This window comes from Capra hircus, chromosome 14 (assembly GCF_001704415.2).
Source record: "Capra hircus breed San Clemente chromosome 14, ASM170441v1, whole genome shotgun sequence".
Lineage (NCBI taxonomy): Eukaryota > Metazoa > Chordata > Mammalia > Artiodactyla > Bovidae > Capra > Capra hircus.
The window spans coordinates 49,824,400-50,288,099 of record NC_030821.1 but is presented as its reverse complement, the minus strand read 5'-3'; the positions used below and the strand labels follow the sequence as shown (position 1 = coordinate 50,288,099).

Genomic DNA, 463,700 nt, shown 5'->3' with positions numbered 1-463,700 from the left:
AGCTGAGAAGGGATTCATTCAACAAACATTTACTCTGTGGCCTCTCTACCCAGATAGAGGAAAGCCCACCGGAGCAGCCGAGAGTTGCATGGGTGCCTTTGAGAAGTGGCTGTACCCAGACTCCTGGATTTGTTTCCTGCTGGTTTATGTTGATTTCTTCCATCTTGACTTCCTGGCCTGGTGCTTTGGTCTTTGTGAACTGGCAAGGCTGCTCTGCAAGCAAGGCTCACAGTGATATTTCCTGGGGCCTTTTCGACAAGGCCACAAAAGACTATACAACTGCCAGTGAGCTGTTGAAATAAGAGGTTACTGTGTAAATAAAACACTTCATCTCTTTGCATTTCGTTATGTCAGAACAATGTATAAATCTGTCATATTATATCACAACATTAAACTAGGAATGTTCAGTCTCTGACTGGGGATTAAGCTCATCCTCAAATCATCCTGAAGGGCTAGACCCGGAGAGCCTGCTTAGCAAATGCTCTCCAGACCCTGAGACCAAGGTAATCATTTCCTGGGCCATCAGAAATGCAAAACGCCCTGGAGACATTCTATAACCTTCCTAAAAATTTCAGATCAAAGAGAGGTTCCCAAACAATAGAAGCCCTTCCTAACAATCTTCCCCTGCTTTTCTAAAGGCCAGGTTATCTGATCAGACTTCCCTTAGAGTAGATAAGCGTCCATAAAATGAGTGATAAATAGAGTCCATTTAGCAAGTGGGAGGAGAAGAAGATGGTTTTATAGATGGATTCAAAGATAAAAGTCCCCTTTTTAAGGCACTGAGAGGGAGTGAATTATTAAACCAGTTAGAGATTTGGAGATGGACAGAAGAGAAATTCCGTTTATTGGCTATTTGTCATATTTTAGTGGAAGGGTGAGTTTTATTAAAAGAAATATTATCCTGTAGAGAGAAAAAAAAAAGAGGAAAATACAGTAGGGAAAGGAAGACATCATCCTTGATGTGGGTTCAATCTGGCGGATGATTAGATAAATTTTAATGTCTCTTCCAGAACTGGGATTCTACGATGCTACGAGGGAAAACTTTGTAAGTCCCTTTCTTAGGGTATGAGTGAGAACCACGTAGACAGATTTTGGTAAAGACCTCATGAGGAGAAGGTGGATGGCTGGGGTTGGGCTCACGGTACAACAATCCTCTCCTCAGTGGTTTTGAGCTCATGTCTCCACGTCTTACTGACAGAGATGTTACTGCCCAGCCGGTCTCTTCTATGGCTTTCTGCCATTGTTCCAACACCTGAGGAAAGAGCTGATGTGAGGTTAGCTGCCATATGTGGTCTCAGCAATTCTGTGAGGAATGTGCTGGAGCTTCCTTTCACAACATATCACTAGCAATTCTCTCCCAATCCTCTTCTCCAGCACCATCTTGCCCCCACATTTTTAATCTTTCTCTTGTCAACTAGCCATATCTCTCCCTCAGACACAAGCTACTTCTCTTCTCCTTCTGAGTCTTCCTTTTCCTCCTTCTCGTCCTCCCTTCGACCTCCCTCTCCCCTCCCCTCTCCCACCTCATCCTCCCCTCCCCTCTCCCACCTCATCCTCCCCTCCCCCCTCCCATTCTCCCTCCTGCTTTCCCTTCCTTCCTGAAGCCTGTCTCCAAGGTGATTATAAAGTAGAGAAAACATAGATAAGAATACTTTAGAGACTGCCCTTGCAAACAACAGAGAAAGGATGTTTGCTACACCATTTGTGACATTAAGTGTTCTAATGAAAATTAAGAGAAATTTGAACTGGAATGGAGCATGGGACAGAGATTAAGAAAGTTTGATGTGGATAAAGTCAAAAGCAAAAATAAACAAAGGATTGAAAAACCACTCTCCAATCCATTTGCCTAGGACAGTGAAAGATGATGAAGAAAACAAACAAACAAAAAAAAGCATGGAAACTATGTAACAGTGGAAAAGATTAGATTTTAAACAAAGCTTTTATGAAAAAGACTAAGGGGGGGGTAGAAATTTGAGCTATAATGATTGAAGGATAGGTGAAATTTGTTTAAGAAGAAAAGCTGTCATGAGGAGAGAGGTCAGATAGACAGCAATGTTCTACTTTCAGACATATTAGATGCTCAAAGGTGGAGAGATGAGAATATTGTCTTAGTGCTGAAGGACAGAGAAAGAGTAAATAGAAAATAAAGGAGCTCTGATCGAATTGGCTTGTAGAGATAGATAAGTATCCTTTCAATGTCCCTAAATGCCAAGAAAATAGGGAACTTGAACTAATAATACTTTCAATATGCTACATTAAAACAAAATGTACTCTTGCAGAAACTAACTCTGAAACATTTTAAGACTCCAAGTTCATTCAATTAAGGTAAGCCTTTGGCAAATAAGATTAGTTGAATAATATTGGTATAATAAAAAACAGCAATGTTTTTCTCTGATTTATCAATGTCAAGTACAATGTAAAAGCACATTTTTTATTCTATTTGAATATACTTTCTCTAAACTTATACAGGTGTACTGGTTGGTTATGAAAAATGTCAATTTGTCTACAATTATATTGAATTATTTGGGCAGATGCTTTATTTTAATAAGAATCATGTTTTGAAGTATGGCAGCTTGAAGATAATTTCCAAGATCTTCAGGGAATTTAATAATAAAATGATAACCAATTGAAAAATGGGAAAAATCTGAGTAGACATTTCTCCAAAGCAGATATACAGATGGCCAATAAGCACATGAAAAAGATGCTCAACATCATTAGTCATTAAGGAATTGCAGATCAAAACCACTATATCACTTCATGTGCCCCAAGATGGCTAGACTCAAAGACATAATAATGAATGTTGGTAAGAATGTAGAGAATTTGGAACCCTTAGCTACTGTGGGTCTAAATGTAAAGTATGCTGTTGCTGAGGAAACAGTGCTATAGTTCTTCAAAAATTAAATATAGAGTTACCCTGTGACCTAGAATTACACTTCTAGGTTCCACTCAAGAAAGATCAAAGCATATGTTCATGCCAAAACTTCTACATAAATAGTCAAAGCAGCATTATTCATAAGAACCAAAAAGTGGAGACAACCTCTATGTCCACCAACTGATGAACAGACAAATACTAAATTTGGTATATCCATACAATGGGATATTACTGGGCCCTAAAAGGCATGAAATGCTGATACTTGCTGTAGCATGGATGAACCTTGAAAACATTATGCTAAATGACAGGAGCTAGACACAAAAAGCCACATGGATATTTTATTTACATGAAATGAGCAAAACAGGTAAAGAGACACAAAGTATATCAGCAGTTGCTGAAATAGAAGGAAAGGGAGTTAAGGAAAATGACTATAATGGGTATGAATTTTCTTTGGTGGGGGTGATGAAAATATTCTGGAATTGGGTAATGGCGATGGTTGTACAATTTTGTAAATATACTAAAAACCACTGAATTGTATACATTAAAATGGCTAACTTTATGCTATGTGAATTATATCTCAATTTAAAAAAGAACTCTAGGGAATTTAAAACCTTAGAATGATTAAATAGAGCTAATTAATGGATCATCACTTGATACCTAAATTATTTCAAAGGAAGATAAACCCCTGAAACATTGATCGCTAAGCATAATTTTATGTTTATATGTTTACATTTAATATGCTACCAATAAGCTATATCTTCCATTAATTTTTGCCATTTTCAGAGGGATATAAAATTGTAGCAAGTGCATCTTAGAAACTTGCATTAGATGTCTTTATGAGTTCTTGTTGATCAAAATGCTGATTTTTGACAGACAATTCTCCATTATCCATTTAGAAATTTTCTCTATGAAATAAATGTTAGTCACTTTGGTTCAGTTTAAAGTTACAGTTAATATTGGTATTTGAGACCATTCTAGGAGTAACAGTGACAGAAAAAACATAACTACAAATGTCCTTCTATATTTCAAGGAAAAGAATGGTTTTCCTCTAAAACACCCTGTTGTTTTCTGTTTTTGTTGTTGTTGTTCAGACCAATTTACACTCTTGAAACTTACTGAGGGCTCCAAAGCATTCATTTATGGACAGGTACTGATGAATAGCTACTGATAATGACTGTATTGGAAATTGAGACTGAGAACTTCTAAAAAGGCTTATTTATTGTTTGTTTGAGGTTAGTAATGATGAAAGCATATGCTAATAACATCTTCTGAAATTATTTCTCATGGTCTTGTAGGATTTATGCTAAAGTGCCAGTATGTTCCAGAGAATAAAGAGCACAAGGAAAGGCAAAGCTTGGAATGTAAATTTTGTTTGCCTTGGTTTATAATACCTGAACCTGAAAAGCTATGGAATGTGTTAATGGCTTAGCAAAGTTTGCTCATGTTGATGGAATTGCTTCCTTGGTTCACTGTTTATTGCTTTCGCTTACAATGTGAAGGGTTAATCTTTCAGTGTCATCTACCTACATAGCAAAGATTGTCCTAAGAGTAACCTTCTGTGCTTTATGCTGACTTTGTCACATCCTGCATTATTTAAGAAAACAACAACAACAATAAAAGAAGAATCCTCACTTCTGAAAGACCCAACGTTTTTACCATTATGCTACCTTCAAGAAAGTAGGGAAAACCACTAGACCATTCAGGTATGACCTAAATCAAATCCCTTATGATTATACAGTGGAAGTGAGAAATAGATTTAAGGGACTAGATCTGATAGATAGAGTGCCTGATGAACTATGGACTGGGGTTCCTGACATTAGGGATCAAGACCATCCCCGTGGAAAAGAAATGCAAAAAAGCAAAATGGCTGTCTGGGGAGGCCTTACAAATAGCTGTGAAAAGAAGAGAAGTGAAAAGCAAAGGAGAAAAGGAAAGATATAAGCATCTGAATGCAGAGTTCCAAAGAATAGCAAGAAGAGATAAGAAAACCTTCCTCAGAGATCAATGCAAAGAAATAGAGGAAAACAACAGAATGGGAAAGACTAGAGATCTCTTCAAGAAAATTAGAGATACCAAGGGAACATTTCATGCAAAGATGGGCTCGATAAATGATAGAAATGGTATGGACCTAACAGAAGCAGAAGATATTAAGAAGAGGTGGCAAGAATCCACAGAAGAACTGTACAAAAAAGATCTTCAAGACCAAGATAATCATGATGGTGTGATCAGTCACCTAGAGCCAGACATCCTGGAATGTGAAGTCAAGTGGGCCTTAGAAAGCATCACTATGAACAAAGCTAGTGGAGGTGATGGAATTCCAGTTGAGGTGTTTCAAATCCTGGAAGTGCTGCATTCAATATGCCGGCAAATTTGGAAAACTCAGCAATGGCCACAGGACTGGAAAAGGTCAGTTTGCATTCCAATCCCAAAGAAAGGCAATTCTGAGAATTTTGAGCATTACTTTACTAGCGTGTGAGATGAGTGCAATTGTGCGGTAGTTTGAGCATTCTTTGGCATTGCCTTTCTTTGGGACTGGAATGCAAACTGATGCTTCAGCAATACGTGAACTGTGAACTTCCAGATGTTCAAGCTGGTTTTAGAAAAGGCAAAGGAACCAGAGATCAAATTGCTAACATCTGCTGGATCATCAAAAAAGCAAGAGAGTTCCAGAAAAACATCTATTTCTGCTTTATTGACTATGCCAAAGCCTTTGACTACGTGGATCACAATAAACTGTGGAAAATCCTGAAAGAGATGGGAATACCAGACCACCTGACCTGCCTCTTGAGAAACCTGTATGCAGGTCAGGAAGCAACAGTTAAAACTGGACATGGAACAACAGACTGGTTCTGAATAGGAAAAGGAGTATGTCAATGCAGAGTACATCATGAGAAACACTGGGCTGGATGAAGCACAAGCTGGAATCAAGATTGCCGGGAGAAATATCAATAACCTCAGATATGCAACTGATACCGCCCTTATGGCAATAAGTGAAGAGGAACTAAAAAACCTTTTGATGAAAGTGAAAGAGGAGTGAAAAAGTTGGCTGAAAGCTCAACATTCAGAAAACGAAGATCATGGCATCTGGTCCCATCATTTCATGGGAAATAGATGGGGAAACAGTGGAAACAGTGTCAGACTTTATTTTTGGGGGCTCCAAAATCACTGCAGATGGTGATTGCAGCCATGAAATTAAGAGACGCTTACTCCTTGGAAGAAAAGTTATGACCAACCTAGATAGCATATTCAAAAGCAGAGACATTACTTTGCCAACAAAGGTCCGTCTAGTCAAGGCTATGGTTTTTCCAGTGGTCATGTATGGATGTGAGAATTGGACTGTGAAGAAGGCTGAACACCAAAGAATTGATGCTTTTGAACTGTGGTGTTGGAGAAGACTCTTGAGAGTCCCTTGGACTGCAAGGAGATCCAACCAGTCCTTTCTGAAGGAGATCAGAAAGGGGGATTTCTTTGGAAGGACTGATGTTGAAGCTGAAACTCCAGTACTTTGGCCGCCTCATGTGAAGAGTTGACTCATTGGAAATGACTCTGATGCTGGAAGGGATTGGGGGCAGGAGGAAAAGGGGATGACCGAGGATGAGATGGCTGGATGGCATCACTGACTCAATGGACATCAGTCTGAATGAGCTCCGGGAGTTGGTGGTGGACACGGTGGCCTGGCATGCTGCGATTCATGGGGTCACAAAGAATTGGACACAACTGAGCAACTGAACTGAACTGAACTAACTTCAATGTTTATTGTTAATTTTCCTGTCACTTCAATTAAATGGGTAACAAGTATGGTTTCTTAGGCACCCACTTAATTAAGTGCCTTTAACTCCTCTGATAATATTTTTTATTTTGTCTTCCTCAAATCAGACACTCAGTATAGAACAAAAATAAATAAAGTAAAGCTTTCAGGATATCTTTTGTATCTAAAACTGTACTTATGATTTCCCAGATAGCCCCTGCAAAACCACAAAGATGTATTCTTTCACTGTGTAAAGCACTAGAAATAATTAGGTTTTTTTTTTTTAAAAATCTATATTCCTATTGACAGGCTGCATGAGAAGAGATGTCAGATTGAAAGAGATGTGTATCCTCCTCTAGGTAAATATTTTATAAGTGAAATATTTCAGAAACTGCATCCTCTATGAGAGCTTCCTGGGAATTTGTCATTGTCCTTGTGGTCCATGACACGTTTCTATTTATCAAAGTCTTGGTGTGGTTTTGATTGAGGGTTTTAGGCATCAACGATCAAGTGTTGTTAGTCATAAATTTCAGTTATTATTTAAAGTGCTTATTTGCCACAAGCTTATCCTTCATTTGAATCTGACATCTTCTAGGCCAGTGGTTCTGGGGATGTCCATCAGATACACGCATGCATGTCATTCACTCTCTGAGTTGTGTCTGACTCTGTGACCCCATGGACTACAGCATGCCAGGCTTCCCTGTCCTTCACTATCTCCCAGAGTTTGCTCAAACTCATGACCATTGATTCAATGATGCCATCCAACCATCTCATCTTCTGTTGCCCCTTCTTTTGCCTTCAATCTTTCCCAGCAGCAGGGTCTTTTCCAATGAGTCAGTTGTTCGCATCAGGTGGCCAAAGTATTAGAGCTTCAGCTTCAGCATCAGTCCTTCTAATGAATACGCAGGGTTGATTTCCTAGGTTTTATAAAAAATACAGATGTCTAGACTCTACTTACTAAGTCTCTTTACTTGATAATCTTGGGATAGTTTTAGCATATGTTTTGCATATTGCTTATTTATTATGTGTTTTTTTTTTGTGTCAGGATTATTTTATATATCAAAATTATATCCTCGGTAAAAAGTATATTCATCTAGTTTTATAAATCAGATGTAACATTTCACTAGCTTCTTTGAAAATGGGCTTAAGTGTGTCCTTAGCAGACATTTCACCAGTTTTTGAAATGGCTTGATTATCTTGTTTTTCATGCCATATGTACGACTGGATTTGCTTGTCAGTTGCATCATCCTTGTTATGGACACTCATGAGACCTTTCACATTGGCTATGTATCAGTAATAAATTAACCACAGCTATTCGAACCTCTGTCATCTATAGACAGTTTTTGTATTATTTTGATGTTTTTCTGCTGTAGGTAGGACAGTTTGGAAAGTCACCAGTGATGGCAGAAAACAGGGAGTTTGATCGTATTTCCTCCTTCACATCAGAACCTGGGCAGTCTTCTCCCAGCTTCAGCCCTAACACTTCCTCTCTGGTTCTGTGCTGGTTCCTTTCCTTTTCCTAACCAAAGGTTTTCATGTTTCTCCCTTGTTTGGGGACTGTCCTTTCTCTCTTCCTTTTGTTTCTTATCTCTCCTGTTCCCAATGATTAGTTTATTATTTTATGGATCCTCTTCTCTCTGATCAGGGCTCTCTCTCCTCCCCACCTCCCAGGTCTTTACTATTGCCACCCCAATTCCTGTCGGCAGCCCCCTACTAACCTCTGAATCCTCCTGTCAAATCAGGTCACTCCCAACCAACTCCATCCACCTTCCCTCCTGATTTTGTCTACCTTTTCTTCAGGATAAACTTCTTATTTACAGGGAACTCTACTCAAAGTTCTGTGGTGATCTAAATGGGAAAGAAATCCAAAAAAGAGGGAATATGTGTGTGTATATATATATATATATATATATATATATAGCTGATTCAATTTGCTGTACAGCAGAAACTAACAACCTTGTAAAGCAAATACACTCCAATAAAAATTAAAAACAACAACAAAAAACCAAGCCCCCTCAAAAAAAAACAAAAAAAGCTCCTTATTGCATCATAAGCAAACTCTATGTTCAGAATGCATTTCTAACACCACTTTACCTGCTTACTAGAGCAGAAAACACTCACATAATGTTACTGAAACTGTTTCTGAGTTGCTCTGCGGAGGGGGGGTTCCCAAGTTGAAAATCAATCTGATGCTTTCCTAAGTGCTTTAAGTGCTTTTCCGAATTAAAGGAAAGAATCAAATATCCAAGCAGAATTTTAACATAAAAGTTAACAGCTGGTGGATAAAGAATCTCTGAGAGCCTCTTGTTATCTGAGTTAGACATTCTTTATTGAACTTCATTTGAAACATGCAACTTGGCATTAAATTCACAGCTGCAAGATTTCTAGGAGGGAGGAAAAAAAAAACAGTCTGGATATGGTTACATCGGCTCCAAAAGAAAGACAACCTATCTGTGGTCTTATTCTTCAGGTAATCTGAAGTAGTGGTAGGAATTGCTTTTCGTATTGTTTGGGAGGCATCACTACAAACTTGCTGGGACCAGGGGTCATTCTTCACTGGCTTCTTTCAGTCTGTGCCTTTGGGGTCTGGCCGACCATTTGAAGGCTTAAGTCTCACTCTTAGAGATATTTTCTTTGCTTTTTTCTCAGTTGCATCATCCTTGTTATGATGCAACTGACAAAAACAATTTCTAAAAACAAATATCTACTTAATTTTGGTATAAGGTCCCAAAACTTTGGTGCACCAAATGTAATTTGTAATGTAAATTTTTTCAAATATAATTGCCTTTGCCAGCACGATGCTTGAATAACAAGCACTCGGTTTACAGTTATGCTGTCCACATAATTTGCTAGCTGCACACTGATCTCCTCCGCCTCCCTCCCCTTAAACCCTCTCTCTTCCCACAAGCTTCCTCAACTTCATTTACTCTGAGAAAGCTTCTGATACACTGGGCATTTTTCTAAGCTAGCATGTCCCAAACTTTGCTTCACAAAGAATCAGCTGAAAACTGTTGGTTGCAGAGTTGTGTCTGACTCTTTGTGACCCCATGGACTGTAGCCTGCCAGGCTCCTCTGTCTGTGGCATTTCCCAGGCAAGAATACTGAAATGGGTTGCCATTCCCTTCTCCAGGGGATCTTCCTTACCCAGGGATTGAACCCATGTCTCTTGCACTGTAGGCAGATTTTTAACCATCTGAGCCACCAGCAAAGTCCCTTAGATTCAGCTGGGAAATGTTAAAAAATCCTCCTCAGGATATCTGCGGGAGTGGGCCAAGTATCACTATGTATAGTTTAGGTTTTCAGACGATTCCAAAAATGAAATGAAGCTTGGAAACCATAGTTCTAAGTGATTAATCTATAGCTACTCATCATCTTGGCTATTACTACTCAGAGTTATCAGACTATCCCAGATCACATGGATTGGCCAATCTGGCTCATCTCAAGTTATCGATGATGATTCATCATCCTTAATCTCCTCACTCTTCTCACTTATCCTCCAGGAAACTGCACTTGTACCCTGATTTTCTCTTACCCTTGTTTATCGCTTCCCTTCTCCTTTCTGTCTTGCTAGTATGGTTATGCTCCAGAATTCAGGCCTTGATCATCTCTTATTTATCTAACACTTACTCTCTTGATCTCATTCAGGCTTGTGGCTGAAAATACCCTCTATAGGCTGACAGTTCTCATATTCTTACAGTTGTATTTCTAGTTCCAAATTTTCTCCTAAATTCCAGATTCCTAAGGCCAGTTCTCTATTCCATATCTCTGCTTGGATGTCTAATAGTCATGATGATTGACATATTCAAAACAGAATATATGGTTATTTTCTAATTATCCCTCCAAACCTACTCCTTCTACAGAAGTTTCCATTTGAACAGATCATTTCATTTTTTGAGTTGCTCAGATGAAAAAGAAATCACCCTTGACCCCTCTTTCTCTGAGCATATTGAATCTGTCAGATAATCCTGTTGGCTCTATTCTTCAGAGTACCTCCAGAATCCAAACACTTCTGACTGCTTCCGCTGATACCAGCCTGGTCTGAGCTGCCATCATCTCTCAGCTACATCACTGTAAGCACCTCCTCACTCTTCTCCCCTCCCCTTGTCTATCAGACCTCCCTGCAGTCTCCTGTCAGTACAGCCCCCAGAGTCATCCTTAAAGACACAGTTCAGCAGTGTCACTCCTCTGCGTGGCTTTCCACTTGTTGTTCAGTCACTAAGTTGTGTCTGACTCTTTGTGATCCCATGCACTGCAGCATGCCAGGCTTCCCCGTCCTTCACCATCTCCAGGAGTTTGCTCAGACTCATGTTCATTGAGTCCGTGATGCTATCCAACAATCCCATCCTCTGTCACCCTCTTCTCCTCCTTCCCAGTATCAGTCTTTCCCAGTATCAGAGTCTTTTCCAATGAGTTGGTTCTTCACATCAGGTGGCCAAAGTACTGGAGCTTCAGCTTCAGCATCAGTCCTTCCAATGAATATTCAGGGTTGATTTCCTTTAGGATTGACTGGTTTGATCTCCTTGCAGTCCAAGGGACTCTCAAGAGTCTTCTCCAGCTCCACAATTCAAAAGCATCAATTCTTTGGTGCTCAGCCTTCTTTTTGGCCCAACTCTCACACCCATACATAACTACTGGAAAAAACAAAGCTTTCTCTGCGTTTTAATATGCTATGTAGATTTGTCATAGTGTTCCACTATGGTGGAATCCAAGATTCATAGGATGGCCTTCAAGGCCCATGTGATTTCATTCCCGATTGTCTCTCTGGTCCATGTGATTTAGTTCCTGATTGTCTCTCTGACCTCAACTCTAACAACTCCCCACCTTGCTTGTCATGCAACAGCATGGTTTGGCTGAATAACGGCCCCCAAAGATGTTCATGTCCGTCTCTGGAGCCGGTGAATGCTACTCAATGTAGCAAGAGACTTTGCAGATGGGATTAAGTTAAAGATCTCAAGATGAGGGGATCATCTTGGATTACCTGGGTACACCCAATGGGATCACAATTTTCCTTATATGAGGGAGACAGGAAGATGTGATCATGGAAGCAAGAGGTTGTAAGGTGACTTGGGAAAGTCACTAATCCAGCAAACATCAATATCATCATCTGTAACATGGCAAAAATACTCACTTCACTGGATCACTGTGAAGATAAAGTAAAAAAAAAAAATTTTAAATCTTGTGTACTTGCCATTCGAAATGCTATGTAAATTTTTTATTTTATATTTCATAAGTTTCATCATATTTATTTTGGACCCAGTTTTCCACCAGTCTGTGGGAAAAAGGAAAAAGTCTTTTAAGTACGTATTCTTTATGTACTATAATTATTTAGCAATTTGAGGAGTTAATCGTGCAACTGTGATTTATGTGTTTTCAGGTGTTCATTCAGGTCACGGACAACATTACAGAAAAGAACTAGACCAGGTACGAAACTCCTTATACCCTAAGTGAATTCCTATCCATAGTTAACATTATTCAACCATTCAGGAATTCACCTACCTTGAGTATGCAAGTATACCCTTGGTTCATGAAGAGTTTTTTGAGCTTTTAAATTGCATTGCTAAAATCCTGGTATACAGTGTCTATGACAACTTCTTAACTGATGGTTAGTTGGGTAATTTTTTTCCCTTAGTGAACTCACTTGAATTCTATGGATCATCCTGATCTCCTCTTGGCAGTTTCTTGGGTTTATGTTTTGGAAGAGAGGGGCATTTTTCCCCCCTCAAGCCTTAGGATTGCTGTCTATTTCTCTGTGATTTCTCACTAGTAATCTATTTGGGTCCTTGACTGCACCTTCACATTCCTTTTATAGGCTGAATATAATCTATCTTGGTCTGAAAGGATGTTAACACTTACTGTGGCCGAGTACTCTTTTACGCCTCTCCATCTCTTGGGATTCTATTCCCTCTTAGCAATGTTTGTCCTGTCTGCACTGGTTGAAGATCATTCTCTGTAACAGACATGGTAGAAGTTATGAACATTGCCAGATAATTTTGTACTTTCAGTTTTTTTAAGGCATCAGTTTCAGTAGAGAATTAGGAGTTCTCTGTTTTCCAATATGACTGTGCTGTGTGTGCTGTGCTAAGCCACTCCAGTTGCACCTAACTCTTTGTAACCCTATGGACTGTAGTCCATCAGGCTCCTCTGTTCATGGAATTCTCCAGGCAAGAATCCTGGAGAAGGTTGCCATACCCTCCTCCAGGGGATCTTCCCAGCCCAGGCATCAAACCCACATCTTTTACGTCTCCTGCACGGGCAGGCGGGTTCTTCACCACTAGTGCCACCTGACCAGATTTAACTTCATGAGACAAATTTTATATTTTTCCCTATAAATTATATTTTTACTCATTAGGTTTCATTTTCCTCACTTGGCTTTATTTTTCTTTTTATATAAAAAACTTCATTTAGCTTAACTTCTGGGTTCTTCGTATGTTGCATTACTTAGGATTTTAGTTACACCCCGAGGTTGAATTAGTTCCCATATTTTAATATATTCAGCTTCTTAATATGTGAAAATGTAAAATGTGTACCTGGCACAATTCCTCAGGGGAAAAACTCAGTGAAATGTGTTGATATTTCCCTTTTTTCAGCTCCCGAAATAGCTGCCTTATGTTCGTTTACTCTGTGTGTGTGAAACACCTGCCCTCCCTCTGCAGTGGTCTCTCAGGACATCAATTCTGTCTAGTGAACTAATTTCATTACCTGGACTGCTTGTTGTTGGTTTTTTTTTTTTTTTAACTAAACAAGGAAACTATGAAAATAAAGACAGAAAAAGGAAATTTCTCTTCAATTGGTTCACTCCAAAATTAATGTTCTGACAGTCATTGCGACACATTTTATTTTGCCTTACCAGTAAGTGGAAAGCAATGTCTCAGTTACCCATACCTTCCCTCTGTTTTGCTTTGTAAAGAGATATTCAGTTAGAAAAAGACTAATTGCATGGCTGTCCTCCACTCTGTGGGAAGGAAACATCTAGAAATCCAACTCTTTAAAAAATTCTGGGTAACACAATCAATATGAAAATGTTGCCCCTGGGATCTCCATTTCGGGCTCTCTTGTCTTTCTGACTGGGGCGCATCAGTGGTGTCCTTTTAATGGTGATGGTTATAGTAACACAGTGAGTGCCTCTGTGTCAGGCACTGCAAGAATGACAGGAATGTGGTTACACTCAGTCCTCATGGCAGACCGTGACGCAGGTGCTACTGCTGTCATCATTTACAGAAAAAAGAAGCAGAGGTTGAGAGAGGTTAACAAAATTATCCAGTCCAGACAGATATTAACTGGCAGAATCACAGTGCATTTGACTTGGAGGTCTGCTTCCATTCACAAGGCAATATGTTTTTCTGAAATTTGCCACCATTAGAGACACCCTGAAAGTTCAGTTCCCCTCAAGTGACTCCTGCATCATTCTGGGATGTGTCCCAGGGTGCTCATTAATAACACTCTGGAGTTAGCTCAGGGAATCTTTTGTTTATCCACTTTTAGTCTTCTCTCAGGCTTCCCCGGTGGCTTAGCGGTAAAGAACCTGCCTGCCAATGCAGGAGACGTGGATTCTATCCCTGGGTTGGGCAGATCCCCTGGAGAAGGAAATGGCAACCCACTCCAGTGTTCTTGTCTGGAAAATCCCATGGACACTGACAGATGAATGATATAGAAGCTGTGGTACATATATACAGTTTTAAATCAGTTCTAATGAGGTGGACTGCTAGGAGGGATTAGGGGCAGGAGAAGAAGGGGACAACAGAGGATGAGATGGCTGGATGGCATCACTGACTCAATGCACATGAGTTTGGGTGAACTCCGGGAGTCAGTGATAGACAGGGAGGCCTGGCATGCTGCAATTCATGGGGTTGCAAAAAGTCAGACATGACTGAGCGACTGAACTGAACTGAACTGAATGAGGTAGACGAACCTAGAGCTTATTATACAGAGTGAAGTAAGTCAGAAAGAGAAATATAAATATTGTATACTGATGCATCGGAGAAGGCGATGGCACCCCACTCCAGTACTCTTGCCTGGAAAATCCCATGGATGGAGGAGCATGGTAGGCTACAGTCCATGGGGTTGCTAAGAGTCAGACATGACTAAGCGACTTCACTTTCACTTTCCACTTTCCTGCATTGGAGAAGGAAATGGCAACCCACTCCAGTGTTCTTGCCTGGAGAATCCCAGGGACGGGGGAGCCTGGTGGGCTGCCGTCTATGGGGCTGTACAGAGTTAGACACGACTGAAGTGACTTAGCAGCAGCAGCAGCATACTGATGCATATATATGGAATTCTAGAAAGATGGTACTGATGAATTTATTTTCAGGGCTGCAGTGAAGAAACATGCACAGAGAATAGACCAATGGACATGGAGGGAGGGAAGGAGGGAAAGGGTGAGATGTATGGAGAAAATAACATGGAGATTTACAATACCATATGTGAAATAGCCAATGGGAATTTGCTGTATGACTCAGGGAAATCAAACAGGGGCTCTGTGATAGACTGAAGGGTGGGATGGGAGGGAGGTCTGGGAAGGAGGAGACAGAGGTATACCTGGCTGACTCTTGTTGATGTATGGCAGAAAACCACAAAATTCTATAAAGCAATTACCCTTCAGTTAAAAATTAAAAAAACAAAAACAACAATCCCATGGACAGAGGAGTGTACAGGCGAAGAGTGGAGAGGCTTTGTATACTTTAAGATAAATGAAACAATACATTTAATATTATGTGTATTTTACCACTATAAAAAGAGGTGAGAGACTGCTTCAGGGTTGCAAAACAGTAGGACACAACTGAGCAACTAAATAACAAATCTTCTTTCAGTAATAATTATGCCATTGCTGAAGTCTACACCATCCTCAGAATCTTCTGAAGGGCCTTCTCCATTGATCCTCCTTCTGCTCCCCCAGGCACTTCATGAGAACTGTTTCCCAAATGTGCCAGAGGCAGTAGACATCCATCCTGCCTGATGAAGCTGCTCTCCCCAGCTGGGTAGGCTGAGAGTTTGGGGCTCCATCACTACTCATGTGGACCAAGGGAATGGGTCCCATCATGGAAGCAGCAGATGTGCTGGAATAACAGGAGATCTTCAGATGCCAAGACCTCCTGTCTCTTCTTTGCCCCTCTGTGCCTCCCAGCAAATGTCTCAGCAACACCACCTGTGCTCTTTTCTACTTGATATTCCCCCTCCTCCCTCCAACTTCCCTTTACCTGACAAGGTCTTCTTCATTGTTTAAGATCCAATTCACAGGCCACCAGGTCTCAGAACCCTTCCCTGACTATTCCCTACAGCTTGTTAGTTGCCCTCCACTGTGCTTCCATAGTATCCTTTACTTGTGTCAAAAGCCCCCTGATATGTTGTATTATAAATATTGCATATGAATCCTTTAATCTCACTAGGCAATTGTGTGCAGGATACAGTTAAAGAGTGGGAATGATTATCCATCTTTGTGTCCCAGCCCAGCGTCTGGCATGTAGTATCAGGTCAATAAATGTTAAAAAATAAATCACTCTTATGTTTATAGCTAGAATAAGTCAAAGGATGGATGGTTCAATAAATCTTCCTTATTAAGTTTCCCTTGACCTTTCCCACGTTCATGTCTAATCATCTCTTCCCTGGATCCCTGAAGCAGTCTCTCACCTCTTTTTATAGTGGTAAAATATACATAATATTAAATTTATTGTTTCATTTATCTTAAAGTATACAAAGCCTCTCCACTCTTAACCTGTGTCCCTGACTTCAGTAAATCCTCCTTAATACCACCCTTCACTTAGTTGCCCAAATGAACAATAAATAGAACTGTCATGATTCAGCAATTCCACTCCTGGGTATATATCAGAAGAAAATGAAAACACTAATTCAAAAAAATACATGCACCCCTATGTTCCTAGCAGCAATGTTCACAATAGCCAAGATATGGAAGCAACTTAAATGTCTATTAACAGATGAACGGATAAAGAAGATGTGATACATATATACAAAGGGATAAGACTCAGCCATAAAAAAGAATGAAATTCTCATTTGCAGCAATGTGGATGGACCTAGAGAGTATTATGCTGTTATCTCTTAAATGTGGAATCTGAAAAAATTTAAAAATGCATGTATATAATAAAACAGCAAAAGACCCAAAAATATAGGGTAAAAACTAGTGCTAACCAATGGGGAGAAGGAAGTGGGGTGGGGCAAGATAACCACTATGTGTAAAATAAACTATAAGGATATATTGTATAGAATGAAGGATACAGCCAATATTTTATGGTGTTTTTAAATTTAAAAACTTTAAATATGTGGTACACCTGAAACTAATATAATACTGTAAATCAGCTATACTTTCAACAAAGAAAAAAGAAAGAAATGTCACATAAAATCCATGTTTGCATCTCCCTGGACCTAAACACATGTGTCAGAGTCCACGTGGGTTTGCTGTTGTATTTATAACTGCCTACAGGTCACCTCCACTGGGATGTCAAGTCACTACATCAAGGCCAATTCATCCCAGATGATCACAGTGTCTCTCAACACGGTGACTTCTCATCCTAACTTTTTCAGTTTTCTCTTTCCCTGTGTTAGAATCCTGAACATCGTCCTTGCTTCTCCCATTCTCTTATAACCCCTAAACTAGCTTCAAGCTGTGATTCTTCAGCCTTTGAAATTTCTTTTATAGTTTACCTTTAATCTCTGCTACTTCCTAGCTCTGTGACCTTAACCTCTCTGCACCTCAGGTTCTCCTTACATAAAATAGGAATTTTTTTTTTAATCTTCTAAGCTGGGGTTGTTAGAATCTGAGGTACACATTTGAAACACTCAAGGACTTCTGTGGTGGCTCAGTAGTAAAGAATCTGACTGCCAAAGTAGGAGGCAGAGGTTCGATTTCTGATCCAGAAAGATTCCACATGCCAAGGAGCGACTAAGCCCACGCACCACGACTACTGAGCTGTGCTCTAGACCCTGGGAGCTGCGACCACTGAGCCCACGTGCCTAAAACCGGTGCCCTGCAGTAACAGAAGCCACGCCAATGCACTTGTGCACTGCAACTTGAGAAAAAGCCCATGCAACAACGAAGACCCCGCATAGCCAAAGATAAATAAAGCCACAGTAAAAACAGTATAAAAAAAGCTGCTTGATATCTGACACATAGCAAGTGCTGGACAAATGATAGATATGATTGTTACTATGATTATTTCCAACATCATTACATCAATATGGGATATTCATGATCATCTCATAGCAGGTGTCCTCACCCATCCCCTATCATTCTTGAACAAAACTTTCCAACCATCCTTATAAAACCAGGTGTATCATATTTTATGCCAAGAATATATAAGGGCTTCAAGCTACTTATTTTAAAAAGCATAAATTTTCTGCCTCATTTTTCCCACAACATGGCCTCACCTTCCTTATTATTCATTTATTCATCCATTCAACAGATATGTGACAGGTGCTGTGCTAAGCTTTAGGGATAGGATGACAGTTAAAAATAAGACATTACTTCTGCCCTGAGGGAATTTATGGCCCTGAATTATATATATATATAAAATATATATTTCACCATCCTGAAAATATATATATATTTTATATATATAATATAGATTTCACCATCCTGAAAATACATATATATTTTTATTATATATATATATTTATATATATATACACACATAGTGTGTGTCTGTGTGTGCTCAGTTGCTCAGTCAGGTCCAACTGTTTGCAACCCCATGGACAGTAGCCTGCTACTGTAGACAGGAGTAGACAGGCTCCTCTGTCTATGGGATTATCTAGGTAAGAATGCTGGAACAGGTTGCCATTTCCCACACCAGCGGATCTTCCTGACCCAGGGATAAACCCTCATCTCTTGTGTCTCCTGCATTGGCAGGCAGATTCTTTACCATTGCACTACCTGGGAAACCCATATATTAATATATATGGTCCTTTGAGCTATAGGACAGCCTTGATGGAAGCATATAAGATGCCCATGGGAGCCTATAGGAGAATATATAGCCGAGTTTGAACTCAGTCTTCACATGTATAAAGGAATTAGCTAAACAAAGACAACAAATAGAGGCGGCAGCAGAAAGGGGGTTTCAGGGAGTGGCTCAGAGAAGGACATACCAGCTAGCGGGAACAACTCAGAGACTAGCAAGTAGTATGGACCGAAAATTTCCCCCCCCTCCCAGATTCATATTTTAAAAAGTTAACCCCCCAGTGTGTTGCCATTTGGAGATGGAGCTTGTGGGTGGTAATGAGGGTTAGACTGGGACATGGGGATGAGGCCATGATCCTGCAGGATTAGTGTCCTTGTAAGACACACCAAGGAGCTGGTTCACTCACCAGCCTTTTCCCTCCATAGGCATGCACCAAGGAATGGCCATGTGAAGACACAGCAAGAAGGTGGCTGTCTGCAATCCAAAGAGAGAGTCCTTACTGGACATCAGTCCTGCTGGCGCCTTGGTCTTGGACTTCCAGTCACCAGAACTCTAAGAATATACATTTCTATTATTTAGGCATCCAATCTATAGCATTTTGTTAGGTTAACCTGACCTGACTAGGACAGAGGGTAATTCAGGATCTGGGGAGGGGGACAGGGGATAAGAATGGGCAAGGCTAGGCTGAGGGAAAGTGACAACTACAATATGAAAGGTCTTGTGTCCAAGGATGGGGCTTCCTCCTGGAGGTACTAGGTGAGTCACTGATTGGTTTTAGCACAAGAGTTAGTTACATGGTCATTTATATCAGGGGGGCCATACTGTGGAGGAGGGATTTGGAGAAGGCAGTAGTGGAGGCAGGAAGAGCCATTTAGTGGCTGTAGCAGGACTAGAGGTAAAACCCGATGAAGTCCTGAGTTAACATAGAGACTTCCTCAGTAAGTTCCTGGGTTAAGGTGGAGATGTCTAGGTGAGGGATATAGCGAAGTGGATGGATTTGAGGTTCAATCTGATGAGAGCTGCAGCTCTGAGTGGGAGATGTGGAAAGATGCGTGGAGACACAAGGGAGCAGCCTCAGTCAGTTTCACTTTGAAGGGAGCCTGTGTTGGTTTAGCAGCCAAGTTGTGTCCGACTCTTATGACCCCTTGATCTGTAGCCCACCAGGCTCTTCTGTCTGTGGGATTTTCCAGGCTAGAATACTGGAACAGGTTGCCATTTCCTCCTCTAAGGGAAACTTCCTGACCCAGGGATCAAACCCATGTCTCCTGCATTGCAGGCGGATTCTTTACCACTGAGCCACCAGGGAAGGCCCTTGAAGGGAATCCACCTCTCTCCAATATGCTTGTCTCCATGACTTTCACCTGTTAACACCTCCCTGATCTTAGAGCCTCCCCACACTTACAAAATGTCTCAAGACTAATATGAAGTCATTCCCCTAACCCCTTTCTCTCACTTACATAGTCTAATCTCCCTCAGTTTAGCTTATCTTTATGGTTATCAGATATATCAAGCCAGTTGTATTATAAGCTCCTTATGGCCAGGAGTCCAGCGCCTCACTGCATGTGCCAGGGCAGCTCTTCTTAACCCCTCTTTCTCTCTGTGACACTCATGAATGGAGATAGTCACAAGTCCCGAATGCAGAACCTAGATGTCACTGTAACTCCACTCACTTCCACCCCACTAAAGGAAGCAAATCAGAATGATCACAAGTGCTTGGGGGATGACTTTAAATAGGATCTAATTTACTAAGGGGCTGACCAGGTGGTGCAATGGCAAAGAATCTGCTTGCCAATGCAGGAGACACAGAGTTCAATCCCTGGGTCAGGAAGATCTCCCGGAGGAAGGCATGGCTACCCACTCCAGTATTCTTGCCTGGGAAATTCCATGGACAGAGGAGCCTAGCGGACTATAGTCCATGGGGTTGCCAAGAGTTGGACACAACTTAGTAGCTAAACAGCAACAGCAATTTACTAAGAAAGTTGCTGTCGTTCAGTTGCTAAGTCATGTCTGACTGTGACCCCATAGACTGCAGCGCACTAGGTACCCTGTCCTTCACTATCTCTAGGAGTCTGCTCAAACTCATGCTCATTTGCTCAAACTCATTGAGTTGGTGATGCTATCTAACCATCTCATCCTCTGTCAACTCCTTCTCCTCCTGCCCTCACTCTTTCCCAGCATCAGGGTCTATTCCAATGGGTTGTCTCTTTGCATCAAGTGGCCAAAGTACCGGAGTTTCAACTTCAGCGTTAATCTTTCCAATGAATATTCAGGGTTGATTTCCTTTAGGATGGACTGGTTGGATCTCCTTGCAGTCCAAGGGACTCTCAAGAATCTTCTCCAGTGCCACAATTCAAAAGCATCAGTTCTTCGGCACTCAGCCTTATTTGTGGTCCAACTCTCACATCTGTACGTGAATACTTGAAAAACCATAGCTTTGACTAGATAGACCTTTGTCAGCAAAGGAAAGTAAATCATTCATTATCATCAGTATGTCAGTAGTGGTATCACTGATTGTAACAATTCACATCGTAACTGGTGTGTTGTGATGTCAACATCAAACACTGGACCAAGAGAGTAATTCCTTGAACACAAGGACTGTGTCTCATGCCTCTTTGTATGGCCAACGCAATGCATACCTGCTGTGGAGGTAAACACTTATGGAATGGAGGGTAGGAGCCCAGGGTTAACAATCGGGATGAGATGCTATCAGGGAACCAGGATAAAAGCTGCTCTGATGTCTTCAAAAGTTTCAGGGAAGAAGTTTTCTGATTTTTTAAACAACATTTCTAGTATAATTTCTGGGAGTCTCATATTGTAGCTAGCAGAATCTATTTCTGTGAATTAATTTCAGATAGGAGAGAATTTTCATCACTGTAAGACAGTGGCGAGAATAGTATTAACGTTGTCACATGCCTATGAAGGATAATAATAGGTTTTCGCATATTTTAGATGAGAGAAAGAAAAAAATGTTTTCTCCTGTTCCTCTGCCCCACCCCTCAAAGTCTGAAATGGTGAGCACAGGAAAAGGAGTTAGAGGTCCTCTCTCAGATTAGCAGGGTTTATACATCAGTGATGAATTTCCACAGAGTTTCTATGTGGTTGGCAATTTGATGGTGCAGGTGGTAAAGAACCCACCTGCCAAAGCAGGAGACACGAGAGACTCCCTGGGCTGGAAAGATCTCCTGGAGGAGGGCACAGCAACCCACGCTAGTATTCTTGCCTGGAAAATCCCATAGACAGAGGAGCCTGGGGGGCTACAGTCCATGGGGTCGCAAAAAGTTGGACACAACAGAGTGCACCTGGACAGGTATTGGCAGTTTTATAGGAAAAAGGGCTCCTAGGCCATTTTGCCTCTAGTTTTCATGTGATTGTAGCTTTTAATCCATCCCTGATTAAGGAGGCAGTCTGAAAGGATGACTGAGGGAAAACTAGTATCAGCCTTATGGAGCGAGGGCAGACAGATGATTCCAAAAGTCCTGATTAGGAACTCTGTAAAACAAAACAAGTATGGGTTGTTGGCTACCAGGAATACAGGTCACAAATATCAAACAAACCCTCACAGGAGCTACTACAGACGCTTACCAAGCTCCTGCTTGAATAGCCCTGAGGGCGAGGAGCTCAGCATTTGAGAAGCCAGCAGCAGAGGTTTAAAACCCTGGTGCTTAAACACCCACAACTGTTTTCAGGGCAAAATTATCCTAGGAGGACCAAGGATATTTTAAAGTGCTATTATTTTAAGAATGAATTATATTTTAAGAAATTATAATAGAAAGACTTGTAGGATACACTGAGAGTGGAGACAAGCATGATGCTTCCAAACTTAAAAAAAGCTGAGAGAGGATGGACCCACTCATCAGTAATTAACAAGAGCTGAAGTTAGATGTGATGAAGGTTCTACAGAACACCCAGGTGCTCGTGGTTTTCAGTGCCAGCTTTGTTAACACACAGCACCTTCACATGCATTCTTTCACTTACTTCACTCACAACTATATTTAGAGCCATGGCTGTTATTTACATATTTTATATGAGGAAATTGAAGCACAGAGAGTTAGGTGGTTTGCCCAGAGTTGCTTGGGAGATGAGATTGAATTGCAAAATAGCTCTCTGAACTCCAGACACTCCAGAGAGCAGGGAGTGGATCTCTGGGTAGAATGGGCTTCCCAGGTGGCTCAGTGGGTAAAGAATCGGCCTGCAATGCAGGAGACACAGAGACTCAGGTTCGATCCCTGGGTCAGGAAGATCCCCTGGAGGAAGGCACTGGCAATCCACTCTTGTATTCTTGCCAGGAGAATCCCATGGACAGACAAACCTGGCGGGGGGCAGTCCAGAATCCCATGGACAGACAGACCTGGCTGGTGGCAGTCCAGAATCCCATGGACAGACAGACCTGGCGGGTGGTAGTCCATAGGGTCGCAAAGAGTCGGACATGACTGAGCATTCATGCAAGTTGCTTAGGAAATACTAGGTGAGCTGCGTTTAGGGGATTCCATCCAGTCTGTTTCACTTCTTGCACAGCTTCTTACTAGTTCCCTTCTGTACATCATTACTAGGGAGTGATAATGAAGAACTTCTCTAGGACTTGGAGATGGAAGAAATGACAGACTTTGTCAGCCTTGTGTTGTTGGGAGCCATGTGCTGGTTTGACCAAGAAACACTTTGTGATTACGTAGTAGAAGAGTGGGAGGGAAACGCAGGAGGGAGGGGATGTATGTATCCTTCTAGCTGATATACACTGTTGTATAGAAGAAACCAACACCACATGGTAAAGCAGTTATCCCCCAATTAAAAATACAAACTTTTAAAAAATGCAACAGAAGAGGTTGGAGATTTGTCAAACTCCAACCAAGGCAACCTAGAAATAATACAGTAAGGCAGAATGTGAATTTAATTTGATAAGGGGAAACCTAATTGATTTCATTATTCCTGATTCAGAGAAAGGCTGTATGAATGAGTCAGGTTGCAGGGGATCTTAACCTCAGTGGGTTGGACCATGTTTCATAATTGGCTTCATTTGTAATCCTATGTATTATAGTCTGCATTGAAAATATTATCCTGAGAAGGGATTCCTGGGCTTTGTCAAACTGCCAAAGGAGTGGGCCAACAAAGTTAATCATTCCAGGCTTCATAACATAAAAAAGGGACGTGAGAGGCCAGAACTGGATGATGGTGCCATCCAACCCTGCTTAGAAGAGAGTTGTGCTGCCAGTCCAGTGTGAGGACCATACACCTAGTGGAAATCTGCCCATTTTAGAGATGGAAGAAGCAAGATAACACAGCTTGCTGCCATGCAACTTTACCCGTCCTTTCTTTGATCAACTTAAGAACCCTCTGGAATCACTCTGAGCACCTCTCGGGTGCTTGCTTAAGCAGATGTGAATGCCCCGCCACCTGGTGGTTATATTGTTCGTGTCCATTATTAACTTGACATTCTACTTCCTCTACATCCTTTGGTCTGAGTCTGCAGAACCGAGGACGAAATCTTGTGCTGCTGGGGAATTCACCTCTCATCGCAATTTTTGTGAGGGGCTGGTCAACCAGCCAGCCTTCTCAGAAATGAGAATTGCTTCCATTGCAAACCACAGAACTGTTTTTACTGAGAAACTGGAGGAAGTTATTTTTCACTTGCTTTTCATAATGAGGTAGATGCTAACAATTATAATCAAAAGAGATTACTCATCTTTTTTTTTTTTTTTTTTTTTTACTGATTTACAGGTGGGGAAATCATGTCACCAAAATCTAAGGCAATCTGTGGTTCCATGCCTGCATCTTCCTAAATACCTGACCGTGTACCTTGACAACCCAGACATAAGAAGCGATGACCAACTTCACACAGTCTAAGATGTATGCAAGGTCCTGCCTAGGCACTGAGAGCAATAAGACACATTTCTGATGCTCAAGGAGGCCATGATATAGTTGTGTTTGTATAAATATTATAATGTTATGCCCAACAGAAATGAAAATCTCTGATACTTCGTATTTCTTCCAAGTTTTTTGCCACAGTTTCCGCAGATTGCGACCAGTTTCGTCCTAGCAGTTTCTGGCACTGGTCAGTACATTGGTTTAGCAGAACTGAAACGCAATGCTGCTTAGGTGTTAGAAGTGAAGTTCCCCCAAGCCCCATACTCATCCTTTGTTGTTCTATGTGTGCAAAAAGAACATTCCTGGTGGGGGTGAACTCTCATTTATACAAATGTGGTTTCAACACAAAATCTCCTGTCTTCAGTTGTGTTATTTTTTTAAGTCGCAAGACACAGAGATGTGCTCAGAGACATCATGTGCTCAGAGATATCTATCACAGAGCCATCTTCAGTGGTAGGAATTTCTGTAAGTATACATCAGGAAATGATGCACACAACCTCATGGAAGTGATAATCCCTCAGTGGTGTCCGAGTCTTTGTGACCCCATTGATGGTAGCTCCTCTGTCCATGGAATTCTCCAGGCAGGAACGCTGGAGTGGGTTGCCATTCCCTTCTCCAGCCACAACCTCAAAGTCAGGCATTAAGGAAGTGAGATGCCATTCCTGGCTGTTCAGGCTGCTGCAGGAGCCATATCAGAGTCAGACATCTGTCTCTCCCTGCCCCCCCTTCTAATCTCAGTACAACACTACTGTAGAGCCTCAGGTCTATTGCTATGCCCAGTGCCAATCTGCAGCCTCTCTGCCACACCCCAGCGCCTTCTTCCCTGTTGCCCTGCACTCTATGTCAGAGTAGCTTGTATCTACTCCTGGAGGCTCTTGCCCCCTGGCTTCAGTTTCCACTGAGACTTCTCCAGAGAGAATAAGTACTTGAATTGAGTTGACACTTTTTAGTGATGAGCACTGTGAGGTTCTCAGGCTAAACCACTCTGCGGGCTTTTGATCACAGTCACAGACTCAGACTCCAGCTGCTGATTCCATTTGCTCATGGCCAAGATGATAGGGGTCACATAATATCAGATAAGAAACGTGTGGGTCAGAGAGGACTACCAGCTGCTTGGAGGCGGACGGGAGTGGATGAAGAAGGCATTTATCATTTTGACGCTGTTCGTGACAGTCACCAAAGCATCAATGTTGCCTCAGACCAGAGCCTGACCATATATGAGTCTGTTCCAGAGATAGACGTACAGCAGAATACACGCACATTTAGGTGTTATTATTGAGAAGCCGTATCCTTAATTATAGACTGCATGCTGATCATTTACTGCACCATATGTTCCAAAGCCAGAACTAAAGCTGTTGGTTTCCACTTTCATTCACATGTGGCTCACACTGAATGTTTCCCAGAGGACCCGCTGCCCAGTGTGTAGGCGGTGATGGCTCCCGCAAAATCTTTGGATCATATAAAGGGTTTCATTGGCTTCTGTAATTACCTATTTTGGGCTTGATGGAGGAACTGAGAAGCAGGAAAAAAAAATGTTTTGGCTATAAAGTCCATATGTGATGATTTGCTTGTTCCAGCAAAAGTGATGATAATAATAATAAAAATAATATTTCGGTCTTGACATTTCCCATTTGGAATGTATGGAATCCTTTAGCATAAATGCTTCCTGTTGAAAACTTTTCCACCACCTTTTAGGGATGTCTCTTTGGGGGCACAAATCCTGCAGGAATCATTGACCATCCTGAAAGGTGATCAGACTCCTCCCAAATTTAGCATTCAAGATTCAACTTTAGGGACACACTAGACCTAATCTCTGGAGAAGGCGATGGCACCCCACTCCAGTACTCTTGCCTGGAAAACTCCATGGACAGAGGAGCCTGGTAGGCTGCAGTCCATGGGATCGTGAAGAGTCAGACACGACTGAGCGACTTCACTTTCACTTTTCACTATCATGCATTGGAGAAGGAAATGGCAACCCACTCCAGTGTTCTTGCCTGGAGAATCCCAGGGATGGGGGAGCCTGGTGGGCTGCTGTCTATGGGGTCGCACAGAGTCGGACATGACTGAAGCAACTTAGCAGCAGCAGCAGCAGACCTAATCTCACTGCCTGGGGTTATATAAGTGACAGAAAAGGTGTTGTTTAGTTATTAAGTTGTGTCTGACTCTTTTGCAACCCCATGGACTATAGCCCACCAGTCTTTTCTGTCCATGGGATTTTCCAGGCAAGAATACTGGAGTGGGTTGCCATTTCCTTCTTCAGGGATCCTGACTCAGGGATTGAACTTAAGTCTTCTGCATTGACAGCAGATTTTTACTGCTGAGCCAGTATTAGGTTGACCAAAAAGTTCATTCAGGTTTTTCCATAACCTCTTAGGGAAAAACCTAGATGAACTTTTTGGCCAACACCAATACATCCTCTTCTTCTAGTAGATGGAGTTAAAAAGCCTAAGTGAGGCTGTGTACACATCATTCAAAGCCTAAGTGAGGCTGTGTACACAGGGTTGATCAGAGAATGGAACTGCCAGCTTCAGATTGCTCTGATCTTACCCAGTCTGGGTCAGACAAGTCAGGGCTCTGGTAACTAGAAGCCTGCTAACACCACCTTAGTTTCTGTGTTTGGCTGAAAATAGGGGTGCACATAATATTTCAAAGGCGATCTCCAAAAAAGATTATCTTTGTTTTGGGTTGTGACCAACTTCTTACAGCTCAGGGCGGGAAACTATATGCTGCACGTGACTGGTGGGAGATGGGGTGAGGTTGCTTAGTTTTGAGTTTTGAAGTCTCCTAGCCTTACATACCGGAGAAGACAATGGCACCCCACTCCAGTACTCTTGCCTAGAAAATCCCATGGACGGAGGAGCCTGCTGGGCTGCAGTCCATGGGGTTGCAAAGAGTCAGACACGACTGAAGCGACTTAGCAGCAGCAGCCTTACATACATATGTTACTGGTGAGTGTGATGGTTATTCTGTCTCCTAAGGCCTGGGCTGTCCCTGGTTCTAGGAAAGCTTCTCTCTTGTTACACCTCAGGCCTGGGGGTGGTGATAGTTTCTAGCTGCTGCTAGTCTTTGAGCACAACTCAGCACCCTGACTACAGGGTCCCTTAACCCTGTCTGTTTGCATATGTGCTCAGTCATGTCCTACCCTTTGCAACCCCATGGACTGTAGCCTGCCAGGCTCCTCTGTCTGTGGGATTTCCCAGGCAAGAATACTGGAATGGGTTGCCACATTCCTCTCTAGGGTATCTTTCCAAACCAGGGATTAAACCCGCGTCTCCAGCACTGGCGGGCAAATTCTTTACCACTTAGCCACTGGAAATCCTTGTCTATATCACTGCAAACAATTCCTTCACTAGAAAGTCTTCCTCAAAAATCCCAGGCTATGACACCATCTGTCTAAGTTCAGGACCTTGACTGAAACATCTAATATACAAACATCTTTACTGTAAGATAGTTGGGCTTCCAAAGTAGATGACTCCCATTTTCATTTCTGAGATTTTTTTAATGTGACAGCATCTTACATTTATCAGCTTAAAATATGGTCTTTATATTTTTAATAGTACATTTATAGACAGCTGCAATTTTGCTTCCAGTTTTGATCCTGGCCCAAATGAAATGAATGTCTTAAGGAAGATCATTATAGTTCAATCTCTGAAGGCCTGATTTCCTTTAGCAATAGTTTTTCACTAATAAATATTTCTTTATACAAATGAATTGCCCATTTAACTCACAATTGTTAGACGTGTGCATTTAGCATTTCATATTGCATTCAGCCACATAAAAAGAAGCTCAAAAATTCAGAATTTTTTTTCTTTAAAAAAATTTATTGATTTTAATTGGAGGCTACTTACTTTACAATATTGTGGTGGTTTTTGGCATACATTCACATGAATCAGCCACGGGTGCACATGTGTTCCCCATCCTGAACCCCCCCTTCCACCTCCCTCCCATCCCATCCCTCAGGATCATCCCAGTGCACCAGCCCCGAGCACCCTGTCTCATCCATCGAACCTGGACTGGAAGGCATTCAGCCTTTTACCATGTAACATGCTGTTGGCTATAGTTTTATTTTTTATTTTTTTTATTTTTTACTTTACAATATTGTATTGGTTTTGCCATACATCAACATGAATCTGCCACGGGTGAACAACTGTTCCCAATCCTGAACTCCCCTCCAACTTCCCTCCCCATACCATCCCTCTGGGTCATCCCAGTGCACCAGCCCCAAGCATCCTGTATCCTGCATCGAACCTAGACTGGCGATTCATTTCTTATATGATATTATACGTGTTTCAATGCCATTCTCCCAAATCATCCCACCCTCTCCCTCTCCCACAGAGTCCAAAAGACTGTTTTATACATCTGTGTCTCTTTTGCTGTCTCGCATACAGGGTTATCATTACCATCTTTCTAAATTCCATATATATGCATTAGTATACTGTATTAGTGTTTTTCTTTCTGGCTTACTTCACTCTGTATAATTGGCTCCAGTTTCATCCACCCTAACAACACATTGAAAAGATCATACACCATGACCAAGTGGGTTTATCCCAGGGATGCAAGGATTCTTCAATATCCGCAAATCAATCAATGTAATTCACCACATTAACAAACTGAAAAATAAAAGCCATATGATTATCTCAATAGATGCAGAGAGAGCCTTTGACAAAATTCAACATCCATTTATGATAAAAACTCTCCAGAAAGCATGAATAGAAGGAACATACCTCAACATAATAAAAGCTATATATGACAAATCCACGGCAAACATTATCCTCAATGGTGAAAAATTGAAAGCATTTCCCCTAAAGTCAGAAACAAGACAAGGGTGCCCACTTTCACCACTACTATTCAACATAGTTCTGGAAGTTTTGGCCACAGCAATCAGAGCAGAAAAAGAAATAAAAGGAATCCAAATTGGAAAAGAAGAAGTAAAACTCTCACTGTTTGCAGATGACATGATCCTCTACATAGAAAACCCTGAAGACTCCACCAGAAAATTACTAGAACTAATCAATGAATATAGTAAAGTTGCAGGATATAAAATCAACACACAGAAATCCCTTGCACTCCTATACACTAATAATGAGAAAATAGAGAAATTAAGGAAACAATTCCATTCACCATTGCAACGAAAAGAATGAAATACTTAGGAATATATCTACCTAAAGAAACTAAAGACCTATATATAGAAAACTATAAAACACTGGTGCACCCCGTGGACTGCAGCCTACCAGGCTCCTCCATCCATGGGATTCTCCAGGCAAGAGTACTGGAGTGGGTTGCCATTGCCTTCTATGGAAAGAAATCAAAGAGGACAGTAATAGATGGAGAAATATACCATGTTCATGGATTGAAAGAATCAATATAGTGAAAATGAGTATACTACCCAAAGCAATCTATAGATTCAATGCAATCCCTATCAAGTTACCAGTGGTATTTTTCACAGAGCTAGAACAAATAATTTCAAAATTTGTATGGAAATACAAAAAACCTTGAATAGCCAAAACAATCTTGAGAAAGAAGAATGGAACTGGAGGAATCAACCTGCCTGACTTCAGGCTCTACTACAAAGCCACAGTCATCAAGACAGTATGGTACTGGCACAAAGACAGAAATATAGATCAATGGAACAAAATAGAAAGCCCAGAGATAAATCCACGCACCTATAGACACCTTATCTTCGACAAAGGAGGCAAGAATATACAATGGATTAAAGACAATCTCTTTAACAAGTGGTACTGGGAAAACTGGTCAGCCACTTGTAAGAGAATGAAACTAGATCACTTTCTAACACCATACACAAAATAAACTCAAAATGGATTAAAGATCTAAACATAAGACCAGAAACTATAAAACTCCTAGAGGAGAACATAGGCAAAACACTCTCCAACATAAATAAATCACAGCAGGATCCTCTATGACCCACTTCCCAGAATACTGGAAATAAAAGCAAAAATAAACAAATGGGACCTAATTAAAATTAAAAGCTTCTGCCCAACAAAGGAAACTATAAGCAAGGTGAAAAGACAGCCTTCAGAATGGGAGAAAATAATAGCAAATGAAGCAACTGACAAACAACTAATCTCAAAAATATACAAGCAACTCCTGCAACTCAATTTCAGAAAAATAAACGACCCAATCAAAAAATGGGCCAAAGAACTAAATAGACATTTCTCCAAAGAAGACATACAGATATCTAATAAACACATGAAAAGATGCTCAACATCACTCACCATCAGAGAAATGCAAATCAAAACCACAATGAGGTACCATTTCACGCCAGTCAGAATGGCAGCGATCCAAAAGTCTACAAGCAATAAATGCTGGAGAGGGTGTGGAGAAAAGGGAACCCTCTTACACTGTTGGTGGGAATGCAAAGTAGTACAGCTACTATGGAGAACAGTGTGGCGATTCCTTAAAAAAACTGGAAATAGAACTGCCTTATGACCCAGCAATCCCACTGCTGGGCATACGCACCGAGGAAACCAGAATTGAAAGAGACACATGTACCCCACTGTTCATTGCAACACAGTTTATAATAGCCAGGACATAGAAGCAACCTAGATGTCCATCAGCAGATGAATGGATAAGAAAGCTGTGGTACATATACACAATGGAGTGTTACTCAGCCATTAAAATGAATACATTTGAATCGATTCTAATGAGGTGGATGAAACTGGAGCCGATTATACAGAGTGAAAAATTCAGATTTTGCAGAAAAGGGGACTCGTGGAAGGACAGAGCAAAAAAGAAGCCAATTATATTGAAAACTTTCATGAATTGGTTATTTTATAGTCCAAATTTCTGGTTATCATGTCAGGGGCTGAACTCCTCTCTTCTTTGCAAATCTACTCTTCACAGTGTCCAGGTTTTCAGGACTTCCTTCCTCCCAGAATTCCTGTCCTCCCCACGTGCCTCAGCAGCACCTAGGAGCTCTGCATCCAGTCCCTGTGGCTGATTCATGCCCTGGTACTGGCCCTTCCTCACTGCTCCTTCTCTCACGCTCCACATTATCATCCAGCTTAATCAAATGCAACCTCCTCATGAACTCATTCCTGATTCTCTCAACAGAAGACGTTTTTCTCTCTCTTCTGAACCCCCAAAGTGCTTCATGGTTCGTCTCTTCTGACCCCCATTATGTTTGAGCTTTACTTATAGGGCTGGTAGTTAAATATACATATTGATGCCATCTCCTGAAGTTAAATTCTTATGTGAATATTTACTAGATAAATGACCTTGTGCAAGTTGCATAATTTTTTTGTGCCTCAGTTTCCTTATCTAAAAAAAATCAAGCATAATAATTGTGACTAACATGGTAATTACAAAGATGTAAACTACGCATGACATCAGTGCCTGCACATTGAAAATGTTCAATAAAGGCCAGGCATCATTTTTTATTATGCATTATCTTACCTTTTAACCATAGGTTCCTTACTGGGAAGACCCTACATTATGTGTCTTTATCTTCTCCATAGTTCAGTGCATGGCACTGAGTAGGTGCTCAGCAAATTTTAATGAAGCCAGCAAGATCCTATGTCCTGGGAAAACCAAGAATAGACATCAGGCCAAAATGCAATGAATATCAAGGATGAAACAGTACTCTCTTCCCTTCTTCACGTGCCGTATTCCCCTCATTTCACTATAACCCGCTCCAGAATCACCTGTGCTACTGGGATTCCATCACGTCATCAGAGATGTCTTACCTGCTGGGTTCAAGCACTGCTGTAGGTCCCACCTCACTGCTGGCTGCTTCATTTCTCTGGAATTTCTCTTCTCTCTTTACGTTGCCTGCACCACACTGCACAGCTTCTTCAATTAATCTCACCAACTTTTCCTCTTCTGGACCTTTTGTGGGATTTCTTTCTCTCCATGACTCTCACATTGCATACTCAAGGGTTTAATGTGAGATTCCTATTTCTTTTTATTCAACATATTATTTCTGGGAATCACTACTACCCTCACAATTTTCACTACTCTGTATATGCCATACGCTAACGTTGTCCCTATTTATACAATATAAACATCTCCCCTGCATTTCAGACTCAAAAATCCAGCTGAGCACTAGACAGCTCAACCTGGATTCTATATAGATATCTCAAATTCCATAGCATATGCCAAAAATAGCACATGACCCTCTTCCCCTCTACACAGCTCTTCCTTCTGTGTATTTTCATCTCTGTTGGAGGAACCACCATTTACTTGGACACTGGAAGTTAAGCATGACCATGTAAGTGTGTGTGTCTGTGCGTGTGTGTGTCTGTGTGTGTGTGTCTGTGCATGTGTGTGCTCAGTCCCTCAGCTGTGTCCAACTCTTTGCAATGCTATGGACTGTAGTCCACCAGGCTCCTCTGTTCGTGGGATTTCTCAGGCAAGAATACTGGAGTGGGTAGCCATTTCCTTCTCCAGGAGATTCTCCAGATCCAAGGATTGAACCCTAGTCTCTTATGTCTCTTGCACTGGCAGGTGGATTCTTTACTGTTGAGCCACCTCGTGACCCTACCTCCCATTCAAATCCCATATCATATCAGTCAAGAAGTTCTGCTGATTTCATGAACTAAATACCTGTTCAATTCACCGTCAAACGGATAGCATTGTCTTAGGTTAGGTATCACATCTTACCTGGCTATCTGCATGACTATTCTAACATTTCATCTCCCTTGAATCCTTTTCCCTTACAGCTGTAAGAATGATCACCTGTGAAGCACATGCTTAAACTTTAAAACTCTGCCTGGTGGTACACGAACAGCTCCCCATTGCCTATAGGTGAAGGTGGTATTTAATGTAGTATTTGTTTCCTTGCTTTGGTCCTGGCCTGCATCTCCAGCCTCATTCTCTGTACTCTCCACCACACTTTATGCTTCACAACACACAGTAGCCTTCATCTTCTTTTCACATGGCATGCAATTTCCCGTCTCTCTGCCTTTACTTGCACCATCCCTTCTGCCTGAAACAACTCCCATTTGTTTTGGCTAACTCCTCCTGCAAGACTCTGTTCAGGCACCATCTCCTACAGGAAAGCTTAGTGGAACTGTGGGTGAGCTGGGAGGAAGATGCAAAGCTAAGGCACTGGATGGACCCTGGAAAGGGGACCTCTTTCATCCCATCAGCAGTGGCCAGGTGCATCTGTTTCCTAAGACGGCCAGACAAATTCCCACTAACTTGGCAGCTTAAACCACACATGGGTATTATCTTACAGGTCTGTAGGTCAGAAGAAAAATATTTCTTCAGCTGTCAGCTGAGGGCTGTCCAGAGGTTCCAGAAGCCCTTCCTTGGCTTATGACCCTGCTCCTACATCATCAAAGCCAGCAACTGTGGGGCACTTCCCTCTCACACTTCTAATCTCTCCTCTGCTTCTTCCAGTTAATCTTTCTGGCCTGGTCTTCTCTGCTTTCTCCTTCTGATTTTAAGATTTCCAGGGTCCATTATAGTTAGACCAGCCCACCTAGATAGTCTGGGGCTTCTCAGGTGGCTCAGTGGTAAAAAGTCTGCCTGCCAATGCAGGAGATGCAGGTTTGATCCCTGAGTCGGGAAGATCTCCTGGAGAGGGAAACAGCAATCTACTCCAGTATTGTTACCTGGGAAATCCAATGGACAGAGGAGCCTGGTGGGCTACAGTCCATGGGCTTGCAAAAGAGCTGGTAGCAACTAAACAACAACAGCCTAGATAGTCTAGGCAAATCTCTCCCTCTTAAGGTCATTAACCTCAATTATCTCTGTAAGTCCCTTTGCCATGGAGAGTAACATATTTGCAGGCTCTAGGAGGCAGTTATTCTGCCTCGACTAAGGTTGAGACAGACAGTAAAAGCCTGAGATCATCTGATTTGAATTCTATGTTCACAGAATTCATAATTGATCATTTTCCTTTGTACTATTTTGTTATGTAGATTTCCAACTTTAGATTCACATTTTGAATCTAAGGCATGTAGGCAGGGACTCAGCTCTGTCTGGTTCATTTTGTGTTGTTGTTTAGTCACTAAATTGTGTCTGACTCTCTGCAATCTCATGGACTGTAGCCTGCTAAGCTCTTTTGTCCATGGGATTTTCCAGTCAAGAATACTGGAGTGGGTTGCTATTTCCTTCTCCAGGGCATCTTCCAGACCCAGGGATCGAACCAGCATCTCTTGCAGGGACAGGCAGATTCTTTACTGCTGTGCCGCCAGAGAAACCCCTGGTTCATTTGGTAAGTACTTAAAGAAATGTTAAGTGTGTATAACTTCTCAGGGCATTTACTTGGAGGTCTTGTGCAGGAAGGTATTCATGGGTGTGCCAGTTTTTGAAAAATGCCAGGAAAGCCAGTTTGGAAGATAACTGCAAATCAGTAAATGGAATTCTATTATTCAAAATTTAAACCATTCACTAAAGATTTAACCTTAGAAAGCAACACTATGAACAAAGCTGGTGGAGGTGATGGAATTCCAGTTGAGATATTTCAAATCCTGAAAGATGATGCTGTGAAAGTGCTGCACTCAATATGCCAGCAAATTTGGAAAACTCAACAGTGGCCACAGGACTGGAAAAGGTCAGTTTTCACTCCAATCCCAAGGAAAGGCAATGCCAAAGAATATTCAAACTACCGCACAATTGCACTCATCTCACACGCTAGGAAAACAATCCTCAAAATTCTGCAAGCCAGGCTTCAGCAATACATGAACTGTGAACTTCAAGATGTTCAAGCTGGTTTTAGAAAAGGCAGAGGAACCAGAGATCAAATTGCCAACATCTGCTGGATCATGGAAAAAGCAACAGAGTTCCAGAAAAACACCTATTTCTGCTTTATTGACTATGCCAAAGCCTTTGACTGTGTGGATCACAAGAAACTGTGGAAAATTCTTCAAGAGATGGGAATACCAGACCACCTGACCTGCCTCTTGAGAAACCTGTATGCAGGTCAGGAAGCAACAGTTAGAACTGGAGATGGAACAACAGACTGGTTCCAAATAGGAAAAGGAGTACGTCAAGGCTGTATATTGTCACCCTGCTTATTTAACTTCTATGCAGAGTGCATCATGAGAAACACTGGGCTGGAAGAAGCACAAGGTGGAATCAAGACTGCTGGGAGAAATATCAATAACCTCAGATATGCAGATGACACCACCCTTATGGCAGAAAGTGAAGAGGAACGAAAAAGCCTCCTGATAAAAGTGAAAGTGGAGAGTGAAAAAGTTGGCTTAAAGCTCAACATTCAGGAAAATGAAGATCATGGCATCTGGTCCCATCACTTCATGGGAAATAGATGGGGAAACAGTGGAAACAGTGTCAGAATTTATCTATTGGGGGGGCTCCAAAATCACTGCAGATGGTGATTGCAGCCATGAAATTAAAAGACGCTTACTCCTTGGAAGAAAAGTTATGATCAACTTAGATAGCATGTTGAAAAGCAGAGACATTACTTTGCCAACAAAGGTCCGTCTAGTCAAGGCTATGATTTTTCCAGTAGTCATGTATGGATGAGAGAGTTGGGGACTGGGAAGAAAGCTGAGAGCCAAAGAATTGATGCTTTTGAACTGTGGTGTTGGAGAAGACTCTTGAGAGTCCCTTGGACTGCAAGGAGATCCAACTAGTCCATTCTGAAGGAGATCAGTCCTGGGTGTTCTTTGAAAGGACTGATGCTAAAGCTGAAACTCCAATACTTTGGCCACCTCATGCGAAGAGTTGACTCATTGGAAAAGACTTTGATGCTGGGAGGGATTGGGGGCAGGAGGAGAAGGGGACGACAGAGGATGAGATGGCTGGATGGCATCACTGACTCGATGACACGAGTCTGAGTGAACTCCGGGAGTTGGTGATGGATAGGGAGGCCTGGTGTGCGGCGATTCATGGGGTCTCAAAGAGTTGGACATGACTGAGAGACTGAACTGAACTGAACTGAAAGATTTTACAAGGTTGAATAAACTTCAGAGAAAAGAAACTTATTACATGAGGAACAATCACAACAGAAAGCAATAAAGAATTTTTTAAGCAAATGAGAACTATTAAAAGACATATTATTATAGAAGAAATGTTTATTTAAAAATTGCCATCTAATAGGATTCTGTATTTTTTTCCTATAAAAATTGTTAAGGCAAAAAGAGTTGAATTTATTGGTGCTTATGAAGTATTTGCTAGGACAATGTTTAATGAATTAATTTCTTCTTTTAAGAAATCATTATGATTCACTAAATATAATACTTCTACCTTTAAGGGATTTTACAAACAATGTACTTTAATTTCCTGCCCTCTAGTGACAAAAATAATGTATTCATGCTTTTATATGGAACAAATTCTGTTAGTATCAGGAAATAAAGTTGCGCAAGAGGGTTTGGGAACAGAAACTAGAAAGTTTGGCCTTCATGATTAATGTACAATAACCATTTTAGTTTGGCAAAAATTTTTATTCAGAGTCAAATAGATGACTTTAAACTGTGAAGCAAAAATCAATGTGTTGTTTCTAGCTATCCCTTGGCCTATATCTTTATAATTAGGAGGTATATACCATGGGCAGAGGAGCCTGGCAGGCTACAGTCCACAGGGTTGCAGAGAGCTGGACACGATGGAATCGACCTAGCATGCACACGTGCACTATAGAAAACTTGGTAACAATCAGAAAATTTACAATTTCAAAATTTTTAATCTTACATAGCAGAATTGAAGGAAATTTACTAATTGTAAAAATCCCCCCAGGGCTTCCCTGGTGGCTCAGTGGATAAGAATCTGCCTGCCAGTGTAGGAGACATGGGTTCAATCCTTGGATCAGGAAGGTCCCACATGCCACGGAGCAACTAATCCAGCGTGTCACAAGTACTGAGCTGTGCTGTAGAGCCTGGGAACCACAACTAAGGAGCTCATGTGCCACAACTGCAGAAGCCTAGAGCGCGTGCTTCACAACAAGAAAAGCCACTGCGATGAGAAACCCACGTACTGCGACAAGAGTAGTGCCTGCTTGCTGCAGCTAGAGAAAAGTCCACGCAGCAACAAAGACCCAGCACAGCCAAAAACAAATAAATTTCAAAAATAAAGTCAAAAACTAAAAATTTCTCCCAGTATTGTTTTTCAGTCCAGGCAATAATCAGTTCAATAATCAGGCTGGGATTTAAAGCCTGAGATAAAAAATAATCAAGCTGGCTGACTATTAAGATAAGACTAAACGAGAGAGAGTTACTAGATTTGATTAAGTGTGACATTAAAATTTCTGGTATTCTAATTACAGACTGCATTATTGCTTTCACTGTCCGAACATTTTGGTGTTCCTGGGGTACAGGAATGTACGTGGCATTTGTGCAATTATCATCAACGAATGCACTGAGTGTCTGCTCTGTGCTAGATTGTCTCAGTTGCTCAATGGCCGAATTAAAAAGAGGAGCTCGTTCCACATGCCACACTCCCAGGCTTTGATGGAGCTCTGGGCTCCTGCAACCTAGAAGGCGACTCTGTGTTCTGATGTAGTACAGACTAGGTCACTGCCTCTCATCTGTGGTGATCTTCTAAACTCTATTTCCCTACTTTGTGGGGCACATGGGATAGGACAGAGGACAGGAATAAGTTTCACTGGGGCTGGAGGGCCTTGCCGAAAATGTGAGCTCCAGGGCCAGCTATTTCTTCAGCCATTCATCATTGTCAGTCACAGTGGGGTTCCAGCGCCTCTCTTTACCAAGCATGGCCAGAAGGCCCCTTGGAAATGTGTGAGCTCTCCACTGGCCTTCCAGGTGACTATCCCTGCATGAACAGTAGGGTACAGTAGGATGAAAGGTGAAAGGGTTAGTCACTCAGTCGTGTCCAACTCCTTTGCGACGCCATGGACTGTAGCCCACCAGGCTCCTATGTCCGTGGGATTCTCCAGGCAAGAATACCGGAGTGGGTTGCCGTTTCCTTCTCCAGGGGATCTTCTTGACCCAGGGATTGAACCCAGGTCTCCTGTAATGCAGGCAGATTCTTTGGTGTTTGAGCCACTGCAGGGGGCGGGGGGGGGTGCAGCTCAGATGGTAAAGAGCAAGATGACATCCTCCCAAAATGTGATAGGTTGCGGACTGGCACACTCTATGCTGGGCCCTCACTCACTGCACGTTTCCTGTGGACCTGACTCTACTCCTCAACAGCAGCCTCATTAGGTGGGTGTTAACATCCCCACTTACAGACAGGCAACTGATAGAGAGAGGCTATACCTATATTTGTGCTCAGAACCCATGTCTGGACCATTATTAATGGATTTAGTTGACTTAAAAGATAATGGCAGACGGTATTAGTGAAAAGGATAAGTAATAGTTTGGCATCTTTACAAATGCTAACTTTTAATCTTTAATATAGATTTTATCTCAGCTTTCAAGTGAGAAAACTGAAGTTAAATTGTCCAAGGCCACACAGCTAGTAAATGGAAAAGCCTGGAACTGAACCCAGATTGACCTGACTTCCCTCTGCCAGAGATCAAGTGGTGTATGTGTGAGTGTGTGGGGTTCCTCACCATCCAAAGGCCAATTTTCACACCCAATTCAATAATCAATCATGGCCCTCTTGCTCTGGAACTGGGATCTTCTCCTTGGACTCTTCTCCTGGCACTTTCCAGGCAGCCCCTATAAAGCTTCAGAGCTTTGCAATGAGCCATGACTGTTCCTCAGCTGCTGCCTCCCCACTCAGATTCAGACTGGACTGAAGGACAATTTGGTCTCCTGTAACAGACCTCATGGGACTTCCCTGGTGGCTCAGTGGTAAAGAATCCACCTGCCAATGCAGAAGACACAGGTTCAATCCCTGGGTTGGGAAGATCCCCTGGAGAAGGAAATGGCAACCCACTCCATGGACAGAAGAATCCCGTGGACAGAAGAGCCCAGCAGGCTACAGTCCATGGGGTTGCAAAGAGTTGGACATGACTGAGCAACTAAGCAGCAACAATGGACCTCATGACCGAAATAGGACAGTGACAAGAGCATCTGCTTAGAAAAAAAAAAAAAAAAAACAGACCTCACTTAAAAGGAACATTGGGGCATGTTAGAGAGAACATTCAAGGAAAGAGAAAAGGAGAGAAAGAGGCCACAGACAGCTGTTCTTAAACCTCTTCAACACTGCCACAGGAGCCAGAAACAAGAAAAACAGGGGCTTCTACCGTCTGGAACTCACTGGGGCTTTTACTGCCAAGAATGAAACATCTGCAAATTTCTTGATTTTTTTTTCTTAATGACAGTTTGGTCTCTTGAAAGCCAGAAGAAGCAATGAGAGGAGCTGCTCCTCCTTATAGAATTCCAATAAGAAATCTTGTAAGTAGGCGATCTTATGGACTATAAATGCATCTCAAATGCTGCCTCCTTGGCATGAAGACTGTGGGGCTCGGTTATGGTGGAAGGAGGGAAGGCATTTACTTTTGGAGCTTAGACACTTTGCCAGGCTGGAGTGGCTGGTGACACACAGTCACTCTGAGGACAGGACCACTAGTAGACGGTGGAGAGATGCTAAATGAGAGGTGAGAAAATGGCCAAGATACCCTTAACCTATGTACTAATAATATATTGGGTTGGCCAAAAAGTTCACTTGGGTTTTTCCATAGGGTAGTAAGGAAAAACCTGAACGAACTTTCTTGCCAACCCGATATAATAATATTAATACTGAAACAAAGCAACTCTACTGGAAGGGGGTTCAAACCCACACAGACACATGTCCATCGGATCTTAAGTCTAACGCCTTAACCACTCAGCCAGAGGATGAGATGGTAGGATGGCATCATTGACTCAACGGACATAAACTTGAGCAAACTCTGGGAGATAGTGAAGGATAAGGAAGCCTGGTGTGCTGCAGTCCATGGGGTCACAGAGAATTGGACACAGCTGAGTAACGGAACAACACCAACAAAACAAAGAGGAGAAAACCTCACTGTATCTTCTTTCTTCCTACTCTACCAAAAATGTTCTATTGCCTGGACCTAGATTCCTGCTGTTGGAACAATGGCCCAGGTATGTCATGATCTGGCTTAACTGTTATGGGCCATCCGGGGAATTATCCACCATTTATTTCCACAAGAGGATACATTCTGAGTTCCAGTTAGTCAACTTTCCAATGCATTTTTTGGAAGGCAATCAGGTTTTAAATTGGGAATGGCCTGAAGCGCCTCATTAGTGTTCCTGTGTGCCAATGCATGTAATCCTATTGAGAATGTGCTTTAAGAAATCATTCAGCAAAAATAGAAATTCATATATACTAAAGAAAGTAATGATCTTTATCACATTGTAAGGGTACAGGGAAGATGTACTGGTTGGGGCAGGTATTTCTATATTAATAGTTAAAGGAGATTAACTCAAGGCAAAATAAGCTGAAAGACCAATTATAATTTCAAAATACTGAATGGCGTGTCTATTTTAGTTAAGAGTTTCCGTATGTAGCTGTAGGACTGAATTTAGTTCTGTACTTTTGGAAAGTCCTCAATTTTTTTCTTTGTAAGCTTAGCATACATCAATCTCTCTCTCTCTCCCCCCTTCACCCACTGGCACCCATTCTTGTATGTTTTGGCTTAGCCTTTTCCATAGTACATAGCTGTGATTGTGAAAATTATGTGCAGTGGTTTAAAAAATTTGCAAGGAGACATACAATGTTAAATGTTAAGTTGTATTCCATTCGCAACATTGCATTTCCAAGCATAATATGATACAAACAAAAATACTAATTACTAATTTCTAAATCATAGTTTTTTTATCATCTACCTTATATTCTATGCATTTTTATTCTTTTTCATCTGACATCTGCTGGTAATCTGTTTGTCAATTAAATTTGAGGTCTCTTGAGAGTCCCTTGGACTACAAGGCAATCCAACCAGTCCATCCTAAAGGAAATCAGTCCTGAATATTCATTGGAAGGACTGATGCTGAAGCTGGAACTCCAATTCTTTGGCCACCTGATGTGAAGAGCTGACTCATTTGACTCATCTCTTCCCTGATGCTGGGAAAGACTGAGGGCACGAGAAGGGGACGATAGAGGATGAGATGGCTGGGTGGCATCACCGACTCAATGGACGTGAGTTTGAGTGAACTCTGGGAGTTGGTGATGGACAGGGAGGCCTGGTGTGCTGCGGTTCTGGAGTCACAAAGAGTTGGACATGACTGAGCGACTGAACTGAACTGAATACTTCCTTTAGAGCTGTCTTGTCCTTCCAGACCTTTTCACTTAGATAACACTGTTCTTCATTTGGTGACTTCCCAGGTGGCACAGAGGTAAAGAATTCACTTGCCAATGGAGGAGATGCAAGAGACCTGGGTTTGATCCCTGGGTCAGGAAGATCTGGAGTAGGAGACGGCAACCCACCCCAGAATTCTTGCCTGGGAAATTCCATGGACAGAGGAGCCTGGTGGGCTACAGCAGTCCACGGGGTCGCAAAGAGTTGGACATGACCAAGCACACATGCATTGCACGCACTTCACTCTATTGGGGGAATAAAGGCCTTCTTCCCAAGTTCTTCTGAGAAGACAGGGTTATTCACACTGATTTTTGTTTTTAAAATGATATCCTAGGAAACTACCTGCCAAGCAAAGTCAAGACAGTGGGAGTCAAGGTCAATGGTGGGGTGGTGGCAATTGAGTGAGACCTGCAGGACACAATTCACCCAGGACACCGTAAGTCTTCCTCTTACACTCACTTCATTGGCCAACTCATCCTCAGAAAGTGACTGCAAGTTTTCTGTCTGCAGGAAGAGAGAAAAGTCTAAACTGTGAGGAATGTGCCATTATTTATAACTGACTTTTAGCTGTTTGTTTTTGTTTGTTTGACTTCCATATACTCTCATGATAAGAGGTGAGTGATCAAAGCTCCATCTGCCTCCCCTCATCACTCCCCATCACTTGCATTATCACTTACACCTCCCTCTCCTCCCCCATCATGGAAAAACTGTCTTCCACAAAACCGGTCCCTGGTGCCAAAAAGGTTGGGGATTGTTTATCCATTCTCATCATTCTTTTTCCTGTCTAGTGTCTCCATGTCAGTTTTTGCAGACTTCTACTAGGCCATTTAATGACATTGTATTATAAATTGTTTTTATTCAAATATAGTTTGGTGTGCACCCTTTCTCCTAGCTAGAATGTAAGCTTCTAAAATGCAGAAACCATGATTTTTTTTTCATTTTTGTATCATGGAGCTTCATTCACTATATGTCTTAAGTTAACTGAGAAAAATAAGAAAAGAACTATTTTCCAGGGAAAACTAACATTGCTTCACTGCTACCTATTCATTGCATTATAGTATTTGTCAGAGAAGCAAGATGATACCAGGGTTCTAAGAGAGGAATGAAACAAAATATACAACATTTGATTGCATGTGTGAGGGCAGAACATAATCTTTCTTATTCAGATAATGAGGTGCTATGCAGGAAGGACAAATCCAGACAGGACCCCTCTACCCACCCACCCAGCCACCTGAAGTGGCTGTCTTCAGCTATTGGAGAATTGCGTGTGGCTGGGGTGGGCTGGCAGCCTGGATAAAAGGAGGATTCTGAAATGCAAAGTGGGAAGACAACCAAGGGAGACTTTATCAACCTTAGTCCTCTTCTGCTTTAAGTTTTTTTTTTTTTTCTTTTTTTGGTCAAGTTTTATATTAGGGTAAAATTGGTTGGAAAGATAGTGCTAAGTTGTGTCTGACTCTTGCAATCCTATGGACTGTAGTCCCCCAGGCTCCTCTGTCCATGGGTTTCTCCAGGCAAGAATACTGGAGTGGGTTGCCATTTCCTTCTCCAGGGGAACTTCTGGACCCAGGAATTGAACCCAGGTCTTCTGCATTGCAGACAGATGCTTCACCAACTGAGCCACAAGGGAAGCCCTTGGTTGGAAAACGATAGAAGATGACACCGGCTTTATACCCCTGTATGTGTTCAAATAAAGACACTGAAGCTGGGAGGCAAGATGGCGGGACAGATGGCCAACTTTGGATGGCTGCGAGGAGGTGGGGTGGGCTGCCCTCCTCCACCTCCTGTTTCTCCTGGCAAGTTTATGCATTTGTCATGGTGTGAAAAGTTGGGAAAACAATGTCAGAGAGGACGCTTGAATATACAGGTTGAAGGCAAAAATGTAATGACACTACGTAAATCAGCAAATGCCAAAGGCCACTTCCTTCAAGTGCAAGAAGATGCTGACTTGGATCTTATTCCGGTATGAATATTCTTACCACGTCTTACTTGTGAATTTAAAGTCCTGGGGTCACAGGTGTGTCTGGCATGTGACTGGGTGGTCAGAAGGGGTGGGGAGTGAGAAAGGCAGGCAGGACACACTGAAATTGCCAGCTGTCTTTAAGAGAACCAGCCTCCAGGGTCTAGGCTCTGTCCCCACGGAGTTTGTGTTTTGTGGGATTCCACCAAGAAGTGCATGGAGATGGGAATGGCATTCCCTTGGATTTTAACCTGTAGAATCCCAGTGGGATGTGATTGGAGAACCAGGTGAGGGAGAGTAGGGGACTCTGGGGCCACAGAGCAGAAACCCTACACTGCAGTCCACAGGGCTCAGCAGTTTAACCCCTGAGGGATGCTAAGTGGTGGTGGAGGCCCATGACCTACCATCAGCTCCTTCATCTTTAGATATTGATGGAATGGAGTTGAGTGATTCGATAGCCCCATCAAACTGATGAGCACTCTAGTACTATAAAGCATGTATATCTGTGGAGATTTTGTTTTAAGCCCAATATTTTGCTTCTTGTTGCAAGAACCAGTTTAGAAAGCAGCCCTGTTTTTTCAGGCTTTAGTGATCTGGGAGGAAAGCACATGGAGCCACATGTTTTGCTCCTAGATTGAAAGGGAAAACCATTCCTGAGCCAAAGGAGCAGCGTGTGCTTCGCTGAGGGCAGAGGGTGTGAATTTCATCATCCCTTGAAACCTGCTATGGGGCTTAACTGGATATTGCTTTCTGGATAGAATGCCATCAGAAGAGAAGCAAATCCCTCATGAATAAATTCGTTCTTTTGTGACCCTAACTGCAAAGGTAGTATGGCATTCATTTAATAAAGGCAGATTTCAGCAGTCCAGAGTTGTATCCATCTGCTGTTGGCTCATTCAGAAAACTGTTTCAAGTCTTATTAAATTATTAGATGTGTGCTCTTCTTACCCCTGAGCAAAGAAAACACCTGGAAGTATGGCTGGGATATCTAAGACTAAGGCATATATTATGTAAATGTGAAATCAAGACCTGTTAGCAAATGCCACAATCTTGGGACAGAGACCCAAGAATTATTCATCTCTCTGATTTTTGGCTACCAGGGTCTTAAAAATAAATTACAGCTTGAAATCCTTCATCATTAGAAGATCATTCCTAAGTTTTACTGCTCATGAGGTTCTCAAGGCAACAATACTAAAGTTGTTTACTGCTCCCTTCCTCAGTGGACCACAATTTAGAAAAGAGAGGAACCAGAGATCAAATAGCCAACATCCATTGGATCATAGAAAAAGCAAGGGAATTCCAGAAAAACATCTACTTCTGCTTCTCTGACTACATCAAAGCCTTTGACTGTGTGGATTACAACAAACTGTGGAAAATTCTTCAAGAGGTGGGAATACCACACCACCTTTCCTGCCTCCTGAGAAACCTGTATGCAGGTCAAGAAGCAACTATTAGAACTAGACATGGAACAACAGACTGTTCCAGATTGGGAAAGAAGTACGTCAAGGCTGTATAATGTTACCCTGTTTATTTAGCTTATATGCATAGTACATCATGTGAAATGATAAGCTGGATGAACCCCAAGCTGGAATCAAGATTTCCAGGAGAAATACCAACAACCTCATATGCAGATGATACCATTCTAACGGCAGAAAGCAAAGAGGTACTAAAGAGCCTCTTGATGAGGGTGAAAGAGGAAAGTGAAAAAGCTGGCTTAAAACTCAACATTCAAAAAACTAAGATCATGGCATCCAGTTCCATCACTTCATGGCAAATAGATGGAGAAACAATGGGAACAGTTACAGACTTTATTTTCTTGGCTCCAAAATCACTGCAGATGGTGGCTGCAGCCATGAAATTAAAAGATACTTGCTCTTTGGAAGAAAAGCTATGAACAACCTAGACAGCATATTGAAAAGAGAAACATCACTTTGCCAACAAAGGTCTGTAGAGTCAAAGCTATAGTTTTTCCAGTAGTCATATATGGATGTGAGAATTGGACCATAAGAAAAGCTGAGTGCCCATGAATTGATGCTTTTGAACTGCAGTGCTGGAGAAGACTCTTGATAGTTCCTTGGACTGCAAGATCAAATCAGTCAAATCCTAAAGGAAATCAGTCCTGGATGTTCATTGGAAGGACTGATGCTGAAGCTGAAACTCCAATACTTTGACCAGCTGATGTGAAGAGCCAACTCATTGGAAAAGACTGTGATGCTGGGAAAGATTGAGGGCAGGAGGAGAAGGGGATGACAGAGGATGAGATGGTTGGATGGCATCACTGACTCAATGGATGTGAGTTTGAGCAAACTCCAGGAAATGGTGAAGGACTGGGAAGCCTGGCGTGTGCAGTCCATGGGGTCGCGAAGAGTGGGACATGACTGAGTGATTGAACAACAACAACAAATCCCAACATTATCTGCATGTGCTATGGAAGGGCTTCTCCTAGTAGAAGCAGGGTTGCCATATTGCACAACTCCAAGGCAGCATTTTGGAGAAGGCAATGACAACCCATTCCAGTACACTTGCCTGGAAAATCCCATGTACGGAGGAGCCTGGTAGGCTACAGTCCATGGGGTCGCTAAGAGTCGGACATGACTGAGCGACTTCACTTTCTCTTTTCACTTTCATGCATTGGAGAAGGAAATGGCAACCCACTCCAGTGTTCTTGCCTGGAGAACCCCAGGGACGGGGGAGCCTGGTGGGCTGCCATCTATGGGGTCACACAGAGTCAGACATGACTGCTGCGATTTAGCAGCAGCAGCAGCAGCAGCAGCAGCAGCAAGGCAGCGTTCAATTAGCTACAATATAAGAGATGGAATGTTTTTCGCTATTTCCTAGAAATCTAGTTGTCATAATGACTCCTCCTATTGACTCCCATCTATTTTCCTTCAGTATGGATATAATACACCCAAATCCACTCTGCTAACAAATCAAGAAAATTAAATCACAATGAAAACCTACAGAAAATGTTGGAGAAAAGAACTCAAAGTAACTAAAAGTTATCTCTAACCTAGGTCTATGGTTTCAGAGATGAAAAAACAAGGGTCACACAAACATCCATTAAATACCTGTAATACTTAACTACAGGCTTCACAGGTGGGGCAATGGTAAAGAATCCACCTACCAATGCAGGAGATGTGGGTTTGATCCCTGGGTCAGGAAGATCCCCTGGAGTAAGAAATGGCAACCCACTCCAGTGTTCTTTTCTGGAAAATTCCATGGACAAAGGGAGCCTGGTGGGCTACAGTTTATGGGGTCACAGAATTGAACACAATTTTAATAGCTGCATAGTAGCCTATCCTATTAAATAGATACAATAATTAATGAATTACATCTTCAATAAACTTAAAAGTTTTTGAAAATTTTGTTGTTATGGCAATTCCTCAGACTACTATTCACTGAAGAATTGAGACAGTGCTATTTTTATATGTGATGAACCAGAAGTTCAATAATATATCAGCAATGGAATTTTAGAATCCCACTTTTAAGGTATCAGTAGTCAGCAACACATAAAGCATGCATAATGTTATAAGTAGGTGTTTTATTTAAGAATTACCCTCCTTAAGTGTTCAGTCTGAGGCAGGTCCTATGCTAAGAGATCAGTGCATAGCATCTCATGTAATCCTTATACTTGTCCTAGGACTTAGGTTGGATAATCACAAGATATCTAGTAGATAGTGTGGGTTTGGCTCCAGACCTCAGCAAGAAAGTCAATATTGAAATAAAATGAGTCACAGGAATTTCTGTTTTCCCAGTGCATAATGTATGGTGTGTGTTAGTATTAAGTCTAAAAACACAACGTACATACATTAAAATACTTAATTGCTAAACAATGTTACCATCACTGGAGCCTTCCCCCAGTCATAATCTTTTTGCAATGATAACATGAAAGATCACTGATCACAGATCTCTTTAAAAATAATAATAACAATGAAAAAGTTGGAAATATTCTAAGAATCACCAAAGTGTGGGACTTCCTTGATGGCCCAGTGGATAAGAATCCACCTGCCAATGCAGGGGACATGGGTTCGATCCCTAGTCCTGGAGGATTCCACATGCTGCAGAGGAAGAAACCTGTAAGCCCATAACTACTGAGCCCATGTGCCTAGAGCCCATACTCTGCAAAAACAGAAGTCACTGCGATGAGAAGCACACACATTACAGTGAAGAGTAGCCCCCACTCACTGCAACTAGAGAAAGCCCACGCTGCGATGAAGCCCGAGTGCAGCCTAAATAAATAAATAAAGATTTAATAATACAAAAAGAATTACCAAAATGTTATACAGAGAGAAAAAGAGAAAATGAGATTAGAAAAATGGTGCTGATGGACTTTCTCAATGCAGGGTTGCCACAAACTCAATTTGCAAAAAATACAGTATTTGCAAAACACAAATTGAAGTGCAATAAAATGAGATACACCTGTACTCCCAATCAGCCAGACGAGGAATCCGAAGTTAACAGTGACCAAAAGACTTGCCCCAGGTACACAGGTAGTGAGAAGCATGTTCAGGAACCAACTCGACTCCTCTACCATCAGGGCCATTGTCATATGGCCACTTCTTGCCTTGAAGATAATAAAGCAGAGTTTCTAGCAAGAACAAATGTAAACACAGGACAATGAAAACAAGGTCGGGGGACAAAGTTTATGAGGCACTTCTTTCTTTTCTCATTGTGTTTTCAAGAAAATATGGAAATATTAATAAATTAATGGTTTAGATGTTTTGAGTTCACTTAAATGTATATGACTGTTATTTATTAAAATACTAATAATCCATTGGGTTTCCCAGGGGGCTCAGCGGTAAATAATCCTCCTGTCAATGAAGGAGACACAGGAGACATGGATTTTGATCCCTGGGTCAGGAAGATAGATGCCCTGGAATAAGAAATGGCAACCCACTCCAGTATTTCTTGCCTGGAAAATTCCATGGACAGAGGAGCCTAGCAGGTCACTACAGTCCGTGAAATCGCAAAGAGTAAGAAATGACTGACCATGCATACATGCATACAATAATCCATTAAGTTTAAATAATCAAAAACATAATAAACATAATACACTTAAACATTAAAAATGTAAATTTCAATATCAACACGCCCTCCCCCCAGATAAAGGCAAATCATTATATTTGTCCTATAGTGGAATTACTGGGTGAAGAAGTATTGGTTCATATACTTGGGAATTTCCCGGATGAAATCTGAACTGGTCACTGGCCACAGAGGTCAAGGAGAGACAGAAGAGAGAAACAGACCATGCTCCGTTTGAGAGGCTCCATCAAGAGGCAGCAGGTGGGACAAGGCAGGAAATTTAAAAATCTCGCATCCAGGGGGCTGTGCAATGAATAGATCACCACATCTGTCCACCAAATCTTAAAAGCTTATAGAGAGGCCTCATTGGGGTTCAGCCACCAACTCAGTTTGGTAGGTCTCAACAACGTGTTACTCTCTGAAGGCGAGTCCCCGAAACCATCTCCTATGGGAGCACTGGGCAGAAGGTACACTCCAACAACAGAGGAGAGAGTGTGGTCCCTCCCACTGCCCTATGCAGCTCCTGGGGGGAGGGGCGGGGTCAGCCCATCATCCTGTCCCCTGGATGACCTCCTCCAATGAGGATAGAGGTACAGCTTAACATTTTCAATATTTGTTGCCAAATTTTCCTTCAAAAAGTTTCCTATTTTCCTTCTAATTTTTCTTGCTGACACTCTTGTCGAACTGGGAGTAGGTCTTTTTCTTAGTTCCTCAAAAATAATTCCTCATGAGTACCTCTTTAAAATTTTTGCTTTAATTCTGTGCCCATTTGATAGTGGAAATTGATCTTCCTTGTAGTTTGAATTTGAATTTCTTGACTAATTATGAGGTTTGACTTTTCTTGTTGTATGTACTGGTGTTTGTTCCTGTGTAAACTTTCTATTCTTTGACTTTGCTAAATTTTTTTTACTGGGGTGTTTTACATATTTTTGTCCTTGTAAGAGTTTTTCCTAAATGTACTGAGCATATTAACCTTCAGTTTGACATACATATTGCAATCTCCTCCTACAAGTTTGTTGTTTGCGTTTTAATTTTATTTATAGCGTTTTGTTTCCATAGATGCTTTATAGTTTTAAGAGTCAAGTGAACGCTTCTTGAAAGTTATTTCCTTTCATGAATTCTGCTTTTGCCTGCATAGCTGATTTCTGGTGGCTCTTTTATATTTTTCAAGCCTTCAGTGTATGTTAATTTACATAATTACCTGGGGCAGCTGCTGTTTGGGAGAACATTATCTCATTAAAATAACCTGTTGGTTTTCTTTCTGAGGTTCCTGTGTCTGCCCTTTATAGTGAGGTACGCTTTTATTTTTCTTACAAATGCCCCAATCCACTGTTGATTCCAGAAACACCATTTAGTGGAGCAACGAACAATTACTTTTTTGCTGAAGCTTGCTGCCTCAAAGTCATTTTCAGATTATTAAGAAATGAGGGAATTAGTTGAACAGGCTGGACCTCTTTTGGTGAAGATTAGAGAGAAAATGCACACAGTTTCTGAAAGGCGATCTTGCCGGAGAGAAAAGATAATGCCTGAAATAAAAGGCTGCCCTCGCATCTCCTGTGGGCCCTCAGTGCATTTTAATCCTAATTAAAGAAGAAGTCCAAGAGAGAGTTTCCAGAAGGAGCTGATTATAACCATAGCTCCATATGGAACTCATCAAGGGTTACCACCGCAGCTGTGGCGCATTAGCACATGAGACTCGCACTGGAAATGTCTCCGTCAAAGCATCCACTGAAAAATGGTTTGTTAAACTTGGCTGTGTGGGAGTCCTCTGGTGTTCTTAATACCACAGGGACAAGTTGTGTTCTACCAGGAGGCCCCCTGATTCCTTTAAGCATTGTTCTGCATTTTTGTGCATTGATATTGCATGAAACCTTTTGGATTGCTAGAATGCCCTGGTTGTGTGCCTGATAGGGGGCACGGTACTCAGTTTTGGATCTTTATCTTGGGGCGGTGGGCTTGGATTGTTATCCACAAAGGGAAGTTGGAAAACAGAAATGCAGTGGCTTCTGGGCCACACACTGCTGGGGGGCTGGTGAGGTGCATAATGAGGTCAGAAGGTCACTGGAGATGAACGTGCCTGTGTGCACGCTCAGTCACTTCACTTGTGTCCAACTCTTTGTGACATTATGGACTGGAGCCCCCAGGCTCCTCTGTCCATGGGATTCTCCAGGCAAGAATACTGGAGTGGGTAGCCATTCCCTTTTCCAGGGGATCTTCCCAACCAGAGGATTGAACCTGTGTCTGCCTGTGTCTCCTGCCTTGTTGATGGATTCTTTACCCACTGAGCCACCAGGGAAGTCCATAAATATCGTCAAATCGCCCTGGAACAATTTGGTGAGCTTCTGCCACTCACAACAGAGAGACTAGAGATCCACTTTTTATTTCAAAACTGGAATAAGGTTTGGCATTGCCTTGGCAGCAAAACATAGGTATTTTAATGGTTAAAATGTGTTTTTTTCTTCTCTTACCACTCAAACTGGGACACTATTTTGCACCAGTAGTAACTCAAATGAACAAAGACCAGTACAAAACGGACAGGAGAGAAAAAGCACATGTCACTGAAAACTAAAGATCATCTCACATCTCATTTTAGCTAATATTTCCTTTTCCCACCTTCTCACCAATTGAACTCTTAAAGGCTAAAGATGAAGGTGGGGGCAGAAGAAGCATGAGATTACCAACATCCTGAACACCCTGCTTCTCTCCTAGCCATTCAGAGTGCCAGCAGATTCAAAGGGAGATGGGGAGAGTGGACACTCATGGGCAGTGGCCAGGATAAGGAGACCACAGTGGGTGCTGACACCCTTTCTGGGTCTTGAGGGAGGATATGTGTTTTATTCTGCTCTGGGGCTTTGGGCTCTAAGAACAATTGTGAATTTGGTACCTGGAGACATACTGGTGGGTTTTCTCTGGTTAGACAGGCCCCAGTGTCATGGATGACCCCTTTCTCTAGGCCAACAGCTCACCACTCACCATTCTTAGATAAGAAGGGTTGTATGAAAACCTCCCAAGTACAAGGTGGCATTGTATATAGGTTGGGACAGTCCCAAGGGAACTGAGGATGCATTGCCGTACTGGGTTTATAGAGTCAAGGCAGGCTGGCAGACATGTGAGAATGGAGGGGATACTCCAGACCCCAAAATAGTTGTGCCTGTGGCCTACATTGCTATGTAATGCCACCAACTTTCCAAAACATGAAAAGCTGAGCTTGTGAGATAAGCAATTCAGAGGCCTTATGTTAATCAACAGGGAAAAGACGATGTTTTATTTTAGAGTTATGTGTGGTGAGGCATACCTTTTCTCAACCAGGTGTCAAACAGCTAAGTTAACTGCAAAGATTCTAGTCAAAAAATCTTCTAGCCTTGAGAATGAAGGGGTAACAGGGTTGGGCATAAACTTTTAGGGCATAACTTCTGAGAAAGCTACTGATGAATTTAAAACAAAATATCAGTAAGTGTTTTATAAATTTATTTCCAAAGGATATTATACTTTTAAAACTTCATATAAGTCTTAAGTAGTTTATCATAATTCAGAATAGGAACTGCTAATAATCATATCGAAGATATCTAACAGTCTTTTAAGATGTTTTGTTCTTAAGGAACTACTTTATAGCACAGGGGATATACTGCTCAATGTTATGTGACAGCCTGGATGGGAGGGGAGTTGGGGGAGAATGGATACATGTATATGTATGGATGAGGCCCTTCACTGTTCACCTGAAACTATTGCAACATTGTTAATTGGCTGTACCCCAATACAAAATAAAAAGTTTAAAAGTAAAAACAACAAAAAATAAATAAAATAACAAGCTATAGCTACACATACTGGACTTCCCTGGTGGTTCAGACAGTAAAGAACTGCCCACAAAGCTGGAGACCCAGGTTCAATCCCTGGGTTGAAAAGATCCCCTGGAGAAGGGAATGGCTACCCACTCCAGTATTCTTATCTGGAGAATTCCATGGACGGAGCAGCCTGGCAGGCCTCCAGTTCACGGGGGTCACAAAGAGTCAGAAATGACTGAGTGACTGATGCTTTCACTTTCATACATATTGTTAAAGAATTTTCAAAGCCATTCTGTCAAATTGAAAAATAAATTGAAGGAAAATACATAAAAAAGAAATTTTGTTTTAAATTCATTTGAATAAATGTAAGAAGAAAAATCATTGTACTTTATTATTTACTGTAAGGAATTAGTTTTCACGATCATGGAAGCTGAGAAGACCTACAGTTGTCTGCCAGCCAGAGACCCAGAAGAGCCAGTGCTATACCTCAGTCTGAAGTTCTGAGTCTGAGGTCTGAGAACTGGGGGAGCTGATGGTGTAAGCCCTAGTCCAAGGGCAGGAGAAGATAAGTCCCAGCTAAGCAGTGAGGCAGGGAATAGGGTCAGGTTCTTCCTTCCTTCATCTTTTTTTCTATCCCAGACATGAACGGATTGGATGATTTTGTACCCACATCAGGGAGAGAATCTGCTTCACAGGGTCCATGGATTCAAGTGCCAGTGTCTCCCAAAACTCCCTCCCAGACCTCCCCAGAGATGCTTGATCTCGGTACCTCATGGCCAGGTGAGTAGACACAAAATTAACCATCATAATCATGTTTGTGAAGAAAACTCTTAGAAGTATTTTATTCTTTAGCTTATAGGAGCAACATATTTCAAATGAGAGGATATAGGAAAACAGAATCTTTCACATTGTTGTTGTTGCTGCTTAGTTGCCAAGTCACGTCTGACTCTTCGCGATCCCATGGACTTTAAGCCCAGCAGGCTCCTTTGCCCATGGATTTTCCAGGCAACAGTACTGGAGTGGGTTGCCATTTCCTCCTCCAGGGGATCTTCCTGACCCATGGATTGAACCTGAGTCTCTTTCATTGGCAGGTGGATTCTTTACCACTGATTCACCTGGGAAGCCCATCTTTCACATTAGAGGTACTAAAAACTTCATTTGTGCAGATCCAAGTTGCATACCATATAATTAGAGGAAGCTGAGTTTTTGCCAGTGTAAATTATTTTCTGTTTTAATAAGGACCTTATGATGGAATTGACTAGCATCATGGAAAGTAACATTTGTTGAAAGTCATGACTTTATAATGCAACGCACTAGTATAAACATCATCAGTATTACTGTTGTGAACTTGACCAGTTGCTTTCTCAAAAAAAAAAAAGGAAAGGTCTGCAGTTTAGTTAACTGTATTTGCTATACAAATAAAAACAACCCCCTCCCACCGCCCCGCAAACTAGTGGTTGAACAAAATAGATCCTTCTGCTCCTGTAAAAGTCCAGTGTGCATGTTCATCATGGTTAACTTTCCTTGAGCCATGATTTGGGGATAAAGGCTCCTTCAATCTTTAGGTCTCAACATCCCCTATGGTCTTAAGTCTTTTTCTCCTTGCTGAAGGAGGAAAAGGCAACATAGAAGGCTCATCTGCTTCTGTCCAAAATATTCAAAATGGCCTAGCCTAGTTGATGCTGGTGCACATCCATGGACAAGATCTTACCACAGAGTCACACCTCCTCTGTGTACACCTGCGCAGAGTCACCTGCACCCCGCTCTTCACTTCAGGAAGGAGAGCCTGGATTGTATAGAACCTTGTCTCTCGGTTGCTGCCTGACTCCGATGGTTTGGTCGACACTTTATTGTTGCTGTTGTTGTTCAGTTGCTCAGTCATGTCCAACTCTCTGCGACCCCGGGGACTGTAGCTGCCAGGCTCCTCTGTCCAAGATTGCTGGAGTGGATTGAGCATTTGTCATAGAGTGTAACTTCTGTCCTAGAGTCAGTGTAGAGCATGGTGTCAGTGAGTAATTGTCCTCCTGAGGAAGATTTATGAACATATTGCCTGGGAAGAATAAGCTTAATTTAAAAAATAAAAACAAACTAAATACTCTTCAACAAGAATTCTAATCTAAAAGATGATAAGGGCTACGGATTTCATTTTATTTTTGAGACAGTGAGGTTGTTTGTTTCATACTTTTATTCTTGGTTTTATATCAGATGATTATATTTATTTATCCATCATGGATAAATATAAATCTATCAAGGTATTTATCTATCATAAATATTGCATTTAGATATATGCAACTTAAGGAATTAGTAATAATAGTGAGGTACTGTGTGTAAAGAATTAACATATTTCTTTATGAGTAATGCTAATAATTTAAATTATACCTGCAAAATTAGATTATTCATTTTTCTGTGTGGTGAGTACATCACTTAAAAAATGTCTGTGTTGGTCTGTTGTCATTTATATACACATTAGTAATATCTAGCCTGTATTCTTCACAGTAGTAGATTTCAGAATTTTCTGGCAATGTGATGGTTTTGCACTCAAAATTTTTTATTTTGGTACCAGACTCCTACTGCCATAGGTTAAGTAGTCACACTGTTTTGAAATCAGAGGAGGAAAGTAGTCTACGAGTCACTGAAAAGGGGAATTAGAAAGGCATGTTGAATAAATTAACTACTTCAACATTTTTAATAACCTGAACATAGTTGCCATGTTTATAATTCAGGGAAGGAAATATTTCAGAGCTATCCACTGATTAAAAATTATTCTGATCATTAAGCATTATATTCATAAAACCACACACACATGGATAGTACCTGAAGTAACAACAAATGCAATATCTGGGTGACACCTAAACACCATGTAAGTAGAGAGAATTGAGAACACAAATGAAGCTCTAAGATATTCACAATCTCACTCCTGAGTGGATTTCCCTTTGACTGCCTTTGGACTCTTCGGCTTCTCAGAACATTTTAGTGGCCATAGTCTCTAATTTTCAATATTAAAACTTGTATTCTTTCAAATCTTAATTAGGATCTTAAAGAAATGGAAAAAATAAAAACTATCAAGAGTTTTTTTCCTTATGGTAATAGAACTATTTAATACATAAAATTCTAGAAGGGAAAAACAATAACATAAATGTGGTTTGGAAATTTTTTTGCCACGTTTGGGGCAGTGATGTTTTGCATTCTAGGGAAGTAGCACATATTTCATTCTTCGCTGTTTGAAAAACCTATCCTGACTAAGGTAGGTTTCTTAATTCAGAAATTCGAGACCCTCAGAGTGTGCCTTTAGCTCACATAGTCAGTCACACTCTTGAAGATTATGGAAGAAACTCTAAAGACAGGAAGTAAAGATGCCTTAAAAGAGGTTAACCTCCTGATGAAATTTTGTGAACAGTTGTGAAACCAAGGGTCATCATCTGTCAGCTATTAATACATAATAAACTGTCACTTGCTTTTGCTGATCAAGCTACCTTTGTTTTTCAAAAACTTGTTTGTCCTCTGAGCATCATGTAGTCTTACTATTTGAACATAAATAGTAAGATGTTTGCCCCAATTGTTTTTTCAGAAACTTGGAGTCAGCTGTGTCCAGTTTGAGCTGCTTGAGACTGCCTAGGACAACGGACCCTCTCACTGGGCATGTGCCAGTGTCCTCTCTGTGACCTTTGACGTCAGAGGGCCAGGAGCTCCACCCTCAAAACATGGCAACACCAAAAGTTCTGGGCATACGGGCCAAGAAGAAGCCTGTAGCCTGGTTATGTCTGCACAGAACGATGATGATCACACCTTTTCCTTATTTCCACTCACCTTTCCCCGGGCTTCACACACATCACAGCTCCATTCCACAATTATCCCATGCCCCTCGCTTTTGGAGAGGTGGGTTTGGGATCAGTTCTCCCATCTCCTCTCTTGGCTGCAGTGTGAATAAACTCTCTGCTGCAAACCTCAGTGTCTCAGCCCTTGGCTTGCTGCACATTGGGTGAGTGAACCTGGTTTGGTAACAGTTATAAAATACAGATTCTGTTGGTGTCAGATGGATAATGTTCGCTTTATATAACTTCATAACATCTTTGAAATTTTTACAGACCTGATTGTTTTCTTTCTTTTTTTTTTTTTTTTACTTTATAATACTGTATTGGTTTTGTCATACATTGACATGAATCCACCACAGGTGTACATGAGTTCCCAACCCTGAACCCCGCTCCCACCACCCTCCCCATATCACCTCTGCGGGTCATCCCAGTGATTGTTTTCTAACTAGGAAGGGATGCCTGCATGCTCAGTCTCTCAGTCGTGTTCTACTCTTTGCAACCCCGTGGACTGTAGCCAGTCAGACTCTTCTGTCTATGGGATTTCCCAGGCAAGAATACCAGAGGGTGTTGCCATTTGTTCCTCCAGGAGATCTTCCTGACCCAGATCTTCCTTGAACCCCATCTCCTATGCCTCCTGCATTGGCAGGCAGATGACCACGGAGCCCACTGGAGAGCCTAACTAGGAAGGAATAGAGGCTTTCATTCAGGAGTGAGGGTGGGATAAAGCAGCCTTCAAAAGCCCCAGGAAGAGCTGACACAAATATAGGCAGGGTTAGGTTTGGAAGTATTGGTGTTTTGGAGCTGGAATGGGGGGTGCAGGTAGAGCTAAGTGAGGAGAGGGTATGCCCAGAAGAGCCAGCACCCTGAGGAGACTTGATTCCCATCAGTGGTCTTTCTAGTTGTATTTTAATGCAAGATGTTGAGTGGCCATGGCTTTCCAGCTGCACTGTTGTGCTTCATGATGGCAGGGCAATATAACGAATAGTGGTAGTCAGTTTGTCTCTGTCGGCAAAACCCCTTCCAGCAATGAGGAATAAATGAAACTTTCAACAGATGGCCTCACGTGTAAAAAGAGGACTATGAATGCATGATATGGATGATAGAAAGTGGTTAGAGAGTAAGATCAGTGAAAACTGGTGTAACTGAGAAAGGCTTTATAGTTTATAGTGAGATTCTTGGCCCCAGGTCTTGCAAGACAGGTAGGATTTACATAGCTGAAAAAAGAGGGCCCTGGCTAGATCTGCAGATCCAGAACAACAGGAGAAAAGACAAAAAACTGATAACAGGCATGATAATTTACATGCAGTATTTAAAACAGTAATACTTAAACCCACAGCAGTGCATGTTCAACCATGCATATCTGGAGTTAGAAGTGACTCCTTAGGTGCCAGGTTGCAACCTCTGAGTCAGGGGTGGAATGCAGGCTGCAGTTTTGTTTGCTCTTTGCTCACACATATGACTCAATAAGGTCGAATTTGGGCACAAATGGGGAAACCAATAGTAATAACTACTTTAGAAAAAACTATAAAGAATTTTAGATTCTTTCACATTTGGAAAGGCGAGCTCTATCAAGTATACTTAATTATTTAGCATCAAAATTCAGGAATATATGAACACAAACCACTCTGTGTTGCCTCAATATTTTGGTGATTCAGTAAACCGTAAAACCTTTCTCTTGAAGCATGATATAGATAATTTCTTCAAAATATCCAAATTTCCTTAGTAGGTTTGTAAGTTTCTTTAGAGGAGGACCTGTCTAATTCCTTGAAAGCATTAGCATATAGAAACTCTTCAATAAATGTAGGTTTGGTGGTGAATAGATTCATAATAGGTTTAAAATTTGATAAATGAGTAATCAGATTTGAATTGAGGGGCTTGGAAAGAAGTCCTTGATTAGAAATGATAATGATGACGAATAGTAGATATTTTTTGAGGGGAGCATACTTGGTAACTTTGAGCCTCAAGTAGGACACAAGGAAGATACAGAAAATATCGGAATGAGTCAATGGGAGAAGTTTGAAGAATAATTCTGATCAAGGTAAGGGATAGATGAAGTGACAGACCTGGATGAATTTTAGAAACGAAGAAAAAATGTCAGATGGAGTTAAGGGATAGAGATCATAAGATGTATTTGGAATGATGAAAAGAAAAGTTATTATCATCACTTGCAAAAGTGCAGTTCCTAGATTAGGTAAAATATAAGAGATAAAATCAGATTGAACTGATCTCGCGGGACCGCCGCTGGTAGACGCGTTCTCGGGCGGCTCTGGCTGGAGAAGAGGAATTGCATGTGTCGCTTCAGCTGGCGGTAGTGGCGGGAGCGGAGGCGGTGGAGGCTGTGCGACCGCCTGGGTTTTGAAATGGCTGCTGACATTTCTGAATCCGGTGGGCATGATTGCAGAGGAGACCAGAGGAGCAACACCAAGTTAGATGCAGATTACCCACTTCGAGTCCTTTACTGTGGAGTCTGTTCATTACCAACAGAGTACTGTGAATATATGCCTGATGTTGCTAAATGTAGACAATGGTTAGAGAAGAATTTTCCAAATGAGTTTGCAAAACTTACTGTAGAAAATTCACCTAAACAAGAAGCTGGAATTAGTGAGGGTCAAGGAACAGCAGGGGAAGAGGAAGAGAAGAAAAAACAAAAGAGAGGTGGAAGGGGTCAAATAAAACAGAAAAAGAAAACTGTACCACAAAAGGTTACGATAGCCAAAATTCCCAGAGCAAAGAAGAAATATGTAACAAGAGTGTGTGGCCTTGCAACTTTTGAAATTGATCTTAGAGAAGCACAAAGATTTTTTGCTCAGAAATTATCCTGTGGTGCCTCAGTAACAGGGGAGGATGAAATCATCATTCAGGGAGACTTTACAGATGATATTATTGATGTCATTCAGGAAAAATGGCCAGAGGTGGATGATGATAGCATTGAAGATCTTGGAGAAGTGAAGAAGTGATTTTGAAAATGTGTCTGTATTTAATGATCTGAGCTGATTGTTGATGTGGCCAAAGGGAGAGAGTCCTTTTAAAAATATATATATTTATCCTACAGTAAAACTGTAGCCTACCCTTCACCCTTGGAATTTTCACTGTTCTGTACAAGGCTGCTTGTTTTTTGGTGTTTTGGTTTTTTTTTTTTTAATTGCCAAAGTCTAATAAACAGGAGAGACTGTCATGCTTATGCATGAGATAGAATTTAGTCAAATAAAAATTTTTGGTCATTTGGTACTGACTTTTCTCTTTCTTTTTAACTTTATTTTTGGAAAAACTAGATTTTCTGTGGAAAGCTTTTCTGTTGATTATTTTTAAATACAATTTAATCAAAAGTAATTTTTTTAATTTGAGTGATATTTTAAAGATTTGAATTTGGCTTTATCACCAGTAATAACTGTCTCCTTGCTTATTTGGTGTGGTAGTTTTGAGATGCTTGAATATCTCATGGATGTATGGTTGAATTTGCTTCATGGTCACCAACCAAGTTCACTTTGTGGGCATATTAACATATTGTTGGTAACAGCTGTTTGAGCTGTTGTGGAGATTATTTAGTAAAGTATATTAAAAGCCTTAAAACCATCAAAAAAAATCAGATTGAACTGATTTTTATGATGCATGTGTACTCACTCGTGTTCCACTCTTTGCAACCCCATGAACTAGAGACTTCCAGGCTCCTCTGTCCATGGGATTTTCCAGGCAGGAATACTGGAGTGGATTGCCATTCCCTCCTCTAGGGGATCTCCCTAACTGAGGGATTGAACTGGCATCTCTTGCATTGCAGGCAGATTCTTTACCCCTGAGCCACTGGGAAAGCTGATTTTTAAAAAATAATAATATTGTTTAAAATTTTAGAACTCAGTTTATATGAACATATACCCAAACATTAACTACATAATTTATATTATAGATATACTATTTGTGCTATATGAGTAATTGAGAAATAAACTTTTGTCAGTACTTTATGATAAAATGATCTGTTTGCCTTGGAAAAATAATAAATCTGTCCCTTTTTCCCTTGCATAAAAACTGGAGAGTACTTATTGTTTTTTTTTCCTCCCCTTGGGTTCACTCTTGTCTCACAGAACATGCATTTTCAGTTTTATTTCAAAAGAACATCCATGAATTTTTATTTCTTTATCTTCATCAACATTTTTATTTCCCTGGGGGACATTTCTGAGAATCCATTTTTACTTGTATGCAACCAGAGGACCTCTGTTGGTCAAGGTCATGAACATCCCCAGTATAATTTCCTCCTGAAATTACAGAGAACACAGGAGGTCTGCCAGTTTCTTGGAGGGAAAAATATTAACACCCTCACCTCTTGCTCCCAATATAAGATTCTGAGTAGGAGTGAGTTACATCCTGAAGGGACACTAATTCTTTTATACCTCTCTAGTCACTTGGTAAATTACCTCTTCCATTACCCAGAACAGTGCTTGGAGATATCAAGGAATGAATACTTCTAAAGGAGAGAAATGCTTATAAACCCATTATGAAAGTGGCTTCTTTCAAATTTTGTTTTAAATCTGTAGTTATTGTGAGTATATGTATGCATTTATATTATATAAAAGGATACTAGAGATGTCAATGATACCTTTGTATTAGGCTCTCTGTTTTCTTTCTATAATAGAAATCAACATAAATGTAGCTAAATGAGATCAGGGCTTTTCAGTCTTGGCACTGTCAGCATTTTGAAGCATATGATTTTTGGTAGTGGGTGTTGTCCTGTGTATTGTGGGATGTTTAGCAACATCCTTGGGTTGACAGAGAATGAGGTGGTTGGATGGCATCACTGACTCAATGGGCATGAGTTTGAGTGAACTCCAGGAGATGGTGAAGGATGGGGGAAGCCTGGCATGATGCAATTCATGGTGCCGCAAAGAGTTGGACACAACTTGGCAACTGAAAAACAACAATGACAACTGGGTTCTATACGCAAGCAACTACACTATCCCTGCTGTGACAACCCAAACTGTCACCTGACACTGCCAGATGTCCCCTGAAAGGCAAAGATTGTCCCTTATTGAGAATCACTGAGCTAGACAGAAACATATGTCTCACACGGGGAGTCCATGCTGGCTTGGTGACTCTGCATTGAAGCCCAGGCTCCTCGCTTTGCCATATCTTGGACCTGCCCTCCCTGAATGACCCTATAGATCTCACTCAATTATCCCAATTCTAGTAGGGCAAGGACTATGTGTACTGGTAAACTGACTTTCAGAAAAAAAACAACAAAAGAACCTGACTGGGAGTTTATGGGGGAGGGGGTCTGATTTGTAGTGTCATGTATTTCTATGCTGTAAATATTCCTTCCAAGGCTACTGTTAAACTACCAATTGTCTAACAACTGGCTTGCAAAATTCTTGCATATTTAACAATCACTTCTCATAAGGCAGTGTTAGTGAGTGGCAGCAAACCACCCAGATATGGAAGGAGCAGAGGAAAGACAGGGTACAACCTTCTGTCTCAGGGCAAAATGAGGTTCCACCTTTGTTCACCTCCATAGGTCAGAACATAGTCACATGTCCATCCTAGCTGCGAGGGAGACTGGGATGCTGTGTGTATTCTGGACAGCATCTACCCAGCCAAAGAACCAGAAGTCTATCCCTAGGAAATAGAGACAGAGAGAATGTTTACTGTAGGAAAACCATCAGCCTCTGCCATGGTATCGTTTAAAAACTAAGCAGAGATCTGAATAAATTTTATCTAAGAGGATCATAGGAATTTCAGCATTTAAAGTGTATAAGTGAGAAGAGATACATCACAGATTTCCCTGAACATTTGAAGAGTCCCTCTGCAGCTAACAACAGAGGATGTTAGGTGATTGATCTTACAAGTTTTTAAATTGAAGGGAAATACATTTCCCTTTAAAATTCTACACTTTTAACTCAAGTTGTTTGAAGTTGGTGACCTGCGTACTTCACCTTTTGGACATACTAGAAAATAAATATGGGATTTTAGAATTAGAATAGGATTAATGATAATAGTAATTATTATAATAGATGCATATAATAGTATGTGCCAGTCACTGTCTAAATACATATTTTTTATGCTCTTTTAATCTTCACAACAACCCTATGTAGTAGGCACCATTATAATTCTTATTTTTAGGCAATATTGAGGCACAGATAGGCTAAGTAACTTACCCAAGGACACAGAGCAATAAGAAGTGGGGCTAGGATTTTTAGAGATCATCTCTTCTAATGCTCTCTTGTGCATTCTTCTCTATTTAGTTTTCCATCTTCCCTTGTAGGGACGAGAGGTGCTGGAAGGGTTAAAAACTGCATTTCTCAGATTCATTTGCAGCTGAGGTTTGGGTACACTTTACCTTCAAATCATCAGCTTTCTGATGTGAAGTGGCTTAATGGCAGCAGGGTTAGCCATAGGAGCATTTATTTCCTGGCCACCTCTAAGGTATTTTAGAACCTTACTGGTTCTGAAAACATGATAGGTTTTTAAATTTTTTCCTCATTTGAAATATAATAGCATTTTCCTTTTAGGATTATTTTGAGGATGGAATGGCTTATTCGGATATTGGTTTGGTGCTAATAACAGAACCAAAGTAATAGTTGCCTAAACAAGATGAAAATTTATTTCTCTGTAATATTGACGTCCTGATGTGCATGCATTCTCCCTTCAAAGGGCTTCTCTGGTGACTCAGTGAGCAAAAGTCTGCCTGAAATGCAGGAGACACGGGTTCAATCCCTGAGTTGGGAAGATCCCCTGGAAAAGGAAATGGAAACCCACTCCAGTATTCTTGCCTAGAGAATCCCATGGAGACAGGAGTCTGCTGGGCTACAGTCCATAGGGACTCTTTAGGTTAAATAATAATAATAATCCACTCTACTATTCTTAAGGAAATTGTGAAGTGACATGAATGCAGACATTTAAGAGTAAAAATCTAGACATTTTCTTCGTGTGTGGTTTTCTTTTGTTTTAGCCAATGTGCTATTCTTGCAAACTTTTAATTCTTTGGGAAATACCACTCTTCTCTGCAAAGAAATCACCTGGGTGCATGGTGTCTATAATCTGGAGATTATATTGATATACAATGTGTATGAATAGTCACCAGAGAGAAACTAGGCTGGACATAGGTAGGCAGGAGTTTCGCTTCACTCTGCAGACTGGCAGAAATCTCCAACCTTTTTGACGCCAGGGACAAGTTTCACAGAAGACAGTTTTTCCACAGACCAGGAAGTGGGGAGAGTTGCCAGATGATTCAAGTACATTACATTTATTGTCTGAAAAAATGTGGAAGTGTTAGTCACTTAGTCATGTCCGACTGCTTGTGACTCCATGAACTGTAGCCCACCAGGCTCCTCTGCCCATGGATTCTCCAGGCTAGAATGTTGGAGTGGGTAGCCATTTCCTTTTCCAGGGGATCTTCCCAACCCAGGGATCGAACCTGTGTCTCCTGCATCGCAGGCAGATTCTTTACCGTCTGAGCCACCAGGAAAGCCTATTTATTGTGTACTTAATCTATTTTTATTACTATTACACCAGCTCCACCTCAGATCATCAGGCTTTAGATCCCAGAAGTTGGGAACCCCTGCTTTATAGGAAATACACTCAGAACTGCTTGGCTAAACTTAACCTGGGATTAGATTCTAGAAGGTTCCCCACACCAAAGAGCAGTTTGGTCCAGGGTGTCACTAGTGTCATGAAACCCTGTTACAGGAAGAAACTAAGCCTAGATGGGCTAAATATTGTGCCCAAGGACCCACAGCCAGCCTGAGGCTGAGCAGGGCATCACTTCCAGATGCTCTGGAAAGATTGGTTTCTGCACCCAGTCTATGATTCAGGCCCAGGGGCCCTTAGGTCATGATGCCATGCCCAAGTTTGACTTTTGCCCATCAACTAAGCATTCTTGCTAATTTTGCCATACCATTGAGTTCAACTGTTGTATAAAGAGCTCGATGGTTTTATTCCCCCCCGACCCCGACCCAATACAACTTCATTTAAGAATTGAAATTGGGCTTATTTGAATTTTATTTCTGGCTGTGGGTTGAAGTGCTTTTAGAAATGGTTCTCGGGTTGGCTCTGTCTAATTAAGGATGAGTGCATTGTGTTCTAGAATATTTTCAGTCACTGTGGAAGTACCCATGTAATATCCTAAGTGTCTATCACTGTCTCTTGTCATTTTTTAAAATCAATTCATTCCTTCCACTAATTTTTATTTCGGAGATATCTTTTGGTTCACGAATATGAATAATCTTTGAAATCATGAAAATAACCTAGAAATGATCGGATGTACTTGAGAAGGCAAGATTCAGTTCTGATTATAGGTTTGACAAATTAGAGACATGACCAGGTACAAATAGAGACACAGAATGATACAATATACCATAATATATACAAGGATACAAGTGTACAATGTACAATTATTTATCAAGAAAGAAAAAATGAGCAACTGAAGGTAACAACTGCTTATATTAATGCTATGTGGTCATATTTCTGATTAGACATTCAATTTTACCACAGTTTTCACCTAAGAAACCATCTTTAAGAATTGAGGTATAATTGATGCACAACATTATATTAGTTTCAGGTGTGCAACATAATGATTCAATATTTTTAGTTATTGTGAAACATATATAAGAAGTCTAGTTAACAACTTGTCACCATAGGTAGTTACAGAGTTCTTTCACTGGGATAAGAACTTTAAATTTACTCTCTTAACAACTTTCAGATATACAGTGTAGTATTATTGCCTATAGTCACCACATTGTACATTACATCTCCATAATTTGTTTATATTATAACTGAGAGTTTTTACCTTTTAGCTCCCTTCACCCATTTTATCTGCTCTCTGACCCTGCCTCTGGCAACCACTACTCCGCTCTCTGTATTGATTTGATGAGCTTAGGGTTTTTTGTCTTCTTTTTTTTAGGTTCCATGTATAAATGAGATCGTGAGGTTTTTGTCTTTCTTTGTGAGACTGTTTCCACTTAGCATAATGCTGTCAAGTTCCATTCATGTTGTTGCAAATGGCAAGGTTTCATTCTTATTTATGGCTGTGTAATATTCTGATTTCTCCCCATCAGAGTATGCTCTCTGAAATTTAAATCTGATAATGCCATTATCCTGCTTACAATTCAAGTTTTCCACTAACTTTCCAAAGCACCTATGGAAAAATGCAAGACTGCCTCCAACCTTGTAAATGTCCTCTCCCCCTACAGGCTGCACAGCCTCAGGCCAAATAGAACTATTTGTAATTTCCCTCACTAGCCACCCTTTTCCATTGCATTTGGAGGAAACTCACTGCAGTTTGTGTGCTCAATCAACTCACTTATCTTTTAAAACACAAATAATGCTGCTTTTGTGAACCTTCCCATTCATATATGCCCTCAATGTTCTCCTAATAATCTCTGCATGTCTCTATGACAACACTTAACCGTAATGTATTTTAATGATCTAGTTACACATCTGACTTTCCCATTGAGTTTTGAACTCCTGTTCATCAGGACCTTGTTTTGTTCATATTTGAATCCTCCATATATTATGCACTTTCTGGTATATAGTTGATGCTCATATTTTGAGAGCAAAAAATTAAATAAGTTAATATATGTTGTATATGGATGTGAGAGTTGGACTGTGAAGAAGGCTGAGTGCCGAAGAATTGGTGCTTTTGAACTGTGGTGTTGGAGAAGACTCTTGAGAGTCCCTTGGACTGCAAGGAGATCCAACCAGTCCATTCTGAAGATCAGCCCTGGGATTTCTTTGGAAGGATGATGCCAAAGCTGAAGCTCCAGTACTTTGGCCACCTTATGCGAAGAGTTGACTCATTGGAAAAGACTCTGCTGCTGGGAGGGATTGGGGGCAGGAGGAGAAGGGGATGACAGAGGATGAGATGGCTGGATGGCATCACAGACTCGATGGACGTAAGTCTGAGTGAACTCTGGGAGATGGTGATGGACAGGGAGGCCTGGCGTGCTGCGATTCATGGGGTCTCAAAGAGTCGGACACGACTGAGCGACTGAACTGAACTGAACTGAACTGAATAGTCTCGCCTGGAGAATCCCACGGACAGAGGAACTTAATGGGGTATAGTCTACAGGGTCACATAGAATTGGACAGGACTGGAGTGACTAACACCCTCTCTGTTTAATATTTTTTTTATGTAGTAGTAGGCTCATGACCTGGTAGCTCAGTGGTAAAGAGTCTACTTGTAATGCAGGAGACCCGGGTTCAATCCCTGAGTGGGGAAGATCCCCTGGAGAGGAAAATGGCAACCTACTCCAGTATTCTTGCCTGGGAAATTCCATGGAGAAAAGAGCCTAGTGGGCTACAGTCCATGGAGTGGCAAAATAATCGGACACAACTGAGCAACTAAACAACAGACTCAGGACCCCTAATGAGATGGCCCAAAATAGAAATAAACTGAGAAAAAGTTAAACTCTGGCTGGAAATGAACAGGTACTTTACATTCACATCAAGTAATTTAAATATAAGACTCCTTTTTAAAAGTTTGGAAAATTATCATTTGCAGGCATTTAAATTCTGATGAGATGGATGAACTGGAGCATTATACAGAGTGAAGTAAGCAGAAAGAAAAACAATAAGTATACTAACAATAAGGATTTAGATGTCAATGACGATGTATGGACACAGATGTATACGACTTTGCTAGAAGAAGAGGAAATGGCTTTACTGTATGTGGTCCATGTCTGCGTGGCCTTGCTGGCTGGTGCATGTAAGGAGTTCTCTTCCATGTTTAGTCAAGATGTCCCTGAGCCGATGCTGCTGCTGTGCAATCCCCGTCCCATAGACGGCAGCCCACTGGGCAAGAACACTGGAGTGGGTTGCCATTTCCTTCTCCAATGCATGAAAGTGAAAAGTGAAAGTGAAGTTGCTCAGTCGTGTCCGACTCTTCACTACCCCATGGCCTGCAGCCTACCAGGCTCCTCTGTCCATGGGATTTTCCAGGCAAGAGTAGATTCTCTCAAATGTTCAGAGGTTATGTCTGACAGGAATCCACTGGAGGGCAGTATGTAGTAAGAGTTATGACTTGCCTGGACTATTGATTTGTTTCAGAACATAAACTGAATATCACATTGCAGCTCAATTTTTTATGATGACATACAGTTCTGCTGTCTGTTTTAAAGTTTAAAAAGATTTCCCACATTTAGTGCCTGAATAAGTCTATGTATTTCGATTGGATGTGATGAACGATAGGGCTGATTATATGTTGAAAGCGTTTCTATCTTACTGGTAAATCAAGAAGCATGAATTCAAGTTTCTGCACTCACTGAGCAGTGATGTATTTCAATCCAGCTAGATTTTAATTGATACTCTATTTCCCCCGGGAAGAAATCAGGTTTCCGGAGGCAGCTGTCATTAATTGAAGTTAGGTCACACTGCATCACAAACCTTCACCCCAGAGCACTGAGTACAATGTTCTGGATTGTATCAGCTGCCTGTGTAGGACACATTCCTTCCATGATGAAATGTATTTAATTTGATTTCTGAGTATTAATGACACACCTGTGAGATAGAGTTTGGAATTCAGTCTGCTCATTTAACTGTAAAGAAATACTTTATTTGATTCAAAAGTCATCTTTTGGTTATAATAATACCTGCCCCCTCATCCGTAGTTCCTTCCTTCCTCCATCCATTCACCCATTCATCCATTAATTTATTCAATATTTATTGTTCCTCTACAATTGTATGTACTATACAACCTTGTGATAGTTCAGAAATATTGAATAGGAAATAAACTTTTCTCAGAATATCAGGACTTGGTGAATTTTGAAAGTGTTAGTCGCTCAGTCGTGTCCGATTCTTTGCAACCCCATGGACCATACCCCACCAGGCTTCTCTATCCATGGAATTCTCCAGGCAAGAATACTGGAGTGGGTTGCCATTCCCTTCTCCAGGGGATATTCCCAACCTGGGGATCAAACCTGGGTCTCCTGCATTGCAGGCAGATTCTTTACCATCTGAGCCAACAGGGGAGTCCCTGAACTTTAGGTCGTCCTCAAATAATGGTGAAAGTGAAGTAGCTCAGTCATGTCCAACTCTTTGAGACCCCATGGACTGTAGCCCACCAGGCTCCTCTGTCCATGGGATTCTCCAGGCAAGAATACTGACATGGGTTGCCATGCTCTTCTCCAATAGATCTTCCTGACCCAGGGATCGAACCCGAGTTTCTTATGTCTCCTGCATTTGCAGACCGGTTCTTTACCACCTGGGAAGCCCAGCCAAGGTACGCTTTTCCTCAAGCACAGGGTTTCCAAGTAAAGCAAAAGTCAGCTTGGAAAATAGCTGATTTGAAGATGGCTTTTTGCTTTTGTGAAAGAGAAGATATACTGGACTTAATCAAGGGAATGTTTTTATTCAGGCTTTTGCAATAGAAAGAATGTTCATTGAGGAATGCCTCAGAGATGGACTAGAGAGCTTGGGACTTCATAAAACAAGGGAGTCACTGAAGAAACGTGGAGGAATGTCATTGCTCCCAATCTGCAAGGGAAGACTCCTTTGCCTGGTTGGCCATTTCTTGGAACCCAGTAGAATCACAAAATGGTGGAAGTATCTTGACCCTGTTGATGCTTCCCAGGAGCACCAGGCTCAAATAAAGCTCAATATTGTCAGTCCCCACTTTTTTTTCAATACATAGAATAGCATCCCTTGCTGAATAATTGAGAGGCAGTCATAAACTTCCCAAGTGGAACAGAGTTGGGGCTAGGAGATAGTGTTGACAGCACTCTGGTTGGCAATGTTCCTACAAAATCATCTGAACCATCTGTTGGGACCTGGTGGCAAAGGTCAGCTGTTTTGGAGTGCTGGGTCAGGTGTCTTCCAAGAAGGATGCCTAAAATGAAGAAGCGATATATTAATAGCAAAGGTTATGTTAAAATAAAAAGCCAAGAGTTGTATGCTGAGAGTAACCAGATGAGTGGATTCCAAAACAATGGTAGATAAAATGACAGGCAGGATCACTTGTTTATTGAGGCTCCAGAGCTGGAATGTTAAGGCTTTTGGTGATGTTGTCCATGGTTCCAGTTGCCTCTCTTATATGTTGACCCATGACCTTAGTATTTCCTGGGACTTACCTAGTGGCTCAGACAGGACTCTACCTTTGCATCCAGAAGGAAATCTGGCCCGTGCACAGTCTGCTGAGGTAGAGCATACTCTGCGGTTTATATCAAGTCCTTGAGCTTCAGTCCAGAGGGTTTCTTCATATTCTGGAGGAAAGAACAAGCCGCTGGGCAACCTAGAGTCCCACCAGAGATCTGGGCAGTTATCTAGGCAGACTGTGTATGCCATGTGCTTAGTCATGTTTGACTGTTTGCAACCCCATGGACTGTAGCCCACCAGCCTCTTCTGTCCATGGAATTTTCCAGGCAAGAATACTGGAGTGGGTTGCCATGTCCTACTCCAGGGGATCTTCCTGAGTCAGGGATTGAACTCTCATCTCCTATGTCTCCTGCATCGCAGGTGAATTCTTTACCCACTGAGACATTAGGAAAGCCCTCTAGGCAGATTACACAGATGATACAGTAACATTCTACAGCTCTTCTTAGAGCTTGCCAATAATCCAAGAAAAATATTCCATTTTAACAAAGAGAAGCCAAAATTCTATTTTAATACCAATATAATAATTAATATGAAATCTCTTTTTGAAAATCTCATAAATAAATTCATGATGGGCCAAATAATGACCCCTTTCAAACACATCCATTGCCTAATCCTTGTGACCTGTGAATATGTTATGTTACATGGCAGGAGGCAATTATGGTTGTAGATGAATTAAGATGGGAATTTAAGGCCAGTCATTTGACCTTAAAATGACAAGAGTATCCTGGACTATCTGGTGGTCACAATGCAATCATGATGATCATTTATTTATTTATTTTTAAAAGAATGTGTGTGAAGCATATTCTGATACAGTGGCTTGTTTTTCTTTTTTGGGAAATATTTATTTATTTGGCTGAATCAGGTCTTAGTTGCATCATGAGGGACCTTTTGTTGAGGCATACAGGCTCAGTAGTTGAGGCACAGCGGTATGTAGAGTTTTAGTCCCCTGAAAGGGGATCGAACCCATGAACCCTGCATTGCAAGGTGGATTCTTAACCACTGGACCACCAGGGAAGTCCCACAGTGTGTGTGTTAGTTGCTCAGCCGTGTCCATGTCCTCTTCGTGACCCTGTGAACTATAGCCCACCAGGCTCCTCTGTCCATGAAATTCTCTAGGCAAAGATACGAGAGTAGGTTGCCATTCCCTTCTCCAGAGAATCTTCCTGACCCAGGGATTGAACCTGGGTCCCCTGCACTGCAGGCAGATTCTTTACCATCTGAGCCATCAGGGAAATCCAGAAGTCCCACAATGATCATTTAGATGTGGAAGGAGGAGACAAGGGAGTCCAGTGTTTGAGTGAGGCCCTACGAGGAAGACACTGCTTCTTGCTGACTTTGAAGCGGCAGGGGGCCATCAATCAAGGATTCCAGGCAACTCTACCATCTTGAAAAGGGAAGAAAATGGATTCTCTTCTATAGCTTCCAGGAAGAATTTGGCCCTGCTGATATCTTGATTTTTGCCCAGTGAGACCCATTTTTGAACTTATGAACCATAAGATAATAAATTTGGGTCAGTTTAGGCTACAAAACTTGTGATAATTTGTTACAGCTGTGATAGGAAACTAATATACCCAGCATTTTAAAGCAACTTTGACCATAAAACCAACAACAACAAAATTCCCTTTCAGCAAAACTTCCACTGCTTTCTATACCCATTCAGGATGCGTCCTGCATTTTTCTCTTTTCATTCTAGAACAGTCATTCCCTTTTAGGACAAAACTACTCTCATTTCCTTGATACACATGTACCCCTTACAGGACAACTTCTCAAAGGAGCATTTTTTAAGAGACACAAGTACTTACCATATCTATCTATCTATATCATAAAAATTAGAGATAAAATATATAAACTTGTGCTTAGTAATTAATGTTTCAGTATTCCATCTTAGAAATTATCTAGACATCCAGTGAACATTTATTAACTCAAGTTAATACCAGCACAAAGTTTAAGTTGCCTAAAAATCTTGGAAACTGTCTTCAGGTTGACATTGTTGTTTGGTCAATAAATCATGTTCAACTCTTTTGTGACCCCATGGACCATAGTCTGCGAGGCTCTTCTGCTCATGGAATTTCCCATGGAATAATACTGGAGTGGGTTGCCATTTTCTTTTCCAGGGGATCTTTCTGACTCAGGGATTGAATCCGCATCCCCTGCACAGGCAGGCAGATTCTTCCTGAGCCACCAAGAAAGCCCTCAAGTAGATGTCCTGGCACCACCTGGCATGCAGAAGTTCCCCGACCAGAAATTGAACACTCACCCTCCACAGTGAAAGCGCAGAGCCTTAGCCACTGGACCACCACGGAAGTCCTGCTGGCGGCTTTTAAGGCCCGCGTTTCCCTCTGCCCCATATTTGGAAGGTTGAGCAGGAAGCCCGGGTGCTTCCTTCTTTAGTGCCTGGGTGGGGGTTGTAGGACAGAAATTCAACGCAGGAAAACCCCTGCCTACACATGTGAAATTGTGCTTCAGCCCCGCCCCTCACCACCAGAAAACAGAAAGCCTTTACATGTTCTTTTTAAAGCCATTTTGGACTTCTTTGGGAGGCCTGCCCTGCTCTCTCTTGAAAGGCATCTTCTGTGATTAACAAACCTTTCCCTACCTTCTTGATGTCTGTGTGACATCATCAGCCTCCAATCTGAACCACATTCTGGGCCCGCTGCACTATTAACATAAAATTTGTCAGAACGGCGATTCGATTTTGGTTCAACATATTTACAGTTTTTCATAATCTTAAACATTTAGAAGGCATGCTATCTCATTCAATCAGCAAACCTGTATATGTTTAGTAAAAACATACCCAAGTAGAATAAAAGTCTCCATGTAAATTATATTTTACACTAATCTAATGGAAAATACATAGATGTTTTTAATTAAATCGAAATGATTAAACTACTCTGGTTTGCCAAGGATATATCTACATTATGTGAACGTGAATTCTTAAAACTCTTCTGAGTTTATTTCTAGAAGATATCTTTTTTAAAAAATATTTGAAACCTTTAATTTCCTTACTATCTGGAAATTTTGGAATATTTACTTTAAAAGTGCTTTTCATCACTAAGCCAATCAGAATTTGTTGTTGTTCAGTCACTAAGTTGTGTCTGACTCTTTGTGACCCCATGGATGGCAGCACACCAGGCCTCCCTGTCCCTCACCATCTCCCAGAGTTCACCTACATTCATGTCTATTGAGTTGGTAATGCCATCCAACAATCTCTTCCACTGCTGCCCTCTTCTGCCTTCAATCTTTCCTGGCATCCTCATCATCTTTTCCAATGAATCAGCTCTTTTCATCAGGTGGCCAAAGTATTGGAGCTTCAGCTTCAGCACCAGTCTTTCCAATGAGTATTCAGAGTTGATTTCCTTTAGTATTGATTGGTTTGATCTCCTTACTGTCCAAGGGACTCCCAGGATATATTTTATGAAGCATTTTCAGAAGCTTTCATATGTCTAGAGGGTAAAAATTCCATTCATAAAGCAAAAATATTGAAATATCAAAAAACAAGGGCAGCAACTACACAAGTTATCTTTTGCAATAGTATACTACTATAGTATACTACTATAGTATACCACTATTGCAAAAGATGTTTCTTTTGAATAGTATTTTTCAAATACTAAATACTTTGTGTATATTATCTCATTCAATCTTTGTTACAACTCCACGAGGTAGATGTTATTATTTCTTCATTTTATACCGTAGAAAAATGAAACTCAGAAATATTGAAAAAACATACTCCAAATCACATAACTAATCAGAGTTAGAAGTACGTTTGAACCTTGGTCTCTGTGACTATTAAATCCATATTTTCATTCACTATTCTATCAAACTGAGTACAAATGGGTGAAGAGCCCTACACTCAATCAGGTAGTTTTTATAAAACCTTCCTAGTTTTGAACCAGAAGGCTATTTATTGCACTTTTAATCTTGGACTAGAGGGATGTTGTCACAAGTCTTTGAAGTTCAAAGTCTAAATTCACTTAAAAAAAAAAACAAACCAGCTCTACTTATATCAAAGACTCTGTTGGAGTTTGGTAAGCTCCCATCAACATTATGCCCATATCTATTCTTTTGGTCTTTTTGAGATACTTACCCTTAAAGCATTCTAAGTGACAGGTGAATAGGTAGGAAAGAAAAAGAGAGATGATAAATCAAACAGAATTTTAAATGGCATTAGCAACTCATGTTTGAGACCCTTTCCATAGCATAGTTTTGAAAGTGTGATGATGACAAGCCTTTTTTTCTGTGAGTATGAATTGAAGTTATCATATGACACATGACAGACCAAAATTAAAAGTACATTGAATAAAGAGAATGTGATTCATTCCTGAGAAAGAAAATCATTCTTAATCTGAGTTTGGGATTCCCTGCAACAAACTTTTTAATGTATGATCATTACTGAGAAACCTGCAAAGCAATTGAAGACCAGCTTTAAGAAGAAAGGAGAAAATAAAGAAAGGAGTATTTAGAAACTGTATGTATGCAGGATTTTGAAAAACAAAGAAAATATGAACCAGAGAATTGCCAGTGTTGGGGGTTAATCCCTATAACAAGCACGACGCAACAAGCAGAGACAGGGGCCCTGCAGGAGAGCCTGATGAGGGCTTGTCTCTCCAAGCCCTCTTTTTTACAGTGAAGGTAGGTTAATCCAGCAATTATATGAGTGTTGGTCATTATCAAATGTTAAAATTCCTTCTTTCTCTGTGCCTGTGAAGAAAAATAGATTTCATTTTCTAAGATTCCTCAGTGTTCACAGCTAACACTAAAACATTGAAGTCATTCTACATGAGATCCTTAACATTACATTCAAAAAGTAGAATGCCATTACTATAAATGTTTTTGAGAAATATTCAACTTCTCCTTAATCTAATAAAGACTTTGAAAGTGCAATATTACTGCTACTGTCATAAAATGACAGTGTGTAGAAGTAAGATATAAGTACAATAAGCAGCCTAGTTATTCTCAGTATCTGAACCTTGAGGCTGAGTCACTCTAGGAAATCCCACTTCATATATGAAACGATCAAGTATGGAGAATGGGTGTCATTAGCATACAGAGATAAGCTGAGTTTTCCGATGTTCTTTGTATGTAGAAATATTGGAAAGTGGGAAGACAAGGGTTCTGAATTCTTGGTGTCTAGTTATGGTTTAATCAACATATACAGCCCCTTTATGTTCTAGGGATGTGGCGTTGAATGACTGTGATATACACAGGGGTAAGCTTACTGAAAGGCAGTAATTTCCCATGAGAACCTCTGGACTGACCAGGACAAGCAATCCAGCATTTCGTTTACTATGTTAGTTCTTCCATCTTCAAAAACTTGTGCCTCCAGACTGCAGCAGGACTTTCCACATGGTTCCTGTGAACTCTAGGTCCTACCCAGGGTGCAGACCTTTATGCACATTAGCACTTGCCTTAAGCAATGCCGTTTCATTCTACATGAGCCATGCAGAGTTCATGGTGCTTTCCATGCTCTAATAAAGAAACTGATACAAGCTCATCTCACTGAACATTCACATTGACCTCTTATCCTTCTCACATTCCATTGGCAGTATTACAAGGAAATTTAAAAGAGAATGAATTCACAATAACCCTGAGATGAAAGGAGAGAACAGATCAGAAGATTGAAGGAAGATCAGAGATTGAAGCCAGTTTCTTGAGGGTGGAAAAATCAAAGGGATTATAAGGGAAGATAGACTAGAGCAGGAACTCAATTTTAAAAGATTAGCAGAAAAGTGCAGTGGAGGTAGAAATTAGTGTGGTCGCCATGGAAAGTTTACAGACTGATCGGTGGTAAGACGAGAAGAGATGAATTAGTAGGTGACCCATTAAAGAGTTGTTCGAGAAGTGTTGTCACTGGATTAGTTTTGAGCTTGAACTGCTGCCCCCATCTCCTGCCATTGTCAATACTCTATGGTGATTGTTTCCAGGACAAAGCTGTACTGGTGACTTCTAAAAGTGTCAGATGATCTGTGTGAAGAATTCTAGGGAACAGAGTATTGATACGGGCACCCCAACGTAAAGCCCTTTTTGTTGGTATTGGTGGGGATGGGAGTGAGGGGTGTTCGGTCTTGCTAGTTGACAAGGTAGCACCCATTTACATGGAGACTGCAGTCAACCATGCCATTCAGTTGAGGGAGGGACTTCTTAGGGAAATTAGACTGTACGTATTCAGAAGATATCCACACCATATATTCAAGCAACTCAGCCCTTTATCCATGAATGAGAATGGGCAATCGACAATCATATGTTTTCAAGGACACTAAGGCACAAAAGGAAGGAAAAAAAAAAAAACAACTGACCCTGGAGAAAACAGAGACAATTCAAGGATCAAGAGAGATTTTTTTTTAAAGTTATTAATATCCTTTAAGAGACTTTGAAAAACATTAATCTGTAAAACAAAAATAGATTGTCATGTAAGAGAAGTAAAGAGAAATAATTTTCATATAAATAGAATAATATAGAACTTTAAATTTTGTTAGTTTCTATAAATCAGTTTTTAAATGCTCTAATTTCTTACACACGTGTCTATGTGTGTGTATAATTGTACACACATAACAAAACATCAATGGTTGTTATCTTTCAGCAGTGGTTTTATAGTAACAGACATTTGTGACTTCTCTCTTATTCTCATTCTTTCTACTTCAAGCATCATCCACAGTTCTCATTATAGTATCAAACTCCACTCCTTGCAGCCCTCGTGTTCTGGGAGGTGGGCTTCACCCCTGGTACCCTAAGTCAGTCAGTGCACTGAACCTGTGATGATTTCAGGATGAGGCCCATTCAGAACCAACTCAGCTCTGAAGGCTTTGGTTTCAGCCATCAGGTTTGCAAAGTCTTTTTCCTGTGAGATTTGGAAGTGAAGGTAAGGTCGTGCTAGAGCAGTTGGAGGTGTGGCCATGCTGTAGCCCTGAGAGGTGGCCCACCTGAGGATGGAACCAGCCTCACGGATGGCAAAGTCAGAGATGGTGAGATATAAATCTGGTCCTGGTAACATCACTTGACCACAAATCAACCGGCTTTGGAAGTTTATTCATGTCCAGCTTTTTCATTTCTAAAAACCAATAGATCCCCTTCACTGCTTAAGCAATTTGAATTGCGTTTTCCTGCTATATGCAGTAGAAAGATTCCTAACACTTGAAAATTATGGATGATTTTTTCTTGGCATTTTTCTATATTTTTCATTTTTCTATGATGGGCATAAGCATTCTAAGTAGAATCTTCCTTCCTGCCATACATAATAAATGTTATAGAATTATTTTTAATTTTCCAAAATTGTGTTAACAAATTCTATTTATTTTGGGTGTTGAATTTCAGTGTTGCATCTGAATTTTATTTTGCAGGTAAAGATTATATTCATTAAAAAAAATTTATTCCTAAATCTTGTTCAAGCTATTTTGGTAACTGACAATACCCGGGATGGTTTTAGAATAAGCTTCTTATTTCTCTGAAGCTAACTGGGATTTAAGAAAGCCTCAGTTTTCCTTATCTATGTTGAAGTATTACAGGCAACATTTATCATTCTATATAGATGTCCTTCCCAGGCTAGGGGAACTTTTGGTGCCTGTTTTTCTTTCAGACAACTTTTTGTAATTAGTTGGTATGCATTTTATTAATACAAGGCCCTAAATTAAACATAAGTTGTCACAGAACAGTTTTGACCATTGAGTATTTTCTGAGAAATAGTCTGATCTAATCTTCGTAGTTTAAAAATCTGCTGAACTCAGGGAAGTTGAAGCATGAGGCTAAGATGGAGGTGAGTGATAGCTGTCATCTTTATTTTTAAATTAATTTTAAAATAAATAATTGCTTTACAATTATTTATTGTATAATTGGATGATCGCTTTACAATATTGTGTTGGTTTCTGCCATACATCGACATGGATCAGCCATAGGTATACATATGTCCCCTCCCTCTTGAACCTCCCTCCCGCCCCATCCCATCGCCTCAGTTGTCACAGAGCACCGGGTTTCAGCTCTGTGGTCATACAGCAAATTCCCACTGGCTGTTTTACATGCGGTGATGTATGTTTCCATGCTACTCTCTCCACTTGTCCCACACTCTCCTTCCCCTGCTGTGTCCACAAGTCTGCTCTCTCTGTCTGCATCTCCACTGATGCCCTGCACATAGTTCATCAGTACCAGATAAATGTCATCTTTAAATACCAGGAGCCAGATGGTCTGCATGGAAATCTGGAACGAATAAATCACGTCTTGTCCTGAATCTTTCAGGCTGCTATCACAAACCACCATAGACTCAGTGGCTTATAAACTACAGAATTTACTTCTCACAATTCTGGAAGCTGAGAAGTCCAAGATCAAGGCACCAGTATATCCCATGTCTGGTGAGGGTCCACCTCCTAGTTCATAATTGACTGTCTTCTTCTCAGCTGCTAGAGTCTGCCTGCAATTCAGGAGACCTGGGTTCAATCCCTGGGTTGGGAAGTTCCCCTGGAGAAGGGAAAACTACCCACTCTAGTATTCTGATCTGGAGAATTCCTTGGGGTTGCAAAGAGTCGGACCCAGCTGAACAATTTTCACTTTTACTTGTTGTGTCATCACATGGCAAGAAGGGATGAGAAAGCTGAGTCTCTTTTATAAGGGCGCTGCCATCGTGATCTAATTACCTCCCCAAAGTCCCATGTCCAAATACCATTACACTGGGGAGGGACCCCAGCATTCAGTCTGTAACATGTTATGTTCCAGACACTATATATACATACATGAGAAATGTCTCCCCATACTCCAGGACCTTAGTAAGTGAGTGTTGGCTTTCTGTGGGGCCCTAACTGGCTCACCCACATGGGAGACTTCTGTGCAGTTAGGGTTCTTAGAGAGCAAGAAACACTGGCTCTAACAGTGTCAGCAAAAAGTTAACCTTTGGAAGGATTTGGCATGATTCATGAAACAAAAGATCAGTTGAAGAACCTGCTGGAAAGGACAGAAAGCAGAGATGCTCTGGAATAGCAGGGACTAATCTACAATTTCAATAAATCAGCTTCATATTTCCCCCTTTCTTTGTCTCTCTGTGTATGTACTAAGTCACTTCAGTTGTGTCTGACTCTTTGTGACCCCACAGACTTGTAGCCTCCTTTGCCTCCTCTGTCCCTGGGATTCTCCAGGCAAGAGTACTGGAGTGGGTTGCCATTTCCTCCTCCAGGGGATCTTTCTGATTCAGGATTCAGCCCAAGTCTCCTGAGTCTACTGCACTGCAGGTGGATTCTTTACCCACTGAGCCATCAGGGAAGATCTTCCCCAGTGAAAAATGTGAAATAGTTCAGGTATTTTAAAAGTTCAGAGACCATTTAAAATAATACAGATTCCCCCATTCATCTTCTTGAATCTTAAAATTTTTATTGACATATAGATGATTGACAATGTTGTGTTAGTTTCAGGTATACAGCAGAGTAAATCAGTTCTGCATATACACATCTTTGTTGAATCTTAATTTTCAACCATCATATATGTTTCTTCAACATGTAATTTTCAATAGAGATGAAACATTGGCACTACAGATGAAAGCACTAATCTCTGAACCCATTTTTTCTCCAGTGTTATTTTTCTTATAGGTGGGTGGGTGCTTTACATATTCTGGATAATAGTTCTTTGTTAGTTACACAGACTGCAAATAGTTTTTCCCAGTCTGTGGTTTTGCCCTTTTCCTTTGTTTATAGTGTATTTTGTAGTACAGCTGCTTTACATTAAATGCAGTTAAATTTTCTGTGTGGCTTGCATTCTTTGTGACTTGTTTTAAAAACCCTTTCTCACTTCAAGATCATACATTCTTTGACATTCTCTCCCAATAATTTAAAAGTTTTATTTTTTTTATACCATGGAGCCTTTGCTCTTGAAATTTCATGTAACATTTGCCATCACTTCTCTGCTTGGCTGTTCTGTTCTTGCCTTTCAGCTCTCTCTCTGTTTAAATGTGACTTCCTTGTTAGACCTCTTGATCAAGATGTAACCTCCACACAGCTCTGGTTGCTCCTTTAAATTATTCTATTTTATTCTCTTCACTGCATGAATTACAGTGTGCAGTTACCATCTTCATCTATTGGTTTATTTTATGTTTCCTCCAAGCCAGATGTGGGTGCCAAGAACTGGGGTCTTTATCTTTTTTTTTAATTTTAATTTTTTACTTTATTTTACTTTACAATACTGTATTGGTTTTGCCATACATTGACATGACTCCACCACAGGTGTACATGCGTTCCCAAACATTTATTAATTAATATTTGGCTGCCCTGTGTCTTCATTGATATGAAGCATGGGCTTTTTCTAGTTGCAGGGCACGGGCTTCTCATTTCAATGGCTTCTCTTGTCATGGTACACGAACTTAGTTGCTCCAAGTCATGTGGGATCTTCCCGGACCAGGGATCGAACCCTTGTCCCCTGCACTGGCAGATGGATTCTTAACCACTGGACCGCCAGGGAAGTCCTCAGGGGTCTTTATCATTTTCACTGTGGTGTCTTCAACTTCCAAAGGAGATCTGTTGCAGGTGAGGTTTGGGAGGAGAAGACACAGGCAGAGTTTAGAGTGCAGGTGGCTTATTAGAAGAAGCCCTTTGGATGGACACCTTTACAAGGGAAGAGGCAGAAGCAACATCCAGCCCAACGAGTAGTCTATCTGCAATGCTGGCTCAGCTCTTTTGGCTTTTGGGGTCAGATGACCTGTTGGTGTCATCATAGTGGAGCCAGAATGGCTGGACTTCTGCAGCCCACCTCCATCAGTTTTAGGGGTGGCCCACCCTGGGTGAAGAGGTGTCTCTGCAGCTGAGGCCATGCCTGTAGGGGCCAACAGCTGGACACAATAAGTCCTTTCATGCAAGGTGATATTGGTGACCAGCTGTGTGCATCACAGGTGGCTGGCATGTAGTTAGCACCTAATACATGTTAAGTAAGTTTTCTCACATATCCTGAAACTTTTCCTGAGCATAAAGTAAAATTTCTGAGTAAGAGGATTTAAAACACTTTTAATGTGAGTCCTGCAGAAATCTCTAGAAATTTCGTGACCAGTCACACTCTCAATATTGGAGTGTGATCATTCCTGCTTCTTCCTCTTTTGAGCTTAGCCCAGAAAGGATATTGTTTATATTTTTGTTATTTATTTTTTCTAAATTAAGTGCATGCTAGTAAAAATCTCTGAGTTAAAATTTTTGTTTGTTTTAAAAGACCTCTGCTTATACACAGGGCATTGTATTCCCATATCTGAATTTTTACCTTTTTACAATTCCTGCTGCTGCTGCTAAGTCGCTTCAGTCATGTCCGACTCTGTGCGACCCCATAAATGGCAGCCCACCAGGCTCCCCCGTCCCTGGGATTCTCCAGGCAAGGACACTGGAGTGGGTTGCCATTTCCTTCTCCAGTGTATGAAAGTGAAAGTGAAAGTGAAGTCGTGTCTGACTAGTAGCGACCCCATGGACTGCAGCCTACCAAGTTCCTCAGTCCATGAGATTTTCTAGGCCTAGAACTATCTTATTTCCCACTGTCTCTACATAGAGAGATTTTTGTTTCACTTTACTTGGCCATCCAGTGGGATCTTAGTTATCACCTCTGCTTCCTTAACTCTCCCACCAAGGGATTTGATGCAGGTGGAATTGAAAGGGGACACACAAAATATGACCAGAACCATGTCTGGATCCCCAGATGGTGCTAGTGGTAAAGAATCCACCTGCAAGCGCAGGAGATGTAAGAGACGTAGGTTCAGTTCCTAGGTCAGGAAGATCCCCTGAAGTAGGAAATGGCAACCTACTCCAGTATTTTTGTCTGGAGAATCCCATGGATAGAGAAGCCTGATAGGCTACAGTCCATGGGGTTGCAGTGAGTAGGTAGGACACAGCTGAGCGACTAAGCACACATCTGGGTTATTTCTGGGAAAAGAATGGAGGTCACATCAGGTTACCTTGGAGTTAAATTTCTTTTTTCGTTTTTCTGTGTGTCCAGTATATTAGCACAGTGTAGTAGTGCTAGTCACTCAGTTGTGTCCAACTCTTTGTGACCCCATGGACTGTAGCCCACCCAGCTCCTGTGTCCCTGGGATTCTCCAGGCGAGAATACTGGAGTGGGTTGCCATGACCTCCTCCAGGGGATCTTCTCAACCCAGGAATGGAATCTGGCTCTCCCACATTGTAGGTGCATTCTTTATCATCTGAGCCACTAGGAAGTCACAAATACATGATTTACACATGGATGAGAGTTGGACCGTGAAGAAGGCTGAGCGCCGAAGAATTGATGCTTTTGAACTGTGGTGTTGGAGAAGACTCTTGAGAGTCCCTTGGACTGCAGGGAGATCCAATCAGTCCATTCTGAAGGAGATCAACCCTGGGATTTCTTTGGAAGGAATGATGCTAAAGCTGAAACTCCAGTACTTGAGTTTCATTTGATTAGAAATGTCACTGAGAATTGGACCATGTGGAAGTATAGAAAAATTTCTATCACAAAACAAAAATAGCAATGGTGAAGGAATGTAAAACTAAAATAGGAGTGCATCATTTGAATTTTGGAACATCCCTCTAGATATAGTTTGGGTTTAGAATGAGATTTTGCCACCTCATGCAAAGAGTTGACTCATTGGAAAAGACTTTGATGCTGGGAGGGATTGGGGGCAGGAGAAGAAGGGGACGACAGAGGATGAGATGGCTGGATGGCATCACTGACTCGATGGACGTGAGTCTTAGTGAACTCCAGGAGTTGGTGATGGACAGGGAGGCCTGGCGTGCTGCGATTCATGGGGTCGCAAAGAGTCGGTCACGACTGAGCGACTGAACTGAACTGAACTGATGCATGCTGAAACATTTTTAAGGATTGAGTGCATATTCACAAAGCAAGATGTTAGTTAACTCTGCCACATCTTATCCTTGGTTTGGTGTTAACTAAGAATTTTTTTTTTTAATGTTTATTTAACTTAACAACCTTAGGACCATGCCTAGAGCACATGATCTCCTCCATCCTTATTAAATGAATAGGTACATGATATTTTGTTATTTTATGTACCAGGAAGCTTGTGTCATCTCAACAGCACATTCTTTACCAGAAAGCAGATGTTAATGGTAGTCACATTCTAAATAGAAGCTTACTTGGTGAACACAGAGTTAGAGCAGGAAAAGGCAGATATTAGTGTTAGCATCCATAGCCATAATAGCCAGATTTGGTCATTTCCACAGTCACATTCTTGCCACAGGGATAAGAAAGATCAGATCCATGGGCTGGTGGGTTGACTTTCAGTCCTTTGGGGTTTCCATCCCTCACCATGTAACCTGGAGAAGTTATAAAATGCTGGAATAGTATTCCTAAGTCATATGCAAGCTCTGCCTCTTAAGATTTTTCACAGGATTTTTGTTTGTTTTGCTTCTGTTTTTTAACTGTAGGTTTGGTGGTTGTTCATAACTTCTACTTTCCTTTCTTAGGCATTTCCCAATGCAAGAATATTAATTTTCTTGTGGTACCTTTATGATATCATTTTGTGATTAAATTATTTATTGACAGTTTTGCGTGGTATGAGGTAAATACTATAGCTTTTTCTAAATTGTCTTAAATATGTAATTATCGATTTATGATCTGTTCATCTTTTATACATTTGATGAGCTCCAAAAGGAAGTGAGAAAAAAGTCTGGGAAATAACTTATTTTGATGAGTTCAGATTAACACTTTGTAGAAAGGATTACATCTGTTGTGTTATTGAGGTGCTGAGAAACTTGCATGACACCTCCTCTGCCTCTGATTATAACGTGGGCACAAATAACTCTGTAGTACTGACTTTTTCACTTATTATTTCAGGACCTAGTTCATGTTAAATGCAAATATTCAAGGAAGTCTAAATGTTTTAATGCCCAGTTAACTTGCATGAGTTAGACCTAACTTTCTGTTATTTATCCAGTTTTCTGCTTTAAGTTGTAGTGTGAAATCCCCAAAATGAATCCCAGGAATAAGGTTTCCCAGCTTGAGTTTCATTTGATTAGAAATGTCACTGAGAATTGGACCATGTGGGAGTATAGAAAAATTTCCATCACAAAACAAAAATAGCAATGGTGAAGGAACATAAAACTAAAATCGTTGTGCATCATTTGAATTTTTGAACATCCCTCTAGATATAGTTTGGGTTTAGAATGAGATTTTGGCACAATTTAAGGATATTTTGATATTGAATAGAATTTTGAATTGGCTTCTTACTCTGATGTCTTAAAAAAGAATTATTATTTCAATGAACTTCAATTATGGCTTTATATGCTAGTGAGAGTTTTCAACCATATTAGAGAAAAAAGAAAATGAATTTCAGTTCTGAATCTGGTCACAAGAAGCAAATTTGTATCGATTTTTCCTTTTTCCAATGAATGTGTAAGGACTGTTTAGACATCTGCAAATGGGATAAAGACTTTATAGTTAAAGGTACTTAAAAATAGATCCTTCAAATACCTTGCAGCTAAAGATGGGAAGAGAAATAAATATCCACTCTTTTTATTTATTAACTTTTCAGTGCATTTCATATAATACATAGAATTGATTGATTATTACTTATGGGAATTTTAATAGTGTATAGAGATTTACTATGCTAAAAATTTGTGATGGGAGAGAAAAGCCAAGGTATAAAATGTTCTTTTATCCAAACAAGGGAGAAAAAGATTTTAAGATATGCTTGGATTTTATGACATTTACTTTACTTTTTTCTTTTCATGTAGCAAATAACAGTACATAATATTATCAGGAAGTCATAAAAGGTAAAGGTAAGCACTCAGTCTTGTCTGACTCTTTGTGACTCCATGAACTGTAACCTGCCGGGCTCCTATGTCCATGGAATCTTCTGGGCAAGAGTACTAGAGTGGGTTGCCATTTCCTACTCCAGGAGAATCTTCCCAACCCAGGGATCAAACCAGTGTTTCTTGAGTCTCCTTCATTGGCAGGCCGTTTCTTTACCACTGGGCCACCTGGGAAACCTAGTCATAGGTGCATATAAATTCTCATCAAAACATTCTTTGAGGGCCTGTCATGCCAATGGAGAATTGTGTTTGTTTGGTTTTATTGTGTTATGTTAGATGCTCCTCTTTTATGCTCGTGAATCCACTGTGTGTATACCTGTATCTCGGCACTTAACATACCAATGTATTTTTTTGTCTTCTCCGTCAGCATCTAAGCTTCTTAATGGCAAAGGCTATTATATGTGTGTTTGTGTGTGTATGTGTGCAAAAACCCAATATTACAGTATATGGACAGGAAACCCAATACTGAAATCTATTTCTTATGTTATACTTTTATTTTTTAAATTAGCATACAGTACCATACTTCACACACACACACACACACATACACACGCACCATACCATATTTCGTTGATTTTGTGTTTCAGTGTTCTGTTAACTCTTTTAGTCCTTTTGAAAAGCTCTAACGAAATACCATAGGCTGGGTGGCTTATAAAAAATACAGTTTTATTTCTTGCAGCTCTGGAAGTTGGAGATCAGGGTGCCATCATAGTCGGGATAAGACTCTCTTCTAGGTTGCAGAATTCTTGTGTCCTCATGTGGTGGAAGAGGACAGGGGTCTCTCTGGAACCTCTTTTATAAAACACTGACCCATTTCAAGAACATTCTACCCTCATGACTTAAGTACCTCGCCAAAGCTCCCCCCTAATAATACCATTATCTTTGTGTGTTAGAATTTCAACATATGAATTTAGAGGGGACATAATTATTCAGACCATAGCAATAACTTAGCCCATAGAGAGAATCAGTAAATATTTTTTTGAAAAAAAAAAAAAAAAAAAAAGATGACTGTAAGCAATATTTATTCATGAATTCCCTGGTAGCCCAAAGGTTACGAGTCAGTGCTTTCATTGCCACAGCCCAGGATCAGTTCCTGGTAGGGGAACTAAGATCTCATAAGCTGTCCTGTGTGACCAAAAAAAAAAAAAAAATTTATTCATTCTACCTACTTGAAATTCCTTGAGTCATACATTTTTAATAAACAGATAAAATAGTTTTAAATTAACAGCTTGTCTCCTTAAATATTTTACACAATTCTTCCACCCCTTTTCTTTTTAATTCGGGTTATCCATAATAAAATTTTGCTGAGCAAAAATCAACTTCAGCTTAGTCCAAATGAGATAATTAGAGATTTGAAACAAGTGATTCGAATTAATGAGTTTTTACTGTGCTCAGCATAATTCAAGAATATTGAGCCAGAGGAGAGCTTTGCTTACTTATACATTAGACGGTGAATTAAACTCTTCCAGACTGCTAAGGAAATAGGAAGGGAAAGAACAGAAACAGCCCTCACCAGGCCATGTAGGGGTCATTTGATGACCCAGGGTCATCTGATGAATGTGAGGTCATCTGATGACCACTCACATATCCAGATTCTGACAACAGCTCTGTGATTGAACAATTCCGAGCATTTGCTCCTGGGCTCAAGGTTCCTCCTATAGCTGCTGCTAGTTTTTGTCTTGTCCTGACTCCTTTCCACCACTACTCTCTCTGCCAGATCTATGCTTCTGCCTAGACTAGCAAGGGCTGATGCTCTCTCAGATCACAAATTCAAGCCAAACTCAAATGCAAAGGATCTGGTTGTTTCAGATGGTCACTCTATTTCCTGCTAGGTGGAGATATTGTACTTGCCCATCTCCTAGGAGCCTGACCACCCTATAAATTAGCTCAGGTAAGCACTTTCTCCTTGGGTGAAAATGACAAAAAGGCATGGTCCATGTTCTTAGAGGATCTGTGGACATGGAATGAACTCAAATCACACCCCTGGGAGCACCTCCCTGATTCAACAGAGGCAGAAACGGAAGCCTCAGGTCACCCCTCTGTTCTACCAATAAATAAGAAACTGAACAACCTGAAAAACCAACAACTCTTCTTAGATCCATAAGAGGATTAATTTCACAGGGCAAACTGCTTTCTCCTACCCTCCAAATTCAAGAGACAGATGGTGTGAAAAACAGTTTGAAGAGAAAGAACAAGCATCAGAACTAGACATGGCAGGGATGCTGGGATTATCAGACAGGTAATTTACAACAAAGATGAGTAATGAGTGAAGGGCACTAGTGGATAAAGCAGACAGCATGCAAGAATAGATGGATGATGCAAGCTAAGAGATGGAAATTCTAGGAAAAGAACTGAAAAGAAATGCCATTGATATAAACACTAACAGAAATGAAAATTGCCTCTGGTGAGCCTACTTAGTAGAATGGACATGCTGAAGACTCTCTGGACTTGAGCATATAGCAATAGAAACCTCCAAAAGTGAAAAAGTAAAAAGCAAATACTGAAGAAAACAGGACAGAATATCCAGGAACTGTGGGAGAACTACAAAAGGGATGATATATATATTTAATAGGACTACTAGAAGGAGAAGAAAATGAGGAAAAGAAGAAATATTTGAAGCAATGAGAATTTCCCCAAATTAGCTGGATTATGCATATTACAGTGCCTGTCACTGAATAGTGCTCAAAAAATGGTGTTTTTTCTCTTTATCCTGTGAGGGTGTTATAAAAAACAGGGAAGTTTTAGAAGAGGCAGCGACCTAGGCAGAGCTGAGGACCAGAGATATTTGGTGGATGAGGCTGATTTGAGCCAAGAACTGAAAAGTAGTTTCATTGGTTCATTCTATAGATGCTCAATATCACTTATGTGGCTAGTAAAGAATCCACCTGCAAGGAAGAAGACCTGGGTCTGATCCCTGGGTTGGGAAGATCCCCTGGAGAAGGGAAAGGCTGCCCACTCCAGTATCTGGCCTGGAGAATTCCATGGACTGCATAGTCTATGGGGTATCAAAGAGTCAGACATGACTGAGCAACTTTCACATCACACACACACAAAAATAGAAATGAACTTCTTTATAAAACAGAAATAGACCTGTAGACATAGAAAACATGGTTACCAAAGAGAAAAGGGGGGACGTGAATTAGGAGTTTGAGATTAACATATACACATTCCAGAAAAACATCTACTTCTGCTTTATTGACTACAACAAAGCCTTTGACTGTGTGGATCATAACAAACTATAGAAAATTTCTTAAAGAGATGGAAATACCATACCACCTTACCTGCCTCCTGAGAAATCTGTATGCTGGTCAACAAGCAACAGTTAGAACTGAACATGGAACAACAGACTGGCTCCAAATTGGGAAAGGAGTATATCAAGGCTGTATACTGTCACCCTGCTTATTTAACTTCTACACAGAGTTCAGCTCAGTTCAGTTGCTCAGTCCTGTCTGACTTTCTGTGACCCCATGAACCACAGCACACCAGGCCTCCCTGTCCATCGCCAACTCCCGGAGTTTACCCAAACTAATGTCCATTGAGTCGGTGATGCCATCCAACCATCTCATCCTCTGTCATCCCCTTCTCCTCCTGCCTTCAATCTTTCCAAGCATCAGGGTCTTTTCAAATGAGTCAGCTCTTCACATCAGGTGGCCAAAGTATTGCAGTTTCAGCTTCAACATCAGTCCTTCCAATGAACACCCAGGACTGATCTCCTTTAGGATGGACTGGTTGGATCTCCTTGCAGTCCAAGAGACTCTCAAGAGTCTTCTCCAACACCACAGTTCAAAAGCATCAATTCTACGGTGCTCAGCTTTCTTTACAGTCCAACTCTCACATCTGTACATGACTACTGGAAAAACCATAGCCTTGACTAGACAGACCTTTGTTGACAAAGTAATGTCTCTGTTTTTCAATATGCTATCTAGGTTGGTCATAACTTTCCTTCCAAGGAGTAAGTGTCTTTTAATTTCATGGCTGAAATCACCACCTGCAGTGATTTTGGAGCCCAGAAAAATAAATCTGACACTGTTTCCACTGTTTCCCCATCTATTTCCCATGAAGTAATGGGACCAGATGCCATGATCTTAGTTTTCTGAATGCTGAGCTTTAAGCCAACTTTTTCACTCTCCTCTTTCACTTTCATCAAGAGGCTCTTTAGTTCTTCTTCACTTTCTGCCATAAGAGTGGTGTCATCTGCATATCTGAGGTTATTGATATTTCTCCCACCAATCTTGATTCCAGCTTGTGCTTCTTCCAGCCCAGCGTTTCTCATGATGTACTCAGTTCAGTTCAGTTCAGTCGCTCAGTCATGTGCAACTCTTTGAGACCCCATGAATCGCAGCACGCCAGGCCTCCCTGTCCATCACCAACTCCCAGAGTTCACTCAGACTCACGTCCATCAAGTTAGTGATGCCATCCAGCCATCTCATCCTCTGTCATCCCCTTCTCCTCCTGCCCCCAATCTCTCCCAGCATCAAAGTCTTTTCCAATGAGTCAACTCTTCGCATGAGGTGGCCAGAGTACTGGAGTTTCAGCTTTAGCATCATTCCTTCCAAAGAAATCCCAGGGCCGATCTCCTTCAGAATGGACTGGTTGGATCTCCTTGCAGTCCAAGGGACTCTCAAGAGTCTTCTCCAACACCACAGTTCAAAAGCATCAATTCTTCGGCTCTCAGCCTTCTTCACAGTTCAACTCTCACATCCATACATGACTACTGGAAAAACCATAGCCTTGACTAGACGGACCTTTGTTGGCAAAGTAATGTCTCTGCTTTTGAATATACTATCTAAGTTGGTCATACCTTTTCTTCCAAGGAGTAAGCGTCTTTTAATTTCATGGCTGTAGTCACCATCTGCAGTGATTTTGGAGCCCCCCAAAATAAAGTCTGACACTGTTTCCACTATTTCCCCATCTACTTCCCAGGAAGTGATGAGACTGGATGCCTCTGCATAGAAGTTAAATAAGCCGGCTGGCAATATACAGCCTTGACATACTCCTTTTCCTATTTGGAACCAGTCTGTTGTTCCATCTGCAGTTCTAACTGTTGCTTCCTGACCTTCATACAGGTTTCCCAAGAGGCAGGTCAGATGGTCTGGTATTTCCATCTCTTTCAGAATTTTCCACAGTTTCTTGTGATCCACACAGTCAAAGGCTTTGGCATAGTCAATAAAGCAGAAATAGATATTTTTCTGGAACTCTCTTGCTTTTTCGATGATCCAGCGAATGTTGGCAATTTGATCTCTGGTTCCTCTGCCTTTTCTAAAACTAGCTTGAACATCTGGAAGTTCATGGTTCACGTATTGCTGAAGCCTGGCTTGGAGAATTTTGAGCATTACTTTATTAGTGTGTGAGATGAGTGCAATTGTGTGATAATTTCAGCAGTCTTTGGCATTGCCTTTGTTAGGGATTGGAATGCAAGACCTTTTCCAGTCCTGTGGCCACTGCTGAGTTTTCCAAATTTGCTGACATAGTCAGAGTAAATCATGCAAAATGCTGAGCTGGATGAAGCAGAAGCTAGAATCAAGATTGCCAGGAGAAATACCAATAACCTCAGATATGCAGATGACACCACCCTTATGGCAGAAAGCGAAGAAGAACTAAAGAGCCTCTTGAGGAAAGTGAAAGAGAAGAGTGAAAAAATTGGCTTAAAACTCAACGTTCAGAAAACTAAGATCATGGAATCCAGTTTCATCACTTCATGGCATATAGATGGGAAAAAAATGGAAACAGTGACAGACTTTATTTTTGGGCTCCAAAATCATTGCAGATGGTGACTGCAGCCACGAAATTAAAAGATGTTTGCATTACTTTGCAGAGACATTAGTTTTCCAACAAAGGTCCATCTAGTCAAAGCTATGGTTTTTCCAGTAGTCATGTACAGATGTGAGAGTTGGACCACAAATAAGGCTAAGTGCTGAAGAATTGATGCTTTTGAACTGTGGTGTTGGAGAAGACTCCTAAGAGTCCCTTGGACTGCAAGCAGATCCAGCCAGTCAATCTTAAAGGAAATCAGTCCTGAATATTCATTGGAAGGACTGATGCTGGAGCTGAAACTGCAATACTTTGGCCACCTGATGTGAAGAGCTGACTCATTGGAAAAGACCTTGATTCTGGGAAAGACTGAAGACAGGAGGAGAAGGGGATGATAGAGGATGAGATGGTTGGATGGCATCACCGACTCAATGGACATGAGTTTGAATAAACTCTGCGAGTGGGTGATGGACAAGGAGGCCTGGCGTGCTGCAAACAGCACGTGCTGACAGTCAGACAGGACTGAGTGACTGAACTAACATATAAAATAATCAGCAGGACCTACTGTATAGCACAGGAAACCATATTTACTATTTTGTGAAAATCTATAAGGGAAAAGAATCTAATACACACACGCACACACACACACACACACACACACACACACACACACACAGTAGCTCAGATGGTAAAGAATTTGCCTGCAATGTAGGAGACATCTGGATTTGATTCCTGGATTGGGAAGATCCCCTGGAGAAGGGAATGGTAACTCACTGCAGTATTCTTGCCTGGAGAATCCCATGGACAGAGGAGTCTGACAGGCTACAGTCCAAGGGGTTGAAAAGTGTCAGACACAACTGAGTGACTTTCACTCACTCACTCATTCATATATTGGGAATGAGACTATATTTGTGACCAAAAACAAACACAAAAGTTTATAATCTAATGAGGCAAACAAATGTTCATCAAATAATCTTATAAGTAAACATACCTTTTCATGACAGGCAACCTAAATGCCCAAAAGGAAAACAGTGAAATAAATATTGTTTTTAGTTTATATTATGTAGCCACTGAAATTGTTTCAAATAATTATAAAATGTTTACAAGAACACTGGATATTTTAAAAAGCAGGACATCAAAGTATAATCTCTTATTTTATAAAAACAAATACTTGTTTGCCTAGGCAAATTGACTATATACCACATGGAACAGCGGTTATCCCTGGTGATGAGATTTTGAAGCACAGGGAATGTTCTCATTAAAAAGCAATTTTTTTGCCAGTAGGCAAGTAGATTTGTTTTTCCATTGTTTGAATTCACAATTAGCACCTCTGCATGCTTTACATGAGGTTTTAGCATGTATTCTCTCCCTTGCTTTCTGTTGTTTCTTTTTAGTTTTGATGCACTGGGGAGTAAGGAGAAGTTCCTTGAGAGAATAAACTTCTGAATTTCAAATAAGACATTTTTCTAGGGGTCTTATCTATGTAATAATGTATTGATAGAGTATTACCTTGCCTTTAGTTTGAGAGAACCAAAAAGTGCTTGATTTTGCCCTTGGAAGAAACACAGGTGTAAGAAGATTTCATCTTGATAATTTTTTTTTTAATCTGGATGGATGTGACAATATTACTACTGTTCCCCAATATGTGGTTCTATCTTCTTCTGGGGTACACACAGGGGAACTGTGCTTTCCTGACTGCTTGTAGTTACGGGTGTCCATGGGACCAATTCTGGCCAACGGGAATGAGCTTTTCCAATTGAGATTTTACAAAATGCCAATAACAGACCTACCAGCTCTGGTCTTCCTTGTGAGACAAATCCAGAAATATGTGCTGACATAGTGACTTCTGCAACTTGGGTCCCTGAGTGGGAAGAACAGGGGGAAGAGATGCAGAGTTTGGGATCAATATATACACACTGCTATATTTAAAAGGGGGCTTCCCTGGTAGCTTAGATGGTAAAGAATCTGCCTGCAAGGTGGGAGAGCTGGGTTCAACCCCTGGGTCAGGAAGATACCCTGGAGAACGGAATGGCTACTCACTCCAGTTTCTTGCCTGGAGAACCCCATGGACAGAGGAGACTGGCAGACTACAGTCCATGGGGTCGCAAAGAGTCAGACACAACTGAGCGACTAACACTTCACTTCTCATTTAAAATGGATAACCAACAAGGACCTACTGCAGAGCACAGGGAACTCTGCTCAATATCATGTGGCAGCCTGGATGGGAGAGGAGTTTGGGGGAGATGGGATATATGTGTATGTATGGTTGAGTCCCTTTGCTGTCCACCTGAAATGATCACAACATTGTTAATCAACTATACTCCAATATAAAATAAAAAGTTTAAAGAATGCCAATAGGAGACCAGCTCTGCCCTTCCTCTTGAGGCAAACTCAGAAATACATGCTGACATGGAAACTCCTTCAACTTGGGTCCCTGAGTAACCACTGAGCCGATACCCTCCAACCCATCTCTGCGCCCCACCCCCCACCACCCCAGACCCATGTTGAACATGTAGCATAAATAAAAGATAAACTACTGTTTGAGCCACTGAAATCAGGAGTGTTTGAGATGACCACAGCTGGCCTGTTCCAAATGACAGAGAGAGCAGCTTTGGCTCCTGAGTAGCACCAGCTTCTCCAAAGATCAAAGGAGCCTCCTAGTATCCAAGTTCTCAACATGACACATCTCGCTGCTGCCACTTTTGATGGACAGTGGAACTTTCTTTTAGAACAGAAAGACCGCATTGTAGGCGGATCCCACCAAATGCCTGGAGAATGAGTTCCTTCTGTGGTTTCTGAAGGCTATGTGTTTTTAGTGCCAAGCACCCGGCTGACAAATGAAAAATTCAATCAAAGGTCCGTGTGTTCGCAAATAGTTATCTGGATGCTTGCTGTCAGGCAAAATATCTGGTCGACTGCTGGAAATGGAAAGTTTTTTGTTGGATAGTTAGCATTGTCCATAAATAGGCCTAAAGTCAATGATTTGGTCTGTGTTTGGGCACAGAAATCCTCTGTTTGGTGAAGTGTACTGGAGATGGACTTATGCAGAAGTAGACTAGAGCCTTTGTTAAAGGCTTTATAGTGAAGAAGAACCCTCCGTGCCCCCACCAAAGATACCCCTCCAAAGTCCACTGTTAGTAAGAGACCACGTTTTCTAAATACAAATGTCCTCTTTTATTTATTTATTTGTATCTGTTTTTGGCTGTGCCAGATCTTTGTTGCTGAGCACGCTTTTCTCTAGTTCCAGCGAGCAGGGGCTACTCTCTAGTTGTGGTGTACAGGTCTCTCATTGCGGTGCCTTCTCTTGTGTGGAGGACAGGCTCAGTGGTTGCAGCGTGTGAGCTCAGCAGTTTCAGTTCCCAGAATCTCAATCACAGGCTCAATAGTTGTGGCAGCCTGGTCCCTTCTGGACCAGGGACAGAACCTCTGTCTCCTGCATTGGCAAGTGGATTCCTTACCACTGAGCCACCAGGAAGCCCTCAAATTTCCTCTTTTAAAATGCAAACACAGTTGAAGTGATCAAAGCACTTGGTCATATATATACTCGAAAAGCACTTGTCACATACATACTTGAAAATAACTGAAGAAGTAATGTTTAGACGTTTGGTTAAGATGGAGCAGGCTGCGAACAAGGAAATGGGTTAATCAGAGAGAAATAGGAAGAGAGAAGAGGAAAGTTTTAGGGATGGAAAAGAGTTCCTCAAATTAAGTGACAAAGATCTCCCAAAGTCTTTTCTTCTTCATGTAAATGAACACTTACTTTTTTCTCCTAAAGTGGGATTTTAATAAAATGAATGCACAAATGGATTCTGGAATTAGTGAGACACACATGTGCATATACACACACACAAAGAGAGAAGAGAGTATTTCTCCTGATCAAAGACTCAGTAGGTAAGCTATGAAGAAGAAAGTTGATCAACATTACTTTTGAAAAAAAGCATTGATTTTCACAGGCTCACTTGGGCCAGTAATTCATATTAAATAATGTTTTGGTGCTCACCAATGATTTCCACTTTTCAGTGCCAACAGACAGTATAGAAAGACAGGGGCTATAATCTCAGCTACAGATCTTCCCTCCAAATCAAGGAGTCCTGGTCTACTTCATAACTGTCAGTATTGTGCAGGCCTGATGTCAACTACTTTTGTTCTGGGAAATGTTGCTGTTTTGCCGGTTCATTGCTGTTGGCCTAACAATCAGTTCAGTTCAGTTCAGTCACTCAGTCGTGGCCTCACAATAGGATCACAGAATACTTCAAGGTCATATGCGTGTCCTCTGGAACCAAGTGAAGGAAATACCATTTCCTGCTAGAATCAGTGGAGCTCCTGGAACAAAAGGTCACTATTGGCTACAAACTCTTGGGTGGCTCTGGACTTTGCTGAGGGAACAGGGCCAGGCAGACATGGGTGTGGAGCAGGAACTGGTCTGCCACTAATTTACTTGGCCTCATGCTGATGAAAAATGATGACTTACGTGTCACAGATTTTTATCTAATGGGAGCATAAGGGGTTTTAAATCCCTATCCTCCCATCAACCACTATGCAGTTCACTGAAACTTAAAACACAAGCATCCTTCCTATTGTTTTTCTTGTCCCTTAGGAGGGGTATTTAATAGAAAATATGTAGAAGTGTCTGGATAAAGATAACATTTTAACTCACTTGATTATAATCAGATTCCTGCATCTAACCCTTCTTCCTATTCACAATGATGGTTTTACATTGAATCTCTCAATGTGGTTAGTCCAGTCTCAGTGAATAAGTATTATTAAAACTCTAGGAGACCCATTCCTCCTCCTCCTTCTCTCCCCCCTTTTTTTTTCCTTGTAAGCAAACCACTGCTGCCTATAGAGGTAAGCTGGTAATAAGCATGTTATTATAATCAGCATTTTTTTGTAGCCAATGGCATCATCAATCTGTCTAAGTAATGAATGTCTTGATTACTTCTGATCTCCAAACTTTAGTGGTGCTGTCACTCCTATTGATCATTTGACTTTCTGCTTCTGTTGAGAGAGACAGCCTTACATGGGCTTCTTGAGTTCCTGTATGTCTTGCTGGGTGTGTGGAGACTGCAGGGCCCCATTTTGCATGTTTGTTTATGCAGCTGGTAGCCTGTGAGATGAGGAAGGGTATCCCCCTTGGACAAACAGACTAGCTTGCTTCTTGTTGGAAAAGCAGTGGATTTCCCAAGGTCTACTGATGTTTGCTCTGCTGTGAATAATGAAGTCCTTTGTTTCTGACCCAGAATCTCGTACCTTCTAAGCATCCAGAAAACTGTTTGTAGATTATAAGGAGATACAGTGAAATCCAGACTTGACAATCTAGAAAATGGGATTGCTTTGTATCTTCCCCCCAAATAGAAAGGCCCTAGAGATCAAGAATGAGTACTCTTTGAGTTCTCTTGGCAAGCTTATAATGAACATTCAGTAAGTGTTCACCGGTCATGATGATATCAGTTTATACCATGAAAAGGTGAAGTGTTGATGTCAAGACAATGAGGACATCACTGTGATAACTTGTAACACCATCATAGAATCCCACTCCTTGCTTACCTCTTTCTCACTCTAGCTTGTGAAGCAGATAATGCCACATTATGGAGAGGGCTTCCTGTAAGAAACAGACATGAAGAATTAGACTATAATGAGGAGATGCTAAGAATATGGCAAACATTATAACTCTACCCTCTGTCTCCACCCTAGTGACATATAAACGTTAGGCAGAACAGTCATTTGTCATGAAGAGGAAAAGCTCACTTCAGGAAAAAAAAAAAAAAAAAAGAATAGATCTGCTATTTTTTTTAATGTGGATTGCTTTACTTTTTTAATTAGAGTATATTGACTTACAATATTATATTAGTTGCAGGTGTACAACATAGTAATTTGATATTTTTATAGATTATACTCCATGCAAAGTTACTATAAAATATTGACTATATCCTTTGTGCTATATATTACAACCTTGTAGCTTATTTATTTTATACCTAGTAGTTTTTACCTCTGAATCCCCTTTACCTATTTTGCACCTCCATTACCCCTATTCCCTCTGGTAACCAGTAGCTTGTTCTGTAGCTTGTTCTTTGTATATGTAATTCTGTTTCTGTTTTGTAATATTTGTTCATTTATTTTATTGTTTAGATTCCATATGTAAGTGAAACATACAGTACTTGTCTTTCCCTGTCTGATTTATTTTGCTTTGCATAATACCCTCCCAATGTCACAAATGGCAACATTTCATTCTTTTTTATGACTGAGTAAAATACGATTTAAGACCACACACACACGCACATATAAATAGATAGATACATACACACATATTTGGGCTTCCCTGGTGGCTCAGTGGAGGAGACATGGTTTTGATCCCTGGTCTGGAAAGATCCCCTGGAGAAAGGAATGGCTACCCACTCTAGTATTCTTGCTTGGAGAACCCCATAGACAGAGGAGCTTGGCATACTTCAGTCCATGGGGTTGCAAAGAGTCAGGCAGAACTTAGCAACTGAAAAACATCAACGACATACATATATATGTATATGTGGAATTAGAGGGTATTACCTAAGTGAAATGAGTCATATTAGAGAAAGAAAAACACCATATGATTTCACTTATATGGGGAATCTAACAAACAAAACAAGTAATAAAACTAACAAAGCAAACCGTCATAGATACAGAGAACCAACAGGTAGTTTGCCAGAGGGGAGGGGAGTGGTAGGAGGCGCGAAATAGGTAAGGGAAAGTAAGCAGTATAAACTTCCAGTTCAAAAACAAGGGAGTTGCAGGGATGAGGTGACATGGGGAACATGGTCAGTAGTAATGTAATATCTTTGTGTGACGGATAGCAACCTGATTTCTTGTGGTGATCATTTTTTAATGTATAGAAATAGCAAATCACTATGGTTGTACACGATGAACCACCATAGCGTTGCAGGTCAGTTATATTTCAAAGCAAATAAGCAAACAAAGTCATGTAAAACTAGATCATTTTTGTGGTTGCCAGAGGCAGGTGGTAGAGGCGAGGGGTAATTAGTTGAAAGAGGTTAAAAGGCACAACCTTCCAGTTAGAAGATAAATAAGTACTAAGGAAGTATTGCATGATTAATGCAATTAACATTACTGTATATTAACATTATATATGAAGGTTGTTAGGAGAGTAAATCTTGAGTCCTCATTATATTAAAAATATTTTATCTTTTATCTTGTACTTATGTGAAATGAGTGTTTACTAAACTTATTGTGGTAATTATTTTATGACATATATATGTCAAATCATTATTCTACACACCTTAAACTTACATACTTTCTGTGTCAATTATATCTCCGTACTTTGGCCACCTCATGCAAAGAGTTGACTCATTGGAAAAGACTCTGATGCTGGGAGGGATTGGGGGCAGGAGGAGAAGGGGACGACCGAGGATGAGATGGCTGGATGGCATCACGGGCTCGGTGGACGTGAGTTTGAGTGAACTCCGGGAGATGGTGATGGACAGGGAGGCCTGGCGTGCTGCGATTCATGGGCTCGCAAAGAGCCGGACACGACTGAGCGACTGAACGGAACTGAACTAAAAACTGTAAGAAAAACAGAAAAACGATTGAGACCAGTCAGTTGAGTCTTTAAATTTGAAAAGTTAACTACTTTATAATAGCACAGAGCCAGATCTCACCTTTTTGACTTTTTTCCTGAACTTTCTTCCGTAGGGAACACACAGCTCCCCATTCCATTCTCCATATCAGTGTGTTGCAGCACTTTCTACCTTATCTCAACATGATCCCCCTCTTACTGGACTTACTACGATCTATCAGAATGATTTATGTTTTCATGGGGAAAAATCACCTTTTACTCCCCTGGGATTCACATGAGTTTCCTCTGTCTTCACAAGTCTTTTTCTATAGGCATGAGCATTTTGGAGATTTAATGCCTGGACAGCTTTGAAGTGAGAGCCGAAAACAGGACACTCCTTTCATCTTCATAACGATAAAACCATGATGTGAAGAGAGAGATTTCTGGCCATATCCAATTTTTTGCTAGCCTTCAGTCGTCCTTTTACTCTTGCTTGCATTTATGTGTTCTCAAATTGCGCTGGAGATTCAGAAGCAGATCAGTGAATTTATCTGTATACAACAGTGTCTCTAACAATCATTTTATGGCTTTGTGAAAGCATCATCTGAAAATACGGTTGTTCTTTCAAAATATCATGACACCAGCCTGTGCACATGCATTTAACTGTATTTAGCTGCTGTAGAATAATTTGAATTGTTTAATCTTCCGTATTAGAAGAGTGGTAAAGTTGGTGAGAACTTCTGGCCACAAGGTGAGGCATGGTGATGATAATATTTACCTGTGTCTTATCTATTTCTAAAAAATGTAATAGTTCTCTATTGGTTGTATAAAATTTTATAAGACATAATTGAACTCATTTTAAAGTCATTGTAATAAAAATTTCATATTCTTAGGGTGATTCGTGATATTTCTTGTTAGAAGTTAGGCATCTCCCTATGCCCTGTGGGAGGGAGGCTCAGTCAATATTTCTGAGGTTCCTTTTCTGGCATATATATCTGTATAAACAGTACCCTGTTAAAGAACTTGCCTGCCAATCCTGGAGACTTGGGTTCAGTCCCTGGTTTGGGAAGATCCCCTACAGGAGGGAATGGCAACCCACTCCAGTATTCTTGCCTGGGAACTCCATGGGCAGGGGAGCCTGATGGGCTACAATCCATGGAGTTGAAAAGAGTCAGACACGACTTAGCAACTGAACAATGTAGGCATTTACTGCATTGTTTTTCATTATGAGGATGCGTGAAACTCTCTGTGGGTCCTGTAACTTCCACGAGTAGTCATAACATTCCTCCTTTGGCTTTCAGATCCCCTAAATATAGAACTCTATCTTTCTCTCTTGCTAGAAATTATCCTGGAAGTCAGCAAAAATTTCCTTTCTCTGGGACCTTCCCTGATCTGAAATCTCCCAGTTTCCTTCCTCCATTCAGCTTGAAGCATTTTGTCAAGCATAGGGAAATGGTGTATTGTGGATGACAGGGAAAGTAAGTTTTATTTAATTGAAACTTCCATTTTTTGTCTTTTACTTCTGAATCTACTCTTTTGTCCAAAAGCCAGAATTATTGTTGACTTTCTTCTCTGTTTCCTTTATTTCTCTCCCAAGTTCAGAGCAATCAGTGATGCACCACTAAATAGAGATAAATTTGTGTATTGGGGGTTCCTATAATAATCTACATGTTGCCTTGCATGTTTCAAGATATAATCTTCAAAACTAGGTAACGCACACATTATGCAAAAATTAACACAAATGGATAAACAACATAAATATAAAAGAGCTAAAACCATAAAATTCTTAGAAGAAAACATAGTTGTAAATCTTCATGATCTTAGACTTTGGCAATAGATTCTTAAATCTGACACCAAAAGCATAAACAATAAAAGGAAAATATAGATAAACTGAACTTACTCAAAATGAAGAACTTCTGTTCATCAACAGGCATTATCCAAAAAAGTGAAAAAGCAACCTACAAAGTGGGAGAAAATACTTGTAAATCATTTTTTTCTGATAAGGGTTTAGTATACAAAGTTTAAAAGAACTCCCAAAACTCAACCTAAAAGACAAACAGCCTAATTACAAAATGAGCCAAGACTTGAATAGATATTTCTCCAAAGAGTATGTACAAACAAGCAATAAATACATGAAAAGATACTCGGCACCCCAATCATTAGGGAAGCGAAAATCAAAACTGTAATGAGATACTGCTTCACACTTGCAGGATGCCTCTCATTTTTTAAAATGGAAAATAGTAAGTGTCAATGAACATGTAGGAAATTACACCCTCATCCTTTGCTGGTGGGAATGTAAAATGGTGCAGCTCCTATGGAAAGTGTTTCTGATTCCTCCAGAAGACAAATATAGAATTATCATAAGACTCAGAAATTATAGTCCTAGGCATGTATATACCCCACATCACTGAAAACAGGGGCTCAAACAGATAGTTGTACTCTGATGTACACTGGAACATTAATTACAATAGCTGAGAGATGGAAAGAATCCAAGTGTCAATCAGCAGACAGATGGATGAACAAAATATGATATGTATGTATGTGTACATATGTATATGATATGTATATGATGGAATATTATTAAGTCATGAAAAGGAATGAAGTTCTGATATGTGACACAATGTGGCTGATCCTTAAAATATTATGCTTAGTGAAATAAAGCAGATACAAAAGGACAACTATTGTATGACTCTCAGCTCAGTTCAGTTGCTTAGTCATGTCTGACTCTTTGTGATCCCGTGAACCACAGCACGCCAGGTCTCCCAGTCCATCACCAACTCCTGGAGTCCACCCAAACCCACGTCCATTGTGTCAGTGATGCCACCCAACCATCTCATTCTCTGTTGTCCCCTTCTCCTCCTGCCCTCAATCTTTCCCAGCATCAAGGTCTTTTCCAATGAGTCAGCTCTCCGCATCAGATGGCCAAAGTATTAGAGTTTCAGCTTCAACATCAGTCCTTCCAATGAACACCCAGGACTGATCTCCTTTAGGATGGACTGTTTGGATTTCCTTTCAGTCCAAGGGACTCTCAAGAGTCTTCTCCAACACCACAGTTCAAAAGCATCAATTCTTCGGTGCTCAGCTTTTTGATATTATGCTTAGTGAAATATTATGCTTAATAAAATATTATGTCAGTGAAATAAAGCAGATACAAAAGGACAACTATTGTATGATGCTACTTATATGAAATATCTAGAATAGGAAAATTCATAGACAGAAAAAGGAGTAGAGCTTACTTGGAGCTGAGGGGAAAGGAGAATAGAGAGTTCTTACTGAGTGATTACAAAATCTTTATTTGGCATGGTGAAAAAGTTTTGGAAATAGGTGATGATGGTTGCACACCATTGTGAAGATAATTGATACCACTGAATTGTACACTTAGAAACAGATAAAATGGCAGCAACTAAATAATAAACGTTGCCTTTGGTATCGGAGAAGGCAATGGCACCCTACTCCAGTACTCTTGCCTGGAAAATCCTATGGACAGAGGAGCCTGGTAGGCTGCAGTCCTTGGTGTTAGAGTCGGACACGACTGAGCAACTTCACTTTCACTTTTCACTTTCATGCATTGGAGAAGGAAGTGGCAACCCACTCCAGTGTTCTTGCCTGGAGAATCCCAGGGACGGTGGAGCCTGGTGGGCTGCCATCTATGGCATCGCACAGAGTCGGACATGACTGAAGCGACTTAGCAGCAGCAGCAGCAGCCTTTGGTATAGGATTCATTTTCCCTATAGCAAATAAACTAGCAGCATTTGAAACATGGGTTTAAACACTACTTTAAGTCTAGAAAAAATGGATATTTCTTCCCAGGGAGGTAAGTTAGGAGTGATTCTAAAGGGTGAAATGAAAGGAGTATTGTTTCATAAGAGCCATGAGAAGAAGTATTTTATTCTTTGTCCACTGGGTTTCTGTTCTTAGAAGAAAATTCTGTGAAAAAGACATGGACGTTCCGCCTGAGCTTTGCTTTCATTGATGGTTGATTAAGACAACACACATCAGAGGGTATTTGAGTTGGTGGAGGTTTTCCATTAACTTCATGTGAGTTTTTCTATAGGAACTTTAAAAATTCACTATAAATTTTTTTGTATATGCTTGTCTTAGGTATTAAGTCTTATCTTCTTTGTCAATATTAACAAAACATAATAGTTCTGAAGAAGCAAAAGTCTGGTCAACTTTTCACTCCCCCCTTTTTTTCTCTATGAAGTTGGTAATAGGCCCATTAATACTTTTTAAGAATTCTTTTATATGGACTTGGATGACCACATGGATTTGGGCTTCACTGGTGGCTCAGCAGTTAAACAATCCACCTGTAATGCAGGAGACGCAGGTGCAATCCTTGGGTCAGGAAGATCCCTTGGAGCAAAGCATGGCAACCCATTCTAGTATTTTTACCTGGAGAATCCTCTAGACTGAGGAGTGCCGGGGTCTAGCCCTGGTGGATCCAGGGTAATTCAAAGTGGAGACAGAGTCAGCATCCTAGGAATTAATTGCTTAATTAAAGATATAGAGGGAGATTAGAAAGAAATAGCAGAGTTGGAAAATTAGTGGAGAAAAAGAGGCTGAATAACTTGGTTTATGTGGGATACCAATAAAGCTTCGAGACAAGAAGCTTGCACCACCTACGTAGGACACCAGCACCCACTTGAATATCGGAGGGTGCCCTGCCTTGGGCTCCCTCTTGCGTGGAACTTAAACGCCAGGGCAAAATTAGCAGGCTTGGTGAGCACCCACGCTCCAGATGGGAATTCAGCCAGAAAAATGGAGAACAAGAAAAAACGACACGGGGGAATCAGCCTTTCCAGAGACTGATCTGTTTTCTTTATTTTTCAGGTTTGCTTATATACCTTTTGTTACACATAGATACAAATGGAAATTTTAAAGTCACGCGGGGGTCAGCAGTCCTGACCTTTATCAAAATCAGGTGCTAGATATAAATGTATACAAAGAGGTCTTAGGGGTTTTACATCATCTTCTGGCCATGAGGCCTGCTTACATTTTATGATCGTATCTTTCTGATAACGGTCAGTCAACCAAAAAACTTATTTTCCAGGGATGATTTTTCTTAAACCAGGCACCACCCTCTGAAGGTATCAGATAAAGTTGCATTCCTATAGGGTGAGGGTGTAGTGGGTTATAATTAAGAGAGGAATTTACTTAGCCTAAGGTTTAACATGATTAATCTAAAGGTTAGTACTTATTTCTCCTATATGCTAGTTATATATTCATTAACATGTATAAGGGCAGGGGATTTAGCAGCAAACATTGGCCCAATAAATGAAAAACCCTTCACCAATATAATTCCTAATCAACCCACTATACTAACAATTTCTAACTTCCTAAAAGAATCTGCCTTTAGTAAGTCTAAAACATCTCGTGCCTCTCATGGTTGGGAGGCTGTAAACAATCACATGTGGCTGGACGAACGTGTACAGGCAGGCTAGATAACCTTCAGAGGAGTTCGTTAGTTGAAACACTCTTGTCACGCCCAGGAATTTTTATTAATCAGAGCTATAGGTTAACTCCTTCTCTGAGAGAGGTGATGGGGGAGAGCCCCCCGTAAACTCAGAGGTGTAGGTGAGAGCATAAAACAGTAAAGTAGGCAGACTCTGCTTTTGGGGGTAGATGCTCGGGAACAGGGCATTTCCTGAGGCTCGATCCCGCCTTTGCATATGCCGAAGCCTCCTTCCTCATGATCTTTGCCACGGGCGGAGTTCCTCATGCTGGCTCCCGGCAGAGGAGCCTACGGCTACAGACCGCACAGAGTTGGACATGACTGAAGCAACTGAGCATGCACGCACAACCACTTGGATTGGGACTGATATTTCATATACTTCCTTTCAGAAAAATTTGAAATCCTGGGATAATTTCTGTTTTAATTTGTCTTGCAGTCTTAAACAATTTTTGGAAAATAAAAAAAATGATGAAAGTAGGAAGAAATAGTTAAAAACAGCCAATAATTAACATTTCTATCCACGTATACAACAACTGACTAAGACACTGAAAAAATTTTCAGGATTATGCCTCTTGATACTAAGAAAGTCTTGTTTGTGATTTAAAATAAATTTTTGCTGAAAATAAATTATTTGTATGCTTCTGTCTGTATAATCATAAAAAGGCTTTATAAATAAAATGTGATTAACACTAGAGAGAAAAATACATGCAGAGAAACAAAACACAGGCACATTGCAGTCCCAGATAGTCTGTTGACATTACATTCCTGTTGTAGTCTTTGAAAGGGATATGACACGTGCCTGAAGGAATGAGGCAGAGGAGGAAAACACACGTTAAGAAAAATTATTTATTATGTCAGAAATTAGGTGACTAGACTTCTCTGGTTGTCCAGTGGCTAAAGCTCTGTGCTCCCAATGCAGGGGACCCAGGTTTGGTCCCTGGTTGGGGAAGTAGATTCCATATGCCATAACTAAGAGCTCACATGCTGATACTAAAACCCTGCATGCCACAGCTAAGACTTGACACAGCCAAATAAATAAATAAAAATATTTGAAAAAAAAAAGAAATTGATAAATAAGGAGGGTGAGCATAAAAGAAGGATGAGGAAAGAAAGATGAGTATCTCAAAACAGGGATTCTTGGCAAATCCATGTAAAATAAATGGGAGGGAGGCACCGATGTCTTTGTTGTATGTTTTCAAGGGTCTAGTGTGTTGTAGATTACCTGGGTCTTCGGCTTTTCAAGACTGTTTGTTTACTCTGCCACTTCTGTAAATTCAGGAGCCTCCTCACCCTCTGGAACCTAAAGGCATTCATGTTCTTGTTGCTCTAGTTTCGGTTGCAAAACTATTGAAAATGAGTATGAGGGCTCCACTCTATTCTAAGAAGTTGAAGACACTGCAATACACAGGGATAATTAACTTTTGTAGCAAGTCAGCATTTTGTGAGCCATTTGATTTTGCTTTTTAATTGATTTTTAGTGGGGTACAGTTGTTATGAGGCTTCCGTGGTGGCTCAGTCAGTAAAGAATCCGCCTACAATGCAGGAGACCACTTGCAATATGAAGGAACCCAGATTCGGTCCCTGGGTCAGGAAGATCTCCTGGAGAAGGAAATGGCAACCCACTCCAGTAGAGGAGCTTGGAGGCCCACTGTCCATGGTGTTGCAAGAGCTGGACGTGATTTAGCAACTAAACCACCACCATAGTTGCTTTTCAATTTTGTGCTAGTTTCTAGTGTACAGCAAAGTGAAGCAGCTGTAGATATACATGTATCCCCTCCCTTTTGGACTTCCTTCCCATTCAGATCACCAGAGTGCATTAAGTAGAGTTCCCTGTACTGTACAGTCAGTTCTCATGGAAGCCATTTGAATTGTTGCAGTCAAACCAACTGCTTCATCAGAAGCAAATGACCAATTTGACCACTGTTTCAAATGATCTTCTAATAAGGCTGTTATAGGAATAGTTGTTTCATCATTGATTTCTCCACTCATTGATACAGCTACACGCTTTGTGATGTGTGATGACCTATCTCACTTAATGAGTGCATAGTTAATGCCTTTTCAACGTATCTTGAAATATTAATTGATTTTCAGGCACTGGCTCTTTCTTCCTCCAAAGTCACAAGATTTTCATCGTAAAACACATTGAATAAACAGGCAATATAAAGTGGTATTTCAGTAGTATGATTTAGGGCAAAGAAATGATTGCCAGTTCACTCAAAACAACTTTTTAGTCAGAGAACAGCATGTGGAACAAATTTAAATTGCACACTGGAAAGGATGCGCTCAAAATGTTTTCCTTTGTGTACATAAGCAAAGGGATGAAAGGCAGCTTCTTCAGCTAGTGATTCACGTGGGCTCTTTTGAAGTGTTTGAAGTGTTCTCATGGTTATTTAGTCTTTATTTTGCCCTAAAGGTATGTTTCTGTGCTATAATTTCAAGTGTAGATTTGAGTACTGGGCAACCATGAGCCTTGAAATGGTTGAAAAATTGGCAAAGAGAATGATGCAGAAAGAATATATCTTCCAAAATATATCTTTCTCACATCTTTCCTCTACCACCCACCATCCACTATCTCTTATATTACAGTACATTTTAAATGTTAACAGTCTATTTACTTTAATCTGTTTATTATTAATTACAAGAAATTGTTTTTATTGTTCAACTGGTATTTTTCTAAGAAAATTGTTTGGGTATCTTGAGGTTTGGTCTCTGATAAAAGCATCATGATTTTTCCTATTACATTTAATGAATTTTAATTCAACCTCAGCCATGTTACTCATTGATTTGAGTCTTCCTTTCCTCATAATAAATGGAGGCTAATAAAATCTGGCCCTGCAGATGATGTGAGGTTTTAAAAAGAATAAATGAAAAATAAATATAATAAGCTCTATAAGGAAATAGGTTTCAAGCACTTTAGCAGCATTAATTTATATACTGGTAAATGTCATATTAATAATAAATCATTCTTACTTAGGTATTGAAGCAGTTCTTACATATATCTGATATTAAAACTTGATCCTTTGGAAAAAAGTGTAATTGATATTTTTCATTTCATTTAATGGCTCTTCACTTGGTGGCAGCATTTCACAAATGAGTTAAAGTCATTAAGTAGAAGAATACTTTTGGTGGAAAAAGAGAGGAGTAAATTATAGTCCCAGCCTTGAAGGAATTTGCTGTCTTTTAGAGAACATGCATACATTTGTACTTAAGAGTATGCCACATGTAAAAACTCAAGCAAACTATGAAGAATCAGGACTGATTAAAAAAAAAAAAAAGCATATCCACGCTTATCCACCAAAACTAGCATTGTCTCTTTTAATAATTCCCTTAGAAAGTATGCACAGTCATTTCTCAAAAGTTTATTTGATGAAAAAGTGAGCTGTTATGACAAAGTAATGGAATTGCTGTCATAGAGAGGATGGGAAATGCCCTGAATATAGATATTTGGTTTCTCCAAAGGGGTGACAGTCCTCAAGGAGCACTTTCCATGATCTACTTAAAGGAGAATATCCACCCTTCAACATTTTCTTCATTAGACAATAACAAGATTCAGACGAGCTGATAGCAAAGCAGCCTTTGACTGCTAAAGCCCTGTTCAGGAACTTGGGTCAAGCCCACATCCCACACTGTGGACATGTTTTGCAATAAGAAACAACCAAACACAAAAGGACGTGACGCTGAATAATGAGTGGAGTAGACTCATTCTAGAAGATATTCCTTTCCCAGCTTGAAACTGTTTTGAGGAGGTGGTTGTGAGAGTGAGGGGTAGTTCAATGCCTTACTATTCAGCAGAAGTAAGCATTTGTAAAGGATATTTGTGGGCATTCAAGAACGTTCAATGTTCGATGGCAAAGGACCTGTTGAGTGAAAAAATACATTCAGCCTAAATATTGAGAGTTATGTTTTATTCAGGGGAAATTTTTAGGACTTCAAGTCCAGGAGACAACATCTCAAGTAACCCTGAAAGAACCACCTGGAGGAGGCGAGGGGAGGAGCCAGGTTACATAGAAGTTTTTCAGTAAAAGGCAAGTAGCCTGAGTATCAAAAGTTTTTTTTGTTAATGAAAGAAAATGAGATATCCCAAGTTGAGAAAGTTAGTGCTTTTCTATGTATGCAAGAGTGTGGGCTCACTCCTTTAATACAGGGCTCAGTTATCTGGGGCTGGATTCCTGTTTCTATATCCTGAGTTTCTCAGGGCTCACCAAGGGAGTGGCTAAGGTCAGATGGCTGCTGGAGGGCAGATATTCTTTCCTGAGTGCCCTTAGGATTCACCAGCTCACCTTAGAGGGCTGCAATCACTGATGATTGTGACATCCTTGTTTACTGCGTGCTGTGTTCAGTTGCTTCAGTCATGTCCAACTCTTTGTGACCCTGTAGACTGTAGCCCACCAGGCTCCTCTGTCTGTTGGATTCTCCAGGCAGGAATACTGAAGTGGGTTGCCATTCCCTCCTCCAGGGGATCTTCCCATCCAGGTATCAAACTCATGTCTCCTACATCTTCTGCATTGCAGGTGGATTCTTCATCACTGAGCTGCCATCAGCCCTTGTTTACTTACATGGCAGGAAATATTCCATTTGTGAGAAGTCAAAATTATCAATTTTGTGTGTTTGAGAAGAATCTGCCATCAACCAGAAGCACTGGTACAAGTAAATGGCCACCCTCTATGGACCTGATTGAGGTTCAAAATAAATGAGATTGTGGATAACCCTAAACCAGGACACAAAATGTTTCCAGAAATTCACTCTCCTAGTCCTCTCCAAGTTCTGCTGCATACACTGTTTGGGGTACTGGTAGTTAGCATCAGTGCCCTGAATAGACACACTCATATGTTACCTGTATATTTTGATGCATTTATTCCTTAACATGCGGAGAAGGCAATGGCACCCCACTCCAGTACTCTTGCCCGGAAAATCCTGGTAGGCTGCAGTCCATGGGATTGCTGGGAGTCGGACACGACTGAGCAACTTCACTTTCACTTTTCACTTTCATGCATTGGAGAAGGAAATGGCAACCCACTCGTGTTCTTGCCTGGAGAATCCCAAGGATGGGGGAGCCTGGTGGGCTGCCGTCTATGGGGTTGCACAGAGTCGGACACGACTGAAGCAACTTAGCAGCAGCAGCAGCAGCATTCCTTAACATGAGTTCATTTATCTTTAACTAATTTTTTTGTCTTGTGCATGTGTTCTTAGTTGCTCAGTAGTTGTATCTGACTCTTTTATGACCCCATGGACTGTAGCCCACCATGCTGTTCTGTCCATGGGATTCTCCAGGCAAGAGTACTGGAGTGGGTTGCCATTCCCTCCTTCCCAACCCAGGGATCAAACCCATGTCTCCTGCATTAGTAGGTGGATTATTTACCACTGTATCACTTGGGAATCCATAGTTATTTTTTTTTAACTTATAGGGTTTTTTTTTTTCAACTGGATGGACATTATGAATGGACAGTATGTTAATACTTCTAATGCTAACGGACATTGTATCTTCTTACATCCTAATTTGCTGATAAGGATATTCCCTATAGAAGGAACATGCCCATTAAGTAAACTTTCTTAGTAATAATCAAGTATTTATTATTACACCAGAATTGTGGCTAGTGCTTAAAACATTTTACCCCCAAAACAGATATATAGAGATTTCTTTAGCACTGTACTGGCACATCCCTCAATTTCAACAGATAATCTCAGTCTTAAGTCAATCATGGCAGGGGAACTAAGATTTCTCTATGTCCCTGCTGGGCTAGCTATTCTCTGTGTCTCTCTCCTGACATGTTGTTTGCTCTTCTCCATCTTTCTCCACGCCCCAAGAAGCTGACGTGGGAAGACATATCCAGGCATTATCCAGGCTCATTTGCCCTCTGACTTTGAGTTGGGCTTGACATATGCAGTGCAAGAGATTAGAGAGGAAGAAGAGGTTGGTGTATTTATTCCTGCTGCTCCCTGTCTGTCGGCAGCGTCTCCATCCCCTTACCTGTGGCTCCAGCAGTTGTTGGGAGAAGGCAATGGCACTCCACTCCAGTACTCTTGCCTGGAAAATCCCATGGACGGAGGAGCCTGGTGGGCTGCCATCTCTGGGGTCGCACAGAGTCCGACACAGCTGAAGCGACTTAGCAGCCAGCAGTTGTCAGGTGGCTTCCCTCCCAGGGTTACAGCTCCTGTACAGCTCCATCCCTTGCTCCTTTAGGTTACAGCTCTTTGCATCCTAAGGAAGCAGCCTCAGCACCCTTTGTTGGTTCCTTATTCTCTGCAATCAGTCTCTACATCTAACCTTTTTCAGTTCCCCCATTTGAATGAGCCGTGTGTTTCCTGCCTGAAATAGGTACATTCCCCATGCATTTTTTTCTTCATCCATTATTTCATTTAATTCCCGCAGCAACTCAGAGAGAGTTAATCACTCAAAAAATCCCAAACCAGGATCATATACTAAGATGTTGTGTGTGCACGCGGCGTGCTAGGTCTCTTCAGTCGTGTCCGACTCTTTTGTGACCCTATGGACTGTAGCCCACCAGGCTCCTCTGTCCATGGGATTCTCCAGACGAGAACACTGGAGTGGGTTGCCATTCCTTCTTCAGGGGACCTTCCTGACCCAGCGATCGAACCCACATCAATTATGTCTCTTGCACTGGCAGACAGTTTCTTTACCAGTAGCCCCACTTGGGAAGCTCAAAACAGTGTAACATAGAGTTAAATCCAGATTTGACTGACTCAAAGCCCTTGCTCCTTCCACTGTATATACTTTCCTTTTTAAAAATTATGTATTTATTTGTCTGCGTCAGATCTTCCTGTTGTGGCACACAGGCTTCTCTTTATTTGTGGCCAGAGCTCCAGAGCGTGCAGGCTCAAATACTTGCAGTGTTTGGGCTTAGTTGCCCAAAGGCAAGTGGGATCTTAGTTCCCTGACCGGAGATCAAACCGGAATCCCCTGCATTGGAAGGCGGAATCTTAATCACTGGACAACCAGGGAAGTCCCTATACTTTCTTTTTAGGTCTATTAGTACTTACTCAGCACCATCGTCTATAAACTTACGATTTTGTTCCCATTTGGCAAATCAAAACCATTCCCAACCCTGCCCCCCCAGATACATTTTGCTGTCCACATTATCATGATTTTACTCTGTCACTGTCTTCATCACAATGTCACCATTGTTGCAGGAAATTTTTGTCCAGAGAGATAAAACTTAAAAATAACTTCAATGTTCCTTTCAGGAACTTCCTGAAAAAATCCATTTTTAATGAACATAAGACTGGTCTTTCAATAGATAGCATCAAATAACTCTTTGCTTTCTAAGAGTCTTCCATACCTTTGCTCAAAGCCCTGATTTTGCTGTACTCAACAAACCTAAAGTGTTCTGCTTTTCTCTAGCATTATTCTGAATTCTTTTTCAGGTAGATTCCCTATCTCTTCCTCTTTTGTTTGGTTTGGTGGGCATTTATCCTGTTCTTTTACCTGCTGAGTATTTCTCTGCCTTTTCATCTTGTCTAGATTGCTGTGTTTGGGGTGTCATTTCCGTATTCTGGCAGTTTGTGGTTCCTCTTTATTGTGGAGGTTCCTCACTGTGGGTGGCGTTGGATGGGTGCCTTGTCAAGGTTTCCTGGTTAGGGAAGCTTGTGTTGGTGTTCTGGTGGGTGGAGCTGGATTTCTTCTCTCTGGAGTGCAATGAAGTGTCCAGTAATGAGTTTTGAGATGTCAGTGGGTTTGGTGTGACTTTGGGCAGCCTGTATATTGAAGCTCAGGGCTATGATCCTGTGTTGCTGGAGAATTTGTGTGGTATGTCTTGCTCTGGGACTTGTTGGCTCTTGGGTGGTGTTTGGTTTCAGTTTAGGTATGGAGGCTTTTGGATGAGCTTTTATTGATTAATGTTCCCTGAAGTCAGGAGTTCTCTGGTGTTCTCAGGTTTTGAACTTAAGCCTCCTGCCTCTGGATTTCAGTCTTATTCTTACAGTAGCCTCAAGACTTCTCCATCTCCTTTTGAAGACAATGGGCTGCCTTTCTGGGTGCCTGATGTCCTCTGCCAGCATTCAGAAGTTGTTTTGTGGAATTTGCTCAGCATTCAAATGTTCTTTCAATGAATTTGTGGGGGAGAAAGTGGTCTCCCCATCCTATTCCTCTGCCATCTTAGGACCGCCCCTCCTAAAGTGTTCTGATCTTACCTAATGTTAAGCAAGCCCCACCTCCTTGCCTTGAAAGACTTTCCTTAAACCAAACCCCCAAACCTCATAAATATCACAACTTTGCTCTATCCCTCCAAGACACTGCTAATTCATAATCACAGTAGTATTTTCCCAGGCCTGCCCTGGTGGTCCAGTGGTTAAGATTCTGCTTCTCCACCACAGAGGCCATGGGTACAAGCAGCATAGCATAGCCAAAAAAAAAAAAAAAAAGCAAAGTAGTGTTCTCCTTTATTGAGGTAAGCAGCAAACTCAGACTTACCTTTTAAATAGGTTATTTTGGTGATATTAATATTTTCAAGGATCTAGCCTTTGAAACACTAACATTTATAGACAAATAGTTGTCAGTGTTATCAAGATAGGAAGATGTGGGCCTGAGATTCAAACCCATAATCTGACTCTGGAGCCCTCTCATAAACAACACATTACTTTGCTTCTAGTTAGCTGTACTATCAAAAAAAAAAAAAAAAGGGAAAATGTGACAAATTACCAAGCACAACTGTTACTACTTGGTTGGTTACATCAGTCCCTGATGATTTGCCTAGCAGAACATTACTATATTTTTAGCTATTCAGAAATAAAGTTACTGAATAGTCTTTTTTTCCCTACATCTTTCCAAGCTCAAAATTTTCAGGCTTTTGTGACTTAGATTAACAAATATGTTATGGATGCCATTAGCAAAAGTGATAGCTTTTCTTTGTAGCATCAACTTGTCACATGAAAATTCATCCTCACATGCATTTCATCCTTACAGAGAAGTGAGAAAAGGGCCTTTCCTTGACATAGTGTATTACCCAAAGTACCTATTTCTGAGTTGTTTTTCACTGTTCAGGACAGTCTATTTTATCAACTAAATGGAATAGGGCAGAATTTTACTTTTTTCTAAAAAAAAAAAAAAAGGTTGTTACAATAAAAATACACACTTTAAAAAGCAATATATAATTTTATTCTTGAAATACCGAAAGGTATTCTCAGAGAGAATAGAGTAAGCATAATTTTTTTAAAATTACATACTTTAAGGAAATCATAAAAAGGAACTGATGACTATAACCAAAAGGAATCAAGGAAGTTTCTAGAAAATTCTGGAGGTGACTTTTCTTCTTTTTTAAAAAAATTATTTATTTATTTACTTGGCTGTTCCAGGTCTTAGTTGTGGCACGTTGGATCTTTGTTGCAGCATTTCAACTCTTAGTTGTGGCACATGGGATCTCGTTTCCCAAACAGGGATCGAACCCAGGCCCTTGCATTGGGAACTCAGAGTCTTGGCCATTGGATCATCAGGGAAGTCCCTCCTCTTCCTTATCTTTTGTTTTTCATGGTGATCTTGGGGACTCCTCAATAAATGTAGTGAAAAATAGGTCGTTAATGTTTTAATGTCCTCTTAGCCCAATGACATAAGGAGCAGTTCGCTAAACAGACTCCCGTTGAGCTGACTCTCCCAGTTAATTGAGACAGCAATCTGACCTTCATGCTGTTACTCTACTCTGAGTTGTACTCAAGTACTTGTGCTCCCATCAGTTGAACCGTATGCTTCCCTGGACTCAGTTGTGTTTGATTCCAAATTGTGTCATTATAATAAATTAACAACTACATGTCACACAACTTGGCAACTTCCTATTATACAAGATGACAAGTTTTAAAATAAAAATGCTGTGGCTATGAAAACTCAATTAAATACTTATAAAGCAAATTGCTTCTTAAAAATGAGATCAGATCAAATAGCTATAAAGAACTAGGAGAAAAATCTTTAAAGGTCTACAACAATGTTTGCTCTGAGATTTAAGTTCTGTTTTTTCACTTAAGGAACCACACACTGGAAGAAGATAAGTTGTGTGTGCGCACTCAGTCATGTCTGATTCTTGTGACCCTGCCCCCCCATATCTGTCTGTGGGATTTTCCAGGCAAGAATACTGGAGTGGGTTGCCATTTCCTACTCCAGGGGATCTTCGTACCCCAGGGAGCAAACCCATGCCTTTTAGGTCTGCTGCATTGGCAGGTGGGTTCTTTGCCACCAGTGCCAACTGGGAAGTTCTTCTTTTTCACTGAAGGAAACACACACTGAAAGAAGACAAATTATGGGTATAGTTTTGTGAGAAAGGCCACCACCAGAAATTCTAATCACAAGATTCATTCAAAGAAAATACTATGTGTCTACTATAAAAGATAGGTAAATGAATATGCATTTACGTTTGATGTAAAATTAAAAGTTCTGGTTCTCTATGTATTTCTTTTATGATTGTCTAATATGACTGACATTTTTTGATTAGCCAACTGTGATGGTTAATTTTATATATCAACTTGACTAGGCCATGGCATGGCCAGATATTTGGTCAAACAATATTCTGGGTGTGTCTATGAGGATATTTTTGCATGAGATTAACATTTGATTAGGTAGATTGAGTAAAGCAGCTCTTCCTCCCTAATGTGGGTGAGCCTCAGCCTATCAGTGGAAGGCCTGAATAGAATAAAAAAGGCTGACTCACTTGAGCTGGAATATCAGTCTTTTCCTGCCTTTAGACTCAAACTAAAACATCAGCTCTCTTTGTGTCTTCAGCATGCCAGTTTTTAGACTGGAACTTACGCCATCAGCTCCCCTGGTTCTTAGGCCTTTGGACTCACTCTGGAACTACACTATTGATTCTCCCAGGTCTCTAGTTTGTTCACCACACATCTGGGGACTTGTACTTGAACCTTTAGGAGATGGCAAAAATGGAAGAGTAAGCAAAAAGACTGAAGACTGAATGATAAAGAGAAAAACCAAAAGAATGTGTTATCGTTCAACCCTATAAAGAGAATTTCGCAGAGTGGCCAGTTGTATCAAATGTCAAAAAATCAAAGAGGATGAGGTCAAGGTAGTTCCCAATATATCGAGCAATACAGAGGTTGGTTGTGACCTTTATATGAGCAATTTCACTGGTAAGAATGGAAGACAGATTATAAGGACTGAAGAGAGAACCGTAATTCTGGTTAACAAGGAACACTGGACACAGTGGTTATTTCTGCTCCCTTTTATAACATCACTGAAAGAGCAAAAAAGGTGATGAACCACAATACCCTAATGAACAATAGCAGATAAGGGATTTCAACAAGCTTTTGAAAGATGGAAAAAGGATGGATGAGGGCTAGCTGACATAGTCTGGAAAAATGTAAAAGTGAATGAAGTAGTGTGAGGGGCAGGTCTACAAAGAGCAAGACGATTCATGACTCGTAGCTCTGGAAGAACTTGTAAATTCTCAGTGTCAGGGACCTTTTAAAGACCTGTAGAAAATTTGTTTATGAAATAGGTTCTCACATCCTCTCCTTCGATCTTTAGCTAATGGATATCATGTGCTCGTAATAGCAGAAGACTAGAACTTCACTCTCTAGAAAGGCTTGCTGTTTCCCCAAACAACAATGAGAATTCTCCCAGACTCACTGACACACACTAAGTAGGAGAGTAGAAAATTTCCTGCATGGAAAACTGACTGGCCTTTGGCAAAAGCCAGCTTAATGTCAAGTGCTATTCACCACTGATAAATTCTGCTCATGGAAATAGAGTCTCTAACATGAAATACACAAGGGAAAAAAACAGCAAACAAGCCAAAATATATAGAGAGAAGATAGAAAATGCAAGAAGAATCAAGAAACTTCAAGATGTTTGAATATTTCTTGAGAGGTACAAAATGATATCGTATTCACAAAGCAAGACCAGAACATTGTAAAAAGTGAATTATTCAAGTACAAGAATGAACCTTTGGAAATTAAAAATATATGAGAACTTAATAAATCAATGGGTTTCTCAGATAGAGCTAGTAGTAATGAACCAGCCTGCCAATACAGGAGACATAAAAGATGCAGATTTGATCCCTGGATTGGGAAGAACCCCTGGAAAAGGGAATGGCAACTCACTCCAGTATTCTTGCCTGGAAAATCTGATGGACAGTATTCATCCCTGGAAAATCTACAGTCCATGAGGTCGCAAAGAGTTGGACATGACTGAAGCGACTGAGCACAGCACAATGAATCAATAGAAAATTAAGTCAAGAAAACCTTTGTGAAAATGAATGGAAAAAAATTGACAATAGGAGAAGAAAGTTAAAACAAATTTAGAAGATCTGTGTAAGAGGAATTATGTCTGAATACTAAGAGTTCTCCAGAGAAAAGAGAGAGGAAGATATGAGGATTCCTGAAACTGAAAAAAGTTCCTGGAACTAAAGGGCAAGATTTTCTAAATTAAAAAGATCCACTGAATCTCCAGCCATATGCATAAAAATAGAGTTAGAGACCAAAAAAAAAAAAAAAAATCCTAGAAGATTAGAGAGGGAAAAAATCAGGTCTTAAATAGAAGTTAGATTCTGAATGTCATTCATAGTGATTCTGAACAGCATTCTGAAGCCTTGGGATGTAAGAAAGAGAGCATCCAATATGGAGGAAAGGGGAGGAAGAGAATTTCCAGGTGCCAGCTGTTAGCAAGAAAAGAGAAGATGTGGAATGAGTCAGGAGTCTTGAGTGCCAGGAAATAAAGGGGTAAACAGGATTGAAAGTCATGAAGAATTCACTGCCATCAGGGAAGTGGGCAGTTAGCCTAGTCCTGACTTGGTGTGGGGGCCTTGCCAGGGTTGTTTGTTCCTGCAGCTCTACTGATGTGGGCAGATGAGGGCTCTAAACTGCTGGGAATGTGTCCTGGGGCTCCCCAGCGGAAGTTATCCCCATTCACAAAATACAGTCTTCTCTCAAGTCTTATTTATTTTTTGGATGGCTTTCTTGTATGTGATCTCCAATTTCACTGAGAATTTCCTAAGGTGGGAAAATCCCCTGAGAGGCACTAGCTATTCTACAACAAATTTTACTCTCAATAATTGCAGGCTACAGTGAATATTGCTATTCTATGACAGGAGTTTTTTTTTCAAGTAGTTGGTGGTCTTCCTTTGGGACACAGCCACTCATCTGAAGTACATGTGTCTTTTAGATTTTGGATTTATTTTCTTAGCAACTGGAACCAGAATGCCTTTTGGGATGGACTATTGATTCCTTTGAGAAAACACCTTGATTAGCTTCTGGGTAGAAGGTGGGGCCCTGGGATGTGGTGTTTAACAAGTCAAAGCACAAGAAAGTGAAAGTCTCTCAGTCGTGTCCAACTCTTTGTGACTCCATGGATTTTTTTTTTTGTCACTCTTTGTGACCCCCATACAGTCCATGGAATTCTCCAGGCCAGAATACTGGAGTGGGTAGGCTGGCTAAATTCCTCATAAGAGAATCAGAGAGGAATTTCCTTTGTTCTGAGAGGGTGAGGTGAAGGAGAGAGGGAAGAGGGCAGAGATTAGGAAGAGGAAATGACGGTACTTGCTGGATGTTGGGGCTTCCCAGGTGGCTCAGTGGTAAAGAACCAGCTTGCTGAGGCAGGAGATGCAGGAAATGCAGGTTCGATCCCTGGGCTGGGAAGATCCCCTGGAGGAGGAAATGGCAACCCCCTCCAGTATTCTTGCCTGGAGAATCCCGTGAACAGAGGAGCCTTGCGGGCTCTAGTCCCTGGGGTTGCAAAGAGTCGGACTTGACTGTGCAACTGAGCATGGGGGCATGCTGTTCTTGGGAGGTGGAGCGGCCCTTGGAAGCAGCAGGGTGGCTGGAAAATTTTCTATGCAGAGAGTTCTTGACGCCTCAACAGAGACTATACACCTTTCTAGACACAGTCTCCTGCTGGCCCATCCCATACCAGATCTTGCAGTATACTGCGCTCACAAACATGAGGTCAAACTGGCTTGAGGATACAGATGAGTTTTCTTCCCCCCTAATAAGCATATTTTCCGTTTTTAATTGGAGGATAACTGCTGTATAACAAAGTGAAATCAGCTATGTGTATACATCTACCCCTTACCTCTTGAGTCTTCCCCCCACCCCCATCCCAACCCTCTAAGTCATCCCAGAGCTCCAGGCTGAGCTCACTGGGTCATACATACAGCAGCTTCCCACTAGCTATTTGTGTTATACAAGGTAGTGTATATATATGTCGGTGCTACTTTCTCAGCTTGTCTCACCCTCTCCTTCCCTCAAAGTATCCACAAGTGTATTCTCTACGTCTGTGGTCTGTGTCTCTATTCCTGCCCTGCAAATAAGCTCATCAGTACGATTTTTCTAGATTCCATATGTATGCGTTACTATATGGTATTTGTTTTTTCTGTCTCAGTCAACTTGATGTTACAGACAGCAGGCCCAGAAATGTGAAACAGACTTGACCTTAAGAAGGTTTGCCCTCCAAGAATGGGAAGGCTTTAAATTTCTACACTGTGCAGAAGGAGAGCTCAAGCCTGGACATGTATAGATCTCAACAGAGTAGGAGACCCCAGCTGATATGTAGATTATACTTCTAGCAACGCTTCACCAACAAGACAAGGTCTTAAGTGTGCTTCCTTTTTTAAATGACTGATTACCTCTCTTATTATTTTAACCTAAAGCATATTCAGTGCAAGCCAAGGCTTGGTTTTCATTTAGTTACTTTCAGAAAACCCTGTGTGAAATTAATTACATCTAATGAATGGCATGCTTTTTTGTGTGTTTCCCATGCTTCAAAAATGAGGCCAGTTCCTTATTAAATAAGGCTTTTGAAAAAAAAAAATCTGAGTCCATTATGCAGAGGGTGCATTGTTTCCCTTGTTTTGTGATCCTTAGTCTCACTTAAAAAAAAAAAAAAGCCTGTTATGTTACACATATGTACTAGATTTGTTTTCTGTCTGCTCTATCTATCCATCCATCCATCCATCATCTATCTACACATCTATTATCTATCTATTCATCCATCCATCCTGTCTATCAACTATCTATCCATCTATCTGTTATATATTAGCTAGTAAGCTACCAATTTTTCCTGTTACCTGTCCATTATTCAATTTTTCATCTTCATGGCTAGAAATTTCATTTCTTGACAGCAAGCCCTCATAGCACAAATGAAATTATAGCTTAACTCGTCTTCCATTTCCTTTTCCTATGTCTTGTTCTTCAGTGTCATTATTTTGCTAGATTAGTTTTCTTTTATGCTGACTCTCACAGATTAATTTAAAAGGCTCCTCTGTGTTAGTTTGTAGTTTTTCTATAGTTAACATTCCTTCCCTTTGCTTCTGATCAAATCTGTCTCCATAATGATATTCATCTCTATTAACATTAGCTGATTAAAAAAAAAAGACCAAAAGGCATCATTTTACTTTTCCTTATCTCCAGTATTAGGGCATGTTCTTTTAATAAGCTGATGCTTCTCACTGCATTTATTGGGACATGCTTATGATAACAGACATGTTCATTTCTAAACTAACACACTATTTATTTGGAAGATCCCTGTCTGACTTCTTGACATGGAAGTTAAACAGTTAGTGAATCTATTCCTAGAGTAGAATGAGCTCTGTCAAGCATGGTTTCATAAGCTCCCTATTTCAAGGTTTACTTCATTTGCATAAAATGGTCATTTGACTTTGATGTCATGATTCTATCAACATGAGTCTCCTAAAATTACCAGAGACCTCTGTTATTAAGATAGATGCTCACTCAGGTGCTTTCTTTTCATCTGGTTTCTCATTCTTTTTTTAAACGATTCTAAAATTTTATTTATCTATTCACTTATTTGTTTTTGGCTGTGCTAGTTGGTCCTCATTGTCGTTCGGGGTTTTCTCCAGTTGCTAAAAGCAGCGGCTGCTCTCTGTAGTGGTGCAGGGATTTCTCTTGTTGTGGAGCATGGTCTCTAGGGCATGCGGACTTCAATAGTTGTGGCCCCTGGGCTCTGGAGCACAGTCTCAGTGCTTGTGGGTGCACGGGCTTAGTTGCTCTGCAGCATGTGGGCTCTCCTGGGATCAGGGATCGAACCTGTGTTTCCTGCATTGGCAGGCGATTCTTTACCACTGAGCCACCAGGGAACCGCATGGTTTCTCACTCTTACTTGACAGTTTCCGTATATCCTCCTGTGAAACATGATACATGTGGCTTCCATTACCACCGGCTCCTCTGGTTTTATATTTATTTCTCTGGCCTTCTTAGCCTCCTTTTCAGGATCATCCTTCTACTTTTTGATTTAAAACTCTGCACTCAGGGCATGGTCCATCTTTCACTCCTTATTCTTCACTCTATCTTTCATGTCCTCATACTTTTGCAGAGGTTTTATTTCCCATTTTCCCCCAAAGATTAAATGCCAATGAATATAAGGAGGGTTACGAAGATTCTTATTTTGGGAGACCCTTTCTCTCTCTGCTTGGAGAAATATTCTCAGAAAAGGGTATATGCTGCAGTTGACGTTTTGCCATCCACACACAGATATATAATCAGAATAAGAACTTCTTGAACACATCATGAGCTCTTTGTGGAATTTTGATAGATTCGTAATTTTGTCCTTCCCCCAAATAAACATGATAGCACTCATAGCATTTTGGTTTGTTTTCAAAAGTTCTTATTTTAGCTTCAAAAAGGCTAATTCTTACTTTGTATCATTGCTTATTTCACCTCAAGGGGAGGACATATTTCTAGGCTTTTGATAATCTGACTTATTTTTATTACCAGGAAACTTGATAATCATCTTCCCTTTTTTTCAAGCATTACCTAATCAAGATTAGCTCCCTGTTGGAAAAACTATTTAATCTAAAAAATTCCTTAAAACTTTTTAGTGCAATGTAATACTTTGCGGGCTTCCGTGATGTTTTGGTGGTAAAGAATTTGCCTGAAATGCAGGTGATACGAATTCAATCCCTGGGTCAGGGAGATCCCCTTGAGAAGGAAGTGGTGACTCATTCCAGTATTCTTGCCTGGGAAATCCCATGGAAAGAAGAGCCTGGTGGGCTACAGTCCACAGGAGTCCATGGGGTCACAAAAATGTCAGACACATCTTAGTGACTAAAAACAGAAAACAATGTTCTGTTGTTGAATGGAGTAGACAGATGGTTACTACAGAAAACTTTACCCAAGAATGTTTCTTAGGACCCCGTTGTGTTTGAATGCTGAGAAATGCCAGAAGTATGAAGAATTCCTTTAATGAGGACTTTTTGCTGCTGAGTTAATCAGACTGCAAGTCTTAGTTTAAGGACATGCTAACTATATACCTTATTTGTTCCTTGATGTGAGGAGATTTCTTTAAGGAATATTGACTTCTTCAATTAGTCAGTTTAAAATCACCCACTATAATGAGCAATTAGGTAGAACAGTCAAAAGGCATGTGCTTTGGAAGGAGGCCAACCTGGGTTCAAGTGCTGACTTGGCTACTTGTTAACTGTGATATTTATTTATTTGCCTGTGCTGAGTCTTCCTTGCTGTGTGCAGGCTTTCTCTAGTTGTGCTGAAGAAGGGTTACTCTCTGGTTGTAGTGTGGGGGCTTCTCCCTGGGGTGGCTTCTCTTGTTCCAGCGCACAGGCTCTAGGGCGCAGGCTCAGAAGTTGTGGCACTTGGGCTTGGTTGCCCTGTAGTGTGTGGAATCTTTCCAGACCGGGGATTGAACCCATGTCCCCTCCATTGGCAGTGGGCCACCAGAGAAGTCCAACTGTGCTATTTATTAGGAGATGATTTAACTTTCCTGATCGTTACTTTATCACCTATGTATGAATGTTGTTTTTCAAATTCTTTGGGTTTGGACAAATGTAGAGTGACACATATCTAACACTGAAGAGTATTTTTTCTGCTCTTTCCATAACTGAGAGTTTTTAAAATGAGTGATTGGATTTTGTCATATTCTTTCCCTATATCTATTGATATGATTATATGATTTTTCTTTTTTCAGTCTGTTGATGTGATAGATTACATCAAGTGGTGTTGACACATTGTCAAGTGTTCTACCAGCCTTGCATACTGGGATACGTTCCACATGGTCACGATGTATAATTTTTCTTATACAATTTTAGATTTGATTTGCTAAATATTTTTGAGGATATTTCATCTATGTTCATGAAAGGTATTGCTCTATAGTTTTCTCTCCTTGCAATGTCTTTGTATGGCTTGTTATTAAGGTAAGGCTGGGCTCATAGAATAAATTAAGAAGTATTCACCCTGCTTCTATCTTCTGAAAGAGATTATAGAGAATTGGTACAATTTCTTCTTTAAATGTTTGATAAAATCCACGAATGAAGCCATCTGGCTGTGACAGTTTCTGTTTTGGATAAGTTGGTTTTAATTATGCTATGTCATAGCTCATAAAGAATCCGCCGAAATGCAGGAGACCCTGGTTCGATCCCTGAATCGGGAAGATCCACTGGAGAAGGGATAGGCTACCCACTCCAGTATTCTTGGGATTCCCTTGTGGCTCAGCTTGTAAAGAATGTGCCTATAATGTGGGAGACCTGGATTCAATCCCTGGGTTGGGAAGATCCCCCCAAGAAGGAAATGGCTACACACTCCAGTATTCTGGCCTAGAGAATTCCATGGACTATCCATGGGGTTGTAAAGCCTCAGACATGACTGAGTGACTTTCACTTTCACGCTTATGTCCTAGGGTTATTGTGATCACAAGATGAAATGATGAATGGAAAACATCGGTATTGGTAGTAATAGCAATGATAAGAATCATAATAATAATTCAATCCCAATTCAGTTCAGTTACTCAGTCGTGTCCAACTCTTTGCAACCCCATGGACTGTAGCACACCAGGCTTCCCTGTCCATCACCAACTCCCGGAGTTTACTCAAACTCATGTCCATTGAGTCAGTGATGCCATCCAACCATCTTATCCTCTGTCGTCCCCTTCTCCGCCCACCCTCAATCTTTCCCAGCATCAGGGTCTTTTCAAATGAGTCAGCTCTTCGTATCAGATGGCCAAAGTATTAGAGTTTCAGCTTCAATATCAGTCCTTCCAGTGAATATTCAGGATTGATTTCCTTTAAGATTGACTGGCTGGATCTTCTTGCAGTCCAAGGGACTCTCAAGAGTCTTCTCCAACACCACAGTTCAAAAGCATCAATTCTTCGGCATTCAGTTTTCTTAATAGTCCAACTCTCACATCCATACATGACCACTGGAAAAACCATAGCCTTGACTAGACGGACCTTAGTCGGCAAAGTAATGTCTTTGCTTTTGAATATGCTGTCTAGGTTGGTCATAACTTTTCTTCCAAGGAGCAAGCATCTTTTAATTTCATGGCTGCAGTCACCATCTGCAGTGATTTTGGAGCCCCCCAAAATAAAATCTGCCACTGTTTGCACTGTTTCTCCATCTATTTGCCATGAAGTGATGGAACCGGATGGCATGATCTTAGTTTTCTGAACGTTGAGCTTTAAGCCAACTTTTTCATTCTTCTCTTTCACTTTCATCAAGAAACTCTATTTCTTCTTCGATTTCTGCCATAAGGGTGATGTCATCTGCATATCTGAGGTTATTGATATTTCTCCCCACAGTCTTGATTCCAGCTTGTGCTTCATCCAGCCCAGTGTTTCTCATGGATGTACTCTGCATATAAGTTAAATATGCAATCCCAAGTCAGATTCAAAACTTTCTCTATATATAGGTATGTGTTTCTGAAATGGATATATTCTCCGTTAGATATGGCTTCCCAGGTGGCACAATGGTAAAGAACCCGCCTGCCAATGCAGGAGATGTAAGAGACGTGGACTTGATCCCTGGGTTGGAAAGATCGCCTGGAACCCACTCCAATATTCTTGCCTGGAGAATCCCATGGACAGTAGAGTGCGGTGGGTTATAGTCCATAGGGTCATAAATAGTTGGACACGACTGAAGCAACTTATCAGGCAATAACTAGTTAGATATAATAATAATGTAAATGTGTACAGGGTTTTGCAACTCTTTTTACTTGTACTATGTAGTTTTATCCTTGAAGTAGCCATATACTTTGCAGGACTTATCCCTATTTTGGATGAGAAGGCAAACTGTGAAAATTGTTATCTTCGTTAGGCTCAACCAGCTACCTTAGTGTCCAAGCAGACAGTGAAATCAGAGTGTCTCATTACCTTGTAGTGTATTGATTAAGTCAGGTCTATGTATATTGAAATGAATCTTAGATCAATTATAATAATATTCAGCATGATGCTTTATACATCATAAAGTTTTCATGGTTGTCAAATGAATGGGTCCAATTAAGATATTGCTAAGTGTGGCAAAACCTAATACCTCTTGTACTTTTTTATCTATGATAGTAAAAGTAACTAAATAGTAAATGTGTAGTACAAACTTAAGGAAAGATACTTAGAAGATACTTATAACACAATCATTTTTAGTATAGTTGGAGATAACTTTTTAAGATAACAAAGGAAATTTTATATCATCTCTCATGTGATAATTATATGTGTTCCATATAAACTAGCTTTTTTGATACTTCAGATGGAGTGTTTTAGAATTTTGATCATTGCAATATGCCAATTTCATATCCTATTCCTGTGTTAGTATTGTTAATATCTTGTGTGTCATCAATTTATTTTTCCTTTTACCACCAACACGCACATACACACATATTCAGAGTTTGTTTCCTCATCCATTTACTTGATGGAGCTTTAAACTTTTGTACAGCATGTATACAATATGAGAATATAACTGAAATTAAAAGTTTTTTGATGAATTAGATAGTTTATTGCTTTTAACCAGACTATAGCAGTTTGAGAAAAATGACACAAGTATAAAAAAATGGATTTGATTAGTTTAAAATAGCGTAGTCTGGAATTATTTTAAAAATAGTGTTCTGTTAGAGAGCAAGTTTTTCAAAAGGTGAAGTCATGACTCTTGTTGTTGTTCAGTCACTAAGCCATGTCTGACTGTTTTTGACCCCATGGACTGCAGCACGTCAGGCCTCCCTGTCCTTCACCATCTCCCAGAGTTTGCCCAAGTTCATGTCCATTGAATCGGTGATGCTGTGACTCTTATACAAATATAAACTGAGTAATTTCTCTTATTAGTTAAATAAGGTAACAGAAAGATGTTGCAAGATCTGATTCAAAAATGTCAAAATTGAAAAGAGTGAATGAATGTGCAAATGGGTGAAGCAGTCAGTCCCGTCTCCTCCCTCCTCTGGGTGTGGGCAGGGAGGAGGGACTTCCCCAATCTATTTGTATATCTATAGACAAGCATTTTATTGGACTGTTCTCAGTGTTCTGCAATTTACAGAGTCATAAGATAGTGCGAAGATAATGAAGGCCACATAGACCCCTTGAAATCAGAGTCACTTAACCCTGAAGGCTGTGCTCTGAAGCTCTACACAGTGTAGTTTTCTACTGAAACACACATTTTGCCCTCCACTTAGAAAATGAAATACTGGAGTCAGGTTGTGAATATTCACTGCTTATGTTTTTAAAAATGTGGCTTATGACAGAAACCTTTGTTTAGTGCTTAGAGCAAATCTGAACATCAAAAGAAATCAAGGGGTTACATAGGGGAATGAAAGAGTGGGTCTGAGGGTGATTTCTAAACTTGCATATTTTAACAAAGTCATCAGCTCAGTCACTCAGTTGTGTCCGACTCTTTGCAACCCCATGAACTACAGCATACCAGGCCTCCCTGTCCATCGCCAACTCTGGGAGTTTACTCAGACTCATGTCCATTGAGGTGGTGATGCCATCCAACCATCTCATCCTCTGTCGTCCCCTTCTCCTGCCTTCAATCTTTTCTAGCATCAGGGTCTTTTCAAATGAGTCAGTTCTTCGCATCAGGTGGCCAAAGTATTGGAATTTCAGCATCCACATCAGTCCTTCCAATGAATAATGAACAAAGTCATGGAAAAGTTAAATAAGCACTTTGGACCATTGGAAGATCTTTATGGCTTCTTCTGAATCTATGGTTCTCAGAATTTCTTGCAAAGAAATAATTTCTTTGCACTCCAACCCAGCTCCAATCTACTGAATCATGGTTTTTTGCAAGATGAGTGAGAGTTTCCCTAAACTGGGCATTTTTCCAGGACTGGAAAGGAAGTAAGCTCCTGAGAACTTGTTCTTACTTGCAGGTTGCTCCCTGCTATTCATAAACATTGTAGACTCTCCTCTTGAAGCTCAGTGAGGGAACATAGCTCCCATCTTCACAAGTGTCAGTGAAGAGACCTGGTAATGGGATGACTAGAGGCATCTCAATAACAGGGAAGCTCTCACTGCTGGGCAAAGAGCCTTTTTAGCTGCCCTTGCTTGCAGCTGTGGGCCAGAAGGAAAGCAAACATATGAAAAGGAGAGAAAAAAGGAAACAGAGATGTGTTATTTTAGGGTGCACCATTCTTATTTGAAGAATGTTGGTGTCCATTTTTTGAGGGCTTTTGAAAATTGTTTTGTTTGTTCTATGATCAGTGTGTTTGGATAGTTTAGCTTATACATTTGATTGAGTTTACATTTTTCTCTTGCTGAGAATGCAGTTCTTGTTAGCACTAATGACAATTTCATGTTGTTCTTCACCCAATTTGCCAACTGTCTTTTTCCTTTCGGAAAATGGATATTTTATTTCTGCCTCTCCTAAAACTTCACCAGCTTTAAAGCTTAAATTTAGGTGGATTTAAAATATGCTTTAAAGCCAGCTACTCTATTTATAGGTTCCAAGGATTAGCAAGTTTTATCTCTGTACCAGTTCTTTAGAACACATACGGGAGTAAATAAGTGATGAGAAAATGTATTAAATTAGGAATCTGATTTCTTTAGTGGAATCTTTAATCTACCCTTCATCAAGAAAAAAGCTACATATTTGCAATGAACTCCTTTAGTGTGTGGAGTATGGGGGGTGTGTGTGTGTGTGTGTGTGTGTGTGTGTGTGTGTGTGTGTGTTCTTGCATCTGTTATACATTCATAAGATTATTTTTGTCTAAATTATAATTGCCCTTTTTTGGAAATCAGTACAGACTAACAAGGCATAGTTCCTCTAGATAACAGTAATTCTTTAAAAGGAAAGTACCTTTGGCCATTGTTTCATTTTTGGAAGTTCAGATTATTTTAGCATGATTAATGAGAGCGGCAGTTCCTTGACATATTTAATAGCTATATCCTGTTAGTTTAAGACCTCACTTTGCCCAATTTTTGGTTAAATACCTAATTATGGTTAGATGTAACACAATTAGTTCTTGCTCTGGACTGTGACAGAATTTGGAAACTGTAGTTCTTTTAAATTTATATTTAATTGGAGGATAATTGCTTTACAATGTTGTATTGGTTTCTGCTGTACAATGTGAATCAGCCATATATACATATATCCGTATATATATATATATATGTATATATATTCCCTCCCTTTTGAACCTGGTTCCTAACCCCCTATCCCACCCCTCTAGGTTGTCACAGAGTGTCAGGTCCATCTCCCTGTATTATACAGCAACTTGCTAAACTTCCCACTAGCTAGCTATTTTACCCATGGCAATGTGTATATTGCAATTCATCTCACCCTCTCCTTCCCCTGCTGTGTCCCCATGTCTGTTCTCTGTGTCTGTCTCTACTCCTGCCCTGCAAATAGGTTCATCGGTACCATTTCTCTAGATTCCATATATATACATTAATATACACTATGTGTTTTTCTCTTTCTGACTTACTTCAGTCTCTGTGTTCATTCACTTCATTTCAACTGACTCAAATTCATTCCTTTTTATGGTTGAGTAATATTCCGTTTTATGAATATATACGTACTACAGCTTCTTTCTCCATTCATCTGTCAATGGACATCTGGCTTATTGCCAAGTCCTGACTATTGTAAACAGTGCTGCAATGAACACTGGGGTACACGTACGTTTTTGAATTATGGTTTTCTCAGGGTCCATCTTTTTGCCATTTCATACTGTTCATGGAGTTCTCAAGGCAAGAATACTAAAATGGTTTGCCATTCTCTTCTCCAGTGGACCACGTTTTGTCAGAACTCCACTATGACCGAGTTCATAGAGGAGAGTGAAAAAGCTGGCTTAAAACACAACATTCAAAAAACTAAGATCATGGCATCTGGTCCCATCACTTCATGGCAAATAGATGGGAAAACAGTGGACACAGTGACAAACTATTTTTTTGGGCTTCCAAATCACTGCAGATAGTGACTGCAGCCATGAAATTAAAAGACATTTCCTCCTTGGAAGACCAACCTAGATAGCATATTGAAAAACAGAGATGTTACTTTGCCAACAAATGTACATCTGGTCAAAGCTATGGTTTTTCCAGTAGTCATGTATGCATGTGATAGTTGCACCATAAAGAAGGCTCAGCACTGAAGAATTGATGCTTTTGAACTGTGGTACTGGAGAAGACTCTTGAGAGTCCATTGGACTGCAAGGAGATAAAATCAGTCAATCCTAAAGGAAATCCATCCTGAATATTCCTTGGAAGGGATGCTGCTGACACTGAAACTCCAATACTTTGGCCACCTGATGCAAAGAACTGACTCATTGGAAAAGACCCTGATACTGGGAAAGATTGAAGGCAGGAGGAGAAGGGGACGACAGAGGATGAAATGGCTGGATGGCATTACTGACTCAGTGGACATGAGTTTGAACAAGTTCTGGGAGTTGGTGATGGACAAGGAAGCCATCATGTGCTGCAGTCCATGGGGTCGCAAAGAGTTGGACATGATTGAGCAACTGAACTGAACTGAACAGGGTACATGCCCAGTAGTGCAGTTGCTGAGTCATATGATAGTTTTATTCCAAAATGGTAATTTTGATTAAACCAGTATCCTCACAGAGATCAGAGAAAATAAAGTACTAGTGTAGCCTCCTAGCTTTATTTATTTATTTTTGGCCATGCCATGCAGTGTGTGAGACATGAGTTCCCTGACCAGGAACTGAATCTGTGCCCCCTGCTCAGGGAAAGTGAAGTCTTAACCACTTGACTACCAGGGGCATCTCACCTTGCTTTGGTTTCAGCTTTCACTGACTACCTGGAGTTGTTTTACAGTTCATTTGGAACTCACAGAAGCTTACCATACAAATCAATAATTGACAGAACCTTGGAATTCCCCACTACTACTAATTTCCTTAAGGAAATCACCTCCCCAGCTTTTATTACCTTCATCCATGGTCTTCTTAACATGGCTAACCATCCTGAGGAGGAAAATAAATGGCTTGTTAAGGTCATGGCCAGGACCTTTTTGCCATCTACCCTTGCCTGTCTCTGTGGCCCTTAGATCCTTGGAACCTTAGTTTGGTGATGCATTTAGAGTCTTCTCTCTGGGCTCCTGGACTCAATTTTGCACATTATTCTGCGTCTGGTTTCCCCTTAAATTTCAAATCAGAGGTTCTCTGTCCTCCCACAATGACCCACATCTTTCCCCTGAATGATTACACAGGCCCAAACTTATCTTCAGTTTGGCAGTTCTCCATTCTTTCAGTGCATCCAGAATAATCTTTCTTAAAGCCCAAACTTCAACATTCTCTGCTGTCAAAGCTTCAGCGATATCTTTCCCCTCAGTTCATTTGGGAAGGGACAGACGCTCAATTTACGGCTCCAGCCACAGCTCATGCCATGACTTGCCCTCCACACTGTGTTCTAGTCTGGGGACTTTGGAATGGCCTTTCTCGACCAGCAGCATCAGCATCACCTGGGAACCTGCTAGACAGGCAGATTTCTCAGGGGTCTGCTCCAGACCTGCAAAGCTGCATACACTGGACTGGAGCCCAGCAATCTCTTTTGATAAGCCCTCAAGGGGGATTCTAAGGCAGGGTCAAGTTTGAGCCTTTGTTGTTATCCCACATACTTGGAATTCTAAAGCACCATTTCTTTCTCTCACTCCCAGAATCGATCCCCCTGCCCTCAACAGTTCCCACAATTCTACCCATGTCATCTTCACTGGGCTGCATTCTGTTTGTCCTTCAGTATAGACGTAATCTCCCCTGGTAGCGGTGGTTTAGTTGCTAAGTCGTGTCCAGCTCTCACAATCCCATGGACTGTACCCTGCCGGCCAGATTCCTCTGTCCATGGGATTCTCCAAGCAAGAATACTGGAGTGGGTTGCCATTTCCTACTCCAGGGGGATCTTCACGACCCAGGGATTGAACTCATGTCTCTTGTGTTTCCTGAATTGGCAGGCAGATTCTTTACCATTCAGCCACCTGGGAAGTCACATGATGTTCCCTTAGTTTGACTGTAAGACTGAAAAAAAAATCCTCCAGGGTAGGGGTCATGTTTTTGGCATGTCTCCTCTCTTTCAGCAATACTAAAGCAACATCTTCTGTGCAGGGGATTTCATTTCAAAGCATTACTTGAAATGGCTCACCAGTAAATGCTTAGCATCACTGATTATCTTCAGGAGGAAGATGAGGGTGTGGGCAGAATATTGTTTATAACTAGACTAAATTTGAATGAACCTTCATTATTCATTTTGCTTCACTCATGTTAACATGTGCTGGTAAACAGTACACACAGTTTTCTGGAGTTTGCCTGGAAGACTCGTCTTATTTATTTATCTGGATTTTGAAAGTATGTTCTCCCATTGCCTAGCCAAGTCTTTTTGTATAATTAAAGGCATTTTATTACAGGAAAAAAAAAAACAAAACCGCTGACAGATAATTAAAAGCTAATGAATTCCTTTAAATCATTGAATGATTTCTAACAAATACGAATCCTAAATAGCACCCCCATGGGGAAGTGGAAGAGTAAACAGAGAAGCCTTTAAGGTGTATCTTACTAGTTTCTAGGTTCATGCTTATTAAAGTCACTGAATGAACTGAGTCAGGATCCCATTTTATGGAATAGCTTCTAAGATTTTATTTTACAGATGGTTAACGAAGATAACCTAAAAACGATTTCAAACACAGAATTGCTGGTAATGCCAGTAATACCAAATGTCATTAATTACCTCACTTTTGTCAGGAACCAAATAAAAAGCAAATATTGACACATATCCCTTACATGGTACAGTTCCAGTCCTTGCAATATAGTATTCGGTGTACAAAAGATCAAATATATGAGAATAATCGGCTTTTAATAGGATTGAAAATTCTTCCTTTCTGAAAAGGACCGTCTCTTTGCTAATATTAATAGGCTACTTTTTATTGCAGTAAAACTGCTTTATAATGCTGTGTTAGTTTCTCCTGCACAACAAAGTGAATCCGCTATTTGTATATATATATATTCCCTTCCCTCTAACACCTCCCTCCCCGACCCATTGCACCCCTCTACATCATCACAGAGCACTGAGCTGAGCTCCCTGTGTGATACAGCAGGCTTCCACTAGCCATCTATTTTACACATGGTAGTGTATATATGCCAATCCTAATCTCCCAATTTATCCCACCCTCCCCTTCGCCACCTGTGATAGACATGCCTGTTCTCTCTATCTGCATCTCTTCATAGGCTACATTTGTAGTTCGTATGGTATTGCCAGGGTCCAGCCCCGGTGGATCCAGGGAATTCAAAGGTGGGGACGGCGTCGGAGTCTTTGGAAATAACTTATTTAATTACAGATAGAGAGGGATTAGAAGATTAGCAGAGAAAAAGAGGCTGAATAACTTGGTTCACGTGGAATACCAATCACCACCTACGCAGGCCACAGGCGTCTTCCCGTTCTCCCAAAGGAGAGGAGGCACTGAGGCCCCCCTGGTCCGATCTTAGAAGCCCAGGCAAAATTAATAGGCTTGGTGGGTACCCATGCACCAGATGGGAATTTGGCCAGAAAATAGTAGGAGAGAAAAAGGGGCTGAATAACTTGGTTTACGTGGGATACCAATAAAATTCCAAGACAAGGAATTTGCACCATCTACGTTGGGCCACCGGTGCCGCTTGAATATCGGAAGGTGCCCCTCCTTGGGCTCCTTCTCGTGTGGGCTTGAAAACCAGGGCGAATAAGTAGACTTGGAGGGCACCCACGCTCCAGATGGGAATTCAGCCAGAAAAACGGGGAGCAGAAAAGAACGACATGAGGGAATCAGTCTTTCCGGAAACTGATCCGATTTCTTTATTTTGGGGTTTGCTTATATACCTTTTGTTACACATAGGGATGAATACAGAGTCACGCGGGGGTCAGCAGTCCTGACCTTTATCAAAATCAGGTGCTTCACATAAATGTATAAAAAAAAGGTCTTAGGGATATTACATCATCTTCTGGCCATGACTGAGACCTGCTGACATTTTATGATCCTTTCTTTCTGATAACCGAAAAACTTATTTCTTCCAAGGGTTTTTTTTCTTAAACCAGGCACCACCCTCCAAATAAAGTTACATTCCTATAGGGTGAGGGTGTAGTGAGTTACAATCAAGAAAGGAATTTATTTAACCCAAGATTAACATGATTAATCTTAAAGGTTAATACTTATTTCTCCTATATGCTTAAAGGTTAATGCTTATTTCTCCTAAATGCTAGTTATATTCATTATAAGGGCAGGGAAAATGGAGATTTAGCAGCAAACATCAGCCCAACAAATGAAAATCCTTTCACCAATGTTCCTCTTAAGATCTATTTAGTCTTAAGATAGTGATAAAGTTACATTTTTACATAGCAAGGACACAGCGATTTATAACAAAGTACAGTGATCTATTACAAAAGATAAAATTCTTTAACTCAAAAAGTCTAGTATTGCTAACTTTAAAAACTACTAGATTTCCTTTTCTATATTCCAAATACATTGATTAATATATTCCCAGGTGCCTAAGGATATGGAGGCCTGGCCGAAATCATTGACTCAACAAGAAGAAAAGGCCCTATGCTAATTAAGACTCTCAAAATACTCCAAAACTCTCTGTGCTGTTTATGGTTAAGAGGTAGTAAACAATCATGTGGCAGGAGTATGGATAATCCTGTCACACAAGCTAGTCTGTCAGCAGAGAGGTTTGACCTGAGACATCCTTGTTCCACACAGGGGAGGGAATTAGCAGCAATTATTGACACAACAAATGAAAAACCCTTCACCAATACAATTCCTAACCAACCCACTATACTAATAATTTCTAACTCCCCAAAAGAATTTGCCTTTAGTAAGTCTAAAACATCTCGTGCCTCTCAGATTGGGAGGCTGTAAACAATCACATGTAGCCAGACGAACCTATACAGGCGGGCTAGATAACCTTCAGAGCAGTCCGTAAGCTGAAACACTCTTGTCACGCCCAGGAATTTTTATTTCCTTGGAGCTGCACGTTTACTCCTTCTCCAAGAGAAACGGTTATGGGGGAGAGCCCCCTGTAAAGTCAGAGGTGTAGGTGAGAGCATAAAACAGACTCTGGTTTTGGGGTTAGATGCTCAGGAACAGGGGATTTCCTGAGGCTTGATCACGCCTTTGTGTATGCCAAGCCTCCTTCCTCATGACCTTTGCCATGGGTGGAGTTCCTCATGCTGGCCCCCAGCACGGTATACTCTAAAGCCAACTGGTTGAAGTACTTTCTGGAAAGACACATGGCTATTAATAAAATTGGAAATGGAGACTTTGCTGTGGGTCAGATGACTAGCTATTCATCTTTAAGAACAGTATTGCTTCTGGGTTTTATAACAGGTGCAGCAAGTTCTAACGATGATCTAGATGGTGACACCATCGTACGTAAAACGAGAGTGTGGCACATGCTGATCTCCAAGGGGCCTTGCTACTTTTCTTTAAAAATTCTTTTACATATCATTTTTATTCATTTGTTTGTTTCTGACTGTGCTAGGCTTTCGTTGCTGTGCAGGCTTTTTTCTAGTTATGGAAAATGGGGGCTAATCTTTAATTGCGACATTTGGGCTTCTCATTGTAGTGGCTTCTCTTGTTGCAGAGCAATGGGCTCTCAGTACTTGAGGTCCCCAGGTCTAGAGCACAGGCTTGATAGTTGTGGCACACGGGCTTAGTTGCTCCTCAGCATGTGGGATCCTCCTGGATCAGGAATGGAACCCCTGTCTCCTGCATTGGCAGGCAGATTCTTTCTTTACCACTGAGCCACCAGGGAAGGCCCCTTGCTACTTTTCTAAAGTGGAGGGTTTCTTTTCTAGTAAAAGGAAAATAGGCTTTGTAGTCGGGAAACATTGGACTTAACCATCTACTGGCTGTGATCCTGAAAATTCTTGTCTCTGAGTCTAACATTGCATACCTGCAAGTTGAGGATACTAATGCCTTATATCATCAAATCACAGTACAATTTCATCCATGGTGCCTGAACCTAAAGTACATGGGATGGCGACTAGTATGGTGAAGATGCTCATTTGTGAGAGGTATTAGAAATTAGGTATGGTTTTGCTTCTGCCAACAATTCAGTGTGTAGATTGTGTGTGCTAGGTCACATCAGTCATGTCTGACTTTTTGCTGCCCCATGGACTGTAGCCTGCCAGGCTCCTCTGTCCATGGAATTCTCTGGGCAAGAATACTCAAGTGGGTTGACATTTCCTACACCAGGGGATCTTCCCAGCTCAGGGATCGAAATGGCACCTCTTGTGTCTCCTGCATTGGCAGGCAGGTTCTTTATCAATAGCACCACTTGAGAAGCCCATGTGGCTTGAGGAAAGCCAATTAAACTGGAGTTGCTATCACCAGTCAAACCTGGACTCTAAAAGGATACATTTTATCCAAATTCAGAAAACAGTGCCATACCTATGTGCATGCTTCCTAAAGCAGTTGCTGAAAACGATGCTTTGTGTTGTATGCCTTGGCTCAGAGGCTGCAACTTGCTGTGGGCATGTTGAAAATAATACAGGAAATACCTCATTCAGGATAAGTTGATGGATCCTTTCTTCAGACAGCCTCATCTGTGCCAAATCTAAATCCCTCTTGAAGGTGTTGGTGGCATTTTAAGTGGAAAGAAATATATTTCTTTGTTTTGGGCTCCAGGACACAAGTGTTTGCAGTTGAAACAACTGTACAACTAAATTCAGGTCCTGTGTTCTCACTGCTCAAAAACCTCCCAACCACATCCAGTCTCACGCAAATCCTCATTCTGGTCTACACAGCCCTGTACAGTGACTGGTCCTCTTTTCCCTCTGGGCTCATCTACAGAGTTGTCCCTACCCTTCAGTCTCAGTCACATCAGCCTCCCAGACAAACTCCTGTCACAGGCCCTTGACACTTGCAACATCTCTGCCTAGAAGACTCTTTGCCCAGACATCTATCTTCATACTTTCTTCCCTCACGTCCTTGGTACATTCTGGCATTGTGATTCTTGAACTGTGGCTCCTTTTCTGTTCCTGCAGTCCTCCCAGCCCTTCTGCCTTCCATCGGTTATTCATTTCTCCTAAGCAATCATGATTAAATAATATTTCACACATTTTATTTATCTTGTTAGTTGTCCCCTCCACTACCTTGTGAGTTACAGAAATGCAGGTGTTTATTTGTTTGTTTTCTAATTTGTTTTATTCCCTACTTATATAGTATTTAAGATAGGACCTGGTCTAGGATATGTTCTGAATTCATTTTTATTGAATGAATGATTAAATGAATGTTGACTGTCTGACCAAGGAGAGATGATTTATCAATTCCTTGGGACAAAACTTCAGAGCTCTTAGAGCGTAAGTTCCCTAAGGAAAAGATGAAAAGGTAATTCTCTACTGCCTTCATAGAGCTTTGCAAAGTTATGGAATATAGTGGGCATGCACTAAATATTTGTTTTATGATTTTGTACATATATGTATACATGTATGATTTAAGTCTTGCCTAATCAGTTTTTCTAGTCGTCATGTATGGATGTGAGAGTTGGATGGTGAAGAAAGCTGAGCACCAAAGAATTGATGCTTTTGAACTCTGGTGTTGGAGAAGACTCTTGAGAGTCCCTTGGATTGCAAGGAGAGCCAACCAGTCCATCCTAAAGGAGATCAGTCCTGGGTGTTCATTGGAAGGACTGATGTTGAAGCTGAAACTCCAATACTTTGGCCACCTCATGTGAAGAGTTGACTCATTGGAAAAGACCCTAATGCTGGGAGGGATTGGGGGCAGGAGGGGAAGGGGACGACAGAGGATGAGATGGCTGAATGGCATCACCAACTCGATGGACATGGGTTTGGGTAGAATCCGGGAATTAGTGATGGACAGGGAAGCCTGGCGTGCTGTGATTCATGGGGTCACAAAGAGTCGGACACGACTGAGCGACTGAACTGAACTGAACTGAATTGTCCCAGTGTGTCCTGAAATAAAACATCATGCTTTTAGCAACTGGTTTCTTATTATAATTTGGCTATCAATTTTATTTTTGTAACTTAAATAAATTCCTTACTTCTGAGCCTCAATCTTCCCATCTTTGAATGGGAGCAATATTATTTTAGTGCATGCATCTAAAAATTAGAACAGCTAAACCATATACAATGTCTGGCAGACAGTAAAGTTTTAATAAACATCATATGTTATATTTTTCTTTTCTTTGAAAATCGCTCTCACTCTGAAACGTTTCTTACAATACAATTTACATTTTTGTTGTTCTCTTTGAGGAAGAATTTAAAATCTCAGCCACAACACAACCATCTGTAACAAAACAAATTATAGATTCCTATTGTCAAGTTCCTCCCTCCATTTGAAGCTACACCTGTGCAGGAAGCATTCTATCACATAAACAAAGTCTTAATAATCGACTACCAACAAATAAAGAGAAAAGGTGGAGTGGGGGAGGATCTACAACTTCCCCAGGAAATTTCAAGCACAAATTCTCACAGTGGCTTCTGTTCACTTGTTACTGCCTTAACCATTGTTTTAACTATGGCTGAAAGAGAGACATTCATTTCATGTTTTGTATTTTAAATTATTTTTCTCTTTGGTATTGGGACCTGCTGCTACTTCTATTTTACTTATGGCCACACTGCATGGCATGATGCGGGATCTTATTTCCCAATCAGGGATGGAACCCATGCTCCCTGCAGTGGAAACTCAGAGTCCTAACCACTGGACTCCCAGAGAAGTCCCACTTTCTTTTTTTTCCTTAAAGCCAAGTACTCTCGCTGCTCTCTAATCTGGGTAATGGCAATACTTGCATTAGCCAGAACTGCTGGATGAAGCTAGGGTAACCAGGAAGTCAGAGGTTAAATTCTGGAAGTTAAAGTGGAAATTTTTTGTTTCAAGTCCCATAAAACGTGTATATAGGTCCTTCAATTGTAGCCCCAGAAATCTGTCTCTGTTGGCAAGCATGCTTCATTAATTTTCATTTATGTAGGCCTGGGGCAGACAGGAGCACCATCTTATAAAATTAATAGTATTATGGCTATAATTTTTCTTCTATTATCAGCAATAGAAGTTTTATGGGAGGAATTGTTTTAAGGGAATCTTGATAAAGGAATGAACATAATACTTTAGAGAGATTTCTAAATGTATCCCAATTGTGAACTTACCCTATTTATCTAAATTCCTAGAATTTATTTTTGTTTTGTGTTGATCAGCCTTTGACTCATTTATCTCATTAGTTGTTCTTTGTTAAACTTTAATTGAGTTTTTAAGAGAGGCTGGGGTTAGAAAATAGCACTAATTTTATGTGGTGTAATTTGTTGTCTGAGTTGGTAAAAATGTCTCTTTTAGTCATTTTTAGTCATTTTCTGGCTCTTTTCAGAGCAGTTAAAACTTTAAACAATTTTTTTTAAGTAAATAGGGAAAGTTCATAATTGTAATGTGTGGAAATATCTAGAATATTATACAGACTTTAGGGATAATTTCCTTGAAATAATATTTTATTTCAATCTCATTTTAATCATGATCTACAAAACTGGCTTTGAAAGACTCTTAAATTCAAATAGAATGGTTTCTAGTTTCCATTCAAACTAATGGAAGCTTAATGTCATGCTGTTTTGGTGAATTTATGTTTTGGTCCAGATAATGCATTGATTCTATCATGTCTAAACTGATTTTTGATTCTTCTTTAAATCCAGTGGGGAAAAATAACAACACAGTTTTTTTTTTTTTTTTCCAAGATCCTCTCAGTTTATTTTTTTCTCTCTGTAGTCCTTTGCCTTACATGCTCTGCTACCTATTGCTCTTAGAAGGAGGAAAATGTGGTATTTAGAGAATTATGGTCCAGGTGATATGTCTAAAATTTTCATGTATTCATTCTGCAAATATTTACTGAGCACTGCTTCATCATCTATTACAGAGTAACAAACCACCTCAAAAATTGGCAGCAGCTCAAAATAGCCTCATTATTTCTCATGATTCTCTATGTATTGGGCTCAGCCAGTTGGTTATTCTGCTGGTCTTGCTTGGGTTCTTTATTGAGATTGCAGTCAGATGGCAGGATCATTCAAGATGGCTTCACTCACATGTTGGGCACCTAGGGGCTCCTACATGTGCATTCTCTCCAGTGTGTTGCCTAGATTTCTTACAAGGTGGCTCAGGAATCTAAGAGGTAGTTAGTAGATCTTCAGCAAGTCTCAGATTTCTAGGACATCACTTTCAGTGCGTGCTATTATTGGTCAAAGCCAGTCACAGGATAAGACCATTTTCAAAATATTAAAAAAAAAATTTTCTGATGTAGACCATTTAAAAAGTCTTTATTTAATTTGTTACAACACTGCTTCTGTTTTATGCTTTGGATTTTTGGCTGTGAGGCATGTGGGATCTTAGCTCCCCAACCAGGGATAGAACCTGCGTTGCCTGCATTGGAAGCAAAGTCTTAACCACTGGACCACCAGAGAAGTCCCTCCAAAGATTTTTAAAGGAGGGAAATGAGAGTTTCAGCTCAGATTAGAGAACTGGATAAAACATCTCTTTCACCACTATAGCAGGACAAAAGCAGGAACACTTATGACATTGTTGGAGCCCTTCCAAGAACTAAGGTTACTGGACAAACAGTTATTAATACTTGAAATCTGGAGAGAGATATGCACCTACAGGGAGAAATAAAATTTGGGCATTGCTTACCTTGGACAGACACCACCAAACACCCGCTATGGTGGTAAGAATATTCAGCTACCAAGTTTTAATGAGTTTCTGAAGGCCAAGTAAGGGCTTGAAGGAAAGTATGAAGCTCTGAGGCTGCAGACTCTGCGGGAGGGGAGGAGGGTATTAAATCCTCTTGCAGGGTTTCCTCTAAGAACTCCACCAGGTACTCAAAAGGAAGACCAAGGAGAAGCCTAAGAAAACTTTCCCAAAGTGCTAGTTCGGGCAGGGAATAGTAGCCACTGCACAGCTCTGCCCAGTTCTATCTTCTCTGTCTCCTTTAGGAACAAAAGTCTTAATCCATGGTGGAAAGGGCAACAAAAACTGTAGCTTGAGGGTACTGGTGGAAATCCATTGTAGCTGGCATAGGGAAACAAGAAAAGAAAAGCTTTGCCCCCTTGGAGAGGATAAATATGTGCTACAGCCATCTTTCCATGTGAAGAAGATGCAGGAACATTTGTAAAGAACATACTCCCACAGTTCAGTACCTGCCTAAGACTGAGGCTTAATCACAAAGTCAGAAAATGAGCAACCCTCCCCCCGCCCCCCGCTGACCACCATCACACTAACAAGTGTTACGTACAGATAACAGTGGAGTGGACAGTGGGAATCCAGTACGTAGTGAAGAGCCATGGCCACAGGGAAAGCAGGTATTGAGAAAACGCACCTCAACTAACCAATATCATAAACACAGGATATCACTAGAGGAATTTGAGGGTGGTAGGGGTACCCTGAGGGTGGTGGTGGTTTAGTCTCTAAGTCATGTTCGACTCTTGTGACCCCACGGACTGTAGCCTGCCAGGCTCCTCTGTCCATGGAATTTTCGACACTGAGAGTAGTCATAGACTTCAAACCCAGCCCAACTTTGGGTTAGACTAACACAAAACTCTGCTCCAAAAGCCTTTTGGAAGGAAAAGAAAGCTCATGTCCAAACTTTAAAAATTATTTACTTCAATATCTAGTGTCTTATACAACATGGCCAGATTTCAATAACAACACAAAAACCCACATAAGGTATGCAAAAAAGGCGAGGGAAAATGAAAGTGTGAAAGGATACAGAAGTTATCAGAACCAGACTCAGATATGATCGGTTGTTTCTACAATGAGACAGAGAATTTAGAATAACTATGATTAATGTGTTAGAGACTCTAACGGAAAATAAATACGTAAGAGAAGACAGGCAATTTCAGCAGAGATAGAATCAAATGGAAATTGGAGACATCAGAACCACAATAACAGAGATGAAGACTGACTTTGACATTAGTAGACTTGACATAGTCTAGAAAATTATCAGTGAACTTGAAGATAGGTCAATAGAAATTACTCACATTGGAAAACAAAGAGAAAAAAAGTGAAAAATCTAACACAGTATCAACAGTTGTAGGATAATATCATATGATATATGCATTATTGGAATCCCAGGAGAGGGAACAGAGAATGGGGTAGAAAAAATATTTGGAAAAATAAAGACTGGAATATTTTCGAGATTAGTGACAGATATCTAAGAAGCTCAAAGAATACAAAGAAGAATAAACCTTTGAAATAATCCCCCCAAAAAGCAAAAGCAAACTGAAGCATATCCTATTTAAATGTTGAAAACTAAAAAGAAAGAATATCTTGATAGACATTAGAGAAAATATCTATAGAGAAACAAGAAAGATAGTAGACTTCTTGTCAGAAACCATGCAAGAAAGATGATAGTGGGTGGATATCTTTAAAGTGCTGAAGCAAAGTATGTATCGGGTGGAAGTAACCTTCAAAAAAGAAAGAAAAATAAAGGCTTCCTCAAATAAACAGGGTGGGAGGGGGCTTATCAATTGGCGCTAATGATTAAAAAAAAAATCCACCTGCCAGTTTAGGAGACTGCAAGAGATGTGGGTTTGATCCCTGGGTCCAGAAGATCCCCTGGAGGAGAGCATAGCAACCCACTCCAGTATTCTTGCTGGGAAAATCTCATGGTCAGAGGAAACTGGCAGGCTCCAGTCCATGGAGTTGCAAAGAGTTGGACACATGAAGCTACTGAGCACACATGCATGGGTGCATATAGGGAGAGAAGAAATTGGTTGGAGGACATCTTTGAAGGTAGTTAAAATTGTACATTGCATGCAAAGTAAAGGTTATGCTACTTGGGAAAAGTTCATGTTATCTCATTAGAACTATTTTTTTAATTTATAAAATGCTGATATTGTTCTACATGATTTTCATGATTTCTTAAAATTGTACTTTTGAAAATAATGGTTATACATTGTTCATACCTTTATTAATCTGGGGATAGATATTTTTATGTGTAAAATCTAAAAATAGTCCATTTTAATATATATTATATATAGTCAATATAATTCATTAATGTATTTATCATATATAATTAATAACATTATATAAATAGGTAATATTATATATTTGATATGAATAATATTTAATAAGTAAAATAATACATTATAAATAGATGAATATATTTAAGAAATTTTAGAATGGTTGGCTACACACAGTGGCAACAGTTGATTACAATTAATCTATGGAGACTTAAATACTTACATGTAAACTGATATCTGTATGTTGATAATAAACGTCAGTCAAGAGTCAAATTGATTGACAATAGTCAACAAATATAATTTTACTTTCAGAATTACTTTATTTTTTAACTTTCTCTTTTAAAATCTTACAATGAAAAAGAAAGATCCTGGTTATTTCAACTCAATTTTGACAAATATGTATAGAGTCATATACATATTTATTAACATGTAAAAATGTTAATAAGAATTATTGGAATCATTTTTTAATTTGATACTCTTAAAATGATTTTACTGCCACTTACAAGGCTATTTTTGTTATTATGTAAACTGTAATTAAGCAATACACTTCTAGATAGAGAGCTTGAGTCATGACTAATACATTTGTGTGTATTTGTTAATGAAGAAAAATTTGTTAAAGAAAAAATATTCAGGATGCTTGTTAAAGATGGGGAGACAGACTTTAGTCTGGCCCATTGTGACAGGTGTAGGGACCACTGAAATGGAGCTGCACAGCAAGCGAAAGAGTTGGGGCTCAGCTCCAAATACAGCGTGGGTAAGTGAGGATTTATAACCAAAGAGCAGGGTGGGGCTCAGTAGACGGGAAACTAGTAAGAGGAAGTATCAGGAGTATGAAGGACTCTGGGTAAACTGATCTAACAGAATTCTTGCTTCAGACAGGCCAGGGTGCTCAGACATCACCTGCAGTATAGCCAAAGATGGAGAACCTGATCAGATATTCAAGGTGATTAGACGTTGAGGGTGGATGGTACTAGTTAAACTGACTTAGGGTTCCTACTAAAACTGGATTTTACAAGGAATTGCACAGAGAGGGCTAGGAAAAGGCTCATGAGCTTGACCAAAGTTCTGTCATTCAAAAAATCTTTGTCATATTCAATCAGTCGTGTGATGATAGTTCATATCAAAGGTGCCATGGAATAAAGCAGTCTTTCTCAGTTTTGAGCAGCCATCAGAATCACCTGGAGGGTTTGTTAAAAACAGATGCCAAGACTTTCCTGGTGGCACAGTGGGCAAGAATCTGCCTGCCAATACAGGAGATGTGGGTTCGATACCTGGTCCGGGAAGATTCCACATGCCTCGAAGTAACTAACCCTATGCACTACTGAGCCCCTGTGCTGCCGCTGCTGAAACCCGTGTGCCCTAGAGCCTGCGCGCCACAACAAGGAACGGCACCACGATGAGGAGTCCGAGCATCACAACAAAGAGTAGTTCCTGCTCGCTGCAACTAGAGAAAGCCACGCAGAGCAAGGAAGACCCAGCACAGCCAAAAATAAATAAATAAATGAAAATGTTTAAAAAAACCCAAAACAGATTGCTAAAGCCCCCCCTCAGATCTCTGATTCAGTAGATCTGGAGCAGGGCCTGAGCGTTTGCCTTTCTCACAAGTTTCTAGATAATGCTATTGTTTTTGGTTAGGGGACTGCCCTTTGCAAACTCCTTAAGGAGATGAGCAGATGTGAGTGGAGATGTGCAAGGAAGAGCAAATATGCTTCTGACACCTGAGTGAAACCCAGTGTGTTGGCATTCAGTACACTCTGAGAACTTGGGCACAACCTTATCACTGTAATCTGTAAAATGGAGTCATGGTGACTACTCTGTAGGGTTGTTCAAATTTGGAATAAAGTGCTTGTCCCAGTGTCAGGAACAGAGGTGTCCAATAAATGAAAGCTGTTGATACTCTTTTGAATGTTTGATCATGAGGAGGATATCACTGAAAGATTGTTATGCTTTTCTTAACATATTTATTTAATTTGTATCTACAAACATATTGAGCAAACTGAGTAAATAGTTTGAATAAATATTTTGATCCTGATGACATTAATAGGAAAGCTACCTTTTGAGTTGGAAGCGACTGTTTCCGTTGTGACATCTCAAGAGGGATCCCTGTTTTGCAAAACAGAAATTGATCAGCCAATATTTACTGAGCATCTTTGTCCGAAACAAAATATGCACAACACAGACACACTCATAGGCACACATGAACTTTAAAGCAGACACAGATGGGCGATTTCGGGCCTCTTCCTTTCTCTTATCGTGTTGTCTCTGGGCTTGGCCCTTGACTTTGCAGGTTGTATTCGTTTGTTTTGTGCCCCCTCCGCCAGGCTTCAGCAGACACATCTTGCATCAATTGAGTACCTACAGCAGAAGTGGCCAACAGATGTGCGGGCTTGGCTGTATTTTGGTATTGTAATTTCCTATTACTGAAAAAATGAGAAGTGTCACCAAGAAGTCCAAGGGGATTTCCTGACTAGCAATGCCTTTGAAGTTGAAGAATATTTTTAAGACAGAGGTTTTTAATTGTAAAGAATCTTAATCACGTAAAGAAGTATGCCTTTGAAATAGTCTTCTTTGAACAGCACATTTACCAGTTTAGGAAGCTCATTTCTATGAAATAATATTTTGATTTTAATGCATTTATATCTCCTATGTTGCATGCGTCCACAAACCGACAAGTTTGTTTCTCAGTCTTATTTATGTCATTCTGCAAATTAGGCTACTTGCCTTAAGCTATTCTACATAAATGTTTCTATTCCCAACACCCATTATTTTAGAGATACAATTTTAGCCTTTAACTGGAGAAAACAATAAAACGTGGTTGAGATTGAGGTTTTCTGGGTTTATTCTCCTGCCGTTTCTGCAGGGAGTTATTCTCTACTTGAAATGTCTGAGAATTCCCACTAATTCTGGGTATAAAACCATCAATCTGGAGGCAAAGAGACTTTACTTTTAAATTCAACTCTTCTAGCTATTTCCATTTGCTTGAAGTTTGAATAAACTGAACTCATCTTAAGACGGAGATTTTTATCAAGCAGAAGCTGAAGCAAGAGGAGTGAAAGGCTTATCGCTGGTGTGAGACAGGAGACAAGAGAATGACACTGTTCAAAGTTTATGTCAAAAAAACATATTTCCATAAATATTGCATTGTTTATCCCAATTAGAAGGCAAGATTATTTGTTTGTGTTCACATTTCTAAGTAGTAAATATGTCACAACCAGAAGGATATTTTGTGTTTGGTCATAGTAACACACACACACACACACACATACATACACACCCAGGACCACTGAAGCCCAAATAAAGTGACATTCATTAGGAAACCATACTATTCTGAATTACCTGTTTTTCTAAAGTGAATAAATATTTTAAGTACAGTTCTTTTATGTAAAACACAATCACTTACTGGAAATGGATCTGTTGATATCAACCTAACTTGAATAAAATAGCTATCATATTTGTAAATATATTAATAATAATAAATATAACATATATGTATATTAATATACCTTTGCCCCAGGGTCTCTTAAGATTTGGGTTGCAAATTTGTGTTTCTAGGTTGCTTGTTTTACCTAGCTTTTGTTTCTAATAGTGTCAGAATGGCCACTGATATATTTGGTTTTGGTTCAAGGAGACCTATTTTATCTTTTTTTCACATATGCCTATGGGGTTAAAGAGCTTCCCTGGTGGCTCAGATGGTAAAGAATCTGTGTGCAATGCAGGAGATCCAGGTTCAATCCCTGAGTTGAGAAGATTCTCTGGAGAAGGGAATGGCTACCCACTCCAGTATTCTTGCTGGAGAATCCCGTGGACAGAGAAGCCTGGAGGGCTACAGTCCATGGGGTCACAAAAAGCTGGACAGGACTGAGAGACTAACAAACACACACTGCTCTATGGGGTTAAAACCCCTAGACAACCAATAATAGTTCCTCATCACAGAGGAAGTGTGAGGCAAGCAAGATTCCACCAGGTAATGTGAATCAGGTGAAGGGCCTTGAGAAGACCACGGTGGTAGTGTCCCTTGCCGTATTAGGAAAACTTGCAGAATCAGATAAGGCGGGGGAACTTGGAGATCTGCTGGAAGGTGGGATTACACAGAAGGTCACATGAAATTGAGGAAAAGTCACTGCATGTAACAAAGAATGAGGGTGGCGAGAGTGTGTGTGGGCTGGGAGGTTGTGATTGTAGGATGGTAGAGATTACAGTTACGGTAAAGTTGATATAGAGAAAGGGTGTGTGAGCACGTGTCTGAGTGAGTGCACGTGTGAGTGTGTGTCTCAGTCATGTCTGACTGCGACCCTGTGGACTGTACCCCACCAGGCTCCTCCGTCCATGGAATTTTCCAGGCAAGAATCCCGGAGTGGGTTGCCATTTCCTCCTGCAGGGAATCTTCCCAACCCAGGGATCGAACCCACATATCTGGGGTCTCCTGTGTCAGCAGGTGGATTCTTTACCAACTGTGCCGTCTGGGAAGCCCCAGAGAGATGGAAAGAGGTATAAATAAAATGGCAAGTTATAGTGTGAAGAACTTAATTTTTTCTTTAATTAGGAGACCTGGGTGCTAAGCTAGTAGATTTTTTAAAAATAAAAATCATCTCCACTTCCCCAATACTCTCGTCTTTGGTTTAGTAAGAAGTCCTAAGGCCTAAAGTACATTCATAAGTCATTTTCATTTTTTGGTTAAAAACAAACAAACATATTTTTAAAAATTCCACACTTCACCCACATGAAAGTTTTCCTTGAGTCTAATAAAAATAGTATTCCTTTTTTTTTTTAAGATTTCTTTTTCTGATGTGGACCAATTTGAAAGTCTTTACTGAATTTGTTACAGCATCACTTCTGTTTTATGTTCTGGTGTTTTGGCCATGAGGTGTGTGGGATCTCAGCTCCCTAACCAGGTATTGAACCCACACACCCTGAATTGGAAGGCAAAGTCTTAACCAATGGACCACCAGAGAAGTCCCCCAAATAGTATTCCTTTTAAAGGGAAGATTTAAAAATACTTTCCTTCATACACATTTGCAATAATAGCTCCTAAGAAAATGAGCTTACCAAAAATTTCTGATTGAAATTAAGGACAACTTTTCCATGACATCTAATTTGACTGTATTTTCCCATTTTTTTTTTTTAAAAGAAAAGTTTGGGAGGAAAAAAGGAAAACTTGTACTAAGTATTAGCTTTTTCTCAAAGATATTCCAAAAGGAGCTATAGGATATATTCTCTAAAGCCTATAAAAATTTAAAGACCATGTCAATCGTATCAAAAATAGTGTTTTCCTTTTTAGCAAATTATTTTGAATTTCTGAAAAGGAATATAAAGTGAAGAAACATTCCTCTGTTCATAAAGATTAAGGATTTATGTCAAAATTAAAACATACAATCTTGTTTGTGACAACAGTTAAGGCATGTTTTGATTTTAAGGCACTCAAAGATTTGGGATTAATCCCTGGATTGGGAAGACCCCCTGGAGAAGGGAATGGCAACCCACTCTAGTATTCTTGCCTGGAGAATCCTGTAGATAGAGGAGCCTGAAGGGTTACAGTCCATGGGGCCACAAAGAGTCAACACCATGAGAAACTAACACTTTCATCTTCAAGGACATTTTACTTTAAAACAGGGGAATTTTTGATCTTTAGAGTCTATGGTTAAGAACACAAAGATTATAATTCTGGCAGCAGTTCCACTGTGTGTGTGTTTCTACACCACCAAGCAAGTCTGGCCCCTGCTGAGTGTCCTACAATTGTGCCTAGCTGCTCAGCTGTGTCCAACTCTTTGCGACTCCATGGACTATAGCCCATCAAGCTCCTCAGTCCATGAAGATTCACCAGGCAAGAATATGGAAGACTGGAGTGGGTAGCCTATCCTTTCTCCAGGGGATCTTCCCGACCCAGGAACCAAACTGAGGCCTCCAGCATTGCAGGGGTTTCTTACCAGCTGAGCTAACAATTCAACTCAATTCTGACACTACCTACTGGAGTTAGTATCAGATTCCACAGGCTAAGGGTTCAGTCCTATAAAAATGAATTAGGGACTTGGAAATTAAGAAACATACTTCTAAATAATTGTTAGATCAAAGAAGAAATACTAATTGAAATTGCAAACTGTTAAGGAAGTTGTGTAAAGGAGTGTTAAAATTATTAAGATGCATTTTAATAACTGTGCATAGTAAAATATAAAGCCTTAAATAGCTTCATAATTAAAGAAAAATTATTGCTTATACAGGTTTTAGTGCCTAGAAAATTAGAAAAACACAGCAGCAAGAAAAATGAGAAGAAAATAGAAAAAAATTAATAAAGAAGCAAAAATAATTAAAGAGAAAAAATTCTAAAAACTAAAAAATTCTAAAGCCTAAAAATTCCAGAAGCCAGTTGCAGGCACAGAGCAGTAAAACAGAAACTCTTTCATAAAGCTGGTTAAGAAGAACAGGACACAGAGCAAATATATAAAATATTAGAAATAATAAAAGAGGACATTACACTGATATGGAGATAAAATATGATATGACATGGTATTGCTACATACAATTGCATGGCAAAATACATACAATTGCATGGAAAAACTTGGAAGAAAAAAATATTACTGAGCACAATATGAACTACCAAAATCTTTATAATAAAAAAAGAGAAAATATAACTAAAAGTTGTAAACTAAGTTCATCTCTACTGTTGAATAGGACCAGGAGTGGGTGTATGCTTTTGTAACCAGCTACAGAACATTTCATAGCAGATACAAACTGTTATATACAGAATGGCCAAGCAACAAGGTCCTACTGTATAGCACAGGGAACTATATTCAGTATCCTATGATCAACTATAATGGAAATGAATATGAAAAATAATGTATATATACATATATGTATAACTGAATCACTTTGCTGCACACATGCCATGGAGCCTGTGTGCCACAACTCTACAGAGTCTGTACTCTAGGGCCCAGGAGCTGCAACTACTGAATCTCACATGCCTAGAGCCCCTGCTCTGCAACAAGAAAAGCCACCACAATGAGAAGCCCGCACAATGCAACTAGAGAGTAGCCCCTGCTTGCCGCAACTGGGGAAAAGCCAGGGCAACAACAAAGACCCAGCACAGCCAAAAATAAATAAATAAAATGTAAAAAAAGAAATGGTAGGAAAAAATGAACAATGCATTCAAAATTCTAATGCTCAATAATTCTGAACCTAGCATTCTAGATAATGTTAGTGACTTGTGAAGAAAGGACATATTTCTTCTTTTCACAAAACAATTAGGATCTCCACCAAAAATGGAAAACAGACTGTGTGACAAAATCATGGTTCAAATATGAAGAAAACCAAGAAATACCATTGAGTGTCTTTCAGCAGTTGATGATGTTATGAAACAGAAACCATTTAATGTAGAAGTGGTCCATGAAACATCATGAGGATTGTGAATTTGGACATAGGGAGAATGAAATGTAGTTTTATCACATTACTTATTTCTGCAGTGAGAATTACCAGATTAGTCATATAATATATGCTCTGTTTATTGATTTTACTTATGTGCATCCTCAGTTCTCTTTGACTCCTTGTGACCCTATGGACTGTAGCCTGTCAGGTTCCTCTGTCCCTGGGATTTCCCAGGCCAGAATACTGGAGTATGTTGTCATTTCCTCCTCCAGGGGATCTTCCCGACCCAGGGATCGAATCCACTTCTCTTGTACCTCCTGCTTTGGCAGGTGGATTCTTTAGCACTCTGCCATTGTGCTTTTAGAAAGAGACTTAAGCATGGTCATAGAATACAAGATAAATATCATCAACCCTAACAACACAAAACTAAAGATATTGCTCAACAAGTAGAAGGTGGCAGGTGGTGAGAAGGAGGAAAAAAAGGCCAGAATTGGTAACAGTCTCATAATATAGTGGGTAGTCAAGAAACATTGCCTACATTTATTTATACAAAACATCAAAAAATTAAAATTATAGCTATCAAAAATGGGTGCAATCTTTCTCATATTGATAAAGAAGATCTGTGGAAAAGCTACAGCTAACAGAAACCACGATTCATTGCTAGTGAGAATGCAGAATGCACTTTGAAATCCTGTTTGGCAGTTTCTTACAAAGTTATGCATACTCTTAACATATGATCCAATAATCACATTCCTTGGTATTTACCCTAAGGAATTTAAAACTTACGTCTACACAAAACCCTTCATGTGAATGTTTATAGCAGCTTTGTTTATAATTGTCAAAACTTGAAAGCATCTAAGATGTCCTTCTACAGGTAAATGGATAAAAAGACTGGTTCAGCCAGACAATCAAATTTTTGTTGTTCTGTCACTAAGTCATGTCTGACTCTTTGTGACCCCACAGACTGCAGCATGCCAGGCTTCCCTGTCCTTCACCATCTCCTGGAGTTTGCTCAAACTCATGTCTTTTGAGCCAGTGACACTATCCAACCATCTCATCATCTGTCCCCCCCCTTCTCCTCCTGCCTTCTATCTTACCAAGCATCAGGGTCTTTTCCAGTGACTTGACTTTTCGCATCAGGTGGCCAAAGTATTGAAGCTTTAGCTTCAGCATCAGTCCTTCCAATGAATATTCAGGGTTGATTTCTTTTAGGATTGACTGGTTTGATTTCCTTGTAGCCCAAGCAAGTCTCAAGAGTCTTCTCCAGCATCACAGTTCAAAAGCATAAGTTCTTCGGTGCTCAGTCTTCTTTATGGTCCAACTCTCACATCCATACATAACTACTGAAAAAAAAAGAAATTTTATTCAGTGACAAAAAGAAATGAGCTGTTAAGCCATGGAAAAGACATGGAAGAGCCTTAAATACATATTCTAAGTGAAAGAAGCCCATCTGAAAAGGTATGATTTCAACTATATGACACTCTGTAAAAGGTAAACTTACAGAGACAGGTGAAATATCAGTGATTGCCAGCGTCTTTTGGGGAGGAAGGAAAAGGGATGAAAAGGGGCTTTTTAGGGCACTGAAACTCTTCTGTATGATACAGTAATGGTGGATACAATGTCATGTGCTTAGTCACTCAGTCACATCAGACTCTTTGCAACCCCATGGACTGTAATCCACCAGGCTCCTCAGTCCATAGGTCTTCTCCAGGCAAGAATACTGGAGTGGGTTGCCATGCCCTCCTCCAGGGCATTTTCCTGAACCAGGATCTCCTGCATTGCAGACTCTTTACCATCTGAGCCACCATGTAATGCCATATATCTGTTGAAAATTAAAGAATGTGCAACCTTAGGAATGGACCCTAAATTAAACCATGAACTTTAATTAAGAATAAAATATACACATTGGCTGATTAGTTATAACAAAAGTATCACACTAATGGAAAATATTAACAATAGGAGAAACTGGCTGGGGGTGGTGGGGGAAGGGTAGAATGTAAGAGGATTTATGGCAACTCTATATTCGGCTCAATTTTCCTATAAGCTTAAAACTGCCTAAAATACTAAAACCCAATAACTTAAAAAATAGAAATGCAAAATATTTCACAATGTTCTATTTCATGTTTATGTGAGTTCAGAAGTACTTCTGCAAAAATGAAAATTCTGCACCACCAAGAGTAGCCTACTACATTATAGATCCCTTTCCATCAACTGGCTTTTTTGCTGTGGTACTTGTGATTTCTTTCCTGTATATTTGATCACATACTACTTTCACTGCTTTCTGTGATTGGTTTGGGAATAGTATTAGATGGATTTGATTATGTGATGGGGACATTTCAGGTGAGGTAAAGAAATAAGGGTAACATTAATTTTTTATTGCCATGGTAAAAAAAATTACCATAAACCTAGTGGCTTAAAATGACACAAAATGATTATCTGATAGCTCTGTGGGTTATGTGAGCAACATGCATCATATAGAGTTTAAATCAAGGTCCCAACAGGGCTGTGTTCCTCATGCGTGCTCCAGGGGAGATTCAGTCTCTCTGCCTTTTTCAGCTTCCAGTGACTGGCCAGGTTCCTTGGCTTGTGGTCCCCTTTCTCCATCTTCTAAAATCAGCGGTGCTGCAGCTTTCCAACATTTCTTAATCACATCTCCCTCTGTGATCAACCTTGGAAAGTTTCTCTGCTTTTAAGGATCCAAGTGATTAGATTGCAGTGGCCTGGATAATCCAGGACAGTCTCTCCATCACAAGGTCCTTAATCATATCTGTGTGTGATTACCTTCAACCATGTAAAGTAGCAATTCATAATTCTCCAGATTAGAACCTGAGTATTTGCGGGGGCTGGGTACTAGTCTGCTTGCACCCAGCAATAAGTAGAACTCTTTAGAAATTTTTATAGGGAAGAAGTGGGGTATAGCTTGAGGTATGTGAAATTGGGAGGACTTTTTTTTTTTTAAAGATTTTTTAAAATTATTTACTTTGCAACATTGTATTGGTTTTGCCATACATTGACTTGAATCCGCCATGAGTGTACATGTGTTCCCCATCCTGAATCCCCCTCCCACCTCTCTCCCCATCCCATCCCTCTGAGTCATCCCAGTGCACCAGGCCCGAGCACCCTGTATCATGTATCAAACCTGGACTGGTGATTCGTTTCACATATGACATTTCACATGCTTCAATGCCATTCTCCCATATCATCCCACCCTTGCCATCTCCCACAGAGTCCAAAAGACTGTTCAATACATCTGTGTCTCTTTTGCTGTCCCACATACAGGGTTATCGTTACTGTCTTTCTAAATTCCATATGTATGTGTTAGTATACTGTATTGGTGTTTTTCTTTCTGGCTTATTTCACTCTGTATAATAGGCTCCAGTTTCATCCACCTCATTAGAACTGATTCAAATGTATTCTTTTTAATGGCTGAGTAATATTCTATTGTGTATATGTACCACAGCTTTCTTATCCATTTGTCTGCTGATGGACATCTAGGTTGCTTCCATGTCCTGGCTATTATAAACAGTGCTGCAATGAACATCGGGATACTCGTGTCTCTTTTGATTCTGGTTTCCTCAGTGTGTATGCCCAGCAGTGGGATTGCTGGGTACTATGGCAGTTCTATTTCCAGTTTTTTAAGGAATCTCCACGCTGTTCTCCATAGTGGCTGTACTAGTCTGCATTCCCACCAACAGTGTAAGAGGGTTCCCTTTTTTCCACATCCTCTCCAGCATTTATTGCTTGTAGTCTTTTGGATAGCAGCCATTCTGACTGGTGTGAAATGGTACCTCACTGTGGTTTTGATTTGCATTTCTCTGATAATGAGTGATGTTGAGCATCTTTTCATGTGTTTGTTAGCCATCTGTATGTCTTCTTTGGAGAAATGTCTGTTTAGTTCTTTGGCCCACTTTTTGATCGGGTCTTTTATTTTTCTGGAATTGAGCTGCAGGAGTTGCTTGTATATTTTTGAGATTAATTCTTTGTCCGTTGCTTCGTTTGCTATCATTTTCTCCCATTCCGAAGGCTGTCTTTCACTTTGCTTATAGTTTCCTTTGTTGTGCAGAAGTTTTTAATTTTAATTAGGCCCCATTTGTTTATTTTTGCTTTTATTTCCACAGTCATCAAGACAGTATAGTACTGGCACAAAGACAGAAATATAGATCAATGGAACAAAAGAGAAAGCCCAGAGATAAATCCATCCACCTATGGACACCTTATCTTTGACAAAGGAGGCAAGAATACACAATGGAGAAAAGACAATCTCTTTAACAAGTGGTGCTGAGAAAACTGGTCAATCACTTGTAAAAGAATGAAACTAGAACACTTTCTCACACCATAAACAAAAATAAACTCAAAATGGATTAAAGATCTAAATGTAAGACCAGAAACTATTAAACTCCTAGAGGAAAACATAGGCAAAACACTCTCTGACATAAACCACAGCAGGATCCTCTATGACCCACCTCCCAGAATACTGGAAATAAGATTTATTTAAAATGTGGATCATTTTTAAAGTCTGTATTGAAATTTTATAACAGCTTCTGTTTTTTGTTTTGGTTTTGTGGCCACAAGGCACATGGGATCTTAGTACCCTGACCAGGGATGGAACCCACACCTTCCGCACTGGAAGGCAAAGTCTTAACTATTGGACTCCCAGGGGAGTCCATGGGAAGGATTTTTTAAAGGAAGTCATAGGATAGCAGGCAGATAGTACACTCTAACAATGATCTCATTTGGAGGCCAATCATAGGAACTAATTGCTCATTTTCTAGATTCAGTTCAGTTCAGTCTCTGAGTCGTGTCTGACTCTGTGACCTCATGATCCACAGCACGCCAGGCCTCCCTGTCCATAACCAACTCCCAGAGTTTACCCAAACCCATGTCCATTGAGTCAGTGATGCCATCGAACCATCTCATCCTCTGTCATCCCCTTCTCCTCCTGCCTTCAATCTTTCCAAGCATCAGGGGTCTTTTCAAATGAGTCAGCTCTCCATATCAGGTGGCCAAAGTATTGGAGTTTCAGCTTTAGCATCAGTCCTACCGATGAACACCCAGGACTGCTTTCCTTTAGGATGGACTGGTTGGACCTCACTGCAGTCCAAGGGACTCTCAAGAGTCTTCTCCAACAACACAGTTCAAAAGCATCAATTCTTTGGCGCTCAGCTTTCTTCACAGTTCAACTCTCACAACCATACATGACCACTGGAAAAACCATAGCCTTGACTAGACGGACCTTTGTTGACAAAGCAATGTCTCTGCTTTTCAATATGCTATCTAGGTTGGTCATAATTTTCCTTCCAAGGAGTACACATCTTTTAAATTCATGGCTACAATCAGCATCTGCAGTGATTTTGGAGCCCCCTAAAATAAAGTCAGCCACTGTTTCCCCTGTTTCCCATGAAGTGATGGGACCGGATGCCATGAACTTAGTTTTCTGAATGCTGAGCTTTAAGCCAACATTTTCACTCTCCTCTTTCACTTTCATCAAGAGGCTATCTAGTTCTTTTTCACTTTCTGCCATAAGGGTGGTGTCATCTGCATATCTGAGGTTATTGATATTTCTCCTGGCAATCTTGATTCCAGCTTGTGCTTCCTCCAGCCCAGAGTTTCTCATGATGTACTCTGCATAGTCAAGGCTATGGTTTTTCCAGTGATCATGTATGGATGTGAGAGTTGGACTGTGAAGAAAGCTGAGCGCCGAAGAATTGATGCTTTTGAACTGTGGTGTTGGAGAAGACTCTTGAGAGTCCCTTGGACTGCAAAGAGATCCAACCAGTCCATTCTAAAGGAGATCAGTCCTGGGTGTTCATTGGAAGGAATGATGCTGAAGCTGAAACTCCAATACTTTGGCCACCTCATGCGAAGAGTTGACTCATTGGAAAAGACCCTGATGCTGGGAGGGATTGGAGGCAGGAGGAGAAGGGGATGACAGAGGATGAGATGGCTAGATGGCATCACTGACTCGATGGACATGAGTTTGAGTGAACTCCGGGAGTTGGTGATGGGCAGGGAGGCCTGGCGTGCTGTGATTCATGGGGTTGCAAAGAGTCAGACACAACTGAGTGACTGAACTGAACTCTGCATGTAAGTTAACTAAGCAGGGTGACAATATATAGCCTTGGTGTACTCCTTTTCCTATTTGGAACCAGTCTGTTGTTCCATTAAAGTTCCATAATTAGAAAGTGATTATATATCACATGTTATTGATAGATTATGGCTACAAGGAAAATTGGGGTAAATCAAGCTAGTAGAAGGTGAGATGGGGGAGAGAAATGAACACAACACTGTAAAGTAATTTTCCTCCAGTTAAAAATTAAATTAAATAAGGAACTTTAGAATCTTGTTAAAGTAACCCTATCCAAGCATTCGTTTAGTTTGCTTTGCCATAATCATTGTTTCTAAATAAAATATGGCTTATGGAAACTATATTTTGTCCTTTTAGGCAATACATTTGCCTAAAATATTTGTATCAGTGACAGAATTAACTACATGCTCCAGTATACCCTAAGTTTATGATGACTAAATTGCCACCAGCGTTAAGTGGAAATAACTGAGGGATTAAGCATGAAGTATAAACTAAATTAATATTTTTAGAATTACCTCTTATTCAAGACTCTTCAATTGTACATTACTATAGCTCCAATATGTCTATGAAATTTTTTTTATAGTTGCACAATGTATAGTCTATTAGAAACCAGAGTAGAAAAGGAAATACCAGAATCAATTTTGCCTGCTCAGTCGCTGCAGTCGTGCCTGACTCTTGTGACCCTATGGACTGTGCCCGCCAGGCTCCTCTGTCCATGGGATTCTCCTGGAAAGAATACTGGAGTGGGTTTTCATTTCCTTCTCCAGGGGATCTTCCCAACCCAGGGATTGAGCCAGCATCTCTTATGTCTCTTGCATTGGCAGGTAGCTTCTTTACTACTAGCCTAACCTGGGACTTGTAAATAAAAAAATAGTCTGATGCTAAGAAGTTTCAAAGAAAGGCAATGCCAAAGAATGCTCAAACTACCGCACAATTGCACTCATCTCACACACTGGTAAAGTAATGTTCAAAATTCCCCAAGCCAGGTTTCAGCAATACGTGAACCATGAACTTCCATATGTTCAACCTGGCTTTAGAAAAGGCAGAGGAACCAGAAATCAAATTGCCAACATCCGCTGGATCATGGAAAAAGGAAGGGAGTTCCAGAAAAACATCTATTTCTGCTTTATTGACTATGCCAAAGCCTTTGACTGTGTGGATCACAATAAACTGTGGAAAATTCTGGAAGAGACAGGAATACCAGACCACCTGACCTGCCTCTTGAGAAACCTGTATGCAGGTCAGGAAGCAACAGTTAGAACTGGACATGAAACAACAGACTGGTTCCAAATAGGAAAAGGAGTACGTCAAGGCTGTATATCGTCACCCTCCTTAAATAAGTTACATGAAGAGTACATCATGAGAAACGCTGGGCTGGAAGAAGCATAAGCTGGAATCAAGATTGCTGGGAGAAATCTCAGTGACCTCAGATATGCAGATGACACCACCCTTATGGCAGAAAGTGAAGAGGAACTAAAACGCCTCTTGATGAAAGTGAAAGAGGGGAGTAAAAAAGTTGGCTTAAAGCTCAACATTCAGAAAACGAAGATCATGGCATCTGGTCCCATCACTTCATGGCAAATAGGTGGGGAAACAGTGTCAGACTTTATTTTTGGGGGCTCCAAAATCACTGCAGATGGTGATTGCAGCCATGAAATTAAAAGACGCTTACTCCTTGGAAGAAAAGTTATGACCAACCTAGGTAGCATATTCAAAAGCAGAGACATTACTTTGCCAACAGAGGTCCATCTAGTCAAGGCTATGGTTTTTCCAGTGGTCATGTATGGATGCAAGAGTTGGACTGTGAAGAAAGCTGAGCGCTGAAGAATTGATGCTTTTGAACTGTGTTGTTGGAGAAGACTCTTGAGAGTCCCTTGGACTGCAAGGAGATCCAACCAGTCCATCCTAAAGGAGATCAGTCCTGGGTGTTCACTGGAAGGACTGATGCTGAATCTGAAACTCCAATACTTTGGCCACCTCATGCGAAGAGTTGACTCATTGGAAAAGACCCTGATGCTGGGAGGGATTGAGGGCAGGAGGAGAACGGTACGACAGAGGATGAGATGGCTGGATGGCATCACCAACTTGATGGACATGAGTTTGAGTGAACTCCGGGAGTTGGTGATGGACAGGGAGGTCTGGCATGCTGCGATTCATGGGGTGGCAAAGAGTTGGACACGACTGAGTGACTGAATTGAATTGAGCTGAAGAAGTTTTAATTTAACATGATTGCCAAGCAATCAAGCAATTTTTCCTTTTTTTTTTTTCAGTGCTGTTATCTTTTACTGAACTGCAGCATCAAATCTGATCTATTACTTTACCTGGGCCAATACCAGTATTGAAAGGGCAAAGAAGCTAAAATAATCTCTGACTGAAATATGACCAATAAAATCCTCTTCTTGCAAAGAGACGGCCTTGGATTTTCTGCCTTTCAGTCCAGGAGTTGTCCTGCTCTGGGCCTGACCAAAAGAAGCCAGGCTTTGACTCTTTGAACCATACCAATTCATGCATAGGAAATAAATGTCATGGCTGAGCTAGTTTATACTCAGCCTCTTTTCTCAATCTTATTTTCTACCATCTCCTTTTTATGGAATGCTTGAACCTCATTAGTATTTCAGGGAAAAGCTGGATCCTGTCCATCATCTTGGTTGTTGATCTTCTTTTCCTGGCAAACAGTGCCCAGAGTTTCAATAGAGGAAGCAGGGAAGGATACAACACATTCAAAGTTTGTGAAAGACCTTATTTACCATCAAAGTGAAGGTTTCCAGATACTCCAACTCTGTTTTCTTATGCTCTTAGTCTTTGATGAGGAATTAAGAACTCCAGCCAGGGCTACAGAAGACGGAGGTGCCTCGCAGAAGGCACTATGTGGTGTCCTGAAGCTGTACATTGATTATAAATGATGTTGTGGAGTGAGCAGAAACTATTAGTATCTTAATTTCTACATGAGCACTTCTGAAAGAAATCCGAATCTGCACATTTAAATGACTGTTTTCTTGCTAGATTCCATTGCCTTTTTTGCAATACATTCTTTCATGGGTTTTGTACAGACCTTTTCTGATGGAAGAAAATTGCATACCCAGTTCTTCAGTTGGGGACAGTTGGTAAGAAAGAAATATTATTTTATCTAGACGAACACCTGATGGAAAGCATGATTTATTTACTTACTTTTTACGTTAGAGAAGGCTCCTGACTGGGGAGGAGGAAATGCATTCAATCCTTGCTGCTTGGAGTACATTGTGAAAAGGTTCAATCCTATTTGATTTTCCCATTCATTATGGGGTGTGTGTTTCCTAAGTCTTCCGCTCCGTTTCTTTTGTTTATTGTTTACCAGGCACTGTGGGGTCTGCTCTTTAATGTGCCTGGTCCTTTGTTCTTCTGCCATAGGGTGTGAAGATATTTGCTTACTTGTCCTCTGCTCTAAACAGCTGCATGCAAAAGAAAGAGGAAAATTGCATCTTGTCCATCAGCTCCTCATACATCATTCAAAAACTGTGCCCTTAGTATAAGAAAAGTACAGTCCCTCTAGATTTCATTACAGAGGGGTATAGTGATTCATCACAAACCATGCATTGAAAAGACATCATCTGGAAACATGATAATTATTTTAACGTATATAATTGGAAAGCCATCTTAATTTTTTGTTTCGATAATGCTTTCAACTGTTGGAACAAATGAACATGTCACTTTCTTGCATCAAAACCATTTGCTCTGCGGTTTATTTAAACATCACTAGGGTGAACTGTTTAAAGTTGTTCAAAGTGGGAAAAAATGACTCTGAAAGATATACATGGATAGTATCAAGACCAAAAATACATATGTATTGTTTGGTTGTTTGTTAAATTAATTGCTCATTAGGACCTGGCTCTGGCTCTAAATGAGAAAAGGCAATAAACAGAAACATTAAAATCAGGACAGGCTCTGTGTTTCTGTCCATTTTCAAATCTTAAGAACCTATGTCTACATCTGTATCTAAATTTATGGATCTGTAACTATGTCTGTATATCTTTTGATGAGCAGTCAGTAACAGCTTTATCTTTTCAATTAGTGACACTGTCATAAATCATAGCAACTCAGAAACCAAACTGGCACAAATATTCTTGCCTCTGGTTGAATTTACATTCTCTCCTCAGGCTGAAAAAGAGTTAAAGACATGCAAAAGCTCTCCCTCCAAAACAGTACCGTGCAAGGATGATACTTATTGTATCCGGAGTTTATTGTATGGGCCAGGCTGTCACTTTCCCATAGCGTCTTCATTTATTATGCTAATTAACTTCCCCAGTGCAGGCAAGAGGGTATCCGCCTGGTGAAATAGTCTCGGTTGGGGGGGCGGGTGGGGGCGGGGCGTTTGAAAGCAAACCTGTTTTGTGTCCGAATAAAATTCCCATCAATGTGTTTCTTTTCAAAGACGGGAGGGTCAATACCATGGTTGTTTTTGTTCCCATCCAGTTATGTAACCGTGGGGACTTGTTTCTTTGCTTTCAGGATTTGTACAAAACACATTAACGCTAAACAATAGGCGCGAGTCAGGGGAGCAAACCCTCGAGCTGCGTCTTGGAGTCCGTCCTCCTGGGTTTGGGAATCTCCAATGAGTTCCATCTCCAGTGCTGACCGTGCGTGTGCGTGTGTGTGAGAGCGCGTGTGTGTGTTTAGTTAGCTGGCACGCAACACACTTCCCCAGGGTTGTGCTTCCTTTTTCCTGAGATTTGGCGAAGGGTAAAGGGTCGGAGTCACATGGATACAAAGCATTTGATTAATGTCCAAGTCACCGCCAGGGCTGCCGGAGCCGCCTCCCCTCCAGCCCGGGCCGAGTGAGGCCAGAGCCGCGCGGGGCGCGGCGCGCAGGTCCCCGGGTCCCCCGGGAGCGGCCTCTGTCTAGCTCCCCCGGCCTCCCGCACCCGGCGCCCCCTCCTTCTCCCCGCGCCCCCCGCCTCTCCGCGGCACGTAAAGTCGCCAGTCCCACAGCGGACCCGGCGGAGGCGGCCACTTTCTCCGGCGGGCGCACGGGATCCGGGGCAGCGGCGGGCGCGCGGCCGGGCGCCCACCATGAGCGACGAGGGTCGCGGGGACGGGCGCGCCGAGAGCGCCCGGGACCTGGAGAAGCAGCTCCGGCTGCGCGTGTGCGTGCTGAGCGAGCTGCAGAAGACCGAGCGCGACTACGTGGGCACGCTGGAGTTCCTGGTGTCGGTGAGCGGCGCGCGCGCGGGCGGCATTGTCTGCGGGCACCTGGGTACCCGTCCGGGCGTCGCGGGCGTCCCAGTGTGCGCGCCCACGCTGGGGCGCCCGGCGGGGGCATGCTGCATGCCTCCAGACGCGCCAGGGCCAAAAGTTAGCTCGTGTGGGAGAAGGTTCTTGTTTGGGAAATCTCTGCTGCTCCATCTCTCCTCTCTCACCTCTACCCGCTCCCTGGACTGCTCGAGTGCGTCGTGATTTTTTCCCTCTTCTCTTCCTCTCTGGGGGGATTTTGGATTTTGTTTGAAGACTCTTGGCTAGGTGTTTTAAGTCTAGCTGCTACGTTCATGTACATTTAGTTTTTGCTTGTTTTTAATCCTTGATTCTTATGGAACTTGAGTTCATTATTCAGGTTACACGGCAGTGAAGTCTCTTTAGTTATCTTTGGTGGTGGGGAGGGGGGCGCGGAGCGGGAGGGCGCCCAGAGAGCAGCGGGGTTATGATCTCCAGCAGCTGTGGGATATTAAAGCCAGAGGAACTGCTCACCGCCATCCTAGTCCTCCTATCTCCTCCCTCCACCCCCCAACCCGGGGTTTAAATCCCCACCCCCGTGGGTTCAGCTCTTGGGTCCTCTGTTCTCACTGAGCCCAGAGAAGCGGTGTAATAAATCTCCCATCCAGCGACTTCAGGATTTCTTGAAACTGGCAGGAACTTTGTTTCGGAGTTTCAGCTTGACTCATTGGAAGTGTGCTCTAAAAATGTTTTATTCATTTTAGAGCCAGGAGGGGCAAAACTCAGTGAAAGAAACTTTTTAGACATCACTCAGAAGCTGAATATTTTTCTGTTCGCTGCTGCAGAGACACAGAATTTGAGGGTTGGCTCCTCTCCACCGAGACGCGCAGGAGAGCATCATTCAGACACAGAGGACCTTTAGCCTTTGCGAAAGTCTCCCTCAAGTCTTCTAAACTTCTCTTTCCACCACCCTGTTCCATTCCCCCTTGGTCTGCAAAGGCCAAACTTCCTGCGCAGTGTTCTGAGAAAGGTACACTATCTGCTGATAATCGTTGATAGTGCAAATTCAGTTCTTGGGGTGAGACGTACTGATTGGCTTCTCGTTCACTTCTCGAATTAAAATCGATATACTTGAGCCCCAGGGGCCACATTCTTTGGAAAAGTGTGGGTATTTGCAAATATACTGGTAATTGGTGATAAGCAGGATTGTTGTACACTTCCATGTGTCAATGTCAAAAAAAGAATGTTTTTAAAGCAAATTTGATTTTTCATAGCTTCAGATTTGACTTTCATGAAACTTTGTTGGCGAACAAGTTCTTTGACTTTCGAAGAATCTGAGTAACTTAAAGTTGCATTAGGAACTTCTTTCTGGAGGTATAGGGGAATAGTATTGAGCAAAACACTCCTAGTTTGCAAAAATAGCTAACCTTACCTACCTTAAAAGCCAATGTGTTGATTTTTATTTAAAATATCAGTTTTTCCTCTAATCTTAACATCTGATTACTTAAAATGATAATATAATTCTATGTAGAGTTAGGTAAGAAATTATGGCAGGTATAAAATAGATTGCATTTTACTGTTAGTAGATCATTTTATGATTCATTCTCTCATTTATAAATTATGAGCTCTTCCACTTTTCCTTTTCTTTATTTGCTATTTTCATGTACATGGTCACACACACACCAACATTAATTGGCCCAAAGTCTGCCTAAACAAAAGTTGACTCCGACTTCCTTTTGGTTTTATAAACATTGAAAGTTTAAAATCTACCTATAATAGATCATTAGATTTTCTTTGGGGGGCATTATTTGTAGCAGCATTTACTTGTCATCTGTTTTATGTGGTTACTTTCAGTTAATTAGCCAATCTAATTTTAATTTTATCCTGATACACACCAAGAGCTTTAAAAATATTCAAACCCTTTGGCCTGGTAATTCCTGTTCTAGGAATCCATCCTTAGGGAATGGTCAGAAATACAGACAAACAAAAGAAGTTTTTTTTTTCTTTTTCTTTAAATAGATGTAGTATTAAATAAGTGCAGTGGTAAATTTGTTTCAAAAATTTGATAATGAATTCCCAATTCAAGTTTAAATCTTTGTTAGATTAGTCATTGTTTTGATTTCTATCAATACTTCAGCCCATCAGCCTGGGTGAGGGTAATTCTTAATTCTGATCTTTGTTACAGAGATGGAAAACGTATTTTTAGTTTTCCTAAGAACATATTTTTACTTCAGTTCAGTTCAGTTCAGTCGCTCAGTCATGTCTGACTCTTTGCAACCCCATGAATTGCAGCACACCAGGCCTCCCTGTCCATCACCGACTCCCAGAGTTCACTCAGACTCACATCCATCGAGTCAGTGATGCCATCCAGCCATCTCATCCTCTGTTGTCCCTTTCTCCTCCTGCCCCCAATCCCTCCCAGCATCAGAGTCTTTTCCAATGAGTCAACTCTTCACATGAGGTGGCCAAAGTATTGGAGTTTCAGCTTTAGCATCATTCCTTCCAAAGAAATGCCAGGGCTGATCTTCAGAATGGACTGGTTGGAGGAGCAAGCAAATTGTGTTATTTCTCTGGATTAAGTGATCATATGGCCTGAGGGGAAACTTTTTTTAATAAGATGGTTTCTCTTCTTATTTCCCACCTTTGGCCTTTTAAGGAGAGAGCACCTCGCCCCTCCCCCACCTTCTCCCCATCACTTCTTCCCACCCCCAGATAGTCCATGAACATTGCCTTTTTCATCCTCCGGTTTTATCAGTCTGTATGATCTATATGCACCTTCTCTCCAGTAGCCACCTAGGCACACACTTCTTAACTGAACAAGGCTCTGACCTTGAAGCTTGCTGCTGTCATTTGAGTGGCGCCCTCTTCCCATGGGTTGCTTCAGTCCTCTTCTTCTGCTCCTCCCTAACCCTTAGCAATCTGCTGGCTTCCTACTAGGCTTTCAAGACTCTTCATCCCCTTCAGTAAAACTTTCATGACTCCATCCCTCCATCTTTCCCCGGCTAAAGTGCTCACTGTTCAGTACCCACTCTTCTCTGTAGTCACTTCTTCCTTGGAGCCAGAGCAAGCTTGGGCAGGTATCTGACTAGCTTTGTCTCATTCTTCTAGAATGCAAGCTTCTTGGGGACAGGGCCACATTTTACTCACTTCTGTTTCCCTAGACTTTCGTGCAGCACTTGTGACATCATAAATACTCAATAAATGCTTACTGCACAAATGAACGGATGAATTCGCGAATTTATCTTCTAAACCTCCTGCCCCATTTTTAAGGACAGTTCCTCAATCATCCTTAAATTCCTGATTTTTTCTTCCATTTGGTCTGTATAGATAGTGGAAGTTAAGTTTCACTCAGGCACATATGTATTATGTAACAAGAAGCTTTAAGTTAAGAATGTAGTGTCTGCATTTAAAAGTGAAACTATTTAAATCAGGTACCAAGGTATTAAGGACATTGTAGCACTGTTATTTAAATCCATTATAGTCTAAATTTTCATTTGGGTCCTTGGATAGATTATATTATTGGAATTGATTATTTTTAGGTCTTAGGTAAAATGGTAGAGAGTGACAATTTGTTTGAACTTCTGTTCTTGTTTTGCTTGGGAAGTGAAATTCTAGGCTTCATTAGGAATACTCTAAAACATTTCTTTTCTAAAAGAAAATGCTTTTATAGATCTTATATCCAGTATTTGATGTCCAGAGTCTGGACAATAGTAGGTTGTAACTAGTTTCCTGGAGAAAGGACAGACCAGGGTCAGTTTCAAGGGTGTGTCTTATATGGTCGCACAGGGCTGCCAAGTCTGAAGGACCTCAAGCTTAGTTTGATTCTGTGCCATCAGTGATTGAAATTCTTACTAATTTTGTCTTTAAAGTTGTGCTTTGCACATGAAGTCCAGTGGGATGATGGGATGTGAGCAGAACAGATACACGAAAGAAAAAATACAGCTTCAGTCTTCTAAAAAAAGTTTTCTTTGTTTATTTATGGGTGTTCCTTGCTGCTTGGCCTTTTCTCTAGTTTCGGAGAGTGGAGGCTACTTTCTAGTTGTGGTGTGAGGGCTTCTCACTGCGGTGGCTTCTCTTGTTGCAGAGCATGGGCTCTAGGGCACAGAGGCTTCAGTAGTTGCAACTTTTGGGCTGTTGAGCACAGGCTCCGTAGTTGTGTCCCAGGGGCTTAGTTGCTCCACTGCATGTGGGATCTTCCGGGGCCAGGCATGAACCCCAGTCTCCTTCATTAGCAGGTGGATTCTTTACCACTGAGCCACCGGGGAAGCCCTTCAGTATCCTTAATAGCACTTTTTTTTCCTTTCCTTTTGAGTAAAAGGCCTCAGATTTGCACTGGGCCTGAAAAATTGTGTCGACACATTTCACTGTGGCAGGTGGCGTTGAGGCAGGGTGATCATATAATTTTCGTTTAAACTGGGACACTTCCGAGGATGCAGGGGCCTGCTATTAATAATTACACAGGGAAGCAGATGTACACTGGGGTTGTACCTGGCTAATCAGAAAGCACAGTTATTCCCCATTGTTGGAACATTAAGACATAGACTTTGAGTTCAGCTGTGTATCTTTTCATAAACAAAAGATTCTGAAATTTGTTACCTGTCCAGGCTTTGCCCTCAGATACCCCAGAATCTGAGTCCTGTGTCTCATTGCTATACAGAGCCACAGATTTTGATCAAGGTGAGTGTCTGATTTGCATGTCTATTATATTCTCCTCTGCCCTTTTTCTGTGTCTCTGAGTCTCTGCTTCCTCTTTCTCTGTGTTTCCCTTTGGTCAGTTTGGTCCTTCCCATGGTAATCTTGACGTTAAGACAGTGACATATTGCAGTCTATGTAACAACAGTCAGAGTTAGTATGGTGCTTTACAGTTTATACTGAGCAACTGTGTATTTCTTATCTGATTTGGCTTATTATATGCGAATCTCTTGTGCTCAGTTGTGTCCTACTCTTTGCAACCCCGTAGACTGTAGCCTGCCAGGCTTCTCTGTCCATGGAATTTTCCAGGCAAGAATACAGGAGTGGGTTGCCATTTCCTACTCCAGGGGATCTTTCCAAACCAGGATCGAACCTGCATCTCTTGCATTGGCAGGCGGGTTCTTTACCACTGTACCACCTGGAAAGGCCTTAGCTCTTTCGCATGGTGCTCCTGAGAGCTCCAGGCTTCTGGGGTTTTGCTTCAGGAGCCCTTGAAGAGGATCCAGGGAGCTGAATTGTGTGGCTTCAGGCTCTTCACCCTGGGACCTCCTCATGTAGCCCCACTGTGCTCTGATTTGTGTTTTTGCTAAAGCAGTTAGAAAAACACCTCATCTGGGTGGTAAACTCTGAGACAGTAGAGATGGCACCTTTACTTCCTCTGTGTGCTTTACTTGAGCTCATCATGGTGCTTTGTAAACAGCAGGTACTCAAGAAAACAAATAGACAGATGAAGCAAAAGCAAACAAAATGGTTTGAATGGGTTTCAGTCATGATGCAGCATTTTGAGGTAAAGATAAATTGATTCAATACATAATAATGCATAGGCTTATGTTTTGCGTGGACCTGTGTGCCCCTCAGCATTATATATTGCTGGCTGAACCCTCAGTATTCAAATAATCACAGTGCCACCTGGGAGCTGAAGTGATAGAGTAATAAGCCAAGTGGCAGGTAGGCACAAGGGACTCCCTCAGCCTGGGGTCAGGGGAAGGGTGGGTAAGAGGTGATAATAGAGCCGGCTCCTGAAGGATGAGGAGGAATGTACCAGACTTGGAAGAAATTTGTCCATCCTAAAATAGTAAAACACATTGAGGGTGACCGTGGTATGGCAGGCGGTGGGTGGTGCTGGCATGGCTTGGCATGCTCCAGTGCTGAAAGATTCTTAATTAATGGGGATAAATCGTCCTGTATGCTTTTTGAGTATTGGGAAGAGATGAGATACATTCAGAGCAGTTTGAGAAGGATTCCATTCTTAAGAATTATGACTTCAGTCAAAGACAATGAGAAGTCAGTTGTGTGGGGCTTGCCCGCTTATTAATAATAAGTCCAGGGCCTCCAAGGTTGGCACTGGGAAGGGGTCGCTTATGGGGAGAAGTTGCCAGGCCAAGATTCCCTGAATCTATGTCTTTGAATTTGGCCTTGGGACTCCTTCCTCTTGTTCTTTATTTCTGCCACCTCCCTGGCCTTCTGGCTCCCCTAGTGGCTCGGATGGTAAAGAATCTGCCTGCAATCTGGTCGAGCCTGGGTAGGGAGGATCTCCCAGAGAAGGAAATGGCAACCCACTCCAGTATTTTTGCCTGGAGAATCCCATGGACAGAGGAGCCTGGCAGGCTATCGTCCATGGGGTCGTAGAGTCGGACATGACTGAGCGACTAACACGCTGGCCTTCAGCCTACACTCTTCTTTGTCCATTCACACAAGAATGCAGAGAAGGTGTTTTCTTGCTCCTCTTAATCTGGGACAGTTTATAAACTTCCAAAAGTTGTTACTGTTTACTGAGGGAGTGCACAGACCAGTAATCCCGGAAACGACACAAAACATAAATATAGTCTAGCTTGTGTAACACAGATTTCTGCTCCTGCCAAAGTGATCTTGCTCTCCAGGTCTGCAGCCCCTGCCCTATTTTCATCCTAAACCTTGAGACAGCTCCTGTTGATCATCCTGATTGGACCCTACTCCAGAGCTGGCTTGACTGAGTTCTTTTTTTTGAGTCGTTAGCCTGAAGGTGTATTCTCGAGGATGACATCAGGAAGTAGCTCTTAAGCTGTCCTGACTATTTACGGTAATTACAGTAAGAAACATACCATGAATTAAATGGTGCTCTTGCATAGTTCTGATATTTGGAGTGTTAATCATGTGACCAGAACTGACTTGCTGTCTAGGGGGATGTGGAGAGGGATGTGTCTTTAGTCTTAAGGCTTCATCTGCATGATTATGCTGTATTATAATTTGATAACATTGATATGAGTAGGCTTTATTGAGATTAGTTTTGTTTCTTAGCAAGAGAATTCTATCAACAGAGTTGAGAAATGAAGATTGAAATCTGGTTACCTGTTAGGAGTTTCAAACATTTCACTGGTCCAGGTAAGAACTGTGCAATGTCTGATCTAAAGTAGAAACAATGATGAAGATAAACTAAGCCCAAACAAAACTCTAAAAAAGTAAATAAATAAAATTACAAAACATCAAAACACCCAACAACCATGAGACATTTCTTGGGTAGAACCATTAGCATTTATGTTCACTCAGAAGTGGAAGCTTAAGTAGAATGGAGAATATTAGAATGGTTTCTCCTTTGAAGATAGGATGCGGAGGGTCATTAACTCGAAGTGCAAGGAGGCAGAACAGCGTGGGGAGGAGGAGAAAAGTGAATTTGGTTTTCAACTTGCTGAATTCAAAGTCTGCTATGATTTTTGAAGATTAGAATGTAGAAGAGATGGAGAAAGTAACTAATCATGTATGTTGAAGCCATCAGGTAGATGAGATGACAAATGGGAAGCAATTCAAGGAAGAAAACATCCTAACCAAGAATAGGATGTAGGATGTAGAGTGCACTGGTGACTTGGACTGAGTCGTCAAGCGTTGAAACAAAGAACTGGGGTCAAGGGATCTCTTGAAAGCCAAGGAAAGATCTAGCTTCCAGAAGAAAGGTTCCTTTCAACTCTCAGAGCTTTACAGAAGTAGGTCGTGTGAAGACTGAAGAGGCAACTGGATTTGGCAATTAGAACATCACTGAAGTTTTGGCTTCCGGAATGTGCATGAGCCTAAGAAGAAGCTGGAAAACGTGATCTGAGTGGAAGCCGAGGAGATGAAGATGGATGGAGAAGCTATTCAAGGAGGCTGGTAGTAAATGCAAGGAGAGAAACAGGTTATAAACATTAAGGGATGTCTAGGGATGTTTGCCGCGAGCAATATCAATAACCTCAGATATGCAGATGACGCCACCCTTATGGCAGAAAGTGAAGAGGAACTAAAAAGCCTCTTGATTAAAGTGAAAGAGGAGAGTGAAAAAGTTGGCTTAAAGCTCAACATTCAGAAAACGAAGATCATGGCATCTGGTCCCATCACTTCATGGGAAATAGATGGGGACACAGTGGAAACAGTGTCAGACTTTATTTTGGGGGGCTCGAAGATCACTGCAGATGGTGACTGCAGCCATGAAATTAAAAGACACTTACTCCTGAGAAGGAAAGTTATGACCAACCTACATAGCATATTGAAAAGCAGAGACATTTCTTTGCCAACAAATGTCCATCTAGTCAAGGCTATGGTTTTTCCAGTGGTTATGTATCGATGTGAGAGTTGGACTGTGAAGAAAGCTGAGCGCCAAAGAATTGGTGCTTTTGAACTGTGGTGTTGGAGAAGACTCTTGAGAGTCCCTTGGACTGCAAGGAGATCCAACCAGTCCTTTCTGAAGGAGATCCATCCTGGGTGTTCTTTGGAAGGACTGATGCTAAGGCTGAAACTCCAGTACTTTGGCCACTTCATGCAAAGAGTTGACTCATTGGAAAAGTCAACTGATGCTGGGAGGGATTGGGGGCAGGAGGAGAAGGGGACGACAGAGGATGAGATGGCTGGATGGAATCACTAACTCGATGGATGTGAGTTTGAGTGAATTCCAGGAGTTGGTGATGGACAGTGAGGCCTGGCGTGCTGAGATTCATGGGGTCGCAAAGAGTCGGACACGGCTGAGTGACTGAACTGAACTGAACTGAGGGATGTTTGAGGGAGATGCATATAGCTGAGGAGATGGAGATGATAGAAAAAAAAGGGAACTAAAGCAGCTTCAGCAGAGCATCGTGGAAGTCACATGCATCGCTTGGTAAATCAAGAGCCACCGTGGAGCTGGAGGCAAGGAAGGCACTTGACAAAATTTTCCGAGCCATCCTGCCATGGAACAGACCCACAGCAAAACGTCATGATATAGTCTAAACTTTTTAAAAACTCTTGCATGTTTTAAAATTCCGGAACTGCTGGGACACACCCTTTGAATCTCTCTGTGACCACTTGCCAGCAGCTCTGCCTCCTGCACGGGGTCAATGGGGTGAAGTGCATGGTACAGACCATGGGTTTAGAGGCCCAATAACCTTGGTTAAAGTCTCGGGTACTGAAATGTACAAATAGTGTAATGTTGGCAACTTACATAGCCTCTTTATGCCTCCTTGCATATCTGGAAAACATAGTCGATAACTGTCTCACAGGGCTGGCCTAAAATATAAATCAACTTCTGTAGGTGAAATGTGACTTTTTAAAATGCAACATATAAATTTAGAAGTCAGAAGAGGGAAGTAGCTTGCCTTAATTTATTATTATATCTATTATGACTAGGTTCAAATCTTGGAAATAATGACATAATCATTTTTAAAAATCATGGTATAAATGATGTACAGTTTATGCATTGCATTTAATGCACATTGCAGTCATTGCCCACACTTTTAAAAAAGAAACAGTGGTTTACTTGACAACATTTTTGTCAGATTACATTTTTTCCCCAGTACTTGTCTTTTGAGTGTTTTTTTTTTTTACTGTGCATTTGTGCATGCTAAGTCTCTTCAGTCATGTCCAACTCTTTGCAACCCCATGGACTATAGCCTGCCAGGCTTCTCTGTCCCTGAGATTCTCCAGGCAAGAATACTGGAGTGGGTTGCCATTTCCTACTCTAGGGGATCTTCCCCACCCAGGGACTGAACTGAAGTCTCCTGTTGGTAGGTGGATTCTTTACCACTAGTGCCTCCTGGGAAGCCCTTTTTACTCTATACCTGGCATTATATTTGAATATATAATTTAATACCAAATTAAATTGTTATGCTTGAGTTTTAGGTATAACTGATTTGACCTAAAGATAATTGTTTTTGTTTTTTATTAAGTATTTAAAATCTTATTTATAATATTTATTTTTCATAATAGATGCATTTTTATTATTCTCAACTTAGTAAATGTTTCTTTTCTTGAAAGTGTGGTTGGGTCACTTTACCAGTAGTTTTGAGTATAATCATTCAAATCTCGACACATCTAATAAAAACTTTGTTTTCTAAATTTCCCCATTCTCATGAACTATTGCATTTGATCCATGAATTCACTGATTGCAATTTTTAAGACAATTGATACCTTTAGTTGAGGTTCTGATACTCAAACACTTTTAGTTACTGTGGATGATTTCAGACTTTGAATCCTTGAATAATTTTTTTTTTAAATTCTAGCTTTGCCATATAGCTAAGTATAATGTACAAAAATAGGCCTATTTCATTGGAGAATATCTAAGCCAAGGACATTATGTTCTAAATACATATTTTCCATGAAAAGACAGGCCCTTCATTTGAAAAGGTTAAATGGTATAATACTTAAGAAATGACCCCAGCTGGTTAAATTTAGAATACTGATATGAAACTATTTTCTGGGTTTATAGCAAAAATCTAGCAATGTAGAATATGAATGCGTAAGCATTTTAATTCACTTCAAAGCTTCATTTCTCTGAGAAAGTCAAATAAGGGTTGATATCTCTGTTTGACTTTGCTTTGCCACTTTTGTGATTTTAATTATCTATTTAAGTTGTCTTCTTGCCAGGAGGAGAAGCTTTATAGACGGTGACACATTTTCAGCGGTTGTGCAAGAAACACTGTTTTCCTTTGATGCCTTGTAATGTCTCAACTTGGCCTTGGTTTCTTGCTCCCTTGGATTCTAGTTGTTTCTTATTTGAGACTATTGCCCCAAAGAAAGAAACACAGGATTCCAAAAATGACATCTCCTATTGCAAAGTTTTATTTCTGTCAGTAGTACTAGGGGAAGAGCTGTGAAAAGACATTATTTCACCTAACTGTTAGTCCCACACCACACATTCAAAGATTATTTTAATAACTCATTATTTTCCCAGAGGTGAAATTAGGAAAGTAAAGGGGACTTGCATTTTTTACAGTGTATATCCATGCCATGTTTGACTTTATATAATTGTAATATATATAGAAATATATTTTATTTATAGATTTTACATTCTCCACATTTTCTGGAATATTCTAGATATACTTTTTTCTCAATTTTTCTTGTCCCTCTTAATAATGAGATCCCTGGCAGAGACTTCCCCCTTCTCCCCGGCTGGTATGAGGTTGTGATAGTAGATGATGGGAAAGCCATTTTGGACCATGAACTAGAAGTCATATGTTGAGGATGACAGAGGAACAAATAAAGATGAGTCCATTTCTTTATTAAAGAAGTCTAACCTGTAGCCTATCAAAAATCGGCCTGTTAAATAAATTAGTATTTAACTCTGTACTAAAGTCACTTTTTTTTTTTTTAGATTTCACATTTTGCTTCCCTTCCAAATTCATATTAATTTATGCAAATTATTAACAAATTGGCAAACTTTAATCTATTTTTTTTGCCTTTGTCTTGTCAAGTGGAGTAATCTTAATGTTTAAAGCTCATTTTTAGCTTTTCTTTAATGACTCTTCTGTAGCTCACCAATGATTTCCCTAGATTATGCTAAAACCACACTTCTTATTTTTTAGAAAAGAACAGTCCTTTTTTTTTTAAACCTGTACTTATAATTCTTTTTCCAGAAGACCAGAATTTTTGTGTTTATTATGTATATTTACAAGGATATTTGTTCAGCTGCTTTCTCTGAGGCCAAACAACAGTAGTTTAAACAACATAGAAGGAGTGTTTGTGACTATGAAAGTGGTATGTAATCAACATGCCTTTTTTGTATCCTCTCTTGGCGCTGTGGTTATTTAATTTTTCAGTACTATTGCCCAACAGTGTCCCGGGAAATGAGCAGCGTCATCAGGTCATTAAGAGACCTCGTGTCCTATCTTACTGCTCCAGCATCCCCTAGGACTGTCTACATCAGTCTGTAGGACGAAGAACCAGTATTTAATATAGTTTCTCCGGTGTTTCCAGTGAGCAGAGGATGTTGGAGAACCAACACGCTAGGGTTTTGTTTTTGTCCGTATGGTTGAAGTTGGCCTACTAGGATCCCTTGCAAGTTCTAGCCTCAGAGGGACTGAGGGTGGGCGACAAGTTCCACACCTCACTTTCACTCTCATGCCCTTGGCCAGAACTTCATCACAAGGCTGAATCAGCTGTAAGGGAGACTGGGAAATGTATCTAGTTGGGCAGCCATGCGTACTAATGAGATGTGGGGAGTTTTTTACAGTAAGTCCTTAATATATGAATCTTGAAAGTTACAGACTTTCAAAGGTGTGATCATGTGTTCCAGCCTGTCTGTGCCAACGTGGTACTGTACTACTGTGTTTTTCAAGGTACTGTATAGTCAGATTAAAAATATTTTCTTTTTTTGTGTTTGTTTTTTATGTACATATTATTTGTGTGAAAAAGTATTGTAAACCTATTACAGTACAGTACTATATAGCTGAGAGTATATAGCTGAGAGGTCCCTAGGCTAACTTTTGTTGGACTAACCAACAAATTGGACTTAACAAATGCACTCTCAGAACAGAACTGGTTCCTATGTAGGGGAATTACTGTACTAAAATTAAGAGGTAGAGAATTAATATTGAGAGGCAGAGTAATATCTGACACCTTTTGGGACCCAGTGATAATAATTTAGGCTTGTTCCTCGGAAACCATTTATATTAATTCTTGGATTCCTTTACTGTAAGAACTGTAATAAAATACTAAATATTTTGCTAAATATTTACTAAATACCTTTACTAAAATACCACTTGGATCATCTTCCTAAAATGATACATTCTTGTCCACATAGAAGTCAATTTCACATTTTATTTATCCCTTCACAAGTGTTTGTTAGTGTTCCGCTAGGTCCTCCCCGCAAAAACCCCTGTAGTTGGCTTCGACTGCAGGAAGAGTTGGGAGATTTGAATATTTTGTGTAAGTTAAGTTTTTTTCTGGTTCCCCTTCCCCCCATAGAAAGTCCCAGAATACTCTGGAAATCATCGTATATTATGTGTTTGTTTTGTGTCAGGCACTGTATATTCCTGTATAACTTGCAACTCATAGCTCCTTTCAAGGATTGTATCCTTACAGCGGTAAAGAATCCGCCTACCAATGAGAGAGACACAAGAGACAAGGGTTCGATCCCCGATTCAGAAAGATCCCCTGGAGGAGGCCATGGCAACCCACTCCAGTATTCTTGCCTGGGAAATTCCATGGACAGAGGATCCTGGCAGTCCACAGTCCATGGGGTTATAAAAAGTTGGACACAGCTGAACACATGGCACCTGTTAACTCACGCCTGAGGACACCCTGATGAGTAGGGATTCTGAGTAAATCCGATCCACTGTGTTGGTGATTTCTCTGGCCTGGGGATTTCTAGATGGTGGGAACAGTATGATTAATCAGGGCTGGGAAAACCAAGGCAGATGCTGGGAGCTGGACACACAACTTGTTGACTCCAGAAGTACACGGAGGCTAAGAGAGAGGAAGCATAGTACTTCATTTCAGGCAAACCTTCAAGAGCAGGCCAGCAACAGAGGCTCACAGTTAACCCAGGATGGGTCAGAGCCAGGCAAGCACTCAGGAGCCAGAGATTATCCAGAAGTTAGGAGTTTCCCTTACAGAAATGAGGAGATGCAAGTGACCCTTTAAAAGACAGGCAACTCTAGTTCTCCCATTGGTAATGTTTATCATCACTAAGACTAGTTTCAGGTTAATTTAATTCCTTTTGGGTCAGTTTGTATCTCTTTGTGCTTGTTTACTTAGCACTTCATAGCAGATTTAAAGCTGTTATATATAATGTTATGTATGCTGCTGCTGCTGCTAAGTCCCTTCAGTTGTGTGCGACTCTGTGCGACCCCACAGACGGCAGCCCACTAGGCTCCCCCGTCCCTGGGATTCTCCAGGCAAGAATACTGGAGTGGGTTGCCATTTCCTTCTCCAATGCATGAAAGTGAAAAGTGAAAGTGAAGTTGCTCAGTAGTGCCGAACTCTTAGCGACCCCATGGACTGCCACCTAACAGGCTCCTCCGTCCATGGGATTTTCCAGGCAAGAGTACTGGAGTGGGGTGCCATTGCCTTCTCCATGTTATGTATAGCTCATATTTATTCTATATACGATTAAATCATGAAATGTTTGAGGCAAGTGTTAATTTTACACACATCCCTTCTAGTCTCCAAAATATATATATACTGCTTTGCATTCAATGGATATTGTACAAATCACATTGGTAGAATACATTATTATCATTTAAATACAAATGAAGTGAATCCATAATTAAAATGATCATCATACCTGGATTGTTTTATTTGCCAAGTCTACTTCAGATGAAGAGGGTAACTGGCCTTCAGGTAGTCAAAGGATGAAGTTTGATAAATGAAGTTATTTAGTTACGGGCATTTTCTACCAAGGGCAGTTCAGTTCAGTTCAGTTGCTCAGTCATGTCCGACTCTTTGCGACCCCATGAATCGCACCATGCCAGGACTCCCTGTCCATCACCAACTCCCAGAGTTTACCCAAACTCATGTCCATCAAGTTGGTGATGCCATCTAGCCATCTCATCCTCTGTGGTCCCCTTCTCCTCCTGCCCTCAATCCCTCCCAGCATCAGGGTCTTTTCCAATGAGTCAACTCTTTGCATGAGGTGGCCAAAGTGTTAGAGTTTCAGCTTCAGCATCAGTCCTACCAATGAACACCCAGGACTGATCTCCTTTAGGATGGATTGGTTGGATCTCCTTGCAGTCCAAGGGACTCTCAAGAGTCTTCTCCAACACCACAGTTCAAAAGCATCTATTCTTTGGCGCTCAGCTTTCTTCACAGTCCAATTCTCACATCCATACATGACCACTGGAAAAACCATAGCCTTGACTAGACGGACCTTTGTTGGCAAAGTAATGTCTCTGCTTTTGAATATGCTATGTAGGTTGGTCATAACTTTCCTTCCAAGGAGTAAGCGTCTTTTAATTTCATGGCTGCAATCACTATCTGCAGTGATTTTGGAGCCCCCCAAAATAAAATCTGATACTGTTTCCACTGTTTCCCCATCTATTTGCCGTGAAGTAGTGGGACCGGATGCCATGATCTTCGTTTTCTGAATGTTGAGCTTTAAGTCAACTTTTTCACTCTCTTCTTTCACTTTCATCAAGAGGCTTTTTAGTTCTTCTTCACTTTCTGCCATAAGGGTGGTGTCATCTGTATATCTGAGGTTATTGATATTTCTCCCAGCAATCTTGATTCCAGCTTGTGCTTCTTCCAGCCCAGTGTTTCTCATGATGTACTTTGCATAGAAGTTAAATAAACAGGGTGATAATATACAGCCTTTCTGTACTCCTTTTCCTATTTGGAACCAGTCTGTTGTTCCATGTCCAGTTCTAACTGTTGCTTCCTGACTTACATATAGGTTTCTCAAGAGGCAGTTAATACAGTCATATAATTGAATAATCTTGGAGTCCAAAAGGGAATCATGCTATGGATGAATGAGTATAGTTTTCAGCTGAAGTATGAGAAGTTGACATTTCTCCTGTATACTTTTCAGTGAGATAATAATCCTCATGTATAAGTTGTGCATTCTCTGTATGGTGAAATTTTTTGAGAATAGTGAATGTTTTCTGAGATTTTTTTTTTCAGTTTTACTTAATGTTGACCTAATTATAAGGAATATGATCAGTTGGACTGTCAGAAATTTGAGTTTAGTTGATACTTGAATGAATTGTTAATTTTAAACATACACATTTTTATAGTTGAGGATTTAGGTCAGACTCAACTTTCATGGCATTAGAAAAATATAAGCAAATGTTGTAAGAGATCTAGATAGTCAGCCAGAATATTTGAATAAATTTTTGAAAAGGAAAATTCTGCTAACTAGATTTAAAGAAAAAATATAGCTTTACTATTACTGTATTTATATCCTCTCTAAAAATTATTTTCTAGCCTGCCAGAATTCAAAGCTCCAACTTGGTGATATTATAGAGTTTTTCTTTACTATTTTATATCTGTTAAGTTAAATTCAGAGTAATTTTTAGAAAAAGGCAGAGCTAAAAGAATCTATTAAAAAAATGACACATACAAAAATAAAATAAAACACTATGGAAGTTTCTCAAAAAACTGAAAATGGAACTATTACATGACCCAGAAATTCTACTCATGGTATATATCTGAAAAAAAAAAAGCACACTAATTTGAAAAAATACATAAACCCCAGTGTAGCGTTACTTATAATTGTCAAGACACATACACACACACACAGAGACATACACACAATGGACTGTTACTCAGTCATAAAAAATAATTAAATTTTGCTGTTTGCAGTAACATGGATGGACTTGAAGGGCGTTATGCCAAGTGAAATAAATCAGAGAAAGACTGTATGACATCAGTTATATGTGGAATCTAAAAATACCACAAACTAGTGAAAGTAACAAAAAAGAAGCAGACTCACAGATAGAACAAATTTTTGGTTACCAGTGGGGAGAGGGAAGCAAGGAGGGGCAGTATAGGGATAGGGGATTAAGAGGTACCAACTATTTGGTAAAATATAAGCTACAAGGATATATTGTATAACATAGGAGAACATAGCTAATATTTTATAATATGAAGTATAACCTTTAAAAATTGTGAATCACTGTATTGTACACCTGTGACTTCCATAATGTTATATAGCACCATACTTCAATAAAAATAATGACATTCAGAATGTTCTAAAAAGGAGAGAATGGGATTGGTGATTTTTTATTCGTTTCTAAAACCAATTTGTTTAATCTGTGAGTATCCTTATTTTCAATGTAGTATAGCTATATGTCAGGCCAATTTAAATTATACCTCTAATATGATAAGTCTTATGATTTATCCTCTCCAATAATTGTAATATGAGAAAGAGGGATGTATGTATACAGATAGCTAATTCACTTTACTATACAGAAGAAACTAATACAACATTGTAAAGCAATTATACTCCAGTAAAAATTTTAAAAAATAGTCCAGATATTTTGAGTGTTAATATTCTAGGGCCTGTTTATTGCACACCTACTGTGTGCCAGGCACTGTTCTGGGATCAGGGGATATATCACTGACAAGAATGAAAAATTCCTTGTTTCACGAGACACTCTACCCGGGAGCTACAAGAGAAATGAGTAAAATGTGTATTAGCTGCTCCAAATGGCAAGGAGAGTGAATGAAGCAGATGGGGAATCAAAATCTGTGTGTGTTTTGATATTTTATGTAAGAAGAAAATGCAGGAATCCACTCCTTTCTGTCCTATTTCTTTCTGTAATTCCCTAAAATATTTCAAAATAACTTTTAATTTTTTACTGTTAAACCCTGATGGACAATATCCAAGAGCAGAGTGTTAATCAGATCCCTAGTTTAACTCCTCAGTATAGTTATAATTTAGTGGTGAAATTCAACCCAGTTATACATTTGCCAGCAAAGGTCTGTCTAGTCAAGGTTATGGTTTTTCCAGTAGTCATGTATGTATGTGAAAGTTGGACTGTGAAGAAAGCTGAATGTTAAAGAATTGATGCTTTTGAACTGTGGTGTTGGAGAAGACTCTTGAGAGTCCCTAGGACTGCAAGGAGATCCAACCAGTCCATCCTAAAGGAAATCAGTCCTGAATATTCATTCGAAGGGCTGATGCTGAAGCTGAAACTCCAATACTTTGGCCACCTGATGGGAAGAACTGACTCATTTGAAAAGCCCCTGATGCTGGGAAAGATTGAAGCCAAGAAGAGAAGGGGATGACAGAGGATGAGATGGTTGGATGGCATCACCGACTCAATGGACATGAGTTTGAGTAAACTCTGGGAGTTTGTGATGGACAGGGAGGCCTGGTGTGCTGCAGTCCATGGGGTTGCAAAGAGTCGGACACGACTAAGGGACTGAACTGAAGTGAACTGAAATGTTGCTAATAAAGTGAAAGAATGGTGACTCAGACATAAGGCTTTAACTAGTCAATTTGTTAGCTGTCACTGTTCAGTAATCTAACTTTAATAAGCATTTGTTTTTTGGAGTTGCAAACCCAAAATCTGCTCCCTTCATACCACCTAGGAGCTGTTTTCTGGAGTATTTGCCAGTAGGGTTTCCGGTCCTGGCAGTGTGACATCTGGTGAGAACTTCAGCCAATGTTGGGCTTCTCAGCTAGTTAGTGGTAAAGCATCCTTCTGCCAATGCAGGAGAGACAGGAGACTCTGTTCGACCCCTGGATCCAGAAGATGCCCTGGAGAAGGAAATGGCGACCCACTCCAGTATTCTTGCCTGGAAAATTCCATGAATCAAGGAGTCTGGTGGGCTACAGTCCATGAGTTGCAAAGGGTCGGATGTTGCTGAGTGCGCATACGCAGATAGCCAAGGTTAGAATTCAGTGTCAGTGGGAACCCAGTGGTGTGTGCCGGGCTCCACTGGCCGAGAAGCTTTTGCTGGGAAGGGAAATGTCCTTTAGCCCTGGGTGGACTGAGTCATGGGCAAGGGGTTGGAGGCTGGAGATCTTGAACCCCCAGCAGGATCTAAAGTCAGTTTTCCAACCTTTTACTGTTGATAACCTCAGATGAGTTACAAGGGAAGGTCGCAGATCCTTTCTATCCATTTTACAGATTTAAGGTCAGTCTTTTCCTGTAAGGGACAAGGAAGGTAAGGAGTGCATCTTACAAGTCCCGCCCCTCTTTGTTCCCGTGGCGTCATCTCCCCGCCCCTTCTTGTTCCCATGGCGATGTCTCCCTGATGGCTTTAAGAAGTTGCTCCCTGGAGGACTGTGGACAGCTGGATGCAGCCCTGTACTGGCCTGTGAAGTGTCATTGGGAGCCACTGCCAGAGGCTGGGGGAGGGGAAGGTCACTTCAGGACTTTGGAAATTATTCCCTTTTTCCCCAGCGTCCTGGAGCCTCGTTTTTTGTCTTGTTGTCAAGAGAGGCCAGAGCTCAGAACCTGGCCCTGAAGTTTTCTTCAGTGTTCTTTCTAGAAATTATATTTTTCATTCTTCAGTTCACTGAATTTCATAGCTTGAAGGAAGGGAAATAGATTTATTACTCTCGTCATTACCAACTGCAGAATAGAAATTGGTGGAAAATTATACTGGAGTCTAAAGCAGTATAACTGAAGGGAAGGGATTGAGCTGGCTGGGTTTGCTTGATAAGGTTGTGTGCTTGCCTCTTCCGTTTCTCTTTGGAGCCCATTCTATGGCTAATACATCATGAAAGTTGAAAAGGAAGTGCAAATACAATGACCACTGAAAGTTGAAGCCTTTTCCATTCACTTCTTTGTGCTATTTGTGACTTGTCTGCCTGATTGTTTCAAAGTGAGGAGAAACCTGGGGTTCTTATCTCTCCTTTATCAGTGGCACTGGTTTGGAGAGTGTGGTGTGGTGCGGACAGAACTGGGACTCGGCCAGCCTTAACAGTTACAGATATTGAGGCAAAGTAACCACAAGAATGAGTACAGAGTGTGTTTTTGTTGTTGTTCCGTTACCAAGTCATGCCCTATTCTTCGCGACCCCATGGACTACAGCATGCCAGGCTTCTCTGTCCCTCATCGTCTCCTGGAATTTGCCCAAGTTCATGTCCAGTGAATCAGTGATGCCATCCAGCTACCTCATCCTCTGTTGCCCTCTTCTTCTGCCTTCAATCTTTCCCAGCATCAGAGTCTTTTCCAATGAGTACAAAGTATATGCAGTGGGCTTTAAAGCCAATTTGTCTAATGATATAATGATGCAAGATACAGTACCTGGGAGGAACATCACATATAGAACATCTCCTTAGCTCTGTAACAAAATATTCAGTAGCTCTGATGGGGGAGCTTTGAGCTTTTCTGGCCTTCTGCTCAGTGCCTCAGCCCTGGTCCAGGCCAGGAGTCCCAGAGTCCCAGGAGAAGGCATTGAGCTCTGATGGTGCTCATTCATCAAGAGCATGGCAAATGCTGTGGGATGATCACTGGGAAGTGAGGCTGGATTTAGAATATGGTTTAAGATAACATCTGGACAAGCCAGAGGGTAATGAAAGGAACTGGGGTCAAGGGTTAACACAGCTGAGATCTCTGGAGTCTGTGACACTGAGCCAAGGAAGCAGCCTCAGGGAGGGGGGATCTTAGCTGCCTCTAACACTTAAGACGTGTAGTTCTGCTGCTTGGCCCCTTCTCATGCTGTCTGGTCGTCGCCTGCCCCTTGCCTTTTCAGGATCCTCTGGCACAGACAGACTGATTTACAGGGTAGCTTCCAGTATGGACTTTAGACTTACAATGGCATCTGAGGAGTGTATTACCCTATAATAATAGAAATTAGGACCAGTATTTGCCCCTGTTTGATTCCTGGGTCAGGAAGATCTGCTGGAGAAGGGATAGGCTACCCACTCCAGTACTCTTGGGCTTCCCTTGTGGCTCAGCTGGTGAAGAATCCACCTGTAATGCAGGAGACCTGGGTTCGATCCCTGGGTTGCGGAAGATTGAGACCTGCGTCAGGAAGATCCCCTGGAGAAGGGAAAGGCTACCCACTCCAGGATTCTGGCCTGGCGAAGTCCAGGGACTATATAGTCCATGGGGTTGCAAAGAGCTGGACAAGACTGAGCAACTTTCACTTTTTGTAACCTGAGGAGAAGTAGATTGTAACTGGTTTTATTAAACTTATTTCTTTGTTGTTTAGTCAATAAGTTGTGTCTGGCTCTTTTGTGACCCCCGTGGATCATAGTCCGATAGGCTCCCCTGCCCGTCGGATTGTCCAGGCAAGAATGCTGAAGTGGGTTGCCATTTTCTTTTCCAGAGGGTCTTCCCCACCCGGGGATTGAACCTGTGCCTCCTGCATTGGCAGGCGGATTCTTTTCTACTGAGCTACCAGGGAAGCCCTTCCTTAGATGATTAGAAAAATTGAGCTGACTGGTTAGTTACTTCCTTGGTCCATTTTCCACCTAGAAGGTTTTGTTAGTGTTTTATGATTATTGTATAATTTAGAAGAGTACTTACCAGCCATCAAACTCTTTCTTAATAAATGAAGTCTAATCTAGAGACCCTGCCATTAGGAAAAACTTGAAAACTTTCCTGATCACTTGTGTGAAGGTCACTCTTTATTTCAGTCGGCAGGTTCACTTTGCTGCCACTGTGTAAACATTAGAAGGTTCTTCTTTTAAAAGTTCACTTACGGTCCCAGGTGGACACAAGTAGAATGGGTCACTTCAGATAAAAAGAACAGAGTTAGAGAATCGTTTACCCCTCATCTAAGCCTGACTCCATCTTGCTGTTGTTCAGTCACTAGTCGTATCTGACTCTTTGTGACCCCATGGACCATAGCACGCCAGGCTTTCCAGTCCTTCACTGTATCCTGGAGTTTGCTCAGACTCACATCCATTGAGTCAGTGATTCCATCCAACCATCTCATCCTCTGGTGGCCCTTTCTCCCCCTGCCCTCAGTCTTTCCTAGCACCAGGGTCTTTTCCAATGAGTCGGCTCTTTGCATAGGTGTCCAAAGTATTGGAGCTTCAGCATCAGTTCTTCCAATGAATATTCAGGGTTGATTTCCTTTAGGATTGACTGGTTTGATCTCCTTGTGTTCCAAGAGACTCTTGAGATTCTTCTCTAGCACTACAGTTCGAAAGCATCAATTTTTTGATGCTCAGCCTTCTTTATGGTCCAACTCTTACATTCATACAAAACCATAGCTTAGACTATATGAACCTTTATCAGCAAGTATCTCCACTGTAATGTCCTATAATTCAAATTTCACTAGTTCAGTTTTTTTCTAATTCCCAGCACCTTAAATTCATCTCCTTGGTTGTTTATAATTTGTTTAGAGATTCAGGAAATATGGAAAAATAATGAAAGAAATGAGTTATCTCCATTTCTGGAAACCACAGAACAAAGTGGTTCTTTGTTTTTTTTTACCAACTTGATGGTATATTTTTGAGTAACAGGTGTTGAGAGTGAGGTTAAGATTTGTTCTGTTGAGTCCTAGTCTGTAAATTTCATGTAAAACAGTGTAAGGTCCAGATACAGTTTAGTCTTCAGACAACCACCCACATCAAAACCAAAAATGAATAAACAACCCCAAACCTCAAATGAGAGCAATTCCTATTCATAGGAAGAAATACTGTGATGATCATCAGCCTTTCAATGACATGGGATTAATTATCCCAGTAAAAATAACAATACCCCTAATCTATTTTCATGCTTCGATGTCTCTGATGGAACTAATTTACAAATAAAGGCTGACATTTTACTTTGCAGTTCTCAGCCCCACCAATCCCCTACAGAGATTGGGTTGGGTGGCCAGTTTGGGAAAAGAGACCAGAAATACTTGAAGTTAAGAGTTCTCACACGAGTAGCTGCAGCTCATGTTTTCTTGAATCAATAGGTAATTCTCGTTTGACTGAAGGGTAAGAAATGTTGACTAAATCAAAGAGAGAAGTGGTCTCCTTTTCTGAAACGGTGATGCAGTCTGTGCCATACCTAAGTCTGCTCACAGCCAGCTAGTCAGAGCCTTGGGAATGAGGACAGAGCAGGAGTGTAGGGGTGCAGTGACTCCTAAAGGAAATCAACTTTGGCTATTCATCGAAAAGACTGATGTGGAACCTGAAGCTCCCGTACTTTGACCACCTGATGCAAAGAGCCGACTCACTGGAAAAGACCCTGATGCCGGGAAAGATTGAGGGCAAAAGGAGAAGGGCGCAGCAGAGGATTAGATGGTTAGATAACATCACCGACTCAATGGACATAAATCTTAGCAAACTGGGAGATAGTGAAGGACAGCAAAGCCTGACATACTGCAGTCCATGAGATCACAGAGTCGGACGAAACTCAGTGTCTGAACAACAGCAAAGATGTGTAGGGCCCCCTTTCTCCTCCACCTGCTGTTATAGCAGGGCCTGCACTATCTAAAGCTATTTAGCAATTGCATTCATATGCTAATTTATCTAATGCAAACAGATTCCTTCTCATCTATCACTCTAGTAACAGTTAAGACCTGTGCTTTTTGACTATATTATACTTTGGATGAAAGTTGTTGGAAACGCCCTCTCATTCTATGGTTTTGCTTTTGCAGAGCAGTGATGGCCCCACTGAAGGGTTGGTGTAGGGGTTTTGTGAGTGATCAAGATGGACCGGGGTGAGATGGTAGAGGGCCTTGTATGCAAGAAGAAGTAGTTTAGAACTAATTTAGTAGACAGTGAAGAGCTCAGAGAGACTTTTGAGCTGGGGAGTCACAGAATAGAGCCTGGAATTCAGAGTCATCTGGCCGATTGGCTTTTAGCAGTGGATTGCAGGAATGGCTCCACTGGGCATTGGAAGGTGGGCTGGAAGAGAACAACGCAACAAATATTGGAAAAACTAAATCACTGGGGAATATGATGGCCAACTTAGTTAAAATCTCAGAGCAGGGGGAGAGAGAGTGGATAGTTAGTACCCTCTATGTGCCAAGCAACTTCCATATGATGGGCTTTTATATCCATTATAATTAACCTGTACAGGGGTCCTGTGATGTAGGGATTAACCTCCCAGTTTTATAGGAAATACAGGGAGACTCAAAGATGATCACTAGCCTGCCAGAGAACGCTCATCTGCTCTGGTTCCCAAGCCTATGCTATTTCATTACTTCTGTCTCTGCACAGGTGATAAACAGTGGAGGTGAACTTTGAGTACTTTGTGATAAAGGAGGGCACAAAGACTAGTGTTATTATTGTCATGATTAGTTATTGTAGAGATAACCCTGATGGATGGCTATTTCTAGGTTGCATGAAGGTAAGTGACAAAGAAAAGATATGCAGAAGAAAACAGAGTCCAATGACCATACCCTAGGGACAGAAAGTAGAATTAGGCTGAAGACATAAATCAGTTCATGTTACTCTGCTTACATTTTCTTCTGAACTAACCCTACTTGTTTTTCCTCTGCCCCTGCACCTAGAATGCCTTTGTCCAACTCACGGGTGAAATCTGTGGTGCTAAAACCAATGGTCAGTGTCTCAGTCCTCATTTTACTTGACCTACTTTCCCTCACTGACACACTTCCTTCCAGGATGCTACACCCTCCTGACTTTCTTCCTGACTCTCTGCTCCACCCTCTCGGGTCCTTTGCTGGTTGCCTTCTTTTTCATAATACTTAGTTGTTGGAGCTTCCAGGAAATGATAAATTTCCTGGAGCCCCAAAATTCATTTCTCTGACCTTTTTCCTACCTACATTTTTACACCTGAACTTCATCCTTAATTTCTGCCTCTCCTTCTGGATACTTCATAGGTGTCTCACACTTATCATGGCCAAAACCAGACTCTTGATCACCTACCTTCTTCCACCTCGCATCCCACTTCCTCCCCACCAAGCTTCATTCTCATGAGATCTTCCTCGTGTCAGTAAACCATGATTTAATCTTTTTCTCTCATAGCCCACATCTAATGGGGCAAGTCCTTTTAGCTCTATCTTGAAAGAACACCCAGACTGAACCACTTTTCACCACCTCTGTCCACTACACCTGATCCAGCAACTTCCTCTTTGGTTTCTCTGCATCCCTACAGTCAGGGATTATCCAGTAGTTGGAGCAATTCTTTAAGAACATGCCGAGTCATTTTTACTTTTTTGATTTAAATTTTCTAAATACCCCTCATCTCCTTCAAAGGAAAAGCCCAAGTCTTTCTAGTGACCTGGGAGACCCTGTGATCAACTCTCTCCCCCTTACCTCTCTGGTCTCATTTCCTGCTATTCTTTCTCTCACCTTCTTCTAATCGTAGTCTCCTTTTGGCTGATCCTTAAACACTCTAGGTGTGCCCCTGCCTTAGGCCTCTGAACTAGTATTCCCTTCGCTCAGCCTGTTCTCATCTCAGACACCAGCTCCTTCGCCTCCTTTAGATGTTTGCTCAGATGTATCTCTCAGGGAGTTCTTCCCTAACCACCATATTCTGAGTTACATACTTGCCATTTTCAGCCCAACACCCTCCATTCACTTCTACTGCTTGAATTTCCATATAGTCCTTGCTGACATGAGATTGCCTTAATGATTGTGTTGGTTTGTGGCTGCTGCTTCTCTCAGTAGAAAGTGAGCTCATTAGGGAAGGGAAGGCATTCATGACCATTTATTTTTTTGTTTAACCCCTGTAACCACACCTGGCACTTAGTAGGTGTTCACAAATATTTGTTGAATGAATTGGTGTGGGTCACACTTAATACTGGGCTTCACTGGTGGCTTGGCTGGTAAAGAATCCACCTGCAATGTGGGAGACCTGGGTTTGATCCCTAGGTTGGGAAGATCCACAGGAAAAGGGAACAGCTACCCACTGCAGTATTCTGGCCTGGAGAATTCCATGGACTGTATAGTCCATGGGGTCATAAAGAGTCAGACATGACTGAGTGACTTTCACATTACTTTCACACTCATTATCATCAAATTCTAACAGAATTTTCTTTTAGAAATATTTGTAAAATACCTTTGTTGAGAAAGTTTCTTGAAACATTCACCATATATTGGAAGGGTATTGACGTTTAGTAAAGAGCTACAAACTTGAGTCAGATCTGTACATGTTAACAAAATAGGTAGATCGTGTAAATTAGGAAATGAATGATGAAAAGGGAAACACTGGCAAAATTATAAAACTGAGAAGTAACTAAACGTTGAAGAAGTTAAAAGAAAAGGAAATTAGCTAGAGATTGCATTTAAAAGATGTCATCCATGGTGACCCAATAATACTTTGAATACTACTGAGAAGTGGTAATGATATAGTTAAAGTTTCGATTTACCTCGAGTGAGAGTAGTCAGCTGTTTTCCATGTGTCTGAGCAAAGCTCTAGGACAACAGTGATAAGCAGGAAGTATTCTTGGTGTGGGAAGAGAGTTGTGCCAGTTTGGGAAATGACGGTGTTATAGAAATTAGATTAATATTTTAAAATCTTCGGGGGATCCCACAGGCGACTGATGTATATTCCAAAGTTCTATGTTGTGATGAGATATGGAGGGTTATTTTCCATGTGCCAATTTGTGAACATAAGTGTATGTATGGCTAGGGAGATTTGAAATGCAAGAAATTGATTTGTGCGAAGCCACTGGTTGGATGCAGCGAATGTCCTTAATGTTTTTTTTTTTCTTTTTTCTTTTATTGTTTTGGCTGAGCCAGGTGGCATGTGGGATCTTATTAGTTCCCTCACCAGGGATGGAACCCATGTCCCCTGCATTGGGACCGTGAATCGTTCACCACTGGGCCTCTAAGGAAGTTTGCAACGGTTCTGTTGCTGTCTCATCCCTCTTGTCTAAAGGTGTAATTCAAGTTCACTGCTGTGAGAGTCTCAGATGTGTTTTCTTTTGGCTGTAATGGTAATGGTTTGATTTCCAGTTGCAGTGAAATCCGCTGGCTATCTCCACAGAATTTTGGCTACTGTTACCATATATGAAGAAGGGGGAAAAAATGGCAGTTTGCTTTCTTTCTCTTTATAGGATTACTTTATGCTATCAGATTAGACAGGCCATTTGGTTTGAAAAAGCCTGTCTGAATCTCCCTGCTGGCTGTGGCTGCTGTAGAAATTCCCTTCCAAGGCTTTTGGACTCCTTTGACCCCACTGCTGTATTTGCTGTAGCACCTGGTGCTTTCTTGACCTCTTTCAACCCTTTCCAAGCCTGGTTTCCTGACCCCTCTCTTTAGAAGAAAGACTCCTAAAGTTTTCCAATGACCTTTTGTTTTGTTTTGTTTTGTTTTACTGTATCTCTTAACTCTGTCCTAATGTTGATCTCCCTCCTTTAGCTTCCCTGTGGCATTTGACATTGCTCATCAGTGTTACTGGGTTTCCAAGGTGGCTTAGTGGTAAAGAAATCCTCCTGCCAATGCAGGAGATGCAAGAGATGTGGGTTTGATCCCTGGGTTGGGAAGATCCCCTGGAGGAGGGCATGGCAACCCACTCCAGTATTCTTGCCTGGAAAATTCCATGGTCAGAGGAGCCTGGCAGGCTGCATTCCATGGGGTCATAAAGAGTCAGGCATGACTGAGCACATTAGTATTAACTTCTTTGAAATTCTGTTTCGTGAGTTATCCCTTGGGTTCATGATGAAATTCTCTATAGTTATTGCCTTTGCTTCTGACTCTCATTCTTAGCTTCTTATTCCCTTTTTAACATGACTTTGTTTTCACTAATCTTATCAACTCCTCATGGCCTCTACAAGGACTTTTATGTAAATAAAATTAAAGTCAAATATTTTGCTCCAGCCGTAACTTTGATTCCCAAAGTCATGTCTTCTACATACAGAACGTTGCACTGTAAGCCTCATGTCTGCCTCCAACTCCATGTATAAAATTGGACTTATCATTTTCTCTCTTGCGCCCAGCTCCTTTCTGTAGCTGGCATTCTCCAGTCTCCTGGACTGGAAGGCTTGCTGTCATCTTTCATCTCCCTTCTAACCAGTCTGAATGCCTGATTGATTCTCGCTTATAAATGTATTTAGATATTTCTAAATGTCCCCAGGCCTCTACTGCTTATTCTATGAGTTAATCTCCCTTTCTTCAGGGGAAATGTAACAGTGACTTCTTAGGAGGCAGAGTGATAACCATCCAAAGAACATGCCCAAATTAATCTTCCCCAAATGGCCTTTTCATCTTTTTTTTTTTCTTTTGTCATTGACCTCATCTCCTTGGTGCTCACACCTCCTGATTTCAGCTTAACTTTCTGAAGTCTTTATGAAAAGATCTTTACCATATCTGTCCAAGCTTACTTTGTGGAGCTCCCCCTTAGGGATCTCTCCTGTAGGACAGTTTGGTTTTCAGGTGATCCAGTTAAACATCTTGACCTGCATTTTTGTCTCTGCTTAAGGTATTCTTTCTACTGGGATAACCTTCTTCCCATTGAATATTCATATTCCACTTGCCTCTCAAGACCCAATTCATTTATCATTTTTCTATCGTGACATCCTTCCTAATTTGTCCCATACCACACTTACCTTCTGAAACTCCTGTAGTTTTTAGTGTTCATAACATAGATTTCCAATACTTCAGTGTTACCTGTCTTGCATTGGCATTTATGCATTTTTTGAAAAAATAATTATTTGTGTGGACATCACAGTTGATGACATTGTATTTGTGCCTGATAATAAAGCAAGTCAGACATTTTGCAGTTGGGAACAGTAATACTAGTAAGAGTCTGGAAACAGAATTCAATGTGAAATAAAAGTAGAACCTAAGTATTAACACCAAGTGCAGTGCTTTTTCAATTATTCTTTCAAGGTGCTTTCAGTTATTGTAAAACAACACATTTTTTCTTTACATTTTGCATTGATCATATATGTCAGTATATGTCTGTTATAGAGTAGGTGTCACATATCTTGTTGGCTGATTGTAGTATATGCTGTAAGTAGTCAAGAAAATGTCCTCTGAATTATAAAATTGTACTTACATTTGGCTTTCTGCACTTAGAAAAGATTGGAAATTGGACAAAAGATGAATTATTACTAAACACTGTGTTGATGTGCTCTAATCAACAGCTTTTTAAAAATAAATTATAAAAACTCATGTTTGGAGGCTCCTCTCTCAGTGTTGCTTTTGTAATATTGCTCAGGACTTAAACTGAGAAAATATAATTTTTCTGGTATCTTGGTTAAGAAGAAACAGCATGATGGCTAGATTGAAAAAAGTTAAAAAAAAAAAAAGAAAAGAAAATCTAGAGTTTTTAAAACATTCTAATAAATTTGATTTTAAAAGTACAAATTTATAAGCATTTTTCATGTCATTTTCTAAAAATATGTTTTAATAGATACATATTATGTCTTGCCTGGATCCACCAGGGCTGGACCCCGGCATTTAGCAGCAAATATTGGCTCAACAAATGAAAAACCCTTCACCAATATAATTTCTAATCAATCTACTATACTATACTAATAATTTTCTAAATTCTCAGAAGAGTCTGTATATAGAAAGTTTAAAGCATCTCATGCCTCTCACAGTTGGGAGGCTGTAAACAATCACATGTGGCCAGACGAACCCTCTCAGGCAGGCTAGAGAACCTTCAGAGGAGTTTGTAAGTTGAAACACTCTTGTCAAGCCCAGGAATTTTTATTAACTGGAGCTGCAAGTTAACTCCTTTTCCAAGAGAAATGGTGATGGGGGAGAGCCCCCCGTAAAGTCAGAGGTATAGGTGAGAGCATAAAACAGTAAAGTAGGCAGACTCTGGTTTTGGGGGTAGATGCTCGGGAACAGGGGGGTCTCCTGAGGCTCGCTCTTGCCTTTGTGTAATGCCGAGCCTCCTTCCTCATGACCTTTGCCATGGGTGGAGTTCCTCACGCTGGCTCCCGACAATCTCTTTCGGTATATAAACTATAGCCTTTATATTTTAATAGATAGTATTATTTTATAATGTGAGATGAGTTAGCTAAAATCTTACCTAGAAATATTCTCTTATTGAGTTTTGAAGTTAATTTTCCCATATAAGGAATAACAAAAGGGTGAATGGAAGGGAGTTGACTTAAAAATTTTTTTTTTTTTTTTTTTTTTGTAGATTAAAACAGTATGCTTGGCCAAGTATGAGGGTGAGAAAATGTTCCTACTATTAATCATGCAAATTCTGAGAATTTCTTTCAGACTGATTGTACAAAACTCATACAAAGGAGCTGCTTTTACTGCCGTGAATGGTTATGATAGTTGGTTCTCCTAATCTAGAGATTCTGTAATGATGCCATTACAAAAGCTGTGTTTTATCTGCTTACGTTTCTTTCAGTTTGGCTATCTTCTTTGCAAGGAGGTCAACAATTGGATATTAAATTACTTATGAAAATAGATACAGGAATGGACAGTTTTATTGTTCACATGCCATCTCTATTGCATCCTGACTGGTGTAGTTTAGAACTAGCTCCTAATTGTATCTGTGATCTGTATTTCCCCTGCGCTTCTTGGTCTGGGCCTTTGACCTCCTCATGAAGGTCTCTGAACTGGTTTCTAACTTCATTCTTTCCCATTCCTTCTTGCCCCAAAAGAAATTCGATTTTTCTGAAAGAAATTAGATTTTTCTAGTGAATGTATGGCTTTTACTTTATCTTTCTCAAAAACATGTATTGACCTACTGAAAAGCTGTACAAACTCCTGGACTTCTCTACTCAGGACCTCCCAGTCTTTTGAAGTCTTATGAAGAAAGGAACCAGTGGTTCTGGTTGATGTTGCCTGCCCATAGCTTGTGTTTTTCTGGTTCTGTGTCTTACTCATTATGTTTTTCTCCAAGGATCTGTAAGTAGGAATTGTGCCTTTGGGTCATTTTTATTCCTGATAATCAATTCCTAATGCAGTGCCAGCCCTATAGTGAACCTGAAGAATTAATGAGGGGACAAATGCATTTCAAGTGAAACTGATCATTGTTAGGATGTACCTTTTTAATCTCTTACATTTCCATGTGCATAGTAGTATTTTAATAAACTGAATGTAGGAAAAGATGAGAGCAATGGGATTGAACCAAGAGTTGATGGATATTATTATAAATAGATAGTGTGGCAGTGAGGCAGTGCCTGAGTATTAAAGTATTATATTTTACATGTAATTATATCTTTTCAGCTGTATCTTACTCATTTGGTATACTTAGTATTTGGTGGGAATTCAGTAACAGCCTTTTCCAAGGGTAATAACTGCTCAGGCTTCCCAGGTGGCTCAATGGTAAAGAATCTGTCTGCGAATGCAGGAGACGTAAGAGATGCAGGTTTGAACCCTGAGTTGGGAAGATTCCCTGGAGTAGCAAAGGGCACCTAGCTCCAGTATTTTTGCCTGGAAAATCCCATGGACAGAGGAGCCTGATGGACTATAGTCCACAGGGTTGCAAGAATCAAACATGGCTTAATAACTGAGCCACGCAAGCATGCAGCAACTGCTCTGACATCTGGCTCTCTAGATTAGCTTTGTCTGACTTTAAATTTTATGTCAAAGGATTTATTCAGTATGTACTCTTCTGTGTCTTGTATTTTTCACTTGATGTTTGTGCTGTGTTTCCACATTATTGAATGTAGTTGTAGTGGAGACATTCTTACTGCTTTATAGTATCCCATTCTTTGAATAGAGCATAATTTATTCATTCTGTTCTTCATGGACATTGGGGTGGTTTCTTGTTCTTGACTATTATGGACAGTCCTGTTATTAGCATTTTTATGAATGTCTTTGGTAAACCTATGTCCACCTTTCTGTTGGGTGGTTTTCAGATTGCTTTATGACTATTTGTGCTTGTTACTTCTATCTTTATAAGTAGCCTAAGTGTCATTTTACAATACAGTGAACTAGGATTTATTTTTTTTCTTTCTCATCATAGTGCCTTACAAGTAGAATTCAAGTTTAGAGTGGTTATTCAGGAAATATATGTTTATTAGTCACTTAGAAGTTCTAAAACACATATGCTTGGCTTCTCTAGAAAGTTCTAAATTAATCATAGTTTCCATGCCAGTCTTTAAGTACAAAAGATAGGAAATATCCTTTTAATTAGACATTCCTGTTGAATTAATAACAGCTTATTGGAAATTTTTTCATCTGCCCAGAGCTATTGTTTGTTGTTTTGCAAATAGCGTGAGAAAGAAAATTAGTTTGTTTCTTACAATAATGATAAAAGAAAGGACACTAATAAGAAGCTCCAGTTTCTGTGTAGTATGATACCTAAGGGTTTTAAGCTTCAGTGAATTATGTGTAAGGATAGAACTGATGAATTATATTGGTGGATGTAGCTTGGAAATAGTCTTAGAGTACATATTCTCTATTTTTATGAGTGATGTGTTTAGAGTTTCATCACATCATTTACTGTAAATAAATTAATGGGAACTAAAATTATAATTTTTTAATTCTTATCGACCTGAATTTCCTCATTCATTGCTTATTTGCTATAACATTTGTACTATTTACTTTAAAAATTACAGTGATAAATGCCATTCAAAATAAGCCAGGTCTGGTTATTTTCAATCCCAGCACATTTACCTAAATGCCAATACCATATGGAAAAGTTTGACTCCAATATGCCAGACTTTTTTTTTTCCCTCTTGGACAAAAAATGAGTGACATGGAGATTCAAATTAATGTCAGATGGGTTTGTAGCCTGTGGTTTTTGTTTGTGGCCTTTACCTTTGAAGAATTGGGAAATATAAAAAGATTAAAGGATCTTTCCAACCATCCAGCTTAAAATATATATGTTTGCAAGCAAATGCCATGCATTTTCTAACTTAGTTTATTCTTGTTCCTATAATTGCAAAGTATGTTCTTTTTTCATAGTGTGATATCTCTTGCATCTTCTCATTTATTTATTCAGCAAGCATTTATTGAGTGTTTTCTGTGGGGCAAATAGATGTTTCTTTGGGTCCTTTCATGTTCATAGACATGGCTCTTTCCTGAGGGAGATCACAGTCTGCTGGGAATTCCCGATCAGGAGACAGGTATGCACTATATAACATCTAGTAGATGTCTTAGGGGCTTCCCCAGTGGCTCAGTGGTAAAGAATTCGCCTGCAGTGCAGGAAATGTAGGTTCGATCCCTGGGTTGGGAAGATCCCCTGAAGGAGGAAATGGCAATTCACTCCAGTATTCTTGCCTGGAAAATCCCATGGACAGAGGAGCCTGGTGGGCTACAGTCCATAGGGTTGCAAAAGAGTCAGTTGCAACTAAGCAACTAAACAACAAGATGTCCTAGAGATGTTAGATATGGTTGAATAGAGCAAGGTAGGATCAGAGCAACTCATCCTGCCTAGGGGTTAGGGTCAGGGTTAGGGATAGGGAAGGAAGCTTTAACTGAGACTTCAAGGAAGTATAAGAATTTGAACAAAGGAGTAGAAGGAAAGATCTTCTGTGCAAAGGGAGTAGCATAACGCATAGATCAGAGCTGAGAAAGAAAACATGTTGCATGTTCAGAAAACAATAGTTAGTTCCATTTGCTTAGAGCTTAATGCACGTTGGAGTGAAGAGGAGAGGGGAGGCACGGGGATGAGGCAGCTTACCACTGAGCTTGAAATATGGCAGTAATCTGGGACCTGGTAGTCCTTTGTGAAGTTGGCAGGAGTTGGAGAAAAGGTAGGCATTTGACCATCAAAGAGAAGAGGAGTGTTTCAAAATAGCAAACGAAAAAGAATATGAAGCATGGGGAAGAAAACCCCAGTCTGTTCTCAGAACAATAAGTTGGCCAGCCCTGAAGTGGAGATGCTCCAGATGAAATGGGGACACCCGGCAGAGAGGTGCCTCCATGGAGCGCTGTGGAGCACTGGGCATGGCTTGCTGTATTTCTTCATATTTACTTACCGACCTGGGTGAAGTCACACAGGGCAACTGGGAAAAAGATATTAGGTGTTTTAAACTAATGCCTGAAAAAAGGGAAGAGAGACTGTTAGGGAAGTAAATATCATCTTAGCAGGAAGACCTGGGTACATTTGGGAGTGACAGTGTCTCTCTGCCCTTCATCAAGGCATTTCATTACATTCTGGACATCATGCTTTAAGAGATCATTACAGAGAAGAGAATGGCCGGGGAATGGCAGCCAGGGCCCTGAAGCATCTGGGAAAGATACTGTGGGCAAACCAGGTAATGAAACGGAGGCTGTGAACCCTCGAATTGAATAGGAGACAGGACAGTTGTTGAAAGCAAGAACTACCCAGAGGGAATTCAACAACCACTGAATGGAATCAGGGAGTTTAAGTTCTATGGTAAGCTGATTTTTCTAATGATTTTCATTGTGAGTAAAGAAGTCAGCAACATTGAAATAAATGCCTCTAAGATAATGAGCTTCTTGTGGATGGGGAGTGTTTGAGCTGTAAATGGGTGCCAACTTGTCAGTGCTGGTATGCGTTGTGGGAATTTCACCTAATGATCTTCAGTGTCACTAAAGATGACTGAGAAACGTAAAAGACGACACTCTTAATGTCCTCAACATGTGCGTGAATCAGGAGGTCTCAGCTGGGTGCATTTCTGAGCCCCAAAGCCAGTGAGCCTGGGGCATGAGGTCAGGCTGTTTGCTGATAAGTTTTTTGGAGACTGGCTGGTAGGAAATGACTTAGTTGCTAAATTGAGATGCAGTCAGTAATAATTGCAGACACTAGGAAATGAGTGTTTGGTAGTGCCTGATGCTCAGCTGGGTACTTTATACTCACTGTCTGACTTAATCATAACAGCAAACTTGAATGGTGGGTTTTTTTTAGCCACCCCTCCTTCGAGTAGAGTTATAGAGGTTAAGTAAGTTGAGTTCAACTGTGGCATTCGTAGGGCCTTTCCAGGTGGCACTACTGTGGTAAAGAATCTGCTTGCCAATGCAAGAGACGTAAGAGATGTGGGTTCGATCCCTGGGATGAGAAAATACCCTGGAGGAGAAAATGGCCACCCACTCTAGTATTCTTGTCTGGAGAATCCCAGCTTGGCAGGCTACAGTCCATAGGGTCGCTTAGAGTCAGATGCGACTGAAGTGAGTTGGCATGCATGCACACACATGGCGTTTTTAGCTTGGTCATGTTGAGAGTTACTTACTGTCTCTATGCCTCGGTTCCACCATCTGAAAGTGTGGATAATAATTATGCCTGCCGCATAGGTGTGTTGTGAGGGCTGAATATGCCTGGTACAAAGTGGATGCTCAGTAAGAGTTTGCTATTGTAATTTTTATTATGATTTTTAGTGTCCAAGTCTAGATTGTTGTGAAGATTGAGTTAATCCATGTCAGGAGCCTAACACCATGCTGGACACCTCATAGTAATACATCTAACTCACCCTGTGGTCAGTCCTGCTCTGAGAAACTGTATCATTATATCTTGAAGAATTTCCATGTATTCTTTAGAATCCTCAGTAAATACTATGTATTCTTCATCTCCTTAGTAAAGCCTTTTAATGTCACCTTTTCTATTCTCAGAGCGATCTGATCACTCCATCTTATGTTCCATGAAAATAAGTTTGTATGCAATATACTTTTAACTTAGGTATTTTTGTACATATACGTGTCTCCTTCTGGGTTATAAGCTCAGGGGACAAAGACAGATTTATTTGTCATTGATTCCTTAGAAACTAGGATGGTGCAGGGCACACAGTATTCAATAAATAATTCTTGAATTGAACAACAAAGCACCTTTTGACATAAACCAAGGATCAAGATTTTGGACTCAAATCCAGGGCACTCTGCCAACAGGTCTTGCTGCTAAGCACACATAGAGACATAGCTCTGCTAGTGCCACTTGATTAATATATGCTCAATTAAATTGAATTATTACTACGGGCTTTTCATTTACTGAACTCCTTTTGGTAGACATGAATTTCTCTCACTTCCTGTGTAGAATCCCCTTTGGTAGACATGAATTTCTTTCACTTCCCATGTAGGCACGCCAGCCAGGAGCTGTGGCAGTTCAGGGCCAAGGGTCCGTTGCTGTTGCCTGGAAGACGTACATGTCTGCGGGTTCAAGCTGTGTTTCAATAAACAGGGGCGTAAACACTCTGTGATGTGAAATACAGCTGAGTACTCTTTTAAGTGCATGGGCAGATCATGCTGAATGCTTTTCTGGGTCATGTTCATTTCATAAAAAACAGTCAATTCCCAGCTTTCCCAGAAGAGGAAATGCTGAAGGTCCCTAAGCTGCAGTGCAGGGCCAGGAGGAAGCCAAGGACCAACTGGGGGAGGGGCCCACTCCCTGTCCTTTCCTTGACTAGTCACCCAGTCCCACAGGTCCACATACAGCCGCTTTCAGGCTAAATTCATGCCGCTGCTTAAACGCAGAAGGTCTTTTTCTTTTTCCTTTTGTGGCAACCACATCGTTCCCAGTGACCAGAGCAACATGACATAGAAGCAGAAAAAAAACACCTCAAGTTCTTGCCAGTTGCTAGGCAGAGAAAATGCCTTTGGATATTTGCAGTATGCTTCCCATGTTGATTTCCTAATCATGAACTTGTTTTCCAAGCCAAACACAATAGCATCCTGAACACTCATCAGTGTTTGGTAGATTTTGCTGCCAAACTCATTAACAGATTTTGTTTTAGAGGAATGAGGATAAAGGGGATGCTTTGGGTAAAGAAGTAGCATGGTGGGAGATTTGATTTTTCCTCTCTTGAAGAGTTCTTTCTAGTTTTTTGACACAATGTGATTGATGTTAATTCTTCTGGCTATGTTTATTTTAATTTCAACACAGGTAGTTTTTAGATTCCTCAAATCTAAAAACTCAAAGGGTAAAAGGCAAAGAATCCAAAGGCTCAAAGGGTAAAGAATCTGCCTGCAATACAAGAGACCCAGGTTCAATCCTTGGGTCAGGAAGATCCCCAGGAGAAGGGAATGGCAACCCACTCCAGTATTCTTGCCTGAAGAATCCCATGGACGGAAGAGCCTGACAAGCAAAGAGACACGACTGAGTGCCTAACACACACACAGTTTTTAGATTGTACTTAACCTTGATGCTAATATGTCTGCAAAGGATATTGCCACGTTATCTTTTGAAAAATCTGATGAATTATTGAGAAGTACTTCACTTTGGATCTAAACATCGTGATTAAAGGATGCAATGATTTATTTGTGTGCTGATGAAACTTACTTTTCCTATTGTCAAGGATGGGAAAACAGCTATTTGCTCTGGATTCCAGACCTCTCACTGCTAAGCAGGACAGCCTGTGAGTCCTGAAATCAGAGACAGAAAACCCCTGGGAAGCCTATTGAGTATAGCAGTCTTCAAGGAGAGCAGGAAAGAATCTCTTCCCTGGATGGACCGACACATTTAGAAGGGACAGGAGCAAGGGAGTGGCAGATGGTGGTCTAAGAGGGAGGGCCGGGCTTGGCTGGTACTGGGGTCAGTCCTTGACCTGTGGGTGTGAAGCTGGTACCCACCAGAAATACCCAGAGTGATGTCTCTTAATTCTGTGCTCAGGACCATGAGGGTTCTAGCAGGGAACACAACCAGAGGAACACAGCCTCCTGGAGACTTTCAGGAAGCCTTGTGACTAGGAAGACACATGTAGTGGTGGAAAGATCTCAGGCCAGCTGTCACTTGGGAGATGGAAGTTCAAAGTTAATCTCATTTGGTTGGTAAAAGAGTATTGAGAGGAAAGTTCATTTTCATAATACTTGCTTTGACTGGAGACAAGAGAAATGGGGAAAAGATTAATGTATTTTTTCCTAAGATCTCTTGGGGCTAATCAATTTATACTAATAAAAACAATTTAAGGTGCAAGGCAGAGCACTGAGTGCATTGTGTGAATAAACTTTTAATTCTCACGATAATCCAATGAGGTAGGCATTTTATTCTCCTTTGCTTACAGGTGGGACATGGATGCACAGAGAGGTTAGGCAATTGCCCAGAATCACCCAGCTCTGGGTTTTGAACTGTGTCTTGTGATGGAGTCCCTGTTCTTAGTATGATCTACTGCCTGGGCATGCAGGGATTACAAGATCTTATCTGTAATATCTGGATTGGTGTCCAGGCTCTCTGTAACACTTCCATGAGCATTGTTCTCACTGGATTTAAGTCACTGATTTCCAGTTGTGTGACCTCTGTCATTGTGCAGAGGTTTGACTTCCTACTGCACTGGTGCCAGGGACCTTATGAAGTTGTTGGACACAGTGCCAATAACCTGGGGCTGAGAGAAACAGGGAGATGGGGACCTTCACAGATCCCTGTGACCCCTTTTCAGCTCCTGTCAGAGGAATAGAGATACTCTTTCATGCCACAGTTTAGAGTTCTGTCCACAGTTTAAAAAATCTCCAAATCACTGATTTCTAATGGGTTTAGATCTCTTTTGTTTTAACATCAATTTTTCCATCTTTCCAGGACAGTGTAAATGTGGTCAACTCTCCATAAAAGTTAAGTTAGCATGTTATTGGTCTGGCAATGCTAACTAAATCAATTCAGGGCCACTATTGGCATTTTAGAGCTTCCCTAGTGGCTCAGATGATTAAAAAAAAAAAAATGCCTGCAATGCAGGAGATGTGGGTTTGATTCCTGGGTTGGGAAGATCTCCTGGAGAAGCGGATGGCTACCCACTCCAGTATTCTGGCCTGGAGAATTCCATGGACAGAGAACCCTGGTAGGCTACAGTCCATGTGGTCGCAAAGAGTCGACATGACTGAGTGACTAACACTGAATGACTGACTGGTTGGCATTTTAAGCTTGTTTCTTTTTTTTTTTTTTTTTTCTGTACTGTTGGAGCCCCTTTGGCGTGTTTATCATTCCCCTCCAACCCTTTGTGCTCCTGCCGGGATTCTGGGGTTATCTCTGTGGGTAGAGCTGTGTGCATTGGGTACAGTTTCCGTTCTCAGATGTGTCCAGAATGAAGTCACAGACTGGCACTGAGAGGCTCTGCAGTTCCAGGGAGAGGTTCAAGTTCACCTCCTGCCTTGCTCCCCCATTCTCTGGTTTATGTGCTGGACTAAAGGCCTGTCTTCAAACAGATTTGTTAGCTTCTGCCTCTGGGTCTGGCCTCACGTGGTTTCCTTTGCCCTTTACCCAACATCCTGCCTATGGAAGCCCTTGATCTAGGATGTTCCAACTCCATGTTTTCTAAGCAGCTGTCCACAATCCTCTGCATGTAGCTTGTCTTTTCCCTTCACGCTAGGGCTTCCCTGATGGCTCAGAAAGTAAAGAATCTGCCTGCAGTGCAAGAGACCTGGGTTCAATCCCTGGGTCAGGAAGATGCCCTGAATAAGGAACTGGAAACCCACTCTAGTATGCTTGCCTGGAGACTTCCATGGACAGAGGAGCCTGGTGGACTGTAGTTCAGTTCAGTTCAGTCACTCAGTCGTGTCCAGTTCTTTGTAACCCCATGGACTGCTGCACACTAGGCTTCCCTGTCCATCACCAACTCCCAGAGCTTACTCAAACTCATGTCCATCGTGTCAGTGATGTCATCCAACCATCTGGTCCTTTGTCATTTCCTTCTCCCCCACCTTCAATCTTTCCCAGCATCAATCAGCATCTTTTCAAATGAGTCCGTTCTTCACATCAGGTGGCCAAAGTGTTAGAGTTTCAGCTTCAACATCAGTCCTTCCAATGAATACTCAGGATTGATTTCCTTTAGGATGGACTGGTTGGGTCTCCTTGCAGTCCAAGGGACTCTCAAGAGTCTTCTCCAACACCACAGTTCAAAAGCATCAATTCTTTGCACTCAGCTTTCTTTATAGTCCAACTCTCACATCCATACATACTAGAAAAACCGTAGCTTTGACTAGACAGACCTTTGTTGGTAAAGTAATGTCTGTATAGTTAATGGGGTTGCAAGGAGTTAGACATGACTGAAGGAGTCTGTCTTCGTCATTAGGGATTCTGGAGAACTGGAAATTGTGTGTGTGTGTGTGTGTACGTGTGTGTACATGTGTGATCTCACATGGGTGGGCACAGTGTCTCTGCCATCCCCATAAGGTAGAATAGCAGCCACCAGAAGATGCCTTTTCTGTTTGAATGACCACCGCTAGCCCTCCCCTTTCACTTTTTGCCTCTTCCTATAAAGGAAGCCTCGTCTTGATGCTGCGAAAAAGATCTGAACACTTCTGCCTTCTCGTCAGAGAGTTTCAGATCATCTCTCTTACGATTCTTTTAATTTTCAAGAGCTGTAAAGCCCACAGCTGCCTAGCATCTGCCTCCGTCCTTCTCCTCGGATCTCTTCTTCCTCCCCCCTCCACCCCTGCTGTGAGCCCAGGACTAAATTTAGAGCAGGGGGATTGATGGTGGTGGGAAGTGGGTGAGAGGGGAGGCAGGCTGTGGTCACGGCATTTGTGGTGGCCCTTCTGTCATTATTCCAGTTTTGCTGATGGGGGAACTGAAGCTCGTGGTGAAGATGGAGTGCAGCTGGGATGTGAAGCCGATTTCTCCACCTGAAGCCCATGTTGTCTCCGCCAGTTCTCCCTGAGTCCCCTGAGCCCTGTGCTGTGCCTGGTGCCAAGGACTCCTCACCCTGCTGCGTCCTCGCCTCTGCCCTCTCCAAGAGGCTTGGGGAGCCCCACTGTGCAGAGAGGAGGCCGCCCACTGAGGTCCCGCCATGGATGGTAGAGGAGCCCACCATTCAAGCACGCACTGCGCAGCTCTTCCCTCCATCTCTCTGTCTCCTGACTGCCCTGGAGAGATGGGATGCATTTCCTGGCTTCTGTGTCCCCAGGGTGGTCTTCTAGGCCCCCAGCCTAGCTGTAGGGGATCGTCTCTTACTTGATTAGCTTATCCTTTTGTGAGGAAGTTGGAAACTCCGAAGCTTCTGGAAGCTACCTGGGATTGTATACATGACAAGTTGTTGTTGTTCAGTTGCTCGGTTGTGTCTAACTCTTCGCAGCCCAGTGGACTGCAGCACACCAGGCTTCCGTGTCCTTCACCATCTCCCGGAGCTTGCTCAAACTCATGTCCATTGAGTCGGTGATGCCATCCAACCATCTCATCCTCTGTTGTCACCTTCTCCTCCTGCCTTCAGTCCGTCCCAGCATCAGGGTCTTTTCTAATGAGTCAGCTCTTCAAATCACGTGGCCAAAGCATTGGAGCTTCCGCTTCAGCATCAGCCCTTCCAATGAATATTCAGGATTGATTTCCTTTGGGATTGACTAGTATGATCTCCTTGTAGTCCAAGGGACTCTCAAGAGTCTTCTCCAATACCACAGTTCGAAAACATCATTTCTTCAATGCTCTCCCTTCTTTATGGTCCAGTTCTCACATCTGTACATGACTGTGTCAAGTAGGTGATGATAACTGGCGCGTTGGAGAGTCTGTATCCTATCCAGAGGGCAGAGAAGCCAGCTCCAGTGTTGCTAAGAGTGGGTGTGGCTCCCATGTTCCCAGAATGCCTGCCTTTCCAGAATAAGCTGGAAGTATGGATTTTTATCTGAGTTTTCCAAATTTTTAAAACACAGAGCCAGCAAATCAATTGGGTGTGGACCGGACTTCCAGGCAACCATGTTATGACCTCTGCCTGGGGACCTGACTGCCTGCTGCTACATTATGTGGTCTGCCTGCCCTGTAGGCATCTGGATTTGTGACCCTTGGTTTGGGGAAAGGAGAGCAAAATTAATATTTTAGCTGAAATAAGTGGAACGTGTCTCAGTTTACATTTAAATGTAAGTGGCATTTTAATTTAGTGACTTGGAAGAACATTAGAGAATCTTAGAATATTATCTCCCTAAATTAAATAGCTATCTATTAAATTTTATTTAAGAATGATTTTTAAATGTGTTTTTAAAACTTTTAAATGTTGAATATTCTAAGAATTAAAAATTTCTAGATCCAGTTAAATATTAGACTACTGAAATTAAAAAAAATTTTTCTCAACATGAAATTACTTGAACGAATAGTGTTTTAGTACTTTGCCATTCTGGATACATTCCTATAGTTTGATAAGTATTTGAACTGTTTAACCAAGTTAGCACAGAGCTTAGACTTTATTAGCAATGTCTTAATAATATTGCTCTATATTGCATGCAAGTCTATTAATGATTTTGCCATTTTAAAGTAGCAAACTTATGACTTTACCATAGCAATTTGAAACTGTCTTAGTATTAGGTAAAAATAGCTAATTTGTCTTTTTAAAAATTACTTAATGTGGCATTGATATTGCTAAATTCAATCACCTTCTGAAGATTCAAAATTATTACCCCTAAGGCTATGGATGGGGCTTCTCTGGTGGCTCAGATGGTAAAGAATCTACTTGCAATGCAGGAGACGAGGCTTCGTTCCCTGGGTTGGGAAGATCCCCTGGAGAATACCCACTCCAGTCTTCTTGCTTGGAGAATTCCATGGGCTGAGGACCCTGGTGGGCAGTCGGACATGACTAAGTGACTAACACACACACACACACACACACACACACACACACACACACACACACACACACACACAAAGCTCTGAAAGTACCCTAAATAGGCATTCAAAATAACCTACATAGGGACACACTTTAAGAAATACCACATTCCATAAACAATTATCTCCATATTTTTCTAAATGTGTAACTCGCATACCCAAAATGCAGACATGTTTGCAAAATGAATATTTTCTGCCAGATGAAGCAGTAATTTCTGGGTTTGAAAGCTCCCTGAGTTGCTCATCTGTAGAAGTATGAACCTCTGCACTGAATCTGAGCGTGGTAGAGCTGCTGGGTGGGGCTGGTGCTGCCTGTGCTGTGATCTGCACTCCCTGGTGGCTTAGTGGTAAAGAATCCTTCTGCAATGCAGGAGCCACAGGAGATGCAGGTTTGATCCCTGGGCCTGGAAGATCCCCTAGAGAATGGCATGGCAAACTGCTCCAATACTGTTGTCTGGAGAATCCCATGGACAGAGGAACCTGGTGGGCTACAGTCTATGGGGTCACAAAGAGTTGGACACAACTGAAGTGACTTAGCACGCATGCACATACTGTGCATCAGTGGTTCTCAAGCCTGTCTGTGCATTACAATCACCTGGGAAGCTTTTCTGATAGATCCAGATCCACCCCTAACAGATCTGATTTACTTAGATTGGGATAAGGCCTTGGCATTAAAAAAAAAAATGTTCCCTCAGATGGTCATAATGTGTAGCCAGGGATGTGAACTGTCCCCCATCTGGGGAATGTTTAGAAACAAGATGTGTAACAGATATGGTGAGCAAACTGTGGAAGATAGTGGAGGACAGAGGAGCCTGGCCTGCTGTAGTCCATGGGGTTGCAAAGAGTCGGACACAACTTAGCGACTGAACAACAGCAGTAAAGTCTGACTTGAGTTCGTATGCTAAACCTTCATACCAAAGTGTTCAAGTAAAACACTCATGGGGTGAGACAGGGAACAAAAATGAGCAAAGCTGTTGGAGGGTAAACATTAGGGAGTGGTGAGGACTGGGACACACATAGGGGCACCAACACTCATCTCTAGACAATTGCTGCCAGGCAGATACGTGGCCCCAGATGAGTCAAACATCTGATTTTTAAAGAGGTAATCTAAAAATCTTTAATTTTTAACATGAATCTTTCTCAACTTTTAAACATAGCAAGCCTCGATTACAAATTATACTATCTACACTGTTTTTTATTTTTGCTTAAGGAAAGCACTGGTCAAGGATAGATGTATTGAAAAGGTAGTACAAACAATTCATCAAGCTCTTTGAAATGGGAGCATATAGATGCTTTTGATGAGAGACTGATCTTTCCCATAGACAGGGCCCATATTAACCTACACTAGCTCTTTGTCTTCAGAGAAGGCAATGGCACCCCACTCCGGTACTCTTGCCTGGCAAATCGCATGGACTGAGGAGCCTGGAAGGCTGCCGTCCACGGGGTCGCTGAGGGTTGGACACAATTGAGCGACTTCACTTTCACTTTTCACTTTCATGCATTGGAGAAGGAAATGGCAACCCACTGCAGTGTTCTTGCCTGGAGAATCCCACTGACCCCTGGCAGGCTACAGTGCATGGGGTGGCAAAGAGCCAGCTAGGCCACTGCGCTTCTACAGCCACAGTTCAGATTCCGTTAGTTTGGGTTCATCTGAATATAACAGGAACTGCTTCTGTTAGAGGAACCAAACAGTTCCTTCAGAGAATATAGGGAGTCATGACTGGTACCTTAGAAAAAGAGGGGCAATATAATTAGTTATTTTTAAGGAAGAACTTCAGTTGAACACATTTCAATTGGAAGTTCTGAGGTTATGAAAAATTGCAGTGTTTACCTTAAAAAATAATATCTGAAGATTGTGAACTGTTTATTTCAGAAATTGAAGAGCTTGAAACTATCCTTGGCTTATGTTTGTAAACAGATTTCAAAATGTTTTATATTTTTGAATGGTGAGAAAATATTATTAAACATAGTTTTAAAATTATTTCTAGATTTGTAAGTATTTATGGATGGATATTTGATCATCTAAGAGGTCTGTTTGTTTGAAATACAGTTGCTCAAATTAATGCTTTGCTTTGGGTATATTTTCTGACCGTATAGCACATTTTATTAGACTGCATCCCTCCTCAATATAACACCATCCATTTAATCAGGTAATTGAGGATGAGATATCTAGTTTGTAGTTATAATTCTAGTTTCTTAGAATAGTATATTTTACAACTACTTCTTGAAATTTTGGAATATTACTGCATTTCAATAGCTATTTATTGAGCATTTTCTATAGTGCTAATCACCATGGAGATGGACAAATACAAGATTAAATGCCCAATAAATATTTTGTCCAATAAATTACATTGGCCATTTAATTAAGAAAAATATAGATCATAGGATTGGAGGAAATCTTTATGGACAAAGTGGGCATTAATCTATGTCCTGAAGGATGGATTGAGTTTATACAGGTATGTAGACACAGGTCTCATATTAATAACACTGATGAGTAAAGAAAGGCGTGATTGAAGTCACAGGATGACTTTAGGAAGATAATTGCCTGAGAGATAAATTAAAAAGGAATGATTAAGTTCTGTAGAAATGATGCGTGATAGTTATATGTAACTTTAAACTGATTATTGCTTCTTTGCTGTCAGCCAGTCATGGGTGATTTCATTGGTTCAAGCACACGTCTAAAGCAAGCCAGACCAACCATGTTTTCTTCTGTTCCAAGGCGTGGACACTCTTACCGTCTCAGAAATGTGTTGCACTGGTCGTCACTGGGTGGGCTGGCTGGCCTGAGACTAGAAAAAGCCTGAATTAGCCCAACCCAGGAATCGTCTCGTTGGGACAGACTCTGTAAGAAAAATTCAGCTATTGGAGTTGTCTTAATGCTGTTGCTCAGTGTATTATTGTAAGCTTTGTGGTGGAGAAGGGAGGAGACTTTTTTACCTTACAGCCTTTTGATATCAACTAACTGGTTGTTAAAAACCTGGTATGAAATAGCTTCCTGTCATTGAAGATGATAATAAAGATGATTATGAATTATTTTCACATAATCATATATTAAGAAATTGTTGGAAAATTTGAATTCAAAAAAGAACACTGATGAAAAGAAAAAGTTACACCAGACAGATTTAGTATGCCTTTGTTTAGCATCTATTATGTGTAAGATCTTGCGTTAAATTCTATGGGAGAATCAGAAACAGATTTCATCCTAGTCTTCAAGAATTTTCTCAGTAAGTAGCTTTGCTGACTAAATCATGGGGTCCAGGGAATGATTTAGCCCATCGTTGTGATCTTGAGTATGTGCCAGTCAGTGTAACTTTTAATCCAGATATTAAAAGCAAGAACTATGCCTGGAGTTAGATCTGGAAGACATTTTATGCTAAAAAGTTCTGTAACGTTTAAACATAATTTGCTATGTGTATAATTCTACCCTAAAGTTGCTTTTTAAACATTCTGAGTGGGAAGAATTCTCTTAATCTTCATCCTTTCTTCTCCCATTCTCTCCCTTCCACAGTTTTCTCTTCCCACATTTTCTTTTCTTTTAGACTAATTATTGGTGTATTGTTTACATCCATTGCACTCTATACACAATGTTGCATAATAAATGTTTTATGGACAATGCAAATTATAAATTTTAGAGGTATTTTAAAGCCACACAATAGAATTTACATGACTTTTCATGGTTAAATTCTTTATGATTACTAAAAGCCTTTTGATTATTGGTTTTGATTTTTTATCTTCACTGATCTATATCACAAACAGAATATGATATAAACTCTTGGTTTGAAGATAACTGATGATTGGCAGTTTAGCTTATTTTTAGAGTATCATTTGTAGTCCTAAATAACACTAGGTATATGTACTTAAGTAATATTGCAAGTTGAAAATAGTTGTTTTTATGTAACAGACTAAATTAGTTTGTTTCTACTGTTTCATTATCCAAGATACCACACCACGTTGAATTAATTTTTTTTTCTTGAGAAAACTCTATTTATATAGAGAAAACTTTCAAATTGTCAGCATGAGTGAAAACTTTTATTAGGTGATAGGTAAGTATTTACTTCATCAGCTATAACTTAAAGTACATCTTAATGGATAATATTTATGAAAAAATTGTTGTGGTCACTTGTGTTTATAGCACATAGTGAGAACACAGTTTGTTTGTATATTCACTTCTTGATAGACAGTTATGTTGTTTCCAGTTTTTAACTAATATGAATAAAGCGGCCATGAATGTTTGAAAATGAATTGTTGGGTTGACATAATATTTCCATTTTGGAGGGTTAAATTTCATGTAGTGGGATTGTTGGGTCATCCAAAAAATATATTTTTAACTCTATAAGAAACTTTTTCAGAGTGGCTGTGCTTACTAGTTTGCATACTCATGAGGAAGGCATGAACCTTCCAGCTTCATGTCCTTGCAGCATTTGGGATTGTCAGATTGTCAGTCTTTTTACTTTTAGTTCATAGTATATTTAGTTAGTGGTATCTTATTCTCATTTTGTTTCATTTTCCTGATATTAAATGATCTGAAGTACCTTTTCCTATGCTGTTGACATTTTCATATCTTTTCTTGTGTTCACGTTTTTACCCATTAAGAAAGAACTGAGTAGGGTTTCTGTTTTTATTATTGGTTTGATGGTATTTTTAATATATTCTACTCAAGTGTCTTATGCCAGGTATATGTATTACAGAATTTTTTTCCTACTCGGTAGCTTGACTATTAATTTCATTAATTAATGGTGTTTTGATGGGCGCAAGAGCTTTTAATCATGAAAAATTGGAATGGGTAGCCTATCCCTTCTCTGGCAGATCTTCCTGACCCAGGAATCAAACCGGGGTCTCCTGCATTGCCAGCGGATTCTTTACCAACTATCAGGGAAGTTATCAGAATTATATAATTCTTTACCGACTATCAGGAAGAGCTATCAGCGAAGCTTAATATAATTAGTACTACATTTTTTTTTTTTTTTTTGGTCCTAAGACATTTGGTGATTCTAAGATGATGATGTGTTTTTCTGTTTTTTTTTTTTTTTTCTGCAAGTTCTATGTTTCTTATACATTTAGGTCTGTGATAAAACTATGATTAACATTTATGTAAAAAATGAATTGAGATTTAAAAATTTTTTCCAAGTGGATATACAGTTCTGGAAACATCTGTTAAATGACATTTCTTTCTCCATTGAATCCAGTTGTCATATTAGTGAAAAATCAATTAAACTTTGTATTTGAGATTATGTTTCTACTCTCTATTCTGTTCCATAGATTTATTTGTCTATCCTATGCCCATGGTGCCTTATCTTAATTGTATTAACTTTAGAGTCCATCTTGAAATCAGGGAATATACGTTTTTACCTGTTTTTTTTTTTTTTCAAGATTATTTTGGCCATTCCAAGTCTTTTGCATTTCCCTATGAAAATTTAGAAATAGCTTATCAATTTCTTCAAAAGAATCTAGTGATATTTTGATTGAGCCTGTGATAAATCTATGATCAACTTTAGGAGAACTGATACCTTAAAAGTATTGAAACTTCCAGTCCATGAACATAGTATAGATCTTTCGCTTCTTTCCTTAGATTATAACTAATTTTCTGATTATATGATGCTATTGTAAATGACATTATTATTTTGAGATTTTTGTTGATGGTATTTTTAAAAATTCTACCTTCTCTGTGTTTGTTCACTACTGGCTCCCAATGTTCTGAATATGGAAGCAGGATGTATTCTCCTGTGGGGCTTGATTGAAGCACTGATGAGGATCAGAGATCTTTTCACAGTTTACAACCTGGTTGCCCGCTCCCAAACAACACGTTGTGTTCCTGGGGAGTTTTCTTAATACCTCAGTGCCACACCTGGCTTTCCGCATCTCAGGAGTTCTCTTCCTCTTGCTGCCCTGAGCCCAGCATTCAGAGAGCTGCTATTAAGTGTGCATCAGGGCCATGGGGTGATTCTTCTCAGTCCTCTCCAGTCGTCAGCTTTTGGTGGGTCCCTGCCTTGCACTGTGTGCCCCATCAGGGATCTTTCTCAGATTTCTTGCTCTGGCTTCCAAGATTCAGCACACGAGCCTTCCACACACTTCATCTTTTGGTGATGGCTTACGGGAAAGAGTTGGCTTGTGAGTGTGAATTTGGCTCGTGTCTGGGACTTCTTTAAAAGTTTAGCTGATTTCTCTGTACTCTGATCTATAGCAGATTCCTATTCCTTCTAATGCTCCTCCAGTAGACATCTTTTCATGCTTATTGGAATTTCTCACTATCTGGAAGTCATTTCATTTTGATTTCTTTTGCATCATCAGCTCTCTGAAAAATTATGATTTTATAGCTTATCTACCTTGTTCTCCTTGTTAGGGTGGAAGCAGTGGTCTCTTGCAACTGTATATATCCCAACTGAAACACAGAGTTCTGCACAAAGTTTTAAAAATAGTCACTTAAGATGCATGGGGAAGACATACATCATCTTAATATGATTGACTCAATGGCTCTTCATCCTAGTAGAAGTGTTCAAATGCATTTTATAATATATGAACTTATTGGTAATAGGTCAGCTTACTGATAATATGTCCATAATGTATGAACACAGGAAATTCAGATAATATTCTTAGATCTTTACATTGTCTATATCCATTCTATTTATTTTTTAACGGATATTTTTGGGAGCAGCATTTCCTAAAAATGTACTGCAAAATGTGTGTGGTACTTTTGAATTTGGGGGAATTTGGAAAATTTTAAAGGATTTGGAAAATTGTTGAATTGGATCACCGATTCAAGAGACTTGAGTTTGCGCAAACTCTGGGAGATAGTGAAGGACAGGGAAGCTTGGCATATTGCAATCCATGGGATCGCAAAGAGTCAAATATGAGTTAGCAACTGAACAACAATAACAAAATGTCATGAATGCATTTAAAATCATAATGCTTATTTCATGGTGGAACAGTTTGTTAAACCACTGTTTTGAGAAAGTGGTAAATGTTATAGTTTGATAACTGGTTACATGTAGTCATCTGACTGTTTCAAGTTAGGAATTTTAGATCTCTGATAGTTTAGGGAAAAAGGACTAGTTGAGGAACTCACATTGTACCAAGAAGAGCAAAGATCAGTTTTCATTCCAGTTCCAAAGAAACGCAATGCCAAAGAATGCTCAAGCTACCACACAATTGCACTCAAAGGTGATGGCACCCCACTCCAGTACTCTTGCCTGGAAAATCCCATGGGCGGAGGAGCCTGGTAGGCTGCAGTCCATGGGGTTGCGAAGAGTCGGACACGACTGAGCGACTTCACTTTCACTTTTCATTTTCATGCATTGGAGAAGGAAATGGCAACCTACTCCAGTGTTCATGCCTGGAGAATCCCAGGGATGGGGGAGCCTGGTGGGCAGCTGTCTATGGGGTCGCACAGAATTGGACATGACTGGAGAGACCTAGCAGCAGCAGCAGCACACGCTAGTAAAGTAATGCTCAAAATTCTCCAAGCCAGGCTTCTGGAGTACATGAACCGTGAACTTCCAGATGTTCAAGCTGGATTTAGAAAAGGCAGAGGAACCAGAGATCAAATTGCCAACATCTCTTGGATCATTGAAACAGCAAGAGTTCCAGAAAAATATCTACTTCTGCTTATTGACTATGCCAAAGGTGTTGACTGTGTGGACCACAACAAACTGCGGAAAATTCTTCAAGAGATGGGAATATCAGACCACCTGACCTGCCTCTTGAGAAACCTGTATGCAGGTCAGAAAGCAACAGTTAGAACTGGACATGGAACAACAGACTGGTTCCAAATAGGAAAAGGAGTACGTCAAGGCTGTATATTGTCATCCTGCTTATTTAACTTATATGCAGAGTACATCATGCAAAATGCCAGGCTGAATGAAGCACAAGCTGGAATCAAGATTGCTGGGAGAAATATCAATAACCTCAGGTACACAGATGACCCCATTCTTATGGCAGAAAGTGAAGAAGAACTAAAGAGTCTCTTGATGAAAGTGAAAGAGGAGAGTGAAAACCTTTGCTTAAAACTCAACATCCAGAAAACTAAGATCATGGCATCTGGTCCCATCACTTCATGGCAAATAGATGGGGAAACAGTGACAGACTTTATTTTTGGGGGCTCCAAAATCAGTGCAGATGGTGACTATACCCAGGAAATTAAAATATGCTTACTCCTTGGAAGAAAAGTTAAGACCAACCTTGACAGCATATTAAAAAGCAGAGACATTTCTTTGCCAACAAAGATGTGTCTAGTCAAAGCTATGGTTTTTCCAATAGTCATGTATGTATTTGAGAGTTGGACTATAAAGAAAGTTGAGCAGTGAAGAATTGATGCCTTTGAACTGTGGTATTGGAGAAGACTCTTGAGAGTCCTTTGGACTGCAAGGAGATCCAACCAGTCTATCCTAAAGGAAATCAGTCCTGAATATTCATTGGAAGGACTGATGCTGAAGCTGAAACTCCAATAATTTGGCCACCTGATTCGAAGAACTGACTCATTTGAAAAGATGCTGATGCTGGGAAAGATTGAAGGCAAGAGGAGAAGGAGACGACAGAGGATGAGATGGTTGGATGGCATCACTGACTCAATGGACATGTGATTAAGTAAACTCTGGGAGTTTGTGATGGACAGGTAGGCCTAGTGTGCTGCAGTCCATGGGGTCACAAAGAATCGGGCATGACTGAGTGACTGAACTGAACTGAAGAACAGCTAGCTCTCTGGAGAGTGGGTGGTTAATTATTATCATTATCAACTACATCAGTCAGCTTCAAAGGAGATTTTTATGCCACTTTTAATTCATTAGTACTTTAGTCTTAAAAGATTCCTGAGGACTCTTTCAAGGAGGTTGGGATTTATCCTAACTACATCCTAAACCCTTATAAGCCCCTATATTCCTCTAAGTAGTAATTTCTTAATACACTAGTTTCTGATTAAAGCAAGATGACCCTTTAAGTATCTAAATTCCCCAAATGGCACAAGATCATTCAAATGGGATACTTTTCCTAGGGGAAACCAGTGAGGAGTATGTCACCAAGAAGGTCTTAGCCTGCCCCTTGAAACAGCTGGAACTTGTTAACTGAAAATAGGTACTCATTGCATTGTGTTCTTTAATGTGGTCTCCTTAACTTACTTGCCGTAATTAGGATAAGAAGAAAGAATTCTGGAGAATTTTCTCCTTTAAGCAATATTCTGTTACAGAAATATCAGGTTGCTCAAATTCTGTGATTTTTATTCAATTAGGGAATAATCCAGTACAATCAAAGTTAAGTAGCTTTGAACAGAAGAGACTTATTCAATTTCTTTGCTAAAAGATATGAAAACAGTGACATCCTTTCCAAGGCAGGCATGGAACTTTTGGAAATATAATTTAGAAACTGAGTACATTTTGATTTTCTTTCAGACTCCACATGAGGTCTCCTGACCTGACTGTTGTCACTTACCTGTGGGGAAGTGTAAGTCTAGCCATCCAGTGAGCTGAGTGCAGTAGGGACTGAATCCTTGATTGCATAGCTGTTCAACCTTGGAGAAGTTACTCAGACTTTGGGACTCAGTTTCTCCAATGCTGAAATGGAGCCAAGATTATACCCAACTCTACAGGATTAGTGAAGCATTAATGAGATAACTTGCTTCCCATCTAGCATGTGCGTGCTCAGTCATGTTGGACTTTTTGTGACCCCATGGACTATAGCCCACAAGGCTCCTCTGTCCATAGAATTTTTCAGGCAAAAATATTGGATTGGGTTGCCATTTCTTCTTCCATAGGACTTCACATCACACTGAAAATAAAATGCCAAGTCCTCACTGTGACTCCCACATTATTCACGGTCCATTTCAACCACTCTATTCTTTGAGCCCACATGCCGCAGCTTCATCTGCATCAGCTGTTGCTTTGGCCTACATTCTTCCCAGATAATTCTATGCTTCCTTTTTTCAGCTCCTTATGGTCTCTCCTCAAATGACACCTCTCCAGAGGATTCTTTCCTGAGTCTTAGGTCCTTATTCTTCCCATTAGACAATTTTACTTTTCTTTATTGTACTCACCACCATCTGAAATTAAGTTCTGTATCTGGTGGTTTGTCTTGACAGATCTAGTCCCTGGAGTGCATGCTCCTCGAGGGAAGGGAATTGGCCTTGTTCTCCTTATCTACTTAGTAGGTAGGGCAGAGCTTGGTGCTGGGTGGATATACTGTGCTTATCACATCCTAATGAGGGTATTGTTCCTTTTTGTCCAGAAACAAGAGGTAAAATTGTCCAGATCCTTCAGAACATATGCATCCCAATGAACTGTCCACTCCCAGTAGATTTTTAGGATACACTGCTGAAAATGAAATTTTGAAAGGCAGTTCCTGCCATTATTCATTGATCAAAGTATCAAAGAATACTTTATACAGCAAGTCCCCTATATACAAACGAGTTCTGTTCTGAGAGCACATTCCTAAGTGCAATTTGTTCAGAAGTCCAACAAAGTTAGCCTCGGTACCTAAGTAACTCTTGCCTGGAAAATCCCATGGAAGGAGAAGCCTGGTGGGCTGCAGTCCATGGGGTCGCTAAGAGTCGAACACGACTTAGCGACTTCATTTTCACTTTTCACTTCCATGCATTGGAGAAGGAAATGGCAACCCACTCCAGTGTTTTTGCCTTGAGAATCCCAGGGACGGGGGAGCCTGGTGGGCTTCCGTCTATGGGGTCGCACAGAGTCGGACATGACTGAGGCGACTTAGCAGCAGTAGCAACAGCAGCAAGTTTACAATACGTTTTATACAAATAATACATAACAAACTCAAGAATAAGGAAAACATTTTTAATCTTAGAGTACAGTACCTTGGAAAGTAGTCCAGTACAACAGCTGAGCCAGAGGTTCTGGCATCGAGTGAAAAGGAAAGGAGAGTTACTGACTGGAGGAGGGAGAAGAGGTGGCAGATGGTAGAGCTGAAGGATCTTCAGCCATAGGAGCTGGAAGGCAAGCTGCAATTTCACTCACGCCTGACGCTGATGAAACACACATTCGCTTCTTTGAAAGTTCACAACTTGAAGGTTCGTAAGTAGGGAAGTAGTTCACGGGGAGGAAGCATTTCATTTGAGGCTTGCTTGTCCCTTAAGCCTTGTGTTCTTTTCCTCCCTAGTGCCCCTGAAGTAGTTCTGACCAAAGAGGATGCCTGCCTATCCCCAGAGGCAGAGTCTCCAATTAGTTTTTCTGTCCCAAATCGAGTATCCTAGGATGAGCCAGAATACAATTTCCCCAGGTCAATAATCCGTCTCAGCAGTGGACATCTAGACTAAAAAATTAAATTTGACCTCATTTTCTGTATTTTATCCCAGTTTTGTTTCAGGTCTGGAGCCTGACACTAAAGTCCACTGCATTCGGAAGAGGTCATGACAGCAGTAGTTATTCTCCGTTAAATGCCAGTCTCCTTCCTTTATACCCTTCCTCACTCCATTTCAAGCAGCATCTCTCAGGGTCACTTTTGGACCAGTGACTGTGCGCCTTATACTCCCATGTCCTTGGAGGCGTCACTAATGCCTGAAGTCTATTTGCTGAGGTGCTTACCTCTTCCACAAATACTCCCAACACTGGGCTTCTTTCAGATTAGGTGTCAGTTTATCATTCAGTTTATCCTTTACATGTTATTTGAACTTTCAGGTTCCAAGCTCTACAAATAATTGCTCTAAACCATGTTAGTTATCCACACTCTGCTTTGGAATAGTTTCATTTCCATTGTCAAAAGGCTACTTCTTGAGGACCTAAGATGATTTAAGTCATCTGAAACAGAGAAACTATTGATATTAGCAGATATTTATCATTTTGCAGTAGTTGAGCTAATCTTTTGCATCTTTGTGGGTATATAATAAAAATCTCAGTGGTAAAGAATCCACCTGCCAAGCAGGAGACGCAAGAGATGTCCGTCTGATCCCTCAGGAAGATTCCCTGGAGAAGGAAATAGCAACCCACTCCAGTATTCTTGCCTGGAAGATTCCATGGACAGAGGTGCCTGTCAGGCTACAGTCCATAGGGTGGCAAAGAGTTGGACAAGACTTAGCAACTAAGCCGCAACAGCAGCAACAAAACTCAAAGATAAAGTTTGAACAGACATTATCTTTTTCTTTGTTGTTTTTTATGTCCCAGATCAGAGAAAGATGCCTAAAATATTTTTTTAGTTATTATATTCTTCTTTTTTTCTTGGAAGTAAAGTTTTGTTTACCTCCACCCTACGTGCCTCATGAATATTCAGTTGTTGCCAGAGCTGTAAACCAATAACTATGGAAATGAATTTATGATAATATTTTTCTGTTCCCATTTTCCTCATTAAGTATGTAGGAGTATTTATGATATTTCACATTTTGTTTTCTTCTTAGTTTTGGAAATATAATGGGATTATTGATAATAAATGTTACCCCAGGTTTTACAGTTGAGTTTATTTTACTCCTGTTTCTTGAATGCTTTAAGTAAATGCTTTCAGAAGTTTGCCTTCTTGCAGATTAATATAATTTTTATAAAGAAAATTATGAATAAAATTATGAATGGCTTAAAAATTATTTTAAAATATTTTACATATTTATATATATACAATACCTGTTTCTCTTATTAATGCATTGATTAAAAATGCTTCTTCCTAAAGATCTTACTTCAGAGATTAAATAAGCTGTTGTTAAGAAAATATTAATACTATGGCTGATTCATGTTGATGTTTGACAGAAATCAGCACAATACTTTAAAGCAATTATCCTGCAATTAAAAATAAATAAGTTTAAAACAAACAAAAAGAAGAAAAAATATTAATAGCATCTAGCAAGTGTCTTTGGTGATAGAAAACAAAATAGAAAAATAGTAATAATGGCAAACAGTTATGTATTGGTCATTGATGTGCCAGTTGCTTTACATATATTAATTTATTTGATCTTCACAATAAGTCTGGAAGAGTAGATGCCATATTGCCCTCTTTTTACAAATATGAAGGCAGCCTCTGGAGGGTAAAGGTACTTGTGAGATGTCATGCATCTAGTCATTAACAGAGTTGGGATTTGAACCCAGGCGGACTGGCTCCAGAATTCGAGCTCTTATTTTCTGTTATATTTTGGCAAAGTCTGTAAACCGGACTGTGCATTGTCCCCACACATGTGCATTCTTTCTCCATTGATTTAAAGTACCGTCTGTACTTTAAACATGGAATTTCCTCCTACTTGTGGTGTTTTGTAGATTCTATTCTGTTCTGTTCTATTTATCTATATTATCCCGACACCAACCATTTTCATTGCTATACATTAATTCCTCTTAGGAATAGAGTTGAAGTAAAGGGAAGAAAGGAAAGGAAACAAAACCACAGAGTAGTGAATTTTCTGTGAATATTGGGGCATGAGAAAAGGAGAGAAGGGGAAATGATACCTGAGGAGTGTGATAGGACATTGGAAGAAAAGTCAGATGTGTTTTCAGGATAAGAGCAGGCAATTTTAGGAGTCAGTCTTAAAGAAAAGGTAAAGTAGATATACAAATTTCTCAATAAAAATGTTCTTTGAAGCAACTATTTATCATGAAGAGAATTAAAAAAATTTTTTTTGTGCCTCCTGGGGTTGCACAGTGAACTGGATCCAAGTGTGAGAAAAAAGAGAGGGATGGGCACCAGGCAGAGACGGAGCTTCAGGTTGGGAACCTCATTCATTTCTCTGGGTTGTTTTCCAGCATTAAATACATTTCCTCCCCCCACTGCTTACATTTCCTTTTCATGAGAATTGAATTCTCTGTTAACGACTTAAACAGGAATAGTGTTCCGCACTTTAAATTCGGGAAATGACCAGTTTCCTGTGCCAGAGAAAAATGTGTGCTTGAGAATATTATCTATATAATGTGCTTTGTACTTCCCGCTTAGCCTTTGCTTTCATTGTGTTGTGTGTTTTGAGTTATCTGATACCGATGTAAATTCCTGAGCAGCACATTGTGAAGTATTGTATTGGAGCCACAATAGTCTACTGGCATCTATGAATAAATATTTGCTTAATAATAAAAATAAGGCATTTTAACAGACATCTTATTAAGGAAAAACTTCCCAAGTATGTTCATATGCCTTTTAGAAATCGGTTTTGTCTCGTGTTGATCACCAGCTGACACCATGAAGCAGGCTTTTACCTGAAATGCCACCTCAAATTATTGGATACTCGAAATGTCTTTATTTTTGTTATAAATCTGTATGTATTGAAAGGCTCATTATTTTCATCTGACTTTAAGCTCTCTCACAAATAGTGAAGTGAAGTGAAGTGAAAGTTGCTTAGTCGTGTCCGAGTCTTTGCGATCCCATGGATTATATAGTCCATCGAATTCTTTAGGCCAGAATACTGGAGTAGGTAGTCTTTCCGTTATCCAGGGGATCTTCCCAACCCAGGGATCGAACCCAGGTCATTGCAGGTGGATTCTTTACCAACTGAGCCGCCAGGGAAGCCCAGGAATACTGGAGTGGGTAGCCTATTCCTTCTCCAGTGGAACTTCCCAACCCAGGAATCGAACTGGGGTCTCTTGCATTGCAGGTGGATTCTTTACCAGCTGAGCTACCAGGGAAGCCCATTTATGACTTATGAATTATGAAGGAATAGATTTAATTTAAAATTTGCAACCTAGCCTAATATATTATCTTTATCTTTGTTTAATACTTCTCTTGGTGCTATAAAGGGTAAATCACATCTAGAAGGCAATGTCAGGAATATTAGTCTTCTTTTCTATATCTGACTTTTCTTTCTTTTAAATTTTATATCAGAGTATAGCCGATTAACAATGTTGTTATAATTTCAGGTGGACAGAAAACGTACTCAGCCATACATGTACATGTATCCATTCTCCCCTAAACTTTGCTCCTGTACAGGCTGCCGCATAACATTGAGTAGATTTCCCTGTGCTGCACAATAGGACCTTGTTGTATATCTGATTCTTCTGAAGGTATTTTCAGATTGCCTGACAGCTTACTTCTTCAGTCTTTGTGATTCTTGTCTGCACCCAGATCGAGTAGCAGCTCCTGGAAGTCAAAGCTGTGTTCTAGCCATGTTTTCATACATTGTTCAATTTTTATGAACACTGTTCTAAGTCCTCTCAAGGATTATGGGGATCAGCTCTAGTCTATATTAACACCTTATAGTTTAAACTTTTTTTTTTTTTTTACTGATTTTTCCTTTTTTTTTTAAATGTTTTATTTTTTATTTATTTATTTTTTTAAATTTTAAAATCTTTAATTCTTAATATAAATTTATTTATTTTAATTGGAGGCTAATTACTTTACAATATTGTATGGGTTTTGCCATACATCGACATGAATCCACCACAGGTGTAACTGTGTTCCCCATCCTGAACCCCCCTTAATCTTGAATTGATTTTTTTCTACCTTCTACTGTTTGTTAATCTTTAAATTCCCGGAATGTTTGGAAAATGTGAATAGAGAGATTGACATGAACCACATTTGAGGGCCAACCTGAGTAGAAAAGATCCACTATAATTTGACAGTATGGAATATGTGTGTATATATATATGTATATATATATAATTTCCATGTATATATAATTTCCATATATATATAATTTCCATATATATATTATAATTATATATATATATAATTACCCCTGACAAGTGTCCTGAGTTATTTATTTTAGAGTCAAGGAATTCTTCCCAAGTTAATGTTAGTTGGATTGGTTCACTGTTAATAGAGGAGCAGAGAGGGCTGGTAGGGGCGTTATCCTATGACCCCATGGACTGTAGCCTACCAGGCTCCTCCGTCCATGGGATTCTCCAGGCAAGAGTGCTGGAGTGGGTTGCCGTTTCCTTCTTCAGGAGATCTTCCCGACCCAGGGATCAAGCCCGGGTCTCCCGCATTGCAGACAGACGCTTTAGTTCTGTTCTCTCTGGTATTACTTAAAACACTAGTAGAAGAACAATACAAATGAAATTATTCCACAAAACAGAAATAGACATAGAAAATAAGCTTATGGTTACCAAAAGGGGAAGGGGTAGGAGGCATAAATTAGGAATTTGGGATTAACAGGCGCATATTGCTACATATAAAATAGATAAACAAGGACCTACTGCATAGCACAAGGAACTATATTCAATATCTTGTAATAACCTTTAGTGGAAAAGAATCTGAAAAATAAATATAATATATGTGTATGTATAACTGAATCACTTTGCTATATACCTGAATAATTGTAAATCAATTATGCATGCACGTTCAGTAGCTTAAATCCTGTCTGACTCTTTGCGACCCCATACACAATACCCTGCCCAGGCTACTCTGTCCATGGGATTCTCTAGGCAAGGATACTGGAGTGGGTTGCCATGCCCTCCTCCAGGGGATCTTCCCAACCCAGGGATCGAACCCACGTGTCTTATGTCTCCTGCATTGGCAGGAGGTCTTTACCACTGGCGCCACCAGGGAAGCCCAAGTCAATTATACTTCAATAAAAAACAAACTGAAAGCAAAAACATGGTAAAAGTAAGAGAACTGTGGCTGTTGTAGTGTTCATAGCAGAAATGCTGGCTAACAGTTATTTGGTCCTAATTATGCACTAGCATAGTGCCAAGTGCCTGCGAAAATGACCTGTGAATTCTCATCTCCCTGGAAGATAGATATTATTATTAATCTGATTTATTGAGTGAGACTTAGAAACTGAGACTTAGAGTCTTTGGCTTCATAAATACTAACCTTAGGGCTGAATTCTACCCCTGGGAGACATCTGTATAGGTGTGTGGGTAGCTGTTTGTCGGTGGGATAGGAGGGTAAATTTTTCAGGGTTTCAAAGCAGCTGGCTATAAATGTTGTTACTGTCATTTAGTTGCTAAGTCAAGTACCCGCTCTTTTGTAACCCCATGTACTAGAGCCTACCAGCCTCCTCTGTCCGTGGATTTCCAGGATAAGAATACCGGAGTGGGTTGCCATTTCCTTCTCTTGTGGATCTTCCCTACCCAGGGATCTTTACCACTGAGCCACCTAGAAAGCATTGGGTGTTTCTTAATCTTATTTACTTTATTTAGCTGATTTCCCCTTAAAATGTGGTATATCCCTGACTATTCCGGAGACATCAATCACCCCAAACAATACAAGGAACACAAGATCATGATAAATAAGTGGTACTGAGAGTTTCTAAGTCAAGAAGCGTTTATTGCCAAAAAAAGGTCACTGTATTAAAAATAATTTAATAGTTTAAAATAAAGGAATTAGAGGTTTTTTTAGTCTTTGAAAAAACCAGCTGTAGACATGGTTTGCAGAGTCGTAGAAAATATCACTTCAGAGAATTAGCGTCTAACTTGATTGTGAATTCTTTGGAAAACTAGGTGTTAAGTAAATAGGCACCAGTTTTCTCAGTTTTTTTATTTAAGGCTTTTAGAGCTCTCTTATCTTGGTTCATTTTCAGTCAAATACTTTAAGATCAAATGCTATTTTAAAACCTAGAACTCTGAAATGATGAGTATTAAAAAATTTATCAGCGGGAGAAGGTGAGGGTGGGGTGGTTTGAGAGAATAGCATTGAAACATGTACATTACCATTTGTAAAATAGACGACCAGTGCAAGTTGCATGCATGAAGCAGGGTAAAGCCCCTGCTCTGCAACAGTGCAGAGGAAGGGGGTGGGGAGGGAGGAGGGAAGGGGTTCCGGATGGGGAGGAACACATGTATACCTGAGGCCAATTCATGATGAAGTATGGCAAAAATCGCCACAATATTTTAAAGTAATTATTCTCCAATTAAAATAAAGAAATTAATTAAAAAATAAAATTTAAAAAAGAAGTTAACTGTAACTAATCAAAAATATTTATTGAATTTCCTTAATGTAAAAATTAAAAATTCAAGTGCATGAGTAAGCATATTATGAATATATAATTATAGATTTTCTGGAAACATACAGCAACAACAAACTTTAATAAACTACTAAAAGTCATGTATTATTTATGTGGATCTTATGGCAAAGATACTAACATTGTGTGATATTTTTTGAAGTAAATGTGCAGACATTTATTCTGCTAAAAACCAAAAAATATCAGATCCAAAAGGGCTGTGGCAAAGCCTCAGGATCATCGACTGGAAACTGAAATGGCTATGGAGATTTCTAAGTCACAGACGTGAGTGAAATGGATTTTTGTGTAAAAAGGTAACAACGTTGGGTTTCCCAGGGGTGCTAGTGGTAAAGAAACCGCCTGCCAATGCAGGAGTTGTAAGAGATATGAGTTCAAACCATGGGTCAGAAAGATCCCCTGGAGGAGGGCAAGGTGACTCACTATAGGGCCTGGAGAATCTCATTTTCAGAGGAACCTGGTGGGCTACAGTCCACGGGGTCACAAAGAGTCGGGCAGGACTGAAGGGACTTAGCACACACAGCAGGGATAGAAAGAGTAGTGGTGACTGAAGCAAATGAAACTTGTGGCTGCCTTTGTTCCAGCCCATTGCAACCATTCAGGAATGTGAACCCTATGTTGATTTTTCCTTTGTGTTTGAAGAGAGACTGTAGTTACTTTTATGTGAATGCTCTTATTTTTTTAAAATGTTATCGGTTGAATCAATGTTTTAGTCACTCTGTGCTGTGTTTAAAATACCTCTACTATAAGAAAATATCTCTGTTGCTCTCAACCTTTGCTGTAGACCAACTCCTTTTCTTAGGTCAGTGGAAGTTAAATATTCAAGAAAGATACCTTCAGTATACCTACTTTTACAGACTGAGCTGTGAAATGAGATGATGAAAATCCAAAAAAAGATAAGAAAAAGTTAAACAGTAACTTAAAAGACACTTGAGAAAAGATTGCATTTTAGTTTTTACTCTAACTACCTCAACAAATTTCCAAAATTTTCACTTTTAAATAATTTTATATATGACTGTAGTTGCGTTGAGAACAGTTCTCATTTCTTTTTCATCTGCTGTCCTTTTGACTTTCCAGCCACTTAGCTATTAAACATCTTTAAAAATCATGTGTCTTGTGTGTAGTTAGTGCACTGATCACCTGCTGACAAAGATAAATTCTTCCTCTGAAAACTCCTGAGGATCACCGTTCATCATGCTGCCTTTTGGGGTGCTGAAGGCAAATAGAAGACACCAAATAATGTTTTAATTATACTTAAATCCTGGGAAAGTTTCAGCCAAAGCAGTTTAAAAGATCTAGAGAATATGATGAAAAATTAACTTTCCTTAGGCTCTCGGATAATGGTGATGTTCACTTTGAATTCATAGTTGTTCTGAAAGAGAGTAAAACATTGTTTGATTGGGAAATTGAGCAGGTTTTAAAAGGTCCTCAATATCTGTTGCTGCTGCTGCTAAGTTGCTTCAGTCGTGTCCGACTCTGTGCGACCCCATAGACGGCAGCCCACCAGGCTCCCCCGCCCCTGGGACTCTCCAGGCAAGAACACTGGAGTGGGTTGCCATTTCCTTCTCCAATGCATGAAAGTGAAAAGTCAAAGTGAAGTCGCTCAGTCGTGTCCGACTCTTCACGACCCCATGGACTGCAGCCTACCAGGCTCCTCCGTCCATGGGATTTTCCAGGCAAGAGCACTGGAGTGGGGTGCCATTGCCTTCTATGACACAACAAATCCTTTTGTGTCTGAATCATAAGAAAACAACATTCAAAAGGCTTTCACTAGGAGTCATAATACACTATTTAGGAACCATTGTTATTTCTTTAGGCACTTGAGTAAATCCAGGTGTGACATATAAAACATATATATATATATTTGGTGGTTTGTAGAGTGCTAGGTTACCCCGAGCCTGGGGGGCTGTTGTCTCTGGGGTTGCACAGAGTTGGACAGGACTGAGGCAACTTAGCAGCAGCAGCAGCAGCAGAGTGCTAGGTGGGCTTCCCAGGTGGCGCTAGTGGTAAAGTATCTGGCTGCTAAGGCAAGAATACACAGAAGAACTGTACAAAAAAGATCTTCACAACCCGGATAATTACGATGGTGTGATCACTCACCTAGAGCCAGACATCCTGGAATGTGAAGTCAAGTGGGCCTTAGGAAGCATCACTACGAACAAAGCTAGTGGAGGTGATGGAATTCCAGTTGACCTATTTCAAATCCTGAAAGATGATGCTGTGAAAGTGCTGCACTCAATATGCCAACAAATTTGGACAACTCAGCAGTGGCCACAGGACTGGAAAAGGTCAGTTTTCACTCCAATCCCAAAGAAAGGCAATGCCAAAGAATGCTCAAACTACCGCACAATTGCACTCATCTCACATGCTAGTAAAGTAATGCTCAAAATTCTCCAAGCCAGGGTTTAGCAATACGTGAACCGTGAACTTCCCGATATTCAAGCTGGTTTTAGAAAAGGCAGAGGAACCAGAGGTCAAATTGCCAACATCTGCTGGATCATGGAAAAAGCAAGAGAGTTCCAGAAAAACATCTATTTCTGCTTTATTGACTATGCCAAAGCCTTTGACTGTGTGGATCACAATCAACTGGAAAATTCTTCAAGAGATGGGAATACCAGACCACCTGACCTGCTTCTTGAGAAACCAATATACAGGTCAGGAAGCAACAGTTAGAGCTGGACATGGAACAACAGACTGGCTCCAAATAGGAAAAGCAGTACAGCAAGGCTGTATATTGTCACCCTGCTTATTTAACTTCTATGCAGAGTACATCATAAGAAATGCTGGACTGGAAGAAACACAAGCTGGAATCAAGATTGCCGGGAGAAATATCAATAACCTCAGATATGCAGATGACACCACCCTTATGGCAGAAAGTGAAGAGGAACTAAAAAGCCTCTTGATGAAAGTGAAAGAGGAGAGCAAAAAAGTTGGCTTAAAGATCAACATTCAGAAAAGGAAGATCATGGCATCTGGTCCCATCACTTCATGGGAAATAGATGGGGACACAGTGGAAACAGTGTCAGACTTTATTTGGGGGGGCTCCAAAATCACAGCAGATGGTGATTGCAGCCATGAAATTAAAAGACACTTACTCCTTGGAAGAAAAGTTATGACCAACCTAGATAGCATATTGAAAAGCAGAGACATTATTTTGCCGACTAAGGTCCATCTAGTCAAAGCTATGGTTTTTCCAGTAGTCATGTATGGATGTGAGAGTTGGACTGGGAAGAAGGCTGAGCGCCAAAGAATTGATGCTTTTGAACTGTGGTGATGGAGAAGACTCTTGAGAGTCCCTTGGACTGCAAGGAGATCCAACCAGTCCATTCTGAAGGAGATCAGCCCTGGGATTTCTTTGGAAGGAATGATACTCCAGCTGAAACTCCAGTACTTTGGCCACCTTATGCGAAGAGTTGACTCATTGGAAAAGACTCTGATGCTGGGAGGGATTGGGGGCAGGAGGAGAAGGGGACGACAGAGGATGTGATGGCTGGATAGCATCACTGAGTCAATGGACGTGAATCTGAGTGAACTCCGGGAGTTGGTGATGGACAGGGAGGCCTGGTGTGCTGCTATTCATGGGGTCGCAAAGAGTCGGACACGACTAAGTGACTGAACTGAACGGAATGCAGGAGACTCAAGAGATGCTGGTTCAATCCCTGGGTCAGGAAGATTCCCTGGAGGAGGGCATGGCAACCCACTCCAGTATTCTTGCTTGGAGAATGTCATTGACAGAGAAGTCTGCTGGACTACAGTCCATGGGATTGCAAAGAGTCAGACACAATTGAGTGACTTAGCATACACAGTGGCTGTACCATTTTGCATTCCCACCAGCACTGAATGAGAATTCCTGATTGCTCCACATTCTCACCAGCCTTTGATGTTGTCAGTATTTTGGATTTTGCCCTTCCTAATTAATGTGTAGAGGTATCTTGTTTTGATTTTCAGTTGCCAAATAACATAAGATTTGATCAACTTTTCATATCCTTATCTGTCACCTACATATCTGCTTTGATGAGGTGTCTGTTCAGTACTTTTGCCCATTTTAAAGAGGCTATTCATTTTTTGTCGAGTCTTAAGAGTTCTTTGTATATGTTGAGTAGCAGTCTTTTATCATAAAATGGTAAGAGGAGACATCCTTTGTTGTTCCTGATCTCAGTGGGAAAGCTTCTTGTTCCTTCTTTTAACAATTTAATCTTCTCTATCTATTGTAGTGCCTTCCTGCTCAGTCCTGTCTAACTCTTTGAGACCCCTTGGACTGTAGCCCACCTGGCAGCTCTGTCCTTGGAGTTTTCCAGGCAAGAATACTGAATGTCCTTCTCCAGGAGATCTTCCCAACTCAGGGATTAAACCCGAGTCTCTTTTGTCTCCTGCATTGGCAGGAGGATTCTTTACTACTGAGCCACCTGGGAAGCCCCTTTATTGTGGTATAGTTGACTTAAAATATTACATTAGTTTCAGGTGTACAATATAATGATTCAGAATTTTTATATATTACACACCATCCAAAGTTATCATAAGAAATTGATTATCCCCATGCTGTACATTATGTCCCTGTGACTTATTTAGTTCCTTTTAATCCTCTTCACTTGTCTTGACTTTTCCCCACTCCCCTCCCCTCTGTATCTGTGAGTCCTTTTCTGTTTTATTTGCTTGCTTTTAGAGAAAGCTTCTAGTTTCTCACCATTATGTATAATACTGGCTGTAAGTGTTTAAATACAAATTGTGGAAAATACTTCAAGAGGTGGGAAAACCAGACCACCTTACCTGCCTTCTGAGAAATCTGTATGCAGGTCAGGAAGCAACAAGTTAGAACTGAACATGGAACAGCAGACTGGTTCCAAATAGGAAAAGAAGTATGTCAAGGCTGTATATTGTCACCCTGCTTATTTAACTGCTATGCAGAGTACATCATGCAAAATGCCAGGCTGAATGAAGCACAAGCTGGAATCAAGATTGCTGGGAGAAATATCAATAACCTCAGATATGCAGATGACACCACCCTTATGGCAGAAAGCAAAGAATAACTAAAGAGCCTCTTGATGAAAGGGAAAGAGGAGAGTGAAAAAGTTTGCTTGAAACTCAACATTCAGAAAACTAAGATCATGGGATCTGGTCCCATCTGTTCAGTTCAGTCACTCAGTCGTGTCCAGCTCTTTGCGACCCCATGAGCTGCAGCATGCCAGGCCTCTCTGTCCAACACCAACTCCCAGAGCCTACCCAAACTCATGTCCATTGAGTTGATGATGCCATCCAACCATCTCATCCTTTGTCGTCCCCTTCTCCTCCTGCCTTCAATCTTTCCCAGCATCAGGGTCTTTTGAAATGAGTCAGCTCTTCGTACCAGGTGGCCAAAGTATTGGAGTTTCAGCTTCAACATCAGGCCTTCCAATGAACACCCAGGTCTGATCTCCTTCAGGATGGACTGGTTGGATTTCCTTGCTGTCCAAGAGACTCTCAAGAGTCTTCTCCAACACCGCAGTTCAAAAGCATCACTTCTTCTGCACTCAGCTTTCTTTATAGTCCAACTCTCACATCCATACATGGCAAATAGATGGGGAAACAGTGGAAACAGTGGCTGACTTAATTTTTTTGAGCTCCCAATCACCACAGATGGTGATTGCAGGGATGAAATTAAAAGATGCTTACTCCCTGGAAGAAAAGCTATGACCAACCTAGACAGCATATTAAAAAGCAGAGACATTACTTTGCCAACAAAGATCTGTCTAGTCAAAGGTATGGTTTTTCCAGTAGTCATGTATGGATATGAGAGTTGGACTGTGAAGAAAGCTGAACGCCGAAGAATTGATGCTTTTGAACTGTGGTGTTGAAGAAGAGAGTCCCTTGGACTGTAAGGAGATGCAACCAGTCCATTCTAAAGGAGCTCAGTCCTAGGTGTTCTTTGGAAGGAATGATGCTAAAGCTGAAACTCCAATACTTTGGCCACCTGATGCGAAGAACTGACTCATTGGAAAAGACCCTGATGCTGGGAAGGATTGAAGGTGGGAGGAGAAGGGGACAACAGAGGATCCGATGGTTGGATGACATCATCAACTTGATGGACACAAGTTTGAGCAAGCTGTGGGAGTTGATGATAGATGGGGAGGCCTGATGTGCTTCAGTCCATGGGTTTGCAGAGTCAGGCATAACTGATCAACTGAACTGAACTGAAGATTTTGAAAGACTTTTTATAATGTTGAGGACATTCTCCTTTATTCTTAGTTTGCCAAGAGCATTTTTCGTAAATGGCTGTTAGATTTTGTCAGCCGCATCTTATGCATCTATTGATAGGATTATGTGTTTTTTCTTCTTATACTATTGATGGCTTACATTAATTGATTTTCGAATGTTGAACCAACTTTGCATACCTGGAATACTCCCATTTTCCAATGGTTTATAGTTTTTGCTTATACACTTTGGATTTTATTTGTTAAAATTTTGTTTAGGATTGTTGCATCTAGTTTATAAGTGATATTGGTGTCATTTTCCTGTGAGATCTTTGTCTGATCTTGATATTAGGGATGCTGACCTCACAGTACAAGTTAGAAGGTATTTCCTCTACTTCCGTCTTCTGAGAGAGACTCGGAAGAATTGATGTAATTCCTCCTTTAACTGTTTGATAGAATTCACTAGTGAACTTGTCCGGTCTGGTGCTTTGTATTTTAGAAGGTTTATAAGTATTGATTCAGTTCCTTTTATAGATAAAGTCCTATTCAAATTGTATTTCTTTTTGTGTGAATTCTGGCAGGTCATGTCTGTCAAGGAATTGATCCATTTCATTTAAGTTATTGTTTGTGGTAGTAACATTATTCATAATATTCCTTTATTATCTTTTTAATGTCCATGCAATCTCTGTTGATATCCCGTTTTTCATTTTTTATTAGCTTTATTTATTTTTGCAAAGAACCAGCTTTTGGTTTTGTTGAATTTTGGTGTTGATTTTATGTTTTAAATTTTGCTGATTTCTTCTCTAATGTTTATTGTATTTTTTCTCCTTTTGCTGACTTTGGATTATTTGCTCTTCTTTCCTAAGTGAAAGCTTAGATTATTGATTAAAATCTTTTCTAATGTATGCTTTCAATGCTATAAACTTATCTCTGAGTTCTTCTTTTGCTGCTTCTTACAAATTTTGATGAGTTGTATTTTCATTTTCTTCAAAATATTTTATATCTCTTGAGATTTCTTACTTGACCCATGTGTTATCTAGAAGTGTGTTGTTTAATATCCATGCATTTTGGGCTTTTTTAACCAACTATTCTTGATTTTTGGTTTAATTAGTTTCATTGTGGTCAGATATTGTATGATATCTATGTTTTTAGATGTGTTACAGTGTGTTTTATTGCCCAGAATATGATCTGTTTTGGCTAGTTTTCCATGTGAGCTTGAGAAGAATGTACTTTCTGCTGTTGTTCAGTTCAGTTCAGTTTCAGTTCAGTCGCTCAGTCATGTCTGACTCTTTGCAACCCCATAGACTGTAGCACACCAGGCTTCCCTGTTCATCACCAACTCCCAGAGCTCAAACTCATGTCCATCAAATCGGTGATGCCATCCAGCCATCTCCTCCTCTGTTGTCCCCTTCTCCTCCTGCCTTCAATCTTTCCCAGCATCAGGGTCTTTTCCAGTGGGTCAGCTCATCGCATCAGGTGGCCAAAGTACTGGAGTTTCAGCTTCAGCCTCAGTCCTTCCAATGAACATTCAGGACTGATTTCCTTTAGGATTGAATGGTTAGATCTTCTTGCAGTCCAAGGGACTCTCAAGAGTCTTCTCCAGCACCACAGTTTGAAAGCATCAGTTCTTCAGTGCTCAGCCTTCTTTATGGTCCAACTCTCACATCTGTACATGACTACTGGAAAAAACCACAGCTTTGACTATATGGACCTTTGTTGGCAAAGTAATGTCTCTTCTTTTTAATATGCTCTCTAGGTTGGTCATAGCTGTTGTTGGATATAGTTATTTTATATCCAGCGAATTGATAATGCTGTTGAGTTCAGTTATATACTTACTGATTTTCTGTCTACTAGATATTTCCACTTCTGATTAAAAGTTAAGTCTCCAACAATGACTGTGGACTCATTTATTTTTTGTGGCAGTTCTATCATTTTTTGTCTCATGTATTTAGATGCTCTTGTTAGATACATACAGGTTAAGCATTGTTATGTCTTCTTGGAGAATTGACATCTTTATAATTATTTTTGAGAACTCTTCTTGCTTTTGAGGTCTGCTCTGTCAGAAAATAATATGGCTTCTCCCACTTTATTTTGGTTAATGTTAGCATGGTATATCTTTTACCATCCCTTGGCTCTCAATCTATGTGTGTTTTTATATTTATCATGGGTTTCTTTTTGATAGCATATAGTTGGATCTTGTTTTTTGATCCACACAATAAAATGTGTTAATTGGAAGATATATATCTCTTGGCGAATCACTAATAAGAAATCTACAACATCAAGCATGGATAAAAGGTCCCTTCATATTGCAGGATAGATCAATGGGTTTTAACATAGCAGAGTATAAGAAGTTCACTGATAAGATGTCATATTCCACATCATGACTACCTTTAAGAAACTATCACTTACTGAATTTTGATGTTGTTTTAAAGAAGAATATTCACAATGCAGTGAAAATGTTCTAGAAATGAACATATTTTTTTCCTTTTCCGACTCTGATTGAAAATGTTTCCAGGGATTCCCTGGTAAAGAATCCGCCTACCAATGCAGGAGACACAGGTTCCATCCCTGATCTGGGAGGATCCCACATGTTGTGGAGCTGCTAAGCCCGTGTGCCACAACTACTGAGCCTGATTCCTAGAGCCTGGGAACTGAAACTTCTGAGACCACATGCCGCAACTGCTGAAGCCCGAGTTCCCTAGAGCCCATGTTGTGCAACAAGAGAACCCACTTCAATAAGAAGCCCATACACTGCAACTAGAGAGTAGCCCCCTCTCGTGGAAACTAGAGAAAAACCGGCACAGCAACAAAGACTCAGCCCAGCCAAAAATAAAAATAAATGAATAAATTTTAAAAATCAAAATGTTTCCAAACAACGTATCACAACACATTGAAGCATATGAGAATCCGGCTGTCTTCTGTTAAGCCAGACATTAAAGAAATTTGCATACCTATGAAACAGTACCATACTTCTCACTGAAATTTGTTAGGAAAAGATAGCTGTTTTTCTTCAAAGTATGTTAGATATGTTAACATATAATTGGTTTATAATTGTTAATTTAAAATAAATTTATACATTATTTTCTGGATAACAAATATTGAAATTTTTCTTAGTTTTAGTTTCTAACATATTAAATATTGATAGATATGTTACACAAATAAAAGCTCTTGGCAGTTTTCATTTTTAAGAATGTATAGGAGTCCAGGGGCTAAACTGTTTAAGAATGGCTGCCGAGAACAATGCCTGGCATGCAAATTAAATATAATATTGTAGCATTTTGTCTAGTGGTTAATAGTTATAATGCATGCATAATATGTATTTAAATTTACAGATATTAGCACCACGATATGCATGTCTGTTACTTTTTTCCATGGTAAAGGAAGGAGTCCTACTTCAAAATTGGAATCAGTGGGTCTTCAGGCAAAAATGAGATCCAGTGGAGTGGAAAATTTATGAAGGGTTCACCAAAGCATATTAAGGGAACATAAAATGTAACTTGGATGAATTGAACTAGTATTTTCTAGCTTAAAATATATATACACTTCTTTGGTTCAAATCCACCTCCTTTTCTCAGCAAAACTTTAAATACTTTTAAACCTCTGTGTTTAAAAGCAGAGACATTACTTTGCCAACAAAGGTCCGTCTAGTCAAGGCTATGGTTTTTCCAGTGGTCATGTATGGATGTGAGAGTTGGACTGGGAAGAAGGCTGAGCGCCGAAAAATTGATGCTTTTGAACTGTGGTGTTGGAGAAGACTCTTGAGAGTCCCTTGGACTGCAAGGAGATCCAACCAGTCCATTCTGAAGGCGATCAGCCCTGGGATTTCTTTGGAAGGAATGATACTAAAGCTGAAACTCCAGTACTTTGGCCACCTCATGAGAAGAGTTGACTCATTGGAAAAGACTCTGATGCTGAGGGGGATTGGGGGCAGGAGGAGAAGGGGGCGACAGAGGATGAGATGGCTGGATGGCATCACTGACTCAATGGATGTGAGTTTGAGTGAACTCCGGGAGTTGGTGATGGACAGGGAGGCCTGGCGTGCTGCGATTTATGGGGTTGCAAAGAGTTGGACACGACTGAGCGCCTGAACTGAACTGAACGGAAGTGAAACCTCTGTGGCTACCAACTCCATTTTCATATTCTCCATTTCTCCTGTACCCATTCCTTTGGTTGCACCATGGTCAAGATCACCAGGGGCCCACCTTGTGTTGTCAAGTCACACATCTGTTTGTGCCTACCAGACTTCTCTGCACTGGTGAAGCAATTGCCCACTTCTTTCCTGAAACCCTCTCTCTGTTGGCTTTTGCGACACCACGCTCTTCTGATTTTGCTCCTGCTTTCCTGGCTTCTGTGGTTTTTCTTCTTTCACTTGACTTCTAAATGTTAAAATGCTCTCAAGGTTCTGTCCTGGGGCCTTTTTCCTTCTCTTCCTACATATTTTCTCCAATGAACAGGAGCCAGCTGTCTCTTCTCTCTTCCTTGAGTTATAAGACTGTCTTTGTCCCTGAGTTACATCTTTCTGCCAGTAGCACTCAACTTTTAAACTTCAGCTTTAATCTCCCTTTAGAAAAAAGATCAGTACAGCTGACTCCCTACTTGAGATCTCTACATAGTTGTCCAGTAGGCATCTCAAACTCAACATGGCTAGAACAAACTCTGATTCTCCAACTCCAACAACTATTCCCCCTTCTGACTTCTTTGTTCCAATTAAATGGTGCCACGGTCAACCAGGAGTTCACAGCAAACTCCAATGGCAAGCCTTTTTATTTTCTTAAAAAAATAAAAATTTTTACTTGGCTGTGTCGGATCTTAGTTGCAGCATGTGGAATCTAGTTTCCTGATCAGTGTTCGAATCTGGGCCCCTGCATTGGGAGCATGGTGTCTTAGTCACTGGACCACCACAGAAGTGCCAAGCCCTTTTCACTTATTTAGAACTTTGTCTTTCTCTCAGGAAGACAGAACAAAACACTATCTTCCAAAGACTTTTGATGTTGTTATCTTAAGTTAAAGAGGTAAAGGAAAATATTTGGTCTCATTTTTTCCACCTATTTTCATGAAATGAGAATACATTTTCCCTGCAGTAGCGCAGCTGCTCTTAAAGCTTTCCCTTTTCACCTTCATATGTAAAATTTATACATCTCTATTCATATTGAATAGCACATTTTCAAGGTGATGGGTTAATGCTAAGATCATTCTGAATGCAGAATATTTATAGGAGTAATAAGGTTTAATGATTATATGATATGAAACTCAAATTGGCATCAGGTATCTGGAATTAAAAGTGTGAACTGTTAAAATCTGTGTGACTTTGGAGTGTGATTTGTGTGTGCGTTACTGATGAAAAGAGGGAGAAAGACAAAAAAGGGAAAGATTATAATTTAGTACACTGAAATGATAAGATAAGCTAATGCATTCTGAGATAAAACTCGTCATGGACTTCACTTTTGAGCTGGTAGTGGCTCAGATGGACAGACAGGGATGAAGCTGGCATCTCCCTATTATATCTGAATGACTTTTCTTCCTTCTTTGGATGATGTGGTAGCAAATTTGTGACTTCTTTAGCTTTCTTTAACTAATGTATGGCATTTAATATATTTTACCAAACTCTTGTTGAGAGGAAAACGATGTGAAGCAAATTGAAGAGAAGATAAGGCATTCTGAAACTCTTCAAGTCTTATACACAATGAAAAGTTTGAGGACCACTGGCATTAAAGCCATTTTCTGGTCCTTATTTTCCTTATATTTGTATCAGATTGAAGATGATCTAATTCCAATGAGATTCTGAATCGCTGAGAATGAATGAATACAGAGATAAAACAACATACTAAATCTCATGTGTTTTTGTGACTAGAATATTAATGCTGCCTTGATTGACAGGAGAATGATGAAATACCCCAATTACCAAAGTTTGAAAGGACTCTGTAGATTCTCGTTATTAAAGTTTGATTCTGAAAACACATCATTTATCTTCGAAAGGAAGACTTACACAGTTTGTAGAAAATGTCATTTTTCATGATTTTGCCCTCTCAAGCAAGCGTCTAAATCCTGCCTTCACTGCTATATAAGATGAGGCTCTTGGGAAACATAAATGCTTGGTTAGAAATGCTAAGAAGTTCCAGGTTTTGTTTCACATGCAGTTAAACAAAAAGTTCTGTATTGTCATGGAGGATAAGAAGATAAAAAGTCAGATAAAGATAGAGTTTACTTTATTAGGTTGTATGTTTTCTTTTGCCTCATAGTTTGACTCATTTTCACTATTCCTTTCTTTAATTTGCTGGTTTCAGAATGTGACTGAGTTTAGTTTATGATGATAAGATTTATAAATGTAGAGGTGAAGTTTAAGTTTTGCTTGCACGAGAGGTTCTGTTTCCTATGTGGTCAATATGAAATGTAAACTCGGTGGTCAGAGCATCATGCTGTTTTAAGAATAAATGGGAAGAGCTAAGGAGCATTTTTGATAAAGATATTGTTAAAAAAAAAAACCTAAAATTGAAAATTAGGTTCAGTTCAGTTCAGTCCCTCAGTTGTGTCCGACTCTTTGTGACCCCATAAATCGCAGCACGCCAGGCCTCCCTGTCCATCACCATTTCCCAGAGTTCACTCATACCCACATCCATCGAGTCAGTGATGCCATCCAGCCATCTCATCCTCTGTCGTCCCCTTCTCCTCCTGCCCCCAATCCCTCCCAGCATCAGAGTCTTTTCCAATGAGTCAACTCTTCGCATGAGGTGGCCAAAGTACTGGGGTTTCAGCTTTAGCGTCATTCCTTCCAAAGAAATCTCATGGCTGATCTCCTTCAGAATGGACTGGTTGGATGTCCTTGCAGTCCAAGGGACTCTCAAGAGTCTTCTCCAACACCACAGTTCAAAAGCATCAATTCTTCGGTGCTCAGCTTTCTTCCCAGTCCAACTCTCACATCCATACATGACCACTGGAAAAACCATAGCCTTGACTAGATGGACCTTTGTTGGCAAAGTAATGTCTCTGCTTTTGAATATGCTATCTACGTTGGTCATAACTTTTCTTCCAAGGAGTAAGCATCTTTTAATTTCATGGCTGCAGTCACCATCTGCAATGATTTTGGAGCCCCCAAAAATAAAGTCTGACACTGTTTCTACTGTTTCCCCATCTATTTGCCATGAAGTGATGGGACCGGATGCCATGATCTTCATTTTCTGAATGTTGAGCTTTAAGCCAGCTTTTTCACTCTCCTCTTTCACCTTCATCAAGAGGCTCTTTAGTTACTCTTCACTTTCTGCCATAAGGGTGGTGTCATCTGCATATCTGAGGTTATGGATATTTCTCCCGGCAATCTTGATTCCAGATTCTGCTTCTTCCATCCCAGCGTTTCTCATGATGTACTCTGCATATAAGTTAAATAAGGATTAACACTAATTAAAATGGGTATTAAAGCCAGAAAATTTGAAAATCTCTCTCCATTGCCAATTATACCTAACTTTAGATAGTATTTTAAAAGATTGTATTACAAATTTCTAATAAGAAAGTTAAGGTGACATCCAGTACTTTCTTATTCATTTTATTTAATTCAGCTGAATTCTTGCTTTCAGATGAGGCTGTTAGTACTGATGTGGCTTTGAAGTTACAGAATCTGAAATGTGAACCCACTGAATCAGGAATCAAGATGGTGCTGAAGCTAAAGCTAGGAGTGAGATGCTGCAGTTCAGTTGTTTTGTTTCTTTTAGATAGTTTTGTTTTTCTCTTTACACAAGTTCTACAAAAGTTCTAACATGAACACAGCCAGATATTCTGAAAATAAGAAAGCGTACAAAGGTCACTTTCCTACCACCTGGAAGTGATCGCTGTTTGCATTTTAGTGTGTGCCACGTATTTTTCTCAGTATGAATGCACTCTGACATGATACATGTGTACACATGTATATGATGTGTATACAAACATGCATATATATGTGAAAGTATGTATGTATGTGTACATCCAGTATGCTTAGTCATATTTTCACCAAACAATATTTTACAGATATCTGTTGTAGACAGACATATATATGTATATATACTTTTCATCTCATTCCACTTCTGATTACAGTTTTTCTCAGTATTCTGTAGTTTGCATGTACCATAATATATTAAATGATCCCCTTAGTGATGAGCTTTTAAGTTGTTTCCCCTGTTTTTAATTCTATAATCAATACATTGAAACCCCTTGTCTGAAAATTTTCTTAGGATAAATTCCAAGAGATAGAATTGCTGGGTTAAAGGAAATGCCCACTTAAAAATCTGCGATTTATACTAAGTTGTCCTCAGAAGTGTTGTGTCATTTTGTATTGTTATTAACAATGTCTTGAGGGTAATGATTTTGGAATATTATGAACAATCCTGTGTTTTGTTAATCTTTTAAATCTTTGTAAATATGGGATTCCCTGGTGGCTGAGACAGTAAAGAGTGTGCCTTCAATGCGGGAGACTTGGGTTTGATCCCTGGGTTGGAAAGATCCCCTGGAGAATGGAATGGTAACCCACTCTGGTATTCTTGCCTGGAAAATTCCATAGACAGAGGAGCCTTGCACACTACAGACATTCTTACATTAATTTTCACTTGTTTGGTGGAGTATCTCCAGATTCCTTCCAGCTTCTGTGTGCCCTGACTTGGCAGGTAGTAGCTGGAGCTTTTAGGACAGATAAAGGAAGGAATGATCTCGCCTGGTCTCTAGGTAGTTAATGGACCTTGTTTTGAGGACCCAGACCAGATTTGCTGGATGGAAAGTCATTTTTTTTCCCTTCTAAACATTTTTAAGGCCCAGTATAAATAACTCTTTTTTGTTTTCTTTGTAAAAATAATAGCTTATTTCATCACGGGCTTAATGACCACCAGGAAGAGTCTAGATCTTTGAAATACTAATGAACTTATTTGCCTACCATAGGGCTTTAGAGAGCTCTGAACCCGATCCCAGAAATACAAAAACTCGGGGCAGGCAGGAGAGGATGGGAAATTCTTCCATTCCTTCTTAAAAGTCTCTTTTTCTTTCTCCCTTCCTTCCTCACTCCCTCAATCTCTCTCACTTGTAAAGGGATCCCTTTAGAATTTCTGGCCCTTTTGTTTATATTAAAAGTCCCCTTTTGGCTAAATTTTGATCCTTTGTGCTTCACAAGACTTAGATGTTTAGGCAACATTTGACTCTAAGTATTTTACTGCAGAACTTTGAGATCTTGGTAAATACATTTAATTCATATCCACATGATCACTTTTGGCCCTGTCCCAAACTATAAAGGAAATATAATCCCCAGGTAGGAGAAACAAACAATGCACAAGGTTTCTGTCTTTTATTGATACAACAAAACTATTACACTTGATAGTTACTGCATTCTTATAAAAAAATAATTGATTCAGATCAACACTCGGTTACTTGGTTAACCCCATGTTGTCTTCATAATATCTTTTCTTGTTTCCTGCAGGCATTCTTGCACCGAATGAACCAGTGCGCAGCATCGAAGCTTGACAAAAATGTGACAGAAGAAACTGTGAAGGTGAGGAGGTGCAGCTGACCCTTGACCCCAGCACACGGTCCCCTCAGATAAAATGTCACCCATGGGATGTTACCTCAGGGCTTGTCCACTTCTCTCCAGTTCCAGTATAAGCTGTTTTTTTAAGTCTTTATTAAATTTCTTACAATATCATTTCTGGTTTATGTTTTGTTTTTTTTTTTTTTTGGCCACTAAGCATGTGAGATCTTAGCTCCCTGACCAGGAATCGAATCCTCACCACCTGCATTTAAAGAGCAAAGAGTTAACCACTGGAATGCCAGGGAGTTCAGTTCAGTTGCTCAGTCATGTCTGACTCTTTGCCACCCCATGGACTGCAGCACACCAGGCTTTCCTGTCCATCACCAACTCCCAGAGCTTACTCAAACTCATGTCCATCAAGTCGGTGAAGCCATCCAACCATTTTCATCCTCTGTCGTCCCCTTCTCCTCTTGCCTTCAATCTCTCCCCACATCAGGGTCTTTTCTAATGAGTCAGTCTTAGCATCAGATGGCCAAAGTATTGGAGTTTCAGCTTCAGCATCAGTCCTTCCAATGAATATTCAGGACTGATTTCCTTTAGGATGGACTGATTTGATCTCCTTGCAGTCCAAGGGACTCTCAAGAGTCTTCTCCAGCAACTGCAGTTCAAAAGCATCAATTCTTCGGTGCTCAACTTTCTTTATGGTCCAACTGTCACATCCATACATGACTACTGGAAAAACCATAGCTTTGGCCAGATGGACCTTTGCTGGCAAAGTTTTGTCTCAATGAAACTATGAGCCATGCTGTGTAGGGCCACCCCACATGGACAGGTTATGGTGGAGAGTTCCGACAAAACGTGGTACACTGAAGAAGGGAATGGCAAACCACTTCAGTATCCTTGCCTGGAGAACCCCGCGAACAGTACGAAAAGGCAAAAAGGTAGAAAAATGAAAGATAAACTCCTCAGGTTGTTAGGTGCCCAATATGCTACATATTGGGAGCAGTGGAGAAATAACTCCAGAAAGAATGAAGAGGTGGAGCCAAAGCAAAAACAACACTGAGTTGTGTAAGTGACTGGTGATGGAAATAAAATACGATGCTGTAAAGAACAGTATTGCTTAGGAACCTGGAACATTAGATCCATGAAACAATGTAAATTAGAAGTGGTCAAACAGGAGTTGCCAAGAATGAACATTGACATTTTAGGAATCAGTGAACTAAAATGGACTGGAATGGGTGAATTTAACTCAAATGACCATTATATCTACTACTGTGGGCAAGAATCCCTTAGAAGAAATGGAGTAGCCCTCATAGTCAACAGGAGTCCAAAATGCAGTACTTGGATGTAGTCTCAAAAATGACAGAATGATCTCTGTTCGTTTCCAAGGCAAACCATTCAATATCACAGTAATCCAAGTCTATGCCTCAATCAGTAATGCTGAAGAAGCTAAAGTTGAATGGTTCCATGAAGACCTACAAGACCTTCTAGCACTAACACCCCCAAAATATGTCCTTTTCATTATAGGGGACTGGAATACAAAAGTAGGAGGTCAAGATACCTAGAGTAAAAGGCAAATTTGGCCTTGGAGTACAAAATAAAGCACGGCAAAGGCTAATAGAGTTTTGCCAAGAGAACTCACTGTTCATAGCAAACACCTTCTTTCAACAACATAAGAGAAGACTCTACCCATGGACATCACCAGATGGTCAACACCAGAATCAGATTGATTATATACTTTGTAGCCAAAGATGGAGAAGCTCTGATACAGTCAGCTAAAACAAGACTGGCAGTTGACTGTGGCTCAGATCATGAACTCCTTATTGCCAAATTCAGACTTAAATTGAAGAAAATAGGGATAACCACTAGACTTTTCAGGTATGCCCTAAATCAAATCCCTAACGATTATACAGTGGAAGTGACAAATAGATTCAAGAGATTAGATCTGCTAGACAGAGTGCCTGAAGAACTCTGGACGGAGGTTCATGACATTGTATAGAAGGCAGTGATCAAGGCCATCCCCAAGAAAAAGAAATGCAAAATGGTTGTTAGAGGAGGCCTTAGAAACAGCTGAGAAAAGAAGAGAAGCTAAAGGCAAAGGAGAAAAGGAAAGATATATCCATTTGAATTCAGAGTTCCAAAGAATAACAAGGAGAGGAATGCCAGGAAAGTATAACTATAATGCCACAGAATAAGTTCTGTGCCAGGCACCTGTGTGGATGACAGCGAGAAAACAAGAAAATAGGATTTGGGAAAAGAAATGGAGGGTTATGAGGATGCTGTAGAAGATGGGAATTTTTTTTTTTTTTTTTTTGCCAAGACCTTGGAAACGTTTGAAAGGAAGAAGAAAAATAACCTCAAGTCCAAAAACTTCCAAGTCTTTGAGGGGAAGGGAGTTGAACCGTGTGTGAGAGGATTACTGGAGGGGCCCGGAAGGCGGGATGTGGCCCATTGTGAATTCTAGGCTCTGACTCCTGAGGAGCAAATGATTTGGATGGTCCATTGGTGCAGAAAATGTCCGCACCATACCTTCAGCTCGCAAATGTATGAGCATTTCCTTCTAAACCATAGGGAAGGAAAATTGTGAAGAGTTTTGGGGAGAAAAGAGGGCGAAAGATAGTAAATGAGAATCATGCCATAGTTGTTACTACTCATTTTTATTTATTTATTTATTTATTTTTTACTGCTCATTTAAACTGTACATGTAATTATTGATATCTATTTTGGATCCTAACTTGCTCTGTTATTTTACTGAAAATAAAAAGTCCCCCCCCCAAAAAAAAAAGTCCCCATGAATTTTATAGGCATTTCTATTTCCCATTGAATTGAGTAATAACTTATCTGTTCTCCTTACCATGAAGTATTTTATTAATAGTTTGGGTGCTTTTGGTTGCAAGCAAAAGATTCCTGTTACTCACGGGAACATGACAATACTTTGATGCTCATAGCAATAACTTCTACGAGCAGAGAAGCCCTTCCTCTAAAGCCGGCCAGCAAGTCTGGTTTTCTACCTGCCGCCCACTGTCGTTTGTGGGATGGGACTGTCATGCTTGGATTCAGTCACTTGGGATTGTCCTGAGAACCTGGATCAGGTTTTCGGTGGTTTCCAGAATTGTGTGGGAGGGGAGCAGACGTCCAGACAGAATGGGTGCTCTGCCAGCCGGGTGGGTGGGAAAGGGCAGCTCTCCACCAGTGTTCTCAATGTGGAGAGAAAATACTATATTCCCATAGGATTTTTTTTCCCAACTTGCCTCACTATTGCATTTACACATTTATTTACAGATGCTGTTCTCAAACATTGAGGATATACTTGCAGTACATAAAGAATTCTTAAAGGTCGTGGAAGAGTGCTTACATCCAGAACCTAACGCTCAGCAAGAAGTGGGAACCTGCTTTCTTCAGTTTGTAGGATCAATTTCTGTTTATTTTAAAAGCTTTCCCCCCTAGCATTTAAGGTTTCCCTTTTGGCAGAGTAGTATGTGGGAATTCAGCGTTAGAAGTAAAATCTGACACCAAAAAAAGTTTGGGGTCTTTTAAGGCCAGTGAAGTCTTCCACTTAGAGCCAGAAAGGGGAGGGGGCCTCGCATCATCCATTTTATTCAGTGCAGAATAAACAGGCTTTTCTTTTTTCCCAACGAGTTAGTTTTTTGCATCCACTGTAGCTTTGAATTCTAATGAATATTCAGGCTGTTCATAATGAATGGATTTTTATGTTACTCTCAAACATGGAGCATTTCTCTTGAGGCAGAAAATCCTCACTCTTATAATGGTGCGATGAGCCTTGTGTTAGTCAAAACGTTCTCTTGTTCATTGACTTCTGACAAACCTGGAGATGAACAGACCTGGTCCCTCAAGGTACGCACATGCTTGCATCTGAATTTTTCTCAGAGGCTTGTACGGAGCAGTGCAGAAGAAGAGCAAGCCAGTCAGTACTCAGTTGTTTCAAATTAGATGTCATGCTTGTATGATCATTTTCATCTCTTTACACATGATAGCTGAAATTATTTATGCAGTCGATTTGCAAGGTAAGGAGCCACCTGTATAGTGAAAATTGTTTTCAGAACTAAAGGGCATTCATATTGACAAAAGAAAAGTATTGCCTCTATTTCTATCATTCTCCTGTTGCTAATTTTCAGAATACCCATTAGAATCCATTTATTTATCAAAATGCTATACGATTAGTGTTCTGTTTAAAAATCGTGTATGAGTATTTTGTCATTGAAATCCATTTTCATTTATTTTTTAATTTATAGATGGTCTTTTATAAAGTAATGATGTGTAGTTTCTAGATCTATATAGTGAGCAGACTCTGTACATGTAATTTTAAGTATCAGAAAATATTCTGTAAAAATAATTCTATGAAAGAAAGAGACTCCTTGAGCATAGGGAGATGACACTTTCCTTGGGTACAACTCTAAGTCACGTGTGTTTGTGTCCACTTAATCTAGACTGTTCCCCTTCATGAAAGAATGCAGATCTCCTGCCAGCTGGAGTGGTTGCTGGGTTACTGAGTCCTGGGTTGCACATGGGAATCTTGCTCCCTGACATTCATTTCCTCAGTAACACACTATGAATCTGTCAGCCACGAATTTAGCTGAACTCTTTCTGAAGTTTGTTTTCTTCTGGTTCATACCATCTCTTGAAATAAAGTCATTCAATCAATTTTCTGCTGGCTGTATAAAATAGCACTCAGTGTTTCTAAATGCATGTCTTAGAAATTTCAGAGGACACACTTCTCTTCTACTCTTTGATCACTACCTTTTCTGTGTCTTCCTCTTTTATTTGGACCACTTTGATAGATATTAATCATCGTCACTTGTAGAAAACCTTATAGATGGAAGAGAGCTTAGAGATCAGGGTGGTGTGACATTTCTCCTTTTAGGAGAGTATTCTTTCTGTAATCTTCCTGTGAAGATTGTTCATCTTGCTTTTACTTGATCACTTTTAGTGATAACTCTAATCGTTGGAAAAATCGCTATATTAATCCGGAATCTGCCTGTCACTGCCCATCATGGCCTTTGCAGTTTGCACCCAGTGGTCCTAGTTTTGTGTTTTGGAGCTACAAAGATTTGTAAATCCATTATAATAAATATGACAGCTATTTGAAAGTAGCTGCATTTCCTTACTTTTATATGCAAACAAGTCTCTCTGAGATGACCTTTCAGATGTAACATCTTCAAGGTTTGTCATTATCTTAGTTGCTTGTTGCTGAATATTGTCTGCTTTGTCAGTGCCCCTTTTAAACTGTCCAGATTGGTGCATGTGACCTGCAGGGCACTATGTCCTGTTCCTCTATGATCTGACACAAGCTTTTCCTTCTGCCAAACTACATTCTTCCCTCTCCCTGCTGGGGAATTGTAGATTCATCTCCCTGCTCTTGCCTGGGTATGACATCTTTTCTAAAGCTGTAACTGAACCCTCCCAGTGAAGCTAAATGCTCTCTTGTCTGTAATCTGCTACCACTTGGTTCATTTACCTTTTATTGTGTACATCATATTGGATTGTTATGAATATAAGTCTGTCCCCTTCCTAGATCCATCCCTTCATGGGTCAGAAGAAATAAACATATTCCTATATACACACAGTATGGCTCTTGAAATGTAGTAAACAATAATGTTTGTTCATGAACATCACCCTTCATGTTTCAAAATGGCTAATAAAATGACTCTAATGTATTCTTTAATTTACAGAAAGACAAGTTTCGCATCTATGATGAATATTGTAGTAATCATGAGAAGGCACAGAAATTGCTCTTTGAACTTAACAAAATAAGAACAATCCGGACATTTCTGCTGGTAAGTATATATTTATGTGTCACCATATGCTGTTATTTGTTGATAGGTCCACTGAGAGCCAAGGAATAGCATCAGGGTAGTGTTAGAATTGCTTGTGTGACATCTGTTTTTAACATATCCCTGCTAGGAAGCTAGAGAATCCTTTGAGAAATGTAAGAAGTGAGACTGTAAATCAACTGTACTTCAGTAAATGTATATAGTAATAAATTGAGTTGGCTGAAAAGTTTATTAAGTGTTTTCTGTTATATCATCTGGAAAAACCTGAATGAACTTTTTGGCCATTCTGATATATACTCTTAAAATCACACACACACACACACACACACACACACACACACACACACAAATGAAATGAATGAATAAAATGAAAAGAAGCGAGAGTTGGGAGAAGCTTGTTCACGGAGAAACACTGCCATGCCCCCTCCTGGTTGACGAGTTATGAGGCCACAGGTTCTTAGTAAGAGAAGACGCTTATGCCAGAGTTCACCATTGCTTTTATATCCCTCCAGTCTCTAGAGTTTCATTTACTGCTGCTTAGAGAGCTCTAAGTAGGGCAGTGACAGGAAGGAAACACTTTGTGGGGATGGTAGAAAAGAATTTTCAAGACTGACCTTTCTCCTACATGTATTCTTCATTCACCGTTCATAAAAAGAGAGAAATCTGTGTTTAATTTCTTTAGGATAGTACAAATAAATGCATATTTTGGCAGTTACTTAAACATCATAATTGCCAGTGAAAACCTCACTGTAAATAGAATTCAGTGATATTTTGGAGAGGCCATCTCCACCATCCGGTTTTAGAGCCTAGATCAGGCTCTGAAATAGGAAAAATAAAATGCCTGTTTACAACTCATTTCCACTCCCACTATTAGCTCTAGGCAATCACTTATTTGTTCTCCATCTCTCTAGGTTTGCCTTTTCTGGAGATTTCATACAAATGGAATACAGTACAATACAGTCTTGTAATGCCTGGCTTCTTTTGCTGACTAAAATGATTTTGAGGTTCATCCTTGTTATGACATGTATCCATACTCCATTCATTGTTATTGCTGAATAATATTCCATTGTGTTTTATTTATCCATTTGCCAGTTTATGAATAACGGATCAACAATTGACTGTGGTAGTGGTGGGCCTTGAAGATCCTTGAAGTCATTTCGGAGAGAAAGATTTCTTAGTAAAGTCAGGATATGTTCAGTTTGGGCAGTTCTAATATTATGAATATTCATGTACAAGTCTGTGTGTGGATATACATTTTCATTCTCTTGGGTAAATACTTAGAGTAGAATTGCTGAAACAGGGTTTATGTTCAGGTCTTTTCTTTTATTAATAATTTGTCTAGGGAATACAATATGCATCTTAACTTAGGAAGTCTTATTTCCCTGAGGCTGGTTATTATTTTTTTGTTTGTTTTGTTTTTAGTAACTTGCCAGGATTGAATTTGAGAATCTGTGTCTTTTGTATATGCAGCTGCTGCCACCGACTTCACTCAGTTTTTGTTTTATAACTTAGTTTTTCCTTTAGGCATCACTCCTCTGACTTTTTAACTTAGTGGTCAGTTGGGAGTTTGTCAGAGGTAAATTGAACATCACAATCCATCTGATTTCTGGATCTGTGTGGGAGTGTGGCGGGACACATTCACAGAGCAGGCAGTTTCCAACTCAGACCTGGGTTCTTCTTAAGGGGCCATCATCTCATTTCTTCTCTGCACGTACACAGTCTGACGTTTGCCCCAAGCAGGACCGAAGTCTCAGGCTAGCATAATTGTGAGCGTTCCCATTTTTCTTAGGCAGTGTGTGCTACATTGCCAACACTCCTGGGTGTGGGATTTTGCCCTCTGCAGTCCCCTCTGATAGCTGGTTTGCAGCCAGTGCTGCTGTGACTGGGCCACGATGCAGGATGAGCCTGTTTGGCGGGGGTGGGGAAGTGGGGGAAGAAAGGGAAGAGCCCAGGCAAGAATGCCACCAAGTCCTCTGTTCTTACCTGAAGTTCAGCAGTTTTTCATGAATAAACACTTCTCAATTTGTTGACTTCAGTTGATTTCCAGAGTCCTGAAATTGTTGTCCCCCCGCCCACAATTTAGTTTAGTACAACAGTTGTTTTGGGCTTCCCTGGTTGCTCAATGGTAAAAGGATCCTCCTGCAATGCAGGAGACACAGGAGGTGGTTTGATACCTGGGTCGGGAAGATCCCCTGGAGGAGGGCATGGCAACCCACTCCAGTATTCTTGCCTGGAGAATCCCATGGACAGAGGGGCCTGGAGGGCTACAGTCCATAGGGTTGCAAAGAGTTGGACATGGCTGAAGTGACTTAGCATGCACACACACATCAGTTGTTTTGGGGAAAAGGATTTACCGATCTCTTCTCTCTGACATGGCCAGAGGAAGTTCCTGCACCTTTGGACTAATGGGGCTCCCTGTGAAGTCTCACAACTCTGCTGTCCCCCTCAGGGCACTCTGTTCTCAGCAGAGCTGGGCCTCTGCTACATATCCAAAGTTCCAGAAGCTGCTGTTAGGAAGACCCTGGCTTTGCTAGTTCTTGCCTTGGCACCAAGTGGACACTAATTATCTGGATGACTTTAGGAAATTCACTACGTCTCTGGTGCCATTTTCCTTACTCATTAAATAGGGATAATAGCAATCACCCTTTGGAAAATATTAAGGGTTTACAGATATGGGATGATGATGTTATAATTTTGGGTACTTGCATATGCCATCACCTGAGTACGTTTTTAGGACTGGCGGACTCTCTGGGGTGGCTCAGATGGTAAAGCATCTGTCTGTGATGCGGGAGACGATCCCCTGGAGAAGTAAATGGCTATCCACTCCAGTACTATTGCCTGGAAAATCCCATGGATGGAGGAGCATGGCAGGCTACAGTCCATGGGGGTCACAAAGAGTCGGACACGACTGAGTGACTCCACTTTCCACTTTCTGGGAGCTTATTTAGGAAATATATTTTCTGTCTACATAAGTAGAGAGGTGACTCTCACAAGCCAGTCTAATAAAGACTTACTGTACAGCTCAGGGAACTCCACTTAGTTCTCTGTAATGACCTATATGGGAAAAGAATCTGAAAAAGAGTGGATCTGTGTATATGTATAATGGATTCACTTTGCTGTACAGCAGGAACTAACACAACATTGTAAATCAGCTATGCTCCAATAAAGATTTTAAAAAGAAAAAATGACAACCAATCTCAGCTGTTAGGAAGGGAGTTTGTAGTCTATGTAGTACTAATGGATAAGAAAAGCAGGTTGCTGCTACTTAATCACTCAGTTGTGTCTGACTCTCTGTGGCCCCATGGACTGTAGCCCACCAGGCTCCCCTGTCCATGGAATTCTCCAGAAAAGAATACTGGAGCAGGTTGCCACTTCCTACTCCAGGGTATCTTCCTGACCCAGAGATTGAACACACGTCTCTTGTGTCTCCTTCATTGGCAAGTGAATTCTTTACCACTGAGCCACCTGGGAAGCCCCAGTAGCAAGTTAGACAGTCATGAGTTGCTTAGGGTGCTTTAGCCCAGGGCTAGGTACAGGAGGTGGCTGCATGTATAAGGAGTGTTCACTCTACGGGAACACCGAAACATCACTGGAAGTAGAATGGTATGTAGATATGTTATTAATACATAGGATTTCTCCGGGGATAGTACCATAACAGGTGGAAAGAGTTACTTTGATGACCTGATTGCAACAGGGGTTGAAATCCCCAAAGAACAGATTTGAATGGGACACTTATTTGCTGCTCTAAGGTTGCTGGTGAAGTGAAAGTCATGGACCTGGTTTTGCTGTTAGTTGCACAGATTGGAGCTGAACTCGGTTGCTCAAGGCAGTGGGGGCAGGGGTGGGGTGGGTGGCATTGTTCTGTTTCCATCACTGTTCCTTTTATCTCCTTTCCTGCTCAGCACTCAGTCTTTCCTCTTGCTGAATGTAAGACTGTCTTTTAAAAGATAGTGGTATACAGGTCATTAAATTATCAGTATGATGCTTGAGGAGCCCTTTTCTTCCTTTGTTGAATATTTATTATCTGCTTTCTCTGTGCCAGTCACCATGATAGGTGCTGCAGAAACAGGTTTTGACACCAGTTTCAAAACTATTTTTTAGGGAATGCCCTGGCAGTCCAGTGGTTAGGAATTGGCGTTTTCACTGCCAGGGCCCAGGTTTAATCCCTGGTCAGGGAACTAAGATCTCATGAGTCTGTGGCACAGCCAAAACAAGTTTGTAAAAAATTTTTTAATTAAAAAAATTAAAAAAAAATTTTTATATTGTCACTGCGGCTTAAACACAGAATAAAGATGAAATGCTTAAGAGGATCAAGTCTTTATCAGCATCGATTCTCTTGACTGTCACTTTCAGTAAACGGAAGCTGCTTCCATTTCATTTCATTGTGATTGCTGGCTTTGAGTTTTCTCCTTTCATCTTGCCTCTGTGGAGATCATATCTGACCTCCTTCTCTGAGACTGGCTGTCCAGTATCATTGGTGAGGTATTACAGTTCAAAGTGGCTTAGAGATCACTGGATTAAAACTGGCCTGTTTAACAGAGAGGAAAATTAGAACCTTGAAATTGGTCCGAGTTGCATCACTTGCCAATGGCAGGGCAAGGGGAGAACCCAGTCATCTCCAGGCCTGATCTTCTGCATCACTACACCTCTCCCCAAGCATGATGTGTATACGTACGTGTGCATCTGTTTATTCATCTGTCAGCACATCCATCCATCAGTACATCCATCCATCCATCCATCCATCCACTCATCCATCTCTCCATTAATTCGTCCGTTCATCTCTGTTTCTTTTTCTCAGCACATCCATGCATCCACTCAACATCTCTCCATTAATTCATTCCTCCATCTTTCACTTTCTGTCTTCTTCCTCAGACTTCATACTCAGGTAGATATATGTGAATTCATTTTCAACATAAAGACTGAAAACACATTTTGGTCTCTAATCTGAAATGCAAAATTATTTCCTTTCTCTCCTGTAAATTTTATTTGAAACTAAATGTGCTTTTCTCGGGCTTCCCCGGTGGCTCAGTGGTAAAGAATCTGACTGCAACGCAGGAGATGTGAGTTCAATCCCTGGGTCAGGAAGATCCTCTGGAGGAGGGTATGCCAACCCACTCCAGCATTCTTGCCTAGAGAATCCCATGGACAGAAGAGTCTGGTGGGCTACCATCCATGGGATCACAAAGAGTCAGACATGACTGAGCGCACACACACATGCATTTCTCAGAGACAGAAGTTATGCAGAGACATGCTTTCACAAGTTTTCAACAGACAAATTTATGAGAGAATCAGGCTTAAAAATATAACTCGTTGTCTGTACTTCCACCCCAGAACTGCATGCTGCTCGGAGGACGGAAGAACACAGATGTCCCTCTGGAGGGATACTTGGTAACGCCAATACAAAGAATATGCAAATACCCTCTACTTTTGAAGGTACTTTTTGTGTTTTCTTCATTGTTGCATTTCCCTTGTACCTGTATATTTTTGCTGATGATCTTTTTAACAATAAAAAAATTTTCAAAATAGTCTGACATTCTAAAGAAAAGACAAATACAGTTATTGGGGAAAAAAAAGCTATTTTGTCACTAATTTATTTAGAGAGTAGGGAACAAATGTCTGGGAATAGAGACTTTTTGTGCTTTTCATAAAAAAACAATACTTGTTTGAGTTACCTTTAGTATAAACACATTAGTTTCAAGATAAATCCCATTAAGTACATTATGACCAGTTTATATAGCACTTTATCTTCAGTAAACCTGCTGTTGGTGTATTTTTTTTCCTTTCCTCAACCATTGGTGACTTCTTGATGCTAATAAAGTTAAGGCTAAATTACATAATCTCAGAGCCTGTTTTTTCAGTCATTATTACAAGTAATGGAGTGGGTCACATGGAATAATAAATGATAGAACATGGAAGGACAGTTATAAGAAAACTCTGCCTCTGGAAGACAGGAAATGCCTATGATCGTAGATCCATGGCCTCATTACAAATGATCAAAAGTTTTATTATGGAAAACACATTGTAATGTATTAAATATTGCTCATAATATAAGGATATATGAATAGATTAGAATAGTAATTCTGGAAAGGAATTTTTTTGGAAATGTGGCATCTGAATAGTCAGTTCTGAGTTCAAGTCCTATGCCTTCTGCTTACTAGCTGCATGAGTGAGATTGTAATCTAACCTCTTAAAGGCATGGGTTTCATGTATGAAACAGAAATAATGATGATGATATGAAATTATAATAAATACCTAAAAGAATGTGTAAATGTATGTATATCTATGTATACATATATGTATATCTATGTATACACAGATATACATAAATATATATTCATATACATAAAGGAGTACCTAATAATTGATTAAGCTATTTTATACAAATCATTTAGCATAGTATGCATTCCATAAATGTTAGCCATTATTACTCATGTGTATTTGATTCTGATTTATTTTAATATATTAACTACTTCTTAGTATCTAAATTAAAAAACAAACTCAGAAATGCTATGGACATACTAACTGGTATTCTTAATTGATTTACTTTTTGAGAAATAGATGTTATGAATTTGAACTATAAATACATTTTTTCATTATAGTTTTTGTCAGTTGCATACATTAGACTTCAATGAAAATTTTCTTTGAAAAGGATTTCTTATTGAAAGAAAACAAGTGTAAATCGCTTGGTTAGCTCACATCGAGAGAAGCTAGCACGGGGATGTCTAGGTCTGTAGAACTGTGGCACTGTCTTCAGGGAGTATACAGGGTTGATGCAGATGTGACTCCCATCTTTCTGGTAGTCCCTTCTGACCTCTGATTTGGTGACAAATTTGCATGCATTCTCATCACTCCTGTTATTCCTATTCCTGGTTTTGGAATTCCGAGGATTTGTTTTAAGAATCAGAAGGGATGGTGATATTAAAAGAAAGATATCAAGTCAAGTGGTTGTTCTAAATCAACTCATTTCTGACCAAGGATGATCTCAGGTGACCTCAAGAGATAGGAATGTGGACATATCCTTGCTTTAGGAAGAAAGGTCAATTCAGAGCATCTTCAGGTCTTGGAGAAATGACATCTTTTTGCTTTTTGAAAAATTATCTTCACAGATAAACAGGAAAAAACTACTTGTGCAGTATATATATTGGTATTGATATTTTTCTCCATTATACCATCAACTGAAAAACTGAGCTGGTATTCTGTTTAACTTGGGATGGTTTTTATTTATTCATTAGGAAACATTAGGGGATTAGGCAGTGTTTTAAAGAAAAGATACCTTGGTCTTATTTATAGAACTTGAAATTACTGGGTTGGCCAACCAGCACAGGGTGCATAGGCAGTAACTGACAGATTATTACTGGTCATTTCTTTTGCTATCTCACAGTATCTAAATTCATGCCTCAACTCCAGAGATACCCACTTGGCACAGGCCCATGGGAGCCCCCAGTCATAGCCCATAGACTGCCTTCACCACTTCACATAATTTACAAGTAACTCTAAGACTTGAGGGTTTCTGGAGAAGCCTGCATCTCTCTTTTATGGATTTGTGATCCAGCATAACTTTTTAAACCTGACCTTGGCAGTGAAGTAATGTGGATCCTTTTGGTGCTGGTTCTGTCAAACAGAGTGTGAATATTTTGAATGCAGGGTCAAAGTTGATGGCAGAATTGTCAACAATAAAGAACATCTAGAGAGCATAACAACTGCATATTTTCCCACTGTGTTAAGAATTTAGAAAATTCTCTTCAAGATTTGCCTCCAGATTTCTCTAATTGTGTAAGTTACATGATGATGGCAACTGTCGTAAGGAAACAAATGACTAATTAAAAAGCAATGTGGTCACAGCTGTCTAGACAGTGGGTGAAGATGTTTAATTTTGTGCTTCTAAATAAGACCTTTTATAAGATTAAAGATTAGTCTGATATCCTGAATGGAAAAAAAAAAAGCAAAAGAAAAAAAGGAAAAAGCTATTGAAGGGTATATAGAATTCATTGTAGAGAATAAACTAAGAGAGAAACAACCAAGTTGTTGGCAAAAACAGCATAAACTGCTCCTTTAATGATGGAATATTGTGGAATTTATAAATTACTTTTTTTACTAGATATAAGACATTTTAGAAATTTGCTTTATTTATGACACTTTTTTATAGTTTCTCAAAAAGTGTTAGTAAGGGACTTAAATTATTTTTTAAATTATAGGACATATTCGTTTGATGGTTTACCCTTCTTTTAAACACTAAAGAAATGAAATCAACATATAAAGAAGTCCTCATTTTGGAGCGCAAGTCAAACATAAAAATTATAAAAACTTATAAATCATATTAAAAAATTACATGCTGTAGGTGAGATATTTGATAGTTTGAAAGGAGATATCTAATTTCATTTTTAAAAACAACATCATTTTAAGGAAAAAGTTAAAGTGACTGTGGTGTATGCAGGTGGTGACGCTTATTCATTCAGTGGGTTTTTTTTTGCGTCTTGATCTTGGTGGAGTTTGTGATGTCACTTCTGAAAGTGGCTCTCACGATTCTTGCAGTTTTCATTTCCTGGTCAGTCTGAACCTGCTGTCCCAGAAAGCTGAAGATCAAAGGGCGGTTTGTTTTTTGTGTATAAACAGGAGTTGCTTAAGCGGACTCCAAGGAAACACAGTGACTATGCAGCACTCATGGAAGCTCTCCAAGCCATGAAAGCCGTCTGTTCCAACATCAACGAGGCCAAGAGACAGATGGAAAAGTTGGAAGTTTTAGAGGAGTGGCAGTCTCATATTGAAGGCTGGGAGGTACAGTCATCCGACTCAACAATTGATCTTAAAATAGTTTTGTTATGTCTTATGCTGTGCGTAGTATTACTGGCATTGGATGGGACTGAATCATAAATGGTCCTTTTTCTAGACAATGGTGGAGGGCTCTAACTGTTTCCAAAAAGTGCTGTCATTATTCTTTTTAAATATCTTTCAAGGGGTGGTTAATTGATTTTACTTCAACCTGAAAGCTTTGCAGTAGAGCCGATCACAATGGTGTATATGATAAACTTTGATAGCTCAGTGTTTGTGCAGTGTGATAATCCTTTCTCCAGTCTTAACTTCGGTTAGTTGTCCATAACCATAGCCTGAGTCCTGGAGAGAGAAAGATTCCAAACCTGTGCCCTGATATTATTATTTTCAGACTCTAAACTAGGTATTTCATGGTGAATGTTATTCTATTTCATCTCTCTAAATTTGAATTTCTTCATTTCAAAGATGAAGGAACTGGCTGAGACATGATTTTTAAGGTGCACTTGAGATGACAAATTTTGTGGTTTCATGATTCACTAAAGAAAGACTTTTTGAAATGACAGAAAAGCCAATGAAGAGTGATATTCAGAATCTGTGATACGTTTGCAACTGTAGTAATTTTGATTGTCAGTTCATGCAGCTGGAGCTCTGTATTACTTTGTGTGCTTAGTCGCTCAGTTGTGTCTGACTTTTTGTGACCTCATGGACCATAGCCCACCAGGTTCCTCTGTTCATGGGATTTTCCATGCAAGAATACTGGAGTGGATAACCATTCCTTTCTCCAGGGAATCTTTACTACCCAGGGATCAAACGTGGGTCCCCTGCATTGCAGGTGGGTTTTTTACCATCTGAGCCACCAAGGAGAGCCTATATATTACTTTAGCACTATAATAAACTATAGTAAACTGGGCTTTCCTGGTGGTTCAGTGGTAAGAATCTGCCTGCCAATCCAAGAGACATAGGAGACGCAGGTTTGATCCCTGGTTTGGGAAGATCCCCTGGAGAAGGGAATGGCTACCCACTCCAGTATTCTTGCCTGGTGCATTCCATGGACAGAGGAGCCTGGTGGGCTACAGTCACTGGGGTTGCAAAAGAGTTGCACACAACTTAGCAACTCAACAACAACAACAGCAAAAGAATAAACTAAATTTTTTTCTTTAAATTGACTTAATTTAGATGATCAAGAGCTCTCAACTAGGATAATTTCTTATTGTTATAAAGTAAGCAATTGAGATAATATTTTTAAAGTGTAAAAAGATTCAAAATGTTCGCAAACCAATATTATCACACAAATCCAAGGGGGTTCTTTTTATCTTTAGGGCTTTATAATTAACTAATTTGTTTTTTATCTTCAATTTGTTGGTTTCCATTTAGACCTAACCTATATCCTTTCAGATTTGCAAAGAAACCTCAAACACTGACCCCAGGGAATGCTCCTGTTTGTCTATTCTTCACCATGAATCTTTTAAAATGCTAACTGGGATCTGATTTCCTTTCTTCCTTGTCTGTATTCTTTCATTTCAAGTATTCAGGGACACTCTTATTTCAGCCTGAATGCTACTATTTCAATCAGTTTAAATGGTTGTGTATTTTACAGTTGATTCATGATGATAATTCCTTTCTTGAAAACAATTGTCCTGCTGGGTTGAGAAAAATGGAGGAAAGTTTGCTTTTCCATTCTGTTGTCACTCAAACATTGGAAGAAACACCAAACTTGCTTTAAACTGCAGGATTTGTCAGTGACTTCTGCCAAGACTTTGACCAAAATAAAACCTTCATAAGACTCTTTTCGGTTCTCTCGGGAAATGGAATCTGTCATAATTTTGTTTCTTCTTCCTGTGTATCCTAAAAATTGGGGCCCCTTCAGAAATGAGAGATTCCTTTAAAAGTGTTGCTATTTCTTGCACTGTTCAGGGCCAGTTAACTACTCAAAGGAATAAGGCTGTGTGGTCCATACTATGTCCTTTGTAGCCTCAACAGTGGCTGTCCCAGCCTCACCCTCTTCGGTGGGCTTATAGAACTTAGAGTGGGAGAGACAAATGGAACCGGGGGACAGAGGAAACTGGTGGGAGCAAATCTGATGTGACCACAGTTCCAGGTACAGGGCAGAGAAGATGAGTGTCAGTTCCAAAAAGAGTGGCAAGATGAAGTCTCCTTGAGTCAGATTTGAAAATGATTGCCTAAGACACAGCCATACAGTGATGTGAGAGTTTTAGGACTTTAGAGGGAATGCTGTCTGGAGCAGGGCCCAGCCAGTTGGTTGGAAACTTGTACCAAGTACCTGATTGCACACCTCAGTTCACCATGTTGAGAGCATGGGGGAAGCTTTACAGTATTCAGGCCTTGTCCCTTCTGAGAAGTTAAAGAGAAACTGCAATCTGGTGAGACTCCAGAGGCTCAGAAAACAAAGGGACACAGTCATGGAGGATGAATTCAGGCCCTGATAAGGGAGTTGGAATGCTTAGGGCTTTCTTTGAGTTGCTAAAGGGGATTTTTGCTCAGCTTACAGGCAGCTTTATGAGTTCAGAGTGACTTTCATGGGGTTAAGACAAGACCAAGAACAGATGACTGATGGCATGACAGTTACAAAACAGAGAGTTCCTTCAAGAATTTTGGACATTAGGAGCCTTGAGCTAATGTTGAGTAACAGCTAATGTTGGATTATAAAGAAGGCTGAGCACCGAAGAATTGATGCTTTTGAACTGCGGTGCTGCAGAAGACTCTTGAGAGTCCCTTGGACAGCAAGGAGATCAAAGCAGTCAATCCTAAAGGAAATCAACCCTGACTATTCATTGGAAGGACTGATGCTGAAGGTGAAGCACCAATACTTTGGCCATCTGACGCAAACAGCCGACTCACTGGGAAAGGGCCCGATGCTGGGAGAGATTGAGGGCAGGAGGAGAAGGGGATGACAGAGGATGAGATGGTTGGAAGGCATCACTGACTTAATGGCCAGGAGTTTGAGCAAACTCTGGGAGAGTGAAGGACAGGGAAGCCTGGCATGCTGCAGTCCATGGGATCGCAAAGAGGTGGGTGCAACTGAACGACTGAACAGCAACGGCAGCAGCTCTGAGTCCTCCCAGGGGCTCCTGAAGACCATGCAGACTGTCTTAGAGAGGACACTCTTGCTCCAGTAACTAAAATTCTCTTCAGTGGACTCTTAACCTGGTATACCGTAGTATGCATTATTTCTACTTTTGGTGAATTATTGCTATATTTCAAGTAGATCCCTTAAATATTCAGGGTCTTATTTCCCCATTCATCAAATGAAGGGCATTAAAATCTCAGGTGTGACTTGTCTCTCCAGTGTTTTGTACCATTAAATTGTCATTACATTCTTTTATGTTGAATTTAAGTAAACAAACAATGGAGATTTATTGTTCTCAAGTTATATGACATAATAAAAAACTTTCGAGCAGATTTGGTTTCCAGTCTGGACTCTAAACTTTAGTTTGTGAATAAAGCACCAGATCTCTTCAACATACAGTTTTGGTTATTACAGGGGTAAATGAAATAAGTGAAAAGTACTTTGAACCCTATAAAATGCTCTACAGATGAGAGAGGTAATATTTTAAAGCTTTGGTTCAGTCGTTAGATTTTACCCTTAAGAAATCCCCTTCATTTGTCTAATTTATGCACCTAACTACTGAAAGGGTTATCTTATTTAAGTTATATGGTCCCAAGCAACAGAAATGAAAGGAAATTTAATTTAAAAGATATTGAATAGTTCATGAAATAAATAGAAGAGCTTCCCTCTCAGGCTCGAAATGCTGTCTAGTCAGCTGAAGCTCTTTGACAGTCATTAGTGCCCTAGCTAGAATGGGTTGTTTGTTGTTCGGTCGCTCAGTTGTGTCTGACTCTTTGCGACCCCATGGACTGCAGGACGCCAGACTTCTCTGTCCTTCACCATCTCCCAGAGTTTGCTCAAACTCGTGTCCACTGAAGCAGTGATGCCATCCAACCACCTCATCCTGTGTTGCCCCTTTTTCTTGCATCAGTCTTTCCCAGTATCAGGGATAAGTTCTAATAATTTTTCCATTCTATGTTGCTCCATTCAAGATTCAAGATAAAAATCCAAGATTCAAGTAATCTTACTTGGGTAAATTTGCTCAAGGGAGGGCAAGGGCCCTTAATCATCCATCAGCCAACTTCCTTTTGGGGAAAAACTGATATTCCATTGTAGGCAATCTTGGTCTCTTTTAACAGTTTACTGAAGTACTATAACCCCCATTACACAGATTTTAAAAAATGAGGACTATATAGCTTAAATGTTAGTCACTGAGTTGTGTCTGACTCTTTGGACCCCATGGGCTGTAGCCCACCAGGCTCCTTTGTCCATGGGATTCTCCAGGCAAGAATACTGGAGTGGGTTGCCATGCCCTCCTCCTGGGGGGTATTCCCTATCCAGGGATCAAACCCCTATGTCTTATGTCTCCTGTATTGGCCGGCATGTTCTTTACTACTAGCGCCACACGGGAAGCCCAAAATAAATTGGTGGTGGTTTAGTTGCTATCCTGTCTGACTCTTGCGACCCCATAGACGGTGGCCCACCAGGCTTCTCTGTCCATGGGATTCTCCAGGCAAGAATACTGGAGTGTGTTGCTAGTTACTTCTCCAGGGGATCTTCCCAACCCAGAGATCGAACTGGGGTCTCCTGTTACAGGTAGATTCTTTACTGAGTGAGTTATGAGGAAAGCCCCAAAATAACATTATGCAGATTTTAATGAATATTCATTCAGTGATGATGAACCGTAGCATAGGTGTAACTGTGACCATGGAACATATGATGAAACTCCTCTTCTGTCCTGGGCTCTGAGAAGCAGTTGGGACTACTGCTCACCTAGAGGTCTCATAGAGCAGGCCCTATACTCACCTTTATCCCCGTGTCAGCAGAGTTGCTGTTCTAGGCACTTGAGCTCAGGCTTCCAAAGCGGTGTGACTTCAAGTGTTGACGGAACACCACAATGCATCAGAACCTACTGAATGGTCCAGGACTTACCCAGACGCACTCTCTGTGGGGATAGTGCCAGGGAACCTAGAAATGTTAATAGTCCCATCAGGTGTGTCTTCTTAACTATGAAATTTGAGCACCATTGTCCTAGAAACTTTGTTCTTTTCTGACGACCTGCCTTGCTTGTTTTATTACTTCCACACTTTTTGCTTTCTAGCTCATTTGTTTGACATCCTGATTTTGATGGACTCTAGGGCTGATGAGTGTTTCCTGGCAAGCCAATGCTTTTAACCATATTCTATTTCATTTTTGTAGCTTGGCTTCTTTATCTCTAACCCTAGTATCTCTCTTGCCATTTCCAGATAATGAAAAAGAAATTGCACATCATTTTCAAAATATCATAAACCTCATTCATTTCAAAGATAAAGCTGTGAGTTTTTGTTTTTTTCTGCTACAGAGAAAGGTAGATTATGATATGTAAGTGAGAGGAAAATATGACACAACATTAGTCAAAAAGAGACATTTATTAAGTGTCTGCTTGCAGATCAGATGAATTTGAAGTGAGAGGAATATTGTGATTACACAAGAGTACATCTACACTTGGCCAAATTTTCTTCAGTATTTAGAATACTCTATGTATCTGTGTTTGAAGAATTTTTAATGATTTTTATCCAACATTGTCGTGGAGATAATACACAGATTAAATCATAGTAAGTCAAAGGCACAGTGGCCTTTTCGTTCCCGTCTGAAAGATGAATCTGGTATAAAGAGAAGACATTCTTTTTGAATGAGGTTTTTAGACAAATCTGTATGTTTTGACACAGATTCCTTTAAGTGCATAAAGGTTTTCCTAGGAATTATTTAAATTATCAAGAAAATATTTCATGTGATGATAGGAGGTTACCATGGTAGAAGATAAGAAAGGTAATACTGTACTAATTCCTAAATTCTGCTGTTAAATATTAAAGACATATCACCTCAGTAATAAAACTCTCAATAGGATTTAGTAAAATATGCATTATGTGTATATTGTGAGATAAACTTTGTCTCTTTTGGTGATATGTATATATTGTAAGATACTCTATGAAGCATAACAGGAATTCTAGAAACTGTGGGTGGTTGGGTTTGATGTCCTTACCCCCATAAACTTCATTAGTTGATAATTAAGCAGATGCTTTGAGTCACTTATGGAAAGAAGTGTTGACTTCGAAGAGGTCAATTCATCTTGTTCTGATTTTTGATTGGGAACTGATGGGAATTTATGGTGATGCCTTCAATATAATGCATATTAGTGAGAGGTTTGAGAGCTTGTTATGATGTCAGTCTGGATTAACTGAATCAAAAAGTCTAAATATTCAAGTATAGGGTAAAGGAGAAAGACCTAGGGGAACTTTGAATGAGATGTAACATGGGGTTGCCATAGATGTGTTAATAAAATCTTGTGCTTAATTGCTTAGTCATGTCCAACTCTGCAACCCCATGGACTGTAGCCTGCTAAGCTCCTTTGTCCATGGGGATTCTCCAGGCAAGAATACTGGAGTGGGTTGCCACGCCCTCCTCCAGGGGATCTTCCCAACCCAGGGATCAAACTCAGCTCTCCTGCATTGCAGGAGGATTCTTTACCATCTAAGCCACCAGGGAATGTGTTGTAGGGGACTGGAGAAATAATAATATCACACCTATATTCTTCACTTGCCAGCTCAATCCAAATGGTTGTATTCACTTTTGGAGGTGTTCATGTTATGGGAGACCCTGACAAGCTATTGATAAAGAGAAGGTCCAGAGGAGAAATAGGATCTTCCAGGTTTCTGAAGTCAATTCATATCATCAAAAGGCAATGGTATAACAGAACCCAGAAGGCAGAAGGAATATCTTAGCTATGTTCAGATTTTGGAGGACGTTTCATGATGAAAGGGGCTTTCCAGATGCCGCCAGTGGTAAAGAATCCACGTGCCATTGCAGGAGACACAAGATTCATGGATTCAGTCCCTGGATCAGGAAGATCTCCTGGAGTAGGAAGTGACAACCTATTCCAGTATTCTTGCCTGGAGAATCCCCTGGAAGGAGGAGCCTGGCGGGCTAGAGTCCATGGGGTTGCAAAGAGTCAGACACGGCTGAACGCCTCTTTCACTTTCAACACATTTCAGCCCAGTGCTTACTAACTCCCCTGAAATCCAGCTCACTGAGATCCTTTCTGATTATGTTTGGCTTTCCAAATAAGTTACATTTACAAAGAGAGATTGTGTTGGCCTTACTCATGGGACCATTCAGAGTGTATGTCAGTTATCATCACAAGTAATAGATCCATTTTCTATTTTGCACATTGGTCCCTTGAGTTCTTCAGTGCTTGGACAATATCTACCCTGAGGCTGTATAAGAGGATGGATTATAGTTAGCTCAAATTCACATTAAATTTTCCTTATATTTATTAATGAAGATAATCACCACAAACAAGTCAGAAAATGTATTTTTAGTATTTAATTCATTTAGGAAAACATCTATAAATAAATACATACATATTTAACCTGGGAGACTATTTGGAAGACTGGTTAATATGCAAATTAGTATAATACTTAGAGTAACCCTTTAATAATGTAACATTATCTTCCTGCCTTGGCACTTATGGACTACTGTATGGAATAATCTAAAGTGAAGTGTTTTGTACCATTTATAAAATTGCTATTGATAAAGCCACTTTTCATAGTGTTGTTTAGGTCCCTTGTGCAAGAATCGATGTGATGTTTCCTTTTTTACATTTTAAATGCCATTCTAATTTTTTTCCTAAGGGAGAGATGTATTCACTATAAATTAGAAGTCATTGCCACTGCAATTGAGATTGATGTTTACATTTGATGACAGTTTTTGCTTAATTATCACATGGCAAATATATGAAATTGTGTGAGTGTTTGACAGATCTCCATTTCTACCCTTATGACGAAGGGAGAGAGGGAAGTATTTCAAATGTAAAATGTGTTTGTAATATAGATATCCAGACTAATGCGGTAACACTGTCTTAATTAACTTCTCTTTGGGGAAGTTTCTTATTATGGTTATATGAGTTATTTTAATTTAAAAATTTTAGTCAGAAAAATATTCATTGTTAATATGCAAATATGAAATTAATATTGATGTTCTCAGTTTTGAATATCAAAAAAGACCAGACATATTTAAAACAGAAGTATTTTTAAGAGCACACTTAACAGAGCTCTACTGAAAAGTTCCCCCCCTTTTGTTTTGTTCCAACTCAGTGACTCAACAAGTTAGTTATGCTAGTTTAGTTTGTAGAAACAAATAGATTACAACACTTATGACCTGCTAAGTCGCTTCAGTCATGTCCAATTCTTTGTGACCTCTTGAACTATAGCCCACTGGGCTCCTCTGTCCATGGCATTCTCCAGGCAGTAATACTGGAGTGGGTTGCCATGTCCTCCACCATGGGACCTTCCTGACCCAGGGATTGAACCAGTGTCTGCTGTTGCTCCTACATCACAGGTAGATTCTTTATTACTGAGACACTGGGGAAGGCCAGTGGCTCAAAATAGACATTTCTGATCAGTGCACATGACACTCATGTGTGGGTTCTGCCCAGTGGGCAGTTTCCCTTTGTTGATGGTTCAGGGACCCAGGCTCCTTCTCTCTTTTGCTTCCTCCTCTCATCCTCCCATGATTAGCACTTATGTTAAGAATCGGTTTTGTTGCTGATCATATGACCTTCACGGGCACTCAGTAAGGGTTTATTCAATGAAAGAGCATGCCAGTGCATCTTTTAATAACTGTGGTGAAAGGTTTTATGGAAGGTTGCTCTCTTTAAATAGATTTTTTCCCTTTTATCTCTTCTTTTATCTTCCTCTCTATCCTAGAAGTGGAGACAGTTGGCTTTCTGTATTCCAGGTTCTGCATCCAGAGTTCAGTTCAGTTCAGTTCAGTTGCTCAGTCATGTCCAACTCTTTGTGACCCCATGAATCGCAGCACGCCAGGCCTCCCTGTCCATCACCAACTCCCGGAGTTCACTCAAACTCACGTCTATCGAGTCAGTGATACCATCCAGCCATCTCATCCTCTGTCATCCCCTTCTCCTCCTGCCCCCAATCCCTCCCAGCATCAGAGTTTTTTCCAATGAATCAACTCTTCGCATGAGGTGGCCAAAGTACTGGAGTTTAGCTTTAGCATCATTCCTTCCAAAGAACACCCAGGACTGATCTCCTTCAGAATGGACTGGTTGGATGTCCTTGCAGTCCAAGGGACACTCAAGAGTCTTCAACACCACAGTTCAAAAGCATCAATTCTTCGGCCCTCAGCTTTCTTCCCAGTCCAACTCTCTCATCCATACATGATCACTGGAAAAACCATAGCCTTGACTAGATGGACCTTTGTTGGCAAAGTAATGTCTCTGCTTTTGAATATGCTGTCTAGGTTGGTCATAACTTTCTTTTCAAGGAGTAAGCGTCTTTTAATTTCAGGCAACTTCAGATTGAAACTATTTGGGGGAAAATAATTCCAGAAAGTTTCATAAAACAAAACTTGTACCAGCAACTATTAGATACTATTTACATTGTATTTGTGACTATTTACATGACATTTTGGCCACTTGATGAGAAGACCCTGATGCTGGGAAAGATTGAATGCTGGAGGAGAAGGGAACGACAGAGGATGAGATGGTTGGATGGCATCTCTGACTCAATGGACATGAGTTTGAGTAAACTCCGGGGGTTGGTGATGGACAGTGAGGCTTGGCTGCTGGCTGCTGCAGTCCATGGGGTCACGAAGAGTCACACTGAGCAACTGAACTGAGCTGAACTGATGTAACATTTACATTGTGTTGGCTCCCCTAGTGGCTCAGATGGTAAAGAATCTGCCTGCAATGACTTGGATTCGATCGCTGGATGGGGAAGATCCCCTGGAGAAGGGAATGGCTATCCACTCCAGTATTCTTGCCTGGAGAATCAATGGACAGAGGAACCTGGTGGGCTACAGTCTGCAGGGTTGCAAAGAGTCTGATCCGACTGAGCGACTAACAGTTTCACTTTACATTGTATTAGATTTTAGATGCAATCTTGAGATTAACACATACAGAGGGAGGTGTGTAGATTATACCCAAATACTATGCCATTTTATTTATGCCTCTTGAGCATCCTCAGATTTTGATATCTTTGGGGGTCTTGGAACCATTCCCCCATGGATATGGAGGAAAAATTTTATATAAATTAAGACCTCCAAAAATTGACAATTACATGTACTTTGCCATTTGTTCATGGAGCTATTTTCCCAGACCAAGGAAAGAGAGGAGGAGGAGGAAAATGAATATTAGGAACATTCATGTCATGAGTTAGTTTGAAATCATCTCCTATTTTTAGATAACAAAGATAACATTCATTATATATGCTGTGTATGCACACATATGTAAAATAACTAAAGAAGACATGGAATCTCTTAAGAGGAGCTGTACTTACTGATGCTCACCTGGAGGAGACTGGGTGGGAAGGAGACCTAAGCTCAGTATATTAATACTTAAACTATTTGAACTTTTATCCTGTTTGTATATTGCATCTTGAAATAAAAACAGGAGGAAAAAGACTTATTGTGTGAAAGTTTCTCTTAAGTAATCAGACATTATTTTCTCCATTTTTCCTGATTTAGGGGTCCAACATTACTGATACCTGTACAGAAATGCTAATGTGTGGAGTCTTACTGAAAATTTCTTCTGGCAATATTCAAGAGCGGGTATTTTTTCTTTTTGATAACCTTTTGGTGTATTGCAAAAGAAAACACAGGTAAGAATGTAGACAGGTAATACTTTAAAAGCTGTATATCCACTTCACAGATTCAACATTGTCTCTGTGCCCCCATGACCTCATCAGTAAACTTCATGTATTCTCAGCCCCTTCTCCTTGCTACTTCAAGAAAGAGAACAGGTTAGGATTAGAGCCAGGAAATAATTAAATTATTGTCTCTATATCTTGAGCTTTTTAAAAAATTCCTTTTTACGCCTGTGAAAATGAACCTATTTATTTCTTGTAGTATTCTCTTCTCAATTTTTTGTGTTTAGCAGTAAGATTGGGATTAGTAGATGTGGGTTTCAGGAAAATCTAGAAGAGGCTGTTAAATCTACCTGTATGAAGCTCTTTAAAAATTAAAAGGTCATATGGTCACCAAGAGGGGAAAGGGGTGGTGGGATGGATTGGGAAATTGGAATTGATATATATACACTATTGATACTATGTATAAAATAAATAACTAATGAAACTGGCTGTTTAGCATGGGGAACTCTACTCAATGCTCTGCAGTGACCTAAATGGGAAGGAAATCCAAAATGAGGGGATATATGTATACATTTGATTGACACACTTGGTTGTACAGTAGAAACTAACACAGTATTGTAAAACAGCTATACTCCAAGAAAAATTTAAAAAATGCTTATTCTCTGCCAGGCATAACCTCAAAGAATCACATGAATTAATTATATAATATTCCCAATAAATTTATAAAATAGGTATTTTCACTATCATCTTTTTGTAGAGAAAAATACTGAGTCACAGAGAGGTTAAGTAACTTTCCCATACATAATAGTTACAGAAATGAACTTTGGACCCATTCAGTTCTAATTCAAAGCCCACCTTTATTGCAGATTGTGATAAAATGTGTGTGCCTCATGAAAGATGACAAAAAATAAAAGGGGAACACTTAAAGGGATGAATTTAAAAAATTTTTCAAGTTGTTTAGGTGCGATTATTTTTTTCCCAACTTTAGTCAGGTATTATTGACAAAATTATAAGATATTTAAAGTGTACAATGTGATGCTTTAAAATAATACACATTGTGAAAGGATTCTCCCACTAAATTAACACATCCATCTAGGTTTGATTATTAAAGACATCTGTTTGAGAATGAGATCTTTTTTTTTATTAGAGTTGTTCTCATCCTTATATATATGACTGCCCTCAAGGTCAGAGCTTTTGCAAAATTAACTGTACAAATGATGTTACCATCCATGGTCTCATGGCTGTAACTGTTAAATGAATTAAATGATAGGGAAAGTTTTATAAAATCAAAATCCTGCTGCTTGGCCAATAGCCATAATGTATGTATAACATGGACCAAATACATATAAATGCAGAGGAGAGGAGGGGAGGGAGCTCTGCATTAATGCACTTGACAACTTAACTTTGCTTAGTGTGTATATGTAACATGATATATTAATAATTTCAGTATATTATGAAATATATATTAATAATTTTGGTATATTCAGTTATTAGCAGACTTTTGTCAACAAGTCAAATTAAATAGTTCAGGTCAATTGAAGTCTCTTGGATGACTCAATGTTGCTTAATCTTCTTGAATTATTTCTTAAAATCTTTCCTCTTTAATATATTTTAAAAGCAATCTCCCCTGAGTGTTCAGTGATTCAAGTATAAATATATCCATAGCTGCCTAATTCAGTATTACAAAAGCTCATCTGAACCTGGATTTTTTTTTTTTAACTTTGTGTTGCTCAGTTTTTAAGATCAAAGGCTGGTACTAGTATACTATACACAAAATTTTGAAATGTTTTAGACTATTTTATAAATAAATAGGATCCTTATGAAGGATTATAGGTGTATTTGAGAGACTTATTCTTCACGTGTACACTTATCGTATTACAACAATATGGGAAAAATATTTTACAGCTAGTTAATGCTTAATAACCTCCAGTACAGTCCAAGTCTCTTTGAAGAGGATCATAAGTATTAAAAAAATTTACCAGGAATTGAGGAAAAATTACCAGCTAGTTACTGAAAATTGAGAAATGAAGTGAACTTGTGAAAGAAATCAAGTGAAATTGTGAATAACCAACTTTTAGTGTCTATCAGAGTTTGATTGGAGATCTTTGATGTCATATATTGAGCAAAAGCATGTATTCACCCTCTCACCTGTGTGTTGTCCTTGGCTCAGGGCTTCAGTGTCTCAGTTCAGTTCAGTTCAGTCGCTCAGTCGTGTCCGACTCTTTGCGACCCCATGAATCGCAGCACGCCAGGCCTCCCTGTCCATCACCAACTCCCGGAGTTCACTCAAACTCATATCCATTGAGTCGGTGATGCCATCCAGCCATCTCATCCTCTGTCGTCCCCTTCTCCTGCCCCCAATCCGTCCCAGCATCAGAGTTTTTTCCAATGAGTCAACTCTTCGCATGAGGTGGCCAAAGTACTGGAGTTTCAGCTTTAGCATTATTCCTTCCAAAGAAATCCCAGGGCTGATCTCCTTCAGAATGGACTGGTTGGATCTCCTTGCAGTCCAAGAGACTCTCAAGAGTCTTCTCCAACACCACAGTTCAAAGCATCAATTCTTCGGTGCTCAGCTTTCTTCCCAGTCCAACTCTCACATCCATACATGACCACTGGAAAAACCATAGCCTTGAGTAGATGGGCCTTTGTTGGCAAAGTAATGTCTCTGCTTTTGAATATGCTATCTAGGTTGGTCATAACTTTTCTTCCAAGGAGTAAGTGTCTTTTAATTTCATGGCTGCAGTCACCATCTGCAGTGATTTTGGGGCCCAAAAAAATAAAGTCTGACACTGTTTCCACTGTTTCCCCATCTATTTGCCATGAAGTGATGGGACCAGATGCCATGATCTTCGTTTTCTGAATGTTGAGCTTTAAGCCAACTTTTTCACTCTCCTCTTTCACCTTTATCAAGAGGCTTTTTCGTTCCTCTTCACTTTCTGCCATAAGGGTGGTGTCATCTGCATATCTGCACCATCTTATAGAGCAACGTGAACTGTTATGAATGTGAGGACACAAGTAAAAAAACACCAAGAGCTTAATGTTTGATACTGTTGATGGAACTAGCATCTCTTTTTCAAAAAATGGCTTAAATTATCTTGCTTTAACAAGGTTTTGCCTTAAGTTTAGTAACCATGTTTTTGTGTGTGATTTTCTTCTTTTGTTGTAAGACGGTTGAAAAATAGCAAAGCATCTACTGATGGACATCGGTACCTTTTTCGTGGCCGGATCAATACAGAGGTGATGGAAGTGGAGAATGTGGATGATGGCACAGGTAAATGATTGGTAAATTTAAAATGGAATGCCAATAATATACTCTTTTGTAAGATAGACTTATCACTTGAATAATTCATCTGCAGTGAATTTGAGCTTAGAAATACTTTGTTAGGCAGAACAGTTGGAGGAGGAAGGGAAGATAAGAGAAAGGAGGACTCTTTTAAAATGGAAAAATTATCTTCACTTGAAGCATGTTAGTTTGTTGTTGTTCAGTCGCTAAGGTGTGTCTGACTCTTTGCGATCCCATGGACTGCACGCATGCCAGACTCCTCTGTCTTCCACTATCTCCTGGAGTTAGCTCAATTCATGTCTGTTGAGTCAATGATGCTATCTAACCGTATTATCCTCTGCTGCCCCTTTCTCCTTTTGCCTTCCATCTTTTGCTAAGTCATGTCCTACTCATGTGACCCCACAGACTGCCCTACAGGCTCTGTCCATGAGATTTCCTAGGCACTAGTACTGAGACGCAGAGATTGAACCATGTCTTCTGCATTGGCCGGTGAATTCTTTACCGCTGAGCCTCCAGGGAAGCCCAAACCGTGTTAAATACTACCATTAAACACAGAGATACAAAAGTAGCCGGGAGTGTCATAAACTAGTAGTTGTGTCCATAATGTATAGTAGTTTGATCATGATGTTATTAAAACATCCAGCTTAAGAGCTGTCATAGGAAAGCATTGAACCTCCTGGAATTAATTTTCATTGGTACAGGCTTGGAAAGCCATTCAAAAAGTAGCGCCAGATCCTTTGTATTCTTTCTTGACAACTAGTTTATTTGTGTAGTTGGCCAGAGGCCAAGAATGTTTGACTTCTAGAAAATGTGGTCTGTAGTACAGTGTTGGAGAAGGAAATGGCAAGTGTTCTTGCCTGGAGAATCCTAGGGATGGGGGAGCCTGGTGGGCTGCCGTCTATGGGGTCGCACAGAGTCGGACATGACTGAAGCGACTTAGCAGCAGCAGCAGCAGTGCAGTGTTGGGCAAACCATAGATTGCAGTACAGTAGTCAGATTTGAATTGAATAAGATGGAAATTCTTAAACTGTTCATTAAAACTGAATGAAATGAAAAATGAAATGAAATGTTAGTCGCTCAATCGTGTCCGACTCTTTGCAACCCCATGGATAGGGGATCTTGCTGACCCAGGGATTGAACCTGGGTCTCCCACATTACAGGCAGATTCTTTACCATCTGAGGTCAAGGGGTCCCCTAAAACTGAATAGATTTTTTAAAAAGTTCAACTGTTAATGTTGTGAATTAAGGGTGTTCTGTTTTTCAGGTCTGACTGCATTTAGTATATTAAAGTTTCCTTATTTTTAAAAATTTTATGTTCTTCAATATACACATATAAAGATATTTTGAAGAATTCAGTGGTTTGGGGACTTTTTTGATACAAATGGTTGTGTTGCTCTAATATGTATTACATTTGTTAATCCACTTTACCTATTAATTTTCAGCTGACTTCCATAGCAGTGGACATATTGTTGTTAATGGATGGAAGATACATAACACGGCCAAAAATAAATGGTTTGTGTGTATGGCAAAAACACCTGAAGAGAAACATGAATGGTTTGAAGCTATTTTGAAAGAACGAGAACGGCGGAAAGGTGCATATATGGATTGAGCATTATGATACTTTGTGAAGATTCAAATTTAACAAAAAAGCAGAAAATGGGCAACAGTTATGAGGAAGTAGATGGTGTTTGATGTTCACTTACATTAACTAGGTGATGTTAGCCCATGCTAAAATACGTTTTGAATATTTCCAATGTTGTTACTGAAATCAAGTAAAAGAAAACCTTATATAGTTAGCAAAATAATTAGATTGTGGCTAGCAGTGTGTTTTAAACAGTGTCTTAATTCTATTGAGACTGCTGTAACAAAATACCCTCCATTGGATGGCTTATGAACAACAGAAGTTTATTTCTCACAGTTCTGAAGGCTGGGAAGACCAAGAGTCAGTATATGATGAGAGCTGTTTCCTGGTTTGTAGACGACCATTTTCTCTTTGTCCTCACCTAGCAGAAGGCATGAAAGAGCTCTCTTAGATCTCCTTAATAAGGGCACTAATTTCATTCATGAAGACTCCACCCTCATGAACTAATTACCCCAAAGATCAACCTCCTAATGCCATTACATTGGGAACTAGGTTTCAACATATGAATTTTGGGGGCATGCATGCTTAGTTGTTCAGTTGTGTCTGACGCTTTGCGACCTTTTGGACTGTAGCCCACCAGGCTCCTCTCCCCATGGAATTTTTCAAGCAAGAATAGTGGAGTGGGTTGCCATTTTCTCCTCCAGGGGATATTCCCAACCCAGGGATTGAACCTGCGTCTTCTCTGTCTCCTGCATTGCAGGAGGATTCTTTACCTGCTGAGCTACTGCAGACACCATTTGGGGGCGTACAGACATTCGCTTTACAGCAAACAGTTTTACTTGCTTTAAAATTTGTTCAGTTTTCTTTGTACTTTATTACTTTTTAAAAATTTTTACTGGAATATAGTTGATTTAGAATGTTGTGCTCATTTCTTCTGTACAACAAAGTGAATCAGCTATACTGTATAGATATCTGCTCATTTTTGGATTTCCTTCCCATGTAGGTTACCACAGAGTGCTGAGTAGAGTTCCCTGAGCTATTCAGTAGGTTCTCATTAGTTATCTATTTTATACATCATATCAATAGTGTATATATGTCAAGCCCAGTCTCCAATTCATCCCACCTCCGCCTTTCCCCCTTGGTATCCATAGGTTTGTTCTCTACATCTCTGTCTCTGTTCCTGCTTTGCAAACAAGATCATCTATACCATTTTTCTAGATTCCACATATATGGATTAATATATGGTCACACTTTATTCTTCCTGATTTCTAAAGAATCATTATAGAGTTTTGCTTTAAGAAACATGCTTTAATAATATAATTCAGTGTTTGGAGGCCTGCACCAGTTGTCCCCCTGTATTTAACAGTACACTGAAAGTTCCTTGGTCAAATATTTTAGTATCCTAATTATAAAATAAGGCATTTTGCACACATATTAACTTTTAAGTGTTGTTGCAATGTTATTGAATCAATGTCATGTAACTCCATAAGGAACTTGTTCACATGGGGAGATCTAGCTCAAATTTGCTTCATATTTTTATCAAGATTTGCAAACAGTATTTGGTCTGGTGATATTCTGTGTGTGAAGTTTATCTGCACATACTCATATTTCTGTAATTCACCCAGGAAATAGAAGTGTTTGCATAATGAACTATTTTCTTTACCAAATAATTGATGAGAAATGTGACCGTGTTTATTCCTTTTCCCAGAGATTTAGGTATAAAATATCTCATTAATGATAAAATTTTAGAACATAAAGAGCTTTTCCTTCCATCTTTAGATATTTCCCCTTGAAGTATGTAATAATTTCTACTACCTTATTTGCTCTGTTCCTTGAATGCACTGTTAGATTCAACAAAACCCAAAGTGTCAGTTATGCATTCATGATCTTTGTTTAAAATTTTTTTGTATCTGGTTCTTCATCTAAGATCAATCAAAGGAGTATTTTTTAAATGTTTTAGAAATTCTTATAAAAATGTATACTGTGACTAATTTTAGAAATTCTTATAAAAATGTATACTATGACTAATTTTAGAAATGTTTATAAAAATGTATACTATGACTAATTTTAGAAATTCTTATAAAAATGTGTACTATGACTAATTTTAGAAATTCTTATAAAAATATATAAAATTAGTCATAGTATACATTTTTATAAGAATTTCTAAAACATTTAAAAAATACTCCTTTGATTGATCTTAGATGAAGAACCAGATAGAAAAAAATTTAAAACAAAGATCATGAATGCATAACTGACACTTTGGGTTTTGTTGAATCTAACAGTCCATTCAAGGAACAGAGCAAATCATTTAAAAGATAGAGTCAATTTTTCATCAAGTTGAACCTTAGCTTTTTTTGAACTGGCTATGCATATAAATACATCCAAGACCTAAAAAAAGGAAGAAAACAAAAAAGAAAGCACAGTCTATAACTCTATGTTATTTTTAATTCTGCTTTTTCAGTTATATAACTCTGCTTATTCTATTTGTAATGGATTATTCACTGTTACTGGCAAATGTTAATGACTTCTCCATTGTAAATAAAATTTTAGTAAGAAGTTTAGTAGTTAGACTAAAAAAAAAAATTTCAAGAAATTCTTCTGCCACCTTTCTTCATCAGTCCCATCCACTGACCGTCAGTGTGGCCAGAATTTTACCCTTGGCAATGGTTGCCTCTAAATTTCCTGGCCTGCACTGTCTGCCCCTGTCAGATTAACTTCCACTCTTCACTGCCAGGTCCTCAGTCTTTATGTCCAGTCTTCTTGTCTGTCTGGAGCTCTATGCTCACTTAATCAGTTGCCCCCTGGGCTTCATGTGAACATCCAAGCTCAAGCTACTCAGTGCTGGATTTCTCTGTACCTGAAACCCTTTGCCCACGATGCCTTCCCATCACCATTCAGTTTTCCCATCAACTGTCTGGAAGCCATCCTGATTTCTTCTCTCTACACCCACATTTAACCCATTGCTATGTCTTAACAATACCACCTCCCAGGTATTTCTCGACTTTATCCTCTTCTCCCGATAACCTGCTGTTGTTTACAGAGATTTGAACTTGCCTGAACTTTAGTGGATCCCTCCTAATTGTCTCTTTTTAAACCCTCTTCCTTTCAGTTTATTGCCTATACTGTCCTCTGAGCTTTGTTCCCAAAGCATCAAAACTTTCCTACACTTCCCTGCTTTCCTCCTCCCTCTGGTTACAATTCATAGATGTTCCCCCAGTTCCAAAGGCACGAAATACACTGAGACTGCTGGTGAGCAAGGACCCTGCCCACCTATCTGTCCACCTTCTGTCCTGTCACCTGAAACCCAGGACTGTGTGCCTCTTCCTTCAGATGACCTTTGTGAAGATGTTCTCTCGCTGGAAATCCTGTTCATATCTGTGCATTCAAACATGGTCCATCTGTGAAACTTCCCTAAGATAGTGGTTAGGTACTATGACCATTTCTCTCCCATAGCACAGTTTTTCCTCTAAGGCTGTCTCCAGTGCCACCGTCTAGCTGTGCTGATCTCCTCCTACAAAGGGCTTCCTAGGTGGTGCTAGTGGTAAAGAACCTGCCTGCTAGTGCAGGATATATCAGAGACCTGGGTTGGATCCGTGGGCTGGAAAGATCCCCCGGAGAAGGAAATGGCAACACACTCCAGTATTCTTGTCTGGAGAATCCCATGGACAGAGCAGCTGGTGGGCTACAGTCCATGAGGTTGCAAAGAGTCAGACATGACTGAGCAACTGAGCATAAGCCTAAGTCCTACTAAAGGGGTCCATGGAGTCTGAGATACAGCTCCTTTTCCTCCACTAGCCAAGCCGTGTGCTTCTGGGGCACAGTCTGCACAGAGGTGCCCTTTGGGTGTAGGCACCTCACCTTGACTGTCTTCCTAGTACCACATGAACTTCTTGACAGCCAGAGTCCTATCACACGAGCTTTGTATCCACAAATCCCAGCACATAGTAGACATGCAAAGAATGTTTTGTTTTATGAATGCATGAACAAATGAAGAGACTTTTTCAGTGACCTGTCCTGTGTTTTCATTTTTGACAGGTTTAAAATTAGGAATGGAGCAAGACACCTGGGTAATGATCTCTGAACAGGGTGAGAAACTTTATAAAATGATGTGCAAACAAGGAAATCTGATCAAAGACAGAAAAAGAAAACTGACTACGTTCCCTAAATGCTTTCTGGGAAGGTAAGGTTGTTGTCTCGGTGCCTGTGTTTCTTGCAGATTTTCATGATCTCATGTGTTAACTTTCCTTTAATTATTCATTTTTTTCTAAAAAAATATTCTCCTAACTGTTTTTGAATATTTCTTTACTATCCGCATTTCCTAGGCCATAATAGGATGAGGGAGTGGATATACAGCCAGGAATCCTGACCAGAAAACTGAAGGCATCCATCCATTCATCCATGACTTTAGTAATTTCTGATAAACTGTGTTTCAGGGGCATGGCAGAGGCTGGGATCAGGCAGAAGCAGGCAGACAGGCAGGCAGGCGGGTTAGCCTGTAGGGCACAGTCTGGCAAGGACATGAGTGCAGGGCCTGAGAGTCGCTTAGACTGAAAGACACACAGTCTAAACTCCCAATTAATTCAGAATTTAGACAGCTGGGCTCAGGATGAAAGGGTATTGATGAAGACTCTGAAAAAGTGGGTCATGCAAGGGGCCAGACACAGAGGAAGAGGCAGGGAGGTCACTTGGTTGTTCAGCTCAGAGATCAAACTTGTGCCTTTGGTTCTGCAGATGCTACTCAGCTGTAGGTGGGAGTCCCTGCTGGGTTGAGCCAGAGGGCAGGGTAACTGCCTTCAGGTGGCTCTGCTTAGGACACACTCTGTGCCAGCTTCTTCCTCTACATTATTTCCAGTCTTCAAACACACATACTTAAGAGTTAAAAACCTTTATTATCTTTTTTAAAGATTAAGAAACTAGGGGATCAGGGAGTTTGACATGTCCAAGTTCATACAACTAGTAATTTACAATGTCAGTACTATAAAAGTAGACTGAAGAGGTAGTTCAAAGCCCAGTCCCCACTCAGACCTGATCCTGCCACTGGTCAGTTGAGAGATTTGTTGTTGTTTAGTCACTAAGTAGTGTCCAACTCTTTTGTGACTCCATGGAACATAGCCTGACAGGCTCCCCTGTCCATGGAATTCTCCAGGCAAGAATGCTGGAGTGGGTTGCCATTCCCTCCTCCAGGGCGTCCTTCTGAGCCAGGGACTGAACCCGAATCTCCTGCATTAGCAGGTGGTTTCTTCCCTGCCGGGAAAGCCCAGTTGAGAGACTGGGGAAGAGTTAAATTTCTCTTTCTTCTATAACAATAGAAATGATTGTATTGCTTACCTGTGATACTTACCAAAATGTCTTCTTTTTTTTTTTCTTTTCTTCCAGTTTTATTGAGCTATAATTGTGTCAGTTTAAGGTACACAGCATAATGATTTGACTTACATACATTGTAAAAGGTTTACCATAATTAGTTTAGTGAGCATCAGTTATCTCATTTAGATACACATTAAAGAAAGAGAAAAAAAATATTTTCCCTTGTGATGAGAATGCTTAGAATTCACTGGTTTTTTTTTTTTTTTTTCCCCCTACGGTAGGTCCTTTTTAAAATTAATTAATTAATTTAATTATTTATTTATTTTTTAATTTTAAAATCTTTAATTCTTACATGCGTTCCCAAACATGAACCCCCCTCCCACCTCCCTCCCCATAACATCTCTCTGGGTCATCCCCATGCACCTAGAATTCACTGTTAATTTTTATGTGCAATGACAACAGTGTTAATTATGTTTCAGAATGTCTTCTTAGCTATACAGACTGGAGTGGACTGCCATTCCCTTCTCCAGGGGATCTTCCTGACCCAGGGACTGAACTCAGGTCTCCTGTATTGCAGGCAGATTCTTTACCATTTGAGCCATCAGAAAAGTCCAACATACAAAATCACCATAGACTATGCCAAATCCAACCTCATCAGAAGAATATAGGCCAGGAGACCCTGTGCTTGCCGGGGAGCAGTGAGGGTCCCTCTTCAATAGGGGTGGTCCTCCCAGCAGGCCACACAACGGCAGCGAGCTGTAGTTGCTGGTATTGGCTGTGCCCTCAGGTGAAGGGAGAGAGCAGATGTGAGCCCCCTTGGCTTAAGAGTCCCATGTTGCAAAGAAGACACCCTTTCTCAGAACAACTTCATTGGTGTGACCTCCAAGGTTCCCGTAATACATACTCCCTTACTTCAAGAGTAATACTTGACGAGTCACTTCAAGCTGTGGCTTCTCACCAGGTGTTTATAAGTGTGCAATTTAACCATCAGAAACCATTTTGACCACAAGCAGTGTGTGAGTGGCTTAGTCGTGTTGGGTTCTCTGTGACCCCATGGACTGTAGCCCTCCAGGCTCTTCTGTATGTGAGGTTTTCCAGGTAAGAATGCCACCTAGTAATACAACTGACACTCAACCCTCATCAGGTTTCTAGGCAGACAGAGCTAGAAAGCTCACCCAGGCTCAAATTTGTCCTTACTAAAGGAAAAAGAGTTCTTTTAAGCCTTTACCCACACCATCTCCTGTGGCTGTGGTGCCCATTAACTGCAGTGATCTGCAAAGCATTGCCCAGAACCCTGGTGACAACATGGTGACTCAGTAAACATTTGCTATGTTAATTGTAGCCTTTTCCATAACAACATACTATGACCTGAGTGTGAGATGTTTCTGACCCGATCATGGTCCTTTTGGCATGTGCTGATGGCATCTTTCTATTACTTGATTAGGTTCCATAATGAAGTCACTCGTTGACTTTCTTCCCTACCCTTTCTTTTTTCCCCCATACTCCTAATTTATAGGAATACTTAAAATACGCTTTTTTCTCTCACTTTATTTGGAAACATTCAGGAATCTGCTAAGATCAAAATGAGGAATTATATTTTAGCTCTGTGCCAACCATTTCAGCCCACATATGGATGGCTGACATTGAATAATCACTTACCATGTGCTAGGCCCAGTGTTGAGTTCCTGACATTTGTCAGCTCCTTTAATCCCAGGCAGCGCTATGGGGCTGATATTCTTATTAATGCCATGTCATTGAGGAAAAAAACCGAGACTTAAGAGAATTAAATGTACTCATCCGACATCACACAGCTAGTAGAGACAGAAACAGTATTTGAATCCAGGCTGTCTTATTGCAAAGTGCATGATGTTACCACAATACCGGATTCTATGTTGCTCTTCTTTTGGATGGTTCTTCTTTAATAGAAGCATACAAAGACTTTTAATAGCTTCTTCTGCCTTAAAATGTGCATCGTGGACCAGACATTTATGTTTGAATTTCCATATCCCTTGGTTATTTGACTTTACCATATGTGTTGCTTTTAGTTTTGAAATAAATGGAAAAGTAATTTCCTGACACTTTCCATTGCTTGGCTTCTCTGGCCTCTTTACAAAAATAAAATTGTTCTGAAATATATTCATTAGTTAACATAAGCATTTCAGCATTAGCTTTTTAAACATGAGCATGATAAAATATTTTATTGTAAAATGTCTCTGTATTGTGTTCTCTTAATGATATCACAGTCCTTTTAAAAAAATACCAGTACTGAGATGAGGGTCTCTTAAGTGTTACAAAACACTGGGGCTCCCCACCCTCTCCCAAAATAGTGAGTGATGTGAGCTGTTCTCGGTGGCCTTTCCCAACCACAGCAGATGTTCATGGTAGACAGTTCTGATGGATGGTTTTGTGCTAGAGGGTTCCTTATGGATAGCAGTTTAGATATAGTGATGAATTTTCCAAGTTATTTTAAAATTTGAAAACAAGATAGTCAGACTTTTCTCTGTCTTTTAGTGTTTCACATTTGTCTATTGGGGGCTTCCTTGGTGGCTCAGATGGTAAAAGAATCCACTTGCAATGTGGGAGACCCAAGTTTGATCCCTGCGTCAGGAAGATCCGCTGGAGAAGGGAATGACAACCCACTCCAGTATTCTCGCTTGGATAATCTGATGGAAAGAGGAGCCTGGCAGGCTCCAGTCTGTGGATGGGGTTGCATAGAGTTGGACATGACTGAGCGACTAATACACACAATAGACACACAATTGTCTATTGCTACAAAACAAATTGTCGTATACTTAGTCACTTAAAACGATGCACAGGTAGGTATTTGCTTGTATTTCTGTAGGTCAGAAGTCCAGGTGAGTTAGAGCAGGTCCTGTGCTCAGGGTCTCACAAGGGCAAAATCAAGGTGTTAGCAGGGCAGGGGCTGGACTCTTGAATCTTTGAGGAAGACTTCATTTTCCAGTACATTCAGGTTGTGGGCAAAATTTCATCCTTTGTGGTTGCAAGAATGAGGCACCCATTTCCATGCGGGCCATTGGAAGTTGTCTATATTCTTGGATATATGACCCCTTCTAGCTTTAAAATTAGCAGTGGCACATTGGATCTTTCCTCTGCTTTTACTTTGTTCTCACTTCCTCTTGTGCCACCAGGCTGAGAACCCTGTGCTTCAAAGGGGTCAGCTGCTCAAGTCAGGCCCACTTGGATAGTTTCCATATTTTAAGGTCAACTGACTTGGGATTTTAATTACATACACCAGTCCATTCACAGAGCTACCTAGATTAGAATTTAATTGACAAACCAATGGATGGAATTCTTGATGAGGGAGGGAGGTGGGTGGAAGAAGCTTTTTAGAATTCTATCATATAGGGCATGCATAATAGAATTATTTTGTATGCCCTCTTGGAGTTTCAAACCTATTGGTTCTCTGTGCCTGAAAAGCTACATTCAAGACAGTTTACCTCTTATTTTAAGTCACTGTTATTCTATCTAATTCTGCTGTTTAGTTATCTTTAAAATCTGTTGTATCTCTCTAGTCCCAAATTTGCTTTTATATGTGTAAAAAGATACTCTAGAATTCTCCCTTTGTGCTTACTAAAGGTCTAGATAAGTTGAATAGTTATTAAATAGAGTTTAGGTAAGTCTGAATGTATGGACATAAGTTTTCTAGACTAGAGTCCAATGTAAATATATATGGGCCTTACATATACGAAAAAAATGTATGCAAGATTCACCGAAAGCATTCCTTTGTATTTTGAGGAGTATTCCTTTCATAGCTGCTTGATAAATGCATGGTACAGATAGACTTCCTGGGGAAAAACATACTGATTTAACTTCTTCGTTGGATTTCTGGTGCAGTGAATTTGTGTCATGGCTCTTGGAAATTGGAGAGATTCACAGGCCTGAGGAAGGTGTTCACTTGGGACAAGCATTATTGGAAAATGGAATCATCCATCATGGTAATTATTTTATTAATCACCTATTTAATTTATTTTTCCACAAATTACATTTGCCTTTGTTGCATTGATTGGTTTAATTTATAATACTTTTCCATGTTATAGGATGCTTATGTTTTTTTCCAACATCCTAGAGTGTCTCATCTGTATAGAATATTGTTTCAGGGAATATAGGCTTATGCTGATATGTTTGTTAACTTGAAAGGAACAATTCCGACACAGGCAAGACTTAAATTCCAGTTAAGAATGATGTAGGATTGAGACAAGTTCCTTAATGGTGAGTTCTAACTAGAGTATTTGGGATGCTTCGTGAGTGAGGTGGCCTTAGCACTGGACATTATAGAGTGAATGGAACTCTGACAAGGACAGAAGGACATTTCACCCTGAAGAAGTAGTAGCTCTCAGACAGGGGAGTGTGAAGTTCATGGTGGCCTCTTCAGAACTAGCACGATGTCACAATGCAGGCCGATGCCTTTCACAGATGAGTATACTGGGGAGAGGGCTGTGATGAGAAAGGAAGGCACACACCCTAACTTAGCAGCCCTTAAGTTGCTAACTGTGGTGTGTGGGACTGCTTCTGAAGGAAGTGAGGAGCCGATGGGCACCTGGAAGCAGAGGAGTGACCAAAACTTGGTTTCGGAGCTAACCGAGGAGTGGAGAGTTAGAGATTAAAGGAGGTCCTGCCTGCAGGGATCCTTCCATCCTCAGGAGAAAAAAGACCAGGGCCCTGTGCGTGGGCATGATGAAGGGGGTCCATTAGAAGCTGAGAGCATACGTGATACCTCTTTAGACTTGGGAGATGCAGAGTGAGGTAGTATTAGTCACTCAGTCGTGTTCTACTCTTTGCGATTCCATGGAGTGTGGCCAGCCAGGCTTCTCTGACCATTGTGCTCCTCCAGGCAAGAATACTGGAGTGGGTTAGCATTTCCTTCTTCAGGGGATCTTCCTGACCCAGGTATCAAACCTGGGTCTCCTGCATTACAGGCACATTCTTTACCATCTGAGCCGCCAGGGGAGCCCATGAAGAGCGAGGGGTGAGATCAGATTTTCTGTGCTTTCTGTCTGGATGACAGAGATAGTTAAAGAGGAGGACCAGTGGGGAGAAGATGAAGGATTGGGGACCCTCCTTCTGCAGGGGAGGGTCCAGCAGGAGGTTGAAAACGTGTGGATGTAACACTTGAGGTAGAGAGACAGTGAGGTTGTATTTGTGAATCATTTCAAGAGAGCATCAGGTTCTCAGCACATCAATAAGAAACACCAAAAAAAAAAAAAAAAAAAAACCTGAAGCAATGATCATTGAACTAAGAATAAAAGCTTGAGGAATTTCTCATGCAAAATGTGCAAGAAGAGAAAAAGACAAGGAACTGGGACTAAATACGGATATTTGGCTATGGAGTTTTGATGTTTGTTTTTTTCCCTAAATTAGAGTGAGATGAAAATAAACTAGATTCTCCCAGTTTTCCCCCAGCACAGTAGATGTTGCCAGTATAATGTCCCCATCTACCCAGATAGGAATCATCTAGCATCCCTGTTCTCTCCTCATGCCATGAAGTCCTGTGAGCCCTGCCAACAAACAGGTCACTGATCAGACTACTGCTGTCCCAGGATCCCCACCTTCTTCCCAGTCACCACCTTCTTTGTCCTTGTTTCAGTGTTTGTCCTCCACCCCTGTAGAATACTCTGCGGGAAACAGCTGAAGAGACCTTTTAGGACATTTATAAGATCTAGGTGTTCTCTCGCTTACAGTCATCTACTGGCTTCCCATTAAACTTAAAAACAAGTCCAGACTTTCTACCTAAATCTCTTACCAAGGCTCTTGTACATAGCCCTACATGATAGAGCCCCTGCCTTCCTCTCTGAGTTGTCTGTACCTAACTGTTTACATGGTGGCCACCCTGACCTTCTGTCTCTTCTTTGAACACTCCAAGATGACTTTTCATGTAGGATCTTTGCTCTTGCTATTCTCAATCAACAATTGCTTAGTAATCCCTAATAAGTGTCGGGGACCTTTCTAGGTCCTGGAGAAACAACAGTGAATGAATTGACAGATGCTACTGTATTGTGTCTCTTCTTCCATGACACTCTGCCTTTTAGAATCCTACCCAGTCCCCATTATTTCAATAAACTACTTTTAGATTTTTGACATTTTCTTCATGGACTCCTTATCACTCTCTGAAATTGTCATGTTGTTTCATTTATTTCTTTGTTTAATATTTCTCTCTTTATCTCCCATCCCTACTCTAGACCTCAGTCAAAATAAAGCACCATGAGAACAGGAGCCTTGTGTGTTAATTTATAGCAAAATGCCTGCAATGCTCAGAACATATAGTTGCCTCATTATTATTTCCTGAGTGAGTGAATAAATGAATGGCTATATTTTGAACCAACAGATACTACTGAGAAGTTGTATATGATTTTGTACTTGGTTCATTAATGCCATTAAAACTCCATTTAGCATTCAGTATGCTAAAAGCATCATCTAATATCTTATAAGTTAAAAGTGAAAAGATACTGAGCTGGATGGCTTTCCTGTTTGTGTTCACCTTTCTCTTCTAACCCCACCTTCAGGTATATATTTGGGACAAGGATTGAGTGTATTTGTTTTATCGTATAGTTTATTGAAGATGAAGGAGGTGGCACATAAAGCAGTTTTGTGTATAATCATTAACAGTCAGAAATGATTATTCTTTTCCCATTCCAGACTGTATAATTCCAGGGACTGTGCATTACCCATAGAGCAAGGAAGGGAAAATCTGTTTATGGACACTTGTTTATTCTGTTCCTTACTGATTCTTTCCTTCTTTCTACATGGGAGATATTATGCTAGGTACTTGAAGGTATGTGTACATGAATCAGAGATATTTTTTCTATGGTCTCATGGTTTTAAGCCCATCTTTTTACTTTGTTCATTATGAAATCGAGCTGTTGGCATATCTCCTTTCAGAGAAGACAGAAATCTACTAGGTTAGGAGGACTAATTTTTTTGCAGGGACTATTGAGAAGGAAAGCTGTACTGCTTAGCACTAGCTGCTGTAATAAGTAAACCTTTCCAATACATTACAGAAGGCTCACATTATAGAAGCTAATTTTTTACTCACATAAAATTTAGTTAATAGTGAAGGATGAGGTTGTGGCATTTGGCTCTGTATAGAGTTTTGGTGCCTGATATAGCCTCGACCATCTTCAATACAGTGCTCCTAAATGTCACCTTGGAGGAACGGTGGAGTTTTTTGTTTGTTTTAAATAGATTTGTGCATTTCCCATTATATATCATTTTTGTGCACATACCTGTGGACACAACTCAGATATGTGATTGCTTCCCTGGTGGCTCAGCTGGTAAAGAGTCCACCTGCAATGTAGAAGACCTGGGTTCGATCCCTGGGTTGGGAAGATACCCTGGAGAAGGGAATGATACCCACTCCAGTATTCTGAACTGGAGAATTCCATGGACTGTATAGTCCATGGGGTTGCAAAGAGTCAGACATGAATGATCAACTTTCACTCACTCACTCACTTGACTGTAAGAGACTCCTAAAAACGTCCTGTAGTTGCATACGCAGGAAAAACAGAAGCTAACGCAATTTGGTAGTCAGTTAGTCAATTTCTGCCTCTGAGGCTTAGCTCCTAGGTCAATATTAAATCAATGAAATTATATGAAAGCTAGAACAATCATAATACATGTGTTAATGTTTTACAATGATATCTGCAAACAATAGTCACAGTAATCACTTTTAACACTTTTATTTTCAGTTGAGTTTATTGTAACTCCTGCTGCTAATCTGAGTCACTTTTCCTTTATGAATTAGAAATAACACAAAAAATAGTCTTAAAGCTATCTGTCAACAATGGATGCTGCTATTTAAATTGTTTAAAAAATTATGGATATGCAACTTTATACTTCTGTGTGATGAGTTGACTATATTTTATTTTATTTTATTTATTTTTTTTAACATAACTTGACTATATTTTAGAAAGAGCTACACTGATTGCTACAGTATTTTCTTTTTTTTTGACCATGAGATACCTTGTGACAGATAACAGAATATTGGAGAAGCTTTATTCCCAATGCTGGAAAGGTCAGGGCGTGGAAAGAGGTTGTCTTTTCAAAGGAGCTGTGAGATTATTTTCAAGTCAACTATCCTCTCTTGCTTTATTTCAAACATAGATGACCCAGAAATTATATGAGGAAGAGTTGCTTGCTTGTTTAATGAATTGAATTCTAAAAAGTGAAGAAAGTGAAAGTGTTAGTCATTCAGTCATGTCCAACTCTTTGCGACCCCGTGAACTGTAGCCTGCCAGGCTCCTCCGTCTGTGGGATTCTCTAGGCAATAATATTCTAGTGGATATCCATTCCCTTCTCCAGGGGATCTTCCTGACCCAGGGATCGAACCGTGGTCTCTTGCACTGCAGGCAGATTCTTTATCATCTGAGCCATCAGACATGACTGTTATGGGTGGACTTTACAATTAACAAAACTGTTATTACTTTCCCTGAATACATGAATAGCTAGGCAGACATATTAAAGTCACTTTTAAGTTGGTACAAAGTTGATGTGGAATGATGCTTATTCAGTATCTTCATGAACATAGTCATCTAGGGTCTGACCAGTTCAGGACTGCTGAAAGATCTGGGAGAAATCACAGAGGGAACCACCCTAATAAATGAATACATTTTAGTAATATAAGTATCAAAATATTTTTAACTACCTCCTTCTAGAAAGAGAAAAAAATCAACAATGTCAACTTCTTTTTTGATTTCAGTCCTAATCAACTCCCCCCAGGCTCAGTATTGTCTCCAATAGGAATACAATTTTGAAAAGAAAGTAGTAGGTAAATTCTGAATTAAAATTTATTTTGAAATTTCAAATACAAGAACCCTTTGATTATTTAACTTAAAAGAATTGAAATATTTATAATATGATTAACTTTTTCTTTTCCTGAGACATCATCACTGAGTAGACTCCATGAATATTGTTTGATTTTGAGGACCTGCGTTATTACTGTTACTAGTATCTGATCAGCTGCAGTGTCAGATTTCACATGTTAGAACTTTTGTCACTGGAAATAATGTTTGGTTTTTTTTTTAAGTGTTCACAATTAACTAATAGAGGTTCTCCCAAAGTATGGTTAGAGAACACATTATGCAATTTCACATTAATAATTTTATTACGATGAAGAAATAAGAGCCAGACAGGCTAGTTTCATTAGTTTGTGATTTCAGCTGCATTTTAGTGAAAATAGAATTCCTAAAATAAAGTTGAATGAGTCATCTGTTTTAAAAGGAACCAGCAAAAAAGAAAAAAAAAAGTCGACTGTTATTGCTATTATTCACATTGCAAATATTGCTAGGAAGTTCACCAGAGGCTGAGCCTTGCTATACTGGGAATTCTTGGGTTGGGACAGCATACACTTTCTCTGTGGTAGGTTGATAATGTTCTTCTTGTCTGGCTCTATGAATTTGCATTAAAAATGCTTATGTGAGAATTCTGAGGGCTCATTCATTATAGCCAGTGGTGTGCTGAAGTTGGCTGGTACAAGCTCTAGAGAGCAGATTATTAAATGTTTTTAAAAAATTGCAAGCTGATTGTTAAGCACAGCTATTATTAAAGTGAAATGATGTAAATATATAAGTACATACATTATAAATGTAATATATTCTTAAATCTCATCACTTCCTAATTATTTTACTACATTTTATTGTTTATGGGCTTGATGTTATGTGTATCTACCGTTTTTTTAATGGTGGGAATACTAAATAATCCTGTGTCACTGCACATCGAATTCTGTGTTTAGTGACTTTATTTGGGGAGCTTGAAATTGGCCAGTGTGGGAATTTTTGGTACCATGGATATTGGCGAATTACACACATCAGTGTTCCTTCTGCCTCATCACCAGAGAGACAGCTGTTAAACATTTGCCAGTACATTCCTGGTATGCCCAGCAGTGCACAGTTGTTTGAAAGATGGTATTAAGCAACCTTCCTCATCAGCTAAGAAAGCCATTCCCTCCTCAGGAAGCTGGGGGGAATAAATTTCAGTGCAGAACTATTACTATTTTTCTAAGGGAACAGCTACAAGTTACAGATTAACCCAAGAATTATGATCAAAATCGCAAGAGTTTACCTTACAGTGAAGGACTCCATTTTTGAATAGGTGGACCCACCACTTCCTTTATTGTGGCGGAAGACCCTTGGACCCAAGTTTCCTTGAATTTTGGAATATCAATATAATCATTTATTTCAATGACTCTTAAGGGATAAAAATGAGAATTATTAATAGGTAGATTCATAGGAGAAATAAATAACAAGTTCTGAAACATGTTGTAGGATTTCAAAATATTTCTTTTGAATTTATTTTTCTTTCACATATGTTTTTCTTTTTGACTTAACCTGGAAAAAGAGATGCCAAAAGGTGATGTTATCTTTTTGGCAGCAGTCATGTCTCAGTTTTATGGCTGTTAAGTCATTCATTTGGTTTGGATAGGTTAGGGTGAAATAGCTGAAACTTTGTATACGTGTGTGTGTGTTATAAGTCTCTTGTTTTTCTTATGGATTTACCTAAAATGGTTTATTAGAATTAATCCTGACAGGTTTTTCTCTCCCTTCAACTTTTTTAGCAAAAAGTAAAGGTCAAAGTCTTCTATCTAATCATGAAAATAGAACCCATTGCAATAAATTGTCTTTTCTGCAAATGTTGCATTCCTGGTAAAGAAACATTTAAATGTAAACCCTTTGAGATTTAATTTGAGGTTTTTCCTTTCTAAAACAATTATTTTTTTTATTAGACTACCTATAAAATACTTCTGGAAAAAAGAAAACTTGAAAGTTTAGTAGGAGTCTTTAGAAATATGAAAATCTTATCCTAAGAATGAAAGTGAAGGGTGACCACTCTCATTTTCCATTGAAGAAAAAGAAGTTATTGTAAAAGAAAAGCATTTGTCAATGTAAGAAAACTGTTAAAAGTTTGTTATCAGTTACATATTGAATTTATCTAATGTACTCTGGAGATTTAAACACAGGATAAATGGTTAAGATCGGTGTATGTGTGGTCTTGGCTTGATTGCTGTAAGATAAGACATAAATGCTAAAACTCACTTCTGGGGCTGAGAATCAAATTATGACTCACTAGGCTGGAGTATCTGCTATTTGAAGGGCACTTTTTGCTTGACTTTGTAGCACTGTGAAGAAATAGAAAACACATACTCATTTATTAAAGTATATATATACTGTGCACACACAGATACTATGCTAGCTGAATGTTGCTAACCTGAGGTTAGTTCTTCAGTGCTTCTGTGGAAATCGTAACTATATCACAAAATCTTATCATTAATCTTACTGTTGAAATACTGGATTAGCATTACTATGTTAGGGAAACAAAAGCTTTAGGTGAAACTAAAAAGTTTTAGTATTTGGGAATATGTGTTTTACAAATATGTTTTTATCTTCTACTTTTTAGATTGTCAGGATTTTAATATGCTGTTCTTATATTTTTAGTTACAGATAAACATCAATTCAAACCAGAACAGATGCTATATAGATTTCGTTATGATGATGGAACCTTTTATCCAAGAAATGAGATGCAGGATGTGATTTCAAAGGTAATAGCCTCTCCCACAGCCTTTTATCAATGGAAGAATTCATGTTGTCCTACTGAAGCAAGGTAAAATTTTGTAAGGAGACCAAAATTCTTCTGGTATAGGAAGTTTTTATGTGGCATATGGAAACACGCCTCTTGGTATTTTCTTGCCATTATAAGAATTGTATTGTTAGATCCTATTGTTTTTTTTTCTCTTATCTTGTTCTAATGCAGTTGCATCACTCAGAAGATTATATCCATTGAAAACTATTTTACATGTAGTAACAAGTGGTCATGATACTTGAATACATTTAATAAAAATACAAATTATAAAATTCATGAAATATCATTTTCCTTTGTACACTTGGCAAACTCTGTATTGACATATAATTATCAAGTAGTATGGTGGGTCATTGCATAGATTATAAATAATCTGTTTGCATTATATGTTGAAATTTTATATTTTAAGAAAAATAATATTTAAGATATTTCATGTATGTATATATGCCATATGTATGTATGTGTACGTACACATGAATGCATATATGTATACTTATGTATATGTATATGTGTATGTATATACAAATACCTATATGTATATACATGTATATATGTATTTAGTTCAGTACAGTCACTCAGTTGTGTCCGACGATTTGTGACCCCATGAACTGTAGCATGCCAGGCCTCCCTGTCCATCACCAACTCCTGGAGATTACTCAAACTCATGTCCATTGAGTCAGTGATGCCATTCAACCATCTCATCCTCTGTCATCCCCTTCTCCTCCTGCCTTCAATCTTTCCCAGCATCAGGGTCTTTTCCAATGAGTCAGCTCTTCACATCAGGTGGCCAAAGTATTGGAGTTTCAGCTTCAACATCAGTCCTTCCAATGAACAACCAGGACTGATCTCCTTTAAGATGGACTGGTGGGATCTCCCTGCAGTCCAGGGAACTCTCAAGAGTCTTCTCCAACACCACAGTTCAAAAGCATCAATTCTTCTGCCCTCAGCTTTCTTTTAGTCCAACTCTCACATCCATACATGACTACTGGAAAAACCATAACCTTGACTAGATGGACCTTTGTTGACAAAGTAATATTTTTGCTTTTGAATATGCTATCTAGGTTGGTCATAACTTTCCTTTTAAGGAGCAAGTGTCTTTGAATTTCATGGCTGCAGTCACAATCTGCAGTGATTTTGGAGCCCCCCAAAATAAAGTCAGCCACTGTTTCCACTGGCTGGAGGAGAAGGGGATGACAGAGGATGAGATGGTTGAATGACATCACCGACTCTATCACCCAATCTATTTGCCATGAAATGAAGGGACCAGATGCCATGATCTTAGTTTTCTGAATGTTGAGCTTTAAGCCAACTTTTTCACTCTCCTCTTTCACCTTCATCAAGAGGCTTTTTAGTTCCTCTTCACATTCTGCCATAAGGGTGGTGTTATCTGCATATCTGAATATATTGCCATTTCTCCTGGCAATCTTGATTCCAGCTTGTGCTTCTTCCAGCCCAGCCTTCCTCATGATTAAATAAGCAGGGTGACAATATACGGCCTTAATGTACTCCTTTTCCTATTTGGAAGCAGTCTGTTGTTCCATGTCCAGTTCTAACTGTTGCTTCCTGACCTGCATGCAGATTTCTCAAGAGGCAGGTCAGGTGGTCTGGTATTCCCATCTCTTGAAGAATTTTCCATTTTATTGTGATCCACACAGTCAAAGGCTTTGGCATAGTCAATAAAGCAGAAATAGATGTTTTTCTAGAATTCTGTTGCTTTTTCTATGATCCAGCAGATGTTGGCAATTTGATCTCTGGTTTCTCTGCCTTTTCTAAAACCAGCTTGAACATCTGGAAGTTCATGGTTGACTTATTGCTGAAACCTGGCTTGGAGAATTTTGAGCATTACTTTACTAGCATGTGAGATGAGTGCAATTGTGTGGTAGTGGAGCATTCTTTGGCATTGCCTTTCTTTGGGACTGGAATGAAAACTGACCTTTTCCAGTCCTGTGGCCACTGCTGAGTTTTCTATATTTGCTGGCATATTGAGTGCAGCACTTTCACAGCATCATCTTTCAGGATTTGAAATAGGTCAACTGGAATTCCATCACCTCCACTAGCTTTGTTCATAGTGATGCTTCTTAAGGCCCACTTGACTTCACATTCCAGGATGTCTGGCTCTAGGTGAGTGATCACACCATTGTGATTATCTGGGTCATGAAGATCTTTTTTGTACAGTTCTTCTGTGTATTCTTGCCACCTCTTCTTAATATCTTCTGCTTCTGTTAGGACCATACCATTTCTGTCCTTTATTGAGCCAATCTTTGCAGGAAATATTCCCTTGGTATTCCTAATTTTCTTCAGAGATCTCTAGTCTTTCCCATTCTATTGCTTTCCTCTATTTCTTTGCATTGATCACTGAGGAAGGCTTTGTTGTATGTATGCATATGTGTATATATGTATATCATATGCATGTTTGTATATGCGTATGTATATATGTCACTTGTAGGTGAAAAATTAATAACACAATTTAATCCTATTTTTAATTATTCAGATCATATTATTTTTATGATATAATGTAACATTTGAATAACTTTCAAATAGGTTAAGATTGTGTAATAATTTCAGAATAATCTATTTCTAAATTTCATTGTTATGTCCTTTGACTAATTTTACTTGTTTTTGACATATCTTTATTTTACAACAGGGTGTACGATTATATTGTCGTCTTCATAGTCTATTTACTCCAGTCATAAGGTGAGTCTAGTTTCTAAGTTCTGGGCAGTTTAAATGGAAATATTTATATTGCATATTATGTAAATATTATTAAGCTGAAGTTAGCTCATTTTGTTTTTCTTCCAAACATGAACATTTTGCTTTTAAAGATTATTTTAAGTAACAATTTATCTTAAAATATTTCAAAATTTTCTGGAGCTCTAATTGTAGAGTTTCTTCTACTCTTTTTATTCTGATTTCTAAAATTAATTGCCATTAATTCATAGTAATGAGAAGGAAATGGCAACCCACTCCAGTGTTCTTGCCTGGAGAATCCCAGGGATGGAGGAACCTTGTGGGCTGCTGTCTATGGGGTTGCACAGAGTCGGACACGACTGAAGCAACTTAGCAGCATAGTAAATTACAGGCTAGATAATAAAATTATCCACAGTCAGTTAGTATTTAATAAATAATAGTTGACTAACCAGAGAGGATTTCAAAATACTATTTACTGGTGAATATTTACCATTATGATTACTTGTATATTAATTTTTTCAATTAGACTTATAATCAAATCTTTAGCTTGTATTTTCTGTCACAATATTTTCTTTTAATCATCTTTTATTGAACAAAAAAGTTTTACACTTGAAACTTAAGAATTAATTTGGGCTTAATAATTTTATCAGTTTTTCTATACCATGTTTTTACTTCTGAAGAGATATGCCTTTCTGGTTTCTAAAGAGAAATTAGGATTCATTTTCAGTTTATCCTTTTAGAAAGATAGCAGAAAACTTTGAGTTTGATGTTATGATTTAATAGAGATAATCAAGAGGAGAATTGTATTTATAGTATACACAAACTGATAGAACTGATATAATGTAATGTAATATTAAATTAATTTCAGATGGCCAGATTTCATTTGGAGTTTATTGACTAAAACATATTTTTCAGAACAATAAAATGAATGTATGATTTCTAAAATGAATGTAGAGGCTTTTCAGCCATGGATATGGAATCCAGGCATGTGATGGACAGTGTTTCTATTTTTCACTCTGGTTTCCAATTCCAAGGAAATGCAGAGCTTAAAAAAAAAAATTCCAGAAGTTGGTGATTAAGTGTTGGAATGCCCACACTTCAGATCCTGAAAGAGAAAATAGAATCTTACCTATTACACCTGAAAATGCCCTGTCCACTTTCACAAGCAGGCTTCACAAAGTAAAAAAAAAAAAAAAAAAAAGTGAAAGAAACCAGTATTTGTTGATTCTCTGCTATATTCCTGGCACAGACATTCTATAAATATTTTGGATAACATAATGCTAAAAGATGGTTACTTAATAATAGCACATGTTTTTTTTTTACTTGTATGTGTGTTCAGTTGCTCAGTTGTGTCCGACTCTGAAATCCCATGGACTCCTTTGTCCCGTCAGGCTCCTCTGTCCATGGGATTCTCCAGGCAAGAATACTGGAGTGGGTTGCCGTGCCCTCCTCCAGGGGATCTTCCCAACCCAGAGATTGAACCCAGGTCTTAAACTAATATAAACAGATATTGAATTATTTTTTCATGCCATGTGTGTGTCTGTGTGTATGTAGGCTTTATATATGAGAAAATGTGTTCTGAAAATATATTTTAGCCATGTGAGATTTTTTATCCAGAAAGTTGTATTCTAAAAGAGCTGATAAGAAGGAATTGTTCTTTGGCTAGAAATGACAATGGTTTATGAGTTGTCAAGGGTAAATTTATGGGGAAAAAACCCATAAAGCAGATGGAATGTGTGATAGTCATGCTTTTAATATGTATGAACTCAGCTTATGAAAAGAAAAATGACTTGGGTGAAAAAATCCATAGACCCACATGTATTCTATAAAAACTACCCTGTCTTTCTTTTTGACACATATGGAAGCCAAAATGAAATGGGTGATGGGGTGTCAGAAACGGAGATGGATTTTAAAGGATTAAAAAAAAAAAATCTGCTGTGGATTACTGGCTAACCTAGTACATTCACTATTAAAATCTCAGGAATTTCAGTCATATTTTGGAGAGCTTTTTATGACAGTGGATGAAATGATGTCAATATTAATTGTAAATTGCTGACAGAAGTTAAAAGAACCATGAACATAGCCAGTAATTATTTGTCACGTCAAGTTGATTGCAGTTTGGATTTTTTTTTTTTTTGACATTTTGAAAGACTCTCCTTTTCTCATTCCATTTTTATTCAGGCCAGCAAAATAAATGAATTATAGATTTTTGCCCTTGGGGTCTTGTTCTGATCATAAGCACTTTGTAGTTATCTAACTAGACTTTGAAAGATTTCTCAGATCCGGGCACTTCTGCAGACAGGAGAGTCTGCTCTCAGTTCCCTTGGTTGCCTGGGGATGTGGTGTGACTAAGGCCATGCTCTGATCAGACAAAATGACAAGGTTCTTCGTATGTTTCCCTCTGGGGAGGCCTGAGGTCTGCCATTACAGCTGAGCCAACTGAATCATCCTCCAGGGCAAATCCTGCCTACCTGGAGAATTCAAGAGCAGAAATGCAAAGGGTGGCTTTATTCTCCACATTTTGAGGAGTTCTTTCATAAACCCTGTCTTGATTTAAAGGGGAGGAATTCTGTTTTATTATTATTTTATTAATGAGCAGTTGTATTTCTAGCCAAGTTATTACCAGATAACATAGCAGTAATAATCAATTTGGATATAAGAAAATGTGAAAGAAGAAATGTCCTGTTTTGGTATCCTTATGGGTTTCTTCTCCTGGTGTGAACTGATGAAGAGAATTGTCAGGTGTTGTGTAAACCTTGCAAAGCTCCCTTATTTACATGTAAGTGGGGCAATCAATTCAGATTCCGTCTAGTAAACTTTTCTGTTGCACAGTGATACTAAATGAAGTATTCCTGGTGCTTATTTATCCTCTCTCTTTCCTCCTTACTTACCCTCTAGCTTAGTGTTTTTGGTTTCTCTTTCCTTTGCAGAGATAAAGATTATCACTTAAGAACCTACAAATCTGTCGTTATGGCCAACAAGCTGATAGACTGGTTGATTGCACAGGTAAATAGACAAATAGAAATTGCTGAGTTACTTTCATGGCTGCTTTAAACTTTGAGGTGATTAGGTATTTTAAAAACTCCCTACTTGCCAGTGAGACACAGTGAAATGACTTGACCAAGTTCATACAGCTGGAATGAAGCAGAATTAGGATTTGAACCTGGATCATCTGATTTCAGAGTTTTCAAACTTAATTTTTATGCTGTATTGTTTTGTGATTCAAAAATATCAGCTGAGATCCATTCAAAAGACTAAGTGTAATTTGAATATCACTAAAGAAAAGGTGTGTATATGTACTAAAGTTTCTCATATGTTTTGTTTACAGATTTTTTTTTAAGGTATCTAATGTTTAGTCCTAGCAAGTTATTCTAGTCACCCTGTGCCTTCTTCTCTGTTAGATGATAATTGTATCTTGATATTATGAGCTTTGGTATCCATCTGCACACATTGTAAATAAGAAGGTGCAGAATTTGTTGTGATTGTCACTCTGCTTCTCAGAGTGTGGGAGCTGACAGCTGGTACTGAGAAAATGTTATTTGCAACTCAAGGCATCAAGCCCATTATATATTCAAATATAAATTTATTTAGATGTTTTATCATACTAGATTAACTAATAAATAATCAAATGTTTTCCACGGGTTAAAGGAAAGGCTAAGAAAACTGATATTTGCTTTGACAGAACTTACTGTTTTGGAGAAGGGAATATGGCTTGGTTGAAATGTCATCATTACATTTGGATATTTGAGTCAAGTTAGTTTCTTGTTATTGAAGAAAATCACCTACCTCTTTTGTTACATGTGAATAATAGTATTTGACTCTCAGTCATGGAAATGTTTATTTTTGCCTTAAATAAAAATGTTTAATTCGTACTTGATTTATCTGTGAACATACATTTTGAAATTTTTATTATTTAATATTAAACTTCTAGACTATCCAGGAATACCTGTTTTTGCATTTAGTATTTAAATTTATTTCATGGAGAAATTAAGATCTTAGAGCAAACAGTTCTTTTTTAGATAAAACCCAAATCCCAGTGTTCAATGGGTTTACTAGTGTGAAAACCATTTATAATATGATGATCAGTGTGTGTCATTGGGATTGGTTCTATGTTTGGTAATAGAGTTGAAATTTCACATAGAAATTATACTGTTACAGAATTCACATGAATTCTTCTATGTCGTTTATGTGAGAAAACTGAAGAAAGTTTGTTTTTTTGAAGCAAAAGCTAATACTGAATAAATATTTAGAGTTCTGACAAAGGACGTTAGTCATCAACTTTTTTTTTTCCCTTTTTGGCACTTTTACTTTCCAAGTATGAACATTCAGTTCAGTTCAGTTCAGTCGCTCAGTCGTGTCCGACTCTTTGCGACCCCATGAATCGCAGCATGCCACGCTTCCCTGTCCATCACCAACTCCCGGAGTTTACTCAGACTCACGCCCATCAAGTCAGTGATGCCATCCAACCATCTTATCCTCTGTCATCCCCTTCTCCTCCTGCCCCCAATCCCTCCCAGCATCAGAGTCTTTTCCAATGAGTCAGCTCTTTGCATGAGGTGGCCAAAGTACTGGAGTTTCAGCTTCAGCATCATTCCTTCCAAAGAAATCCCAGGGCTGATCTCCTTCAGAATGGACTGGTTGGCTCTTCTTGCAGTCCAAGGGACTCTCAAGAGCCTTCTCAACACCACAGTTCAAAAGCATCAATTCTTCGGTGTTCAGCTTTCTTCACAGTCCAACTCTCACATCCATACATGACCACTGGAAAAACCATAGCCTTGCCTAGACAGACATTTGTTGGCAAAGTAATGTCTCTGCTTTTGAATATGCTATCTATGTTGGTCATAACTTTCCTTCCAAGGAGTAAGCATCTTTTAATTTCATGGCTGCAGTCACCATCTGCAGTGATTTTGGACATCCCAAACAGTGGGGGGTCCAAACAGTGGGTTTCCACTGTTTCCCCATCTATTTGCCATGAAGTGATGGGACCAGATGCCATGATCTTCATTTTCTGAATGTTGAGCTTTAAGCCAACTTTTTCACTCCCCCGTTTCACCTTCATCAAGAGGCTTTTTAGTTCCTCTTCACTTTCTTCCATAAGGGTGGTATCATCTGCATATCTGAGGTTATTGATATTTCTCCCGGCAATCTTGACTCCAGCTTGTGCTTCTTCCAGCCCAGCATTTCTCATGATGTACTCTGCATAGAAGTTAAATAAGCAGGGTGACGATATACAGCCTTGATGTACTCCTTTTCCTATTTGGAACCAGTCTGTTGTTCCATGTCCAGTTCTAACTGTTGCTTCCTGACCTGCAGGAAGCAGGTCTTTCTCAAGAGGCAGGTCAGGTGGTCTGGTATTCCCATCTCTTTCAGAATTTTCCACAGTTTATTGTGATCCACACAGTCAAAGGCTTTGGCATAGTCAATAAAGCAGTATGAACATTCGAAGACTAAAATAAGTTGCTCAAAACCCAGACCAAGTTGCAATTCTCTTTTACTTCAGGTTTTCTTTCTCGTCTGGTATGACAGTGCCTGTAGAAATGCTTGTGCACAGTAGAAATTGAAATGGACTAGGATACAGGTTGGAGAAGGCGATGGCAGCCCACTCCAGTACTATTGCCTGGAAAATCCCACGGATGGAGGAGCCTGATAGGCTGCAGTCCATGGGATCGCGAAGAGTCAGACACGACTGAGCGACTTCACTTTGACTTTTCACTTTCATGCATTGGAGAAGGAAATGGCAACCCACTCCAGTATTCTTGCCTGGAGAATCCCAGGGACGGGGGAGCCTGGTAGGCTGCCATCTGTTGGGTCGCACAGAGTTTGACACAACTGAAGCGACTTAGCAGCAGCAGCAGGATACAGGTAATCTGGTCTTATGACAGCTATGCTGTTAAGCAGTTATGCAAACTTACATGAGTCACTTAGTCTGTCTAGATTTTATTTTCACAACTGTTTCCTGCTTACTGGAATAACTATATATATATCAGCTCTTCTCCATCACTTAGGAGAAGGAAATGACAACCCACTCCAGTGTTCTTGCCTGGAGAATCCCAGGGACAGGGGAGCCTGGTGGGCTGCTGTCTATGGGGTCGCACAGAGTCAGAGACGACTGAAGCGACTTAGCAGCAGCAGCAGCAGCTCCATACTTAAGCTTTATGATTCTGATAGTGTAAAACTTGCATATATGTGAGTATCAGACATAATAAACTCTAGCTTTAGATTAGGACAACAGGGGCTGGCTTTGAGGAGAAAGGTATGGTAATGGAATGATAAGAGAATGGTAAATTAAAGTTCTTAAGCTAAGATGAACAAGAGATTTTATTTTAAAGGAAGCGTCTTTTTCCACCAAGGCCGTCAGTTGAATAATCAGTGTATACTGTTGGTGATTATTAAAACAAGCTTTTACTGTGAAAATAACATTTAAGCAGGTGCTTTGGTGATTAAAATAAAAGAAACCAACAAAACAGAAAGCAGACATGGTTCCTGCCTTCCAGGGACTGTTAGTCAGTTGGGCTGATTTTTATACTTCCTCTAAGGCTCTGCTTCAACATCATCTCCCCAAGTAAACTCTGCTCTATCCTCCAGACTTGGCTTAGCATCTTCCTCTGTGATCCCAGTTCCCTGGATGTATCTGTCTTAGATAATCCCACTTTATACTGAAACTGTCCCCATGATTCTTAGGGTGGGGGCTGGTTAACCTATGTGCCAGCACCTAGTATGACACCTGTTGGGGAGTATTGACTAAACTGGATGGCGGAGGCATCACTGACTCAATGGACATGAGTTTGAGCAGACTCCGGGAGAGAGTGAAGGACAGGGAAGCCTGGCGTGCTTCAATCCGTGGGGTCGCAAAGAGTTGGACACATCTTAGTGAGTGAACAACAAAATAACTTATATATTTTAAGTGACTCGGTTCTTCCGATTTCAGTTATTTGAGGGCAGGGAAGTGTTTTGTGTTTGAGTGTTTTACTCTGTTACTTCTAGCACTTAGCACATTGTGTAGCAAAAAAAAATCTTTTGTGTGAATGTATGAACATTACTAATGGTTAGATTTTGAAAAGGGTACAGATTTTATTGCCTAAAGATACAGATTGTAAATGCCATGATCATTAACAGGAGGATTAGGGAGGGGCAGAGTTGTTACAGCATAAGGTGGTGCTTGTGTTGGTCCTTGATAGACTGATAGGTAATATTTAAGGCATTGAGTGGAGTGAATGATTCCATGAATGAGAATGAGGATGGAAATAAACAAAAGGGAGTCCTGGCCACAGTCTGGAAGCCAAATTTATGAGAGCAAAGGTGATCTAACCTTTGGAAAATAGGTCTGGAGGAGTATAATGAAGTCAGGGTTATGGGAGACCTGCAAAGCCCAACACAAAATGTTGATACTTTATGATTATAAAAAATGAGAGTTAGTTTAAAGTTTTGGTACTTGGTATTCCTGTGTGTGTGCAGGCTTAGTTCCTTCAGTCCTGTCTGACTCTGTACAATCCTAAGGACGATAGCCCTCCAGGCTTCTCTGTCCCTGGGATTCTCTAGGCAAGAATACTAGAGTGGGTTGCCCTGCCTGCGCCTGGGGATCTTTCCTGCGTCTCTTAATGTCTCCTGCATTGGCCGGCCGGTGCTTTACCGCTAGTGCCACCTGGGAAGCCCAGTATTCCTGTGTAAGAAAGTTTAATTCTAAGGACTTTCCTGGACTTTGCCTTCCAATGCAGTGGGTACGGGGTCAATCCATGATCCGGGAGCTGATACTCCACATCCTCGTGGCCAAAAACCCAAAACATAGAACAGAAACTATATTGTAACAATATTGACTTTAAAAATGGGCCATACCAGAGAAAAGTCTTTAAAAAAAATCAAAGAAAATTTAATTCTGTAGTGGCAATGTTAGAGAAAGTGCAGGAGTACAGTATTAGAGACATTACAGGAAAAGAATTATGGCAATTTAGAAGGGAGATGAGGAAACACTGGGTTAGGGTGCTGACATAGGAATGAAATGGAAGCCAGAGGGAAGAAAGGGTGGATTTGGTAGAGTATTGTTGTTGTTCAGTCACTCAGTAGCTCAATCATGTCCGACTCTTTGTGACCACATGGACTACGGCATGCCAGGCTTTCCCGTCCTTCACTATCTCCCAGAGTTTGCTCAAATTCATGTCTATTGAGTCAATGATGCCATCCACCCATCTTATCCTCTGTCTCCCTCTCTCTTCCTGCCCTCAGTCTTTCCCAGAAGAGTATTGTACCTAAGAGCTAAAAGATGGGGCTAGGAAAAAATGAGATAATCTGTAAGAAAGCACTTCTTAAGCTGTAAAACATACAACTGTAAGGTTATATAGACACAGATACAACAGATACATACATATACACATACATATTCATATACATAGTCAGTCCTGTTGATATCTAGGAGATATTGATCCCAGGACCCTTGCAGGTACCAAAATCCACAGATGCTCAAGCTCCTTGTATAAAATGGCATGGATTTGCATATAATCTCCCATATCTTTTAATTAACCTTAAGATTACTTTTAATACCTGATGAAATGTAAATACTATATAAATATTCACTGATTCTGCAAATTCAAGTATTACATTTTGGAACTTTCTGTTTTTTTTTTTTTCCTCTGACTAGTTTTGATCTGTGGTTGGTTGAATTCTCAGATGCTGAAGCCGTGTTATAGAGGGAAGAGTGTATATGAATTCGTACTTGAATGAATAAAGTAGATGTTTTCTAGATAAAAATCATAACAAAAAGTTGCATTAGGCTTTCTTTTGGGGATCAGTTACGTGAGCTAATTTTCATTTTTTCTGGCAAGAGAGTGAAAGAGAAGCTTGCGTTTGCTGACTCCCCTAAACAACATACTCATAGGGTCTTACAAGTCACACTAGATTAATAGGTTTCTTTGGAGGCACTTAAAGAGTAAGGCCATTTGGTGGGAGGTGATAGAAGAGATGATGCACAATGATTTTTACTTGGCAAGCTTTATTTAGTGAGTTTTCAACTATAGGATATTTCTTTGATGCATAATTGGGATATATGATCAAAGAAATACGGCATAATTTGTGGTAGTAAATTGTAGTTACTCATGTATTTTCATTTTTAATCAAGCATAATTTTTCTCAAGAAATAGTAAATCTTTGTTTTTGATGTCAAAAGCAGATATTTTCATAATCAAGGGAATGTTTGATAACAATCAGATGCATTGTTAGTGGGCTTCTGAAAGCAACATAAGCCCTGATGTATGAATGGCTTTATCAGGACAGTGCTGAGAATGTCAAATGTGGTTACAATGCAGCAGAATCTTCGGTCGCCTATTAACTTGTACAGGGCTTTTGTGGTTGACAGGGGGATTGCCGCACTAGAGAAGAAGCAATGATATTTGGCATTGGGCTCTGCGACAATGGATTTATGCACCATGGTAAGCATTTTTATTCTGGAAGCTTCCAGATGTATTTCACTGTTTTGTTTTGTCAAGACATTGGGAGTCTCTCAGTGGCCAGGGAAGTCCTCTAAAGATGAACCAGCAAGACTGTCTGGGTCTTGCCACATGTCCCCGTTGGGCCACCACATCTACAATCAGTGTCTCCACAAGTATTATCTACAAGTTGCCATGACTTTTTTTCTGTTTTTCTAGACTGGTTCTGAAAAAGCAAGAGCTTGAACTAGAAGTTAAAAAAACAGCTCATGTATCTCTTTGAAACTGTTCTAGGTCAGACCCATGGGTTTCTTTTTTTTTTTTAATGACAGTGTATATTAAAATGATTAAATGAGAGCCGATATAAATGCATATTTATAGTGATTTTTTTTAGAAAATACTTTCAGAATTAGAGAACAAAATTATAAATTTCTGGAAAAAAGTTTCTTTTTTACTACTAATTAAAGATTGAATTTCTTTCTTCTTTGTTGACTTCATTTCTCTTAAATTTATAAAGTAATGAGACTTAGTTTTCCCTCTGTACTCATATGATCTTATAGATTCCATAAACCCAAACCATCACTTTCCATTGTTAATAATATTTGCTTATGTACTTATTTGATAGCTCTTGTGCTTATTGGCCAATTATATTCGGAAATTACTTTTTCCAAAGGAATAAGAACAGAAAAGTAGCAGTGATTTTGAAAGCCTCTTTGATTATCGTTTGTTCCTTTGGGACTTCCATTACATCCCAGTGTCTCTGCATCACAGGAATTACTGGTCTTTGAAAAGCCAATTATTGATTGGAAGAAATGACATCATTATATGAAATTAAAACTATAATATCAAGCTGAAAACCTTCAAAGATTTTGATGATTTTTCTCTTTAAAGCATCAGCAAGCAGCAATTTTATCTAAATATTTATTTTAAAGTATTGGGTTGCAGTAAAGTTTTTCCCTATGGGAGTCTCTGTCAGTAAAGGCGCAGCCAGATGGGCTCATGCCTGGCCTTAAGGATGTTTTCTCTCCCTGCCTTTAGACTGACTGTTTGGTGGAGGAAAACAGCAGTAGCAGAAACACCATGTGAGTTTGGGGAATAATGTAGATCATGTCGGCAAGGCCTACCTGCATGAGTGCTAAGTTGCTTCAGTCTTGTCCGACTCTTGCAGCCCTATGGGCTGTAGCCCGCCAGGCTCCTCTGTCCAGGCAAGAATACTGGAGTGGGTTGCCGTGCCCTCCTCTATGTGATCTTCCCGACCCAGGGATCAGACCTGCACCCCTTATGTCTCCCACATCAGCAGGCGGGTTCTTTACCACTAGCGCCACCTGGGAGGCCCTAGGCAAGGCTTACCTTGATCTCAGTTATATTCTCCTTCCTATTGTCAGCTACAATTTGTGTTGCCTTTTAATTTGTGGTTGGTAGTTTCATTCGTTAAATTTATGTTGCCAGCAGTTTTCCATTTAAAGGTCAATCCATACACATAACTGATCAACAGCTATGATTTGGAACTCCATTAGAATAATGAAACAAAGGAGCTATCTTTTTTTTGCCTACTATATGCCAAATTATTTACATTAGTTACATTTTAGTTTGTCCAGCATTATGAAGAAGATTTTATTGTCCACATATTATCGGTGAGGAAACTGAAGTTCAAGGAATTTAAGTAACTTCCCCAGTGTTGCTTCCAGAATAAGAATATAAGGATAGATAAGTAGAAAGAAGATTTCTCTTTTAAGACACTTTGACAGCTGTCAGGATCTCACTGAGTACAAATTCTTTCTATCAGTATGTAACCTTATTTTTTAAAAAGGCTAACAAAACATATACCTTATATCATTAGAGCATCGTCAGGCAGCTTTGGGACTTTGGGGGAAAATGTTAGTGTTCAGATAAAAGGAAAAAATTTTTATAAGGTTATTTGAGAACACTGTTTTTATGCAGATGACTAGAAATTGGTGGAAACTAAAATCACGTTTCACCCAGAAGGCAGATTTCTGGTTTAAAGTATTGGAACAAAAGTAACTACAGTGAGAATTGCTCACACACATAAAGACTACATTTAACCCATTTGAATTTTCCCATAATTGTGTGGGATATTAAAAACAGAAATGTTTTTGTCTTTTACTTAAAATGTTTACTACAAATTCAAAACCCTGTAGGATTCTATGCTTTGAATTGCATGCATTTTCAAAATTCAATATGATCTTTTGAAAGTAAAAGTTGGATTTTAATCTGGAAGGCAGCAGATTTGGTTAAGTCAAAAAACTTTATCATGAAAAAAATATTACTTATCTTTAAAAAATCAGTCTTTTAGGTAACAGTAATTGAAGGAAACATCAGCTTGAAATTATGGAAATTAAAAAGTATCGCTGGGATATCTGTGAATGTAGCTTGTTCCAGGCTGAAGGCCTGTCAGTATGGAAAATGAGGTTGATTTGGCTACTCGCTCTCTATTTCCATAGTGCTTGAAAAAAGTGAATTCAAAGACGAACCTCTGCTTTTCCGTTTTTTTGCGGATGAGGAGATGGAAGGGTCAAATATGAAGCATCGACTGATGAAACATGATTTGAAAGTTGTGGAAAATGTTATAGCTAAATCCTTATTGGTAAGTTTATTACTATGCTGTGCAAATTTTCTTCTTCATTAGACATTGATAGATTTCATAAACATGTTTGGTGATACAATGTATCATTTCAGTCTGTTTGATTTGTAACTTTTTTCATAGTTATTTTGTTAGTCATGTTAATATTTTACATTTCAGATTAAATCCAATGAAGGCAGCTATGGTTTTGGATTAGAAGACAAAAATAAAGTTCCAATAATAAAGTTGGTGGAAAAGGGGTCTAATGCTGAGGTAATGTAAATTAGTGTTTTTATATAAAATTTTTGTCCGTGACATACACATTTAAAAGTTTTAAACAAACTGAAATGAGCCTTCAAGTATCTCTATTGAAAATAATGATTCTGAATAATCTTATTCTGAGGTTCTTTGTAATACTATTGGGGTTTGTGAAAGAGGGTGTCTGAGTAGCTAAGGATAGTGGGGAGGTTTTGTAAAGATGTGCAGCTTCAACTTGACCTTGTAGGAGTCCAAGTGGCTTAGTCCATGTCTGATTCTAGTTTGTGACCTGGTGGAGGCTGTATAGGGTGGGACTGTATTATGCATGTTACGTGATTCTTCCACTGAATCAAGAGCTGTGTCTTCTATTTTCCTATCACTTGAATTTTTTTTATTGTGGTAAAAGGCACATATTATAAAACATACTATTTTAAACATATTTAACTGTACAGTTCATTGGCACTAAGCACATTCACATTGCTGTGCGACTCTCACCATCATCCATCTCTCAAAATTTTTTACCTTCATAAACTGAAACTCTGTCCCCATTAAATTATAACTCCCCATTTTTCCTCCTCCCCCGTCCCAGCCCCTGGTGCCTGGAATCTGCCAGTGGACTTTCTGACTCTATGAATTTGACTATTCTAGGTACCTTGTGTAAGTGGAATCAAATAGTATTTGTCTGCACCCAGCGTATATTGGAATGCATTTTTAAGCTTAGCTTAATATATGTCCTACAGACAGATGGCACTTTCTTTTCTCCCCCCTATGCTATACAGTAGGTTCTCATTAGGTACCTATTTTATACATTAGGTAGTGTGTGTATCCGCTAAGATCCAGCTCTCGTGTGTGTGTGTGTGTGTGTGTGTGTGTATGTGTGTGTGTGTTAGTCACTCAGTCTTGCCCAACTCTTTGCTACAGACCCCATGGACTGTAGCCCACCAGGCTCCTCCATTCATGGGATTTTCCAGGCAAGAATATTGAAGCAGGGTGACATTTCCTTCTCCAGGGGATCGTCCTGACCCAGGGATCAAACCTGGGTCTTTTGGGTCTCCTGCATTGGTAGACGAGTTCTTTCTGCTGAGCCACCAGGGAAGCCCACTGAAAGCTTTATGTATAGCGTATTAATGTCGGAGAAAATAAATCTGCTCAGGTCATACCCTGTTAGTGGGCCTGGCCAACAACTAACTATTTTTGTTAATTTTCTATGATGAAGAAATGTTTTCCCCATTTTCAGGTGATGTTCTTGGAGCCCAGGTTCACCTGACTCTGCCACCAATAAAATGCCCTCTGCCAGGTTTTCATCCTTCAGCTAGTAACCAGCATATGCTATAGTTTACAGGCAGTGTGCACGTGTGTGTGCGTGCTTAGTCATTTCTGACTATTTGTGACCCCATGGACTGTAGCCTGCCAGGCTCCTCTGTCCATGGGATTTCCCAGGCAGGAATACTGGAGTGGATTGCTATTTCTTCCTCCAGAGTATCTTCCTGACCCAGGTATGCAACCCGAGTCTTCTGAGTCCCTTGCATTGGCAGGTGGATTCTTTACCCCTGAGCCACCCCATTTTTTCCCTTTTAGGCAGTAGGTTAGTTAAGAAGATTGACCTGGTTGGCATGCAGAGATAATGTCTTCCTCGTTATCCTTCCAGCATCTTGTGATCCATGCCTGTTGGAGTTCTTCCTTGGATTCCAGGCATTTCTCTCTCATGCCCTGCAGACACCTATGCTGTGTCAGGCTAGAGATGCATATTTGGTTGTCATCCATGTCTGTATAGAGGTTGTAACTCTCTGAGTTATTTGGATATAGATGGAAAACACAGGAAAAACAATTAACCTGAGGTTTGACTGTAGTTAAAAGGATGAAGTAAGAAGAACTATCAAAGATAACAGAAAAAAAGGGTCACAAGTGAAGAACAGTGTTAAGTCCTGGAAGGAGGGAGAATTGCAGTAGAGACGGGTGATCCAATGAAAAACTAAATCAAAGAGAGTAACTGTGTTATCTCTTCCACAGTTCCGTATTGTGACGTTGTATAAAAACATTGCGGATGTGTTAAAATGTCAGAAGTCACTAAGTTCTAGACCTTCTCAGATTCTAATTCTGTGAAAAAGTAGGTTTCTTATTAAAATATTATTATTATTATTTTGCTATTTCTCTCCTAGATGGCTGGCATGGAAGTTGGGAAAAAGATTTTTGCGATTAATGGTGACCTAGTTTTTATGAGACCTTTCAATGAAGTGGATTGCTTCCTGAAATCATGCTTAAATAGCAGAAAACCTCTAAGAGTTCTCGTGAGCACAAAGCCAAGGGAGTAAGTTGTATAGTTTATACAGTGTTTAAAAACATTAGACATTAGTGAGTAAAATAGGAAAGTTAGCAAAATCGGTGTCTGAATTTAAGCATCTCACTGCTTGCACATTTGAACCTCACCAACATCACTGATACTGGTCTTTATATGATGGAAAAGTTATATTGCTTATGATGGTTAAGCTACTTTATGTTGCTACTTAAAGCACGTTATTTTCAGCAGAAATAATATTTTCCTTTTCTTACTCCCATTTTTCTTGTTTGGGTTGGGTTGAGCTTGATTATGAGTAAGGAAAACTAGTACGACACTTGGTAATGGAAACTTTATTCCCTCATGCTCCCTAAATCCAAGGATTTCAGGGACTACAAACTGATGAGACACCCTGTGTTGATACACACGATTATTTGTTGTTCAGTTGCTCATGTAGTCAGTTGTTCATGTCCCATTCTTGGCTACCCTATGGACTGTAGCCCACCAGGCTCCCCTGTCCGTCACAAACTCCTGGTGCCGGGTCTTTTCCAATCTTTGTGTCAGGTCTACAAGGGGATATACATAATTGCATCTTTATAAAATGGGAGCATGATTAATGATCTGGGGGCTTTTTGAAAAAAAATTAATATGATATTATGGGTATACTTGGGAAAAATTGGCTTTTGGTCTGCAAATCATCTATGGTCTAGTGTCCCTGAATCAGATTTCCATGACTTGCTGAACCAATTAATTAATCAAGAGAATGCATATAAAGTACTTAGCATAATGTCTTAACATACTATGATTGTATCCATATTACCCTTTAAAAATGAATTATGTTATTTTTCTATAGTGATAAGCAACTTCATTAATTTTAAGATAAATGAAGTTTACCACTTCAGAAGCAAAATGGTTTATTTTAACTACTTATGAAAATATTCTACGTACATATGGTATAGTGTCTTCCCTACCTTGATATGTATTTTCAGCAATAGCTGAATCCATCATTTATCTTAGGAGTTGAAGTGCAGTGTAATGGGCTAGATTCTTCAGTGTCATCCAGGTAGAGGCTCTAGCTTCTACCCATGGCTTACCAGGGGGTCTGAAGGAGTGAGCACAACTCATCAAAGTTAGTAATTTAGGAAGACTTTGAGCAGATAAACATAATAATGTCTTTACTCTAAGCCTAATTAATATCTCTTGTTGTCTTTGTGACCGTGACTGGCTCTTTTAGCCTACCTAGCTCCTCTGTCCATGGGATTTCCCAGAGAAGAATATTGGAGTAGGCTGCCATTTCCTTCTTCAGGGGTCTTCCTGACCCAGGGGTCAAACTCAAGTCTCCTGCCTTGGCATGCAGATTCTTTACCACTGAGCCACCAGGGAAACCCAATTATGATCTGTTACTTCCCTTTTATTCTAAGATGAAGCTTATCTAGTTGCCTACCTCTGAATTTCAGTTCAGTCCCTCAGCTGTGTCTGACTCTTTGCAATCCCTTGGACTGTAGCACGCCAGGCTCCTGTGTCCATCACCATCCCCAGAGCTTACTTAAACTTAAGTAGTCGTTGATACCATCCAACCATCTCATCCTCTGTCATTCCCTTCTCCTGCCTTCAGTCTTTCCCAGCATTAGGGTCTTTTCCAAAGAGTCATTTCTTCACATCAGGTGGCCAAAGTATTGGAGCTTCAGCTTCAGCTTCAGCAGCAGTCCTTCCAATGAGTATTCAGGACTGATTTCCTTTAGAGTGGACTGGATTGATTTCCTTGCAGTCCAAGGAAATTTCCTTGCAGTCTCAAGAGTCTTCTCCAACACCACAGTTCAAAAGCTTCAATTCTTTGGTGCTCAGCTTAAAGGTCCAACTCTCACATCTGTACTTACTACTGGAAAAACCATAGCTTGGATTAGATGGACCTTTGTTGGCCAAGCAATGTCTCTGCTTTTTAATATGCTGTCTAGGTTGGTCATAGCTTTTCTTCCAAAGAGCAAGCACCTTTTAATTTCATGGCTGCAGTCATCATCTGCAGTGATTTTGGAGCTCAGAAAAATGAAGTCTGTCACTGTTTGCATTGTTTCCCCATCTAATTGCCATGAAGTGATGGGACTGGATGCCATGACCTTAGTTTTCTGAATGTTGAATTTTAAGCCAACTTTTTCACTCTCCTCTTTCACTTTCATCAAGAGGCTCTTTAGTTCTTCAGTTTCTGCCGTAACGGTGGTGTCATCTGCATATCTAAGGTTGTTCATATTTCTCCCGGCAATCTTGATTCCAGCTTGTGCTTCATCCAGTCCAGCATTTCATGTGATATACTCTGCATGGGCATTTAAAAGGAAAAGGACAGGCTGGAAAAGGATGAGGGAGTAGAATTCCAGTGTAATTATTAGTAAACTAAAGACCCTCACCATGGTTCCTTGCCCTCTGATTTAACCATGTAAATACTTTTCACTGATCATGGACATTTCAATTCAGAGGACTGGGAAGTCATCCACTTCAATACTGAATAGAAAGAGGCAAATCCTTAGTCTTGGAGTTAGTTGCTAGATGAGCAGGGTTGAACCCGGGTCTTCTGACTCTTCCTTCCATGTTTGCTGCACCGTATCTGAAACCCCATATTTCTGGTCCAGATTCAAGGCTCTCTTTCACCGCTTGCTTGTTAATTGTGTTGTTTCAGTATCCTTATCCATAAAAAAATGGGGCTATGGTAAGAGTGTTACAGAGGTGCTAAGAACTTAAATAAATCTAGGTGTGTAAAGAACCTAGTCGTGTGTTCAGCACATAGTATGTCCTCCAGTGATGTTATCTGTGATGCTTATCTGTTCTTTTATTTCATTTTTTCCCCATTGCTTCTTTATTATGTGAAAAGTATATTTCAAGACCGTTTTGAGAATTGTTGTTGTTCAGTTGCTAAGTCCTGTCCAGCTGTTTGTGACCTCATGGATTTCAGCACACCAGGCTTCCCTGTCCTTTACTATATCCTGAACTTTGCTCAAACTCATGTCCATTGAGTCAGTGATACTATATGGAATACTCAAGTTTTTCCTTTTTATTTTTAATTTGTCTGAAATATTGTAACCTTTCCTTTATGCCCTTATTCTAACATATGATTCCTGTCAATCATTCTCATATTTTCTTACAATGGCCACTTATAATTTATGTAGTAGAAAGGCAAAAAATGAGAGGCAAATACAACAGAATTTTTCTTTTGAACCCATCTGTATTTTACACATTGATTCTATCAAGGAATTTTTCAAAAGGCTTTGTAGCAAATAATTTAGTGCACTCATTTTCTACGGAAATGAGCATTTCTCTTGTATAAATTTAATTCTTCATAGTGGTCCCAGCAGGGAAACATATTTTCCAAAGGTCATTTTATGAAGAGAGTCACAGTGTTATGAACAAAATGCATCTCACAGTGTTCTGTACAAATTTTGTTAAAAATGTAATAATCTTGAAGATTAGAGCAAAGTCAACCTCGAATAGCAATATAAGGATAGACGTTACTCAGAAAGAGTTTTGAGAGTCCATTATGAATTTTTTACAGTTCAAAAGCACCAATAATTCACCATGGCCAGAAAGCTCCAAGTTATTTTAGTGTGAGTCCTAAGTCACTTCAGTCATGTCTAACTCTTTGTGACCCTATGAACTGTAGCCCGACAGCCTCCTCTGTCCATGAAATTCTCCAGGCAAGAATACTGGAGTGAGTTGCCATTTCCTTCTCCAGAGGATCTTCCTGACCCAGGGATCGAACCTGCATTGCTTATGTCTGCTGCAGTGGCAGGTGGGTTCTTTACCGCTAGTGCCACCCAGGAAGCCCATTTCAGCAAAAGTGAACTCTCATTCAAGAACTCTCATTCTCTCATTCACAGAGAGGCGTGAGCTCTATTTTTTATTTCATGCTCAGAAGATGTGTTTATTCCCTTTTCTTTTCCTTGGTCAATCTTCCATCTTCCAGTGTACCTTTGACAGACCCTAGTAGCAAGGTGTTGTAAAGGAAGCAGATATAGCCCTATATAGCAAAGTGTTTAATTAAGGATAAAGGATAAATTCATTCCATAAGTCAGTGCCACCAATATACAGATCAGTTCATAGTGTGTAACCTAGGGCTGCCCTGGTGGCTCAGATGATAAAGAATCTGCCTACAACTCGGGAGAGCTGGATTTGATTCCTGAGTCAGGAAATCCCCTGGGGAAGGAAATGGCTACCCACTCCAATAGTCTTGCCTGGAGAATTCAGGCTCAGTTGGTCAAAGGTTGCTCGATGGACAAAGGATTCTTTAAATTCTAATAACACTTTCAGGCTTCCCTAAAACAGATAGTTTGGATTTCTATCATGGATTGCCAGAATGCCTGCCAGGATTATACTTGAAATCACAGGGCCAGCCTCTGCCTTCAAGTCTAAGTGCCGTGTGTAGCTCTCTGAACTTTTCTAGGCGCAGCATTGCTCAAACAGCTCCCCCAGCTCTTTCATAAACAGCAAGTAAGCGCTGCTCTACCTAACTTCAGACTGTGTCTCAGGTTCCCTTGAAATGCTGCCAGCTTTTATTTCATGATTCATTCATCATCTTTTGGAAAACACTTTTGTTTCTTGGGCATCAAGTGCCATCCATCAACATTTATTACATGGTATTCATTTGTCTTTGCTCTCTCTGGAAATTTATTTAGACTCATTTTTGCTGTTATGATGTTGTGTCTTATCTCGAGTTCGCTGCTTTTCATTGTTGCTCTCTGATTTCTGCCTTCCTTCCTTGGAGTAGCTTGTTTATTATTGCCAGTTTATTACTCCCTCCCTGGTTTGCCATGATGGCTGACTCAAGATCTCCATCCCTTCCTCTTCATTACCATGTGGATTCATTGAAAAATACGGTTTTTCTTATTCAGATTTACCTTTTGATGTGTTATCCTTTTAAAATTCCACTGAATGAACACTAAAGCTAATCATATTCTTAAATACATGATTTTGATATTGTGTTTGACAGGTCTGTTATTTAAAACCAGCTCTTTGTTGTTGCTCTTTGCTGAAGTTCCCAACAGGTAGAAATGGATGAACCCTGTGTTTCTTTTATGTTAATTTTAAAAGTGAGATTTCGCAAAGTGCACCAAAGGCTTTGTCAGAGTAAACTAGGGAGAGATGCTTCCATTGTGCTAAGTACTTGCGCAGTTCATAGCATGAGACAGGGCAGTTTACAAAAGGTTTCTCTTTTCACCTTCACTGATACCCTGCATAGTTTTAACATCATCATCTTTTTGCGGAAACTGGCTCAGTTAAGCAGTTCATCCAAGTTAGCCAACTATTAAGGGACTAAATCAAGATTCAAAGGGAGGTTGGTGTGACCAGAGCCTGTTCCTTGGTCAGGATATTCTGTGCAATGACTGTGTTCAGTGGGAGATCTTGGGTGCCTGCTCTGGGTCCCTTGGAGGTGCACCCCCCCATCCTTGTCCAGCCCAGTCTCTTTCACACATTAGACCCCAGATGTGTATATATTGAAGGATTGAATTTTATTCAGTCCACAGTAGCTGTGTGGACAGCTATTGTTTTAACCAGTTGTGGCATTTTAAAGTCATCTTACCTTATTTTCGATTGACTTTAGGACAGTGAAAATCCCAGATTCAGCGGAAGGACTTGGCTTCCAGATCCGAGGATATGGCCCGTCGGTGGTGCACGCGGTAGGAAGAGGTGAGAAAGCCGTCCTGTGTGGTATCCAACTGACCAGCGAGTTTGAATGTCCTTACTGAACAAAAATGTGTGTAATCATGTTGCTATGGATATTCTCAGTGTTTGCTGTATTAGCTCAACAGTAGTGACTCAGTTGGTCAAGAATCTGCCTGCAGTGCAGGAGACTCTGGTTCAATCTCTGGGTCAGGAAGATCCCCTGGAGAAGGAAATGGCAACCCACTCCAGTATTCTTGCCTGAGAAATCCCATGGACAGAGAAGCCTGGCAGGCTACATTAGATGGAGTCTCAGGAGTCAGGCACGATTTAGTGACTAAACCACCTCCACCAGTATACTCTTATTTTAAAAAAAAAAAAAAAAACACCTCCAAATTGTAAGACAAATTTTCATTGTTAACAATTCATAAGAGAATGATTCCTCTCAATCTCACTTTTCTCCATGTTTCAGTGTAATCAAAGGATGTAATGATTTTAAGGTAGTCTGTTTTTCCCTGACAGCATATTACTGTATTTCTGTCAACAATTCTAAGATGTAAGTTTGGGTTTAAGAATTATCTGTGTGGTTTATATAGTGTCTGCTACTGTATGATTACTTCAAGTGTTCTCATAAACCATGTGTTTTATAAACCATCAAATACATTTTAAATTAAATAATTTAGGGGACCTAAAACCTAATGTTTATATTTTATTCTCTTTCTGTTTGACAGGCAAATCAGCCTTTGATATCTCTTGTTAACATACACACTTTTAAATTTTATGCTAACATTAATGTAATTTAAAGAAATAACTGTTAGATTCCACATTACTAACCACAGTAAGTAAATTGCTGCTGTAGCAAGAAGGATCGCAGTAAGCGATGTGTTTATCTTAACAAGAGATATACATGCTTTTCATTACTAAGATATGTGAATTGTAAAGCATCTCAATATGATCATTCCAACATTAGACTGGGAAATTTTGAGATCACATTGCTATCAGAGTCAAATTTATCAAGAACATACTAGCTAGACCTCTATTAGAGTCTATAAAATCACTTTCATTAGTGTATACGTGATAAAAATTAACCTTACTTCAAAAACTTCTTTTCACTCAGACTTTTAAAACACATAGATTAATAGATATTTCAAATATTTCCAGTTACTCATTAAAATTATAAAACAGAAATGGGAGTCATTGCATAGTGAAAGGGATGTCTGCTGTGACAAGTATTTCCTTCATTTTCACTAGACCAAAAAGGAGCCAGTCACTTTATTAGTACTATGAAAGAACTGAAAACCGGAGTGAATCAAGTTTTTTCTTTCCTTGTCTTTTAAGGAGCAAGGTTGTATTTTGGAAACTTAGTCATAGGGTTAAGTCCAATTCTGGTTACTATGCCTTTTGCTTCTGAAGAAGAAAACAAAGAAATGCTCATGTGCTTTTCCTTTTGAGTGAATATGAAATAAGATAATAGCCTGTGGTTTCCTTTTGCGCTGTAATCTTGCCATGAAAACATAAACTTCTTTCCCGTTTTTCCTTCTTCAGCCCTTTCCCATGGTCGCACACCAGAGCATATCAATGACTGAACTTCTGCCTGTGGAATCTACAATTCCAGTATGCCAGTTTCTGGCGCTAAAGTCTTTTTTTTTTTTTTTTTTAATCTCTCATCACTTTTATATTCTCAGGTTGTTTTAAAATTCAGTTGGTTTGTAAGTTAACTGTAGTTCAATAAAAAAAAAAAAAAACGGTAAGCAAAATTCGATAGGGTTGTCCAAGCTTTGGATACTTCTCCTTTTCTGCTGGTGAATTACATCCTGCAGAGTACCACTTCCTCCCTGAGCCAGCTTTATCCCCCTGGTGGGTCACTACCGCCACTTGTCTGCATCATTAGGGTCCTCTCATCCCTGTCGCTCAGCTGCATCTAGGGTCCTCTTGGTCTTATTCCTCAGGTGCATCCAGACCACCTCATTTTGGCCTCAGATAAACCTGATTACAGCCTTTGCTCTTTCTTTTGAGCAGCTGAGAAAGAATTGTCATGGATACGAAATTAGTGTCATCCCAAGTCATTGTCTAGTCTTTTACTGAGCCCCTGTTACTACTCAGCTGTCTGTTTATGTGTCTGATCAGTTTTCTCCTCATCATTGCCTCCTGTCTCCCAGGTATGAAGCCTTCCAAGTCCTATATCTTGTTGGCTATTTGACCATCATCTGTTTTTCTCCTACTCTAGAGGAACAGATTTTCCATTGTCTTCTCTAGAGTTCAACGTTAAATATCTCTATAAAGATTCTGGAGCCTATCCCTTCAGATACTGCCTCTGCGGTATTACATTGTCAGATAGTCCCCTTACAGAATTTTCAGCCTTTCTTTTCACTGAATTACTATAGCAGAGGCTATAAAAATAGACTTGGGTTTCCCAGGTGGTGTGCTTGGTAAAAAACCCACCTGCCAATGCAGGAGACTTAAGAGATGCCAGTTCGATCCATAGGTGGGGAAGATCCTCTGGAGAAGAAAATGGCAACCCACTCTAGTATTCTTACCTGGAGAATCCCATGGACAGAGGAGCCTGGAGAGCTATAGTCCATGGGATTGCAAAGAGTCAGACACAGCTGAAGCAACTTAGCATATACAGCACACATAAAAGTGGTCAGCTTTTTCCTCATTGAAATAAACAAAGAAACAAAGCTATCTTGAATTTAACAGCAAACTCAAAACTTTCCTTCTTCCTTATTTTCCCCTCTAGATCCTTGATGTTCAAAATTTGGTCTAAAAACCGACAGCATTGGCATCGCTTGGGAGATGGTTAGAAATGCAGAATCTCAGGCCCCATCCAATACTTACTGAATCAGAATCTGCATTTCAACAAGACCCACCCCCCACCCGCCACCCCCTGCCGCCAGGTGGTTGGTATGCATGTCAAAGATTGAGACCCTCAGCTCCAGAATATTGCTCTCAGGGCTTTAATTTTTGTCATGACCAAACTTCCTGAAATGCTGGTCTGTATTTTGGCTGGATCTTTGTCACTTCCTACTTGAATTTCAGCCCAGTGCTATAGCTCCTCCCACCTCCTACCCATGTCTTCAAGAGTAGCCCATGTCTTATAAGAGTAATCATGGACTAAACTGAGAAGTGCAATGGATATTGAAAGTTCCTGTCTTAATTGAATTTTCTGTCCCATTTGTTTAAACTGACTAGTCTTGTTGGGGTGAAACAAAATATGTTTAGTCATATTTTGACTTCTGAGATGGTGCTTTTTGGATTTTTCTCCTATCCCTTCTCTGCCAACTCTTCAACTGTTGACCCCGTAACTGTTGGCACTCTCTTCTCTTCTCTGCCTTCTGCGCTTTCTACATAAACAATTGTATTGATCCTCTTTGCTGGGGATTTCTGAATCTCTTTGCTCAGACTCCTTGAATTCTATAGCCAAGATCTAATTGTTCATTATACATCAGTGCCCCTTTGGCACCTTAAAATCCAGTGTTTTCCCCAGTTGAACTTTTCATCTCTTCTCTGAAGTTGCTTTACCTCCAGGGCGGTCTCTGTCCATTTAAGTGACTCCATCTACTCAGCCACTGAGTCTAGAGGCACAGGGATGACCTGGGTACTCTCACCTCTCCATCAACTCCATCATCAAACACCAAATACTTGATCTCGTTCTCCTCTTCATAACTAATGCTACCTTAATTCCAGCCTGGGAGTTTGCAGTAGATGCTTACTGTGATTTTGATTTTTGACTTGAACTCCAATGATCCATCCTGTTTCAGTGGGTGGGGAGGGATCATGTCACCTCTCTGCTTAAAATTCTTAAATGTTTTTCCTCTTGTGTATATAATAATGTTCACTTTGTAAGTTTCAAAACCTGCCTCTGCTTTGTTCTCCTATATTTTTCACTCACTGTCATTCAAGATGGACACCAATTGCTCCTATGGTCCCAAATGTCCAGGTTATTTCTTGATTCAGTACCTCTTTTTTGGGCTGTTCTTTCTTTTCTTCTTGTTGTTGTTGCTTTTTTAAAATATTGGAGTATGGTTTATTTAAAATGTTGTGTTAGCTTCAGGTGTATAGCAAAGTGAGTCAGACATGCATATACATATATTTACTCTTTTTTGGATTCTTTTCCCATATAATCCATTACAGAGTATTGAGTAGAGTTCCCTGTGCTGGGCATTAGTAGGTCCTTTTAGTTACCTATTCTATATGTAATAATGAGTGTATGTCAGTCCCATTCTCCCAATTTATCCCTCCCCTTTTCTTATATCCTGGTAACCATAAGTTTGTTTTCTACGTCTGTTGCTCTATTTCTGTTTTGTAGATAAGTTCATTTGTACAACGCCTCCTTCTTTTTTTCTTCGAAGATTCCAGGCTGTTCTTTCTGCTGATAGTGTCTCTCCCTCCGCCCCTCCCTCCCTCAATGTTCAGCTTAATCCAAAAAAACCACTTAATATTTCTGGAAGTGAATTTTAGTGAGAAGAAAATGTATACTGTCTTTTTGAATATCAATTATGTTCTTTAACATGTTTAATAACATGCTTAATAAATCCTTTATTATTTGCTTGCAAAGGAAGCTTCTTCTAACATGCTTATGATAATTTTATAATCATTGATATTAATTACATACATTGTATTTAGCAGTGGTGCTTTGTAAATGTTGATTTGTTTGGAATATCAAATAGTATTGATTGGCAGGTCCTGAAAATCTTAACTCACTGGTTAGAATATGCCACTGTATCTATGCAAATAAATGGTGGACAGTTGATGTTTTCTGATTAACTTTATTCTCCACAAGTTCTCTGGTTCCTGACTCTTTGTACATATCCTAAACTCATTTTCTTAGCAAATCCAGTTCACTCCTAGTTGCTATTGATTTTTTTTTTTAAGAATTTCTTTTAATTGTCATTTAAAAAAATGAAAGTGAAGACTATTTTAATATGCAGAGCTTTTGTAGATTAAATGAAGGTAAAAAGGCCTGTGCTTCTGGTTTTCTCATTTTGATTATATTTGCATGTATAGAACATTAGATTGATTAGACATTTGCATGAAATGCAAAGATGGGCTCGATAAAGGACAGAAATGGTATGGACCAAACAGAAGCAGGAGATATTAAGAAGAGGTGGCAAGAATACACAGAAGAACTGTACAAAAAAGATCTTCATGACCAAGATAATCACGATGGTGTGATCACTCACCTAGAGCCAGACATCCTGGATTGTGAAGTCAAGTGGGCCTTAGAAAGCATCACTACGAACAAAGCTAGTGGAGGTGATGGAATTCCAGTTGAGCTGTTGCAAATTCTAAAAGATGATGCTGTGAAAGTGCTGCACTCAATATGCCAGCAAATTTGGAAAACCCAGCAGTGGTCACAGGACTGCAAAAGGTCAGTTTTCATTCCAATCCCAAAGAAAGGCAATGCCAAAGAATGCTCAAACTACCACACAATTGCACTCATCTCACATGCTAGTAAAGTAATGCTCAAAATTCTCTAAGACAGGCTTCAGCAATACATGAACCATGAAATTCCAGATGTTCAAGCTGGTTTTAGAAAAAGCAGAAGAACCAGAGGTCAAATTGCCAACATCTGCTGGATCATGGAAAAAGCAAGAGAGTTCCAGAAAAACATCTATTTCTGCTTTATTGACTATGGCAAAGCCTTTAACTGTGTGGATCACAAGAAACTGTGGAAAATTCTTCAAGAGATGGGAATACCAGATCACCTGACCTGCCTCTTCATAAACCTATATGCAGGTCAGGAAGCAACAGTTAGAACTGGACATGGAACAACAGACTGGTTCCAAATAGGAAAAGGAGTACGTCAAGGCTGTATATTGTCACCCTGCTTATTTAACTTATATACAGAGTATATCATGCAAAATGCTGGGCTGGATGAAGCACAAGCTGGAATCAAGATTGCCAGAAATATCAATAACCTCAGATACACAGATGACACTACCCTATGGCAGAAAGCAAAGAATAACTGAAGAGCCTCTTGATGAAAGTGAAAGAGGAGAGTGAAAAAGTTAGTTAAAACTCAACATTCAAAAAAAAAAGATCATGGCATCTGGTCCCATCACTTCATGGCAAATAGATGGGGACACAGTGGAAACAGTGTCAGACGTTATTTTTTTAGGCTCCAAAATCACTGCAGATGGTGATTGCATCCATTAAATTAAAAGATGCTTACTCCTTGGAAGAAAAGTTATGACCAACCTAGATAGCATATTGAAAAACAGAGATATTACTTTGCCAGCAAAGGTCCGTCTAGTCATGTCTGTGGTTTTTCCAGTGGTCATGTATGGATGTGAGAGTTGGACTGTGAAGAAAGCCAAGTGTAGAAGAATTGATGCTTTTGAACTGTGTTGTTGTTGGAGAAGACTCTTGAGAGTCCCTTGGACTACAAGGAGATCCAAGCAGTCTATCCTAAAGGAGATCAGTCCTGGGTGTTCATTGGAAGGACTGATGTTGAAGCTGAAATTCCAATACTTTGGCCACCTCATGAGAAGAGTTGACTCATTGGAAAAGACTCTGATGCTGGGAGGGATTGGGAGCAGGAGGAGAAGGGGACGACAGAGGATGAGATGGCTGGATGGCATCACTGACTCGATGGATATGAGTTTGGGTGAACTCTGAGTGTTGGTGATGGACGGGAGGCCTGGCGTGCTGTGATTCATGGGGTGGCAAAGAGTCGGAAACGACTTAGTGACTGGACTGACTGACTGACTGAGACATTTAAAAGGGGAAGTAACTGATTAACATGATAAAGATCTCTTTATAATATCCCTTCAAACGAATTCTTAGATGGGGTGGGAAGATATTCTGTTCAACACAGTTTGAATGGCCAAATAAATAGAGAATGTTTGAAAAGGCATTGCCATCAGAGCCAAATTCATCAAGAACTCTTCTGTCCATGGAATTCTCCAGGCAAGAATACTGGAGTGGGCAGCTGTTCCCTTCTCCAGGGAATCTTCCCAACCCAGGAATTGCACCCAGCCCTCCCACACTGCAGGCAGATTCTTTACCATCTGAGCCACCAGGGAAGCCCATGAACATACTAGCTAGATCTTTATTATATTTTGAAACTGAGATGGACTTGTGGACACGGGGTGGGTGGGAATTGAAGGGTAGGACATATTGGGAGATTAGCATTGACATATACACCGTGTGCATAGGTACATAGTAGGAAGCTGCTGTATAGCATAGGGAGTCAGCTCAGTGCTCTGTGATGACCTAGAGGGGTGGGAAAAGGGATGGGAAGGGAGGGAGGTTCAAAGGGGAGGGGAGGGGATATATATATATATATATATATATATATATATATAAAACAAAATTATAAAGCAGTTATACTCTAATTTTAAAAATTTGCTATATGGAACTTAAATAAAATAAAATTGCTTCCCTATGTTACATGGGATAGAAATGAATCATATTCCTATAATTAGTTTTTGGCAATTTTCTCATTTGTATTTAAAGGAACTGTGGCTGCAGCCGCTGGTCTTCACCCTGGACAGTGTATCATCAAAGTCAATGGAATCAATGTCAGCAAAGAGACACACGCCAGCGTGATTGCCCATGTCACGGCCTGCAGGAAGTACCGGAGACCAACGAAGGTAAATGCCCTCGGTGCAGCTGTAATGACGAACGCGCTCAGAAGGCCCTGGGGATGGCATGCGATGATGCCAGAACTGTCTGTGGTTTCCACTGCCAGGTTCATATTTAAGCACAGCATTGTCAGTCTCATAATGCTTCTTTTATGCGCATCATTAGTTATCATCGATTCTGCTTAAGTGGCCACATTTTGCTGCTGTAGTATTATCACCAGTTTAAACAGTGTCCTGGGCTATTTTCATTTTCCTTGTGATGAGTTTTCGAATAGTTGTTTATCAAATTGAAATCTAAAGGCCTGAACTGTTTTCTTGACAGATGCTTTAGAATCTGTAATGGTCAGCATGTATCTTTGTTCGTATATATGAATTATAAATGCTTACACTGTTTATTATAAAACTTCTGTGAGAAAGAATTGTAGGTTATACTGTATAGAGTCCGTGATTGACTGTTGGATATGTTTTATTTAGGTAACTGAATTTAGCTCTTAAAAGAAAATACCACAATGTGTTTGCCATTACTTAAAATTTTAAGCATTGTCCATTGATTCAAACTTTACATGCCATACAAAAATAAAGTTAAAATCCTATTTGGTAAGCAAAACTTACTATCTCATGAGATACAAATGAGTATTGGGTTAGAAAAAGAAAATTCTCTCAAATTAATTGAGTGCAAAAGAAATTCTAAAGGAGAGGCATTCTTTTTTTTTCTGTCATGCACCTAAAATACTCCTTTTTTTGGATTTGGGAATATGATTGTGTGTCCGAAATGGAAAGCTGAATGACTACTTTCTCTTGGGCCAGGACTGACATCCTGCAAAATACTGAGCCTCCAAGAAAATAGCTGATCAATTCTGCTTACTAATAAGGTCAAACGAGCATAGCAAATCGGAATTCACATGCAGCTGCGTAGGTTACTTGGATTAACAGTAGTTTCATACATATTTATTGAACTATGTTAGTGAATGAAGTTTTAAAAAGATACTGAAAGATCAGATCTTTCCCCTTATGCCAGAATTTTAAGAAGTAGTTAAATTGAGTTGAGTTTCATTTCTTTTCATTTCCCTTATCTTCCTTGTTGGAGAGGTGTTGACCAGTGAAATAATTAAGAAAAGGAGTAAATAAACAGAGAAATTCACCAGGTAAATAACACACTCTAGCAGGTATCCATTGCTGCAAAACAGACTGTTCCAAACTTTGTGACTTGGAACAACAGTGATTAATTATTTCTCTTGCTTCTCTGGTTGACTTGGTGTTGGTGCCTTGAGGTGAGAGCTTCATTCTGCTGGGAACTGACTGGTACTGGGGTCCCCTCCTGAAGGTTTCTCACTCCAGAGCCACTCCACCTGGCCCTCCTTTCCAGTCCTAAGCATAATTCTCCTTTCTGCATAGCGTCTAGGTTTTAAGAGGGAGAATATTCCAAGTGATGATCTCTATATGGTGCTTGTTACTAGCCCTCTGAAAAGTCAGATCACATGACCAAGCCCAGGGTCAGAAGGAGCTACACAAAGGTTTGGATTCTGGGGGATTGATTCCTTGAAGGCCACAACCAGTTACCAAAGTTTATTTGCATGATTAAGTGTTAACTAGCATTTTAATGATGTGGTATTGGTGCTTAGTTGCTCAGTTGTGTCTGACTCTTGGCAATGTCATGGACTATAGCCCACCAGGTTTCTCTATGGAACTTTCCAGGCAAGAATACTGGAGTGGGTTGCTCTTTCCTTCTCCAGGGGATCTTCCTGATCCAGGGATTGAGCCCTCATCTCTTGCATCTCCTGCATAGGCACATGGATTCCTTATGACTGTGCCACCTGGGAAGCCTTTTGATGATATATGAAAGTGAAAGTGAAGTCGCTCAGTCATGTCGGACTTTTTGAAGCCGAGCCCCAGGCTCCTCCATCCATGGGATTTTCTAGGCAAGAGTACTAGAGTGGGTTGCCATTCCCTTCTCCAGGGGATCTTCCCAACCCAGGGATCGAACCCAGGTCTCCCACATTGCAGGCTTTACCATCTGAGCCACCAGGGAAGCCCTTAATGATGTATAAGTGAAATGAAAGTCTCTTAGTCATGTCTGATTCTTTGTGACAGTCCATGGAATTCTCCAGGCCAGAATACTGGAGTGGGTAGCCTTTCCGTTCTCCAGGGGATCTTCCCAACCCAGGGATCAAACCCAGGTCTCATGCATTGCAGGCAGATTCTTTACCAGCTGAGCCCCAAGGGAAGCCCAAGAATACTGGAGTGAGTAGCCTATCCCTTCTCCAGTGGATCTTCCTGACCCAGGAATCGAACCGAGATCCCTGCATTGCAGGCAGATTCTTTACCAACTGAGCTATCAGGGAAGCCTTTAATAATGTATAGCACTACAATAATTAAACACAATTGTGAAGATGGATAACAAATTATATCACACTTCAGTCATGCAACTCATCTTATCACCCTACCTAGGAAAACTACAAACATTAAAGTAATGCTACCCTGTAAACATTTACTTGGTAGCCATTTCATCTTTCTCATTTATCTAAATAAGATGGGGAACTGCTACTTAAAATATAGGATCATTTATGATGTAGAAAGATTAAAAGGTAGTTATATCAGTTGGGAACCCCATGAGTTGAAAAATATTCTTCCAGTTTTCTTATTGGTTTGTTTCACTAAAAACATTAAGTGTATTTGAAACATGTGTGATTGTTAAGAGAGCTTTTTAGGGACTTCCCTGGTAGTCCAGTGGTTGCGATTTCCCTTCCAGTGCAGGGGGTGCAGGTTCGATCCCTGGTGAGGGAACTAAGATCCCACATGCCTCATGGCCAAAAACTAAAATGTAAAACAGACAGAACACTGTAACAAATTCAAGGAAGACTATACAATTCGTCTACATAAAAAATTTTTTTAAAGAAGTACATTTAAATCATCTGTACACTTACAGATGACTGCTTCTTCAGAAAAGTTTCCATCTACCATTTATTTTGTTTACAAATGTAATTTATAGTTCCTTATACGATATGCTTGAGTCATTTGAGTAAGACATTTGGGAAATACATCTTATTTTAAAACCTATCTTTGGAAGAAAAAAACCTCAAGCTTAAAAAGGTCAGTTTGTTAAAAACAATATTAATTGCCATTGACTTCCTGTCAGTTTTGGACATTGACTTTCCTTCTCTTTCAAATTTTATTGTATTTAAACTAGAAGGGTGAATAAGATTGTCAGCTCTTCTTCTGAAGCACATTAATGAAATGGATATGCATTTTAGGAAACACTGATATTAAATACCTCTGAGGTTTCTTTCCTTCATTTCCAGCAAGATTCCATACAATGGGTTTATAATAGTGTTGAGAGCGCTCAGGAAGACCTTCAGAAGTCCAACTCCAAACCTCCAGGAGATGAAGCAGGGGATTCCTTTGACTGTAAAGTAGAAGGTGGGTTTCTTCTTCTCCTCTTGGGCTTATAGGATTCTTTGTCAATGTGCCATTGCCGAGTCCCAGTTATTAAAAACCTTATATGTTCAGGTGACTGCCTTAGTCATCATCTCAAATAGACGTCACATTAAATCCCTAAGTCATAATTGCTCATGGCTAACATGGAATAGCTACGCCACTTTCTTAGGCACTCTGTTAGATATTTCGCATGGATTACCTTATCAGCTTATCAGAAATGAAGCTCTGTTTTGTTGTTCAGTCACTCAGTCATGTCTGACTCTTTTCTACCCTGTGGGACTACAGCACACCGGACTTCCCTGTCCTTCACCATCTCTCAGAGTTTGCTCAAACTCATGTCCAGTGAGTCAGTGATGCCATCCAACCATCTCATTCTCTGTTATACCCTTCTCCTCCTGCCTTCATCTTTCCCAGCATCAGTTTTTCCAGTGAGTCAGCTCTTTGCATCAGCTGGTCAAAGTATTAGAGCTTCAGCTCCAGCATCAATCCTTCCAATGAATATTCAGGGTTGATTTCTTTTAGGGTTGACTGGTTGGATCTCCTTGCAGTCCAAGGGACTCTCAGGAGTCTTCTCCAACACTGCAGTTCAAAAGCATCCAAATTATCATCACCCAAACTTTATGGAGAAGAAATTGAGGTCCATGGAGGTTAACGAATGTGCCCAAGCTAGTAAGTGGTAGAATGAGGATTCAAACCCCAGCTATAATGTGTTTCCTTGTTTTGAGTTTCAATGTTGTGTCAACCTTCCCACTCCAATGTGGTTCACAAACCATGAGCACCTGCATCACGTAAGTAGGATGGAGATACAGAGGCTCAGCCCCACCCTCCATCTACTGGGTGAGAATCTCAATTTTAGCAAGATAATATCTGTATGTACAATAAAATTTGAGAAGCCCTAGTTTAGAAAGTTCATAGTTCCTTTGAAATTATGTTTTTTCTGCTCTTGCCTATTTTATATTTACTGGTCCTGCCTTTATTCTAGGGATTAATTGTTTTAAGTAAACTAGTACTGTATTTTTACTTAGTATTTACTGTTAGATTCCTCATTCCTCAGCAGTTTCTTGCTTGAGACTACATTTTTTTTTTTCACTAGCTGACTGATTGTTGGCCAAAAACCTATAGGAATATATTCAGGATGGAAATTTTATTACAGTCAACAGTGATACATTTTCTCAATGAGTTAGCCTCAGGAGATGCTGTTTGGGAAAATTCAGGCACTCTCTGCTGAAAAAATAATTATTGCATCTCCTTTCTGCTTCAGTATGATTTTCTGTATTTTTTCTGCTTTGAGAAAATATTCATCCAGTGTTTGAGGCAGTTTTAGGAGCCCTGACTTGAAGTTATGCATGATTTTAATGAAAAAATTGTGTTTCATGTTGATACAGATATAAGTAGGCATGCATATGGTCCATAGATCAAAACTGGGTGTGCAAAGATAAAACTAGTCATATTAGAATGGTAACTTTTGGATCAGTCAATCTTATATTTTTCTTCAATGCTCTTCTTTTTAAAAACATTAGATAGATACTTCATTTAGCACAGCAGATTTAGTCACCCTTTAAAAACTCTAAAAAATATTCAGAGAGATTCAGATTATTTGAGGAGACCAAAAAACACCTTCCTGAATTTGCTGAATTAAAGTCGTCTGTTTTTCCAGAGGTAATTGACAAGTTCAACACCATGGCAATCATCGACGGGAAGAAGGAGCACGTGAGTTTGACGGTGGACAATGTCCACCTGGAGTATGGTGTTGTGTATGAGTATGACAGCACTGCTGGGATCAAGTGCAATGTGGTGGAGAAGATGATTGAGCCCAAAGGCTTCTTCAGCCTCACTGCCAAGGTACGAACGCTCCTATCAGAGAAAGATATTATGTTCTCAGTAAAACAACTGAAGTCCTCACCCACCCCCACCTTAGAAAATGAAATAGCTGTGAATGCTTTAGCTTCCGCTCATTCAAGTTCTCTTTCTTGTTCTTTTTCCCCCATTACTCAACTGTGCATAGTCTTTTTTGTTTTAACTGGCCTCTTTTGGAGCACAGTGTTATGTTAGATGGGCTGCTTGCCCAGGCGAGCATTAGTTGATTTGGCAGAGGTTCTCTGCATTTTGTAAGTTTGCTATGTCTGTGAATTCAGTATCGTGAAAACGTTTCAGATGGTTTTCATGACAGATGGTGCTTTCCTAAATGTACATAATCCTCTGAAGAATATTTGAAGTCATAAAATGCATTCAAATTCTGTAAGGCTCATGTTTATTTCATGCAGTTTCTCGAAGCTTGCAGACTAGTTTATGAATAGATCTTCAGGTGTGTATATAATTCTTAGTTGTGAAGAGTCTTGTCCTTAGTCCTTAAAGCAAGACAGGGAGGGAGGAAGAGGATCTTCATCCAAATGGATAAAACACATGGTAAGTAAGAGGTCACCCTGTTTGCTTTCCACGATCCTTCCACAAAGTAAATCGGTCAGACTCCTATTGCACCCTCCGCAGGTCAGAACTTTTGTGTTCCATCTACTTTTACATCACCCTGGGAGGATTCAGGTAAAACAAGAAATATGTGTCTTCACCACCTTTATTTCTTCATTTCAGTTTGTGTTTCAAATGTGTATAATTGAGATAGATCTAGTAATAATAGCAGGTATTTTTTAAATTTTAGTGGAAGAAAAAATAGAAAAATCCAAATGCACTATTTCAAAAATAATTATTTTTATGTTTTTGTGTTATATTCTGAAAGTCAGTTTCTTTTTTCATTTTTTTAAAAATTTAATTGGAGGGTAATTGCTTTACAATATGAAAGTCAGCTTCTTAAAATTATCCCATCATTATGATGACATTGTACCACTATATGTATCTATTGATAGAGAATCTATAGTTTCAAAATTCAACCCATTCCCAACTATTAATGCATTATACTACTGAGAAGATCTATAGAAGAGTTTGGGACCAGTTTATTGTAATTATTTTATCTCATTTTCTAACTCTTTGAAATTTACAAAATTACATGGATTATTTTATATATGACAACTGTACAACTTAATACTGTATATATTACTGTTTTACACATGAAGGAAGTCAAAGAAATTAAGAAATTTAACCAAGACCACACTGCTAATGATAAAGTGAACTCTTATTTCTAGACTAGTGATTAAACCAAAAACTCACTCTCCATGTTCTGCAAGACAGGGAAATGGAGGTGGCGAGGGAGCTCAAATAAACATAGCATCTATACATTGTCTATCTCACACTATATTATAAAAACCTCATGCAAAGTTGTATCAGTCATTGTGATCCTTGAACAATCATAAATGCTACATATACATAATGTTCGTGCTAAGTTGCTTCAGTCGTGTCCAACTCTTTGTGACTCTGTGAACCATAGCCCACCAGGCTCCTCTGTCCATGGGATTCTCCAGGCAAGAATACTGGAGTGGGTTGCCATTCCCTTCTCCAGGGGATCTTCCCTACCCAGGGATTGAACCTGCATCTATTACGTCTCCTGCATGGGCAGGCAGGTTCTTTACCACTAGCACCACCTGAGAAGCCCATATATAAATAATACACATAATTCTCTGTTCATTGGAAATTCTCAGTGATTCATGATGTACACACACACATGCTGCCTTATAATCAATTCAGATAGCCAAAAGATTTACTAATTGAGCACATCTTATGAATGGCTTTATCTGCTGCTTTTATCAGACAGAGTTCAGACCCTGGAAGCGACATTGTTTTTTAACTTTGGCAAGAGAAAGTCTCATTTATTCCATCCTTCTTTGAACATTTGTTATTATAAACGCACTCTCTGTACCAGGCTCTCAGTAGCAAGAAAGGATATGGTTTTCCTTAGTTTTTGTTGTTCTATTACCAAGTTGAGGGAAAAAAAAAAATGTTCTGAATAACTCTGACTAAAATATGGGCAGTGTGTTCCCACATCAGAGTGTACTGATTTATTCAGCAGGGCGTCTTTGAAGTCCCCTCACCTCCCTCAGGCAGCCTTTTTTTATAGCCAGCAGAAGGGAAAACAGGAGATGCCAGACACAAGTCCATCACTTCACTGCCAGGGTTTATTGAACACAGAAATCCCAGGCAGCTAAAAGAAGCACACTGGGGAAAAAACACCCTATGTTGTGGAATTGTGAACATTTTATTTGGCTGATTTTGAAGCTTTTATTTTCTTGCTCTGTTTTTTTGTTGTGTGTGTGTGTCTACAGATTCTTGAAGCCCTGGCTAAAAGTGATGATCATTTCATACAAAACTGCACCAGCCTTAGCTCTTTGAATGAAGTGATTCCTACTGACCTTCAAAGTAAATTCAGTGCCATTTGTAGTGAAAAAATTGAGCGCATATGTCAGAGAATATCCAGTTATAAAAAGGTAAAGTAAAAGCTCTGGGTATTTTACACGTGATTATTATTTAAATTATTATTGTAATGTCAAATTTAATCCAGTGTTTGATTTTTTATTCTTTATTTATGTACCAGTGTATTGAAATAATGATAAGATTTATATAGCATTTTAGAGTTTTTCAAATGCCTTTATATCCTTTACCTCATTTGATCTTTGTAAGCTAAGTCATTATTTCATATTTTCCAATATAATAACCGAGACCTAGAGAATTAAATTGGGATTCCCAGGTGGCACAGTGGTAAAGAATCCACCGGCGAGTGCAGGAGAAGCAGGAGATGCGAGTTCAATCCCTGGGTTGGGAAGATCCCCAGGAGGAGGAAATGGCAACCCAGACCAGTATTCTTGCCTGAAAATCCCATGGGCAGAGGAGCCTGGCGGGCTACGCACCATGGTTTCACAAAGACTTGGACACAACTGAGCATGCATGCCTGCGCATTCATGCAAAGAATTAAATTACTTACTGGCAAGTATAGAGTTGGGATGTTAATCCAAACCACCTAGTCAGATTTTAAAATGATACAGTAGTTGTTCTTTCCCTGTTCTCTCAACAGAGGGAACAGGGTCCTCAATCAGAAAGTACTTGGAACAGAGGCTGTTTCCTTCATTAATTGAGCGTATTAATTGAGCACTTTTTATGCATGAAGCTGTTCTTGGTTCCAGGAATATGGCAGCAAAGATTCTTCCCTCATGATGTTTCCATTTGAGTGGGGGAGACAGCAACGAAGTAAATACATGTCTACAAAGAGGGGAAATAAACTATTGAAGAGAATTATGAGGACAACCACGGTGGGAAGTACCGGTGTGGGAACTCTGAACTGGGTAGCTAGAGAAAGCATCCTTTAGGAAAGCTTGTATTTAAATGACAAGTAGAGCTCTTGCTCCAAATGGGAGGAAGAAGCCTCCAGGTAGACAGAACAGCTGGTGGTGGTGTTCAGTTGCCAAGTCATGTCCAGCTCTTCATGACCCCAAGGACTGCAGCGTACCAGGCCTCCCTGTCCCTCACCATCTCCCGAGATTCAGCTGTGTTCATGTCCATTGAATCGGTGATGCCACCCAACCATTTTGTCCTCTGTTTCCCTCTTCTCATTCTGCCTTCAGTCTTTCCCAGCATTAAAGTTTTTCCCAATGAGTCAGCTGTTTGCACCAGGTGGCCAAATTATTGGAGCTTCAGTTTCAGCATCAGTCCTTTAGGCCTCAAAGCAGAAAGAAGGCCAGGGTGTCAGGTGGAAAGAGATTAGTCCTAAGGGCGGAGGCTTCAGCAGGGACCAGCATGAGATGCTGTGAAACTCTATACCTTTCAGGACTTTGGATTTTCTTCTTACATCAACAAGAAGTTGGAAGTTTTTAGATATAATGGTGGCTTCATTTAATGTAGGCTTTTAAAAGGTCATGCCAGGAACTTCCGTGGCGGTGCAGTAGTCAACACTTTGCCTGCCAGCGCAGGGGTGTGGGTCCAATCCCTGGTCAGGGAGCTGAGACCCCGCATGCCTTGTCACCCAAAGACCAAAACATAAAACAGAAACAGTATTGTAACAGACTTAATAAAAATGGTCTACATCACATCCAAAAAAAAAAAAAAACAAAAAGATAGTGCTGGCTCCCCTGTAGGAATAGATTGCAAGGTGCAATCTTGCAATCTAGAGAGGTGTGTCCAGGTGCGTGATGGTGGTGGCATAGACTCTGGTGAAGACAGAGGAGACAGAACATTTAGCGAATCTGACAATATATTTTAGAGACAGAGTAAATAAAAACGGATCTCCAAAACATATATTTTAATATCTTTTAATTTTTTTTCTATTTGTATCAATGGGAAGATAGCTAATTAAATTATTTTCCTCAAAGTGAGGCTGGTTGCATGGATATTTTGTTTGTGCATGTGTGTGGGGGAGTTTAATAGCCAATGAATGACCTAAAAGGAAGAGTCTCCTCACCAGAAAGTAAATTAGCCAAAACCTTGATCTTGAAGTCCTTGCCTGCGGAAGTGTGACTGAATACATCTCTGTTCTTTAAGCTAAAAAAAAAAAAAAGAGCAAGAGAGAGACTAGTTGCTTAAAATTTGATGGTCATACTAGGAAATATTATTTATCCCAGTGTATGTGAATATGACTTAACTGACTATGTTTGATATGGTAAATAAAAGATAAGCCCTTTTTATGTCCAGATATGTCCATTTAAAAACAGGCAAATGCGTGAAAGAATACCCAAGGAATTTCAATCTTGGTTACTTTAGGTAGGAGAAAGAAAAGGGGACTCACTGTGGCTTTCTTTAAGGCCTTCCTGTACTGTTCGGCTTGTTAAGTTGAATATATGTTGATGTCATAATTTTATGAAGAAAAAATGATATTCAAGATCACTGGAAAACTGTCATATCTGTTCACTCTCTTTCCATGACTGCCGTTGACCCCTTTGAGTTTGAGAACCATTCCATGAATATGCCTTGTGGAAGCCGAAGAACAGAAGATTTTCTTTTTATTTCTCCTGTCTCTTTGAGATGTGACAGTTCTTTGAAGTTAAATTTAAAAGCTCTAAACAAATGCAAATTAGTAGTTCCCTTTTGAACACATTTTGAAAAGAGAGTCATTCTACTTCAGAGATGGATCTGTATAAAGTATGGTAGGGTTCGGGCAGATTCTGGTTATCAAACTTGTCACGGTTGTGTGTCTCGTTTTTCTACCTTGTTTTCAATTTCTTCCTATCTTCTCTCCATTCATTCAAACAACAAAAGCAGTAGAAGTAGCTTAAAGAAATATACATCAGTTCAGTTCAGTTCAGTTCAGTCCCTCAGTCGTGTCCGACTCTTATAGGAGAAGGTAAAATATCCAAGTAAAAGCAAAACATTAGGATGAGGGTTTATTACATAGGGTATTGATTCAGCTGCTTTAAGAAGGGCCAAGACAACATAGACTTAGCAGAAAGTTTATTTCTCACTCTTGTGAAAGCCCAACCGATAGGAGTCCAGTGTGGTGAGGCTTAATGATCTTCTAGGGATCCTCCTATATTTTTGTTTTCTCGTTTAGGATATTGTCCTCTTCCACAAAGCCAAAGTTGGCTCACCACCACCACGTCTAAACGAATTTCCCTTAAACGGGGAAAGAGAAAGCAGAGAGTGAATTGCTTCCTTTTGAGGGAAGGACCCAGAAGTTGTAAAGTGAAAGTGAAGTCACTCAGTCACTCAGTCGTGCCTGTGGATAGTAGCCTGCACCAAGCTCCTCCATCCATGGGATTTTCAAGGCAAAGTACTGGAGTGGGTTTCCATTTCCTCCATCCCTATTCACATCTTGTTAGACTTTTAGTGCAAAGGACACTGGGACATATAGTCTCAAACCGGGCATCCATGTGGCAAAGTAAGGGCTTCCCCTGTGGCTCAGCAGTGGAGTCCTCCTGCAGTGCAGGAGCTGCAGAAGACTCGGGTTCAATCCCTGGATCAGAAGGATCCCCTGGAGGAGTTCATGGCAACCCACTTCCAGCATTCTTGCCTGCAGAACCCCATGGACAGAGGAGCCTGACAGGCTACAGTCCATAGGATTACAGAGTCAAACATGACTGAAGCAACTTAGCACGCATGTGCCAAACTAAAGTTTAAGGAACTTTATTACTCAGAGAAAGAAGAAGAGAATGAATATTGAAGGAAAATGAACAGGTAAATTTAGAGATAAAGCTATGTTAGAGGGACTTCCCTGGTGGTCCAGTGGTTAAGATTTCACCGTCCAATGCAGGGGATGCGAGTTTAATCCTTGATTGGGGATCTAAGGTCCCACATGTCTCAGGAACAAAAAAACAAACAAAAAAAAATCTTCCCATAAAACAGAAGCAATGCTGTAGCAAATTCAATAAAGACTTTTAAAATGGTCCACATCAAAAAAGATAATCTTAAAAAAATTATTAGAAGAGATGGTATAAAAATTTTTCATTTCAAAAAAAAATATTTTTAAAGATGATATTCATTGGAAAAATAAAAAGAGAGAGAGAGAGAGAGATGGTCTGGATCATCAGAGAATAAAGGGTAAGTAGGTCCTAAGACTCTACCTACTCAAGTGGCATATTCTGTTTGGCCTTCAGCTTCCTGATGGCTAAAATGAAAAAGGAACACTGTCTGTCACATATCCTATCAGCATTTCTGTGGTATATACATAATTTCTTAATAGAGAGGCGGAACTTTTCTTGGATTGAGTTCTAAATAAAATCTCTTACCCGGAGTTTCAAAGAGGCAACAACAGGAATGTCAGGGCAGTGCCCTTAAACATAGTCCTGCAAAAGAAGCAGACATCCATTTTATGTGGCAGATATGTTTAATGCATTCCTTAATGAAATATCAGAGGTCAAGAAACTGAAGTCCACAAAAGCAAGTTTGTTGCAGTATGGTACAGGAAGACTAGAAAATTACTTTCTAAATGTGTACGTTTTGTGTAGGCAATGGGGCCTTAAGTCAGTTATTTGAAGAAGACTTCCGTCTCCCACATACTGTCTACTTGAGAAGAAAAGTCAGAATACATGAAGCAATAATAATTCTCATTAGCCTCCTTGGAGATGTTGCATAATGGTTGAATATGCTGGCACTCACCACCCTGCTCTACACGCTACTCCTTCCTGCAGTTATGGAACACACAACAGTTTATAGCAGTTGATATCAGGCATTGTGTCCCATATTTTGGATTTCCTGGGTGGGTCAGTGGTAAAGAATCCGCCTGCCAATGCAGAAGACGCAGGAGACACGGGTTCGATCCCTGGGTTGGGAAGATCCCCTGGAGAAGGAAATGGCAACCCACTCCATTATTCTTGCCTGGAAAATCCCATGGACAGAGGAGCCTGGTGGACTATAGTCCATGGAGTTTCAAAAGAGTCAGACACGACTTAGCAACTAAACAACAAACCATATTTTACAGTTTGCCTGTGTTGTGTAATCTTACCAACACAGTGGTATGAGACACATTTCCTTGATGAAGTGACTGAAGTTCAGAGTGGTCAGCTAACTTGCCCAGAGGCATGCAGCTGGGAACAGCAGTGGAATTTGAACCTTGTTCCCTTTTATTCTAAAACTGATTGTTTACCTGTAGTTGTTACTGTGCTAAACAGCACGGTTCTGACTGCAGATGAGTACATGCTCAATTGCTTAGCTGTGGCCCACTCTTTGTGACCCCATGGACTGTAGCCCATGAGGCTCCTCTGTCCATGGAATTTTCCTGGCAAGAATACTGGAGTAGGTTGCCATTTTGTCCTCCAGGGCATCTTCCTGACCCAGGGATAGAACCCCTGTCTCATCTCTCCTGCATTGCAGGCAGATTCTTTGTTGTGGAGCCACCAGGGAACTGCAAGGCCAATAGCCTTTCAGAGGAGGAGAAATCCTCTTGGATTGAGGAGTCAGCAGATGCTAGCTGCTATCAGTTGGAAAGATGCGTCAGATTGATTTGATATCTCTCTTTACTTCCTTCTCAAGTAAAGAGAGATATCATAAGAAAAGGCAAAGACTTAGAAATGAGACTGATCTTATTGAGGAAGAGTTGACAGACTTCCCAGGGCCTGAAAGGAGGATTTGAGTTGGATGCAATTAAAAAGGAAACCTGACAAAATATGATTTTTCCAGTGATATTTTGAAGTGACATAATCATCAGGTTTGTTTGTAAGATGTCCCTATTGATGATGATTTGGACTTGAAGAAGCCTTGGGAACAGAGAGAAAAGATCAGTTCAAGCCATGTGCTGAATTGTTTATGACGATAAAGAAGGTGTTATTTTTTGGTTTCTAACAGCCTGTTTTGAGATAAAATGAGGGGTGTATATTGGGCTTTCCTGGTGGCTCAGATGGTAAAGACAGGCTTCCCTGGTGGCTCTGTTGGTAAAGACTCTGCCTGCAGTGCAGGAGGCCTGGATTCAACCCGTGGGTCGGGAAGATCCCCTGGAGAAGAAAATGGCAACCCACTCCAGTATTCTTGCCTGGGAAATCCCATGGACAGAGGAGCCTGGTGGGCTACAATCCATGGGTCACATAGAGTCGGACGCAACTTAGTGAGTTAACTGAACTGATGAGGGGTGTATGTTGTAGGGTGTCAGAAGCAGAAAGTATAGGGATTTCTCCAAAAAGTGGGTGATTCTCAAAAACATCTTAGCATGTGAGAAGCATCTCCCATTTCCTCAGGAGTAACTGGGCTCTTGGGAACCTTTTAAAGCAGAAGTGGACAAGCTACTGGGCAGTGATTTCAAATGATGAAAAGAATGTTTCTGATGTTTGAAAGTTCTCATATGCACATTATAGCTGTTTGAGCCTCGAAGTAGCTGTGTGTACTGAAAATTCTTCTCATCCTGCTTTTTTCCTTAGGGAGATTAAGAATTGACTTTGCGTCACATATTTGGCAGGCAGTCAACTAGGTATCATTCCTATGGAGTACTGTCTCACTTATTTTTATTTTTCATTTAGGAACTAGGACTTCAGTGCTTTAAAAGCAATCCCTTCATCATCATCACTTCTTGACCATAGATCTACTTAGAATCATTCAGTTCAGTTCAGTCGCTCAATCATGTCTGACTCTTTGCGACCCTATGACTGCAGCATGCCAGGCCTCCCTGTCCATCACCAGCTCCCGGAGTCTACCCAAACTCATGTCCATTGAGTAGGTGATGCCATCTGACCATCTCATCCTCTGTCGTCCCCTTCTCCTCCTGCGCTCAATCTTTCCCAGCATCAGGGTCTTTTCCAGTGAGTCAGCTCTTCACATCAGGTAGCCGAAGTATTGGAGTTTCAGCTTCAACATCAGTCCTTCCAATGAACACTCAGGTCTGATCTCCTTCAGAATGGACTGGTTGGATCTCCTTGCAGTCCAAGGGACTCTCAAGAGTCTTCTCCAACACTGCAGTTCAAAAGCATCAATTCTTCTGCATTAAACTTACTTTATAGTCCAACTCTCACATTCATTCATGACTACTGGAAAAACCTTGACTAGACGGACCTTTGTTGACAAAGTATGTCCCTGCTTTTTAATATACTATATAGTTTGGTCATAACTTGCCTTCCAAGGAGTAAGCGACTTTTAATTTCATGGCTGCAGTCACCATCTGCAGTGATTTTGGAGCCCCCCAAAATAAAGTCTGACACTGTTTTCACTGTTTCCCCATCTAATTGCCAAGAAGGGGTGGGACCGAATGAAATGGTCTTAGTTTTCTGAATGTTGAGCTTTAAGACAACTTTTTCACTCTCCTCTTTCACTTTCATCAAGAGGCTCTTTAGTTCTTCACTTTCTGCCATAAGGGTGGTGACATCTGCATATCTGAGGTTACTGATATTTCTCCCGGCAATCTTGATTCCAGCTTGTGCTTCCTCCAGTCCAGCATTTCTCATGGTGTACTCTGCATAGAAGTTAAGTAAGCAGGGTGACAGTATACAGCCTTGACATACTCCTTTTCCTATTTGGTCCCAGTCTGTTGTTCCATGTCCAGTTCTAACTGTTGCTTCCTGACCAGCATATAGGTTTCTCAAGAGGCAGGTCAGGTGGTCTGGTATTCCCATCTCTTTCAGAATTTTCCACAGTTGCTTGTGATCCACACAGTCAAAGGCTTTGGCATAGTCAATAAAGCAGAAATAGATGTTTTTCTGGAACTCTCTTCCTTTTTCGATGATCCTGCGGATGTTGGCAATTTGATCTCTGGTTCCTCTGCCTTTTCTAAAACCAGCTTGAACATCTGGAAGTTCACGGTTCACGTATTGCTGAAGCCTGGCTTGGAGAATTTTGAGCATTACTTTACTAGTGTGTGAGATGAGTGCAATTGTGTGGTAGTTGGAGCATTCTTTGGCATTGCTTTTCTTTGGGATTGGAATGAAAACTGACCTTTTCCAGTCCTGTGGCCACTGCTGAATTTTCCAAATTTGCTGACATTGAGTGCAACACTTTCATAGCATCATCTTTTAGGATTTGAAATAGCTCAACTGGGATTCTATCACCTCCACTAGCTTTGTTCGTAGTGATGCTTCCTAAGACCCACTTGATTTCACATTCCAGGATGTCTGGCTCTAGGTTGGTATCTTTCTAATGAAGTGGAGAAAGAAGCTTAACAAGAAAACATTTCAAAAATCTTTTCAGTTTGAATAAAATGTTGATACCTAAGGTAATAGTTTGTCATGGAAAGTAAATTCTATTTGTATATCAAATGTGTGTGAACAGAAACTAGCATTTGTGAATATATATTTTTAATTTCCACATATTTACTTTTAAACTGTTATTATTTGTTGTTTATTTGCTAATTCATGTCTGACTCTTTGTGACCACATGGACTGCAGTCTGCCAGGCTCCTCTGTCCATGGGATTTCCCAGGCAAGAATAATGGAGTGGGTTGCCATTTTTTTCTCCAGGTGATCTTCCCAACCCAGGGATTGAACCCGCATCTCCTACATTGGCAGGCAGATTCTTTATCAATGAGCCACCAAGGAAGCCCAAACTACTATCAGCAACCCATTTTTCTCCAAAATAAAAGTTTCAAACAGCCCTCTTTCTATAAAATAAAATGTATCCTTAGAAACTAAAATCTCAAAGAGGCTGGCTTTCCCTTATTGTTTTGACTCAAAGTTTTAGGTTTTAAAAATAAAAACAGGTTGATATTTTTAGTTTCCATTGCTGGGCTGCTGCCATCAGATTTGAATTTTTGGCCAGTGGTACAGGCCACAGATGTTCAGACCTTGCTGGGGACCCGAGTGAACCCTAAACTGGCGTTTAATCCCCATGGGGCAGAAAGTGTGGGTGATTGATCCAACGCAAAACTATGAGCTGTTCAGAGGAATGCTGCTCACTCTCTATTGGCCTGAGAACTTTTAAAAATTCTGGATTCCCTTTCCTGTTTCCAAATAATTCCATAATTGGGCTTATTTTTGGCAATGGGAATACTTCTTCCATATATTTAATGAGCTTTCAAGAGATAGTTCCTGTTTACACAAAAATACTATCTGTAGAGGCAGGAGTTGTATCTCCAGCACAACCTAGGATCATACATAGATGCTTCTTTTCATGTTTTTGTATGAATGAATAGTTGATTAAAGTGAAACAAGGAGAGAGAAGGCTAACTGCCTATTACAGTGGATGCTGTGACATAAAACAATTGATCTCCATGCTTTTGTGTGTGCCTTGGGAGCCCGGTCTAAGGTGTCTATCCTGCGACTACAGTGGGAAAGAACTTCCAAGTGAAAGTTTGCATCTGGCCTTAAATTTGGGGTCTTTCAGAGATAAGTCACAGTTTCTTTTAGTAATAAAGAGAGAGGAATAGATCTCTATTTACTAGAGATTTGCATGCATGAAGTCACTTCAGCTGTGTCCAACTCTTTGCAACCCTGTGAACCATAGCCAGCGAGTCTCTTTTGTCTATAGGATTCTCCAGACAAGAAGACTGGAGTGGGTTGCCATGCTCCCCTCCAGGGGATCTTCCCGACACAGGGATTGAAGCCATGTGTCTTACTCTGCCTACACTGGCAGGCAGGTTCTTCACTGATAATGACACCTGAGAAGCCCTCAGTGAGTTCAGTTCAGTCACTGACTCATGTCTGACTCTTCGTGACCCCATGAATCGCAGCACGCCAGGCCTCCCTGTCCATCAGCTCCTGGAGTTCACTCAAACTCATGTCCATTGAGTCAATGATGCCATTCAGCCATTTCATCCTCTGTCGTCCCCTTCTCCTCCTGCCCCCAATCCCTCCAAGCATCAGAGTCTTTTCCAATGAGTCAATACTTCACGTGAGGTAGCCAAAGTATTGGAGTTTCAGCTTTAGCATCATTCCTTCCAATGAACACCCAAGACTGATCTCCTTTAGAATGGACTGGTTGGATCTCCTTGCAGTCCAAGGGACTCTCAAGAGTCTTCTCCAACACCACAGTTCAAAAGCATCAGTTCTTCGGCCCGCTCAGCTTTCTTCACAGCCCAACTCTCGCATCCATACATGACCAGTGGAAAAACCATATCCTTGACTAGATGGACCTTTGTTGGCAAGGTAATGTCTTTGCTTTTGAATGTGCTATCTAAGTTGGTCATGACTTTCCTTCCAAGGAGTATGCGTCTTTTAATTTCATGGATGCATCACCATCTGCAGTGATTTTGGAGCCCCCCAAAATAAAGTCTGACACTATTTCCACTGTTTCCCCATCTATTTCCCATGAAGTGATAGGACAAGATGCCATGATCTTCGTTTTCTGAATGTTGAGCTTTAAGACAACTTTTTCACTCTCCTCTTTCACCTTCAACAAGAGGCTTTTTAGCTCCTCTTCACTTGCTGCCATAAGGGTGGTGTCATCTGCATATCTGAGGTTATTGATATTTCTCCCGGCAATCTTGATTCCAGCTTGTGCTTCCTTCAGCCCAGCATTTCTCATGATGTACTCTGCATAGAAGTTAAATAAGCAGGGTGACGATATACAGCCTTGACGTACTGCTTTTCCTATTTGGAACCAGTCTGTTGTTCCATGTCCTGTTCTAACTGTTGCTTCCTGACCTGCATATAGGTTTCTCAAGAGGCAGGTCAGGTGGTCTGGTATTCCCATCTCTTTCAGAATTTTCCACAGTTTATTGTGACACAGGCAAAGGCTTTGGCATAGTCAATAAAGCAGAAATAGATGTTTTCCTGGAACTCTCTTGCTTTTTTGATGATCCAGCAGATGTTGGCAATTTGACCTCTGGTTCCTCTGCGTTTTCTAAAACCAGCTTGAACATCTGGAAGTTCACGGTTCATGTATTACTGAATCCTGGCTTGGAGAATTTTGAGCATTGCTTTACTGGCATGTGAGATGAGTGCCATTCTGTGGTAGTTGGAGCATTCTTTGCCATTACCTTTCTTTGGGATTGGAATGAATACTGACCTTTTGCAGTCCTGTGACCACTGCTGAGTTTCCCAAATTTGCTGGCATATTGAGTGCAGCACTTTCACAGCATCATCTTTCAGGATTTGAAAGAGCTCAACTGGAATTCCATCACCTCCACTAGCTTTGTTCATAGTGATGCTTTCTAAGGCCCACTTGACTTCACATTCCAGGATGTCTGGCTCTAGCTGAATGATCACACCATCATGATTATCTTGGTCATGAAGATCTTTTTTGTACAGTTCTTCTGTGTATTCTTGCCACCTCTTCTTAATATCTTCTGCTTCTGTTAGGTCCATACCATTTCTGTCCTTTATCGAGCCCATCTTTGGGTGAAATGTTCCCTTGGTATCTCCAATTTCTTGAAGAGATCTCTAGTCTTTCCCATTCTATTGTTTTCCTCTATTTCTTTGCATTGATCCCTGAGGAAGGCTTTCCTATCTCTCCTTAGAGAAGGCTTCTAGCAGAAGCCCTACTAGAAGTGAAAGTAAAGTAAAATGAAGTCGCTCAGTTGTGTCCGACTCTTTGTGACACCATGGAATGTAGCCTACCAGGCTCTGAGGAGCCTTTTAGTCCATAGAATTTTCCAGGCAAGAGTACTGGAGTGGGTTGCCATTTCCTTCTCCAGAGCATCTTCCCAACTCAGGGATCGAACCCAGGTCTCCCACACTGCAGGCAGATGCTTTACCGTCCGAGCCACCAGGGAAGCCTTCAGAGATTAATAGATTGATTAATTCTTAGTACTTCCCTGGTAGTCCAATAGCTGAAAGTCCATGCTCCCAATACAGGGGGCCCAGGTTCAATCCCTGGTCAGGGAACTAGAACCCACCTGCCACAACTCAGAGTTTGTGTTCACAACTTAAAAAAATAGAAAAAAAGGTCATGCATGCCTCAACTAAAGATTCCACGTGCTGCAACTAACAGACCTGGCACAGCCACATAAATAAATATTTTTAAGAACAGATCAAGAATTCTCTAAATGCCTTTCTGTCTTTCAGTATTTAGACTATTTTCACTATATTGTGCTGTCCTTAGTCGCTCAGTCATATCCAGCTCTTTGTGACCCATGGACTGTAGCCAGGCTCCTCTGTCCATGTAATTCTCCAGTCAAGAAGACTGGAATGGGTTGCCTTGCCCTCTTCCAGGGGTTCTTCCCAACCAAGGGATCGAACCCAGGTCTCCTGAATTGTAGACGGATTCTTTACCATCTGAGCCACCAGGGAAGCCCAAGAATACTGGAGTAGGTAGCCTATCCATTCTCCAGGGGACCTTCCTGAGCCAGGAATCGAACCAGGGTCTCCTGCATTGCTGGGAGATTCTTTTCCAGCTGAGCTACCAGGGAAGTCCCATTTTTCAGAATATATCGTTATCAAATATGTTAATAATTTGTTAATAGATTCCTGCATTTTAGTCCAGTTCCATTCAGAGTCCTACTATGGGCTAGCACTTTGCTGAGCTTCTGACATATGATTTGAAAGCATAGTTTAAATATACCTAAGATAGATCATATTCTAATAGTGAGCTTATAAGATGTGATTTTTGATTTCACATCTTTATTCTTGAGTTTAACCTAGAAAAGTCGCTAAGTCCATTTCCTCCTCCAGAGGATCTTCCTGACCCAGGGATTGAGCCCTTGTTTCTTATGTCTCCTGCATTGACAAGTGGGTTCTTTACCACTAGCACCACCTGGGAAGCCCTTCAGTTTTGGGGATGACATACCCTGGTGGCCTAGGTGGTGAAGAATCTGCCTGCAATGGGTTTGACCTGGATTTGATCCCTGGGTTGGGAAGATCCTTTGGAGGAGGGAATGGCAACCCATTTCAGCATTCTTGCCTGGAGAATCCCCATGGACAGAGGAGCCTGATGGGCTACTCTCCGTGGGGTCACAAAGAGTCGGAGACAACTGAGTGACTAAGCGCACACAGGCAACTGAAACATTGGGAGCTGGTGGCTATCGGACCTTTGCTTCTGACACTATAATCTATCTCTGTGAGATGCTTTGTTTGTGGTACAGAAGACAGATGTCAGCATCACCCTCGTGGAGTCCACATCTGCAGAAGGAGAGGGAAATAAGAAAGTTATCCATAACTATAAGGGGGAGTTGCAGAGTGCTGTAACCTAACACCTAACACCAGGAAAATTGAACTTAGACTGGCACTCAAGGAACATCTCTTGACAGTTTCACAGAACTTGAAAGTGCATGGGAGTTAAGTTTGGAAATGAAGGAAGAATATTCTAGTGACATTGAACAGTTTGTACCAGGATCTCCAGAGAGTAGACGGTGTGGGAGAGGAACTGAGTGCAAGCCAGAGGAGCAAAGGAAAGAGAGCTTGAGATAGATAACCCGCGTATGGATCAGACTTTAGGTGGCCGTGTAGACCATGGCGGGCTTCCCAGTTGGTGCTAGTGGTAAAGAACCTGCTTGTCAATGTAGGAGACATAAGCCAATTGAACCTGCCAAGGTGGGTTCTATTCCTGGGTTGGAAAGATCCCCTGGGGGAAGGCATGGCAGCCCACTACAGTATTCTTGCCTGGAGAATCCTATAGACAGAAAAGCCTGGTGGACTATAATTCATATCGTCACAAAGAGTCAGAGTGCACTGAATGACTCAGCACACACGTAAACCATGGCACGTCTAGACCATGGATGAATTGCAAAGTTTTAAGTAATTGAGTGACTATCTGAGGATGCTGTGTAAATTCCTTGAGCATCACTTTATTCTCAATGGCATAGAAGCAGAGTCCACACCAGTCTTCAGGCTGATCCTGACCCAAGGCTCAGCAGGGATTAGTAGAAACCATGGAAGGTACAGTCTGTTCTGCCTCAGGGGTACCACCACAGAGCTTTGCTGTCTAGCCTGTTCACAGACTCAGGTCTGGGTCAGCTTTCTCATAGTGTTTGGAATAATCCTTTTTCTACCCTTGACCTGACAGCTACCCTATTCTCCCAGCTTGCCTCACTTTAAATATTGTGTTCCTATCTTGGTGTCCTAGGACGCCAATTCGATTTCTCTCTCTGACTGTCAGCTGCTAGGAGCCTGTGGATTTGAGTCCTGGTAAGTGGTATTGATCACTTAAATTCATTTCTTTTACCGCTTAGCTTGCAGTCAGAGTTTCAAAGGCATCCATTGCATTTGCTGCCTCTGTGGCTTTGCTTTTCTAAGAATGTGTGGGTTTTAAAATAATGACTTAATTTCTAACAACTTATAATTTATTTCACCCATTCCAGTTGACATGATGTAATTTTCTTTTGACTTTGCTGTGGATGACAGGAGTGAAATGTTTGATTATCATAGCATGTTTAACTGCTTTCTCTTTCTTCTTTCATTTACAGTTTTCTCGTGTACTAAAGAATAGAGCCTGGCCCACCTTTAAACAGGCCAAATCTAGAATCTCCCCTCTGCACAGCAGCGACTTCTGCCCTACCAACTGCCATGTCAATGTGATGGAAGTTTCTTATCCCAAAACATCAACATCCCTGGGGAGTGCGTTTGGTGTTCAGTTGGATAGTAGGAAGCATAATTCTCACGATAAAGAAAATAAATCTGAACAAGGTAGGTTAGGTTTTTAAACTTTATCAAATTATGACAAGTAACTTAGGCAGTCATAACTATTCCCGCCTCCCTGGAATTAGATAGATTCCTGACATGTCAGCAAGTCTGAACTAAAGGATTCCTCACTCTAGTCATTTAGATAATATGCATAAGTGTTTGTAGGATGAAGTGGCCTTATGCATTTTGTATTAATTTTCCTTCAAAAAGAATGATTCTTTTTGGCTTCCTTATATGTCTGATAAGCACAGCTCATCTTGCTGTGAAATCTCTCATCTGAAATGGCCCTGTAACTGTGAGAAAAATACAGGAGGAGCAGCTGCAAGAAAAGCAGAGTACTATCCCATGCCATCAGAGTGGGCCGTGGGATTGAACTGTATCCTAATTTTGAATCTCAACTCCCTGTAAGCTTTAATTCTTGAATTAAATTTAACATTGGATTGGCATTTTATTTTTTGTAAGGTTGGGCATCTAAAATGGATTGCAGTGGATTGCTACTGTAAGCTAACGGTAATAGTTGTTACTATAGAATGATTTTAACTCCTCAGGAAAACTAAGTCCTATGGTGTACATTCAACATACGATCACAACCATGGCAGCCCCTTCAGGCCTGTCTCTGGGACAGCAAGATGGACATGGTCTCCGGTATTTGTTGAAAGAAGAAGACTTAGAAACCCAGGATATCTATCAGAAACTTTTGGGCAAACTTCAGACTGCACTGAAAGAGGTGGAGATGTGTGTTTGTCAAATAGATGAGTAAGTATTTTATTTACTGACCTGTTAAATGTTCCTGATAAAATAGCTTATAGAAAATGGGACTCTTGAACATCCACTATTCTTTGTAGTGTTTGAAAACATAGGAATTTTTGCTGACCGTTTAGGTCCTCTTCATTCCATCACCTTAAAAACAATGTGGTTCTTGTTCGAACAATGTAAGTCGCTAAGTGGTGTCTGACTCTTTGTGTCCCCATCAACTGCAGCATGCCAGGCCCCCTGTCCCTCACTGTCTCCCAGAGTGTGCCCAAGTTCATGTCCATTGAATCAAAACATGTCAATTCTGTTGACCTATGTTTTAAGGAAGCATTTAGTACCAGAGAATAACAGACCATCGCATGCAGGTCAAGAAGCAACAGTTAGAACTGGACATGGAACAACAGACTGGTTCCAAATCGGTAAAGGAGGACATCAAGGCTGCATATTGTCACCCTGCTTATTTAACTTATATGCAGAGTACATCATGCAAAATGAAGGGATGGATGAAGCTCAAGCTGGAATCAAGATTACTGGGAGAAATTCAACAGCCTCAGACATGCAGACAACACCATCTTTATGGCAGAAAGTGAGGAAGAACTAAAGAGCCTCTTGGTGAAGGTGAAAGAGGAGAGTGAAAAAGTTGGCTTAATAGCAAACAAAGCAACTGAAAAAGAATTAACCTCAAAAATATACAGGCAGCTCAATACCAGAAAAATAAATGACCCAATCAAAAAATGGGCCAAAGAACTAAACAGACATTACTCCAAAAAAGACATACAGATGGCTAACAAACACATGAAAAGATGCTCAACATCACTCATTATCAGAGAAATGCAAATCAAAACCACAATGAGGTACTATCTTATACCAGTCAGAATGGCTGCTTTCACAAAGTTTACAAACAATAAATGCTGGAGAGGGTGTGGAGAAAAGTGAACCCTCTTACACTGTTGGTGGGAATTTAAACTAGTACAGCCACTATGGAGAACAGTGTGGAGATTCCTTAAAAAACTGGAAATAGAACTGCCTTATGACCCAGCAGTCCCACTGCTGGGCATACACACCTAGGAAACCAGAATTGAAAGAGACACGTGTACCCCAATGTTCATCACAGCACTGTTTACAATATCTAGAACATGGAAGCAGCCTAGATGTCCATCAGCAGACGAATGGATAAGAATGCTGTGGTACATATACACAATGGAATATTACTCATATTAAAAAGAATGCATTTGAATCAGTTCTAAAAAGGTGGATGAAACTGGAGCCTATTATAAGAATGAAAGTAAGTCAAAAAGAAAAACACTGATACAGTATATTAATGCATATGTATGGAATTTAGAAAGATGGTAACGATGACCCTATATGTGAGACAGCAAAAGAGATGCAGATATAAAGAATCGATTTTTGGACTCTGTGGGAGAAGGCGAGGGTGGGATGATTTGAGAGAACAGCATTGAGATATGTGTATTACCATATGTGAAATAGGTCACCAGTCCAAATTTGATGCATGAAACAGGGCACTCAAAGCCAGTACACTGGGACAACCCTGAGGGATGGGATGGGGAGGGAGGCGGGAGGGGGATTCAGGTTGGGGGACACACGTACACCCATGGCTGACTCATGTCTACGTAGGGCAAAAACCACTACAATGTTGTAATTAGCTTCCAATTAAAATAAATACATTAAAAAAAAAACTCAACATTCAGAAAACTTAAATCATGGCATCTGGTCCAATCACTTCATAGCAAATAGATGGGGAAACAATGGAAACAGTGAGAGACTTTATTTTGGGGGGCTCCAAAATCACTGCAGATGGTGAATGCAGCCATGAAATGAAAAGATACTTGCTCTTTGGGAGAAAAGCTATGATCAACCTAGACAGCATATTAAAAAGCCAGAGATATTACTTTGCCAACAAAGGTCCATTCCGTCAAAGCTATGGTTTCTCCAGTAGTCATATATGGATGTGAGAGTTGGACTGTAAAGAAAGGTGAGGGCCCAAGAATTGATGCTTTTGAACTGTGGTGTTGGAGAAGACTCTTGAGAGTCCCTTGGACTGCAAAGAAGTCCAACCAGTCCATCCTAAAGGAATCAGTCCTGAATATTCATTGGAAGGACTGATGTTGAAGCTGAAACTCCAATACTTTGGCCAGCTGATATGAAAAACTGACTCACTAGAAAAGACCCTGATGCTGGGAAAGGTTGAAGGTGGGAGGAGAAGGGGACGACTGAGGATGATATGGTTGGATGGCATCACTCAATGGACATGAGTTTGAGTAAGCTCCGGGAGTTGGTGGTGGACAGGGAGGCCTGGTGTGCTACAGTCCATGGGATCGCAAAGAGTTGGCATGACTGAGCCACTGAACTGAACTTAGTACCAGAGAGGAGAATAAAATTCTTCCATACAGAAAACACTGAGTTTCAATGTGCAAATGTTCAATTGAACAATATGACTGGAAGAGTACGAACTGTGTATAGGGAATTGCTTGTATCTGTTATAGACAAGAACACAATATTTGGTGGATAGGCACTCGATAGATGTTATGGAAAAATGTAAAATATACTGAATCTTTAACATGTTAAATGAGTAAAAACAAAAGTCTGTAGCCCTAGGAATGACCAACACCTGTTTTTCTCTTCTGATTGACTTATTGGTTTACTGAGGAATTATCCAAATCTCTGTGCCAGTAATTTAGAATTTTTTTTAAAAATTAAGAACAGAGAAGAGGAAGGAGTTGAATAATATTCTTCCAAAGAGGTCAACTCTGATTCTCATTCCAGAATTTGATGGTTGGAGAACTGCCTGAACTCTATAGGAAGGTTGGCTATGTCATGGGTGTGATTATGATCGCATCTAGTCTATACAGGACATTACGAGTTCACTTCCTCGTGTACAGAATGGAGTGAATAATAACAAGTTGTTGATTTATGGTGAAAATTATAAAAATGAATACAAAGAACAATCAGCCTAGTGCTTGACATGCTTGCTTATCATTTAGGAGCCTGAAATTGTTGAATATATCCTAATGGATAGAGTCTGAAAACTCTATCAGGACCGTTTTCCTCTTTTTATTGTACTCTCTATGGAGTTGCAGATTTAGATTAGTATCAAATGTGTATTATTTAGTTCACATACATCTTCCCTACTTCCATGGATAATTCACATTTGACTTAAAATATTTAAAACTTACTCTAAGGCTCTGCTGTAATTAGACTAATGAAATTTTAACTGACACTTTATCTTGCTTTACACATCTTTGAAATTTAGAGATGAAAATCACCATATTAGATGCATCATATTTCTAAGATTATCTCTTAATTTATTTTAAAAAAAATTTAAATTATTTATTTTTGGCTGTGCTCCATCTTCATTGCTGTGTGTGTAGGCTTTCTCTAGTTGTGGCAAGGTGAGCAGAGTTACTCTCTTATTGTGGAGCACAGGCTCTAGGGCACAGGCTCAGTTGTTTTGCCACAAGTGGAATCTTCTGAGACCAGGGATCAAACCTGTGTCCTCTGCATTGGCAGGTGGATTCTTAACCACTGGACCACCAGGGAGGTCCTAAAATTATATGTTGATAGTTACTATTTATTGTGCTATTGCTTTCTGACATTTTTATGAATTAATTTAGAAATGAAATTCTGTTTTCCTTTGTCGAATACACTAGTTTTTAAAATCACTTTCATCACTTGGTATATTGTGACCACGACAGTTATAGACAAGTTAAACAGCTTGAGATCACCGAGAGAACAGGGTGTTATTTTTAAGCAATTATATGATATTTGGAATTGTTTTAGAATGACAGTGTGACAGAGAAGTTAATATTTTAGGATGTTATATTTTTTCTTAATAAATTGATTTTATTATTAATATATATGTTATACTCTATTTTAGAAGCCAGTCTCTTTTTTTCCCCTGAAGTATTTAGAAAGTTCGGGAGGAAGGCTTTTTATTAATGAGGCAATAGATAGTAGCATTCATGTACCTGAGATCTCAAAGGGATTTTAAGAGAGCATCTGGACCAATCCCACACTTCCAGTTAAACCAAGACTTATTACTCCTCCTTTTCAGAGGAGTTCTTTGTCAATGGTAGGATTATTGATATACCTGAGTGAACGCTGCCTTGTAGACTGGATTTCTAATGCACTGACTACCCAGCACTTCTTGGCAGTTGTCCAGACTTTGTCTGTCTTTGTTAATTTATTGACTCTTTTTTACAAGTTCAGCTAAAGTAAATATACTTTCAAGAAAATGGTTAGAGCTAAGGGGCTTCCTGTACTTGGTTTAAAATGCTTATATATTTAAAGCACTAATTTCTGAAAGAGAGTTAAGCTATTTTTATTAGCCAAACTACCTAAAATGTTTACCTGTTTTTACTTGTTATTCTGAAAGCCTTCACCAACTGTGCATATTTACTAGGAAAGTGAAGTGAAATGAGCCAGTGATATGAGCAACTTCCTTGGTCTTGTTTATGTGCACCATATGATTTAATTCTAAATATAAATATGTTTCACCATAATTCAGTGTGTAACCTAATCACTTTAAAATAATTCGGTCATCCAAGTGCCTGGAGTCCCCCATTGCGTCATTCAGAGGTGCTGCAGTGGAGCTTGACAAATCATTTAAAAAGATAGTTACCAAACAATTTTCTCACCATGTAGAAATTATTCTCTGCAGAGTGAAGAAGCAGATCTCGGATGCTCTGCCAAGTTTTTAAGAGAATTAAAACCTCGAAGCATCTCACTGCTCGCCTTTCTAAAAGTCATTCATTCCTGTGAAAGGACCTGGTGCTGAGCCTGTCTAATCATGAAGTTTGGTTTTCCTGTCTGTTGGGAACATGTCTTTTGACATGACGTGTAGGCATTCCTCTAAATCCTCCTACCTTGTTCAGATCCAAAGATAGAACTAAAGACAGATTTGCTGTCTAGTAACAGGAAGTAAGGAGATGTTATGAATTTCATCAAGACTTGGTGATTCCTGTTCTATTTTGGGAAGCTAATGAAAGTTGTTGCTGAACCATGAAAGATGCTGGAATTCTTGGCCTCCGGAAGAGAAGAATTCAATCTGGGGCCAGAGACAAGGCTTGATTGCTCAGAGCTTTTGTGTAGTAAAGTTTTATTACAGTATAAAAGAGCTAGAGAAAGCTTCTGACACAGACATCAGAAAGGGGCAGAAAGATTGCCCCCCTTGCTAGTGTTAGCAATGGAGTTGTATACCTTTTAATTAGTTATTACAATGAATCAAAAGAATGTCTCAAGTTTGTGAAAATTTTACCAGACCCACTCCCACAATTTACATTTTAGGATAACAAAATTAGAATTTAACAGCAGAAGGATCCTCCAGACCACTCCCATAATACATTCTAAGATATCAGGATTAGTCAGAAGGTTTTCAGGAAGGAGAAACTGTCCTGCAGCCAGATACATTGTTGTTGTATAATCCCTAGTACAGAGTTTAAACTGAGTTGTGTAATTGACTAAGACTAAGGAATGTAGAGGAAAAAAAAGTTTGTCCTTTTCTCCTCCTTGAGAATTCCAGACCCCTATCTCCACATCGAGAGCCCCAGACCCCTTTCTCCTCCTTGGGGACCCTGGACTTCTTATCAGTCTGCCTAGGAATTGACTCTCTCAATAAGTACTTTTGCCCTTTAATGGGCTATTTTCCAGTTAATGACACTTAGGTACTAGACATAAGTAAAGGGAAAAATATTTCATGGAGAGTACAAATATTTAACAGGATTTTAAAATTCAGACTTTTTGTATTCTTACAGGAAGAAAATGCACAAAGAGTATTGAGGGCTGGTGAAGATACAAAATTTGAGAACAGACTTCATTTTCCAAGTGTCTGGGGCCCCGTAGATGAGTGATGAACAAAACACATTATTTAGGACAGTTAGCGTCTCTGGGGTCGCACAGAGTCGGACACGACTGAAGCGACTTAGCAGCAGCAGCAGCAGCATTAGCAGCGACCTGGAGATTACAGATAGGAATGTCAAGGCTAGTGATTGAATTATCTTTTAGGTTTTCCCAAGCATTTTGCTGGTTAATGTAAAAAAGTAGGGACAGTTTCATAAAAGCTAATGTGTGTTAGCTCACTGGTCACAGTTATATGATTAAGTGAAGTGAAATCTGCTTAGTCGTGTCCGACTCTTTGCGATCCCATGTACAGTATAGTCCATGGAATTCTCCAGGCCAGAATACTGGAGTGAGTAATGTTTCCCTTCTTCAGGGGATCTTTCCCAATCCAGGGATCAAACCTAGATCTTCTGCATTGCAGGAGGATTCTTTACCAACTAAACTATCAGGGAAGCCTGATATAGGGAAGTTATATGCTTACATAATGATTTCTTCTCACAGTCTGTCTGTGAGTTGAGTTATGAAACACTGGGCTGTATCACAGACTCCTCAAACTTAAATTTGTTTCTGAACCTCGTATCTACTTTGACCTGTTTAAATCTACTTTGACCCCTCCCTTATCAAGGTTGTCCCCCTTCTCAGGTAAGTATTCTCCATCCCTTCCATTTGTGAAGCCAGAGTCTAGGTATCCTCTGTGATTCATTTCTTTCCTTTTGCTTCACCTCCAGCACCTTATCAGGTTCTGTCAGTTGTACCTGAGAACCTATCTACCCCATCACCTTACCCTGGGTAACCATCATCCCATCCCTAGTACTCAGTATAGAACTTTCCAGCTGTGTCTCTCCATCTGGTACATTCTACATTAGGCAGATGCCAGAGGAATCTGTACAGGTAGATTTTGCTGTTTGCTTAAAACCACTTAATGACACTGAAGTGCAAGTAGAAGAATAGGAAATGTGTTACTGTGGCCTGCACATCCCAACATGATTTGTCCCCACCCTCGCCCCGGAAAAAAAAAAAAAAAAAAAAAACTTATTTCCCTGAGCTCCTGTTGCATTAGCCTCTTTCTGATCCCAGAACATGATGCACCTCTGCCTGGGCAGCCCTGCTTCTAAAGCCAGCATGCCTGACCTTCCAGGCACTCAAGTATTAGGCTGGTGGCCAGTCTGTGGAGAGATGGTGCCTTCTTGCCTGTGTGTGTGTGTGTGTGTGTGTGTGTGTGTGTGTGTGTGTGTGTGTATGTGCATGCACACGCTAAGTCGCTTCAGTCATGTCGGTCTTTTTTGCAGCCCCATGGACTGTAGCCTGCCAGGTTTCTCTGTCCATGGAATTTTCCAGGCCAGAATACTGGAATGGATTGCCATGCCCTCCTCCAGGGGAATCTTCCCAACCCAGAGATCAAACCTGTGTCTCTTATGTCTCCTGCCTTGGTAGGAGGATTTTTCCCACTCATACCACCTGGGAAGCCCTAGGTGCAATCTACCACATAGAAATCTCTTTATGCATCAGGAGCATTAGGTGCAGATTAACCAGAAATGATGCTCAGCTCAGGATGTTCATTCAGAATCAATGGACCTATAAGCTGTCAGAGAGCTCAACACTGTATAGGAGCAAAAGTAAAGGAAAATATATCTGTGAGCATAAATGTTGAGCTTTCAGTTCAGTTCAGTTGCTCCGTCGTGTCTGGCACTTTGTGACCCCATGAATCGCAGCATGCCAGGCCTCCCTGTCCATCATCAACTCCCGGAGTTCAGTCAATCTCATGTCCATTGAGTCGGTGATGCCATCTAGCCATCTCATCCTCTGTTGTCCCTTCTCCTCCTGCCCTCAATTCCTCCCAGCATCAGAGTCTTTTCCAATGAGTCAACTCTTCACATGAGGTGGCCAAAGTACTGGAGTTTCAGCTTTAGCATCATTCCTTCCAAAGAAATCCCAGGGCTGATCTCCTTTAGAATGGACTAGTTGGATCTTCTTGCAGTCCAAGGGACTCTCAAGAGTCTTCTCCAACACACAGCTTTGACCTCTATTATTGCTTTTAAGAATCTAGAAATTTAAAAAAAAAATACAAAACAAAACTCAGTGTCAAAAACACTGTTTTTCTATCACTGTGTTTGTTAGCCTAACAAGTGTTCCTACAGGATCAGTACAATCAAGACTACAGCTGTTTAAAATGGAAAGCAAATATGTGAACATAATTTGCAGAGCTTTGAAAAAAGTGTTTATACTGAGACCCATTACTTCTCATTTAAAAGATGTTTAAATCACAGAGGACTCCTTGAAGAATGAAAACTCTGTCATCTCTTCCCTCTTGGTATTCAGGGTTCATCTGTCTGGCAGTGTGCAGTTTGGGTAATTAGAGTTAATCTAATGCTTTAACCTTTGAGGTGGAGGGAGTGAAGAGGTGTGCAATCTGTCTTACGAGACATGAAAGTATCTTTCCAAATAGAAAAATGTCTTTAAAATAATTCATAGCTTCACAGAGCCCTGAGCAATCTAATACAACTTCCTCATTCTCCCAAGCGTCTAAAATCTATAAAATGCCAAAATATTATTTAGATACCATCTCATGATGAGACTATTTGAAGTTGCAGCCCCAGCTTCCTTCCTTTTTTTTTAAATTTTTAATTTTCCCTTTCCTGTTTGTAGCCATGTGATATTCTATATGGGCTTTCCAGGTGGTACAGTGGTTAAGAATCTGCTTACCAATGCAGGAGATGCAGGTTCAGTCCCTGTGTCGGGAAGATCCCCTGGTGGAGGAAATGGGAACCCACTCCAGTATTCTTGCCTGGAAAATTCCATGGACAGAGGTGCCTAGTGGGCTACAGTCCATGAGGTCCCAAAGAGTGGGACACGGCTGAGTGACTCAGCATCATTGTCCACACACTATATACTATACAGCTTATTTGGTTATTGTTTGTTTCTTCCCAGTATAATTTAAGCTTCAGGAAGTCAGGGAGCTTTGTTTGTTTCATAAAATGCTGTATTCACAGCCCCAAGGACAGTGCATGGTACATAAGTGTAATTAATTCACTAGTGAAATCACTTAATAAATATTTGCTCAGTGCACAGCATTGGGCTTGACATTATGGGATATAAATAAGAAGTGTAAGATCTTTTCATGATCTTGAACTAAAATAAATATGACATTGCTACAGAAAAATGGGTGTCAAGATAACGTGCAAATGTACTGTTGGTTAGAACAGCATGTCACTGGTATTTGGCAAAAGAAAAGATGATTGCTGGCTGCAGAAACCATGTCTGGGTCCTTTGTTCAGTTATGGTTTAATTTGTTTTGCAAATTTTACAGCACATCGTTTGATAGTAAGGACTAATGCCATTATTGTGTCATTTTGAGTTAGACAGTTTGCTGAACATTCGAGTTTAGCCTGGCGGAATCAGTTATGTTGTTATTTCTTTGCTGAGTCGTGTCCGACTCTTTGTGACCCCTTAGACTGCAGCCCACCAGGCTCCTCCGTCCATGGGATTCTCCAGACAAGAATACTGGAGTGGGTTGCCTTTTCCTTCTCCAGGTGATCTTCCCAACCCAGGGATCGAACCTGAATCTCCTTCATTGCCAGGCAGATTCTTTACTGCTGAGCCACAACTCAGAGTCCAAATCTAATTTAATGCTAATTCAGAGTCTGATAGTGTGTTTCAGCTTGAAAATTCCAGTGGAAGAGCTTTTCCTTTGGGAAGATTCACGACTGTTTGATGATGAGTGGATTGTGGATGCCCTTGGGCCAGCAGCCCCTGCTGCCTCCTGTCCTCATCTTATATGTGACTGTATTTAGCATCTTTGGGTCACAATGGCAGGGCTTCTGTTTACACGAGCATGAGAAGGGTTTGCCCACAAGACATTCTCTCTACCAAACAGAGAAAGCCTGGAGGAAACCCAAAGCAGAGGGAGAGAGGTAGATGGGTTTTTATTGTCTGAAGGTAAGTCAGTGAGGAGATTTTGCCCATGTAGTGTTTGTTTTAATATTTGGCTAGCACTTTAAAGTTTCCCAGGTATCTTTCCATGGTGATGACAGTGGCTGGGGAGCGAGGTGTGCCCATGGTGAACCAGCACTGTGTTATGTGCATTTCATTCTCACAGCAACCCTGTGGGACACACTTCTCAATATCCATGTTTCATAGATGTCAAGGAGAACTATCCTGGTTTTGCTAGGATAACACAGCTAATCCATGGCAGAACCTAGATTTGAATACAACGTTCTCGTCTAAGTAGTGTGCTGTTTCTCTTACTCTGAGAGGAACTTGGCATGACAGGCTTTAAATGCAGTGGCGGTGTAGCTGCTGAGTCATATCCGACTCTTGCGTCCCCATGGACTGCAGCCCCACCAGGGTGCTCTGTCCATGGGATTTCCCAGGCAAGAATACTGGAGTGGCTTGCCGTGCCCTCCTCCAGGGGATTTTCCTGACCCAGGGATGGAACCCAGGTCTCCTGCATTGTGGGTGGATTCTTTACCAACTGAGCCACCGGGGAAGCCCTGTGATATGCAATAGGATATTAATTTCAGGGGAAATGTAGAAGAAGCATTCTAGAAATGTCTGTAAGCCTATGTATTTAATGAGCAAGGTGGTTACTTGTAGCCCCCTGTGTGAAAATGTGCTCTTATCCTTTCTTTTTTAAATCCCATTGCAGCCTTCTGTCTTCGATAACGTATTCTCCTAAATTAGAACGTAAGGCATCTGAGTCCATAGTCCCAACAGACAGTGACAATGAGAAGGGAGAGAGAAACAGCAAACGTGTCTGTTTTAACATGGCTGGAGATGAGCAGGAAGACTCGGGTCATGACACCATCAGCAACAGAGACTCTTACAGGTAACTGCATTCATTCCTGAAACTCCTCTCATCAGCCAAATTGAAGGTGATTCTGTGTTTTCCACAAAGGTCTTGAAAAAACTTTTCGACTGTTGCCTTTATTTGTTGTGGTTCAGTTGCCAAGTCATGTCTGACTCTTCATAACCCCAGGGACTGAGGCATGCCAGGCCTCCATGTCCCTCATCATCTCCATTTGCCCAACTTCAGACAAGACCAGGTATGTTCAGGGTGATATGGCCATACACTGGAGTTTGCCCAACTTCATGGCCATTGAATCAGTGATACCATTCAACCATCTCATTCTCTGTCACCTCCTTCTCTTCCTGCCCTCAGTCTTTCCCAGCATCAGGATCTTTACCATTGAGTCAGTTCTTCGCATCAAGGTGGCCAAAGTACTGGAGCTTCCAGCTTCAGCCTCAGTCCTTCCAGTGAATATTCAGGGTTGATTTCCTTTAAGAATGACCGGTTTCGTCTCCTTGCCTTCCAGGGGACTTCCCATAAAATAACTGCAGCTCTTAACCAACCTCAGACATCACAGTCTTTCACATTCTTCCCTTTTATAATCTGTGTAAATTTTGAAAAACCATTTTTTTCTCCAGCTGAGTGGGCCTAATTTAGGAGATTTGTTATTCTCTTATGGATTGTGTAACATGTATGGAAAATAAGCAAATTGTGCATGTGTTAACAGTTTGGGGGAAATATCTGTTTCTGATATCTGTTTCTGGTGGCTCAATGGTAAAGAATCTGCCTGCCAGTCAGGAGGCACTGGTCCAATACCTAGGTTGGTAAGATCCTCTGGAGGAGGAAATGGCAACTCATTCCAATATTCTTGCCTGGAGAACCCTGTGGACAAAGGAGCCGGCAGGCTATAATCCGTGAGGTCACACAGAGTCAGACACCACTTAGTGACTGAGCAGCAGCAGCTGTATCTGATTATTGGACTACTGAGTGAACAGGGGCTCTTTTTGTCTTGTTTCTCCTCTTACGTTGTGTTTCAAGCTAATTGGACAAATTTCAGTCCTTCACCTCTGTGACCAGCTTTGTGCATTTTTTCTTCCCTGCCATGCATTCTATACAATTTTGGTAGGACTCAGGAACAAAGTCCCAAGAACCAGGTGGTTTGAACGGCAGAACTTTATTATCCCAGAGTTCTAGAGCTGGAAGTCTAAATGCAGGTGTCAGCAATGTTGTTGCTTTCTGAGGGCTGTGAAGGAAGGCTCTGTACCAGGTCTCGCTTCTTGGCTTGCAGTTGGCTATCTTCTCCTTCTGTCTCTTCACATCCTTTTCCTTCCGAGTGTGTCTCTGGGTCCACATTTCCTCTCCTTACAAGACACTGGTCATATTGGACTAGTATTCATGCATGCCTGCTAAGTTGCTTCAGTCGTGTCCGACTCTTGGCGACCCTCTGGAGTGTAGCCTGCCAGGCTCCTCTGTCCATGGGATTCTCCAGGCAAGAATACTGAGTGGGTTGCCATGCTCTCCTCCAGGGGATTCCCAACCCAGGGATCAAGCCTATGTCTCTTATGTGTCCTACATTTGCAGGCAGGTTATTATGACTAGCGCCACTGAGAAGCCCATATTGGACTAATGTCCCCACTGATGACCTCATTTTAACTTGATTACCTCTGTAACGACCCTCCCTCCAAAGAAGGTACACTGAGTACACTGACTTCAGCATATGAATTTGAGGAGGGGGATACAATTCACCCCACAGCACCCTCCCTCCAGACTCTGTTGCCATCTTCTTACCCGACGTTCACATGATGGCTCCTGCAGTGAACTTCATTAATTGAAAGTGCTTTCTCTCCTTTGAGCCCTTGTGTCTCCTGGAACCCCAGGGAGGCCGTGGTAACCTGTCATGTGTGCTGGGCGTGCAGCTTCAGAACCTTCCATTTTATTCACATCAACTGAAGATGATTACTCTCTCACTCACTCATTATGCAGTGTTTTACAATGAACTTTAATAACTAAAGTTATTTAGTAATTATTATTAAATCAAAGTTTTTTCATCAGGGATATTTAGCACAAACTCATAGGTTCCATTAAAACATATTTTTATGTACGGTTGTGTCCCTTTGCTGTCCACCTGAAACTATAACCATAAAGAAGGGTGAGCACTGAAGAATTGATGCTTTTGAAATGTGGGTGCTCTTGGAGTCCTTTGGACTGCAGGAAGATCAAACCAGTAAATCCTAAAGGAAATCAACCCTGACTATTCCATGGAAGAACTGATGCCGAAGCTGAAGCTCCAGTACTTTGGCCACCTGAATCGAAGAGCCAACTCATTGGAAAAGAACCTGATGCTAGGAAAGATTGAAGGCAGGAGGAGAAGAGGGCAACAGAGGGTGAGATGGTTGGATGGCATCACTGACTCAATGGGCATGAGTTTGAGCAAGCTCTGGGAGATAGTGAAGGGCAGGAAAGTGTGGTGTGCTGCAGTTCATGGGTTTGCAAACAGTCAGACACGACTTAGCGAGTGAACAACAATGCCCCAATACAAAATAAAAAGTTGAAAAAAAAGCTTATTTTTACCAGGCACGTGGGAAAAACAGGATGATTTCAGGTAATTCCTACCACAGTCCTCTGTAGCAAGTTCTGATGTTAACTGCATTTTACATCTAAGAAAGCTGAGACTCACAGGAGTTACCTAATTTACCCAGGAAATCAGGTGGCCTGGCTCACAGTTTATTAACCACTCTACATTTCCAGTTTCTATATGAAAAGGATTTTAATGAGTGTGTGAGTTAATTATTTCTAGAAATTTAATAATATAAAAAACAGATTAACCACTTTTACCATTTCATTTACTTTTTAGCTTCTAAGGAGACCGGTATGCCCTTTAATAAGAACCTGTGGTTTCTCTCCAGTGGGAAATTACAGATCTAAAAATACTTTCTTACCTCAACTTTTAGTTATCAGATAATTAAAATTGCTCTCAAGTTCTCACTAGAGTAAAAGAGAAATCTTAAATGTATATTTAAAGTTAAATAAGTCTTTTTACCTATTCTGAAAGGCAAAGAGAATTTTGTCTGCTGCACTATTTCTGAAATCTGAAATCTGTCTTGTGTCCATATTCACACAAAAACATCTCCGACTTTCTCTCCCTTGGCGTTCATCATTATCCAGGACTTACTTGGTGAGACATCCTTGCTGGGCTCTGGAGTGGAGACAAGGCATCATCTTCCTTGAGGGGATGGGAAAGGGCTCAGAATGCAATTAATGAGTTATAATTGAAGTTAATAGTAAAGATTCATAGGCAGAGATCATGAAACAGGATTTGTCTCTCTTAATAAATCAACTGTAGTTAGGCATATACTATCATGATAAATTTTAAGTTTGGTTTGGCTCCTGTAAATTAACTATGCATTTTATTTTACTTTTTTATTTTTTTAAGTATTTATTTATTTGGCTGCATTGGCTCTTATTTCCAGCATATGGAATCTAATTCCCTGACCAGGGATCAAACCCAGACCCCCCGCATTAAGAGTGCAGAGTCTTAGCCACTGAACCACACCAATAACTGTGCATTTTAAAATTAATTCATGATTAGATTATATAAGAAGAAAATTTGAAATATGATTGAATTTGGAATTTTTTCTTTTAAACTAAGCTAAAATGTGATTTGAGCAAACTTGCCTTTCTCTTCAATTTCTGTAAAGCATATTAACAAATATCACAGTAGCATATTATGTTTATGCAATAAGAAGTGACAGGGAAGCTTTGCCAAGCTTGTCCTTTTGTGACAGTGACACATACCTCATTATTTTCAGTGACTGCAACAGCAACAGGAATTCCGTTGCCTCCTTCACCAGCATCTGCAGCAGCCAGTGCAGCTCATATTTTCACAGCGATGAAATGGACTCGGGTGCGTTTGGCGAAGCTGCATGAACTCTTTGATGCCAGCCCTCTGGGATTAATTTGTTTAATCCATACACATTTTTATCTTTGAACAGCCATTCTTGGTGGCCACACAATGGTCTTTGTGTTACATGCCTGAGAAAGTCAGTTTCCCAATCTCATTATAAACAGTGAATTTGTTGAAAGATGGAAAGAACAAACTGATTTTTATGTTAATAAATGCTGTCTTATGATGTTTCTGTGGTACTATGAAGGGTTTAAACAAATAAATTTTAAAAATAATTGAATACCATAGTGCCTCAGACAGTACTTAGAATATAGGAAGAAGGTTATAAAGGGTAGATAGCATTACTATACAGGAAACAAATTTTACTGACATTAGACATTGCTGATTGTGTGCAGAGGAGGGACGGGCTTTGAAGACAGCAGGTGCACCTGAGTTCAGGTGGGCAATAGGGAAGAGGGCAATGAGAAAAATACTACTTGATATAAATGTCTTATACAGTTTTTATTTTGTGTGTATGAAGAACAAAAGACTTTTCATCCAGTTGGGAAATGTCTTAAATTTGAAATATGCAGCTTATCCCAGCTATTCGACCATTAGATAAATGCACCATTTGGAAGAGTCATTGACATGGGTACCACAGGGCTCTTTCTGTGAGTCCCTCTGCTTTTACTGCAGCTTCAAAGGAGTGATAATCTAACATCCTAATGTCTATCAATAGCTTTGGAATTCTTTTTCTGAACATGAGAACTAACATATGGAATAAGAGCTAGTGTTTAATTATTTTTTCCTTTGTTTATTCGAAAATGGTTTGGAATGTTAAACATAAGAGAAATGATTTTTTTTTTTAATATCTAGGTGATGAACTTCCCCTAAATGTTCGCATTTCTCGTGATAAACAGGACAAGATACACAGCTGCCTTGAGCATCTTTTCAGCCAGGTACGATTGGGACAATTGTAGGAATTTTTTCCACAGACTGAACTGTCAAAATCCATTTTCCAGACCTAAAGGAGTTTTGAATTGGAATGGAAAGAACTCATCTGTTTTTCTACCCTGTTTCCTTCCATTTCCAGAGCTTGAGATGGGATTCCTTCAGCCCTCTGACCCCAAAGATCATTATGAATGTCAAGTATTTCACAGTCCTTAAAAATTATAAGGGCTTCTCAGGTGGTGCTAGTGGTAAAGAACCCACTTGCTCCTGTAGGAGATGTAAGACCGGTTCGATCCCTGGGTCAGGAAGACCCCCTGGAGGAGGAAATGACAACCCACTCCAGTATTCTTGCCTGGAGAATCCCGTGGACAGAGGAGCTAAAGCATTTTACAAACAGGAGTTGTTCTATTTGTTATTTGTTTCTTTGTGGATATTCAGATATTCCCTCATGATTTCTTGTTCAACTTCATTTCTAACCTCAAGAAGCACAAGATTGTCTTGGTGCTCATGTTGGTGTTTCAGATTTTTTAAAAAATGTATACGCACAACCAAAATCCATAATGTAGAAAATTTGACCACTTTGTAAAGGATTATGAAAACTTATAGGTGTTTTTTCTTTTTTTTTTAATCATTCTGGACCTCTTACTTCTTTTATAAAGTAAATTTATATTTTGTGTGAATATGTGGTGGGTGTCCCACATGGCACAGTGGTAAAGTATCTGCCTGCCAATAAAGGAGAGGCAATCCCTGGGTCGCGAAGATCCCCTGGAGGAGGGCACAGCAACCCACTCCAGTATTCTTGCCTGGAGAATCCCATGGACAGAGGAGCCTGGTGGCCACAGTCCATGGTGTCGCACAGAGTTGGGTGCGACTGAGCACATGTATATAGCCCATGGATATATGATAGGAAAGTAAGAGACGCCATTTAAAATGTTATCAGGTGAGTTTATCCCAATATTTTATTCAAAGATAGATTGTGTAGGCAACATAGGATTCCCAAAATAATCATTGGTTTCAGAAAAATGTTATGATATTTACTGTTGGAAATATCTGTTATGTGTTATGAGAAGTTATGTCACTCCCCCAAATCTCTGCTGTTGTGATAGGTGGATTCCATAACCAATCTCCTGAGAGGCCAAGCTGTTGTGAGGGCCTTTGAGCAAACTAAGTACCTGACACCAGGTCGAGGATTACAAGGTGAGTTTACAATGTACCTGTTCGGGGCAGTTAGGAAACAAAAGTGGGGGACAATACAGTCATGAGGCAAAAGCTTAGCATGAGAAAAAAAAAGTCTAGGTGCTTGTTCTATTGTTCATTTAATACTACTTCTATCTGATAGTCATTGAATATACATAATAAGCCAATATAGGACCTTTTTTAGAGTTATTTGGAAATTTAAAATGTTTAAAGCCTATAGAGGGCAGATTGGATGTATTAATTCAAGAAATTGAGTTGCTTTTGCTGAAATCAGGCTCAATGCTTACTTGGTTATAGCCCAGTGCTGATGTTGAGGGGTGGGGGAATTGGCCAACAGAACAAGGTCTAGAGCTGCCACTTTCTGACATCTGGTTTAGGATGTTGAAATAGAGATTTTCATCTAAATTTCTTTCTTTGTTTAAACCTTTGTGAGAAGATAATAAGGATCTGACTTTGTTTTAGATTTAACAGATTTTCTCCCGTAATAAAGCTACATAAATCGCTACCATGATAATAGCCTAAGACCACAGAAATGAAAGGAAGAGGATTCTGTTGTTTATGGGCTTGTGAACCGGTAAATGGTTGAGACTTAAGAGAGGTTTTCTGTGTTTATTTAGAGTTTCAGCAGGAAATGGAACCAAAGCTGAGTTGTCCGAAAAGGTTAAGACTTCACATCAAGCAAGATCCTTGGAATCTTCCCAGCAGCGTCCGGAATCTTGCTCAGAACATCAGAAAATTTGTTGAAGGTCAGGATAAAAAGCAAAAAAAAAAAAAAAAAAAAATCCCATGACATGAGCAACACTCATTTAAAAATCCATTAAACCCTCAAATTCAGACATGCCCTGATTACTCTTTGGAGTGTTTCATATTATGAGGAAAATAAAAGGACTGAAAAGGGTGAGAGAAAGCAGAGGAGGGAGAGAAGGAATAAGATGACAAAACCTGTATTCCAAGGATCTAAACAATGTGGACTGTATCTCGAAGAATATTCATAGGAAATAAAGCAAAGGCTCATTCTTATGAAGACGAGGAGACAATGAGGGAGTTCCATAATATGAAACTCTATCAGAAAAATTTCTAAAGGATTCACAAAATGCTTTACATTTCATAGAAAGTCTAAACAATCAGTTGTGAGTCTGTGAGAATCAAAATAAGGTTGAATCATTAGCTTCTCAGTTTGTCTTTCAGAGATGTTTGTCTAAGTTGCTTGTTATTTTTAATACTAGCATGAGATGGTCTACTCAGCATCCCATAACTGGTACCACCTCTAAAAGAGATATAAAAAATTTCCAGACAATGCCAGTGAGTTTGGTTGCATATTATTTAGGGTCAGAGTTGTTAAGGAAAATATTCTGAGAGTTTTCAAAGTGATGATGGTGAAAAAGATGAAATGAGGAATTTGTCTAATTTTGGGGATCTCCAATTCAGTGGTTTTCTTCCCAGTATTAGACCAGTGCTTGGCAATGTCCAGAGACATTTTCCCATTGTCACGTTCATGGGTGCCCCTGGCATCTAGTAGGTAGAGGCTAGGGATGCTGCTAAACATCTTACAAGGCGCCAAATAGTCTCTCTCATCAAAGAATTATTTGGTCTAAAATATCCTTAGGGCTAAGGTGGAGAAACCTGGATAATACATATTATGCTTGTATGTAAATTTATATTCCTCAGTCATTCATATGTCATTTGAATGTGGTAAATAGTAATCAGCTGAAGTAACAGTATATCATAACCCACTTTTTTAACCCACCACTGCCATTTTAAATATTTTTTACTCTTTTGGCCACGTTGCACCATGTGGGATCTTAGTTCCCTGACCAGGGATTGAACTCAGGCCCCTGTATTGGAAGCATGGAGTCCTAACCACTGGACCACCAGGGAAGTCCCTCACTGCTATTTTTTTAGGATAAATTATTCTAAATTTATCCTAAAATTAAGGGGGCTTTCCCTAGTGTAAAGAGTCCACCTGTAATGCAGGAGATGTGGGTTCAATCCCTGGGTCAGGAAGATCCCTGAAGAAGGACCTGGCAACCCACTCCAGTATTCTTGCCTGGAGAATCCTGTGGACAGAGGAGCCTGGCAGGTTATAGTCCATAGCGTCACAGAGTCAGATACGACTGAAGTGACTCAGCATGCAGGCACACAGAGAGAGTTACACACTTTGCTGACACAAGAAAGTTCTTAAACCCTATAGGGTCTAAGCCTGTGTGCCTCAGTTTCTTCATTTACTAAATGATATGAATGGTGTAAATGTTCTATGATTACCAAGTTTTCTGCCTAGAAATACACTCAAGTATAACAGCTTAGATATTCTTTAGAGATCAATAGATAAAAAATTTTTACACATATGGAAAACTCCAAATAAATCATAGCTATTCTATCATATGATGAAATCTTTTATCCTTCACAGCTGGATTTCTTGGCTATAGTTTCATTTTATAGCTACATATACATTATAACATCACATTCAATCAGAAGTCTGAATTTAAACACCCGACCCCAAATAATGAATAGCCAAAATGACAAATATATGTTGAAAAGCTTCAAGGAATTTAAGTATATACTGCACTGTGGTGTACTCAGTCGTTGTGTCCAGCTCTTTGTGATCCCATGGACTGTAGCCCACCAGGCTCCTCTGTCTATGGGATTCTCTGGGCAAGAATACTGGAGTGGGTTGCCATTTTCCTCCCCCAGGGAATCTTTGCAGCCCAGGGATCGAACTACATCGCCTGCATTGGCAGGCAGATTCTTTACCACTGAGCCACCTGGGAAGTCCATACTTTGCTGAGTAAAAAGTAGATTTCCACTGACTAGATACCAGTATCACAACACTCCTAAAAGCTATCATTTGTGAATCTAAATGCAGCTGTTCTCATCAGCTTTGCGTTTTCCTGTATACATTATATTTGCTTTTAGAGTAAATGCAGTATCAATTACTTTGGGGGGTAAGAGCTGTGATTGTCACATTAAGTGAGTCTTTAAAAACAGTTAATCAGTAGTTCAGCTCAGTGGACCATCAAGGGAGAGGGCAAGCTGCCATTTCCTGGTGGTCTGTGTAGTGTCCAGTCCTGTTCTATGGGGTGGAAGCAGCTGCACTGGGGTCCTTGTAATCAGCCCCTTGTTCTGTGGATGGACTCAGAACTAACCTCACCGGTTCACCATTGATTAAACATTTTCATTCTATTTCCCAAATTGTCCTTCTGTAAAGAATGATTTAATGGAAGGTCAGGTCTGGGCTGGAAATTAACTTAGTGCTACCTTGCCAGAATGTTCTGGTTATGTGTAGCTGATGTTCCTGTAGAGGAGGAAAAAAAATCTTTTTCCATTTACCCTCCTAGGTTCTCTGCCTGGAGCCCTGTAAATTAGACTGACAAAAACCAAATGAACAGGAGAAAAGCATGTAACTTCATTTAATATAAGTTTCACATGGACACGAGAGCCTTTATAAGGAAATGAAGACCAGAAGAAAAGATTAAACCTGCATGTTTTCATACTAGGTTTGAAGGCTTCCCTGGTGGCTCAGCTGGTACAGAATCCGCCTGCGATGCGGGAGCCCTGGGTTCAGTTCCTGGGCTGGGAAGATCCCCTGGAGAAGGGAAAGGATACCCACTCCAGCATTCTGGCCTGGAGAATTCCATGGACTGTATAGTCCATGGAGTCGCAAAGAGTCGGACACGACTGAGCGACTTTCACTTTCAGAAAGTCCTAGAAAATTGTTACAGGACCAAAGGGTACATGCTAAGGGCAGTGAAACTGGTGGCAAGACCTGCTTTTTTGGCATCCCTCCCTCTTTGGAGATAAAGATATCTCTTTCTTCTGGGTATAGCTCTCCTGAGCGTCTTATGATCTGCTTCAGGGGGAAAAGTGGCATTCAGGGAGTCCTTCCTGTCCCCACTGTTTCTCAGAGTCCTTCAACTTAAAATATGAATAACTCAGTATTCCAAAGTGCCATATTTGAGGGTAGCATGTCTGCACTCCATCATGCCTTCATCTCTGATTGAGGAATATCCTAGCAAATATATACCAGATATGACACCAGAATGTAAGTCTGTGGTCTTTATGTAGGAAGGACTGTTCCAGTGCCATTAATATGCATACCATTCACTCATAGCCTGTAAACTGAGGGCAGAGGAGAGCAGAGGAAATAGCAGACTAGACGGGGACAGAGTCATAGGGTGGTGTCACTAAGATTATGTCTGTCTCCTATCCCTCAGCTAAGTTATGGAATCATAGTATCAGCTAACTGAAGGTAATTTGTATGGTTAGCCCGCTGTGGTATTGTTTTAGAATAAAAATGTATATACATCTTTGATCTTCATCCTGTTTCCTGGCACAGAGAGATATAAAAGCTTTGGAATTTCCTGTGCTGAGAGGGCAAAGCTGTCTTTTGTTCTGTTAATGAGGTGACTTTGGGAAGTCCCCTAAAAATGGTGGCTGGTTGCCAGGGGAGCCAGCCTTGTGAGTAGAAGGTTGAAATTTTCAGCCCCATCCATCCCTGAACTCCAGGGAGGGGAGAGGGGTTGGAGATTGAGTGCAGTGGCCAATGGCCAATTATTTCATTGACCATGCTTCTGTTATAAAGCTGCCAGAAAAACCCAGAAGGAGAGGGTTGGAGAGTTTCTGGGTTGGTGAACTTCGGCTTTTCAGGTGGCTCAGTGGTAAAGAATCCTCCTGCCAATGCAGGAGACGAGATGTAGGCGACTTGGGTTTGATTCCTGGATCCGAAATAGCCCCTGGAGAAGGAAATGGCAACCCAGTCCAGGTTTCTTGCCTGGGGAAGCTGCATGGACAGAGTTGCCTGGCGGGCTACAGTTCATGGGGTCGCAGAGTCAGTCATGACTGAGAGGCTGAGCACTTGTCCGAACTTGTGTTGGTGTCTGGAACTCTGTGCTCTCACCCGTCCATGCCTTGCCTGTGCATCTCTTACGTCTGCCTGTTCCTGAATTATGTCCTTTTATAATAGACTGCTAATTTAGTCAGAAAATGTTTCTCTGACTTCTGTGAGGTGTTCTAGCTAATTAATTGAACCCAAGGAGGGGATCACTGGAACCTCTAGTCTGTAGCCAGTTGATCAGAAGAAGCACAGACGACAGCCTGGACTTGTGAATGGTGTCTGAAGTGGGGGTGGGGTGCAGTCCGTGGCGGGTGAGACCTTATCCCGTGATATCTGTCACTATATCCAGGTAGATGGTGTCAGAATTAAATTGAATTGTAGGGCACCCAGCTGGGGTTGGAGAATTGCTTGGTGGTGTGGGGAAAAATACCCATCCAGGTTACATCCACTGTCAGCTTAAATTCAAATGTCTAGTAGTGACATATAATCTCTTTGCTGCCTACCTACCAAAATTATGCTCTTTGAAAGCTCTCATTTTTCCAGCAGTACTTTTTTCATTTTTTTCTCTGCCTTTGTCCTAATATCCTAAACAGCTTCTTTTTAACTCAAAATTCACTTCAGTTTTTCCATTTTTCTTCATATTTCCGTTAATGAGACATTTTCTGGCTAATTCCCCTTTTAATTCGTGTGATTTAATTCATCTTTTCTGGTCCATATAAGTCCTTACCAGATTCATTCTCCTAAAATATCATGTTCAGTCCCCTGCCTCAGAGCCTTAGAGTGATTTTCTGTTAGATCAATGTAAACTCATCAGTCTGATTTGGAAGCCATTTTTCACTGGGGTTTTCCAGTTGGATCCCAATTGCAATCTCTTAGTGATGTAACGGAGAAGGCAGTGGCACCCCACTCCAGTACTCTTGCCTGGAAAATCCCACGGACGGAGGAGCCTGGTGGGCTGCAGTCCATGGGGTCGCTAAGAGTCGGACATGACTGAGCGACTTCACTTTCACTCTTCACTTACATTGGAGAAGGAAATGGCAACCCACTCCAGTGTTCTTGCCTGGAGAATCCCAGGGACTGGGGAGCCTGGCGGGCTGCCGTCTATGGGGTCGCGTAGAGTCGGACACGACTGAAGCGACTTAGCAGCAGCAGCAATGATGTAATAAAAATTTTTTCTTTGCTAGATTGTTGAATGTTTGCCTTTTTTTTTTTTCAACTCTATTGCCTTGCTAACACTTTTCCCACTCTTAGGATATGTACTTCTCCCCTGACAATTAACATTGAACGTTTAAAATTTTGAGACTCTCAACAAAATTCTACACCAACTTTATTCAGATTCAAGTCGCAATAATAAAAATGCTTCATCAGTACAGAGTACTTTAAATAATTTTCCAAGGCTTTGATATATATTCCCATGTGTTTCACTTCCCTTGTGGCTCAGATGGTAAAGAATCCACCTGCAGTGCGGGAGACCTGGGTCCCATCCCTGGGTTGGAACGATCCCCTGGAGGAGGGCATGGCAACCCATTCCAGTATTCTTGCCTGGAGAATACCCATGGATAGAGGAGCCTGGTGGGCTATAGTCCCTGGGGTCTCAAAGAGTTGGACACAACTGAGCGACTAAGCACAGCACCATGTGTTTTTTATGCACAGTACTATAAACCAGGTAACATAGATGTTATCTTATGAATGAGCAAGATGAGACCCAAAGTAGATTAACACTTTACTAAAGATGGTAAAGTTAGTGTATAATAGATGGGTCTCCTGACTCAGTCCAGTGTACTTTTCTGCCTCTGAATCCATTTGTCCTTGTGTCTCACTTGTAAAACTTAATGTCCTCTCTGGTATTTCCTGCATTTCTTATCTGTTAATTTTGTTGCTCTGATTATTCTGTGATTTTATTTAGAATAGGATGCCACCTAACCTGTTTTATTTTCCATAATCTTGGGCACATAAAGGAACTCCTTATGTTTAATATTTTCCTACTGCAAGCAAACTATCTACCAATTGGAAGCAAATGAGTGCATGGCTGATTGGGCACACAACAACGAATGTGACGTTAGCACACATCATTTATCGGACATCTGTGGTTGGTCCTGTGTGGGGATGGGGTGAGAAGAAGAATATTTGGAAATATTTAGTATTTTTCAGTCCTTTAGGGCAGTATTTTGACCTAAAGATAGGAGAGGAATAATATATACATTTATTTCTAATATATAATACACAGTATGTAATGTGCTTAGTTGTTCTGTTATGTCTGACTTTTTGCAACCCTATGGACTGTAGCACACCAGGCTCCTCTGTCCATGGAATTTTTCAGGATACTGGAGTGGGTTGCCATTTCCTCCTGCAGGGGATCTTCCCAAGACAAGGATTGAACCTATGTCTCCTATGTCTCCTGCATTAGCAGGCAGATTCTTTACTACTGAGCCATAATTTATAATATAATATTTATTAATGCATATTTATATCAGTGATCAGTTGCTCAGTCAAGTCCAACTCTTTGCAAGCCCATGGACTGCAGCATGCCAGGCTTCCCTGTCTATCACCAACTCCCAGAGCTTGCTCAAACTCATGTCCATCAAGTCGGTGATGCCATCCAACCATCTCATCCTCTGTCGTCCCCTCCTCCTACTGCCTTCAATCTTTCCCAGCATCAGGGTCTTTTCCAATGAGTCAGTTCTTCACATCAGGTCGCCAAAGTATTGGAGCTTCAGCTTCAGCAACAGTCCTTCCAATGAGTATTCAGGACTGATTTCCTTTCGTACTGACAGGTTTGGTCTCTTGGTAGTCCAAGGGACTCTCAAGAGTCTTCTCCAACACCACAGTTCAAAAGCATCAATTCTTCAGTGCTCAGCTGTACTGTATTATATATATTCTTTATATACTGTATGGATGTGGAAGTGTTGGTCGCTCAGTCATGTCCAACTCTTTGTGACCCCATGGACTGTAGCATTCTATGCTCTTCTGTCCATGGAATTCTCCATGCAAGAATATTAGAGTGGATTGTCATTCCCTTCTCCAGGGGATCTTCCCAACCCAGGGATTGAACCTGGGGCTACTGCATTGCAGGCAGATTCTTTACCATTGAGTCACCAGGGAAGCCCCAAATATTGTATATATAATCTTTGAAAGTTGAAAAATTTAAAAAAAAATGCTATTTGACTTTTACTGGTCAAGACCATAATAGCTGTAGGCATTTACAGAACGTCATGCAAGCTAATGATGACCTACAAAGATAGCAAGATTTGAATGATATTTCAAGGCTCATATAATTCAGATCTGGAAATGATTTTAGGGTCTTGAGCAATGGATAGAATTTATGTAGGTAGATAAGCAAAAATGGCTTTTCAAATGAATGGGATTTTTATTATCTAATATAATGAGTTTGTGCTTATTTTTTACTACACAACTACAATATGATGTTAGTTGCAGAAAAAGACTGAACAACTGACTGGTATATTTTCTTTCTCTGCAGAGGTAAAGTGTAGGATACTCCTGGCTCTTCTTGAATATTCAGGTAAGAGTTTGCATTATTTTTACTGTTTTAAATTATTATAGCCCACTACCTTAGATGTCTTATGATATGAAGGCAGTGGCTTCACCTGTTTACAAAATAGATGGAAATATGATCCCTACCTTCTCTAAAGCCTTGCAGGGATTAAAAAATACTTCTATAGTATTTTATGATAAAGACATAAAACATGCTCATTTTCAATTACAAGTAAAATGCATGAAAGCATATATAAACGTGTATTTATACAAAATATGATTTAAAAGGAGAAAGGAACCAGGTTTTGGTAAAGTTCCTTGTACAAATAAGTTTTATTGTGAACCTGTGTCTAATTTTTGTTTATAACAAGGATGTAGATGGTTCTGATTCAAGGAGAAACAGATTGTACTTTTTATGGGAGGAATCACAATCAGAAATTGGTTTGGAAGGGCATGGATGCAGAGAGGGGAAGAATTTGTCACTACTTTGCAATCTACCACACTTGGAAAATTTAAATTATAATGAATGGATGAGCCAACTTAAACAAGAGAGCCTTTTTTTTCCTTCTGATGATTGGATTTTGCCTTGCTTTTTGACTGAGTAACAATAATAACGAAAGTATGTCACATTTTTTGAACTTTAATAATAACAGCAGAGTTAATGTACCTCATTTTTATGGATTTCACTGTGTTCTCACAACTACTCTGTGAGAACATTATTATTGTTTCCACAGTTTTAAAGGTGAAGAAATCTGCATTCAAGCAGATGAATCATAACTCGTACATGTAGTCAGTCACCACAAATTTTGGGGCATCCAGAAGATTAGGCATAAAGATACCTTACTGGGTGAATTAATAAATAGTAGGTGGCAGTTTTGAAATTGAGACTTAGATCTGCCAGTTCCAGAAGTGGTTCTGCAATGTGTTGCTTTGTTTATTAATATTCAGATGGGTGTTCTTGTTTTGATTTAAATTTTGTCTTTTCCTATCATAATTCTCTTTCTTTGTTTACTTAATTTCCTCACTCTTTTTTTCCCTATTACATTTGAATGGTACCAAACAGACTAATTACTCCATGTTGTTGGCCACAAAATTATGCTTTTCACTTTAAAAGGGCAGACTGTATCTGCTAAACATTATTCTTAATTGCTTTTTATTTCTTTTTCTTTCTCTAATCTCTTCTTTTTGTTTATTTTGCTTTCATTTCCCTACAACTTCAGAGTAATGACGGATTACTTGTGTGTCTAGAAACCTTCTCATTCTTTTTAGATCAGCAAGCTTAAGATGAAACTTGAGCTTTTTAAACAGCATAGAGTAAATGAAGTGTTAATGTTTTTAAACATGTTTATAGAAGATGAATTTAAGCAGGTTCTCAAATACTGAAATGAAACAAATGGATAGGTAATAATCCGTTTGTTTTGAGTGTGTTCTCACTATATGGAAATTCTTAGTTGGCAAAGAATAATAAGCTGCCATACACACACACGAACAAAACAGAATTCTTTGCTTTTCTTGTTTTACTAGAAGCTGGGAGCAGCTCTTGTGATTCCTGCTCTTGTGACCCCATTGTTCTTATTGATGAAAATGATGAATGAGAATAGCTTTGGTAAAGGATGGACACTTGAATTTTGAACAGCTGCATAATTAAAAGGAAAAGACCTATATGTTTTTCAGTTCACTTATTGGGTTTCTTTCTTTATCATGGTGTTCCTTCTCTAGTCAGTAATAGACTGAGCACCCATCACCGTGTTAGATGCTAGGGGAAGAAAAGAATCTTGGTAATATCACGTCCGATTTCACCTTGCTAAGTAATTTAAATGTTTTTATTTCATCTATCTTTTTTTTTTTTTGAAGTCTATTACTTTAAGAACACAGAGCCTCCATTCAGCTTTATTTTCTTTTAAAATTTATTTTAATTTTTATTGGAGTATGGTTGCTTTCCCTGATACTGGGAAAGATTGAGGGCAGAAGGAAAAGAGGGTGTCAGAGGATGAGATGGCTGGAAGGCATAACGATGCAAAGGACATGAACGTGGGCAAACTCCAGGAGATGGTGAGGGACAGGGAGGACTGGAGTGCTGCAGTCCATGGGGTCGCAAAGAGTCAGACACAACTGGGCAACTGAACAGCAACGACAACATGGTTGCTTTGCAATGTTGTGTTAGTTTCTACTGTGCGGCAAAGTGAATCACTTACACAGATACGTGTATTCCTTCCTTTTTAGATTTCCTTCCTATTTAGGCCACCAGAGAGCACTGAGTGGAGTTCCCTGTGCTATACAGTAGGTTCTCATTAGTTATCTATTTTATGCATAGTAGTGTATATATGTAAAGCCCAATCTCCAGCCCCCTTTCCTGCCTTGGTGTTCATATGTTTGCTCTCTACACCTGAAAAATGGTACAGATGAACCTATTTTCAAAGCAGAAATACATAGAGAACAAACATATTCCATTTATCTTTATCACAGATCTAAGAAGTAGGAATAGCTCCTATTTTAAAAATAAGAATCTAATACCTAGAATCATACACTTTAAAGATGGTGGAATGGGTAGTTGAAAGCAGATTATCTGCCTTTGAAGTCCCTGAGCATAAATCACACTATATGCCAACTCCCCCTGGCACTGATGCTGATTGTCCCCTGGGAAGCAAAAGCATGTAAGCAAACTCTCACAATGCTAGGTCATTAGCCCTCCAGCAGGGGGAGACACCCCCAGGCCTGAGATGGGGCAGAGAGAAGTATACCAGCTTCCTGAAGGAGAGGGGACATTTCAAAAGGGGAGGTAATATTTCAGTATTTTGATGAGTTCACTTTTTTTTTCCTGCATCAGTTTTTTTTTTAATTTTTTTTTTTTTTTTTTGCTTTACAATACTGTATTGGTTTTGCCATACATTGACATAAATCCACCACAGGTGTACATGAGTTCCTAACCCTGAACCCCCCTCTCACCACCCTCCTCATATCATCTCTCTGGGTCATCCCAGTGCACCAGCCCCAAGCATCCTGTATCCTGTATCGAACCTAGACTAGCGATTCGTTTCTTACATGATAGTATACATGTTTCAATGCCATTCTCCCAAATCAACCCACCCTCTCCCTCTCCCACAGAGTCCAAAAGTCTGTTCTTTACATCTGTGTCTCTTTTGCTGTCTTGCATACAGGGTTATCATTACCATCTTTCTAAATTCCATATATATGTGTTAGTATACTGTATTGGTGTTTTTCTTTCTGGCTTACTTCGCTCTGTATAATTGGCTCCAGTTTCATCCATGATGAGTTGACTTTTTAAGAACGATTTCATGTTTGCTGAGTGGAGAGGGAAGAAGGGTGTCCCACAGCCAAGGGCCCATGAACCAAGAATCACCCTTTTAAGTCAGACTGCTGCTGCTGCTGCTACTAAGTCGCTTCAGTAGTTTCCAACTCTGTGCAACCCCATAGACGGCAGCCCACCAGGCAAGAACACTGGAGTGGATTGCCATTTCCTTCTCCAGTGCGTGAAAGTGAAAATGGAAAGTGCAGCCACTCAGTCATATCTGCCTCCTAGCGACCCCATGGACTGCAGCCTACCAGGCTCCTCCGTCCACGGGATTTTCCAGGCAAGAGTACTAGAGTGGGGTACCGTTGCCTTCTCTGTTGCTGCTGCTGCTGCTGCTAACTCACTTCAGTTGTGTCTGACTCTGTGTGACCCCATAGATGGCAGCCCACCAGGCTCCCCTGTCCCCGGGATTCTCCAGGCAAGAACACTGGAGTAGGTTGCAATTGTCCCCTCCAATGCATGAAAGTGAACAGTGAAAGTGAAGTCGCTCAGTCGTGTCTGACTCTTAGCGACCCCATGGACTGTAGCCCACCAGGCTCCTCCGTCCATGGGATTTTCCAGGCACTCGAGTGGGGTGCCATGCTTTCTCCAGCCTTCTCTGTTAAGTCAGACTAAATCGTCATTTCAAGAAGCCAGAGAATGAATGCATACATTTTCAATTCACTTAATTCAGTTGTTACTCTACTGATTCATTATTTTCATTCAGTAAGTATTTGTTGAATATCTACACATTGTTAGAAATTATGTACAGCAGAACAGGTGTTTTGCTTTTTTCATAGTTGAAATTGGGAAAAGCTGTTTCCCAGTTTAGCCACTTTATAATAACATGTAAAACACTCTTTTCCATCTATTAGAATGGGGCATATGATATTTAATAATTAAGGGAAATGTCTAACATATGTTGTTGTTAAATTAACAGATTGAACCATATGAAATTGACATATTCAATCATGTTGACCTACCAAAATAGCAAGTTCATAGAGTTCAACCTAATCAATAAATATTTTTGTTATATAATTAACTATTTTTCATATTTAATCTTCTTTCTAATAAAATTTTCAAGACTAGTTTTTCCTAACAGTGAAACTGAGTAACAAGCAGCAATTATCTGTACCTATGCCATCACTTCATGGGAAATAGATGGGGAAACAGTGGAAACAGTGTCAGACTTTATTTTTTGGGGCTCCAAAATCACTGCAGATGGTGATTGCAACCATGAAATTAAAAGACGCTTACTCCTTGGAAGAATAGTTATGACCAACCTAGATAGCATATTCAAAAGCAGAGACATTACTTTGCCAACAAAGGTCCGTCTAGTCAAGGCTATGGTTTTTCCAGTGGTCATGTATGGATTTGAGAGTTGGACTGTAAAGAAGGCTGAGCGCCAAAGAATTGATGCTTTTGAACTGTGGTGTTGGAGAAGACTGTTGAGAGTCCCTTGGACTGCAAGGAGATCCAACCAGTCCATTCTGGTTGAGATCAGCCCTGGGATTTCTTTGGAAGGAATGATGTTGAAGCTGAAACTCCAATACTTTGGCCACGTCATGCGAAGAGTTGACTCATTGGAAAAGACTCTGATGCTGGGAGGGATTGGGGGCAGGAGGAGAAGGGGACGACAGAGGATGAGATGGCTAGATGGCATCACTGACTCAATGGACATGAGATTGAGTGAACTCCGGGAGATGGTGATGGACATGGAGGCCTGGCGTGCCGTGATTCATGGGGTCACAAAGAGTCGGACACAACTGAGCGACTGAACTGAACTGAACTGACTGATGCTTTGGTAGTCATTAAAAGCAGGTGTTTCATGTCCTTGGTTAAACAACTTTAAAAAAATATGCCTTTTCATCAATAAAGCAAGGAGAACTCACTGCTGATAAAGGCAGCATGTTTATTTATGTTATACACTAATTATTGACAATGCTTCTTCATTTCAGAAGTGTGCAAGCCCTCAACATGTTCAGTATACATTTGGGAATATGTTGATTTTTCACCTGTGTTGTTTTTCTAGTACAAGTAATTTTTCAGTGTACAGAATGTGTGGCTTGGTGTTTATGTTGCTATGTAGTTTGTATATACCCTGTGTCTCAGAGGAGTGAACCCTTTAGGATTGAGTTCTCAGAGGCACAGCTGCTTTCCATTTGAGAAACCTGAGGTCCAGAACTGGCAGTTCATAGGGTCAACATACCTTCAAAGGAGGTCAGTCAAAAGTCCAGTTAATTGCAGAATATGTATGCTAATAAAAGTCGATTTATATTAAAACTGTAAATATATAATTATGTCAAAAAATATAGGGATTTCTGAACTGGACCTATTGATAGCTTGTGAAATTGAATAGGTGACTTCAGGAGATTCAGATCTGTTTCTTGTTACAAGTAGTCAGACATCAGTACTCTTTCCCCATGTGTGTTTTATATTAGTATTTGAATAGGCCTAGTAGACAATTTTTTAAATTTAGTATTAATAATATTGTATTTCATTTGCTAGTGCAAACTGAAAAATTGGGCTTTGAATTCCCTTTAGGGAAAGTGTCACACAACAATGCATATTATGTTCCATCACTAAAAAAAAAAAAAGTAAATAAACCTTATTTTATTTCCTTGGATTTTATAAAACAATTCGGTGATTGGAAAATCAAGTCACCATATCAAGTAAGAAAAAGATCTTAATGTTTCTAACATTTTTTGGTGTTCCATGTTTTGTAAAAAGCATACCTACTGAAAAGTATGTGCTCATGAATCGAGCTTGAATTCACATTTTTCCCATGGTGTGAGTTCAGAGAGAGAATGAAATAACAGTGAATGCAGATGTTAAATGAACTGGTTTAGTTCAACTATGACATTTTGCAAAATCATCTTTATGTTCCCCTGCATCACAGATAGCGAGACTCAGCTCCGAAGAGACATGGTTTTCTGCCAGAGCCTGGTGGCCACCGTCTGTGCCTTCTCCGAGCAGCTCATGGCGGCCTTAAACCAGATGTTTGACAACAGCAAAGAAAATGAGATGGAAACATGGGAGGCCAGCAGAAGGTGGTTGGACCAAATCGCAAATGCAGGAGTTCTTTTTCACTTTCAGTCCCTTCTATCACCAAACTTGGTAAGGAATCACAGTGCCTCCCACTGGCTGTGCCAAATGTAGCACACATTGGGACCTAGTCCCAGTAAAAAGTGGTTGTTCATTACTGTCCTTCCCTAAATAATCTGCCTACGATGCAGGAGACCCTAGTTCCGTTCCTGGGTCGGGAAACCCCCCCGAAGTAGGGAATGGCAACCCATTCCAGTAATTTTGCCTAGAGAATTCCATGGACAGAGGAGCCTGGTGGGCTACAGTCCATGGGGTCACAAAGAGTCAGATATGACTGAGTGACTAGCAATTCATTATTATATCTACAGCCATCCAGCTCTTTTAAAAAGGTATATTTTTCCATGGGCAAATATACTTTTAATAAGTAAGTAGAAGGTATTTCTTCTTTCCTAATTTTTATTTATTCTCAGTGGCTGCTAAAAGCTGAGAAAGCCTCCATCTGTTACTAATTCCTGCATCCCTAACCACCAGCTGAGAAAGGTCAGCAGAGGAAGGAGGGTTTGTCTGTGTTGGTTGCTTATTTCCGGTACAGAAGAGTCTGCCATGATACCCTGAGCACCCCCTGAGGTCGATGTTCTGGAAGATACTCTTAGAAGAGCTCTAATGACTTGCATGCCATACTGTCTGACAATCTGGTTAAAATCTGCACGTGTCAAACGGTTTTATTTCCTTCCTTTGTGTGTGTGTTTGTCCTGTTAAATCCAAGAACATTGCCTTAATTACTGTAAAATATTGTGTGTTTATGCATCAGTGGTCCACAGCAGAGATGAAGAAAGCATCTCAAAAATATTTGAGGAGACTGCAGTGAACTTAGAGGTTTTTCACACATACTTCCTATGGTTCTGATAGTTGTCATGATGTGTCAAGGCAAATATGTTCATGTTATTTAAACCAAAGGTGCATGTTATATATAATTGTGATTTAAGCATGAGGTTCTATTTGTCTTTTAAAGTACACATAGTAAATGTAGCTTTCAAGTAACATGGTTGAGTTTTTAAATGAATAGATATGAGTTTGCACATCAAAATAATGTTTTTCTTCAGTGGTATTGAGGATAGGGTAATAGCTGTACTATATGGTCATAAAAAGTTCTGGAATGATAAGGACATTCATTGAATAAAATTCAATGAAACAGTTACATTATTTTGTAAAGACTTTATATACTCCATATGTGTGATTAACTTCTTATTAGGTTGCTAATATAACCAAATAGAAAAATTTTAATTAAAGAAAATTTTTAAATGTTATTGTTCAGTTGCTTAGTTGTGTCCAACTCTTTGAGACCCCGTGGACTGCAGCATGAAAGGCTTTCCTGACTTTCACCAACTCCTAGAGCTTGCTCAAACTCATGCCCATTGAGTCCGTGATGCCATCCAACCATCTCATCGTCTGTCATCCCTTTCTCCTCCTGCCTTCAATCTTCCTCAGCATCAGGGTCTTTTCTAATGAGTCAACTTTTCACATCAGGTGGCCAAAGTATTGGAGCTTCAACTTCAGCATCAGTCCTTCCAATGAATATTCAGGACTGATTTCCTTTAGGATGGACTGGTTGGATCTCCTTGCAGTCCAAAGGACTCTCAAGAGTCTTCTCCAACACCACACTTCAAAAGCATCAGTTCTTTAGCTCTCAGCTTTTGTTATAGTCCAACTCTCACATCCATACATGACTACTGGAAAACCATAGCTTTGACTAGACAGAGCTTGGCTGGCAAAGTAATGTCTCTGCTTTTTAATAAGCTGTCTAGGTTGATCATAGCTTTTCTTCCAAAGGACAACTGTCTTCTAATTTCATGGTTACAATCACCATTTGCAGTGATTCTGGAGCTCAAGGAAATATAAAGTCTGTCCCTGTTTCCATTGTTTCCCCATCTTTTGCCATGAAGTGATGGAACCAGAAACCATGATCTTCGTTTTCTGAATGTTGAGCTTTAAGCCAACTTATTCACTCTCCTCTTTCACTTTCCTCAAGAGGTCCTTTAGTTCCTCTTCACTTTTTGCCATAAGCATGTGTCATCTGCATATCTGAGGTTATTGATATTTCTCCTTGCAATCTTGATTCCAGTTTGTGTTTCATCCACCTTGGCATTTCACATGATGTACTCTGCATATAAATTAAATAATCAGGGTGACAATATACAGCCTTGATGTACTCCTTTCACAATTTTAAAGTACTCCATTGTTCCATGTCCAGTTCTAACTGTTGCTTCTTGACCTGCATACAGGTTTCTCAGGAGGCAGGTAAGGTGGTCTGGTATTCCCATTTCTTTCAGTTTTCCAGTTTGTTGTGATCCACACAAAGGCTTTCGTGTAGTCAGTGAAGCAGAAGTAGATGTTTTTCTGGAATTATCTTGCTTTTTCTATGATCCAATGGATGTTGGCAATCTGATTCCTCTGCCTTTTCTAAATCCAGCTTGAACATCTGGAAGTTCTTGGTTCATGTACTGTTGAAGCCTGGCTTGGAGAATTTTGAGCATTGCTTTGCTAGTGTGTGAGATGAGTGCAATTGTGCAGTAGTTTGAACATTCTTTGGCATTGTCTTTCTTTGGGATTGGAATGAAAACTGACCTTTTCCAGGCCTGTGGCCACTGCTGAGTTTTCCAAATTTGCTTACATATTGACTGTGACACTTAAACAGAATCATCTTTTAGGACTTCAAAAAGCTCAGCTAGAATTCCATCACCTCCACTAGCTTTGTTTGTAGTGAAGCTTCTGAAGGTCCACTTGACTTTGCACTCCAGGATGTCTGGCTCTAGTTGAATGATCAGACCATCATGGTTATCTGGGTGATTAAGATCTTCTTCCATGGTTCTTCTGTGTATTCTTGCCACCTCTTCTTGATATCTTCTGCTTCTATTAGGTCCATACCCTTTTTGTCTTTTATTATGCCCACCTTTGCATGAAAAGTTCCCTTGGTATCTAATTTTCTTGAAGAGATCTCTAGTCGTCCCCATTCTATTGTTTTCCTCAATTCTTTGCACTGATTACATTGTAAGACTTTCCTGTCTTTCCTTGATATTATTTGGAACTCTGCATTCAGATGGGTATATCTTTCTTTTTCTCCTTTGCCTGTTGCTTCTCTTCTTTTTCTCAGCTATTTATAAGTCCTCCTCAGACAATCATTTTGCCTTGTTGCATTTCTTTTTCTTGGGGATAGTCTTGATCACCGCCTCCTATACAATGTCATGAACCTCCGTCCATAGTGCTTCAGGCACTCTACCTTGAATCTATTCGTCACCTCCAATGTATAATCATAACTGATATGATTTAGGTCATACCTGAGTGGCCTAGTGGTTTTCCCTACTTTCTTCAATTTAAGTCTGAATTTGGCAGTAAGGAGTTCATGATCTGAGCCATAGTCAGCTCCTGGTTTGTTTTTACTGACATATAGAGCTTCTCCATTTTTGACTGCAAAGAATATAATCAATCTGATTTCGGTATTGATCTTCTGGTGATGTCCACATGTAGTGTTGCCTCTTGTATTGTTGGAAGAGAGTGTTTTCTGTGACCAGTGCATTCTCTTGGCAAAACTTTGTTAGCCTTTGCCCTGCATCATTTTTTACTCACGGCCAAACTCATCTGTTACTCCAGGTATCTCTTGACTTCCTACTTTTTCATTCCAGTCCCCTATGATGAAAAGGACATCTTCTTTTGGTGTTAGTTCTAGAAGGTCTTGTAGGTCTTCATAGAACCGTTCAACTTCAGCTTCTTCAGCATTAGTGGTTGGGGCATAGACTTGGATTACTGTGATATTGAATGATTGGCCTTGGAAATGAACAGAGATCATTTTGTCTTTTTTGAGATTGCGCCCAAGTACTGCATTTCAGATTCTTTTGTTGGCTATGAGGGCTACTCCATTTCTTTTAAGGGAGAAGAAGTCATTTTTCATTATTATCATTTAATCATTATTTCATTCCTATAGCATATTTTCACCTCTTGTGAAAAGTATTTAAAGACAAAATAAATATTATTTATTCCTTGCCTATCAAATAAAAATTACATAAGATCAGATGCCCACTTCTTAATACATGGTAGGTATTAAGTGTTTGTTGCATGAATTAATTAGCTAGTGAGGCTTCATTCGTATTCTCTTCTTACTTAATACCTGCCATTGGCTGGTCATGTGCTGGTACTTTTATTTGAAAGTAAACCTACAAAGGAATGGGAGGAAAAACTTGTAATCCATGCATCTAGTAACTGGCTTACATCCAGATTATATAAAGGATCCTTTAAAACTAAAGAATAAGAAGGCAACTCAATTAACAAGCAGGCAGAGAGGATTTGAATGGACATTTTTCCAAAGACAGTATAAATGACACATGAAAAGATGATCAACCTCTTTAGCCACTGGGGACATGCAAATCAAAACTGCATAAGATACTGTGTCACAGAGATGTGGATGAATGTAATCCAAAAGACAAAGATAGGCACAGGCGTTGGCGAGGATGTGGAGAAATTAAAACCCTCATACACTGAAGGGAATGTAAAAGAGAGCAGTCATTTTGGAAAACATTTTGGCAGTTGCTCCAAATGTTAAGCATGGAATTTCCATATGACCCAGAAATTCTACTCGTAGGTAATATCCAAGAGAAATGAAAACATATTCTAACAAAAACACGTACACAAATGTTCCTAGAAAAATTATTCATAATAGCTAAAATGTGAAAACAATCTAATTGTCCAAAAACTGAATGATGAGTGACAATCAAGTTGGGGTATATCCACACAATAGAATATTATTAAGCAATAAAAAGGAGTGAGCTACTGATACATGCTACCACATGGATAAACCTTGAAAATATTGTTAAGAGAAATAAACCAGTATTATTTGATTACATTATTGTGAAATAATACAGAAGGCAAATTTTAGAGACTGATAGTAGGCTAGTCATTTCCTGGAGCTAAGGATTGGGAGAAGGTATATGGAGGTTCAATTCTAGTCGGGAAAATATTCTAAAATCAGATGATGGTGACAGTTACACAGCTCTGTATATATACTAAAAGCCCTTGAGCTGTACACTTAAAATTGGGTGAAACTTATGATATGTGAGTTGTATCTCCAGAAAGTTGTTTTTTATTTTATTTTTTTTTTATTTTTTTTTTTACGTTTATTTTATGTTTATTTATTTATTTTTTTTTCTTACATGCGTTCCCAAACATGAACCCCCCTCCCACCTCCCTCCCCACAACATCTCTCTGGGTCATCCCCATGCACCTGCCCCAAGCAAGCTGCACCCTACGTCAGACATGGACTGGCGATTCAATTCTTACATGACAGTATACATGTTAGAATTCCCATTCTCCCAAATCGTCCCACCCTCTCCCTCTCCCTCTGAGTCCAAAAGTCCGTTATACACATCTGTGTCTTTTTTCCTGTCTTGCATACAGGGTCGTCATTGCCATCTTCCTAAATTCCATATATATGTGTTAGTATACTGTATTGGTGTTTTTCTTTCTGGCTTACTTCACTCTGTATAATTGGCTCCAGTTTCATCCATCTCATCAGAACTGATTCAAATGAATTCTTTTTAACGGCTGAGTAATACTCCATTGTGTATATGTACCACAGCTTTCTTATCCATTCATCTGCTGATGGACATCTAGGTTGTTTCCATGTCCTGGCTATTATAAACAGTGCTGCGATGAACATTGGGGTACATGTGTCTCTTTCAATTCTGGTTTCCTCCGTGTGTATGCCCAGAAGTGGGATTGCTGGGTCATAAGGTAGTTCTATTTGCAATTTTTTAAGGAATCTCCACACTGTTCTCCATAGTGGCTGTACTAGTTTGCATTCCCACCAACAGTGTAGGAGGGTTCCCTTTTCTCCACACCCTCTCCAGCATTTATTGCTTGCAGATTTTTGGATCGCAGCCATTCTGACTGGTGTGAAGTGGTACCTCATTGTGGTTTTGATTTGCATTTCTCTAATAATGAGTGATGTTGAGCATCTTTTCATGTGTTTGTTAGCCATCCGTATGTCTTCTTTGGAGAAATGTCTATTTAGTTCTTTGGCCCATTTTTTGATTGGGTCGTTTATTTTTCTGGAATTGAGCTGCAGAAGTTGCTTGTATATTTTTGAGATTAGTTGTTTGTCAGTTGTTTCATTTGCTATTATTTTCTCCCATTCAGAAGGCTGTCTTTTCACCTTGCTTATATTTTCCTTTGTTGTACAGAAGCTTTTAATTTTAATTAGATCCCATTTGTTTATTTTTGCTTTTATTTCCAGAATTCTGGGAGGTGGATCATAGAGGATCCTGCTGTGATTTATGTCTGAGAGTGTTTTGCCTATGTTCTCCTCTAGGAGTTTTATAGTTTCTGATCTTACATTTAGATTTTTAATCCATTTTGAGTTTATTTTTGTGTACGGTGTTAGAAAGTGATCTAGTTTCATTCTTTTACAAGTGGTTGACCAGTTTTCCCAGCACCACTTGTTAAAGAGATTGTCTTTACTCCATTGTATATTCTTGCCTCCTTTGTCAAAGATAAGGTGTCCATATGTGTGTGGATTTATCTCTGGGCTTTCTATTTTGTTCCATTGATCTATATGTCTGTCTTTGTGCCAGTACCATACTGTCTTGATGACTGTGGCTTTGTAGTAGAGCCTGAAGTCAGGCAAGTTGATTCCTCCAGTTCCATTCTTCTTTCTCAAGATTGCTTTGGCTATTCGAGGTTTTTTGTGTTTCCATACAAATCTTGAAATTATTTGTTCTAGTTCTGTGAAAAATGTGGCTGGTAGCTTGACAGGGATTGCATTAAATTTGTAAATTGCTTTGGGTAGTATACTCATTTTCACTATATTGATTCTTCCGATCCATGAACATGGTATATTTCTCCATCTATTAGTGTCCTCTTTGATTTCTTTCATCAGTGTTTTATAGTTTTCTATATATAGGTCTTTAGTTTCTTTAGGTAGATATATTCCTAAGTATTTTATTCTTTTCGTTGCAATGGTGAATGGAATTGTTTCCTTAATTTCTTTTTCTACTTTCTCATTATTCGTGTATAGGAATGCAAGGGATTTCTGTGTGGTGATTTTATATCCTGCAACTTTACTATATTCATTGATTAGGTCTAGTAATTTTCTGGTGGAGTCTTTAGGGTTTTCCATGTAGAGGATCATGTCATCTGCAAACAGTGAGAGTTTTACTTCTTCTTTTCCAATTTGGATTCCTTTTATTTCTTTTTCTGCTCTGATTGCTGTGGCCAAAACTTCCAGAACTATGTTGAATAGTAGCGGTGAAAGTGGACACCCTTTGAAAATGGAGAGATCACAACAGACAACACAGAAATACAAAGGATCATAAGAGACTACTATCAGCAGTTGTATGCCAATAAAATGGACAACGTGGAAGAAATGGACAAATTCTTAGAAAAGTACAATTTTCCAAAACTGAACCAGGAAGAAATAGAAAATCTTAACAGACCCATCACAAGCACAGAAATTGAAATGGTAATCAGAAATCTTCCAGCAAACAAAAGCCCAGGTCCAGACGGCTTCACAGCTGAATTCTACCAAAAATTTCGAGAAGAGCTAACACCTATCCTCCTCAAACTCTTCCAGAAAATTGTTTTTTATTTTAAATTGGTGTCTGATACCCTTAAGATGGGCTTTCCTGATGGTGCAGTGATGGTGAATCTGGCTACCAGTGCAGGAGGTTTAAGTTCGATCCTTGAGTCAGGAAAATCTCCTGGAGGAGGAAATGGCAATCCACTCCGATATTCTTGCCTGGGAAAGCTCATGGACAGAAGAGCCCGGCAGGCTACAGTCCACGAGGCCGCAAAAGAGTCAGACATGACTTAGCAACTAAACAACAACAGTCCTCAAGTTAATTTTTAAAAATTGATTTAAAAAATCCAGAGGTAGTTTAAAAAAGCCTAGGAAACCCATAATCTTTCTGTCTCTTTTATGAACCTATAATCTGTCTCTTTTATAACCCATGATCTTTTATGTCTCAGGAGAGCATAAAAGTCTCCTGGGACTGTGAAGCGCTCCTGGGGAGCTGCAGTCACTGGCAGTTGATGCGTCTCTGGGTGCTGACCGCAATCCTAGGTCCTTGGGTCTGACTTTAACCACGTCTACGTTTACAGTGCCTGTTTGGGACATTTCTTCCTGTGTATATATATATTCCTCTTAACTGGAAAAATGCTCCTGTCCCTACAATTTCAGATTTGTAGCATTTTTCTACCATCCAACGGACTTTAAAAAGTAAGAATCTCATAAACGTTTATCCAGCATCCAGTGTGTACCATCCATTATATTAAGTACCAAACTGAAGTACAAAGTGATGATGCTCTTAACCTTTTGTTACCCATGCTGTCCTTCCTTGGGGTCTGGGACTACCTTCGTGTTTTTTTTCCCACACAATAAAAATTCTTTATCATCTCCACCCTCTACTTATGCTGCCCCCAAAATATGATTATAAGCTACAGCAAATTTTAAAAATGAGGATATAGCATGTTAAAATTATTGTTTAAAAGGACCATTGATTTTCTTAAGGAAATAAATGTTACCTTTGAAAGAAAAGATGTGTATGATAAAGTTAATTATTCTTTCATGAGGAAATTAGTAAAAGACTTTGATACTACACTGATCTGCTAATAGGATGCTCAGAACCCAGTACTAAAAGATGATGATGCTGAGATATGCAATTACTTGTTACTAAGTCTGGTTCTTACCTACCTCAACTGTAAAATATAGGAATGAAATGAAAGATTGAAACAAATCAGATTTCATATTCACGACATTCTAGATTGAAAGTGTTGAAGTGTTAGTCGCTTAGTCATGTCCAATTCTTTGTGACTCCGTGAACTATAGCCCACCAGGCTCCTCTGTCCATGGAATTCTCCAGGTAAGAATACTGGAGTGGGTTGCCATTCCCTTCTCCAGGGGATCTTCCTGACCCAGGAATTGAACCTCGGTCTCTCGGGTTGCAGGTAGATTCCTTACCTTCTGAGTCAACAGGGAAGATTACATTGCCATAAAGGCAAGTGAAAATGATTCTTGTCCCCAGGCTTTTTGGAAGAAAAATCATCACATACATGCAAATTGATTTTATCACAGTTTTCATAAATTGCAAATTGAATAATGCATAGGTTATCTTATTGTAAAATACAATGACCATTATGTACTGTGGCTTTTTAAGAAAAACAGTATTTTTACTTTTCAGCTGTTACATTTATAAGATTATAGAGATTTAGAGGCAAATAAGACATTTATGTGTACACATTTGTCTGTAACTAATAGATAAAATCAGTATAACTAGAATCTAGCTACAAAACAGACTGAAAAATGGTTCAGAATCGTTTAGACAGTAGAGGAAAAGAAAAACATGAAGCTACAAAAGAAACTTGTAAATCTGAAGATTAGTTCATTTCGTTTTAGGCAATAAGTTCTTACGTATGTTGATAATGTGGTTTGTGTGTAAATAAAACACAAGTGAAGCAAGTTTTGGTCTGGAGATGTTTTGTTATGTTATGTTATGCTCTGTCTCAAACAGTCCAATCATATCATGGATTGTTTTTCTTTCTCTCTAGACAGATGAACAAGCCATGCTAGAAGACACACTGGTTGCACTGTTTGATTTGGAAAAGGTTTCTTTTTACTTTAAACCATCAGAAGAGGAACCATTGGTTGCAAGTAGGTAGTTAAATATTTCATATGTGTTTTATAAGATTAATTTTATCAAACAATATATGGAAAAACTTGGATATGAATATATTTGATATGAAGATTAAGTTATATGTAAAATATTATTTTTAATGTAAAATAATAAAACCAACTGGGCAAGTGATAGAAAGTATATATAAGTTAAATCTGCATCTAATTTTATACTGATGTTTTTGTCTCTTAGTCTGACCTCTAAAACTTTTTTGGAGTGTGTGCAGCAAATTTTACGCTACTCAAGATTGTCTTTTCTTCCTTTTTTGTTATTGTGATAAAATATACATACCATTGAATTTACCATTTAGTCAGTTTCAATGTACAATTCAGTTTATTCAAAATGTTGTGCAACCATTTCCACCATCCGTCTGCAGAGCTTTTTCATCCTCCCAAACAGAAACTACATATGCATTAAACAGTGATTGTCTTCCTCCCTTTTCCAGTCCCTGCTAACCTTAATTCTACTTTCTATCTCTGAATTTTATAAATGGGTTGATAGAACATTTGTCCTTTCTGCTGTTTTTTTATGTCAATATTTTTTAGTAAAAGAACTGCCCTAATATTTCCAGCTATGTAGATGATCTCTGAGGCATCTATAACTTTCGCTCTAACATATAACAATTATATATCAGAAATGACTGTATTGGGTTTCCACGGCTCATCTTCAAATGATCCTGTAGAGAATGTGTTAACAGGCAATATACTGGACCATTTAGAGCCAGTAACACACAGAGACCTAAGTTATGCTCACATTGTATAACATTTAGGTCAAATCAGTTGAGAAAGACATTATAATTATTTTATCTGACAATAATTGATAAAATTTATAATTTAATTCTGAAGGAGTAGACACATATTTTACATTTTTGCTAGCTTAAAAGTAGAAATCAAAGATTATTTTATCCATGTCAAATATTTTAATGTGTACAAATATAATCATATTAACTATTTTGATTCACTTATTCATCCTGTAAAGTTTTCAAGATGGCAAAACGTTTTCCTGTCTTGTTCATTGTTGTACCTCCAGCACCCAAGAGAGTGCCTGGAACAAAAAGGACAATGTATTTTTTCAAGGAGATGAATGAACAAATATCAATTCAGTTTATCCAGCGCAGCAGGCAGAAAGGTTTCATGGTTATCAAAGTAGAAGGAAAAACAAACTTGTTGTGCATAATGAAGAAAAAAATTTCGACAGAACTTGGTTGTATCTAATGTTGCAAAGAAGTTATGAAATTCAATTGAAAGATTGAAAAGTATCCCTTGTTAAGCCTATCAAGGGCATTGTTTTAGAAATCTACATTCAGAGAAATAGTTCTTAAGTTTAATTTCTGCAAGTTGTCATTATTTATATACCACTTCAACATTGTCACATACAGGTTTAAAATGTGTCTATTGGGCCAAGAAATCTTTTAGCAGTTTGTTATTTTTCTGGTTCTTGTTTATCTATAAGTATAAAGATCCTATGACTTATGGTAGAAGCTCTGTATCTTTAGGACTTGGAAAGGTTTATTTTTATATTTCCAAGATCTACTACAACAAATAAGGACTCAATAAATATTCATTTAATTTGTTATCTAGGAATGATAATCATTTATGAAAAATTTCTAAAAGGCCTACTGTGGCAAAGGACATTTCCAGGTGCTGGATGAAGTAGAGGACTAAGCAGACAAAGATAAATAATACGGGAAATAAATGAGTTAATTTGATAATAGATTAGAAGATAATAATATGACTGCGTGAAGGGACATAGAAAAGAACAAAGAGGAAAAATGAAGGGGCAGGTGAAAGGTTGCCTGTGTGTAACCTGCTAGGGAGGGAAACATTCTAGGAGGAGGGTGAAGACCAGAAACAAGTCATACAGAGTTATCTCTCAGGAACTGGTTCCAGGAACCTCTCAGATACCAAAATCCGTGGATGCTCAAGCATCGTATAAAATGGTGTAGTATTTGCATGTAACCTACGCACATCCTCCCATATACTTAAAATTATCTCTAGATCGCTTAGAATACCAATATATTAATAAGTGCTCTAATGTAAATACCAGTGTAAATGCTCTAAATGTTGCTGGTCAGCAGCAAATTCAAATTTGCTTTTTGGAACTTTCTGGAATTGTTTTTTTTTTTTTTCTTTTTTGGACATGCAGTTGGTTGAATCTGTGAATGCAGAACCCGTGAATGTATTTCTGCATCTGTGAATGTAGAAATTCAGTAAAGGGTCTACTGTATTTGGGAGAAGGGTGTTCCAGGTCCACTGAAACAGTGAGAACAAAGACCCCAAGGTGGGAGCATGTGTGACACATTCTGGGGATAGCACGGAGGGCTGTGAAGCTGGAGCAAAGTCAGAGAGGGGTAAGGAGAAGGGGCTGAGGACAAAGAGGAGGCCACATCTTTGAAAGAGCTTTGCCTTTCTGATTGAGCCACTGAGCAGGGGAATGGCACAGACTGAAATAGAGGCAGCCTGTGCTGCTGTGTTGAGTGGACCTTACCAGGCAAGGGCAGAAGCAGAGAGACCACTTAGGAAGGCCTTGCAGTGACCCAGGTGAGAGATGATGGTGACTTGACCTTGAGGATAGCTGTGGAGATGGGAAATGGTTCATCCTGTATGTATTAAATTATGAGGACAGAGAAAATAGAATCTTATTAAAGTTTCATCTCCACTGATAAATGAGAGAGCACAAAAACATGGATTACAATGTTAGGGATTTAGGCTGTATTCTAGGGAGTATTTGGTAAAGGGGATTATTTGATAAGGATAATATTATTTGGGCAAATTGTATGGTCTTCTGTGGGCAGATATAAAACAGAATATATTTTCATTTACTTGAATAATGTAGGAATAATATCACTACAAGGCAGAGAAACTCTATTTTCACAATATAACCTGATACTTTTTCTTTTAAATTTGCCTGAGGAACCATAACCTCAAAGGAGCATGTTGTCCATGATTCAAATATGACATTACTGGTGAATGGTCTGTTGAGTAAACTGGAGATGAACCAGTATTTTAAGCTTGATAGAATATTTACTGTACATCCATTATGAGAGATTTAACTTTGGCATATTGAAATATATAATAAATATTAAAAGTAACTGAGACCATGTACATAATATTTTGACATTATATAAATAACATTATAAATGTAGACACAATAAACACAAAAATTGTGCTATATTGTGTGACAGTACATTTTTATGTATTTCCCTGAAGCATAATCTCAACTTTTGAAGTGAGTTCCCCACTGACAAGTCAGTTCCAAGGCTGATACTAGGTCTTCTAAGCAAATTTATGCTAAGCAAACTATACTATGTTATGATGGTATAGTTATTATTTTGAGTTGTTTTAAGAAAGAAGAGAATTATTTATACCCAAGTGTCATCACATCATATTGAAATAGTGTAAGAAAACTAGAACTTTTTTATTAACTGCATGTGATTTGATCTTTCTGTAAGCCTAGATGCAGAGGGGTCAGATGGACTAATTTGTATCACTGTGATGAAGATTAGTTGGCTGAGTGTCTATAAGGGAAGGACTGAGTCCAGAGGGTTGGAAGCATGAATCATATAGAGGACACTGGGCCTTGACATCAAGAAATCTGAGTTCAAATCCAGGCTCCATTCTCATCTGCAAGCATGAGAATGTCAGCTTTCCCTGCCTCATGCAATTGTGAGGCTTAAAGAAAATAATGTATTTGAAAGTCTCTAGCACTACGTAAAGCTTATGATAGTATTCAAGAAATATTTGAGGCCACTGTCTCTGCTTTATTAATCTGTGTTTTTCAAGAAAGCTCCATTTAGCATTATTCACAGTCTTATTTTTGCATTAAGGAACAATAAGATTCTGAAGAAAAATGCAAGCCAAGCAAGTAGAACTCAAATATCTGGATTAAAGACATTTCATTTTCTTGGAATAAATAATTATAAGGTGTATATAACATGCTTGGTACTGAACTAAGTTCTAGGAATATAATATTAATTAAGTAAAATAAAATCCCTGTTGGCATGGACCTTAGCTACTAGTGAGAGATACAAAGGAATAAATGGGCACTCTGACCCACTTTGGTATAGAGAAAAAGTACAAAATATTTCCCATGTCATATGATGTAATTAGTGAAAATGAAGGTGTTAATTGCTCAGTTATATCCAACTCTTAGCGATCCCATGGACTGTAGTCTTCCAGGCTCCTCTGTTCATGAAATTCTCCAGGCAAGAATACTGGAGTGAATTGCCATGTCCTCCTCCAGGAGATCTTCACAACCCAGGGTAAAACCCAGGTCTCAAGTCTCCTGCATTGGCAAGCAGGTCCTTTACGGCTAGCATCTCCTATTCTTTCACATATGTGGCAAATACCTTGAGGAAAAGTCTTCCACATAGCACTCTTACTTTTAACCACATTTAGATCATTTTCAATCATTTTTCAGTTTCCTAATTCCTGGTGTTGCATCTTTATTTGTGCTTTGCTAACCCGGTAATATGATACTGCTGCATTCTCATTTTCCTTCTAATTACATTATCCATTTGGAAATATAGAGATTGACTATGTTGGAACTAAGGGATAGAATTTAACAAAATTATAATATATATGAAAGACATTGTATGGAAAGGGGAACTAGAAGATACAAATATTTTGTATATTTTAATCTCTAATTTATTTAGTATTCATGCATCTTTTTTCTTTAGTTCCAGAAAAGAAAAGACTTTTCCTACTCATTAAAATGCACTTAACTTCCTAATTTTCAACTGTGAGATTTGTTTATTCTCTTTCTTAACCTCAATTTCTTCATGTCTCCCTTAAAAAAAAAACAGAAAATAACCATAATTATATGGTATAAAAAGGAATTATAGATGTTAATACTATAAGTCCTCTATTGATATGCAGAATTAGATACATTTAGCAAGAAACCTGGAATCTGTGATCACTTATGGTATTTAATCTTGAGCTCTACTTTTATACAGTTTTATCTCAAGAAGCAAGGTAAAAATAATATTGAGTCAAGAACATATATTAAATATTTACTCTATTTTGGCCTTAATTTTAAACTGGTTAATGTGACTATTGTAGCCTTTTAGGAAGAGTTTGCATTCTTTTTTAATGAAGTAGAAGTTATTTGTCACAGACAAGTATCGTAAAATAAGGATTTATGATAACACTGTGAAATACTACTGCAGCATTCCAGCTTTTCAAGTTGGTTGGAGTTTTGTTGTGAGTAATTAAATTTAGGAGCTTTGAAAGTAGCTAAAATAATTTAAACAGATAATGTCTAATGACTGTAAGGCAGGGACAGAGGTAATACATTTTTGATCTGGTGCTCAGAGAGTGGAGTTTGCAAAACCCATGCTAATTTTGATACTGGTTGCTATGCACTCAGTTTCTTGCACACCACTTCACAAGTGTACCCCAAGGAGTCATCTTGACTAAAATATGAATGAGGCAGCTGCCTTGGGAAATTTTGATTCCAAACCATGTGTATCTAAACTTCTCATTTAGTTAACTGAGACATCTGGTGTGTCAAAGTGTAACGAAGTTTTCTGTTTCAGAATTTTATATGCAATACAATAATAAATCTGTTGTGTTAGCTAATGAGAACCTGATTTAATACTCTTTCACTGAACAGAGCTGTTAAGTATGCTAAACCTGAACTAAAAATAAATGGGTACTTTTAATGTAAAATAATTGGTGAATACTAGTTTTTAACAAACATACTATATAACATATCCTGATAATAGAAAGTAATATAACATTAAATGTCATTTTAGATGTTCCCCTTACTTATCAAGCAGAAGGAAGCCGGCAAGCTCTGAAAGTTTACTTCTACATTGATAGTTATCATTTTGAACAACTGCCTCAACGGTTGAAGAATGGAGGAGGGTTTAAAATTCATCCTGTTCTTTTTTCACAAGGTAATTGCTTTCTTTTTTATACTTCATGTACTTAGATTATTTTCTTTATCAGTTGTTTAAAAGAAATGTAATAATAACCATCATTCTTTTTCACGAATTCAAAAGTTTATTCTGAATACTTAGTATGTTTCCTTGTCTGATTATCTGTTAAGGAAAAATCGTGTATGGTATAAATATTTTTCAAGTAGAATTGCAGCATTATTTATAATAGAGAAATAAGATAAAGATAAATTAATTTGCCTCAAATAAATTATTATAAAGCCATTAACATATGTTGAGGTCCTTTAATGGACCGGAACCTGGTGGTCCAGAGTCGACGATAAGAAAGTAAAGGAGAGAAAGAGGCTGATATTCCTTGGTTTACACAGCAAGCCAATAAAGCCCCTGCATGGGGCTTGCTCTATTCACAGAGGCCTCAGGCGCCCTATCTTTGGGGTGAAGGTGCAGAGCACCTTCTCAAGAGGGTCTTAGAAGACCTGGCAGGAAAGTGAACTCAGAGGGCATCTGCGCTCCAGGGGATCAGCCTGAAAAAGAGAGAGGGAGAGAGAGAGAGAAAGAAAGACACGGGGAACCAGAGCTTTGATGGAGCAAACGTATTTTAATCAACATGGTGTGGGCATATATAATGTCTTACAAGGTAGTTATTCTCAGCAAAGATAAAGATTAAAATTCCAGACTTACAAAACATAGGCTATCCGTATTAAAGAGAGAGAGAGTTGTAAACAATCACTTTTACCGTATGGTTCACAAGAAGGAAGAGGATACTTATCACCATACAGAAACACTAATGAAGGAAATGCTTGGATTCCTCAGTCCCGGGAGAGGCTTGCCTCTCCTCTTAATTCCTGAGTATTCAGGACTTAATAAGGAACAGAGAATTCCTGACAGATCCAAAACAGCACACAGAAAGCCTCCTGTTAAATGCTTCCTGACAAACATATGGTTAAAATATTTTATGAGATAGAAAGAGTTTGATAGTATACACAATCAGATTACAAAAAAATTTATAGTCTCAATTATGTCATACATGTATGCATATACTTATATATATGCTTCATATGTATATATTGAAAATATATGAATTTTTTCAATACCACTGGGTGATTAAATTGTTGATTTTTTATTCTTAGGGTTTTTTGCATTATGTTAATTTTGTCAGTAAAAATGTATCCCTTTTATAAATTAAAAAAATTGTTTTGGCAAGTGAACAATGAGTGTTAACCACAGTAGAAGAAATTAAGATTGACATGAATAAGACGATTCTTACAGTGAACTGATTTCCCAGGGAAAGTCCTGAATCTTTTTAATCTTTGGAGTCACAAAAGCCAGAAAGATCAGAAATCCAGAATAATGTACAGTTTCTTTTTGTCTATGATTTTTTTTAAAAAGATTCACGCTGTGGTCACAAGATTTCTCTAAGTGGTACCGCAGAATACTACATTTTTTCTTCTTTTGAGTTTTCAAGACTGCTTTGGTTTTGCTGTGGAGTTTTTTATTATTATTATTTTAATAAAAATAGAGGAATAAAATCAATTTTGGTAATTGAAGAACCGACAGTCATGTTAAATCTAAATTCACTACCAAGTGAAAATTCTCTTTTACCTCCTGCATGTTATAATTCTAAAAGATAGATTACCCTTCCTTCAATTGCCATAGTTTAAAAACAGTGTTATTGTTCAGTCCCTAAGTCATGTCCAGACTCTGTGGCCCCATGGACTTCAGCACTCCAGACCTCCCTGTCCTTCACTATCTCCCAGAGTTTGTTCAGACTCATGTCCATTGAGTTGATGATGCCATCCAACCATCTCATCCTCTGTCACCCTCTTCTCCTGCTTTCAATCTTTCCCAGCATCAGGGGCTATTCCAGTGAGTCAGCTCTTTGTATCAGGTGGCCAAAGTATTGGAGTTTCAGCTTCAGCATCAGTGCTTCCAATGGATATTCAGGGTTGATTTCCTTTAGGACTGACTGATTTGATCTTGCAGTCAAAGGGACTCTCAGCACCACAATTTGAAAACATCAGTTCTTTGGTGCTCAGCCTTCTTTATGGTCCAACTCTCACATTCATACATGACTACTGGAAAAATCATAGCTTGGAGTATACATACCTTTGTCAGCAAAGTGATGTCTCTGCTTTTTAACACACTGTCTAAATTTGTCATAGCTCTTCTTCCAAGGAGCAAGTGTGTTTGAATTTCGTAGCTGCAGTCACCATTCACAAGTGATTTTGGAGTCCCAGAATATAAAGTCTGTCACTGTTTTCACTTTTTCCCCTTCTAATTTCCATGAAATGATGGGACTAGTTGCCATGATCTTAGTTTTTTGAATGTTGAGGTTTAAGACAGCTTTTTTACCCTCCTCTCTCACTCTCTTCAAGAGGTTCTTTAGTTCCTCTTCACTTTTTATTGTTAGAATGGTATCACTTGCATTTCTGAGCTTGTTGACATTTCTCCTGGCAGTCTTGATTCCAGCTTGTGAGTCATCCAGCCCAGCATTTCTCTTGATGCACTCTGCATAAGTTAAATAAGCAGGGTGACAATATACAGCTTTGACATAATCCTTTCCCAGTTTGGGAACCAACCAGTCTGTTGTTTCATGTCCTGTTGTAACTGTTGCTTCTTGACCTGCATTCAGGTTTTTCAGGAGGCAGGTAAGGTGGTCTGGTTTTCCCATCTCTTTCAGAATTTTTCACAGTTTGTTGTGATCCACAGAGTCAAAGGCTTTAGCACAGTCAATGAAGCAGAAGTAGATGTTTTTCTGGAATTCCCTTGCTTTCTCTATGATCTAGTGAATGCTGGCAATTTGATCTGTAGTTCCTCTGCCTTTTCTAAATCCAGCTTGTACATCTGGAAGTTCTCAGTTCACAAAAAACAATGGCTATCTCAAACAGATACTTGGCAAGAATGCATTTAAGCTGAGAAAAATTTCAGCGAAGAGATCTTAGAAGTTACTAGAAGGTATTTTCATTTATGTGGTAGAATCCAGATAGGTGAACAGAATCTACAATGAAAAGAAATAAAAAAGGAAATTGAGCAAAAATACACCTTTGAAACTAGGCTAGGAGAATAGGTTAGCCTAAAATATGTGAAAAGGTATTACAGAGATTGTAAGATTTAGAAGAAAGAAAAGGCTACTGGTCTGGAATGTTCACTTTTAGAGCTTTTAGGCAGACCATGCATTTGTTAAAGGACTTTCCTTTCATTTCCTTTCTTTCTCTCTTTTTAAAAATTTTGTCTTTGAAGTCATTCTTGAGATGACAGATGGCATTAATCATCTCTTCTAAAAAAGTGATTACATTTGTGACACACAACCATAAATAGCTGAATATTCATACCCAGCAGCCACTATGCACAGGGAAAGAATTATTTTGCAAAGAGTCTCTATTTTATAATTGTGGCTAAAGCTAATTTAAAAAGAATCCCTAAATATATATGATTTCAGTGAGTACAATATTGTTTTTACAATGTAATTTAAAGGAAAGCTTTTGCAAACATTAGGTTTTAGTATTCACACAGCAGTAAAATATGAAAAATGATTTGAAGAGGCAATAGCAGAAATTCTTCTGCCATGAAGGTCACAGATAGGTAAAGAAGACTGGAAGGGAGTCTGTCTCATTAACAATCTGTCAGTGATAAGGTTGTTTATTTAAAGGAGATGCAGAGGTTCCTCTGCACTCACAGAACTCCCATGAGGAATTGTTAGTTCTTCTGAGTTTTCATCAGCTAGGAGAGAAGCACAGGAAATTCAGCCCCAGCTTGAGTAGAGATTACCATCTGGTAATTGAAAGTGGTGGTAAATGGAAGGGATTCCAAATAAAGTCTATTCCTGGGATGAAAGTTTATTTGAAGGGTTTTCGTTTTGTGGGTACATGAATCTTTGCTAGCAAATAAAAAAGAGTAAAGTGGATGAATTTGAAAATTTCCTAGGAAATGTATTAGAATCAGCCCTCCTAACTGTGCATGCGTGCAGAATCGCTTGTTGTGTCCAACTCTTTGCAACCCGATGGGCTGCAGCTCACCAGGCTCCTCTGTCTGTGGGATTCTCCAGGCAAGAATACACGAGTGGGTTGCTGTGCCCACCTCCATGGGAACTTCCCAACCCATGGATCGAACCTACATCTCTTATGTCTCCTGCATTGCAGGCAAGTTTCCTTACCACTAGCGCTACCTGGGAAGCCTTCCTAACTATATGGTCCATATAAGTAAATGGCTTGTTGTTGTTTAGTCGCTAAGTTGTGTCTGGCTCTTTTGTGACCCTGTGGACTGTAGCCCACCAGGCTCCTCTGTCCATGGGATTTCCCAGGCAACAATACTGGAGGGGGTTGCCATTTCCTTCTTCCCGACCCAGGGATAGAACCTGTGTCTCCTGCATTTACTGCTGGATTCTTTACCACTGAGCCACCTGGGAAGCACACAAGTATATGGTACCAAGGACAAGATACTTATAAGAAGAAGCAAATGTCCTGACTTGTTATTTTTCTTGTCTGCGTGGATCCTTGGGCAGAGGAGGGTACTGTGATGTATGGGGCACCCTGCAGAGATCAGACCAACTAGTAAATCAGGAATTCCAGAGTTGGAGGCAAGTAAGGTACGCTCTAGCTTCCCTGGTAGCTCAGACGATAAAGCGTCTGCTTACAATGCGGGAAACCTGGGTTCGATCCCTGAGTCAGGAAGATCCCCTGGAGAAGGGAATGGCAACCCACTCCAGTATTCATGCCTGGAAAATCCCACGGACCAAGGAGCCTGATGGGCTACAGACCATGGGGTCACAAAGAGTCGCCAGGGAACATCTATTGCTGAAAACCAGAGCTGCTGAAGAACAAGAATCTAAGCAGCCAAAATGACAAAAAGACAGATTTCCAAGGTTAGGAACACAGAAACAGCCAGACAGAAAAGTCAACACAAAGCGTAACCAAAACACTAGAAGATGGAGATCACAGTGAAGCAATCTTCTAAAATTACTTCTACAAGCCAGACAATGAATCCTGATGGGATTCATGAGCCCTTGGATAAAGCAAGTGACTATAAACTGAGTGAAAATGGGAGTTCAAGGGAGATAGACACCCAGGGTGCCTGGCTTACTATCATGCAGTCTTGCAGTGCTTCTCAATGCTGGCTGCCCTTCAGTCATTTGGGGAACATTTTAGAAAACACCCGTGCTTGGTCCCACACCAAACCAATGAAGTCAGAATCTCTGGGAAGTGGGGCTCAAGTGTCAGTATATTTCAGAAGTTCTCCAGGTGATTCTAATGTCCCTCAGGAGTGAGAAAGCACAGTGTGATGTGGATTATAAATCACTGTGCAATTATACAGGCTCCTGATGGTGCAGTGGTAAAGAAACTGCCTGCCTCCTCGAGGTTTTGATTGGCACTTCTCTAATGGTGAGTGACATTGCCCATTTTTTCACCATATGTAAAATAGACAGCCAGTGGGAGTTTGATGTCTCACATAGAGCACCCAAAGCCATGGCTCTGTGACATCCTGGAGAGATGGGGTGAGGAGGAAGGCGGGAGGGTGGAGAGGACATGTTTACTTATGGCCAATTCATGTTGGTGTATGGCAAAAATCATCACAATATTGTAAAGTAATTATCCTCCAATTAAAAACAAGTCCCCCTGCCAGTGCAAAGACGCAAGAGCTGAAAGTTCGATCCCTGGGTCTGGAAGATCCCCTGGAGGAGAAAATGGCAACCCACCCCAGTATTCTTGCCTGGAAATTTCCATGGACAGAGAAGCCTGGCGGGCTACAGTCCATGGGGCTGCAAAGAGTCAGACACGACAGCACGCACACACATGCAGGTATCCAGTTCACCTTTGCTTAATTAGCTGAATCCACTTCACGGTGTTGACTCTTCTAGATTCTGGGGAGCTGGGGCAATGAGAACTGAGCCTTTTTGCTTCTGCATGGTTAGATCATTAGGACTCTGGCTACACAGAGAAAATGTAATTTTGGCTGGACAGTTGTTATCAGCACAGGCTGAAGATGCCCTAGAGAGCTGACCGCTGAGGGATGGCTTCTGACAGTCAGAGCAGCTGGAGAGTTAAGCCCTTCGTTTTGGAAAGGGGATGCGAGTGGGTAGCTCTAGAACATCTGCCTTAGTTCACATCTTGCATCTTCAGATCCATTCCTTTGTCTAGGGAGGGTGTCCTTCATGACTGTGATGGGCCTCTGTTCCTGGGAGGACAATTTAGCAGCATGTTAATGGGACAAACTGGGGGAGCTTCCCAAGTGGCTCAGTAGTAAAGTATCCTGCCACTGCAGGAGATGCAGGAGACATGGGTTCAATCCCTAGCTCAGGAAGAACCTTTGGAGGCAGGTTCTTGGATCTCTGTATTCTACTTCTTTGGCACATGACATGAAAGCTGTTGTTGTTGTTGTTGTTTTAGGTCTATATTGTGCCCAGCAATATAGCATCCCTTTCTTGTAAAGTGTTAAGTGTGTACTGCCTGGGTCTCTGATAGTAATTTTCCTTAAACTAAATGGAATATTTGATGCTGGTTCTTTCTCCACAAGCACATTTGGTTTCTTCCTGTGCAAAAAGCTGGCACCCAAAACTGTTGCTCCTGACTTCTTGAAAAGGTATTACCTCAAAAAAATAAAAGATATTACCTCTCTGAACATAATTAAAATCACCCAGAAACTTAAGTGATCTCTCTCTTTAAAATAAAAGGGAGCAGTCTGTTATAAACACTGTCAGTTTCTAAGTTACATTTTTTTTTTTTGTTTTCCTGGAAAACTCTTCTTAAGTTTCTTTAAAAGATGCATCCTTTAGCTTTCCATTGGGGTTTTGCAGAGTATGTATAATCAGAATATGTAATAGCTTTTAGAAAGGAAGGAACAGTTCCCAGAACTGAAATTTCCTGAAAGTTAAGAGTGGGTCTGTGTGAGCGTGAGCACCCACATCTCTTTACAAGGCAGCACAGCCTTTCCGTAACAGACAAAACTTGCCTTCTTTACAAATGCTGTGACCAGTTCTGAAGAATTCTGACCATTTCTGGGATTTGTAACAGTCCATATGTAGTGTCTTTTTTAACCAGTGCAATTCTTCTGTGCTATCAGAAGAGGGTGTTAGTTGAAACTATTCTTAAAATTGTTACTCAGAGGCTCTATATTTTTTTTCTGATCAATGCTTTTCTTGGAAAAGCCGTGAAATGTATTTTGAGTGAGTGGAAGAGAGGCTCATTTTCAGTCTTAGATAATTTAATCTATAATTTTCTCAAACTTTTTTTTTTTACTGACTATACCTGCTTTTAAAATAATGTTTTGCTTCTAATTCAAAAGTAGTAGGACTAAAACAAGCTAACAAACTCGTCGTGTTTTGAATATTGCTTTCAATGAAGTGCTCTTAAGTAAGTTAATGTTTATTCAACCAAATATGTTGGTACTATTTTAAAATAGTTATTCCACCAAGTATGTCAAGACTGTTCAACCAACTATGTCTGTACCAGTGAGACTTAATTGTCTAATTAAGAAATTAGACAAGGAAATGCTAAGGAAGGGTCAGACTTTGAAGTTTGGATTTTATTATATATGTAACCTTTTTTCCTGCTGAGAATACAAATTTAGTTTGGTATATGTCATTCTATTTTCTTTTTTAAAAAATATGTTCACCTAAAACAGGGAATGTTGTTCTCCTTCCTCTACTTTGCCATGCTAAGTTTTTAAACATAAAACTCATTTTTTTTGTTGTTGTTCATTTCCCTATATTGTTGAGACTCGTGGCAACATTGTTAAACTCTTTTCTTATTGTTTTTAAATTTATATAATTGTGAATTTTAACTGTTGTGAATTTGAAAATATCTTAAGAAATATAAGGAACATTTGCTTCTCTATTTGTAACAAGCTTTTAGAGCAGGACTGGACATTCTGGACAAAGCTGAGTCATCAAGACTTTATAGAAACTAGATCCCAGAGGTTTTCTTGTTCCCTCGCACTGTCAACCCCATGCCTCCTGTCTCATTACCCCTTCCCAGTGTCACCTTCCAGTCTTCTTGGCCTTAAATCACAAACTGAAGCATCCTTGCGTGGAACCTCCTCTTAGTTGGAACCAGACTTCCTGTTTGGCTAGGCTCACTCCTCCATCATCTCTATGTGTTGTGGAAATAGAAGTAGCTCATGCTTGTGGGGCACTGGGCACCTCGTGCATAAAATACATTCAGTAAGTGATAAGAAAAGCCATGGGCTGTCTTAATTGCTATTATTTAATGTAATTGTTTCCCAAGTACCTTTATTAGTAGGTGGTCGTGTTTTCCATTTCACAAATAAGAAACCTGGAGGATCTTAGATAGTAATTAACATGTCCAAGGTCACACAACTACTGAGCAGTGGAAGTTATGGTTTTACTCCAATGCAAGGGTTTTTACTATTAGCTTTATAACTCAGAAGAGGAATTCACAGTGAAATATGACTATTGATAGGCTGAATCTTCCTGGAATAGTGGCCTTTCACAAATAACACTCATTGGAAGGGAATGTCACATATATTTGAGGATCGTTTTATCAGGGAGACCTCCTTGTATTTCTTGTGTGTATGCAGACCCAGAAGCTTACTGAACCAGTTGCAAATATTCTAATGAATGCAGAATTCATAAGGAATAAACAAATAAATAATCCTTGAAAGAAGCCCACAAATTCAATTTTCTGTACTGAAGTAAATGTTAGGAAGCTTTCTCTCTAATTTTCCACAAATGATTTGCTCAGTTATAGACCAATAATGCCATTAAAAAATTAAATTTAGCAATACTCTAAAAATTTTGTCATTTCTTCAATGCCCTAAAAATCTGATTAGTTTAGAAAACAGCACAGCTAAAATTAGCAGTGCCTTTTCTGTCTTTGCCCTAAAGTGGTAATGTTTTTGTCAATTTGAGGAAACATTATTATTTAGTTTAGAGACTATGGCATTTAGCAGTTTTGAAAGATTATTTTTTTATCCATTTTGAATTAGTCTGCTGAAAATTGAGGCTCATTAGTGGTAACAAGTTCAAGGGGAAATAATTTGCATTTCCAAATTGGACCCATCGCCATTCCTGTTGCTGGCAGCCTCTTGAAAGGGAATCTTGTATTTCTAGGCACTTTCCTGTGATTCATTTCCTCTCCAAAAGGTTAAAAATACCACTGTGTAAAGTCTAAAGGAAGAAGAAACACTTAACTAAAAATGTTAGTTATGAAAGAAATCTATATTAATCAAAGGCAGTTGAAATTATTGGTAAGTTTTACATATATAAAAATATGTTTTAGCTTACTTATTTATTTCCTTTAATGTTTCTCCATAAATGGTCCCTTTTTTATTAGAGTATAATTGCTTTACAATGTAGTGTTAGTCTCTGCTGTATGGTGAAGTGAATCGACTATGTGTATACATAGATTCCCTCCCTCTTGAGCCTTTCTCTCACCCCACCTCCATTCTACCCCTCAAGGTCATGACAGAGCTTATTTATTTTTAACTGAATTAACTGACCATTGAACTAGAGGTAGTATTCTAAGAGTTCTCTCTATCTATGCTTCTTATTTCATAATTTAGTTGCAACTGCAAGAGAATATACATGGAGACAGACAAATTCAAATTTTTTACTCTTATTATGTTAATACACATTTCTGCACCTCATACCTAGCTATGTGTATGTATATATATGGTGTGTGTCTATGTGTGTATATATACATTTAAGCATTTATATATATGTATGTTGTGTGGTTTAGTCATTTAGTCGAGTCCAACTCTTTGGTGACCCCATGGTTGTAATCTGTCACGCTCCTCCGTCTGTGGGATTTCCCAGGAAAGAATACTGGAGTGGGTTGCCATTTTCTCCTCCAGGGAATCTTTCCCAACCTGGGATTGAACCCGTATCTCCTGCATTGGCAGGCAAATTCTTTGCCACTGAGCCATGCAGGAAGCCATGAAGTTTGAGTATAAATAATATATATGTGTAAATATATATGAAGTTTGAGTTCAGTTTCACAAAAACATGTACAAAACTTTTTTAAAACTAGAAGACAGAATTTATTAAAAGTTCTTTTCTTTTCATCTGTCTTGGCAGTGCTGGGTCTTCATTCCATGGGCTTCTCTAGTTGCAGCACTGAGGCTTAGTTGTGGCTTGTGGGATCTTAGTTCCCCAACCAGGGATTGAACCTGGGCCACCTTCATTGGGAGCACAGAGTCTTCCTAACTGCCGGACCACCAGGGAAGTCCTGACAGTTTAAATTAGAAATTAGCTTTGCCTACTTACTAAAGATAATTGCCAAATGTTTGAGCCCAAGAATGATTTTTAATCTGTTTTTGGACTGGTTTAACCTTATTTCACAGTTCACATATTGCTGAAGCCTGGCTTGGAGAATTTTGAGCATTACTTTACTAGTGTGTGAGATGAGTGCAATTTTGTGGTAGTTTGAGCATTCTTTGGCATTCCCTTTCTTTGGGATTGGAATGAAAACTGACTCCTTTTCCAGTCCTGTGGCCACTAATGAGTTTTCCAAATTTGCTGGCATATTGAGTGCAGCACTTTCACAGCATCATCTTTCAGGATTTGAAATAGCTCTACTGGAATTCCATCACCTCCACTAGCTTTGTTCGTAGTGATGCTTTCTAAGGCCCACTTGACTTCACATTCCAGGATGTCTGGCTCTAGGTGAGTGATCACACCATCATGATTATCTTGGTCGTGAAGATCTTTTTTGTACAGTTCTTCTGTGTATTCTTGCCACCTCTTCTTAATATCTTCTGCTTCTGTTAGGTCCATACCATTTCTGTCCATTATCGAGCCCATCTTTGCATGAAATGTTCCCTTGGTATCTCTAATTTTCTTGAAGAGATCTCTAGTCTTTCCCATTCTATTGTTTTCCTCTATTTCTTTGCATTGATCACTGAGGAAGGCTTTCTTATCTCTTCTTTCTATTCTTTGGAACTCTGCATTCAAATGCTTATATCTTTCCTTTTCTCCTTTGCTTTTTGCTTCTCTTCTTTTCACAGCTATTTGTAAGGCCTCCCCAGACAGCCATTTTGCTTTTTTGCATTTCTTTTCCATGGGGATGGTCTTGATCCCTTTCTCCTATACAATGTCATGAACCTCTATCCATAGTTCATCAGGCACTCTATCTATCAGATCTAGTCCCTTAAATCTATTTCTCACTTCCACTGTATAATCATAAGGGGTTTGATTTAGGTCATACCTGAATGGTCTAGTGGTTTTCCCTACTTTCTTCAATTTAAGTCTGAATTTGGCAATAAGGAGTTCATGATCTGAGCCACAGTCAGCTCCTGGTCTTGTTTTTGTTGACTGTATAGAGCTTCTCCATCTTTGGCTGCAAAGAATATAATCAGTCTGATTTCGGTGTTGACCATCTGGTGATGTCCATGTGTAGAGTCTTCTCTTGTGTTGTTGGAAGAGGGTGTTTGCTATGACCAGTGCATTCTCTTGGCAAAATTCTATTAGCCTTTGCCCTACTTCATTCCATATTCCAAGGCCAAATTTGCCTGTTACTCCAGGTGTTTCTTGACTTCCTACTTTTTCATTTTTGCAATGACATTACTTTGCCAACAAAGGTCCGTCTAGTCAAGGCTATTGTTTTTCCAGTTGTCATGTATGGATGTGAGAGTTGGACTGTGGAGAAAGCTGAGCGCTGAAGAATTGATGCTTTTGAACTGTGGTATTGGAGAAGACTCTTGAGAGTCCCTTGGACTGCAAGGAAATCCAACCAGTCCATTCTGAAGGAGATCAGCCCTGGGTGTTCATTGGAAGGAAAGATGCTAAAGCTCAAACCCCAGTACTTTGGCCACCTCATGCGAAGAGTTGACTCATTGGAAAAGACTCTGATGCTGGGAGGGATTGGGGACAGGAGGAAAAGGGGACAACAGAGGATGAGATGGCTGGATGGCATCACTGACTCAATGGACGTGAGTCTGAGTGAACTCTGGGAGTTGGTGATGGACAGGGAGGCCTGGCATGCTGCTATTCATGGGGTCACAAAGAGTTGGACATGACTGAGCGACTGAACTGAACTGATCCTTATTTCTTGTATATGTGATCATATTTGGTGCTATTCAATGCATTTACTAAGGACTTCCCTGGTGGCTCAGATGGTAAAGTGTCTGCCTACAATGTGGGAGACCGGTTTGATCCCTGGGTTGGGAAGATCCTCTGGAGAAGGAAATGGCAACCCACTCCAGTACTCTTGCCTGGAAAATCCCATGGATGGAGGAGCCTGGTAGTCTACAATCCTTGGGGTCGCAAAGAGTCAGACACGACTTGGAAGAGATTTACTAATAATAAAGTGACACTAAATGTAGAGAACTGAGTTATACAATCACATGAAGAGTACATTTACTTGTTTTCACAGCACTGGAGAGCATGGAAGGATATTATTATAGAGACAATGTTTCGGTGGAAGAATTTCAAGCTCAGATAAATGCAGCTTCCTTGGAAAAGGTCAAACAGTACAACCAGAAGCTCAGGTATGTCACTGTTCAGTTTTAAAAAAGGTTTTCATATTGTAACAAGAGCCGATGAATAGAGCTTTCGCAATTATTCGTTAGATGATTAATCATGATATTTCTTTTGATATAAAGTCCTCCTCTTTAGGGTTTAATATTTCTGATATGCTAATGGGTTCTTTTTTTGCAAATAAGTTAGAAAAAGTTTTAAAACTTTCATGCTATTGTCTTAATTTCTTAGAAAGATCAAGAGATTAAATATTTAGCAGACCATTATCAGGAAAATAAAACCATTGATCTTTTATAGCAGTGTCTCCTAGGAGATTCAGTGGTTTAAAGGTAAAATAGTTTCCTTTATGTACCATTAAACAACAAACAGCCAGTACCTTATACCAAGAGGTGAATATGTTTAACATAGAAGATAAAATAAAACAGGTACTGCTTGATATTGGGAAAAGTATCTACTTTCAAATACTTTCAAGTAGCATTGCATTTTATTGTTTTTCCTCTAAAAATCATCTTACTGATATCATTATCAATGGCAGGGAAAAATTAAGTGCAATAAGTGAAAGGGAAATGTGTTATAATTCAGAAGCTTTAATATTCAATTAATTATTAGCCTATGTATCTCCCTTTTATAAATTACTCTGATAATAGGCCATCTTTTAAAATTATTGACAGATTATTAATTTTATTTTTAAAAGAAAAAAGACTTTGTTCTGCCTTGCTGCTGCTACTGCTAGGTCACTTCAGTCGTGTCCAACTCTGTGCGACCCCATAGACGGCAGCCCACCAGGCTCCCCAGTCCCTGGGATTCTCCAGGCAAGAACACTGGAGTGTGTTGCCATTTCCTTCTCCAATGCATGAAAGTGAAAAGTGAAAGTGAAGTCACTCAGTCGCTTACAACTTTCAGCGACCCCATGGACTGCAGCCTACCAGGCTCCTCCATCCATTGATTGTCCAGGCAAGAATACTGGAGTGGGTTGCCATTGCCTTCTCCTTAGGCCTTAGTAAATAAAAAATACTGTTGTTTTTCTTTTTTTTTGGTTTTGTCCATAATATGGCCAAATCATGAAGATAAATTAATTCCTAAAATTCCTGGTGCAGGAAGGGGTTGGTTCTTGTGGTTACCACCAGTGGGTTGGCTTTGTTTCACTGTGAATGCATCCTCACGCTAACCCTGTCTCACACAAGCCTGTCCCTTTTCCATGTTCTTTACTCTCTACCATCATTTTATCATCTTTAGCCTCAAAGCCCCCAGTATTTTTTCATTTCTCATTTTCTTTTCCTCCTAAAATCTAGTTGAAGATCCTGATGCTTCTTAGACTGCTCTAATTCTATTACCTTGTCTAGATCGTTATTTTTCAAAGACATCTAATAGACTTTCACAGGGGAAAAAAATAGTTATTCTTGAGTTCTTAAATACTGTGTATGTGTGCTCAGTCGTGTCTGACTTTTTGCGACCGCATGGACTGTAGCCTGCCTGGCTCCTCTGTCCATGGGATTCTCCAGGCAGAAATACTGGAAATAAGAATAGGAGGTTGCCATGCCCTTTTCCAAGGAATCTTTCCCAACCCAGGGATTGAACCCGTGTCTTCTGAATTGCTGGTGATTCTTTACCATCTCAGCCATCAGGGAAGCTCAAATACTGTGTCTAGATTCCTGGGTCAGAAAGATCTGCTGGACAAGGGATAGGCTACCCACTCCAGTATTCTTGGGCTTCCCTTGTGGCTCAGCTGGTAAAGAATCCGCCTGTAATGCGGGAGACCCGGGTTTGATCCCTGGCTTGGGAAGATCCCCTGGAGAAGGGAAAGGCTACCCACCCCAGAATTCTGGCCTAGAGAATTCCATGGACTATATAGTCCACAGGGTCGCAAGAGTCAGACATGACTGAGCGACTTTCACCCTCACTGACTAAGCAATACTGACTTAAGAAGCTAAGTCACATCTTGTGAAGACCTCTCATTTGAGTACCATTAGCACAAAAGATAATTTTTGCTTTCATATCTGATAAAATATAGGTTATCTTTCAAATAAGAATACAAAATTAAAGCATTTCTATGGAAGCTGTGGGCCCTGACAATACATCCCCCGAGTCTAGTTTGAGCAAACAAACTGGATCTTCCTGACCCAGGGATTGAACCCAGGTCTCTTATGTCTCCTGCATTGGCAGGTGGATTCTTTACTACTAGTACCACCTCAGAAGACTTAGAAGTCCCTTAGGAGGATTCTAATATGTTGGTAGAATTGAAAACCAATTCTATAGATCGGGAAGTTGCCAAAGTATGACCGCCAGACCAGCATCCCACTAGAGCGTTGCTTTGGCATCCTCATTCATTCCCGATCGCCAAGGAGCAGTGTTGTTCTAACCCACATGTCTGACCATGTCACTCTTCTACTCGAAGCGTTTGTTGATTTCTTATTGCTCTCCCCCACCAAAAAGAGTCACAGACTCCCTTGCCAGGCAGCCAACATCTTTCATGACTTGGCCCAAGACTTCCTTTCTCTGCCTGTGTGCCAGACAGGCTGTGCTTTCCTCATTTCTAACCATACCCTTTACTTCCCTTCTCCCCTGAGTTTTCACACTTCACTTAGCTTCTGCTTCCTGTCTCCCCTGTCTATAAAGCTACTACTCATATGATTCAATGTCCAGCTCTAGGATAGTCTCCTTCATGAAATATTTTTCATTTATTTTTGGGCTAGGATGAAGCCCTGGGCATTCAGTTTTTCAGAAGTCCCTTACGTGCTAAGTCGCTTCAGTCGTGTCCGATTCTTTGCAACTCTATGGAATACAGTTCACCAGGCCCCTCTGTCCATGGGATTTTCCTGGCAAGAATACTAGAGTGGGTTGCCATTCCCTCCTCCAAGGGATCTTCATGACCTATGGATCGAACCCACATCTCTTATGTTTCCTGCATTGGCAGGCAGCCTCTTTACCACTAGCACCACCTCAGAAGCCCTTAAAAGTCCCTTAGGAGATTCTGATGTGTTACTAGAAAAGTAAAAATGAAGTCACTCAGTCGTGTCCAGCTCTTTGCGACCCCATGGACTGTAGCCTATCAGGCTTCTCCCTCCATGGGATTTTCCAGGCAAGACTACTGGAGTGGGTTGCCATTTCCTTCTCCAGGGGATCTTCTTGACCCAGGGATCGAACCCAGGTCTCCCGCATTGTATAGGCAGACGCTTTTACCGTCTGAGCCACCAGGAAGTCCAATGTGTTACTAGAATTGAAAACCAATTCCATAGATTGGGAAGTTGTCAAAGTATGACCTCCAGACCAGCAGCATCCGTGTCATCTGCAAGCTTGTTAAAAGCAACTCTTTGTTGGAACAAGCCTTCCAGGTGATTCTCATCAAATCACACTCAAATTTCAGAGCCACTGTCCGAGGCTAAATGGGTGACAGCTCATCCTTCCCCTCTTCCATTTTACTTTATGGCTGTTACAGAATTCAGTTATTATCCCTGATGATACAGCTATGTGTATAGGTTATTTATCTTCTTTATTCTACTATAAGCTCTTTGAGATGCAGGGTAAGTTTATCTTGCTGTTTCCCATTGCATTTATCGAAGTATCTTGCATAGAAAGCTCTCGTAAATATATGTTTAGTTGCATTAAATTATTTAGCTGTAACTGGCAGAGAAAAGTGGGGATGGGGCATAGCCTTTGTACACCTATGGGTCTTTTTTTTTTAATACAAATATACACTCGCTATATATGAGTGTATATTTATAATTTTTAAAAAAGAGGACATAAATTTGAGCAAACTCTGGGAGATAGTGAAGGATAGGGAAGCCTGGTGTGCTGCAGTCCATGGGGTCACATAGAGTCTGACACGACTGAACTACTGAACAATAACAACAAGATTCTTTGTTAAGAAAAACAGCATATGTATTCATTGCATGCTGTCCTCTTAACATAAGAAAACGTTTTAATGTATCTTTTCCTGAAGAGAGCATTTTAAGAGTACAGACTCGGTACAAATTACATGCCCTTGTCAGCAGTTACCTGCTATATATCCTTCTTGCTGAATATTAAATTTCCTTTGCACAGGAAGACAATTACCTTCCTCTTTACTCCTAGTAATGCCATTTTTTCCTGCTGATTTCTTGAGTAAAGGTATTAATTTCTTCCTTAATTTTTCCTGTTACTTGTAACCTCAAATACTCAGATGTTGCTCTTGAACAATCTGTTCTTGGTTTTCAGACCCAGAGGCTGACCTTGACCATTTCTTTAAAGGCTGTTATTGTCCATGTTAAAAAAAACCTTCAGGGGTCACTAGTTCCTCATATTCCTAGAGCCTAACACTTTCACTGAAAACTGTTTCATTCCAAATGTTAATTTACTAATTAGATATCAGAAAAGGTTTTAAAACAAACAAGCATAAGTAGATAAATTGATAAACTATTATCTTATTGGAAAGCTTTAGATTCTAAAATTCTTTAGATTACAGGTTTCAGAAACCACACTTAAACAGGCATAAACAAAATAATATGGCTTATATAACCAGTATATTCAGTGACTGTGGTGTTTCAGGTACAGCTGGATCCAGGTATATGGGCTTCAAGATACTCTTTCTTTCTCTCTCTTTTTGGTATTCCTGTCCTCTCTGTGGGCTTCATTTTCAGGCAGAGTTGTTTCACTTTTGGGTAGAAGTGGTCACCACAGACCAGTATTGCATTTAGAGAAGAAGAGAAGGTGTACCTCTCCTGCCAACTAAGATTTTCAGCAAAATACCTGGTCTCATTGACAAGACCTGAGTCATGTGCCTGTTCCTGGATGGGCTGAGCAGCACAAAAGACCAGTGGGCTGTCACAGAAAGCACAGGGTAAGCACAAAGGATTTCACAGAAGTTATAGAGATTTCTCCAGAATAGCAAAGAACGGGTGGAAATTTGCTCCTTAAAAGAAAAGATATTGTAGCTGTAATACCTACCAATTTTTAAGAACACATTAGAAGTCAGTCACAATGCTAGGTGAGTTACATAGATTATTTAATAAGCCAGTGAGTTCCATATTATAGTCTCTATTTTAAAGGGAAGTTGCACAAGTTAACCCAGATAATAAGTGGTGAAAACAGGACTTAAAGACTTTTTCTCTTTAAAGTCTGTAATTTTTTTTACTATATGAAGCCATCTCAGTGAGAGGAGTAAACGATTTACACGACAAACAAATTTTCTGTTACGAAGTTTTGGTATCAGACTGTGTGGATCACAATAAACTGTGGAAAATTCTGAGAGAGATGGGAATACCAGACCACCTGACCTGCCTCTTGAGAAGTCTGTATGCAGGTCAGGAAGCAACAGTTAGAACTGGACATGGAACAACAGACTGGTTCCAAATAGGAAAAGGAGTACGTCAAGGCTGTATATTGTCACCCTGCTTATTTAACTTATATGCAGAGTACATCATGAGAAACGCTGGACTGGAAGAAACACAAGCTGGAATCAAGATTGCTGGGAGAAATATCAATAACCTCAGATATGCAGATGACACCACCCTTATGGCAGAAAGTGAAGAGGAACTAAAAAGCCTCTTGATGATAGTGAAAGAGGGGAGTGAAAAAGTTGTCTTAGAGCTCAACATTCAGAAAACAAAGGTCATAGTATCTGGTCCCATCACTTCATGGGAAATAGATGGGGAAACAGTGGAAACAGTGTCAGACTTTATTATTTTGGGCTCCAAAATCACTGCAGATGGTGATTTCAGCCATGAAATTAAAAGATGCTTACTCCTTGGAAGAAAAGTTTGAGCAACCTAGATAGCATATTCAAAAGCAGAGACGTTACTTTGCTGACTGAGGTCCGTCTAGTCAAGGCTATGGTTTTTCCAGTAGTCATGTATGGATGTGAGAGTTGGACTGTGAAGAAAGCTGAGCACTGAAGAATTAATGCTTTTGAACTGTGTTGGAGAAGAGTATTGAGAGTCCCTTGGACTGCAAGGAGATCCAACCAATCCATTCTGAAGGAAATCAACCCTGGGATTTCTTTGGAAGGAATGATGCTAAAGCTCAAACTCCAATATTTTGGCCACCTCATGCGAAGAGCTGACTCATTGAAAAAGACTTTGATGCTGGGAGGGATTGAGGGCAGGAGGAGAAGGGGACGACAGAGGATGAGATGGCTGAATGGCATCACTGACTCGATGAACTTGAATCTGAGTGAACTCCGGGAGTTGGTGATGGACAGGGAGGCCTGGCGTGCTGCGATTCATGGGGTCGCAGAGTCGGACACGACTGAGCGACTGAACTGAACTGATTATCAAGTGCCTCCAATTGCTTTGATTCTGTATCATTTATTCATTGAATTTTCATGAGGTTTCCATTCTTGTGAGAATGGCCAAGATGGAAAATGAACAAATAAGCTAATCCATAAACAATGCATTGCAGATAATGAAAAGTGCAATGAAGAAAATCTGAAACTGGTTGCTATACTAAAAGAGCAGATTAGTTAGGAAGTTTAATTAGGTGTTATCTGAAAGAAGGGCTTCCCAGGTGGCGCAGTGGTACAAAATCCACCTGCCAATGCCAAAGACTCAGATTCAGTCCCTGGGTTGGGAATATCCCCTGGGGAAGGAAATGACAACCCACTCCAGTATTCTTGCCTGGGAAATCCATGGTCAGAGGGACCTGGCAGGCTGCAGTCCATGCAGTCACAGAGTCGGGCGTGACTAACCACACAGAAGATTTGAAAGGAACCTGAATCACAAGGAGATGGTCTTGCCAGAGTATGGGGGAAGATCGTTCCCAAAGTGGCAAATTGATGCAAAGGGGTCATGGCAATAGCTTATCTTGCCTGAGGAAGATAAAAGTGGCCAGGGCAATGCTGACAAGTTGAGAAGGGTCATTTGTGTTGAGAGAGCTGTGCAGAGGCCTGGTTATGTAAGGGCTGTAGGCTATTGTAGGAGTTCGGATGTTATTGTAAGGAAGGAGACCATTGCAAATGTTTTATTGAATTCCTGCTGTCCAGTTATATCTCATGCATCTCTTGCAAATAGAATTCAAATGGTTGAAGCTTGCTGGAAGCAGTAGTGAAGCATGAGGTGGCCAGCTGGCTGTTCTGATTGTTTCTCCTCCAGTCTCCAGGGGAATACAGATGAGGCCATGTACCTCAGGAGTCTGCCTCGTGCATCAGAGCCCTGGCACTGAGTGCCTGCACACACCCTGGGTTAGTTGTTTCTCCGGGTGAACAGGATTGAGCCAGCGGAAATTTCTAACAGCTGCTTCTAAAATATACCCTCTGGTGCCAAGTCAGATGATGTTCTTGATTGATTTCCTTCCGATTCTTAAGAAGTACAGCATGTAAAGTGTCTAACTCAGAAATTCTAACCACGAAATTCCAGAGAGGGGCATTCTCATTCCTTACCTTCACTGTTTTATTCTCTCTTTTCTAACTCAGACTCCCCTTTGTATTTACTCTGGCCATAAGCCATCATTCCCATTAGCCTCATTTTTCCCCACCTTACATAAATGTAATTTATCATTGCCAAACCCTTTCATTTTAATGTATCCTGTTTATTGGCAGAAAGCAGCACTGCATGGTGACTAATGAGATAAATGTGAATGTGAACAGTGTTCTTCTATAAAGTGCTCCTTTCAGGTTGAGGCGTCTAGATTAGCTTTTTTCAAATACCATTTTCAGTATAAAGTCAGCGTTAAAGCAAAAGAGAAAAATCAAAAGGAAACAAGTTGTATATTAGTTTCTAAGGTCATTTATTAGTGTGGTGAAGTAGCAACTTTGTACTGAATATTTTAGGGCTTATAATTTGGGTATCTCAATGTAAATTCATCATCTTAATAGAAAGCAGACAAGGAAATTATTGAAAGCATATATTCTCTTAAAGTATGTTCTTTTTTGGGTATAGAATGACACATTTTCTTTAAAGAGGATTTTTTAAAAACCAAAATATATTTTATATAACAAGTATAAGGATGATAGATATTTTGTTTAGGTTTGCAAGAAATGCTACGCAAATATCAATCTCAGAGTCATATATTTTGAACAGTTTTTTCAACTGAGAAATGCCTGGCTAGAAGGATGCTTGTGTTTGGCTGTTCCCATGATAGCATCTCCATAAAATGGGTCATTTCTCTGTACCTTGAAGGGAAAAAAAGTGAGTATGTTCTCCTGGTATGAGACATATATGAAGAATGGCATAGCCTTACTACCATTTCACGTCTACAGCTATCAAACAGCATGAGAAAATAAAGAATAGCAGGACTTCAGGCTTTGACTCCATCTGTAGTCAGAGGCTCATTACCAAACCAGACTTGAGTCCCCTAGTGTAATGCACAGTAAAGCCAGTCCACTGACACCGGGTTGTAGTGAAGGACAGTTCAGCATTTACTGCAGAGCATCAAACAAGGAGTCCAGGCAGCTAATGCTCAAAAGGCCCAGACTCTCCGATGGCTTTCAGGGACAGACTTTTAAAGGTAGAGTGAGGGAGGTGGGTGACAGGATGTGAGATCAGCTTGTGTACAGTCTTCTGATTGGTTGGTGGTGAGATCGAAAGCTGATGTCATCAACCTTCTGGTTCCAGCCTGTCTGGGGTTATGTGTTTGTGGTCAGTCTGCAGTTTACTTCTTCCACCTGCTAAGCATATCAGTATCTTCAAAACAGCTAAGGGATATGGCTTGAGGTATTATCTATGGACATGAATTTGAGCAAACTCTAGGAGATAGTGGAGGACAGAGGAGCCTGGAATGCTGCAGTCCATGGGGTCACAAAGAGTCAGGCACAGCTTAGTAACTGAATAACAACAAATTATCTATTGTTCTCAAGGAGGAACTAAAGACCCTTGACTTTATTTAATGGCTAAAGTAATATTTTGCCTTTCCTGACTGTTTGCCTTTTTTCTGCATTTTCTCACTTCTCTGATTAAATTTATTCTTTGGAACTCAGGGGAGGCCTTGGGGGCCTTTTTTACAAGCAAGAGGCAGGTGGAGGGCGTGGGGATAGATATTTGTCCCCGGACAGTGACGTAAGGTCCTGCTCAGTTACAGGCACTTGTCTTCCGTCCCCATCTTTTTCTTCCCACAGAGTCTTTGACTCATAACACAGTATTTCCCATTCCTTGTTTAGATAGTAAATGGTATACTCCAGTTTGAAATGGAAAATTTTGGTTCTGTTGATGAGAAGCTGTGCAAGCTATCTTAAATCAACAAGAGTATGAACTTCATAAAATCTGAGAGCAAGCAAGAGAGAGAATATCAATTAAAATACAGATAATGCCTTTGTCTTTCAATTGTTTCACTTTATAAAGCTGCAGATTTTAGAGTTATTCTGTTTTAATTAACTGGAAACATTCCAGATGCATAGTGAACTCTTCTATAGCAGTTTTATATTTGCTTTCCATCCAATCTTCAGCTGAAATCCATTTTTTATGCCTTGAAATACATCCACATTTCTGTTTTGCCAAGACTAGCTATAAACTAAATGTGTATATCCAGTTTATGTATATTTTCAATAGGTTATGGAGATTTCAGAGCTGTATATTTTGTTTTATATGAGAAGTGATTCTTCAGTAGCAGGAGAAAACAACGAAATCTGCAAAGAATTTGAATTTGTTTATAATGCTTAAAAGTGTACTAGGTTTCTTTCCTATATCTGAGATGGGTAAAGGATCTATGTTTACAAAATTAAAGTTATACTCTAGGTGTCATATTCTTGCACTGTGTAAAACTAAAGGAGCTGCAGGATACTTGTGTTTGACACACCCTTCACCCCCACCAAGTGTCAGAGTCAGGAATGAATTCAGTAAGTGACTTTTTCTCTGGAAGAGAAGCTGGATTTACAGTGTTTAAGGAGGAGGGGATGGGAGGTAAAGTTGTGGGGAAGGGAGTATTTTCCAACATAGAGAATTGTTGTTCAGTAGCTCAGTCATGTCTGACTCTTTGTAACCCCATGGACTGCAGCACACCTGGCTTCCCTGTCCTTCACCATCTCTAGGAATTTGCTCAGACACATGTCTGTTGAGTCAGTGAGGCTCTCTAACCATCTCATCCTCTGTTGACCACTTTTCCTCTTGCCTTCAATCTTTCCCAGCATCAGGGTCTTTTCTAATTAGTCAGATCCTTATATCAGGTGGCCAAAGTATTGGAGCTTCAGCTTCAGCAACCGTCCTTCCAATGAGTATTCAGGATTGATTTCCTTAAGGATTAACAGAGAAAAAAGAATCAGTAAAAGTCCTGAAGGGTTGAGGAGAAAAGATAAAGCGTCTGGAAGCTGGAATTCAGGAGGAACAAAGGCATGAAACAAATGGATGAACAGAATCCGTATGCCCTCCTTTGCCTCCTATACCATCAACTGTTCCTCACTTCTTTCAACCCAGCTGTCCCTCAGGACACACTCCAGCCCTATTTCCATGTGCTGAAAGCGTAGGCAGTAAATCCCCTACATAGGAACCTTCAGGTTGTGAACTTTCAAAGATGTGAATGTGGGTTTGCATGCCCAGTCACGTAAGCTGGTCCATGTGTCTGGCATACACTGTCACGTGAGTGCGTCCTCTGCAAGTGGTTTTGCTTCTGTGTACTTACTGTGCAGTACTGTAGTACAGTACCTTTGTTGCAAGCCCAGGATGTCTGGAAGCAAGTGTGAAAGCAGCACTATTGTAGTTGGTACTACCGTACTTTTCAAGGTACTGTACTGAAGATTAAAAATGTTTTCTTTATTTTTTGTTTTTGTTTTTTATGTATTGTTTGTGTGAAACATATTATAAACCAATTACAGTACAGTATTATATAGCCAATTATGTTAATTGGGTACCTAGGCTAACTTTGTTGAACATGTCAACAAATTGAACTTACAAACGAGCTTTTGGAATGGAGGATGTTCCTATGTAGGGGACTTACAGTAATTAGGACCCATCCCATCTCAAATCTGTGTTCCTGCAGGAACCTTTCAGGGATTGCCTCAGCTGGAATTGCTTGGTGTCTTCTTTGAAACTTTGAGAGTCTCTGTGTTTTCTTTTCTTTTCTTTTAACTGCAGGTTATTTATGTGCTGATGTATACATGAGGGCAACCATGTTAGTTCACCACTGTGTTTGGTACATAACAAGTACTGTAAAGGGGCTTTCCAGGTGGAGCTAGCGGTAAAGAACCTGCCTGCCAATGCAGGAGATATAAGAGATACCATTCGATCCCAGAGTCTGGCAGATCCCCTGGAGGAGGGCATGGCAACCCACTCCAACATTCTTGCCGGGAGAATCCCGTGGACAGAGGAGCCTGGCGGGCTGCGGTCCATAGAGTCACAAAGAGTCAGACACACCTGAAGCAAATTAGCATGCATGCACAAGTACTGTAAAAATACTTGAATTGGAAATCCAGTTAATTGCAATGTATTGGTCTTTGGGTGGGATATTATCATTTTATTGAATTTATTCCAGGATCCAGTCTACTTCATTTTATATTCAGAAAATTCTGGGCCATTTGAAGGGTATGGATGCTGACTCTGTTGGAGACTTCTCTAAAGAAAATTCATCAATGTAGCCAAGGTTCATAAATTTCACATGAGCAAGATCAGACAAAGTTGAAATTATAGTGGCACTTTTGAGAGCAACATACCTCTTCTTTATTTGAAAAACGCTATAATTCTATTAAACTTTGCCACTGTTACTTTCTGAAAATATGATAGAGCTGCCAATATATTTATGCATATAATCTCATTTAATTATCTGGCCTATACTTATTTCTATGTGAATTAAGACTAATTCGTTTACCCTTGGGAAATTGTAATATGTCTAAATTTATTTTATTATTACATGAAAGGAATTTTAATTCAATTTTTAGGTGAGGGTAACAAAGGGGATTAGAATGACTTGACTATGAGTTTTCACATTTTTGTGATAAGGCCTTCTTTGTGATAGTTTATCCAGGATGAATAGATGTTCTGGCTGACAAATAGCAGCAGATAAAATCATCTTCAAAAAGCAACATTTGAGGAAAATTACCTCTCTGCAAGCTAAGAAAAGCTATTGTTTTCACCAAAGCAAAAGAACGATCAAAGTACCTTGTGTTCAGAGTTTCCTTTGGAATAAAAAAGAGCTGGAAGTGTCCAAGAAAAAATAAACACACCCTGAAGAATCAGTTAGGGAAATATACTTTGTGAGGAAAAATTGTCCCTGCTTGTGGAAGCAAGATTGATTCTTATTTTTAACTCTGCTGACTTCTCTACCAGAGCACAAGGACAATCAGTCTTTAAAAAATACATTCAAAGCAGCCTAGTCAAGCTCTCTCAGTGAATCTTTTTCCTATTGCTTTTGTTCAGTTCCTTTTTGCTGACATCCCAGAGTCCTTTTCTTTAGTGGATGGACCATGGAAGGGGAGTGAATCATTCTAGATGATTCTTTCAAAAGAATCATATCCCATCTTTCAAAAGAAGGGATAAGAAAATCACCTTATCCCTTTACCAGTCAGGAAATTTGGCTTGGACCCAGAGCTTTTGATAGAAAAGACATAATTGTAACTCAGAAAACTTAATATGGATGTATTGAAAGTCATAATTCATGTGAAGAGTCAGGGTATTCTGTTTGTAAATTGGCTGTCTAGTTACATAGACCACCCAACTTCAACTGAGGACAAAGTTCCATCTTATATAGATTCAAGTGTGTGAAGTTCTCTCAGTCATTCAGGAAGAAAATCAAATACGTCTTTGCTTGGCTTCTGGTAACTTCAGTCAGAAGGACTCTAATTTGCTTTTGCCAATTTCTTCCCATCTTTCTTGCATGATAAGTTGCTTCAGTTGTGTCCAACTCTTTGCAACCCCATAGATTGCAGCCCACCAGGCTCCTTTGTCCATGGGATTCTCCAGGCAAGAATACTGGAGTAGGTTGCCATGCCCTCCTCCAGGGGATCATCCTGAACCAGAGACTGAACCCACATCTCTTACTGTCCTGCATTGGCAGGTGGGTTCTTTACCACTAGTGGCACCTGGGAATCCCTTGGAATATTTCAAAATCTGTTCTTCCTGAGAGGTCTTCTCACCTTCCTAAGGTTAGTCTTTTCCCGTTTTTTCCCTTTTAAGCTTCTGTTTTGACATTTTTCAATTAAATTTTAAATTCTTTTTACACATATCTGCTTCTTCTTTTCACCTTGTCTTTCTCTTTTTGGTTTACCCATTGCTAATAAGGTACTTATTAATGGATAATTAATGAATGCTTATGTATCTATTAATGTCCAAAATTTGGGGCAACCAAACCATGATACAGAACATAACTGAGCAGCCTGGGGGTACTAGTGAGGACAAAGAAGGGGTGAGAATGAGACTAGAGGCGGAAAGACTGATTAAGAATCCATTAAAATAGTTCAGACAAGTGGAAATAAGAACTCTACATAGATGATAAAAATGGAGATGGATAGGAGGGTATAGATTTTAGAAATACTTGAGAAATGGAGGGAAAAAAATCTTTTCCACAAGAAACATGGTTTGTTGAGAGGGAGACAGAGACATGCTGGATTGGGTGCCTGCATTGTACTCTGATACAGAGAGAAAGCATAGAGGTCGTGCATCAGTTCAGTTTAGTTCAGTCGCTCAGTCGTGTCCGACTCTTTGCGACCCCATGAATTGCAGCACGCCAGGCCTCCCTGTCCATCACCAACTCCCGGAGTTCACTCAAACTCACGTCTGTCGAGTCAGTGATGCCATCCAGCCATCTCATCCTCTGTCGTCCCCTTTTCCTCCTGCCCCCAATCCCTCCCAGCATCGGAGTCTTAACTGATGAGTCAGTCAATGAGTCAACTCTTCGCATGAGGTGGCCAAAGTGCATAGTTAAAGCCAAAATAATGCATGAAATTTCCCAGGTGGTAGCACCTCACATCCAGAAAGGGCCAGTGAATTGCTCAAATGCAGGCACCTGGCAATGTTGCAGCCGGGACTGAAGCTAGGTATTTCCAGCTCCACAGCATGCACTTAATCACAGCACTCCACTGCTTCTCTGAAGTAGGGAATGATCCCAGTATTAACGTGTTTGGCTTGGGGAAGTGCTTTAATGCAGCTTTAATCACTAACAATGAAAGAGTTAAGGACAACACAAATATGGAAAATCTTCTCGAAAAACTGGGAATTTCAAAGGACAAGGAAGCATTTGGATTTGTCTTGTTTTCTCTGAAAAGGGGTAGCTTCATAATTGTAGAAGGAGAAAAGAAGCTATGACAAAGACCAGAGCAGAAGACAAAGACAAAAGGAGCTGAAATAGTTGGAGTCTTATTGTTACTTGTATGTGAAAGAAATGATCTCTGGATGGTTTCTGACTGTGAATTAAACTCACTAACGTGTTTTTGTCTTCATAATGAATGCACCTCATACACATTGTGAAGAAAGGGGAATTCATCTGCATACATTTTAAATATCATCAGCATGCATTATGTCATGATCTTTGCATCAGAATAAAAGTATTGAATTATTAGATATAATAATATAAGTTTATATTATATTAGATATAATAGTATATAATAATTGTCTAATATTATATTCTATCATATTAAATATAATAATATAACATTAATATTAATTAAATATAATAATATAACAATTAATATAACAGTTTAATTTTAGATATAATTTAATTATATAATGATAATGATACTAGAATTAAATACAAAATATTTAAAGAACAAAACTGAACTTCTTTCAAGTCTGTTCAATATTAAGACATATTCATTATGCAGAATTTAAAGCCTATAGTTCTGTTCCATTCATAGCATATTATGTAATAAATTAAAAGTTTCTTACAGGTGCTTCTGTTGATATAAACTTTGAACTTCATCTTGATACTTGAGAAATCAGTGAAGTCTGATATACACCAAATATACTCAGAAAACACAATGAGAGCTCATAGATGAACAAATATCTTCCGAGTCTGAAGGAGAAGCATCTTTAATAGATCTAATATGATGTTCATTGCATTTCTTATGAGCTAAGTAAGAAAAAATAGTAATAAGCTTAATAGACCAAGTGACATTTAGTTCATGGGAAAATTTTTTTTCAGAAAGAGATGGGAATACCAGACCACCTGACCTGCCTCTTGAGAAACCTATATGCAGGTCAGGAAGCAACAGTTAGAACTGGACATGGAACAACAGACTGGTTCCAAATAGGAAAAGGAGTCGATCAAGGCTGTATATTGTCACCCTGCTTATTTAACTTATATGCAGAGTACATCATGAGAAACGCTGGGCTGGAGGAAGCACAAGCTGGACTCAAAATTGCCGGGAGAAATATCAATAACCTCAGATATGCAGATGACACCACCCTTATGGCAGAAAGTGGAGAAGAATTAAAGAGCCTCTTGATGAAAGGGAAAGAGGAGAGTGAAAAAGTTGGCTTAAAGCTCAATATTCAGAAAACTAAGACCATGGCATCCGGTCCCATCACTTCATGGCAAATAAAAGGGAAAACAGTGGAAACAGTGAGAGATTTTATTTTGGGGGGCTCCAAAATCACTGCAGATGGTGACTGCAGCCATGAAATTAAAAGACACTCCTTGGAAGGAAAGTTATGGCCAACCTAGACAGCATATTAAAAAACAGAGACATTACTTTGCCAACAAAGGTCCATCTAGTCAAGGCTATGGTATATCCAGTGGTCATGTATGGATGTGAGAGTTGGGCAATAAGGAAAGCTGAACACCGAAGAACTGATGCTTTTGAACTGTGGTGTTGGAGAAGACTCTTGAGAGTCCCTTGGACTGCAAGGGGATCCAACCAGTCCATCCTTAAGGAGATCAGTCCTGAGTGTTCATTGGGAGGACTGATGTTGAAGCTGAAACTCCAATATTTTGGCCACCTGATGTGAAGAACTGACTCATTGGAAAAGACTCCAATCCTGGGAAAGATTGAGGGCAGGAGGAGAAGGGGATGACAGAGGATGAGATGGTTGGATGGCATCACCGGCTCAATGGACATGAGTTTGGGTAAACTCCGGGAGTTGGTGATGGACAGGGAGGCCTGGCATGCTGCTATCCATGGGGTCGCAAAGTGTTGGACATGACTGAACGACTGAACTGAACTTAAACTTTCTACAGTGATATAATGAGAAAAACCAGAAGGTGATATAATGATCTGGAGTTGCCTGCTGTAGTAATATACTAGAGGAGGGAAAGTTGGTCAAAGTTAGATTCCAGTCCCCAGTCTTGCACTGATTGGCTGTATGACTTGGGACAAGTTCTCAGTATATCTGAGCCTCGATCTCCTTTTCATCCAGTGGAGCTAGCAATGCTTCCTAAGCTGACATGAGTATGAGGTTGAGAGGAGATTTACATTGTCCTCAGGATTTGCCTAGTGTAAGGAGTAGCTGAGGCTTCCCTGATAGCTCAGTTGGTGAAGAATTCACCTGCAATACTGGAGACTCCAGTTTGATTCCTGGGTTGGGAAGATCTGCTGGAGAAGGGATAGGCTACCCACTCCAGTATTCTTGGGCTTCCCTTGTGACTCAGCTTGTAAAGAATCTGCCTGCAATGTGGGAGACCTGGGTTAGATCCCTAGGTTGGGAAGATCCCCTGGAGAAGGGAAAGGCTACACACTCCAGTATTCTGGCCTGGAGAATTCCATGGACTGTACAGTCCATGGGGTGCAAAGAGTCGGACATGACTGAGCGACTTTCACTTTCACTATTTGTGCGCAGAGATACTTCTGAGAATAACCTAGATACTGTCTTTGATTTCACACCAGAAAAACTATTAAAGATAGAGACAATGGTGGAAAACTATCTAGAAGGATGCACAGCCCCAGTTTTGTGTCCAGGCCTGAATTTAGTCCCAAGACAGAAACGATGATTGCCCTACTGTGCTACGAAGAAAGTAGAAGGAGGCTTCCAGGTGCCTCCAATGACAGTATTAGAAGTGGTAGCTTTTTATACAGTTTGTGATTAAAAGCTAAATGGAAGGTGTCACATGCAGCTCTGCTCTACTACACCTTGAATGCCACCAGATTTTTTGGGCAGTTAATAAAGGTCATTTTTATTATTCTGCAATCAAAATTAAAGTTATGAGTGAAGTAGTGATTTCCCATATTCAACATCTAAAGAACTGAACAAACGCTGCATATACCAATATTTAAAGTATTTGATGTGGGAGATAAATGGTTTCTTGTTTGGTAACTAATCTAGGTTGGGGTGATAGCATAACTTACAGGGGAAAATGCATCTTTAAAATCTTTCTATGCTTGTTTTAATAACTCAAAACCCTTCCAATGGGCTTCCCTGGTAGCTCAGTGGTAAAGAATCCACCTACCAATGCATTCGATGAGGGTTTGATACTTAGGTTGGAAGGATCCCCTGGTAGAGAAAATGGCAACCCATTTTCTGTTGCCTGAATAATCCCATGGACCGAGGAGCCTGACAGGCTACAGTTTGTGGAGTCACAGAGAGTTGGACAAGACTGAGCAACTGGGCATGAGTACAAGGCGTCTCATAGAAGAAAACCAGTCTCACGGAGCTATGTTGACAGGGAGGGAAGATTTTAAAGCAATTTCTTAACAAAATTCAATAAAATTGTATTGCCATTCATAAATTAAGGATACTTCTACCCATTTGGTTTCTCTAATTTATTTAATTATATTAAACCATCAACTTTGGTCAGTACAAATAAATTCACTGGCATTACTAGGGAGAATGGTGTGAGTAGTGAGGTGGATGGAGTCATCTGAGGGGAGTTGTTCAGAGGTTTGGAAGGAGGATTACCAGGTTAGGCTTCTTGGCAGAAAATTTTGACTGAAAGAGGAAGGATGTTATTGGACAGTGTCTAAAAGACACATGGAATCAAAGAGGGTGTATTTACTTTTTCATTGGAATGCATTTGCTCAAATTTACAGTTCTTTGGAGAAAGGACTCAGTAGTAGATGAGATGATTTCTTGTCTATCCATGCTAATTTTCACTTTTCCTTAAATATGTAGTTAGTGAATCACTTAACAAATACTTATTGAGCAGCTGCTTTGGCTAAGGCAATATTCTAAGTGCTGGGCTTACAGAGGTAGCGTGACATAGATCATGTTTAGTTTCAAAGAGTTCTTTAAAACTTAACCTGTAGTCTGTTCATCTGAAGAATGAAATTACAAAAAAAAAGAGTCCTGGGGATCTTCAGTTTCTTAATGTATTTTCATTAGCAGAGTTCAGAAATAGTGAGAACTTCAGGTGGACTCCTGCAAACCCAGGTACCAGGCTGGCCCCTGTGGTCCACTTGTTGACCAGGCACCAGAGCTGCATGCCTGAAGATGGCCCTTGCAGAATTTCTGTGTGGAATGACTAGTGAAAAGTTTTCCCAACTGAAGCCAGTCAGTGAAGATAGGAAGAGTTGCTTCTTACTTCAAATGCACAGATGCCAACACAAGACCAAAGGATCGTGAATAATCTAGGAAACATGTCATCACCAAAGGGAAAAAAGAAAAAAAAAAAAAAGCTTCAATAACTGACTAAAAAAACAGAGATCTGTAAACGTCCTGATGAAGAATTTAGAACGATCGTCAAAGAAGTATAGTGAAATGCAAGAAAACACAGTCAACCAAATTAGGAAAACACTCAATGAAGAAAATGAGATGTCCAGCAAAGCAATAGAAACCATTTAAAACACTCAAACAGAAATTCTTGAGTTGAGGAATATATTGATTGAACTGCCAAATTTAATAGAGAACTTCAACAACAGATTCAACCAGGCAAAAGGAAAAAAAAAGTCAGTGAACTTGAAGACCGAGTGTTTTAAATTATCCAGTCAGAGGAACAGAAAGAAAAAGAAAAACTAAAAAAAGCTTATGTGAATTATGGGATACCATCAAGAGAAACAACCGACTCATTACTGGTGTCCCAGAAAGAGAAGAGAGAAAGGGACAGACACTTTTTAAAAGAAATAATATCTAAGAAATTCCCAAATCTGGGTGGAAATTTGGACATCCAAGTTCCTGAGTTTATAGGTTTACAAAGAGTTTCAACCCTGAAAGTTCTTCTTCAAGACACATTGTAATTAAATTGTGTAAAATCAAAGGCAGAATTCTTAAAACTGCACAGAAAAAAAAAAAAATTGCTCACATACAGTACTAGAGAACAAACCCTCCACGAGGCTGTTAGCAGATTTCTTAGCAGAAACCTAGCAGCCAAGACAGAGTGGGATAAACCTGGAGGCCATTGTGCTCACTGAAATAAGCCAGAGAAGGATACTATGTGGTCTCACGTCTATGTGGAATCTGGGGGCGGAAAATGAAGATGTTGAACTCATAGAAGCAGAAAATAGGGAGGCAGGGAAAACAGGACGACGTTGGTCAGAGGGTACAAATTTGTGGTTATGGAGGATGAATGCATCTAGAGAGCTTATGTACAGGCATGTTGTCTATACTTAATAAAACTGTATTGAACCCTGAAATTATGCTTAGAGTGGAAGCTGGGAGATTTACATACACAAAAAATGTTAACTAGGTGAGGTTATTAAATATATTATATATTAATTAGCTTGACTCTGGTACTCATTTCACTGTGTATATTTACATGAGATCACCATAGTATTTACCTTAAATATGTACAATTTTTATTAAAAAATTTTAAAATGTTAAGTAATGAGTAAAAATGATAATGATAGCTATTAATAACATTGGGTGATTTGCTATGTGTCAGATGTTGTACACTAAAGACCTTGTGTTTGTGTGCTTAGTTGCTCAGTCGTGTCCGACTCTTTGCAACCCCATCGACTGTAGCCCACTGTCTCCTCTGTCCATGGGGATTCTCCAGGCAAGAACACTAGAGTGAGTTGCCATGCCTTCCTCCAGGGCATCTTCTCAACCCAGTGATTGAACCTGAGTCTCCCACATTGCAGGTGAATTCTTTACCATCTGAGCCACCAGGGAAGCCCAATTAAACAAAATCACCACTTTTTATAGGGTCTAGTGTATACGTACGGAGAAGGCAATGGCACCCCACTCCAGTACTCTTGCCTGGAAAATCCCATGGATGGAGGAGCCTGGTGGGCTGCCATCTATGGGGTTGCTAAGAGTCGGACACGACTAAGTGACTTCACTTTCACTTTTCACCTTCATGCATTGGAGAAGGAAATGGCAACCCACTCCAGTGTTCTTGCCTGGAGAATCCCAGGGACAGGGGAGCCTGGTGACCTGCTGTCTATGGGGTCGCCCAGAGTCGGACATGACTGAAGCGACTTAGCAGCAGAAGCAGTGTATAAGTATAGAAGCTGAAAGTTAGGCTTTTAACATCTAAACATGATAGTACTTAATCGTGTTTATTTTCATCTTTTCTTCTTTAGAACACTTAACAAGAATTTGCTGTATCATTTCTGCTAGTCATTTGTCGGTAAAACAACACTCCTATGAGTCTTGAAAGAGATCTTATGAATATTTGTCTCTTAATCATTATTTTCTCTCATCGAGGAGGAAACATTAAATACGCTTCCTCTCTATTTTTAAGTTCTGATGATTGTTAAATCCTGTAAGTATTTGCTTCAGTGTTAATTGAAATGTAGCCTAATAGTTATAAACTTAGAAAGAATCCTTCCTACAAAAAATTCCTTTTCAAAAGTGCATAATAATTATTTTATCTATTTTTAAATTAAGATATTTAATATATTTCCTTTTCTCTATCAGGTCACACATATTTTTAGTTGTTCGACTGTGTTTTTTAGAGCTCTCATGAAATAAAACTCAATTCAATACTACATCAAATATTATTATAGGCTATGAATCAGGCACTGTCTTTGATTATGGAACAGCAAACTATAATTTTAGGTGCTCTGTTTTGACAAGCCAAGAGACAAATTTATCCAAGCAAATCCAAGTTTATCCATTATTGAGGATTTCTCTTCATATAACTTTAGGTAAAACCTGTTTCAGAGATCAGAGCTAATGCTTATGGTCACTCAAGCTGAGTGAGATGAAGGTGTAAATCACCATTCTCCTACCTGCTTATTTAGCATGTATTCTTTGCCCATATGTGAGCACAGGTTGAACCTATCTGGTGATTTTCATTTATACAAGAGATCAGTATCTTTTGATGTAATTTTCTGTGGATTTTTCCCCTTTAATTTAAGTGCTATGGTAGTCAAAGGCAGTTTAACAATAGTACTTATGAAACAGTCACACCTATAGTCAACTGCTGTACCATTGTAATAATGGCATGTCTATGACTAATATCTGTAACTGACCAAACACTGTTATAATTCCCTTTTGAAATGCAGAATAAATGCTAAAATCCAAAAACTACATGATCCAGGTTAGAATATTTAGAGATAGGACATGGTATTAGGAGAATTATATGAGAGTCTGGCCAAGTGAGAAATTTCCACAAATTATTATAAATATAGAAATGATCTCATAAGCACTGATGTAAAGAACAAACAAGAATCTAGCAGAGACCTGAGTGGAATACTGTAGTTGTTCCTCCTTACTTATAAAACACCAGTGACTCTTGTGCCTTAATTACCTCTCTTAGAAATTGGATATCTTCCAGCATGCCCAGAAAAAGGGAGACAGAGGGCCAGAGAGATTGCCAAATACCAGTCACTTTTGTCATTGATTTAACCTCCGTGTCTCTCCTCCTATCAGACTTTTGCATGGTCTCTCTTTATGTAAAAACCTGACCATTCCTGGAGCATCAGCTAGACCCTATAGAGCTGTGATCCTAATATGTTACTTATTTGAGAAATCATTTTTCTAACTTGTTGGTATATTAACTTGCATGGGTCTGAATTAATCTTGATGTTCCCCGCACTTATTTTCTTTTTTCACTGCAGATGTCAATTCCCTGTGTCCCAGACTTCCTTGGTGGTCCAGTGGTTAAGACTCCCACTTGCAGTGCAGGGAGGCATGGGACTGATCCCTGGTCAGGGAATTCAAATCCCACATGGTGAAAAAATAAATAAATAAATAAACTAGTCTTTTCATTTCTAGGGTCTCAAATTTCCCTAAATTGTCATATCTGATGGGTCGTGGACTTCTTTCTATTTTTTCTTTTTTAAAAAATAATTTTATTGTTGCTGTTGTTCAGTTGTTAAATCATGTCCAACTTTTTGCAACTCCGTGGACTGCAGCAATCCACGCTTCCCTGTCCTTCACCATCTCTCAGAGTTTGCTCAAACTCATGTCCATCGAGTCAGTGATGCCGTCCAACCATCTCATCCTCTGTCCTTCACTTCTCCTGCCCTCAGTCTTTCCCAGCATCAGGGTCATTTCCATTGAGTCGGCCCTTCCCATCAGGTAGCCAAAGTATTGGAGCTTCAGCTTCAGCAATTTTATTATTTTTTTAATTGGAGGATTTCCCATTTATTCTTACTTTTTCACTTGTAGCAAAGTTTTCCCTGTAGAGTGCTTCTCCACTGCTTAACAAATTAATTATAATATCTTAGTTTGGTATTTCATTTCCTCACAATATGAATCCAGCCCACTTGTCCAATACTCACTCTCTCTGCCTTACATGAACCTGCTGTCTGGCAAAGTTGGCTCCATCCATTTCTCTTTCTCTTCTCTTGTTCATAGTGTTGCCTCTACTTGAAATTCTGTTTTTTCATTTTGGCCTGTCCTGAATCCCATCCATCCATCCAAGTCCAACTCATGTACCATATTCTTATGGAGCCTTTCTTCTTCCTCATGTATGTGTATTTCAGTTTCTTTCTGTAAGTTTTTAACCTACCTATCATTTCCTGCACTACATTCCAGATAACTCTGTATTTGTCCTTGCTGTTAGATTGCATGAGATGCTTTCCCAAGATTCATTTCATTTTAGTTATTTAATTTGAATATATTTATTCTGCATTTATTGTAACATGACATCACCTCTTTCCTTGGTATTTTATTCTCTAGGGACTAAATAGAAAATATTATCATACTACATTTATTTTTTTTAAGGCAGGGTTAATTTACAAAGTTGCAACAAGGAAACCTGATGGCATGCCTGCATGAAGGGAAACTTACTGTTCATCCTATGTAAAGTAGCAGGAGTGTTTTCAAAACCGTCTTAATAAGATTTGCTTATTGAGACAAAGAGCCGTGACTTCATTCCTACTAACCTCAAAAGCATATTAAACTACAGTCAGTTTTGGCATTAATCCAGTTTTACCATTAACTCTGTCATAAATTTTGATTAAGGGGTATTGCCAGACTTTTGTAATTAAGGGAAGTGCATTAGGAATGTATTTCATGTGGAAATTTGTCATGTTCTGAAAAATACTGATGTTGTATGAATACCTGTAAACCTTAGGGATGGTAGAATTCATGGCTAAACAACCATTTTTCTGAACAGAGAGAGTACCCCAAATTAGTTACAGGCTCAAGTCTAAATTTTTATTTTAAGAAATAATTGATTGAATTAAAATATTTCTTGGCTGTGTAAATTTCATAGGAGTCAGGAAGAAGCTGTATTTCATGGTTACCTTCTCTCAGTGCCATCAGCCCCATAGATATATTTTATAATAATTTGTCACTTTCTGTAATTATGGATTAATAAATATTAACTACTCACACAAGTCTGGATCAATAAATATATTTAGCTCTGAGTTTGTCATAAGCTTTTATCTTCTAAAAGCCTTTTGAAGGGTGTGGTTATATCATGAGATGCTTTATCTGTTTTCATTTCGCTCCATAGCATTTGGCTTCCCTGGTGGCTCAGACAGTAAAGAATCCACCTGCAATGCAGGAGACCTGGGTTTGATCCCTGGGTTGGGAAGATCCCCTGGAGGAGGGCCTGGCAACCCACTCCAGTATTCTTGCCTGGGAAATCCCATGGACAGAGGAGCCTGGAGGGCTGTAGTCCATGGGGTCCCAAAGAATTGAATAGGACTGAGTGACTAAGCACAGCACTATAGCATTTAGAAAAAGTGAGATTCTCTCAGAATAAAGTTTTACTTGATGTGGGCATTTATACATTTTAAATCTATAAAATGTTTTATTCTGTTTTTCTATTGGCTTGCTTCATCAAATATGTGGGGGGTTTTCTTTAAGCATTTTGTCCCAGTGAAAATTTGTAGATTTCTGCCACGTCAGTTCAAGTGACTATAGCAGGATTAGATCTGCGTGATCCTCCTCTTAACTGGCTGAAACCGTGACAGCTTTTTTTTTTTTTTTTTAAGGACTGTCTCTTTTAGAAAGTAGGGAGCATGCTCAGTGTGGCCAGCTGTGCATTACTTTTCTAGAGTGAGTTTTCTACTTAGTGTATTAAAATAGTTGTGACCATATTGCATCCTGGTGACAAAAAAGAACTAGTACATCTTTGAAGAGAATTTTACTTCTCATCTGAACATAACTTAGTGGCTGAAAGAATCCAGCTAAGTAATCTGTTTAAAATTAGTGTTTGGAGAATTATTTTCATAATCTGTCACTTGCATCATAAATGAAAACCAGATCATGTTTTTCAACAGTCATGAGAAAATATCTTTCTTCAACTTTTATGATAATATTAATTACTGCATCAGTGAGCATTGATTCTGTGCTGTGTGCCCCCCTAAGTATTTTATTTGCATTAACTCACTTCATTTTTTTGGCTGCCTTATGAAGTATTAGTAATATAAACTACTAAAATCTCCAAATTACAAAAGAGGAAATTGAGGTATATACAAATTAAATATCTCTCTAAGGCCATACAATAAATAATGGAGGTGATGGTAGCTTTAATTGTTTTTTTCTGATTGGAAAACTTTCTTTTTTTGGAGTTCCACTCATGCTAGCATTCAGCAGTTTGTTAATTCATTTGTCTTTAAAAGGAAATCAGTAAAACTTGCACGTCTTCATGCTTTTTAATTTTTCTAACAATGAATGATCATTTATTCTTTGGATTCTTACAGGGCATTCTACTTGGACAAGTCAAATTCACCACCAAACTCTACATCTAAAGCTGCCTACGTAGATAAGGTAAAAATAGACGATTGCATTGACCCTATGTTTTACCATTTACCTCTTATTTAATTTTGTTGGTGTTGTTCTTGAACACGGTGTCAGTGTAAAATTTGTGAACTCCAATTCTGTTACCTCCATAATAAAATATTTTAGACTATAGGTTATAATGACTGTGAATTATAGCCCATCTAAAAAGATTTCTTTCTATTAACATGTTGAACTTTATCGTGGTTTTTTTTTTTTTCCTGCAGCTCATGAGGCCTCTCAATGTTTTGGATGAACTTTATCGACTGGTGGCCTCATTTATCAGATCCAAGCGCACGGCTGCCTGTGCGAACACGGCTTGCAGCGCCTCCGGAGTCGGGCTGCTGTCAGTGTCCTCGGAGCTGTGCAGTAGGCTGGGGGCCTGCCACGTCATCATGTGCAACAGCGGCGTGCATCGGTATGTGACCCCCACCTTGCTGCATCTTTGCCACACCTCGTTATGTTTGGACTTTCTTGTTTATTACATTTAGCTCTGTGACATTATAGCTGGAAACATATTTGGAATAAGACTTCAGAGATTCGTTAATTCTTGCAGAGTTAATTTCTGGCTTTAGTTCTATTTTCAGTGACTGTTTATTCATACAAAATGAATGCAATCCCACATTTATATCACTGTGGCCTAGAAGCTTATCATTCTTTATATATCTTAAGATTCATACTTTAGGTACAAAATTGTACATCTGTTTTATGCACTCTAGGAACTTGCTTGGTAGGAGCTGGTGACTAGAATATTTTCTAGAAAAAAGGTTTTTTACCTTTTCTTCAGTGGTTTGGATCAATTGCTGTGAGTTAGATGTTCTCTTGGTGTTACCACTGTCTTCCTACTTCTGGCAAAATCATAGTCCAAAAGCCCACGCGATATGCTCTTCCTGAAACTGCAAGGAGGAGTTTTAGATGGGTTCTATTCAGGTGGTTTATCTTACGCATCAGTGCTCTGTTTGGGAAAGCCAGTAGGTACATAAATTCCTACAGCTGTATCGGATGCAAATATGAGTGGAGAACCCCAAGTCAGGTCCTTCTTCATAATCACTTGCTCCTCTTCTGTCACATCTCAACTTTCAGAGAAATGAAACCATATAAGTGAAAACAGTAGAACAGGATTTAGTCCTCATTGTACTCTGGTAGGCAGAGAGTCTTCTGTCACCAATCATAGTCTGTTCTTAGTATGAGGCCAGTTAGATTTTAAGAGAATAGTAGTTGTTGTTTATTCAAACTTACTTGGTACTTCATCCATGCGAAGGACTGCAGTTGGTGCTATTGGCTGGGTAACATCATAAGCTGATGATGCTCATGTTAGAGACATGAGGCATGAACAACAAACAAAACAATAGTAAATAATAATGTGACAAAATAAGATAACAAAAATATAATAAAAATAACAAATGACTTGGACCACAAGAAAAAAATTAATGACCTAGGAGAGTTACGGCGAAAAAATAAGAATCAGAAGCAACATATATCTTGGAGATGGTTGGAACTTTCCCTGGAGAAGGTAGTGTTTGAACTGGGTTTTGATGGGTAGAGGTTTTGAAGAGATAAAAGAAAAAGTTGATTCAAGTCAGTAGGTTTTCATCTGTGAAACTCCATTTGACTTGATATGTCTGAATTATGGATTTCAAGTCCTACACAGCGTGTCCTTACTTATGAAGTGTGGCAAGACTTTGTTTCTCTAAAAGGAGCAATTACACTTGTGTGAGTGACGCAATATACAGAATTGCCCTCTTTATTTTAATTGCTAAGTACTTTGTGCTCTATTGCAAGCTTACTCATGCTCACGCTCAGTCACTCAGTCGTGCTGACTCTTTAAAACCCTTTGAACTGTAGCCTGCCAGGCTTCTCTGTGCATGGGATTCTCCAGGCAACACTACTGGAGTGAGTTGCCGTTGCCTCCTCTTGGGGATCTTCCCAACCCAGGGATCGAACCCACCTCTCCTGCATCTGCCGGCAGATTCTTTACTACTAAACCACCTGGGAAGCATTGCAAGCTTACTAAGAGCTTAAGTGAAAGCAAGTAAATGAGTTCAACAGAGAAATGCTCTCTCTGATCAGTCATGTTCAATCATTCTGTTCTCATTCATTCATCCATTTATTTACTTTCCATTCACTCAGTTAATATACATTGAGCACTAATTATGTGCCAGCATGGTTCTGGTTTCTGGTATCAAGCATTGAAAAAAAAAAAAAGCCAAAACCTCCCTACTATTATATAATGTAAATCATGTGGGAGTGAAGCAGATGACAAAGTAAATAAATAGTAACGTGGTAGGTGACATAAATACAGAAAGGAACAGAAGTCAGAGAGGTGACAGGGGACAAGATGGGATGAGGGGATTTCATCTTCCAAGGAGGAAGTTCTGTTGGGTTAGAGACCTGTGTGAAATGCAAGAGTGAGTCATGCAGATATCTCAGAGAAAGTGCATTCGATTGTAGGGAGCAGAGTGCAAATGTGGGAGTCCGAGAGGGAGCCAGCATGATGTGTTCAAGGAACATAGAGGCCACTGTGGCCTTGACACTTGGTATGTCATCACCATGATTAATGTCCTTACTCTGCACTGGTGGTAAGATCATAGTTATCTGAGGACTGTGACAACCAAGGGACATGCCAGGCTTCAAACTACAAGTATACTCTCCTATCTCCACATGAATTTACTGAAAGTTAATGCCTTTAAGTTTGCCATTTAATGCAGTTCCCTGGCGGTTCAGTGGTTAGGACTCTGCATCAATTGCAGGGGGCCTGTGTTCGATCCCTGGTTGGGGAACTAAGATCGTTCAAGCCTTGTGGTACAGCCAAAAAATTTTTCTCTAACTGCCAGAGTTTTTTAAACTCTAGAATTTTTTAATCCTAGAATCATGACCAAATTGTCCAAGTTACTCTCTCATATCTCCCATGAGCAGTTTTAGAGTTTGATGATGGATGAGTAGGAGAAATAGATTGGCGTTGCACAACCATTTTTTAATTTCTGTATTCATTGATGGATGTGTTGGAATCACAAGTAACATTGAAATTTCAAAGTATTTTGGCTTTCTCCATTTCTGCAGTTCAAAATAAATATAGCTTTAGTTAATTCATTTCAGAGAGACTTACTGAGATGTAGGCAAAAATGGCCCATCACAGATGCTGAAAATTAAGGTTGAAACTATTTGAAAATAGTGCTGTTTTATTTTTCTATTATGCAGAATAATATAGGCATTTAGTAATATCTTTAATCTTTCAGGTAAGGCTATGCTTAGATTTTTCATGGTGATAAAATGTATGCTGATTTATATTAGAATCAGAAATCTTGCATAACACTGTTACTAAAATACTTCTTCAGTAATTATAATTCAGAAAGCTAGGAAGGAACCCAAATAGATCCATACCTACCCTAATTATTGAACATGGAAGTTTACCTTGAGGTTCTGACAAAGGGGAGAAATTCAAACTATGAATTAGAATAAATATTACAGACTATTTTTAGCATTTACTTTTAAAATTAAGATGGGAAGTGGTTAACAATATGGCATCCACATTAGATAATCAGTTTCCTGCCTTTTCTGATTTTATTCACCAAGAAAAAGGAATCTAAAATATTTTAAAGTATTGAGTTATAATCCTGTATTTGATATTAAAGAGAAGAATGTGACTTTTCAGAAAGAAAGGGCAGTTTTAATTAGCATTCATATCTAGATGTTTTAACGCCAACCTGAATTAGACGCCAGGGTGGCATACTACAGAGAAGGAAAGCTGGCTTTTGTTGTTGTTTAGTCACTAAGTTGTGTCCAACTCTCTTCAAACCCATGGACTGTACCCCGCCAGGCTCCACTGTCCTTGGGATTTCCCAAACAAGAATACTGGAGTGGGTTTTCATTTCCTTCTCCAGGGGATCTTCCCAACCCAGAAATTAAACTGAGTCTCCTCCTTGGCAGGTGGGTTTTTTACCACTGAGCCGCCAGGGAAGCCGTAATGCAAGATTAGGAGGAATAGAATTCAGGGTGAGTTATTAAAATCTTTTCATAGTGTTTGGCCCACCTTTGTTTTTATTAAATTCTCTTTCCCAGAGCAGTCCTTTGTGTGCATTACAATTCTACTGATGAACTTGCCTGCCTACACTCCTCAATCATTCACTTGTGTTAAATACCTCCATTGTTATTGAATATTGAAAGAAGCAGATTGTCTTTTATTAGGATCAGGCTTTTTTTTTGGCTTTTAAACTGTGTCTGTGATATTAAAAGCTAGTTTGATAAATGGAAATTTTCCAAAGTTCCCATTTCGTTTTCATCTCTTACACCTTCTATCAAACAACATACATAGTTTTATTAGTACCTATAGTTTTATAAGAGCTTCCCTGGGGGCTCAGTGGTAAAGAATCCACCTGCCAGTGCAGGAGATGTAGGTTCAATCCCTGGGTCAGGAAGATCCTCTGGAAAAGGAAATGGCAACCCACTCAAGTTTTCTTGCTTGAGAAACTCCACGGACAGGGGAGCCTGGCAGGCTACAGGCCATGGGATTGCAAAGAGACAGACCATGACTGAGCGACTAACACTTTACTCCCCTATTGCTATGTTGCCCCTCCCCGCTTCCCTCTTCCCACTGGTAACCAAGTTTGTTTTCCCTGTCTGTGAGTCTGCTTTAAAGCTCTCTTTTGTACCATGCAGTTGATTGCTGCAGCCCTTCCAAAAGCATGCCAGAGGGTTTCTAAATTTCCCTATTACTTCCTTCTGCTGAATCCTTCCATTCATTGTGGTATTTCATTTTGTTTTGCTTCTTCCTCCCCATCACTGCTTAACAGCCAACTGTTTTCCTTTAATCATTATATTGACGTCAGCATATTGCAAAAATTATAAAACCCAAGCCTGAGCCTTACCACCTCCAAAAACAAAAATTCCACATCCCTCCTACGATGTTTGTTTCTGCTTCCTTCCCCAGTGGCAACAAGTAGGTGGACATTTCCAGAGGCTCCCTGAAAGGTTAGGTCAAGGAAATTTCTAGTGAGGGCAGGGACTCTGGAATCACAGCGTTTCCCTCTGAGGACTCGTTCCAGGGGGGTTTTGTCCATGTCCTCTTTTAATCTAGGGCTTCCCTGGGGGATTAGAGGGTAAAGCATCCGCCTGCAATGCTGGAGACCCAGATTCAATCCCTGAGTCAGGAAGATCCCCTGGAGAAGAAAATGGCAACCCACTCCAGTACTCTTGCCTGGAAAATCCCATAGACGACAGAGGAGCCTGGGAGGCTGCAGTCCATGGGGTCACAAAAAGTCAGACACGACTGAGCAACTTCACTTTTCTTTCCTTTCTTTTAATCTATTCATGACAGATTTTCAGTGGTGTAGGAATTCTGGGATGATCCTTCAGGAAGACGGGTCATTTGAGCCCAGGCCTCACATCTGACCCACCTGTGATGTCTGAGCACCAAAGCCTTGGAGATCTGTACCCGTAAATTACCTTTAATCTTCAAGCTTGGTTGTGAAGATGAATCTCTTCCAGGAAACAAGGCCCATCGTTAGCTAATATACTTGGCGTTCAGTCACCAGTGGGCGATGTGAACAGCAGCATCAGAAGGGGCTGGCTCGCTGTGTCGGGGCTTCACCAGCGCCTGCAGCAGCAGCACCATAGCCGCCTTGTTTTGAATCCCACGCAGGTATGAGGAGGAAACAGCCTATGGCAAGGCCTGTTCTCATTACTGAAAAGCATGATGATAATGAGCCCGCTGGCCGCCATTTATGTACTCCAGTGTTGGACTGCTTTTTCTTCTATACATTCTGGAGACCCATTTTAACATATATAAAGCTTTAGGAGCTAAAAAAGCTATATATATGGAGTTTCTAACTGAAAAGGAGTATATTTCCAAGATGCATTTCTTAGTTGGTTATTTAGAAACTGAGGCATAGTTTCACATTGGCTGGTATGCAGAGGGTGGTTGAATTCTCAGTCATCCATCTTCCAGCAGAAATGTACAAAACCCATCATGTGACCATAAAATAAAACCCAAAATATGACTCAGCATTTTTCAGAAAAATGAAATCCAGGAATTAAAAACAACTAAAGAGAAATGTGTATTATTCGTTTGGTTAATGAAACAGTTATTTAAAATGAAAATAAACAGTGTAGTGATTCTTAATTCATAGAAACAATTTTTAAAATTCTTTCCTAAGGGAACTATCAATTAACAATTTTAAAAATCACTTTTGTTTGACTTTAAAGAACTCTTTCTTAGCAATACTTTATTCTGTCATCACCATGGCATCAAAGGACAAATTGACAAATAGGCTCAGGGTAAGGAATGCAGACTCTTATAAAAAGTGGAGCACTCAAGGTAACCTGGCATAGGTGACCAGAGTCCTAACAGAGAAGATGATGAAGCTGCAACAAAAAGCATCAAACACAGGAGGAGAGTTACTCTGGGGATTTCTGTATGTAGGTTAAGTTCTAGGTATGGGAGGGAAAAAGTAAGTGATTGCTATAAGCAAATGCAGTTTTAAAATTGTATCCACTTATTTTTTGTCCAAAACTGCGTTGGAAATTTTAGTAATGAGATTAGTGGAAATACTTGAATTTTTAATCTCCAGAAAGATGGCTAACTAGAACAGAAGAAACTGGTAACTCATGATGCCAGGATCCTGTACATTCCCAAGAAGAAGTCCTAACAGTATGCTCTTATAGTTAGGAATCTAAAATGTGTTAGTATAAAGCACTTATTTTATATAAGGATAGTAGCAGCAATGAGTGATAGTAGCAGTGAATAGTGATATTTAAAATTGTCATTAGATATGGCTGCAGTTTAGATTATTTTTCTTTAACAGTTATAATTTGATTATGGCCAATGCAACTTTTCCCATTTGTTAATATCTAGTAAAATCATTAATGAATTATACCAAAAAAAAGTGAAAATATAAAATTATGTACCAATCTTTAGATGGGGAAAAATAAAATGCTATAATAATAGGGCTCTGGGAGAAAGACAAAGTATATCTTACTTATGCTATAAGTGTACATCTTACTTACTCTGGCAAACTTAAAGGAGCAGAACATTGGTCAAGAGGTACAAAGTTTCAGCTATACAAGATGACTAATTCTGGAGATCTGACATAACAATGTGAATATACTTAATATTGTATTATATTCTTGACATTTGCTAGGATCTTAAGTGCTTTTACCACCAAAAGAGGAAAGAAAAAAACAACACCAACAAAGATTATGGTAACAATGTGAGGTGATCAATGCATTAATTAGCTTAATTGTGAAGAATATCTTACAATGTATATGTATATCAAATCACCAAGTTGTATACTTTAAATTTATATGAGATTTGTTAATTATACTTCTGTTGAAAGCTAGGGGAGAAAAAAGAAAAGTAAACCCAGATCTTCAAATTATACTAAGTTTTAAAGTAGGCAAATAAAACTCTACAGTTTATGCTAATTTAAGCAACCAGATAAGTAAATTGATTCTCTTAGAATTATATCAAATATCTCAAACACGATAGAAGTTTTATTCTTTTACCTTTTTCCATTATCTCTTGCTAAAGTTCTTTCCCCCAAAGAGGTGACTAGATTTGGATATATGTTTTTTTTTCCTGAATTTTTCTTTGCAGTTGATAGAAATCTTAATAAATTAGTACATTAAATTATTCTATTTAAAAATGTTCATCACTTTCATTAGATTACTGTGAAAGAAGAATAAAACAGTAATTATGAGTCACTTCTTATTGTAGTGGTTTCTAGCTCAGACTGCCAGTAATCATGTGTTGTTGGCTAGGCAAGCGTTAATGTCAATACTTATAAAGTCAGAGCTTATACCTTATTACCTTCTATCATTAAAGTTGGAAAATTCTAGGTACATTAAACATATCTTGAGAAAATAATCTAAATACATAATTATAAGTGATATTTCATCAGATTTTGCTAAAGCCAATTTTTCTATTTAACTAGTAAAATTTAAGCATTTACATTTCTGAAAGTGAGCTATTTGAAAGTGACAAGTGCAGAATCAACTTTAAATTACAGTGTTAAACAGGGCATGATTCTGCAGATTTTATTTGAAAGAAACTGAAGCTATTTTTTTCCCTGAACCTGCAAAATTATATTAAAAACAAAGTTCCAGTCATTCTCTAAGATGTATTCCTGAGGATGTCATGGCTAGTGGTTTTATGAGTGCTCTAATAACTGTCATAAGCCAAATTTTCCATCCTCCAGAGGAGGGAAGAAGTATGGGTGTCTCACCAGTATAAATGTTTCATTGGCCAGCACTTTCAGAATTGCCTCTTTTTCTGTGTGACCTGAAGCAGGAGAGCAGGTGATGTGAAGGCAGCTGATGGGAGGAAGCAGCAATTACTGCCTCTATGATGTTAATTTCAAGTGGGCACTAGGTCATCTAATCCTCTGGAGGAATACTGAGACGTGAGATTTCAATCCTTTTAAGCAGGAAGAATGTAATGTAACACCTGTTACAGGTCTTAAAGCATGGATAGTGTTTACCAGGTGACAGAATGGAGGAGGACATTTCCCTGTAAAGGAATGGTACAAAAATATAATGCTGAGGAGTGTGAAAGCATCGGAAGGGGCTGAAGGTCACAGTAAAGAGTTTGCTATTTCTGCACAGTGAAATGAGGAAGAAGCCGTCCTGGGAGAGAAAAGGAGCAAGAAAGACAGGAATTGGAGCATGGAATGCCCTGCCTACTGAGTTAAGAACTGGGGACTCCCTCCCAGAGGCTCTGAGAAGCCAGTGAAGGACTTTTAGCAAAAGAATAACATGGTTAAATACTTGAAAACTATTTTTTAAATGAAGAGCAGTACCGTGGTCTACAATGGGACAAGGAGGGAGGCAAGGAGACAGCCAGGATGTTACAGGACTTCTGCCACATGATGAGGTCCAAAACTAAGGCCTGGGCACAGAGTTAGAAGGGAAAAGACATGTGATATGGAACGGCAGTACACAGAACTGGGTAACTGGGGAGGAGTAGAGAACAGGGGAGAGAGATGCTGACTATTCCAGTGTAGACTTAAAAAAATGCTCAACATGGGAGTTGCAAATTAAGTTTTATCTGGGGCAAAATGAGGACTGCAGCCTGGAAGACAGTACCTCAGATAGCTCTGAGAAACTGCTCTACAGAAGCTGCCGGGGAGGCTGGTATATATCAGGTTTTGGTGAAGGGGGAATACATGCAACCAAGCACATATTTTTCCAGAAGGTTCTGCTAGTCATAAAGAACAGCCATCACCATGAAGGATTTCAGTACTTTTCTAGATATAAGGAGATACACGAATTGGGCTCATAAAATCAGCTTCTGAAAACGTCTATCTGAAGACCCGTCCTGCCAGTTTTTCCTCCCAAGCAGAGTGTCTCATTTCTGCTTTCCCCCTGAACTCCTTTCAAGGGATGTTGAAAGTCAGCAGCTGCATTGCTGCTGCTGCTGCTAAGTCACATTAGCACATGATTTAATCCTTTTATAGGTAGATGGCAAGTGCCCATGGCAAGTGCCAATTTGCAGTTAACATCAGCGTGGAATGACTGAGGGAAGGGAGGCTGCTGTGGTGGGGGTGGGGAAGGTATGCATTTGAAATGAGGGGATTGTGGAGACAGATGTTGCGTTAAACTATAACATGTTGAGTTTTAGATGTTCATGGTGTGCCTGTGTGTGTGTGTACTCAATCATGTCTGAACTGTTTGTGACACCATGGACTGTAGTCCGCCGGGCTCCATTCTATCCATGGGATTTTCTAGGCAAGAATACTGGAATGGGTTGCCATTTCCTCCTCCAGGGGATCTTCCCAGCTCAGGGATTAAACCCGTGTCTCTTGAGTCTCCTGCATTGGCAGGCAGATTCTTTACCACTGTGCTACCTGGGAAGCCGTACCTATATAGGGATGTCCTTTGATGGATTCATACTCAGCAAGGACTAAAGTTGTATGTGAGTACAAGGGGGTATAATAACAATAAATAATCAAGAGATTATATATATAATCTCAAAGGGTAATGGAAAAACAGTACCAAGAGTTTTCTGGGAACATGCTTTAGGTGTTAGGAGCAGAGAAGAGGTATTCCAGGAACAGCCACAGAAGTGTAATAACAGAAGACTCAGCTGCCAACTGTGGAAGGTGAGAAAAGATCACCAAGGAGGGTGTTAAAAGTATTAAGATTCCTTGATTCTCTACCACCAGTCCCCTGCACACCCAAGAGCCTCAGGATAAAGCACTGTAGGATCTACGAGAAAGGAATGAAAAATACTCAAGCAAAGTTCTGCTTAGTATCTTGCACAAACAGGTCAAAATGAAAACAATTATCCTGTCAAAGGATGGGGGCAACAGATGAAAATCATATACTGCTATTGCTACTGCTAAGTCACTTCAGTCGTGTCCAACTCTGTGCGACCCCATAGACGGCAGCCCACCAGGCTCCCCCGTCCCTAGGATTCTCCAGGCAAGAACACTGGAGTGGGCTGCCATTTCCTTCTCCAATGTATGAAAGTGAAAAGTGAAAGTGAAGGCGCTCAGTCGTGTCCGACTCTTGGCGGCCCCTTGGACTGCAGCCTACCAGGCTCTTCGGTCCATGGGATTTTCCAGGCAAGAGTACTGGAGTGGGGTGCCATTGCCTTCTCCAAAATCATATACTGGACACCCGTTAAGCGTTGGTGTCATCAAAAAACCTGCAAGAATTGAGGACAAAAGTCCAGTAGCCAAAACAGATGGACTAGAGAGGGAGTGTTGAGGACCTTTGGGTAGCCTTTGGGTAGCCAGGATTAGGGTCCTCACCTATTCAGTTAAATTCCAAAAATAAAACCAAAACAAAAGTGAAATCAACTGGAGAAAGGGTCCCAGGCTGGATCATTTTAAATGCAGAGAAGCAGGTTCAGGCCTGGTGGCTGTGGTCATGAAGGTCCTACCTTATCCACAGATGCTTCATATTCATGTACATTTTCAGCCTAGCAAACACCTCCTACTATGGCCAAGTGCTCAGTTACTCGTCCCCCAAAGGTCCATAATTGCCTCTGCGCTCACCACAGCAACGAACCATGTCAGAGTAGAACATGCCTTAATGTGTTTGATGAGACGGGAACGAGGGCTATGGAATGTGTATGCCTGGCAGTTGATTTTGAAGCCTAGGTTTAAAGATAGACATTGAGAACTTTCTGAGAATGTGCTGAAAGTTGCAATAGGAAAGCCCTATTATCTTTAATGGGAATTTCATGGCTAATTCTCTGTGCAGTGCTGAAAATGTGCCCTTTAAACACGATTGCTTTTTTGCCTTAAGATATATGGAGTGAGCCAGAGTATTCAATTTGGCTCTGCTTCTGCTGCCAGGATCTCTTTCCAGCTGTTGCCTGCTGCTTCTCCATTCTGTTCAGTGGTTTTCTATGGTGCCACCCTCCGCCTGCCATCTCTCTACTTTCCTTTCAAATATTCATTAACCCCTTGGCTTTCAGCGCTCAGACTGTGAACCATAGGAGTTGGTTCAGAAGATTTCATCAGCACTGCCTATTTGACAAGAGTCAAATAATAACGTTGAATGGGCTTCCCAGGTGGTGCTAGTGGTAAAGAAACTGCCTGCCAGTGCAATAGACGTAAGAGATGCAGATTGGGTTCCTGGGTGGGAAGGATCCCCTGGAGGAGGTCATGGCGACCCACTCCAGTATTCTTGCCTGGAGTATCCCATGAGCAGGGAAGTCTGGCAGGCTCCAGTCCGTGGGATCACCTGTGAGTCGTATACAACTGAGCACATGCGCACACATATGTCTGTAAGTATATTATTTAATCTTTAAAACAAATAGCTGTTTGCTTGTTTTTCACATTTAAAAATATTTACTTTTTTCGTTAAGAAAAGTGCCTCCTCTGTTATAAGGGGAAAAGGACAGAGGTGTTGGGTTTTTGAATCCCTGCTGACTGGTGGCAATTTTCTTAAGCTTTTCATTTGTCACAAACACAGTGCTCAAGGTGCCCAAGGTGGGAAGGATCAATAGATCTGCAGTGGGCTTTGCATATTAATTTTGCAGGCACTCTGCATGTGTTGAACCAAACTAGTCACTTCAGGATTGATTGCTGTGTAACATAATGCCTTAACCCTCTGATGTATAGTTCTTTCTCGGTGTGAAGTATAATAAAAAGAAGCAGGGAAAATAACACCCTGAAACATTAAACAATTAGTTTCTTCAATCGGGTGCTTCCTTCTGGTTGTCGATAGACTTTTCACAGTGGTGCCCTGTGCTCAGTAGTTAAAAGTAATTAGAAGCCAGAATAAATGAGATTCCTGCAGGAATAAACATGCCTTACACAGAACAGTACATTTCATATAGAAAAATACAAATCTGTAGTAGAGAAGGAACGCGATCTTTCAGTTTATTTTTACTACTTGATTGATTTACAGTCAATATAATTGTTCAGCAATCTGTGAAGCTAGTTCCTTCTTAATCATGAACACATTTCAGTACGAGGAGGTCCACATTCATGGTGAAGTGGTTTGGGCTGGCTGCGTTAGTATCTGCCTGAATGATGCACTGAGCATATAAACGCTGAGACCAAGATTGGGACTGTTGAATTATGCATCTGGGGAGCTAAGAGTCTCTAAATGCAATGATCTTTGTGATGTGATTTTTGTATAATGGACGCAGTCCTAGGTTTTGAATCAGAAAACTGGTTTTGAATCCTGTTACTTGCTGTGTGACCATGATTATATCACCTGGTCTCTTAGAGACTTAGTGGTGTAATGGAAATAATAATTTCTTTTTGAAAAAGATGACATGAGAATTAAGTGAGCAATATATGTGAAAGCATCTAGGGAAGGACCTGGCAATAGTGTACACTCAATTGTTTCTATCTTAATCTCTGTTTCTAATAATGAATCCATCTTCTCACTTCAGAGATAGAAATATGAAATGCAATTGACTAGGTCATTTTGTTGTTATTGTTCAGTTGCTAAGTCATGTCTGACTCTTTGCCACCTCATGGGCTACAGCACACCAGGCTTCTCTCTCCTCCACCATCTTCCGGAGTTTATTCAAATTCATGTCCATTGAGGGGAAGGCAATGGCACCCCACTTGAGTACTCTTGCCTGGAAAATCCCATGGATGGAGGAGCTTGGTAGGCTGCAGTCCATGGGGTCGCTCAGAGTCAGACATGACTGAGCGACTTCAGTTTCACTTTTCACTTTCATGCATTGGAGAAGGAAATGGCAACCCACTCCAGTGTTCTTGCCTGGAGAATCTCAGGGACAGGGGAGCCTGGTGGGCTGCCGTCTATGGGGTCACACAGAGTCGGACACGACTGAAGTGACTTAGCAGCAGTAGCAGCATGTCCATTGAGTTGGCGATGCTATCTAACCATCTCATCCTCTGCTGACCCATTCCCCTTTTGCCTTCAATCTTTCTCAGCATTAGGATCTTTTTCAGTGAGTCGGCTCTTCACATAAGGTGGACAAAGTATCAGAGTTTCAGCTTCAGCATCATTCCTTCCAATGAATGTTCAGGGTTGATTTCCTTTAGGGTTGACTGGTTTGATATCTTTGCTGTCCAAGGGACTCTCAAGAGTTTTCTCCAGCACTATAGTTAGAAAGCAGACTAGATCATACCTACTAAAGTAGGGGAAACCTTGTATCTAAAACGAAATCAGTGGTTGCTAAGGGAGTAGGTATTAAATATTCTCACCACAAAAAGACAATTAATGTGATATGATGGAGGTATTAGTTAACTCTACAGTGGTAAGCATTTTACATCATATAAGTGTATCAATATGTACACCTTTAACCAGCACAGTGTTATATGTCAATTCTCAATAAAGCCGGAAGAATCACAGTGATGAGTCACAGTAGCATGACAGATGTGTATGAAAAATATGAGCTCACTCCTCTGATCTTATAAAAGTGGAATACACAAAACAGTGGATCCTATTACAGCTCATTTTTAGAATCCTCCATTGATAGCTTATAGAAAGTCCTTCAAGAACAGCAGAACTGGATCCCCTTGAGTTCAGGGATGGGAAGTCTTCTTCCCTTGAGACAAAACCAAGAGTATATGTTAAAACAGAGACAGGCATTAGGACTTGGAAAGAATCAGGCACTAGCATTTGTTTGCAAGTCATTCATGGAGGGAGGGAGTAGCCGTTTATGGAGCGTTGCTTCAGGGCATGCTCTGTGCCGCCCCAAACCAGGGATGTAAGATGTCCTTGCTCTCCTGGCACTTGACAGTCTGAGGTCTTGATGAGGGGACCACGTTGGGAAGCCAGTCAGCCGTATTGTGTGGCACCAGTTCTCATATGTATAATAGGAGAAAGAGAGCCAAAAGATTGGTGGTTTTTTTTTTTTTTTTCCGGTGAAGTGACTCAAAGAAATAGACACATGCTTTTGAAACTACAGGAGAGATGAAGCATATGTCACATGTCATTTTGACAATGTGAAAGCACTGATTCTGCTAGGGTCCCAACCATTGTCTTCTGAACCTGGAAAATATTGGTACATTGTAAATGGACCATTTTGATGAGAGAATAGTGATAATTAATAGAATTGATGTAAGGCTAATAAATCAATATAGTATAATGTGTGATTTCCTCACATTACCAAAACCCATCCAAAGTTGCTCATCAGAAGCCATGGTAGGAGCAGTGGTTCAATCCAGAAAAAGGGAAATGCAAGTCGTTGCTGATGAAAGAAAAGCTATATCACGTTTAGAAATTCTAGGGGAATCTGTGATTGGTTTTTTACTAAAATTTATTGTCTCTACAATTCAGTTATTACTGTACCAAGTTTATTTAGTAAGTGAACAGTTCTTGAACAAATAGATGGCCAATGTAGAGTATAAAGAAATTAATTGCATCTCTTAGGAGTTACCTGTAATACTGTTGGAACACATTAGGAATTCATGTAATTTTTTTCAATTATTGTTTATTGAATGCTTACTTAATCCCAGGAAGTATACTAGTTCTAGGAAGGTTGCAATTAATACAGGCACTAGTCTGGCCTATTTGTGGTGGAAGTGACAGTAATATTAATGAAAGGTGCTAACATTTGTTGAGAATATACTACATGCTGTATATATATGAGACGTGAATTATTTTATGTAATTCTCAAAACAGCAGTCTGAGGTGTATGCTATCCTTAAAGTCAATTTACAGGTGAGAAAACAGAGTTTTAGAAGCTTATGTAATGTGCCCAAAGTCACAGAATCATCAGCAAATTCAAGCTCCAACCCTGGGGGTTTGCCTCTAATGCCCATATTCTTCATCCCTACACCTTTCAAACAAGTATAATAGAGCATGACCAGAGGTATGATATGTGACCCAAACCAGGGCATCAGTGAGGAGCAGCATATGCGAACCGTGGAAGGAGGTGGCTTCAGGGTACTGTGAACGGTAGAGTTGAAGTGTGGACTAGAAGTAAGGAAAACCAGAGACCATATTGTGACGACTTTGTGTTTCAGGTTACCAAATGGAAAGCCATTGAAATGTCTGCCTTTTCACCTGCATTTGTAAAAGGTTACCTCTGAAGAATAGTGGGGAGAGACAAGATAGAAGGAGTCCGAGTGAGGTTACATCAGTCTTGGCAAGAGATGATACTAGCAGTGCAGCTCAAGTGGAGAGACTTGAGAGACAGTAAGAAATATGAAGTGGACTTCCCTGGTGGTCCAGGGGGTAAGAATCTGCCTGCCAGTTCAGAGGACATGGGTTCAATCCCTGGTCCGGGATTTCCCACATGCCACAGGGCAGCTGAGCCTGTGAGCCACAACGGCTGAAGCTAGTGCGCCTGGAGTCCATGCTCTGCAACAAGAGAGGCCACCGCAATGAGAAGCCTGCTTGCGCAGCTAGAGAAAGCCCATGCGCGGCAATGAAGACCCAGTGCAGCCAGAAATAAATGAGAAAATTAAACTCAAAATAGATCAATATTTCAATAAATGCAATCAAACAAACATTTTTAAAAAGAATTATGAAATTGACAAGCATGAAAGATACTAGAGTAGATACCTTAGTACATTTATCTCATAATTGATGAGTTTGGTTTGAATGGCTTGGGAGCTTATAACATAATCTGGAGGTGAAACAATGGGTCATCTTAAATAACTAGAGAAAGGTTATAGGAAAACAATCATGTTCATCTTGACCATACCCACTCTGGGAAGGCTTTACAAAAATGAGAAGGTTGAAGACACTACAAATATTGCACATACACCTTTAAGGAATTAAATAATTTCTACATCTTATTTCTTCTAACAACTTTCTTATTTCTTTAAATGCTGGCACTTACATTAATATTTAAAAATTAGTAAATATGAGAATCTTGGATTGCACCATACTTAATATACCCATTACTGTAATGTCTTTTAAACAGTGTGTCTAAAAACTAACTCATTGGACACCTTAAATTATAGTAACTTTGTAGCACATTTCAAGAATTTTAAGATTGAGATTAAATATGAGAATGTTAATGGAGAATCTCTAACTCATCTATATCCTCCAACTGCTTTTTTATTTATTATTATTATTACTATTATTGGCTCTGTTGAGTCTTAGTTGTGGCTTGCAGGATCTTTCCATGTGGCTCACAGGCTTCTCTCTAGTTTCAGCACGTAGGCTCAGTAGTTTCATGCGGGCTTAGTTGCCCCAAGGCATGTGGGATCTTAGTTCCTCGACCAGGGATTAAACCCACATGCTCTGCATTGGAAGGCAGATTCTTAACCACTGGAGCACCAGGCAAGTCCCTGTTTTTAGTTTTTAATGGCTGAATAAATTGGGATCATGAGAAAAGCACAAGCACGAAGTATAAAAACATTTGGAAAGTTAGCAGAATCACTTACGTTATCTTCACCAGGGAGAAATGTGCCTTTAGTCAAAGATTGTTGAAACTAGTTTGCCTTAGGCTTCCTAGGTTCAGATGATGCAAGTGCATAAAACCAGGGGGTCGCAGGATCTTCCACCTGTCATAAAAAACTTCTGGAAATGAAAGAGTGGTAGGCAAGTAGTAGTCGTAGCTACTGTTTCAGCTTATTTCACCTATTTCACCTTCTCTTGGGATTGGGATAGTCATTATTATCCTCTCCAAAACTTGAATGCTGCCCAGGTAACTTCAAATTAGTAAAGGATCCTGGAGAGTCACAGCTGATTAGATTCCTAATAACTTATTAGTGACAGTCACTTGAACAAGAATAATGGACCTGGCTTTTAATTAAAGGAGGGGAAAAGAAGCCTTTCATAGAATAAGGGAAATGATTTTATGTTTTAAGATCTAAATCAGTGTGATTTTAAATATAAATGGCTATAATTATATAAAGACATATAGTTCATGTAATAATATTATCAAATAATAGATTCTTTAGACTGTTCTTATACATAGACTCTGAGCCATGTATTTGACCTAAGGGAATATTTTTCCCTCTTATTCTCGTGACCAAAGGTAGCATCACAGAAAAGATGGTAAAAATGAGGCAATACACATGAAAGTCCAGAGCTAAAAAACAAAATCAAGACTGTTATCATTGGGTGCAATTCTACATTGGGGCTAACCTCGCTGATTTCAGAATGGTTAAATATTTATTTCACTTTGTATTTATTTAGCTTCCCAGGGCTTCTCAGTTGGTGCTAGTGGTAAAGAATCCATTAACCGATTGAGGAGGCTCAGGTTCCTCCCCTGGGTCAGGAAGATCCTCTGGAAGAGAAAATGGCAACCCACTCCAGTATTCTTGCCTGGAAAATTCCATGGACAGAGGAGCCTGGAGAGCTATAGTCCATGGGGCTGCAAAGAGTCAGACATGACTAAGCAAACACACACACACACACACACACACACACACACACACACTTATATAGCACAAAATCAAATTAACCTTTATATTAATGCAAATTATTCCAAGTGAAATTTTGAAATAAATATTGAGTAAGTATTGAAATATTTAGCTAATTGAAGTGCTCAGATGGTCAGTCGTGTCCGACTCTTTGTGACCCCGTGGACTGTAGCCTGTCAGGCTCCTCTGTCCATGGCATTCTCATAGCAAGAATCCTGGAGTGGGGTGCCATTTCCTCCTCCAGGGGATCTTCCCAACCTAGGGATCAAACCTGAGTCTCTTACATCTCCTGCATTGGCAGACGGATTCTTTACCACTAGCACCAATATTTATACTCAGCTTCAATGTTTAAAATATGGAGAAATAAATGCAAAATATACTTTGCTAAAGAGTGCATTTTTCTCTTTTTAATTACACTTTAAGTTTTTTTTTCAACTTCAACATCCACATAATGTGAATTTAAGGCAACTTTTTGTGGCTACAAATTCAGAGATCTTCATTGCACTAGTTTTTCATAGTTTCTATTTGACGTGTCAGTTTATAACTATCTGAAGGATCCTCCTCCACTAGTAATGACAAAGTTTGGGACTACCCCAAGAGAGAACAATATAATGATTAGCTGCCAAACAAAGCGTTAGAGGTCCTGACTGTGAACATTCTGAAAGCCAGCAAATAAATCCACAGCTCAAAGCCGTAAATGTCACGTTGTTTTGGTTTGCTATGTCAGTTTCACCGTGAGTTACTGCATCACCCTTGTGGTCCAAAAGGGGTGACGCATCTCCCCAAGTGTTCAATTTGATGCACTTCAACCCTTCAAAGATGGGCTTCCTTGTTCAGTATAAATTGAGTCAACATTAAATGTGGCTTTAGAGCTCTGGAGGTTTAAAATGTAATTTGAGTAAAACTGGTTTTTTATCTGTGATTTGGCTAAATGACCAAATACTCAGATGGTTCTTGGATTTGGAGAATCTTTTATCTAATTTATTAAAGATGTCATGAGTCATCTTAAAAGATTAATGTATTAAAAAACAAAGATTAACACATAACTTGCTTCAGATAAGAATTGAAGTCTCAAAAGTGAACGAAATAGAGTATAAATAGATACAAGTTAATAAATGGTTGAAATGTAATATGGTGCATTTAAACCAATTTACGGAGCTGAGCTTTGTCTCTCCAGTTGAGGGGGAGGTTTGGATGTCGATCATTGTGGACCCTGGGCATCAAGAAATAGGACTGCCGTTTCACGTGCTTTTTCTGATCCTAAACTCTATAGTTTGACATACAAAATTGCTATCTCGTGTTCTAGGATCAGTTGGGGAAAGCATTTGAGTGAAAATAACAGACTCATATGAAACCTGTGCCAAATTATAGTTAGGTAAACTCTACTTCCAGAGAAGGCGATGGCACCCCATGCCAGTACTCGTGCTTGGAAAATCCCACGGATGGAGGAGCCTGATGGTCTGCAGTCCATGGGGTCACGAAGAGTTGACATGACTGAGCGACTTCACTTTCACTTTTCACTTTCATCCATTGGAGAAGGAAATGGCAACCCATTCCAATGTTCTTGCCTGGAGAATCTCAGGGACAGGGGAGCCTGGTGGGCTGCCGTCTATGGGGTCGCACAGAGTCGGACACGACTGAAGCGACTTAGCAGCAGCAGCAAACTCTACTTCAACCAAACCCCAATTTATAAAGGAGATATTGGTGGAAGTTTGTCATGAACTTCATGTAATTATTAATGTCATAATTAATAGCATCATAATCTTACGAAGAATTGACCACACATTTTAACATCAGCATTATTTTAAATTTTAAAATTGTCATCAAACATGAAAATCTAGAGAAAGTTCTGTAGTGCGTGAACCATATGTATGGAAGAATATTCCACAGAGTAGCTTCTGGGTTCTGTAACCTTCTAACCTGCTTATTCTCCACCACACACAGTCCTCGGTACCCCAGGATATGAACACATTGCATTACAGCCTTGGGCCCTGCACCTTCTTTTCAATCTTGGGTGAATCTGTACAGTGAAAGTGAAACTGGCTCAGTCACGTCCAACTCCTTGTGACTCCATGAACTATACAGTCCATGGAATTCTCTAGACCAGATTATTGGAGTGGGTACCATTCCCTTATCGAGGGGATCTTCCCAACCCAGGGATGGAACCCAGGTCTCCCGCATTGCAGGTGGATTCTTTACCAGCGGAGTCTTTACTGAGCCACAAGGGAAGCCCTAATTTGTACAGTGGGCAGTAAGAATACTCTGGAGTCCATTACTACACCAGGATGTTGTAATAACCTAACTGTAAGCGACTGAATCATATTCACACGTCTATGCGTGCTAAGTCACTTCAGTCCTCTCTGACTCTTTGCTACCCTATGGACTGTTGTCCACCAGCCTCCTCCATCCATGGGATTCTCCAGGCAAGAATACTGGATTGGGTTGCCATGCCCTCCTTCAGGGGATCTTCTCTGCCCAGGGACTGAACCTGCGTCTTTTACATCTCCTGTACTGCAGGCAGATTCTTTACCACTGGTGCCCCCTGAGAAGCCTGAATCATATACATCGGTCCCAGTAAACCTAGGCTAAACACTTCCCTAACTCCCTTTAGCTCAGTTCCAAAAAGAACTATGGCCATTTGAACATTCCAGAATATGACAGAGGCATAAAGAGTCAACAATCATAAACACTTGCAGTCAAAACATTTCACTTTTGCAAATTTGTAAGAGCATATGACTAAGTAAACAGTTTGCTAGGGATCCTATAAATAAAGGACTCTGAAACTCAACCTTGTTTTTTCAGTTTCATGTAAATTAAGATTTATTCTTAAATGCATATAACTCCACTACTTTGGTATAATAGGTATTAGCATATATTTTATATCTTTGTCCATGCTTCTCCATGTTTTAAATATCATGAGTAAATTTTTGAAATACTAAAGTACTTAACTAAGAATAATAAAGTTAATATATGTTTAATTGTCTTAACATTACTAAAGTTTTAGAGTTTTTAATGGTAAAATATTAAATTCAGCCATTTTTAGCTTGATAGTACTGCTTCTGCCATTACTTAATGGTACTTACAGGTAGAAAGTAGACACTCAAAAATATTTGTTGAATGAACGGATGAATAGAAAGGAACCTCTTTGTGACTCTTCCATAGCATCACTAAATCAAAGTGCCTTTCAAACTTAATTGAACCCATTGGCCATAGCGTACATTTATCATATTAAAACTATGCTAAATCTCTGAGTGATGTGGATCTATTTTTAATATGAAATATGTCAAGAAGAGTTATTCATTATATGCACAGGTGTATTGACCGTCTCCTTTTTCTTTCTATGGGGAATGCACAATTTCTGCATAATTTCACAGCCCTGTCAAGTGCACATTCTCAGGAGTATGCCCTAAGCAGAGCTATTACTTGGATGTCTTATTACGAAAATTATGAAACAGCTTTCCTCAGTGTATATGTTATATTTGCCTTTTTATGGAGGACAGATTCTACACTGTGGCCTTTATTTTTTCATTTTTGTGATTCTCAGGGAAAGAATTGTTTACATTTAAAAAATGATATTGCAACTAGAAGAAGCTGAACAGTTCAGAACCCATGTTTTCCAGGATGGAGTAAAAATTTAGATTTATTTACATTTTGGGCTTCCCAGGTGGCACTATGGTAAAGAATCCATTGATCCTAGGGTCAGGAAGATCCCCAGGAGGATGGCATGAAAACCCCTCCGGCATTCTTGCCTGGAGAATCCCAAGGACAGAAGAGCCTGGAGAGCTACAGTCCATAGAGTCACAAAGAGTTGAACATGACTGAAGCGACTTAGCATGTTTTTATATTTTAACTCCCTAATGTGTGAACAGAGATAATTCAAGAAAGGAAATTGGAGGTTCAGACAAGGAATCTCATATGGAATGAGATTTGCTCAGGATTCCCACCTCTGGTCTGCTTCCTTCTTTCTCTTGCCCAGTGAGCAGGACAGACTCTCAAGGGTCTATAAAATCTAGTGTTCTCTTGTAAAGCCAAACTCTGAGTATACGTTTATGCATCATCGAAAAACTAAGTGCCACTCTAGATCGGAAATATTTCAGAGAATGCCAGAATCAAAATGCTTCTTGCAAATGCTGAATTTTTCCACTTGACATTCAGACTGAGATAGTGAGAGAAGATAAAAAGCTATGAGGTGAATAATGGTGTATTGACCACAGAGCTGTGGGCTTAGTGCTGGGTGCTCTTACACATGCTTAGTTATGAGAATGGAACTGTGATGCTGTGATGGAAAAACTAGACTTCCATTGGATAAATAAACTGTGAATCAAATAGGCAAAGTTTCCCACGTTGACCTGGCTGTCTGTTTTAAAATTTTTCACTTTTAAAAATTTCATATTAATCTTGGAAACTCACTGGAAGGTACTCAGTGGTTCGTATGAAAAGGCATCCTGTTTTGACATGCTGATGAAAGAAAACATATGTATTACTTTTAAGGTAGATTTTTCTATTAGATGATGTGTGTGATTGGTTCTTGGAGAAAGGCACGGCAGCCCATTCCAGTGCTCTTGCCTAGAGAACCCCTTGGACAGAGAAGCCTGGCCAGCTACAGTCCATGGGATCACACAGAGTCAGACACGCTTGAAACGACTTAGCACACAGACAGGCGCTCACATGATTGGTTCTAAAGATGTGACTCTTTGAGGTACCCTGCCCAAGAGCGTGTTACTGCCCGTGTTGATTGATCGGGAAGTTACAGTAAAGCCTTTTAAAGTCTCTGGCAGATAATTTGCTGCTGTACCGCTGTTTACAACAGCTTGATGCAGAGAGAAATAAATCAGTTTTAAAAGATTAAGAAAGTGGATAATACAAGCTGCCCGTTGAAAGTCCTCCACAGTAACTGAGTGTTTGTTATAAGTTGAGGAGGGCAAGTCAGCCCTTATCAGGAAGCGAAGACATATTTCAGTGTGATGAGAAAAAGATAAAGATTTTTTTTCTTAGCTTCATTCGGCTGGTGTAATGAACATTATTGATTAAAATGTTAGGATCAATAAGGACTTAAAATTGGAGTACAGGAGACCTTAAGAAGGAGAAAAAGGTTATGTTGTACGTTGAGTAAGCTGACAATTAAATGCTTTGTAAAAATTGATTCTTTTTTAAACATTAACTCTCAATTATAGCTCTTGGCTTTCATTGGCATGTGCATGGAGGTACATATAAAAGGACAATTATATATTATTATCAAACTTGTACACTGAATATTTATAAACATCATATCCTGGACTGTGTATCCAATCCCTTCTCCCCATCTCCAGGGCTTCTTCCCGACACAAGGACTGAACATGGGTCTCCTGCATTGTGGGCAGATTCTTTACTATCTGCGCCATCAAGGAAGCTCATACTATAATATAGAGGCTAATTATAAAACTTCAGCCCATCTGAATATGTGTTCTTAATGCTAAAGAGTTCTCTGTAATGTTAATAAGAAAACTGCTTTTCACGTCATTTAACAGCCAATGGAATTGATCATATTTCTCCCTAGAGTACAATTACGTCTAATAATATGGCTGTGTTTTGTCAGATTCTTTCTAAAATTGCAGCAGTAATGTTTCAAGTCCCTTTCTCCTTTCTCGTAATTCATCAATATCTGAACCTACCAGGTGTTCTGGGCTCCTGTGGAATAGCCTCACAAACACAGGTGTCCTGTGCTCCTGTGGAATAGCCTCACAAACATGGATAAATGACCTAGATATTTGTCACATAAAAGCAATTGCACTGTAGATCTTTAATTTGTGGGAAATTCTAAACAGATCTAGAAAAATGCACGTGTAAAGTACCAAACCACAGGGAGGTAAATGTGAAAGTGTGCAGAAAAACAATAAATATCAATCAGTGTAAAAATGATACAAAAGCCACTAGTATAGATGTTAGGACAAACATCTAAAAGTAGCATTTTTATGAAATGTGTGCAGAAAGTACCCCTATAAAACAATTCAGAGACTTGAAAATATGAACAAGCATAGAGGGTTCATAGCTCCCTAAGAGCTGCTGTAGAGAAAAATGTGGAAGAAGTGAAACAAAGGCCTTAAAGGAAAGGAAGAGGACCAGGGCTCCCCAATCACTGAATTCAGGACTAAATTGTGAATTTTCTCAGTCTGTTCTGAGCATCACATTGCTGAATAACTCATTAAGGGTTCCTTTTCAAAAATTTACAGTCTTGTAAGATTGCATTCAAGAAACATACCTTTTAAAAAAATTCCGACCTCAGTGAATATTAATTTCACTTTTTTCTAAAATATCATATATAAATCAGCATAAGTCTATTAACCATAAAAATGTGGACATGAGTGAAGAGTATTAGCAAGTGGTTTCCTTTAAAGTACATGAAACATCAGTAAAGATTAATATCTGATAAGAAAGCTTATTAAATTACTTAAATTTACTTAAATTTTCTATGTATAAGCTCCCTCCTAAATTCATTATGGGTTTGTTGGAAAAGACTCTTGAGAGTCCCTTGGACTGCAAGGAGATCCAACCAGTCCATTCTGAAGGAGATCAGCCCTGGGTGTTCTTTGGAAGGAATGATGCTAAAGCTGAAACTCCAGTACTTTGGCCACCTCATGCGAAGAGTTGATTCATTGGAAAGACTCTGATGCTGGCAGGGATTGGGGGCAGGAGGAGAAGGGGATGACAGAGGATGAGATGGCTGGATGGCATCACTGACTCGATGGACATGAGTCTGAGTGGACTCCGGGAGATGGTGATGGACAGGGAGGCCTGGCGTGCTGCGATTCATGGGGTCGCAAAGAGTCGGACACGACTGAGCGACTGAACTGAACTGAACTGATGGGTTTGTTTTAAATGCAAATACTTAATTTAGGACCACAGCAGTGTACCTCTAAAAGCTATTTTTAAACAGGTATTCTACATAGAAAAATAAATGGTTCATTGTCTAGACTCCTGTAATAAAGACAGATTAACAAGAGAAAAACAAACAGAAGTTTATTAACATGCGTACATCATGAGTACATGGGAGATAGATGCCCAGAGAAAAATGAGTACTTCTCCCAGGAGGCATACTGTTCCACCTTTCACCAGTAAGCCCAGATGTCCTGGAGCATTAACAGTTACTGGTGAGGTCTGACCTGCCCTTGCTTTTCCACAGGTGCACCCTGAGTGTGACCCTGGAGCAGGCCATCATTCTGGCCAGAAGCCACGGACTGCCTCCTCGCTACATCATGCAGGCTACAGATGTGATGCGAAAGCAGGTGAGCCCCACACGTTTCAGCAAGTTATTTCTCAGGACCTGAACTTGAAGGTTCCTTGGTTCATTTATCATAATCTGGCAGGTGCCTGCAAGTGACAGACCCTTTTCCAGGCTCAGGAAGTGTGAGCAAGAAATACGGATTCCCAGAGCAGAAGCCCAGACATCTCTATGAGGGTTCTCCAGGAAACTCAGACAACCTGAGAAAAGGGATGTCTGAGAGGTAACAGGTTGGAGGCAAGGGAGGTGGCCCGGCAAATGGAGAGGAGTGGACCTGAGGCTGTGTAAAGTACCAGATAAAAGGACTGAGGCATTTTCTGGGAATGACAGCTCATTTAGTGAGGCTGTGTAATAGACTGAGGAAGGGGGAGGGGTGAGGAGGAACCAGAGTTGAGGGCTCTGCTTGCTTCTGGAGATCTTGAAGGGTCTTCCACACCATGCTAAGAAGTGTGTGCCTTATTCTGAAGATAAAGAACATATCTCAGGTTTTCCTTCAGAGGATGAAGAGCAGCCTTTGGACTGTCTTTAGATCACTGATGTACCTACAAGTGAAAAAGAATACACTCTTACAAAGTGAATGGGATTTCTTTCTTTTTTGTTTTTGGCTTGGCCAAGTGGCTTGCTCCATCTTTGTTCCCTGAACAGGGAACGTTCCCAGGTCCCTGTTGTTAAAGTGCCAAGTCCTAACCACTGGACCACCAGGGAATTACTTGAACTTTCTATACAATGGCTCAATAGTATTTTAAGTATGCTTGTTTAGTTTTAAGTCCTTAAGATTCTTTACAAAGATAACCAAAATACACTAATCTCCAGTGTACCAGTTATTAGGAAAATGTGCTTAATCTAGTAGAAAAAGTCACAAATCTGTAGAAGACAAAAGAAGTCAAAAGACATCAATTTTATATTTTACTCTGTCACCTTTTCTTAGGGCTACTTCAGAAAATTGATTTAACAAATCTCTCTACTTGCTGATTTGGTTTGAATTATCCATTAATAGTGAATGACTTAATTTTTAAGCTATGCTTTTGTAATTATGCCTGCTTTATTTACTAAAGGCTTACTGTATACCTCTCAGGTAAACATATAAATCCCTACGGGTTTGCTCCCAAGATTACACTACAGAATGTCAACTGAACCAAAAGAAAAATCCGTGGAGACAGTCCTAAGTGAGGCTGGTGCCTGTCTGGGATCTTTAGAGATGAGGGACAGAGGGTACACACTGTATATCAATACATTGCTGCTTCGGGTTGGGAATCCCAGTGCTGAAGATTGAAAACTAAGATCTCACAAGGTCCAAGAGGGGTTTGCTAAGTAAAGGTCAGATCTGTGAGAAGCACATGACACAGTGTGGGTCAGCTGGAAAAGGGCAAATACAGATGGAACAGCCTGCAGGTTTTGGAAGGATTTTTCAGGTAGATATTCAAATTTGGTTTTAAAAAGTAGATCCAAAGTAAACTTGTGATTATTCATATCGGGGCTGGGATTTGGGTACCAAAACATACAGAAAGAGATTAACTTTTCTGTTTCACTGTGTTGCTGTTACAGTAACTTTACAATAATTCTTGGAGGAGCCCTCTTAAAATTATGGTTTATGACAAGACTGGGAGACTGATGATTGACCTTTTTTAGAATAGTCCAATGAGGAGGTCATTACGAGTTCACTACGTGTACATTCTTACTATATAGATTTGGATAATCAAAACCATTAGCTGCTTACAACTGGAAACTAAGATAGATAAAATACAGATGGGAAAAGTAAAAGCAGTATTACCTGGATCTTGATGAGTTGTTTAACCGGCTTAAACCTCTTTTAAACATATTTATGTGTCAGAGGATAAGATGGTTAGATAGCATTACTGGCTCAATGGACATGAATTTGAGCAAACTCTAGGAGACAGTGAAGGACAGGAAAGACTGGCGTGCTGCAGTCCAGGGGGTCACAAAGAGTAGGACACAACTTAGTGACAAAACACACGCACACACATATGTTATTAATATGTGTTACTATATATTTATAAAATATAAAAGACTGAAAAATTGTGAACTTTGTAAGTTTATTTCTCAGCTGTGCTATTTTTCAATATTTATCACTCCTTCCTCCTATTGTTTATTAATAAATCCATTGAGGATGGGTAGCTTCCTTCTTTTGTTAACTTGTTTCTCTGCTACATCTGGTTCTGAGACAAAAACCTGACTTGTGCCTTCTTTGTGAAAGATCATGGAGCCTGGGGCTCTCTCTTTATAGAAACTGGGGTGCCCAGGTCCCAGAGGAGACTTTTGAGATGTTCCTTCCATGGCCCATCCTCTTCCTAGAGTCTGCAGTTCCAGGCAGTGAGGTTAATGTCTGGGATCCAATCCACAAACCAACTCTTAACTGACATAGAATCTGATTAGTTAGAACACTAGTTTGAATCAGCTCTCTAACTTTTCTGGTTCTCTTGTCTTTCAACCATTTAGATTCAGCTTTCCAAGAGACTGAATGGTTAGAAAGTTCGTCTAATGAATGAATAATATTTCCTAAGATCTTTAGTTTCCTTTTGAGGAACAGGAAACTTTTCAGCATGATTTTGTCCATGTTTCTAACTGCAGTGCAGACATCCCCCCACAGTTTGGTTCCAGAAGCCCCCATAGATGACAAATCCACTGATATGCAAATCCCTTACATAAAATGGCAAAGGAATACAATGAATACAGAAGGCCTTCTGTTTTCACAGGTTTCCACACCCACAGGTTCTGCATCCATGGATTTAACCAACTGTGGATCAGTGACATAGTGGATTAAACTTACAGGTGCAAAACCCAAGGATATAGAGAGCAAACTGTATGGTTTTTACATATCAATTTTATGTATATATGCTTAATAGAGTTGTTTTCATTAACTGGTTGAGTTAGAAGAAAAATAAAAGATAGTTCAGTTCAATTGCTCAGTTGCGTCCTACTCTTTGTGACCCCATGAACCACAGCATGCCAGGCCTCCCTGTCCATCACCAACTCCGGGAGTTTACCCAAACTCATGTCCATTGAGTCGGTGATGCCATCTAACCATCTCATCCTCTGCCGTCCCCTTTTCGTCCTGCCTTCAATCTTTCCTAACATCAGAGTCTTTTCAAATGGGTCATCTCTTCGCATCAGGCGGCCAAAATATTGGAGTTTCAGTTTCAACATCAGTCCTTCCAATGAATACCCAGGACTGATTTCCTTTAGGATGGACTGGTTGGATCTCCTTGCAATCCAAGGGACTCTTGAGTCTTCTCCAACACCACAGTTCAAAAGTACCAATTCTTCTGCGCTCAGCATTCTTTATAGTCCAAATCTCACATTCATACATGACTACTGGAAAAACCATAGCCTTGACTAGACAGACCTTTGTTGACAAAGTAATGTCTCTGCTTTTGAATATGCTGTCTCGGTTGGTCATAACTTTTCTTCCAACGAGTAAGCGTCTTTGAATTTCATGGCTGCAGTCACCATCTGCAGTGATTTTGGAGCCCAGAAAAATGAAGTCTGTCACTGTTTCCACTGTTTCCCCATCTATTTCCCATGAAGTGATGGGACCAGATGCCATGATCTTAGTTTTCTGAATGTTGAGCTTTAAGCCAACATTTTCACTCTGCTCTTTCACTTTCATCAAGAGGCTCTTTAGTTCTTCTTCACTTTCTGCCATAAGGGTGGTATCATCTACATATCTGAGGTTATTGATATTTCTCCCAGCAATCTTGAGTCCAACTTGTGCTTCCTCCAGTCCAGTGTTTCTCATGATGTACTCTGCATATAAGTTAAATAAGCAAGGTGACAATACTCTTGATGTACTCTTTTTTCTATTTGGAACTTGTCTGTTGTTCCATGTCCAGTTCTAACTGTTCCTTCCTGACCTGCATACAGGTTTCGCAAGAGGCAGTTCAGGTGGTCTCATATTCCTATCTCTTTCAGGATTTTCCACAGTTTATTGTGATCCACACAGTCAAAGGCTTTGGCATAGTCAATAAAGCAGAAGTAGATGTTTTTCTGGAACTCTCTTGCTTTCTTGATGATCCAGCAGATGTTGGCAATTTGATTTCTGGGTCCTCTGCCTTTTCTAAAACCAGCTTGAACATCTGGAAGTTCACAGTTCATGTATTGCTGAAGCTTGACTTGGAGAATTTTGAGCATTACCTACTAGCGTGTGAGATGAATGCGATTGTGCGGTAGTTTGACCATTCTTTGGCATTGCCTTTCTTTGGAATTGGAGTGAAAACTGACCTTTTCTAGTCCTGTGGCCACTACTGAGTTTTCCAAATTTGCTGGCATATAGAGTGCAGCACTTTCACAGCATCATCTTTCAGGATTTGAAATAGCTCAACTGGCATTCCATCACCTCCACTGGCTTTGTTCATAGATATACTATGGTGATGTAATGTACGATGACAATCAGCATCAGTGATATGGACTACGAAGATGTAACATCACTTCTGTGATTTTCTTGCCCAAAATACATACCTTCTGTCTAATCATCTGACAGACCCAGATTGAGAGACATTGTGCCAAACAATGACCAGTACTCATCCCAAATATTAAGGTCATGAAAGACCAAGGAAACCTGAGGAATTCCCCCAGACTGTGGGAGACCACGAGATGTGATGATAGAATGGGTTCCTGGATTAGATTCTGGGATGAAAAAGGGGCATTAGTGAGAGGAAATGGGGAAAGGTGAATAAGATGTACAGCTTCGGTTCAGTTCAGTCGCTCAGTCGTGTCCGACTCTTTGCGACCCCATGTATCGCAGCACGCCAGGCCTCCCTGTCCATCACCAACTCCCGGAGTTCACTCAGACTCACGTCCATCGAGTCAGTGATGCCATCCAGCCATCTCATCCTCTGTCGTCCCCTTCTCCTCCTGCCCCAATCCCTCCTAGCATCAAAGTCTTTTCCAATGAGTCAACTCTTCGCATGAGGTGGCCAAAGTACTGGAGTTTCAGCTTCAGCATCATTCCTTCCAAAGAAATCCCAGGGGTGATCTCCTTCAGAATGGACTGGTTGGATCTCCTTGCAGTCCAAGGGACTCTCAAGAGTCTTCTCCAACACCACAGTTCAAAAGCATCAAATCTTCGGTGCTCAGCCTTCTTCACAGTACAACTCTCACATCCATACATGACTACTGGAAAAACCATAGCCTTGACTAGACGGACCTTAGTCGGCAAAATGTCTCTGCTTTTGAATATGCTACCTAGGTTGGTTATAACTTTTCTTCCAAGGAGTAAGCGTCTTTGAATTTCATGGCTGCAGTCACCATCTGCAGTGATTTTGGAGCCCCAAAAAATAAAGTCTGACACTGTTTCCACTGTTTCCCCGTCTATTTCCCATGAAGTGATGGGACTGGATGCCATGATCTTCGTTTTCTGAATGTTGAGCTTTAAGCCAACTTTTTCACTCTCCACTTTCACTTTCATCAAGAGGCTTTTTAGCTCCTCTTCACTTTCTGCCATAAGGGTGGTGTCATCTGCATTATCTGAGGTTATTGATATTTCTCCCGGCAATCTTGATTCCAGCTTGTGTTTCTTCCAGTCCAGTGTTTTTCATGATGTACTCTGCATAGAAGTTAAATAAGCAGAGTGACAATATACAGCCTTGATGTACTCCTTTTCCTATTTGGAACCAGTCTGTTGCTCCATGTCCAGTTTTAACTGTTGCTTCCTGACCTGCATACAGGTTTCTCAAGAGGCAGGTCATGTGGTCTGGTATTCCCATCTCTTGAAGAATTTTCCACAGTTTTTTGTGATCCACACAGTCAAAGGCTTTGGCATAGTCAATAAAGCAGAAGTAGATGTTTTTCTGGAACTCTCTTGCTTTTTCCATGATCCAGCAGATGTTGGCAATTTGATCTCTGGTTCCTCTGCCTTTTCTAAAACCAGCTTGAACATCAGGAAGTTCACGGTTCACGTATTGCTGAAGCCTGGCTTGGAGAATTTTGAGTATTACTTTACTAGCATGTGAGATGAGTGCAATTGTGCAGTAGTTTGAGCATTCTTTGGCATTGCCTTTCTTTGGAATGTACAGCTTAGGTGATAACATTTTCTGCTTTTGATCATCACGCTAGGACCAAGTGAAGGGTTAACATTAGAGTTTACCTAGTAGGTAAGGTTTGTGACCTCTCTGTTCTGCTTGTAAACTTTTTTATAAGTCTAAAATTCCTTCAAAATAGATTTTTTTCAATGCATAGTTGCAATTCCTAAATTTCTTCCTATCTGTTTTTTGCCATACACATCCTCTTTTCCCTATTTCCTTTCCTTGATTTGGTCCATTTTTAGAGAATATTTTCTTTTATTTTTCTTTCTTTCTTTTCTTTTCTCCTGTTCTTTCTTCCTTTCCCATCTGTCAGAATCTGGGAGCAGCAGAGAAACTTTCAGGATTTTTAAAATCACTCTCCTCCATTTATACTCAGCCCCAAACTCTGGTATTTGCTTCTTTGTAGTAACTCATTCCCATTAGGAACTGGACAATGAATATTCCTGAACTCAACAGATTTGTGAAGACTCTTCTCATTGCTAAAGCACATTATCTTTGTACTATAATCTTTGAAGCAGAATTCTTACATTTTAGAGATCCACATGCACCTGCCTTGTCTAGAAACTGCTTTAAACTATTTAAGGAAAGATTTTCTTAATAAGTGCTATGAATCTCTAAACAGCTATTCAGCTAAGCACAGAACAAGCTGCATGCAGGTTATAGAACTGTGATTTCTGTCCCAGGAAAATGGGGGTGGGGTGGGGGGGGCACAGAGCAGGTATTTCTAGCTTGCTCACTTCCTATTTTCAGTGTCTTAACTATTGCTTAAATATTGAATAATGACATACATGAAATAGTGAACAGGGAACTGTCATTCAGCCTTATTTTGAAATGATTTAGATGGCTCTTGAAATAAATATCAATCCTTTTAAACAGTGTGTCAGTGTTATTTTTACTCTTTTTAAAAATTTTATGTATTTATTTATTTTTGGCTGTACTGGGTCTTTGTTGCTGCACAGGCTTCTCCCAAGTTTTGGCAAGCAGGAGCTGATCTCTAGTTGTAGTGTGCGGGCTTCTCATTGCAGTGGCTTCTTTTGTTGCAGAATATGGGCTCTAGGGTGCTGGAGTTTCAGTAGTTGCAGCCTGTGGGCCCAGTGGTTGTGACTCCTGGGCTCTAGAGCACAAGCTCAATAGTTGTGACGCACGAGCTTAGGTGCTCCACTGCATGTGGGATCTTCCCAGATCGGGGATTGAACCCTTGTCTCCTACTCTGGCAGGCAGATTCTTTATCACTGAGCCACCAGGGAAGCCCTATTTTGATTCTTAAAAGCATTAATTTTGAAAATACTCAGATGATGATGTCTTTCTCCTTCTTGAGTATCTCTTGATGTTACATATATCATTGCAATGACACTCTCCACTCAAATGTTAAGGGTATGTTGAAAGTGAAGTGAAAGTGATAGTCGCTCAATCATGTCCGACTCTTTGCGACCCCATGGACTATACAGTCCATGGATTTCTCCAGGCCAGAATACTGGAGTGGGTAGCCATTGCTTCTCCAGGGAATCTTCCCAACCCAGGGATCGAATACAGGTCTCCCACATTGCAGCTGGATTCTTTACCAGCAGAGCCACCAGGGAAGCCCATGGTATGGTAAATAATTACTAGCATGATGCAGAATTAAAAGTGATTGTCCTTATTTCTTTCAGGGAGCTAGAGTTCAGAACACAGCAAAGAATCTGGGAGTCAGAGACCGGACTCCACAGTCTGCTCCAAGGTGAGTGATTCCCCAGGTCTGCTCTCTCCCAGAGGTCTTGCTACCACGTTCCAGACAGTGTCTCTCACAGCTTGTGCAGCCACAGCAGGATACACCCAGTCTACTACTGAATATACTCTTGGATATCAGCCTTGTAAGCATTCTGTGGCTCAATGTGATTAGGTGTAAATGTTCTCTGATTAAATGAAATTTTAAGTGAAGCAAACTTAAGAGGTAGCATTACCAACATTATTCTGTTTTGTAAGTTCCATCCTGAATTCAAAAACAAAAGTCCACCCAGGTACTACTAAAATAGATATTCCAACTGTGCCAAGCCACCAAAATGCCATTTCCACTTACACGTCTACAATCACATGTGCTTTCTCTCTGGTGTGATGGGTTTTTCCATATGTGTCTTATGAAAAACTGCTCCATAACCACAAAACTCGCATTAGGTATCATTTTCTCCTTGAAGTTGTGGTTTTCTTTCTCTGTGTGTTCCCATAGCATCTTGGGTATTGATCTGTTATAACCTTGATTTTGCTGCAGTGTATTGTTACCTGTCTTTCTACCCAAATTGGATATCAATTCTTTAGAGGCAGGGAAGATTCTTTTTGGATTTTATTCATTGCTCATCATAGTGCCTACATAGAATATGTGAACAGACTTTGCGAATGTGTGAATGGATAAATCAATTAATGAGCTTCTTGTTCGTTATTCTACCAAATGTTCACAGCACACATAGCATCATGAGAAAGGACTCTTGGACAAAGGACTAATCCACCTTTGAATGAAACATGGAAACAACCATCAAAGAAATGTTCCTTTGATTTTCCTGGTGACATTAGGGTAGACAGCCATCTACCTTGAAGTAGGGCAGAGTTAAATAATTTCTTTTACATTTGATTGTATATATTTGCATTTTGACAAAATGCAAGCACTTCAAGCGCTGTCACGAAGCAGTTACCAGAACGCGAATGATGACTGCAGCATTTGTGAAATTATATTTCATTCTGAAAAACTGTGTGGGCGGTGAAAGTATTTTCAAAAGGGAGAAATATTTCCCCCTGAAAGTGAATGTAGTCCTCAAGTTCTAATTGCATTTATTTTCAGTGCTGACTCCTAACTCTATTTAATCCTCAAGTCTTGTTTATGTTATTGTTCATAGTTGATTAAATGAGAGTCTGTCTTTCGCTTGCTGAAGAATCACTTTACATAGGCATTCTCTCTCCAGGACCTTAGCAGACATAGTATATTTAGATAATAAACCCAGTGAAGCTTTAAAATTCCAAGAAGAAAACAAGATAATGGCTCAGTGAGGTCTTCTTAGCTGGGGCTTATAAACGCTAATGAACAGAGGGGATGAGACTTAAGCATCCTGATCAATAAACCAGTGTGCAACCTCAATATGAGAAAAGAAACCGATGAGCTCAGTGTTTTGTTTGTTGGGTTACATTCAAAACACTTGAAGCAAAACAAAAACAAAAAGTGCTAGCTCTACAGTGGACATGTTTTACAAGGGGTTAATTGCTCTGAGAGAGAAATCTAGAGCAATTTTTCAATTTTAGTTATGCTTTCATTCATTCTACAAATACTGATTGAGGACTTAAGTAACGGAAAGCACTCTGCTATGCCCGGTGGAGAATGTAAGCATGAGATGAAAATAGTTCCGGCCCTCGAAGAGCTTTCAGTTAAAGAGGCCAGGCTCCTCCGTCCAGGGGATTTCCCGGCAAGCATGCTGGAGTGCATTGCCACGCCGTGCATGCCTGGTCTCCTGCATCTCCTGCTTTGCAGGTGGATTCTTTGCTGTTGGAGCCCCAGGGAAGCCAGAGCAAAGCACCACGAGGCTAGGGAGAAAGTGCTAAGTGCTCTGTGAGGGCGCAGGGGGGCTCCAAGGACCACGGAGCACCCGGGAATCCCTCCCATCTTGGAACGAGGATTTCTGCCCCACAGACAGTGATTTGAAAAACACGTTTGTCTCTCAAGACCGGGCCCTCCATAGGCAAGGGTAACGTTTCTAGAAACATCTTCAGCGAGATATTTTGCTGTCTCTGACTGACATAGTATTTGATTCAAATCCCCAACCAATCTCTATTACAGTTTTCCTCTCTCCATCCACTGCCTTTCATTTTTTAAAATTCACTCAGCAAACATATATTGAATTTCTGCTGTGCAACTGTAGATGTCAGGCACTTTGATAAAAGCTAGGGATAAAGACATAATCCCCGCTACCAGTCAGTAAGGTGTCAAAGAGCAACAACTGAATAAAATGAAAATAGTGTACAGTGTGTGTGTGATAAGAACCATGACTGCAGCCACTATGAAAAACAGTTTGGAGGTTCCTCAAATACCTAAAAATTGAACTGTATGATCCAGCAATTTCACCCCAGGCATGTATCTGGAAAAAAAGGAAAAAACTAATTCAAAAAGATGCATGTACCCCCAGTGTTCATAGTAGCTCTGTTTATAGCAGTAAGACATGGAATCAACTAACTGAATTCAGAAGATGTAGTATATATATTATATATGTATATAAATGTATAAATGTATATATACATACACAGAATGAAATACTACTTAACCTTAAAAAAGAATGGGCTTTCCAGGTGGTGCCAGTGGTAAGGAATCTGCCTGGCAGTGCAGGAGACCCAGGAGACGTGGGTTCGATCCCTGGATAGAAAATGTCAACCCACTCTAGTATTCTTGCCTGGAGAATCCCATGGACAGAGGAGCCTGGTGGGCTACAGTCCATAGTGTCACAAAGAGCCAGACATGACTGAAGCAGTTTAGCGCATGAAAAAGAATAAAGTTCTGCCATTTATAGCCATGTGGATGGACCTAGAGAATATTATGCCGAGTGAAATAAATCAAATGCTATGTGATGTCACTTATATGTGGCATCTAAAAAAATAATAAAAATGAAGCTGCATGTAACACAGAAAAAGACTCACAGACATAGAAAACAAACTTGTGGCTACCAAAGTGTAGAGGGAAGGGGCAGGGGCACATTAAAGGTGTGAGATAATAGATACAAAGACTATCTATCAAACAAGATAAGCCACAAGAATTTATTATATAGCAAGGAATTTATTGTATACCCTTTATACTGTAATAACCTATAATAGAATAAATCTACAAATATTCTAAATCATGGTGCTGTACCCCTGAAATCACGCAATGTTATAAAGCATATACATTTCAATTTTTAAATAAAGAACCATGATAGGAATAGCACAGATTGCCATGGGAACATAGAAAAGGCACATAACTGAGCCTAGGGATGGAGGGGAGAGGTCCCAGAGAATTCCTGACCCCATCAGCATGGTAATTAATAGATGTCTTCCTGAGCTGATGCAGTGACCCCAGTGCTGAGAGAACACATCGCATCTGACAGCTACACCTAGACTTCTATGTCTGATGATTCAATGTGATTTAAGAATGATACAGAGCGAGGCTGGAGACATAGGCAGGGGCTGGATCAGAAAAAGACTTGTACCAGATACTGAAGAATTTTCAAGGTAACACGAAGCCAACAAAGAGCCATGAATAAACCATCTTTCTTTCTGGAAGATTTGGATTTTAGACTTTATGTCTGGCAACGTTAGGAGGAGTCATCTGAGGACAAATGAGACTGAAAGCAGCAGATGCTTTGGACACTGCTAATCATTGTAGGAGGGTAGTGAAGAGGAAGATTCTAGGATGACCACCAGACAGATCTCTGGTTTGGATGACAGTGGTGAAAGGTTCTAGCCACTGAGATAGTAGATACAGGAAGAAAAGCATGTGTAGGAAAAGACGATGAGCCTTACTTGGTGATATTACACTGAGGCCCAGGGGGACATGGAGATGCTGTGGTGGGTGGTGCAAACGAGGTTCCTTCCTCCTTGTAACTAGCACACATTGACTGGTCAGAGCAATAAATATATCTTCACTAAGAACCAGATATTACATTCCAGATAATGGTGCCCTGCTCTTATTTTCTATTACATTACACACTTTGGCAAGTATTGTGTAATGAAAATTTGATTTTCTTCATTTGCATGATTGTAATTTGTGTGTATTTGTATCATATTTGTAGACACAAAATGACTTTGGGTCCAAGCTGCTAACATGTGACCTTACTTAGGTTATTTACCTTTCTTAGACAGTTTTTCCATCTATAAAATGGAGGCAGTTGCCTCAGGACCGAGTGCCCAGGTAGTGCTCATACGTACTCAGTCATGTCCGACTCTTTGCAACCCCATGGACTGTAGCCCGCCAGGCTCTTGTATCCATGGGATTCTTCAGGCAAGAATACTGCAATGGGTTGCCGTTTCCTTCTCTAGGGGATCTTCCCAACCCAGCGATCGAACCTGTGTCTCTTGCATCTCCTGATTGGCAGGCGGGTTCTTTGGGACAGAGTAGTGTTGATAATTTCATCTGTTTTGTGGTCTCCTTTAGCACAGCTCTTCTTTGTGCCTTGTTGAAAAACGAAGGCTGTGATCTGTGTAGACTGAAGTTTGAGAATCCTACTCTCTGCAGCCTTGGATTTGAGCTGGAAACACCAGCTCCAGGATGGCTCCTGAGCCCAACAAGAAAGAAGAAAATGGAGCCAGAAACCGATCTTTATTTTGTAGGGCCCGAGGTGTGCACGAGTGGCGTGAGGATGTGGCGAAAGCCCCGAATGTCAGGCAAACGAAGCCTCCATTCCCTCACTGTTTAGATGCCAAAAAGCAAATGGGGCAGCACAGAGTGAAAGCCCAGCTCTTACCTGTTGCATTTTACTACCACGCTTGATCTGCCTGTTCGCAATTCCCAAAGCCTGCAAGTTCCATTACAAATGTGTCTGGACTCAGATAACCCTGAGTCCCTTCCAGGAAGCCTCTGCCAAGTGGAATGTGCCCAGCTCTGCTGCAGTACCCAGAGCTATTACTTCATTAGGTGAATGCAGGGAGTAGCCTTTTCTCCAAACTGCAAGGCAGTCTTTTCAAAGACTGCTCTACCCAGTGGCATTGGCCGCATCATGTGGAAGCGTGCAGTGCAAGGTAATGGCAGGTGGCTTCTCAGCCCAGACCTCACGGGTAAGGATGTTTGCCACCCAGCCGACTGTTCCTGTTCTACATGAGGCCTTTTCACTCATTAGGCTTCACTGTCAGGAAATAAAATGAAATTAAAGAGAAGAATGCTCCCTTCATTCTATTATTCCAGCTCTGGGAATGCAGTCTGAAGCAACGTCATATCCTTCAGCTGCACAAGCAGCTTTGAAGTCTATCAGCTCAATTTAACTTATGCTTTTCTCTGGGAAGGATGAAATAAGCTTTTCTGGTGTGAGATGTCCTTATTTCAGCATTCATTTTCTTCCGTGGAGATGACACGTACAGTATTAAACACCTTGCAGACTCCAAAGGCAATTACTTCTTGTCTGGGTTTCCAGAATGGGAAAGTTATTTTGTTTAACTAGATTTCTAACTTGATGTTAAATCTTTTTCATTCTCCCCCACCCTTTGATTTTGAATGACCGTGGGATTAAATGTTGAAGGGAGAGGAACTTTATAATTTGCTGAATTTGTCAGCAGCACATTTAAACTGTGTTCAATTTCATCTGTAAGAGAGAGTGACTTAGCACAGAGACCCCTGGGTTTGGAGTGCTTTTATCACAGAGCAAAGTTGGACTTCTCTGGCAGTTCAATGGTTAAGACTCCATGCCTCCAATAGGGGGTGTTGGTTTGAGCCCTGGTCATGGAGAAGGCAATGGCACCCGACTCCAGTACTCTTGCCTGGAAAATCCCATGGGTGAAGGAGCTTGGTAGGCTACAGTCCATGGGGTCACTAAGAGTCGGACACGACTGAGCGACTTCACGTTCACTTTTCACTTTCATGCATTGGAGAAGGAAATGGCAGCCCATTCCAGTGTTCTTGCCTGGAGAATCCCAGGGACAGTGGAGCCTGGTAGGCTGCCGTCTATGGGGTCACACAGAGTCGGACACAACTGAAGCGACTTAGCAGCAGCAGCAGCAGCAGGGAACTGGAATCTCACGTGCTGTATGATGTAGCTGAAAAAAAGAAGAAGAAAACAGAGCGTAAAATGGAGCAAAGTTGAAATCTGCACCTTATATTTCTAGAGCATCAGACTAAGCTCTGAAGTAGGACCAGCATGGCCACATTCTTATCGAGGACTCCAGGCTTACAACCAGCTTCATTACATCCGCTGGTGTTCACTCAAAGTTTAAAGGTTAGTCACTCAGTCATGTCCAACTCTTTGGCACCCCATGGACTGTAGCCCACCAGGCTCCTCTGTCCATGGGAACTCTCCTGGCAAGAATACTGAAGTGGCTTGCCATTTCCTTCTCCAGGGGATCTTCCTGACCCAGAGATCGAACCCGGGTCTCCATTTGAGCCACCAGGGAAGCCCACCTGTTCTCTCAGCTTTGGCCTTAATAATGGGTGTGCTTTATGCATCACTACTGAAGCAGTTGTATCCACCTTCATTTGGTTCTGGAGTTAGGAGTCAACCATTCAGAAGAACGTGAAGCAGTAGAACTTATATCATCTTCCAGGTTCTGTGCCCCGTGCTTTGCCTGCATGCTGTCTGGTTTCAGAAAACTAGACCTGAGAGGCAAAGAGAGCATCTTGGGGCATCTCCACCCGTTCAAACGGATTCCTTGGCCCACTTGAATCTCCACCTGATTCTATTGACAAGGGTGTGACAGTGTGGATAGAGCTGGGCAGGTGTTCCTTAGGAAATACCAGCTCCTTGTGCCCTGAGATTCAGGCCTCAGGACTGTGTCTCATCAGCCTGGCCTTGACCAACTGCCAGCACCACCAGGATGGTACAAGTGAGGCAGAGTTCTAGAACTCAGAGAGTCAGGAATGACTTAAGAGAGAGATGCTATGTTGCTGCAAGATAATTATTATAGATATGATGCTGAGTACCTCCTAGATTTCAGAGCATCGCTTTTGCTACCAGCAAGGTGAACAGCCCAGATTGACAGCACTGGAGCAGAAGCAGCTGGTGTAAAAACGGCAGCATTGCCTAGTCAGTGGGCATGTAGATGTGCAAAGATGTGGGTGTTTTGTAATAACAGAACCAAAATTTTGGAGTTTGCTAACGCATATGCAATTTTTAGTGAAATAGGTGATAGGATCTTGACTGACTCCCAAACCAAGAAGTTCTTGTCAATGTATTTGTCATACCAATAAAAACATCTCAAGTGATGTAAATGTGCTGGGTCACTGTCACACCTTCCATGCCTTTTCTAGGCTGTATAAGCTGTGTGAGCCGCCTCCCCCGGTTGGAGAAGAATGACGAGCATCTTCAAGGAACCAGACAAGCAGAAGCTTCTGAACACTGGATGAGACAAAGGACGTGCTGGCTAAACATCCTCCACTCAACATAAAGAAATGGACTTTTTTCTCTGACTCTTTCATCATGCTGTAAATAACTAATGTTCAGCTTATACTTAGATGTTTGTGCTGGAAATGGATAGAAGTCCATTCAAACAACTCAGCTTCACAAACTGATCTCTCTCTGTGTTAACATGAATTATTCGTCCTGGAGATTATATGAAAAAAGATCCAAGATGAAACATTAACCATTGTGCCTCTTTTCCCATTTATTGAAATTACCATATTGCGTTCGCTTTTCATCTTCTCCAAATGGAGCATGTAATGATGGATATTTCCACTTGAAGAAGCCTGTCATTGGAGAGCCTGGCCACGCTTTCCAGGTGATCACACAGAGATGTGGCAGACGGCAGAGACTGGGCGTCCTAGGTTTTTGGTCTCCTGCTTGCCTCTGAGAAAGTCATTTGCGGGTGAAAGGTGAGGAGCGTCCTTTACTCTTTTTCAGTAAGAGAAAGAGTATTTCTCAGTAGAGGAGAAGAGCGCTGATGGAGGCCTCCAGCAGCATCTTCTTCCAGCTGCTTTCAGGGATGCTTTCTGCTTGTGGAGAGTTCCAGTGAACCAGTGCTGTCCTTGGTCTCTGAAATGAACATGGCTTCCTTGGATAATGAGTCCTGAAGCTGGGACATAGGTGTCCAGGGGTGGGGAGAAGCAGGGATTGGGAAGGATTGGGAGGACGACTAGGGTGAAGCAGGGGAAAATAATCCTATTAAAAAACTCAACCTTTGAATTTGAAAGATACCTGGAACTCTCATTCAGGCTTTCATATGAGATGTCGGACTCTTAGAGAATACACCATACTGAGTGTGTTTCTATCAAGGTAGTATATGTATAAGATGAGAAAATAAAGCTTTATTTGTTGAACTTTAAAAGGACTATTAGAGACCTTGATAACTTATGAAAGTACAAGGTATATTCTATTTTCATTCTAAAGTTTACATAATGTTTTTCTGTCTACATTGATAAAATATTAATAATGTTTCCTTAGCATAGTGAAAATCATAATATTGATTTTAAGTCTATAATTTTTCAAAACAGTTAAATGCCCCTGCTGTGATTGTGATACTTATGTGGATTTAGATTAATTTTCTATATGAAAAGCTTTCCGTAAGTAAAGTATTTACAAACCATTGTTAAATTTTAATTTATGAAATTTGCTAATAGTTTTCAAACTCATTAAAAAGCTTTCATCACTAGCAGTTGTGTATTCAATAACAGAAACACTGTGTTATGTGTACACGAGGTCTTCGTGTACTGGTCAAGGTAATAAATGTTCTTTCACATAGAAGCACTGAAGACTTTCATGATAAGTACATATTTATAATGAAAAATAAACCGACATCAGAGTTTTCAGACAAAAAAGTTGAACACTTTGAATTTAATGAAGATATAACCTTAATATAAATATTTACATTAAATATGTTCTTAACTTTCAGGGCTTTAACATTTTTGATACTATTGCCAGTAATCCTGAAGTTCCATGAAATTAGTAAATTGTGGTGTTCCTGTTACCGACAATTTGATTACGTTTAACATAGGAATAATGAGTGAGCAAAACTGATTAACTAGCAAGTATTTTTCATGTTGTCATTGCTGTTCTCTGATCACCACCCTGGAAGCCATATTCCTTGTCAAAGGTATGAAAGAGCCTCCTAAACATTTCAGTCATACTTTGTATTTCATGGGAGAAATTATCTGCTATTGTAGTATTTATAAATTAGCATACTTTAAGATTGCATCTCTGTATAATAGAATGTACTCAATACTATTTTAAGGGTTATACATGGTGTAAGTGTACCATCTATTAATGCTTGGCACTTAATAAAAGCTCAAGAGTTAGTGATGACATGGTACCATCAATCACTGTGATTTTTTTATTGTAATGAAAGCTGTAGCTAAAACCTAAGTAATTTCTATGTGCCAAGCAATACCTCCAGGTGCTTTGCCATAGTTTCTTGTTATTGCTTCATTAATCCTCATAGTGATGTTTTGAGGTGATATTCTTAGCATCACCCCTGTTTTACAGTTGAGGAACTGAAGCCAAGAATGGTTCAATGACTTGCCCAAGATCACATGGCCAATAAGTGGTAGAACCAGGATTTGAGTGTAGGAAGTCTGCCTTCTTAATACATTATGTTACTTTTCCTTATTAATACAGGAAATGTTATAATACTGCCAGTTATTTGTTAGTAAAGTTGGAGTTCTGTGTGCTGTGGGCCATTACATTATACATGTTATAGTAAGAAAAAAGTGAATGGAAACATATAAAGTGCCTCTAAATATATGAAAATCACAGGATATGCTGGATATTTTGCCATTCTGGATACACATTATGAAGTAACCTAATGCTATTGCAATCTGAAAAGACATGATTTATTCCTCATAATTGAAGATAACAGTTTTAGATATGTTTTAAAAGTCTTGAATAGTACATTATATAAAATCTCATTCCAAAATAGTGGTGACAGCAGAAAATCATGTGAGTGAATGAATAAGGACAACTCTTCAACACCACGATGTACCTCTGTGTGACAGTGGACATTCAGCTGACCTTGAGCTTTTATACGGGCTCGGGCATGTTCAGGGTGGTATGACCATAGGTTGGCCTTGATATGACCATAGACTGACCTTGAGTTTTTAGAATGGGTTTACCTAAGTGCTCACATACTGTTCTGCAGCCAGTGTACCTTTTAACGTTACAGAAGCCTGCTAACAGTTCTCCAGGCTTTCCCAACTTTGCAGTTGTAAGTATGGACCTCTGCCCCTCCACCTAAAACAGAAGGGTGTGCCTAGAAATGTTGGTTCTTAATATGGGGCTGATTGATAAATGCTTAACTAGTAATTCGTGGTCAAGAAATCTGAAACATTCCATTGTACCTTATAAAGTTTTCTTATTAAATGTGAAAAATTAATATTAAAGGTATGAGTAATTTGAGGAGACTAGAATTTTACACCTATTTCCATTACATTTAATGAAAAAGAATGGAAGAAAGAAAGAAGGAAGGAAATAAAGAGGGAGGAGGAAGGAAGGGAGGGAGGAAGGAAGGAAAGGACTTTTGTACTGGGTTTACTTATACTGGATATGTAATGTTGAATTTAGAATCTAAGCTTTATTTTATGAACCAGTATCCCCATCTTAGGAGTCTCATACTATTTTCTGTCTTTTCAAATCACATTCTTCTAGTGATTTAGATTCTCTCTGCATTCAACGGCCACTCTTCTTGCAGCAACAATGTTCAATTTAAAGTTAGATTAATTTCTCATGATATTATAACATATACGACATTGTAATGATATTGGTTCTGACTCGATTAATTTAAATTTTGTGATGAATTCAGAACAGCATGATACTGACCTTGGCATTAACTGTGGAAGCCAAGAAAATGAATGGATAAAAAAATTCTGAGTGGCATATTAAGTCATTTAGGAAAACAAACTATTTTCTACTCTTTGGACACATTTTACCAGCAAAACTAATTTTACTGACTTGGAAGCATTCCTTTGAGTTACTGTATGTATTTGAAAATAATGAATGTGTAATTAGAACACTACTCTTTCATTAGTTCATATAGTTCCTATGTAGCATGGTTTAGTGTAGAATAGAAGGCATATTTTTATTCACCTATATATTCAGTAAAACATAAAGTTGAAATTTAAAATGACTAATCTTAATTTAAGTCATTTTCATTTACCCTTTACTTTAAAGGTCATTTTTAGATTTTCTTCACTAGCTGAATTTACAAATAGTGAAACTAACCTTTAGCAGGTGATTAAATTGCTTCTGAATTTTAAAATTTATGTTTAATTTTTAAAGGCTTTTTAAGTGAATTATCATACAAAATGATAGCTCAGTTATGATCCCAACGTTAGTAGTAGTTATTTCATTAACAGGTGTATATATTAATCGATTTGCTGAATGAATTGTCAGTTGTCCTATGTAAGTATGAAGGCAAAAATTTTGGAAACGGTTTAGGACCATCTGAACCTTGGTTAAGGAAAATATTCTGCATTTTATAAAGTTTTTCACATTTAGAGATGAGCCTCAGAAAAGTTTCATCCTTTATGAAGCAGACAAGTTGGGATAAGCTTCCAGCAGGTGTCTGGACCAAGAATGGGCTCAGGCTGATTCCTTTACATACAGTGGCCACAACCTTTGAAGGTGCTGTGATTCCATAGTAGTTATTGTGGTTAGTCTTTTGTTTTCGAAGAATTTTGCTACTTAAAAGTTTTGCTTTTAACAGTAATCTCAGCGTTCATTTTGCCAAGTTGTGCTTGACCTCCTTCACTCAGGATAGTTCGCTTCTCTCACTGAGAAGACATTTCTGAAGTCTACTAGGTATACTAAGAGATAAATATATATTTTATATACATATATTAATATTTATAATGTTCTGTTTTTATGATAATACATTATAAAAATGACTTAGATTCTTCTGTCTTGTTCTGTATGAAGGTATGAAATATGGAGTGGGTCAGTATATTGAGTGTGTGTCTAAATATGCCGTAAGTGTCCCTGGTAGGCCATCTTTTGATCACTGGCACTAGTCTGCTACTTAGTCTGGAGTCTGTTGATCTGGCTTTGCCATCAGAGGTGGTTGATTAAGAACAAAATTATTGGATTCTTAAATGATAGTTCTAGTAGAAATAGAAAGCTTTGAACAGTTCATTTGGGGTCAAATAACAGAATAAATATTATCCACTCATGTGTTCATTCAACAAACGTGTTTGAGAATTCACTTTATAAAAGGCACAGTTGGTGGGCTGCCTTTATGCGTTGCATGTATTTGGTTCAAAAATCTCAGTGTCTCCTCCGCGTTAATCTCCTTTGTGTCTTTTTCCTGTAATGACGTTATTTGTAATGCAAACTTATTCTAATACCATGTAGATATATATGTTGTGTGATTTCAAGAATACTAAGTTGATAAAATGCTCTAGAAAGCATACATTTAAACTTAAGTATCTAATCCCTCAAGCAAATTTACTAGCGTTTCAGATGAATATATATTTTTGTAACTGCCAAGTAAATGAGTAGAACATAGCTTTTTTGTTTAAAAATATTTTTATAAGTATGCATTTACACAGCATTCATTATTTTAAACATTAAAATATCAAGTGGGTTCTATAAATAGTGATTCTTTTGAATATATCCATATTTAACATTGTATAACACCCAAACTGTAATGACAAATGTCATATGAATATGTTATTATAGTAGTGTGTTTTTTCCTTTGTAAAATATATGTAACATAGTTTGAATCTCTCAGTATTTTGTGCATGGTTAAAATAATCAAGTGTACTGTGTATTTTATATCATTTATTTTTGTCTGCATAAAAGACTAGAATAGTAACATTGTATCATGAGTCAAAAATAATAAAGTGAGATGTAATATGACCATTTCAGTTTCTATCCATTTAAATTTAATCAATTCCTGTTGTGTTTTCACTTGTTTAAGAGACGAAAATATGCATGAAACAGAGCTTTTCATCCTTTAAGAATTCACAAGCTCAACAGAAGAAACTTTGATAAACATGTGAAACAAATCTACAAATATGAACTAAGGTGAGTTGTAGAGACAGTAACTGCTAGGAAAAGAAGCTAAACAGGG

At 39.9% G+C, this 463,700-nt stretch overlaps 1 protein-coding gene and 1 pseudogene across 2 annotated transcripts; both read left to right on the top strand.

Moving 5' to 3' along the window:
* LOC108637529 lies at positions 58,315-59,315 on the top strand (annotated as a pseudogene). Its single transcript, XR_001919146.1, has one exon. The product of XR_001919146.1 is annotated as a density-regulated protein pseudogene (transcript).
* On the top strand, positions 157,859-463,489 carry PREX2 (phosphatidylinositol-3,4,5-trisphosphate dependent Rac exchange factor 2). Its single transcript, XM_018058434.1, has 40 exons — positions 157,859-158,369; positions 233,277-233,348; positions 236,607-236,729; positions 239,015-239,119; positions 244,448-244,549; positions 247,730-247,891; positions 258,474-258,607; positions 261,763-261,866; positions 263,321-263,470; positions 267,496-267,640; positions 272,620-272,720; positions 280,209-280,312; positions 282,995-283,044; positions 285,969-286,044; positions 292,385-292,457; positions 294,917-295,059; positions 295,216-295,308; positions 297,453-297,601; positions 303,153-303,238; positions 310,673-310,809; positions 314,100-314,217; positions 315,893-316,077; positions 318,444-318,605; positions 332,795-333,014; positions 333,560-333,767; positions 344,266-344,445; positions 348,216-348,310; positions 349,166-349,248; positions 350,347-350,437; positions 351,055-351,183; positions 358,747-358,788; positions 364,952-365,169; positions 374,689-374,791; positions 380,569-380,712; positions 393,039-393,153; positions 417,888-417,954; positions 418,191-418,381; positions 442,879-442,981; positions 450,668-450,735; positions 457,954-463,489. The coding sequence occupies exons 1-40, from the start codon at positions 158,229-158,231 to the stop codon at positions 457,997-457,999; spliced, it is 4,818 nt and encodes a 1,605-aa protein (XP_017913923.1). The 5' UTR covers positions 157,859-158,228; the 3' UTR covers positions 458,000-463,489.

Coding starts and splice junctions, on each gene's coding strand:
- PREX2 (XM_018058434.1), top strand. CDS start 158,229: ATGAGCGACGAGGGTCGCGGGGACGGGCGCGCCGAGAGCGCCCGGGAC. Junction 318,606..332,794: donor GAATATCCAGTTATAAAAAG/GTAAAGTAAAAG, acceptor TTTCATTTACAG/TTTTCTCGTGTACTAAAGAA. Junction 450,736..457,953: donor ACTCCACAGTCTGCTCCAAG/GTGAGTGATTCC, acceptor TGCCTTTTCTAG/GCTGTATAAGCTGTGTGAGC.